Source organism: Carassius carassius, chromosome 42 (assembly GCF_963082965.1).
Source record: "Carassius carassius chromosome 42, fCarCar2.1, whole genome shotgun sequence".
Lineage (NCBI taxonomy): Eukaryota > Metazoa > Chordata > Actinopteri > Cypriniformes > Cyprinidae > Carassius > Carassius carassius.
This window is the reverse complement of record NC_081796.1, coordinates 21,465,203-22,041,918: the sequence shown is the minus strand read 5'-3', so window position 1 is coordinate 22,041,918 and position 576,716 is coordinate 21,465,203. Positions and strand designations below refer to the sequence as shown.

Genomic DNA, 576,716 nt, shown 5'->3' with positions numbered 1-576,716 from the left:
AGCTCTTGGTGCATAAAAAAAGATCTGTGAAGTTGCAAAGACTAAAGTTTCAAATTCCAAGAGATATTCTTTATGAAAGTTAAGACTTGTCCATGCCCTCCTAAAACGCCTCGTTTAAACGTGCCCCCACGTCTACATCACTGTGTGGGAAGATTTGCATAACACCACCCAAATGTTCATGCAAAGAAAGAAGGCGTAACTTTGATTCTTGCTGTAGTATTTTTGTTGCCACCACCGCCATGTCATAGAGATGCTGTGTGTTTCATTGTGAAAGTGAAACTACTTTGTTTGGCCTTCCAAAAGAGGATGATATCTGCTTTGTCATGCCTAGAGCTGACTGAGCTAGTCGCTGAGGAAATACATCAACTTTACTCTGTGGTAGGGCTGGGCGATATATCGAATATTAGCGATAATATCGGAATAATTTTGACGACGATGTACAATTTGAATATATCGGGAATATCGAATATTTCAAATTCAAGCATACTTTCCCAAAAGAACGCGCCGAATGTCCAAAAAAGGAACCTGTAACTGCTGACTGCTCTACGCCCCTCTACTACGAGAACTGTAATGATAGCGGTTGCCAGATAACAAGAGTTTAAATCTCCAAATCAGAGCTCCACTGTTACAAGGATACATTTTCTGCCCGATGTTTGCTTATTTTAAGCAATCTGGCAACCATGCGCACGTGCTCACTCCTCATTGCGGAAGAGGCGCTGACGATAATCTGAAAACACTAACAAGCTGGAATTGAGCGATCTAATGAGAGCGTCGTTCAGTCGGTCTGTGTTCTGTCATGAGATCTCAACTATATTGTTTGCGTTTGTGATCGCAAAATAAATGCACTTACTCGACCGCTGATGTTTGAATAGAGAAACAGGCTATGGCCATTTGGAATTAATATTGGGGAATTTCACTGATATGTTTACCAGTTTCCATAATAAGGACAGAGAAAATGCAAAATTCTTTGGTATTCATTTATATATATTTATATATAAGAAATAGCTATGTGCTTCAGCAACTAGCTCCCCATCTAAGAGGGTTTTTAGTGTCAGTAGGAACATAGTTTCATGCCACAGAGCTTCTCTTAAAACCACAGACAGTTGACAAACTTGTGTTCTTAGCTTAAAAACTTGTTAAAAAAATTAAAATAAAATACTTATCCCAGTTGCATAGTTTAAATTGTGAATTGCATGCACTAAAAAGTTGACAGAATGCACTTTCTGTAACTGTTACTTAATTTGCACTGCTTCAGTTACATATAGGCCTACATGTATTCATTTAATAAAAAGCAGTAAGTAATCTCTTGGTCTAGATTTTTTAACTGCTTAAATTAGCTGTTTAATCTAAATGTTTTTTTTTTTAATGGGCAAAAGAAAATCATGTTTTATTTTTTTGTTATTTAAATGCAAATGCAAACATATCGAGATATATATCGAATATCGTAAAAAATTTGACAATATCGAGATATCTTTTTTTTTTGTATATTGCCCAGCCCTACTCTGTGGATCACCAGATTGGCTTTCACCATGGATGAAGTGGAGTCTAGCCCAGGGTCATCATATGAGGTCGCCCCAAGCTCCTTCATCGAATCCGCAGTTCCAACTTTGTAAGGACAGTCTGGCGCTTCTGACTCACAGCCTGTAAGTAAATATTTTTTTTTTTTTTAAAGAATTTGCCACTGATGATTCAAACGCAAGTTTTGAGTAGTGTAGAGTAACGCTTGTTGTTTGTCGTTTTTTTTTTTCGATCACAAATGCAGACATGGTTTTACATTTACGCGGCGCTATACACAACGCAAGGCAGTAATTTTGTCCCCACTTGATGCAACGTAATGGGTTTTATTGGATTTGTCTCAACGTGCCGGGAGATGGCATCACAATATGGCATGGGGCTTAACATTTCCGTCACATGCTTGAGGAATATAGCCAGTCACAATGCACTGGATAGCTGGCCAATCAGCATACACCTCGCTTTTCAGAACAATGAGCTTTGTAAAAATCAAAGCAACAATAATGTACAGTATGTGGAAAATAATCTGTTTTTAACCTTAAACTGCATAAACACATTGCATTACACAACATAATTCTTTAAACTCTAATCAAGAAAATAGCATACCTTCTGTTGTATTTTTAAAGAATTTCAAAAGTCGCACTTGAACCCTTTTGCACAAAAAATGATGAAAACCTGCTTGAGCTTGTGTGCAGCTCGTATTAAGTTCTGATTGGTCAATTATTGTATTTAGTTTGTAAATGATCACACATGTAAGAGAATGTTAACATTGCGTTTACATGACAAGTTTTACATAATACACAACACTATTAATCTAAAGGGGTTGGTAAGTGGTTTTACAGAAGGGATGCTTTTTGTCTTTTTTTTTTCAACAAGGGGATGCCACCCTATTACAATCACTAAACCTGCATTTATTTGATCAATATATAGTTAAACAGTAATATTATTACAACATAAATGAACTCTTTTCTATATTAATATATTTTAAAATATAATGTTTTCCTGATTTTTCAGCATCACTACTCCAGTTTTCAGTGTCACATCATTCTAATATGCTGATTTGGACAAATCATTCTAATATGCTGATTTAGTGATCAATAATAATTTCTTATTATCATTGTTGAAAACAGTTGTGGTGCTTAATATTTTAATGGAAATGGTAGCACTTATTCATATTATTTTATAAATCATATGACTTGGAATATAGTGTATAAGTCATATGCACTATGTTTATGGAGCTTTTTTAATTTTTGGAGCTGGTAACTATTCACTTTCATTATGTGCACAAAAGCAGCATTGACATTTTAATAACTTCTCATCAGAGGTGGGTAGTAACGAGTTACATTTACTTCGTTACATTTACTTGAGTAATTTTTGGGGGTAACGAATACTTTTCGGAGTATATTTAAAGATGGGTACTTTATACTCTTACTTGAGTAAATTTTTGTGGAAAAATCTGTACTTTTACTTCGTTACTGTGGGCGACGCTCCTCTCGTTACTTTATCTTAATGCAATAAATGTTATAAATGCTTCAGTTTATTCCAAACGCGCCGTCTACTTTTCTCTGGGCAATGAGCGATGCCCATTCGCGAATGATTCATTCTTTTGAGTCAATTCTGTTCAAAGGCTTGATCAAACCAATTGGCAAACGAGTGAATTGGTTCATGAATCAGTTTGAATGAGTCGTTCAGTTCCCTGCCGCACGCGCTGAGCGTCTGAAGTGGTTCACTCGGAGTTGTAACGTTTAAGAACAGAAAGAGCGTTGAAAACGTGGCTGGAACAGCACTGAATTGAAATCTGCAAAGGCTATTATTTGCTAGTGCTGGAGATCCTTAATAGATGAACATCGCGTGTGCTGTCTACTGTTCAACAGGTAATAACTTGGGCTACATTCGATTACAATACACGATACCACTGTGACATTAGTTTGTTGTACGTGTGTGGCTTAGAGGGGAGTCAAGTTGAATGCAGCTTCCAAAAGACAAAAAATAGCCGATTAAGATTTTATTAATTTTAATACAATCACACCTGTGCAAGTACGTTCAGCGAGTCATATTATCAGCTGCTAAATTCAGATCTGTGATTGCTTGCTGGCGCTTAGCCAGAGATAGATGCGTTTATACAGCGCTGCGCATTATAACAAATCACACATGATTCTTTTGAGCTTATTAAAGCATTGGCCAATCAGAGGCGTTCAGATGAGTCATCGCTAAAATGCCGGTGCTTCCTTCACTAGCTTGCTGACTGGATACCTCTTTCTGGCGAATTCTCTCGCAGGAACAACAAAGTGCAGATGTGTGTACGAATCTTTAATTAAGATATTGATTTCACAGTGTTAACAGTTTCAGTGATTTTAATGAGAGTTTCTGAGAGTGATTGAACTCTAGACTGTCAGTGAAAGTGATCTTTGATAATGGAAATGTTATTTGCTCTCTTTCTGAACAATGAAAGATTAGTAGCAATATTTATATCAAATTAACTTTCAATGTTAAATTCACATGTAATATAAAGTCAGTCGTATTAAAAATATGTTATGGCATGACACCTATATCTGTTACTCAAGTAAACAGACAGGGTTTTATAATAAATTACATAAATTGGAGTAAAGGCTGATGAAATATATACATTTATACACGCACACATACATTACATACATTTTATCTATATATCTAAATAAAAATAGGCTCAGTACAGTATATATGACCCAAAGTAACTAGTAACTAACTACTTGAGTAGATTTTTTATCCGATACTCTTTTACTCTTACTCAAGTAACTATTCAAGACTAGTACTTTTACTTTTACTTGAGTAAATATTTCTAGAAGTACTTTTACTTTTACTTGAGTACAGTTTTTGGGTACTCTACCCACCTCTGCTTCTCATTCTCTGTTCAATGGAAGAAAAAGTCTACAGCTTTAAAATTAAAAGAAGGCACATTACAAATTATAGAATTTCCATTTTTGTGTAAACTATTCCTTAAACACACTGATAGAATGGCAACAGACCCATCTAACATTTGACTAGGTGCATGTCCTAAGAGCAGTACCCTGCTATTTTTTTTTTCTCCCAGGGCTGGTTTTAAGGTGGTGACACATGCTTGAAACATTTATATGGCTATTAGCAGAGCAGCTGGTTCTGCCCTTTTGCTGTCTAATCAATAACAGCACCATATTGTGCAATAAATTACATTCACTGTCCTTTTGCTGCACACTAGAGAACCTCCAGTGCCTTAGTATGCATGATGCACTTCTGTTCTTAGCGTACATTGTGCGAACATGCAGCTAAAATTTAACTCTATTACACCTTAATCCCCTTGAACAGGAAATAATTTAAAGCTAAAAAAATAGAGTAACTAAGCATCAGCTGGCAAGCCGCCACCCTGTTCTGTCTTTGGCTTAAATCAATGAGGGTATTTCCACATATTGATCTACCGTTAGCGAAATAAAGATCAGCAGTATCAAACATAGGCTTTGTATATAATTTGTTTTCCCATAAGATTCGGAACAGTATATGAGACATAGATATGCATAGCACATCAAATTCTCATCTGGGCTGAAGTACTTCAAAAATGTATCCACTTGAAAACCTGAAAATAATCAAATATCTCTAACAGTGAGAGAGACTACTGAATGTCATACAGATTCTCAGGAAATAGTGCCATTTATGTGAGGTGTACCACTGCCATAATTAACAGGCTAATGAATTGTCACATACTGGTAATTTGAGTCATCTTTGTTTATGGTGTAATGCAAAAAAAAACAAACAAAGTATAAACCTTGGCTGTATTTCCACATTTGTTTTCATAGGAGAACTGGCCAGTTGGTTTGTTAAATCAAAATAAATACAATAAATTCCAACCAGATTTTTGCACTGATCATTCAACCCCTAAAAATGTGGTAAAAAAATAGTTTTATAAATAATTAAATTAATAAATGTAGAATCCAAAACATGGCACAAACATGTTTTGATAAAAGAAAATATGATTTCTTTAAAATTAATGTTTTCAAATGGAGTGAAAAAAAAATGTTCTTCAAAAAAATGTTTTTCAAAAAAAAAAAAAATAAATAAATAAATAAAAATAATATATATGTATATGATATTCTGATTTTTTTTTTCCAAGAATGACTTTTTAAACATATTTTTCATTTACAAATCCGTTTACTGACGTTTACTAAGCACAATATTGATATAATCACTGAAAATAAAAACAGCTGTCATCTTTCATGCATGATAACTTCAGTCAAAAAAAATGACTAAAGATTGGGTCCATTTAGTTAACATAAGAAGCTTGTGAGTCATTTAGCTCATTTTTTTCACGTTATGCATGTCTACACCAGAGGAACTTTCATAATCTTGGATCTTTCAAAACAAGACATTTCAATTCACAAAAATGGTCCTATGGATTATAAGTCAGCAACTTCAGAGTATAGAGAAATGATTTTGGAGTCAGGCAGTGAAAGGAAAGGCCTGTCAGACTGACTTTCTCCACTGAGAATAAAACAAAAAATACATACAGATCACTCAATTCTTCCCCATTGCCAAGGCATTGAAGGCTGTAAAAGTTTCTTGCTGGGAAATGTGGGTGGACAGCAAGGGAAATATGAGACTGAACAAAATATGGATAGTAAATTTTGACCAAACAGATGATCCAAACATAATCAAATGTTCTCTTTCCTCTCTATATCTCACCTAAAAGGCATGTAAGTGGTTACAGAGGTCGTCATTCTAAAATCGACATATTTAATCATTTAAACACCCTCGTGGCTTTCCAAACCTGGATGACTTTGATTCTTCTGTGCAATACAAAAGCAGAAATTTAGCATGTCTGAGTTACTTTCTTCAATAGTCTTCAAAATAAAATAAAAAAGATTTTTCCAAGTTGTAAATAAAACAAAAATACAATTTCAGTCTTTCTATGTCATGTTTCAATGAGCTACTTGCTGATTCCTTGTAATCATTTATGAAATATAGCAATTCTTAAGTGAAAACTGTCTCGACATAAATTTTCAGTGTACACTGTAAAAAAGTTATTTTTTGAAGTTGAAAATAAAGATTATTGTATGTTTTACAAGACGATATTATTTCAGAATTTCTACTTCAAAATCTCATGTTTACTTCAACGTGTTACTTGCTATTTCTTTGTAACTGCAGGCTGGAGCAGTGTGAAAAGCAGGCGAAATATTAGGACATGTCGAAAGGTGGGGGGCGTGGATAAAAGTCTTTCCAATTGGTTAAGGTTGGTTTGAGGGGTTGGTTTTTTTGTTGCAGCATTCACCTTTCGACGCACCACTTTTCACCACACCCATTACTCCAACCTGCAGCTCCCCCCATCTCTAATTAACTAATTAAAAAATTGTTACTAAACCATTTTTTCTTTTTTCAGTGTACATTGCAAGTGGATGGTGTCCAGGTGCAGTCAATCTTGAAAAAGGGAAAAAAGCACCATATTATATTCATAGTCTTCTGAATTCATTTGATTCCTTTGTGTCAGGAACAAACTGAAATTTAAGTCGCTATTCAATAAAAATCGTACATGACAGCCATGGCCACCATCCACTTCAATTGTATGGAATACTGCAGCTTCAACATTATGCTCTAACTTTCTCCTTTTGCATCCCACGAAAAAAAAAAAAAAGTCATACAGAGTGAGTAAATGACAGAACTTTTATTTTTAGGTGAACTATTCCTTTAAGGCAATCTGTGCTTTTTTTTTATCTCCTGTCTGTCCTGCAGAGGGCGTCTGAAGGTGCCAGTCAGCAGCATTTAATTTGTTTACTCTCCCTCTCTCTGTGCCAGCTAGACTAACCTGCTGCCAGCCTAAAACCCTATGAAAACCCTCCCCCTAGCCTGTCAATCAACACCCCCAGCCACTCACAGCGCAGCATCGGACACATCTGGACACTCCTCCTGCGAGGCGGTTTAATTCGGTAATGGCCAATATGCACCAGAGCCTCATTAATCAGCTTTTGAAATAATCCCTGGCCATGGTGAGGCTCCAAAAACAATTAGCAGAGAAACAGAAGGGAAATGAACTGTAAAGAATCAGGGCTTGATGACCGAGGCTTTATCTGTGGGGGGGGTGGGGGGGTGGGGGGGGGTTGGGGGTTTGGAAAAAGGAAAAAAAAGGTTCAATATGCCACATGCTTCTTGGGAGTGTAAACGAGCCGGCTGGCCTGAGGGGGCCTGGGCGATGAACTCCACTGAGGGGAATTGAGTTTGCAGACAGAGATTGCAGCAGACAGAGGGTTCAAATGTGATCAGGTGAACACGTACGCCCACCCCCACCTCCCCCCGGGGATCGGAGGAAGAGGGGGAGGTGGGGTGAATCGTGCAGCCAGGTATGTGCTGCCTTTGCAGAAGGTTCTCTGCTTGCATTCAAGGGACAGTGGCTCTGTGACAAACTCCTCTGTACCATCTCTGCTGTACTGATTGATTACAAGAGCAGTCTGACCCAACCCTGGCAGAGGTGCAATTACTGAGCCACCACTGCACCAAACAACACGCCTGCCTGCATCAGAAACAGAGACGGCAATCAGAACACAACACACAGCAGTGTGGAGTCAAAGTCGCTTTGAGGCAAGTCAAATACAGATGAAAAAGATTCGCTTTCAGTAACATAAGCGTCACATTATTGACCCATATCTATTAATTTATTCAAAAGTCACACAATATAGTTGATTTTATTCCACTTTTGAAATATAGGTCAGTGGTGTATGAAAAGACCGAACACGCAGGAAACCTTCAGCCAGCACCGGATATCTTCCTTGGACTGAGTGCGTGGACCTTACACTCGTAAATTAATACTTTAAGTTACTCAAAACGACAAGAATCTTACATGAATACATTTAAAACACATTTAAACTATATTGTTTTGACACTCTTATACACCATTGAGATTCAAATTCTGAATTAAATCGGCTAATAATGAGAGCTCGCTTCTTTACCAATATCATCTCCAAAAGACGCTTTCTTACTTTAATGTTCGTAATGCACATAAACATTCTAAAGCAAGCAAATGCCATCACAAGTACTAGGCGATAATCAGGAAACGTGATTTTAGGACTAATGTCTGCCAGTAGGCGACCTTACCTTGCACAACAGTGGAGCAGCTAAAGGAGCTGTCTGGTAAACTGGCACAAACTGCACTCAAAACATGATCCAACATCCATTCCTGAAGCAAAATTTCCATCTACATTGTGAAGGGGGTAAACAGAGCAAGGGAGATGCTAAATGTTTTGCAGCTAGTCTTAAGGGTTAAAAAGCAGAGCGCTTGCAGCCTCAGTGATTTGCAATAACATGCAAGCTTTTCGAGTGGCCTACTATTTCCATAAAATTTCATTTGCATTTTATTTTGGAGCAATCCCATGTCAGCGTTCCAGGCGTCTAATGAGAGCGCAGGCCGGGAGAGGCGCAGAGGTCTGCCAGCGGAGTCATACCTCTTTGTTTAAATGCTGTATTGCTGTGGGTTTTTAATGAACTCTAATAGCAGTCCAGGAGGATTTTAATTAATCTACATGTGTGCACAAAAGGGCCCCACATTTAGCACTTTCAGAAGTGCGGATGGATATTAAAATAAGACATCTGACAGAACTGCAGAAAAATTGAGGATTTAATTGCTCCAGAGATGGCAATTATTATGAGATTTAGAAAGCCATTTTCAATGGCAGACAGGAGTCATTTAGTCCCAGTCTTAAGTGCAGCGAAGAGCTGAAGGTCACGTCAGTGTTGTCATTACGGCCTGAATAAAGATGCTAATGAAGGGCTTGACTTACTCTCCTTTGCTCTCCATAAAGGTTGCATTAGCGTCGCCCGGCATGGAGACGCAGCCATCTTTACACTTATTAACATGTGACGAGTTTCACGACGAGAGCAAGTGCTAAACATTTTCCACCTTGCGTAGCGTAACCAACACTATTACGTTCGCAATCAACCTGAATGTTGACGCAAGGCACCATGGCCAAATACCATTTAAACGGAGACATTAAATAAGGATGTAACCACAATTGGGTGCTTAAAATGAACCTTAAAGAAAATTTTATATTTTGTAATCATTTAGCGATTTACCCTCATGGTGTTACAAACCTATATAACTTTCTTTCTTCTGTCGAACACACACAAAAAAGATATTCTGAAGGATGTTGGTAACTAAACAGTTGCTGGCAGCCATTGACTTCCATAGTATTGTTTGCATATGGAAATCAGTGGCTACCAGCAACTGTTTGGTTACCAACATTCTTCAAATATCTTGTTTTGTGTTCAAAAGAAAAAGGACATGCATACAGGTTTGGAACAACTTGAGGGTAAGTAAATGATGAAAAAAAAAAAAAATTTGGGGTGAACTACGCAAGTTATGAAGAGTATTTATTATGTAACATCAACCATATATTAAACCTACTTCTCTCACTATTAAAATGTAAAACACATTGCATCTTCAGCAATCTACTACACTATATACTGTGAAATACTATACAAAGACAGACTACAGCAGTTATCAAGAAGAGGTGAGTATGTACTAGGGTAGGGTTTGGTGGACAGAAGTTCACAGCATTTCACCACCAGTACTCCCACCACCTAAACAAAAGCTTAAGGATTTGATGTGTTGAAAGTGAAGAATTTAAGACACATATTTGTATTGTATATTGCAGTGTTAGCTGATTCTTGTAAAGAGTGAACCCAAATGTGAAATCCTTTAAATGTAACCATTTCCATTAGCAGTACAGTCGTGCAACCCTATAAACTCACTAAAATAGATATATTATTTATTTACTTGCATGTCATATGACCATTAACCAATATCAGAGAACTGTGAAAGTTTATGTGTCGTTAACTTTACGTTAAATTGAGATACTTACCTAAAATCTCAGGGGGTGCTTCATTAAAATATTTTACCAAAAAAGTTGAGGAACCTCTTGCACTAGGATGCTAAACCAGACACATTCTTAAACACAGCAAGCATATTCTGAAATCCCTGGCTTTGACACCAAAGTGGGGACACCAAACCTGTGGAGCGAGAACAACACGCTGCCAGATATCTGATTGGTTTGCCTAAAAACATGCACATGTTGAACAACCTAGAGTGCCGGATGAGAAAATAAACACATATTTTGTTCACTCCCAGTAAAACAGCTTTAGTGAATGTAGTACAGAGAATTTTTTAATATATTACTGCTCCATTGTTGAATCACCTACAAAGCACCTACAGTACAAAACAAATGTTCATCTTATGTTTAACGGAAATGTCATAAATTATATTAAAATTCGGTTTTAAAATAAAATATATGGATAAAATGACTAAGAAATTCAGTTCTGGTTACAATGATTTATATTAGGGGTGTGCACGGATAGTCGAACTTTCGAATATTCGTTCTGCTCTAATTATTCGATAAATAAAAATGCTATTCGAATTTCGCAAAAAAAAAGAAAAAAGTTCTCAATTAAACCGAATTTGTTCACTTAAGATGTATGCAAGCAAAAAATAATTAATGAATGAATAAGGGGCCGTTCACATATCGCGCCTAAAAACGCATGGAAAACGCTAGGCGCGCCGCTTTCTCCTTCTTTCCAAAGCGCTCAGGCAGAAGCGCTCCTGAGGCGTCTGTCATTGCTAAGCAACAATGACGCGCTCTCTCCATGAAGATGCAGAAATTTCAGCAAAGGATAAATGGATTTGCAGCACAAAAAATGGCTTTCAGTAGCTCTGCTACTAAATTTATTTCAAAATGGCAATCCATATACAGATATAATCAGCTGTTCCTTCATCTTGGCTGAGCTTTCAACATTGTAAAGGGAAAGGATGAAGCTGATTGGTTAGTTCTTGTCACATGACCCGTGGTTTGCTTGCGGCTCTCTGAAAAGTTGAGATGTTTTTAACTCGATGCGGTGTGGACGCGCTTGGAAAAAACGGGCGCGTCGCACCGCGTGCGCATCGCGACCGCGTCGCTTCCATTATGAGCGTGCATACCGCGCGCTTACATTGGAAATAACGAACTTGAGACGCAATATGTGAACGGCCCCTAAGAACTGCGGTCTTCCTACTTCAACTATGCCGTGGAGAATCACAGAAAGTGACCGAATTCAAGAACATTGTTGCGGCATCTCTCAAGCAACGAAACACCGCTAACTTGGAGAATGCAGTGAAAACTCCTCTTCTCGCGTCTGCCCTAGACCCTCGGCACAAACATCTCAGGTTACTCGATGAAAACATGAGAGAAGTGAGTCCCGCCAACGTCTGTGCCCGTCAGAGTGCGTTTTCTCCGCGGCTGGCCTTATTGTTAACAGACTAAGGAGCCGACTTTCCTCCGATCATATTTACACTATGTAAAACAATAGAAAAAAAAGATTTGCTGACAGTTTAAAAGTTTCAAAGTTAAGTGTAGGCTACGTTCTACAAAAGCCTAATTGCTGCAGGCTGCTTTAAGTTTTTTCTTTAACTTTTTCTTTTTTCTTCGTTAACTTTTTTTTTTTTTTTTTGCTTTTAATCTGTACTTTTGTTTGTTTGCACGCATTGTTAAAGGTTTTCAGCTACAAAACACGATGTGTGATGTTAAAGCTTATTGTGTGTATGCTTGTTCAAAATGACAGAAACAATAAATGTTGCTGAAAAATAACGTCTGTCTCATTAAACTTAATTTAAATAAACGAATATTCGAATATCCGTTTTTTGTGAGCTCAAATATTCGAATGTGATATTTGCGGAAAACGCCCATCACTAATTTATATAGCATTTTACACTCGCGTGTGTTTTATAGTAGCTTTATAGAACATGCATGATTCAATTATCAAATGTCATTTAGCCCTAATGATCCTAAACTTCCTTTAATCTTTAAAACAATGGGTTAAAATATTCAGATATGCAGCCCTATTAAAAACACATAAAAACTCATACAAAGCAATAGTGACCACGTAATAAAAACACGTGGCATTAATGTCAGATCCAATAATTCGCCATAGCATCATCTTTTACTTTTAATCTTTCTGAAAATCCTGCTGCGAATTGTGCCTTGTTTGTAAACAAATCGGTGGTAAAATGAAGTGAACAAAGGTCTGAGTTCTTCCTGACATGGTCTGGAACATTAAAAATAAAGTTCATACACACTCCTAATGTTAGGATCAAAAGGAATGTGATGCAAAGACTGTTTTTCCACAATTTGGCACTGACCAGCATCTTGTTGTCTTCAGAGCTTCTTTATCGTTTGATTTCTGTGTAGGCCTGTGTTTGCCTCTCTCGTTATTTACACTACATGCGTGAATCAGTGGGCGGGGCTAAACAGGCAGTGATGTAGTTGTTGATGATCTTCTGCAGAGATGGGGTTTAGCCACACTATTTCATCATAAAGTTGCACATTCCACAACCTGTCATTCAATTTTTACAGAGCAATTATATGTCAAACGTTCACTGGAATTTTGATTTCCCAGTTCATGACCCCTTTAAAATCTAAATTTAAGAACCAATGTTTGGCTGCTAATAAACTTCATCACTTGGGAGTTGGCGCTCAGGATGCATTTGTAAATCTTTTTGTGAAACTTTTGGGACTTTTCTGTAAAATCAAATTCACTATTTTAACTCGCTCACCATTCTTTGTCAGACATGCTATTGCAACTCAGTGAAGAAAAGGCAAAGGATTAAGTTAAAATCGGCCAGCCACACTGTCTAAATGTCAGTAGAAAACCAAGAGAATCTGACTAAACTGCTATCATAGGCCAAAGAGCTGAAACAGGTAAGAGTGAAATAAAGAGATAGCTGCACTTCCTTATTCTCCAGAATTTATTTAATGTTATAAACTGACATATGATTCTCACATGGTTAGCATTACAGCTTATTAACCACATGGTTGTGAGACGCATTACAGCATTGCAGTCTGCAACTCAGACCTAACTAACCGTATAATAACTGGGAAATTGGATTATCTGGACATGCCATTATTTCCAGTGTTCACTGCCTGTTTGGATCGCAATACTTTTTACAACAATGAGAGCTGAATTCCCAATGAATGCAGAAGCTGTCTATAGCACAACCCTTAAGGCATGCATATATGATTAAAACACTTTAAATTTGGCTTTAAATAAGAAATCCTGTGCACCACTGAAATGATTGCCAACAATTCCATTGTGCTTCAACACTTTTTTGCTACACACATAATTTGTATTCATGAACAGAATTTGTTATGGCAGCATTCCAGGAACACTTTCCTGATCTTAACATCCAGTATACTCAACGTAGATGAGTTTGTTTCTTTATCGGAACAGATTTGGAGAAATTTAGAATTACATCAGTTGCTCCTCTGCAGTGAATGGGTGCCATCAGAATGAGATTCCAAACAGCTGATGAAACCATCACAATAAACCACATTACTCTAGTCCATCATTTAACATCTTCTGAAGTGAAAAGCTGCATGTTTGAGAAACACAACTTTAAACTATCAATTCTGGCCAAAATACCAGTCCATAAGCCATAATAACACTTCATTGAGCAAAAAAGATCATCCCCTGATGTCCTTTCACTTCAAAATCCAATTCATTTATTTGTTTAGAACTGTTTTCACTTGTAATTTTATACAATGTTATGGATAGAGGACTCCAACATTGATTCTGACTACTTTAGCTGGATGAAGCAGTTTTAAAGTTAAAAATGTCTTAATGATGGATTTGAGCTTTTCATTTCACAAGGTGTGAACTGATCACTGATGTCACATGGACTATTTTAACCATGTCCTTACTATTTTTCTGGGCCTGGGTAAGTTTTGGTGGCATTGCTGTCAATGCAGGGTCAGAAAGTCGTATGGGTTTAGAACGACATGAGAGTGAATAATTAATGACAGTGTTTTAGTAAATGTGAAGCTAAAGTTAAGTAAACTAATATTTTTTTCTTTTTTTTTTAATGTACGACTTTGATCCATTCAAATAATTTACAACATCTGCAAACAACTGATGAATTGTGATTTTTATTATCTCAATATGTTGTTTGTTATGATGCATTTTAACAAGTAATATACAACCAGTGATGCATGTGCATAGTTCTGATCTCCTGTCTTAACAAAATATTCTGATTCTGATTCTGATATAATTTGTTCTTAATCATAATATGGTTAGTTTTTTTATTAATATTGAAGGCTATGTATATGCTTAATATGTAGCTCTGATTGACACATTTTGTATCGGGGGACCCTGCTCCATGTCTCTACAGCCTAAAGAAATCATTGCCCTTAAAAATATTAAAGACCCCAGTTATAAATATTAATCATAGTGCATCTAATAGCATATAAGTTTTTGCTATGGTATAATGAAATTTTACTGGAATCAACGGGCAACAGGAAAATTTGGGTAGTGGCAAACCACTAAAAAAATGATTAAAAACTAGTACAAAATACTATGCACTGGTCCACATACTAATAAAAAAGTATGCAGAATAGTCTAAACTGCTCTCTATGCACTACTCGGTTACTTCAACAAATACACAGCAGGAATGGTGCATAAAGAGTTAACTGAACACTGTAAAAGTCTGTTTAGGATTGTTAAACTACAAAATGTATTGTCATGAAAGGCTGATATAGGAATGCAAAATAACCTACATTAGTTATAATAAGTGACTTAAGAAGAAACTTTGACCTGAAACACTCAACTACAGCCTGAACTTTCATTCTTCCAGAGAAACAACAATGTAAACACAGAACTGCGGCTACTTTTAAAGGGAACTTGTGGAAATTATGAGAGGATTTTCACATGAAAATGCGACGATCTAACACTAAGAAATAATTCAGGTCTTCTTTCACCAAGTACTGCATTAATGTTTAGTACCACAGATTCGTCTCAGCGCACATCAGACTGGGAACATAACAATGCAGGTTAATATTATGATACACAGTGTTTATACCTCGATATCCGGCAGCTCCTTGCTCAGCATACGAGCCATGTTTCCTCCAAATCAAAAAGAAGGAAGATGAAATGCAAGCAGAGCAATAAATGTGTTTGTATCCCGACGATAGTCCCGCTTTCGAGCCGTACAGGTTTACTTGCAGAATTTACTCGACGTCTTTCTTGGGAAACCACAGGATCCTTTCGCGTATATTGTCAGAATTGCTGAAAATCGTCCACTGCGACATCGACTTGACAGTTAAAGCAACCACTGATGTCTGGAGCTCTTTGAGGGGCAGATGGTGGCACCTTTGGAGGGTCTTTCAGACGGCAAATAAAGTTTGTTTTGACGCTAACTTTCTGCACACCGCGCATGCGCGTGAGGACCCCGTGTTTACTAGCAGCTCTTGGTCAAATGAAGATGCGGATAAATGTAAACAAAATGATAACTTTGATTCCTAAGGTGCCCGGGAGGTGACATGGTCGGTTCACTTAACTCGTGGGAACGTGATAATATGTAGTGGCTACGAGATATTAATTTGTGGGAACTTTATATTACTATAACTCGAGGGAACGTGATATTATGTCGTGGCCCCGAGATCATTTTGTCGATGACATACTTATGTCGTGGCCTCGAGATGTTATGTTAAGGGGACCACATCCATTTCTCATGGCCAAGAGTTTAATTTTTTTTTAATTAAATATTAAATATTTTTTGAATTAAGAAATTATTATTTTTTCTTATAGAAAGTATTACATTATTAAATTATTATGCCTTGGCTACCGGACTGAATTAAGTGCAAAAGTCAGCATTCCATTGAATTTTATCATGAATAAATGTTAAGTGCATAATATAAAATAGGCCTAAAAGAAAACATTTTTATCCATCCTATAGTCTTGTAAGTCCATTAACTGATCGCGTTTATCCCGTTATATTTGTATATTATTATTATTATTTTAAGACTTTTATTATTGGTTATATTTTTATATTCGTTTATATAATTTTTTTTGCCTTCATTTGAATCTCTTTACTTTACATTCTGAATACTTTTGTGAATAATAGCCTTCTGTGAATGTTCCTCATGCCAATAAAGTTTTGATTATGCTGACTTGAATTTTTGCTGGAATGCAGCAAATACAATTTTACATATATTTCATTTTATTGCGGCTAATTAATAGACCATAATTTAAATACTATTTCGCTATACGGAATTCATGTATTTACATTTGTTTATAAAAACACAACACGCTCATTTATCATCACACATGGGTATAAATATAATCATAAAGTCAAAACATTATTGGCAAAATTGTCAGGCATTTATTTTCAAAATATATGGTAAGGTAGCAAATACTAGCATGATTTCACAAAACGTTAACTAGGTAAAGTGATACACAAATTGAAAGGGGAAATTAGCATATAACAATAAAATACAATATATAAATATATAAAATATAGTAGTTAATAGTTAATGTCTTAATAATAATATACAAATATTTTATTGAATGTTTAATGATAATAAAAATGTTTTATCCATCTCTGTTGCTATGGTCATCCATGTTTGTTTACTCATTAAAGTCATGGCCAGGAGAAAAACATTTTGTCCTCTAAACATAGCATCTAGAGGCCACGACCTCCGTTACCTCGAAAAAATTATCTTGTGGCCACAACATTATATCACATTCCCACGAGTTAATATGACATTCCCACAATTTAATATCTCGTGGTCATGACATATTATTATTTCTTTTTTTTTTTTCTTTTTTTCTTTGTTGGCCTGTTGCTATTGGGTTTCTAAGTGTTAGTTATGTACATTACTTTGTATTTAAGTAATGTACATTGTATTTAAGTATAGTTGTAGGTTCAAACCAGTCAAAGATCTGCTAATTACAGCTATATTGCTAACTTTATATTCAACTCAAAATACACATTTCTTACAAAAAAAAAAATGTTTTCCATGATATGGGCTATATTTATAATAGAGTATTAGGAAATGCTGAATACTGTGTATTAAAAAAAAAGTATGTGAAACAGTATTCATTATGTGATGAAAAACATTATTGTCACATAACCATATAACATTTTACAGAATGAAACCCCTGCAAAACTTCTTCCCCATAAAACTATATTTAATGTTAGCATAAGCTGAGAAAATTACAAGCATCTGCGTTCAAGTTCATATGATCACAGTTATTATGCATTTATATAAAATACATGTGTTTAGTGCACTGACACAAATCTATTTTCCCTTCATCCGTCAGACAAACCCATAAAATGCAGATGATCCCTAACAGCAGGGTTTGTTAGATCTAGTACAAAACACATTTTCTTGTATTGATCACCTTGTGACAGAAGCGTCTGCAAGTCCGATAGTGTTTCAGTGGTGATCCAGTTCTTTGTAATGCAAGCAGCAGAGGATGTTAACCTCCATTTGTACAGCGACTCAATATTTGCAGAGAAAGGACTCAATGTATATTGTGTCATTTTTTATAAATACTGTATGCTCTTTAAAGCATTTGATCATCTTGATGTGTGGCTCATTATAGTGATCTTTTGGGCTGTGTATATTTGCCAAAACAGTTACACTAATGACTAACTTATAAGTATCTAGGCTGCTTTAAGGTGAAGTAACATCACTGATTTGAGATGTTTGAAATCGGGTTAAAAATAAATGTATTTACAAAGATTGTTCATATTGATCATTTCAGGGGTTTTTTTTTCCTCTGGGCTTTTATCTTGACAATACGTGTTTTTATTGGCAAATAATTAGAATTTGTGACTGTGGCTCTGAAAAGCTGTGCAGTATGGGGTGTGCAGAGCAGCCAGTATTTGTATCTGTATTTGTATTTGTTAAGGGGGAAAAAGTATTTGTATTTGTATTCGAGTCAAATTAAAAATAGGCGTAAAAATTGCGGGGGTTTTTTGCGTTACACTTCTAATTTACGTTATAGTCTAAGTATTCTTTAATTAAATCTATTATAATAATTATGGATATGGAAATATTGGTTGATATTTTTCCATAAATCCAGTAATGAACATGTAACAAGGAACGTCATTGAAAGAAAATAACATAACAGCCATTTGGTGCTGGTGGGGGGATTTGTGCTTGTGGTGGGGTTGGCAGACAGTACCAGGAGAGGATGCTTTAAGTGCATGTGATTATGCATAGCAGATGTTGACAGATGTTTGATATCTCTGCCTCTGCTGATTTGACTTTTGCCCACATTACATATCACTTTAGTAATATATGCAGCACTGACTGTAAAATGTTTCCACACAGAACTTGAGCAAGTTTTTTTGGCTAGTGGAGGACCAAGAGATGGCTCAGCAGCAGCCACACTCTTTTCTATTTGGTTGCCCAAATGCATGTGGGGAGCTTAATCTAATTTAATGAGTGACTGGAAGCTATGCTATAATGCTAAGGTTAACTAACCTATAGCCTACATATTGCTGTCTGCAAAAAAAAAAAAAAAACCCCGCTGAACTGTCATAAGTTAAATGTAGCATATAACTCCCACAAGTGCATACAATTCGACACTACACAAGCATTTTTTTTACTTTTTTAATCAAACGTGAACGTTACTCTGTCAACAGTCTATAAATAGCCAAGCTAACACAGAGCTAACGTTACGTACACAGAGCACCCGATTGCAGCGTAATGAAATAATATCCCGATCAAACTCCGCTTCCTGAAAGTTAAAAATTGCCTTTGGAACCCAGTTAAGCTACAAAAAACATTAAACAAAATTGTGACGCAGTTAAGTTTTTTCGCTCAGCCGAGCGAGCTCTGTTGCTGTGTGGAGAATGGAGATGTGTGGACTGTGGAGCAGCCTGTGTCAGTTACCGCTTTTATTCTTTTCCCCTCCCCCGACTGAACGTCTCTCTCTCTCTCTCTCTCTCTCTCTCTCTCTCTCTCTCTCTCTCTCTCTCTCTCACATCCGGGCATGTACTGCGGTCTCATGAGAAAACACAACTTTTTGATATAACGGTTTACTTTTTCCCGAATACAAATATTTTTTTAAAGTATTTGTATGAAATAAGTATTTGTAAAAACCATGTTATTTGTGCCTTTCCGAATACCGTATTCGGGGTCGGCTCCACCCCTACTGTGCAGTTATTGCGGTCGATACTGCAGCAGTGAGACAGTTAACTGCAAGTCCAGAGTGACTTGGCATTTTAAACAGGACTGCCATGTTTGTTGTTGTTATTATTTATTTATTTATTTGTATTTCTTGCCTTGGTTAAAGATCTGTCAGGAGATAATTTGTTGCCTCACCAACAAGCAGCGGCCCACCCATACATAAAAATGTATAGTAAATGAGTAATTGTGCTTAAAGGGATAGTTCACCCCAAAATTTAAATCCTATCATCATTTACTCACCCTCCACTTGTTCCAAACCTGTATGAGTTTCTTACTTCTGTTGAACTCAAAAGAAGATATTTTGAAGAAAGTCTGTAACCAAAGAATTGATGGTAGCCATTGACTTCCATAGTATTTTTTCCAATACTATGGAGGTCAATGGCTACCGTCAACATCTTTTTCGCACAACATAAGAAAGACACCCATTCCACTCTAAAACAACATGAGGGTGAGTAAATAATGACAGCAATTGTGGGTGAAATATACATTTAAAGCTAGAAAAAAATATCTGAGCTACAAAACGAAATCCAATGCCCTGAATTTATTGCTCATTTACATTTCCAGGGCAAAAAAACAACAACATATTCTTTACTCCTTTTAACTGCATTTAGCCCTTCAAAGTACGTTTTCCCCTTTTTGAAAAATCTTGCTAGCTAACAAGCCAATCTAATTACACTCATGTCAGTTTTATTTACTTTTACAGCCAATGAAATCCATTTCTGGGTAAAATGTAATTGACCACAGCAATGGTCATTTGTCTTTGTGAAGGAATGTCTCATCACTCACCACAACAGTTTTTGAAAGCTATTAGTGGGCGATATAACTAAAAAATCAAAATATGAATAATCATACTCACAATACAGTTAGTTGGAAATCCATATATGGGTCATTTTTTATTGCATAAACTTGTATAATCCCCGTCATTCTTAAGATAGAGGCCGCTCTTTCCTCACAGGCACTGGCACTAAAGAGCAGATCTCAGTATTAAACTGGTGATTATTCACTGCTCAGGCCATTTCTGGTCATGAGGTGAAAGACTGCTTGGTAATATAATGTTATGCTAATCTAGATGGTCCATAATGGGCCTCAGCAAGATTAACTGTGAGTGTGCATATAGATGTGTCTACGTCCACATACAGACAAAGAGGGAATCGCTGTGGTGCTGGATAAATGGCATCATTTATTCTGTTAATGAAAGAGCATTCACAATCAGCTGAGTAATGCATGATCCTTTATTGTCTCAACAACATTATTCTGAATAGTGTGTGGGAGACTGCATTAACAGGTTTTTATGGAAGTGTGTGTTTAAAACGATTAGCTTCAAATAGGATTTGCTTCATGTATGACCATGTCAAATCCAATTCCCCAATGACCGTTTCACACGTCAAGAATAATCCGTGATTTAATGCGCTTGTTCTTGCTTTCAAATTTCTCAGGCATATTCCCATCCACTGACATTTTTAAATACAGAATTTAACTATATTACTTGAAAAGGAGCACACTTTCTAATCAGGTAGAACAATTAGACCTAAAATAAAATGTAAAAATTGTTAATATTATCACAATTATTATTATCATTATTATAAGGATTATTAAGATTATTATATTTCAATTTTCAGATTATTAAGAGTAAACTTTGCTGTTTGTAGTTGTTTCATCAACTAAAAAAGGTATTTGGCGAGAAACATTTGAGTGCATGTTGAAATACAAGTCTTAAAAACAAAGGTTATTTATCGCCATTGATGGTTGCTTGAAGAACCCTTAACATCCATGGAACCTTTCGATTGCACAAAAGTTTCTTTATAATGGTATAGAAGTTCTTTAGATTATTCAAATATTTTCTAGTATGAATTACAGATTTTTGTGTAATTGCTGATTTGAAGCTCAAGAGGAGACGTGAGATGGGGTGAAAGGATGGATATTTCACAAAACAAATATCAATTTGCTCTCTTTTTAATGGCATTGATTTCTAGGAGATCAACTGAGATATTAACGAGATCTCATTCGTGATTTTTGTTATATTCACAAAAGGATCCATTGTGATGTTTTTGCTGTACATGGCATCAGAAATCACATATTTAATTTGCCTGGCATATTGTCAGCTTTAAAACTAACAAGGCTGAAAATTTCATCCCATCAATAATGCATGATATTTATAGGCTGGTGTTGGAGCAGAGAAGAGCCCAGGGACTCGGTTTTCCCCTCGACTTCATTTGGCTGTGTGACAGGATCCATAACCCTCTCTGAATCCTATCAAATGATGTGGTATGAAGTGTCATCTTCTCTCTGAGCGCTTCTGAGGAGTTTCATCTCTGCAGGGAACTGTCATCAGGTTCCTCTTCCTTTCTCTCTCTCCCATTCCCATCAATTGGATGGGCTATCAGACATGTCCATTTAGAGGCCAGTTCCATTGGTCAGACTAAGGGTGATCAGCAGGTGAAGTTGCTCCCCTCTGCGCCTCTACTTCCTGTCCCACCAGGGCAGCGTCCCCTCCATGTTTTTTAACCATTCTGAATGCAGCGAAACAACACAAGTTGTCCTTGAGATGCAGAAAAGATGTGTTTGTGTGTGTGTGTGTGTGTGTTTGTGTGAGTGTGTGTGTGTGTGTGTGTGTGTGTGTGTGTGCTCTTGTTTTTGTGACATATCAGGACACATTATATAACTCTGTATAATGAAATGGGTATGACACAGGTATTACAAGGAGAGGGTGACTTTTGAGGACATAACCCATGTCCCCATTTTTCAAAACGCTTATAAATCAGACAGAATTAGTTTTTTTTTTTTGAGAAAGTAAAAATGCACAAAGTTTCCTGTGAGGGTTAGAGTTAGGTGTAGGGTTGGTGTAGGGCCATAGAATATACAGTTTGTACAGTATAAAAACCATTACACCTATGGGATGTCCCCACTTTTCACAAAAACAAACGTGTGTGTGTGTGTGTGTGTGCTCTTTCCGCTTTCTCTGTTTTTGTGTTATTTGAAACAACTGGAATGCAAGCTTGGAAAATAAAGTACTTCACAATAGTTGTAAAAGACTTACATAAATTCATAAATTCAACTTCTGTTAGGGTTTATGTGGGCATTAAATATTTTTCATGTACAGTATTCATCACAATCAGTTCTCAAGCATTAGATTCGACTATAACATTCTTGTTTTTCTTACATATATCATGTTTATTCATCTCCAACATTTATATTCAAGTACGTTCAGAAATATGTAACCATTTTTCTGTTTGTTATGAAAGATTAATCCCCAGCTGCTGGTGTATTTTGCATGAATTTGTCGTGCCCTGAGGACAAATCCAACCCATACAAATTTAAATCCGAATCAGAATGAGCTTTATTGCCAGGTACTGTATGTTTACACATACGAGGAATTGGTTTTCATGACAGAAGCTTCAGCAGTGCAACAGAATTGACAGCGACGGAACAAAAACAGATGAAAATCCCTGCAGGGTAATAAATCTCTCCACACATAGTAACAATCTCGCAAAATCATTAATGTTTTCGTCCTCTCTTATCAATTCCATTTTCTGGAGTAATTGAGCAGTAATCTAATTGGTCCAGTGACCCTATGCATAATTAAACGTTATCAAAGTGATCTTTCGACAACTGGCAGAGAACAGATGTTGCTCTTAAGTGGAGTAATCAGTCATTGACCCCTGGTTTGAACCAATCACAATTACCTTGATTTGTGCAGTCCAGAGTGTGAGACCCCTTGTCCTAAGTCACTCAGAAACCCCCGAATGGATCAATAAACTCCTCAGTAGCTCCGCCCACCTTGTTCTTACTGGTCAGTGACTTTGATGGGTTTAACCTGTTACATAATGCAATTTCAGTTTACAACAGTTTCTTTAAAATTCAGGTTTAAAGGTGAAATGTGTCATTTTACGCCACTAGCGGCACTAACAGTAATTGCAATTAGTGACTTCTGAGTGAGCAGTGCTTCATGCATGGATACATTATTTACAATGGACAGTGGAATTTTTTGCCTGTTGAAATTTTGCTAATGTGACCATGTGACAGATTGAAAATGAACATGTACATTTAAATGCATAAGTCTGTGTACACTGTGATATATAATTATATATAATAAAATATAAATATATTCACTATTTACAATACTTAGAAAAGTCTATAAAATATAAATGTTACTTTCTAGTTATACTTAGTTAGTTATACTTAGTTAATCTGTGATCAGTTTATGGGCACGATAAGTTGGACGATCGATTGTTCTGGTCTGCACTAGGGGGAGAGCTCGCAGTTTTTTCCATTCTACATAAAGCTTCCAGTGGAGAAACTGCGCGAGAAACTGTGTGCATTAATCTTCTCCCCCTTTTCAGGGGTACAACATTTTGGAGGCACCGCTGGGATATACTCGTCGGAGGGCAGTCGTCACATACCTGGCCGACACTTCCTGATGCAGTACATCCCCTAAAACAACCCAGCTTAACAGTGAAGAGTGGATTGAGTTCCTGCAGTAAAGGCGAGACAGAGGCAAAGAACCAGAAACCTGAGGCCACAGAGATCATCAGGTGAAACACAAAGGTCAGTCAGTCTCAAGTAAGCCCTAACTCAGTGGAAAGGCCCACTCTATTGTCAAAATGGAAACAACAGTGCTAGATGAAATGCAAGTTGAAGTAATCGCCATGTTAAACCCACTACCCAAAGACAAGCTTCTTAGTGTTTGTGAGTTCCTGAAAATAGCAGATCAAGAGAATATTTCATCTAAATCTCGCATGTCTTTGATCTCTCATATCCTTCAACATCTCGAAGAAGACATGACGGAACTAGAAGATGGCGGCATGTCGGTACTGTTAAGCCTGAGAGATCAAATTAAAGAAGTAAATACAGTTACTGAAAAGGAGATCGCAGAAACAAGTGAAGTCACAGAAAAAGATAGATTACAAAGGGAGTTAGATGAGTTAAAAATCGCAATGAGACTAAAATTGAGTGAAATTCAACAGCTGGAAGAAGTGAACACAAAACCTAGTGTTTCCCAGCCTCAGCTTCAAATCGCTGCATACCCACAACAATTAGTGAATGCCCAACACCCCAGCCCACATTGGCGCAAAGATTTCAAAATTTCTGGACAAATTGGTGACCCAGGTCAAAAAGAAAAATTAACTTTTTCAAGTTTAGCACACCAAATTGAGAACGGGTTGAGCAGAGGCTACCCAGAAGGTGAGATTGTTGATGCAGTCATTCGTGCCATTTCCCCAGGCTTACAGTTAAGAAGCTATCTAGAAGGAAAATCAAACCTGACTCTACCTACCTTAAGACGAATCCTGCGCTCTCACTTCCAAGAAAAAAGTGCAACTGAACTTTATAAGCTACTCACCTCTGAATGCCAAGGGAACAAAGAAACACCACAGAATTTCCTTATGCGTGTTCTTGACCTGCGCCAGAAAATACTGTTTGCATCTCAAGAAGCCGAATCAGGCCTCAAATATGATCCAGCATTAGTTCAAAGCATGTTCTTACATACTGTACTCACCGGTCTCCAAAGTGACAGCATAAAAGTAGACATGCAGCCCCTACTTCTGGACCCCAAAACCACTGATGAGGCTCTGTTGGAGAAATTAAACAGTGCTTGTGCTAATGAGGCAGAAAGACAAAAGAAAAAGAAAACCAATGTGCAGCACACAACTACGGTTGTCCATGCAGTTAAGTCCAGTAATGAAGTGACTGATAAGAAATCCGATGTGACTCAAAATGTGCCGAAATCATCTTTTGACGTGTTGACCGAACTTAAAGAGCTGAGAACTGATGTAGCTTCACTAAAAACACTCAATGCTGAAATATCTCACATCAGGGAATCGTTGCAGCAACCAGCTTTTGCCTCACCACAATTTCCCATTTCTTCACAGAGAAATTCTGACAGAGAAGTTGTTCAGTGTCAAGTACAGCCCCATTGGACATCACCCGGTGCCAATCAAACAAGAGTGAACACTCAGTTTCAACCCCAGTATATGCCTCGACAATATTATGCACCGGCTCCTCGTTCACAAGCAAGAAAATGCTTCAATTGTCAGCAGCATAGAACAGAGGAACGTTGCATGCATTGTTTTCGGTGTGGCAGTGGTGAGCACTTCCAAGCCGGATGCAGAATTCGTGGCATTAGGCCTTCAAGAGAGACTCCTTTAAACGGAGACCGGTTACTTCCGCGGGACAGGGAGTAACCAGACCTACTGATCAGTCCCGGAGATGTGCAGCCTGTGGAAAGCTAGATAGGCAGATGAAGCAGTGTTCACAATGTAAAAAAATACTGTATTGTTCTAAGACCTGCCAAACTCACCATTGGGCTGAACATAAGCAAACTTGCATCAACGCAACAAAATCAATGTCAAACTTCTCTAGGACAATGAGTATTCACAACCCTTGCAGCACTCAGGTTAACCAGCATTCCCTGGTGACGTCATTAGTTGGGAGACAATGTCTCGTTGAATGTTACCTGCACGGCCAACGACTTCAAGCGCTGTGGGACACTGGCTCTCAAGTATGTGTCATTGATGAAGTGTGGAAACAGGAGTACTTACCAGAAGTACCATTGAGGGATGTGTCGGACATTCTTGAGGCTCCAAATACGTTGAACCTTGTAGCTGCCAACGGCATTAATATACCATATATTGGGTATGTTGAAGTGACATTTAGATTATCATCACAGGCATCTCACGAAGCTGAACTTGTCATTCCTATGCTCGTAGCAAGGGGTCAAAACCTCTCTCACCCTCTCATAGGTTTCAATGTGATAGAACAAATTGTGAACTCCATTGAACAAGCACAACCAAACACCGTCAACAGCAAAATACTGGAGAGAACTGTGAAAACGGCATTTCCCAGCCTAAAGAGGAGCAAAGTCCAGGCATTCATTCAACTTCTGAGTGCAGAGAGCTCATGTGAATACACAGTAAAGACCACAAAAGAGCATGTTAACGTCCCCAAACGTAGTACTGTGCAGATCTCATGCCGAGTGTATATACAGCCAGTTAAAGAGGACAGCACACTCATTTTTGAACCTGATGTGAATCACCAGTGGCCGGAGGGGCTTGAATTCACAGAAAGTCTAGTGAAGCTAAAAAAAGGGGCTTCAACAAAGATCACAATTGAGGTGTACAATGACACTGACCATGATGTTACTCTTATGGGCCAGACTTCGATCGGTACAGTACAGCTTGTCAAAAATGTCTTACCTGCTAGTATGCTTGAGGTGTCAGCAAACCCTACCTCTGTTGAAGTATGTCACATCCAGGCTACGGATCACTGTCTTGAAAACACCAGCACTGATGAATGGGACCCGCCCGTCGATGTCAGTCACCTGAGTAAATACCAAAAACAGATAGTCCAGCAAATGCTAAGAGAAGAATGCCATTCATTTTCTAAGTCAGACGATGACATTGGGTGCATCAGAGATTTGCAATTGAGTATCTCACTTAAGGATGAGGAGCCAGTCAGTCGCAGTTACGTGTCTGTGCCAAAACCCTTGTATCGTGAAATGAAAGAATATTTGCATGACCTCATAGCGCAAGGATGGATTGAAAAATCCAACTCATCATATTCATCTCCAATCGTCTGCGTAAGGAAGAAAGATGGCAGCCTTCGTTTATGCATTGATTATAGAGACTTAAATCGAAAGACTCACCCAGATAGACAACCGATTCCGAGAGTGCAGGATATTATGGACAGCCTTGGGGGTAATGCTTGGTTTTCATCATTAGATCAAGGGAAGGCCTACCACCAGGGGTTCATGTCAAGAGAAAGCAAGCACCTAACGGCTTTTGTGACACCCTGGGGTCTATATGAATGGGTACGAATTCCTTTTGGGCTGATGAATGCTCCAGCGGCCTTCCAGCGGTGTATGGAAGAGTGTTTAGAAGGCCTGCGAGACGAGATATGCATCCCATACCTTGATGACACCTTGGTGTTTAGTAAGACCTTTGAGAACCACGTCCAGGATGTAAAGAAAGTGCTGCAACGGCTGAAGGAACATGGCGTCAAACTCAAGCCAAAGAAGTGTGAGCTTTTCAAACCTGAAGTCCGTTACCTGGGAAGAATAGTCTCTGCAGAGGGAAGTAAAGTTGATCCTGCAGACACAGAAGCTGTCAGATCCCTGAAAGACAAACAACCAAAAAATGTCGGTGAGTTGAGGAGAATTCTTGGCCTACTTAGCTACTACAGGCAGTACATTAAAGATTTCTCTCGCATCGCTAGCCCTTTGTACGACCTGTTAAAAAACACTCCAGAAGATCATGCCCACATGAGAGACAATCAGAGAAAGTCAAAAATAAAATTGATGAAAACTGGTGTTCCATCGTGTAAGCCTATTACTTGGACTGATCAGCATCAAAACACTCTTGAGCAACTAATTGACTGTCTGCTCCAGCCCCCTGTATTAGCATTCCCTGACTTTTCACAGTCTTTTGTCCTGCATACAGATGCGTCAGCCAAAGGCTTGGGTGCAGTATTGTACCAGAATCAAAATGGAAAACTTCGTGTGATTGCCTACGGATCTCGTACTTTATCTGCTGCTGAGAAAAATTACCACCTACACTCAGGCAAGCTGGAATTTCTTGCTCTGAAGTGGTCAGTCACTGAAAAATTCCGTGATTACTTGTATTATGCCCCAACCTTTACCGTTTATAGTGACAACAATCCCCTTACATATGTCCTGTCAACTGCTAAATTGAATGCTACAGGCTGCAGGTGGGTGGCTGAATTAGCAGATTTCCACTTCACAATCAGATACCGCCCTGGCCGAGAAAATATTGACGCTGATACACTATCCAGAATGCCCCTTGACATCGGAACTGTGATGAATGAGTGTTCGGAGGAGCTGTCATCAGACTTGATAGGTGCAACAATTCAGGCAGTAGAAGTTCAAGAAGGACCCAGCATTCCATGGTCAGTCTCGACAAACTGTTCCTCCATTGAAGTCTGTTCAGCAGTTCCAACCATCACCCCGTTGCCTGTAAATGAGATAAGAGAAGCTCAAATAAATGACCAAGAAATAAGTCCTGTATACCAATGCAAGTTGTCTGAATTAAAACCACAAGTGAAACAGCTCAAGACGTACAGCCTAAAAACAAAATGCCTTTTTCGTGAATGGAGAAAACTTACCATTGATAAGGATGGTGTCCTCTGCCGAACCACTCCCACCCGCACACAGTTGGTCCTGCCTGAGAAATTTAAAGAAACAGTCTTGCGAGAGCTTCACGATGAAATGGGCCATCAAGGTACAGAGCGCACTCTCTCACTCATTCGTGAACGTTTCTTTTGGCCATACATGCAGGCAGACATTGAGCATTATGTCACAAAAACATGCACATGCCTAAAGCAGAAGAAGCCCTGTTATGAGACAAGAGCCCCATTAACAAACATTGTTACGACCCAGCCCTTTGAATTGATCTCAATTGATTTTCTACACTTAGACAGCTGTAAAGGAGGTTTTGAGTATATTCTTGTGGCAGTGGACCATTTCACCCGATTCGCCCAAGCATATGCCACTACCAACAAATCAGGTAAAACTGCTGCAGATCGCATCTTTAATGATTTCGCCTTAAAATTTGGCTTCCCCTCCCGCATCCACCATGATCAAGGTGGGGAGTTTGAGAATCAATTGTTTGAACAGCTCCAAAAGTACTGCGGCATCACAGGCTCAAGGACAACCCCATATCACCCTCAAGGTAATGGCCAAGCCGAACGTTTTAATAGGACACTATTACAGATGCTCAGAACACTCACAGAAAGTCAAAAGTCTAACTGGAAAGATTCCTTGAATAAGCTGCTGTATGCTTACAATTGTACCCGCTCAGAAGTCACAGGGTTCTCTCCTTTCTATCTGTTATATGGGAGGTCTCCGAGATTGCCTGTTGACATGCTGTTTGGGTTAAATTCAGAAATGCCTTCCTGTAACCAAAGAGAGTATGTCGAAAAATGGAAACGTGGAATGGAAGAGGCATATAAAATTGCCAGAGAGTGTGCTAAAAAATCTGCAGACAGGAGCAAAAAGAACTTTGACAACAAAGTGAGGAGCACCACACTGCAGCCAGGTGATCGTGTCCTGGTAAAGAACTTAACACCGCGAGGAGGCCCGGGAAAACTTCGCAATTTCTGGGAAGATAGCATCCATACAGTTGTGCGACAGATGGGTGGTGAGCTTCCAATTTATGAAGTTAAGCCAGAAAGGGGAAAGGGACGATCCAGAGTTCTCCATCGCAATTTATTAATGCCTTGTGACCACTTACCTCTCGAAACTGCTCCACATCCAAAACCCAGACAGAAACGTGAGTTGTCAAAGCCTCAAAGTAATGATACAGAGTCTGATGAGGGGAGTGAAGATGAAATGGACTTGCATTATGTGTCTCCACAAGTATTCCAATCAGACTTTGCTAATGAACCTGAAAACCTTGAACCGCTACTTACCTCAGAGTCTGATGAGCATCCAAATGAGGTCCTGGCACGGGTCCCTGAGTACATGTCTTCTGTGGAAAATGACCAAGAGGAACAAGTGCCACCTGCAGAGACTTACAGTACAGAACAAGAGTTTAATTTACCGGCTGATGAACAAGTTCCTGCTCCCATTTCACCTGCTGAAAGTGACCAAGAGAGTCAAAGCGTGCAAACTTACCAGCTGCCTAAAAGAGAAAGATACCCACCAAGAGTATTAACCTATGATGAGCTTGGTACACCGTCTTATGATGTCAAGCAACTAAATGGAATCTTGCAAACACCACAACAGAACTTACTTTACATGCCTGCACAGTGCCTGTCGACATGGTTGCCACCTGTTCAGCAATACTGCTACCAGTTGCCTTTGGTGTATACAATTCACTAAATAAGGACCATGAACAGTAGTTCATACGAGACTGTGTACTTGAAATCTTGAAGACTCTTTGCATTGTAGACTGTTACAGTCTGGCACTTTGAAAAAAAAAGATGGACTGTTTTGTCTGAGGATTATTGCCTTGAACAGTTTTGAACTTTGACATTTTGAAAAACTATGGACTGTTTGCCTTATGGACTGTGAGTTTGAGAGGCTGTTGAATTCCTAAAATCAAATAGAAATATGGACTGTTGTTTCATGCCTCTTTAAATTTTTTTTTTTTTTTGCTCTGTGATACACTCATGGACTGTTCTTTCTGAGAAACTCTTGTTTTTCCATAAAGTGAACTATTAAGTCCGGAACGAGGCATGGACTGTGAAAAGATTGAATAGAAAATTCTTGCACAAGAAAATGTATTTTATTTTATGCAACTTACAAAAGGTACTTAAGAGACTCTTTAAAGAGAATGTCGAGACGACATTTATTTTGTAGGGGAGTGTGTGACAGATTGAAAATGAACATGTACATTTAAATGCATAAGTCTGTGTACACTGTGATATATAATTATATATAATAAAATATAAATATATTCACTATTTACAATACTTAGAAAAGTCTATAAAATATAAATGTTACTTTCTAGTTATACTTAGTTAGTTATACTTAGTTAATCTGTGATCAGTTTATGGGCACGATAAGTTGGACGATCGATTGTTCTGGTCTGCACTAGGGGGAGAGCTCGCAGTTTTTTCCATTCTACATAAAGCTTCCAGTGGAGAAACTGCGCGAGAAACTGTGTGCATTAATCTTCTCCCCCTTTTCAGGGGTACAACAACCACACTTTAAGCTGTCCTTTTTTCCATATTACTACTGTACATGTATATAAGAAAAATGCTCAACAGCACCCTCTTTGCCCCACTGCACCCTCGATTTTAGACTTCACAGCGAACTACTAGTGCCCAATAGGGTGACCATACGTCCCCTTTTTCCCAGGCATGTCCTGGCCAGGGTTTCTATATTGCCTAAAATATCCAGGTTTTGGTTTTGTTTGTGCTGCACAGACTGCTCAGTGTTATGAGATTAAAGTAGAGCGATTCGATAGTATAAGGAGTCATCTGCTCTTTCTCACTGAGCTTTGATATCAAAACTGATTGGCCTGCGCATCACTTTGACCATTCTCTGTAGATCCCACCTTCTCACGCACCACGATTGGTCGATTATGTACAATGCCTGCATGTTATTGGTCAAGCTTCTTTTCGATCATTACCTTCAGCAAGTTTGAAAACCAGAAAACAAAGCCAAAACCTGGATATTTTAGGCGATATTGAAATCCTGGCCGGTTTGTGTCTGGGAAAAAGGGCACGTATGGCCACTCAACCCAACTGTATATTTGGCATTATGCTACCAAAATGGGCACTATGTGCCGATAAAGCCGATATTTATTTAACAGATAGTTTTGTAAAATTAAAATACTTTGAATTTGTATCTGCAACGGATGAGAGTATAACAATAAATTGTAATGTAATTTCTCACTCTTTTGTTTTGTCAATTTTTTTGTTCTCAGTTTAGAAATGTGCTGGCTCATCTTGTATGCAAAGAGGAATTAAACATAATTGGGAGTGTTGTGTACCTGTTACAAAGCCACATGAAAGTTGTGATCGTCCTCCGAATGAAAGCTGAATCGTCAAATCATTTATATGTGCCTATAAAGTGTGATCCCATAAATGCAATTGGCTTTCTTTTGTAAACTTTCAACAGCTGCACTCGCCATTCAAAGAATCAATAAAAGACCTCGAAGAAATTATGCCAGCAGATATGATGTAATCTTTTATTGTTGGCTAGATAATGCCTGGGCTGAATGTGACTGAATCACTCAGTACTCTTTTATTCACTCTCTTTCTATCACTCACTCTTTATCTCGCTCTCTTCTTCTGTGCTATGGAGGTCCTGTCTCAAACAACCAGGAGACACACTCTGCCTCCTCTTTCGCTACGGTTTCATCAGCAGTGCCGGGATAAAAGGGCCTTGGAGGCTGGATAATTAGATCAAACAATAAATTTAGGATTCAATACAAAACAAGAACATCCTCTGTGTTTTGGGAAAGGTTTGCCCTCGTTCAGTGGCTACTCAGAGCTTCCCCCGTCCGAAAATACCAGTTAGTGCCGGCTTAGCTCACAATGGTCCATTGCTTGGTTTTAGAGAAAGTAATGACAGCTGGAAGCCTTAAAGTCTTTAGGAAGGAGGCATGAGCTCTTGCTGGGCTGTTTGAGAATCCAAGGATAGCCAAATAACGGTTTGAAATCAACAGCATGAACAATTCTGAAAAACAAGGCAGAGTTAGGTTAGCTTAAGGTTACAAGATAGGCTACTCTACACAAGTGTGCCAATGCAAACACTTATCAAAAGATTCAAATTTTAATGTCAAAGATTAGCCTACTTAAGTGTGTGTATGTGCCCCAAAAAAAAAAAAAAAAACTATATATATATATATATATATATATATATATATATATATATATATATATATATATATATATATATATATATATATATATATATATATATATATAGTACATGTGTAATGAGAGCATAAATATAGGCTAATTTAAAACTGACCCCACTTGGGGAAAATGCGTTTACATATTGTCCTTTAATTTATTTTTATTACAGTTGTGATACAGAATTTAGTGTAATGTATGGGCAATCTAATTTTCATGCATGTTTATAAAGCAAGACTAAAATGTTAACATTTTTTTTTACTAAATTTGAAACATTTTATCTTCTGAAACCCGCGTTCTAAAAACGCGGCGTTCATACGCGCGATCCTAATAAGGGTCAAGGAAGCAACGCAGCGGCAGCAGAACCTCTGTGAGCAGTAGGCTACAAAAACAAAAGACGATGGGCATGTTATGTTTTAATGAAATGTAATTGAGTAAAACCAAGATATTATGTTTTAGAATGTATTAAATGTTTTTCTAAAATGAGAATACTTTGTTGAAGTTAAATACACTGACGTAAAATGTACTTGTCAAGCATTTGCGTGTGCTTTTTGTGGAAGTTACATGCTTACTGCTTACTTCTGTTTGTTAGCAGATTGTTGAGTATAACCACAAAACATTTTATTTTTAATATTTACCATGGAGTTAATCAGGATGTATTGGTGGTTATAAAAGTGTGTTTTTTTAGGAATCAGGTGTCATTGTGGAATTTCCCCAGGAATCCCAGAGCATGCTGTAAATGAATGTGGCATCTCATTAACAATCAACATGGTGAGTACAACCTGGCTTGGGCCTGTTTTACATTCCTGACACTTCACAAATTAACTTCACGCTTGTTTATTCCTCACTAACTGTGAATGATTTTACATTAACACTGTATTTATGGACTTAAGTTCACACATCATACTGAAACAAATACATTGTATGCAAACAAATGAACACAAAATAGAATTTTCTGTTTGTTCACCTTGTCTGGGCAGGCTCAAATGTAACAGATCCATATCGAAATGATATTTGATGTCAAATCCATTAACACAAACATCAAATTACTATCATCTACAGACCAAAACAGCACTATTTTAATACCCTCAAAAAATATTAATTTATGCACACACACAGAGACACACGCTTGCTGAAGTGTTCCCTTGCCAAAGCAAACACACTCCGGAGAGAAGCGCAGATTACCAGAGTTCAGTGTCCCAGCATCATGATGAAACTTCACAGAAATAACCTGCAACATTTGCACCGTGGACACTGCTGCAGAGCAAATGCATCTTTGCCTCGTGCTTATCACCTCACTCCCTTGCCCCAATGCATTCTGTGGGTTTTGGTGACAAAAGACACAAGAAAGCATTTCAGTCAAGCTTAGTCCTTTTATGAAGCTGTCATGTCAGCCTGTGCTCCAAAACCTAGTGAGCTGCCTTTCTAAACAGCATTTTGAGATACTTTAAAGGTACTTTATTTTGTAATTATTCTATTGTCCTTGAAAGATGATGTAAAAAGGCACAAAATCAGAATGCTAATGTTGAATTTTTTTATTGTTTTGCATGTTTAATGAACAGTTCGTGTAAGTTTGATTTTTTTTAATGCATTTTTTGCTTAAAAGTGATTCATGTGTGAATGTCTATTTTTCCAAATGAGTTTCCAAGTTGGAAGTGCCGTTTTGTTGCACCTGGAAATTCAAGCTTTTGAATAGAATGCCATATAAGGAAAAACTGTATGGATAAATAATGCAATCCCAGAATGAACTGCAGCAAGCTTGGTGAAAAAAAAAAAAAAAAAAATAATAATATATATATATATATATATATATATTAAAGAGTATAGAAATGCCGATTATAGCCTAACTATATTATTCAACTAACTATTTGAAAAAATATATAGGAAATTGTGACTTATCATCAATTCAGACTTTGTTTCTCACAAACTTTTACTTCTCAGAACAGCGAGATAAGTTAAACATAATTCCAAGATATAAAAATGTATTTTCTTTCACATGCGTTTACGTGAGTTTATATCTTGCAATTCTGACATTTATTTTTCTCTGAATTCTGAGTTTACATTTCAATCTTTTTTTTCCTTCCATGGAATAATTTATTATTAATATTATTCTTATTTATCTCATAATTCTTTTTTTTTTCCAAAATGTTGAATTTATATCTCACAATTCAGACTTTTCTTTTCAGAATAGTTTTTTTCTTTGACGTATTCCTCAGAAGAATTGGGCTTCCATAATGTAGTTCTAAATATATAAGTATTTTATGTACTTTCCTGTGTGCACTAACATAAAATTCTATTGTAATAAATTGAAGATGAGCCCTGACTGGTTCACACAGAATGTGTTTTTTATGCGCATTTTTAGCACACAGTCTAGACGGAAGTGTACTGTAAACCGTTACATACACGTCTTTTGCAGCATCTCGCACATGTTAGGTGCTGAAATTAAAATAAGTTTGACATTAAAAAAAAAGTTTTTCCCTATTTCACAGGAAAAAGAAAATTTCACAGGTTTTGTGTGATTTGACTCTTATGTGTGCCGCATGGAGTTACTGCCAATGTAGAGTGTTTCAAATCAGTCCGTTTTGAAGTTTGTTCAGGATGTCAAGACAGCAGACAGCAACACAGCTCATTTAGTTTCAAAAGTTATTATGTGGAATAAATGTGAAAATTTGTCAGGGAGCTTCACGGGTTCCCGAGGTTTACACTTTAGTCCCATAATGCTTTAGAGACCAAAGAAACTTTAATTACAAATCAAGCAGCACGGGCTGTTGCCAATGAAACAGACGTTCTATGTACACACTCCAAAAAGAAGTGTTATTCTTAATTGCAGGTCAGTGTAAAACTGATGTGTCAGCTGCTGTGACTGCTAATTAATTTTGCTCACAAACGAAGCCAGAGACAATCTCCATCTGCTGCTGTTTAACCTGGGAGAGAGTGGCATGTCGGATTGCCATGCTTTTATTATGATAGAGTGCTCGGCTGTGATTGTGACTTTTAATGGAACAAGGAACACTGACGCACATGCTAGTTATCACTATCTAAAAGGTTTTGAATCCAATGTGTGTTTTCAGTAGCAGTGATTTTCGGTTTATTTCAAGAATCCAGTCTTTCATACATGATAACTAGTCAAATCTTCCATAAATGATAAATAATGAATAAAATATTTATAAATAAATGAATACAATTATTGTAAATCAGAACCATTTATTAGCATGTGATTCTGATTTTATACTACCTTTTATACTATGTTAGATGTTGGATTATTTTTTTTTTCTGCCCACATGGCCTTGGTTACATCAGCAGGAAATACTAAAACATTAAAGAGATTGAAAAAAAAATTATTTAATAAAAAAACAAAAATTCACTCTTTTTTTCAACTAACTATAGGAGAATCATTATAAATTTTAGAATAATATACTCAAATAATGAATCATGCAGTCAGACATTATCATAGAACATAAAGGAATATTTATTCATTAAGTTAATCGGTTCAGTTATGATTTCTTTTTTGACTATAAATGAGTGCTGATCTTTTAATTAAGACCAAATCAGATGCAAAGTTGGCTATGTGGACACGTGATCTTTCAGAAGAGGGAAAATCAGCCCCCATAATGCTTCTGTCGGAGAAAACAGGCATCATCAATAATGAATTACTAAACAAGGCCATCATTAAGTGCTTCCCACTGTCTCTGTCCAGCTCAGGGATGGGGTGGGCAGACAGCATGACTCATGCATGGACTTGCAGAGATTAGGCTGAGAAACAGTGGGAAATGGAGATAGATTTAGAGAGAGAGAGAGAGAGAGAGAAAGGAAGAGGGGTCAGGGTGGAGGCAAAGAGAGCGAGAGAGAGTGGGCTGTCATTAGAGTTCATTCTGAAGTGAAGAGTCACAATGACAGTCTCTTGACAGTAGAGTAGACCAGGACACACAACACACTCTCGCTGCCTGTCTGTGTATGACTCTTAATGATCTATCTAATCAGTCTGTCCTTCCATCCAGCCATCACATTAGCAGAGTGTTTTAACATTTATGATTTCCTAGTTATTCAAATGTTCTTTAATAATTTGAGAACTGCGGTAACATAAAAGGTGACAGAAGAACGTTTAAAGCGTGGATAAAAGGGAAGAGTGCAGCTGGAGCGAGATCTCACAGGGTCAGATGGAGGACAGACGTTCAGAATAACACCTCGGAGTCCAGTGAAGATCATTCCGACAGACAGCCGGATATCACAGTCAGTTGCTTATCGCAGGACCTTGAAAATACCAGGGGAAAAAATCTCAGCCCCTCTCTCTTTCACCTTCAAAGCGGGTCTTATATGGCCTCAAAGAATACTTGATATTCTCCTATTGGTATTTGCCGATGGTACTGCTGCTCACACATTCATTCAGCGTGGAGGAAAGGTTGTGTCTTGGGACTCAATAGATTAGTAAGTCTGGGGACAAGTGACTGGATGCCCCTGTTTAGCATGTGAAAGACACACCAGTGTGCATTATTGGCTTTGGTCGGAGGAGCCAAAGAGCAGCAAGAGGGATAATGGAGAGACCATTCAAGAGCAATTGTATTTGTATTAAATATGTATCAATGAAAGATCATGTTACATGAGGTAGCTGTAAACTCTATTATGTTCTTCTGCCCCTGGACAACAGAAAACTCCTGTGTGAAAGAAACATTATGATGTAGAATGAATAAGAAATATTTAGGATTCTGCACTATTTATAGTAGTTCTCGTGAAAAGTATAATCATGATCTTGATCTGAATGGTCTCATCTCACTAAAGAATCTTAAAAACCATCAAGCTTTTTATTTGAGTGTTTTTAGTGCTTTTCTGAATCCACAGCTCAATGAAAAAAAAATATTTATATTTTACTGCAGTTTGCTTTCCAAACGAATGTGACCAGATAAAGTTGTTTATCATCGTGAAATTATGGCAAGAAAATGTCTTCGATTTCTTCTCATGGGCTGCATGCAATCATTTATTTGTCTATCTATCTATCTATCTATCTATCTATCTATCTATCTATCTATCTATCTATCTATCTATCTATCTATCTATCCTTTATACAATTTTAACAACAAGTGAGTATGAAAAGATTATCTTTTTACAGAAATGTATGTTTTTTTTTTTCAAATTTCTTGAATAGGAGTGACAGTGCTTTTTGTTGGACAAATCTTAAAATTATATTCAAAGACCTTGATTTAAGAAAGAACAGTATGCAACAAACAAACAAACCTAAAAGCAATAAAATGAAACACAAGACAACACACAAGCACTAGTGCTGCTAACGCTGACAGAGAGCAAGTGCAGGAGCCTGCTAATTGAACAGAGTGCTCTGTGAATTTGTACCGAGGCGAACAGACAGTAGATGCTTTCCCGCGCTCAGCTTGAACTTAAAATGAAAGTTTGATTTTTTTTCCCCCCCCTCACTTTGCTTTTAACAATGAAGCTCTCCGTGAAGACTGAACACCATGCGTTTACGGGAGGTGGGGACCTAAGAGCTTCACTCTGAAGGGGCCTCTCTGGGGGGTAGCCAGCATTTAGAAGATCTGATTAATCATAGTTTCTCTCTCTCTCTCTCTGAGGTGATAGCTCAGAGGTAGCAGAAGGCCTGGCCCTCGTTACGTGTGTGTCCGGGGAGAGACAGCAGTTTACAGAGCTGTGTGTGAGCAGGGAGATGAATGAACGGCACGGTGAAATAATCAATTATCACTCTCTTCAGCACTGGAACAGGCTCACACACACACTGCAAAAATATTCTTCATCAGTATTTTTTGCCTTTGTCTTTTATGTAATATAGCTAACATTTTGCTTATCTCCTCAAAATATCACAATATCCTCAAAACAAGTTAAATGAAAAAAATACTTTTATTCAGCAAGGATGCAGTAAATTGATAAAAACCGACAGTCAAGACACATTTTTTATTTAATGCTGTTCTTTTGAACTCCACAAAAATATTAAAACTGTTTTATAAAAAGCTAAGACGAAAATCAGCATATTTCTGAAGGATCATGTGACACTGAAGACTGGAGTAATGATACTGTAAATTCAGCTTTACCGTCACATTTATTTAATACACTATAAAATATATTCAAATAGAAAACAGGTATTTTAATTTGTAATAATATTTCACAATATTATTATTATTTTTTTTTTTTACTGTGTTTTGTATCAAATGAATGCAACCTTTAAGTGATATAAAAAAATCTACACTGAAATTGTGTGCATGTGTGTGTACATATATATATATATATATATAGTATAAGTTGTTTTTCTTTTGTAATTTTTTTTCTTCTTAAAACAATCTGAAAAGACAAGACAGTTTGCCAAAGTGTAAATATGCAATATCGCTTCAAGCAAATATATGTGGTTTTAAGGATTTTAAGATATTTTACCAGAAAACAAAAATATAGATTAAGAAAAAGATTTTTTTTGCAGTGCACACACTTCAAAAACAAACACAACTTGTGTCCAATATATAAAACAAGATAAAAATACTGGATTTTATACTGTTTCCAACATTTAATTTGCGACTGTCAGTGAAAGCCCTTAACTGTGTTTTCTAGTAAAGTCTGTGATTTTGACACCGTTGGGGATTTTTCAGACTGAAAGGGTTTTTACCAAACACTCTTGGAGGAATATAAGTCACCAGAGTTTGTGAAGAGAGAAGCGATAAGGGGAGGAGATGAAGAGAGAGAGAGAGAGCGATTGCACCAGAATGGGACGAGAGGTGTCCACTGAGAATTTGGAAGTGGAGGATCTCACTCTGGTGTTCAATCTGCACCAGCTCCAATACTGTGGAAATACATTGATTTTTAAATAGATTGCTAAGCCTCTATCAGCGAGCCAATGATTTCATAGGCACATATTTAAACCAACCTAAAGCCCATCCATAGTGTAACCTTATTAAAGTTATCTCCCAGTTAGACTTCACTAGCTCAACGTGCTTCACCTCCCGCCTGAAATTAATCTTTGAAACGATACACACGATAACCAGCCTCACATGTACAGTATGGAGGAATACAGAGCAGGATTGTAATTCATGTAACAAGGCTTAGTGAGCTCTCCGTAAGAAATGGACATGCTGTGAGACTCAGCAGGCCTGAGATGCTGAGATTTAGAGGTAGGACAGCTATCTGTCTGTTTGAGAGGTTGTGAGGCTGAAAGGTCACAATGTTTTGAAATTGTAGCAACCCCGCCAGCCAAAAATTTGGACACACTTACTAATTTGTAAAATTATCTTCCACACTTTAGAACAATAGTGATCAAAGACTAAATTAACACATGTTCTAATAAAAATAAAGGTTCCAAATTAGGGGTGTTGTAGTGATGCAATCAAGAAAAAAGAAAAAAAAATATTGGTTCCCAACAGAACCTTTCATGCACAGTTTTCTGAGTGTGAAGAATATTTTAATAATCTAAAGAACCTTTAGAACGTCTTGTGCAATATAAAGGTTCCAAGGTTTTTAAAGGTTCTCCATGGATCTGTCAATGCTAATACAGAACCTTTATTTTTTTAAGAGTGTACTCTGAAATGTGTACACTATTTTTAATTGCAACTTTGAAAATTATTTTTTACCTAATTTAATTTTATGTTTAAATATGTTTTAAAAAAGTTCATCCTTCATTCGCTCAACCAGTTTCACAATCTGCATTCCAAGCAACATTGGATACTTTTTGGCTGCTTTTTCTTCACCATATGGCCCAGTTTTACCAAAAAAAGTCATGTTAATCATGTTTATATATATTTATATATACATTAAGCAAAAGGCTTTCAAAACCCAAGAGAATCACATATTCACTCAAGTGTGTCCAAACTTTTGACTAGTCATGTAACTTCCATTTCCTGCATTGAAGGACACATATGCATTGATTAATACCACTGATCTTATTTAAGGTGAAAAGCATTATGGTCTTGAGAGAAGTCCAGGGATGATAGAATATCATGACATCATGTATAAGAAAAAATCCTATAAAGGAGCAGACTTAAAAATGCTGAGCCTATAAAAAATACCATTGAGCTGGGTTTGAATACCAACCCATACAACCATGAAGGGTAAACTAATTAGTTGAATAAATATTCATTATACAAAGCGAAAAAATTTAATTATTCATACTCCATAAACTGAATGAATCAAGTATAAACAGTAGATCGTAGTCATGTGAATAAATGAATAATTCATACCTTAAATGTTTATAAAGCTTTCATACTTCAGTTTCTCTTTGATGGGACAAAATGACCAATAAATAAATAAATAATACTGACAAACATGCTCCACTTCTTGTCAATATCTCAAATCCTTTCAAATTAATTAAAGTTACTGCAGAGAAAATGTTCCTGTAAATAAGGGCTTCCTATTGGTGATGACCAGAAAGACATCTATTTTCTCTATTTTGTCTTGCTAAATAAACTGCAAGCTGTCGAACACCACAAGATCAGACAACAACAAAAAAAGAGGACTCAATAATGTCAAAAAGAAAATCTGCAGTAATGAATCTCAACATTATGCTTTTTGAAGCATAACAACACTGTTTAATTGTTCATGATTTGTTTGTATGTGGTGTATACTTTTAATACCGTTTGTAATGCTTGTAATAATCGTTTTTGCCTTGCATATTTATGACCTACATTTAAAACTGATTCTTCGCCTATAAAAGGACAAAATATACAAATGCATCATCATTTTACTTAAATCAAGCTTTATTTATGAAATGGGGGGAGGAACAAAGGTAGATTTGCACATAAAAAAATAATTTAAATAAAGAACAAATGAAGATGAGCTGCAGAGGCCGGAATAATTTCATCTCTTCATAAACCACGGACAGATGGAAGCTAATCTGTGTGAGGAGTTTACAGCCAGATATTTACTCAACAGCATCATTAAAAATGATATCAGAGAGACATTCTAGCAATATGCTTCAGACATCACAAACTATGAGAGGGTAGAATGTTTAAGTTTAAAAAAGAAAAAAATATATATTAATAGGTTAATCTAATAATATAACAGATCATTGTTAAGGTTGCATGTGACCTTTCTCTCAATTTTCACTCCTAAGGCACTGTTGAGCATAATGTAATAAAGGAATAAATACAATGGCAAATATTTTAAATGTACATGCTAAGAATATATATATATTTTTTTAGTTTTTTAAGCAGCCAAAACCTTTTAAATCTAATAGTATTCATCTAAACAGATATTTCTATTAGTTTTGAACCTATGCACCCCAAACACCTTAAAATGATCTCAAAAATGACTTAAAAAGTTAAACAACAGACTAAAAAAGCTGATCTGATTTTCAGTTGTGTGGATCCCCTAGTGGTAAAACGTTACATTATTCCTCCTCCACACCTCTTTTCTCTCTACTCATTTAAACACATAGCCGAAAGAACATTAATTATAGAGCGATCAAGGGCAGAGCGGGCTGATTGTTGCCTTTAGTCTATCTGAAATGCTAATACATCACTTAAATCTGCCGAATGATAATGGAGAACAAATTAAAATGTTTGCAGATTTACAAATCGTCCACGTCAACACATCAACAGCCAGTCCGTAATGCAATCTATTAGTATGCAAAACACATCTACATAAAAAGCTAAATAATACTTTTTTCCACATATAACTATCTCATGGATATTTATAAGATTTGATCATAAGCTTTCATAAGTCAAGTAGATCCTGTTAGGTTTCCCAAATGGATTTCATGGAGGTTAGAATGCAGCATCACGCCGCAGTCAATCTAAAGCCATGGTAACTGTTTATCTGCAGTGTGTTCCTTTACAATCCGCATAAATTTAGCTCTTAGTGGCTTCGTGGACATTTCATTCCATTTTCCCCCTTCCATCTCTCCCAGAGCTCCATATGGAAACCCTGTACGATAAATGTCATTTCGAAATCAATTTGCATTAAAAAGAGAGTGTGTGCTGTCCTGAGAAAAGAATATATATATGGCACAAACCGAACACATTTGCATCTACAACTCTGCCTGAGATGTTACAATATAAAGCCTTTATGGGGTGAGGACGGCGAATCATAAAACCCCCAGTTTTTTCATTTCCGCTGGCTGCAAAGATGTGTTGCAGGAGTAGCCGGATAAATCAACAGCACAAGCATCACACACAAACAGGAAATGCAGATTCTCTGACTCAATAAATGGATGTGGGCGTGAACCTCGGCGTTAGAGAACGCATGTGTGTGTGTGCAGGCAGGTGGGCCTTCTGGATTCAACGCTCTCTCTAGTCCATTGCAGTCGCCGCCGACATGACTCTCCTCGACTACGCGTATTCTTAAGCAATAACAACGAGAGCCGTATTATCCACCCAAGAATACCCGTCACCGAAGAGAGTCCTTTACAGAGAGAAACAACAGAACCGCCGGCATCGTCGGAAAACGGAAAGGCCTTTTCAAAACAATTGATTGAAGACGCTTTGTAGCGCAAGGCAAGGGCTTCTCAACGGCTCGTCTGCAAACAGAAATTAACAGTGCATTTTTGTTCAGTAAACGCCTCAAGAAATGTGGTAAGTGTGTGTGTTTTTATTTTTTGGTGCTATTTCCTCCCAGCAATCTGTGCTCTCAAAGGGCCACTTGGGGGAAAGGTGCATTTAATGAAGGAGCGGGGGATGGGGTGGAGGTGTGTGGAAGGGGGTTATGGGTAATCCACCCGCCCCCCTCCCCCAACAGCATAAACTCACCTGGGACGCATGGACCCCGCGGAGGTCCTCCAGCGAGTGTCCATGTCCTGAATCCCATTGCCACTGTGATGATTCTGATGATGATAGTCCACAGTAGCAGGTTCACCTAAAAACACAGACCGCCGGGGTTAAAACGGAGCCAAACGCGCAAGATCTAAATGCTTTTATGGTCCACTTCATCACATCTCATCGGTCTAAATGATATAGAAATAGAAAACAAATGGCCAAACAGTCCATTAGCACAATGAGGAGAATTCTATATGGAGACGTGGACTCAAATGAAGCATGGCGGGCCCCCTCTATACACCACTTGAGGATGACAGGGGGAGGGAAAAAAGAAGAAGAAGAAGAAGGGGGTGGGGGCTAAATTGTGTGATTTGTCTATATGAGAGAAACCCCTTTAAAAAAAAAAAGCACGTTGTAATGCATATTAAATGCATCATATTACATAAAAAATCATGCATTACTTTATATAGTAGGTCTGATTATGATTGTTTAAATGCATTAATACTGAACGTTTGGTTACTAATATTAAGTAAAATTCAGTCCATTTAGCAATTTCTTCTTTTTCATTGTGGTGTCATACTAATTTTAACATATAAAGATTTTTTTTCAGCTGACAAACATAATTATACAAAAATTCTATTTTATTTAAAAGGTTTGCTTTTTAATATTTTATTAACAGGCCTTTTTTATAGTTGTCTCATTTTAGTGCAAAATTGTATTCGAATTCCCTTATAATTAGCTTGTCTCAATTTCATAGAATACAATTTTAATCAGGGTCACAATTTAAAAATAACAAAAATTTTAAGGATTTCCTCCATTTCATGCAAAAAGTATTTTTTTCAAAAATGACACCTAAAAAATATATATTTATACATATTAATAATAATCTACTGAATTATAGTATACATACATACTCAAATAGATTTCTCTATTTTACACTGATCATTCACAAAATGAGAAAAACACAATCAGCTTTCAATGCTGAAATCAACAAATCTCGAAACCCAACAGAGAGAAAGAAAAGGCAGCACAAGAAACTGGAGGAGAATCTAACTGAGGCAGATGGAGAGGGAGAAGCTGGACTCGAGCACAAACGCAACAAAAGCCACCGTACGGGCACACACCGGCAGTGGAGCAGGCGGCTGCTCGCTCGCTCTCCAGACCCCCAGCCTGCAAGACCATCAGACGCACCTCACACACACACACACACACACACACACACATGCAGGGCACACTCCCCAAGTGCTATAGCTTCAGGGCTCTCACTCTCTCTGTCCATTTCTGGAGCCACACACACACACACAATCCCCTCTTCCAAACCCCCCAGAACTCCAGGAGTAAATCAATGGCCTCCATGCATGGATTTTATGCCTCTTCTTTTTTTTTTTTTTTTTTTTTGTCTTTGCCAAAGTTCGTCCGGGTCCATCCTTTCTTTACCTCTTAAATTACATATAGATTTTTTTTCCTAAATTTTCTTTTTTTATTCTACTCTCTTCATGCAAGAACCCATTCACTCATTCACTTTTTATATGACATTTTTGTTTAAAAGGATGGCATTTTTAAAAACAGTTAAGAGCCAAAAAATAAGAACATATTTGTATTCTCAACCTCTCTCCACTCCTCCCTTTCTCCATAAGCGAACTGCGCTATTCCACTCCACACTAAAAGAAAGAAAAAAAAACACACTTCGAGCCGGACCCTCTACTGATTGCGATTTAATTGAATGGAGCTCATGAATATGGTGATTTCACGAGACACTTGACACGAGCATCAGGAGGTGTGATGGACCACACGGTCAAAAATGGCAAAAAAATAAAAATAAAATGACACACACAAAAAAAACAAACAATCAATATATGAAAAAAAAAATAGATGAAAAAGAACTGGAGCGACGTCCACATGTGGATGCGACTTACCCCGTCAAACCTTCAGCATCTCATTGTACCACCCGTTTCAGCAAGGTGGGATGCCCAGTCGTGATAAACCCAGGACGCTACGGCGACGTTAGAGAGAGCCAGGCGGCCAGTCCCGTGGTGTGCAGGTGGATGCGGTACACATCGCAGAGGGGACGCTTGACAAAAGGATCAAACCCAATGCCCACTCCCGAGCCAGTTGTTGCTTGACACAGCAAATGAACTTACAGCACAAGAGCTAGTGAAGCTGAGGGAGAGACAGACAGAGAGAGAGAGAGGCAGAGGAGAAGAGAGAGAGAGTGTTTGGAGTGTGTGTGTGTGTGTGAGAGAGAAAGAGAGTGAGATGGAGAATGAGTGAGAGAGAGAAGGAGATGGGGGTAGAACGGGGTTCGGAGTGAGCGGGCGAGCGAGGGAGAGAGAGAGAGAGAAATCACAGCATAACAAAACCTATAGCTACGTGGACGGCCACTCTCTCTCTCTCTCTCTCTCTCCCTATCTCTCTATCTCTCTCCACCCTCTCTGGCTCAAAGGAAGGGAGAGAATAATTAGATTTGAGCCACACATGATTTCCAAAAGCACTGACTCGTGGATCCCAGGCACCTAATGTTGGATTAATTGAGGGAGATCTGATGTGCTACATGCACCGTGAGCCCTCAGCTCCAGCTCCCACCGAATCTCCTCACGACGCCAAAACACTACCATCGTGATACGACTCCCTGCTCCTCTCTCCCAGCATATGGTGACTGACACGGCACTGTAGGCACAGAGAAAAGAAATAATAGATTGTTTATTTAATTGCGAACACATACAGACGTTTATTAGGCTGGATTTGTGCTTCTGTCAGAGTGGAAAACAGTATCCATCTTAAAAAGAGTTGAGAATGCCAGCAGGAAAGGAAAAATTGGAGTTTTGGGGCTTAAAAACAACAAATGCATCCAATTTCACTTTTTGAGCATGATATTTCTGAAATGAGATGATTCCCATCAGATAGATGGGGACATAGTGAACCTATATGACATAATTTGATCATGATATAACATATATAGACCAATACGGAAATATTCTTAACAAATATACCTATAAATAATCCTTTCAGTTAGGATTTGGAAGATTTTCTACACATTTTTGACAGCCAATAATCAAAAACATGCAGAAATGGTGAAAAATTGTGGTTAATATTAAGGATTTTTTTTATTATTATTATATCAAATGAGGCAAATGATTCCATTCAGTGTGTGTGTGTGTGTGTGTGTGTGTGTATAATATACAAATACATGCAAACAAATGTGTGTATATATACATATAGATATACATATAGCCTACACACACACATACACACACACACACACTATATATATATATATATATATATATCTACTGTGATTTGTGATATTTATTCAAGGGGAATATATATATATATTTTTCAAAACATCCTCCCCCCTGCACACACACATGCATACATACATACACTTGACTACACCGCAACATTTCGCTACCATTTCCACTTCAACATCATAAAAATCACATCAATAATATCAATATGATATTCAATATTCAAGGTAAATGGCAAAAGAAAGCAGCTCTGGAAACTGGCTTTTAACAGGCCATAAGACAAAGGAACCAGACATGTTGAATTTCACGCCATGGAAAGCGGTGTACTGCCCCCTGTTGACCATTCCTTCAGGTTCCAAACAGGAAGGCCCAGACAACTGGACCATATTGTGATAACACATGGCACAAGTAATGCAGGAAAAACACAATTCTTTATCAAGCTATAGCAGTTTAATTAACATTAGGCACAAAACAAAGCAAATCTGTAAAAATGGAGGGATGAGAGCTGGAGGAAGAGGGATAGGAGAGGTGTTCTTCTCTCTCTCTCTCTCTCTCTCTCTCTCACACACAGAGATATGAGAATTTCTTGCAAAAGCCTGGATGATTCTGTTAGTGTCCCTTCAAGGCCAGATGAGATCAGCACAAAGACATATGGAAGATGAAAAAATCATCCGCTTTTCTCTTGCACTTTTTAGCTTCCCCTCGTTCAGCTCTTTATTGACACAAAGTAGCGATTAAGGTGTGTGTGTTATGGGGGGAGAGAAAAGCCCTTGTCTGCTAACACCCTTTGTTTGCTCACACCGAAGTAATTGAAATCAACTTTCAGAAGAGAACAAGATACATTAATTGACATCTACAATAGAACGCCGTTCCAGACCCCGCTTCTCTCTGTATGTTATTTTGATCAACTCGCCCCCACTTACTAAGAAACGGAAGGTAAAGTGATTTATTTAAATTTGATGCGCTGAGTTTATTTGCCTGGTAGCTCGTGCGAGCTGAAGAGAGAGATATTCACCTATCCTTGCAATAAACAAAACAACACCCCACCACCACCACCTTGCCTGGCTGTGTTTCAATTCAACAAGCTTCTAAACACAAATACGCGAGTGCACGCTCTCGCACACACGAGCACGCGGGCATCCGGCAAATAGAATTCCTTCAAACATACGTGGGTTGAAACACACTCCAGGGATAGAGAGAGGAGAGGTGCAAGGAGCAAAGGCCAGGCGCAGAGCTCCCTGTATCCAAATGGCATTACTCACTCTGAGATGTATTATTAAAGAAAGAAGTACCGCAGGCCATGGCTGACAGACCGTGCAACAGTAAACAAGAAAAAAACAGCAGCGTTTGACAGCTAAAACACCATGCTTTCATTCTCACACTGATACCGACAACACAGAGATGTGTTCGAATGAGATGCCTTATATATGTACTTGCATGTGTTTGGGGGTAAAAAGTAACTATGGCACTTTATTTGAAGTGTTTTAAGGGGTTGCGATGGCTTTTGATATCCAATTCATGCTTTTTTCTTTTGTTTTAGTGCGCTGGTGATCAATAGGAAAGGAAAAAAGATCTCTTCAATATGTCAACTGTTTCTCTTAGGTTTGAGGTTAAATGGAGAAATTTGTGGATCTTTCTTCTGAGAAAAAGATCTTTTCTAGAGGGCCAGAAGAAACTGTGTCTTAAACTTGCTTGGACATACCAAAGTGTGAATTCATCTTAGTTTCAATATGAATTCAAACCCAAATCATCCCTTAGGAGTTTTAAGAAGAAACATCTGAGACAAAGTTGATACTTAAATCTCTCAATTCATGATTCATTTTTATAGCTCTTTAGACAAATAGATCTTATCGTGTGTCTGATTTATTTCTCCTAAAAGGAATTTAGGAAGATCCTCTGGAGTTTAAGAAGAGATCACGAAAGGTCTCCAACTGTGCTCCGATTTACCAAAGACACCAAAATCTGCAAAAAGAAGTCAGAGACCTCAGTATGAACACAAACATTTCTCATCAAACTCTCCCAAATTATCACATCATCTGAGCTTTTAAGGAGAAACATCGGACATAAAACTGATACTAAACTGAGATCTCAATATGAACATATTTCTCTCCATATTTTCTCAAGACCAAATGATCTGAACTAAAGTGTTTTTCATTCATTGTAATTTCATAGCTCTTTACTTTTATTGTAAGTCAACTCAACAGTCAGATTTGTTTCTATTGTATTTCTCCTAAAAGGAATCTAAAGTGAAACATGATACAAAGTTGATACTTTGACAACTCAGTTAGCTTGTCTAAGCTTTTAAAGAGCAATACAATTTGCTTCTTGATTCAGCACTACTGTAATGTCAACCCATAAGAAAGGAAAGTCACAGACCTCCTTAAAATCTCAGTTGTTTCTGACAGAGCTCCTGAGTAACAGGTCCCAAAATAATGTCATTCACTGTTTCAGAAGAGATCTCACGTCTCAATCTGCACTCAGATTCATCAAGACACCAAAGTCTGCAATAAATTAAATGAAACATAACACACAAAAATATGCAAAGTGTTATAGGCTGCACACAGAAGCTCTTTCTTCAGGATACTGAACTGACAGAGTGCTGGAGACCCCTAGATGCTGGCCAACACCCTACAACACCACTATATGAGGATGATCTCAAACACACACACACACACACACACACACACACACACACAAAGTGACTTTAAGTCAAATATTTCCTGCCAGGGACACAGCAAGGAGGAAAGCGAATGTGTGAGCATTATGATGATGAGAGTGTGCACGATACCTAAATCTTTCTATTATTACCGCTGCAAGATAATGTGACTCAATTCACAAGCCAGTAACAATTAGAGAGTATAAAATATATGATATATGATGTGAAAGACGTGTGTGTGTGTCAAACCTTTTGCAGCACTATTATTTGTCATTCCAATAAAACCAAGTGAAACCTGAAATCTCGAGTGGGAGGAAATGAAGTCTACAATCCAAGCTCTTCCGACTAAAAGTTTTTAAACACTTTCTCTCCCACACACACACACACATGCATGTACACACAAAGGCAACTAGGTATGTAAATTGGATGCTCTCTCATGCAAATTATTTTCTGGTTATTAAAAACCAGCAACGGTTGTTCGGAAAATCTGACACTCTAGTGGCTTTCACCGTTTCAGAGCATGTTGGAGAACATTTAAAGGGATAGTTCACCTACAAATAAAAAGTCTCTTATTATTTACTTACTGTTTCAAAGCCTTTTTATTTTCTTTCTTCTAGAGAACACAAAAGGAGTAGTTAGGCAGGATGCTCACGCTGCTCTTTTACCATACAATATAAGTGAATGGTGACCGGGGCAGTCAAGCTCCAAATATGACTGAAGTAACTGTAGTCCATATGGCTTGTTAACTATATTCCAAGTCAGCTATAGGATAACATACATGGTGCATTTTGTAATTTCCCTGAGCTTGATTGCCCCAGTCACCATTCACTTTCATTGTATGCAACAAAGCAGCGTGAACATTCTGCTAAATTTCTCATTTTGTGATTCACAGAAAACAAAACCATACAGGTTTGCTGGTCAATAAAGGTGAGTAACTGATGAAAGAATTTTCGTTTTTAATGAAGTATCCCTTTAAAGCTGAGGATGTCAACAACTCAAAATCTGATTGAAACATGGGTTTTCTTGCACTCAGAATTACACAAAGCATGACATACAGCAGAGCATAAAATGCTTTGAAACCTCCCTCTCTCTCTGTTGCTGTCACATATCAATTGTGAACGGCTCGCTGTCAAGGGACTCCACCAATCTCATCATGGTCTCGGTCCGTCTGTGCTGACAAAGCAAAATTATTGCTTGTCACTGTATATTTATGTCCATAAGGGTCCATAAGGCTTTAACCAGACAGAGCGCTTCCTTTTTATTTGTGTCTTCTGTCCATAGATTGACCATTGACCTCTAATAAGAGGAAACGTCCAGATGCATGATAGCTTTGGAAGGATAATGCGTATAAATCTGACACTTGGGCAAAATTTCAAAAAACAGACAAACAACCTACAGCCATCTCAGATAGTTCTGTGCTGTTTTTGTAATTGACCAATCGGATCCTTACATAGATGCTGTTGATGAATGAAAAATTAATATTTACCTTTATTTATTTATCAACAGTAGTAATAACACACACCAACACATCCACATGCACAGGACAATTGTATTTGTTATTATATATTTAAAGAACAAAATAACATATTTACTATTATATATATATATATATATATATATATATATATATATATATATATATATATATATATATATATATATATATATATATATATATATATATGTGTGTGTGTGTGTGTGTGTTTCTAAATAAAGTATATAATACATGTAGTGTGTATATATAGTATTAAATATGAATAGTAATAAATGTTATTATATATTATATCTTTAAATATATAATAATAACTTAAATACTTCACATAAATAAAATATTTATTTAAACAATTAAATATTGATGAAATATTGAATGAAATATACTCGTGCATAAATATAAAAAAATAATAGTACACCAATAATAATAATGTATCAAAGTCAGATATAAATGTAACAAATATAAATGCTATTAAATGGTTTTATTTCAATGTTGCAATTATTTTGAGTGGCTTATTGCTTCAAAAAGTCTGAAATGTTAAGATTTAAATCTTGAGCTCAACATTTGCATCAAAAATTAAACAGTTTTTTTTTAATAAAATGTAAATATGTTTTTTTTATGTACGAGGGTGTGTGGCAAGGGATCAGTAGTCAGTGACTTTTTGCATTAATACAGTGTTATGCATCTGTTTTTATATGGATATGTGCAGCTGAATGTAGATTTGAATGTAACAAAAATTCTAAAATGTCTTAAGAGCCTGAGATCCTTTGAAACTACATTAACAGGACATCGTGCATTACGGCAGATGTGTGGAATTTTCACATTTTCGCTTTTTTTTTACTCCTGTGGAAAGGCTTGCAGATGAGTTGGACATTTCTATGCAGCCTTCGCTCCATTACAGGATCATATCATTGGACATGTCACCCATCTAAGTGTGTGAAACCACAGCGGCGCTGTGACATTTTCACAAGATGAACAGAATCGAGGCCCTGAGCTTCTCCTCAAAGGCTCTGACTGAAAACATCTTCCACATTTTAGCATGTGTTTACCTCAGAAAGCTGCCCGAGGAAACCAAAGCCAATGTAGTACATTCACTGGCTTTGATTCATCCCAAAAAGAAGTTAATTAACTGTCAACATCCTCGTCGCTCCTTATTTTTCTGTTTTCTTTTAATTTGCCTCATTCTTTCTGCTTGGTTTGCTGGTGTGTCATTATATCTGGCACTTGTTTAATGTTTACCCCTGAGTGATCCGATATTTACATGGTTGTGGAGAGTGAACTGAAGTTGCCACGTTGCCAAATCGATGACACATTTTCAAAATGTTCTGGCGGTTTCTGCAGCACATGACACTGAAGGAGTGGGCTGAGCATGAGTTGAATCACACACACACACACACACACACACACAAAACCTTTTTGAATACTGCCATCTGCTTTCAGCACTATCAAATGTATACACACCAATCAGTGTTGCAATATTTGTATATGGGAAACATGTCAACAATGCACCACATACTCATAAACAGAAGTAGTATTGAGGATGGTTCGCATAAATCACTTCACAGCTAAAATTTGTACATATTTTCAAGGACTCCCACAGTCTACAAAATGTCTAATGGATCAATATATGCAGCTAGCCAATCAGCAACCAGCAGCCAATGGAATCTACTAGGCAGCACAATAATATGACATATTGTTACGATCGGAACCAAGAGAAACAAAGGAGACGAGAGATTCAAATGCAGTGTGGTATTTAATGGGTAATCCAAACCAGAATCCAACAAGCAGGGGTCAAAACCATAAATCCATCCAACAATAAACAAACAGGGAAGGAACAGGAACGGGAACAGGAAACTCGGAAGACGAGGGAACTCGGAAGGCGATAGAAATAGAAAAAGAATAGAGCAAGCTAGTGTTAGAGGTCTTTTTTAATATATAATTGTATAATAAATAAAAAGAAAATAGACAGAGAGAAAAAAAAAAGCTCAGAGAGGCTCTGGTAGTTCCGCAGAGACGTGGAGAGGCTCTGGTAGTTTCGCAGAGTTTAGACTGGATTCAGGAATATCAATGGTGACTTGACTCTGCTCATGAAGATCAATGGTGACTTGCATTTGTTCATGAAGCTCAATGGTGACTTGCCTTTGCCCATGAAGATAGTCGGTGACTTGACCTTGCTCATGAAGAGTACTGGTGACTGGACTTTGCCCATGAAGATCATTGGTGACTTGCCCTTGCCCATGAAGATCAATGGTAACTTGCCTTTGTCCATGAATATTAATGGTAACTTGCCTTTGTCCACGAATATCAATGGTGACTTGCCTTTGCCCATGAAGAACACTGGTGACTTGACTTTGCCCATGAAGATCACCGGTGACTTGACTTGACTTCGGAGTGTCAACGGTGACTTTCCCTGACTCCGGAGTGTCAACGGTGACTTGACCTGACTCCGGAGTGTCAACGGTGACTTGACCTGACTCCGGAGTGTCAACGGTGACTTGACCCGACTCCGGAGTGTCAACGGTGACCTGACCCGACTCCGGCGTGTCAACGGTGACCTGACCCGACTCCGGCGTGTCAACGGTGACCCGACTCCGGAGTGTCAACCCTGACCCGACTCTGGAGGGTCAACGGTGACCTGACCCGACTCTTGAGGGTCAACGGGAACCTGACCCGACTCTGGAGGGTCCACGGAAACCTGACTTGACTCTGGAGGGTCAACTGTGGCTGTCATCTTGTGCCATGATACAGGCCAGCGGCCATCTTGGGCAGTGGCAATGGGCCGGCGGCCATCTTGGGCAGTGGCGCTGTGCCGGTGGCCATCTTGGGCAGTGGCGCTGGGCCGGCGGCCATCTTGGGCAGTGGCGCTGGGCTGGCTGTCACCTTGTGCTGTGGCGCTGGGTTGGCAGCCATTTTGCACCGTGGCGCTGGGCTGGCGGCCATCTTTTTGCAGTGGCGCTGGGTCGGTGGCCAACTTGTGCCGTGGCACTGGGCTGGCGACCACCTTGTGCTGTGGCGCTGGGCTAGCAACCATACTGTGCAGTGGTGCTGGGTTGGCGGTCCTCCTGTTTGCAGACCCCGTTCCAGAATCGGCCATCCCACCGGGAGAGAAAGGAGTTACTGAGGCATCCCACGGAAGCCGATGCTGCAAGTAGAAAACGAATTCCCAGAAACCAAACACGTCCAACTGATCCATTTCCATACGAGGTACTGGGCCATCCAGACCGGTGTTGAAAATGTCTTTAAGGGCCGCATCATTCTATCCCATACCATCCGCCAAGGTCCCGAACACATGTGCCATAGCACCCACCTCATTGCCCTCTTGGCGGAGGGTGGTTAATTTTATGAATCTTGCCCTCCGCTCCACCATACTGGCTGGGGAACTGGAATGAAGACCCACACCGCTGGACCTCGACATGGATGGAGTCCTTCTGTTACGATCGGACCCCAGAGAAACACAGGAGACGAGAGATCCAAATGCAGTGTGGTATTTAATGGGTAATCCAAACCAGAATCCAACAAGCAGGGGTCAAAACCATAAATCCATCCAACAATAAACAAACAGGGAAGGAACAGGAATGGGAACAGAAAACTCAGAAGACGAGGGAACTCGGAAGGCGAGGAAACTGGGTGACGGAATGAAAGGACTCCATGAAGACAAACAGAAAAAGACCGGTTAATATAGGCAGGGTAATGACTATCAAGTGAACACACCTGAGTGCAATTAACAGGAGTGCAATTACTGTGATGAAGAGACAAGGCTTTGTGGGATTTGTAGTGCCTACGGTGAGGTGCCTATGGGGAAGTGAGACCACTAGTGGAGACTCAGGGAAACAGAGACCAGACAGCGCGACACATATTAAATGTCTGCATAATAATAAAGCATATAATATCTGTATAAGTGCAATGGTGCTAGGGAACTGTTTTGATGCCGACTAACAATATAAAAGCTCTGTAATAATCTGTAATAAGTAAAGTTGACTGAAATATTTTTGCAAAGTGTATGAATATGAACACATTCGGCAGTTGATGTGCTATATTCTATCTAAAACTTGTTGACACATTTTACATTACATTTACATTACATTTAGTCATTTAGCAGACGAATGAGGACAATGGAAGCAATCAAAAACAACAAAAGAGCAATGATATATAAGTGCTATAACAGGTTTCAGTTAGCTTAAACACAGTACACGTAGCTTTTAAATAATAGGGCTTATAAATAATATAATATATAAAAAGAAAACAGATAGAATAGAAAAAGAATAGAGCAAGCTAGTGTTAGAGGTCTTTTTAAATATATAATTGTATAATAAATAAAAAGAAAATAGACAGAATATAAAAAGATTAGAAAGGTAGTTAGATTTTTTTATTTTTCATTTTAATAATACTTACATTGTTACAATAATACATGCATTGTTAATTTGATGTATTTTTTAAACTATTTAGGTAGATATTCATATATTTGAAATAGATTTTTTTGGAGCTGTGGTGTGCCAACTTTGATCTTTCTTTGTGCAACTTTTTGTGGCTGACTTTTTTCAACTTTTTGTGGCACCCACATTGAGCTTTTGGCTTGTTGAAAGTGAAAAGTGAAAGTGAAGTGACATTCAGCCAAGTATGGTGACCCATACTCAGAATTTGTGCTCTGCATTTAACCCATCTGAAATGCACACACACAGAGCAGAGAACACACACACACACTGTGAGCACACACCCAGAGCAGTGGGCAGCCATTTATGCTGCGGCGCCCGGGGAGCAGTTGGGGGTTCAGTGCCTTGCTCAAGGGCACCTAAGTCATGGTATTGAAGGTGGAGAGAGCACTGTACATGCACTCCCCCCACCCACAATTCCTGCCGGCCCGGGATTTGAACTCACAACCTTTCGATTGGGAGTCCGACTCTCTAACCATTAGGCCACGACTTCCCAAAGTCGTGGTTGGATGTGTGCGCCTCATTACAAAACTTTGTAAGGAATTAGGGTTGTGTGTTTGCATATATATATATATATATATTCTGACTTTGAAATTTAATTAAATCTGACATTAAAAGTACCTGATGTGGGCAAAAAAGTGATTGCAATAGTAAAAGAAAAATACTCTGATAAGATTTATCTAGGATCCCTGTGAACTGAAAATTCAAGGCCTCCCAGAAGAAATGCTCTTTTATTGAGTTTTTGACACCACTGTAAAATAGTATTGCCTTTTTAAAAAGCACTTACTTTTGTTTTGTTCAGTCAGGGAGATTCTATCATCCTGATATTAGATTTTGAGGTGAATTGGGCTGGTTTTTAAGGGCGAGATGTGAGTGAGTTCTTAATGGAAGCTGTGAGGAAGTGCTGTGTGACGGTCCTTACCAGAACCCAGTCGTGACTCAGACGAGGGGTGACATGGCTCCCGGGAGACTAAAACACACATCACCCTCCCTTACCAGAGAACCGCTGACGTATCGCCATCGCTGCCTGCCCAGACCTGCTCTCTTTGAGCTTCTGTCCATCTTCCTCTGCCGTCTTGGAGTCAGGAGTGTTCTGTCGTCTCCATATGTCGGCTGTATCTCTGATGCTTTACTCTTCTCATGCAGGATCTGGCCTAGAAGTGAGCAGCGATTAAGTTTACTCTGAAGTGATTTCAGAGTATGTATGTGATTGGCAGCAAACCGTACTGAAGACGAACTCAAAGAAAAGTTATTGCTCAGAGCCCTAATGCTCAGGAGAGCTTAGCAATGTTTTATTAGAGTATCAACAACTGGATGCTTCAGATGTTTCTCCTAAATGTGCCAAAATAGATGCAAGTGGGAGTACAGAGCTTAAAACGATGTGGACATAATAGACAATTAGATAATTTAATGCAAAAATATTTCATATCAATAATGAAATCTGACCATCGATTTTAGACTGTCTCCAAGAAGAAAAATCTGAGAAGCAGGAGAATAAAAGTCTCAATATTTGTACTTATCTCAAAGAGATCTCATTTTATGAAATCTGATATTTCATATGTTAAATTATTAGGATCTTTCCCCTCTCAGAATCAAAATCTGAAAAGCAGCAGAATGTAGCAAAAATCTCCATTTGTTCTTAATTGAATCTCGTTTTGAGCACATTTTGAGATGCTGAGATCTCTGCTGAAATCCTAAAGAGAAACTGGAAAATATTAGTTTCTTTTTTTCTCAGGATCAAAATATGAGCAGTAGAATTATGCGAAAAGCACATTTAACGTCACTGTTGTCTAAGAGAATCAATTGAGATGTTCAAAAGATCTCATTTTATGAGATCTGAGACCTCGTATTAAATATACACATCAATGGATTTTTCTTCTCTCTTCAATTAGAAATTTAGCACATTTTGAGACATTCTTGAGACCTGAAAGTCTAAAAGAGAAACATGAAATTTACCCCAAGTTCTTTTTTTAGCAGTAGAATTAAGGAAAAAACTAAGACAAAAAAACAATCTCTATTTGTTCCCAATTTAATCTTGTTGTCTTGGAGAAACATTTTAAATATTAAAAAAAAACAACAACACTAAATTGCTTTAGATAATGGATTATTAGGGATTTTCCCCTAAAATGAGACATTAAGGTGATTTCACTTGTGATTTCTCATTCTTACAAGTGTTGTAGGAGAATATCTGTTCATCTCAGACCTGTATCGTCTTTGATGCCGTATCGTCAGCTTCGTTCCTGTGGACTCAACAAAGGCCCGTGGCTGCTGGTACAAGAGATGGCAGACGCCTCACAGGGCTCTCATTGCTGTCAGTGATTGATCCCCTTGTTTTTATCTACCGTAATTAAACATTTAGAGGCATGCGCTCCCTGTTGCTCAATGCAATTTCCTCTGAATTCAGAAGTCTTTCAGCCCAAGAAATCTTTATTATTGGCAATGAACCCAACGCGATAATGAGCGAATGGGATGAAACACCCAGTTTAGCACACTCTAGTTACCATTTCTAGGGAGAGGAGGGGACCGCTCGATTTGTTCGTTGCACTACAGGCTCGTTCCCGAAAGAAGCAGACGTGTTTACATAAACGCAAACAATGCATGGGGAAATAAGTGTTTTTCTGTGCATGTTTTGCTTTAGATGGACAGCTGGTTTCGTAGTAGCAACCTGAACGGTAATGACCTAAGTCAAATAAAGTAGTGCAGTGTGTAGAGTTTAGAATAGCACATGTATTGTCTCAAAATGCATGTGAAGATAGAATACCCTGCAAACAGGCATGAAACCAAGACCACACAAAGCACACAAATTATTGCCCAGTTTCCCCCGCTGTGTCTTTTGAGAAAGCAGGTCACGCTTTTTATACTTTTTCAAAATGCAGTTCAAACAAAAGCCTAGTTTTAGTCTAGATTCCCATAGCCTGTTGACTTTTTATTTTAAAGGGATAGTCCGCCTAAAAAAGAAAATTCTGTCATCGTTTACTCACCCACGAATGTCTGTTGTAAGAACATGTTTTGAAGAATGCTTCCCACTGACTTTCATTATATATACGGAGGACATAAAAAGGAACTGAAACTGTTCGGTTACCAACATTCTAACTATCTACTTTCAGGTTCAGTAGAAGAAAGAAAGTAATACAGGTTTGGAACAACATGAGGGTGAGTAAATGAAGACAGTTTAAATTTTTAGGTATACTTTTCCATGAAGCAAACCTTCATAGTCACACCTGATCTTGTCAGAGAAGAAAACAAGCCACAAAATCCGACTGATCAGTTACTGATTCATTGGTAAAAAGGCCCAAAACACACCCTATGCTGTGAACACTTCCAGCTACACAAGAACGATTTACCATTGCTACCGTGTTTCTGAAATTTGTTGATTCTAGAGTGAAATAATTAATTACTAACCCTGTATAAAGTTATTTTCAATGTTTCAACTTTGTTGTCATGATGACGCAATGTTGGTAAAGCCTATAAAATTGGCAAAGTTCATATGATGTCCATGCTAGAATATAAAGGGAAGTGACATAACTTTGTTGTTTTCATGGAGCTAAGCGTGTTTTCTTGACGTGACAGCATAGCAGCCCTCTGTTAATGCACACTGTTGCGTTGGTGAGTAATAACGAAGTTCGTCCACCCAGACAAGTAGTCCCACTGCAAAAACAAGTGTACACACAAAAAATATATATATATTTTTTAATGCTATACGCCACCTTCTTTTAATTGCAAAAAAAACACGTAAAGTATTACATTTTAAATGTAATAGGTAAAAACATATTTTTTTAATTAGTAAAAAAAAAAAAAAATTGACATTTTTCAATTTTTCAAAAAAAAAAAAAAAAGAATTATATATATATATAATAAATGAACAAATGAATGAATGAAATGGCCTGTCCAAAAATTGTAGAAATATATATTAAAAAATATTTACATTTATATTTTTGGCCTTTAAACTATCTGGATGCTTACTTATAGAGTAAATAAATTAAAAAATATATAAATAAATAAATAATAAATTTGCTATTAGAATTTAATCACTATCTTATGATCGATATTACATCACAAATACCCTCAACTGAGCTCGACCTTTAGTGAAGCCAAAACATTCCTAATTGGTTCGGTCAAACATTGGTATCTGCATTTGCATAGAGCCAAACAGTTTCTTTTCAAGACACAGTCTAGCCAGACAAAACTTCTCTCATAAATGATTCACTCAATGAACATTTGAGTTGTTCATCTGGAGCTGAGTGGATCATTACATCCACTCCACAGCTGCTAGAGTCATTGACGGCTTATAAAAACACACATCTGCTCTAATTCCACATGTCCACGCTTCTCTGTCCCACCCAACACTGCCCTTCCCCCATTGCTTATGCATTAATAATATTAGGGCAAATTTGATGCTTCAGTTCAGGGGAAGCATTACTCATTTAAGGAGTGCATGGCACTATCTGTCTCTATCTTTCTCAGTGTGGGGCCTAATGGCTCTGACTGAACTCCAAATTCAATTTAGACAGGATATTACTGTTACATGAGCTCTCCTCAACAATGCCATTTCCCTTGCTTACACAGTACATTACCCAGTAAAGCTGGGCCTTTCCTGCTAAAACAAAACCAGAAAAATGAGAGAACAAAAAGAAAATGACTTTTCCATCTCACAATAGCAACGATTGCCGATTTCAAACTGTATGTAACACTAACGTCTTGAAATCTCGTGGCAGAGTGAACTGAATCATTTTCATTACCCCGCTTTCAACACGGAGCCAGTGTCCATCTCTCAGTAAAACCTGTCACTGATGCAAATTGTGATTTTGCTCCTTAGGTTTTTGTTCTGGCGGCAAAATGACTTACACAAACTTCTGATGGCTTACATCAGGGTTGACTTTCATTCTCACAATCTGATTTAAACCTCATAGTGTTGCGGTTCCTAAAAACATTGCCGGTCAAGTTGCATGATATTGCCAATTCATGAGTCCTCATGTCCATCTGATCTTTGAAAGTGGTAAAGGTAAACAGATTAGTAAGGGTCAAAAGATTTGTAAAAAGATTTATGTAAGAAATAATTCACAGAAAAATCTAGTTAATCTAGTTTAAAAATAATGTTCGTACATTGTTTTTACAAAATTATTTTGTTCATAATTTACTGTATGAATTTTTCTTATGATTATATATTTTAAATGTGTAATTATTTTCATGTACTAATATGACAAAGCAGTAATAAACAGGAATCATATCCTGTTTAACACATAACAAAAATAGCAATGACCGCTGAAATTTCTAATTTGTTATTACATTTTAAAGAAAACAGTTATTTTTAAATTGTAATTATATTTAAATTACATAAACATCTCAAATAAATGTTGGGTAAATTTAAAATAAAAGGTGATAATAAAAGATTAACACAACTAGATGACCAAGTGCTTTATAAACTTTTATAAAATAAAATAAAATAAAATAAAATAAAATAGGACAGCTACTGTAAGAACTAATATGCAGAAAAAAGTTATATATTATATAATGAAGGCATGATTTTACTAAATGCGTTATTTTTTTAATTCATTCAATTACATGAATTTATAAATATACTTATATAATAAAAAAATGCATGCACTAATATAACAATACACAGTAATAAGAGCAATAATTATCTACATAATTTTACTTTATAATAAATTAAAAATACCTTGTGGGCCATTTCAGAGGGACAATGCAAATGAATCAAAATTTTGAATTGAAGCAATGAATCATCACAACAGAATATGAAATTAGTTAATTGAAATGTAACATTTGAATGGATTCATTTGGAAATAATCCAACTTTATCTCCATTTTACCAGAGACGTTTAAATCAGAGATGCTATTAAAACATCTTAATGCTCTCAATAAGACATCTTATCTAAATAAGACAAGATAAGATAAAATACATTTGTAAAATACATATCTTGCTTTTGTCATAGAGGTGAAAACATGATTAAGTTAGGACAGAGATCCTCGAACATTCATGATCATCACCTTCACGCTGAGATCAGACACCTCTGTTCTCAGGACATCAGAGATGAGAATCCATATGTAAATGTGTCTTCCATCCCTCCCCACTCACACCAGACTAACGGGTAATGAGGGGAGGTGATATTTTTAAGCACCGCGTGTCCCTGTGGTGCTGTGTGAATGAGGCTCTCTAAGATTGTCATGGTTCATTGAGCTGGCCGGGCCCGGCAAGTCGCATAGGCCAGTCCACCACTGATTATTTTAACTAATAGCATTCCTATTCAAGTCAACAGAAAGGTTTCTAATGACAGCTTGCATGACAAAAGGTCAGGGGAAGGCTGCTTGCCGTTAATTAAGTAAAATTGGTGAATGTCAGAACTACAAAGGTCAACATTAATCCACGCATTGTCTCATCTTCTCAGGTTTCATCCAATGGGTTGGGGGGAGATTGGGGGGGGGCAGATATTAAACAAGCTAAATTCATTCAGGATTATTTAAAGATTTATTCAGCAATGCAGGTCTAACCACACAGTCAGCACATGCTCATTGAAACAATAACGTCTCACAGACGTGCCTGTTGCTGTCCAGACGTTTAGATGAAGCTGCCAACATGATCTTTTAATTATCTGCTTTGTATGCATTGGCTTTGGCAAATGTGCAAGTTGAGTGCAGCCTACTCAGTATAAGAATGCATGATAGCCAATATGCCAATTATGGCCGATAACCAATACAAGAAAATAATTTCAATATATACGCAACTGTAACGTACAATTTTATATGCATTAATTGAAATAAGGCATCAAAACACCGCAAGTCAAGATTCACAGGTAGTTTGAATCCTGGATGCTGATTGGTCAAAAATCATTCTAGTTGTACTAAAATACACAATAGAGAAAAATACATATCTAATAAAAAAATATAATATAATAAAACATTTAGTTTAACAGTCAAAAGTAACTATAGGATGTTAAGTTATTTTAATTTGTCTACTGTGTATATAGAATATAAATGAAAAAAAAATATAAGAACATATATACATCTATACATATATAGAACAAAACAAAACACAACAACACAAAATAAAACAAAACACAGCAACACAAAAGAAAACAAAAACAAAACAACACAAAACAAAATAATATACTAGTGACAATGACATAAATTATAAACCAAGTAAACAAAAATTACATTTGTACCAAGGTGGCGTGAAATGCACGAATACTTCTACATCACTCTTAGTCATAGTCCCTAGTTACACAAATATGTATCTTGACTTTATCTTTTTTGGGGGGGAAAACAGTAGGGGGGGTGTTTTCCCCCCACTCTTCCCTAGTTATATTTAGTATAGTATAGCCTATATAAATTTTACGGAGCCCCGCACATGACATGTAATAAAAAAATAAATAAATTGTGAGCACGATTTAATAATTAATTCCCTCAATGTACTAAAGCGTGCACACGATTACTATTGCGTTCCCTCGATTTACTATTGCATTCTCTCGATTTGCTAAATCGTGCGCACAATTTATAATCGAGGGAACGAAATAGTAAATCGAGGGAACACAGTAGTAATCGTGTGCACGTTTTAGTACATTGAGGGAATTAATTAGTAAATCATGTGCACAGTTTATAAATCGGGGGAATTTAATGTTAAATCGAGGAAATGCAATAATAATCGTGTGCACGTTTTAGTACAGTGAGGGAATGAATTAGTAAATCGTGCACATGATTTAGCCTACTATTTTTTTCCTGCATGCCATGTGCGGGGCTCCATAAAATTTATCTAGGAAACAAAGTTATTAACATTTTTCGGCTGTGTATGTAAAATATAAATGGACAAAAATGTATATATAATGACGTACTGTAAATAAAACATTTTACATTTGAAAATATATTACAATAGTAAACCGATAACTTAAAGTGTAATAATATGTTAGGCTAAAAAAAAAAAAGGTATAGCCTGAATGCACTGTAAGTCGCTTTGGATAAAAGCGTCTGCTAAATGCATAAATGGAAATTAAATGTAACAATAATAATAATTCACAATATTACTGTTTTTTTAGTTGTTGTTTTTTTTGGTCAAATAAATGCAGCCTTGGTGATCATGAAAGACTTTTATGAATGAATGAATGAATGAATGAATAAATGACAACACTCTGTCTACAAACAGAATTCTGTTTGGTTGTTACTCTGGATGGACACAAACCTCGAGCTGTGATATTACAGAACAGTGATGTAATCAACACAATACCTGCGGCTTCAACAGCTGTAGATGTGACACTTTACGGTATGTTGTCAACTAGAAGCGCGAGAGTAAAGTGTGGGTTTATTGCGGGTCAGGTCAAAAGCAGGAGTCACTGATAGCGCCTATAGCTGCGCTTCTCTAAACACACTGTTGTGCTGCTACAGCTGGAAGCCGCCGCTGCCTTTGAGGAGACCGCGCATTAACTTGTCAGGAGATCTGACAATCGTACAATGGCATCGTACCAGCTGCCTGAGAGCACTCTGTGGCTCCTTGCACGCGCAAATCTAATTTCCATTACAATTAAAACCTCGCCAATGGATTGAGGATGATGTTTGCACTGCAGGGGTCTAATATGGCCTCTTGCACAGTTTGATAATGTGGCGATCCAGGTGGCTTCATCCAGCCCCCACCTCTCCACCAAACCAAACACAAGCACACCGCAGGGCTTAGGTGGTTCTAGCCAAATGCTTTAACTTTCCCAGAAGGCGTGTCTGTGTTTGTGTTCTCCCTGAGGTTGTGTGTAGATTGCATTCATTAAAAAGCTTTTTACAGAGCTAGAGCTTGAAGGGCGACATGGTTTAGTTATCTCACTGCTGTGCATCACATAGATCCTGCTCTGGGTATTGTTCTGTCCATCATATTCGGTCAAGATATTCCGCCCCAGACGGCCATTCTGTGAAGGCTGCAGTTTCAGACGTTAAAGATTAAACCAAGTTGGATGCGTTTCAAGTCTACTTTATTGGTCCTAGAACAATATGTTTTTAAAGCAATCCGAGTTTAGCTGTAGGTTTAGGGGCATAAAATCATTGAAATCAAATGTTGAAATCGACACACTTCTATCAACCTATTAGATTTTACAATTAGGTTTGCAGTAGGGATGCGCAGACATTAAAATTTCACTCTATTTTTTCACATATCTTTCATATATATATATATATATTAAGAATATAAATAAAACTCACACACAAACTAAAATTAATCATTTAAATGCTACAAATGTATTTAAGCATCACAATATTATAATGTACATAATAAAGCAATAAGCCCCAATAAGTCGTGGTTTACAGTGAATTTATAACAGGGGCATTAGCTGTTATAAAATCACTGTAAACCACAGCTTCAAGGGGTTTATTGCTTTTATAAATCGGTTATTCCATAAACGTAGTAAGGTTTTACAGAATAAAACAGAGCAACTACAGTAATGATATTAATAAAACCATTATTCTTCCACAAAACAATGTAGTTCCACAGAAACACTTATGGTTCCAACAAAGTGGTTGCCGAGCAACACACAGAAGTAAACAAAGGTGTATGTTTGTAGTGTAATTTACAACAGCTTTTAAACGGAACTATCCATTTTATAATAATAATTAATTAATTGTTTTGACCGATAACTGATAAATGGTTTAATTTTTTTTTTTTTACTATTTTGAATAAGAAATAAATATAGAAATAATTAAAACACTTAAACCTAAAATCAAACAGTTTACTACTAGTGAATTTAGACACCACAACATTATAAATTACAAATAATCGTTTTTTTTTTTTATTCATGTTATGGCCAATTTCTGATTAATGGTTGATACTAAAAATCTATATTGTTTTCTCTAATAAATAATACTGAATAATAGTAATTAGAATAAATTATAATAAACTTTAAATTCAAACTATAGGTTACAGTACAGGACAGAGACATAACCATTATTCATACCAAGCTATCAGATTTTAATATTAGGTTTTATTTTTTTCATGTTAGACTGCATAAAATGTTATACTATTTTGTCTAAATACATTTGAAATGAAACCTGAAAAAAACAAACAAAAAAACAATGATTTTAAATGCTAAAAGTGAAGTCATTACCACTACATTATATATATATATATATATTCAGCCAATTATTTCACTCTGCAACTATGACTGGTTTGAAACCAATGTTAGTGTAGTTGCAGGACCCCCACAGGAAAGTGTTCGAAACCACGTCATGTCCTTCAAGCTCTGACCTCTCTGAACCTTCAAGTGGGCTTGCCAAACAGACGTTGAGGGTGATTTACTCCCCTGATGGCTCACAGAGATGGACTGACACCACAGTGTTATTGACAATTACAGCAGGGACTCTTGGGAGAGCTGCGAAATCACTCCGCACGCCACCCTTTATGACGGAGGTTGTCGCAGTAATACGGAAAAGAATTTCTGCACTCGCGTACACGGCATTAAGCATGAATCATTTATGCAGGTGCCTTGATGTATTTTTAATCATTAGACAAATTGAACACAGAACAGGGTTGCTTTCATTAATATCTGTCTGCTATGTGAGTGTTTCCTGTGCTCCTGTGCGCATTTTTACCCAAACTGTAATTGCTCATTTTCAGAAAATGATTAGAGTAAAAAGGGGCCGCATTACAGCGGGAATGTGAAAAGAAAATAATTAGCAGCACTGCACAAATCTCATTTGGAAGCAAACAGGAGCCTTTTAGAGGGAGGTCACCGCATGCATTACATTGTTGATTAATCATGATGCTCTGCCAGGGTGACTCTGGCCTTCCCCTGCCAATGATCAGAAGGGTGAGGGCTTTTTTCCCTCTTGACGGCAGCTCGCATCCCAACCTAGGCAGGAAGATTAACTGTGAGCCTCTCTTGAACGTGAGGAATCATCACTGTGCCCTGAATGCTCCAGCGCTCGGACCGGCCTCACTGAACACACTGGCCCGGAACAGAGAACCTGGAGGAGAGCTGATAAAACTAACGGAGCAGGAGAGGAAGCGAGCGTATCCAAAATCCAACTTCCTGGGTCAGCTTCAATTTGTATTCATGCATTCATTTTTTTATGATTTATTTCACCCAAGGCTGGGGAATCAGACTTGGTGGTAGTGGACCAAGTCCAGTATTCTATGATAGAGGAGCAGAAAAAGGAGGAGAGAGGGAAAAAAGAGAGAGAGGGAGGTCACTGGGGTGGAATGAAATGAGTTGTAGCACCTGTGATGCGTCTCAAAATATATACTGCTAAATAAGACAGACTGTAAATCTTTTAGTGAGAGAGCCGAAGTCAAGAGTCTAGGGTCTTAGCACTAACTGAAAGACTTACAGCAATGCTGTAATGCTAAATTTCAGTATCTTTAATATACTACTATACAGTAGTTATTGTTCATATTTTGCATTTTATTTTTATATTTAGTTTTCACCTTTACATTTTTTTTATTGTGTTTGTCATTTTTAATAGAATATTTATATTTATTTATTTATTTATTTACTAACTTACATTATCAGAGGTGCTTAAACATTTTAATACAAAGAGGCGAAAATCTAATTTAATTAATCTAATAACATATGCTTTATTGACATTTCATGCTGGGCAAGATCAAAGGTCATCAAAAGTCATCAAGTTTGGCCCACAGGCCCTGATTTGAGCATCTCTGGACTATATAGTATTTATTATTTTTTATTTATTGGTTTTAATTGATTTAGTTTCTGTTACAGTAGATTAGTACTTCAACTTATACAAAAATAATAATAATTCTCTTGCATTTAGTACAAAAAAATAAGTTGTTTATTTTTTACATTTCATTTCATTTTTTTTTTAGTTAACAATAATAGCCTTGAAATGAACATTTACACAGTGTGTACCATGGTTTATCATGTGAGCAAGATGCAGCATGGAACTTTTTTATATATTGGTTGATTTCAGCTAAACTGAAATTATGTTTTATGTTGGAAACCATACAACGATATACTGGTATACCCATAGGAAAGAAAATCCATAGCTGAGATACCTTCAGTGTCACAGTTGTTTTTACCAGACATCAACGAAATTAAATGAAGAGCAAATGATGTCTCCCACTTCTTAGATTTTTACCCTGAGAAAAAAAGATTCCCCGTAATATTACTTCTCCTCAAGACTTTCAGAAATTGTCATAAGAATTTTACAAACTGTGCTCAAAGTAAGCAAATCAAAAGAAATCATAATGAAAAAATCAATCAATTCCATACAATAAATCTGTTCCACAGTCATCAAGAGGCTTGAATGTAAATATCACAGCCCCCGTTAGTGAAAAGTAAATGACATCATGAACAGGATTCATCATGTGGAGATTTCAGATGCCCCACTGACCTGTGGGAAATTCACTTTGTGGAGAGGAACGCTGAGTATTACCTCAGACTAAACTCAGTAGACCTGTGCATGTCTCACGGTGGCAGTAACTTTGAATTTAGACATGGGACAGACATTACCCCATAGCACGCACAGGCATGATTGCATGATCTCATGTTCCATTGCACATGCAGTTAGTGGGCATTGTCTGGGTCGACTGCGAGCCGAGCCCAGGTCTGTCGCCAGGCAGATGCTTTCAGTGCACACTGGAAAATGACAAAATGACAAAATGTAAAGGATAGTCAAACATTAAAAATTCAGTCATTTACTCACCCTGTTTCTGACCTGTATTACTGACTTCATTATGCAAAACACAAAAGAAGAATGTTATTTGTCAAAACAATGTTCAACAAATCACATTAAAGTCTTTAAGGTCTTTTTATTGCAATTCCTGTTTTATGGGACTTGTACTACACCTATCGTAACGTTTTCAAAGTGAATCATCCATTGAGTGGCATTAAAAGGGTGTTCGGTTTTTATCTGAAACAGATTAATATGAATCTTGCATCATTTTATTATGGTGGTTGTTGTACATATCACAGCAGCTCAGAAATTAAATATCCGGTAAGTGGCGCTGAAAGGTCACATTGCATTTGAAATAAAATGAAACCCTACCTTAAACTAAAAATGCATTTGCTGAAGTGACCATGCAATTTTAGCTTGCTTTTATAAGTATTTGAGCTCTTTTATCATGACTCGCATTTCAAAGGACTCTTACCCAAGTGCGTCACATTGTAAGTGGAATACCAGGTGAGCTACCGAGCAAGTTTGCTATGTCAGAAAATTCATATACTGTATATGGCTTCATAATTTGGCCCTGTACTTATCTTTTTTGTGAAAAGGAATAAAAGCTATCGGGGTTCGGTTTTAGATTGAAACTGCATTGAATTATATGTATAGGTAGGTTTTGGTGTTTTGCAAAAATGTAGGTTAATGCATGTTTTTCCCATGAGCCTGAGTTACATATTTTCTGTTGTGTTCTGCAGATGAAATAATGTCATACAGGTTTGGAGGTGAGTAAGCAATGACAGATTTTTAATTTTTGCATCAACTGTCATGTTAACTTTAGAATGCAACTGATATTCTTAAAGGGACAGCACGTGTAACGCACACTCTCATTTCCATCCGAGACAGCTCTGGTGTTATCAAGTGCACCGTTATTGAGTTAATGACTTAACTAATTGCAATAAAAAGCAGTGATGTTTAGTGAGCATGAGGAAAAAGGGTCTAATTAGCGAGCTGTGCCGGCAAAGTTTTCAGATAGTCAGTCCAGAGGAAAGGAAGGTGTCGTGTGAGACCTCTGATCATTGGTACACTCTCAAAGAGAAAGGTTCTTCCATTCATCAACACTCTCTTCTACCAACTGATATATGGACCCTGTTCCTGTTCACTGCAAGCAGCTAGTCACTACAACACACACTCATCAATATGAGAACATAAGCACACACACGCTCTTCTGTGCCTTGATCCGCTCATATACTCGCTCATGTCAGCACGGACACACTTGCTCAGACAGGACACCATCATGCACAAACAAATGCTCAATAATGATGTTGAATCCACTCCCATTGCTTTTTGATGAGAGTGCGTTGAAAGAGCAGGCTGCTATGATGTGGTTTAACAATCCCGTTCCCTTATTTGCATTAAGAGCAAGCAGGTAGCCCCAGTAATGGCTTTGTGGCTCTCCAGAAGATGTCTTTGAAGCCAGAGAATCGATGCGCCTCTTCAAAACTTCATATCCTTCCAGATATGAATCCTCGACACATTCAGGCGCTATGCTGTGGGACCAAAGCAAAACAGTCTTTTTTTAAAAAAACATCCTGAGAAAGGAGGCCAGTGGCACTTTTCTGTAATAGAAAATGAGGAAATTTGTTCTTTCGGGTCCCTCATTGCGACTCTAGCAAACATTACAGTGCAGGGCTATTTGTGTATATCTTGCTAAGTGGAAATAAAGAGAGGAATCATGATGCCAATTTGCATCATTCAAGCATAAAGCTCGCATGGCATAACGAAGATAATAAAAAAGTACCACAACTCAGTTTTAAACATCTGAAATGAGTCTCATTTCCACAAACACCCCAGATTTCCAAGGCGATGACAATAACGTGCCATTTTCAGAGATGTGGACCAGGTTGTCCACAGTCCACTGAGGCTGAAAGGCCATTTTGATGGGACAGGCTGAACCTTCTGCTATTGAATGTGACTGGAATGATAATTTGAAGAATGGGAGGTGATGGTTAGTCATTACGGCCGTCACTGAAGGTTCTTGAAAATGACTCCTGGCAGGCCTGACTCCTTCCCAGATGCAGGCTGTCAAGGCGCACCAAAGCAGAAGCTAAGCTGATTAAATAGGAGCTTTTCCGGGGTATTCGTTTATTTAGCGCTCATACGAAATACAACTCTCGTCGCCATGAAACCAGGCACTTAATTGGGATTCAGGTTGCATCTTTTAACGGACGGTGACCTGCGGGGAACGTCCCGACAGACATGTTGGGGTCACACGATCGGGCCGAATTAACATAACAGAAGCTACATGCCAACTTTGGGCCGTTTCAAAGGATGCTAATTATGGAGCCAAAGTTGAAATCAATACCTCAGAGAGAAAATGGCAAGGCATGTATAAAAACACACAGGAAAAAGCAGCCAAATTACGGTTGGCCTTTTTTTCCCCCCTCCACAAAGGCCTCATTAGGGAGCAGGCAGCATTATCGCCGGCTAGCCTCCGTTTCTGCGGTTAATGCCACCCAATTCCTTCTGTTTACTGAAAAGCCTCTGCTGTGGCCTCAAACCTAATGTGCTGCTTTAAATTTTAATGCTCCGAGTTCACACTGGAGTCTTCTAGGGGCCCATCAAGGCTCGAGCGAAGAGCCAGATGCCCATCTCACCCCCAGAAGGATGTGGAAGTATTACATTAGACAGTAAATCCACACCGGCCTTGTTAATTATTTAGGAAAACAAAGTGCTGCAGTCATAGACACTCCGCTGTACAGCTGAGCAATGTTTAATCTACATAATGTATCTGGAGGTGGATGAAGCTGGAAGAGCGGGGGATAATGCGATAGGGAGAGAGAAAGATGCAGCTGATAGAGAAGTGGAGAGCGTGCTAGGCTACAGTAATGGGAGAAATGAAGATGAGAAGCACTAATGAGACAGCGCGGACTGAGTGTGTAAAACCGCACGCAGAAAGGTACAAGAAAGCCACGAAAGATAAACGCGCTGAGGACAGAAGCAGCAAATGATCTGAAGCTTTGATATGGGAGGCCGGGGCTAGTTGTCACATAGGGAAGCACTACAGTATTTCTCAATCAAAAGTCAAAATTACAATTACACAAATGTTAGTTTTCTCTAGCATTGGTTTTGAACAGCTAGTTTACTTTTCTGTCCTTCAAAATATATATATATATTTTTTTTTTATATATATTAGTTATAAGTTTTAGTTATTTAAATATTAGTTTTAAGAGCTGTGAGGTAAACACAATCATATATAATTGTATATACAATACAAATATATCAAATATAACAAAATATATAAATACACCAACCATGACTTTTTTTTTATTAAGAAATGAATACGTTCAATTAAATTGATTAAAAGGAACAGTAAAGACAGTTATATTATTAAAAAGGTTTATATTTCAAATAAATGCTATTTTGAGCATTAAAAAAAAATCTTGCTGTTAATAAAATCTTGATATTAATAATGTTTCTTGAGCAGTGATTCAGCATTTTAGACTGATTTCTGAAGGATCACTTACCATCAGCTTTACCATCACAGGAATGAATTACCTTTTAAATTGTATTTAAATAGAAAACTGTTATTTTAAATTATAATCATATTCACAATATTACTCACATATCATAATTATTTTACTGGATTTTTGATCAAACACAGCTTTGGTGAGATAATAGATACTTAAAAAAATTATAATTTTTTAAACAATTAAACAATAAATTATATATAAATAGATAATGGAGGTGCACCAAAAGTTAACACAAGGGTATTTTTCATAAATGCCAGTTCAGGGCAAGTTGTAACGTATGTTTTAATTGTTGTAATTTTATATACTAAGAAATATTTCTAACTAGCCCTAGGTCTCCCCTCATTTGATTTCAGGGACAGAGAAACACAGAGAAACTTGTCAAACAAAGTTGACAAAACTCAATTCCGCCCTCAATATGACGTTCTGTCCTCAAATCCTCTAGATTTTTAATCCCATTATTGTTCAAAAGCCTTGACTCCTTGCCACACTGAACAAAGACAAGTCATTTCCCAAGTATTTAACGTTAACTTTTATACAAGTGCAACAAAAGGACATAAAAACAAAGCCAAAGTTACACGCTTTTACAATTTGAAACATTTAAGTTCATGAATGAGTCTTTACAGGTCTTAAGAAACATTCCCAGCATAAATTAGTGTTTATAAGTGTGATCTATAATGCATTCAGAGGAAGCAAAGTGGAACAGCCCGGCTGCATTTGACCATTTATCATTACAACTATATTGGAACCACAATGCTAAAACTGGCAATGCATTTAAGGACAAGTTGAAGCATCTCAAAGAGATCGTGATCGTCATTATGGCAGAGACACTGAAGTAATGTGGTGGTTATTGATGAAACATATTGAGCTGGGCTGCAATAGAGTGAGAGGGATAATATGTGGAGGTGTTTGCAGTGGGATGATGATGTTGCAGCTATAACCCTAATCACTGAAATCACATGAATGCTGTGGCTGGCTATATTTATATGCAGACCATCCCCCATCTGTTTAGAGACATCTCTCTGTATCTCCTGACCCCAGATTTCTGTTAGATGCTAAAACAAGAGTTCTCTCTGCTGCATGTGTCTAGAAGATATTCTTGTATATTTTGAAATACATGTTGCTCAAAGAACCCGTTAAATATTAAGGTTTGGTGACTTTTAGTCCATGTTTAGAAGCACTGAGGTCAACTATGTGCTAGTGTATGATTATGTTTAAATGTACATGCATCCAGGGCCGGCGCTATGGTGTCTGGGCCCCTTGATCAGCATATTGACTCGGGTCCCCGTTGTAAAAATCCCGTTCTGATTCCGTGTCAGTAGAAATGATGTTCAGGCCCCCTCTCCCTCCCCGGAATCATCCTAACCTTCCCCCCTTTACGCCATATTAATTCTCTTTCAAGACAACAGACTAAAACTTCTACTGTTTATTTTTTTGTAAATGGAATTGATTTATTTATGACTAATTTTAAAAACAATAAAATTAATAATACACGATCCATTAAAACCAATAAATACAAAGCTTAACAAATATACAATTAACAGTGCTAAAAATGTATGAATTCTCTTCCATGAAAAATTGATAAAGCTAATGATTAAGGCGTGTACTATATGCATGCATGTATTTAAATATTAGTATTATTATTATTACTATTATTATTAAATGGTCCATAAAAAAATGAAACGTTCCATAAAATGGTCCATAAAAATAAAATACAATAAATAAATAATAACTTAGCAATTGTATTATTAAAATTAGTCAAAGATAATGATAATAAAATAGTCCATAAAAATAAATAAAATTGATAAAGAGCTTAACAACTTACTATTAATTTTTTTTTTTTGCCGCTTAATGATACAACTGTGGATGGAGGACTGAAAGTTATGGGAATATTGAGAACATGATTGGAATATATAAATCAAATTTGAAATTGCATCGCCACATGTGGAGTATGTTGGCCACAGCTTCTACAACATTTAACAAAAAATTTAATTTAATTACGAAACCAAAGTACTTAAAGAAGTCTCAAATGAGATTCTTTTACCATTTAGATGTTTAAAATAAAACTTTTTTTATTGTTTGAATATTCTCTTTTGAGTTTGGAAAGTCCTTGCATTAGGGGTCCCTTTAAATACTACTTTACATTAGTTTCAAAAGGGGCAAGAACAATGAATGCATTGAGAAGCGGCCACACCTTTTGCTCGGCGTGTGTTCGCTGCTGTGATTTCACAGCGCTTGTTTTCACCTCTGCTTATCTCCCCCTCTCAGCCCTGTATCTCATGTGCCCCTCCCCTAATTAATCTACTTTCTGCCTGATTGATTAGTAATGCCTTTTTTTGTTTGTTTGTGACTGAGACTTAATTAGATTTCACAGGTTAGAGGTCTACACACTTAAAGTTCAAGATTATTATTATTATTTTAATTAGATTGTGCCATTAAAGCAGGTTATTGTGGGACATTTCGGAGAAGGGAAGGATAACACTGTGGCTCCACCGGCAGACATTAAGTCTGTGATGGAGTTCCACACATGCTCCAGAGCACTGGATGTGTTTGGTTACTGCCTAACAACGTCAGAAATGAGAAGTGCTTCAGGGAGCCAAAAAAGTGCTGTGTAAATGGACATTTTTAGTGCTATGGATCCACCTGTTGACTCAAAGAGAATTGTGGTCAATAAAATAATATAACAAATCTCAGAAGGCTCATCTGCAGATTACATGCTTTTAAGAGCAGTAAGCCTGGAGAGCTTTTAGTTGAGTGCAATTAGAAAAGGCCTTCCGTCAAACACCACATCCAGGAGGTCTATAATAGAGCTGGAAAGTGAATTTTCAAAGTTGTAAATAAAACAGTACACACAAAAAAAGCTATTTCAGTCAATTCACTGTGTTACTTGCCATTTCTTTGTAATTCTTTGTGAAATTTACTAGCAATTTCTGAGTGAAAATTCTTTCACCACCAATTTTTTTTTCAGAAATGGTATTACCGTTCAACTCAATTGGAGTTTTATGTCTGGCATAGGATGTTTGTGACCATTGTTGCTCATGATTGCTCAGTTGTCAGTATTTTTAAGTTAATTCCAGAGCAATGATGTCAGCGGCAGCATATAGGGAAAAATAAAAATTCATTTAACTCTATCCCACTTATTTGCATTCCTCAAAGACCCATTAAAACCTTTTTGATATCATGCAGATCTTTCTAAAGGAAATCTGCAGAGGAAGATGAACCATCTACAGGAATTTTTAATAGATGAATTAAAAGACAAAGTAGTGTCCAGCTGCTTGGCCACAAAAAAAGAAGAAGTGTCTTATAATGAATAGCCATTATTACATGTACTAGTTGCTAATGAGAGCGATCATGACGGCACAGTTGTTGGATTGGACACCTGGTAGGTATTGAACAGCAGTCACATTTAAAATGCATTTAGAAGCCTGATTACAACCATATGAAATAAGGTATAATGGTCCTCGTCAGAATTCACGTCGTCTCAAACAGTGAGTCCAAAGAGAAAAAAAAGAGTGAATATCGTAAAAGCGATAATAACTTTTGCACCCATCTGGGGGGTAATAAATAAATAAATGTGTACTTTGCAACTGTGCATCAGCCAGCAAGGAGAGAGACTCGGCAGTGTGCGGATTTAATTAGAAAGCAAAGCTTTTTTGACAGTAAATTGATTTTTAATTGTCTTCTCCTGCATCCGCTCCAGGTGGCTCAAGTCTTCTCTATTTGATGTTTTGTGTGCTTTATGTGAAGGTTTTTTCCTCCTGCCAAAACACAGTTTATTATGGCACACTGCAGATTAGCAAACGGTTCTCCCAAATCAAGCTTATTCTACATCTGAGGGACATTCAGTGAGGTTTTAACAGAACTGTCGAAATTCTCTGCGGCACGGTCCAGTAAATGCACTCAGAAACAATGGCAATAGTGTTTTTTTTTTTTTTTTTTTTTTTTACATGGTCTGGTCGACATTGCTAATGGGCCCAACAGGAAGCAAATGTAATTTGAAAGGAGCTGATCTATGTACGCCTCTGTTGTGGGGTAATGCTGATGTAATTATTATCTGCCGTTGATGGAGGTCGGTAGAGGAAGGATTTGGGACCGTGCCACAGATTTGTACAGAATTTCATTCAATCACACACAGTGTTATATATATGGTTAGACAAGCTTTCTGTGAAGTAAACAGCTCTGATTTAGACATACTGAAGCAGCTTTTCTAAAAACAGACGACACCATGACAAGGAAATCAGAATGGGTGTGGTCTGCACTGAATCTGATCTAATGAGGTTTTATATATATATATATATATATATATATATATATATATATATATATAATTACATAAAACATTCCCTATATCAAATGACTATACAAATGACTCTGCAACAGGCTATTTAACATTTACATTAAAAACTGTTTTAATTAACAGCTTGCATTGAATATTCTCACTGCAGCAGCTAAATAAAGATCGCTTCACAGCAGGTCATACATCATATGGCATGAGATTGTGACATGGTTATGAAAGTCTTTGATCGGCACAAATGAAAATGAGAAAAAAGGGTCCTATAGCTTCAGCTTTAAATAGGTTATGAAAGCAAATGATATAAAATGACAGTAAGCTAATGTGATCGGGGTGGGGCTGACCTTTTCTGTGCTTAGAGCTACAGCTGCCTGGTTCATGCATGCGTAAGGCCTGCCCTTTCTACTGATACTCTAATAATTTATATGCTTTATAATGCAAAATATGCAACATTTCAGGGAGTCCTTTTGTGGAAAAGGCATCAGCTCCAAAACTTTATTTTATCCTGATGCATGCTAGGAGAGCTCTTGATTTAGTTTCATACTAAAATGATGTAATGTAAAGGAGGTAAAATATATAAAAAGCAATATCTAGTACCATTTTCACTATTAAACTCAATTCAAGAGCATTATAATTTATGATAATATCATGGATGAAGCCCTAATTCAAAGAAATATGATTAAGTCCTACATTCATTATATCCAAGGGGACAGTCTTTATTTGATTAAATAAATGAAATAACTGACAGCTAATGAGGAATTCTGTGGCAGAATATTTTATATTAATGAATGACTAGAGCGGCCTCATGATAAGCACTTAAATTTAATATAGTCTGACTGGCATGTCCCCAATTAGATATTTCCTAATAAGTCTCTTATTAGATATGCCCGATTTTGTCCCATAATATAGTTTCACACAGCAAAATAGCTAAACGTTTGCACAGCTATATAGAATTGTAATTGCCACTGTCATATGAGGTCTTAATTATGAGCTTTACCACATTGCAAAGGCATTTAAATTGAGCAACAGTAGCATCTGCTGGTTGCAAAAGGACATAGCAGGAATTTAGTGCCAAATCGTTACATACTGATTTGAATGAATGGGATTTTCATTTAATACTTCAAGACACTCACAGATTTCTTAATATATAGTTCTGAGCCACTACATTGATTAAAAATGTATAAAGTATTTATAATAAAATATATTATATTAAAACACGACTGTATTTTCTTTACTAATATAAATATTAATGTAGTTTTTTTTAGAATATATACTGTATATTTTGTAGTATATAAATAGTACATTAAATTAAACTGAATATTAACTGTTAAATATCTACATGGCCACATCTGAAATCACTTACAGTAAATGTTAGTTTACACACACATATTAGTAACCTTAGGTTACAAACTGGACTCCAAAACTCATAATCATAAAGTTTTTATTAAGAATTATGCAACACACACACGTTTAAGCCTACCTTTTAAACTTTAAAAACTATAATTTGATGTAAAACAGTATTATTTCACGGATCAAAATTGAATAGCCTTAAGCTGCTGGTCAAAAACCAACTCATAATATCAAGCCAAATACCGTAAACATACTCCTTCACGTGGGCGTCCCACAGAGCTCAGTTCTCGGCTCTTTCCGATTCTGCGCAGTTGAGCCTGATCCGCCTCGGATGAGCTTTTGAGAGTTGTGCGGAAAAAAAATCGATGAGGTCCAGAAAACTTGTAATAAAGTAGCGATTTGAGCAACGATGAGTCGATCTGTTGTCGACAACACCGTGTCATCGGGGAATTCTTCGGTGGCGATTCCGACAGACATCAGCGGACAAATATTAGATCTAGACGAAGACGATGACTTGGAAGTTTTCAGTAAGGTAATTTATGATCAACTAGTTTCAGCTGAGATCGACCGCAGGTTGCTCGATCGGTTCAGTGAAACAGACACCTACAAGAATTGGTATATTTTGATTATACCTCATAAATGACGTAGAAATCTCAACTTCTCCGTGAAATCTTTGTTTTGTTCGGATCTGAAATTCCGAAGGTCAGCGATCAGGCGTTGTCATACCAAGGTTTTTTTCTTTTTCTTTTCTTTTTTGTTTTAAACTTCTGAGTTTTCCCCCTATGTTCTGTAGACTTCGTCTTAAACGTCATTTGATGCAAGATAATTCGTTTTAAATAGACATAATTCATCGATCAGCTCAGTACCAATGCAGCCTGTGCGAACGCCTCTGTTTTTTTGTGGTTGTCTGTCTGTCTCACTGTTGCGGACTCAACTGCCTGTCTTTCTGGTTGTCTGTCTGTCTGACTGTCAGTTAGTCCGCCTGTCTGTCAGTTGACGGTCTGGAGTGCGCTAGCATCAGCCATCTAGGCAAAATACCCTAACAATTCCCAATAAGCAGTTACAACACCCTAGCGATATCTGGCAACAGTTAGAAAAACCCTGGCAACACTAGTTACAGTTAACATGCTCTAACAACTGGCCAGAACACCCAGAGAACAATTTCCGCCAAGCAATCAGAACACCATAGCAAGGGCTGACAGCAGTTAGAACATCATAATAAAATCCAGCAACAGTTAGAACACCCTAGCAACACCTAGCAACCAGCAAGAATACCCAAGAAACTAAGTAGAAAACACTAGAAACACCCAGTAGACCGTTAGAACACCCCAACAACAAGCAATATTTAGAACACCCGGTCTAGAAACTAGACAGAACACCCTAACAATTCCTAGTAAATGAGGCTAGAACACCATAGCAACACTCAGCAAGCGTTTAGAACACCCTAGCAATGCCTAGCAAGAGATAGAATAGCCTTGCAACTAAACCACCTCTCTAAAAATTCTCAGCAAGCAGTTAGAACACCCTACCAACTTCTAACAACAGTTAGAATACCATAACATTGCCTAGCAACTGAACACCCTAGCAACTAAGCAGAACACCATGGAAGTTCTCAGCAAGCAGTTAGAATACCCTAGCAATGCCTAGCAACAGTTAAAACACCCTAGCATCTAAGCAGAACACCATGGAAGTTCTCAACAAGCAGTTAGAATACCCTAGCAATGCCTAGCAACCGTTAGAACAGCCTAGCAATGCCTAGTAGCAACAGTTAGAACACCCTAGAAACTAAGCAGAACACCATATAAGTTCTCAGCAAGCAGTTAGAACACCATAATAACATCCAGCAACAGTTAGAACACTCTAACAAAACCTAGCAACCAGCCAGAATACCCAAGAAGCTAAGCAGAAAACACTAGAAACAGCCAGTAGACAGTAAGAACACCCCAACAACAAGCAATATTTAGAACACCCTAGAAACTAGACGGAACACCCTAGCAGTTCCTAGTAAATGAGGCTAGAACACCATAGCAACACTCAACAAGCGTTTAGAACACCCGAGCAACGCCTAGCAAGAGAATAGCCTTGCAACTAAACCATCACCCTAACAATTCTCAGCAAGCAGTTAGAATACCCTAGCAATGCCTAGCAACAGTTAGAACACCCTAACAACTATTCTAACAATTCACAGCATGCAGTTAGTACACCCTAGCAACAATCTTTGATGTCAGACTGACAGTTTAAAGTTATTCTTAAACTTTGATTTGTCGTTGTTGGGGTGTTTCTATTTCTCTCTCGCTCTTTGGTTGGTGTTGTAGTCAGTATCAGCAGTGAATGGTTGTGAATGGCAGTGCAGTGTTTGTTGGTTAAAGCAGCAGTGCAGTTTGTGCTGACTACAGGCCAGTTTGTTATGACAGAAAACAGACACTTAGGCTTCTTTCCCAGCAGCTGTGGCTAAACGAGAGGGATTTGCATGTGTCAGTGTTTGGACCAGGAAAAGACAGCAAGACAGTAGGAAAATCAGTTGTTTGTTTCTCACTGTGATCAAAACACAGACAGCTTTCAAATCAAGTTCACGGCAATATTACGTCCAGTTATAATGAAACACTGTTGTGGCATGATACTGTGGTTATGTGGCTTAGTAACAACAGCAGAACAGTGACATTTTTAATTTATTTTTTTAGGTTGAATAACTTAACTATGAAAGTTTAAGATAAGTACATATGAGTCTAAATATAAATATTTTCAAAAGCGCCTTGAAGCAACATAATTTATTTTTCTAAGCTCAAGCAGCAGATATATATACAGTACAGACCAAAAGTTTGGAAACATTACTATTTTTAATGTTTTTGAAAGAAGTTTCTTCTGCTCATCAAGCCTGCATTTATTTGATCAAAAATACAGAAAAAAACTGTAATATTGTGAAATATTATTACAACTTAAAATAATAGTTTTCTATTTGAATATACATTATTAAAAAATAATTTATTCCTGTGATGCAAAGCTGAATTTTCAGCATCATTACTCCAGCCTTCAGTGTCACATGTAACATCCAGTCTATCACATGATCATTTAGAAATCATTCTAATATTCTGATTTATTATGAGTGTTGGAAACAGTTCTGCTGTCTAATATATTTGATGAATAAAAGGTTAAAAAGAACTGCATTTATTCAAAAAAATATATATATATTCTAATATATTTTCTTTACTATCACTTTTTATCAATTTAACACATCCTTGCTGAATAAAAGTATTGATTTAAAAAAAAAGAAAGAAAGATAATTACTGACCCCAAATTACTGACCAGTAGTGTATATTGTTATTACAAAATAATTATATATTATAAAAACATTGCTGCTTTTTTTTTTTTTTTATTCATCAAAGTATCCTAAAAAAGTATCACATGTTCTGAAAAATATTAAGCAGCAGAACTGTTTCCAACTTTGATAATGAATCATCATATTAGAATGATTTTTAAAGGATCATGTGATAATAATTCTAAAAATTCAGGTTTGCATCACAGAAATAAATGATAATTTAAAGTATAATACATTTAAAAACAATTATTTTAAATTGTAATAATATATCACAATATTACATTTTTTCTGTATTTTTGATCAAATAAATGCAGGCTTGATGAGCAGAAGAAACTTCTTTCAAAAACATTAAAAACAGTAATGTTTCCAAACTTTTGGTCTGTACTGTGTGTGTGTGTATATATATATATATATATATATATATATATATATATATATAAACTTAGATATTTATATATTTGTTTTATTGCTTTTTTTTTTTTTTAAATCTTGGTTCAAGGTATTTTAAAGAATACCAGGGTATTATTATTATAATGAGCATTGTACCATAGTAATTCATCGTTGTAAACTGAGAGAATATTTAGTTGTAAGCCAATTCACATCCAGTTGGTTGAAAACACAAAATGCACGTGTTGTTTGCTGTATGTCTAAACTCTCGTGCTGTTTAGTGTTGATGGTCCCTCACATGGCCTGATGCATATTTGCTTTTGTTTTTTTTTGTAGGATACGAGTACGACTCTAACAGACGGCAGCTCTTTTAACGCCTCCATGCAGACCTCCCCTGCTTCAATGATCAACCAGTACAAGCTTGAGGAAGACGCTGACACCAAAGATATTTTTGTCACAGTCGATAACCCAGAGAGTCACGTAACAGCTATTGAGACATATATAACTTACCGGGTTGAAACTAAGGTATGGCCGATCTGAGCTCAGACTCACTAAGGTAGGTTCTGTAAATAATAACCTCATATTTTTCCATCATTCTCCCTCACGTCAGACCACACGGAGCGAGTTTGACTCATGTGAGTTTGAGGTGCGAAGAAGATACCAGGACTTCCTGTGGTTAAAGGGACGTCTGGAAGAAGCTCATCCCACACTCATTGTTCATGTAGGTCAAGTTTGTGAGTCTCCTGCTTGTCAAACATTCTAAAGATTCTATGAACACAGTTAGGATGGAAGTTTATGGGATAAGGTTTTAGGGAAATAGTCCAAATATTCCTTTTTTCCATGCAAATATATATTTTTTTACTTCTACTAATGCCATAAATCATTTGACTCCCCTTTCAAAATAATTCATTTCTAGTCCATTTAAAATGGTTTTGGTTGCGGTGTTTAAAACTCTCATTAAACATTGACTTGATTGTGTCCCGTCAGCCGCTGCCGGAGAAGTTTGTGATGAAAGGAATGGTGGAGAGGTTTAACGAAGATTTCATCGAGACGAGGAGGAGGGCGCTGCACAAGTTTCTGAACAAAATAGCAGAACATCCCATTTTCTCCAGCAGTGAAGATTTTAAGATCTTTCTCACAGCAGGAACTGGGGTAAGATGATTTGATTTTTATTGAGTTCTCTATTAGGGCTGCACAATTAATCGAACACATGAAACACATACAGTATTATCAGCTGTTTGCACTGGTGTTGCCCTTACTGGCCGACCATGAAAATATACACACATTTTCAGCTATTAGAGCATTAGCTTTTGCCGATGTGGGTTATTTTGCTGTTGTCACCCTTCAGTAATATCATACTCCATTCCACTGATTCTCTGTGCAGGAGCTGACCTCTCATAAGAAACAAGGTCCAGGGTTTCTGAGCCGGATGGGGGAGACGGTCAAAGCCGTCGCTGCTGCGGTCAGAGGGGTCAGGAACCGTCCTCAGGAGTTCACCGACATGCAGGAGTACGCAGAAGCCTTCAGTCAGAAGATCAGCTCGCTTGATAAAATTACTCAAAGGATCATCAGAGAGCAGAAAGGTTGCACTTTTTGTCTCATTCACACACTTTTCAATGAATCCTCATAGCTAGTCTCATCTTACATCTTCTCATCTGGTCCCATCTCCTCTTTCTTATTTAATTGACTGACATTTAGGAAACGTATTTGTGTGGGCTATAGCTGCTGTAATTATGGGAATGCTGCTGTTGTTGTCACAGAGTACCTGGAGGAGCTGAAGGAGTGTGGGCCGACATACACACTGTGGTCACAATCAGAGGAGGAGCTGGCCGAGCCCCTGAAGAACGTGGCAGGCTGTGAGGATAGATGCTATAAGGAGACAGAGGAGCAGGTCAAACATCTCAATGATCACCTGATTCCGGTCCTTCATGAGTACGTCCTCTGTGCCGACACACTCAAGGTAGACCAGCAGAAAAGATGCTCCTGTTTTGCCTTTCATAAAGGAATCATCCACCCTAAAATCCTAATTTAGTCAACATTTACTCACTTTTATATCATTCCAAACCCGTTTGACTCTTTTTCGCTTGCATAACAAAAAAGATCATATTAAGGTTTTTTTTGTTCTGTTATTTAGCAAGGATGCATTACATTGATCTAGAGTGACGGTAGAGACATTTATGGTGTTACAAAAGATTTTTATTTCAAATGCAGTTATATTGAACTTTCCATCCATTAAAGAATATTATTTAAAAAAATAATCATCGTTTAAACAAAAATGGTAAGCAGAACAAACGTTTTCAATGTTGATAAGAAATGTTTCTTGTGTGGCAAATAGGGATATTAGAGATATGACATTGAAGACTGGAGTAATGATGCTGAAAATTCAGCTTTGGATCACAGGAATAAATTAAGTCTTAAAATATATTCAGATAGAATACTGTAATTTTAAATTGTAATAATTTCTCGCAAAATTGGTGTAATTGTGATCAAATAAATGCAGACTTTGTGAGTCTAAGAGACTTCATTCAAAAACATAAAAAAAAAACATTTTGAATGCTACTGCATGAATTCATTTGAAAGTTCTTCAAAATATCTTATTTTACTCATATTTTTTGTGTTCTGTTAAAAAAATTTAAGACATGGTTCAGAAAGACATGAGGGTGAGTAAATGACTTCAAAATATTAATGTTTAAGTGAACTATTCCTTTAAGTGCAGAATGTTATTTATTTGTCTTGGTTAAATAAAATGTTCTGTTCTATTTTGTTCGAGGCAAATGACCTGCTAGTATAAAAATCATGTTTGAACTGATATGATGTTTGCGGCATTTCATCCCGTCTGATATAAACTTTGATGCAAAGCTAAGATCAATGCAGCCACGTTATGTTTTCCCAAGACTTATCGCATATTTCATCCAGCCTTAAATTTCATTAAAATATATTGATCACAATTTTCACTTCATGAGTATCGATCATGGGTTTTCAGGCAGTACTAAGGAGGCGAGACAACATCCAGGTGGTTTTCGAAGGGAAGGCCGAAGCTCTTGCCACAAAGGCGGCAGACAGAGACGCGGTAGGTCTATTATTGACTATTTCAATTCTTCACGTAATCCATCCAGTGCTCCTCTGAAAATTCATGGAGATTATTTTTAATAAAACGAGCTTTAGCTGTCATCCTGGCTTTCATTAGACAGTGCTCCGTTTTAAGCTGTAAAAGGAATTTAGAGAGATTATATGACTATCTCCAGATCGCTGTAGATGTCTTAAAGCCGGACCGCTCTTGAACTGGGACGCTTTTAAATATTACTCGTATTGCCCAAAGCTAATATTGCCATATTTAAGTCTGTTTGGCTTTTTGAGTTTATTTTTGTCAATTCAATCAAATATCAGGGGGAAGGACGCTTGAATGCTCTGAAAGGGTATTAGTGGACAAAGTACCGATGGTGTCCAGAGAAGCTTAGCAGCATCTCGGCTCTCTTGTCAATTTAATTACGTGCTTTGATTGAGCGTGGTCCCTGCTGACTTACGCTGCTTACTACAAAAGGCCATTTCCAAAATGAGAAGGCATCCCCAATGGCCTGATTTTTTTTTTTTTTTTAAACCAAAGAACTATATGCTCCAGATTCATTCACTCACAGTCTGGAGAAGAAACGATAAGCCATAAAAAGCATTTAAATATGGTCCTTATGCAAAAACGCACGTGTCCACATTCTGCTTTGGATCATAGTATAAGATTTGCATAAAACTACTACTACTTAACAATCAGTAGTAGTGAGCATGTTGGGGAACTTTCTCTAAAACTGTACTTTGTTCAAGCTACAAGTTAATTTTAAACTAGTTAAATGACCCATTTACCCAACATAAATGGCTCTTGTGTGTGTTCATAGTGTGTGTGTTCACTGCTGTGTGTGTGCACTTTGGATGGGTCACCATACACACTTGGTTGTATGTCACTTTCACTTCGCTTTCACTTAAATGTGTCTGTTCGCACAGATTATTTGTGAATCAGCTTCACCAGTGAGTATAAGGTTTTTTAATAAATCTTTGCAAATCGCCTTTCCTAATAATGTGCTATTAGCAAGTTTCATGATGAATGATTGCTTGCAGGGGTTTAACCAATATCTATTGTAAACCTAATATAGCCTTTCTCAAATTCTATAGTGTGATATGTTATTCCCGCGGTAAACAGGTTTTGTGACTTCAATTCCAGATGTGTTCATATTCATGTGTCCATTGCTCATGTGTCTACTGAAGGACTCTAAGGTGCTGAGTTTAGCATGGGACAGCTTGGTGGGACGATCCCCCGAGGAGGTCAAACAACAGAAACAGCAGAAACTTAAGGGCGAGATTAAGGAGGTAATAAATCCCCTCCCAAGCGTTTGGGCTTGGCGTGACTAACTGCTTCTGGCTTTATCTACTCGAGGGTTCTTTTGACATTGTTTTTCTGAAGCGACCACACCTTAAAATGAGGGCGTTTTCACCTTCACATTTTTGGCTTAGTTTAGGCCAGTGGAGTGTGATGGCAACATCTACGCTCCCTAAAACGCTGTAGCAATTTTGAGTGGATAGCTACCTAATATCTCTCTCTGCTAAGCAAGTTAGTATAGTAGGCTTTTTCTTACGGAATCAAGGTGTGGTGCATGTGACCTTTTTCAGACTTGGCCCTCCACTTTGTCTATAGACATGAAAGAAACCTGAAATCATGTGGCTTGTTTAAGAGAGGTGTTATTACTTTCTTGGAGATCAGGGTCGGTTGCAATAGACCCTGAGCAAACCTTTAGTTATAATTCTTATCTTATGGGTTTGGTGTTGAGGTATTATTATAGTTTTTATTTTTAATAATGAAAAAAATTTGGTTGTTTGGAAAACCCCAATAATTATTTATTGGTGTTTTTCGTAATTAGTAGTAATGCTAAGTTTAATTATATATATAATTATTATTATGCTGTCTTGTTACAGCATTTTTTTTTATTTTACTTTTTTTTTTTTTAGTATTTTAGGGCTGCCAAAGTTAACTTATTTTACATTTTTTTTCAGTTGTGTTGTTTTTAATCTTTGAGTTACCAAAAAATATTTACATTTGAACTTAATTAAAATCAAATTAATTCCATTTTCATTTTAGGTTTTTGTTTTCATTTTAGTTTTTGCTAGTGAGATAGTCTTATAAAAATATTATAGAGACTTAAAGTTGGCCTCTTTTGTTATGTTTAGAAAGTATCCACAGAGCAACACCCTGGGAACCACCCAGAACTGTATAGATGAGTTTTGCATGAACAAGCAATGCAAAAATCTCAATGTTTCTGCTTCTGTCATAATGTTTGCTAGCAGACTAAGTGAGTTTCTCCAGACAAATTGATCTGGGATTTCCATATGTGTGTTATGAGGTCCAAACCTGGTCTGCATCACTTCCTAATCCTGCTGCCCCCTCTTTTCTACATCATTTCCTGTGATCTCTTTACTTTCACTCTAAATAAATGAGAAACATACAGTAGGATGCCTCCATGTGCTTTCTGTCCAGTAGAGGGCAGTAAAGGTCACTATAAACAAATTGAAGAAGATCATTGTCCCATTTATGGGAATCTCCCTCTAAATGAATGAGACACTTCAGTATTGTTGACTAACTTGAATATGAATATGACTCAAACAAGTTTGCTCAAGATGATTCATTAATTTCTTCAAGAGTGGATGTTAGAGTCAGTTTGCTTTGCTTTGTGTATAAATGTGTGTTTTAGTGACAGCAACATCAGATCAGTGGAGCTAATGATCTGGCCTGCCTGTCAGAAGTGAGATGTTGCTGTAGACAACGTCTTGTCCCTAGAGCAATCCGTCGATTCACCAAACACAACTACTGTTCCACGAGACAGCCTAACATCTGATTCAAGCGAACACACGCTACAATGAAAATGAGAAGGAACTCTGACAGACAGCTACCTCTGACCTTCATTAGCTTACCTGTCAAACATCTCGCTCTCTGTTTTTTAAATGTTCTTCTCAGTCTTAGCCCACTGATCTAATATGCCACCGTTCCCATAGGCCTGTCATTCCTGACATCACTGGGCATGTTGCTGTTCATCTCTCACAATGTTTAGACACAGATACTGTTGAGTGTCATTTGGATGTGCTTTCAAGCCTAGAGAGCTCGCGCACTAAATAGAGTATGACAGTTGCTAACAGCCACCTTGTGAGCCAATCAGAAGCTGCGCAGTGACAGGAAAGCAATTGTGAATTGTGCAAAGATGTACAGTATACAGTATATACAGTATACGCAATATATGTAACATTTTGTTTTACTTTACTCTCAGTTTTGATCCATTTAATGCATCCTTGCTGAATGAAAGTAATAATTTACTTGGGGGAAAAAAACTGACTGACCTCAAACTTTTGAAAAGTAGCATAAGTGGTACATATGCAGATCACTACATTTGGGAGCAGAGTAACTGACAATTTTGATAGTCTGGTTTGAAAGCAGATTCAAAGCTGTCAGATATGCTTGGCATCATTATTTGAACAACTTGAGACAGGGAGCCAAGAAACAAATTAACTTAATTACAGTGACTGATCTAGCTGATATCAGCATATCGAATTTATTCCTGCATGCTCAGCAGAATTTTACAGGAGTTATATTCCTCAGTAATGAAAGTTTTTACAACACTTTAAAAATGGCTGCACATCTGCACTCTGATGGCAGAAGAGCTACTCTAATAATATTGGCATTGCTATCTTGGTTTTAACTTGTCCATTCAGCGCTACATGACTTGTCATCTCTAGAGTCACTGGTCAGGATTAGGGATGCACAAAACTACATATTTTCTAAATTGGTTAGTCCGTACGTCATCTGAAGGATTAGTTGACTAGGCTGTCTTGTAGAAATCCTGTACAGTTAGGCAGGTTTAGGGTTGTGACCACCAGACCCCATTAGATCAGATTTAGATTAGGTTTCTTAACAATATATGTTAAATGCAGCCCTTTCAGAAGAATAAATAACATATTTTCAATATATATAAACAAACATACTAAATAATGACAACCTTTTATTGCATTTCTTAATATCAGTGTTGAAAACAGTTCTGCTGCTTAATATTTGTGGAAAAATTTTATTTTTTATCCCGATTCTTTAAATAGAACGTTTAAAAGAACAGCATAAGGCAGCTCACTTGCTCTTATCATCTCATTGTGGTTGTATCTCTCTGTTAAAGTTACTGGACCTTTGTGCTGACTTTGATACTACTGACCACAATAATTTTTTGGATAGGCTTGAAAATAATGTTGGCATTATGTGAATTGCATTGGCATGGTTCAAATCATACTTATCTGGCTGTTATCACTTTCTAGCAGTAAATTAAGAGGTGTCTTTTTGATCACAAGTTCATTATGTAGTTCCGCAAGGCTCAGTATTAGGACCGTTGCATTTCTTAATGATATCATTTTTCAACTTGAAACTCGTTACGCTGACAATAGTCAGCTTTATATTTCTTTGAGGCCTGATGAAACATGCCAATTGACAAAACGGAATGCATAGTTGATATAAAAAATTGGATGACTAACTTCCTACTACTAAATTCAGAAACTGTCTAACTTGACTGCATTATTACATCTTAAAAATATTTCTAAATAACACTGAATATCAGAAAATCTGAATACTTGGCTACTTGTGAATGGCCTTTAATAGAGAAAGAAGCTGTTTGGTTCCCAGATGGTCTAGTTATGACATCTAACAGCAGAGGCTAACTGGACCATGCTAACCAGCCAATCATTATGTGTTCAGATGAGAGATGAGCTGGATAAGGCGGAGAACCGGCTGGAGTGGGCGAATAATGCACTCAAGAGCGACTGGATCCGCTGGCAGAAGGTCATGAGATCTGACCTACGATCAGCCTTCATCGACACAGCAGAGAGGAATGTCAGCTACTATGAAAAGGTGAGATGTTTGCTTAGTCAAAAACAAATTCGGATTAATATTACATTTTCATTATTTTTATAATCTTGTTGTTGCCATTTTATAAAAGCAATAACCCACTTGAGGTTGTCGATTACTACTTTAAATTTGATCAAGCTTTAAAATAGTGAAGATTTCAGACATGAGAGATAAGCACTCACAGCTTTGAGGTGGTAAAAACAATTCCCGTTGAAGATTTGACAAACCGCCAACAGATTTTAGAGGGATGCATGTGGCCATCTGCCTGCATTTATTTGCACAGCCGCCCTGGATATGTGCCAGCAGAGGGTGGTAGTTTCTCATTTTTATCCCTGCTGACAAGTAATTGCACTCCAAGTTTATAATGTTGACATTGCTCACTAGATTGGATGCGTTAAACCGGTACACTCCTTAATTTATCTTTTTTTTTTAAAAGCTCTCTTTTTCTTTTCAGTCTTAAACAGTAAATAATGACCTCTAGGTTTAAGGTGTTTTACAGTGGCACAACATAAAAAAAGTGTTAAGCTTTCAACGTTTTCGAGACGTTGTGATCTCGGTTACCTGCTGTGCCCTCAGAGCCCCTAGAGAACAACCTAGTTTAACAGAAACAGATGAATGGGTTTATAGCAATAGCGAATATGACAAACTCTCTGTTTGGTCTCTAGAGAGTCTGAGGAGACATCTAACGGGATTTTTCAGAAACAAGCGGACTCAAAAGTAAACTGTGCTGCATGAGAAGTGTTGTTCACACCAGTGTTGGGGAAGCTACTCTAAATGAGCAGACCTCACCTCCCTGAACACATCAAGCTTTAAAAATGCAAACTCCAATATAAGGAACAGTGTAACTCTGCATACTGGTGTGGGTGGATGTTCAACATTTGCATGGCGTTTAGTACAAAAAAGATGTCATAGCAACAAGGCTGTTGCTGAAATGATAGCAAAGATGATGAAGCTGTCATTAAATGTTAGCTAGAATTCAGCCAGCACAGAGCCTTCGCACGGTTTATAAACACAGACGGCAGAAACATTCCTCTTGTTACCAGAGTTAAAGCAACAGCTGATGCAACTGATGTTTAAAATTTCACATCTCCAGCCCTTCGACTGTGTCTCTCTCCTGCTGTGTAGCTGAAAGAGAGGTGTTGCTCGCCGTCTGATCTGTGCAGTTACGTCTCAGGTGTGTCTGTGTTGATGATTGTTATTATTCATGCATCACTGGCTGATTAGCGCCACATTTGGCTGAGCGCGGTTGGACAAGCATCTGAGCTTGTGGCAAGCTATTGACCCTCCCAGTAACATAAGAGCCGTTACAGAGACCCGATCTATTAGTAAGCCTGTGTAAGACAGGGACGTGTTGCAAACCAAACCCTTAGACTCTCCAGACTACTGAAATAGGTTCAAGTCTCTTTTCTTCAGTGTTTCTCACCCAGTCAGTGATCTGGAATGGTCACATGGGTTTGTCTTGTGCCTTTGTTTTATGATAGTTTTTATTATGTCCTCATGTGCACTGCATTTCAAATACATCTTTTGTTGTTGATTCTGAAGCTTAAAGAACTTTTTCTTAAAAGGTAGTTGTGTTCAACTTTTCTTTGTTCTCGGTTCTTTTTTCCCCTTCCACATATACCGTTTTCTCAGCTGAAGTAATTTTCTCACGATAAATGGCGAAAGTCATTCTCTGCCGAGATCAGAAAAATGCATTTTCCACCTTTTGAATGAGACATTTTCATTTTTCTTGTCCTCATTTGACCAAGTTGTTCTAGAAGGGTCAAATGTACTTTAAAGGTATACTACCAAAAATTTTAATTCTGCCATTTTATTTATTCATTGTAATTTAATTATAATATATACAAATATTATAATTAAATTACAATTAAAAAACAAAAATGACAGAATAAAAGATTTTGGTTTAAGTAATAACTATACATTTTCTTAATAGTACCAATTATAATATATTTGTATTATTTAAATTATTTATTCATCATATTTGAATATTGATTTTGTAATAATATTTGAATGTTAGTAAATGTAAATGTAATAAAAATGTTAGTGTCTTATTTATTATAATTAAATATATATTAATATTTAATACATGATATATATTTAAAATGTATATTAATATAATTATAGTTTATATTTTCTTAATTATACAAATTTTAATATCTATTAAATTATTTATTGAAAATTAGTGTAACTAATTATAATGCTATGAATTATATTAATATACTATTTTAATTAAAATAATATATTTTTTAATTATACTATTTATATTTAACATTTAACATTTTAATTATATATATATATATATATATATATATATAGGTCCTTCTCAAAAAATTAGCATATTGTGATAAAGTTCATTATTTTCCATAATGTAATGATAAAAATTTAACTTTCATATATTTTAGATTCATTGCACATGAAAACCCAAAATGCCTGTCTCAAAAAATTAGCATATTTCATCTGACCAATAAAATAAGTGTTTTTATTACAAAAAAAGTCAAGCTTCAAATAATTATGTTCTGTTATGCACTCAATACTTGGTCGGGAATCCTTTTGCAGAAATGACTGCTTCAATGCGGCGTGGCATGGAGGCAATCAGCCTGTGGCACTGCTGAGGTGTTATGGAGGCCCAGGATGCTTCGATAGCGGCCTTAAGCTCATCCAGAGTGTTGGGTCTTGCGTCTCTCAACTTTCTCTTCACAATATCCCACAGATTCTCTATGGGGTTCAGGTCAGGAGAGTTGGCAGGCCAATTGAGCACAGTAATACCATGGTCAGTAAACCATTTACCAGTGGTTTTGGCACTGTGAGCAGGTGCCAGGTCGTGCTGAAAAATGAAGTCTTCATCTCCATAAAGCTTTTCAGCATATGGAAGCATGAAGTGCTCCAAAATCTCCTGATAGCTAGCTGCATTGACCCTGCCCTTGATAAAACACAGTGGACCAACACCAGCAGCTGACATGGCACCCCAGACCATCACTGACTGTGGGTACTTGACACTGGACTTCAGGTATTTTGGCATTTCCTTCTCCCCAGTCTTCCTCCAGACTCTGGCACCTTGATTTCCGAAGTACATGCAAAATTTGTCCAAAAGTCCAGTGTTGCTTCTCTGTAGCCCAGGTCAGGCGCTTCTGCCGCTGTTTCTGGTTCAAAAGTGGCTTGACCTGGGGAATGCGGCACCTGTAGCCCATTTCCTGCACACGCCTGTGCACGGTGGCTCTGGATGTTTCTACTCCAGACTCAGTCCACTGCTTCCGCAGGTCCCCCAAGGTCTGGAATTGGTCCTTCTCCACAATCTTCCTCAGGGTCCGGTCAGCTCTTCTCGTTGTGCAGCGTTTTTTGCCACACTTTTTCCTTCCCACAGACTTCCCACTGAGGTGCCTTGATACAGCACTCTGGGAACAGCCTGTTCGTTCAGAAATTTCTTTCTGTGTCTTACCCTCTCGCTTGAGGGTGTCAATGATGGCCTTCTGGACAGCAGTCAGGTCGGCAGTCTTACCCATGATTGCGGTTTTGAGTAATGAACCAGGCTGGGAGTTTTTAAAAGCCTCAGGAATCTTTTGCAGGTGTTTAGAGTTAATTAGTTGATTCAGATGATTAGGTTAATAGCTTGTTTAGAGAACCTTTTCATGATATGCTAATTTTTTGAGACAGGCATTTTGGGTTTTCATGAGCTGTATGCCAAAATCATCAGTATTAAAACAATAAAAGACCTGAAATATTTCAGTTGGTGTGTAATGAATCTAAAATATATGAAAGTTTAATTTGTATCATTACATTATGGAAAATAATGAACTTTATCACAATATGCTCATTTTTTTAGAAGGACCTGTGTGTGTGTATATATATATATATATATAACCTTTTATTTTAATTAATTTATAATACTTGTATTATACATTGGAACATTGGTGTGTTATTATTATAGTTGAATTATAATATTTATATATTAATATAATTTAAATTTATATTTATATTTTCATAATAAAGTTAAATAGTTACAATTATTGAAAATAAATGAATGTGTATATATATATATATATATATATATATATATATATATATATATATATATATATATATATATATATATATATATATATATATATATATATATATATATATATATATATATATATATTTTATGTTGATCAGTTTTAAAGTAATTCAGCTTGTCATCATGCTTAACACCCTATAACCATAATCAATATTACTTCTATTTAACAGTGTTTCATTCTTTGTTGGTCTTTTGCTCTATGAATTCGCAGTTTATATTTCTCCAAACTATAGCAAACAAAATATAACCATTCTTTATGTATGCTTTCGTTCCAATCCCGTATTTATGAATTAAAGTGAATGGCACAATAAAGAGTGACTGCCTTTTTAACCAGATGCAGTTTAATCAATATCTTAAACCTGAGCGACACAGACATCGACTCCTTCCTGAGACAAATATAGTCTTGTCCCAGTGTGATTTGGAGGGCGACTCTGGTCCAGCGGCCTCAGACACCGCCTGTCTAAAGTCGTTTACCGAGGTCGCGTCACGTCTGAGTCCTGTGGTGATTGAGTGCATTGATGAACTGTTTTTGACAGTCGGTGAGCCTCAGCCGATGCGCCTCCAGAGGTTCTGCTATGAAACACGCTCTCATGTGGCATCCGAGTGGTTTGGGCCGAGGGGTGTTGTTGAGGTGTTTAGGGGCCTGGACTGCGACTGACGTGTCCCAGTGAGGACATTTATCAAGGCTTAGAATCTTGACACCTGAATGGCACACAGGATGAGGAGCGACCGCAGTTTGCGGATGAAATTGGAAACCAAATGGCAGCCGCTTGTCAGGCCTCATGGTTAACGTGGTTTAAGCGGCTACCCATTTCACTGCAGTCAAGAGTTTTTACTGATGTGAGAATGTTCATTAAATATCACTTGCATATGGATACTAATGCACTCACATTTGCTTTGACAAATTCATTTAATAAAATACAAATCTAGGGATTATTATTTACAATTTATTTATAATAATGTAATTATTTTAATTATATAAATTATATATTTTAATTATATAAAATCTTAATAAAATCAGTCCAAATCCAATTGTATGCATATCTATCCATCCATCCATCCATCATCCCAGATTATAAATATTATATATTTTATTATTATAATAATAAATAATAATAATAAAATAAAAATAATATTTTATCATTTATATATTAATTATACTATTTATATTAATATCATTTATAATTATTTATATATTTGAATATATTTATATATACTTTTGTTTTAATTGACAATACTTGCAGATTAATATATTTTAATGGTTGAATGTTGTGTTGTTCATTGAATACTGGTGTCTGTTATTAATTATAATTAATTTATAATATTTATAATTATAATGTATATTTTCATAATTATAGTAGTTATTATTAGTGTATGGTAGAATATTAGTATATAAAAATTTAAATGTATGTTGTTAAATGATTATAGAATTTAGATTTATTATGTATTGTATTATAATTAATATATATATATATATATATATATATACATTCACCTAAAGGATTATTAGGAACACCTGTTCAGTTTCTCATTAATGCAATTATCTAATCAACCAATCACATGGCAGTTGCTTCAATGCATTTAGCGGTGTGGTCGTGGTCAAGACAATCTCCTGAACTCCAAACTGAATGTCAGAATGGGAAAGAAAGTTGATTTAAGCAATTTTGAGCGTGGCATGGTTGTTGGTGCCAGACGGGCCGGTCTGAGTATTTCACAATCGGCTCAGATACTGGGATTTTCACTCACAACCATTTCTAGGGTTTACAAAAAATGGTGTCAAAAGGGAAAAACATCCAGTATGCGGCAGTCCTGTGGGTGAAAATGCCTTGTTGATGCTAGAGGTCAGAGGAGAATGAGCCGACTGATTCAAGCTGATAGAAGAGCAACTTTGACTGAAATAACCACTCGTTACAACCGAGCTATGCAGCAAAGCATTTGTGAAGCCACAACTCGCATAACCTTGAGGCGGATCGGCTACAACAGCAGAAGACCCCACCGGGTACCACTCATCTCCACTACAAATAGGAAAAAGAGGCTACAATTTGCACAAGCTCACCAAAATTGGACAGTTGAAGACTGGAAAAAAGTTGCCTGGTCTGACGAGTCTCGATTTCTGTTGAGACATTCAGATGGTAGAGTCAGAATTTGGCATAAACAGAATGAGAACATGGATCCATCATGCCTTGTTACCACTGTGCAGGCTGGTGGTGGTGGTGTAATGGTGTGGGGGATGTTTTTTGGCACAGTTTAGGCCCCTTACTGCCAAGTGGGCATCGTTTAAATGCCACGGCCTACCTGAGCATTGTTTCTGACCATGTCCATCCCTTTATGACCACCATGTACCCATCCTCTGATGGCTACTTCCAGCTAGATAATGCACCATGTCACAAAGCTCGAATCATTTCAAATTGGTTTCTTGAACATGACAATGAGTTCACTGTACTAAAATGGCCCCACAGTCACCAGATCTCAACCCAATAGAGCATCTTTGGGATGTGGTGGAACGGGAGCTTCGTGCCCTGGATGTGCATCCTACAAATCTCCATCAACTGCCAGATGCTATCCTATCAATATGGGCCAACATTTCTAAAGAATGCTTTCAGCACCTTGTTGAATCAATGCCACGTAGAATTAAGGCAGTTCTGAAGGCGAAAGGGGGTCAAACACAGTATTAGTGTGGTGTTCCTAATAAACCTTTAGGTGAGTGTATAGTATAATTATGATATTTAAAATGATATAATTTCAATAATTTTTATTTAAATTATTTATTATATTACATGTATTATATTTATTACTTCGCTTTCCATGGCTATTTCTATTATTATATTTTTATTATTATTATTAATGTGTCCATGTTCTCTTGCAGTGTCTCGCTGTATGGGAGTCATTCATGCAGTCTCAAAGGACCGATGCTGAAGGAAATGGAAAGGTTGACTCTTCCTAATCTCTCAAGGTGCTTTTTATCTGAACGGGACAACCAAAGACGCTTTTATTCCTGCAGAAACCAAAAAGATTCATATTTAGAGTCACTCTGTACAAACATCTCCCAGCATTCACCAGCTTTTGATAATAGGGGAAAAAATATACTTGCCAAATCTTTTATACTGAAAACTATTTTTCATTTTTGTTTATATGAATACAACACGAGATTGGAAAAATAATGCAATTCCTGGAAAATAAAGATGCACACTTTTTGATTTTATTGCATCATCAGTGAGGATTTTATCCATACGATGTTTGCGATTCATATGTCCTGCCCTTTTGCAGATCAATGCAGATGCTGTGTACCTCTTATCAGAGCTGCACAAAAACTTTTTTAGTTCAGAAATAAAGACAAATGCACTCTGAATGGATGCATTTCTTGCATTGGACTTAAGTTATCGTTGTGCTATTCCATTCAGGTTACTGAAGCTGCATCTTTATGCAAATATTGAAGATGACGCTGACATTCCAGAATTGTTTACATGTTATTGAAGTGCAGAGATCAAAAGAATTTACCTGTTGCCTTTGATTATGAAATGAGTGTATTGTTTTAGATACTTTAATATGAATTTGAATGCGGTGCACTAATATCATAGTGTAATAAATTGCAAATGGATTTAAAAATACGCTTTTACAGATCATAGGTGAATTTAATGTCATGGAACCATCTATGAATTCTTGGAATAGTTTGAAATTGTTATTGAAAAGTTGATTGAAAGAAGGCTTGTGGTGTGTTTTTATTCTCTCTCGGGAAAATAAGCAACCAGTTCGATATGCTGGATCCTAAACTGGGTTACCATCACCGCTTGATCACATGCAACATAAAAATTATTAATCTCCGAGCTGGTTCTTTTTAGTACAACAAAAACATAGTTCAACCAATATTGTATGATTCATGAACAAATGACTCTTTTGAACAGGTAATTTTAGTAAAGAAAAAGAGTACAATCACTCACAAATAAATGTGAAATTAGCATAGTCTGATTCACAAACAAATTACTTGTTACTACATACAGTATGAACTAGTTAGTTTTAGTGAAACAAAAACAAAGCATATTCAGTGTGGTATGATTCATAAACAAATGACTCTCATGAACAGGCTCTTTTTAGTGAATCAAAAGTTTACAGTGCAACCAATATAGCCTGACTCATAAAAAAATTACTATTCAGAACCAGTTCTTTTTAGTGAAACAAAAAATAGCACATCCAATGCAGGACAATTCGCATACAAATTACTTCTGAATGTTCTTTTTAGTTAAATAACACTGTAGCCCAATTATTGTAGAACAATATATGATTCACAATTCACTTTTTTTAGTGAAAAGCGTACAGTGCAACAAATATAGCCTGATTTATGAATAAATGACTCTTAAGAACGCGATCTTTTTAGTAAATCAGAAGCATACAGTGTAAACAAAGTAGATTGATTCACAAACAAATGATTCTTATAAATATGCAGATTCTTTTTAGTAAACCAAAAGCATACAGTGATACCAATGTAGCCTGATTCATGAACGAATGACTCTTACGGACAGGTTCTTTTTAGTGAATCAGAAGCATAACATGCAACCAATGTAGCCTGATTCATAAACAAATGACTCTTATAAACATGCAGGTTCTTTTTAATAAACCAAAAGCATACAGTGATACCAATGTAGCCTGATTCATAAAGAAATGACTCTTATGATAAGGTTCTTTTTTAGTGAATCTGAGGCAAACAGTATAAACAAAGTACTTTGTAGAGTGATTCACAAACAAATGATTTTTATAAACATGCAGATTCTTTTTAGTAAACCAAAAGCATACAGTGCAACAATGTAGCCTGATTTATAAACAAATTACTCTTATGAACAGGTTATTTTTAGTGAACCAGAAGCATACAGTGCAACCAATGTAGCCTGATTCATGAACAAATGACTCTTATGAGCCAGTTCTTTTTAGTGAAACAAAAGCATTAGCTGCATCTCAAAGTTGAAATGACAATCTGGTGAATTTGGCTAACACACTTCTTGTCTTTACTTAAGTCACCTTTTAAGCACCTGTGAAAGATTGAGAGATAATCAACTGACATCTCACAGTTTTTAAAGTCCATTCAGTTTCATTATCAGATCCTTCTCCCTGGAGTCTGTCCATGTGGACATGAATACTCCGGAAGCCTGGAATGGAAAGAGGAAAACCAAGCCCAAACATTTCCCAATCCAAGACCCAACACTTTTACCAAATGTGCTCAAGTTACACACCCGCAGCATTAATCACTATTGTCTCCAATACTGTGTTAATGTCTCCACGGCAATATGAATTTGCTATTTGGTTTGAAAGTAAGTGCACTACAAATGTAAAAGCAAACAAAGAGCTTTCATTTTCCCTGCCATCAGCAGTAGCTGTTCCCTGACTCAAGCATCTGAGCCTGGCTGGCAGAAAGCAGCTCTACTCTGGGCTTTACTCGTGGAGACTTGGAGAAGGGAAGTACATGAATGCCTGAGTGACCAGATGGATCAGACAGCCGCAGGGAAGCCCACAGTTTCCTTCCACTCGTCATGCTTCTATCTCTTCCTTTCAGCATCTTCCAGCACAGCGTGACTAAAGAGAAACTGCAAAGCCAGGTTTCAAATACTGCCATTTTAAAGCTAAAAAGATCAATGGATTCTCTTTTGTCTTAGATGTTTCTCCTCACACTCTTCAGAAGAAATAAAAAAAACATTACATATATTAAGGAAAGCTATTTACAGTTATAGTTTTGGTAAGTTTTGTTTAGGTATCAGCTGTTGGCAGTGGGAAGGTCGCTGTCATACAGTACGTCACTTTGACCAGTTACTGAAGCCTGTCCAAGTTCCTGGTTACTGTTGTGCGTGTAATTATGGCATTGTGTGTAAACATGACCATGTCAATGCATGCCAACATGCAGCTCAAAGAAACTAAACAGAAGAATAAAAGGTACAGTTATTAGCTTCATTTGACTATTATGGTTCCTAAATCTTACTCAATACTGATAGTTCATCCAAAAAAAGTAAAAATAAATAAAATTCTGTAATTTAGTCACCCTTTATGTCATTATAAACTTCAGAATTGGATATGGTCATTTAGACTTAAGAGCAGCTCAGAAATGCATAATGTAAATTTTTTTATTCCAAGAAAGTAAAAAAAAAAAGAAGAAAAAAGGATTGTAACAATTTTTAAATATTTATTTTATTTTTGGTTGAACTATTACCAAATTTCTTTGTTTAATTAGATATGAAATAATAATAAATAAAATTCATGTGTAATATATCAGTTTCCAGATTTTACATACATATGGGTGCTGGTCATATAATTAGAATATCATCAAAAAGTTGATTTATTTCACTAATTTCAATTCAAAAAGTGAAACTTGTATATTATATTCATTCATTACACACAGACTGATATATTTCAAATGTTTATTTCTTTTAATTTTGATGATTATAACCGACAACTAAGGAAAATACGAAATTCAGTATCTTAGAAAATTTGAATATTACTTAAGACCAATACAAAGAAAGGATTTTTAGAAATCTGGGCCAACTGAAACGTATGAACATTAAAAGTATGAGCATGTACAGCACTCAATACTTAGTTGGGCTTCTTTTGCCTGAATTACTGCAGCAATGCGGCGTGGCATGGAGTTGATCAGTCTGTGGCACTGCCCAGGTGTTATGAGAGCCCAGGTTGCTCTGATAGTGGCCTTCAGCTCTTCTGCATTCTCGGGGATGGCATATCGCATCTTCCTCTTCACAATACCCCATAGATTTTCTATGGGGTTAAGGTCAGGTGAGTTTGCTGGCCAATTAAGAACAGGGATACCACGGTCCTTAAACCAGGTTTAAGGTGTGTGCAGGTGCCAAGTCCTGTTGGAAAATTAATTCTGCATCTCCATAAAGTTGGTCAGCAGCAAGAAGCATACAGTGCTCTAAAACTTCCTGGTATACGGCTGTGTTGACCTTGGATCTCAGAAAACACAGTGGACCAACACCAGCAGATGACATGGCACCCCAAACCATCACTGACTGTGGAAACTTTACACTGGACCTCAAGCAACGTGGATTGTGTGCCTCTCCTCTCCTCCTCCAGACTCCAGACTCCAGATTTCCAAAAGAAAATGCAAAATTTACTTTCATCAGAGAACATAACTTTGGACCACTCAGCAGCAGTCCAGTCCTTTTTGTCTTTAGATGCTTCTGACGCTGTCTGTTGTTCTAGAGTGGCTTGACACAAGGGATGCGGCAGCTGAAACCCATGTCTTGGATACGTCTGTGCGTAGTGGTTCTTAAAGCACCGACTCCAACTGCAGTCCACTCTTTGTGAATCTCCCCCACATTTTTGAATGGATTTTGTTTCACAATCCTCTCCAGGGAGCGGTTATCCCTATTGCTTGTACTCTTTTTTTTCTACCACATCTTTTCCTTCTCTTCGCCTGTCTATTAATGACTTGGACACAGAGCTCTGTGAACAGCCAGCCTCTTTTGCAGTGACCTTTTGTGTCTTGCCCTCCTTGTGCAAGGTGTCAGTGGTCGTCTTTTGGACAACTGTGAAGTCAGCAGTCTTCCCCATGATTGTGTAGCCTCCAGAACTAGACTGAGAGACCATTTAAAGGCTTTGCAGGTGTTTTGAGTTAATTAGCTGATTAGAGTGTGGCACCAGGTGTCTTCAATATTGAACCTTTTCACAATATTAAAATTTTATGGGATACTCAATTTGGGATTTTCCTTAGTTGTCAGTTATAATCATAAAAAAAAAAGAAATAAACATTTGAAATATATCAGTCTGTGTGTAATGAATGAATATAATATAAAAGTTTCACTTATATATATATAATTCTGGTCATTTATGCATTGAATTCAAAAACTTTCCACAGAAAAGGTGAGAAGAGGGATCTATGCAGCGCTTGGGAATGTTCTGATACAGATGACGGAATCAGCGGTAAGCAGACGAACACATTCATATTCAGACAGTGAATCTTTGTAAGTAATGGCTTACACTGTAATGAATCTAGTTGGAAAGAGTAAAATGCTGCCAAAGAAAAATCAATACACTCTCTGAAATGGCTCTAATGCCCCATCAGAGTCCTAATCAGAGTCCTGAGTGACAGTCCCACTGAGTTCCCTTAAACATGGTTTAGTTCAAGCAGCAGGAAAGGAGATAATGGACGACACTAGCAGTTTCCTGTGTGCCATCTGCATAACTTTCACCTGCTGTTATGGGAAATTCCTTATGGGGATCTAGAGGCATCCATTATGTGTGGTGCAAACATTTGTCTGCTACTGGTTCTAGCTTGCTTCCCAGCATGTCTCAAAATCACATCGCAGTGTGTATCGGGACTGAAAGGTGCGACTTCCTGCCAATCACTCAGCATTTAAAGGTTTCTCTACACATGGAGACATGAGGCCAGATGCTTAATTTGCAAGTGTTAATTTTTTTTTCTGTTTTGACTGGTTATGTTTGTTTGATCTTTTAATTATCGTTTTGACTGGAGGGTGAAAATTTGTTGCTAAAGCAGTTTTTGAAAAACCAATAACTGGAGTAATGGGATACTTGGCACACATTTATATAATCAAGACACAAAATGTACTGTATGCAACTTCATCAACATACATTAAAAAGCTACTTAAAACTGTGATTCAGTTCAGTTAGCAAAATGCTGAAATTGTATTTTATTACTCAAATGGTGCTTTTTAGTAGCTCAGGAGACTCAATTGTTTTTAATAAGTATCAACTTTGAATAGCCTAATGATTTAGTGTTGTAAGAATTTGATATAAGACAAGAATACCAGAATATACAGTGTATTATAAATGCATCACAATATGTAATCACATTACCAGTAAATTAAAAAATTATGAAAGTAATAATCAAAGCAATAACATTGCTAACATGAAGTTCAGCTCTAAAATAGCCCAAGCAGTCTAGATTGGTCTGATTTACTGGTTTTAGAGGGCACTTGCCATCTTAAGAACAACTTTTTATAGCCACAGTGTTTTCACAGCATTAATCCCACTCTCAGTTCCACTTGTATATATATATATTTAATTAAATGTAGTATGTATTTTCTTTTTAGTATGCAAAACTTCCAAGCAGCCTCATGCTGGAGCTCAAGAAGGGCTTCGAGTGTGTCGAAGCCACCACTGACTATTAGATGCACAAATGACACTTCACTCACAACAGCACTCTGGTATGGAGTCATATGTGCTCAAACAATATAAAGCTACTGCAACTGATACAATTACCAACCCAACTCACCACAATGGACCTTTCTTGCTTTGACATGGTTTTCTCTACCATTGATAAAAAAGAAGGAACAGTTCACTCAAAGATGAAAATTAGCTAAAAATGTAAATCACATTTACAGAAATTTAACACTTGCTCTCCTGTGGATCTTCTGCAGTGAATGGGTGCTGTCAGAATGAGAGTCCAAACAGCTGATAAAAACATCACAATAATCCACAAGTAATCCACACCACTCCAGTCCATCAATTAATATCGTGTTAAGTAAAATACTTAGTGTTTGTAAAAAATAAATAAATAAAATTAAAATTTAAACCATCGCTTCTGGGAGACCAGTTCATAATCCATAATGCTTCCTTCAGTGAAAAAGGCCATCACCTGTCATCAAAATCCACCATCATTTGTTTAAAAGGGTTTTGTTTTGTAACAGTGCTTGACCTGTACATATTTCTCTCCTGATTCACACTTTTTTACTGGAGAAAGCAATGATAAATTTGTTTTACAAACACACAACTTTTTACCGCACAAGATGTTAATTCATGTTGATTATTGTGATCAGCTGTTTGGACTCTCATACTGATGGCACCCATTCACTGCAGAAGATCCATTGACTGGGGCAGCTGTGGCCTAATGGTTAGAGACCTGGACTTGTTACCAGAAGGTTGCCGGTTTGATTATCTGTGCTGGCAGGAGTTGTAGAAGGGAGGGAGTGAATGAACAGCGCTCTCTTCCACCCTCAGTACCCATGACTGAAGTGCCCTTGAGCAAGACACTGAACCCCCAGTTGCTCCCCGGGCGCTGGATCTATAGCTGCCCTCTGCTCCGGGTGTGTTTTCACTTCTCACTGCACTTGGATGGGTTAAATGCAGGGCACCAATTCTGAGTATGGCTTACCATACTTGGCAAAATGTCACGACTTTCATTTCATTTCATAAATCAGTGATGTACAGTAATGCAACATTTTTCTAAATCAGTTAATTTTCATTTTTGGGTGAACTATTTCTTCACTTGTAACATCGGGCCTTGCTCACCAATAATTTCACACATATTGCATATAGGTACACAGAAAATGTTTTCACACTGAATCTCTGAGGGAGTCACAATAGGCACGTGTACACACAAATGTGTTCTTGTCATCGTTCATGGCAGGGCAGGTGTCTCTGCAACTAGTAATTTGCATAAAACACTCTCAGGGCACGTCCATATAAGGGCTCTTCATGTAAACTCAATTCTCAAAAAAACAAAGGCCTCAAATGACTACATGAGTTCATCATTAGCAAACTGTGCATAATACTGTACAGGCTAAAAAAATTCATGTCATATTTCAGAAATAATTAATAGTTTTATTTTACTAATCTGTATTTCGGTCATGAAAACCCTCTGAGAGTTTAGCATGGTAATATACATAGCAATGTTAATGAGTTTGGTCTTGGCAGAACAGATCTGCTACACTGTTGCAGCAGAGCAAGTACCAGATTGCTACTGCCAATACATCCATGGACAAGCTGTTGTGAGCATGTAAAAAAAAAAAAATGCTGCCGCGCATATAACATATATGAAATAATATATATGAAATATTTATCCCAATAGAAAATCTATACAGGTGGAGCTGAAGGTGAAGGGTACAGCCAGCACTAGCAGAGTATTTGAATGTTGAGCAGCAAGCTTATTGGCTGCTGATGCAATTAAAACCAATCAGCTGTGCCACATGAATAATTATGTAATTATATCAGATTGAGTTAGAAACTATTGGCTTGCACCACCTACAGTTTCATGACAGAATTTTGTATGTATTTTATAATTTCTTACAAACTAAAAATTGGCTTAAATTCTAAGGTTACTCTGGGTGATTTAAGCATATATGTGCACTTTTTGCACTTGTGTGATAACATTCTAAGTTGTTGAGGAAAATCAAAGCTTAAAATCGTGCATATCTTGGATATTTTCCCCAAACTCCAGTATTTAGAATCTTCTCAAAATGCAAAAAAAAAAAAAAAAAAAAAACACTCATGCTGAATATTATGCAGAGGTCTCACAGGAGCAAATATTAGCCAGATGTTGTTTACACTAGCTTGAGACCACAGTGAAAATTTTATAAAAATCAAACAACAAACAAACAACAAAAACAAGAAATGTAAGATTCTTCATCATTTCTTAGTCATGCCGACCTTTTGCTCTTTAATTACATGTTCTTGCTTTCACTGAAAGCACAAGATTTTTTTCTGGATCACTTTTAAGTCATTCTGGATAACATTATCATCAGATTTAACTTGTGGAGTCCATGGAGCTTGAGTGATGTTGTCATTAATGCAAAAAAATGGACAAAACTTGAAATTCAATAAATATAGAAACATTTCATCATGGTAATTTATAATATGTAATATTAATCAGGTAAATAGGGGAAAATTCGCTAGTTGAGACCCCAGTATCTCTCTCTGCTCTCCTAAGGTTAGATGTCGAAGTCTTTTGCATTGAAACTCTCCACCACTCACCTTCTCTGGAGTTCACGGTGAGTCATAGCACGTCCCACAGTGTCAGTGTAGCTTTCTGAAAGATATCCGTACAGAGGGACATCGATCAGAGCCGGGTCACGCTGGGCTCAGACCTGACATTTAAAAACCGGACCTGTGATTAATCATCAGCCTAACAGGGCTCAAACTTCAGAGCTTTTGTAATAAACCCCCATGGACAAGAAAGAGGGAGGGTTTAACATCTTTGATACAGACATAACTTTGTTAAACAGTCTAAATAAGAACGTTTATATTTACCCAAATATCCTGTGAGGATATATACTTGTTCCCGAAGCAGACATTTGATTTTCTTATGTCTCAAACAGATTCTAATGTAGGTGTAGAATCAATATGATGCAGTTTAGCTCCAGGCCTAAACAAGCTAATCAGAGTTTATAGGATTTCTTCAAAATTCCTGGCAGGTGTGTTGCAGCAGGTAATGGATTATCAGAATAGCCTTTCCAGTTCTTCTTTTCTAGGAGTGTTAGCAACAATAATAAATAGCACGAATAGAGCTAGTGTAGTTAATTGCGTCTATATTGGGGTAGCAGTGGAGAATAGCAATAAAGCTTTCCAGAAAACACTTCCTATGTGGCTGACTCATGAGGACACGGAATTGTGACCAAACTACATTTTCCATCATTCACTGTGCCAGCATAAGAATGATAATGGTGCTTTCAAGTCACCCTGGGATGTTAATATTTACAAGCAATGAAGTCAAATGCTTTCAAATCGCTTTGGTCAGAGCAAGATGCAAGGTTTTTAACACTGCTTCTGCAAAATGATTGATAAATAAACAAGGTGTGTCATTTTTATGTTTTTAATTTATGAATGTGCTGTAAACTGAATCATTACACATTTAATTGTAAATGTAAAATATTATCAAATCATTTAGCTAGTTTTATTTTAAATTAAAAAAGTTAATTCATTTCAACATATTTCTTGCCAACTACAAATGCTGCATCCATTGTGTCAGAAGTTGTTTTTTTGTTTGTTTGTTTTTTTACTTTCAGCTTTAACATCAAAGAAATAAATGACATTTTAAACTGTAATAATATTTCGCAATATTACTGTTTTCACTGCTTTGTTTAACAGATGATAATGCATTTTACCGATACCAGGAGGCCAAACAGAAGTTTAGGCACAAGTGCAGTTACTTGGATGAGAGGAACATCATTTTGTCTCCTCATTTATTTGCTCAGCCCAGGTCGTGTGCATCTAAGACAAATGATGCATCAGATGAAGCAAACTCAAAATGGAATGCATCTCAAATCAGTAGTGTCCCCACTAAATCTGCCAACTCAGGCGTGAACATTACCACTGAAAGACCAAGTGCACCAGACCCGAACTGTGTACCCATAAATCCCAGTGTATCTAATGATTCAATGATCCAGATACAAAGTACTGTCAGTGAAGACTCACTGCAAGTACATATAGTAGAGGCGGGTGGGATTCTGCCAATGATAGAGTGGATTCCGGAATCATCTCATGAGCAAATGACAGAGGAAACCACATATTGGAGGTGTGTGGGATTTGTCTCGGCAAACCATGAAACAAGGAGTCCTGAAGCTCTTTGGAAAAAGACATCTGGACAGAAAATCGAATGGGGCAATGAGCGCCTGGCTAAGATGGCTCACCTCGGTTCATCATCCCCCACCAATGGCCTGCCAACCACTGTCAGACCCAGAGTGGTGATCCGGAGACTGGTGCGATTAAGAGGTTACAGAGGGACAAGCAGCCATAGGGAACAGAAGCTCAAACCACTGGTGAATCACAAAGACCTGCACAATTGCTACTACAGTCGGACAACACTACACAATCACTATGGATGTCTCTGTAGCCCTTTGCAGCCACGCTTGAGACACAGTCCAGGGGGAGACCAGCGAGACGCCACACAGAACCTTGACAGGAAACAGCAAGGACGGCTGAGAGAGTTTTCAGATGCAATTGTGGTAAGACTGATGTTCTCAAACTACAGACTTTTTGGTCTAAAAACCAGACTCTTCCATTTTTTTTCTACTTTTGAGGTTCCCGCATTTGTTTTCTGTCCACTGTTTTCTCGGTGACATCAGTTGATCGATGTTCTGACTTGAACTTCTTAACTTTAAAGCACAAAGGCCAATTTTTACAAGAATGTGAATTGAATGAGAATCAAAACAACACGTAACACAATAAGGCTGCTGCTTCTCGCTGGGAAACCTGCGGTGTGGATTGATTGTTTTATAAGGATATCGACCTGTTTTGTGGTAAAAAGAAATGAATGTTTTGTTACACAATCAGCCTGTGTCTGATTCCAGATGAATGCTGGGACATGGACTGGTAGCTATTGTTCACAGCAAAGTATTACACAAGTAATTTAGACTTCTTTTAAGGGGGAAGTCGTGGACTCACAATCGAAAGGTTGTGAGTTCGAGTCTCGGGTCGGCAGGAATTGTGGGTGGGGGGAGTGCATGTACAGTTCTATCTCCAGCCTCAATACCACGACTTAGGCGCCCTTGAGCAAGGCAACTTCTCCCCGGGCGCCACAGCATAAATGGCTGCCCACTGCTCCGGGTGTTCACAGTGTGTGTGTGTGTGTTCACTGCTCTGTGTGTGTGCACTTCGGATGGGTTAAAAGCAGAGCACGAATTCCGAGTATGGGTCACCATACTTGGCTGTAGGTCACGTCACTTCACTTTGTTTTTTTGAGTGCATGCTACAACACTGTTGAAGTAATGTCTAACTGAATTAGAATGCATAAGGCTGACAATGAAAATTAAATGCATCTACTGTGGAACTGAATTAAATCTAAAATTAGATTATGCCAATAACCAAGGGGAACTTACTTTATATAATGACATAATTGGTATAGAAAAGTGAAGTTAGTTTGGAGAAAATCTACATGCCACAATTTTGAATTTCATGATAAATATCAACGCTATCTTACGACCAATTCATACGTATTTTACGAGGTGGCTTATTCGTACGAATTTGTATGACCTCACTCGCACGATTTTATACGATGTGTCTAAACCCCAGTGACGGTTAGGTTTAGGGGCGGGGTTAGGTGTAGGTCATTCGTACAAATTCATACGAATTGTGCAACTCGTAAAATACGTACGATTTGGCAAAAATCGTATAAATTTGAACGAGTGTGGTTGTACGAATTCGTACGAATAAACCACCTTGTAAAATATGTATGAATTGCTGTGAGATCGGGTTGGTATACCCCTGTGTACATTTCAAAATGTAAAAAAACTATTGAGAATTTTCATTGTGGCCTCATTTACAGCTCATTTTACTACATGTTTACATTTATGCGTTTGATAGTAATGAGAATTTGGAGGGTAAAAGGTGCTAAAAGTGTCACAATACAAAAACATTCTAGGGCTTCTTTTAAGGTTTTGGGGTGAAGTGTGACCTAGGTATCTCTTGACAGATTTTTTTTTTTTTTTTACCACTGTTCCCGCGGTTTTTTTTTTTCTGACCGCGGGTTGAAGCAACCCCAATAACGTGATATTTAGCCCCTAAAAGGCTAATTTTACCAGGGAACCCCACCAAAAAATTTGTATTTTATTTCCCTCAACGCAATTTTTATCCGGGACCCAATTAAAATGCGATTGGGCTAGTTTCGAGTAGCAGTTGGGCAGGTTTTGTTGTGAAAACCTGGCAGTTTACATCCTAGAAACTGTTAAAAAACATTTAACAAACAAAAGGTGCATGTTAAAGGCAAAATTACATGCATCATTTAATATAAAAATAAATAAAAATAAACCATTTTACTTAAAATAATGTGATGTATTTCAAAAATTACATGCAACATTTAAATATATAAAAAAATATAAACCATTTTACTTAAAATAATGTGAGGTATTTAAAAAATTTAACAAAACTTCATTTTACCCATCAGGATTTATACCTACATTACATAAAATTTCCTAAAGGTAACCTGTTGAGTGAGTGTTATAAATGTGAGCTGGTCGAATCACTCCATCTTTTCTGATTGCTTGTCTGTTTTTTTGCTCCTCAGGACATCCAGTGTCAGTCAGGATACCCGAAGAACGCCGAATCCCCTCCAACTCTGCACAACATCACTTTCTCTCATATTTTACAGGTTCTCCAGAGCAAACCAGCCAATTTTCCAGAGGTCAGGGGGCAGAGATGCCACAGGGCTCTCTGCTGAGAGCGTTCAATATAAGACGTCCTTCCTTTTACTGTATAGTACATACACATCAGTGAAGTGCTTGTTAAAGAAAACACCAGAGGCTTTAGAATATTTTTTTTATTCAAACTTTAAACTTCATTGTCTCTACAGTGTAAAAGGTCATGAATTCAAAGCCTTCAAAGGAGTCAAAGAGATGGATTCACATAAATTTGGTAGGAAATCCTTCTACAGTATTCAAATAAACCATTTCCTAGTGATTTTCGAGATGGGATGGCAGAAGAAAATACAGGAATCTTAAGTTTAAAAAGATTTTGAGGTTGAAAGAACATCTCTTAACAACCTAAAAGTCTGTGCAAGCTATAAAACAACAAAATAAATATACTGTAAGCACGAATAAAAAACATCTATTTGGTACACAGTAAACCAATGATACTACAGCTAAGATTCAAAGAATAATAATGATAAATACAGTACAATATGTACTTACAGTATGCCATCGTACACCCACATACCCCCAGCCACACATACATATACAGCACAAACATAAGAAAATAAACATCGATAATCTCTGACAAAAATTATAGTCATGTGCATTTACACTGTACACACCATGTAGGTTTTCACTGTAATAGTGCTGTAGGCGCAGATCGCTTTCATTTATCATTTTTATGCATGTTTTTTTTTTACTTTCTGCATTATAAAGTGCAGCTATCCCAGATTTTGTGATTAGTGCATAAGCAATAATATACCATATCACACCAATATATTATATATGTCTATATATATTAATAAAAATATACATACAATTTGAGGGGAAGCCAAATGGGAATTTTCTCATGAGATACGAAGAATCACATTATTGCTCTTCAGGATTGGTCACATCAGCAGAACATTGTACTATACAAGGGGAACCATGTATTTTATGAAGCACCAAAAGGCTAAAATCTTTAAAATAATATTCTGTGTATATTATTATAGTAATATAATAAGGACCTCCGGGCTAGTGGTCGACCGATATTGTTTTTTTGACACTCGATGCTGATGCCGATATCTTGGTTGCTGATATAAAGCCGATATCTTTTTTTTTTTTTTTTTTTACATGTAAAACAATATTTAAGAAATTTTACATCATTTGACAATGGATTAAAAAATAAATGTGTAAAATGAACATACTTATACTTTAGATGACAAAGTATTTTTCACAAATAAAAAAATATTTAATAAAAATATAATTAAAAAGGAAGTAAACACTGTAACCAACAGGGCATTCAGTATTCTGGAAGTCTGTGTGCACTGGGAATCATATTTTTCAAATAAAGCCAGGGTAACACTCATTTTACCCACAGCACACAGAATAAATGACATAAATATAACAGTGGGCAAATGCATTAAGTGCAGCATAATTTGAAATCATGAGTTTAAAGTTAATAGCATTCAATTCACACGCAAACCGACCATCACTAGACAGAATTAGACACCTATCCGTATTAAACAGAACTGTTAATGACGACAGCGAACAAAAGAGAGAATGTGAGCTGTGCACACTCAGGTGCAGCTGCTCTCAGCGCCATTAAAATAAAAGTCACATCGGCCAAGCAACATTTTCAAATATCGGCCGATAAGTTTTTCTGATATATCGGCCTTTATTATATATCGCTCGACCACTACTCCAGGCCACAAAAAAAATAAAAGAAAATAAATTCCTTGAAGAATATTATCATGCTAACAGATCTGATCTGACCTTGTGGAAAACATACACTACCATTCAAAGGTTTGAGGTCAATAAGATTTTATAATATTTTTCTATCTCTTATGTCTTCCAGTGCTGAATTTATTTGATGAAAAATATTATTACTTGTTACAATAACTGTTTCCTATTTCATTATATTTGAAACCATAATTGGATGATGCAAAGCTAAATTTTCAGATTCATTTCTTGTCTTACTACATTTCTTAATTTTTTGTGATGCAATCCTTTTTTAATAGGATTCTTCGATGAATCGAAAGAAATAGCAATTATGTGAAATAACCCACAATATTTCTTTAAATGGCACCACCACATGACTGAAACACAGGGCCGGAGATCTGAAATATAAATTAGCACAGCACTCCATCTCTATGTAGGAGATAATTTTACACAATATTACACATGAGGTATCACGGTTCATTTTTTAATGATCACAGGAGTAGATGTGTCTTTCGGACTCATTATCTCTTTAACATTAACAATTACAATCCTAAACAAAAGATGCTATCCATTAAAACAGTGCGTAATGTCCATGCGAGTGTCATTATGTTGAACACTGGTTAGATGGACGCCTCTGATGGACTGACTCATTATTCTAGTTAGATGGCTGGTGATTGTCTTAGCAGATGATCTGTATTTCAAAGCTGAGTGATTTCAACTCAAACTCTAACACAGCTTCACTGTGAAAGCCCATTGTCTGGCTCATAAATTATCTAACCGATGGATCTGGAACTGCTTTTTTTCTGCCAATACAGTAGGTGAGTACTTGAGTTTATCTGAGCTTTGGTATTTTTTTTTTATGTGAGCTTTCAATAGATATTTTTAGCTTATTTTCTGCCTTATTTTGGTGGACACAGTGTATTTATGTATGTATGGAAGCCCATTTCTGCCTCAGAGTAAAAAATAAAAGAAATAACTGTCAAGAATAGTCAATATGTGAGAAATAAATCACACTGTGAAAAGTCACAATTTAAAAAAAGGAATGTTGTTAAAATGAAGTCATGTTGTGATATATAAAAATCACAAATATGATAAATAAAGCTGCAGTTATTAAATATAGCCAAATTTTAAGCAATAAAGTTGAAATAGTTTTTATTTTTTATTTTGAGATATTCACTCACTCATATAGTGAGATATAAACTCACAATTATTAGAAACGTTTCAGTTGTGAGTTACATAAGAGTCACAATTCAGAACTTAGTTACATTATGAAAATAGTGTCACAATTACCTTTTTTAACTCAGAAAGCAGAAAGAGGCTTCCATATGTTTGCACTCATTCAATGCAACCACTAAAAGTGAAAAATGTATATAGGAATAAACATTTTCTGCAATATATGAAGACTAAAAAAAACATCCATAACTACAAGTTAAGTCCAATTTGAAATCCATAGGTAGGTATTTGCATCAGCCAAACCTCTCAAATACAAACCCAGACACATACCCTCTCCACCTATGCGAGCAGCTGAGATATTCTGAGCTCTAGATGAAAGCTCGGTCTGCAAGAAAGCCAACAAAACCGGTCAGGGAAATGTAAAGTGCAGCTTCAGTCATAAGTTGCGTGATAGTAACAGTTATAAGTTGACAGGACCAATATTTCCACACACACAAAGCAAGGGCAGAGCGATCCAAAATGACACCATAGAGAATATGACCACTGCGCGAGCATTGAGCAGGGACTATCAGGACTGGACGGTAAACAGCGTGGATGTCCAATGTGTCTGCCACACCGGCGATTCAAGGTCACGTGATCTCAGCGAAGGCGATGTGATTCTGTTGACAGAGTGAGACAGAAAAAAAACTGTCAAACTTGAGCACATCAAACACATTAAATCTGCTTGGAAAACTCTTTGAGACAAACTGTTTCCATACAGGGTTTGAAGAGAAAAACATTTACACTTCAGACAAATGTGAAAACTAGCAGCAGCTGTTTAGCACTGTACCTAAAATCACTGCAAAATGTTTTTGCAGTAAGAACGCCTTTTTTATTTTTAATTAACCTCTTGAAATAGTAACATTAATGCTTACAACATGAACAAAATATTTGCCAATGGGGTAAGAAAAATAAACTAGAATACATTATTTAATTAAAAAAAAAAACATTATAAATATATTTAATGATTTCTTAATAATTTAAATAAAATTATTAAATTAGATATATTCACTAAAACAAGTCTTGATATCTTCTGAGATGCAATTTCTCTTGTTAAGTAAATCTTAAGGATGTTTACTGTATATATTTTAAGAGAAAAAAAGACCTATATAAAGAAAAACAAAGCCTTCATGTTACTTTTATTTTTTTGCAATTACACTCCCATTTCTTATGTTTTTGAAATAAGTCTCTTCTGCTCACAAAGGCTGCATTTTGTTTTAGCAAAAACACATTGTGAAATTTTTTATTATAACGGTTTTCTATTTTAGTATATTTGTGTAATTTATCACTGTAATACAAAGTTTTTTTTAATGCATTGTTGAAAGAAAAATTACATTATTAAACGTTTTACTCAAATTGTTATTTTTGTATATATTTTTTTCATTATTATTAAAAATGTTGTATTAAATTATACAAATACAAGCATTTCACTGAGTCCCAGAATTTAGGACTCCACACGATCACTTTAGAAATGCAATGAAATGCGTGCATGTGTGTGTGTGTGTATAAAGATGGATCATTTCTATCAGATATGATGGACTGTGTGACTCTGGTGGTCAAAACTTTATTATGAAATGCAATGCTTTGTTTCCTACACAGATATACATACAAATGGGCATTGAACGGGATTCTGCTGGAGGTGTAGCTGAATTTAGAGTGATTTAATAGCAGCTAAAGTATATGGCAGTGAAACTACAAGCTGCATTAGACAATTCATAAATAATACAGCCGGAAATGGAGTGAGTTCATCAGAGATTCAGCAAAAAAAAAAAAAAGCGCTCCGCAGGTCATATCGCTGATGATATCAGCAGAGAATATGGGGCAGATTTTGCCAAACAAATTATTTCTTGCTTCCAGTCACATTCCCCATGATCCTGCAGTCTTAATGATTTGAAGAGACAAAACAGAGATGTGGATTTTCCTCGCCTTGTCCTTCCACTTTCAACGGTGTTATGGTTTCTGACAGCAATCTGTCTGGGGGATATTTCAGCAGAAAGCAAAGTGGAATCGTCTGTCTTCTGTCCCAGAAACCTCACGGGACATTATTGCATCCAGACTTCATCTACAAGGATGGAGGGATATCACAAATAAATATCTTGAATCGGCACCCTTGACTAAAGAAGATTAGAATTTTTATTGGTGGAAAGAGCCCTCAATATCCTACACATTTCATTTGCTGCATTTCATTAAACCATCTGTGAACCAACATTCTTCCCAAACAGTTTTTTGCAGCTGAATAAGCAAACAAGAGCAACATTTAATCCCTCATATACTGCAGAGAGAAAATCAACACCAGAATTTGGGATTAAATGATTCTCTCGTTTACTTACTTGCAAGGTTGTGAAATGAATGCATAAATAAATATGTTTAAAGGGTCACAATTGCAGCTTAATTACAGTCTGACGGGGCTCAGCGGTGGCCTGTGGCTTAATTAAAAGCTGAACACAAGGTCTGACTCTCTGCCATGGAGGATAAAGGCTGCCTGGGTGCGCCTCAGGAACGGAGGATTTTTAAACGTTTCAAGTCTCTGAGGGCTTAGTAGTGCATTTTCGACTTCTGTTCGAGGTGCAGAAATGCTGATGGTTTTCAGGTCATCCAACTCAACACCAACATACTGAACACACATTCAGCTTATTTTAGATATTTAACAAGGAAAAAAAATATATCTATATTGACAAAAAAAAAAACCTGATAAAAATGAAAAAAAAAAAAAAAAAAAACTACAAGTTTAAGTTAAAACAAGGTGGAAACAGAAAACATTCAAACAAAAAATAAACTAAATATAAATAAAAACGGTATATACTATAATGTTGCATATAATTTACTCTATATAACTGGGATACATTAAAAAATGAAGGTAAATCATAAATAGTAAGCCAAGTGCAAATTATGAGTGGATGTACAGGATCTTAAAAAAAGTACTAAAAGTATTATTATTAATATTAATATAGTTGTTGAATACTTACAAAATATCACAATCATTATATTACAATAATAAATTATAAATAAGTAAAATTACAATGAAAAAGTACACATACACAATACAAAATAATCAATAATTATAATTTTTTTTACTGGAAGGTCAATCAATTGCACCCTAAAAAAATGGAAAATATATTTAAAGGTGCTTTATGAAGGATTGACACTGAGTGGTTTAACTAGGTATTGCAGAGCAAAATCTAAATATTGGAGAGGTTTTTTTTTTTTTTTTTACCCGGCCTCTCCTCCTCAGACTTGATGCACATGCAGGTTGCCAGATTGATGACACCAACAGGAACAAGCGCACTTGTCGATGAATGAAATTAAATACGTTGTGTTTTCCGCCAATTGGCAACCCGGAGTCCCAAAATACAGCTTGGTAAACTGTCAGTGGGTGGGTTTCACAAACCAAAACAGAGACTGACATTCCGGCCCGGAACGCACATTTTCAAAGGAGAATAACTGACTGTAGCTTTTTTTTTTTCAGATAAACAAGTATGTTAACTTAACATGTTTTACAAATATCTGCAAACCTATTATGGTGTTTTTAGTCAAAAAACACCTTTAAAAATCCAGCTTCCTGAAAGTCATCGGATAATCTGCCCATTCGCTGCCCATAAGTTCAGAAGAAAATGAGATGCAACCATGAAGACTGAACTGCACAGGACATGCAGATGGAGATGCCAAAGCTCTGGGTATGCTTTAATTAGGTACAGGTAATTGGTTTGTTCAGTTGAAATTAACATAATTGGGTTTTAATGGAGTGTCATTGTACTCCAGAGCTTTGGAAGCCTGAGCTCCTAACAAAGGTTTGCATACGTCACTTCCTGTTTGTTGTTGGCGGCTGTACTGCGTTTGAGCTCCGTCACTATATTCTTTTCATTGACTATTTTTAACTCAAAAATCAATTTTATACATCATCGTTTCCGTTTATATAACGTGTGAATATATCCTCTATTGTATTCTACAACAAAAACAATCAGAGCGCCTCGCTATTACTAGTTTTATTTTGATCTCCCGGGTCCGCTATTAGCTTTTAGCCCGTTAGCATCAGCGGCGTGGTTGCAGCTAACTGCGCTAACATTGCTAATACTCTATTCACACACATTACCACTGCTGTACTCACTGTTACTTGCTTTAATGGCGGATGAATGTCTCCACTCTGTGCAGCTCGAGCTCGAGGCCGTGGGAAAGCAGATTCGCGACCTGGAGGTGAGGCAGGCCCAGCTGAGAGAGCGGAGAGCCGCGCTGGAATCATCCCGGGCTGACGCTCACAAGTCCGGGGTAAGTATACAGCGATCTGCTAACAGTCCCAACACGTCTACTCCGTGTGTTTCTCTGCACAGGCCCGGTGCACCCAGGACGCGATCTTCCCAGATGTCCTTCACTGCGACGCCGGGACACCACGGACCCTGGGTGCATCCACAGCGGAGGACGCGAGCCGGGTCCCGGGCGACGACTTCTCCCCCTCCTGCCTTCGACATCTCCATCCGGAACCGCTTCGCTCCCCTCCGCAAGACAGGACGCGACGCTGTGATCATCGGAGACTCCATCGTCCGACACGTAAGTGCTATGTTAGCCGAAGGTAAAGTGCACACTCATTGTTTGCCTGGTGCTCGTGTTCTCGATGTTTCTGCGCAGATACCCGCGATCCTGAAGGTCGACGAGAGCCCCAGAGCGGTCGTGCTTCACGCCAGGGTTAACGACACCACGCTGCGGCAGACGGAGACGCTGAAGAGGGACTTCAGCAGCCTGATCGAGACGGTTTGCAGCACGACGCCCACGGCGACGATCGTCATGTCTGGACCACTGCCCACGTATCGACGAGGACACGAAAGGTTCAGTAGACTTTTTGCTTTAAATGAATGGTTGTTGTCATGGTGTAAAGAACAGAAACTGCTATTTGTTAATAACTGGAATCTTTTCTGGGAGCGTCCTAGGCTGTTTCGCGCTGATGGATTACACCCCAGCAGAATCGGAGCGGAGCTGCTCTCTGACAACATCTCCAGGACACTTCGCTCCATGTGACTACTAAGACAATTCTCTAATAACTATTATGATGACTTTTGTTCCACCCGCTTAAATGATAAAAGTACTTGTGCTGTAAAAACTATTAAGACTGTGTCTGTTCCCCGAATAGTGAGGTCAAAATATAATGTAGGATCTAGAAAAAATCTTATCGTAATTAAACCAGAAAAATGTAAAGTAAATGAACAAAAACAATTTTTAAAGTTTGGGCTCATAAATATTAGATCACTCACACCCAAAGCAGTTATTGTAAATGAAATGATCACAGAAAATAGTTTTGATGTACTCTGCTTGACTGAAACCTGGCTAAAACCAAATGATTATTTTGGTCTAAATGAGTCTACTCCACCAAACTACTGTTATAAGCATGAGCCCCGTCAGACTGGTCGTGGCGGAGGTGTTGCAACAATATATAGTGATATTCTCAATGTTACCCAGAAAACAGGATACAGGTTTAACTCTTTTGAAATACTTCTGCTAAATGTTACACTGTCAGACATGCAAAAGAAATCTAATGTATCTCTTGCTCTGGCTACTGTGTATAGACCACCAGGGCCGTATACAGAATTCCTAAAAGAATTTGCAGATTTCCTCTCAGACCTTCTAGTTACAGTTGATAAGGCGCTAATCATGGGAGATTTTAATATTCACGTTGATAACGCAAATGATACATTAGGACTTGTGTTTACTGACCTAATAAACTCCTTTGGAGTCAAGCAAAATGTCACCGGGCCCACTCATCGTTTTAATCATACACTAGATCTAATTATATCGCATGGAATTGATCTTACTGCTATAGATATTGTACCCCAAAGTGATGATATTACAGACCATTTCCTTGTATCGTGCATGCTGCGTATAACTGATATTAACTATATGTCTCAGCGTTATCGTCTGGGCAGAACTATTGTTCCAGCCACCAAAGACAGATTCGCAAATAACCTGCCTGATCTATCTCAACTGCTATTTGTACCCAAAAATACACATGAATTAGACGAAATTACTGACAACATGGGCACTATTTTCTCTAATACATTAGAAGCTGTTGCCCCCATCAAATTGAAAAAGGTTAGAGAAAAACGTACTGTGCCATGGTATAACAGTAATACTCACTCTCTCAAGAAAGTAACTCGTAGTCTTGAATGCAAATGAAGAAAAACTAACTTGGAAGTTTTTAAAATTGCATGGAAAAACAGTATGTCCAGGTATAGACAGGCTCTAAAAACTGCTAGGGCAGAGCATATCCACAAACTCATTGAAAATAACCAAAACAATCCAAGGTTTTTATTTAGCACAGTGGCTAAATTAACAAATTACCAGACGCCACCTGATTCAGATATTCCACCAACGTTAAATAGTAATGACTTTATGAATTTCTTCACTGATAAAATAGATAACATTAGAAATACAATAGCGAATGTAGATTCTACAGCGTCTAACACTTCAGTTTCATCCATCGCACCCAAAGATAAACTGCAGTGCTTTACAAATATAGGACAGGAAGAGCTAAATAAACTTATCACTGTATCTAAACCAACAACATGTTTATTAGATCCTGTACCCACTAAATTACTAAAAGAGCTGTTACCTGTAGCCGAAGAACCGCTTCTCAATATCATTAACTCGTCGTTATCTTTAGGTCACGTCCCAAAACCATTCAAGCTGGCGGTTATCAAGCCTCTTATTAAGAAACCAAAACTAGATCCTAGTGTACTGGCAAATTATAGGCCTATTTCAAATCTTCCATTTATGTCTAAAATTTTAGAAAAAGTTGTGTCTGCTCAATTGAGCACCTTCCTGCATAAAAATGATCTGTATGAAGAATTTCAGTCAGGTTTTAGGCCCCACCATAGCACAGAAACTGCACTTGTTAAAATTACAAATTACCTGCTTCTTGCGTCAGATCAAGGCTGCATCTCATTTCTAGTCTTACTTGATCTTAGTGCTGCGTTCGACACCATAGATCATGACATACTCATAGATCGATTACAAAACTATACAGGTATTCAAGGGCAGGCTCTAAGATGGTTTAGATCCTACCTGTCCGATCGCTACCATTTTGTTTACTTAAATGGGGTGTCATCTCATTTATCATCAGTAAAATATGGAGTGCCACAAGGATCCGTCCTAGGTCCCCTTCTATTTTCAATATACATGTTGCCCCTTGGTAATATTATTAGAAAATACGGAATTAGCTTCCACTGTTATGCTGATGATACTCAGCTATATATCTCAACGAGACCAGATGAAACTTCCAAATTATCTAAGCTAACAGAGTGTGTTAAAAATGTAAAAGATTGGATGACAAATAATTTTCTCCAATTAAATTCGGATAAGACAGAGATATTAATTATTGGACCAAAAACACCACACATAATTTTGTAGATTACAATCTGCAACTAGACGGATGTACTGTTACTTCCTCTACAGTCAGAAATCTGGGTGTTATATTGGACAGCAAATTGTCTTTTGAAAATCATATTTCCAATGTTACAAAAACCGCATTCTTCCATCTTAGAAACATTGCCAAGCTACGAAACATGTTATCTGTTTCTGATGCAGAAAAGCTAGTTCATGCTTTCATGACCTCTAGACTGGACTATTGTAATGCACTTCTGGGTGGTTGTCCTGCTTCGTCAATAAACAAGCTACAGGTAGTCCAAAATGCAGCAGCTAGAGTCCTTACCAGGTCAAGAAGATATGATCATATTACCCCAATTTTACAGTCCCTGCACTGGCTACCTATTAAGTTCCGTATCAGTTACAAATTATCATTACTTACCTATAAGGCCCTAAATGGTTTAGCTCCTGTGTACCTAACCAGCCTTCTACCACGCTACAATCCATCACGCACCCTAAGGTCACAAAACGCTGGACTTTTGGTAGTTCCTAGGATAGCAAAGTCCACTAAAGGAGGTAGAGCTTTTTCACATTTGGCTCCCAAACTCTGGAATAGCCTTCCTGATAATGTTCGGGGTTCAGACACACTGTCTCTGTTTAAATCTAGATTAAAAACGCATCTCTTTCGCCAAGCATTCGAATAATGTATCTCTTAAATTGTGAGTGTAGTTGCATCTGCATTTTTATTCTTTAGCTTGGGTTAAACTAATTTTACTTTGTTGGATCAGCAGCTATGCTAATGATGTCTCTATTTTGTTTCTATGTTTTGCCACGGGATTTACACAAGCTCCAGTCTGGATCCAGAACACCTGAGAAGAGATGATGCTGACCCTCAGAGGACCCCAGATGATGCTAACCTTGAATCAACAAACAGAACTAACAATTATTGCTACATGTGTGACTGCATCATATAATTACTATTAATTAATAATATTGATAGTTCATCATCTAGCTGACTACGTCTTGTATTATTATTATTATTTTTATTTTTCTAAAATCCTGTCAAACGTGCACAAACTACTAGCTACTACTAAATATTGTAGAAACATAATTTTCTGTAAAGTTGCTTTGTAACGATTTGTATTGTAAAAAGCGCTATACAAATAAACTTGAATTGAATTGAATACGTTTATTGCCTTGTGTTCTGGAGGTGTGATCCAGCTAAATAAACTCAGGAGATGGCCTTTCAGAGAGCGGGACGGAGACAACTCATCATCCATTCTCTGTTCTGTCACCTGAGGGACAGGTGCGCACGGATACACAATCTTGTTGATGCGAGCGCACAAACTGACACAGTTAGGACCCTTGAGAGCTGGTTCAACACTCTGCACACAGGGCATGTACCATGTGACAGTTCATTTGACAGCATGGTTGCACAGATATCAAGTGTGTTTTTGTCCACTGTGCTCTGTACCTGTGAAGCGATGTACTTCTCCAGCGGACTCTCAACCCTAGGTGAGCTGACCATCGGATTGCTGCTCAGGTGGTCCTGTGGGGGATCCTCATTCAGTAGTTGTTTGCCTTTGAAGTTATGAACCACACACACCACCTGAAAACATGAAAAATGTAACATTATTTAAAGGGATAAATCACCTGAAATGTTGGTATCCAAACATTGGCTGGTAGCTTTTGGCCGACCAATATTGGTTTTTTGAAAGCTGTTGCCAATACCGTAGAGAGCAAAATTGTCTGTTATATCGGCCTTGGTGATATATCGGTTGACCACTACTGGTACACACTGACTTCCATAGTATTTGTTTTCTAAACTGTGGAAGTCAGTGGCTACCAGCAACTGTTTGGTTACCAACATTCTTCAAAATATCTTCTTCAGTGTTCAACAGAAGAAACAAAAACAACCTGAGGGTGAGGGAATGCTGACAGAATTTTTTTTTTTTGACAATACAGCTGCACTGTCAATGGAGCGGATAATATTAAATCACACAGACTTAATACAAAGCTACTGTGTAGTCACAGTAGGAAGAGAGGAGAGTGAAATAACAGTAATATTGTTAGCAGCCATATGAGAGTCCTCGACCCGTAAAGAAGAACACAGCTACCATGCATAACTGTTCCCATTTAGATTAGAAAGACAGACAGAATGACAGATAGATAGAAAGAATGATAAAATGATAGAGAGAGACAGACAGATAGAAAAAGTCTGTGTTTTGTTTGCAAAGCTTGCTGTATATAATTCTCCAATCCAAAGGTGTATTTGTATGTTGCTGAATGTCCACCTTTTCTGACTCCTGTGCAAAATCTTTTGATGCTATTAATAAAAAGCTCCAACACAGCAGCCAAGGGCCAAAGTAGGTCACATATTCTGTTGGCAGTTTTTTATTCATGCGTCATATATGCAGCTTCTGGATCTCCAGCTGAACAGAGGATGTTTGAATCACTAACCCATCGTGGTGTAAATGAGCCCGATATCTTAAAGAGCGGACTCCTTACGCAATGAGAAACCTTAGCACATGCAATTTCAATAATTGGAGCATGTCAGATAATCACCTGGCTTTTTGTGTGCTTCCTCCAACAAAACGGCACCTAAATACTTTCATAAATCACAATTCTAGTCGCCAAAATGGATTCGTAATGGCCTGGCAGCAGGTCTAAACACTTGTCTGACCCTCAAGACCAGAGGCTGATAAGCTAGCGATATGAACAATGGAACAGAATACATGACTGCAATTTTACATTTGCTCAAAAAAAATCTGCATGGATGGATGATGGAACTATAGAACAACAACAATCCACAATAGACAGATAGATCAGAAGATAGAATGATATATATATATATATATATATATATATAGAGAGAGAGAGAGAGAGAGATAGAATGATAGATAGATAAATAGAACGATAGATAGAACGATAGATAGAACGATAGATAGAACGATAGATAGAACGATAGATAGATAGATAGAACGATAGATAGATAGATAGATAGATAGATAGATAGATAGATAGATAGATAGATAGATAGATCAAACAGCTGAAGTCAATCAAATCATCATTAAAGAGCTCAGTCTGACAGTTCATTACTAGATACATTTCTGCGAGATCACTCAGGAATACTTTTCTTTAAACTATCTAGTGTTTTTAAACTATTTAGTTCACTCTCTGATCGTTTATGAAATCACAAGGGGAAAAAATCACTCGACAAAGAGTCTTTTGTCACAAAATCTTCAACTGAAATGACACCAAAACTTTGCCATTAGGATATCACAGCTCTCTAACATTATCCTTTTTGACTGTGTGGTCAAGAAATAGTCTTCGTGGCTCCATCGCTTGTGGGCATTTCTGTCCCAATGAGGCCTACATCAGAACAATCTTTTTATCTGTTCTACTGGGACTATTATCTTTCATCCTAAAATCTGGCCTTATCTGCACATTGGGCTGGAGGCTGTCATAAAGAAAACACATCTGAATTCTTAAACATTAATTACATGCAGTGGACTCACTTATTAGCTGTGCTTGCTAAGGCAAACATCACTATAACTATTTCTCATACTCAAAGTAGCCCTAAGTTTAGCAAGACTAGAAAACATCTTGCAAAAGCTGAAAAGGAATTTAATCTAAGCATCAAATTTGTGTGCACTAATGGTTCAAAAGTTTGGGATCAGCAATACTTTTAAATGTTTTTAAGTCTCTTATGCTCACCAAGGATGCATTCATTTGATCAAAAACACAGTAAAAGTGTTATATTATAAAACATTACAATATGTAAAAAAAAAAATCATACATTTTATTATCAAAAAAATGGTAATACATTTTATGCATTAAAATTTTTAATAATTTATAATGAAAAATATGAATACATTAATTTATCACTGAAAACAAGTCTAATATATGTTACGAAGCAATTCCACTTAAGTATATCTTAATAATGCTTACTGAAAAATAAGATTAAAATATTAAAGAAAAAGGTGTTACTTAAAAAAAAAGAAAAAAAGAAAATATGTTACCTTTCAAAGGTCTGCAGAAAATAAAATATTTTTTGAAAGAAGACATAAGGCTGCATTTATTTGATCAAAGTAAAACACACTAACAGTAACATTGTGAAGTTTTCTGTTTTAATATATTTAAAGAAGTGATTTATTTCTCTGATGGCAAAGCTAAATTTTCAGCATCATTACTCCAGTCTTTAATGTCACAATATTCTTCAGAAATCATTCTAACAGCTGATTTACTGATCAAGAAACATTTCATATTATTATCAATATTGAAAACAGTTGTGCTGCTTAATATTTTTGTGGAAACTTATACAAGTTTTCAGGATTCTTTGATAAATAGAAAGTTCAAATAAACTATTTAAAATAGATTTTTTTTTGTAACATAAATGTCTTTACTGTTAATTTTGATCAATTTTTCTGCATCCTGGCAGTATAAAAAGCATTACATTTTTACCGAACCTTTCTAACTGTAGTAACTTTCCACACAGTCATTCCACTGTGGAAAGTCAACTTAATTAGCAGCTAGCATAAAAAATAAAAAAAAATCCTATTCCAGTGTTATTCTGCTGCATGTGCCAAGAACCAGTCTTTCCAGAGGTTTCTGCATGCTCAGGGTGGTGGAGAGAGCTTGGGTTTTGGAGCATTATATGCTGAATTTACCACACGAGAGGGTGAATTTCATGGATTTCCTTTCATTGCTACCATTTAGTCTTAAAATGTGGCATTCTTTCTAAACTTTGGCGTATAGATTCAACCATCAATTTGATTCTACAAGCTGAAGTCCAGAAAGTCCCTACAGAAACTAAATATATACCTGCAGTTCAGCAAAGCAAGAGACATTGTGTCTCCACAAATGCATTAGCTTCTGCTCTCATCTCCTGTGCCCTGAGAGGAAACCTGCATCATGATGTGTCCAGATGTGGGTGGTGGCATGAGGGTGAAATCCATCTTCCTGCATTTGGCAGCTCTTCTACACAACACAATTAGCTTTAAAGGAATAAGAGGCCTGGAGCAGAGGTTCTGGATGTTGGCATGAGCTTAGCTGTCCTCTAGAATGTCATTATATGAGCGGTTCTTCTACTTCGCTTCCACCAGCCAACACAATCCTTTCTCTATCCTGTTATCCTTGCTAGATGAGCTACATGTAATTTGCTCTGGACTTCGACCATTTAACTCCACATTTGTCGCTAGTGCTAGTTTTCAAAAAAAAAAAAAATCTGTCATCGTTTACTCACCCTGATAGTTTGCTTGTCACAAAACTACTGTACAGCATCACAAGACTTACATGAGAAGGATTCTTATACATTTTTACCAATGAGTTTCTATGGATTTTCTATTTGTTTATTAATTTAAAGTATTTATAAAAAGAAATTCACATTTTCATGACATATTAGCTATTAGCTATCAGTGTTGTTAATGTTAACTAAATAAAAAAAAAATACTTTAAATCAAATTAATAATGTAATTAAAATGACATTAACATTCCCTGATATTTCCCTTTTCCATGGAGCCCTAAATACAGTCTAGTGCACAAATGGCCCAAAAGAAATATACAACAAAACTTACTAGAAATGTGGCGATGGCCACACCGATGATAAAGCCGGCAATGACGTCAGACCAGTGATTACGATACTCCGCCACCCTGTTAATACCAGTTAGAAAAGCCAGGCACATCAGGCCCAAAGACATGACTGGTTTAGCCAGACGAGTTCCTTTGGCTTTCACTGTAAATGTGATGTACATCTGAAATCAGAGAGAAAGAAAGTAACAGTTTTTTACTGGTTGGATAGACATCTAGTCATTAAAATAAGTTGTAAATATCCGCCAAAATGCATAGCAATCCGAGCTCACAAACCTCATGACATAAACCTTTCACACCTCAAACCAAACTATATCAACACACAGAGACTCAAGAACTCCACAATCATGGATGCAAACGAACTCCAATTGCCATATAGGGCAAAACGAGCATAAACACAGTGACAGAAAGCACCTTAGCAGCCTACTGTTGTTATGGTTACATCCTCAGGTGAACTTGACTTGTTTGCGAGCATCTATTTGTGACTAACTTACAATCTAACTTCTGTTACTGATAGTTCAAAAAAGAAAAAAAGAGTTGTTGAAACATTCATAATGTCATATGTAGAATTACTGTAAAACTGCTTTGTTAATATAAAAGGCCTCCTCAAGTATTCAGACATATCAGATGGAAAAAGAGGGGAATAACACAACAAGCAGAATGGTTTCAAAACTTAAAAATTAAGGTTATTTAAGGTTTCCATGGTTCCATGACCTCTATCATTCATAGAACATTCTACTCCACAAAAGTTTCTTTATAGTACAAAAAGCTCTTTAGATGTTTTAAAAAGACATTATTTGGACTAAGAAAAACTGAAAACTGAAAGGAAACCAAAAAAGGCTCTTCCATGGCAATTCCTGTGAAGGCTACCTTGAAAACATTTATTTTTAAGTGTACAGGGTCCATTAGCAAATTTGCATGTTTGGAGGTTGAGAATACAGAGATTTTAGGATGTGAAGATGGCTTCACTGAAAAGTTGTTCACTCAAGTCGTTCCAAACCTATGTTTCTTTCTTCTGTTGAATTCAAAAAGGCATTTTAAAGAATGTTGGTATCCAAACAGGTAGCCAAGTCAATGGTTACCAAGATTCTTCAAAATATCTTCATTTGTGCTCAACAGAATAAAGAAACTCTGGCTTGGAACAACTTGAGGTTGAGTAACTGATATCAGAATTTTCATTTTTAGTTGAACTATGCCTTTAATGGATGAAATGGATATACTGTACATGTAGGCATGTCACTGTGTGTGTGAGTGTGTATGCTCTCAGGGAGGCTCATAAGCCAGTGAACAGTTATCCATCACTCATTTAGATCAGTCAGTTAAAGACGGAGTGACCAAAACAGGCCTATCCATCCAGAGAGAGATTTGTGTTGTGACTTTGTAAGTCACGTCATTGCAAGTGAATGAGAAAATGTGGACAAATGTGGGACAGTCCTGCCGACTCATTCTGGTGTATGCATGTGTGTCAGCACTGAAGGTCGTAGATAATCAACCATCCCTCCTGAGCAAATGCCACACAAAGACAGTAATTGTTACCTTGCACGAGTCGGAGACGCTACAGTGCAGTCTCGCGCTTTCAGTGTCTCTCTTGGATTCAAAGGTCATTGTCACATTGTGACCTGATTTTATTCTGTCTGCAGGAGTTGGGGTGAGCAGGCATTTTTGGTGTCCTCAAATCTCAGTATGACTGTGTATTTTGGGAGGATATAAACCAGAAAGATCAGACAAATTAATGCAGACTCAAATCTCATACAAAATACAGTTAATGCACTTTCAATTAATGTGTATGTGGCAAGGCATTCTGGAGGTTTTAAAAACAGGAATATGAAGGTTTTTACAGTATTTACACTATTTATTTTAGCAGTCCTTTGTCGTCATCTAATGCTCACTTTCAACTCTTAACTAATATTTAAAAACACAAAGAATTTAATAACAATGCTAATTAAATATAATCTTTATAAAATCTCAAAATTAATATCACATAGCATACATTATAATATTGTGATGCCTAACTTAACTTGTAGCATGTAACATGATTGATTTTCAGTATTAAGTATTTTATTTTTAATCTATTTGTACAAAACTATATAGAATTTTTATATCAGCCAGCTTTGGGGTCTGTTATATTAAAACAAAAATTAAAATGAAGTTTCTTATGCTCATCCAGACTGCATTTCTTTGATAAAAATACAGTAAATATGTGAAGTAGTGCTCAAGAAATGCTGCTTAATATTACATTAAAATTCAGGATTCTTTTATAAATAAAAAGCTAAAAAAACTGCATTTATTTGAAATATATTTTTTTTGCAACAATGTAAAAGTCTTTAATGTCCATTTTGATATATTTAGTGCACTCTTTTCTGCATAAAATTATACATTTCTTAAAAAAAAAAAAAAAATTGGTACTAACCCCAAACTTTTAAATGCTACCGTAATTTAATAACAGTGTATTCCTATTTTATCTGTTTCACTTAGGAGTATGTCAGACTACAAAAATAAAATGGGTTGTGATTATTGTTGCATGTCGACTTTTCCTGTATCCTACATTTTGCATGTGCGATTCAGGAGTTGGTTGAGTCCTCAGTCACCTGCCTTTAGTGCTTCTGTCAAAAACCATGTAGTCTTTTCGAACGAGACAAAAGGTCATCTCACAGGTCAAGGGCAAAGCGGCAGAGAGTAAGTTGTCAAAATATCAATTTTACACACTGTTGCACAGCAGTGAAGTTCTTTCCTGAGTGATTCTGTGTGTCCTTCCTGTCAGGCAGAGTGGGCATTGGCTGTGATATGCTTTAACTAACATCATCTAAAAGCCTAAAATACATTTTTATTGTATTTGTGACATCTCTCAGGATTCAGGATTGATAACATCACATTATCTGTTCAAATACTTTTTCAAACTCTCTCAGTTTGCCTTAGTTTTTGGAAAGTCATCTCCCACGGGAGTCTGACAAAGTCATTAAACTCTGAAAATGGACTGACTTACGATATCCTGCCAACTATTCTGACTTCATTTGCCACCTCATTCTTCAAACCTGAATTGTTAATGTTTGTTTGCCGTTTTTTTTTTTTCAAAAACTAGTGAGCTGCTCCCCCTTAAGACTGCAGACTCATACGTGAAAGACCAATTGAAAGTCTCTTTATTACTTAAATGAAGTGAGACCAAAATGTCCAAAATCGACAGAAAAAACTATAGTTAAATACCATACATCAATGCAGCAAAAATGGTAACATAAATTTAGCATGTTCAGCTCAAAGATTCTTGACTATTCCCCAAAAATTTAAGGGTGTTAGGTTTAGCACCTAATGCAAGTAGAAACAATATAAACAATACACAAATATTGGGGAAAATAATCAATTTTATATATACAAAACTGTTCAAAAGTTAGATTCTGGTTTTTGTAAAAAAACAAAAAAAAACAAAACAAAGGAATTCTGCAAGGATGCATTAAATTAATCAGAAGTGACAGTAAAGAAATGTACAATGTTACAAAAGTTATTTCAAATAAATATGAATGTATTCATTAATATCTATACATTTTAATTTTTTTTAAGCATTCTTGAGCGCCAAATCATAACATTTGTATGAATATATTAACAGTTGTAATAAAAGTTGTAATAATATTTCACAATAATACTGTTGTAGTGCATATTTGATCAAATAAATGCTGTCTTGGCAAACAAAAAAGACGTCTTTGAAAATATAAAACAAAAATCTTACTTTTGAACGGTTGTGTATATGTTTTTATTTTAGATATTTTTAATCACTACGTATCAGTACTAAATTAAAAATATTCATAATTATGATTTCTCTCAATAGCTCAATTTTTCAATAATGCATTCTGCATGAACTTAAAACTGCTTGAAGCTGTTAAACATTATTACACACAAACTATTTTATCAATGTAACAAACTAAATCAGCCTTCACCAAAAACAACAACAACAACAACTGCAGTCACATATTCAATAGGCTCTAATTAATCATGAATTTAGCTAACTATTGATTCTGCAGAACATACATGCTAAAAGAACATCTCCATAATTCAAGACCTAGTGTCCTTACAAAGCAGGACTGATCGGCTCGTTGGATTGGAAAAACATGTCTGTTCAAAGACACCTTGCAGGAAGTCAAAAATTCTAAGTTCTCTGAGACGTTAGAGCATCGGTTCTCAATTCCAGTCCTCACGACCCCCTGCTCTCAAATAACCAGCTCATTAGAAGTGAGCTCCGTGCATGAACTGTGTTCCCATTGACATGGTCCCTACACAGTGTCCATTGCTCCCTACTTCCTGAGCAGGGTAAATCTGTTTTAGTTTACTTCACTTCAGGACATTCATTCACGAATTTGCACTGCACAATGCCTTCACACACGGTCAAGTGTGAAATTATATACCTAGGTAAATAAATACAATTTAAATTCACATATGAGAAAAGTCCTCACACAAACTTTACAGGTACAATGACATCAAACCTTTTCACACCAATCCAACTATCATTTCCTTTCTCATCGGCAATACTTACATTCTGAAACATGCTGCTGAAAGTTACCACTTTTTCTACTGCAAAAAGTATTTGCCACAAAGGACAAATGTGTTCATTCTATAGTGCTTTGTGTCACATCGGTACTCGATCAGGCTATGGGCAGAATCCAAATGAAGCCCCTGTGAATTTGCATCTGCATTTCAAATGCAGCCTTGCATTGTGCCATCTCTCCTGGATGTACTCAAGATACAGTAAGCATCCTTCATGATGATCACTATAAGACGCAGAGATATACATATCAATGATTTGCACTAGCCATTAAAAATCCAAACCAAGTAGTGCTTGCTATAAGAAGAGCCGAATCACCTTCATATGCCTTCTGTATTTAAACATCAGCTTAAAGTCAAAAGCAGATTGACGGTTGTCAATCTACATCACATTCATTAACGGCAGTAAGTGTGAAAAGCAGAAGAGGATGTGCTTTGAAAATCCTTCTTGAAGAACTTCAGAACTAATGACTTTCCAAGAACGGCCAAATAACATGACAGGGTCCAAGTTACTTAAACATTAGGGTTGTGCCGATAGATAATAGTATCGTGTATCGGCGACAGTCCGAAATATCGATGATAGCAGATGCCTTTGTCGATAGTCAAGACAATATTAGGCTCATTCTCCTATTAATATATTAAATTATAATATTAAAAATAATAATTATTTTTTTATTATTTATAAGGCGGCCTATTATAATTCGGCTATCAAATTGCCCAGCTATTTCACTTCAGCACCGCATTTCACACACACGAGTGCAAATGAGGATTAGAGCCGTGAAGGGGTCTCCAACCACAAACAGACGTACATCGTCTGCAGACATAAGGTAATTCATTGCACTTTAACAAGTAATCTGAACGGTCTATATATATGTGCAATATTTTAAACAAGCCCTCACTAACAGAGTTTAATGCCACATTTATGTTAGAATCCATCTCATTCTTGTTTCTGTGGCGGTGTGTCAGGCTCATCATGGGGTGCACGGTCCGGAGTGCTATATGACTGATGCATCAGTGCAATTCAACTTTACTCCAAATATATCAACTAACCTGTTTAAATAGTTTATATTTAACGTGTTCGTTTATGTCCAATATTAGTGTTAATCCGTTGGACTTTAAATTAAATCTACTATTGATTTTCACCGTTGACTGATTTTGCCGAACATTTGGACTGATAACTTATATATATATATATAATGTAGGATCTAGAAAAAATCTTATCGTAATTAAACCAGAAAAATGTAAAGTAAATGAACAAAAACTATTTTTAAAGTTTGGGCTCATAAATATTAGATCACTCACACCCAAAGCAGTTATTGTAAATGAAATGATCACAGAAAATAGTTTTGATGTACTCTGCTTGACTGAAACCTGGCTAAAACCAAATTATTATTTTGGTCTAAATGAGTCTACTCCACCAAACTACTGTTATAAGCATGAGCCCCGTCAGACTGGTCGTGGAGGAGGTGTTGCAACAATATATAGTGATATTCTCAATGTTACCCAGAAAACAGGATACAGGTTTAACTCTTTTGAAATACTTCTGCTAAATGTTACACTGTCAGACATGCAAAAGAAATCTAATGTATCTCTTGCTCTGGCTACTGTGTATAGACCACCAGGGCCGTATACAGAATTCCTAAAAGAATTTGCAGATTTCCTCTCAGACCTTCTAGTTACATTTGATAAGGCGCTAATCATGGAGGATTTTAATATTCACGTTGATAACGCAAATGATACATTAGGACTTGCGTTTACTGACCTAATAAACTCCTTTGGAGTCAAGCAAAATGTCACCGGGCCCACTCATCGTTTTAATCATACACTAGATCTAATTATATCGCATGGAATCGATCTTACTGCTATAGATATTGTACCCCAAAGTGATGATATTACAGACCATTTCCTTGTATCGTGCATGCTGCGTATAACTGATATTAACTATATGTCTCAGCGTTATCGTCTGGGCAGAACTATTGTTCCAGCCACCAAAGACAGATTCGCAAATAACCTGCCTGACCTATCTCAACTGCTATTTGTACCCAAAAATACACATGAATTAGACGAAATTACTGACAACATGGGCACTATTTTCTCTAATACATTAGAAGCTGTTGCCCCCATCAAATTGAAAAAGGTTAGAGAAAAACGTACTGTGCCATGGTATAACAGTAATACTCACTCTCTCAAGAAAGTAACTCGTAGTCTTGAACGCAAATGGAGAAAAACTAACTTGGAAGTTTTTAAAATTGCATGGAAAAACAGTATGTCCAGCTATAGACAGGCTCTAAAAACTGCTAAGGCAGAGCATATCCACAAACTCATTGAAAATAACCAAAACAATCCAAGGTTTTTATTTAGCACAGTGGCTAAATTAACAAATTACCAGACGCCACCTGATTCAAATATTCCACCAACGTTAAATAGTAATGACTTTATGAATTTCTTCGCTGATAAAATAGATAACATTAGAAATACAATAGTGAATGTAGATTCTACAGCGTCTAACACTTCAGTTTCATCCATCGCACCCAAAGATAAACTGCAGTGCTTTACAAATATAGGACAGGAAGAGCTAAATAAACTTATCACTGTATCTAAACCAACAACATGTTTATTAGATCCTATACCCACTAAATTACTAAAAGAGCTGTTACCTGTAGCCGAAGAACCGCTTCTCAATATCATTAACTCGTCGTTATCTTTAGGTCACGTCCCAAAACCATTCAAGCTGGCGGTTATCAAGCCTCTTATTAAGAAACCAAAACTAGATCCTAGTGTACTGGCAAATTATAGGCCTATTTCAAATCTTCCATTTATGTCTAAAATTTTAGAAAAAGTTGTGTCTGCTCAATTGAGCACCTTCCTGCAAAAAAATGATCTGTATGAAGAATTTCAGTCAGGTTTCAGGCCCCACCATAGCACAGAAACTGCACTTGTTAAAATTACAAATGACCTGCTTCTTGCGTCAGATCAAGGCTGCATCTCATTTCTAGTCTTACTTGATCTTAGTGCTGCGTTCGACACCATAGATCATGACATACTCATAGATCGATTACAAAACTATACAGGTATTCAAGGGCAGGCTCTAAGATGGTTTAGATCCTACCTGTCCGATCGCTACCATTTTGTTTACTTAAATGGGGTGTCATCTCATTTATCATCAGTAAAATATGGAGTGCCACAAGGATCCGTCCTAGGTCCCCTTCTATTTTCAATATACATGTTGCCCCTTGGTAATATTATTAGAAAATACGGAATTAGCTTCCACTGTTATGCTGATGATACTCAGCTATATATCTCAACGAGACCAGATGAAACTTCCCAATTATCTAAGCTAACAGAGTGTGTTAAAAATGTAAAAGATTGGATGACAAATAATTTTCTCCAATTAAATTCGGATAAGACAGAGATATTAATTATTGGACCAAAAAACACCACACAGAATCTTGTAGATTACAATCTGCAACTAGACGGATGTACTGTTACTTCCTCTACAGTCAGAAATCTGGGTGTTATATTAGACAGCAATTTGTCTTTTGAAAATCATATTTACAATGTTACAAAAACTGCATTCTTCCATCTTAGAAACATTGCCAAGCTACGAAACATGTTATCTGTTTCTGATGCAGAAAAGCTTGTTCATGTATTCATGACCTCTAGACTGGACTATTGTAATGCACTTCTGGGTGGTTGTCCTGCTTCGTCAATAAACAAGCTACAGGTAGTCCAAAATGCAGCAGCTAGAGTCCTTACCAGGTCAAGAAAATATGATCATATTACCCCAATTTTACAGTCTCTGCACTGGCTACCTATTAAGTTCCGTATCAGTTACAAATTATCATTACTTACCTATAAGGCCCTAAATGGTTTAGCTCCTGTGTACCTAACCAGCCTTCTACCACGCTACAATCCATCACGCACCCTAAGGTCACAAAACGCTGGACTTTTGGTAGTTCCTAGGATAGCAAAGTCCACTAAAGGAGGTAGAGCTTTTTCACATTTGGCTCCCAAACTCTGGAATAGCCTTCCTGATAATGTTCGGGGTTCAGACACACTCTCTCTGTTTAAATCTAGATTAAAAACGCATCTCTTTCACCAAGCATTCGAATAATGTATCTCTTAAATTGTGAGTGTAGTTGCATCTGCATTTTTATTCTTTAGCTTGGGTTAAACTAATTTTACTTTGTTGGATCAGCAGCTATGCTAATGATGTCTCTATTTTGTTTCTATGTTTTGCCACGGGATTTACATCCCTTGGTAACTAGGAATTACACAAGCTCCAGTCTGGATCCAGAACACCTGAGAAGAGATGATGCTGACCCTCAGAGGACCCCAGATGATCCTAACCTTGAATCAACAAACAGAACTAACAATTATTGCTACATGTGTGACTGCATCATATAATTACTATTAATTAATAATATTGATAGTTCATCATCTAGCTGACTACGTCTTGTATTATTATTATTATTTTTATTTTTCTAAAATCCTGTCAAACGTGCACAAACTACTAGCTACTACTAAATATTGTAGAAACATAATTTTCTGTAAAGTTGCTTTGTAACGATTTGTATTGTAAAAAGCGCTATACAAATAAACTTGAATTGAATTGAATTGAATAACTTACGTTCCCAGCATGTTGCGTCCGACTATATATGAACTAGCTGTTTTAAATACAGTATTTTATATTTAACGTTAGTTTATCAATGTAAATGTTATCAATGTAAAAATTTATATAACATTAAAATATTATATTAAAGGCAGGGTAGGTAAAAAATTTATAAACAACTTTCTTCCAAATTTGTTTAAACTTTCTATATATATCAATGCATAATTAAAATGTAAATACTCTGATAAAAAGAGTATAAAAATCGAGTGGCTCTAGACCGTTTAATCTGTATTAAACACAGCTCATTATTTCCATTCGGGACGAAACATAGGATTGGCTTAGGCGACTGTCACTCTCTCGCAACCATGGCAACCACCCTTTTGCCACACATGACCTGCCCACTTGCGCGAGCACGTTTGATTTGAGGAATTCAAGAGGCACGGATCCTAGGAATACCAAAACAATGGCAGAAAAACAGCAAGCAAAATTAACAGTTCCGGCCTATGCAGTTAGTGAAGGCAAACCAGGCAAAAAAAGGAAGACAGTAACAGTACAAGAAAAGGCAATGAACAAAAAGTCTTTGGATAAACAAAGAAATAAAACGCGAGTTAATATCGGCTTGGCTTTCCAGCGATGGCGAGAACTGAGGGAACTCAAGGGGCTGAAAAGTGACTCCTTCATGGCTTTATTTCTGCTGGACAGGTAAATCTTTCTTTTTGTATTTTGATCATACATATTTTTTTGTTTATTTTTTCATGAAGCATGTGTCATTAGCACACGTAGCTGCGTAATATAGCTAACATAACATTACTTAGCGAGCCGTAGTAGAGGCTTTGGAAGGAGCCCAGAAGGGAGGGGGTGGAGTGAATGGAAATAATAAGCTGTCTTTAAAACAGTCGTGAGAGGTCTACAGACACTCGATTTTTATACTTTCTTTTTCAGAGTACTTACATTTTAATTATGTATTGATATATAAATAAAGTTTAAACAAATTTGGAAAAAAAGTTTTTTATACATTTTTTACCTACCCTGCCTTTAACAAGACAATGCAGAACATCAAGACGTCTACCTGCATGTGTATAGCATTGCTTTAAAAAGGGATAAATTTAAAGACTTTTTCAAGGAAGTTTTATCATGGAAACAGTGTAACAGCTAAAGCCCAGTATGTTAATTAATCCATAATGACTAAAAATATCAAAACTAAACAAAGAAAAAAATCTTGGTGTTTTAAATAGGGATATATTTAAAGAAAACTTTTCCATGGCTTTACCATGGAAACAGGCTAACAGCTTAAGCAAAAAATGTTAATTAAACCATCATACACACAACCCGCGCAGCATCATAGAATGTCTATGAACAGATTCACGCCCACTTTTAGGGGAAAACAAACCGCCATACAAGTATTGGATCAAGGAAGTGGACTAACCTTACAACATGCCAAAGAGTTGTTGTGTGGTTGGGTGCACCAATAATGTTTGTAAAACCCCAAATGTGAAGTTCATGGCTACCTGCCATCATCATCCATATCTTGCTGTTATGGAAATCATGAATTACGTATGATGCTAATCGAAAGCTAAGCAGGGCTAGTTGTATGGCTGGACAGAAAAGTGCACCCCGTACTCTAAATATAAAGACATAATATATACACATTTAAAAGATGTTTACTTTCAAATATGAATTAAAATCATTCACTGGCGTACCTGGTGACTCAATGAGGTACGAGTAAATGTCCGGGTAAGACTCTGGCCATTGGGTGGGGTTGTTACACCAATTTGACACTGGGAGAATGAAGGGATGTGTTTTTAAATTGACCAAATTAAGTTGTGGATGTATCTTTCACACTCTGTGGCAGGATGGTTAGACATATAGTTACCTGACATGTTTAGTCTTAGGGATTTCTTAAGTTATTCACGCAGGCCGGCTGTGTATGGACTTTGTACCGCTATTTTGTATGGAAGTTTATGGGAAATCTAGTTTATTTTCCCCTAAAAAGGGGCGGTTACGAAATTGACAGTTACGTTCCCGTAGGGATGGGATGGTATGAAAATTTAATATCACGATTATAGTGACTAAAATTATCACAATTATCAATATTATCACGGTTTTGTTGAAACGAGATGAAAGTGTTCAAAAATAGTTGATGCTCACACTGAAAACATTTCAGCAAGTTTTATATTTAATAATCAACAAACAACTAATAAAACAAGCAACTCTATGCACTTAATTTAAAGAAAGATTAAATTCTGTGGCATTTCCTTCCTTACAATAAAAAGTGTAGAAGCATAGAAAAGCATAGAAAAGTCACTGACTTTCGCCATTCCTTCTCGAAAAAAAAACAAAAAAACATTGTGCGCTGCGCTTGCGTCAGACTGTTGCTGGCTGGACATGATTTAATAGCGAGTTATTAAAACCGCGATAATCAAACACGGTTTTAATGATAATTCATTTTTAAACGATATTACTAACCTTCAGCACATTTTATCACGGTTATCGATAAAACCGGTTATCGTCCCATCCCTACGTTCCCGGATGTGCCGGTTGTGCGTATTGCTATAATATCAAAACTAAATAATGAAAAATCTAGACTCCTCCTGATATTCCAATAAAAGCTTTCAACAATGCATTTGCATCATTTCTTTAAAAAAAAATACACAAGCACACACAAACACACACACACACACACACGCACGCACGCACACACACACCATGATTGTGTTAATATTCTGTAAAAAAAAAAAAAAAAAGTGCCTTACTTAAAAAAGGGGATGTTTACGCATGCATTTGCATTATTTATTTCAAATAAATAAATATACACACACACACACATCATGATTGTGTTAATATTCTATAAAAACAAGAAAATGTGCCTTTTACACATGTAAAAAAAGATTTATATATATATATTTATATATATATATATATATATATATATATATATATATATATAGTCAAGTTATGTGCTGAGCTGATTCACTGATACACTGAATAATAATAATAATAATAATAATAATAATAATAATAATAATAATAATAATAATACCTTACATTTATATAGCGCTTTTCTAGGCACTTTAATTGTCAGGGGTATCTCCTCATCCACCACCAGTGTGCAGCATCCACCTGGATGATGCGACGGCAGCCATAGTGCGCCAGAACGCCCACCACACACCAGCTTACTGGTGGAGAGGAGACAGAGTGATGAAGCCAATCAGTGGATATTGGGATTGTTTGGAGGCCGTGATGGTCAAAGGCCAATGGTCGCACCTCTACTCTTTTCGAAAGACATCCTGGGATTTTTAATGACCACAGAGAGTCAGGACCTCGGTTTAACGTCTCATCGGAAGGACGTTGCTTGTTGACAGTATAGTGTCCCCATCACTACACTGAGGCGCTAGGACCCACACAGACCACAGGGTGAGCGCCCCCTGCTGGCCTCACTAGCACCTCTTCCAGCAGCACCTAGTGTTCCCAGGAGGTCTCCCATCCAGGTACTGACCAGGCTCGGCCCTGCTTATCTAATCATCCAACACGATGTCACCATAATATTTGTAATTTTTTACAGAAATTATAAACAGTTTTTTCAAAATATTATGCTATGGCCTCAACACACTTTTACCAGTGTGTTGTTTTACCAACTTTCATGCATGATTTGTAAAATAGTATATTTTGATGTTTGCATCATACAGCAAACTCCACATGTATGGCTTTTCTGATGTTGTAAACTTGCTTATTTGCTCACCCGGTACAGGTGTTGATGGTGCGTTATTTTTAAACCTGATTAAGTGCCACTAACTGCACATGTAATTTTTAACTGAACCGCCATGATACGTACAACAACCAGTGTGATGAAATGTTGCCAGATTCATGTTCATCTGTTTAAATCAGGGGTCGGCAAACTTTCGGGCATGTAGTGCCATTTTTTATTTTTCTGGTTAAATACTGTGCCCTAAGTTGGCACACATGCCATTGGTTGCGGACTCCTGGTTTAGATAAAACTGAACTGAAAGTGTTGCAAGACATGCAAGAAGCAATGCAATATTTTGCAACAACGTTACCACAGGTACGTTTTTCCAATGAGGATGTTTTGGATTTATGATATACTCACCGCCATGTAGACAGCAGCGTACACGCTGAGCGCTGCCTCTTTGGAAGGGAAGGTCTTGCGTGCATGTAGAATGTCATCCTCGTTGCCAGTGCAGGCTTCCTGATGGCTGATGTAGCGAAGAGCTTGCTGGCAACCCAGAGCTGTATAGTTGGGCTTGCACACTGTCAGGAAATGAGGGGCCAGGTTCCCCGTTACCACTTGACCAGCGTTCACAAAGATGTCAGTGGTGAAAAGGCCAAACATGTATACACCTATGCAGAAAAAAAAAACAGATCCAGATACCAAATACTACAAAAACATGAAAACTTAAACTTTAATTCTCTTATTTTTTGTGAATTTACTATAACCATATCTCCCATAAACACTTCCTATATTTGATTTAAAAATTCCCTGCCTTCACTTGACATTAAAAGTACGGTATCATGTAATCACTGAGTAGAATCCAAGTATGTAATTCATTGGGAGAATCCATCAAGATGGAAATTAAAATATGTATTTCACAAACGTAACCTGGAAAATTGGTTCAATTATGCAGTGGTCGTGCTCAGCCTGTTTACGTATGTTGGCTCGTTTAGTACAGCGTGTACCAGAACCTACTTAAGCACATCAAGGGGACAGATACAACTAAGCCTAGGTGATCTCCACAGAGGCACACATTTAGCCGCTGAGCTGTGAGGACGCATTAGAGGAGCTAATGTACTGAGTAGATGAGAAAATCACCTCATAACTGAACCTAATAATTGAGTCTTTCTCATTGCCGCTCTGTATACCAAACCATAATACCTCAAATAAAAGAGCTCAAACATTGGATGAGCGTGTGATTGACAAGCAAAATTCAATTATATATGATTCCAATTCATTCACTATTATATATAGTACTTGTACCATTACATGATTTAGTATAAAATAATTATTAAATAATACTTTTCTTATAATTATCAATGTTGAATAGTTTTTGCTGCTTAACATTTTTCATAAATTTTTTTTTCAGGATTCTTTGATTAAGAAGTTCAAAACAACGGCATCTTTTATAACATTACAATTGTCTTTACTGTCACTTTGGTTAATTTAATGCATACAATTTTTATTCCATTTTATTTAGTATCTTTCTTACCCCAAACTTTTGAATGGTAGATTACTGTATATGTGACCCTGGACCACAAAACCAGTCAAAACAAGTCGCTGGAGTACATTTTCAGCAATAGCCAAAAAAATAAAAAATTGTATGGGTCAAAATTATGACCCATATATTAAGTAAAGATCATGTTCCATGAAGACATTTAGTTAATTTCCTTCTGTAAATATATCAAAACTTTTTTTATTAGTAATTTGCATTGCTGACAATTCGGTTATTTCAGTGATTTTCTCAGTATTTCGATTTTTCAGTTGTATCTAGGCCAAATATTATCTGATCCTAATACACCATACATCAAAGGAAAGCTTATTTAATCAGATTATGTATGAATCTCAATTTCGAAAAAAAATTGACACTTGACACACACACACACACAAATATATGTTTAGCCCTACAAACACACCCCCATTGTCAAAAATCTGAACAAAACAATGCAAAGTCAAAGAAAGTGAGCAAGACTTCATTCAGTATGGTTCATGGTTTTGTTGGCTCACCACTTGACGATCCTGAAGCAAAACGAAAACCACAGAGCTTGAGGAACCCCAAATCATGAGGGACACATCACAAATAAATCTTCCTCTTCATAATATACCCATGTGTTTTGAGGAGTTTTACAATGGTAGATATTAGCCGAGGAACAGGAAGTCACCATTGTTTCTGAAAGAGCTCCATTTTTCTCCTTCACTCCTAAATGTCATGTTCTTTTTGTTTGGAACATCTTTTCAGCTCAACAGAATGACAGGCATGACAAGGCTATTATTATAGCCATTCAAAGACTTGTGTCAACAATAAGTCATTTTCACAACTGTTGGCAGACGTATTCAGACAACATTAACAAAGCCCCGTTTAACATGTTTCCCTCCGTAAATACAGTCACTCAGAGGAATGCCTTGCAGAGTTATTACGTGACGCATAGCAAAATAAGTTTGGCAGATGGTTTGGAGGGAAAATATGATCTTGTTTTACTAAGAGCCTTGAGAATGGCAGTGAGGTTGGCATAAAATGGCCATCTTATAATGTCACCGGCAGGCGTCACATCAGTCCTGTTTTCTGTCATGTTGGCTACATAATAAATTTGACGCGGACTGTCCCTAAACTGCATTCTGTCTTCGAGTGAACTTGAGCTAAATATGGCTTATTCACACTTCCTCACGCACAGGGATCTCAACAACTGTGTGGACACCAAAGGAACATATTGTCGTCTTGTGAATCTATTTAAATTTTTTCAATCAACTAGCATTTATCCGTATCCACTCTGATTCAGTGAGTCAATTCAGGAAGATTTAACTGATCCAAACTCCTGTCCAGGAGTCTTTTGACTGTTTTCTGAAAAGACATTTTAACTCCATTACCTTCATAATGATACATTCAGCTTAAGTTCAAATTGTTTCAGAAAACATCAGATTTAACATTTCATTTATATAACTTGGAGGAAGAACAGGAGCTATTTAAATGATGCTTTACTGGCACAAACACACTGCTTTGAAGTGTTTTCAGTTTTCATTCACAATCATTTATGATATGAAGAGTCAATGTGAACCAAGAGTTTTTCTCAGGCAGAGAGATGGGGAAATATTACGGAAAAAGCCTCCCTAAGCTAACTGAGAGTACACCATGACCCACAGCCATTTTCTAAATTGAATCTCTCCCAAAGAACATCACAGCGTGACTCATTATGCAAATAACACAAGCCAGTGACTCCAGGTCATGAAGCAACTGGTCTCATTTGATGCTTTTCAGTGGAGATGCACCATCAGACCTCCAACAAAACATGACGAAACATCATTCTTTAAAATATTTTCATTTCAAGCAGCCGCCAATGGCTGGAAACACACATGACATCTTCTAGGTGCTTTATCTTTTGAGTTTGAGGTTTGCAAAGACTAAAACCATAAATCAGATAATAAAAAGCAGCACACAAAGAATGTTTTTAGTAAAATAATGTTAAAATGAATCATTTACATAGGATATAAATGCATGATTTGTCCTTTATATTTTTATTACATAGTAACATTTTGAAGAAGCAATAAGGCAATGTGCTATATTGTGAATATATTTACATACATATAGTAGTGTATTTCAAGTTTCGTTTATTTGATTGAAAATATAGTAAAACAGTAATATTGTGAAATACTATTACACTTTAAAATAACTACTTTATATTTAAAAATTGTATTTATTCCTGTGATGCAAAGCTGAATTTTCATTACTCCAGTCTTCAGTCATATGATCCTTCAGAAATCATTCTAATATGCTGATTTGCTGCTCAAGAAACATTTATTATCGCAAATTGTGTTGCTTAATATTTTTGTGGAAACTGTTATCAATTTTCTTGGTAAAAAAAAAAAAGAGTTTAAAAAATAGCATTTTTTTGTTGTTGTCACTTTTATTTATTTTTTTCACATCAATTTAATGTGTCTTTACTGAATAAAAGTATTAATTTATTTCAATATATAAATTCTTACTGAATCCAAACTTTTGAATAGTAGTGTACAACCTACTGAATCGTATTGCTTAATTGTTGTCTCATTACTCACACTAATGCTGTTCCAAATATCTAAGACTTTCCTCAGTTACCAGTGAATGTCACTGATGTCAAAAGTAAATGAGATGTGAGAACTGCAATGGATTTTCAATGAATAATGACTGAAGTTTTAGTCATTTCTGACGAGGTTTGGAACAACATGAGGGTACGAAATTATCATAGACACAGACTTTTTGGGTGAACTGTCCCTTTTAGAAAAGACCCTGAGCTTGAAAAACTTGCTAAATCTCTTTAAAGACAAAAATGTCACAGATGAAGTCTGTAAACAATCATGACAATGTTTTTGAGGAGCAAAAAAAAAAAGGATCTCCGATTGATCCGATTTCCCCTGGGCCACACTGACTTCTGCTGAACAGTGACAGGTGTTGTCAGTAAAGTACAGGTGATCTTCTCAGCGCCCTGTAGGAGGCTTAGGAACAATTCTACTTATCTGATTTGTCTTTAAGACTGTTAATGCCGTCAGATGTCCAATAATCCCACAGCTTGGATGACTAGGCGCAGCAAACTGTGAAAGTATGACTAAAGTACTGTATATTCTACCGGAAAATGAGAGCATCTGTGGTGAATGGGAACCATTTAATGCAGAAATTAATAGGAGATAGAACAGGATTTTCTCTGAGGATCAGGCTAATAATCCATGACGTTGCTGTTTCTTTATCTCACAAAACCACTATAGCATTAGAGCGAGAAACTGAGTGAAATGAGGAAAAAAATTAAACTGTAAGAGCAACGAAGAGAGACATGGCTGGAGAGACTTTACCATCATGGTGTTGTAGAGCATGTGAGTTTTCACAGCAAAAAAAAACACGTAGATCACATAGAAGTAGAGGTTGTGCTCCCAATATTGATGCACCAAAATTTTTTTTTTTTTTTTTTTTTTTCCGGTTTCATCTGAATATTTTCTATTGCTTAAATTTTGGTGCATCACTAATTCCAAGAATCTTTTTTTTTTTGTGTGTGTGCAACTAACTGCATTTTGACTAAACCTTAAAGGAACACTTCAACCATAAGTGTGTCATCATTTACTTACCCACATGTATTTTCAAACCTGCGTTACATTTTTTAGACTTCATTTATTTTATTTATTACTTTATTTATTATTTAGAAAATGTATTCTGCTTTTTCCATAAAACAAACACATAGTAAAGTGACCACAGCTGTTAAGCTCCAATAAGGTCAAAAAGTACAACAAAAGCAACAAAACCGTAGTCCATTCGTTTTATTTCAAGCATTCTGAAGCCAACTGAGTACATTAAAGTCATCCTTTTCATTATTATTATGAATACCAAATTATATTTCAGTCCGTTCCTCAAACAACATTACTGTGTGGCTTCAGAATATAGAAATATAGAGCACACAAGTCATACTAGACTACTGTTCAATTAAGGAGCTATTTTATCCTATTAAGAACTTTCTTTCAGAGATATTTTTATTTCTCCATTTGTGTTTTACAGAAGTCAGACATGAGTGTAAATGGGGGCAGCTTTTATTTGGCTGAAATGTCCCTAATATAAAATAAAAGTGTTTCAAACACCTTCCTACACAGGTATTAACCAAAAATACAAGGGTTTTGGGGAAGTTGTGGCCTAATGGTTAGAGAGTCGGACTCGCAATCAAAGGGTTGTGAGTTCGAGTCTCGGGCCGGCAGGAATCGTGGGTGGGGGGAGTGCATGTACAGTGATCTCTCCACCTTCAATACCACGACTGAGGTGCCCTTGAGCAAGGCATCGAACCCCCAACTGCTCCCCGGGCGCCGCAGCATAAATGGCTGCCCACTGCTCCAGGTGTGTGTTCACAGTGTGTGTGTGTGTTCTCTGTGTGTGTGCACTTCGGATGGGTTAAATGCAGAGCACGAATTCTGAGTATGGGTCACCATACTTGGCTGAATGTCACGTCACTTTCTTTTCTTTTTTCTTTTCTTTTTTTTGACATTAGTGGCCTTACTTTTGGTTGGTGCAACCTCTCTTTCTGTTAAGAGGGACAAAACACATCCATGTAATTCCCACAGTTTAACTGTAAATCGATGCCATGGCTGAAAGCATTCCATAAAAAGATCCATAAAATTAGGTGGAATAGCCGTGACATACCAAGGAAACGGAAAGTCCTCCGCACTAATGGGTTGAGGTAACAGCAGTCCCCGGTCACGATGGTCTTCTCTCGACTGTCAAGATCTTTTGATGTGTACTGTATCAAGAACAAAACCGTTTCGGTCACGGTGATCTGAAACAGAGCGGAACATCAGAAAATGTCAAATGTCTGAAATCAAATTAACTGATTCATTTTCAAGAGTGTTGCTTATTAGTGCAAAAAGGTATTACTAGATGGTCTTAATGGCCCATGTAAAATACCCCACAATTAAAATAATTTTCGATTTTATCGGTATGTAACCGAGCACAGAACCCAAGAAGCTATGAGTGTGTTGAAAGCTACAACTGAAACCCAATTTCACAAGCCTGAAAAAAAAAAGCAAGATATTGATTAGTCTCTGGCTGCATTTTTAAAGCCTGCCGGTCATACCTCTGCAAATGACTGACATAATAAATGCATTATGTTTTATTGTGCTGATGCTCATTATGAGAATGGGCACTATTATTATCCCATAAATCCAAATTAAAGTTCGTTCTGCCCTTATTTGCATCCATTATTAGAAGAAGTGTTGCAATATTGTTGTAGACAATGTAAGCCTGGCCTTGACAACAGGCATTTTCACACTGCAAACTTCATCTTTAGGATTGAATAATTTGGTCATTTAGATTTATAATCATTGGTTAACGTTATTCTTCACTGCCTACATAACCCTTGTTAGTGCATTATATGATTTTTTTTCTTCCAGATAACATTTTTTAATTTTAGTGAAAAACTATGAAAACAGCAACATTTATTAAAAAGAAACAAATTAAAATACATATTTTTTTTTTACTTGTCTTGTACCTGGTCTTATTGTGAACGATTCCTCTGTGTTATTTAATAAAAAAAAAATGTAATAACTTGCTCTGCCTGTGAAACGGCTTTCCTTCTCCACTGATGTCACCAAGCCCTCTCATGTTTAGCCCCTCCTCTACAATCCATTCAATTTCCAATTCATAAGGTTGTTTAGTATCACACACATTCAGAAAATTGACTTTCAGAAAGACATCTCATATAGTCTCATATAGGACTGAATCATTGCTTCATTAAATCAAGTAAATTGAGCTAATTTATGTCATCATTAAAAATGGATCTTAGGTTCCATAAAGAGTTTAGGCTTTTAAAGTAAACTCTATCTGCAGTGAAACTAATGAGACGTGTATTTCTCTTCTTCTGTTCATTAGTGCAGAGATCCGGGTTTGACTGAGGTAACGAGACCAGGATTAGAACACACATGAGGAGCTTGAGGCTCTTCCTGATCTGTCAGAGTGATTTAAGAGCTCGTCCAGCTCCTCGAGGGTTTGCTTTTGGGGCTTATAGATGCAAGCAGGATCTTCTGCTTCCAAAAGCTGAGAGACTTAATCTCACATTCTCAAACTGCATAAAAATCTAGGTAGAGAAGCATAAGTGTTTGGTGGCCTCTTTGCCCCCCTCCTTACCCCCCTCCTTACTTCAAATCAGTAGCACAACCGCTCAAGCCTTTACACACATACATACTGCAGAATCCAGGTTATGAGCAACCATCAGAAGAGAAAAGGATCAGGAAAGACAGGAAAAATAAATCATAGCCATTTGAGAAACACATTATTGCTTCTGTTTGATCTACACATCCATCAGGAAACAGATTTAAATCTGGGCTGTCAATCAAATTACTTACATGAGGTGCTGATTAATTAGATAAATCACATATTATATCATATATTTCTTGAAAAAAAGCCAATATAAGAGAAATTAAGACTTTACTGTGGCATGTATGCACAATATAAATATGTATACTTGTGTTTTTCTATATATTTAATGCAACAATATCACTGGGGGGTGGGGTATGGTTGGGAATTGTGCCAGTACAATGTGAATAAAGAGTTTGACTTTAAAAAAAGGATATTCAATGGGAAAAATGACTTGTTTGCATCCTTTAGAAATGTATTGGGTGGTGAAAATGACTGTGTATGACTTGAGTGAGCTTGGTGACTTGAATGAGCTTGGTGATGTCTGCTGAAAAGGAATGCAATTTATTCAATAGATTAATAGATTCATTAATGACTATTATGAAGACATAATTTTCTTGCACTGAATAATGAAATCAATATCATGCTGATATTAAAGGTGATGCATGCCATTTCTGTACCACTAGCGTGTGACCAAAGAGAACTGGAAAAAAAAAGAACAACAAAAAAGATTTCCCTAAACATGTTCTCTATCTCCCATTGGTCACATGAGTACAGGAGGTTTGCCCCGAACTCATATCATTGGTTGAGCATGTTGTAATATCATGATGGACAGGATTCTTTCATAGCAACTACTATTAGCAACTAAAACAGTATGACTGTCTGAATAACAACAGGAGGTATAAAAGTAGGTTAATGAAATGAGCTTTAAACAGAGTGTTTACACTGACAAGTGGTTAAGGGCTAGATTACATTTTAAATGGCCCTGTCACATGTACATTAACACTTTTTACTTGTTACAACTGGTTTAAAACTGTTAATATTCTGAAACGGGTTCTTCCACACCAAACGATTAAAATATTATTTTTGTACAGATGGTTTCAAACGAAAACACAACACAAAGAACTAATCTGCATCAGAATAAGAAGGTTAAATCTTCAAGGTTAAGCTCTAAGCATGAGGTTACAGTCGTCCACCTGAGCAGGAATTCCTCGACATTACACCATTCTCTTATGTAGTATGTTTCCACTTGTCAACCTGAAGTGCTGCCTGTATATCTCAAGAAGAGGAAGAAAAATTCCTGGTTTCTTATTTTTACACAAAGTTTGACTAAAACTGTTAAATGAAAACACAATCTTCATGTGTAGCCGGATAGTGGGCCAGTACATTCATCCATTTCCAACCTAACAGACTAAAACTCACTAAATACACACCAATTCAAGCGTGAAGTCCTGAACACTAGCCAGACATGAACACCTGTTGGTTTCTCGCTGGTTTGTAGGGCCCAGATGATCACTGTTGACAATGGAGTGATTTTTGTTTGGTTTGTGTTAATGAACAGCTATTCCATACTCGTGGCCCATTTTCAGTTTTTTCAATCCGTTTCGCAGAGCTGAGAGAAATCTAAAGGACTTTTAGATGTACTGAATAAGGAGAATATGCTAATGCTCAAAACCTCTTGATGTTCCTCATTACATTTTTAAAATCACTATTTTTATACAGAAACCCTTCAGCCACTGAATTCAGTATCAATAGTGGGATATAAAAAGACAACCGACAGAACATTATAAATATATCAAGACCACCTAGACACAAACATGAGATTCAAACCCAACCGAATCTCAACAACAAAGTATATGTTGATAAATCTCTGAAAACTGGGGATTAAGAAAAAAAAATTACTAGGAGATTACTGTTTGGTCCGCTTCATATGGAAGTTCATCTCCACAAGAAAAAAAAAAGGATATCACACTTTGGTAATTTTTTTAAAATTATCGATTAATTTTAATTAGTACAGGTCAGAATAAAGTACGTTGTTTCATTTTTAAAATATTACATCTGTTACGCTGACTGACAATAGAACGTTATTTAACCCATATATTGACAATTTTGACCAATGTAACCAATATATCGGGTCAGTAAAAGAAGACCTTTCTCTACGATCTATACAATTCTACAACAAAGTGTCATTAGTCAAAACAACAAAACATCTTCATTACCAAGATGGCTGCCAAGTGAACTGACTTGCTTTGTTTGTGGTCAGTAGCCTACTGACAGAGACTCCACCCACATTATTTGAGCGCTGCAGAATACTAAACCATTTTGAAACCACATTTTTGTAATCTTAGGTACTTTACTTAATGATACCCACTCTCAAGGAAAGTCTTTGCCAGAAAAAATACATTCAATATAATGAATACTATTACAAATTTAACTAGGAATGATCAGGATAAGAATGATTTGTTGTGAATTGTGAAGTAATTTACTGGTGTCGATAATTTAATGCTAAATGGATGCAGTTACATACTATATGTGTTTGAAAGCATAATGGTGGATTTGCCATTAAATTGTGTTCCACGTCATGGAAACTGGTTGTTGAATTGTCTCTGATGGCAATCACAACTCAATTGTGAACTCTACTTTGATATAAAAGTGTATACTAAGATATAAAAGTAGTAGTTCTATGGAGGAACATAAATGGAAAGCCTCAAAATCGTTAACAAGTCGCTATGAAAGAAGAAGATGATGTATCACATTTGACTGCATGTCAGAAACAGACTGCTGTCATCTGTATCAGTGGTTTGCCAGTTTTCAATGGCTTTAAAGTCACAGAAAGACAGAGATCAAAAACAACATAGGCTTCACTCAAAGAAATAACGTTTTTTTAACACTTTATTAATTTTCATTTATAACTGTACCTTCTGCAATCTTTACAAAGTCATTAATGTATCATATTTAGAAATAACTTTATATACACACACACACACACAGTATATATAGATATACATACACATACGCACCTATTGTATATATAAAAGATGAAACCCTCTGACAAAACACTGGTTAGCTTTCTTAAAAAAAAATAGATAAATACAAATAGACAGAATAAAAAGTTATTTGTAAATAAATCTCATGAAACTTTCATGAATGTGTCTGGGTCATATTTCACCACATAATCAAAAGAAAAGAAAAGAAAAAAAATTAATGAGGCATATTTAAGACTATTAATATATAATCCTTCAATAAAGCATTAATGTGCACAACATATATTATTTAAATCATTATTTAATTGTCATTATATTTGCAATGCATTTAATTTATTTGACAGAATTTGTGTGTAAAATGTGCTTAATATGAAATTGTCAATGCAAAAAAGTTACTAACAATAGGACTTTATTTAAATATTATTTCTTATGAATAAGACATTTCTATGAGACTCACACAAAATGACATTAAGCTGTAAAACCCTAATTGGAAGCTTTATTTCTAAAAGTGAGCCAGAGAAATATGTGCATGCTTATATTAGCTTATTATTTAGTTATTAGTCATGTGATAATTGCTTTCTTGCAACACAAGGAAAAAACAAAACCAAATACCAAGAAAGGAACACACCCATACCCATAACACTTAGTGACAGGAAGTCTTTATTACAGGGACAGTCCCCCTGGAACAATCTGGGTTAAGTGCCTTGCTCAAGGGCGCATGGTGATAGGGGACTTCTCAAAGAATGTTCATGAGAATCTGTTTGGTGTTCAATATAAGATGTTTACGTGCAAGTGCACTTGGAAATCATGAGATAAAATTATTGGCACATTGCATATTAAAGGAAAAGTTTATCCAGAAATAAAATTGTGCTGAAAATGTAGTCACCCTCTCAGCCTTCCATAAATTAAATTGCCAAAATGTGCTTTTTACTGTTTTGTCTGAGACTGTATTCTGAGACTGACATTTTTTTACTGTACAAATAATTTTAAAACATTAGAATATATTACAGGCCCCAGTCTGAACACTATGTGTGAACGTTATAATAAATGTATTAATAGAGGTTTTGTAGGGTAATTATAATTATCAGTATTATTGTCTTACTTTTTTATTTTATTTTACAGAACAACAGTAAAATTACAATGCTAACATTTATGAATGTTGATGGAGTTGTTGCTTTTTCTCGGCTTTTATTTTGGCAGAAACCCACAGGAAGATCTCAATGCTTCTGTTGTTGGCAAAAGCATGAAAATATATAAATGATTCTCATTACGAATTTAGGAAGATGTTTGTCACACATATCACATTGTCGCATGCCTTAGAAATTTTCTGATGTTGAGCAGAAAAATCTTTAGTTGAGGACAGCCTTAGTTAAAAGACCTTAATGATTTGTTTCTTAGAAACATCTCTTCACACTTTACAAGACATGATTATGATGTTTTAATCAACAGTTTGGACTCTCTTTATGACGGCACCCATTCACTGCAGAGGATCCATTTGTGAACAAGTGATGTAGTGCTTCATTTCTCCAAATCTGTTCCAATAAAGAAATAAACTAATCTAATCACAGATGGCCTAAGGGTGAGTACATTTTCAACAGATGTTCCTTTTTGGGTGAAGTATTCCTTTAATCTTGCCATGACTATTGGCCCGGCCTTGTGCTATCAAGTAAATCTGCAAAAGTCATCATGAAAAGTCATTAAATGTTTGGGTAAAACAATTATACTCGAACTTTGCTCATTATAATCTCTGTTGAAGTATGGGCTTTATTGTGATTTAGCACATTTGGCAGTGATCATCAAATTCCATTCATTATCAGAAGATTTATCAGTATTAAATAGGATTTTACATTGTAATCGGTTTTAAATGAAGATGTGATGGGAATGCAAGCCTGCATCATCCAAAAGTCTGACTGTCTATGTGTGATATTGCACAATCGTATCCAAATCCAGCAGCAAACTTATTATGTTGAGGGATTTCTTTAATCATTCGCATATGTGAGACTTTTTCCCCATAATCCGCACCTTAACGCATCAATGTCATTTTGCCAATATCGGCTCAAACTGAGCAATATCTCTTTCTGAAGCTCATATCTTTACCGCAAGCCTTTCTACACTACAAATCACAGTGTGATGGTTTCAGTGCAAGTCTGCCGTGGAGTTTATGAGCAATACTTTGTGGAGATGGAGTTCATTTCTCTTTACGGCAACTTTGGCTGGGGTCACAGTATTGCAATGTGGAGACCGAGATTGTTATTTATTCTGTCTAGAAAAACATGAGCCAATATCTGTCTGTGCCACTCAGAAAGGTGTTGGGGAAAAATATAACAACCTAGCTGCCATGTAGAAACACTTATAATCTGACAGCACTGTAAATGAAAAATGCTTCTATAGAGTCTGGAAGCAGTCGAGGAGGGAATTACTGAAAATAAGCAGTCTTTATATTAAACTTTTCAGATTATGAAACATACCAACTTTTGACAATACTTTTGACCATTAACAAAATAGTCCACACTGCAGCTTATTGTAAAAACCATCCACTTAAACAACCAATTGTCTGATCAGCATGTAAAGCCACAAACCATAGTTTTTATTTATTTACTTTAATTTATATTTTTAGGGGTGTGGGCAAATCTGCAATCTAGAATAGGTTATCATATGCTCACTAAGTGATACATTTGAGGAAAAAATATGTACCTTAGTTCAACAGTAAAAATGCAACTACTGTATACAAGGAAAAGGAACAAAATAATCAAATTGTTCATTGAGACCAAACTAGTGAGTGAGTGAGTGAGTGAGTGAGTGAGTGAGAGAGAGAGAGAGAGAGAGAGAGAGAGAGAGAGAGAGAGAGAGAGAGAGAGAGAGAGAGAGAGAGAGAGAGAGAGAGAGAGAGAGAGAGAGAGAGAGAGAGAGAGAGAGAGAGAGAGAGAGACTTGGCATGGTAAATTGAATTTGGGTTGGGTAATTTTGTGTAAAAAAGATCTCACCAGTGTCTCTTAATAATAATTGGGGCTGAAACGATTCCTCGAGTAACTCGATTACAAAAAATGATCGAGGCAAATTCCTCTGCCTCAAAGCCTCTTTTAATTTATTTTAAATCTCACGTCAGGTTCTTTCGCAATGATTTTTTTTAATGTGACAACGCGTTTACGTCACCCACAAAGCGGAAGCAGACACAAGCGCTGAGTCTGAAATCGCAAACTGCAAGGAGTCAGCAGTGTTTTGATTTGAGGGCGCGGGCAAACGTAAAGAGAACGTCGTGGTGTGTGTCCATTGCAAGATAGAGCTGGCATACCACAACTAGTGCCCTATGATTTCTGCGATGCAGAAAACGCGGAGGGAACCGCAGAATCCAGTCATAAAAACGGAATTTACAGTTTAACGCGGAATGGCACGGAATTTGGCAAATTTTAAATGAATTAATCAAAAATAGGCCTTTGCACTTACATCAAATCACGATATGGACTAATATCTGTAAATATTAAGCCAGAACAGTCTATTTAAATATGAATCCTGCATGTTTTGTGTGTCTGTGTTAATGAATGGAGCAGAAGCGCGTCTACCTTTATTAACACACACTGAAGCGTGCATGACGCTCGCGGTGATTTCAGCATCTGCTGTCTCACTAAATAAGGAAGTGAACACATGAACAACATCTCCAGAACTGCTCTGACAGTCACTTCATAAGCATTTGACCGTTTGATTTGAGTAAAGCTAGCGTCACATCACATACACAGAACTGTAAAGGTACGTCAACCCGTCAAAATAGAAGTCTTGTTAAAGATTATTGTTTAGCAGAATGTACATAGCCTAGTACTAAAAAAAAAATTCTAACTATTTTTTTTAAGGTTTAATCACACAACATTTCTTCCATGTTTTATTTTTAATAGTAAATCCCCTTTGTTTACCAAAAATTTAAGTTAATATTCAATAATTAAAAGATAAATTAAATTAATGTTTTATGTGTTTAATGTTTAATGTGCATCTCAGAAAATGCTTTATTTAAAACCCCAAATGAATGGCAATTATATGCACTTAATTCATCTGTCAACTTTATTGTCATTGTTCACAGTACAAGTACAGACAGAGAAACAATGGGTAATAATTAAATGTTTGTTTTTGATGTATGCATTTAAAAAATAAAAAATAAAAATTTTCTAAAAAAGGAAACTTAGTTGTTCATTTTAAGAGACCCAGGAGTCTTATTTTCTCTTGCATAATTAATATTGCACTTTAATTAAGCAAAAACACATGTTATCCGATTACTCGATTAATCGATGGAATTTTTTGGTAGAATACTCGATTACTAAAATATTCGATAGCTAATAATAATAATAATATAGTTTTTCATGGCTAGTAAGCATTATTTATGGCAGGTGTAACCAGAATTACATTTGGATCTTGGCTCAAGGATAGCATTTACTTGATATTAAATATCTCCTACCAATCTCCTGAATGCACAAACACACACACACTCAAATGAAGCTTTCTTTCTGTCCACTAAATGTGATCAGCCCTAAGAAAAAAGTAAATGAATGAATGAATGAACGAATGAGCGAGCAAACAATCTATTTGCCTGGCATCTCTTTTACATTTAACAAAAACAAAAAATAAGAAATAGTTCGAAATAGAAATGATAGAGTCCCATCAAATTTAATCCTAAAATCAATATATAATGAACCAAAAGAGAATTCGGAGAGCTTCATATTTTAAGAATAAAATGTCTTTTTATCTGCTGCCATTCATCTGTTAAATGCATTAGATGAATACAGAACCACACTATGAGCTGACAGAGCAGCAAAGGTCCAGCACAGCGGCACTTCAGATTGAGTCAACTGCTACTGATGAAATAATGTGGGTTGCCTGGTGAACATTAAATTACAGACAGTGAGATGTGAGATGTCTATAATCACAGTTTGCAGTTATCTGCAGATTTCAGTGAACAAGTATTATAAGCAACAACGCAGTTGTCAGTGAATAGTCAAGCTAATGAAAGCATTCAGTATTGGGGCAATGTCTGATGAGATCTAACATCAAAGGCTTCGTTTTCAGCTAGGTATGAAGAGAGAGCATATTTTATGATATGCAGACTTAATTTATGCATTCATAGATAATGAAAACTTATTATCCTGATTTACCAAGATGGAACATGTGCAGTAAATATATTTGGATCTGTTTAATTAAACAGTCCTGCATGCATGAAAATGAGTATTCCATTCAATTAAGAAATATCCTTTAAATTACCAATAAACATACAAAATCAACAGAGTTAGAATGTACTTGAATGTGAAAGTGATAATGAACAGCAGTGTCGACTTAAGGCAGGTATGACTCACACACAAGTTTTGTCTTAAAGACTCATGGTGTGCATTATTTCTGTATCTCAGACAGCACTGCCAGCATCACACAGCACTGCTGTACATATTCTGAAAGAGTTTTATTTATTAAACCGGTCTCTTATGTATCTCTAGCTTGAATTACATTAATGCAATCACTTGCACGCTGCTTAATCAATGATAAATAGCACATTTTGAAGTATTTTTATTAAACCTCTCTTGCAAACCTCTAAAAATCAAAACACAAATCAAGCAAAATCACTTATCCAATCAAAATCTAAAACAAATCATACATTAATTACTATAGAACCACTTGCAACCCAAGGCAATTGGCAAAAATAATATCAGACCACTAATAAAACTCTAGCAGGATCTTCTTCCATGCAATCATTTATCTTAATCAAAATCGAGTTTTGCATCTCAAGTTTGATTTGCGTCCATGCTATCATTTCTTTAATAATCCATGAATGCAAAACTAATTAATTTACAAATAACGTAAAATTACATATAATTGAAAACCAACATGAAAATCACTTAAAAATCATAAACTCTTACTTGATCAATATCAATAACCTATAAATCAGTTCCTAGTCTGGTGTGCTTTCAATCAATTATCGATTCATCAACACCTAACAGGCAAGTCAGTATGAAATCACTTATCAATCTGAGCTGCCTTGATGCAATCATTGTTGTTAATCAATGCACTTAAAATAGCCTAAATCAACTGATCAGTCAATAATAGTGCTGTCAAATGATTAATTGCGATTAATCGCATCCAAAATAATAGTTTTGTATACATAATATATGTGTGTACGGTGTATATTTATCATGTATAAATAAATACACACACATACTTATATATTTTGAAAATATTTACATGTGTATACATTTATATACTTAGTTTATATTATATAGAATTATTTTTAATTATTAAAAAAATACATGCATGCCATGCATGTATTTTTGCATGCGTTTGTATTTATATATACATAATAAATTTACACAGCATACACGCAATTATGTAAACAAAAACTTTTATTTTGGATGTGATTAATCGCCATTAATCATTTTACAGCGCTGGGAATAACACTTACACATCCACCAGTTATGAATCTCAAGCTTAATTTGCTTTTACGCAATAAAGAATTCGTTTAGTCTATCAATAAATGTAAATCACTTGAAGGCATTTATCAATGATAATCAATATCATCTGATCACTCCACAGCAATTAGCTATCTATAAACTGACTGGAATAACCACTGTGTTCAGCGACTCACCAGCAGTGTGGGGACTCCAGTGACCACCGCGTACAACAGGGCGGGCGGGATGGCGCTCGTGTCCTCGGGTCCGAGGTAGGGTTTCGTGTACGCAGTCTCGTAGCAAAAGAATCCCTGCACGTGCACGTTGAACGTGTCCGTGTACTCGAAGTAATATGCCAGCATGACCGTCCCCGCCATGATCACCAGCTGGAAATAAAGCATGGTCGTCAGAGAGTGGGGCAGGAACATTTACCAACAATCCAGTGGAGAACCTCCAAACATCTGAGCTCTCGTTATAATTCCCGCATCTCGCCGGGGTCTGACTCTCCGAGCGCACGCGAGGTTGGCACGCGAAGACGCACGAGCTCGCATGGCACAGCCCTCGAGCTGGAATGAGAGAGCGCGAGAAATTGCCACCGCGAGCTCCTTTCTACAGCCAGCTGATGATGAAGAGACACGTCAGGCGCTGTGCTCGCGCCCCATCATCATCATCATCATCGTCGTCGTCCGCTAAGAGGTTATTCCGTCAGTCACCAAATGTCACCTCCGCTCTTTCAACCTCAACGAACAACAATAAACCTGACTGTTTCAGTGCGAATACATAGTCGGTACAATGACAAGCGATGATTTAATAGTTCATAAACACTTTGACCAATCGTAACGTAACACGCACATTAACACAAAAGAAACTCCATACAGGTCGCACTTTTAAAATAAAATGTAAACCAACTTGATGGTTCGCGCAGGGAATTTAAAGAAATGCATATTTTTTAGATTACAGAATGCATATTTTTCACAAAGTATTGACAAAAGCTTAAAATTTGGCTATATTAATAATCCTGTGACATGTTTGGAGGCTTGATCATAAACGCACCTTCTCCTTGGTCTTTAAATATGACTGATACTGACGGACAGAATGATCAAATTTAATACTCAGGAAAATATGATCATATTTTGTAATTCTAAACCTGACTAATTTTCAAGTTGTTTGTCGTAAATAAAGATCTCAGAAAAATGTTATGTGGTTTCAAATCGGAATATGACTTTTTGTTAAACAAGGCATGATGACTTTTGAAGAGGACAACAGGACAAACGGGAAGTTAATCAGGCATTTTTGGGAGACACAACAAGTCAATAGGGGAAAGAAATTATATATCAATATTCATATGAAATAGGAGATATTCTTATGAAAATGTCGCCAAGTTATTACTCCCATTATAACACTTGGTTAAAAATAGTCTGAAGCCTAAAAACTGATTGGTGAATGAAAAAAAAAATCATTGTTTTTGCCTATACATGCCTCTTTATGTCTATTATTATTATTATTATTATTATTTTAAATAACTTCGTCCTGAAGTCTTCTACAAAGGACTTAGAATAAAATATGAATAAATTATATATAAAAATAAATAAATAAATAAATTAAAATCTACATTTGTTTCTTATGCTCCAACCAATGTAATGACATAAAAAAAAAAAAAGTTTGATGGTTTTCAGGAAGATTTTCACGAGGATACATACACACACACACACACACACACACACACACACTTACATTTTTTTAAATTATATTACATCCATCCATCCATCTATGTTATATAAACACACACACAACCAACTTTATATCTACCAGAAAAAATACAAACCATTATGGCTACTAAGAACTGGTTGCATTTTCCCAAAAATTAGGTTACAGTGTTTTATTGTTGAATAACAGCACAAAGAATAACATATTAAAACCAAACCCCAACACTGATCAGCTGCAGCACTATTTAATTAAACTATCTTTGACTTTATCTCAAAAGCTTTAACACGTAAAACCTTTTCTGTTATCAAATTTCTTTAATACACCTCATATATTAAAACAGCTGTGATAAAATCTTACGGGGATTAATTTTTCCTTTCACTAAAAACATTAATAAAACTCGAGTGAGGCATTGTGAGGAATCATTTGCTCTGCTGGAAGCCCCTCAGATGTTCACATTAACCTTGCAGAGAATCAATTACAGCAGTAGCATATGTGTGACAGGGTGATGTGGTAGAGCCATACATCTGTTAAAAACTCTAGGAAAACTAATCATGATAATTGGGCAGCTGTTATTTACATTCCTGAGACAGTCAGAATCTATTTCCACAGAGAAGAAACACATACCAGCTGGGCTGATTAATGTAGGCGTGGTATCCATGATGGGAGAGGAGAGATAGTTCTTAATCTGAGCATCATAATATAATGATATTGTGTTTTATAATTTTGGTAATTTGGTACTTTACATAAACAATTATTAAATGCATGATATTGGATTCTGAAAACTATTTCTTTGAGTTCAGGATTATGATTGATAATCTTAAGGATCTTGTCACTAACTATGAGCATGTTCTGAATATGATGTGTCACTGAACATGAAAAGCTTATTCTTGATTTTACAGTTCAGAAACACTGTAAGGAGTCAGCTGGCCTAGATTTAGTTACTAAACCCACAGACCAATAAATCAAGAGTCCAAATAAAGAAGTGTTACAGTGCATCACTACAGACTACCATAGAAAGAAAACAATATTACAAAGTAATAACAAAATACACATTAAACGGGCTAAATGATATTCATAAACATTTACATTACATTTACCTGACGCTTTTATCCAAAGCTACTTACAATTGCTATATATGTCAAAGGTTGCACGCCTCTGGAGAAACTGGGGGATAAGTGTCTTGCTCATGGACACATTGGTGTCTCACAGTGGATTCGAACCCGGGTCTCTCACACCAAAGGCATGCGTCTTATCCACTGCGCCAACAACACCCCACTATAAACCACTTAAATGCACAATATGTAAGATTTTTTTAGTCTTATATAGTTTTACTGACTCATGTACTTACATTAATGACCATCGATTTACGATGACGTCACGTACAGTATTATATATATATATATATATTTCACTAACAACAGGCCACGCCACAACCATGCAGATTAAACTTTATTAGGTTCAAGTCAGGGTTAGAGGAAACAGTTACAGTACCCACCAAATCCAGTGGAAGGTGCTGCATCGGTATACAGCTGGATGTCTTCAGGCTGAGTGATGTAGTCATTATAGAAGAAGGATATACCATTCCAAGAAGACAAGAATTTCTGCCAGAGGTGCATCTCCATCTTAAAGCCTTCATCCAGATTGACTTTGTCATGGAGGGAAGGTATTGAAGCTGTTTTTGATAGAAGGTAGGAGAGAAAATATTTCCCTTGGGGAATTATGCTGATGGCATAGTTGAGGTGACCGAGTAGGACCAAAAGCTGCTGCTTCTTGCACCTATCTACTAGAAGGTAATTTGATAACAGAAGGGAAATACATTGTACTTTCTTTGGAGGCAGAGATGCTTGGAAGGATATGGAGTCTAGGGTGATGCCTAAAAACTCAATGGAAGTGCATGGCCCAATGGTTTTCTCTTTTGAAATGGGAACGCCCAGCTACAAAAAGACTTTGATGACAGTAGACAGACCTGAGTGTGGAGGTGAGGATGGAGGTGTAATGATGAGAAAGTCATCGAGATAGTGAAGGACATAGGGAAGCTTGTGGTTATTGATAAGGATCCAACATAAGGCCTCAGAGAGAGAGTCGAAAATCTTAGGGCTGCTTTTGCAGCCAAAGGTTAGGCTTACAGCAAAATAATACGCTCCTTTCCAGGATACGCCAAAGAAACGCCATAATTCTGGATTAATAGGCATGACTTTAAAAGCGTTGGTGATATCTGCTTTTGAGAGCCGCGAGCTGTGGCCTGCCTGGTGGATGAGAGCGATTGCTTGTTCGATGGTAGCGTATTTCATGGAGAAGTCTGGGGCAGGGATGATGCTATTAATGCTAGGAATAAATGTGCCGTGAGGGGAAGAAAGGTTGATGATTAATCTCTTTTTCCCGGAGTATTTCCTGGTGGCGATTCCTATAGGACTGATTCTAAAAGGATAGAAAGAGGTTCTTTGAACGGACCAATCATAAATCCTTCTTGAACTTCCTTCGCTATTAGTGCATCTACAGTGTCTGGCTCAAAGAGAGTGGACTGAAGGTTGTTGGAGATATGAGAAGTGTCTGGCTTAATATCTATACCTGGATGGAAACCATTTTGTAAGCCATTGGTAAGAAAATCTACGAACTCTTTATCGGGGTGGTTTAATAAAGCGGAGGTTAGGGCTTTAACCTTAATCAGAGTGCTGAGGTACTTTAGTAGTCAGGAAATCCTGGCGTGAGCGCCGCCGCAGAAGGAGTAGACATGAAGGAGTCTGCAGCTGGAGAGCGAACAGCCGAGGTCGTTGAAATAATTGCAGATCATTCTACCTCCTTGGTATAGAACCGGCCGTCCCCTTTTGTCTATACTTTTGGGAATTGTGACGTTGACTGTGGGATGTACGTCGAGGGGCTTTGGAATTAAAGGAGGAGGTGGAGCTGCTGGAGACAGTCTGTAGCTGTGACTTAAGGGAGGTTATAACCATGCACATGGAGGCGGGATGTGACGGGGCTCCGCAAAGCTCACAGGAAAGTGAAGAACAGGCTGCAAAGATGCAGCAGTAAAGCTCCGCATCGAGAGTGCCCCAGTATGTTCCTTGGTTAAACTGTTGTAACCGACCAGCTGCTTGAGTAGCAAATAAAACATGGTAGTTATAGAAGCCTGTCCTTCCAAAGCGAACGGCCATATCTAGAATGATAGATAGATAATCGTCTAGCTCGGACCTTCGGTCCGGGTAAACGGAACAAATTATGTCTCTGAAGATCGAGAAGGCTAAAGCGAATTCGGTAGGGGTGAGGTCTTTTGAACTAGGATTTAAGGTATGGCTAAGCTGCATGATCCCTTGGCTGGTTTGAAGCTCTCTGGGCTGGCTAAAATTTATGAGCGACGGCTGGAGAAGGTGGGCTAGATCAGTGTAGTCACCGGATAGGATCTGAAGACGTAAGGCTTGGGAGACGGGGGAAGGCCGAATAACTGATGAAGCTGGCCGAGGAGGAGGTACTGCTGTGGCCAGGGTAAATGTGCTGCTGTTAGATGGCAAGATATGAGGGTATATAGAAGGGGAGGGGCTAGGGGAAGTGAGGGATGAGTAAGGGTAGGTGAGGGAGGGGAAAAGGATAGGTTAGTTGGAAAAGGAGAAGGTACCGAGTGAGGTTGAAAAGGTCCACTGGTGGGAATGAATCCGGAACCAGAAGTAACAGAAGCCGTGTTGGTATTGGCGGCTGAAGAACGGGTAGAGGAATTCCGAGAGGATGCAGTTTGCCTTTGGTTTCCACTAGGTAGTGCGGCTGCGGCTTGAGATCGTTCACGAGGCTGTGTGGTGACGTCACAAGTGACGACGGAGGAATTCCGTGAGGATACTGGAACATCCGAGGCCTCCGAGTTTGCATTTGGCGCGGTGTTGGTGGGTGGAGTGTTAAGTTGAAATAGTTGTAATTTGTTATCAGAGCAGTTGAAATGAATGCCTTTATCCTTGAAAGCGCGCTGGAGTTGAGCTACGGTCCAGTGCTTGATATCAAACTCTGATCCGGCTGACTTGCCGAGAGTGTTTTGTCGAGTATTGCCGACAATTGAGGATGGTTGTCGATGCTGTTGGCGAGGAGAGCGGTCGCGCCGACTTCCGTGCCTGAGAGATACATGGAGATCGCGGACAGAATCCCTCGAGGGCGGCGGAGAGCGGACGCGTGACAGAGCCCGGCCCAGTGAAATCCCAGATGGCGAACCTGCGTGAGAATGCTCATGGGACCGAGGGATCCGAATGGCGGAATGCAGGCGACGCAAAGATCAGCTGCGTGAGGACCGGTGGGAAGATTGGCTGCGAGAGGACCGGTGAGAAGACCGGCTGGGTGGAGGAGAATATATATATATATATATACACCGAATATATACATCTTGTGCATACTGTTGCTATGTCTGGATGTTTCCTCTTTTTGTAAATAAGTGAAGATATGAGAAAGTCTGGTCTCTTTTAAGCTTGCAGGAGGAAACTCAGTATCAAAGCCAACTATAGTATATGAATGTTTTAGGTGAGTATAAAGAATAATAACCCTCTCTCTCCCTCTAACAGTGTGGCGCTGCTTGCTTAGCGGCTGTTCCATCACTTATTCATACAGCTCATGATTCTTTTAAACAACTTTAAGACAGATGCTTGACAGAGCACTTTAATCATGCCACTTTTTCCATATAAAGGCGTGGGTGTAATGAAGCATTAAACTCAATATTAAATGCAGATCATTCAGGAAATAAGGCATAGGAGGCAGGGCTTTTCTACTGTAAACATCTCTCTCTCTCTCTCTGTTTTGTTCAGTAAGGTTTTATGAGTCCACCCTTTTGCATTAGATGTAGATAAATGTAATGTATCCTTTGATTTAATAGGACTTTTGATATGTTAAGTTCTTTTATATCTGTTTTTTTTTTGTTAAAGGGATAGTCCACCCAAAAATAAAAACTCTGTCATCACCCTCATGTCATTTCAAACCTGACTTTCTTTCTTCTGTGGAACATAAAATAAGATATTTTGGAGAATGTTGTAACCATTTGATTCCATTTGAAGAAATGCATTTGGAATAACATGAGGGTGAGTAAATGTTGACAGAATTTTCATTTTTGTATGAACTACCCTATGAATCTGGTAAAATGGCAGCATGCACTACACCTCCAAAAACTGATATTTTTTAGCATTTCATGGAATCAGACTTTGCCAAGTCAAGCATTATGTTCAGATATTTTTTGCATGCTATGTTTGTTAATTATGAACAAAATCTAAGCAAACAATTAATTAGGTAGTGTTGTTCAGTTTGGCAGAATGTGATCAGAGCTTGCACCTCCAAACATTAATTTAATCGTTACATTAATTTACATCTTTCATCTAGTTTTTAATTAATTAGATCATTTAAAGGATGTCAAATTTGTGTCACTGCTAGACAGTTACATAAGGCATAACATTGAGCAAGCCACTCATTACTGCAAATTAAACCCAGACACTTGATCAGGACACAGTGGATTCTTATGGGTTTACTTCAAAATTACCAGTTGACTGTACAGTATATTATGCTGCTTTAAACTTTTAATATTACTAGCATTAAAATGAAAAGCATAAATGTTTGCACTAAACCCATAATGTTCAAATACTGTAAGTTTCCCAGCAGTTTTGAACTCCACAGTATAACGTAATGTCATATAAGTGCAATGATTTGAGTGCCAGCGGTGTATCATTAGTGTATTGGGGCTCACTGGATCAATAAGTTACAGTCTGTCCATGCTTAAGGCATCACTGGATGTTGAAAGAATTCTTCAGTTGACATCTCTTGCCATTAAAAGGAAACAGAAATTAAATATGGAGCCATGCGCTTGCCTCAATGGTGTCACACTACTGCAGAAAGGAAGTGCCACCTAGTGGCCCTTAAAATAAGAACCTTGCCATTCACTACAGAGACTAAAATATAAACCACAAATCCATGATAAAGCAAGTTATCAGGTGCATTATAGAAGCCTTATTTAACATGCATGCAGAAAATGGATAAATAATAAATAAAACAATAATATAATATAATAAACACTTTTGCAACCACCTATATTAACCACCCAAAACATATAAATATGAGTAGCTGTAATTTAACTATTTAAGCATGTGTTTCAAATTTCTTCCCCAACAACAGACTGAACAACTCTTTTAATTCATGCAGAGTCTGTTCCTGCATCACAAAAACCTACATTCTGCTTGAAAAGAGGTGCCACCCAGAACAGAAATGCTGTCAAGCACTCTACCTTCTTAGAATTGATATTTCAAACCGGAGCCCTCTGTGATCTCATTACCGGACAGATCTCAACAAGGCATTTCGGAGCACTTGCAAATATGTGCAGACAGCCGTGTTGCTGATTGCCATGGCACAGCAAACACCCGTTTCATTCCTGCTGCTCTGTGCCAGCCTCAGTCCTTCAGATTAATGAGGAGGGGCCCATGGGGAGCGATGACCAAGCATTTCATTACAGGCTAACAACAAAAGCAAATTCAGCAGAGTCTCTCATAACTGTGATCCCTTCAGACAGCAGTAAACACTGCTGCATCGTGGAGGGAATTAAGATTTTTTGCAATGCTCCATGCATGATATTAAGTTCTCAAGAGGCCACTGACAAGCTTGGTGAGTGAAAAATGACTTTGCAAACCTCTACCACCCAAAAAGTAATTAAAAATTGATCAGGGTCTCTTGAGATTAACACACACACACACACACACACACACACACACACACACACACACATATACACACTGACCAAAGGTTTGGGGCACAGAAATGCAGTACAAAAACAGTAATAATCTGAAAATGTTCTATTGCAACATATTTTAAAATGTTATTTATTCCTATGATCCAAAGCTGAATTTTCTGCATCATTACTAAAATTGGTGTTACCATGGCTTTATATATAGTGTTTACTTCCTTTTTAATTATATTTTTATTTAATATTTATTTGTGAAAAATACTGTGTCATTTCAAGTATGGTTTTTTTTTTACTCTTATTTTTTAATCCATCGTCAAATGATTTCAAATTTCTTAAATATTAATAATAATAAAAAATGATATCGGCCCCACTGCTTTCCAAGATATCGGCATTGGCTGTCAACAAACCAATATCAGTCGACCACTATAAATAATTCAATACCTGTATGCATTCAGTACCATGCATCGGTTTTCCTGAATAACAATCTTTACAGATATATGCAGGGGAATGTGTGACTTGCATAAGTGCATTAACACAAAGAGCCACTTGAATGCATTAAATCTTCCTAATTCACCTCTAGAAAAGCCTCTGTCATGGCCAAATATGCAGTATTTTTGCAATACATCAGTGAATTACTGTGCTAAGAAGAGTTTCTGTTTTTATTTCTGAGGGATGAGTAGTACTGCATCTCTGGTTGTTAAAGCATTGATGTAGAAATCCGTGGAGGCACAAGGATCTCAGTGAATGTTAGTCTGGCCCACACACATCAGTACTGCAGTGGAAAGTTAAATACCTCCTATATAACACCCCCCTCTGCAGCTGAGCGCTACTGTGTAGGCGACTCTCTTCCTCAGCTCAATCCAGAAACTTATTGATATACATCTGTAATTTACTGTAAGACAAAATGTGTCAAAAAGTATATAATTAGCTTGTCAATCACTTTTGTGCCTTGTCTACTAAAAAAAATAAGTTATATTAGTAGCTAAAAGGAATTTCATTCACCGAAATTTTTCATTCATTTTTCACCGAAAAATGAAAGTTTGCTGAAATTGTACTCACCCTCAGGCATCATCCAAGATGTAGATGAGTTTATTTCTTCATCTGAACAGATTTGGAGAAACTTAACATTACATTACTTGCTCACCAATGACTCCTCTGCAGTGAATGGGATTTATTTTTTACAAAAATACAGCTTTTCACTTAATTGATGGACTGGAGTCGTGTGGATTACTTGTGGATTATTGGGATGTTTTGATCATCTGTTTGGATTCTCAATCTTACGGCACCCATTCACTGCAGAGGATCCATTGGTGAGCAAGTGATGTAATGCTAAATTTCTCCAAATCTGTTCAGCTGAAAAAAAAAAATCTAATTTACATCTTGAATGGCCTGAGAGTGAGTAAATTTTCAGCAAATCTAAATTTTGGGCTGAACTATTCATGTACAGTACAGTACTTGTATTCATTCTTAAAGTAGTAAAATGCAACTTTTAATGGCAGAAAATGTACAAAGGTGTACCTTTGAGGGTACTGGCACAATGACAAGCTTTTGTACCTCTGAAGGCACTTTTTTCCATGATGTACTGCATTAACACAAGTAAAATGCATAGTACAGCTGTTAAGACAAGCTTAATTATTTATATTGCTCAAATGTTTTAAACTGGGGCACATATAGACCCCTTAAAAGTTTGTAAACATTCCAACGTCTCCGGGTGGGCGGGGCTTAGCTGGAGGCAAAAAGAGGCGCGGATGCAATGTTGACAAGCGTAAGCTAGCACGTTTTAGGAGGGATTTATTAAACATGGATGCAGAAGAAGGTTCGGAACTGTCCGAATATGTACAGTCCCTGACTCTGCGGGACCGTGACAGCTTTTTTCTTTTAAATTAACTCTCGCGGATGGAAGGAGGCTACCTGACCCGTATGCCATACGGCCATATGAATTACTTTTGGGTGGTATGGGGAATTTTGTCAAGGCTTATTTTCTAATGTAACCTATCGCTGGGCTAACTATGATTAGCAATGTGTATTATTTTAAGAGACCATTCAAAGGATGCCACACACATCTATCGCTGTATGTTTGTTTAACATTTAAACTAGCTAGTGCGCTGAAGGTTGGCGACTTTTCACCTATAAAACACAAACTTGCTGATTTACTAGATAAAACCAACACACCCGTTCAATTGCATAGATTGTTTTACCTGATATGAAGTGTGCACTGCAAACACGAGCATTATTTATGATCATCTCCGTCCAGTCTGTACTTCGTATTGCATTTAACCACAATTGTCTTCTTGATTTCTGTGAAGGAATGTCTGCCGGGATCCGGTAAAACTTTAGTTTTGAAACAAAAGTGCTGTTCCTTCTATTCTGGCAGCCAAAAACACAACAAGAAGACATTTTAAAGTCAAAACCTCAAACTTTTAGAGCACCTGCTATGAGTTCTGCCTTATGTTTTGCCTCCAGCTAGAGTGGTGACGTCACAGTGACGTAGGCGATTAAGGGGTCTATAATCTGTTGTGCCCTGGACATAAAGGAACTTGCTAAAGTGACATTACCTTTCTAAATTATCAGTCTTTCTCATCAAGTTTCCCCCGATTTGAGTAATTTAAGTGTTCTTGAGCTGGGGAAAAGTGCTAAATACGGTAAGTAAAGCTTAAAAAATATATATACTTTTTTGTTTTTAAAGAAATTATTACTTTTATTCAGCAACAACACGTTATTGATCAAAAGTGACAGTAAACTCATTTATAATTGTACAAAATATTTATATTTAAAATAAAGGCTTTTCTTTTGAATTTTCTATTCAAATGATCCTGACAAAAAAAGTTTCCACAACAATGATAAGAAATCTGAATAGTAATCGAAAAATGTTTCTCGAGCAGGTAATCCGCATTATTTAGGATGGTTCCTGAAGAATCATGTGACAGTGAAAACTAGAATAATGATACGGAAAATTCAACTTAGCATCACAGGAATAAATTACATTTCAAAATATACGAATATGATACTATACCATTTTTACTTTAATTTTGATCATAAATGAATGAAGCCTTGGTGAGCATAAGAGACTTCTTTAAATAAGACTGATTTAAAAATCTTATTAACCCAAATTTTTGAACTGTGGTAGTTTAATGTGTTTTGACTACAGAAGCACAAAAAAGCATCCCTCAACACCAATTAAAACATAAGCAACCCCCAAATAGCACTTGGCTTCAAGGTCATGAAAAAGTAACTTTGTCATTAATATGCAGGTCTGTGTATATGACATTTATTTGGTTTCTTACCTCCACGGTGAGATCTTTGTAGAACTCCTTGCGACTTTTAAAATCAGTCATTTTTTCCATTAACTTTGATACCTGAAAGAAAGATAAGTGAACTCAGTGGGTTTAATATAAGCAGCAGGAACCACTGGATGGCACTAGTGATCATCTTTTGATGGTCGCACCTGCAGTGTTCAGAATAGATAGGTACATCCTAAAGTTTCAGAGATATTTTCTCAAAGTAGCAAGATTAATTTTCCTGACATCTTTAGATAAAAAGTTTGAGAAAAACCATAAGAATGCACAAACTTAAATTAGACTTCATGGTTTCTAAAAGTTTATAAAAGCACATTTTATTTTGCAAGTTGTATCCACCAAGGCCACTATTTCAAGAGAGTAATAAATAAAAAGTATCCCTGAGCTTGTGGAAAATGCTGTATTAAAAAGAAAAAAAGAATAAATAAGAGAACCGATGAAGTGACATACAGTATGCAGACAGAATTTGCTTTGAGTACTTGCTTTCAGATAACACCACAAAACAAAAGCATGTTTCAAGGGTTAAAAGACTTCTGAAACATATTTATAGTTCACCCATAAATGAAAATTTACTCACCCTCAGGCCATTCAAGATGTAAAAGAGTTTGTTTGCATTTGTCCAAATAAAGTATTTGTTTCTTCATTAGAACAGATTTGGAGAAATGTAGCATTACATCACTTGCTCACCAATGGATCCTCTGCAGTGAATGGGTGCCGTCAGAATGAAAGTCCAAACAGCTGATAAAAACATCACAATAATCCACAAATAAGCAACACAACTACAGTTAACATCTTATGAAGTGAAAAGCTGCATGTTTATAATAAACAAAGCCAATGAGAAGACGTTTTAACTTCAAACCACTGCTTCTATCTAAAATAGGAGTCCTATATGCATAATACTACCTTGTCCAGTGAAAAAGTCTTCTTGTCTGAATCAGAATACAAATATGCACAGATCAAGCACCATTTAAAAGAAAAACTGTCCAAAACAGATCCAAACAATGTTGGTAGACGTAACTGGACTACAGGAGATGGTATTTTTCACTAGCTGAAGGAAGTGTTAATATGGATTATGGATAAGTATTTTCTCTTAAAGTTAAAATGCCTCAATGATGGAGTTGTGTCTTACAAACACGCATCTTTTCACTTCACAAGATGTCAACTGATGGACTGGAGTCGTGTGGCTTATTGTGATTATTGTGACTCTCACTCTGACGGAACCCATTCACTGCAGAGGATCCATTGGTGAACAAGTGATGTAATGCTGAATTTCTCCAAATCGATTCTGATATAGAAACAAATACTATATTTGGACAAATAATTCAAACATGTCTGAATGTCTTTGCATAGATATATGTGTGTATGTATGCATGTATATTATATATATATATATATATATATATATATATATATATATATAAAAAGGTGCATTTCACGAACAAAAGATTTGCTACTGTAAATTATAAAACAACAATGCTGTCAAAAAGAAAATTATTTGGACACTTCTTGGCTGTGAAATGTTAGTGGAGCATGTACACAGTTAATGTGATAATCTATACCTGTGGTTACTCTGCTAGGACTCTGTGTGAACTTGAGAAGAACGTTAATTCACCTTCAGACCATCAAATTAGTAAGTTAGCTCTAATAAAATATTTTGAATAATTTGTTTCCAGATGCCACTTTATCTATATTTTGTGCAATGCAATTCAAGAACCCTTTTAAGTGTGTCTTAAGTGTTTAAGTACTTTTTGGGGCACGTGAAGGGTAGCAGCATCCTCTGATTGTCCACACTGGATATTGATATCCAGCTCTGCATACAGTAAGTACAGTACAATTACTAGATAACTTTGTGACACTGCCACATACGGGACATGTTTTTAACCATGTTTAGATTTTGTTTGTCTTACTGTTTGCACACAGAACTAATGACAAACATAAACTTTTTTACCAATTTTAGTCAAAATAGCCAAAGAAAATCCAATATGTTCCACAACATTCAGATTTTTATGAATTCAGCATCTTGTTACTATAAATGAGACAAAACCTATAATATAGATAATGTGCAAATAAATATAACGTGTATTATTATTGTTTAACATTCATTTAAATAATACATTAAAATAACCAAAATATACATGATTATATGCATACTTGGTCTCTGAGAGGATTGTCTGCGCATAAGGCAGAGATGGCATGATGCAGTGACAGTGAAATACCGAGTCCTACCTTTGCCACTTTGACTTTATAACAGCATCAGAAAGGACCCTGCTGGAGAAGGGAGATACATTTCTTATTCTCAGCTGTTCGCCGCTCGCGCCTGTTTTGTTTGACTAAACTTTAAAAAGTACAATTCGTCTCCAAGATAATTAAACCAACGGTTATGAGAATGGCTTCCTCAGTCATTCAGTCTGCTGCTGTTCCCGCTCCGCGCACGCGCTTCTTCAGTTTCCGGCGCAGTCCACTGCCCGCCTCTGTTCAGTCACTTCACCTCTCTGATGTTAGGACACGCACACCTGTAGGGTTTTGATTCTTTACTTGACATAAGAAACGCTGTTGAAAGATTGATGGCACTGAAATTAATTTTAAATAGAAGTAACCCAGTGTCTTTGATGCAAAATAAACTGCAACATCTTGATCAGAAGTTTTATGACTCTGAATGTGCTTTGCCATAATGACCGGAAAATCAAAGGATACATTTTATTAAAATCGTCGGTGTTTGTTGGACTACTGTGAGTCTTTACAGTAAGAATACTCTATTATTTAGGCTATAGCCTATATGCAATCCAAGTTACTTAATTGGACTAGTTAGCAAACATTTAGCTACAATGTTGCACGTCTTCCTCTACTTCAAGCATTAATAACATTTTATTTTACAGTTTTGTATTGCATTGCTCTGTAATGAATGGCATCCCATTGAACTGTAGGCTATTCTAAGGTATTTCAGTGTGTTGTAGCCTACTACTTTGCTTTGCTATGCATTGTGTTGTATTATGTCCTAGCAATAAGTAAAAAAAAAGCAATGGAAACATGGAATTCCTTTCATATTGCAATTTAGGCTATGTGAAGTGATTTTTCTCTAGCACTGTTAATATAGATGTTATTAGTGTGCATGTGTACACTACACATGCCTTTTTGTGGTATTAAATAATAAATGTATCCGAACAACTGTTACCGTCTACATTCGTGACATTATTAATAAGTGGAGGAATGCGCAGCTTGTGCGCATGTGCGTCAGGACGCAAGACCCTCATCTGAAAAATCTGATGTCATCTTGCCGGCAATATTTTCCTCTCTGTCTGTATATTCAGTTGCAATTGTATATTCATATTCCACTGCAACACAAACCGCGCGTGTTAATGGTGAAGGGTGTAGATTGTGTGTGCCGTTCGTTCTGTGTGCATCATGCATCTCAATGGAGCAAGCAGCAGCTGATCTAGACGGCTTGTTTTGCTGGATGAAGGTGGACGCTTAGGACACAACAGGTTATTGGCATTTGTTTAAAGAAGAGAAATACGATGTCTGCGAGGGAAAGACTGAAAGAGAGGATGATAAAAGAGAGCGTGACACTGCTGCCATGCTTTTATTTCGTGGAGGTAAGGGACCGTCTGTTTACATTTGCACGTTTGATTTGACAAGTGACAACTTAGAAGATCAGAATGAGATGACAATTCCATTTTTAATGCTCAGGTTAAGTATTTACATGTTACAATCATAGCTGAATCAATGAATGGAACATTTACTAAATATTTGACTATTTATCTATGGTGATAAATTAAACCTGAGAAAATTGCTCATGGTCATGGAGTTCTCATTTATTGAGGTTTCAAAGTATCAAGGTCTCAGATGTTCTGCTAAATTCCTTAGGAAAAATGAAACAGAAAAAAATGACTGCAGAGATATTTTTTGAGTTCATATTGTAGGCTAATCATAAGAAAATCAATTTTTTATTGTATTTTTATTTATTTTTTTACTCTATTGAATCTCGTTGTCTAGGAAAAACAATCGAGATTTTTAAAAGCTATATAAGCTTTATTTGCCACCCAAATTATTATTATTATTTTTTTTTTCACAAAAGTATCTGGTGTCGACAAAGTAACAAAGTAAATGAAATGAAACTGTATTTTTTACATTTTTATTTTTTAAATAACATATAAAATTATATATATATATATATATATATATATATATATATATATATATATATATATATATATATATATATATATATATACGCATACACATATATGTGTGTGTGTGTGTGTTATAATTTCATTATTTATTCATTGAAAAAGTAGGAAAAGAAATCATAAAAATTAAATGAAACATATTTTAATTAAACTATAATTATATAGATAGATAAATAGATTAATAGTAATTTTTTATAATGTTTTTTCATTATAGCTGGTTATAATTTAACTGTACTTTTGACAGTTTATGGCTCTTTTAAAGATGCAGATGAAATATGAAGCTTAGTATTTACTTTTTATTGCATTCTACAAGCAAAGTGTGCGAACAAAAAGGACTTTCACCAGCTTTATTATTAACTTTAAAATAATAAATTATTAATTTCTCATATATTTATTGCTTTTACGTTTACATCATGATTAAGCACTGGGAAGCTGTGCTTCTCTCAGCTCTCTTCCTGAGATGCTCTGCTCTCCATGCATCATGATAGGGTTAGTGGAATATATGTAGGTCAGTGTGACATAAAGAATAGAGGCAGAGCAGCTTTTATACACACATGCATACACCGACACACGTGATCTAGTACTTAGAACGAAGATCTAAGCATGCACTCATACATTATGCAATGCTGTGCTGAATTGGACATTTTCATACATTTATTAATTCCTCCATTTGCTGTTTTTCTGTGAGCTTTGCAAAATTGTTGGTCAAATACCAAAAAAGATCAGGATTACCATATTTGAGGGTTTTAAAGAGATACGAGGCATGTTCTCAGCAGAAACGGCTGTGCTTCTGAAGATATCACTGAAGTTTCATCAGGTCACAGAAACCTCCACATCTCCTCATGAGGGGCAATGCTCTTATCCTAACGGGTCCTTTTCCATCCGGACACCATCTGGACCTGCTGGGACGGTGCCTGTCCCACATAGATCTGAAAATAGCCACTAAGAAATTCTATCCTCCCCATTTATAGCCATCAATTATTAAGACCTCAGTGTCACCTCTTCTTCTTAATGGGATAATCTTCAAGTCAACATGAAATTGCATTCACAACCCATTTAACTTACATAACATAATGTATTTCTGACTGAAAATGGATATTCAGTTAGAAGAAATCAGTAGAACTTGATTAGATCCAGGAAAGTTGGTATATTTCTTGTATTAAATTAAACTGGACAATCAAATGTCATTCAATATTCTACATACAGTATACACTGTAAAAAAAAAAAAGATTTTTGAAAAATGGAAAAAGTATCACAAGAAAATACAATTTCAATCTTTCTACTTCAAAACTTCACAATTAACTTACTACAATTTTGTGTGCGTGTGTGTGTATAACCTGATACCATCAATGTACCTTGGTACCACCACTTTACTTCTTTATATAAAGGCACAGGAAAATGTTCAGAAAAAAATATTTCAAACAGATTTATTTACAACAATCATCTGAAATGCATGTAATCTGCATTCAAAGCAAATAGGTTTTGGTTGGGTTTAATCATGTCTTGTGATTCTCTTTGATGGTCCTGCCGATGCTCAACTACTCTTTAAACCTCTAGTGTCTGTCCCAAGTGCCAGTGGTTTGGGAAAAAATATGGGTCAGTAGTTATCAGTGGGCCACAGCGCAACTCTGTAGAATCAGCACAAAACGGCAGCTGCTTGCTGCAACCATCTGCATATCAAATGCCCGCAAACTGACCCGATCACTCTACTGTAAAAAACTTCAGCTGGGAGCTCTTAATTACTGACTTACAGTGATAAACATGACAAAACAATCTGTCATAAAAATACTAGATGATCCTGTACACATATACACATCCACTAAAAAAAAAAAAAATTTTCATAAGAGGAAATCACATTTGAAATGACAGGTATTCACAATCAAGTGTGCAATGTGTAGCTTAACAATTGCTTTCTTTTTTAATGCATATATACAACATTTCAGTGTAATGTTAAACATAAAAATAATCGGCATTGTCCATCTTAAGATAATACTGGAATACTATAGAAAAAAAGGTGTGTTAAAGCACACCAATTTACCCCCAGCTCAAATCGCATCATTTTTTTCCCACCATGAATTTCATAATATAAAGAGAGCTTTCTCTTTAATGTTAGTGTGAGTCCATCTATAGCTTTTCTGCAGTTCTGTGAATCTAACTCCATTGGTTTGTATTAGTAGCTCACAGGCCTTCAGATATCATCTCATAAACATGGTCTGAAATCATTATATGGCTTTCTTATACCAAGGATTTTATTTCTCTTGTAGGTACTGCCCTGTCTCTGTGTATTTTGTGATAATGACTGGCTGACTGTAGGGACCTGTTATGTGGACAGTATAAATCTTTGAAAATGTTTGTTGAAGAGTTATGTGATGTTTCCTTCTCTCTATCAGCTTCCACTCCTGGTCTCATCTATGGTCAGCGTGTATTTTCTGGAGTGGACGGATATATTCAAACCGGTCCGCTGGGGTTTCAGCTGTCACGACCGCAGTCTGAGTCTGCCTTATATCGAACCCACGCATGAGGTCATTCCCTTCCTCATGCTCCTCAGCCTCGCTTTCGCAGCTCCTGCTATTACGGTCAGTCTAACCCTCTACTGCTACACACACATATACAAAGTGCAAGGTGTACTTCTGCTTTTGGATACTGTATATTGGATAGGGCACACACCGCTGGCCTCTTGTTAATGTTAACCTGCATACTGTATATTGAAGGTGAAAATGTGTCATGACTTGTGTGTATTCAGGCACTTATGATTCACCCAAGCAAATATATTATTGTCTCCCCAATAATATTAGGCAGCAGTTCTTTTTTTCAACATTGTTTTTAACTTTAATAATAATAAATAAATATTTATTGAGCAACAAATCAGCTTGTCAGACTAATATCTGAAAGATCACTGAAGACTGGAGTGATCTTGAAAATTCAGCTTTGCCATCACTGAAAAAAAAAATTGTTTTAATTTATTGAAATAGAAACGTTATTTAAAATTTATAATAATACTTCAGAATATTACCGTTTTTACTGTATTTTTGATCAAATAAATGCAGCCTTGATAAGGATTTAAAAAAAAATCTTATTAAGCCCAAATTTTTGAACAATAGTGTTTGTAAACATTTATGTAAATATTTTATAACAAAAAAGTCTCTGAGAATTGGAGTACAGAAAACATGAAAGTTTCTACTTTCTGATCATTTCATAGACATACATCAAAGCTAAAAGTGGAATATTATGTTATGCTCTTAAATATTCATTTTACTTGCTGCTAAATGCATAAAAAAAAACTAAACTCTCAATGACAGGAATGTTGATCCAGGGCCAACTAGGATGCGAATGCAGGAGTGTGTCCTACTTGAGTAAATTCATAGAGTTAGCCTGTGGTCTATTATCACAGCTGACACACACCAGCTGGCCTCATCTGAAACACTACAGAAAAGAAAGTTTGTGCATGAATAGCTCAAATACACAGTTTTTCCTCACACTACTCCATGAGCAGTGAGCTGTCAGATAGCATCTTTCTCTTCTCAACTTTATGACACCTTTGGTGCATCACAATGCTGCCAGAACAGCTGCTCCGAGGATGCCATAATGACATAGTGAATTTGCTTTTCTCTTCTTCTACCAAGCAAGGTTTCCTCCGTTTAACTGCCAGTCGTGGAGCAGATGAGTGCAGTTTCGCTGCAGGCATTACTATGGATTTATGACAGTTTGGTTGTTCACTCGTACGGAAAGTCATATTATTTCAGTTCTTAGGGCAGATTACGCTGTTGTCTCAGAAATGACAGGATGGTTAAATGGTTTTGCAAACGCTAATGGGCACTTCACAGTAATGAGTTGGTTGTGGTTCTCGTCTCTCTGATCCTCTGAACTTAAAGTATTTGTAGATGATAGTTACTCTACTCTAAAGACGAAATAAACAGACTGAGATCATCTTTACACTTGGAAAATTTTCTAAACATACCCCAGGCATTTTTATATTAAGGTCATAAACATTTATCAAGCATGTCATTGCATGTCATTATTTTTTTAGATTTCATAAGATGAGCACTCAAATTTTATCTTAAGGCTAAAAAAACTAAAAACATTTATATTAGATTAAATGTATCATATTAACAAGTATCTAATGCAATCAAAGCAATAAATCAAATCTTTATCTAAATTTACCCAGAGGGAAACTGTATTAGTCTTATTAAATCACGTAGGAGGTTTATGTTTCATAAGTGTCAAAAGTAACTTCATGTCAGACTTACTTTAAAATTATTATTATTTTTTTGGAAGTGTTTCTGCAAGTCCTAAAAACTCTGAATTTGTCCTTCTACAAAAATTTAATTAGGCCTTACATTTGAGTAGAAAATCTTAAATTTATATGGTCATGGCAGTACAAATATCTAAACATGTTTAAATCAAAATGCATTTACTTGAATTTAAGAATGAATATATGCTGTCTTTTTTTTGTAGAGAAATTGAACAAAATTAAGTCAGTTTATGCTTAAAACAACAGATATGTTTATATTTTAACTATAATCTTTATTATAATCTCAATTTTTGACATTTCACTGGTAAACAAGATAAAAAATGCTTGGAACATAGCTTAAGCATTATTTCTATATTAAGCTTTTTTGTGTAAATTTAAAAGGAAATGAGATTAGTTTGAAAGTATTGCTAATACAACTCGTGTTAGACATTTACATTTAGAGAACCTATTGACATATTGTGTTCCCTTTAATTTATTCCTTAAATTTTCTTTAAAGGGGTGATTGATTATGGAACTTTAGTTAGTGTGTAATGTTGCTGCTGGAGCATAAACAACGTCTGCAAAGTTACGACGCTTAGAGTTCAATGCAAAGGAAGGATATCATATGATGCTTTTTTTAAAGATCATCATTTTGTGTATTTAGTGTAACTGAATATGTAGACATGTTCAAAAAACACATTATTTTTCAAAATTCTGTACATTATTGTAGTTCCTCTATGCCCCGCCTCTCTCAAATGCGTCGTTTTCTACAAAGTCCCTCCTTCGGCTCTGATTGGCCAACCAACCCAGTCCATTGTGATTGGCCGAACACGCCAAGGACTTTCCATAATCGCGAGCTTCATCTTTCTAAATAAATGTAAAGACTGTTAATAATGTCCTTAGATTTACCATCAGATCAAGCCCTAAAGAGGAACAGAGTCGTTTGACAGACACAGTGATGAAGCTCGTATGTGTTTGCAGAACACAAGCCACGGACAGTTAAGACAGCTTAAACTAATAACAATACATACTTACAGTATATAGTACAGATTGTCATAGCAAAGCATTTTTTACCTCCTCTCCTAGGTTCACGAAACGGTTGTCCATAAAATGCATTGCTGTTCTGTTGTAAGTAATCTTAAAGATTCCTATTGCCAAATAAAGTGCTTTTGCTTTCATCTAGATCTCCCTGACATAACTGCTTCAACGCTAACTGTGCTTACTCAAACCACGCCTTCTTTCTTTGCATGAACATTTGGGCGACATTATGCAAATATTTCCACATCGTGACATAGACATGGCACATGTTTGAATGAGCTGTTTTAAGGGGGCATGGCAGAGTCTTAACTTTGATAAAGAATATCTCTTTGGATTTGAGACTTCAGCCTTTGCAACTTTACAGATCTTCTTTACTTTCTCTTCTTTCTACTCCAAAGAGAAAGGAAAAATTGAAATCGCATCATGTGAACCCTTTAAAGAAATTGCTGTTTAAGGACTACAAAAAAGGCTGGTAGGGACTACAACAAGTTTCTTCATGGGTTTGTGACATTACTAACCCCGATGTTTTCATAAACCCCTCCCCTGGGAACAATCAACTACCCATAATGGTAAAGGTGCGTGTCGTTTCCAGACAATGTGCACTTGGCGGTTAGCAAATTACAAAAACACTGAGCCCACTAACCAATCAAAACACATTGTGTATTTCTGAGGGAGGGGCTTCATAGAACCAGGAACTCAACAGACCGTTTTGACGAGAATGGAAAGCATGAAGCATGAACACGTTACACTGCACCCCATGAACACAATCAAGCTTTTGAAAAAAGCAGATCAACCCTTTAATTGGTGTTAAAAGATCTTAAATTTCACATTTAAGTCTTAAATTTACTTTCATAAAACTTGCTGGAACATAGATATAGATCTATAAAACTAGTATTTATCAATGATCAATCCTTGGGAGAATTTCATGAAAAAAAAGTTTGAGTTCATAGTGAAATCTCGGACATTCTTTTGCAAATCTGAGCAGTTTGTGATGTTCTCTTCTAAAATTAAAATAGAAGTGTGAAATCTTTTTTTTTTTTTGGACAAAAACTTGCAAACAATGTGATTTTTCATTCCTAGAGGAAAAAGAAACAGAAAGCATTGATTGAACGAGTAAAATGGCTAGCATTTCAAAGACACCCAGTGTACTTTTCTCTGCAGAATTATTTAACAGTGATTAAATAATTGACTTTAAGTTGCAGGCATAGAGAGCTCGGAACACATTTGCATCTTATCACATTTTGGCTCTCAGGTAATGATCCTCTCTGTCCTTTCTTTAGCCCATTTTTGGGCTACAATCTGTTTACCTACATAGGCCAGATTTAGCATCAGGCAGGAAGTGACCACAGGCACCGAGACGTCCTGTGATTCCTCCAGGTGTCATGATATAATATGAGCATCTGAGAGCCCGAACTGGTCAGATGGGATGGGATGGTGGAATCTGCAGGCTTCCTGGGATCTGATTCAGGTCACGGTGTGGCACAAGGTCTTGCCAATGTTTAGATCATGTCCTTAGCACTTCCCCCACTAGGCCGGAGTGTGGAGCACAGCTGATTTCAATCCCATGATCCCACTGGGATTTAAACTCCTCACCTAGCGACCTATGCAATATAGAAGAGAAGATTGCCGGCTGTTGAGTCTGTATGTTCTATATGGAGCAAAAAAAAAAAACTAAACAGAAGAGCAGTCAGTGCAAAGCTAGTCTCATGTAACCAGACATTTCACTTGTGGCACACTGAGCTCAAAAGTCCTAATTGTGTTCAAGTGAAAAATAATAAAATAATAAATACACGCATAAACAGAAGTTATATACAGTATAATGTGCTCTTATATTATTGAATTTGGTAATTATATATATGTGTGTGTGTATATATATGAATTATTCATAATGTAGTAATTTGTTTATTTATATTGTTTGTTTCATTTATAGTAATTCATTTATTATAATAAATATTTTAGATATTTGTTTCTATTATTTATATATTGTATTTAATATATTTATATATAAATAATAAATATATATTTATATTATTTACAAAATTATTCTTTATACTATTATACAATTATTAAAAAATATAATGACTATATTATATATTAATTAAATATCATTTTGGAAGAAATGATTTTACATATAAAGTATTTAAGTACATTTTAAATCAAAACGCTCAGACTTAACTATGCCTACAGTCTGGTTAAGTGATGGAGGTTACATAAGGTATGAAGTGAAAGCCCAAGGACCCAAATAAAGCTTGTGACCATTTTAGCTGAAATGATTCATCTCCATGAAAGCAGCACTTCACAGCCCTGATGTTTGTGCAGAAGTCAGTGGGTGTGTGATTTTCAGAAGACAGGGAGGTGAAACGCCGGGGACAGATCTGGAGCAGATTAAGGATGGATGTGTCTTTGATGCACACTGACAGCCCTGCTTAAGATGGGCATTAATACATAAGTGTGCAATGATCAAAACGACTGCTCTCTCAGCCCAAGTGAGAGCTGATTGCATTATGGCTTATCAAAATTGTGCATTTACCAGTAGATAAGGACATTATGGCAATTCTGTTTAAAGGCATCTAGAGCTTTACTATACAGTAAAAAGAAACTCCTGAAGAGTTAGTGTGAAACTGTCGAGTGCAATTTGAGAGGAGAGACATCCTAAACATTTGATCTACTTCCACCTCTGACCTGGTGTGTTGCATGTTCACAGATCATGATCGGAGAGGGGATTCTGTTCTGCTGTCTGTCCCGAGCGCACTGCAGAGGAGGAGCTGAAGCTGACATCAACGCTGCCGGCTGCAACTTTAACTCTTTCGTCCGACGAGGTGTCAGGTTTGTGGGTAGGTCACATTTCTTGTAGATGTCTTTTGTTCACTCCTTTATTTCGTTACCTTTAGGCCCCCATGGAATGTGCATTATTTTGTCCAGAACTCTGTGGAAGGATTTTAAAAATGTGCTAAACTGATACAAATAAAATTCTGTCACTATGTACAGTACTTAACTCTCTTGTTGCTCCAAAGCAATTTTTCCACTGAACACAAAAGAAGATATTCTGAAGAATATTCACCAAGCTACCTTTGATGACTCATTACATGCACAAAAAATTGCACAAAAGTGTAACTCTCAGAACATGTATGTATATGTTCCTGATGATAAAATGGCTAAATATTTGTGGTCATTTGAGTAGGAGCATGTCTCTTATGCTCACCAAGTCTGCATTTATTTGATTAAAAATACAGTAAAAGCAGTAATATTGTGACATTTTATTACAATCATAAAAAAAATGTTTTCTATTATAATATTTACCTTTACATAAAATTACATATTTTCAAATATAATTTATTCTTGATTACTCAGTCTTCAGTGTTATGTGATACCTAAGAAATCATTATAATATGCTGATTTGGCGTTTAATTAATATCATTCATTATTGGTGGTCAATTATAATAATGGTTCTTTTCACAGTCAAGGTTGAAAATATTTTTAGAAACATTTTTCCAGGATCCTTTGATAAAGTTTAAAGGAGCGTTTATTTAAAGTAGAACTCTTTTGTAACAGTCTTTACTGTCCAATTTGATCAATTTAATGCATCCTTGCTGAATAAAAGTTTTAATTTCTTTTTATTTTTTTTAAATCTTACAAGTTTTTCCCTTTTGAAGTTTTCACAAAAAACATAAATTGGTATATTAAATCAGCCAATATATTGGTTATCAACTTACATTAAAATAAATATCAGTTATCACTGTATACAGTGTAAATTCAATGTCTTTTTCCTTTCAGGCGTTCATGTGTTTGGCTTATGCGCCACGGCTTTGATTACCGACATCATCCAGTTGTCGACAGGTTACCCCGCCCCCTACTTCCTGACTGTCTGCAAGCCCAACTACACTCACCTCAATACCTCCTGTGATGACAGCTTCTTCATCCTGGAGGACATCTGCTCAGGATCTGATGCCGCTATCATCAACGCCGGCAGGTACGGCTCTGATTCATGGCGAACGGAGACCTAGATCTCTGTTGGATTAACAGTGCCACAGTTATGATTATCTTAACACCCCCTGAAACAGACAAGTTGGTAAAAAAATCTTTAAATATTAGTCAAGTGTGAACTCCTGATACTCAGGGATTCGTGCGAAAGATATACAGGCACAAGAGACTGCATGGATCAGAGCCAAGCCTCAGTGCAAACCTAAGAATAGAGGCTGTAGATTAAAGGAATAGCTTCTGATGTACTTTTTAATAAGGTTGGTTTTCAAGAGAACGGATGAGGCTGTGGACCATTTTTCTGCTAGTGTAGATTCACTAAATAATGGAGTACTGAACTGGCTTATGAATTTCTGAGCATACATACAGTACACTGACACAAATACCATTTACCCCGTTTATAACTCCAGCTCTGTCTGGAGAGATTCACTGTTGTGATGATCCAGGAACTCGCAGTCAGACGGAGTTGGACTTGTTCTAGACCAGCAAGTATAATTTGATGCCTCAAGTTCTGAAAGTGTAGATAATCTTTTCTCTGGAACCTTTTATTTACTGTATGTCAGAGATAATATAGTGTATGCTGCTGTAGCAGTGATATCTGTGATGGTTTCCTGCTTATGATGCCACTGTTAATGTTTGTTTATCCTCTGAGAAGATGCAGACACAGCATTAGGTTCAACAGATTCAGCTCACCATGGGAGTCTCCCAATATATAGTGGGTATAGAAAAGACCCCCTCTCCACCCCTTAAAATAATCAGATTTTGATGCTTTGCATCCTGAAACAAAGACGGACACAGCTTTTTGCTTTATCCAGCTGTATTTACTCAGTGCAACTTATACCATTCAAGTGAAATATATAATAATAAACATGTCAGACTGCACAGCAAAGCACTTAAAACCACCCCTAATAGACTAATAAGACAACCGCATAGCAACCCACTAGAAACCACCTGATACCCTATAGTAACTGCACAGCAACAAACTAAAAACAACCCATAACACCATATAGCAACTGCATAGCAATACGCTAAAAACCACCACAACCCCCTATAGAAACCACAAAGCAATGAATGCACTAGAAACCACTCCTAACATACTACAGCAACCACATAGCAACACACTAGAAATCACCCTTAGCACCCTATAGTAACCACATAGCAACGCACTAAGAAACACTCCTAACAACAACCCTATAGCGATCCTAGCAACCACACAGCAAAAATAAAAAAATAAAACCCACCCTATCAAAACTGCATGGCAATGCACTAAACACCGCAAATTAACTTAGTATAGCATATGCATTAAGAAAAGAGGTGTGGACTTTCAAATGCGTATTTCAAATGTGTCTGCTGTATTCTTTCTCTCCTTTGATAACAGAGTTGATCAGAATTGCTTTTCATTTATTTCAGAAAATCCTTCCCGTCACAGCATGCAACGCTGGCATCCTTTGCTGCTGTGTATGTCTCGGTGAGTAAAAGTCAGTCATTCAGAAGTATTTAGGCACTTTTCACTGTGCTGTTAGAAAGATTCAAAAAATGTCACCTTCTGTGCAAAACTGACCCTGATGTGTGGATAAAAAGAGAGCAGCTCTCCACTGTAATTTGTGCAGCAACATCATGCAGTTTATTGGAGCTTGTCAATGTAGTGGAATAGAGTGTTAGCCCCTTTGAGCTGCATTTCTGTTTTTAGTATATTTGAATGTATTTGTCCATTGAAGGGTGGGAATGCAACAATTTGCGGCTTTACATTTTTCTCTGCTCTTGACATCATAAACTATGTGCACATTATATAAGCTGACAGATTGTGAACCAATGTTTGAATATTATTCTAATTATCAAAGTGTGTATGAATTTTTCTCATTGCAAATGTTATGGCTGTGGCTCACTACCTGATTTGGCTTTGGCTTGGAAACATTACAGCATATATTGATTGTCTTTTTCTTGTGCAGATGTATTTCAACAGCACACTAACAGACTCATCCAAACTGCTGAAGCCTCTTCTAGTGTTCTCCTTCATCATCTGTGCCATCATATGTGGTCTAACCCGTATTATTCAGCACAAGAACCATGCTGTTGACGTTTACCTGGGCTTCCTTCTTGGAGGGGGCATCGCTGTTTACCTAGTGAGATGAATATAATTCGTTTATGATATATTTAATAGCATTTTAAAGCAATTTCATGATACAAAGGGTCTTGGAAATGTAGTCTACTTGCATGTTTACAACATGAAACAGGGAGACTACAATTTAGCCAACTAGGACATGTTCCTGGATCAGACCTTTGTTGGTGCTGGAGTAACATTCTCACCAAATAATTGTATGCCAAGCTCTAACATTCCTCTAAAACCAGAAGGAATGGTCCAAACTCAGGCTCTAAGCCTAACCATAAAATCGGACAAGTTGACAGAACTAGTGGTTCCAGGACTAAAAAAAATGTTAAACCAAGAACATGTCAACTGTGTTACCAAAGCCCTTATTATAAAGTATGTTAGGAAATATATAGAAAATATTGTGTTTTGTCCATCCAGGGTTTGTTTGCTGTAGGAAACTTCCAACCGAGCAAACAGAAACATACAAGTCAGATTCACGTTCAGGATTCTCATCGAACTATGGCTGACCTTTGCCAGCAAGGTCACCACCTACCTGCCAAGAGTTGCAGTGGCAGCGATGGCCTCTCATCTTCATGCTCCGAGGGTATACTGCGTCGCAACACCAAATACCACCAGGCTGGATCTCTTAGCAGCCTGAAAAGACCAAGTGGAGATGTGGATGTCATCACCTGCAGTCCTCCACACAAGGAGAACATGGTGACCTTCAATACCTTGCCCAGAGTGCACACACCTGCCATGGATGAGTCTGCCTTCCGCAACGCCACCATCCACACCTCCTCAGTAGATTCGAGTCGATCGAAGCAGCTGCTGATGCAATGGAAGAGTAGGAACGAGAACCATAAACACTCCCTGCATGCCATGGAAGGCGGACCAGGACTGTCTCCTCCAAACAGCATGGAAATCCGCTGCAATTCTGAACCTTCAGCTGTGGGAATCAATGGTGAACATCAGGGACCTGGAACCCCTTACCTAAAAATGGCCACTGGAAGTACAACACTACCAAGCAACCCCAGTGGAATTGCTGGCGCTGCTCGGATAACCATCCAGTCTCGACCTGGTTCCTCGCAGTTGGTGCACATCCCAGAGGAGACACAGGAGAACATGGGTGGCTTGACAAATAGTAGTAACATCCGTGAAAAATGGCTTAAAAGCATGGAGAGGACTGCGGAGAATGGTGGGGAGGTACCAATTGTTAGGACTAACTCTAATGGCCAGCCACGCATAATGCAGGTCATTGCAATGTCCAAACAGCAAGGTCTCCTGCAGGGAAGCTCTCCCAGTTCTGAGAGCAGCAGCCACACCAGCTCCACAGCACCACTGCAGCGCTACAACACTCTAACTGAGGAGTCTGGAGGTCAAGGCAGCACTGGAGCCATCATTCGGGTGGAAGCCCATCCAGAGAATGGCCGACCCATGGTGCATGCGCACTCCATAGATGGAAGTGGCTCCTGGACATGGAAGTCCCAAAGCAGCTTTAGACATTCATTTGAGCTCAACGACTTGAATCAGGACTCCGAGAGCTCAGAATCCGTGAGGGATGGGAACAGTTCAATGGACAGAAAAAAGAATGGCTCTAACGCTCCTAAAGTCGTCGCAGTGCCGACTGTCCCTACTGTATCTACAGCAGGTGGAGACCAACATCCCAACCAGACCATTTCCACCATCCGGGTCACTCCCATGGAAATGACAGAATCTGGTCCTGAGAGTAGCGATTCAAGCTTGCGCAGAAAAACCAGGATCCTCATCCCTGAAAGAGGAAACAGTCCAGACAATACCAGGAATATTTTTTACAAGGGAACATCCACCACCCCATTTTTCAAAGAGTAGTCAGTAATTATCTAAACAAAAACAAAAACAAAAAATGAAGAAACCAGAAGAGGTTGGGTGTTACATAGACACATACGCTATGTTTTACACATCTCCGATGGCATCGCTTGTTATGCATGAGATGATTCACTGACTTAAAATTATATGACAAGTAAGAAAAGCACAAAATCCAGGTTTTGGTCATAGTTCATTTACTTTTGTGAAAATGACATTGTAAACATATGACAGTATATCACATGGAAATGGTCTTACCTTTAGTGAAACACTGTGAAGCTGGAACTATGACTGTGCCAAGACTGAACTGCAACACTGTATTTAAGTATTTAACATCTCAGATATCTTAAAAGATTTTCCATATAGTCATAATTTCACTTATTCATACACTAATAACTATGCTAGCTGAAACCTTTATTTTTGTATTCTGTAAATAACTTTTAAACTTGGTGCTGCCCAATTCCGAGAACATTATGTAAAAAACATCAAGTTAAGAAAAAATTATAATAATTACTCATCATTTTAAATTTCTTATGACCATAAGTGCTTAGGATATTCTCTGTAGCAAATGATAGTCATAAAACAACACGCACTTCACGTTACTACTTGCAATACAAATACTTTACGTACCGTATGTGCTGTATCTGTAGGAATTTGTAAATAAAATGTACATTCATGCACATTTTAATACACATAAAAGGATTGTGTTTTAGAAATACAATGATATAGTATGTTTCAGTATCTAAAAGAGAAAAATAAAATATGACTACACTTTACGTACAAATACCAACAAATACTTATGAGATTTGTTACGTCTATTTAAAACTATTATTATCAAGGAAAAAAAACATTATTATTGCACCTAATGTCTATCTTGCACTATTTGCAAACATAATTAATTTACTGGTTTCCTACAGATAATTCTGATTTGATTTCAGTTATTTTAATAAGGTTAGCTGCATTAGTAGCAAAACGATATTCCATGTTTCCTAATTGTGGTTATACCACTGTGAGCTCCAGCTTTTTAGGCCAAATAGTCATATTAAATGTATTATATACTTTTGTGTAGCCACACACACACACACACATGCACGCACACACAAAATCAATATAAATCAATAAATACAATTACAACGGCTTTACTGTTCACAAAGAGATTAAAAACTACAGCAGTTAGTTCCATGTTAATTTACTGTGTAACTTTTTATAAACTGTAAATTAATGTGCCAAAGGGTATTTTAAAGGGAAGATTCTGTTTTGAAACATTTCTATAGAAGTCTGTATTCTTATAAACCACAAAGTCTTTTAGCACAGCCTTAGCCAGTGCATGTTAGTTTGATATTTCACATTTATTTTTGGTTTCCTTTTTGTAAATTATGCCTTTGTGTAGCAGCTGCATATGTGATTATTTATACAAAATATAAATGACTTGTTGTCAATCTTTATAGATAATGCCACACCAGAATATATTGTATGTTATCTCTAACATGTCAAGAGATTGTTTGGATACCCGTAAATGTGCGCTAATGATTTTAGAAATGCATTAAGCATGCTGGTAGCAGTGTGTGTGTTATCTGAGGAACGTTTTACTCTGTAGCACTCTGTAACTGTCATTGACACATTGAAGTGCAGTTCAGTTTAGATAAGAATAAATCCAGTCGAACCTGTTACAGTGATGTTAAGAGTTAATATTACGGTGACCTGACTCAAAAAAAAAAAGTCAAACTTTGTTATTTATGTACGTAACCTCTGAGAATACAGTTTGTTTCTATCGTTACATGGCTATGTTTTACTCCAGTAACTGGGTAGATGAAAAAATAAAGTGCTGTATCAGTGTTTGAATAAACATTTGCTATTTAAAACTGCTGAGTCTCTTCAATAATTAATTGGCAGCACATTTGTATTGGCACTTTCCAAAAAATAAAAAGAGATTATGCCAAAATGATAATGCTATGTCATATTTGATTGTTGGATACTGTCAAATATTTGACTACTGAAGTGGGACAGGGCAAAATCTTAAATGGCAAAATTGGAATTGGATGCTATTCTTGGAGAGTGCCTCATACTGTGTTTCTTCATCACTACTGTCATAAAAGTAAAAAAAAATATGGTGTGAGAATGATTTCTCTGTCAGCTGAGAACAGTCAACAGCCATACACGAATATGACAGACTGTGGGTTGAATGCAAATTTAAGGCGTAACAAGTTTAATTGTTGCCTGTGGTCTTTTATCCATCCTCCAAAATACTCTGGAAAATTAGTCCGGTCAAATAACTCCCATCCCTTCCCCTACACCATCCTACATCTCTTGCATTAAGCAAACCAAAGCTGGCATGCAATGCTTTATCCATGGCTATACATTTAAAGAGGATGTTTTAAACGAACCATTAATTTCACACCAGATCAAGAACGTGTGACGCCACACAAACAGACACAAAGCTCTCTTCATGATCTGGAAATGCTGGTCTCGTTACGACTGCCACATGTAATTATCATGGTACAGTATAAAGTAGGTCAGTGAATTGACCTAAATTGAATGTGAGCGCTGCCAGATACAACCTCATCTCTAATGAACAGATGAAGTAAACCAAAGGAAAATAAAAACATATAAACCATATCAACAATGGAAGCTCTCAGATCAAACAGAAACACCTTTGTCTAAACGCCATGGCTCAAACAGAATCACTAATACATAATATTCTTACAGACACTTCCTGATAGCTTCCCAAGTGTCAACATGTTTCACTGCAGTCTCTTGTGAAAAAGGACCATAGCTGTTTTTAGCAACCATAATTTAAGTATACTGCTAGAATATAGTTAGTAACCTCAAGTAAAACTATGGATAGCCTTTCATTACTGTATTTTGAATAAATGCCACACTAGTACCATGCTAGTTAGGGATAAGGTAAATCCCTAATACATTTTTAGGCTAACTTACTTCAATACAGACAAATGTCTTTAAAAGCAGCCAAAATTAATTTAAATACTAGTCTGTGTGCTCAATTAACATATGGGAGTGCTAACCAGGAATCTATTAAGCTACAATATCCTGAAATCTATTTAGCTAACATGCTAAAGCTAATGATGTGGGTTCCCAATGAAATTGAATGCAATGAAGGCAAGCAACTACTGCCTTTGAATTATCTGGAATAACCTTGTGTCTTAGTTTTTTTTTTTTTTAGTTTTGAATATGTATTGTTGAATAATATATTGGATCTGAATGAATAATGTAAGGCGCTTGATGGTCAAACTGATACAAAAACAGTGCCAGCTCATCTGAAATCAGAGGGCAAGAAATTCATAAATAGAAATAGTTGATCTTTTCATACGTCCACTTTTTTCTCAAATCAAAACTCACAATTTGAGCAATTTAAAATGTTTATATTTGATATAACAAACAAACAAATAATAATAATATGGTATAATATAATAAAAGCTATTATATATACATAAATAATATATTATTTCATATAGAAGATAAATAAATAATAATGCATGGAAAACAGTGATCAACATTCTTCAGATTTTCTCATGTATGACATGAGTGAGAGGAATTAATGACTGAGTTTTCATATTTGGATGAACTACTCTTTTAAGTAAGGTTATGTTAGGTAAATAGTGAAATTCACATGCCAACTTGATGTCCTTGTTTTAAAGCTGCAACCTTCCAATGCCATTAGAAACTGAAATGCTAATGAATGCCCTTTAAGTGTAGCAGTGACCTTAATAGAACAACCATTTGTCAGCATAACAATTTATTTATATATCGCTGATTTAATATCTACCTCACAGAATTTTAGCATTGAAAGGTCAAAACTTCAAGTCATGTTGTATAGGATATGGACATCAATGGCACAGGGACAGTTTGGAAATGAAATAAAGGCCTGATTGTGACAGCCAGTGGTTTGTCTAATTTGAAATGCATTAGGGGTTCAGGCCAGGCACTTACATATGGTTTCTTAACACTTTGGGTGATAAATGACCTGTGGGTATGCATGGATGAGTACACAATGTAGAATGTAACTGATTCCACCATTAAATATGCTTCCAATATGTGCTGCACTCTGTGTTTAACAGCTTTTACTAGTAAACCATTGCAAATGCCCTGCAACATCAGATTTGTTGCCTTCAGAAAACAAGTTTAAGAGCAGGTCACATTATCATAACTTTCGCAGGCAAAAGTCCATGGCCCATTATCAGTAGTGTAGCGATAGTAAGAGGTCACTCTTCCAAACTAGCTCACAATCGCCCATCGCATGTTCAGAATTTAACTAACTGGAATCCATAGATTTCACATAGATTTCCTATTTCGCTCGCAGAATTTTGCTGTACAAAGGTAAATGTGACCATAAAAACTGTAAAAAAATAAATAAATAAAAATAATGTGGATGCCATCTTTATATATATATATATATATATATATATATATATATATATATAAACTGTATATAAAGCACAGAAGAAATTAGCAGAAAATATGTGTATTATGTGTATACCTGTTCAGAATTTCAAATACTGATTCCTTACAAATACTTTTCTCACTAATAATAGCTTAAATTATTACTATATTATTTATAAAATATAATATAGATTCCAGTTTACTTACTATCAAGTGCAATGTAAGTATATTTAAATAAATATAAATAAAAACAAACAAATATTTGATTTCATCATACTAACGTAATTTGGCCAGTAGTAATAATTAGTTTTTCCTCAAAAGAACTCGAAACCTTGTGAAATAGATTGACTTTTTTTTTTTTTTGTTACACATACATATATATATATATATATATATATATATATATATATATATATATATATATATATATATGATAAAAAAACAAGTTTTGGAACATAATTAATGTAAAACTGTAATATAATTATTTTTTCTTTTTGAAAAACTATGGAAGTTTTTTCCTAACATAATTAAAATGAAAATGAAAAAGATCAAATAATAAATCAAAGTCTCAAAACAACTGTTCAAATGATAAATCAAACGGTCAAAATATTAAATAATAAATCAAACTCTCAAAAAGGCTGCCCAAATTAAAAATCAAATGCTCAAATCATATTTCCATATGCTTAATCCATATTTTCGCATTCGACGACGTATAGTCATCTCTGAAACGCCAAACAATGTTGCGATTTCCACAGCCTTTATTCCTCTCATCAGATATGTCTCGATGGTCTCTGCTGGGATGTTTTGACTTGGGCTGAGTCCCAATTCGCCTACTTATACTACGACCTAAAAGTATGTACTTTTTTTGTGAGGAAAAAGTACATACTTTTGAGTGTGTAGCAAAAGAGTATGCACGTTCTGGGACATACTTCGATGACATCATGCAACGTGAACGACAACGTGGTTGCCTAGTTACGCACACCACAACTGTTTCATTCATTCTTGTGTCCAATAAAATTTTATTTACTATTCCCATCTTTTTTTCTCATCGTTTTTTTTCACAATAGATTTAAAATGTGTTCTTCTACCAAGTTGAGGAGTGAAGAAGCAGGGCGGTGTCGTCGTAGAACCAAACGCAGGTCGTTTGTGAGGCGGCTGGTTCTGACGTTCATGTGCAATGTGTGTAACGAAAGCTACTTATTTTAAAGTTCAAATATATAAAGTTTATAGTATAACTATTGTTTACCGTATTTTATACTTAATTTTATACTTATGTATATAACTCAAAAATACCCAGATGAAAATGAACCATGCTTTTACTATAGTAAAAGTGTAGTAACCATGGGCGCATCTCCGCTGCTGCATCCGGCTGCCATGTTTACACCACCGCACAGCCATCGCAAAGCTCCTCCCTCCCGCACGCAATGGGTTGTGGGCAATATTAGCACTTAGAGTGTGCATTGATCTGCACTTCGAATTCTAACCGGAAATAGTAGACCATCCGGGTATCTTTGGAAAACTCTTTTCAACATACTACGATTTGGGATGTACTAATTCTAGTTTCGCATACTATTTAGGACGGATAGTATGCGAATTGGGACTCAGCGCAGGTCTCCCTGGCAATGGCATTCTTCTTACTTTTTCGACCTGCAGTTGCCTCAGTACCTCACGCAGGTTTGTCATCGCAACGTTGTTGACCTCGGTGTCTGTAAGGGCCGATATTTCCCCCATTCTCTCCAGAAGATATTCCACCGTTGACTCGACAACATTTTCATCATAACTTCCCAATGATACATCTTCAGAGAGCGCACGCAAATGTAAAATTATAGTTTGAAAAACCATTTCCACCATCCGATCTTGATCTCTTCCGTCTCAAAGCTCCGACCACACTAGGTTGATTGACATTCATCCTTTGATTTGCCATTTGCGATGTCCGTATGAGCATGTGATTTATAATTTGAGCATCTGATAAATGATTTGAGCATTGACTTTTATATTCAATTATGACAGGTTTATACTGTGTTGATGATGAAAATTAAAAATCAAATCCGAATGAGGAAATGAAATATGGTTTGAGCATTTGATTTTTAATTTGTGCAGCCATTTTGAGAGTTTGATTTATTATTTAATATTTTGACCATTTGATTTATCATTTGAACAGTTGTTTTGAGACTTTCATTTATTATTTGATCTTTTTAAGCATTTTCATTTTCATTTTAATTATGTTAGGAAAAAACTTCCATAAAAAACAGACCAAAAACAACTATAGTCACAGCTTAAACTGCCACTGTTGCTATGGTAACAAGACAAAAGGGTGTAGTAAATGTAACATACAGCCGATGATGTTGACTCAAATTCTTAGCCTGGTGCACTCTACAGAGACACTGCGCAGTGACGTGTCAGCGTCTCTGGTGCAAAAAAAAAAAAGAAGCTTGAATAGAGGTACAAAGGCTTCAAGTAACTTTCATTTGCAGTTTCTTCATCTCTAAAGACTGTGTGCAATTCTCACTCTAGTTGATGGCCTATAGTTAGTATGCATGATAGTGAAGATGTCTTTTCATTTCTATCCTCAGGGAACTACAATCTTTCAACACATTCAGCTGAGATACATTCTCCACAACAAACAACTTCAGCTTTAAAGAGGTAAAGGAACGTTTTCCATCCATTTTATGGAGTGCCAGCTTCACCTCTACCACCTCCATACAATTCAGCTAGAGTCCAGAGAAGCTGCTCCATCATTAAAGTGGTGTAGGCAGACAGACACTGACATTGAAAACACCTCTGGATCTCTTCTCTTGTTGAAATCACAGTTCCTTACAAAGGACTCAACTGACAACACTTGTGGCATATTTAGAATTCATAACATAAGACATTAAAAAACATCTTGTGATGGAAAAAAGATCTTCTCATATTTGTTTTTTTTTATCTTAAATAAAAATTAAGATTGAAATTATAAAATAAAAACAATAATATTTTATATTTTTTTATATATATATATATATATATATATATATATATTATCAAATATGTTTGTATATTTTGATCATATGTAACTGATCAATGAATATTAATGCTAACATAAAATGCTAATCATAAAACTCTATAATTGTATACAAAACAATAATTTCAAATACAGTAATTTCAAATTATTATTTTACTAATATATAGTTTATGTGCCTGTATTTTTTGTGATTGATCATTGTATATTAATTCTCATATTTTGGCATACTGATGTAAACACTGTGATTAGTTTTTCAAACTTTAACCAAGGGCTGCTGGCAGATTCACGAGATTTGTGCTGTGGATCATGTCATCCTAAACACCTCTGAATTTTTCATAAACAGCCCCTGATGTGCCACAGGCAAACTGAAGTTTTATTAATAAAAGCTCACTGGCTTAATGCAGAGGAGTCGTCGACAATGTTTTTAAACTGAGTTTTTTTTTGTAATTCAAGCTAATGGAATGCAAGAGCCTGGCATTTAAAATTATTGTGTAATTTAAATTAACATAAAATTTTCCGTTTTCCATTTTTCGTTTTCAGTGTCCCATGCACAGTAAAACCAAGAATGTTTATTAACTAAATAAATAGAAATGATTTAGATTTTGTTGAATTTGAAGTATTTTGTGAAATGAAATAATTTCTTAATAAACATTTTACTGCAGAACTGATAAGCATTGTGGAAGAGAATACTGTCCCTTCCGATCTACATTTAAAAAATAATGAAATGTTTCTCAAATAGACAATGCTGTCATTTACAGAGCCAGGAAAGGATCTTGTTCAGATGTACTGTTGTTTTAGACAAAACACACTTACTGCAGCCCATAAACTGGGTCAAATATGATGAGAAATGAAATGTTAATTATTTCTGTGAGAGATATTTTGCCAGCTTTATCTTCAATGCATCAAACAGTCACTTGATTGTTGTCATGACATAGGACTTCCAAAAGAGTGTTCATTATTGGATCCTAAAAGACATACATAAAACAGCATGTTAAGAGCCTGAGGAAGACTGGATGATACATTTCTATTTAACAACAGTGCAAATAGCATTGCAATGCACTGCAATAAAATCCAACACTGAACCATTACAACTTAAGAACAAGTGTTTTTGCAAGTTTATATTTGAAGCAGAGATCTATGTTTAGAATATGTTAAATATCTAAATCGATCAGATCCTTTCTTGTGCTTTCTGTTCTAGCAAAGGTTTAAACGTCAGAAACATTAGTAACTCCTGACCTGGATCTGTATTTGGATGTTTCTGGATTATTCCTGTTTTGTTGTACCTGCATTGTTGCTGATTTTATGCAACCTTGAACTGACTCTGAATTTAAATTAATTATGCAATTAAGTATAATTATGTAAATATATGTGAACATTTTTTTTTTTTTTGCTTTATTTTAATAACCTCCACAAAAGCTGTCTATTTCTATTGCTTTCAGAGCAGACACTGAAGGTTTCAGGTGTGATTCTCATGGGAGGTAAAGCTGTTTGTTAGCAGCCTACAATCGAATCGTTAGAAACAGATGCATTTGCTCAGCCTCATCTATGTGGGTGCTCTGTGACTGAAACACAAACTGATGTCCGAACAGCTGAGATAGATACTTGTACAATGGAGGAGGAATATTTACAGTGACTAGGGGGTGTGAAGAAAATCTGATGATTGTTCATTTAACCGTGACCACCGTTTTTAAGTCTACATCTGTGCTACACAAACCACAGAAAGACTCCAGTAATCTCACATGTCTCCTCTAAAGATCTCAACAATGTCACAAACTGTGCTCAGATTTGCTGAAGTCTCAGTACGAACTTTTGCATCACATTTTTCCGAGACCAAATCATGACTTCTATCTATATGAAATTATTTACTGTTACTTTGGGTATGTATAAGAAAAGGGTGTTTTATCCTAAGATTTTCAGATTCAGTTACATTTATTTTTGTCACACTTGCTGATGTGATCAAGTATACTGTAAAGCCTTAGACTCACCTCTACACCTGTATGCTCACATAAATACACACACACATCATGAAGAGTTGGCCTCATTTCTGAAAAATGACACATGGTGCTTTTTCACACGTGGCGTTGGACGATTACCAGTGTGGTGAGCCGTGAAGCTAACTGCCACAATGTTTTCCCAAGCACCGTGCTGACATTTAGAGAGCGATGGCTAGACATACATATCCATTCAGTTTATGAGGATGAATGTGGATTTTGATTTATCAAAGCAGCACACTAGCTTGAACAATCATTCTGTCCCTGGTTATTAACTACGAACCTTATTATTACATCATTAAATCTAGTTTTTTAAGGGGAGCTTAAGTGTTTAAATGGATATATCTGGATAGATATATACCTTGACGTCTTGGGCTGGCCTCTGCCTCTCACCTTCTTTGTTATGCCATCTTTTTTTTCTTCTTCTCTTGCTGTCTGTCTGGTTAGAGGACAGTCAGGAGACCAGTTTAGATGGAACACGAGGTCGTAGTGTTGCTGCTGCATAAGTGAACAGGTGCATGGCTGCTAGATCTGCCATGGAAAGGAAAAAAATAAAAACTGAAGAAAAAGAGGCAAATTAGAGGCATAAGGAATGATGGATTCAAGCTGACAGCAGAATGGATGTGTTTTATAAATTAAACGTATAGAAATGTTCAGGTATTTCATCAAATACATTCAAAAATTAGTACATTCATATGTCTATTTTCTGCATTGGCATGTTAGTTCTGCTCCTCGCCATCCGATGGGTGCTGAAGATCAGTTGAGTTTTCCTGTCATCTGCTGGTGGCTGGCGCTCACTACAGATACACAGCAAGATATCAGCCCTATCTGTATAGAAATATTTTTTTCTTATTTTACTGAGAACTATAACCTTACATTTCGGTTTATTTACTCTTTTTCTTTTTGCAATTAAATACAAATAGCCCACTTTATAATCATGAATACAAATATGTATAATGCATGATAATGCAATAGTCTGTGTCCATTTTAAACAGCTGAAAAAAAAAACAGCTGATATAACATGTGGATTTAAAGATGCTTTGATATTAATACTGAATAAATAAACGTGTTTAAACTGTTTAAATTGTCATGGGCAGGACTCTTACTCTCTAATCAAGAATAGACAAGATCTGATAGCTGGCCAGATGATTTCACACAGGAGGAATGCTCATATCAGGCTGGAGAATGTTATAGATCCCTTGCCAGAGATTCACTTCCCTCTACAAACCTTTGATCCAGTCATTAGATGGGCAGAAATGCAGGCCCTCAGCTCCCAAATCTCATCACACACCAGCAAAGCCAAGTCAGTAAATCCAGCACAGGTGAGAGAATGGTCATTTCCTGATGAGAAACAGTTTGAAGCATGGAAATCGATGGTTTAAGTAAACTAATTGTTTTTTTTTATGCCGGAGACTTAGTAAAACAAAATATAACTGTATAATTTAGTAGTAAAATCATTTTAAATTGAGCCTGTAAATACATAAAAATATATAAACATATGAATATATACCATATAATTAATATTAACATAAATTATTCATATAATTGGTATTACATATTATTCATTATATGAACATACCTCTTAAAGAACCGATTATGCCTTTGTTGATTAATTTGATCGTTTCTCTCGAACGTGAGGGGTTTTGATCAAGCTGAGGAAAACAGTTCCAAACTCGAGTTCCAAACAATGCACCGCGGTACTAATAAATTATGCAGATGATTACTGTGATAGGCTACACATGGACTCATTTACTGTTAATAGCTTTGTTTCGGTTGTGAACGACTATGTGTTTTTGAATGGCTCTTTTGAGCAAATCCAATAAGTCATAATCCATAAAATGTTCACTGATCTCCACCTGCTGGTTAAATTGTGTAACCTACAGAAATCTGCAACAGAGTTTACAGAGTCAAAGGATTCGAATTTCGAGTCCCTAGGATGAATCAATCAAAATGGTCATAAGATACTGTTAAAGTTCTTCTGGGATATGTAATATTGAAGTAATGGGCAGTTATGCTTGGACATGTCCGTTGAATGGAATGGTCTCCATTTACTCCAGTTATTTCTGTTAGAACATAAAAATTATGGAGGACCAAACCTGCAGAAATTAAAAATAAATATATAAACAAATAAATAAATGTAATAAAAGGAAAATAAATAAATGATGTGATTAAAAAACAAAAATATAAAATGTAATCCTGTATTATATTTTAAATTACTTTTTTCCTTTATGTATTTATTTTACATTTATTTAAGTTTTATGTACTTATACTTTCATTCATTTTATATTTAATTTATTTATTTATTTTAACATTTATTTATTCATGCATTTATTTATTTATTATATGTATTTATTTCCAGATTTATTTATTTATTAATTTCTTTCTTTTTACTTTTCCATGTGCAACATGGAAATGAGGGAGGCGGTCCTCGTGGATCGCCGGTGAATCATTGGTTGAGAGCTCACGGATAAGCCTCTGATTATTTGAGAGTTGGATGTGCCAGATCAACTGGAGAGATCCAATATATTTTCACAGATTCCGATTTATTATGTTGAATTATTTAATAGCGACTGAATTCTACGGTGTACATTTTAGGACATCCTCAGACCTCAGTCATCAAATGAAAAGGCGTCATGCCTCAGACTAAAAGGCTTCAGTCATCGGACAAAACGGCATCGCGCCTCAGACTGAAAAGCTTCAGGTCTCAGGAAAAACGACGTCAGGTGTCAGGTCTCATACAATAAACATTAGGTATCAGACGAAACGGACTCAGAAAAAAAGTCATCAGAAAAAACGGACTCAGACAAAAAGTCATCAGACGAAACGGACTCAGGCAAAAAGTCATCAGACGAAACGGACTCAGGTGGAATATAGCGTTGCCCCGCCCCATGTGACGTCACACGCACGCCGTTCACAGGAAGTGGTATATCATGGTTGATAGATGGCAAAAGGAGGTAAGCAGCGTTTGATATTTCATATTTTAACAGTTTTATTCAAATGTTACACTAATTAAGTTATATAGGGAAGATAACATGCTTTTCGAGAGTCTTGTGTGCCCGTTTAAAAAGTTAGTTAGCCATATTGCAACTAGCGAGCTTTATTTTGGCCAAGTAGTAAAGTTACCCTAACGAAAAATAACCATGGTTTTACTATCAAAAAACAAAACAAAACACAAATGGTCGATATAGTTAAATCATGGTATCCACAGATTAACATGATTTTGCTACTAACCATAGTTTAACCATGGTGTTTGTAGTAAAACTGTGGTTATACAAATGGTACGTTAATCATTACACTAAAAAAAGTTACTACACATTTATTATAATAAAACCACAATGCATTATATATAGAAAAACTTTGTTGTTTCATCTCATAAATAATCATAACAATTGTACGTATAAAACTTACTTATTGGTGGATGTAACTTTTATGAGTATGATTATGTATAACACGCAATATACACCATGCTAAATCCACATGATTTATAATGGTTTATAAGTCTTATATCTTGACATTATTTATTTAAAACATATACAGTATCTTACTATCTTATTGATATTACAATAAATATAGTTAAAATCAAAAGTATTACATATTACACATTCATCTGATCAGATTTTTGATATGATGGCTGTTTAATGAAAAATAATATTTTTATTTTCATTATTATTGTTGTAGTTTTTTATAATGGAATTTGCCTGCTTTGAGTAAAGTAACAAAACAACAATGCCAAGATATGAGACATGTATTATATATAAGGGAAACATTCTGTTGTAAGTTAAGTGGATGCATTATATTCATTGCGTATTATAAATCATAATCTTAAATGCTATAACCACAAATAAGTAAATTATACTTACATTATAACACATTAAAACTGTTATGATTACTCATGAGATGATATGACATATTACAAAGTTTTTTTTCTAATACATTATTCATAAATTATAAGAGTATTCTTATGGCATTATAATGAGTTTTAAATACGGGCTTCATAGGAAGTGTTACCGTTAAGTTTAATCGATAATGTACTTCTTCACTGATGTTATACAATATCCTTGTACAAATGAAAAAAAAATGTTAACAGCATCTAATGCTTTTATCTTGCAGTGAAACGCATCTAAGAAGATGAATAAAATCAAGTTAGCCACACAGATGGCATCGTCCAAGAGCACAGGCATGTATTTTTCCTTTCTGCATTGGTAAGAACACTATTAACTCAAAGAAAGTATATGTAAACATTTAAACATCATAGACTAATAATGAACAAGAGTGCAGATTAAGTAACAAATATATAAATGAAAACCACCCAAGATCAGTAAACGATCTTTAACTATTACTTTGTCGTTTTATATTAAGGGAGTTCATACAGAGGCAGTGAGTGAACTGTGTGTCCTGAAACCAGAATCAGTTGGGAAGAATGGAATCAATTCTACCCCATAAAAGGCTTACACGGGTAATTCACAACTCTGTTTGTTTGTCTGTGTGCACACAGCTATATCTTAATGTCTTCACGACTCATCATTTGTGTTCATTTCTTTAGGTCCCCTTCCAGATGCTGATGTCTTGGCTTCTGGTGCAAAACTAATTCAGATTAATCCCAAGCCTTTGCTGCCACACATACTTGAGGGCATGTCAAAAGTAGAGTTGTACCTCTTGGCAGTCCACTTTCATACCAATGTCCCCCTATAGCTGCAGGTGTTCCTGATGTTAATTTTCCCCCACTACCTGTGCTTGGTTTTCAGTTTGGCTGTCATTTTAAAATAGTCCAGACGGACGAGTGCATGATCCATCTGAAACATTCCAGTTTGGACTAGTGGAGGTAAAAAGCACCTCTGCTGAAAACATTGCTCAGGCTCCATTTATGAAAATTCAAAGAGGACTAGCCAAACTTAAAGCGACCCATAAGTAGTACTGGCAGGTACAAGGTCAGACTGCAGACACTGGTCTACTCTGGTGTGACTTTGTGACTGAGACAAAATCAGATTTCATAATACAGATGATCTGGCGAGATGATGCCTTCATAGCATCAATGAAAGTACTATTATAACGTTTACCTGGATGTGTATCAGTGGTATGAATGGACAGATTCTGTTCATATTATAGTATGAACCTAAGATTTATTTTTACATTCATAGTAAATATATACTTTATGTAGTTGAGTAGTATGTAGCATATTTTGTAGTAGATCTTTTGTAACATATTAGATACATAACAAATTATAACAATAAATATATATTGTACTTGCTATTAATCAGAAATATGTACATACCAAGGTGAATACTTTGTTTTTTTTTTATTAAATCTTCTGTAATGTATATGATATGCATATTCTTTTACTAGTTGTGTATATTAACATTTGATACATTGTATGCTATAACAAATAAGATTTTTTCATGAGTTAATATAAAAATACTTTTAATTTCATTGTCTGTCAAATTATTTTCAGGGACATTTTATTTAAATAATTTCATTATACAAAATATAAAATTTTGCATTACAATAAAAAAAAGTAAAAACATTTAATGATGGTAGGTATTAAAAGGTATGCACTGCAACTAACTGAAAAGGTAAAAAAAAAAAATTAAATAAAAAACTACTATCAAATGTTAACACTGTAACACTACTATTGTAATAATCACAGTCATTCTTAAAAATCTAATATACTAATATACATTCACTGCTCAAGAAACATTGGTCCCTGATAATAAACCATAAAACAGCAATTATGCCAGATCTGATTAATAGTTCCTGACAAGGTGAGTGGCACAACAGAATCCCAGATGTGTATTTCCTTGACCCTTCTAATCACCCTTTCCACCAGAAGTCTGAGGCGTGCAGTGGCCTGTGTTTTTTCACAGTCCTGTTTGCTGAACTGCTTGGCACATTTGAAAGATGGAATGATCTGTCTAGCACCAACACTGGAGAGCATATCTTCAATAGTGAACCCCTTGTCTGCCATAACCACATCTCCACTGCACCACACAGAGCTACGCCTACCAGACCTTTGAATGTGGTAGTGCACTTATAACTTCAGAGTGGAGTTTCAGTGATGTAGGGCTTTCACAGCAGATTTCTGTACAGTCCAGGATGACATGCAGGTTTGGATTGAACAAACAGTAATTCTCTGGCATGGAGGAGCTTATTTGTTGCATGGACATCTAAATGGGTACTGGATCCAGGCAATGGTCCTGCTCAGCATGGTCACGCTTACCCAGTAAATGTCAGCGATAACTTGATTGACTGAAACAACAAATATATATTTAATTATAAGACAGAACCATTGTTTTTACAAAATCATTTAATTCAACAACTAGTGTTAGACTCATACAGGTATGTTATAATTAGACCAAGATTTCAATCTAATAGCTTGAAAGAATTCGCTTTACCCAGACGTAAAGTGGCCATGGTTTTATTATAGTAAAAGTGTAGTAACATGTTTTTTTAGTGTAATGATTAACGTACCATTTGTATAACCACCGTTTAACAACAAACACCATGGTTAAACTATGGTTACTATATCGACCATTTGTTTTTTGTTTTGTTTTGTTTTTTGATAGTAAAACCTTGGTTATTTTTCGTAAGGGTAATTTTACTACTTGTCCAAAATAAAAGCTCGCTAGTTGCAATATGGCTAACTAACTTTCTAAACGTGCACACAAGACTCTCGAAAAGCATGTTATCTTCCCTATATAACTTAATAAGTGTAACATTTGAATAAAACTGTTAAAATATAAAATATCAAACGCTGCTTACCTCCTTTTGCCATCTATCAACCATGATATACCACTTCCTGTGAACGGCGTGCGTGTGACGTCACATGGGGCGGGGCAACGCTATATTCCACCTGAGTCCGTTTCGTCTGATGACTTTTTGTCTGAGTCCGTTTCGTCTGATGACTTTTTGCCTGAGTCCGTTTAGTCTGATGACTTTTTGCCTGAGTCCGTTTCGTCTGATGACTTTTTTTCTGAGTCCGTTTCGTCTGATACCTAACGTTTATTGTATGAGACCTGACGTCGTTTTTCCTGAGACCTGAAGCTTTTTAGTCTGAGGCGCGATGCCATTTTGTCCGATGACTGAAGCCTTTTAGTCTGAGGCATGACGCCTTTTCATTTGATGACTGAGGTCTGAGGATGTCCTAAAATGTACACCGTAGAATTCAGTTACTTATCTTCATATTTACATAATTAAGCCCGGAACCATCAACATCGTCAATGGTCTAAGTTGATGACGCCTCTAGACACACTCGGTGAAGGTTTCAATGGCTTGTGTTCATTTTGTAATCACAGAGAAAATCTTTGCTCCCAAAAGCATTGTGAGCATAAGTTTATAGTAAACCAGTTATACCTAAGGTCTATTCAAGCTCACAATGCTTTTTGGAAACGCGACCCACTGGCATAAAGTTGGCTTGATATTAGACGCTCGGTATTTGCAAATTCAGGGACCATCTCTAAAGTTAATTACGACATTAGTATACACGTTCAACAGCATTTTCAGAGAATACCTTACAGTCACAAAACCAGCTGTAAAGTGTTCTTTTATGAGTCATGTTTATTCAGTAATATGTAGATATGATTTGAGTTTATTTTATAAATATAAAAAATCTAACGCATATACCAATGTCGTTTGTAACCTTAGAGATGGTCCTTAAATTTGCGAATATCGAGCGTCTAGCGCCAAACCAACTTTATGCCTGTGGGTCGCGTTTCCAAAAGCAATGTGAGCCTTAGTAGCCAGTAGAGACATTTAGTGCAACTGTTTTATGATAAACTTATGCTCACAGTATGCTCACAATGTTTTTGAGGATTGAGGTGTTGATGGTTCCAGGCTTAATGATGTAACTATGAGGATAAGTAACTGAATTCAGTCGCTATAAAATAATTATAAGTAATAACGTGAATCTGTGAAAATACATTGGATCTCTCCAGTTGATCTGGCACAACAATGATTCTTCTGCGTGAGCTCTCAACCAATGAATCCACAAGGACCGCCTCCCTCATTTCCATGTTGCACACGGAAAAGTAAAAAGAAATGAATAAATAAATCTGGAAATAAATACACGTGGGAATAAATAAATACATATAATAAATAAATAAATAAATAAATTACATATAAAAATTAATGAAAGTATAAGTAAATAAAAGTTCAAAAGAATAAAAAATAAATGTAAAATAAATACATAAAGGAAAAAAGTAATTTAAAATATAAATTCAGGATTACATTTTATTACAAATGAACTATTTTTGTTTTTATCACATCACATCACTTATTTAGGTATTTTCATTTTATTACATGTATTTTTTTTTATCTATTTTATATATTAATTAATTAATTTTTAATTCCTGCCGGTTTAGTCCTCCATAAGAAATGAAAGGATCTTGTTCTGCTCTCACTGCAGGGTTTTCTGGCTGCCATTGCAACAGTACCTGTATCAAAACAGCTGACAGCTGGAGCCTTGTAGGGTTTTGGTTTTATGGTCATAAAACATCCTAAACACTATAAGGAATATGTGTCAAACTTTATATGTTCACATGCCATTATGAAAATGCGAGTCATATGCTCCGGTGTGTGTGTGTGTGTATTTTTTTTAAAGAATTTACACAATAGCTGCATCGGAATGTCAACTTGGGAGTAACACCTCTGAAATTTACACAAAAAGGTATTTTAATTTGTCCGTTTACAATCTCGAGCAACTTTCAGCCTGAAAGCATTTAAAATAAGGCACAGGTAAATGGATTAATAAAACATGGCATAGTTATATGCATAAGTTCTAATCATTAGCTGTTTTGTCAGTGCAAAGCTACTGTAACAGTAAGGTTAAATCTGTCTTCCGTTCAATCACATTTACACCCACACACACAGATTTAAGTGTTCCTGCACAACATGCAGTTTCACATTATAAAAACACTTAGACCAGCTGGGTGCATAGTGAAATCTACATACAGTAATACTACTTTGAATGAAAAATAAATATTTTTTATCCAGCATGGATGCATTAAATAATCAAAATAATAAAAAGTGACCGTAAAGACTTTTATAATGTTTATAGTGTTTCCAGATAAAGGCACAAAAAATAAGAAAAAGCTTCTTGAGCACCATGTCAGCACATTAGAATGGTTTCTGGAGGATCATCTGACAATGGAGACTGGAGTAATGGCTGATGAAAAAGCTTTGCCATCACAGGAATATGTTACATTTTTAAATACATTCAAAAAGAAAATGGTTATTTAAATCAAAATTATTATTGAAATGTGTTCCCTAGTGAGATTGAGAGGGTGGTGGGTTATTTGTTTGTTGTGGGAGGGAGATCAGAGTCACTCCAGTGCTCTGACAGTCTCACTGATGAGGGAAAGATTCTCTAATGGATCAGAAGAAGCCACTTCACTTTTACCACTCGCTGCATCCACTAAGAACAAGGCCACAATATACAACAAAACATCTATCTATCTATCTATCTATCTATCTATCTATCTATCTATCTATCTATCTATCTATCTATCTATCTATCTATCTATCTATCTATCTATCTATCTATCTATCTATCTATTCATCCATCCATCCATCCATCCATCCATCCATCCATCCATCCATCCATCGCTGTTGTTCTATCCATGCAGTCATGTCATTCACAAAAGAGTTAACTGCTCCTTCTTCCTCTTTTTTCCCCCTCTTCTCTATCGCCCTCCTGCAGGGTTGTGAAAGAGAGGCTATCTATCTGAGACTACAGACAAACATTGACTGGTGCTTCAAAGACGTCAAGCTGTCATTCAGTGGGTCAAGCCGAATTGAATTCTCAACATCACAACTGCATCTGGAACTGACAGATTCATAAAATGTCTCTGTTTCTTGTTCAAATGGAAGTGCAGTTTTATTTTACATGTTTTGATTTCCTCTCCTCCCCTATTTAACAGACTGTGTGTAGGCAGCTTGGCTCCACCACTTCCAGGCTGCGCAGGACAGCGTTCTGGTGACAGATCCGCCCTGGGTTTCCGTTCATTAGACGGCCAGCGGGAATGTGGCAAGCTGCGATGGTGTTGTATGAGGCATAGCCTGCAGTAATGTCCCACTTTTCTGTGTTCACCCTGCAAGCTGTCCCCTTGCTTGGAGTGTGTGTGTGTGTGTGTTTGTGAGTGCATTGCTAAAGATTAGTGTTGTAAATCTATATCCTTTACAACAGTATTATGTTTTTTAGAGATGGTCACACACCATCACACATATCAAGTGGACACACACACCACACACACTAATATTCTTGTAAGCACCATGTAAATTCCATGAATCTCAGTACCAAGGTGTATTTCAAAGTACCATGGTAATACCATCCTGCATCATTACTATATCATGGTCCCTTTATAATACTTTTTGTAAGCATGGCAAAACACCAACTACCTAGAAATACCGTTTTAGATACCATGGTAAATAACTACGGTATTCATCCTGTATAGTACATATCAAAGTACCATGGTAATATTACTATCACTATACCATGGGTCATTAGTTGGACCAAATCTCCTCTATTAAGAGGTTTCTTTCAGCATAGGTGTCTTGTTAGTGTAGTGTTAGTACAGTATGAGGTACAGGTGCTGATGGTTTGGAATCTCACGCAGTGCAGACTTTCCTGTGTACTGTGTGCGTCTATCTTTAGAATGCTAGGACCAAATCACTTGGCATGGGTTCAGCCCGTTGCCATGGACACTTTTGTACAAGCTCCAGGCTGCCGATTCGTGAATGTAGAGTGAAAGCACGTGCCACACAACACAGCAGATCACAAAATCTAGCACATCGTAGACATTGGGAATTACATTCGATCAATCAAAAAAATCCATGGGGCCAGATGAAAAGTGCATCAGTTATCTTTGTGATCATCAAGGCTTATTGGGTTTAATTTCCCAAATGTTGCATAAATGAACACACATGAACTACAATGTGTGATTTGATTAATCAGGGTAATGACGAGAAACAGGATTCCTGCCTGGGGGCAGAACAATAAAAAGAATGAGTTTTGAGCTCATCAAGTTCATTTCAATGAGAGTTGTCTTGGGGATTTATGTAGACTACCTGGAGCAAATAGTGTATCTAGTGACTGAACTATCATATATTGCCTAGTACTAGCACTCTATCAATGTGCTTAACATAGTCAAAACACCTTAGCAACACACCCTAGTAGCTGCAATGTGCTTAAAAACATTCACCACATGGAGGTATCCTTCATACTTGTAGTGCAAAATGTCCAGGATGCGCAAATAGTTAATGCATAAACTGTGCAAAATATGTTTTTACAAAGATTTTTTTTTACAAAATGTGCCTAGTTTGAACATCTGCCATGTATGGAAACGGTTTTTTGCATTTCACTACTGTGACATGAAAGTGTTAAGGAGGAATATAGAGAGAAAAAGATTAAATATTACTATCATAGCAGCAGAGTGTTCACTGTAACACACACACACACACACACACACACATTTAACAAAGCCCTAGATAAAACCCAAGAGTGTTTGCGAACCCTTTGAGCTGTTTTTTTGTTTAAACTAATTTTGGAGAGGAGTAATTTAGCAAACTGTGTGTCAGCATGTTCGTCTAAGGGAAACAACAGCTGATCTATATGTGTGTGTGTGTGTGTGTGTGTGTGGGCACATTGTGTTGCAGCTGTACGTGGGCTAACACATGGCAGAGCAGCCCAGCTCTGACAGCCTGAGAGCGAGAGAGAGAGAGAGAGAGAGAGAGAGAGAGGATGAAAAGAAGGGAGGAGGAAGAAAGAGAGTGATAGCATGATAGAAAGCGAGAGAATCTGAGAGTTAAAGAGAGAGAGAGAGATATCAAGAGGGGCAGCCTGCCAGTGAATGGTAACACAGGATCAACCCTCAGCCTACGGTAACTGCACTTGGACACACAAACACACACACACTCCTTACACACACATGCAAACATGCTGGAATGAACGGACTGAATTCTTCTCATCTAACTAAAAGCATCAGCAGAAGATAACCAGTGAGTATCGTTCCCTTCCTTTTTAGTGTGTGTCTGTCTAAATATTGCCTGTTTAGTGTTATTCAGCTTAATAAAACAAAATAATCTGTCTAAATTGTAATTAGCTGCTTGTCACTTAAAATTCTGACAGTACTTGGAAGAGTTATGTTTGGTTAACCGGTTCGTTCAATGGTGTTGTACTTGAATGAAAGTAACTATGTTTTGTTGTGTGTCAGTGATTCTTAAGCTTTTAATTCCTTTAAGCCTGCTGCTTTTTTACCCGCCGTCCTGACTAGACGACAGGAGATCTGTAAAGCCGTTGTCAACTGATTTAATGGGGTCTGACTTTTAGACCCTCACTGTTGTTGTGCGCCAGGAGGCTTATGGCGTCATTGAGATGGTATCACCCTCACCGGGGACACCCCATCTCTCTCAGCTGACCGCACAGAGTGACAGGAAGTCTTGTAAAGGCTCGTACCTGTGAACGGTGCGCACATGGAAAACCACAAGAGAGGAGAGAAAGAGGCTGTGCTTCTCTCTTCCACCCACATACTGTATATGAATCAGACTGCATGTGATTATTCTAGCACACTGCTTCCATACACGTTTTACCTCTAAATCTCGTCTGTCTCATTTTATACATTCCGATGGTTTGCTGAAAGCGTTTAAGTGAACTGGTGATTACACTAAAATTAATTCTGACAGGACGATCAGGACCCAAACATGTAGCGGAGTGGTTTATTTTGTGACGATGACTGGTTGATTGTACATTTTTTGACTCATTATGAGGTTAATTACCATTTATTATTATTATTATTATTATAAATAAATGTAAAATATATTATTTTAGTTGAAATTATTTTATTATGTAAAAATAAAGAGACCAGTGTAAGATGAGAGAAAGCATGACTATGTAAACTCAAAAAAGTGTGTTTTTTAATTTGGTTAACATAAGTGTTACATAACACTTTTTAACACAAGTGTAAGAAATTTCCACCAATCTGATTTGAGTCATTTTTAAATGGTGTACATATTAAAAAGATTGAAAAATCCATGGTCACATAAAACCTGGTAATATTTTTAACATGTAATGAAAATGTATAATAATCTTTAAAAGTAATACAATTATATCCACCATAGACATTACTATTACTTTTAAAGACATTCACTATACACTAAACTTCTTGAAAAAGTACTGAAAATTAATACTTTTTTTTTTTTACATCAGAAGTATCAAGTGAATATTTTTTATATAAGTTGAAATGTAAAATTCATAAGCCATAAAATTTCCCAAATGAATAGTTTTGTTAATCTAAATTTGAAATATCTTGAAAATATCGGTCTTTTTTTAAACACATTAGTAAAAAGCAACTAGCTGACTTTAACAAGACATTAAACACATCTGTTTGGCATATTCCAAAAAAAGAAAAATCGGTTACCTGGACTAGTCGATTTAAACTCTTATGGTAATTATACAAAATATTTGACAGCAGAATATTGCAATCAGAATCAAATATTCCTGAGAGCAATGTAATGCTTTTTATACTGCAGGGCTTTGATTTAGTTTTAGGTTTGTTGACCGCATTACATTGCATATCATTCTGCCACATTCTTTTTGAATTGTTACAAAGTTTTGAGATAGTAACAGCAGTTTGGGTTGTTTATAAGCAGATTTGATGGTGTAAGGAAGTAGTTTGCTACACGAACAAGTTTTAAGGTTGAAACCTTTTCTGATGGTTTGAGATAAACACATGTACTTGTGGTGTAGGCAAAATAATTGAATTATTGAAAACTAATGCATATCTCGGGTTTTATCTCAATTATTCATTAAATATAACACATTTGGCTGTCATTACTTGGGAATGTTTTGAAACAGGAAGTGGGCACATGAATTCTGTGGGGTGCAGACCCCAGGGATTTGACTGTTAAACCGTTAGAGATTAGATTAGAGACTGCAGATTACTAGCTGTCTGTTAGACATGTCGGTCATGTCTTATGAGGCAGTGAGGGAGGTCGGGTGGTTAGAAGAGCTTGTTTGATCAGTATTATCATGCACCGTCAAACCTTTGATCTCTCATCTGTCTGTCTGTGGCTGAGAGGCTGTTTGCTGTGATTACAGCAGGATTAGGATTTTTTTTGTTATTGCGCTACAGATTTTAAAGTTGTGGTCGTACTATGTTTCATTGACGGTACTGATAAATACCATGGCACTACTTGTTTACTATATTCATTTGACTTGGTATTTAAATTGTACTGTGATGTACTGAATGTCATCATAGTATGTTTCATAGAATATTTTATGGTAATTCCATAATTATAAAATACCATGCATTTACCCTGGTTTTAGACATGGTAGTGGTACAGTGAATATCATGGATTTATTTGTAATGATGAATGCCATGTAAATACATGAGATCTATTAATTATTTTACATAGCATATACAGAGATCCCCTGGTCATAAAAAACTGGTAACATAATGGAAAATTACAAAGCAAGACGTTAAAATAAATCAAATGGTAAGTCAAAGAAATTTCTGGATATTTTTTTCCTCCTAAAATTGAAAAGTAATTAAAAAAGTTAACCATATATCCACTATAGACATTTATAACTTTTAAATATTTTTTTTTAAAGTTTACATGAATAAATAGAAAATCACAAAAAGAGAAAAGATTTTGATTAAAAACATCTATAAATGTAAAAGCCATGAAAAGGAATAATATTAATAATATATTAATAATTTTATTTCATTATATATTAGAAATATACTGTACTGTATATAGTGAACACATGTTTTGTATGTTTAAAGGTAATAAATTCATATCTTTAATTAATTACATTTATAGAACATAATGTTCTATAAATGCTTTTTCTAAATGTAACGTGTAAAAATAAATATCTGAAAATCATAAAAAACATTTTGTTGTTTTAAAATGAAAAAGGCATAAAAATCATTCATATCTGAAAGTCCAATTAAATTTTACTTTTACATTTTAAAATTAATTCCCTTTTTCACTTATGCTCAAGATAGAAATGGCTAGAAATTATAGTACAATCTATATAAAACAACTGTTAAAATTCTTATCATATTATTAGCAAAATCTGGGAAAATCATAGAAAATCTAAAGGCGGGAACACTTTATTTGGAGCAATAGCCAAAAAAAAAAACCTTGTATGGGTCAAAATGATAGATTTTTCTTTTATGCAAAAAATAATATGAATGTTAAGTAAAGATCATGTTCCATGAAGATATTTAGTAAATTTCCCACCGTAAATATATCGATTTTTTTTTTAGTAATATGCATTGCCAAGAATTCATTTGGACAACCTCAAAGGCGATTTTCTTCTTTTTTTTTTTTTTGCACTAATAATTGTATATTGACCAAATATTGTCCAATCTCCAACGATATATATATATATATATATATATCATATATATATATATATATATATATATATCATATATATCATATATCGTATCTTATATTTCATATCATATCATATATATTATCAGTACATTATCAGTATTGCCATCTCATACTATCACTATTTGAGAAAATGCATACAGTACTTTTTTTGGGTACCTGCTTGTGAGGCTTGAGTCAGGCAATCAGAGAGATGGAAAGAGAAAAAGAGAGGAAGAAAGAAAGTGATTGCATAGTCTGGAGGAGGAGGAGGAGGAGAGGGGTAGATATCTTAACAGCTAGAATTACTAGAATTACTAATATAAAATGATGTATTGCTGATGGGCCTCAAACGGTCAAACATGAGGAGGGGTTTAGGGCCAGTGTTCGCCCATATCTCATCGTTCAGCCTGCACTGCCAGTCCAGCTGTGTGACAGACACTATATTCTACTGCAGCGAGAACCAGCGTGGGCAGGACTAACCAGCATGACCTTCTCCTGTTTGTCGCCACACTGGGCGTCTTAATTCCCTCAGTGAACCTTGGCAGGCTGCTGGAATCTGAGCTGACTGAAGCAGAGAGGAATGATAATAATGCATCAGAAACCTGGATGCAGGAATTAAAGTTCCAGTTCTGTGGATCTGGAGTGCTTTGGGACAATAAACCGGGAGACATTTATATGCAGAAGAATATGTGGGTGTTTGTTTGTGTGTTAATAATATCCTCCCACTCACAGGCATAATTTATTCAGATTTATTGCATTTTTAAAACACTGCACTTATAAAATTAATGTAAAAATTAAAATTTTAAAATTGCAGTTTGAAGTCATTATAAAGCACAAAGAATTTACTTTATTGTTGTGCATTGCCGGAGGTGGTATTTTTAGAGTTGGGACAGCAGCAGGATAGAGAATGAGGTCAGATGAAATGCAGGTAAATGTCTTCTGAAGCGAGGAGCCGTTCCCTGACCTGCTCTGTAGAGCCACAATACTACAACTAACTGTGACTGTGAGCGCCTTATTCTACTATGAATGAAACTAAAGCTCTCATCATACATAGATGGAGACAATATTTTTTGTTTGTTTTGTTACTATAATGGATAAATCTCTTGAGTCACACTACTTGCTCTCACTGGAAATTTCTTGTAGCACCATCCCTATAGTGTGGTGGTACTATGGACAGTAGAATGACATATCAGATAGAAATACTAATATACTTAATGGTTCAAAGTACACAACTAGTCAATTTTAGGCATTTCTAAGGATCTTAAACCATGATATAAATGCTTATTAAATTATTTAAAGAATTAATAAAAATAACATTCACTATAGAATTACTTTATTTTACATTACATTAAGTTTATTATTATTATCATTATTATATTTTATTTTAGTGACTTTTAGTGCATATTTGTTAGCTTTGGTGGCATCTTTGCTAGTGTACTCCTAAAAGTTGACAAATTAAATTAATTTGTAGAAAAAATTATGCATTATAGAATGACTTATTTTATTTTATTTCCCATACATTCATTTGTTGTTTTATAGCTTTAATTACTTAATTTTGATTTAAAAAATTAAAATATTAGTAATTAATAATAAATTTCCTGTTAGTAAGTGATACTGTATATTAACATCAAAAGGGGAGAAAAAAAACTTTCCACACATTTGTTGTTTTCAGCTTCATTACTGGAAAATAGTAGCCCAAATAATAGTGTCTAAACTTTAAATTGGTATTGTAATTCCTTTTCTTGTTCTTGTCCAGTAAAACACAGTATTACCATGGTACCATGTCCAAAAATATCATGTAGAGTATTTGTTATTGAAAGCAGAAAATGTGTGTATATATATATATAATGGTTTTGTGCATTAAGTGACTATGTCTCTGGTCATCCTAGTTTTATAAAAAAATATTTGTTTGATTCTAAATATAAGCTACCCTTTAATTGTAACAAGGAGTCTGAGGCGTTCAGATCCATATGAAGCATTTATTATACAGAATGGTCATACAGGCAGAGATCAGGAATGGCGTCAGGTGTGTCAGGGATAACCAGAATCGTAATCAGAAACAAGCAGGGATCGGGACAGGCAGCGGAGAATCAGAGTCGGAATAAACAGTCCAAAGGTCAAAACACAGGAATAATAAACACACGCTTTTATGTGTGTGTGTAAATGAGGTGCAGGTGTGGCAAGGAAATTGGCTGATGAATGAGGTGCAGGTGTGGCAAGGTGATTGTGATGCAGTGACTCATGGGTAATGTAGTTCGGGTGTGGTGCAACAGTTTGAGAGGTGCTAGTGTCCAAGTGACAACTGGTGGTGAATGGGTGGAATGGTCCTGACTGGAGTGCCCTCTACTGAAGCTCATGGGCACTCCATCTAATGATCGTGACATTAATCCTGATGCTTATTTTTTTTAAGTGTTAAATGGTAAGTATGTGAAGACAGGGACATCTCTGAGTGCACATTCTCACAAAACCTGATGCACTAATGTCTGTAAGTGCATCTCTCTCTGCCATACACTACTTAAGCTGCACCTCATATTAGTAAAACATCTTGGTAAGTGTTGAGACATTTAAAGAGTTGATGGGTCACTATCAGTGTGTGAACACCAGCGTCCTCAGGGGAAATGTCATTTTTATTCGCTTGGTTGTAGATCTGTTTGTTAGGTGTACAGTTACTAACCAGAGCAGATGGGTGCAATATGAGCAGGCATTATTACACTCAGGGCAGCCTGTACACATGGACCCTCATCTACGACTTCACATGTCTTCAGGACGGTTTGTGTTTAAGAAAGGAACAGAACACAAGCTTGACATTTAACCAAAGGCCACATGTGACCTACCCTGTCCATGTTGCAATGGCCTCTCTGTTTGAACTCTTTAGCTGCCAGACAGGGCACAAACCAGGAAATATAGATAGCAATATTGACAAGTTGATGTTTTTCAAAAGATCTGAAATGCTTGAAATCTTAATCTGAGGCTTTTTGCTCATATCTGTTAGCTTTCAAGCCCTAATGTTAGTGTACACCTAAAAGTTGACATTGCATTACAAATTAGATTTATTAGAAAACATTAACTTATGGGAAATAATAAAACAAAATAAACAAAAATCGCCACAAGTTTCCTGTTTCAATATAAAAAATATTTTTTATAAATATCTCAACATGAGAGGAAAAACACCTTTGGGGTACAATTGTATATCACATTTTTTTTTTTTGACATCATGTTCTATTCTTGGCCCCAGAGAGCTTTGTCACTGTCATGTTTCGTAACTGCATGTTGTAATTTGAACGCCATGCAACCTTGCAGCCCACCCGTGGCAGCAGAGGGTATATGTATTTATTTCTGTACAAAGGGGGATGAGGTCTGTCTTCAGCGGGCTATTCTTAACCCAGCAACATTTGCTCTGCAAGTCCAAATATTCGAGAAATGGCCTTGAATGAAATTCATGGTATATGACATCAATATTGCACTGGACAGATGTACAAGCCAGTTATTTATAAAGCACTGTAATGTTTTGTCTGACTGTATTGAGCTTAATTTCTTAAATAAATCAACTCAGCACTTGCTCTTCATGCACCAGAGATTATTTAAAGGTAAAGTTCATCCAAAAATGAAAATCCTGTTATTAATTACTCACCTTCATGTAATTTCAAACCCGTAAAACCTTTGTTCACCTTTGGAACACAAATTAAGATTTTTTGATGAAATCCGAGAGCTTTCTGACCCTGCATAGACAGCAACATAAGTACCATGTTCAAGGACCAGAAAGGTAGTAAGGGCATCCATAAAATAGTCCATGTGACATCAGTGGTTCAACCGTAATTATGAAGCTACGAGAATACTTTTTGTGCGTATTTGCAATAGGGAAACCTGTTTGGAAAACATCAATAGTTGTGTTGGCGAATGCATGAATTCTAATTTATTTAATAAATCAAAATTAATTTCTTTGTAATTATTTGTCTACATTACTAGCAATTTCTAAGTGAAAATTGTTTCAAAGTAAATTTTACCAGTTTGTTCATAAACTTATAGCGGCTTTATCTGCTACAGACAAGTACCATTTTCTCCAGGAAATGTAAAAATCATTGCATTTCCAATTGGTGCAACTATTTTTAATAAAATTATATTTTTGATAAAAATGATATTTTTATCATTTGGTGCAGCAATTCCAGACTTCACTTTTAAATATTTATATTTTTATAAATGACATCAGGAAAACATGAAAAACTGTCAGCACTTAACACAACCACTTCTGTTAGTCAGAAACTAAATGACCCCGGCTTGTTCTGTCTCTTTAACAGCGCAGCAATGTCAGGCTCTTTATCCATTATTTATTGACAAGAGACATTATGTTACACTGTCCCAGACAAAGCACTCCACGTGGATATATCTGACCCATGAAGTGTCAAAGAGTGACATGCCAGCTATGGCAGTAATGACTTAGCTATCACATCATGGACACCATCAACCAACATGCACTAACACATGCTTCAATTTTTTATGTTCACATTTATCTTCAGGCAGAGAGATAGTGGGTGAAAGAGCCCCCAGCAGCACTTCCTTTCTTTCTTCCAGCTCTGACGCCTACCGGCAAAGTCACCCCCTACCAAAACTTCTCTCATGCCAGCCCACACTTACCAATCACAGCTTGTTACCAACCTGTTCTTAGTCTACTAGACAGACATTGACGTTGGGTTGTTAGCAAGAATAGGTTGTTTATACCTCTCTCTCTCGTTTTTTTCTACGTTAGGATCATAATGGAGGAAGAAGCCCTGCTGCGAGAGAGACTACAGGCTATAACAGTGAGTATCAGGCTGTTAAAAAATAATGCTGCAAAGCCTCTCTCTCAAATAGACTATTATTTCTCTCTATAGCATCCTTGATTGTCTTAATAGCAAGACAAATTCCACAAAAATAAACAAGAAAAGAATAAAGGTTCAAAGTAAAAGAAAAAAAGGTTTAGGATATTTCTTACTTTACGTAATATGACTCTGATTTCTCAACAGGACAAGAGAAGAATTCGAGAGGAGATAGAAAAGAAACGAAGAAACATTGAAGAAGAGAAATTAAAACTACAATATCTAAAAGTATGTATTCTTTTGAATAATAATAATAATAATCATTATATAATTATTGTTTTATAATATTTATACACACACACACTAAAAAAATAGATGGAATGCTTTATATGAAGGTATTTATTTTTATATCATTATATATTATATATCATAAATATATTTATAAATAATTGATTTAAATATAATGTAGAATAAAATAATAATATAAGGGATATATGAATGTATTTATGTATAATTTTTATCATAATACAATAATATTATCCTATTTAATTAAATTACAAATATATTGTTTATAAATAATTTAGTTAAATATCATGTAGAATAAAATAATAGTATAATCTTATAGAATCTTATAGATATGAATTTATTTATTTGTATATAATATTTTTTCGTAATACTATAATATTATTATCTCATTTAAATTAAATTACAAATATATTGTTTATAAATAATTTATTTAAATATATATATATATAAACACACACACACACACACACACACACACACAAACTTTTAAAGAGAAAATATATAATTATTATAACAATATGTTAAGATAAGTATTATAAAAAAATAGAATAATAAATATTAGTAGATTCATATTTGAATAATTGAATGAATGTTTGAAAATACTAAAATATCTCATATCTTTCAAATATATCTGACAGATATCTAGTGTATGGCCAATAAATGATTGCAACAGATGGTGTTTGCATTTTGTGTTTTTATTATATTAATTTACAACACTGTGATGTAAAACAAGTCAGTTGGCTTGATGCAAGATGCTATCGCTTTGTTTGAACAAATAGAAAAAAACTCTACGAGAACAATGGCTGATGGACGGATTGAGCACACAGGAATCTGTGAAGGCCCAGGCTGAAGATAACCAGCAGCAGACTACACTCCTGCAGAGCAATATCGACAGGTACTCTCACATCTCACAAATTCACTCTCACTTGTTACTCTATCAGTAATGGTGTGCAGGGTTCACAGCTTCCTCTTGACTGAAAGAAGCAATTGGATTATTCTTATTTAACCACTGTGATGGGCTTTCACTGTTAGCCGATGGTTAGACAGACAGACCTCACTCACAGTATTACATAAACTGTCTACTTACACAACCCTCCTTAGCAGTGAGAGCCTGTCGACTTACCACAAGCTTTGTCTGGGGAAAACAACAACAACCATAACGCAGGAGGTCATACCTGAAGCAGGAATGATGACCAACTCAACAAAAGGACAAAATAACCAAGAAAAGCTTAAGCTCTCTTAAGCTCCCATACATGGCCTTAGATACAAACTCTCTATCTGATTTCTCCCTGTGGAGCTTTATTTAGATGATTATTTTGGAAGTTTGCTTTCAAGCAGTTGTTAAAATCGATTTGGGACTCAAATCTCTAAAGAGCTTTCTCTTGACAAATAGACTCCACAATATGATGGCTGCAGTTTAAACCAGGTGGATAAAGAGCAAAAAAAGCAATCTGAAGAGAATCACAATTATAGGACAGAGGAGGCTTGTCATCTCCTCTAAGTTATCTTGACATATAGGTTCATGGCCCCAAACAAAACATGAATGAAGGAGATCATTCTGAAACTCTGAAACTAAACACTCAATTTTCTGTGTCACCAGCTCTCTGCACATGTCATAAGAAACGTTAAAGACTGAACAATACTGAAAATTACACAAGGAGGTGCCATTATTAGAGTGACTTTCATGAAAGCAGTCTACTTTAGACAGTTTCTGACTTTTTTGCCCAAATTTGGGTTTTGTTATTATGGCATACAATCAGTCAATCAGTCAGCACATGGGTTGGAGATGTGAATTAGGTACCATTTATGTTATAATCTTGCTTTTTTTTTTTTTTTTTCTCAAATCATGTTTTAGTACAATTCCTATTCAAGCTAATATTAAATGAAATAATAAACAATAACCAGACTCCAACATGTTGGTGTGGGTCTGAATCAGGATTTCTGGAAACTTTATAAATTCAAATTGTTTGCACACAATAAAATTAAAGGTATAGTTCACCCAAAAACTGTGTCATTATTTACTTAACTGTTCACCTGTAACCTGTATAAACACACTATCTTTTGTAAAACACAAAAAAAGATATTTTGAAAAATATTATTTTTGTCTATGTAATATAAGATATGTTTCAATGTTTTATGCCTTTCAGTTAAAAAAAAATATTTCCAATTAATATTTTAGTATAAATATAACTAAGCTCAACTGTACAAAATGTAAAAATATTAATATGTGTATAAATGATGTACATAAATACTTGTCTTCATCTTTCCAGAATAGAGCAGGAAATTGCAGTTCTGGAGACAAAAGAGCTGGAGCTTTCTGCAAAAGAGGAGATCCTTCTGAAACAACTGAAGGAGGTGGAGAGAACTCCAGAGGAAATCATAAAGGTACTGCTTGGGTAATCACTTTAACAGGCCTGGAGACTACTTACCGCTTATTAAAACACCAAGCCACTTAAATTGAATCAGCTTTTGAGTTGGGAACAAGGGAAATTATTACATTGCAGCATGCTGTGAAGATGCCCCTCGGTTTCAAATTGACGTCAAGATAAAATTGTCTTGATGCCAGTTGGGATCGGTTTGCGTGATATGTGATCTGGTGTGTTTTGTACTGTATGAAACTTGGTTTCGTTCTTCTTATCTCTTCATCAAATCCACTTTTGGCACTACACAAATGACTGTATTTCCCTGCAGGAAGTAAACGCAAATATCCGGCCAGGTAAAGAAAATTCTTTTTTATTTTTTGCTATATTGCTGTTTGTACAACATTCTTTCCCATGACACTTCCTCAACAGATATACACATTGCTTCTTGCAGAGCCAGTCCAATACATCTACACGGCCATACCTGATGTCCCAAAGTGCTTTACTCCCAAAACCAGGAGAAGAAATGTCACACCAGCTAAACATGACAATGTTGAGGATCAAGAAAAAAAAGGTTCATCAAAGGCTTTTGTTTACAGCATCGACTATTAGCTGATCTAATGAGCAGCTGAAATATTGCACAAATATGTCAGGGTGTTTAGACAGTGCAAACGTGTCATCAAACTGTCCACTTGTGTAATTATAGCAATTCAAGGAATCTAAATGGTGTTTTCATTTTTTAATAAAGGAAAAAAGATGTTATCCGTGACTGTAATTATGAGCATGGCATAGAATTATGATAGAGGCCCAATAATCAAAATATCACCAGCTGAACAGGATATTGTGTCCAGCTATAGACTGCAAGATTATAGTTTTTTATTTTTTTTATTTAAGCAATAAGACACAAGAGGCCATGTGTAACAGTGTTTTTACCACGGGTAAGGGGTATTTTTAAGCATGTTTATTATAATAACTATAATTCAAGTAATATAGAGAATACAAAGAAATCCTGTTCTTTTTAATTTCCTATTCATCAAAGAACCATGAAAAGTGCATGGTTTCCACAAAAATATTAAGCATGCAGTACAACTGTTTCCCACATTAATATTAATAAGAAATGTATCTTGAGCTCCAAATCAGAATTATAATGATTTCTGAGGTATCACATGACATTGAAGACTGGAGTAATGGTGCTGAATTTTTTTGTAAATTGTAATAATAATCCACAATATTAGTGTTTTTACTGTTTGTTTCCAATAAATGCAGCCTTGGCAAATATATAGTAAGAAACATATTTTTTGAAAAACATTTAAACATCTATACATTTATTCAAATGATGGATCCAACCTTTTTTAATATTATTATTATTTCTTTATTTGGTTTGTGTTAAACAGTGTTATTTCTTTCAGCTACATACACCATGAAGATCAGTGTGAAAAAAGATCTCCGCACCGGTGAGAGTCACATCCTCTCCACAGCCACTATCACACCTCTGGATCTCAAACAAGAAGGCATCAAAGTCTATGATGATGGGCATAAATCTGTCTATGCTTTACCACCTGATGGACAGGACTCCCAGAGTGACATGAATGAGATGAGCCCTCTTGAAGTAGAGGAACTTCTGATGAAAGCCTCAGAGAAGAAAGTCCCAACAGATGTGGAATATCACAAACCAGTGTTTTCCAGCCCATTCAGTCGACCTACAAGCCCTCAGAGGACAGAAAGAGGCTACATCAGCCTTCATGGCCTTCAGATGCCCAACAAGAACCAGAGTCCCTTTCAGGCTGAGAACTTTACCAAACAAGAAGCTCTTTACCTTCTAACCACTAAAACCAACCAGAATTTGGGTACCAACCAACTGGCTCAAAATGGATCATATGCTAATAGCGAATACAGCGGCATAACCTGGATGAGCCCGGCTTCTTCTCCCGTACAAGAGTATGAGGAACAGCTTCAAATAACTCCAACAGCAGACTCCGGGCTGGGTTTTTTTGTACGGTATTCCCCTCTGAATCCACAGGAAGACTCTAGTCTCAACTTTGTGAGCTTCCTCCCTCCTGAGGTGGAATCTGGTGAACCTGTTACCATGATCTTCATGGGTTATCATCAAAATGCAGAATCTGATGAGGAAGATGAAGGAATCCAGGCTGAACTGGTAGTTATTAGTGATGATGAAGATGAAGACCCCCCTTTGTCGTACCACCCTCTAGGCTACCACAGCAAGATCTTCAAACCCAACAGTACGGTGTACCGCTCTGAGATCAGACCTGGTGCCATCAGAACCTCCAGCTCTGGAAAACAGATGCTTGGAAATGAAACCAAAGACCCAATAGAAAGAGGTACCATTGAAATAGTGAGACACTTTTATTTCTAATTCCATACTAACTTTTCTTAATTCCTTGCATTTCTTGGAGTTATTGGTAACCCTTTACAATAAGGTTCCATATGTTAACATTAAGGGATATTTCATCCAAAATGGAAAACTCTGTTATTATTTAATGCCCATTCACACCAAGAACGATAACTATATTAGTATCCACACCAATGCATAATAACTTTCAGCTGTTATGTCACATCTGCTGCTTTAAATGCTCACTTAATTTATGATGGACTTTGATTGGCTGTCAATGATTTTATCATTCATCAGCTGGAGAAAAAAAAGCAATTGGACTCGATGATTAAACTTAATAGTTATTGTTACCGTTATAGTTATCATCCTTGGTGTGAATGGGCTTTACTCACCATTATTCACTATTATTTACTCAAAGAAAGATATTGTGAGAAATGTCTTAACAACTGAAGTCAGTTGGCTCCAGTGTTCTTTTATAGTGTTCCACAGGAGAAAGTCATACAGGTTTTAAACTAAATGAGATTGAGTAGAATATGACAGAATTTTCATTTTTTGGGTGGACTATCCCTTTAAAGCACCGGGTAACATGAACAACCACTTTCATACCTTTTATAAATCTTGGTGAATCGTTCTACTAATGCCAATTCATTTGGAACATTTTAAGTGTAAATTAACATTAGTTAATATATTAAGGTTAAACATGAGTTACCAATAAACCATTAATACTGTAATTGCTTTATAAATGTTCATTCTTCGTTCATGGTACCTACAGTTATGTTTTAACTGATGTTGAACCATACTGTAACTTTAAGAAAGCAAGAAAAACATTACTGACAGCCAGACCACTAAAAATACTAGACTATAACTAAAATATCTGTCAGAGGAGTACTTAAGTGCACCTGTCTCCTCAAGTAAACTACTGCTACTTTACTTCCACCTAGTGGTCCACTTCTCTTTATATTTTGTCAGGGTTTCATGTTTGAAGTATCCACACTTGGAAAAATCCATGACATGCATGAAGTGGAACGTACTGCTTGTCTTATAACAACTGTCTTGTATGATTACTAAAGTTAATAAATTTACACTTGACTTGACGTTTTAACTTGCTACTGTCTTACTTTTTTGTTAGTACGTTGACTGTTTTTGGAGCAACACAACAAGATTTAGAACTGAAACTGTAAAAACTGTGGTAACACTGTTTCTACGGTATAGGCAGAGGTTATACAGTAGTTACCATAGTAAATGTGTGTAATGGTTGATAAAACATAATGGATTTCTTAGATATCTTTCAGAACCATTATTAATTTTTTTACACACCATTTTTATTTTGTTTCATTATAGGTTCAGCAGTTTCCGACAGAACAGTAATGTGAGATTTAGGGTATTTATGTCTTTTTTTTCCCCATCCATCAGCTTTAATTGAGCACTTTGTCCTTGGTTGCTTTTAAGACGCTGTGTCTGCTCATGAGGTCTTTCATAACATCTGCTAAAGAGAGTGTTATGTAATAATACTTGCCTTGCATTACGTAAGGCACAAAATTAATGCTTAAATCCACAACGTTCTGCATATTCATTTTTCATATTCATATTCATTTTTTGTTTTGTCATCCGCTGATTTTGGCATCCCAGTGCAGGATGAATGTGTTAACTGCAATCACATCACCCTCTCTAATGACAGACCACAGAAAAAAAACATTTATTTAATGATTTTGATTGGCTTGAAATGAACTAACCACCTGCATGCAGATTATTTCGGTGTGGTTAAACTGAATTATTCTAATTGTCCTCTCCACAGCGCTGCCAATGAAAATGTCTCAGCTAGGACAATACATGTAACCTCTTCAAAGAAAGATTACTATTTCGACATCATGTATTGCCTGAGGAGGATGAAATGGACTGAGAGACTGATCTGAGAAAAAAAAAAAACATGGTTATGGCATGAATCATATTTGAGTGCCAAAACAACATTTGTTCATTATTTCATTTTTGTACATAATGTTCTTCAGCTGACTGTTCTGTTCATTTATGTTGTTTGTTGGTAAAAGCAGGGAAAGAAAAAAAAAAACTACTCCCTCCCAAAACTTGTCATATGCAGAGGCAAATATCTGGTGACTTAAATGAATGCACCATTAAAACAGTAATATATATATATGCATTTACTTTATTTATTTTTTAAATGCACAAAACGTAAGTTTAGAAATTTTTAGAGAAAGAGAAAGCTAAACTCAACTGGGTAAAACAATACATTTAATTTAGAGTTTAACTTAAGATATTCTCTACAACAAGTTTTATTTAGGAAACAAGTTGCATTCTATTAAATAAACATTTTAATAATTTACACATTTTGGTTTGCAGGTAAATTTGTCCTGCTTGGATATAAACAAGACAAAAATACCGATTAATAGTATTATTTTTTTACAGTCTAGTATTAAATGCTACACATCAAAATTGGTTTAAAAGAAGTGACAAGTGTTTACAACTGCATTTTTATTTCTGAGTCACTTAAACTTTGCCACTGTGTCAGTGCAGGGGGCAGGTATTTGAGAGGACAGTCATAAACCCTATTACGATAGTTTCTCTAAAGATCAGAAACCCATTACATGAAACCTTGAGAATATGCTTGATTGACAGAAAGCTTTTAAGAAATTCCTTGTGCAACTGTGTGCGTGTGTTGGAACGGCTGAGGCTGCTCAGCTATTGGCTGTTTCTGGTACATTCAGAGTAAGTCGCAGTCTCTGTGGTTACAGAGAAGCAGAGCTTCAGCCAAGACAGAATCGCTGAGAACGTACCCTGTCCTCTCTCTGCTCGTATCACAACAAGGTAGGACACAGAGAACTTTATGAATAGTCAGACTTCTACTTTATGAAAATTAATATGGTGTCAGGTGTCACACTGTTGGTTTTATAAGGAGTTTGTGTTGGATTGCTGTTGTTATTTTTTTTCTGTGTTGCTGTAAAAAATGTAATATTATTGAGATGCTATGACAAATAGATGTTAAACTCATTGGATCTGTGCTAATTTGGTCAAAAGACACTTGATTTTGTGTAAACAAGTGTGTGAGTGTGTGTACACTTGCATGGGGTGATAGGTTTCTATCTGCAGTTTGTATTTTTTTTTAGAGAGATTTAGGTTTTGTTTGCTCTTTTTACTGAAACATATACTGTATTTTATATCAGACTTATATTGTTGCATCATAGATGTGAAAAATAAGATCGAAAAAGTATTTGCATTGATATTTGGTATGTATGTTGTTACATTTTTTATGAGCTGGCATAACAAGTCATATCAATTAAACTCATTATTTTGGGCTTGTATTCATGAACATCCTCTCTTATGTGACCCTGAAGCATGAAAATGTGAAACAACACGAGAAACGGAAGCTGTGACAGTTTAATTAATCCCAGGCTGCTTGTACAATCCTCAAGCACTTCAGAAAACGTGGAACACAAGGTCTGAGATGTTGTCAGACAACATCAGCACTGGGCTTCTCAGGTGAATGTGTGTGGGTGGGTGTGTGAGTGTGTGTTTTAGAGTGTCCGCGTGGGTGAGTGGAGGCGTGTGTGTGTGCGCCTGGGGTAAATGTGAGACAGGGATGGATCCTCTTTGGAAATGATTACAGATGAGAATGTCTCCTGCTCCATTTCACCCTCCCATTAATGCAGAGAAGAGTAGAGAGCTGCCACATGACCTGCTATTAATATGTCGGCAAAAATAGGGGTAACATTTTCTAAGGCTTTATGCATAAATGTATTCATAAAACCCAGTATTCATAATAGCTTATAATACAACTTAAAATCAGGTATGTTCCTTTATAAACTGAATCCACATTTAGTACCTGAAAATTCACTATAAGTTTAATATATTATAATGGATCATTCTCTTGATTAAATTGCATTCATATAGAGAGAAAGACAGAGAGATTTTGCATTGTAACTGTAACACTAAGTCTAAATGCCTCATATATTTTTTCTTTATATAAAATTTTTTTACAATAGACACAATATATAATATATTTAGTATATATTTAATATTCCTTTTCACATCATATATCATATATGTCAAGTTCTAAATTATTATTTATAATTCATTTAAATACATTTATTAATATTTATTCTCTTGCTGTGTTAAAACCACTTTTTACAAGCAACTTCGCAAAATAAATTCTCAAAAAGTACATGTTATTAATTTTTAATAGTCTTTTGTAAACAAAACAAACACCATTCAAGTCATTTTTCCATTTAAGTTGATAAATCTCTCAAAATTCTCCATTTGAGACATTTGTATCTCAGTCTGCAGTGCTCTCATGCCACATAGTGACATTTTATTCTCATCTGAGAACGTTGCCTTTCCATGTCCAAGGGCTCAGTGCCAGTCAATATGTCTTAATGGCCACCTACGCTCTGGCCCCCCAGCACCTGTTACTCTGATGCTCTACGCAGGTTATTATTTCATTCTGAATAGAACAATCTTGAGCCTAAAATGCTCCTTTTTAAATGGCCTGTGCTCACACAATGATGCACACAACTATTTGATATTGAATCAGTTCAAAATGTATATCTGGATTGTATTGATTAGTGATAGCTCCGCTTCCAAATGTTACATTCCCCATGACATTGATTCCTGGAAGGAGTCATTTCAGGAAATCCATCAGAAAGTGACTCGTGACCTCATTGACAAACCACCTATTGATCAGTAAGCCAAAACTGCAGCTGTTAGTGGAAATACGCTGAGTGACCAATCAGAGTTGAGCATTTGTAACAGGAAGATGCCCTGGGGTGCACTCATGCCAACATCAGTGACATCAGACCATCTCGCAATGACATTTTTTGCCAATAATTCCCATATCAAGCCAAGTTCACTTCCTATCCATGCATCCGCAACATATTTACTCAAGCCCAGAGTGCTTGCGGGCTTAACTGAAAATATTTTCTTGGCAAGGTGGAGATGATCTCCTTCTGGCTCCTGTTATAAAGCTCACAGTAGGTACTGGGGCACGCTGGTGCCGCCGCCTGCCTTCAATGCAAATGTTATTGTCACTGAATAATTTATGTAATACAGATTGTCAAGACACAAATGCTTAGACGGAGAGAGTGCGAGTGTGTTTAAGTTTTCTCACAAGCTGAGCTGCTAGAGGAGGAGTCGTGTAGGGGGGTATTGCCATGGTAGTCAACACTTTACCACTTGTCATTTTCATGAGGCTATGACCTTTGTGTAGCTTGACTGGGGTGAAATGGGCAGGCGCTGAAGTGGATGGTAATTTCACATAATTTTGACTGTTTTTAGTGGACGCATTAGCATGCCGCTTGAAAGATTTTGGACACTTTCACACAGTGGTGGTAATTATACCAAACAGGCATTAAGCAACTAGACGGCTAAAGTATTTTAACTCAAAGTGATATAAACTGCTTGTGAAATCTGTGAATGGTGCCGTCAATTTGTGCATTTTGATTTCAGCAAAACTTCCATATTGCACTGATATCATGTTATGCTCAGCATGAAAGTGTGTAAATGTGGTTTTGATGTTCTGAGGGAAAAAAAAAAATCTCTTTCCAATACCCATGGCAGCTGATTTTGTCTGTCAGAAAGAGTTTGAGTTTTAGATCACACATCACTTTGGCACTTGGCAGTTGGTGCGAATGAGATCAGAAAAATCCATGAAAACAAACCACGCTGCCATGATCAAACGCTCTGCAGTGGTGCATCAACAAGACAAGACAAATAACGACATGCAATGTGTGAATGATTGTTAATTCTCACATAACATGCCCTCTCAATATGTATAGAAATTGAAAAAAAAAAAAAAAAAATACCTGAGGTCAATGGGAGTCATTGAGGATGTTCAGATTATTCCACCATCAAGGGATTCTCTTCTTCCTCTTCCTTTCCTGATCCAGAGCCTATGCTGATTAACTGCGGGACAAAAGTTTCATGCTTGATGAGAACAGCCAAATCTGCAGTCTTATATAATAAATCTACTTATTTCTGCCTACTATAACCCACTTTCGTGAAATGATTCAGCGCAATAGTAAACAGTTGCTTCCTCTTTCTTCTTATAAACTGGAATAATCCCATAGAGGGTTGCATATTTTACACAAAGAAGCCATGGTTAATTTCAAATTCCTGCATGTAATGTTACACGTTAAAAATACCTTTCACACTAGACAGATGTAAAAAGGTGCGATTTGGCAGACTCAGCTCAAAAGGTAAGAATTTCTATGCAGAATGAAACTAACACTTAACTAACCTGTTTTTTTAAGTGCTGTGCAATTACAACATGGTGCCTTTCTATATTTGAGTCTCAACATTAGGGAAAAAACAGATGTTGCTTGACGTGTTTAGAAGTTCATTATTTTTAGTGTGAAACAAACAAGTCTACTTCTCGAACGAATGACTAATGAGCCAGTTCATTTTAGAGAATCACAAAAATACAGCTCGACATGAAGCCCAATTCCAAACAATGCCATTGATTCATTAGAGTCTGGTCTTTTGGTGAATCAAAACGTGAAGTCCAGTCCCTCTGGAAGGGGTCTCATTAGTCTGTTATTATAGTGATACTTTATGCAGTCTATGAGTGATACAGAACAACTTGCAGCATCATCGCAATCTCACACGTAGGTTACTACTAACCTTAACTGATACCATGTTTGTTGTAGGCCTACTATGCACCTTTTTCTTGCCGTAAAAATGGGCATGGCCATTTGTAAATTCAGTGGATCTAGCTTCCAGTCTCATCTGTGTCCAGTTATTTTTAGATGTACAAGTTTGTTTTGCTGCTTGATATTGCACATTGGTGGGATTACCATATTATTTTAATGTATTATTTTAATTATGAACACACTAATTTGTAGTGTAAACAGTTTTACCATTTACGGCACATTGTTATTCTTATTTTCTAGCGGTTAATAATCCAGAAGTCTCACCCATAGGCTTACTTCTGCGAAGAAAAAGGTGGATATAGGCTACTGTAAGGCTTGGGAAACAATGTGCCACGTATTTAAAATTAACAACAGAATTGCATTTGTTCCTCAAATTTAAAAGAATTGTAAATGGAGACATTAAAGAACAAGAAATAAATTACTCAGCGTAGAATGCAATCATACTGTATATGCCACCATTTAAAAATCTTTTAGTGGTTTAAAAAGATTTGTGAAAGTTATCAGTCAAGCAGATTTTAAACTCAGAATATTGCTTTGAGCCACATCAGCTGAAGCTCAGGTAACCCCCTCAGAGTTAAAAATTAGCCCTAAAATAAGCCCTGAAAAACTTTCTTGGAAATTATGTATTACATAAGATCTGTACTAAACATGAGTGGGTGCAAATTAGCTTTGATATGCTGTGAATGTTTTGGTGATTAGGTAAATGAGATTTCTCTTGCTGCTTTTGAATTTCTTTGTCATCTTTTCTCTTGCAGGGAGCTACAGCGGAGACTGAAGAGGAGGATAGACTGGAAGAGATTGCAGGTTGCTCTCATCCTGAGAATCCAGAGCATACAGAGCTGCAGTCCCTATCTGAGCCTGTAACCATGGAGACAAGTGAAAACTCCGGCACAGCAAACATAATTGACTGTGAAATGGAAGTCCTGGAGACTGAGTTACCGGATAGCAAGGACACAGGAAACAAAGATGAACATGTCTGTTATGATGCTGACGTTTTAGAGTGCATTAGTACAAAAGTTGTGGCTGAAATTTTAGCAGGCTTACCTCCTACAGAGACCAAGGCTGATGATCTGGAAGAAGTTTGCAGTCCGAAAGAGGCGCTTGTCTTGGAGGACACTCGAGAAGAACTTTATCGTAATGAGTCAATTACTTCTTCAATGTCCGACACTCCGTCAAGTGCTGAGAGCGTGTATGAGAATGAAGCCATGCATAAGAGGCAGGATTCACTAAGACAGGAACCATTGGAGAACATTGCACCCCAACCAGATGTTGACGATGGAGATATGTTAGACTCATTGGGTATAGACTTACAAGAAGCCATTTTAGAAGGTTTTGGATGTGAGGATCCAGAAGAAACCATCCTTGCGCACTACATCCGAGAGGAAGTTCTGTCAGATGTCTCCACAGAGTCTTGCCGTGACCCAGATGAATTAGAAGAGTGTCTTCAGGTCGAAATTGCTGCAGCGTCATCAGACAGTGAAACGGAGACAGAGAAATGGAGGAGCATCTTTTCTTCCTCAATAAATAAGGAAGATGATGATGACTACATTGACAGCCTTGAGCTTAGTGCACAAGAACTCTTTATTCAAAAACCTGCAGTAGAGAATTCTGAGGACGTTTTAAAGGAATCTGAAGAGCTGGAGGTTCCAGTGGGAGAAGTAGTGCTAGAACAACCAGAGAATGAGACAGTTCAGCAACCGCAAGAAATCTCTTACAGTCCTTCCACACTGTTTCACGGCTTGTCCAAGATTTCCGAAGACGATGAGGAGCTTGGACGAGGCTCAGCAACCCACAAGAGCAATTCATTTGATTCTGTCAAGTCTGATTCCAGCAAAAAGGTGCCGAAAGATTACTGTGTGATTCAGCAAATGAAAAGCGAGAACGTCAGCACAGAACATGTGGATTTCAAAGTTGCTCGCCAACAGTGGCTAGAGATCGAAGAGCAAACGAAAAATTTGACGCACCATCCAAGCACACCAAAAACTCGATCTGGCACCTGCCAAGGTAGTCACAGTTTCATGTATACGCCGGTCCGCAACATCGAAAGGCCCAAGAGGGACCTTGAGAGCTTGTCGCTTGTAGAGGATTACGCGAACACCCAGTTCAGCCCTTGCTCTGAGGATTCAGGTCTGGATGACTCTAGTTACAGATCAACATTTGATGACTCAGAGACCCCAATTGAGAAGGAGATTCGCCTAACCATGGAGCGTGAGGAGAAGCTGAGGCGTGAGAGGGGAATGTCAAAATCATACTCCAGTGACTGTGTACAGATGAGGGTGAGAACTGCCAACTTAAACACTGGAAAACTATGCCAAGAAGTCGAAGAGAAAAGGAAGATTTTTGAAGACCAGGATGACGACGAAAGGTTATCCAAATCTCTCAGCAACAAGACGCCTTCTTTCATCATTACCTCCTCACCAACCAAGAAACAAGACTTGAGCGCCAACAATGTTATCATTCTTGAGCCAGAACCTTTCCCTCCAAGTCCACGGCATGGAAAGATGGTGTCCTCCAAATCTGCTGACTGGAGACCTGAAGATACCCCTAATGTCATAATTTTGGAGACATCAAACCTCATCATTCGAAGTGCATCTGAGTTCAACTTGAATTCTGTCTCTGAGGAAACCCAGGAGAAGATGTTCCTCAACAACCCGTTTTTCAAGCTGCGGTCCAGGAGTACGCTATCTCTAGTTGATGAGGAGATTAAGATGGTGAAGCAGCGAGAAGAGGAACTCAAGCGTCAAAGGGCCACTCTTTACTCTAAGGAACACTTCCTGATGTCTCCAAACCGTTTGGACAGCTCATTGTTTACAGGTACTGCATGTTAACAGAGAAATAGACAATTGTTTTCATTCCATTGATCTGAAGTAATGACTACATCACTGAGACTGGAAACACATGCATGGCATAAGATGTCAGAAAATGACCTGTTCATTCTTGGTTGTAATTTTAATTTCAGATGATGTGCCAATTAAATGTAAATCATCCCCTTCATCTCCAATGAAAACATGCAGAATGGATAGTTCAGCTTTGTCATATGATCTTCAAGTAAGTATATAAAAACATACATTCACCTAAAGGATTATTAGGAACACCATACTAATACTGTGTTTGACCCCCTTTCGCCTTCAGAACTGCCTTAATTCTACGTCGCATTGATTCAACAAGGTGCTGAAAGCTTTCTTTAGAAATGTTGGCCCATATTGATAGGATAGCATCTTGCAGTTGATGGAGATTTGTGGGATGCACATCCAGGGCACGAAGTTCCCATTCCACCACATCCCAAAGATGCTCTATTGGTTTGAGATCTGGTGACTGTGGGAGCCATTTTAGTACAGTGAACTCATTGTCATGTTCAAGAAACCAATTTGAAATGATTCAAGCTTTGTGACATGGTGCATTATCCTGCTGGAAGTAGCCATCAGAGGATGGGTACATGGTGGTCATAAAGGGATGGACATGGTCAGAAACAATGCTCAGGTAGGCCGTGGCATTTAAACAATGCCCACTTGGCACTAAGGGGCCTAAACTGTGCCAAGAAAACATCCCCCACACCATTACACCACCAGCCTGCACAGTGGTAACAAGGCATGATGGATCCATGTTGTCATTCTGTTTATGCCAAATTCTGAATCTACCATTGGAATGTCTCAACAGAAATCGAGACTCATCAGACCAGGCAACTTTTTTCCAGTCTTCAACTGTCCAATTTTGGTGAGCTCGTGCAAATTGTAGCCTCTTTTTCCTATTTGTAGTGGAGATGAGTGGTACCCGGTGGGGTCTTCTGCTGTTGTAGCCCATCCGCCTTAAGGTTGTGCATGTTGTGCCTTCACAAATGCTTTGCTGCATAGCTCGGTTGTAACGAGTGGTTATTTCAGTCAAAGTTGCTCTTCTATCAGCTTGAATCAGTCGGCCCATTCTCCTCTGACCTCTAGCATCAACAAGGCATTTTCGCCCACAGGACTGCTGCATACTGGATGTTTTCCCTTTTGACACCATTCTTTGTAAACCCTAGAAATGGTTGTGCGTAAAAATCCCAGTAACTGAGCAGATTGTGGAATACTCAGACCGGCCCGTCTGGCACCAACAACCATGCCATGCTCAAAATTGCTTAAATCACCTTTCTTTCCCATTCTGACATTCAGTTTGGAGTTCAGGAGATTGTCGTGACCAGGACCACACCCCTAAATTCATTGAAGCAACTGCCATGTGATTGGTTGATTAGATAATTGCATTAATGAGAAACTGAACAGGTGTTCCTAATAATCCTTTAGGTGAGTGTATATGCAGTGTTACACTAAAAGCTGAATTTAGTTACAGTACATATATCTACTATATGGAATTAAAATGATCTGTAACTAGAAGATAAAAACTGTTTATATTAGGTAGACGAGAGGTTGTAGAAATGTTTTCAAAGAGCAATTTTAAAATTAAATCACTTTCATTGTCCTCTCACTAGTTTCCTGAACCCTACACTGGAGGCCGACGTAAAAGTGCCATGGCACTGCGCTGGGAGGCAGGGGAGTTTGCGAACAATGAGTAAAAATGGACACTGATCACTTTGCAGCTGTTTTACGTAAGAAAATGTTCAATGCTTACACTTGTCTGTTAATTGTGACAGCATATACACTTGCTTCTGCTGCTTGTGTGACTTTGTTATTGATCCAGAAAAAAATCTGCATATGCCGAGATGCCTAAATGTATTTTGAATGTACCGTTTCATGCATATTTGTGATTCCTCTTTGACGAGGTATCTGGAGACTTATAAACCATATTTTTAGTGTTTTGTCTAAGAAGGAGAATTTGAACCGTATATTCATATTGTATTTTCTTGTAATGAAATGTTTGTATATCCCTAAACTATATGGAAATATGAAGCAGTATTACAGGGTTTTAGGATAAAATTTAAGTGAAGATTTATACAAATCGATGCATTTTGTTAAATATCACTGAAAACAGATCAATTTAGTATCTTTTGACAAAGGAATATTCTTTTTTTTTTAAGAATTGATCTGAATTTGAAATTGCTCTAATAATACAGGACTACATTTCAGTACTTATTTCTTAAACTCATTATGAAACGCTTAAATCTATTTACTAATTATATTCATCTTAGAAAATAATCTATTTAAAAATGACCTGTTTGGTGTCCCTTTGTTGTCCACAGATTATGTGCATATTAATGTCGAACTGCCATGCTTAAAAACAGTATTGCTTGCTGAACTTTGAATCTATGTCAGTCTCAAGAAAATACTTGCTTTGCATACCGTTTGAATAATCATGTTCAAAATATGAATGAAAAAAAATAAAATGTCAAATAAAGGCAGTTGTCTATTTATACTAAAACAGTTGATTATGTTGACGAGCAACCGGCCCATATCATCTCTATATTAAAATAACAAACAAAAAAACCACAGAAATTATATTACTGCACACACATTATTTTGCCGCCTTAGAAATAATGAAATAGTTAATCAAAAGACAGTTTGAAATAGAGAGACAGCAGCACAGGTAACACCCATGATCCTAAAGGGCTAAAATATCAGTATAAAGACAAAGATTCATACAAAATGTATGCATATATTCTAGAAGAAAAATCTAGTATCACAGTTTCTTTAACAAGTTTTATTTAAAAAGGTGATTGATCTGTCACAGATTGTCATCTGTGCAAAAACCACGTCCACTTCATTCAGTCTTTGTACAGAATGGACACACTGCTAATAATATTTACATTTCAGGCAACAGTAACAGTCTTTAAATCCATCCATCAATATTAGGCACAAGCATCTAGAATAAGGTGGTTAAAAAAATTATTTAGAAAAAGACATACACACACAGCATCCGATCTGTAAACATTGTTAATTTAACGCAGTTACCAAATATCCCAATGGAAATATGTTCTTCAGATGGAATAAAGACTTAAAAAGCAGATCAGGAAGAGTAATTTAAATAATAAGCCGACATTGCTCTTAACTACTAATAATTTTACAAATAAGCCATTGTGTACATATATAATACAAAATTAATTACAAAAAGTGCTAAAAAAATATACTAAATTGATTTATACCTAAGCAGTCAAGAAATATAATTTAAAATCAGACAAATTCATTATAATAAATCAAAATAAATTGACAGGCGGCTTGTCATAAATCAGTCTTACGGCATATTTCTTTGGCTTGTTTTAAAATAGGCACGATTAGTGAAAGTATCAGAGATTAATGTGGAAATGAGTGCTGAGAGTGTCTCATACTGCACTGATGGTCCAAAGCAGAGTAGTCAGAAATCCCAGATTTACACAGAGATATATAGCCAGAACTATGTTTTTAAAACAAGATTCCTGGAAAGAAGAAAAAATAGAAAATACAATGGACATATCGCAATATATCATCAATTATATCATCAAACATATCGCAATATATCATCAACTCGACTCACCACGTTCGAAGTCTCATTCTCATCAGGAACAAACACAACCTCCTCTTTGTCGTCAGAATTGATATGTTCAGTGTAGATTTTGACATTTTTAAAATATTTACCTGAAAAACACATACACATTAAATACACTACCACCATTAATAATAATAATAATACTACATTTTAGAATTATTTATTTCTGCATAAATATGGTCCAAAACACCATGAGTTATACACACTTTTCCTTCGAGTAGACAAAGAGAACCCAATCAAACAAATTAGACAAAATATTATACTTGGACATTTATTTATTCAAGAAATTGATCCAATAGTACATAACTGTGAGTGGCAAAAGTATGTAGGATTAATAGTTCATTTGAAGGTGAAATTAGGTTCCGTCTGTTCTGAGAGTGTTTTAAATCAATGGGATGATATTTAGCTGTCAGTGTCTACCCTGGGATCTAGCAAAGTCTGAGCTTCACAACACGTTTTTGTGGAAGTGTATTATGGCACGGACAAAGGAGATTTTTCAAGGACCTCAGAAAAATAGCTGTTGTTGCTAGACTGGAAAAGGTTATAAAACCATCTCGAAAGAGACAAATCCACAGTCTATTCATGAAACCATCATCAGGAGAATACCGAACAACCTTGATGTATACTGTATGGCAGAGTTGCAAGGAGAAAGACACTTTGTTTGCAGTCTGCAGTTTGCTAAAGATTACGTGGACAAGCCAGAGGGCTACTAGAAAAATGTTTTGTTGATTGCATGAGACAAAAAAAAAACATTTTGGTTTAAATGAGAAGTGTTATGTTTGGAGGAAAGAACACACTGAAACCTTAAAGCATAAAACCTTATCCACTCTGTGAAACGTGGTAGTGATAGTATCATGGTTTGGGCCTGTTTGCTGCCTCTGGATCAGGACAAATTGCCATCATTGATGGAACAATGAATTCTGAATTATACCAGCAAATTCTAATGGCAAGCTCACACTACAGTACATGAAAGACTAGCCGAATCACTGTGTTGCTCACACTATGCAATGAGATTTCTTCTCATCTGTCATCGTTTCGTCATAACTGCATCCATACTAGACAACACAATGCTAACAAGGTGCACACACACTACAATTCTCAAGAATTTATAATAATACATTTTATTTAGTATAGCGCCAAGTACTGAGGAGCCAGACAATGCAGTGCCTTGAATGTTAACATGAGAACTTTAAAATCAATATGAAATCTAACCAGGAGCCAGTGCAATAATTCCAAAACAGGAGTTATATGATCAATAAACCTGGCCCCTGAAAGAATTCTGGCTGCTTAATTTTGTAAATGTTGTAGTTTGTTAATACAAGATTTTGAGACTCCAATAAGAAGGGCATTACAATAATCTAGACGAGAAACAACAAACAAATTAACTAACCATTCAGCAATAGAGAAAGACAGCACAGGTCGTAGTCGTGCAATATTTCTAAGATGAAAGTATGAGGTCTTAACAGTGTTCAGCACGAAAGGCTCAAATGACACGCTGGGATAAAAAAAAAAAAAAAAAACGCCTAGATATTTTATTTACTTTGTAACACCTGAGCAACACCATCAACAGACAAAGCTGAAGATCCAGCATTACGCAGTTTATGGGGAGAGCCAAGAAGCATAACTTCTGTTTTGGAACTATTGAAATAAGACATTTTCAGACATCCACAACTTAATATCAGATAGACAGTGTGAGAGATGGGAAATATTCACATTTTGGCCCGGATTAGAGTTGATGTAAATCTGCGTATCGTCAGCATAAAAATGGTAGTTCAGTTCGAGGGATCTTAACAACTGGCCAAGAGGAAACATAAATGCTGAAAAGCAAGGGACCAAGTAATGAGCCCTGAGGGACACCAGTACTAACAGGACCAACCTCAGATCTGTGACCATCCACAAAAACAAAATGACTACAATCAGGTAAATAGGATCTGAACCAATCCAGAGCAATCTCCGTCACCCCAAAGACCAATTCAATTTGGTTAAGTAAAACCGTATAGTCGACAGTATCCAAAGCCTGCACTTAGGTTGAGAAGGATAAGAATCGACAGAGATCCCGAGTCAGATGCTAATAACAAGTCATTAGTTACTTTGACCAAGGCTGTCTCAGTACTGTGTAGTTTCCGAAACTCAGACTGGAAGAAGCTCAAAAATGTTGTTAACAGTCAGATGATTGTGTAATTGAGAAGCAACAACACCCTCAATTTTTTGCCAAAAATGGAAGATTTGATATTGGATAAAAATTGTTTAAATTGGTCACATCAGTATTTTGGTTCAAGCCAGAGTAACACCACTTACGTTCCAGTTTGCAGCAAGCAACCTTCTTTGAGCGAAAATCATCATTATACCAAGGAGCCGAGTGTACAAAAGAGACAGGGCAAGTTTTTAGAGGTGAGAGAATGTCCAAACTGGCTGTAAGGGCATTATTTAACAATATAATTTTATCCTCAAGGGGAGCTGAGGATAAACCCTCTAAGGAACATGTAATAGATTCGGCAAAAACAGTATGATCAATTGATTGCCACTTACGGAAAGAGATGTTGCGTGGTTCCTGCCTAATAGAACATATACCTTCTAATTAAAAAAAAACCAAAACAACAACAAAAAAACTAAACAATAGAGTGGTCAGAAAGACCAACATCAGCAGTGGAAATGTTTGATACAATGTCATTATTTGCAATGACTAAGTCCAAAGTATGACCTTTGCAGTGAGTAGGAGAGTGAACAAACAGAGTCAAATTATAGCAGTCCAGCAGAGATAAAAAGTCCTTTGCCATAACACATGCTTCCTGATCAACATGAATGTTAAAATCCTCCAGGATTAAAACTATGCTGTATTTAATATACAATGTTATCAGCAAATCAGCAAATTATGACAAAAACTCTTGGAGATCTGTACACTGTAACAATGACAGATACATGAGGAGTAGATATACTTAAAGCCAGACATTCAAATGTAGCGCTTATAGGCCATATCTTCAAGCATGGATGATCAATTGGCCCTTCAATAGGTCTGTGAATTTATTTTATCCAAAAAAGAAGAAACCACGACAAAAGAGAATATGGCAGAAACAATGGCTTTGACGTGGATAACAAGGATTGTCAGTACTGCAGAAAGAGTTGGGAGGTAATTAAACAGTACAATGAAACATTGTATTATATACACAATCTATGCATTTGTTAAAGTTATTTCTAGTTAGTTGATTTGATTCATTTGTGGCTTCTCGTTTATTTTCATAAAGATGCAGGATAAGAGTGTTTATACCATCTGCACTGTGATTGGCTGGATTAGTTCCACCTTGTCATTGTGTCACTCATGTTACAAGATCACGTGGCAATACTATCAAACAGGTTTAAAAATGTCATAGCATCTGTGATAGCTAGAGACAGGTTCGGATCACGTTGCTGACCTGCTCATACTTAACAAGCTTCGGCGACCGCAACAAGCACCCATTTGGTCACGATCCAGGGGTTTTGTTGCAAACTGTGGAAATCTGTCTGCGACAGCAAAATCCAGGCAAAAATCCTGAAGTGTGAGCCTGGTTTAAGGAGGAAATGTCAGGACATCTGTCTGTAAACTGAATCGCCAGAGAGAGTGGGTCATGCAGCAAGACAACGAGCCCAAGAACACAAGTTGTTCTACCAAAGAATGGTTAAAGAAGAACAAAGTTGATGTTTTGGAATGCCCAAGTCAAAGTCTAGACCTTATTCCAATTTAAATGTTGACGAAGGATTTGAAGAAAGCAGTTCAGGTGAAGAAGCCCAACAGCATCCCAGATTTGAAGCTGTTCTGTACTGAGGAATGGGCTAAACTTCCTTCAAGTCATTTTGCAGGACTGATCAGCAGTTACCGGAAACGTTTAGTTGCTGTTATTGCTGCACAAAGGGTCACACAAGATACTAAAAGCAAAAGTTCACATGTATTTTGTCACTCACAGATATATAATACTAGATAATTTTTCCGAATAAATAATTTACAAAGTATATATGTTTTTTTTTTTTTTGATTGGGCTCTTTTAGTCTACCTTTATTTAGTTCATCCAAAAATTAAGCCATAAATTACTCACCCTGAAGTCATCCTAGGTGTATATGACTTTCTTCTTTTAGACGAATTCAGTTGGCAGTTATTTAAAAAAAATTGTATTTGATCTTTCAAGCTGTTTGATGCCACTCAGCGGTGTTGCACTGCATCGGTCCTTGAGAAGTTTAATAAAAAGCTCATCCATTAATAGAAAATGTCTCACACAGCTCCAGCGATTGAACAAAGGCCTTCTGTAGCGAATTGATGCGTTTTAGTAAGAAAAATATCCATATTCAAAATGTAATAATCATTTTAATCTAGCTTGCGCTCACTGTTGTAAGTGAAGCAGTTCTGGGACAGAAGTTACACATGCGGAAACACAGCGGAGAGAACAAAACAAAACAATGGTCATTAATTACAAGTACAAAATTAGGATTTGTAAAGAATAATGTCAGAGGTTTCGATATAAGCCAAGAGGAGACTGGTTTTCCTTTGCTAAAATAAGGAAACTTTGCTTCCTTTGCTCCTGTTAACAAATGTTGGTTTTTACGAGACTCACCTGCGCATGTGTAGTTCTGACCTCATACGTCATTCCCCCAGAACTGCTTCCGTTTTACAACAGTGAGTGCAAGCTAGATTAAAGTGATTATTACGTTTTGAATATGGATATTTTTCTTACAAAAACTCATCAATTCGCTACAGAAGGCCTTTGTTCACCCCCCGGAGCCATGTGAGACACTTTTTTTTAATGGATGCACTTTTTATTAAACTTCTCATGAACCGTTGCAGTGCAACACCCGCTGAGTGGCATCAAACAGTTTAAAAATATCAAAGACCATTTTTAAAATAACTCTGACAGGATTCATATGAAAGAAAAAAGTCATATACACCTAGGATGATTTTAAGGCAAGTAATTTATCGGCTAATTTTCATTTTTTGCGTGAATAAGACTTTTGTGAACATCTGACAATGTTTTGGGTCATATTTATGCAGAAATATAGAAAATTCTAAAAAGTTCACAAACTTTCAAGTAGCACTGTATAAGAAATAAGCACCTTTACAGTAAATAATAGTGCATCCACAAATAACACGTCTTTTTCTTTCTAGTTTAAAAACATATTGTTATGCTATGAAAGGTTGTGGCATTTCAAACTGATTAGCTTTCAACCCAAGATGTCAATACTAATGCAGTATAATAAAACCTTTTACAATTTAATGGATTCATACAGCTCAACTGATTTCCTGCATAGACACAAAGAAACACTACTCATACAATAAATAAATGCTCTGAAAGGCAATCCAGGTACAGAACGCATATGTCTGGGGGTGGTTTACTGACCTATAGGTAAAAACCCCCTTCGATGGACTTCCAGAACCAAATTTGCCAGCACAAACCATACCACAATGAAAGCCAAGACCCCTGTGGACCACGGAGCAGGCAGGGTCAGAGCTTGCTGATGGATCCCGAGGAAGATGGTGATGACTAAATCATGAAAAAAACAGCTTGGTTATGAACATGTTTAATAACACATACCACTAATATTTCAAGCACCCTGAACTAATATTATTAAATTAAAAATGTAATTAAATTAAAGTTATGCATTTAGCAGACGCTTAACCAAAGCGACTTACAGTTCATTCAGGCTAACAGTTTTTACCTAACATATGTTCCCTGGGAATCGAACCCACAACCTTGTGCTGCTAACACAATGCTCTACCACTTGAGCCACAGGAACAATTTATTATAAATCATATAAATTGTTATTATAAATCATAACACCAAACATAAAAACAAGACTATACAGGACCTCCATAAAAATAAACTATAAAATATTATATGATACACAATCAGCTACAATAAAAAAAGTTCAATTTTATTGAAATTAGTTGCTTTCTGCTGTTAGCATTGTTGTTAATATGGATTTAAGTCAAATAATAATAAACCATTCAAGACTTTTGACAGCATTGTTTCTTACCAGCCACAACTTGAGCTACTGTTCCTGTCCCAAAATGCATCCAGCTGAAGATATATCTCCTGAGAGCAGGTTATACAAAAAAAAAAACATGTAAAACATGACTATTTGAATCAAAATAATATTATGAATTAATATTAATACAAAAAGTGATCTACACTGTTACTAAAATAGTATAGACCTCAACAGACAGCCCTGTATACTAGAATTACTTAACTTTTGCAATATGTATTTTGTGTTTACCGTTCACAAATATTATAGCTCCTGGCAAACAAAAGGGATTTGTTTATGTTAAAATATCATACACCTCATACTATTTCTGCAGTATGTATACTGTTTGTTCAACATTTTTATAAAGTCTTATAGTCATTGACAGGGTTCAGATGCTTTGTATAATGTTCAGGGCAGTAAGAAATTTGGGATTGGTAAGATTATTATTTTTTTTAATGTTTTTGAAAGAAGTCTCTTATGCTCTCCAAGGCTGAATTTAATTGATCAAAAATACAATAATATTATGAAACAGTATACAGTTATATTATGTAATATCATTACAATTTAAAATAATGGTTTTCTATTTTTAGATATTTTAAAATTCAAGTGATTAGCAAAGCTAAATGTGTAACAGTCATTAGTAAGAAATCACTCTGATATGCTGATTTGGTGCTTAAGAAATATTACTTATTATCAATGTTGAAACCAGTTGTGCTGCATAATACAGTATATATATATATATATATATATATATATATATATATATATATATATATATATATATATATATATATATATATATACACATACATACAGTACAGACCAAAAGTTAGGAAACATTACTATTTTTAATTACCATTACTATTGTTTTTGAAAGAAGTTTCTTCTGCTCATCAAGCCTGCATTTATTTGATCAAAAATACAGAAAAAACAGTAATATTGTGAAATATTATTAAAACTTAAAATAATAGTTTTCTATTTGAATATACTTAAAAAAAAAATAATTTACAACTTAAAATAATAGTTTTCTATTTGAATATACTTTAAAAAAATAATTTATTCCTGTGATGCAAAGCTGAATTTTCAGCATCATTATTCCAGCCTTCAGTGTCACATGTAACATCCAGTCTATCACATGATCATTTAGAAATCATTCTAATATTCTGATTTATTATGAATGCTGGAAACAGTTCTGCTGTCTAATATATTTGATGAATAAAAGGTTAAAAAGAACTGCATTTATTCAAAATAAAAGAAAAAAATTCTAATAATATATATTCTAATAATATATTTTCTTTACTATCACTTTTTATCAATTTAACACATCCTTGTATTGATTTTATTTCAATTTAAATTGATTTTTATTTAGCTTCTTTTTTTTCTTTTTTTACTTTTATATTCATCAAAGTATCCTAAAAAAGTATCACATGTTCTGAAAAAATATTAAGCAGCAGAACTGTTTCCAACTTTGACAATGAATCATCATATTAGAATGATTTTTAAAGGATCATGTGATAATGATCCTAAAAATTCAGCTTTGCATCACAGAAATAAAAGATAATTTAAAGTATAATAAATTTAAAAACAATTATTTTAAATTGTAATAATATAGAACAATATTACATTTTTTTTCTGTATTTTTGATCAAATAAATGCAGGCTTGATGAGCAGAAGAAACTTCTTTCAAAAACATTAAAAATAGTAATGTTTCCAAACTTTTGGTCTGTACTGTATATATATATATATATATATATATATATATATATATATATATATATATATATATATATATATATAAAAAATGTATCTAATAAACTGATGCATTTTTCCAGAACTTCATTTTAAATAGAAATCAATTGTTACCATGTAAATGTCTTTACTTTGACTTATTAATGTGTCCTTGCCTGAAAAAAGTATTAATTTCTTTGAAGCAGTAGTGTATAAAATAAATTTTTATAAAGACCCTTATAAAAACAAATTAAGAGCTCAGAATACCATAAATATCATACTATTTATCACAGAAAATACAGATGGTCCACAACATTTGCCAGACTGTGAGACATTTTATCCCAACAATATGGCAACACAGCAATGTATTGTGACAATTTAGCATGAACACTTAATGGAACATATTTGATGTGTAATATACTGAAAAAATTGATATATAGAAAATAATATGCAGTACATAGTAAATACTGTATTGTATTCTAATAGTTCATTCTGGACACTTTCTTTTCTGGCTGTATTGTGAATGTGCTGTACTGTTACCAGGATTTACCTTGAGGCGTCTGGCGCAGGTCTGAATAGTGCCATGACAGGTTGGATGACAGCGAGTGCCATGACAACACAGCCCAAATAGGGGTGTATGCCCGCCCGCTGTGGACAATACAATACAGATTAGAATCCACTGTACACATGAAGCGAAAGTTCGCAACACACTTTGATTCAACAAACTTCATGAAGAAATGAGTTATGACAGGAAACAGCTTTTCAAAGGATGCAACAGTATCATATTAATGGGTATTATTTTGTGTGGGGGCGGGTCTGGCGACTGTTTCCATGGAACAGGGTGTCCTCTGCTGGTCATACACAGGAAGTTACAGAAGCCCTGACAGATACTTTGGCAAGAGGGATTTGTCACAGATGCCCCTGTTGAATCACAAATGTGTCCGTCATGCTCAGCCTTAACGGATGGATACATGTGTCGGGCTTTGATTCTCAAATAAACCAACACTTGCAGACTAGATAAGACACTTGATCAACACTGAGCTTGATTAATCCATGAAGAAAAGTGGGTGTGTTTTTCAGAAAAGAGCCAAAAACAGACAGCATGTGGGTCTGACACACTGGCAGCGCTGTTGAACAGTCAGAGGTGTGTGATGAAGGGGGTTGAAAATATGACACACTCTTGAAGCATGAGTATTACTCACAGGCAGGAGTTTGTGTGTGTGTTACCTTGCTCCAGCCTCCTCTGTAAATAAAAGGCAAGACAAAGCTGACCGAGGTGAGCAGAATTGTGATGGTCATTAGCATTCGATGTAACTGTGGAAACAGAAGCCTTGAATAAGATGCACATCGAAAACTTTTCTTAAATCCTTATTGTATCAAATAAGCACCTACCTGAAACCAGACCTTCTGCCCAAAAATATTCCTTTCAGGCCAATCGGGTTTGAAGTATCGTGCCATGATGACACCAGCACTGACCGTCGAAGTCCAGGCGATCAGCATGAACGCCCCTGTAGACACAGACAGACAATGAGACTCAGAACAGTCTACAGAAACCAGATGTTCTTTCAATTTTTGTAAATGATGCCACAAGGGCGTTACTATGAGACTACTAGCGTGTTCTGGGTATTATTTAGTATTATAGCGTGTTCTGGGTATTATGATAATATTTTTAATTAGCTTTTATTTTTACATTTTCATTTATTTGACAGCATTTATTTTAAATATTTTGAAATATTTTGTAACATGAGCTCTCAAAGTACTTAAAACATTTTGCTTTTATTTTTATATTTTTCGTTTTAATTTTTGTTTAAGTAATTTGGTTAGGTGCTTTTGCCACTTTTATGTCTTTATTTAGCATAGATTTTTATTTGAGTTTAAGTTTACAAATTTTAGTACTTCAACATAACATAAACCAACTTTATTTCAGTTAGTTGGCATGTCAACGGTTCTAATTTTCATTCAAGGGAATTTTATAAATCTACTATTAATGTATCTATTTATTTTATTTGAGCTTTATTTCAATAAAAAATTCTTATAGATTTTTGTAACAATTCATCTTAACAAATTATTAAGTTACAATTATTATTACAATTATTATGGTAAATTAAATAATTACATAAATAATTACATTATTATAATACAATTATTAAAGAACAAAAACTCAGGCCCCAAAATGTCCAGCCCCAGGATATTTTTCAATAAGGATTAGTTGTTGTTGTTTTATTTTGCATGCCAGGTGAAGATCATTTGATATATTTAAATGCATTCAAATGGACTGTATAGCTCACTTAATAGCATATTATAAATCACATGCAATATTTCACATTGTCCTCACCATGATATTTGACGAGCAGGGGTGATCGAGAACCCGTTAGATCCTCAGGAGGTCCCGTTATGGATGCCTGATAGGTTGAAATTAGAGGCTGGTGGTCATGTCGATGGGTTCTCCCTGTAGAAAGAAAAACAAATCTTTTGACACTACTTATCAATGACAACACACAACAGCAAAGAAACAAAAAAAGCAATATCTCACCATTTTCAGCTCGACCATGAGCCATAAAGAGGTAGTACATCTGCTCCAGATTGAACCTGTTCAGATTCTCAGGAGGAAGCTGTATGTCTCTGCGGAAGCTACACTGAATCACTCCATCTGAGAGCCTCCATGCTTTGTCTTTCAAAATGTTCTACGAATGAATGTGAGCACAAAGACCACAGAGCAATGCATATTAATGATCTCTTGGGTTCTTTTGTATTTAATTGTTTTAGATAGTTCTGATTGAATGCAAAACAACTTATTTTCCGAATGTTCTGAAGCCATACAATAGTTTTGTATGAGAAGCAAAAGTACATTTATTTTCTTTATTATTAACCAAAAACCTTGGAGGTCAATATTCACTTTAATTGAAATAGAACTGCACTGACATTCTGCGAATCATCTTCTTTTGAGCGTGCTTTCTGTAAGAAATGTTCGGCGTTCAATAAATAATATTCTACCTGTGAAGAGATTATTGGGTGAGTCCGTCCAGAAACATATGCAGCCTTGATGTCAACTCTGTCTGTGTCTCTAATACACAAATAGACGTCATCGTCCCCCTGAAATGCACCACACATATGCTATTATTTAAGCTAATACATACTATTAGTCAAAGGCATAGTAATATTTCACACAGTATTATTTTACTATGCAAGATAAACTACGTTTTTATTAATATTTTGAATTAGTTTTTATCTTTGGATTTAGTTTTAAATTTTAGATAAAGTTTTTGTAATTTTTTAAGTCTATGCTTTTTTTTCTTCATATTTTATTTTAATTACATCCTGTAATATTTCATTTATTTTTATTTCAAGCAATGGTAATTTTTTTTATAGTTTAGTTAACTATAAGAACCCTGTTTCCATACTCATTCAATAGATATTATAGTGTGTGTTATGCTACAAAAGTTCAAATTAATATTAGTTATAAAATAAGATGCGAAATATGAAATTATTATAAGAGTTTGTATATATTACCATCCATTTGTCATGTGATAAGGCAAAGGACACATAACCCTCTGCAGATCCACTGAGCTCAAACATCACACTCCTTTCCAATCTACGAAAAGACAGGAAGTGACACGCAGTGTCGTTTTGTGGGTCACAGCCCTCTGGATCTCTCAGACAGGACTTGCTGCTTCCACAGCCCTCAGAAGTGAACTGAAGAGGATATGAAAATATTATTATTTATTAGTATTATTTAGATATTCCAATTATTTTGAGGCTGAAAGGGTCGTGAACTCATGACAGTGTGTAAACTGCCACTCCAGTAACTTTACCATTGAGGTTTGGGCCCCATTTTGGGACACTACGGGACCTGGAATCTTCACCCAAAATTCTTTATAGCCTCGGGCAACAGTTACCCTGAAAGCAAAGACAACCTACGTCAATTTTCATAACTACATGTTGAGTAAAAACAGCATTTGAATACTTACAGAAACTGCACACTGGAAGGAGAGTCAGATGGTGCTACCCAGATCACCTGAATCTCAGTCTTATGGGAATCACTGGTATGACTCACAGCAAAGCCCTGTGAATATTGAAAATTAAGTGAAGTGACATTCACCCATACTCAGAATTTGTGCTCTGCATTTAACCCATCCGAAGTGCACACACACAGAGCAGTGAACACACACACACACTGTGAGCACACACCCGGAGCAGTGGGCAGTCATTTATGCTGCGGCGCCCGGGGAGCAGTTGGGGGTTCGATGCCTTGCTCAAGGGCACCTAAGTCATGGTATTGAAGGTGGAGAGAGAACTGTACATGCACTCCCCCCACCCACAATTCCTGCCGGGCCGGGACTCGAACCCACAACCTTTCGATTGGGAGTCCGACTCTCTAACCACCAGGCCACGACTTCCCCTTCCCCAAATTATGAATAATGGAAAGAAAAAAATGGGCTTTGTACTTTAATTTCATATATTATTTAACCGAGTCAGTATATACACTCACTAATACATACATATAGTCTTATTGAGTGAGTCATTCATTCATCTTATTTCTTCAAACTACCAATTAATTCAAGAATGAAGCTAGTGAATGGGTCACTTAATCATTGGCTAACTCAATTTGTTCAAAAATGTAACGAAATACCGCTGTTCTACTGTGGCTCTATTTGGAACAATTTTCATTAGTGAGCAAAACAGACTAGTTTTACAATACTGGGTCTAAAATTTAACACAATATTCATTTCTTGTTCATTGAACTGCAATACAAAACCAATATCACATTTGCAATCATGCAGATATGTTGGAAAAACGGGACTCTTGATCGTGTGATATTGCTAAACTAAATCATATGATGTAAATATACGGGGGAAAACATAATAGGGCCTTTTTTGTCCTCATTTCTTAAATTTTGGAGACAAACAACTGCATTTTAATAGGTTGCATCCCACATGAGTCGTTGTCCTGCATCATGTTTGTCACTAAACAAGTGCACGCAATTCAAGATGATGTATAGGTCTGGATATGGCATTAAAAGTAAGAGTGCATTAATAATTTAATGTATTATTTTTTTAAGTCTTGTAGTAAATATTTTGTTCTCGGTAAAAAAGATTCTGCAATCACTGACCTCTTTATTGTCACACTTAAGAAGCTGAGATATGTCAGGACTGATTAACTTAAATGATCCAACAATTTCACTGAGATCCCCAGCATTTCTTGCTTCTATGAGGAATCCTTTAAAGTATTGTTTGCCCTCTGAAGACGCCATTGATAATGTCACTGTAAATATGAACAACAGTTGATATATTTTCAACATATATCTGCAATATTTTAAAAGCCTTAACATATGACAAGTGTCAAAATACTGCTACTGCATTCCTACCTTTGATTTCATCTCCTGGGCTGAACTGGGATTTGTCTGCTATGATGTTGAATGGTGGATGTTGGGTGCTGGGGGAAGAGTCATGTTGGGGTGTCATGTCCCCACAAGCCACTTCAACTTTTCCACGACTGAAGCAAAAGACTGTCTCTGAACATACTGAGAGCAGCAGCAATACAATCCACATATTCATGAGAACCTGAAATGAATAGATATTTACTGTAAAACCAATGATAATTTGACAAGGAATCCAAATGTTGCTGAAACAGGTGTTAAAAAGTTACTTCAATGCACATTATTTTCTATTCTATATTTAATTCTACAGTATACATCTTTTATATGTATATATTTTATTCCTAATTTTTTATTGTTTACTTTTATTTCATTCTTTCATAGCTATATTTATGTATATTTCATCTGTGTTGTATTCTTTGATAATCGCACTGTCCAGGGAACGGACCTGACTCACATTTCAGTGCTGGTTATATATGCTACTGTATATAAAATTGTGTATGTGATGAAAAACAATCTTGAATCTTGAACATGGTACACCTTCAAAAAACATAGCTTAACAGAATAGAACTTAACATCATGTCCATAATTCATTGATAAAAATTACATATAGTCTACGGTGTGTTAGTTACAATTCTTTGTTCCAAAAAAGTTTTTGTGAGAAACCTGCAAATAAAGATAAGGAGGGGGGCTGCAACAGTTAGTCTCCAGAACAGTACTAGAAGACTGAACCGTTTTACATGTACACTGATCTGATCAATATAAATGAATGCAGAAATAATAAAGCCACAAATTCAAGTTGAAATTTTGATGGCATAGACTGTTGACTTTAGTAAGTTAATGTAAAGTGAGATATATGGGTCAAGGTCATGTTTCGTCTCGTGCCTCAAGAAGATGACATCTACTATACAGACAGATAAGAATAAAAGTGTTAATGGAAGCAAAGTAGAACTTCGACTCCAATATATATATATATATATAAACATCAACTGTACACAAACAGCACACGCTACACATTCTTTCACATACTGTAGCAGCAGCTACTTCCTAGCAGCAGAGAAGACGTCTGCACATGTGTGCAAAAAAATAAGCAGGCCAAAAAGAATGGCAAGCCAAATAAAATGCTGATGAAAGGATAAAAAGTGCATATGCTTACCTCCATTCATTTAAAATAAATAACCATCGCACTATCACATAAAATGAAAACACACACACACTGTTGCACTCATGGCACGCGGAATGAAATGGGCGGTCTCTTTGAGGAGCGCCGTGCGCAAAGATTCCCCACAGACGTGTGGGTGGAGCTAAAATAAACAACAGACGAACTAGATACAACTGTAGTTCAGCTTTCATTTACTGTCTATGGCTTTCATTGCCAAATATATATACATATTAAGAAGGATAGTGATAAGTATACCCGCGCCTAGTTCAACAACAGGACAGGAAGTAAAAGTTTAAAGTAAATAATTAAAAAAATATTTACACGCATTATTATTAAATAGTCCTGTCATCAAAATTGAACGGTCTAGGGGCGTTTGTTGTCATTATTAGATTTTTTTTAAATTAAATGTTATTTATAACAAATACTATACTTTTTATGAACTGGGAATAAAAAACGGCCCTGGACTTTGACTTTTGTGTACTGTTGATTTAAACACTCAACTTAAACACTCTCTGTACTGTCAGGTATTTTGTCTTCTTCTGAGGGTGGTTTGACAAAAAAAAAAAAAAAAAAAAAAAACTCTAGGATGTGACTATCTGACTTGGGGCGCTTAAAAGTTATTTAAAGTTGAGCTGGAGTGAGTGTCTTTCTCTGCTCTTGGTCTAAGCTCAACCTGAATAAACAAATTATGAAATGGAATAAAAAAAAAACTGGTTTTATTCCAAGATAGCATGGAATAGATTATATAATATGCTGTCATAACAGCATATCATACAATCTATTCCATGCTGTCTTAAAATGAATTTATTACTTAAAAATCTTAATTAATTTATGCAGTAATTAATCTTACTGCACAAATAGTAATACCACATCTAAATGAAAATACACCATTACAAATGTCACTTCTGTATTCAAAATATTCAAAGTTTGTAAACATTAACTGTAACGTTACCAGCATTTTTAAAAGTAAAAGCACAAACTTTTTCCTAATATTAGCTACTGCATGTGGCATTTTACAGCTAAAATGTTGAAGTTTAGCTGTTTTAACTACTGTAATCATTAAAAATGTAGCAACCTGAATATCACTTCCTAACATCATCCCTAGCAAGTAACTCTTTCTCCTCTCATGTTCCATACTTACTGTATTTTTCGGACTATAAGTCACTTTTTTTTCATAGTTTGGCTGGTCCTGCGACTTATAGTCAGGTGCGACTTATTTATCAAAAATAATTTGACATGAACCAAGAGAAAACATTACCATCTAAAGCCGAGAGAGGGCGCTCTATGCTGCTCAGTGTTCCTGTAGTCTACCACTGAAAACATAGAGCACCCTCTAGCGGCTGTAGACGGTAATGTTTTCTCTTGGTTCTTGGTTCTAAATAAATGCGACTTACAATCCAGTGCGATTTATATGTTTTTTTCGCGGCAGAGTAGCGTTTTGTTTGAAGGCCTCTGAAATATTGGTTAATTTAACAGCTGTTGCTGCGGGTTGTTTTTCATGTCCGCGGGTTGAAATGACCCCAATAACAAGCAATTTAGCCCAATGGAATGTGCATTGTACCAGAGCAATTGGGCTGTTTTTGTTGTGAAAACCTGGCAACCCCTGACTGCAGTTGTTTTTTTTCTCCCTCTTGAACTCAAGCAAAGTAGTCGTAATAATAATACTTATAATTTAAGCAGTAACACACGAGCAATAATCAGCATGGCCGTGATTGGTGTTGGTATTTAGGCTGTTGTTAGCTTCTGTTTGTGTTACTTGCTGTAATACACTAGTAATAATAATAAATGATAATGAGTAATTCGATATAAAATATTGATAACAATACAAATATATCACATAACACACATGTGCTGCATGGCCAACGCATGTTCCTCAGGCTTTGCCTGATGTAACCACTGAGCTGTTACTCCAAAGGTGCTTGCTATATTTAGGGTCACTGAAAGGTCATGTCACCTCAGATGCATAACCTTTTTTTATTAGATGCATAAGGTCTGTTCTGTGGCCAACATCGTGTGACACTCCGGTGAGGAGTCTGTCGGATGATGCTGGTAATTAAACTTTCAATAGCTAATTTTAAATTATGGCACCTTGTTTTAACATTACAGACTAATGCATGAAGTGCTTATCATGTACTATCAATTGGAAAAAAATTCCCAATAAGAGGTTTCCAAGTCTTTTGTTGTTGTTGTTGCTGTTTTTAAAGTCTTTAATGATTTAATTAAATGTTGTGACACTACCTACAATTTAGCTTTTAAATGTGTGCAATATAAATTGTTCAACAAATAATTATTTAATTATGCAATGTTTATCCTAAACTATTTATGTGTATGTATCAGTGCAAAATTTAAATAATGTACAGTAAATACAGTAGGCATGGTGTATATTTTGTAAATTGTGTGATTGGTGCAGTATCTATCTATCTATCTATCTATCTATCTATCTATCTATCTATCTATCTATCTATCTATCTATCTATCTATCTATCTATCTATCTATCTATCTATCTATCTATCTATCTATGTCATGTTAGATCAGTAGGTCAGATTTTGATGCAAACGTTGTTTTGAAGCTGTGAAACGTGCAAATCCCCCACTAGCCTGTATCAATTGCAGCAGATTGTTCACATGTTGTACGTTGTTGTCATATGGCAGCCTGTGCTCTTGGGGATCCAGAGGTAACCTCTCCTGTGTTTAAAGGCCATCTAAAAAAACCCCGCCAACATGTTTCGTGGCAAACAGACCCGAGTGCTTCTCCTGAATGACATGGAGAGACTGGAGCGCACTCTATTTCGCCTGGAGCAAGGTATGTCTTATTGTTACAATTCCTTTTTTATAATCATTTGTGCATTGCAAATGCACTGTCATCATTATCCATGCCACCATGATGTTTATTTTATTCTTTTATATATTTATTTTAACATTTTTAATGCTGGTGTTAATGGATAATTTATTCTTCCCCACTTATTTCTCTTACTTTATTACTTTTTGCAACTCAACACTTTGGACCCCTGGAAAAAATCTTTGGATAGATTTACGTGTTAAATGCTCATGGTGCTTGAGCACCAAATATCACATTCAAAAAGCTGTCTGCTATATATAGCAGAGGAATGTGCTGGTGTTCTATGCCATTTTCTGTGGTGCTTAGGTTTTGCAGTGCAGATAACATAAAAATAATTTACAAAGGTCAGTTTGTTGCTCTATATGGAATAGAATACAGTACCAGCATATTGTTTACCTAAAATTCTTTTAAGCATTAACACTTTTAAGCCATGGGTTCCCGCTGGATTTTTTTTTAAATTTTTGAAATAGCTTAAATATCTTAGAATTATGGGTAAAATAAGATCTCATTCTACTTGAAAAGATTTTTGTGTTATGTTGTACAATATAAATGTTCTACAATTTCCACCTTTTAGAACTGACTTTTGTTCATTGTATGTTTTTAAATATGCATTAAAGTGCCATGCATTAGATCATTTTGTTTTTCAAATTGTACCCCAAAACAATATATGCATTAAAAAATACGGTTTTTATAACCAGTGTCTTTAAAGAAGAAAGAAATAAAATATTTAATTAAAATATAACTGCAAATATTTTAGAATAAAATATAATATTTTAGATTTTCATGTTTTATATTATTTATTCTAAAACCTAAATTACACAGTACATGAAAAGTACATTTTTAAACCCTTTTATAAAAAAATAAATAAAAGTTGCTAAGGACTACAACATACATTATTGAACACAATAATTTATGATGCATGTAACTGATAAATGCAGTATTTAATCGAAAGTTTCAGTTTTACAGGGATATTGGTTGTGCAATACTTCCTGCAGTTTTCTCATGTGGCTCGCATAAAATTTACTCAGGCTTTGAGCTTCAGTTCCGCCTGGGCCCTACCCTGCAGGGTAAGAATGTGCACGTCCACACCAACTACCCAGCACCAGGCAAGAGGTTCGTCAGCTCCAGCTTCCGTCAGCTGGAGTGGGTGAACCCCAGCGGCAGAGAGGATGATTCAGACAAATACTGCAAACTGGACCTGGAGATAGCAGGCTCTTATCAGTATTACTTTGGGTGTGGGTGAGTGAGTTGTATTAATGCATTTACTTCTTGGAATTAGTTTCTAGTTGCCTTCAGAGAAGAATAGTGTTTCCCTATTCTGTAAGCAGGAATGATGAAAGAACCGGAGGTGGCTACATTATTGTGGATCCAGTGTTGCGTATTGGCCATGAGAGGAAAATCCTGCCTCTCGATTGCATTACAGTTCAGACTTACCTTGCTAAGTGTTTGGGCCCTCTTGATGAATGGCTGGACAGACTCAGAGTGGCCAAGGAAACTGGTATGAATCACTATCTGTTGAAACTCATGTATGACAAACATATACTAATGTTTATAAAATGGGTATTTACTCTCTATTGTCTGTGACTATGCAGGTAATAGAGTTCAATGCATAGTAAAAAGACATTTCACATAAAATCTGTCTCTGGGTTATTGCTGCTTTTCATAGTCACGTAAATACAAGTATGAGCATGCATGCCATATGTGCCTGTGTTTTTCAGCAGTCCGAACAAGCATCTTTTAATTAAATTAAGTTTAAATGTGAAATTAATATTAATTTCACCTTACAGCTGCAAACAAGTTTTATTTATCATTAGTGGTGTTAGCTAAGACAAACCTTTACTATTGCCCATAGTACTTGAACAAATTACTAACTCGAAGTATTAAAAGTTGGCATGTAACTCGTCCTGCACTATTTGTGCTATATGGATGAATGAATCATGAAGCCTGTTGGTGAAAATTGTTGAAACACCAGATGGCGAAACACCAACTATCCAACAAACTATTTTGCTCCATTCATCTAAAGCTCCATTCATCTAAAGTAAATGACTTTTTTTTAATGTTCAGGTTACAATATGATCCACTTCACGCCTCTGCAGAAACTAGGCGCATCACGATCATGCTACTCCATAGCTGATCAGCTGGAGCTGAACCCTGATTTCTCCTCTCCTGGCAAGAACTACACTTGGATGGATGTGGGCAACCTGATGGAGAAACTTAAGAAAGAGTGGAGCATGCTTTGCATCACAGATGTGGTGTACAACCACACAGGTATGTTTCTGCTGCATCTTTAGCATTTAGTCAAGAACTCTAGCACAGTGCTTACCAACCCTGTCCTGGAGGACCCCCTGCCCTGCACCTTTTGTATGTCTCCCTTATCTAACACACCTGATTGGCACTCATCAGCTCTTTAGTAAAGACTGCAAGAACTAAATTGAGTGTGTCTAATTAGGAAAGACATACATAATGTTCTCAAGGACAGGTTTGGGAAACACTAGCAGAAACTTCTAACACTGCATTGTGTTTCTAGTGTCTGGAAGTTTCTGGGTTCAGCTATTAATCTTATTGGAATGGCAATGTCACCTCTGAAGAATGACACAGCAGACCAAGAAAGAAAGGGTTAGGCTATTTATATATAAATTGCAGCTATCAGAGTGCAGATGAAAGCTGGTCACATCTGTGGCTCAATGGTTGAGATTTTTGACCTTTCAGTTGCTCTGCAGGAAGATTAACCTTAGCTGACTTGTTTTTTGTGCCATTCTAATGTTTCATGTTGCCCACTGCTGCATGTATGCCATGGATACAAATCTGACCTCATGAACACTGTAAAGGTTAATAGGATGTCAAACTGAAAACCTTTGTTTTCTCCGTTTTGGTTAGTATGTAAAAGAGATTCAGCAGGGTTAAGAAGTTGTTCAACAGGGCCCCAAAATGTTTGCATTTTAGGACTTATTTTACTTTTGCTTTCGGTATGTTAGCTGTAAATGGTAAGGTAAGATTTCAGCATGCTGTTACCATGAGACATTGGCATTTACCGATGACCTTATTTAACCCACTGAGATTCACAGTCAGAAATGAAATTGCAACAGTTGTGTAAAGCAATTAAATGATACCAGCCATTAAAAAATATGAGTTAATATTACATAAACCTGCAGCTTACAATCTGAAATGTGTTATAGCAACCATTTTGGCAGGAATAAAAAAATTACAATTTGAGTCTCCCAACATGCTAAAGTCCCACAGCATGATGGCTTCCTACTGACATCATTGCAGGCTTATTCATATCAAATTTAGCAATATTCCTGTCTGACATGTTTTATTTTTTCCTAAATAAATTTTCAGACATATGTTTAGTAACAAAAAAAAAGGGCAATATCCCCCCAAAATATAAATATGTGTAAATATGAGACATTTGTTTCTAGATGTGTGGTGGTCGGTTTTCTTTTTGTTTTTATTGTTATTCTCACAACAGAGCCCATTTAGTAAACGATATCTAAATTATTGCATTTTCCCCTCTAAAATAGCCTAATGAAACTTTAAAGGAACATACTGAAGTTTCCAGCTTTTTTCTAACTGAAAAGGGAAGGCTATTTACGTATGGTTTATGCCAATAAATATAATACCATGCATCAGTTACAGTGTTGGGGAAAGTTACTTTTAAAAGTAATGCCTTACAATATTGCGTTACTCCCTAAAAGAGTAACTAAATACGTTACTTAGTTACTTTTTATGGAAAGTAATGTGTTACATTACTTTTGCGTTACTTTCTAAATATGAGCAGGGCTTGATTGTTTTTAATATAAGAAGTTCTATTTATAGCAAATGTAGAAGCCCTTTCACACCAAAAAGTGTAATGAATAAACCTCAGGCTGAAGGAAAAGTAAATTCACGTCTGTACAGTAGAACACAGGAGAAGAAGGTTCACTCTTCAGCAATAAAAAAAAAAAAAAAAAAAAAAACACAATGAAGCACAATTGTTAGTTTATCTAGTCATTTTTTAATTATTAGTATGGTTGAACTGGATCATTAAAGGTCAGCAGCAAAGACACTGTTAATAAAATGGGAATAGATACATTTGTGTCATTTACAGTTTCTCGATTGCTAAAACACATTTCTTGAAAGCAGCTCACCTTTTCTCTTAAACTGAACACACAACTCAATTTTCAAGCTACATTTACAAAACCTCAGACACTTCTTGCAAAACCAAACTTTCACCTCAAAACAGTTCAATCTGTGCTCAAAACTGAACTATGTTGTCAAATCGTGCCCCGAGTCAATCAAAATAAAAAAAAAAAAACTACTGAACAGTCACTAAACACTAGAAAAATAGAAAACACAATACTCAGGACATGAAGCTGGTGAAATAAATGTTTGTTCACTGTAGGCTAAATGCAAGTTGCAAAAAAAAAAAAAAAAAAAAAAAGTGCATTTAGCACTTGTACAAAAAGACAAAACAGAAATCTTGTGCATTTACATGTACTGTATCACTTTTAAAAACCAAACAGAAATCATACGTGCTTACCACTTGTGTACAGTAAGCCTATGTATACTGTAAATATAAAGTACAAAAAATACAAATAAGTGAATTATTCAGCCACAGCATCATGTCTCCGTACTGGGTCAGGCCACAGGACTTCATCCACATCACAGGCCGCATTTTGTCTGGCCAGGCAACGGGGAAAAAAAACCCTGGCATGCCGTATCCAGGCTTGGCATGCCTCCACACCCATGTCACCACAGGCAAGTCCCATGGCTTGCAGGAGATTTACCCTGGTGTAAGGTTGGCGTTCATATACCTTCCACCGCCATGAGGAGAAGAATTCCTCAATGGGGTTTAGGAAAGGGGAGTATGGTGGAAGGCAAAGATTGATAAAATCTTGGTTCATATTGAACCACTCTCTAACCTGGAGGGCTCTGTGAAAACTCACATTATCCCAAACAACCACATAGATGGGATGCTCATCCTGCTGCCCCAACAGAGCATCTCGCATGTTATTGAGGAAAATGAGAAGCTGGTGAGTGCTGTAGGGCCCCAGGTTGGCATGATGGTGGACAACCCCATGATTGCTGATGGCAGCACATAATGTGACATTGGCACCACGCTGCCCAGGAACACCAACAATGGCCCGATGGCCAATCACATTACGGCCTCTCCTTCTCCTTTTGGTGAGATTAAACCCAGCTTCATCCATATAGATGAATTCATGGGGTCTTTCTATTGCATCCAGTTCAAAAACCCTCTGTAGAAATAGATATAGTTCTGTAAGTGATACGGAAAGTGATTTAGGCCACTACAGTAAAATCACTACAGTGATCAACATTGAATGTGTCTGGATGTATGCCAACCTGTACATACTGGAATCTTTGCTCCTTTACTCTCTCTGAGTTGCGGTCAAAAGGCACTCTGTATAGCGGTTTCATGCGCAGTCTGTTGCGCTTGAGGACACGATCAACAGTAGAGAGGCTGACACGGTTTATACCCTCAAAATTTACATGGTCCTCAATGATCTTCTGCTGAATTTCACGCAGTTTAATGGCATTGTTCTCACGGACTATATCAACAATTAGGGTCTCTTGGTGTGGGGAGAACATACCTGTCCTGCCACCCCCATGTGGCAGTCTTTCAATTCTACAAAAAGAGAACATGGAGTTACAAAAAAAATATACATGGAATACTAGGCCTACAAACAGTTAGACCAACCCTCCATTACAATACTACAGTACATTGGTACAGTGGTGTACTGGAACATATTTACTTACAGTATACTGTGATACAGTATATAGTATGTCTTACAGTAATTGCTGTCAGCATTTACATACTAGGTTATAATAAAAAAAAAAAAAGTTATTACCTGTTCTCTTCTCTAAATCTTCGGATTATGGTGGACACAGTGAATCTACTAAGGTTTGGTTGTACCCTTTGTCCAGCCTCCCTCATGCTCATACCATGGACAAGAACATGGTCAATCACAGTAGCTCTGATTTCATCAGATATTACTGTTCTTTGTCTTTGCTGACCACCTCGACCACCTCGACCACCTCTCACACGGACTCTTCCTCTCAGATTTCTATCCATTGTAAGACCTCACAAACCAGTGCTCTCTGAACTGGCTTATATGTTCCCTCACATCATTAGCCACAAGTGTGATCAATTTTGAGTTGTTGTGTTCAACTGGTGACACCTGTGCTTTCATTGTGTTTGACTTTTGTCACTTGTGCTCACCATTCTGCAGCACAGGTGCATCACAATGAAAATGTGTTGACAAGTTGTGTCTAAACAGGTGAAAAGTGCTTATGGTTTTGCCAAAAGAGTGATTGATTCAATCAGTGGGTTCAGGCAACTGAGCATTTGGTTCAAACAATAGGGTTCAGTGTTTTAGCAATTGAGAAAAACTGTAATATATTTAGTTATAGCAGGTTTGCGTCATATTCTGAGTTTGCATTTCACTGTTTTGATTAATTTTGATGAATACTAAATCTGTTTTGTTTTTTTGTGAGTGGGATGAATTAATGCACATTCACATTTAGTCTAGAACTACAGTAACATGTTCACACAGCGCACACAACGCCTCCATACTTCCGATTTCTCCCAATATGGGAACAGGAGGCTTGTCAGTCAAAAAATGGGAATACAAAGTAACTGGCATTACTTTTTTGAAAAAGTAACTCAGATATTTTCTTGTAAATTAAAAAGTAATGCGTTACTTTACTAGTTACTTGAAAAAAGTAATCTGATTACGTAACTCGCGTTACTTGTAATGCATTACCCCCAACACTGATCAGTTACTTTTTTTTTATGGTATCCCAAAACAAAATGCATATTTTTTTATAATAAGTGGCTGCAAGTAAAAAAATTACATATTTAATTAATATCAATACTTAAACCTTGGACTCAGAGGCACTTTTTAAGCTTCTGATGTCTTCCGGTCTCTCTTGCGAAACCAACACAGAAGTGACTAAAATTGCAATTCATCGAACGGCCGCTAGATGCTGGCTCCAAAAGGGAGTCAGTCCCATACATACAGTCGGCATCTAGTCATAGCTGGGGGTGTGGCGAGGGCGGAGTCGGCGTGGGGGAAAACACTGCGAACATCGTGTGTATTTGAATGACAAAAATGCACATTTTGAGCGCACATTCCCAGAGACGCGTAGAACAATTTTAGTCTCTTTTAACTTTAATATTCATATACACAAGGCCATATCGATATCTGATTCATTTTACAGCCCTAATATAGATGTATTCATTCAAAAATAGCCAAATTCCGTGACATTCTGCTTTATACAGCAAGTTCTATTTTTGACTGGATTCCGCGATTCAATCGTTTCGCAAACACAGACGGGGTGAATTTATGAATGAAAGTGTAAAAGTTCTGACACAAAACTAAGTTGTTACGTGTCCACACGCTTTTTTAAGTGGGTAAACAGGTTTATGTTCGACACTAGGCTAATGTTACATAGTTTTGCTTAAGGTAGAATGATAAGGCTAATTATATATACATGCCACTTTCTGAAACAACCTTACACAGTTTTGATAACGTTAATAATGAACACAATGTTAACGTAGCCTGCCTGTGATGAAAGCCGACTGCACACATTTCCACAACTTCCCTTGATCATCCTCACAACTTATTGCTTGTAGCCATTTTGTCATCCTTTCCGGTTCTGTATGTTTATTAGGAAGGATGTAGAACTTAATTTCATAATTTGTTAGTTTATAGGAGGTACGGAAAACGACACAACAACTCTTCGGCATGATTGTCCCGTGTATTTCAATTGGCGCCAACGCAATGTTTTCCCCCACGGGCTAAATTCACATCACGTGATGGGGCGTTCCCGGGAGCGTTCCCAGACCAACCGTCTGTATCTATAGACTCCCAATGTTAAAATGCCCAACTTTACAGCAGAGAAAAATGTTTACAGCCTGGTACAAAAAGTTGTTTTGATACAAAAACAGCCACGTGAAGGGAAACAAAAATGAAATATATTTGTTTAAACTCATTTGTTTAAATTACATTAATCTTTAAAGTTCTGCATAATTAAGGGCGTGGTCACTTGAGTGACAGGTGGAAAGATTGCTGCTGCTATCACCATTGTCAAGCTAGGTGGGTGGGATTTCAGCAACCAGCTCCCGCTTCTTTGACCATTTTCGATAATCCAGGAGTGACGCGCTGCCAAGATGGCAACAGCTGGCCCCGCCCATTTTATGCTTTAAAAACGCTCTTCAGAAAACTACGAGTGATGTCACGGACACTACGTCCATGTTTTTATACAGTCTATGGCAGGTGTTTTCAAAGTCTAAGACAGAGGGCCTCCCTTTTGACACAATTTACCCAATGCTACCCCCCAACACACACACACACAAAGATAAACACACATAACAATGTCAGAATGTTAACTCACTTTTATTATTATTTGTGTTAACATAAAAAGGGCAGTTATTTTTAGAGTAATAACAAGTACCGTATTTTCCGCACTATAAGGCGCATAGAATAGAAGATACTGCAGTCAAACGTTTGACTGGGTTTGCGTTATGCATCCACTAGATGGAGCTGTGCTAAAGGGAATGTCAACATTTTGACAGAGCGCCTTGATCCATATATAAGGCGCTCCAGATTATAAGGCGCGCTGTCATTTTTTGAGAAAATTAAAGGCTTTTAAGTGCGCCTTATAGTGTGGAAAATACGGTAGGTTAATATAAAGTTTTTAAAACTAAGTTTTTAAACTTTGTTTTAATGAAACAAAAACAATGATGGATATTTTTTTAGCATTTAAAATTGCAAGAACTGTCTACCCCAGTCAAAACAGTCAGATGACCTGTAATAGAGAGTGTGGAAAGAACTTCAAACAATGCCAAAATTTAAACATCTCTACTACTGATTAATATGCTTACATAATTATATTGTATAACCTACCTTAGTGAGCGGTATGCATTTGTTTCCTTGCTGCGCAGAGAAGACTAATTTGTGGTTGCAGTGATGTCAGAAACAGATGAAGGTCATCCTCCACTTGAAGACGTGAACGATATTTGTTCTTGATGAATGTCAGAACAGAAAATCTTGATTCGCACAAATACGTTGAAACGAATGGTAAAATTTTCCTCAGTGCCCTTTGTGTAAGTTCAGGATATTAATTTTGAATAGAGAGCCAGAAATGTCCAAACTCAATTATATTTTTCATTTATTATCATTTTTCCACGCGCCTCCCCTGACATGCTCTAGCGCCCCCCTGTGGAGGCGCGCCCCACACTTTGAAACCCCTGGTCTATGGTTTTATCACAGGGAGTGTTTTCTGCTCTTTAATCTTTTAAACACAGCTGCCATCGTTTGTGGAACAGAACGGCCGTGATTCTATTAATGTGGAATCAGAGCAGTTCTTTAAACAAAATACTGAAGTTTATCACACTTAATGAGCCATTTAGAAATTGATTTTACTGTTTTATTATGTGCAAACGTACCAGGCCTTATCAGACACTTGCATACAATTAATTTCCAGCCAATTAAGTATGTTTACATGTCACCTTTTAATTTCCTTAATATGTGCACACTATTGATCTAGTCTATGTAATATAATCCCATACTAACAGGTATACCAGATTGAACTTCCATATGTTTGGGTTTTGAAAACAAAGTACTCCTTTTGGGTGAAATAAAATATCTTGGATAAATGGTCTTGAACGATGACGATTATGAAATAATACCTATGTTCCCTTGGTTAGCTGCCAACAGTAAGTGGATCCGACTCCATCCAGAGTGTGGCTATAACCTGGTAAACTCTCCTTATCTGAAGCCAGCCTGGCTGCTGGACAGAGCCCTGTGGCATTTCAGCTGTGCTGTAGCAGATGGAAAATACAGCAACAGCAGCCTTCCACCTCTTATTGAAAATGACAAATGCATAACTGTAAGTCTTGAGAGTGTCACAGGTTTTTTACATTCCAAAGATACTTTAAAGTTTGTGGTGACCAATAAATTGGCTTGATGTTTCAGATGCTTCGAGGGCTTCTATGGACAGAAGTTTTCTCCCAACTGAAACTATGGGAGTTTTTACAGGTGAACGTTGAGAAAGCCGTGGAGCAGTTTAGGAAGGTTCTTCAGGCTGGTGAGTGTTTCAAGTCTGCTAGCATGTTTTTGGATGCTCATCACTTTTGTAGGGTCTGAGCTAAGTTGGGTGTATTTGCCATCTGTAGGTAACAGACCTGTGGGGCCTGAGCTGGAGGGAAAGCCACAATTGAAATTCACCCAGGATTCACAGTACAGACGCTTCAGCAACGCTGTAGACATGCAGCTGGCCCTGGAGATGTTTGGCAGACACACGTGAGTTCACTTCCTGTTCAAGTTCTGTTTTATGATTAAGTTTTTTTGTGACCATGTGATCTAGATTTTATTTTTCTTATAATTATGTCTGTGGTGCACTTTGTAAACAAATACATTTTATTTTACGTGTGTTAATTAAAACAACAGTAACGGTCCCAAATCCATCCAAGAGTGCTGTGACTGGTTTAAGATGAGTCTGGAAGAACTAAATGTGGAATGCTATAAGGAAATGCATAGCCATCATGAGAAGGTTGGTTTCTGTGTGCAAGATTCACAGATGATCTGTCTGTTTAGCTGTGATGTCAGTCTGATTACTTTATATAATTTCTTCCTTGAAGGCTATAAACTGCATAGTGGGAACGGTTTGTTATGAAAGACTCGCCGCCAACGGCCCTCAGCTTGGACCTGTCACCAAGACAAACCCTTTGGTGACTAGGTAAAAATTATGTAGTCTTGCAGAGTTACACAAGCATTATAAAGTTTGGGCTGCTTTGCAACTTCTTCTGGCAAGGAACTGCCCAGTTAGACAGGAAGAGATCTTAAAGCAGCTAGCCATAGCTTGTTTTGTATTTACATCATGTAAAAAATTAAATATGAAATCAGATGACAGGCCATCCAAGATTTAGATGAGTGTATTTATTTAAAAGAACAGATTATTATATAATTTGTCTACCATTGAATCCTCATTCTGATGGCACCCATTCACTGCAAACGATCAATTTGTGAGCAAGTGATGTAATGCTAAATTTCTCCAGATCTGTTCTGATGAAGAAACATCTTGGATGATTTTTAAGTGAAATATTCCCTAAAGTACCTCAAACAGAACCTTTTTTTATTCCACAAATAAATCAAAATTAATACATCTAAATGATAAATCAAAATTTTCCTCTCAAGTGGTCATTGTAACCGCCTGGTAGCTGATCGGAATGGCAGAATTACAGTTCAGCCTTGTTTTGATGATTCAGATATTTTAACTTCCCATTTGAGGACATGACCATGGAGCAGGAAAACCAGCTGATGCAGAATCCAAATAATGCTTGTCATCTGCTCGCCCATAATGGATGGGTCATGGGAGATGACCCACTTAGAAACTTTGCAGAGCCGGGTGAGTCAAAACATATGTCTATTTTGGTTTCTGCTGAACAGTAATGAAAATACCAGCATGCTCATGCAGACTTTTTGATGCTGGTTTGGTGCTGGTCTAGAAATTGCAAAAACTTGCATTGTGTTTCTGATGACTTATACTGTCTAGCTGGTTAAGGAGCCTTGTAATCGATTCATCTGTCTGTTAGGATGTGATGTTTACCTCAGAAGAGAGCTTGTTTGCTGGGGTGACAGTGTGAAACTTCGCTATGGCGACAAACCAGAGGACTGTCCGTACTTATGGGCTCATATGAAGAAGTACACAGAGATCACAGCCAAACATTTCTCCGGTGTACGTCTGGATAACTGCCACTCTACACCCCTTCATGTGGCTGAGGTACATGCTCTGATTTCTACTTTATTTTTGATCTGCATGCATATTTCATGATATATTTGTACAAATGACATATATAACAGGCAGACTGAGAATGTTCTGAAACTCAGAATGTTCAGCAATGTCATAGTAAATTTATAAAGTGACTATTTTAATGTGAAAAATGGGTGGTTTCATTCCTTCTGAGGTTGTACTGCAGGTATTTGACATGTACTGTTGGATGTGACAACTTGTATGTTGTGTCTATAGGCCATGTTAGCTGCAGCCAGAGTGGTCAGGCCCAATCTTTATGTGATAGCCGAACTCTTTACAGGAAGTGAACAGCTTGACAATTTGTTTGTTAATCGGCTGGGAATAACCAGTCTCGTCAGAGGTACTGCAGACGCAAGAGACACATTTGCCCTTCACACTAAATTTGCTTTTTGTGTTTTTTTTTCTTTCCCGCCATTTGTTTTCTCAAAAAAAATTCATACCTTTTTTGGCAACATTAACTCTTTCTCTTCATCATCTACTTTGACCTTATGCATTTCATGTGCACATTAATGACACATTTCATTACTAACAAACCTGCTTAATGTCCTAATGCAATAATGGCTGATTATGTAATCTGAGCATGTTCCGATTCTTTGTCATACGCTTCACACCATCATCTGTCTGTCTTGCTTAATTTGCTTTCATTCTATCTATCTATCTATCTATCTATCTATCTATCTATCTATCTATCTATCTATCTATCTATCTATCTATCTATCTATCTATCTATCTCTCTAACCCTGCTGCTTGGTGGGCTGCAGTATATGTTGGCTGTTGCACGTCAACACAGGCCTGATCTGTATGTGGTGGCTGAGCTCTTCACTGGCAGCGAGGAGCTGGACAATATCTTTATGACTAGGCTTGGCATTACCTCCCTTATCCGAGGTAAGATGCAAAGAGATTGGGAAATGCAGTTGCAGTGACACACAGAAATAAGGAACATGTTGTGTGAAGTTCATATACTGTACAATACAGCATGCTGATTATTATGACACTAAATTGTTTTCTATCGTTGCTTAAAATGAGCTAAAAACTCAGCAGATGCTATTGATAGAATTTTAGTTGTCTTTCACACAGAATATTCTTAAATTTGAGATGTTAGATATGGGTGGATTTTTCAGTTACTTAATCTTTTGTCGCTCGGGTTGATTTTTTATTAACTAGCAGATTTATTTTCATATATTAAAACTGTCATCATTTTTTTTCTGATTTGTTTTGTTTTTACCTATTATGTTTAGATTGTGCTGTTCTACCCTTGACCCATACAATGCACATGGATCATTAAAACAGACATTTTGAAAACTATGATAATCTCAGCAAAATATAAATAAAAAAATATTTTGAAATATTTTATATTAGTTTTTATACAAATGTAAGTGTCCTTCAGTTGTGGTGTCATTTACATCACAATCAACACTTGCTATTAATGAAGTAAAAAAAATAGTGTGCATTTTTATTGTGCATCATTTTGAATAAAAATTTAATTTTGTCAAATAATTCTGAAAGTGTGAAAATATTATTTGAACAACTAGCAATGGGGCTGTGGTTGCAATGTGCACGCACTCACAGTTAGACAAATTAAATATAATAGTGAGAGTATGAAAAGTTCCCATAATTAAAAAAAAATACCCCATACTGCAACATCAACTCTGTCATGTAAAGTTTGGCCATTCTGTGAAAAATCCCATTTCCTGAGAAGATCTGTTCTGTCATCATCAGAGGCCATGAGTGCCGAGGACAGCCATGAGGAAGGTCGGCTCGTTTATCGTTTTGGAGGGGAGCCTGTAGGTTCATTCGTACAGCCGAACCTCAGGCCTTTAATGCCGTCAGTTGCTCATGCCGTATTTTTGGATGTTACCCATGACAACGAATGTCCCGTTCAGGTCAGTGAAAGTAACTGATAGCAAAAAGCATATGAATATGAACGGCCAACACATCCTACAGTATTTCAAACTAAACATCCTGTAAACTATTTCTATTTTGTGTTTTATATGTTGAGGCATTTTATTACTTGTTTTAATGTGTATTCTATTCTATGTAATATTATTGTTTTTTTTTTATTAAAGTCTGTTTTTCTTGTAGGTTCGTTCAGTGTATGATGCTTTACCAAGTACTGCTATCGTCTCCATGGCCTGCTGTGCCTCAGGCAGCACTAGAGGATATGATGAGCTCGTACCTCACCAGGTAAAAATCTCTGCAGTTATTTTGCTGTGTCTGAAACCTAAGGCCTTGCTACCAATCAGTCAGTGATTAAATGTATGTCATATAAGTGTAAAGGTGCCTTCTAAGACAACTCTGGTTGCAAGGCTTCCAAGTAGTGCAGCACAATTAATCAAATTTGTAATCGCGATTACAAATTTGGATGCCACAATTACGTAATTGTTCAAAGCTGCAATTAATCGTTTTCCAAATAATGTTATTCTGCGTGCTTAATGTGTTTTATATTTTTTTTCTACAGGTTATCTTAAATGTACAGTATGGGATTTCTGGCCACCAGGGGTCACTCAATCAAAATAATAACATAAGACGTACTTTGATGACGTCGGGAAAGAGCGTGGGCTCATGGGAGTTGTTGTCATTGGAACACGCGCTCTGTCGCTCCCCACATTCTGCACTCATTCTAACTTAGAATTTTGACAATCACGTCTTTTCGAACGGACAGATATATGAATTATCAGACCCCTATCAAATCAATATTCCATCTAGCTAGTAGTAATATATGTTAAAAAACACGGTCGCCTTTCGTAAATAATTATAATTACATTTATACTATGATATCGAACAAGATAGTGAACTGCATTTGAAGCTACTTTATCCAGCTAGATATAGAACAAATGTGGATTTACATTATACTATACATGAGAGCTAGTCCGTCTGCGTTTTACACAAGACATCATCGTTTCACAAAATATACGGATAGATACAGTTAGCTGAATGGATGCATACCTGTTTATTAGAATGCAAGCATCTCTCTGTAGTTTCAGCTTGTCACGAAGCTCTCTCCATCTTGGAAATGCAGCTCCAATATTTACCCGTGTCTTGTTTCTTCTCTTGTCCCAAAACCTTCTCGGGTCATTTATTTCACCCGTACGTTTGCGCTTCACAGAACGTGCAGGCAAAGCATAATCATGATCCATAACTAAGTTATTGATTGAGGTATAAATACTAATATAAACAATATAAATATAAAATATAATAGTCTCGATCAAGGCTAGCTACTACTTTTTCTTTTTCATCTCTTCTTTGCTTCTGTTCACCTTTGTATTTGGCGTTCTGCCGGGTTCTGCAGGAAGTTAGATAAACTAGAGGGGTCAAAGGTTATATGACGCCATAGACGGGCGACAAAACGGAAATAAAGAAAAGTGCCGTGTCTTCTAATTAAACTATAATTTTCTCCGAATTTGAAAGTTTGTGGAAACTGTTGGGATAATGTAAGTACACAACTAAAAAAATATATATAACATAGATATAGTGATTTCTGCTATTTTTAAAGCAGAAAAATTACATATTGTGCCTTTAAGGGTTATTCCATTGTTTTCATTTTAGTATAAGCATGCATATTTTTAATTTTTTATTTAAAGTAGAAACCAATCCAATGTATAATTGATATCTGAGGCTTATTACTATAAAAAAAAAAAATCAAAAAGAAAATCAGCTTGTTTAATTTCATATAAAAATGTGGCATGCAGTTGCTTTAAACAATGGTATAAACATCATTCAATGTAAATTGTGATAATCGTAGTTAATCACAATTACAGTTTCAAGGTTATAATTGACAATTTATGATTTATTTATTTTTTTCTCATAATCATGCAGCCCTGTTTCCAAGTCGCCATGATGTCATATCTAATATTCCAAAACACATTCAAGGAACCTTATGATGACAAAGAATATATTTAATCATTGCAGTGCATATTATAAGTCATAATCAGATGGAAACATCTTAATAGACAGGATGTTGCACAAACTTTTTTGTTGACTTTCTTCGAAGGGATCACTTTTCTGCTTTTTGATCATAGATGACCATAAAAGAGTTTGGGGTCAGTTTTAATAATTAATACTTTTATTCAGCAAAGATGCATTCAGTTAATCAAGACTTTATGTCCCTTTAAACTTTTAAACCTATTCATCAAAGAATTCTGGAAAAATGATTACAGTTTCCACAAAAATATTAAGCAGCATAACTGTTTTCCACAATGAAAATAACAAGTAATGTTTCCTGAGCACTAAATCAGCAGAATGATTTTTGAAGGATGTGACACTAGGGGTGTAACGGTACGCAAAAATCACAGTTCGGTACGTACCTCGGTTTTAAAGTCACGGTTCGGTTCATTTTCGGTACAGTAAGGGAAAGAAATGCAAACATTAAACTGCAGGTTGTTTATTACTATAAACTTTTTTTAACAATTTGTTTACACTTTTTAAAATACTTTTTAATAAAATATATATAAAATAAAAAAAGAATAAGAAATAAAATACTGCTGCAAAGTTCTCCACTAAATAAAATACTCTCAGTCTCAAACCAATATCATATAATAAAATATAATGAAAAATATAAATAAATAACTATGATTACAGTGCAGCATTACCAATCCCAGCTTGTAGGCCTGCTCATATTTAAAAAATATATATATATAACTTTTCCAAAGTGTAAAGTGCAGCATGAACAGTTTCAGTTTTGAGACCTGCTCAGATTTCGTTATTGCGTTGGACCAATCAGAATTAAGAGCAAAGGTCTGTTTAAATGCCGACGGGAGCTGCGTTTGAATTACAATCGTTTTTTTCCTAGCTGTAGTGATGTTCACACTCGCGTGATGCCTTTTGAAAACCTTAGGCCGGTGACACACTGGCATATTGCACCTGTCAAACTGTTGACGGTGTCCTTTATCAGTAGGCTTTATATTTATGCTCAACATGAAGTATAGATATTGTTGTAGTGAAGACAAGATCCTGGTCTGTCAGCGCCTCGGCAGTCTCCCTCTTTGTAACCTACAGTAGCAGCAGCGTGTCAGCGCCGCGTCAGGCACCATTCTGGTGTGTAAAGACACAGAAAACGCGAAGCAGGTGCCACGCAACTGACAAACAGCAGAAACGCCACGCTCACGCCACGCTCACGCCACGCAGCCATTGTGTCACCAGCCTTTAGAATCAGCTGCAGGGCGGGATTTGCGCTGAACGCGGAGAGACTTCCAAATCCGCCACTTAATATGTTCATTTGGAAACACGAAAATGTATATGTTCCGCAAACAAAATATTGCATTCGGTAGCCTACACATGTGCACCGTACCGAAACCCTGAACTGAAACGGTCCGGTACGAATACACGTACCGTTACACCCCTATGTGACACTAAAGACTAGAGTAATGCTGCTGAATATTCGACTTTGCCATCACAGGAATAAATTACATTTTAAAATGTATTAAAAAATAAATAAATAAATGTAGTGATATTTCACAATATTGCAGTTTTTACTCTTTTATTTTTGATAAAATAATTGCAGCCTAAATGAGCATATAATAAGAGACTTTTGAAAATTTGACTGACCCAAAACTTTTGAATGGCAGCTAAAGTTGAGATTTCTCCTCCGTGATTTTTATGACCGATTAAAATGTTTACCGCCACGTGAGGCACTTTTTTCAATGGTTGCGCTTTATATTAAACTTATCATAGACCAATGCTGTGCAACAGCTGTTAAGTTGCATCAAACAGCTTGAAAGATCAAAGACAATTGTTTAAATAACTCCAACCGAATTCTTCTGAAAGAAGAAAGTCACACACAGCTAGGATGACTTCAGGTCGAGTAAATTATTGCTTAATTTTCATTTTTGCCTGAACTAACCCTTTAAAACAATCCAACGAAGCAGCATTCCTAATAAATGCAGGTTATCAGTTCCACTTAAGTGCGTTGTACGAATAGCACCCCCCCCCCCCCCCCCCCCCCCCAATGGTTTTCTATTTTAGAATTCTTTGCCACAATCAGGCAAATATGTTGCAAATGTGGACGCAAAAATGCTTTTTGCCCACATAATAGTGTTGGTACATTGTCTACCAACATAAACTGACTACAAAAGCTAAATATCTTTTACTTCAGATTTCAGTAGTAAAGGAAGAGCGTCTGTACCCTAAGTGGAATCCTGACGCACTGCCCTCTTCTGTTGGGGAGGTGAATCTCCGGACTGGAATAATGGCAGGAAAACTTGCCCTCAACAAACTCCACCAAGATCTGGCAGAGAAGGGCTTCACCCAGGTCAGGATCATGTTTACTCATAAACGATATTAATATATATATATATATATATATATATATATATATATATATATATATATATATATATATATATATATATATATATATATATATATATATATTATGAGACCCAACCTCTAACAGCAGAAGGAAACTTTGATACTCATAATCAAGTTATTTATTAACTTCTGATTAAACTCACTAGTCACTTTGCCTGACAGTTTTATTCCCTTGGATTGAATTTAGATTAAAGAAATGGTTCAAACTTAACATCTGAGACATGCTGTTGGAAATATTTGCAACTTGTCCTCATATCAAAGTTGTTTATAGAGAGATGAACTTAGAATGGAAAGTCTTCTTAAAATAAGAAATGTGAAAGAGGTTTTTTAAAGCACTTACAGTGGCCCAAATGTTGAACTTTTAAGAGACACTCAAAAAAAGTATCTGTTTATTATTTCTCTAATTAATCTCTTAAAATTTAACTTTTTTCCCATCTTTTTTATTTTCAAGATAATACACTTTTTGTGTATAAACCTTCTGTTTAATAATTTTTTTTACCAAAAATGTATGAATAAATGAAAGAAATCTGAATACATGAATTTGCACCTACAAACAAATGACCTTTTCTCGTGACAAACGTCACGTTTATGAGCTATTTTTGCATTTCTACAACAAAACATTCAGATATTTTGAGTTCATTCTGAACAGCATATCTAGTTATTTTGCTTAAAAAGTGTATGTATTTAAAATAAATATCACTGAGTTTTACGATCTACTGTAATCCAAAGACATTCACACATCTATATCCAAATCCTTTTTTCAAACCTCTGTATATAATTTCTTTTAGTATTCAGATATGTGCTTTTTGATCTGTTTACTAGGGTGTTATGACCCATTGTAGGGTCTAAACCTGTTACTTACACCTCTTTCCACTCGACTGCACCACCATCAGTCTTATGTGCACTTGACTGTCTGTTTCTTTATATCTATTAATCATGAATGTCACAGGTTTATGTGGATCAGTTGGATGAAGACACAGTGGCTGTGACCAGGCATTGTCCCAGCACACATCAGTCTGTTGTGACTGTGTCTCATACAGCCTTTAAAAACCCAGAAACACACCAATACCGAGAGCATCTAGCTCCCATGTACATCCCAGGTACAAATGCAAATGCTTTTAGTGCTGAATGCCCTTTGCTTATGCGTTATTTTATTGAAATCAAACTCATCTGTCTTAATTTATTAGTGTAGTTTGACATTTCATTTTCACTTCATATGTCAATGAAGTATGATTTCTCATGAATCAGTGGTACTTATAAACCAGCAAGACATGTTTTTACTTATCTGCTTTCTCATTGCGTAGGTAAAATCGAGGAGGTGATTTTAGAAGCGCATACAGTGGAGAGAAAAGCTGAATCATATGTGAAAGATGAGAGGTTTATTAACGGCATGCCGAACTACACGGTTGAGATCCGTGAACACATCCAGGTAACGTGACACTAGTGACGCAAGCAGCTGCCCTGGGACATGAAGGGGAGGGCTTATTGCGGTCATCAGATAGAGAATAGACTAACAAACAGAGAATCTGTTCTGTGGGTATTGTGGGTATTTGTTGGCATGCTCTTTGTTTTTGTATACTTTTTTTTATTGGGAGCTTCGTGTAAGTGTATAGTTTCTTGACTACTGCACTTGTGTGCAAAGCTGTAATGTGGGTGGAGGAGGATGAACCCAAAAGCAGACAGTAGTCACAGCAACACAGCTTATTATACAAAAACAGGAAAACAAAACCCACAAGGGGGCAAAAGAAGGGCTAGACAGACGAAAGATGACGAAACTAGACTAACACTTTACAAACTAGACTTTGACTAAAACAGGATCAAACAACTACTTAGACAGCTCTCACATTGATTAACAGTTAGCAACATTTGACAATGAACCGTCAAAGGACAGAGAAACACAAGAGGTTTATAAAGGGAGGCTAATAATGAACACAACAGGTGAAACTGATACGCTAATAATTACAAAACGAGGATCACAAGGGGGCGGGGTTACATGACGAGACAACGCAAGCACATGGCCCAAAGACAAGGCCATGTGCTTGTACACAAAACACGGGCCTGTCATGATCCTGCCACAAGACTAGAGAAAAATCAGGACATGAAGGCAGAATCATGACAAAGCGTGTCCCTTCTGATCTAGGCCTGTTTTTTTTTCAGTTAAAGGACAGTGAAATTGTAAAACAGGGAGATGCCACCACAGAGGGCCGCAGTGAGTTTGTTGAGAAGATTTTTTTTGAAAAGCTCAGACCCGGTAGTGTAATTGCATTCAGGTAATCAAACACACACAAAAATTTTATTAATCCTGTTTATTGCAGTCTTATATAATAGGTTTCACTGTAACTGTTTGTCAATTTTTTTTATCAGTCATGGCTTAAAGTTTAAAAATATCTATATTTTAAATGGTTATAGTTTTTTTAAAGTAAATAATTATAAGTCAATCTTTTTGAGAAACACACCCAAAACTATTTTGGAACTTTTCTTGCAAACCAACAAAAATATAATATAAAAGGAAAAATGCTGAAATTTCTCCCATTGAACAAACACAAACATATTTTTAAGAAACTTCCAGATTTTTCAAGCTCCAGAAACAACAAGAGCACTAATCATAGAACATTTTTATGGTGCTTTTCCACTGCCTGATATGGCGTGGATTGCATTTTGTGGATTGCATTCAGTTTGCATTTCCCCTGCAGTATAGTACCGATTTTGAGTGGGCGGGGTTATAGGCATGTGAAAGGAAGAGGAACATCTGTACTTCCTCAACAGACCTCAAAATTGGGGTCATTATTTTGTTGTTTAAAAGAAGGTGCACTTGTTAGAAACCTATGCATTCATTCATGTTCATTCAAGTTGCATTTAGTCTTCCCTGGCTGTGCTGATTTGATCTAGCAGGTATAGTGTGTCATGTGGCAAGTCACTATGCAGGTAGAGATGATTCTTTCAAGCAAATTAGTGATGAGCAGGGTTTAAAGTCACATTTTGGAAATTGTACGGCTCCCTTGGAACCTCAGGTGAGGTGTTACTGAAAAGAGTACCATTTACTGTACACAGTGGAACCCCCCCAAATGTGAGCTGAGCTGTGCCGTGCCATACTGTCCTGTACCACGCAGTGGAAAAGCACAATTATAGTACGCCTTAGTCTTTTTGGAGCTTGAAAGTTGGGGAAGAGTTTTTTGTGTGTTCCATGGAAAAATAACAGCATTTGTTAGTTTAAAACCACATGTTTAAAGCACATGAGTTTTTGGGTGAACTGTTCCTTTAAATGAACACTAATTAATTGATGTCAACATGTAACTGAATTCACAGGGTGAGTCTCGATCCAAACTCTCAGGAAATGGTTGGCTACTTGCGAAATCAACTCTCACAGTTTAACCGGCTGTATAAATCCGGCAGTCTGACTGACAGCAATGTCCCTGGCATCCTGAAAATAGCTCTAGAATTGTGAGTCATTTTTACCTTAATCATTTTCAAATACAATTCAGTTATTCATTTGTTCAGAAAGGGAAATATCAATGAAAGTTATTCATTTGCTTCTCATTTGTTTAGAAGGCAAAATATGTGCTGTTTAACAGTTAATTGTGATACATAATGATATGCATCTATTCACTGGCTTTCCATTCAGTTCTCTCACTAAGGCCTGTTGTTTTAAATTATGTGGCAGTTTAATGTCCAAACTGACTCTGGCTGAGATGAACGTGTTGTTATTCTGCTGTGATGAGGAGGAGAAGGAAGATGGTGGCGGCTGCTACAATATACCATCCTGGATGCCACTGAAGTATGGAGGCCTACAAGGTAACAAAAAAATACACATGTAAAATACACCAACCAGGATTGGTTTCAGGTCACTGTAGTTATGTAACTGTGTAAACTTCATTCTTTCATTACTAACAGGTTTTGTGTCAGTGTTGTTTGAGATTCGGCCCAAGAATGACCTTGGACATCCATTCTGTGATAATCTCAGACAAGGTGATTGGATGATCGATTACGTGAGCTCTCGCCTGATGAATAAAAGTGGAGCTCTGCGGGAGGTAGGACATTTTTTTTTTTTTTTTTTAGAAATGTTTGGGAAAATAAATTAAGTAATAAAGTTGGGCCTTTTTTTAATCACTCAGATTACCTTAGCAATAATATGATATTGTAAAATGTAAAACTGTTTTGATGTGGCATACGAAATAAATTTTCTACATTTTTCATAGGTTGGAAAGTGGTTCAATGCTGTTTTTATATACCTTAAACATATTCCACGCTATTTGGTGCCATGTTATTTTGATGCAATTATTGTCGGGGCATATGCTACAGCTGTAGATGCTGTTTTCAACCAAATGTCCAGGTTAGTGTTTTGTTTAAATGTAATATTTAAGAGTGTAAGATTTGATAAGTATTCATTCTGTATGTGGGGTGTAAATTGTAAATGTGTGTAATGGGTTCCAGCTTTGTTCAGAATGGATCGACCCTGGTTAAGCAGCTGGCCCTGGGGTCAGTTCAGATGTGTGGGGTCAGTCACATCCCTGCCTTGCCGCCCCTCTCCCCTGAACTGGAGGATGTCCCGGTCCGACTCAACAGGTTGACCAAACAAGAGGAGCAGTGTTGCGTTTCTCTTGCTGCAGGTTGGATTCATACACAGTTCCAGCAAGTGTAAATCATTTAAATGAAAAGACTCTTTATATTTATTTAATGTTTTGAATTAATAAAATAGAACCACATGTTTGATACTAAACAGGGCCCCAGGTGTATATTGTTTAAAAGTGTTGCCATGCCTATAAAATTATGCTTATAGTGACATGCTTTCTAATGCTTAAGTTGCAGTGTCATTAAAATAATTATTATTGATGTACCAATCCATACACTTCTACATATCACATACCTTGGACTTGTTTTATAATAAATCATTAGCAACTATGCAGGTCTGCCACATTTCTCCACTGGAATCTTCCGCTGTTGGGGGCGAGACACTTTCATTGCACTGCGTGGCCTCATGCTTTTAACAGGGAGGTACCTGGAGGCCAGGTGAGCATCTAATTTAAGAATGCATACCAATGACTCTGTCACCCTCTAATCTTATGTTGCTTCTGACAGAAATATGATCTTGGCCTTTGCTGGCACAATGCGCCATGGTCTGATCCCTAATTTGCTGGGTCAGGGTGTCGCAGCCCGTTATAACTGCCGTGATGCAGTATGGTGGTGGCTTCAGTGTATCCAGGACTACTGTAATATCGTGCCCAACGGTACAGATGTTCTTATGTGCCCTGTGTCACGTATGTATCCCACTGATGACTCTGAGGCACAGCCCCTGGGGACAGTGGTAAGAAGAATGCAAACAATCTCTGACAGCTTATGATACTTAGTATACTTAGTGTCCTGCTCTTCTTAGTAATGTCCTGCCCTACTTTTTACTTAATCTACCAAACTTCCATATAACATCCAACATTTGTGAAAAATATTGATAATTTTTTTGTTTTGTTTTTAAATGTATATTCTACAAAAACTCACCTTTCATACAGCTTTGTAACGTTAATTTACATATGTCTTGTATAAACAAACAACCATTTTACAAAAGTATTGTTTAAAAAAATTAAGGTAGTCAAGTTTATCCAAAACTCTACATATTTAATAAGATTATATAGGACACACACACACACACACACACACATATATATATATATATATATATATATATATATATATATATATATATATATATATATATATATATATATATATACAACATTTCATTAAGAAGTTAATATTATGTGATTTTAGACACAATGTTGTCTGTTTTGCTAAATTTTGACAACCAGAAGATAAAGACAAAGCAGAACTGTTCATTTCCAAGCAAACCAACGGGCGGCATTTCATTTCTTAATCCACGTTTTGAATAAATTTGGTGAACCATTTGGCGTGTTGAACCATTGGCATATGCGTTGGCTGGCTTTGAAGTGCCGCTGCACAGACTGATCGGTGTATGACATCAAAGTACCGCGAGAGCGATTCAAAAGCACAAGGAGTCGTCTGCTCTCTAAGCTCTTGCGGTACTTTGATGTATCACATCGGTCGTTCTGAATGTGATGATCCGCTTCAAGTCGAAGAAGCCTAATGCTTCAATGAACCATTCATAAAGAACCATTAACTTCACTCCTGAATGAATCAGCCATTTGAACGAATCAAATTAATGAATAAAAGTCTCAATTATTACTTAATCATTAAGACATTTACCACCACCTACTGGCAGTTTTGGTTTATTATTTAGAGTATCATTTCATTAAAGAAATAATTTCATATTTTCATAGTAATAATATTAAAGTTATAGTTCAACCAACCAAAAATTTACTCATATCGTTTACTCACATGGTCCAAAAGAGTAGGGTATAGGTACCGGTAATCAATTTTATCAAACTAAATATTTCTTGCTGAACCTACTTTTTAATGCTGTTTGATGCTTTACACAACAATGACTTTAAATTATCTTTTGGGTGTAATTTCTACAAATTTTATGTGTGATTAATTCGATTAATTAATCACCACATCATGTAATTACTTAGATTAAACATTTTAATCGATTACCAGCCCTAATATAAATATATATATATATATATATATATATATATATTAGGGCTGGTAATCGATTAAAATGTAATGTGTGTGTGTATATATATATATATATATATATATATGCACAAAATATATTTTTTTTCTTTTTTTGATTTGGCATGGTTTAATTTTGACTAAAGGCTGTTAATATTATTGTTATGAATTATATTAGGTTCACGACCAGCCATTATATGTGGTTATTCAAGAGGCTATGCAGCGTCATATGCAGGGAGTAGAGTTCAGAGAGAGAAACGCAGGTCCACAGATCGACCACAACATGCGAGATGAAGGTGAGTAATTTTCTAAAACAGTTTTTTCATGTCTGACTCGAACCATACCTTGCTTTTCCTATTGTCCTGTAACATAGGCTTTAATATGGAGACCAAAGTAAATCCTGAGACGGGATTTATTTACGGTGGAAATCGCTTCAACTGTGGGACATGGATGGATAAAATGGGAGAGAGCGGCAAAGCTCATAATAAAGGTGTTCCAGCCACACCCAGGTGCTTTAACCACCTCCTAACATACCTGTAATGCTAAACCCATATAATAATGCTCCACTATATTTAGCACAAAAGAATCCTTTCAGTGTGAAGCACTGAGACGGAATAGCTTTGAGCAAGGATAAACCAATCCTCAATACGTCAAGTGGATGATGGTGTTGTGTTTATGTGCAGGGATGGCTCTGCGGTGGAGATTGTGGGTCTCTGTAAGTCAGCGGTGCACTGGCTGATGACGATGAATGAGAATGGATATTTCCCTTACTCCTCTGTCACAATACACAGAAATGGTACATTCTCTTCAACACATTCACATTCTCAATGAAACTGTCAATGCTTGTTTGACACAACATAAGGTGCCAGTAAATTAACATTTTATTTTATTACAAAAAAAGGTGCAAACGATTTTTATGCTAATCTTTGATGCTAATAACAGCATGCTAATCATTTTATATTGTTAAGATATCATGACCATTACAGTGTCATTTTTCCAGGAACTGAACAGTCGGTATCCTATAAAGAGTGGAATCAAAGGATCCAGGAGAATTTTGAAAGGTTTTTCTACGTGTCAGATGACCCTGCAGACCCAAATGAGCAACATCCAGAACTGGTTCACAAGAAATGCATTTACAAAGACAGCTACGGGGCCTCTAGCCCCTGGTGTGACTACCAGCTCAGGCCTAACTTCACCATCGCCATGGTGGTGGTGAGTCCAAGTGCTTATAAAAGATTATTTTTGAGGGTTTTTTGGCTGCTCTTTTATGCAGTAATTTCTTTTACCAGGCACCAGAGTTGTTTACAGTGCAGAGAGCATGGAAGGCTTTAGAGATTGTAGAAAAGACATTGCTCGGTACTCTGGGAATGAAAACGCTGGATCCAGAGTGAGTAGAAAACAACACCTGCTGTCTGTCTGTTAGTTAAGCAGCTACTTGAGTTAAAAATGTGCTCTTTTGGCTGGCTTACTGACTGGACATGGCTTGATAAGTGCTTTTAGTCTAGAACAAGAATATTTGTGCAATGGTGAAGTCATTTGTATGTAGAAATCTCTGATGTTGGTGTGTCTGTATTTGTTTAACAGTGATCTAGTGTACTGTGGCATTTATGACAACTCCCTGGATAATGACAACTATAGCTGTGCGAAAGGATTCAACTATCACCAAGGACCTGTATGTTCTCAAACATTAAAGGGATAGTTTGCCCAAAAAATGAAAATTCTCTCATCATTTACTCACCCTCACGTTGTTCCAAACCTTTATGAATTTCTTTCTTCTGCTGAATGCAATATAAGATATTTTGAAGAATTTGGGTAACCTAATGGTTTCTGGTCCCCATTGACTTCCATAGTATATTTTTTCGCATACTCCAGAAGTGTACAGATTTGGAAGTAAATGACAATTTTCATTTTTGGGTAAACCATCCTTTCAAAAAGTATAAATTGTTTTGGATGTAAGAGATTAAATTTTTTTAAATTATGCACATTTCATCATTCATTTACAGGAATGGTTGTGGCTAGTTGGATACTTCTTACGAGCCAAGCTTTATTTTTCTAAGAAAATGGGCCAGGAGAAGTACAACGAGAGTGTGTACCTGATGAAGAATGTTCTGTCTAGACTTTATACTCATTTAGAAAGGTATTACAGAGCTCAGACTAACACAAAAGCAGTTTAATTTCTTTTAAAAGAGTGAAATGATTTGAATCTACAGAAGATTGAGTTTAAAAATTCAGTGTTTGAGTCATTTGCACATATATAACATTTCATATATATATATATGTTCTCTATTAATCTAGATCACCTTGGAAGGGTTTACCTGAGCTAACCAATGAAAATGGACAGTACTGCCCATTCAGTTGTGAAACACAGGCTTGGTCCATCGCCACTGTTCTGGAAGCTCTATATGATTTATGATTCTGTCAAGGACAAGCTCTCATATACTTCTTGCCACCTTCCTGGGAACTTCATAGTACATTGTTTTAAATTGTTTCACAGCTTTGTGCAGACACAAATACTCTCCGAGATGTTTTAGTGTTTGGTAGAAATGGGAACACTTTATCTTTTGATTGTGCCAACTCACTTTTAAAGAGGTTTTTTGTCATGTTATGATGTGGATTGTTTGTTAAGGATCAGGTTTATGCCCATTTGTGATCATTAAAGTACATATCATGCTTCCTCAAGACAAAGAATGGATTTCTTAACTTCAAATAGAACTGGTACTGTACTTTTTTTACATTCTCTAAATTCATATTACAAAATCCTTCAGCTATGACACACAGGTCTAGATCCACAGTAAGGGCGGTCTTTTCATTTTTGCAAAGTCATGGTTGCTTCATTGTCTACCCATGGGCAACAGAAAGTCATCGTTCTGCCTCCATAAACCTACAGTACACAACAAACTACTTCAGGTAACATGACGTACATGTTTGAGTCTCACTCATGCCTTACAGAGATTATTTTTCAATTTTGATCTCAGAGTGACAATCCATACACAAACAAATTAGTGATCATGTTCAGTGTAATTAACCCACTATAGTAAAGTGTTGCATATAATGCTGTGAATTTTATTTTGTCTAATTATTTTGTATGGCTAGAACTGAAAGGGCAGATAAGGTTTCAATTCCCTGGGTTTCCCCTAAAAGGAAAACGAATTCTAAGTTATCTGTAAAAAATCTTTTCCTGAATCAGTTTTTTTTCCCCTCTCTCTCTGCATCTTTTCCAATTAGATGTTGCTTACAGACCAACATTTTTTTAACCTAAAGTAGGCCTAGTTTTACAGACAGTAGAGAAAATGTCAAGTATATGTGCTACTTAAACAACAATGGTAGTTTAGTTATGCTAATTCTCATTGGACGTTTTTATTGATAACAGTAGCTTCAGTTGCTAAATTCATGCTTATGGAAACGCCAAATAGCAAAGCTAAGCACTGCTTTAAAGAACAGTATTAAATACTTATTATCCACTTAATTTGTCTTTTTAAGAGTTGCAAGCATATACAGGTATCAATCTGCACAATAAACAGGAATTAATTTAGAAAAAAATAACTATTTTTCATAAACGATAAATGAGTTTTACCATTTTTCATACTGTTTACCCCATCTTTTAAACCATGAAATATTTTATTAATAATAAGTGTTTTTTTGCGTGTTTCCCACTTTTAAAACTTAAAACAGCCTAGTTATGTGTTTTGGTTACTATAGAAATTCAGATTAATCATGATTAATATTTTATTGACAGGCCTACGTTGTCTGAATTAAAAGCACCCGAAAGCAGGGCTGGACTGGGACAAAAAATCGGCCCGGGCATTTTTGCCCAGACCGGCCCACTATATGATCATAAACACGACCCATCTTTGCACGCCCTTAATTATATGCATACCAACTCCTATTCATTAAAACCACTAATGCCATGTAATGAGTGAGTATAGGAACGAGTGAGAGTTAACAGATGAAATAAGTCAAAATTGTATATTTATTAATACAGTTGAACTATACTCCACAGCGGTGAATCCTAAAACAAGCTATAAGCGGCTCTGGCATAGAAATACCACGGTTTCTTACAGGGTTTTTATTAAAACTATGGTGGTGTGTCCTTGGTCCTTCTAGGGGGGTTGGGGGGCATGCCCCCCCGTGAGAAAATTTTGTGCATTTTAATGTTAAATTCATTAATCTGATGCACTTTGAGAGTTCAAAATTAAAAGCTCCAACCCATATTCAGTGTGCAAATTAAACAAAGAAAAATTCAAACCTCTTTTAGTTACAGTGTCTATTTACATTACACCTATACATAATAATAGTTATAATATTAATCCAATGACAGTAATAGCCATATTTTGTAAAACAAATGCACAAAAAAATAAAGGAAACTTTCTTAATTAGTTGTACCAATTTCTATACTTGAAAGAGATAAGCACATGATCTTTTATTTTAACGCAAACTGCATCAAGCTTTTATTTTGGCGGAAAACATGGTTTACAAACGCCTCTTATTAAATTTCTAGTGAATTGCGGTAATCGTCAACTATGCAGATGTGGAAATAATCTACACTCATGACATGGCCTAAGTGTTTTGAAAGTAGTTATGCTTACCGAAGGCTCTACACTTTCTCATCTCTCTCCTGATCCTCCGTCCTCACTATCATCATCTGCCACAGGAGCTGATGAAGGTCAGAAAACATATATTTTGACACAGTTTACAGTGTCTGCTTTAAGGGCCTGGTTCTATTTTTTCACGCTATTTATCTGCACATTCCTTGCGTTTCTTCTCCATCTTTTTTACAGATACACACTGACACTGCTGCCGCTCGCTCACTCGTTTAAAGTTGTGATTGGGCCAGCCCAGTGTCAATCAAGAAAAGAGCCAATGGGCCGCTGATCTACGTGTTTCATGGGCTGGTCTGTCAGAAAAAAAAACTAACACTGACTTTGACCAATGCATTACACCGGCACAAACCCAGCGCCGCCAATTAAGCAAAACAAAACAAAACAAAACAAATGGGCCGCTGATGTACAAATTTTATGGACCGTTTAAAAAAAAAAAAAAAAAAAGTATGAGTATGAGATATCGGCCCGAAAAGCACGTCGGCCCACCGGGCAAATGCCCGGTATGCCCAATGGCCAGTCCAGCCATGCCCGAAAGCAAGCTTGTGTATTTATTATTTTAGCAGAAGTACAAGAAAAAAGAAAAAAAAAACATCATAATCAAAATCAGTGCTATACAACACTGTAATAATAATACAAAAACTTAGACTGCTTGCATTTGTGTACATGCGAGTCATGGGATCTCGTGATAGCCCACTAATACATTGATTACAGCATCAGTTACCTTTTCAGGTAAACCCCGCCCACAAATGGCAAGACTATTTACAGTAGAGCAGTGACTTTCTTGAGCGCGCGCACACCAATAATTTCAGCCAAAACAAAGCCACAACAGTAGCAGGAGCATCCACCGAGTTTTCTTGGGAAAGGTTGTTTTTATTTCCAATAAGATTGTGTGTTTTCGTTCTTTGCTTCCCCGTCGCTGTTCATTGATTTCGCTACTTATAGTGAGTTTGTAAATCTCCACAGATGTTTCTGTATGTTATCTTTTGCTGTGTCGGTGTCGTGCACTGTTACGGTAACGGACTTGTAAGCGTAGTGTGTGACTCTATGACGCCTATTCACCGGAGTTACAGCGCTCAGAGCACCACTGCTCCGTTCAGCATCACTGCCGACAAGACCACCTTTAAAGAGGGAGATCAAATCACAGGTTAGGCTGCTTCTGCAACTTCTTTGCTTTGAAAACAGCTTTCATGGCTGTTTAGGGAATCACATTTATTTTTACCTCATGAAGTTGCATTTCTATAATGTAGACACAACTTGTACTACAGTATAAAACGATAGAACTGTTATGCTGAATTCCCAGATGAAAGGTCAGTTCTAAAATCAAGGACAATTGTCACTACAAAAATATCCGACCACTGAATGCCGCGCCCTGCTTGACTAATCAGAATGAAGTATTAATAATGAAGAATGAAGAAGTAGAATGAAGTAATAAATGGAAACAGTTTACAACAAGATTTCATTTTTGTTAACTTAAAATACATTGCTCATATTGTTACTTAATGTTAGCTAATGAATTAATGTTAACAAAAGAGACCCTATAATAAATTACCACAAAAAGTTACCATTAAAATAATTAGATTGTTATTATGCAGTATACTATGTTAAATAACTTTTAGAAATTAGTCGGTATTATGTTACTACTTATACTATAGCGTACTGTTACTAAATGTAATGCATTTATTTATACTATACTATACTACTCCACACTATACTATATGAATTTATAATTTCTAATCAGATTACAGTATGTTGAGCAACTATTGACAGTATGTAAGTAAATTCCACTGTTTCTTCTTTCTCAGTATTGTTAAACAGCCAATCAGGAGATCAGTTTGCAGGGTTTATGTTACAAGCACGTCGAGTTGGTTCTACTACTCCCATCGGCACTTTTACTGTGACAAACAGTAATGCGCAGCTCCTCTCCTGCAATGGAGTTGCTGTGAGTTTTTCTACATTATGTACATACCTGTAGTGTTTGGTGCAGAAGTAACACAAACAAATATATTACTGTATATTATATTATGTCATAATATATACAAGTAAAGTGGTACACTTGAGGCTATGTATAAAATTGTATTTTTAGGTTGTTATCTCATATACATTTTTGTAATAAGCTAGTATGGGATGACACTGGTGTAGCTGTTTTTATTTTTGTTATTGAAATAACATTGGCCTATTATCAGAAATGGACCCATTTTTATATTTTCTTATTATTTATATTATTCAGAATAGTGCAGTCTCTCACACATCGAACAGTAAAAAAAGTTCAGTTGATGCTAAATGGACAGCCCCTACATCTGGACAGCTTGGCGATATAGAATTCGGGTATAATTTTTAATATGTCTTAAGTGTGTTGTTTATCATTTGAATGACACTTATACTTATTTTTCACTTTTATGAATATTTCCCGGTGTTATTCGTAATGGAACATTTGGTGTTATTTCAGAGCCACATTTTTGAAAAATTTTTCTACCTTTTGGGTTGGTGTCAAGAGTTCTACTGTGGCAAATAATGGTACAGGAACTTCTTCTGCAACTCCTACTGTGGCAAATAATGGTACAGGAACTTCTGCCACCCCTACTGTGGCAAATAATGGTACAGGAACTTCTGCAACTCCTACTGTATCATATAATGTTACAGGAAATTCTTCTCTAACCCCAAATACTCCGACTGTAAGTCTAGCTTTTATTTTAAACATAAACAAACATGAAAACTAGGAAAATGTGTTATCTATTTCTCTGTATGTTGTTTTATATTAAGCAACAAATTGCTCTGTTGATTTCAGGTTTCATCAAATCCCGATTGTGGGAAAACCAAAGTCTGCTTCAGTCAGCCCGACAACTGTGACCCAGCTGCCAACACAGGCTGTTACTTCATGGCAGTTCAGACAACATCTACCCAATCAGAAATGAGGATTGAAATGTTTGGCCAGGCCAGTGGATATCTCGCCATTGGGTTTTCAGATGACCAGGAAATGGTGAGATGTCAGCAGGTCTTTTCTTCCTTGTTTTGCCTGAAAAATATTTAATATACAAGCCTACATAAAATGGGAAATGTGTTGAACTGTGAGAGTGATGGTGTTCCACAGACTCAGTCTGGGCCTGGATATCAGTTATATGTCAGTACACTAAACATCCAAGTGGGCGTCGGACACATTACATTTTTCCTGAAACATGAGATCTCATGAGAGTCTTATCTGAAGACCTTCCTCTGTCAGCACTGAGTAATTATGCATTCCACAAAAAATTTGCAAGCCCTAAATGTGATTTTGTTTCCCCATGAACAAAGAGACATCATGTTCGTATGGTTTTAAAAAGTTAGCATTTTATACATCTTGTTTGTATTTTCAGGGCAATGATGACATCTACATCTGTGGTGTGGACAGCAGCGGCAACCTCCAAGTTCAACATGCTTTTTCTACAGGAAAAACAGTGCCAACTATTCTCTCACTGGTACATTCCTCTTATGTGCCACCTTTTTCACCTGTTATGTAATTAGATATCATCACACATATTCTATATGTTTACAGGTGAATGTGACTGATATCAAAACAGCGTTGACAAATGGAAATATCAATTGTTCTTTTACTTCTCGTAATGCTATTAGCACGGGAAGTAGAGCAACATCAGCTAGCGAGTACTACCTCATGATTGCTGCCGGACCCTCCACCAGTCAAGGTCTGTGGATCGCGTTGTAGCATTATTTCGTCCCTTTGGAATTATAAGGTTCTATCTGACATTTTTGTCAAAATCGAGTTATTCACATATTCTTATTCAGTGACAACTTATTTATATTATGTGATAGATTTTTTAATGTTCTGTACATTTTGGGACTTTTTATTTAAATAAACAACAAAGTTTTATCTATACAGTCGAATGGAATGCAAAAACATTGAAGCTCAAAATCTCAAAACTACTCGGAATGCAGATAGAACCTTATAATTCCAAGGGGACGATTTTAGTATAATTTCATATTGATCTTTTTTTTATTCATAAAATACAAGTATTATTATAGTAATAATTAAATTATGTAATTATAATAGTAATATACAGGTGTGGTCAACAGTTTATGTACACTTTGCAGTAACTGCAAAAAGTTATTTTACCAAAATAAGAGGGCTCATTCAAAATGCATGTTACTTTTTATTTAGTACTGACCTGAATAAGATATTTCACATTAAATACGTTTACATACAGTATAGTCCACGAGAGAAAATTATAGTTGTATATGCGCTCAATACTGTGTTGTTACCTTGATGAGTCCCTTGTTTGTCCTGAATAGTTAAACTGCTCACTGCTCACAAAAATCCTTCCGGTCCCACAAATTCTTTGATTTTCTTTTGCATATTTGATATTTGCATATTTTGCATATCTTTTCACACTGAGAACAACTGGACTGGAGGGCAAGGCTCATTTTATTTACAGAGCACAAGTTTAACACAACCGTAGTTGCTCCATGGTGCTTTCAGAATTTAAAAAAGAAAAAGAGGGTAGAAAAAGAGACATAAATAGAGATAAAAACAAGTATCAAAATCAATTATCATGTATAGCCAATGCAACGAGGCAAGGATGGGGAGATATGATCCCTTTTCTTTGTTCCTGTTAACAATCTGGCTGCTGCATTTTTAAACCATCTGTAACCGAGATGGTTTAGATTGAGGTAGGCCAATGTACAGAGTATTACAGTTATCCAATCAAGAGGAAATTAGTGCATGAATTACGTTCCCTTTCGATACTTCACTCATACTGCGTATGGGGGAAAAGCTCATTTTTTCCTCGATACTGAAGCCTTTTTCACTCGGCCCGCCTACGCACTTCCTCCTCTGCAGCTCTCACCTCAGTAGACGGCTCTCAGGAGAAGGGCTATGAGCAATTGCTGCCCCTGGACGAGGCAGTGGCTGCTCACCTTTGCTCTCCCGCGGCTGTGGGGTGGAAAAGCAAGAGAGCCCTTCCTTCCAAGCCTTGCAGGACGACCTCTGCCATAGCTGGCAGAGCCTACAGTTCTACGGGCCAAGCCGCTTCAGCACTGCACACCCTGGCCATATTGCAAGTGTACCAGGCATAGCTTCTCCATTCCCTGGAAGAATGAACCCTAATGAACCTGCTTCTCGCGACCTCCGCAGCGCCACGAATTTTGGCCCTGCGCACCATGAAAGCCACAGCCCAGGCCATCGGACGATCTATGGGCAACCTGGTTGTGCTGGAGCACCACCTCAGGCTCAACCTGACAGAAATAAAGGAGAGCGACAAAGTGGCCTTTCTTGATGCCCCAGTCTCTCCATCTGGTTTCTTTGGGCCAGCCGTAGAGGGATTTACAGAGCGTTTCACTTCAGCACAAAAGTCATCCCAGGCCATGCGACAGTTCCTGCCCAAACGCTCCAGCTCTGCCTCTAGTCGTCCCAGGACTGCGCCGACTCAGCACCAGAGCAAGCCTACCCCTTCTACCCCCCAGGCGGCGCCCTCTAAGGAGCAGCACCCAGCTTGCCCCGCTAAGCACGCTAAACCGCCTAGACGTCAGGGCCCCTAACCAGCGGCCTGCCACTCGACGCTATCCAGCCTCTTGTCACATGGGCCGAGGCCTGGCAGGCCATCCCCGGAGTGTCCAAGTGGGTGTTGGGGATAATAAAACACGGCTACTCACTGCAGTTCGCCTGAAGACCCCCACGTTTCCACAGGGTGAATCCCACCTTGGTAGAGTCCGACAACACTCAGGTCCTCCACACCGAAGTGATGACGCTTTTAAGGAAGGGAGCTATAGAAATAGTTCCTTCCCCAGAAAGCGGCTCGGGGTTCTACAGCCGTTATTTCCTTGTCCCCAAGAAAGATGGCGGTCTCAGACCCATCTTAGACCTCAGACTCCTGAACCTCTCCCTCATGAAACGGACGTTCAAGATGTTGACATTGAAGCAGATCCTCACTCAGATTTGCCCCGAGGACTGGTTCTTCTCGCTGGACCTGAAAGACGCTTATTTTCACATCCAGATAGCCTCCCATCACAGATGATTCTTGAGATTTGTGTTCGAGGGTGTGGCTTACCAATATACAGTCCTTCCCTTCGGGCTGTCTCTAGCTCCCCGCACTTTCACGAAGTGCATACACGAGGTGCTTTCCCTTCTGAGACAGATGGGAATCCGCATTCTGAATCTTGATGACTGGCTCATACTAGCCCAGTAGCGAACCAAGCTAGACCACCACAGATCCATGCTCCTGAGCCACTTAGAGTGCCTAGGACTCAGGGTAAATTTTGCCTAGAGCTCACTGCTCCCCAGCCAACGCATTATGTTCCTGGGAGCGGTTTTCGACTCAGTCCATATGAGGGCGATCATATCACCAGAGCATGCTCTGGTACTTCAGCAGCTCACGGCCTCTGTCAGGAACAAAGCCTGTTTCCCTCTGAAGTTTTTTTCTTATGGCTTCTGCCTCAACAGTTTTGCAGCTTGGTCTCCTACGAATGCGGCCCCTACAATACTGGCTGAAACTCAGGGTCCCACCTCATGCTTGGCGGCACAGCCTGCCTAGCAGCCCTGGAGCCTTGGATGAATCCTGTTTGGTTCAGTCGTGGAGCACCCCTACAGGCGGTTTCCAGAAGGACGGATGGCCCTCTCGGTGAGTCCTGCATGCCTTGAGTTTGGGCCCAGTGACTCGAAGGTCATTTTAAAACCCAGGCATGGCTACCACCCTTAAATGCTCTCGACACCGTTCAGAGCACAGGTAATTTCCCTCTCAGCTCTCGCTCCATCGTCAGGTGAGTGAGAGCTGGATTTACTCTGCCCACTGAGGGCTTTGAGGATATACATTGAGCGGTCACAGCCGTTCAGGCAATCTGACCAGCTTTTTGTCTGCTTTGGTGGCCGCATCAAGGGGTCTTCAGTCTCAAAGCAATGCCTCTCGCGTTGGATAGTCAACGCAATCGCTCTATGCTGCTCCTCTATGAGCCTTGAGTGCCCCATAGGAGTAAGAGTCCACTCCACAAGAGGAATGGCCTCTTCATGGGCCTGGTCTAGTGGTGTCTCTATCAAGGACATCTGTGAGGCGGCCGGCTGGTCCTCGCCATCCACTTTTGTCAGATTCTATAACCTGGACATCCCGACCTTGCATGCTCAAGTCCTTTCGGTTTGATACGATGGCCTCTATAAGACTCCGTCATCATGCCACCTCCAGGGAGCTTGCTCCCTCTAGTAGTGTAGCGTCAAGGGTTCGATGGCTCCGGCCCTCTCACTTATCCCCTGGACCCTAAGGTGTTCAAGATAAGTCTTGTCGTTCCTTACCGTGGCACGTCGCGGTTGAATTCGTTCCCCATACACAGTATGAGTGAAGTATCGAAGGGAACGTACTCGGTTACGAACGTAACCTCGGTTTCCTGAGATACGGAACGAGTACTAGCAGATTTGGATTGTTGGTTAAGAAGCAGGTTTATGTTCATTTGTGATTATTAAAGTAGATATCATGCTTCCTCAAGAAAAAGAATAGATTCCTTACCTTTAAATACAACTGGTACTTTATTTCATTCTCTAAATTCATATTTCAAAATCTTTCAGCTATGACACACAAGTCTAGATTCACAGTAGGGGCGGTCTTTCTTTTTTGCAAAGTCATGGTTGCTTCATTGTCTGCCCATGGGCAACAGAAAATTCCGTTCTGCCTCCATAAACCTACAGTACACAACAAACTACTTCAGGTAACATGACGCACCTGTTTTAGTCTCACTCATGCCTTACAGAGATTATTTTTCAAATTTGATCTAAGAGTGACAGACAAATAAAAAAATCTATACACAAACAAATTAGTGATCATATGTTCAGTGTAATTAACCCACTATAGTACAATGTTGCCATATAACACTGTGATTTTTTTTCTTTTTCTTTGTGTATGGCTAGAATTGAAAGGGAAGATAAGATTTCAATTCCCAGGGTTGCCCCTACAAGGAAAACAAATTATAATTTGTCGGTACATTTTTATTCTCAATCAGTTTTTTGTTCTCTGCATCTTTTCTAATTAGATGTTGTTTACAGACCAACATTTTTTAACCTAAAGTAGTTTTACAGTAGAGAAAATGTCAAGTATATATACAATTTAAACGACATTGGAATTTTAGTTATGCCAATTCTCATTGGACGTTTTTTTTTTTTTTGATAACAGTAGCATTAGTTGCTAACTTCATGCTATGTTTTATGGAAACAACAAACAGCAAAGCTGCTTTAAAGAACAGTATTAAATAAATAATGATGATCCACTTAATTTGTCTTTTTAGTTGTTGCAAGTACATTCATGTATCAATCTGGATAATAAACAGGAATTCATTTAGAGGAGAAATTGACTATGTTTCATTGTGATAAATGAGTTTAAACAATTTTTCACACGGTTTAGACAATATTTTAAACCATTACATATTTTATTAATGGTAGTAGGCTAACTGTTGTTTTTATGTGCGTTTCCCACTTTTAAAACTTAAAACAACTAAGTAATGTTTTTTGGTTACTTTAGAAATCTTAAGATTAATCATGATTCATATTTTAATTAAAATTAAAAGCACCTGAAAACAAGCTTGTGTATTCATTGTTTTAGCAGAAGTAAAAAATAATAATAATAATAATAATAAAAAAAAAAAAAAAACATCATAATCGGTGCTAATTGTACCTGCGAGTCATGGGATCTCGTGATAGCCCACTAATGCATTACAGCATCATTTACCTGTTCAGGTATACCCCGCCCACAAATTACAAGACTATTTACAGTGGAGCAGTGACTGGATTCTTGAGCGTGCACACACCAGCAAAAACAAAGCCACAACAGTAGCAGGAGCATCCACCGAATTTCTTTCGAAAGGTTTTTTTTTTTAACAAGTTTTTGTGTCTTCTTTCTTTGCTTCCCCGTCGCTCTTCATTGATTTCGCTACTTATAGTGAGTTTGTAAATCTCCACAGATGTTTCTGTATGTTATCTTTTGCTGTGTCGGCGTCGTGCACTGTTACGGTAACGGACTTGTCAGCGCAGCGTGTGACTCTATGACGCCTGTTCACGAGGGTAACAGCGCTCAGAGCACCACTGCTCCGTTCAGCATCACCGCCGACAAGACCACCTTTAAAGAGGGAGATCAAATCACAGGTTAGACTGCTTCTGCAACTATTTTGCTTTGAAAACAGCTTTCATAGCTGTTTAGGGAACAACATGTATTTTTACCTCATGAAGTTGCAGTTCAAGAATGTAGACAAAACTTGTACTACAGTATAAAACGATAGAACTGTTATGCAAAATTGTTTTATTAAACGAATACTGAATAGTATGCTGAAAGACAGTTTTCCCAGATGAGAGGTCAGTTCTACAATCAAGGACAATTGTCACTACAAAAATATCTATTTATAGTTTTTCAGTTTACAAGATTTTATTTTGTTAAGTTATACCTGTATTGCTTATATTGTTACTTAATGTTAGCTAATGCATTAATGTTAACAAATGAGACATAATAAATTACCACTAAAAAGTTACCATTAAAATAAGTTTATTTTGCAGTATACTATGTTTAAGTTACTTTTAGAAATTAGTTGCTATTATGTTATAACTGCTGATACTATAATGTATTTAAAAAGTACTGTTACTAAATGTAATGTAATGCATTTATGGTATTTATACTACATGGATTTATAATTTATAATCATATTATGTTGAGTCACTATTGACAGTAATCTGAAATGTCCAGTATGTAAGGAAGTTCCACTGTTTCTTCTTTCTCAGTATTGTTAAACAGCCAATCAGGAGATAAGTTTGAAGGGTTTATGTTACAAGCACGTCGAGTTGGTTCTACTACTCCCATCGGCACTTTTACTGTGACAAACAGTAATGCGCAGCTCCTCTCCTGCCAAAATGGAGTTGCTGTGAGTTTTTCTACATTATGTACATACCTGTAGTGTTTGGTGCAGAAGAAACACAAACAAATATATTATAGTATATTATATTATGCCATATTATGCCATTTAAAGTGTGACACTTGAGGCTTCTTATATAATTTTATTTTTATATATTATTTCATATCCATTTTGCTAATAAGCTAGTATGGGATTACATGGATGTTGCCGTTTTTTATTATTGTTATAAAATACCATAGGCAAATTATCAGAAATTCCCCCATTTTTATATTGTATTATTATTTATATTATTCAGAATAGTGCAGTCTCTCACACATCAGACAATAAAAAAAGTTCAGTTGATGCTAAATGGACAGCCCCTACATCTGGACAGCTTGGCGATATAGAATTCAGGTATACTTTTTTATGTGTATACTTTCTTAAGTGTGTTGTTTATCAGTTGAATGAAACTTATACTTTTTTTTCTTTTTTATTTATATTTCTCTGTGTGATTTGGAATGGAACATTTGGTGTTGTTTCAGAGCCACATTTGCAAAAGGTTTTTCTACTTTTTGGGTTGGTGTCAAGAGTTCTACTGTGGTATATAATGGTACAGGAACTTCTTCTCTAACCCCAAATACTCCGACTGTAAGTCTAGCTTTTATTTTAAACCTAAACAAACATGAAAACTAGGAAAATGAATTATGTATTTCTCTGTATGTTGTTTTATATTCAGCAAGAAATTGCTCTGTTGATTTCAGGTTTCATCAAATCCTGATTGTGGGAAAACCAAAGTCTGCTTCAGTCAGCCCAACAACTGTGACCCAGCTGCCAACACAGGCTGTTACTTCATGGCAGTCCAGACAACATCTAACCAATCAGAAATGAGGATTGAAATGTTTGGCCAGGCCAGTGGATATCTCGCCATTGGGTTTTCAGATGACCAGGAAATGGTGAGATATCAGCAGGTCTTTTCTTCCTTGTTTTGCCTGAAAAATATTTAATATACAAGCCTGCATAAAATGGGAACTGTGTAGAACTCTGTGTGGGCCTGGATATCAGTTATACAGTATGTCAGTACCGTACACTATAAACATCCAAGTAGGCGTCGGACACATTACATTTTCCCTGTAACATGAGATCTACATTTGCTGACCTGTGTTGAGTGTTATCTGAAGACCTTCCTCTGTCAGCACTGACTAATTATGCATTCCACAAAAAACATCTGCAAACCCTAAATATGATTTTGTTTTCCCAGGAACAATGAGACATTATGTTCATATGGTTTCAAAAAGTTTACATTTTCTTGTTTGTATTTTAGGGCAATGACGACATCTACATCTGTGGTGTGGACAGCAGCGGCAACCTCCAAGTGCAACATGCTTTTTCTACAGGAAAAACAGCGCCAACTATTCTCTCACTGGTACATTCCTCTTGTGTGCCACCATTTTCACCTGTTATGTCATTAGATGTCATCACACATATTCTATATGTTTACAGGTGAATGTGACTGATATAAAATAAGCGTTGACGAATGGAAATATCAATTGTTCTTTTACTTCTCGTAATGCTATTAGCACGGGAAGTAGAGCAACATCAGCTAGCGAGTACTACCTCATGATTGCTGCCGGACCCTCCACCAGTCAAGGTCTGTGGATCGCGTTGTAGCATTATTTTAGTATAATTTCATATTGATCATTGTGACGAGTGGGGCGGGGCCGAGGGACATGGGAGCGAGGCCGGGGGAGTGATTGGAGATGAACTACACCTGTTCGACCCACCGGTCTCGAGGCCCATGGAGGAGATGGAAGGATATAAAACTGGAGCGACGACAGTGAAGGACGAGAGAGGACCAGGCCTGGGCTTTTAGTTGTGTTTTGGTTTTTATTTTATGCGCACCAGTCGTCCGTGAGGGGCTGGTGCGCTGTTTTGTGTTTATTTTGTTATTAAAATATTTTTGATTGTCCGCCGGTTCCCGCCTCCTTCTTCCGGATGAATAGGAAGGTTTATTCATTACAATCATTTTTTTGTTTTATTCAGAAAATACAATTATTCTTATAGTAATATTAAATTATGTAATTATAGTAGTCAAATACAGCTGTGGTCAAAATTTTACACACACTTTGCAGTAACTGCAAAATGTTATTTTATCAAAATATGCAATTGTCCTGAACAGCTAAACTGCCCACTGTTCCTCAGAAAAATTCTCCAGGTCTCACAAATTCTTTGATTTTCTTTTGATATTTGCATATTTTGCATATCTTTTCACACTGAGGACAAGTGAGGGCAAGGCAAATTTTATTTAAAGAGCACAAGTTTAACACAACCGTAGTTGCTCCATGGTGCTTTCAGAGTTAAAAAAAAAAAAAGCGGATAGAAAAAGAGACATAAATAGAGAAAAAAAACAAGTATCAAAATCAATCATCATATATAGCCAATGCAACGAGGCAAGGGCAGGGGAGATATGATCCGTTTTCTGTGTTTCTGTTAACAATCTGGCTGCTTCATTTTTAAACCATCTGTAACCGAGACAGTTTAGATTGCTCCTCCAAGAAAGCTATTGATTGGTTTCAGAGGACATGTAATATACAGTATATGGTGCACTGAATGTATGGACTCTTACGATAATTATATGGAGTTTTCTTTTTTAAAGCTTGACTGTCTCTAGTCATTGTATGACATGAGCAGCATGAGTGTTCTTTAAAAGATCTGAGTAAATCATGAGTAAATGATGACTGAATCTTCATTCATTTGTAGGTAACATCCAGATCCACACAAGTCGATATGTCAGTAGTACAAAGGCTAATTTACAGGTTCCAAGCCAGGTCATTACAGATGATGAAGAATTCCCAGCGATTGTTAAAGCCCATGGTGAGTACGTCATGAGAGACTGCATCTGGATCCACATTAGGGCATCATATCAGCATTCTTGTGGTCCTAATGATACTGATCTTTTCCAGGCTGCCTTATGTTAATCTCCTGGATGACCACGGGCAGTATAGGAATGCTAATAGCACGCTATTTAAAGGGAGTTGCCAAGGACCATGGTTGCTGCGGTAAAGATTTTTGGTTTATGGTAAGTTGCAAACTGTTTTTACACTCTTCACACTGCACAAACCTTTCAAACTGACTGCAGGATAACATCTGATCCATTCATTTATATGCTGTAGTCAGGTTTAGTAACCCAGTTTCAGATTACATAAAGATTTACGCAAATGTTTTTATTGCATGCAATGTATAAATTTTTTAAATGTATGCAATCAAACCCATGACCTAGGTGTTAGTGTCAACTTTTATGCTTAAAAATCACAGATGAATTTGGCTGGATCAGGAGGTTTTTTTTTTCGTTTTTTTTTCTTCTATAAACTAAATAAAAGAAAAGGCCAGAGTCTTTCCCATTTGGTCCGATTTATCTAGCTCATCAGGTCATTTGTAAGTGTGTCATGTGTCATGTCAGCATTATCTGTTTTCTTCATATCTCTTTTTCTTTGATAAACGCTTTGCAGTAATAATTATATGTGCAGTTACTGTGAACAAGATAAGATAAGAAGCTAGTCACGGTGTGTGAACATCATTTGTCATTAACTACCTTTCCATGTAATATAACATTTAACAGATTACAGCCCAATAATAATAAACTGTTCTATAAATACACAGATCATTTTGAGTAATTTACATCTGACCACAAAATCAGCAATATCAATGATTGGACTGGATGTAGCTAATGTGCATCCAAATTGTGCTTTTCATCTGTTTTAATAAATTTTCATTTGAATGCACATTTTTAAGCATCATGTAATGTTCTTATAGACCTTCAATAAGTTTAACCTGGTAAATGTGTTAAAAATAGTTACATATGATGTATGTCTTGTTCCAAAGGCCCACGTGTTTCTGATGGTGCTGTCAGTCATTGCCACGGCCATTGCATTCATCCTGGTGTTTGCTTATGCCCAGGATTGGAGTGGGGTAAGCTCAAATAAATTAAAGACGATGGTGGCTAGTTGCCTAAAGACAGCAACAACAGCAATATAATGACAATGAATAGAATGTTAAAAATGGAATGACAGAATTTCCTTTTTTTAATTAATAATTTGGCAGTCAAAATGTATAGTGAAAACACTTCCACATGGATATATAATAGAACTATATAAAGGGTTTTAAATTGAAATGCTGTTAATTTCAGATGTTTAAAGTGTAGTGTCTCTTGTAATTCAGTGTTTTATCTGTGTGTGTAGGGGGCTCATCCTGTCCTGGGCTGTTTGGTTATGATCCTCAGTCTTATTCAGCCCATAGTTGCTGCTTTCCGATGTGAGCCACAACATGAACGGTGAGAGAAACTTCTAACCAAATAAGAGATGCAAAAACGAGGGGGAAGCATCACTATAATCTGATGGTTTTCTTTGCAGGAGATTTGTTTTCAGCTGGGCCCATTCCTTCATTGCTTTAGCTATCAAAGGCCTCGCAGGTACGACAGCAACTTTATTATCTTCATCAATGTCTAACATTTCCTCAGAAGAAAAACAGTATTTATTTTTTTAATCTGTGACACAGTTGCTGCAATTTTCACCGGTCTGGCACTGTTTGAAGAATATGTTGAGGATGGATGGATGTTGAAAGTTATGGGAGGTTTTGTTACCTGGGAGGCTGTGATGTATATTCTTCAAGATCTTAACTTACGCGCCAAGAAAAAAGGTAATACTACATTCACAGTAGTATAAAAGTGTTTTATATATATATTTATTTATATATATATATACGTATTTTTATTTTTTTTAAAGATATTTTTAATTATTATTTGGAAATGTATTATATAATAATATAACGTCTAAATGGTGTGTTTGACCCTTTTTTCATTTTATTTTAGATTCTGAGATTTGCAGTTTCGGATCGGTAAGTCTAAGATGAAGACATATGAGCTTCCATTACATTCTATAGATAATTTAGCAAACTACATATATAATGTGATCATGTAATTTCCATGTTTTTAAAATAAAAATGTGTTTGCTTTTTGTTAGACGAAACCTGAAACAGTCCTGCTTATCCTGTTCATTTTGGGAAACCTGCCCTTCTTAATAGCACTTCTTGTGGGAATCGGCAGGACTTAAATAACCCCAACATTCTATGGCCTTCCTCACTGATTTTGGGTTCACTTTGTGGCTCTTTTGTTGTATGAGTATGTATATACAGTAGGTATCTGTCCAATTTACTCAGTGTTAGTGTTCATTTGGGAATTCAGATAAGCTCTTCATAATCTCTACATTATTATATTTTTTTTCTTTTTAGTTAATATGACATTCCTTATTATTAAAGATTCACTGCTGTGCCTTTGAGTAAGGAAAATTAGCAGATTACTGTACTGTAAGATGTTCATTATGTTAGAAGAACAGTAGTGAAATTATTTTGGGATTTAACCAAAAAAGAGGCCATTTATTTTCTTTCATTTTAATACTTGAAAAATGTTGATTAAAACATTTATGGAATATATTTAAAATTTTTATAAATATTTTTATATAATTTTAGATGTATATTAACACATTATATTATGGTTGTAACTTAAGTGTACAAGGCAACCGCACTCAACCACCAGATGGCAGTGTCATTAAAGGTATTTGTATGCAACAAAAGTCATATTTTTATTGGACATTTTCAGACTCTTCAAGGGATGAGATAAGAATTCTTCTACGGAAATTTATTCATACAGTATATAGATTTATAAATCGGCCATTTTGTTTACTTTTTTATTAATAATTGCTGAAATGGACGCACTAAGATGTACAGATGAATGATGTTAGTTAAACTGAATGACTAAACTAGTTAAACTGGATTAATACATTAGTCCTAAGTATGAAAAAAACGATGTTTACAAGCTTTGATGAAAGATTACAAAAACACAAATTTCTTTTGGAAAAACATGCACAGATTAATTGTTTGCATTAAGACCAGCAATGTGTGTTGTAAACAGTAAACCCATTAAATTCTGAACAGTATTTCAAGTTTATGCCACATTAGACAAAGAAGAGAAAGCAAACTCGTAACTACAGTATTAGGGTTAATGTTATGTTCACCATACAGTCTTGGACACTCCTCATCCAGGATCTAATGTGGATAAGGCGCTCCGGATTATAAGGCGCACTGTCATTTTTTGAGAAAATTAAAGGCTTTTAAGTGTGCCTTATTGTGCGGAAAATACAGTATATATATATATATATATATATATATACATATATATTTATAAATTCATGTTTTGCCATATTTAAAGGTGCTGTATGTAGGATTGACACCAAGTGGTTGAATTGCTGTCCAAATTCAAAATATTTTCACCCGGCCCCTCCTCCTCAGACTTGGTGCACAAGCAGGTTTCCAGATTGATGACACCAGCAGGAATGAGCACACTTGACCATTAATCAAATTGTATATGCTGTGTTTTCTGGGATCTGGCAACCCCGGATGCCGATCTGGGTAAACTGCCGATGGGTTTCATAAACCAAAACAAAGACTGACATTCCAACCCTGAACGCACATTTAAATAAAATGAGATAAATAAGAACCGGACGTCACTGCAGTGTTGTGAACGCGCTCACAACAGACCCGGAAGAGAAGACAATGCTGAATAAAGTCGTAGTTTTTGCTATTTTTGAACCAAAATGTATTTTCGATGCTTCAAAAAATTCTAACTGACCCTCTGATGTCACATGGACTACTTTGATGATGTTTTTCTTACCTTTCTGGACATGGACAGTATACCGTACATACATTTTCAATGGAGGGACAGAAAGCTCTCGAACTAAATCTAAAATATCTTAAACTAAACAAGTTCCAAAGATGAACCAGAGTTCAGAGAGGTATTACGGGTTTGGAACGACGAGGGTGAGTCATTAATGACATCATTTTCATTATTGGGTGAACTAACACTTTAACTTAGCATGTTTCATAAATATCTGCAAACATATTATGGTATTTTTTTATGCTTTAGTAGAGTCAAAAACTTACATACAGCACCCAAGCATCCCAAAATATTTTCAAATCAGACATTGTATCTGAATTTTGAACCATACACAGTAGATCATTTTTTAGGCTTAGTGTTTTGAAGGAATCGTTCGAATAACTGAAACTGACTTTCTATTTTCAAACTTGTATGATTGTTTTGCCTGATTTGACAATGAAATTTGATGGTGAACATTTATATCCATTTTTTGTTATTTTTTTATGATGCTTCTTGATCACCATTGACATTATTTTTATGCAAAACAGCTGTGTGAACAACCTGTCTTACATCTCCTTTTGTGTTCACCAGAAGAAAGAAAAAAATACAGATTTGGAATGACACTGATGACAGAAATTTCATTTTGGGGTGAACTATCTTTTGAAGCTTATCATATGGTTCATCAAAATACTTGTGACTTTAGTTCATTTAAAATCTTTAACTGAATATTTTACTGAAAACCAAGCTCACACAGAATAACTATGGTATTAGTTTCTCTGTGTCTGTGGTTTCTGTGAGAGCCGTTCGTTCTGATGTAATGTCTGTAGCATTAGGTGGGTCTTCCATTTACTGCTGATATATAGACACAAGCGGCACAGCTTTCTAACACTCGGGGAATCACTCCCCTCTCAAAGATTTGGTTTCATCCCAACAACAACAACAACAAAACAAACAAACATGGCTTTCAAATATAATGTTAAGAGAGTATTGGTATTGATATAGACGATATAAGAGCCCGCAATACACGGAACATCTAGCAGGAACATCTAGCAGGAAGACAGAGAGAGAGAGAGAGAGAGAGAGAGAGAGAAAGATAGAGAGAGGGGAGGGGTGAGCGAACATAAGAGGTAAAACAGCGAATGAGGAGAGCAGCAGCACACCGATCAGTCACTCTCCGCTGGTGCACCGACCCTCCATCCAGTCATTAGATCGCCCGTGATTCTGCTATGCGCATCGGACGAGAAGACGCCACTTGCGCTTTGGTTTTGGACTGGTGTTAAAGCTTTAACTGTGCATCACAGGACAGGATGGAGCATTGGAGACAGTGTGCGTTATGGCTGATCAATTGTAAGGTTTTGCCACCGAACCATCGGGTGACATGGGAGTCCGCTCAGGTGTTCGACCTGGCGCAGACCCTGAGGGATGGGGTCCTCCTGTGCCAGCTCCTCAACAACCTGAGACCCCAGTCCATCAACCTGAGGGAGATCAACCTGAGACCTCAGATGTCACAGGTAAGAGAAGTTCTGTTTACAATAATACTGGACGTTAAACTCAATAACTAAAGGGTTAAAAGCACATGCATATGAATATGAACGGCCAACACATCCTACAGTATTTCAAACTTATCCTGTAAACTGTTTCTATTTTGCGTTTTATATGTTGAGGCATTTATTACTTGTTTTACTGTGTATTCTATTCTATGTAATTATATTATTTTTTTATTAAAATCTATTTTCCTTGTAGGTTCGTTCAGTGTATGATGCTTTACCAAGTACTGCTATCGTCTCTATGACCTGCTGTGCCTCAGGCGGCACTAGAGGATATGATGAGCTCGTACCTCACCAGGTAAAAATCTCTGCAGTTATTTTGCTGTGTCTAAAACCTAAGGCTTTGCTACCAATCAGTCAGTGATTAAACGTACGACATATTAGTGCAAAGGTGCCAAGACAACTCTGTATGCAAGGCTTCCTAGTAGGGCTGCACATTTAATCAAATTTGTAATCGCGATTACAATTTCGGATGCCACAATTATGTTATCATTGATGGTTAATTAATTAATCTTTCTAAATCCACTTATGTTATTTTGCATGCTTAATGTGTTTTTTTCTACAAGTTATCTTAAGGGTTATTCCATTGTTTTCATTTTTGTATAAAATGGAATGGTGAGTCCTACCGGCCAATGAGGAGGAGCGGCGTGGGTGTATAGCCCGACCGGGAGGGCCGAGTTGCCTCGACTGTAATAGGTCACGGTGTCAGCCATGGCCACGGGGCTCTCGCCGACGTCCGATGGGAGCTTGTACTCACAGCATCCGACGGGAAAGCCTCCACGACTGTAGAAATGAAAGAGGAGATTTTCGCCGGCCTCCCGCGGGATCTGGATAGTGCATGGTGGAAATGACAGCTTGCGGCTGTAAGGAGAAAGGAAAGGTAGTCTGGCCAGGAGGCTCTCGCCGACATCCGATGGGAGCACACGCATCGTGTGGGCTCCTGCGGGAGCAGACGCTGCTGCGGCGGTGGATAAATATAGATAGGCTCCTGCGGGAGCAGACGCTGCTGCGGCAGTGGATAAATATAGAAGAGGTTCCTGCGGGAGCAGACGCTGCTGCGGCGGTGGAGAATTATAGATAGAGGCTCCTGCGGGAGCAGACACTGCTGCGGCAGTGGAGAAATATGGATAGAGGCTCCTGCGGGAGCAGACACTGCTGCGGCAGTGGAGAAATATGGATAGAGGGTCCTACGGGAGCAGACACTGCTGTGGCAGTGGAGAAATGTGGATAGAGGCTCCTGCGGCAGCAGACACTGCTGCGGCAGTGGAGAAATGTGGTTAGAGGCTCCTGCGGGAGCAGACACTGCTGCGGCAGTGGAGAAATATGGATAGAGGCTCCTGCGGGAGCAGACACTGCTGCAGCAGTGGAGAAATATGGATAGAGGGTCCTACGGGAGCAGACACTGCTGTGGCAGTGGAGAAATGTGGATAGAGGCTCCTGCAGGAGCAGAAACTGCTGCGGCAGTGGAGAAACTGCGGCTTGAGCTGCCTGCGGCTTGAGCTTGCTTCGGCTGCTGTGGTTGTTGGCTGCAGGAAAAGTAGAAGGGTTAGTAACAATTGGTGGGGCAAGCTAAAAAAATAAATAAAAATAAAAAATAAAAAGTGCCTGGGTAGCCTACTGTTTTGCCAGCTTAGCAATTGGTTACCTGGTTTGAAAAAAACTCAAGCCCGGTCCACATTAGTACGTTCCTGCTGGAAGCATGTTTTCCGCTGGTTTTGGCCTTCTGGCCTTTTTAAACGGTCTCCAGAGCGGATAAATTTGGAATGCTGTTCTCGCGTTGTAGGATGGACTGTGGAAACAGGTGCTTTGAAAACGATGAAGCATGTTTAGTCTTGTAAAACATTGTATCCAACCGACTTGGTTGTAATGGTAAAGATGATTGCAGTTTAGAGCTGAAACAACGATTCGTTGCTAAATAACTTTTATTTGCCGTAAGCGGCTCATTTCGTGCATATTTCAAATCTGCGGTGACCAAAGTGTGGCAGTAATGAGCCACCGGAGATTTTACTCAGCCAGTACAGCAGGAGAAGTAGCGAATAGCCAATAGCTGGCCTCGTTTTATGTCACGTGCTTCCCGAACAGCGTCTATACAGCATTCAGCAGGATGTGGGATTACTTTACTTTGAGCATTCAAAAAAGAAGAGTAACCTGTAAACTCTGCACTACTGAACTGTTTAAGGGGACGTTCACATATCGCGTCTTTTGCGCGCTCAAGTTCGTTATTTCCAACACCGCACCGCATCGAGTTAAAACATTTCAACTTTTCAGAATGCAGCAAGCGCACCGCGGGTCATGTGACAAGAACTAACCAATCAGCTTCATCCTTTCCCATAACAACGTTAAAAGCTCAGTCAAGATGAAAGGAACAGCTGATCATAGTTGTATATGGATTTCCATTTTGAAATAAATTTAGTAGCAGAGCTACAGCAAGCGATTTCTTGAGCTGCAAATCCATTTATCCTTTGCTGAAATTTCCGCGTCTTCAAGGAGAGAGCACGTCATGGTTGTTTAGCAAAGGCAGACGCCTCAGGGGCGCTTCTGCCCGAGCGCTTGGGAAAGAAGGAGAAAGCGGCGCGCCTAGCGTTTTCCACGCGTTTTTAGGCGCGATATTTGAACGGCCCCTAAGACTTTCATTTGTGCAGATTCTCCAGTACAATGTTGTTTGCAAATGTTTAGTCGTAAAAGCTGATAACATTGCTTTTTAACAGTTAACATTTAAAGCTTTACAAACATGTTCTGTGATCAGTTTGTCGTTTACCAGTTCAAAATTCAGTCGTGCAGCCTAATTATGACTGAATGAGAGAGATAAATGTTTAAAGATATTTGAAATGCACTTTTTTTCTAAGTATTCACTGCTCTTTTTCACACAGCAGGTTTTTTGTGTGTGTCCAATTTTTTTTTCTGGACAACCTTCTGATGGATTTTACTTTAAATTGTGAGTTCCATTCAGGTTTCATGCCATTGGCACTTTTTTTCGAAGGATTGTTTACAATTTCACAGCAAAAGCTATAAAGCTGTTTTCCAGTAAATAATAAAATACAATGCACTGCAATTTTATTCTGTTTTATCCTTATTCTTTGTGAAAATATGTTCTGAAAGATTCCTTAATAAGCTTTGTTCGGGATGTTAAACTATTTTAGGAGCTCTAAGGACTTCCATGGTGAAAACATTTGATATCTCCTTGTGAAATTTGCTAGAGTATGGGTCAGTGTTTTGATTGCAGAAGAGTTCGACAAAGGATTACTAACACAATAAAACAACTCCAGGTATATTTTTAATGAGGATATGACAATGCAAAATGGTTAAAATCTCTTAAAAATCTATGCTGAAGGATAAAGACAATTTATTAATAATTTACTTGGGGAAAAAACTAAAATATAAGCACATAAACCGATTAATCGTAAAAATAATCGACAGATTAATCGATTATCAAAATAATCGTTAGTTGCAGCCCTATAAACAACCAACAACGATCCTAAAGTAATAGCCAGTTACTTCATTAAAACAGTGACTGGCATAGGAGGGTGTCCCGAGAGGATCCGCGCGGACATGGGGACCGAAAGTGGTAGTGTGGCAGCAATGCAAAGGTTTTTACGGTGTCAGCCATGGCCACGGGGCTCTCGCCGACGTCCGATGGGAGCTTGTACTCACAGCATCCGACGGGAAAGCCTCCACGACTGTAGAAATGAAAGAGGAGATTTTCGCCGGCCTCCCGCGGGATCTGGATAGTGCATGGTGGAAATGACAGCTTGCGGCTGTAAGGAGAAAGGAAAGGTAGTCTGGCCAGGAGGCTCTCGCCGACATCCGATGGGAGCACACGCATCGTGTGGGCTCCTGCGGGAGCAGACGCTGCTGCGGCGGTGGATAAATATAGATAGGCTCCTGCGGGAGCAGACGCTGCTGCGGCAGTGGATAAATATAGAAGAGGTTCCTGCGGGAGCAGACGCTGCTGCGGCGGTGGAGAATTATAGATAGAGGCTCCTGCGGGAGCAGACACTGCTGCGGCAGTGGAGAAATATGGATAGAGGCTCCTGCGGGAGCAGACACTGCTGCGGCAGTGGAGAAATATGGATAGAGGGTCCTACGGGAGCAGACACTGCTGTGGCAGTGGAGAAATGTGGATAGAGGCTCCTGCGGCAGCAGACACTGCTGCGGCAGTGGAGAAATGTGGTTAGAGGCTCCTGCGGGAGCAGACACTGCTGCGGCAGTGGAGAAATATGGATAGAGGCTCCTGCGGGAGCAGACACTGCTGCAGCAGTGGAGAAATATGGATAGAGGGTCCTACGGGAGCAGACACTGCTGTGGCAGTGGAGAAATGTGGATAGAGGCTCCTGCGGGAGCAGAAACTGCTGCGGCAGTGGAGAAATATGGATAGAGGGTCCTACGGGAGCAGACACTGCTGTGGCAGTGGAGAAATGTGGATAGAGGCTCCTGCGGCAGCAGACACTGCTGCGGCAGTGGAGAAATGTGGTTAGAGGCTCCTGCGGGAGCAGACACTGCTGTGGCAGTGGGGAGGGATAGCTTCTTGAGCTGCCTGCGGCTTGAGCTGCCTGCGGCTTGAGCTTGCTTCGGCTGCTGTGGTTGTTGGCTGCAGGAAAAGTAGAAGGGTTAGTAACAATTGGTGGGGCAAGCTAAAAAAATAAATAAAAATAAAAAATAAAAAGTGCCTGGGTAGCCTACTGTTTTGCCAGCTTAGCAATTGGTTACCTGGTTTGAAAAAAACTCAAGCCCGGTCCACATTAGTACGTTCCTGCTGGAAGCATGTTTTCCGCTGGTTTTGGCCTTCTGGCCTTTTTAAACGGTCTCCAGAGCGGATAAATTTGGAATGCTGTTCTCGCGTTGTAGGATGGACTGTGGAAACAGGTGCTTTGAAAACGATGAAGCATGTTTAGTCTTGTAAAACATTGTATCCAACCGACGTGGTTGTAATGGTAAAGATGATTGCAGTTTAGAGCTGAAACAACGAATCGATTTAATCGATTAAAATCGATTATTAAAATAGTTGTCAACTAATTTAGTCATCGATTCGTTGCTAAATAACTTTTATTTGCCGTAAGCGGCTCATTTCGTGCATATTTCAAATCTGCGGTGACCAAAGTGTGGCAGTAATGAGCCACCGGAGATTTTACTCAGCCAGTACAGCAGGAGAAGTAGCGAATAGCCAATAGCTGGCCTCGTTTTATGTCACGTGCTTCCCGAACAGCGTCTATACAGCATTCAGCAGGATGTGGGATTACTTTACTTTGAGCATTCAAAAAAGAAGAGTAACCTGTAAACTCTGCACTACTGAACTGTTTAAGGGGACGTTCACATATCGCGTCTTTTGCGCGCTCAAGTTCGTTATTTCCAACACCGCACCGCATCGAGTTAAAACATTTCAACTTTTCAGAATGCAGCAAGTGCACCGCGGGTCATGTGACAAGAACTAACCAATCAGCTTCATCCTTTCCCGTAACAACGTTAAAAGCTCAGTCAAGATGAAAGGAACAGCTGATCATAGTTGTATATAGATTTCCATTTTGAAATAAATTTAGTAGCAGAGCTACAGCAAGCGATTTCTTGAGCTGCAAATCCATTTATCCTTTGCTGAAATTTCCGCGTCTTCAAGGAGAGAGCACGTCATGGTTGTTTAGCAAAGGCAGACGCCTCAGGGGCGCTTCTGCCCGAGCGCTTGGGAAAGAAGGAGAAAGCGGCGCGCCTAGCGTTTTCCACGCGTTTTTAGGCGCGATATTTGAACGGCCCCTAAGACTTTCATTTGTGCAGATTCTCCAGTACAATGTTGTTTGCAAATGTTTAGTCGTAAAAGCTGATAACATTGCTTTTTAACAGTTAACATTTAAAGCTTTACAAACATGTTCTGTGATCAGTTTGTCGTTTACCAGTTCAAAATTCAGTCGTGCAGCCTAATTATGACTGAATGAGAGAGATAAATGTTTAAAGATATTTGAAATGCACTTTTTTTCTAAGTATTCACTGCTCTTTTTCACACAGCAGGTTTTTTGTGTGTGTCCAATTTTTTTTTCTGGAAAACCTTCTGATGGATTTTACTTTAAATTGTGAGTTCCATTCAGGTTTCATGCCATTGGCACTTTTTTTCGAAGGATTGTTTACAATTTCACAGCAAAAGCTATAAAGCTGTTTTCCAGTAAATAATAAAATACAATGCACTGCAATTTTATTCTATTTTATCCTTATTCTTTGTGAAAATATGTTCTGAAAGATTCCTTAATAAGCTTTGTTCGGGATGTTAAACTATTTTAGGAGCTCTAAGGACTGCCATGGTGAAAACATTTGATATCTCCTTGTGAAATTTGCTAGAGTATGGGTCAATGTTTTGATTGCAGAAGAGTTCGACAAAGGATTACTAACACAATAAAACAACTCCAGGTAGGGATAGCTTCTTGAGCTGCCTGCGGCTTGAGCTTGCTTCGGCTGCTGTGGTTGTTGGCTGCAGGAAAAGTAGAAGGGTTAGTAACAATTGGTGGGGCAAGCTAAAAAAATAAATAAAAATAAAAAATAAAAAGTGCCTGGGTAGCCTACTGTTTTGCCAGCTTAGCAATTGGTTACCTGGTTTGAAAAAAACTCAAGCCCGGTCCACATTAGTACGTTCCTGCTGGAAGCATGTTTTCCGCTGGTTTTGGCCTTCTGGCCTTTTTAAACGGTCTCCAGAGCGGATAAATTTGGAATGCTGTTCTCGCGTTGTAGGATGGACTGTGGAAACAGGTGCTTTGAAAACGATGAAGCATGTTTAGTCTTGTAAAACATTGTATCCAACCGACGTGGTTGTAATGGTAAAGATGATTGCAGTTTAGAGCTGAAACAACGAATCGATTTAATCGATTAAAATCGATTATTAAAATAGTTGTCAACTAATTTAGTCATCGATTCGTTGCTAAATAACTTTTATTTGCCGTAAGCGGCTCATTTCGTGCATATTTCAAATCTGCGGTGACCAAAGTGTGGCAGTAATGAGCCACCGGAGATTTTACTCAGCCAGTACAGCAGGAGAAGTAGCGAATAGCCAATAGCTGGCCTCGTTTTATGTCACGTGCTTCCCGAACAGCGTCTATACAGCATTCAGCAGGATGTGGGATTACTTTACTTTGAGCATTCAAAAAAGAAGAGTAACCTGTAAACTCTGCACTACTGAACTGTTTAAGGGGACGTTCACATATCGCGTCTTTTGCGCGCTCAAGTTCGTTATTTCCAACACCGCACCGCATCGAGTTAAAACATTTCAACTTTTCAGAATGCAGCAAGTGCACCGCGGGTCATGTGACAAGAACTAACCAATCAGCTTCATCCTTTCCCGTAACAACGTTAAAAGCTCAGTCAAGATGAAAGGAACAGCTGATCATAGTTGTATATAGATTTCCATTTTGAAATAAATTTAGTAGCAGAGCTACAGCAAGCGATTTCTTGAGCTGCAAATCCATTTATCCTTTGCTGAAATTTCCGCGTCTTCAAGGAGAGAGCACGTCATGGTTGTTTAGCAAAGGCAGACGCCTCAGGGGCGCTTCTGCCCGAGCGCTTGGGAAAGAAGGAGAAAGCGGCGCGCCTAGCGTTTTCCACGCGTTTTTAGGCGCGATATTTGAACGGCCCCTAAGACTTTCATTTGTGCAGATTCTCCAGTACAATGTTGTTTGCAAATGTTTAGTCGTAAAAGCTGATAACATTGCTTTTTAACAGTTAACATTTAAAGCTTTACAAACATGTTCTGTGATCAGTTTGTCGTTTACCAGTTCAAAATTCAGTCGTGCAGCCTAATTATGACTGAATGAGAGAGATAAATGTTTAAAGATATTTGAAATGCACTTTTTTTCTAAGTATTCACTGCTCTTTTTCACACAGCAGGTTTTTTGTGTGTGTCCAATTTTTTTTTCTGGAAAACCTTCTGATGGATTTTACTTTAAATTGTGAGTTCCATTCAGGTTTCATGCCATTGGCACTTTTTTTCGAAGGATTGTTTACAATTTCACAGCAAAAGCTATAAAGCTGTTTTCCAGTAAATAATAAAATACAATGCACTGCAATTTTATTCTATTTTATCCTTATTCTTTGTGAAAATATGTTCTGAAAGATTCCTTAATAAGCTTTGTTCGGGATGTTAAACTATTTTAGGAGCTCTAAGGACTGCCATGGTGAAAACATTTGATATCTCCTTGTGAAATTTGCTAGAGTATGGGTCAATGTTTTGATTGCAGAAGAGTTCGACAAAGGATTACTAACACAATAAAACAACTCCAGGTATATTTTTAATGAGGATATGACAATGCAAAATGGTTAAAATCTCTTAAAAATCTATGCTGAAGGATAAAGACAATTTATTAATAATTTACTTGGGGAAAAAACTAAAATATAAGCACATAAACCGATTAATCGTAAAAATAATCGACAGATTAATCGATTATCAAAATAATCGTTAGTTGCAGCCCTATAAACAACCAACAACGATCCTAAAGTAATAGCCAGTTACTTCATTAAAACAGTGACTGGCATAGGAGGGTGTCCCGAGAAGATCCGCGCGGACATGGGGACCGAAAGTGGTAGTGTGGCAGCAATGCAAAGGTTTTTACGAAGTAACCATGGAGACAGTTTTGCCGGAGAAAGGAGCTTATTTTTCGGAAGAAGCACAGCAAACCAACGAATCGAGGGATGGTGGGGTATCCTCCGTAAGCAGAGCGCACAGTTTTGGATGAACCTTTTCCAGACATTAATCAGTGATGGACACTTTAGCGGAGACTTTTTGGATAAATGTCTGATCCAGTTCTGCTTCCTTAACCTTATTCAGGTATGTCTTGTTTTAAAATGCAATTTTGTAGACCTACTATAGCTAACCTATGACATTTCTAACATAAGTATTTACTATAGTAAATTCAATTGTACTATAGCCTACTGTGCAGCCTATACTATAGTATTAACTATTTGTTAATGAATACTATGCATACTGTAGTGTTAACTATATTAAACTGACAACTGCATATACTTAAGTATACTTTAGTTTTTACTATGGTAAACTGTAGTATATTGTATATAATATACCCTAAAGTAAAAACTTAGTACAGTATTGGGTATAGTAATTTGTTTATATTACTATAGTTGTTATATTACCACAACAGCTATAGAATTGCCACAACAAATTAATTCAAGTATGTTCTATAGTGTGGTTCAAAACCATTATAGTATTTTTACTATAAATTACTATAGTATTTTTTCATGTGGGTTACCATAAAAAAAAACAGTTCCAGGCCTAGCCACTAACAGCCAAGATAAATTTGAACTAGTAGCTATTAGGCTAACAACGGATTTTAGAACGAGTATTGATATAGTAGCACTTGCTAAACTATATCTTCTAAATAGCTATATAATTACCCATACAACATATTATTGTGCAATATACCTAAATATATGCTTTATTTCTCTGTACATTTTTTTATTTTTATTTCTTTATTCTTTACAGGACGAACTTGATGAGGTTGTCAATACATGGAACTCCCACAAAATCAGAGCACGATCTGGAAATGATGCAGCATCAGGACGTCCGATAATGATGTTCTCTCTTCCAGGATTGCACAATGCCGAGGATAGACTCAAATTAATTGACATGGACGAAGCTGCCTTTTGTCAGGAAGAGTGCACCCCCAAGGGTCAGTTCCCTTGTGATGAAACAGTTTTTGATCTGTGCTGTCTGTTAATGGAGGAAAATGGATGTGATGCTCCTACATGACTCCTGCGGGAGCAGACGCTGCTGCGGCGGTGGATAAATATAGATAGGCTCCTGCGGGAGCAGACGCTGCTGCGGCAGTGGATAAATATAGAAGAGGTTCCTGCGGGAGCAGACGCTGCTGCGGCGGTGGAGAATTATAGATAGAGGCTCCTGCGGGAGCAGACACTGCTGCGGCAGTGGAGAAATATGGATAGAGGCTCCTGCGGGAGCAGACACTGCTGCAGCAGTGGAGAAATATGGATAGAGGGTCCTACGGGAGCAGACACTGCTGTGGCAGTGGAGAAATGTGGATAGAGGCTCCTGCGGCAGCAGACACTGCTGCGGCAGTGGAGAAATGTGGTTAGAGGCTCCTGCGGGAGCAGACACTGCTGCGGCAGTGGAGAAATATGGATAGAGGCTCCTGCGGGAGCAGACACTGCTGCGGCAGTGGAGAAATATGGATAGAGGGTCCTACGGGAGCAGACACTGCTGTGGCAGTGGAGAAATGTGGATAGAGGCTCCTGCGGGAGCAGAAACTGCTGCGGCAGTGGAGAAATATGGATAGAGGGTCCTACGGGAGCAGACACTGCTGTGGCAGTGGAGAAATGTGGATAGAGGCTCCTGCGGCAGCAGACACTGCTGCGGCAGTGGAGAAATGTGGTTAGAGGCTCCTGCGGGAGCAGACACTGCTGTGGCAGTGGGGAGGGATAGCTTCTTGAGCTGCCTGCGGCTTGAGCTTGCTTCGGCTGCTGTGGTTGTTGGCTGCAGGAAAAGTAGAAGGGTTAGTAACAATTGGTGGGGCAAGCTAAAAAAAAAAAAAAAAAATAAAAAATAAAAAGTGCCTGGGTAGCCTACTGTTTTGCCAGCTTAGCAATTGGTTACCTGGTTTGAAAAAAACTCAAGCCCTGTCCACATTAGTACGTTCCTGCTGGAAGCATGTTTTCCGCTGGTTTTGGCCTTCTGGCCTTTTTAAACGGTCTCCAGAGCGGATAAATTTGGAATGCTGTTCTCGCGTTGTAGGATGGACTGTGGAAACAGGTGCTTTGAAAACGATGAAGCATGTTTAGTCTTGTAAAACATTGTATCCAACCGACGTGGTTGTAATGGTAAAGATGATTGCAGTTTAGAGCTGAAACAACGAATCGATTTAATCGATTAAAATCGATTATTAAAATAGTTGTCAACTAATTTAGTCATCGATTCGTTGCTAAATAACTTTTATTTGCCGTAAGCGGCTCATTTCGTGCATATTTCAAATCTGCGGTGACCAAAGTGTGGCAGTAATGAGCCACCGGAGATTTTACTCAGCCAGTACAGCAGGAGAAGTAGCGAATAGCCAATAGCTGGCCTCGTTTTATGTCACGTGCTTCCCGAACAGCGTCTATACAGCATTCAGCAGGATGTGGGATTACTTTACTTTGAGCATTCAAAAAAGAAGAGTAACCGGTAAACTCTGCACTACTGAACTGTTTATGGGGACGTTCACATATCGCGTCTTTTGCGCGCTCAAGTTCGTTATTTCCAACACCGCACCGCATCGAGTTAAAACATTTCAACTTTTCAGAATGCAGCAAGCGCACCGCGGGTCATGTGACAAGAACTAACCAATCAGCTTCATCCTTTCCCGTAACAACGTTAAAAGCTCAGTCAAGATGAAAGGAACAGCTGATCATAGTTGCATATGGATTTCCATTTTGAAATAAATTTAGTAGCAGAGCTACTGCAAGCGATATTTTGAGCTGCAAATCCATTTATCCTTTGCTGAAATTTCCGCGTCTTCAAGGAGAGAGCACGTCATAGTTGTTTAGCAAAGGCAGATGCCTCAGGGGCGCTTCTGTCCGAGCGCTTGGGAAAGAAGGAGAAAGCGGCGCGCCTAGCGTTTTCCACGCGTTTTTAGGCGCGATATGTGAACGGCCCCTAAGACTTTCATTTGTGCAGATTCTCCAGTACAATGTTGTTTGCAAATGTTTAGTCGTAAAAGCTGATAACATTGCTTTTTAACAGTTAACAGTTAAAGCTTTACAAACATGTTCTGTGATCAGTTTGTCGTTTACCAGTTCAAAATTCAGTCGTGCAGCCTAATTATGACTGAATGAGAGAGATAAATGTTTAAAGATATTTGAAATGCACTTTTTTTCTAAGTATTCACTGCTCTTTTTCACACAGCAGGTTTTTTGTGTGTGTCCAATTTTTTTTTCTGGACAACCTTCTGATGGATTTTACTTTAAATTGTGAGTTCCATTCAGGTTTCATGCCATTGGCACTTTTTTTCGAAGGATTGTTTACAATTTCACAGCAAAAGCTATAAAGCTGTTTTCCAGTAAATAATAAAATACAATGCACTGCAATTTTATTCTGTTTTATCCTTATTCTTTGTGAAAATATGTTCTGAAAGATTCCTTAATAAGCTTTGTTCGGGATGTTAAACTATTTTAGGAGCTCTAAGGACTGCCATGGTGAAAACATTTGATATCTCCTTGTGAAATTTGCTAGAGTATGGGTCAGTGTTTTGATTGCAGAAGAGTTCGACAAAGGATTACTAACACAATAAAACAACTCCAGGTATATTTTTAATGAGGATATGACAATGCAAAATGGTTAAAATCTCTTAAAAATCTATGCTGAAGGATAAAGACCATTTATTAATAATTTACTTGGGGAAAAAACTAAAATATAAGCACATAAACCGATTAATCGTAAAAATAATCGACAGATTAATCGATTATCAAAATAATCGTTAGTTGCAGCCCTATAAACAACCAACAACGATCCTAAAGTAATAGCCAGTTACTTCATTAAAACAGTGACTGGCATAGGAGGGTGTCCCGAGAGGATCCGCGCGGACATGGGGACCGAAAGTGGTAGTGTGGCAGCAATGCAAAGGTTTTTACGAAGTAACCATGGAGACAGTTTTGCCGGAGAAAGGAGCTTATTTTTCGGAAGAAGCACAGCAAACCAACGAATCGAGGGATGGTGGGGTATCCTCCGTAAGCAGAGCGCACAGTTTTGGATGAACCTTTTCCAGACATTAATCAGTGATGGACACTTTAGCGGAGACTTTTTGGATAAATGTCTGATCCAGTTCTGCTTCCTTAACCTTATTCAGGTATGTCTTGTTTTAAAATGCAATTTTGTAGACCTACTATAGCTAACCTATGACATTTCTAACATAAGTATTTACTATAGTAAATTCAATTGTACTATAGCCTACTGTGCAGCCTATACTATAGTATTAACTATTTGTTAATGAATACTATGCATACTGTAGTGTTAACTATATTAAACTGACAACTGCATATACTTAAGTATACTTTAGTTTTTACTATGGTAAACTGTAGTATATTGTATATAATATACCCTAAAGTAAAAACTTAGTACAGTATTGGGTATAGTAATTTGTTTATATTACTATAGTTGTTATATTACCACAACAGCTATAGAATTGCCACAACAAATTAATTCAAGTATGTTCTATAGTGTGGTTCAAAACCATTATAGTATTTTTACTATAAATTACTATAGTATTTTTTCATGTGGGTTACCATAAAAAAACAGTTCCAGGCCTAGCCACTAACAGCCAAGATAAATTTGAACTAGTAGCTATTAGGCTAACAACGGATTTTAGAACGAGTATTGATATAGTAGCACTTGCTAAACTATATCTTCTAAATAGCTATATAATTACCCATACAACATATTATTGTGCAATATACCTAAATATATGCTTTATTTCTCTGTACATTTTTTTATTTTTATTTCTTTATTCTTTACAGGACGAACTTGATGAGGTTGTCAATACATGGAATTCCCACAAAATCAGAGCACGATCTGGAAATGATGCAGCATCAGGACGTCCGATAATGATGTTCTCTCTTCCAGGATTGCACAATGCCGAGGATAGACTCAAATTAATTGACATGGACGAAGCTGCCTTTTGTCAGGAAGAGTTCACCCCCAAGGGTCAGTTCCCTTGTGATGAAACAGTTTTTGATCTGTGCTGTCTGTTAATGGAGGAAAATGGATGTGATGCTCCTACAGATCCATTCAGTGCAGCTAATCTCTACATATTGTTGAGAGCAGAAATACAGCAAAATATTTGATGGTCCTTAATCCCAGCTTTGTTAGCTGGGCACCTATCTGTCATAACTCATATTTACTCTGTCTTATCTGTACTTGTCTTATGTAGTTATGCTACATATCAATGAAAATTAGAGCAGGTCTGTTAAAATGAGTGTGATTTTGCAATATAAACAGCAAAAGTTTAATACACAGTGCTTACTTAACCCTTTGTAGGTAACTATGTATTCAACGTATCACTATATAGCGCATTATGGATTGCACAACCTTTATTTAGCTAAACTGCATGTTGCTGTGTGCCATGTTAAAAGTAAGAGTATCTGATGTTTTTTTTATGATACTGAATTACCAACATTATGTCTGATTTATGCACAGTTTTTGTATATGCACATTTCATCTTTAAGAAAAATGTTTTTTTTTAGTACAAAATGTGAATAATGAACAGCACTGCTTATTGAAACATGAAAACATTTTGAAATTTCAAAATCTGTTAAATTGGCACAAAACTCCTTGGATTTTAACAGAAACATATTTTCTAAAGGAACTTTGAATCTGCACTGAAAATTAACAATAAAACATTTGAACATACAATTATAAGTATCAGTGTATGTATGACAATAGTGTCTTTTTATCTGTATCTTAAAATGTGATGAAGCAGTTAAATTCTTTACAATTCACAGCATAATTAAAACTGGGATTTAAACTACATTTTATATTATTTTTCAAGCATTTGCTTGTATAATTGCAATCTTCAAGCTAAGATTTCTAAGGCAACATTGCTAAAACCAAACAAGCAAGGGGAAATGTGTTAACTCATCTTATGCAAAACCTTTGATTTCTGTAACTGAAAATCAAATCAAAATCAAATCAAACATAAATCAAAATGATGTTTCAGATATACAACTACGTTAAACTATGTCCATTACCCAAATGTTGCTCTCCAAAACAGCATTGAATTCAGCACGGAAGTCTGGAAAATTCTCATAGTTCTCACACAGCTGAAGGAACATCCCACATGTACGACCAATAGGGCGCCTTGTGAAATCTGACATCACTGCAAACTCAACAGAGATGCGGTCTGACACAATCAAGTGACATCCTGTGCAGAACCTCAGAAACTTTCCTTGTTTCTCATCATCTATTTCTCTGATGTACCTTTTCAGATGATGTGCTACTTCTCTTTGCTTTGCGGTCATATCAGCAGGGAACTTCAAAAGTCCTAAGACCTTTTTAGTTGTTGGTAGAAGTTTAGCATACATCTCTTTTAGCTCCTCAAAAGTAAGGGAGATTTTTGATTGTGTGATGTCCTTCCAACAGTCTAACACAAACATTGGCTTTTGGACAAGCTCTTTGTGGGAAATCTCCTTTAGAATTTCGGAGAAGTTTTCTGCAGAGACTTTTCTGCGGCATTCATAGCTGTCAAGAGCTTCCAACAGTTCATCAAGTTCAACAGAAGAGAAATCCTGTAATGCACATTGAAGAATTTCTCGTTCTTGGGTGCTTACAAACTGAAGGAAACACTCTATCAGGTCACTGTATACTGCACCAAAAAGCATCTTCTCCATAAAAGGGGGGGCCAACTTTATTGGAATGTACTGGCAGTCTTTGTAACCTTTCAGGAAAATTCTGCCAACAGCTTTCCAAGAGTCAGCTTGGAAATCATGTCTAATGAAAGGAACTTTCATTGTAGTAACAAGTGTACAACGATCATAAAATTCTTGCCAGAAGGTACTATATACATCTCGGAGAACCCCTGACCCACAGCCAGCTTCCTCTGAATTGTCTGGCAATAAGCGTCTAAATGCCAGTTGCCTGGTCAAAGTCTCTGGGTCAGAAAATTCATTGATCATGTCATGGAGGCAGTTTCCATGACGTGTAATTATTTGTTTTGCTTGAATGCCAATTTCAGTGGTTTCTGGAGGCCCATAAACTAATGTGTTCTCCAGGTCAGATTCATCTCCTGAGTAAGGGCCAAATGTGATTTCAGGGTCAGAAATATTAAGTGGGTCATTCACTACATCATCTGCCATGATGAAAACTTCCTCAGCTAATGTAATATCCAGGCCTGGTACCACTGGAAGATCTGTGACAACTGAGGAATCTGCATAGTTGTTAGTGGGCATTGTAGAAGAGTCTGCTAAATCTTCACTATAATCACTCTGTAGCGAGATGATGCTGGTCTCATCATTATTTTCACTTTCAGACTCAGTATTTGAAGTTCTGTCAGCTGACTCGTTCGGCCTAGTAGCTATGTAGAAGCGCAAATTTGGCAGTTTCACTGCCTCATGTATTGTGCCAATGGAGACATCACTGGGAAGAACATTTTGTCTGAAGTCCCAAACTTCAAATGTGAAGTCACATTCTTCACCCTTAGAAGAATTTCCATTTGGGAAGAAAAGTTCTTTACCTTCTTTAAGGATCTCATTGTATCCTGCATTAATGTCCATTGCAACCTTTCTAGTACCCCCTCCTTGTTTTGTTCTGACCTGTTTTGTTTCTTTGTTTGCTGTATGAATCCAGCCAATTTCTATCTGTCGCTTACTTGCTTTGGCTCTGGATTTGGGTTTGGGTTTAGAAGTCTCAGGTCTCTCTTCAGATTGGGGTTCAGTTGTAGATTGCTTTCTCAGTTTCATCTTTTCTCTCAGTCTTTCAAACAGACCCAACTTCCTTTTGGAAGCAGGGTTTTGATTGTGGCAAAAATTTAAAAGAAAGTGAAAGTGACGTGACATTCAGCCAAGTATGGTGACCCATACTCAGAATTTGTGCTCTGCATTTAACCCATCCGAAATGACTTTTTTTCTCGAAATTTAAAGAGTTTAATCTCGAAGCACAACGACTTTATTCTCGATATTTAATGAGTTTATTCTCAAGATTGTATTTCGACTTTTTTTCTCAAAATTTAAAGAGTTTAATCTCGAAGCACAACGATTTTATTCTCGATATTTAATGAGTTTATTCTCAAGATTGTATTTCGACTTTTTTTCTCGAAATTTAACAAGTTTAATCTCGCAATATAATGACTTTAATCTTGAGATGGTTTTATTTTTTTATTATTGCTTGGCCCTAATCCTCTTCCGTAGTTTTTAAATTCATTTTGAATAAGTAAATTTTTTAATCATTTTTAAAAGTTTAAAAATGGTTTTATTTATTTATTATATTATTATTTAAATAATATAATATAATACAAGAGAGACTTGCTGCGGTGAGAACTGGGGTGCGGCCCAGGCTGGTTGAATGCCTGCTGAGATCCAGCGCTCGAGGAGAGCCCGGTCTTGAGCTCGGGCTCGGGGCTTTGCACGGTCTATTGGCCACAACGTGTGGCTTTGCGAGAAGAGCAGCTGTCGCGATAACGCTTAATGGTGTTCGGCGGCCGTGTTTGGCGAGGTAGGAGTGATCGTGGATCCGGAAAAAGTGGCAGATCTGAAAAAAGATTGTAGTCCACCTGTGTTGATTAAGTATCTGATGCGCTCCTCCCGATCCTTGTTAACGAGAACATCATTTCAATGTAAATTGTATTAATTGTAGTTAATAATCACAATAACAATTTCAATGGAATAATTGACAATTGATGCTTTTTTGTCATAATTAGGCAGCCCTGCTTTCAAGTCACCATGATGTCAAATACAAACTTTAAGATGACAAAGAATATACTTAATCATTGCAGTGCATATTATAAGTCATAATCAAATGGAAACATCTTAATAGACAGGATGTTGCACAAACTTTTTTTGTTAACTTTCTTTGAAAGGAGCACTTTTTTGCTTCTTGCTTTTCAAGACTTTTTGTCCTTTTAAACTTTCTATTCATCAAAGAATTCTGGAAAAAATATGAGTTTCCACAAAAAAATATTAAGCAGAATAACTGTTCCCCTTCGAGGGAACTCAAACTGCGTCGAATGACTCTTTGGGGGAATTTTGTGGTTGACTCTCCACCCCGTGTCCCCACATATGAGGAGCTGGTGGAGCTTGTCTCTCGTGCAGTGGCCCATCTTAATATTAGTTGGCCACATGAGAGGCAGGAAACGCTTATTAAAAGCAAGTTGTACAAGCCTTTCCTGCAGCACAGCATCAGGGTTTACCGTTCTTTTACACAACAAAACAATGTGTAAATCGTGGAACAAACCACACTCATCTCGCGTGTCCAACCCCCCTGTGCTAAACTATAGTAATATCTTTGGTTGGGGCGGGGGGGTTTGGGGGGGGGGGGTGGTGGGGGGTGATGGGGTGGCGAGAGAACAGTTATGGGATGATGCCTTGGGTGGAACAGCCACTTGCCACCTATTTAGCCCCCGAGTCTGCTCATCCCTAAACCCCGGTGCTTCCCACTAAACCATGCCGTGATACATCTACGTTAGTGGGCAGGGCTTATATGCAGGGCTCATATGCTTATATGCTTATATACAGACTACAGTTCGGTTTCCGCCCACCAAAGTTGAACGGGGTGGTCTAGACTGTAGTCAACCCAGAGCAGAGTTGGGTATTGGAACAAGAAGTAAACTCTCTGCTGGTAAAGGAGACTATAGAACGTATTCCTCCTTCAGACAGGGAGTCCGGGTTCTACAGCCGCTACTTCTTAGTTCCCAAGAAGGATGGGATTGTTTCGTCCAATAATAGATCTCAGGCACTTGAATCGGTCTCTGAGGAGATTCAGGTTCAAGGTGCTCAACATGCTTTCCATCCTTCGATCTCACAGGAAGTTCCTAAGGTTTGCTTTCGGGGGCGAGGCGTACCAATATTGGGTTCTTCCGTTCGGCCTAGCTCTCTCCCCTCGCACATTTACAAAATGTAAAATGTATGGATGTTGTCCTTGCCCACATCCAGAGCCTGGAGTTGAAACTCAACACGAAAAAGAGCGTGTTTTCGGTCACAATGCGGGCAAAGTTATCTCCTGCACGGATCGAATCCATCCTGGCCATGGTGACCAGGATAAAGTTAGGCCAGGCCATCACTGTAAAACATTTTCAGAGAGTGTTAGGTCTCATGGCAGCAGCATCCAATATCATTCCATTCGGTCTCCTTCACATGACGCCCTTGCATTGGTGGCTGAAAACCAAGGGGTTCTCTGCGAGGGGAAAAATGATCAGGGTTACACGCAGTTTCCTTCGTTCTTTGTGGAAGAGAGCTTGATTTCTGTCCCAAGATCCTGTGCTGGTAGCGCCATGTTGCCAGAAAGCCGTCTCGACAGACGCCTCCCTCACAAGCTGGACGGTCATGGACGGACGCTTTCAAGAGGTCTATGGCAGGACCATCATTCCTCCTGGCATATAAACTGTCTGTAAATGTTGGCAGTGTTCCGAGCTCTGAGGAGCTTTCTGCAGGATCTCAGGGGTCATCACGTCCTTGTGAGGATGGACAATATGTCGGTGGTGGCCTATATAAACCATACGAGATGACGCATCAGACTGGCGCATCAGATCCTCCTGTGGTCCCAGGGGAAATTCTTGTCTCTCAGAGCAACATACATCCCAGGGAATCAGAATAAGGGAGCAGACATCCTGTTGAGGCAGGGGCTGAGGCCCGGGGAATGGAGACTCCATCCGAGGTGGTGGAGTCAATATGTCAGAGGTTCAGCCCAGTGGAAGTGGATCTTTTCACATCTCGAGAGACGGTTCACTGTCCACTGTGGCTCTCCGTCACACATCCTGCCCCACTGGGGTCGGATGCCATGGTACAGACGTTGCCTTCACCTCTGGCTGTGAGGGCTCACTCTACCAGAGGCATGGCATCCTCTAGAGCCCTCCTCTCAGGGGCCCCCGATCCAGGAGGTCTGCGATGCAGCAGGATGGGCCACCCCTCAAACTTTTATTAGACTTTACAGCCTGGACATTCCTTCGACACCTGGCACCCTTGTGCTCTCGTCATAAGTGTGCCTCTGCACAGCTTCACACTAGGACAGGCAGGGCTCGTTGTGGCATAGTGGGTACTCGTTCCCACAAAGTGTCATTCGACGCAGTCTGAATTCCCTCGAAGGGGAATGTCTCGTGTTACGACTGTAACCCTTGTTCCCCGAGAAAGGGAATGAGAACTGAGTCCCTTCGCCACACTTACCCCAGCCTGGGAGCGCTTGCTTCATCACAGAAGACATCTCTGTTGTGTGCCGCCGTCCTTTTCCATAGCTTCCGCATATGCCATCACTCATTACGTCATGACGCAACACCAATCAGGATTGGCTTAGTTTCATTCATACTTCAGAGGTGCTACACTGAGGGGCTTCCCCCAAAGTGCCATTCGACGCAGTTCTTGTTCCCTTTCTAGGGGAACAAGGGTTACAGTCATAACCTGAAACGTTTTCCACAATGAAAATAACAATAAATGTATCCTGTGGACAAAATCAGCAGAATGATTTCTGAATGATCATGTGACACTAAAGACTAGAGTAATGCTGCTGAAAATTCAACTTTGCCATCACAGGAATAAATTACATTTAAAAATTTATTAAAAAAATAAAACAAATAAATGTAGTTATATTTCACAATATTGCTGTTTTTATGGTTTTATTTTTAATCAAACAATTGCAGCCTAAATGAGCATACAATAAGAGACTTTTAAAAATTTGACTGAACCAAAACTTTTGAATGGCAGATAAAGTTGAGATTTTGTTTTGTTACATAAATATCATGTTAAGTGAAAGTGAAAGTGAAGTGACATTCAGCCAAGTATGGTGACCCATACTCAGAATTTGTGCTCTGCATTTAACCCATCCGAAATGCACACACACAGAGCAGTGAACACACACACACACTGTGAGCACACACCCGGAGCAGTGGGCAGCCATTTATGCTGCGTGTCGCCCGGGGAGCAGTTGGGGATTCGATGCCTTGCTCAAGGGCACCTAAGTCGTGGTATTGAAGGTGGAGAGAGAACTGTACATGCACTCCCCCCACCCACAATTCCTGCCAGCCCGGGACTCGAACTCACAACCTTTCGATTGGGAGTCCGACTCTCTAACCATTAGGCCACGTCTCCCCCACATTTCCCCTCCACGATTTTTATGACAGATTAAAATATATGTTTAAGTCAGTCTCAATTATGTAACAAGAATCCTTTATTCTGTCAACACCTTGATTATAAAACTCCCTCTACTATTCATTTGTGTTCTTCTCACTCTCACGCGTTGTATCTGAGTCAGTATTCATAAATAATCAAAATTGCTTTCCCTCCTTTTCACATCAAAATGTTTTCCAGGGGGTTCTAATATACCTGTACAAAATGCTTTCGGTTAGCATTCCCATTCACCTCAAAAGCAACACCGCAAATGCACAACCTGGATGCTACTATCTTTGCTTCACAGTTTCTGAAAAATATTTTGAGCCAGTCATCTGAGCCATAAATGCTTTGTGACTGATCAATCCATATTAATGACAATAACAATACATTTGTGTTGCACTACATCGGTTCATGAGTAGTTTAACATAAAGCTCATCCATTGCATTTCCGTGTGTGTCACTTCTGAGCACCGAATGCACAGCACTGACCTCATACATCATTCTCCCAGAACTGCTTCATTTACAACTGTGAGCACAAGCTAGATTAAAGTGATCATTACATTTTGAATATGGATATTTTTCTTACAAAAACACATCAGTTTGGTACAGAAGGCCTTTGTTCACCCCCCGAAGCCATGTGAGACACTATTTTCAATGGATGTGCTTTATATTAAACTTCTCAAGGACCGATGGAGTGCAACACCCGCTAAGTTGCATCGAATGGCTTGAAAGTTCAAAAACAATTTTTTAAATAACTCCAACAGAACTCGTCTGAAAAAAGAAAGTCATATACACCTAGGAGTAATTTATGGCTTAATTTTCAATTTTGGCTGAACTAACCCTTTAAAACAATCCAACGAAACAGCATTCCTAATCGATGCAGGTAATCAGTTACATACTGTAACTTAAGCGCATTGTACGAAAAGCCCCCCCCCCCCCCCCCCCCATGTTTTTTATTTTAGAAGTCCTTGCCACAAACAGGCAAATATGTTGAAAATGTGTATGCAAAAATGCATTTTGCCCACATAATGGTGTTGGTACATAGTCTACCAACATAATCTGACTACAAAATCAACCAAACTTGTTTTTTTTTTACTTCAGATTTCAGTAGTAAAGGAAGAGTGTCTGTACCCTAAGTGGAATCCTGATGCACTGCCCTCTTCTGTTGGGGAGGTGAACCTCCGGACTGGAATAATGGCAGGAAAACTTTCCCTCAACAAACTCCAGAAATATCTGGCAGAGAAGGGTTTCACCCAGGTTAGGATCATGTTTACTTATAACAGATATATAATAAATAATATATAGTACATATATAGTAAATAATTTCTTTCAGTATTCAGATATGTGCTTTTTGAGCTTTTTACTAGGGTGTTATGACCCATTGTAGGGTCAAAACCTGTTACTTACTCCTCTTTCCACTCGACTGCACCACCATCAGTCTTATGTGTACGTGACTTATCTGTTAATCATGAATGTCACAGGTTTATGTGGATCAGCTGGATGAAGTCACAGTGGCTGTGACAAGGCATTGTCCCAGCACACATCAGTCTGTTGTGACTGTGTCTCGTACAGCCTTTAAAAACCCAGAAACACACCAATACCGAGAGCATCTAGCTCCCATGTACATCCCAGGGACAAATGCAAATGCTTTAAGTGCTAAATGCCATCTGCTTTCCAGTTATTTTATTGAAATCAAACTCATCTGTCTTAATTTATCCGTGGGACATCATCATGTAGTTTGACATTTCATTTTCACTTCAGATGTCACTGAAGTATGAATTCTCATGAATCAGTGGTACTTATAAACCAGCAAGACATGTTTTTACTTATCTGCTTTCTCATTGCGTAGGTAAAATCGAGGAGGTGATCTAGTGACGCAAGCAGCTGTGCTGGGACATGAAGGGGGAGGCTTATTGCTGTCATTGGACAGAGAATAGACTAACAAACAGAGAACCTGTTCTGTGGGTAAAGTGGGTTTTTGTTGGCATTTCCTGTTTTTTTTTTTTTTTTTTTTTTTTTTTGGGAGCCTCGTGTAAGTGTATAGTTTCTTGACTACTGCACTTGTGTGCAAAGCGTGTCCCTTCTGATCTAGGCCTGAGTACATGTGTTTTTTTCAGTTAAAGGACAGTGAAATTGTAAAACAGGGAGATGCCACCCCAGAGGGCCGCAGTGAGTTTGTTGAGAAGATTGTTTTTGAAAAGCTCAGACCCGGTAGTGTAATTGCATTCAGGTAATCAAACACACACAAAAATTTTATTAATCCTGTTTATTGCAGTCTTATATAATAGGTTTCACTGTAATTTTCAATCAATCATGGCTTAACGTTTAAAAAATATATATATTTTTTACAGTGATTATAAATAATTATAAGTCAATCCTTTGAGAAACATGCACAAAAATATTTTGGAACCTTTCTTGCTGTAAGGATAACAGCTGCCACAGAAGCTAGCAAATTGTTTAACCATAAGCAAACCAACAAAAATATAATATGCATAAAAGGAAAAATGCACAACATATTTTTAAGAAACTTCCAGATTTTTTTCCATTCCACTTCCTATTTCCAGCTCCAGAAACAACAAGAGCACTAATCGTACACACTAAAAAATGTTGGGTTAAAAATAAACCAACCTGTAACCCAACTATGGGTTGGTATCACCTTCCCATCTGTGGGTTATTTCAACCCAACCCATTGGGTTAAAATCCTGTTGGGTTAAAAGTGACCCAACAGTTGAGTTAATTATTTATATTGATTAACATCAGTATTTTTTATTAAAAAATACTTAATACAACCATATTTTGAAACTACTTTGTTGTGAATTACAGATTTTATTTTAATATGCAAATAACACATTTACAAATATATTTTAAAATATTTTATTTAAATGTACAAGAATGTGTAAAAATACAACTGACATTTTCAAGATGTACAAATGTGTCAATTCATATTCATATCAAAACACACAAATGTGCAAATACAGTTTACAGCTGTGGCCTAGTTTAGAGAGTTGGACCTGTAACCCGAAGGTCGCCGGTTCGAGTCTCTGTGCTGGCAGGAGTTGTAGGTGGAGGGAGTGAATGAACAGCACTCTCTTCCACCCTCAACACCCATGGTGCCCTTGAGCAAGGCACTGAACACCCAGTTGCTCCCCGGGTGCTGGATTTATAGCTGCCCACTGCTCAGTGTGTGTTCACGGTGTGTTCACTTCTCACTGCTGTGTGTGTGCACTTGGATGGGTTAAATGCAGAGCACCAATTCCGAATATGGGTTACCACACTTGGCAAATGTTACGACTTCCAAATAAAATGAACATAACATATAATAATAAAAATAATCATAAAATAAAGTAATAATAATAAAAAATATACTAGCTGCTGGACCTACTGATGATCAATAAAATAAAATATTTTTTTACTGATTACTAAATACAAAGCTTTTAAGGAGGAGACAGTGTGCAGAAGGAACTATTAAAGACTGTGTGTTCCAAAAACTCTCAAATGGGAGCAGAGGGCTTTAGGTAGTAGATGTCATATACAATGAAAAGTTTGAAACACAGATCGACTGCTTGTAGTATCGTCTTCTGTTCCATCGCCTACCCGTTTAAAATAATAAAAACTTGGGAGGAGTTTTCCTTGTCACCAAGCACCAGGACATGTGGATTCTGGCTTGTCTCATGATTCAAGTACAGCACTAATTAGTGCCAATCTTAAAATAATAAAAAAAAAAAACAAAGTTCAGTTAACATGCAGTCTGATGATATTTCATTGATACACTCACTTTACAAATGAGTGAATTTAAATGAGTTAAAAGCTATAGCGAATTTAAATTGGTTAAAGTGATAATTCACCCAAAAATGTAAAATTCTGTCATTTTTCTTTTTCAAAATATCTTCTTGGAATGATCTGTATTGTACAACGTGTGTCTTATACAAAATAAATAAAGGTGACTTGGCTACACAGGGCACTGTAATTTTAAGTGTTGCTTTTACTTACAGGTTGAATGTAAATGAAGGACCACTTCATTTCTGTGTATGATGTGCACACCATTTTTCGATTTGTGTGGTATGGTGCAGATGGCAGGAAGGGTTTTAAAGACAATTTCTGCACGAAGGCCTTTAAATGACAAAAGTAGAGAGAAAGCACAAGTAAAAAAAAAACTAAGCTTACAGTTTAAATTTTTACAGTCTTTGTGGGGATCTACTATCATTTGCACTAAGAGACAGACTAAACCAGTTTTCATTCCCTCCAGAAAATTTGTGGCAATATTTGCGGCTAATGTGAATACATTTTACCACCCTTTACCTTTTGACTGATTTGGACTTGCAGGGAGGAACAAAAGTACACTGTAAATGAAAGGAAGCTTTGTTGGACGGAATGTGGCAATACACTTATTTCACCTCATTTGTTTCTTACCTTGAAATGTTTCAGTTAACAGGCAGAAATTCTATTGTTGTTGAAAATTTTCCTTTACGAAAAAGTGCATTGTCTAAAACATAAGTATAAACACATTTAGTACAACACATTTAAAAAACATGTCAATCTAGCTTCATAAGAGAAATTGCTGTAATTATAGGGTATTCTAATAGATGCATAACAATATTCAATTTGAATAAACTATAAAAACACTTTTACTGTACAATTAATTAGTGCTGGTGCGCTAAGACGAATATGGCTTCTGTTTTACGTTCCCCTCTTAAAGGTTGGTTGTAGGAGTAACGTTAATGTTATGTATATTTGGGGCACTGAAAGAGCGGATTGCCTCACGACTGCGCGCTTTTCTTTCGTCTGGGTTTTGAACTTTTATAACAGAAAATTGCAGGTTCATTCAAACTATTCTCACGGAGTCTGTTGTCTGTCGCATGACTGTGTGTGAGCTCAGCTCGCTTGAGCAGCTTCTTTCACTGGTCCGATCCGATAAATGGTTAGTGCGGCTTTTATAGCTTAATTCTAATGATTTCTTCAAACTTTCACATTTCACCAGACATTTTTATTAACTTTAAGTAATACTTCTCTGAAAAGTTTTGCAGCTAATCTTTTAATCTATTAATGCTGGCGAACAAACAGGAATAGCATTCATTTACAATCAATCTGATTCTCTGGGGGAAACAAACAGACTAAAGGGAATTAAAACTTTTTTTAACGTATAAAAAAAATAATAATTAGCGTATCAGACACATTACTTAATGTTATAACAGTTATATACATCATACAATTATATTAACAGTTACTTACCTTTCATAATCAGGCAGGCTGGGACTGGACCATTAAAATTTGAATGGAGTGAAGTGGGAAACATATTTAACCCAACAGTTGGGATATAACTAAAAATAACCCAACGGCGAAAAAAAATGACCCAACAAATTTTAAGATAACCCAACACATTGACCCAACATGTGTAACCCAACGGTTAGGTTAAAAAAACAACCCAACGTTTTTTACTGTGTATAGAACATTTTTATGGTGCTTTTAAGGTGATTTTTCCACTGCATGGTACGGCGTGGATTGGCTCCAAGCGGAGCTGTTAAAAGGATTGGACGAGGGGGACGGCATTACACCTGAGGCGGTCAAGGAACTTTGGCGAGCAACTGATTTGGCGCTTCGTGCTACCAAACATACCGCTCGAGCAGTGGGCCGTTCCATGGCTGGATTAATTACGGTTGAGCGCCACCTCTGGCTTAATCTCACCGATATAAAGGAAAAGGATAAATCTTTCCTCATGGATGCCCCTGTGTCTAAGGACGGTTTATTTGGGGAGGCGGTCACTTCAGTGGTGGAGAAGTTCAGAGCAGCGAAACAGCAATCAGCCGCTTTCCGCCAGCTGATTCCCCGCAGACCCAGAGAGGTTGAACGCCGTCAGGCGCCCGCGCGTTCTCGCTCAACCTCCTCTCACCGCCAGCGAGTGCCCTCTCGGGAAGAGCCTTCACCTATGGCGCCCCCTCGCAAGGACTGGGGCCCTAGGGTTGTTCCACCGGCTCAACAATGCCAGCGAAAAAGGTTGAACCTGAGTTCGACGGCCAATGCCTCTCGTTCTCGGGCACCTAACAGCAGCTCCTGATTTTTTCGCTGCCTGCCAGGGACTGTGCCCTCCGCTAGAGAGCGCTGTTGGACCGCTTTCGCGCATCCAACACTCTCATTGCAGTCCCCACGCTCAAACCCTGACTGTTTCGCCGCAAACAGCGCCTCGAACAGCATTGGAGCGAACTGTAACACCAATCGCTTCCTCAGACACTATGCACGATCCAGTTTTCAGAGCTCGAGGAGCGCTTCAAAGGGTCGTCATCGAACGGCCCGTCATGACGGCTCGCACAGCCGCCGCTGTTTCGCTAGTGGCAGAGCCCGATGCTCAATCTGTTGGCCTAATTCCTGCCGTGGACACGTTTCAGGATTACGTACAACGAGATACAACGCCTGCTATGCATATACTTCCCCTGTGCACGAACACCGTGAGTCTTTCGTGCCCGGACATTTCTATGTGTGCAACAGCGTTGCAGGAAACGAACATGTTGAAACCGCTAATATTGTTTCGGGCCGCGTGGGCATTTCTCAATGGGTGTTACGCACAATTTGTCACGGATACACCATTCAGTTTCGGAAAGGCCCGCCCCCTTTCCGCGGAATTCTCTCCACGGTGATGAAACCGGTGGACATGGCGGTGCTGAGACAGGAAATGTTAGCTCTACTGAGCAAAGGGGCTATAGAAGAAGTACACCCCTCTCAGATGGAGTCAGGGTTTTACAGCCGTTATTTTGTGGTACCAAAAAAGGACGGCGGATTACGACCCATTCTGGATTTACGCCGTCTAAATCTTGCACTCAGGTCGAGCAAATTCAAGATGTTGACGGTAAAATCTATTTTGTCTCAGATTCAACCAAACGACTGGTTTGTCACGATCGATCTGAAGGATGCTTATTTTCATATTCAGATCATCGAGAGACACCGGAAGTTCCTCAGATTCGCTTTGGAGGGCAAAGCGTATCAGTACCGCGTTCTTCCCTTTGGCTTAGCGCTAGCTCCCCGTACATTCTCAAAATGCATGGACGCAGCTCTGGCCCCGTTGCGGCTCCAGGGCGTCCGTGTGTTAAACTATCTGGACGACTGTTTGGTGTTAGCGCAATCTCAGACTCAAGCACACTCTCATCGAGATATTGTGCTGAATCATTTACACAGCCTGGGTTTACGTACAAACTTCCAGAAAAGTGTATTAATCCCCTCTCAACGGATTACGTGATTCATCTGGGTTTGCTTTACATGCGCCCGTTTCAGTGGTGGACGAAACGACAGAATATTTCACCCTGTTGTTCTCCGCATCGAACGATCTCGGTGACGCGGAGGTGTGTGATGTCGTTAAAACAATGGACATCAGCCGAATTTCTCCTCACCGGGGTTCGGCTGGGAATTTGTGCTTCCCGAGAGACTGTCACGACAGATGCGTCTTTGACCGGGTGGGGAGCTGTTTGTCAGGGGCGCCCAGCCCACGGAGTGTGGACAGCGGCACAACGCAGCTGGCACATAAACAAATTGGAATTACTGGCGGTTTTTCTGGCTCTCCAGTATTTTTCGAGTCTACTGACCGGCCGTCATGTGCTTCTCAGAACGGACAACACTGCGGTCGTGGCTTATCTGAACCATCAGGGAGGATTACGTTCTCGCCCTCTGTGCAGACTGGCGAGGCGGATTCTTCTTTGGTCTCACGACAGATTTCTGTCGATCCGGGCTGTTCACATCCCCGGACGACTGAACTTCGGAGCGGATTTATTATCCAGGCAGGCTCTGGAACAAGGGGAATGGAGATTACACCCCCAAACGGTGAATTACCTATGGCATATTTTCGGGGATGCGAAAGTGGATTTATTCGCGTCGAGCACGACTACGCATTGCCCGCTATGGTTCTCCCTATGCCCTCCATCACCCCTGGGTCTGGATGCGCTAGCTCACAGCTGGCCCAGGACTAGTTTGTATGCGTTTCCTCCGATTCGGCTGGTCCCAGCGGTATTATGCAGAATACGGCGGGACAGAGTGGGACAGCTGTTGCTGGTGGCTCCGCGATGGCACACACAGCCGTGGTTTGCGGATCTCATCAATCTGTTAGCGGGTTCTCCGGTGGAGATTCCCCTCAGACGGGATTTATTATCGCAAGCACAGGGACGGATCTGGCATCCGAGGCCAGATCTGTGGAACCTGTGGGCGTGGCCTCTGAGCGGAGTGAGTTGATATGTCCCGGTCTTTCTGCTGAAACTACCGAGACTATACTGAACTCTAGAGCAGTTTCTACAAGACGCTTATATGCTTTCAAGTGGAAACTGTTTATGACATGGTGTGAAACTCATGATGTGGATCCAGTTTACTGCCCTGTGGCTTCAGTACTGGAGTTTCTTCAAGACCGTTTTTCGGAGGGATTGACACCAGCCACCCTGAAGATTTATGTGGCAGCTATCTCAGCTCACCATGAGCATATAGGTGGTGTTTCAGTGGGTCGTCATCCACTGGTTTCTCGCTTTATACAGGGTGCGCGACATTTGAGACCTTTCCGCCCTGTGCGAGTTCCTTCATGGGATTTATCCATTGTGTTACTGGGTTTGTCAGGGTATCCGTTTGAGCCCCTGGAAACTGTATCGGATAAGCTCTTGACTCTGAAGACACTTCTTCTCATGGCTTTATCCTCCCTCAAGAGAGTTGGGGATTTACAGGCTCTCTCTGTCTCACCCTCGTGCATGGAGTTTGCACCAGGCTCTGTGAAAGTGTTGTTGCGACCTAGGCCTAATTATGTTCCTAAGGTCGTGTCTAATCCTTTTCATTTTCAGCAGGTGCTCCTGGAGGCTTTTTCTCCTGCTGCGACAGAGTCTGGAGATCTAAGTCTTTGCCCTGTGAGGGAGTTGAAGACTTATGTGGATCGCACTGCCCCATGGCGTGAGTCTGACCAGCTGTTTGTCTGTTTTGGACATAAGAATAAGGGCCATGCAGTTACGAAACAGCGCATGTCCCATTGGCTGGTGGAGGCTATTTCCTTGGCCTATGAGGCGCGCGGGCTCGCTTCGCCCTTAGGAGTAAAAGGTCATTCCACAAGAGCAGTGGCTTCTTCTCAAGCCTTTCTCAGTGGATCTTCTTTGAATGATATCTGTGCTGCGGCAGGCTGGTCCTCACCGAACACTTTTATCAGGTCTTACAGTCTGGATGTGAGGATGGCTCCTGGCTCCCGGGTTCTCTCCGCTTGAGCAGATGCTTCCTTGGATCCAAGCTATCAGGTACGTCAGGCGTGATGGTATAGCGTTCCCATACGTGGTGACGTCACCGCAGCATCGAAGTGACCTATGAAAGGGAACATCTCGGTTACGTATGTAACCTTGGTTCCCTGAATAGGGAACGAGATGCTGCGGTTCTGGCCGTGCCATACCTTGATAGCTTTCTTCTCTTCTCCGTCATGAAATCTGAGGTAAATGGCGCGCGGCACCAGGTATATATATATGCCTACGCATGCTGGGCGGTGCCACGCGCTATTTGGCCAATAGGATTGGCGGGATGGTATAGGGCTTCAGACATTCGTCACACCGAAGGTGTTCCCTATACGTGGTGACGTCACCGCAGCATCTCGTTCCCTATTCAGGGAACCAAGGTTACATACGTAACCGAGATGTTTTGTTCGTTCAAAAAAAGTTGCATTTAGTGTTCCCTGGCTGTACTGATTTGATCTAGCGGGTCTAGTGTCTCATGTCGCAAGTCACTATGCAGGTAGAGATGATTCTTTCCAGCAAATCAGTGATGAGCAGGGTTTACAAGTCACATTTTGGTAATGGTACGGCTTGCTTGGAATCTCAGCTAAGTTGTTACTGAAAAAAATTCCAGGTACTGTACACATTGGAAAACCCCCCCAAAGGCAAGCTGTGCCATGCCATTCTGTGCTATTCTGTGCAGTGGAAAAAAAAATGGAATTATATTTGCTTCAATAAAAATGAACGAAACTTTATAAAACTGAACGTAACTTTTTCAGAAACTTGAAGTAGCTTAAAGCTTGAAAGTAAGCTTGAAGTAAGCTTGTGTTACTGAATGACAATAATAACCCGCAACAAACTGTTGCACTGTAACATGAAAAACTTGTATCGATATTATTGGTTACTTCAGTAACACAAGCTTACTTCAAGATGCCTTGAAGGACAAGCGGAGGAGGAAGATGACGCTGCTCCGTGTCTCTCCTGAGAGCTCATCTTTACAGACTGAGGCGATCGAAGGTCAAATATTATTTACATATTTAGTAATACAAGCCACGACGTATTGCATACAAATCACTGCGAGAGCTATTTTTTTATTTTTCTTTTTTTATTAATGCAGAGAACCTAATACATACAATAAAAAAATCACATAATATCAACCACAAAAAAACAAAACAATAAAGAATAAAATAGAACTAAAGAAAGGATGGCTAAAATCTAAACAAAATTACACAAGGAGATCAAAGGCAGAGCGAATTCTTACAGTCCTTATAGCTTTCTTATTAGTAGATACTGAGATTACATTCAAATAGTTTTGCATTTCTTTTAGGAAAACAGTGAAGACAGGTTTACAGTTGGAGAATTTTCATTCGTGAATGTGAAATTTATTTAGGAAGAAATGTAAATTAATAACAAAACTGATATTTTCGTTTGTGGGGTCGGAGTCATAATACCCAAATATAATGTTTTTCATATGTACTGAGAATCCTGGCAAAATCTTACACTTGACAAACATACCAATATCATCCCAAAGTTTCTGAGTGTAGTGACATGACCAAAATAAGTGTACAGTTTCTTCAGAACTCGAACAAAAAGAGCATGTAAGATCAATGTCAGATTTAAATCTTTGTATTAAATTATTTACAGGGTAGAACCTGTGTATGAGCTTAAAACAAATTTCTTTCACTTTGTTTGTGAAAAATAATTTTTTGCGGTAGAGACCAGATCTAATCACTGAGAGAGCTTTCCAATATGCACGCCACTGAGTGGCGTCTGTACTTCCTGGTCAGAGAGCACCTGTCCATCAAAAGCTCACTATCCAATCAGAGTAGATCACTGTTAAGCCCGCCCCCACGAGAGGTTTGTGTCAAAACACCAAACGAAAAACTGCGAAGCATAAGCAAAATCTGTGGCAATGCATTCAGAATCCACGATTAGTGGAAACGAATCTTTGAAAAACATTAACAAAGAATGAAGCATATTTGAAGAGCCTGTTAAATAAAAAAAATAATAAGTTTTTCTTCTGTTGTAATGGCATATTTTTGATGGTTTCTGAAAAAGTTACGTTCAGTTTTATAAAGTTACGTTCATTTATATTGAACCAAATGTAATTCCATAGAAAAGCACAATTATAGTGCTCCTTTGTCTTTTTGGAGCTTGAAAGTTGGGGAAGAGTTTTTTTGTGTGTTCCATGGAAAAATAACAGCATTTCTTGTTTAAAACCACATGAGCGCATTAGTTTTTGGGTGAACTGTTTCTTTAAATGAACACTAATTAATTAATGTCAACATGTAACTGAATTCACAGGGTGAGTCTCGATCCAAACTCTCAGGAAATGGTTGGCTACTTGCGAAATCAACTCTCACAGTTTAACCGGCTGTATAAATCCGGCAGTCTGACTGACAGCAATGTCCCTGGCATCCTGAAAATAGCTCTAGAATTGTGAGTCATTTTTACCTTAATCATGTTCAAATACAATCCAGTTATTCATACCATCCTGGATGCCTCTGAAGTATGGAAGCCTACAAGGTACCAAAAAAATACACATGTAGCAGGATTGGTTTCAGGTCACTGTAGTTATGTGACTGTGTAAACCTCATAATTTCATTACTAACAGGGTTTGTGTCAGTGTTGTCTGAGATTCGGCCCAAGAATGACCTTGGACATCCATTCTGTGACAATCTCAGACAAGGTGATTGGATGATCGATTACGTGAGCTCTCGCCTGATGAATAAAGGTGGAGCTCTGCAGGAGCTCTGCATTAGAAATGTTAAGGAAAATAAATGAATGAAGTAATAAAGTTGGGCCTTTTTAAAAATCACAAAGATTACCTTAGCAATAATATGATATTTTAAAATGTAAAACTGTTTTGATGCAGCATACTTCTGTCTAAATACATTTTTTAAATTTTTCATAGGTTGGAAAGTGGTTCAGTGCTGTTTTTACCTTAAACATAATCCACGCTATTTGGTGCCATGTTATTTTGATGCAATTATTGTCAGGGCGTATGCCACAGCTGTAGATGCTGTTTTCAACCAAATGTCTAGGTTAGTTTTTTGTTAAATGTAATTTTGAGTGTAAGATTGTATTTATTAATATCTGTCCTGTGTGTAAATTGTAAATGTGTGTAATAGGCTCCAGCTTTGTTCAGAATGGATCGACCCTGGTTAAGCAGCTGGCCCTGGGGTCAGTTCAGATGTGTGGGGTGGATCGCATCCCTGCCCTGCCGCCCCTCTCCCCTGAACTGGAGGATGTCCCGGTCCGACTCAACAGGTTGACCAAACAAGAGGAGCAGTGTTGCGTTTCTCTTGCTGCAGGTTGGATTTATACACAGTTCCATCTACTGTAAATCATTTAACTGAAAAGACTGTTTATATTTATTTAATGCTTTAAATGCTTTAAATTACAAAAAAGAAAAAAGAAAAAGAACCACATGTTTGATACTAGACAGGGCCTCAGGTGCATATTGTTTAAAGTGTTGCCGTACCTATAAAATTATGCTTATACAAATCATAGTGACATGCTTTCTAATGCTAAAGTTGCAGTGTAATTAAAATAATAATTATTAAATTAAATAAATTAAATTTATGCATTTAGCAGATGCTTTTATCCAAAGCGACTTACAGTGCATTTAGGCTATCAATTTTTACCTATCATTGAGGTACCAATCCATACACTTCTACATATTACATACCTTTTAATGTTGGACTTGTTTTATAATAAAATATTATCAACTATGCAGATCTGCCACATTTCTTCACTGGAATCTTCTGCTGTTGGGGGCGAGACACTTTCATAGCACTGCGTGGCCTCATGCTTTTAACAGGGAGGTACCTGGAGGCCAGGTGAGCATCTAATTTAAGAATGCATACCAATGACTCTCAGTGTTGGGAAGGTTACTTTGGAAATGTAATAGGTTACAGATTACAAGTTACCCTATTTAAAATGTAATAGTAGTGTAACTTTTTTAATTACTTTAATAAAGTAATGTAACTAATTACTTTTGAGTACATTTTGATTACTTTTATAAAATTCTAATGAATATTAATTTGCAACTGTTAATCATCTTCAACCATTTTACACCATGCAGGTTTAACCTTAAAGTAGTGCTCAATACTGTCAGACTTTCTCCATCCTTCATCACCTGAATTAAGATGATCACATTTGAACACATCCACCACACAATCAGACTTTAGTACTGCCTTTTACTTTGAGATTGATCTGAAGTTCAATGCAGGTTTAAAATCTAAAGAAATAGTTTATAGATACTGTTTTTGAAACCAAATCTTTGCATAACTACAGGCATCTAACTGCATCTAACAATGGTTTGGGGAAAAATAGTTAATAAAAAAATAAAAGCATACACATCAACTCAAATACGGTTATCTAATAAGCATGTGTCCTATTTTGTGTACTAAACTCCTGAAACATTGGTGTCTTTTTGAAACACTGCTGTCTCTTTGTATATGATATGATGATAGTTTCTCAAAACAAGTAAAAAATGCTCATGAAGTGACTGATCTAGAGATTAATTTCCATGAGGGGTGGACTGGGAAAAAAATAGGCTGGGAAATCTCACACTCATACACCTACAACCCATTCTGAAACATGGACAACCTTATTTTTTTTTTTTGGACCTGACATGAAAAAATATTTGAATCCTTAGGTTGGGGACATGCAACATAATCAAGAGTTCTCTCCTGAACTGCACCTTCACTTCCATTATCCACCCATCTCTCTCATGACTTTAATACTGAAGATTTTTATTTGACTTTTACCATGTTTTGTAAGTGCAATTTTGTTTTTTTGGCAAATTAATTACCACTTGTATTTATTTTTACTACAAATTCCATAGTTAAACCACGGTTAGTGCCATACCATAGGCTACATTAATTTTCCTAAGGGTTGTGTTTTTGTATCCACTAGCTCCCCCTAAACCTATGATAAAATATGATGATTTGTCTGCTAACTTACTACTGTAACATTACAATAGATAATAATGACGTCGTTTATACAGTATTTTGAGTGAGTGTGAGCAATGTGCTGCTGCTGCTTGACTAAGTAAACAAAGACAAAACTACATTAGCATATTTACAGATGAAACTGACCTGCACTGCAAACCCTGAACAGAAGTGTCACTTCTCTGCTCCAGCTGTGCGCTTACACAGTTCACTCCGGTCTCTCTCTCTCGCATTGATTACTCGGAGTCTGATCCAAACGGTTCGGCGGAGGCGCGGAGAGCGCGCGAGCCCAACCATTGCCAGTCACGACTAACCGATTCATGATTTATTAGAAATTTAATTATCGAATGGCGGATTCGGAAATAATCGCTTTAGTATATTCGGCCTGCAATTATACAATAACAATATTAAAGTAGAAGTCCAAATCGTCTGCCAGGCCACCGGGAATAGTCCCGGTTCTCCCGATGTCCAGTCAGCGCCTGATTTCCACAGACACGCAGAATGTGCAGGATTCATATTCAGTCTTTTTGCGCTTAATATTCACAGACATCAGTCCATATCGGGTTTTGATTCAAGTGTACTGACCTACTTTTGATTTATTCGTCCAAAATGTGACATATTGCGTCCGCGTTATAGGCTGATTTCCATTTTTATGACTGGATTCTACGAATGTGTTTTCCCCGTCTCGGAGATTATGGGCCATATGTCTTAGTGCAATTTGGGAAAGAAATAAGCTGTATGTGGATGTGTGTAAATATTCAAATGTAATCCTCTTTGTAATCGTTACAATTTTCACAAGTAACTGTAATTTAATTACTCATTTTTTCTTAGTAACTGTAACTGATTACTGTTACATTTATTTTGTAATTAAATTACGTAACGCCGTTACATGTAACTAGTTACTCCCCAACACTGATGACTCTGAAGTCATCATCCAGGACTACTGTAATATCGTGCCCAAAGGTATACAGATGTTCTTATGTGCCCTGTGTCTGTCACAGTGTCTGGGTTGTGTCCCTGGGTTTCCACTAGATGTCCTCCTTTCTCACGGTGTCTGTCACCTTATCACTTCCTGTTCCCTTATTTGGTCACCTTCCTCCTTGTTGAGTAATTGATTGTTCCCCACCTGTCTCCTGTTCCCTCATTATCCTTCTGTGTATTTATACCCGGTCTGTCTGACTCTGTGTGACGGAGTCCTTGTTTAATGTTTGAGAGTTAATTCATGTCCGTCGCTTCTTGCCTTGCTTTGCCTTGTCTTCGTGTCTTGTTTATGTTGGATTTGGATATTCTGGTTTTGACCCTGCCTGGACTGTTTACCCCTTTTGGATTTGCCCTGAAATAAACATCATACCTGCAAATGGTTCCCTCTCCGTGTTTTCTGTAACACCGATCGTGACAGATGGACTCCGTCACACTAGGAACCAGCGGTATGTCGTTTTTCCGTTCCCCAGCCAAGATGGCGGAGCGGCGAACCAAGTATCTTAGGTTGACCGCCCTCCGCCAAGAGGGAAATGAAGTGGGTGCCCTGGCTCAGGTGTTCTGGTCCCTGGCCGAGGGCTTGTGCTACAACGATGCGGCCCTTAAAGACTATTTCAATGGCGGGCTGGATGATCCAGTGTCTCAGGAGGAGATGGCGCAGTTAGAGACACTGGAATTCTGGGAATTTGTGCGCTACCTGCAGCATCGGCTTCGGTGGGATGCCCCAGCCACTCCTGTCTCTTCCGGCGGGGTGGTCGTCAGCCCAGCACCACTCCCCAGGATGGCTACCAGCCAACCGCCACAGCACAAGATGGCCGCTCACCAAGCGCCAATGCCCAAATTGGCCACCGGTTCAGCGCCACAGCCCAAGATGGCCGTCAGCCTAGCGCCACCGCACAAAATGGCTGTCAGTCCAGCGCCACAGCACAAGATGGCCGCTAACCCAGCACCAATGCCCAAATTGGCCACCGGTCCAGCGCCACAGTACAAGATGGCCGCCAGTTCAGCGCCACAACCCAAGATGGTCGCCAGCCTAGCGCCACAGCCCAAGATGGCCGCCAACCTAGCTCCACAGCACAAGATGGCTGTCAGCCCAGGGCCACAGCACAAGATGGCCGCTAACCCAGAGCCAATGCCCAAGTTGGCCACCGATCCAGAGCCACGGTCAAAGATGGCCGCTTATCCAGAGTAATGGCCCAAGATGACCGTCAATCCAGCACCACAGTACTGGATGGCCGCCTGTCCAGAGTCAGGACCCAAGATGGCTGCTTGCCTAGCGCCGCCGCACAAGATTACAGTCACAGCTGACCCTCCAGAGTCGAGTCAGGTTCCAGTTGACCCTCCAGAGTCGAGTCAGGTTCCAGTTGACCCTCCAGAGTCGAGTCAGGTTCCAGTTGACCCTCCAGAGTCGAGTCAGGTTCCAGTTGACCCTCCAGAGTCGAGTCAGGTTCCAGTTGACCCTCCAGAGTCGAGTCAGGTTCCAGTGGACCCCTCAGAGTCGAGTCCGGTTCCTGTGGACCCCTCAGAGTCGAGTCCGGTTCCTGTGGACCCCTCAGAGTCGAGTCCGGTTCCTGTGGACCCCTCAGAGTCGAGTCCGGTTCCTGTGGACCCCTCAGAGTCGAGTCCGGTTCCAGTGAACTCTCCAGAGTCGAGTCCGGTTCCAGTGAACTCTCCAGAGTCGAGTCCGGTTCCAGTGAACTCTCCAGAGTCGAGTCCGGTTCCAGTGGACCCTCCAGAGTCGAGTCCGGTTCCAGTGGACCCTCCAGAGTCGAGTCCGGTTCCGGTTGACCCTCCAGAGTCCAGTCAGGTTCCGGTTGACCTTCCAGAGTCGAGGCAGGTGCCTGTGGACTTTCCAGAGTCAAGTCAGGGTTTCGTGTACTCTCCAGAGTCAGGCGTAGTCACCGATGACCCTCCAGAGTCAGGCGTAGTCACCGATGACCCTCCAGAGTCAGGCGTAGTCACCGATGACCCTCCAGAGTCAGGCGTAGTCACCGATGACCCTCCAGAGTCAGGCGTAGTCACCGATGACCCTCCAGAGTCAGGCGTAGTCACCGATGACCCTCCAGAGTCAGGCGTAGTCACCGATGACCCTCCAGAGTCAGGCGTAGTCACCGATGACCCTCCAGAGTCAGGGCTAGTCACCGATGACCCTCCAGAGTCAGGGCTAGTCACCGATGACCCTCCAGAGTCAGGGCTAGTCACCGATGACCCTCCAGAGTCAGGGCTAGTCACCGATGACCCTCCAGAGTCAGGGCTAGTCACCACAAGGACGTGGTGGTCTTTTGCTCCGCCCTGGGGGGCTTCCGTCCTGACCACACGGTTGTGGTGGTCTTCTGCTCCGCCCTGGGGGGCTTCCGCCCTGACCACACGGCTGTGGTGGTCTTCTGCTCCGCCCTGGTGGGCGCCACATGATGTCCTTCATGGACTTCTGTTTTGTGTTTCTTGGTTTCTGTTATGTTTCTGTCTGTTCCCCTCAGTGAGTCTGGCCCTCCATCCCTCCCCCTGAGCCTCCACCTGTCCGCCACCCTCCTGGTCTGTTTTGTGTCTGTCGAGGAGCGTCTGGGAGCCGCTCCGTAGAGGGGGTTCTGTCACAGTGTCTGGGTTGTGTCCCTGGGTTTCCACTAGATGTCCTCCTTTCTCACAGTGTCTGTCACCTTATCACTTCCTGTTCCCTTATTTGGTCACCTTCCTCCTTGTTAAGTAATTGGTTGTTCCCCACCTGTCTCCTGTTCCCTCATTATCCTTCTGTGTATTTATACCCGGTCTGTCTGAGTCTGTGTGACGGAGTCCTTGTTTAATGTTTGAGAGTTAATTAATGTCCGTCGCTTCTTGCCTTGCTTTGCCTTGTCTTCGTGTCTTGTTTATGTTGGATTTGGATATTCTGGTTTTGACCCTGCCTGGACTGTTTACCCCTTTTGGATTTGCCCTGAAATAAACATCTAACCTGCAATTGGTACCCTCTCCATGTTTTCTGTAACACCGATCGTGACAGTGTCACGTATGTATCCCACTGATGACTCTGAGGCACAGCCCCTGGGGACAGTGGTAAGAAGAATGGAAACAATCTCTTGACAGCTTATGATACTTAGTAGTGTCCTGCCCTACTTAGTAATGTCCTGCCCTACTTTTTACTCAATTTACCAAACTTCCATATAACATCCAACATATTTGAAAAATATTGAAAATGCAATGTTTTTTTTTAAATGTATATTCTACAGAAACTCACCTTTCATACACCTTTGTAAGTTTAATTTACATAAATGTCTTGTATAAACAAACAACCATTTTACAAAAGTATTGTTTTAAAAATTGAGGTAGTCAAATTTATGTTGAGAATATAACACTTACTGTGTAAATTTCTACATATTTAATAATATTATAAAGGATACACACACACACACACACACACACACACACACACATATATATATATACACACATATAATATGAGTCAAAACGACAGTTTGAGATTGTGTCTAATATTTACATCACATAGTTAAATATCACATGAGATGTAGAGGTGCAATATCATGATACTCAAATGGGATACTCATAAAACAGTTCATTAAGAAGTTAATATTGTGTTATTTTAGACATAATGTTGCACATTGAACCATTGGCATATGCGTTGGCTGTCTTTGAAGTGGCACTGCACAGACCGACCGGTTTATGACATCAAAACCCGCAAGATTGATTCAAAAGCACAAGGAATCGTCTGCTATCTAAGCTTGCGGTTCTTTGATGTCACACACCGATCGATCTGATAGTGATGACCCACTTCAAGTCGAACAAGCCTAATGCTTCAATTAACCATTCATTAAGGACCATTTACTTCACTCCTGAATGAATCAGCCATTTGAACGAATCAAATGAATGAATAAATGACTCAATGACTTAATCATTGAGACATTTACCACCACTTACTGGCAGTTTTAGTTTATTATTTAGAGTCTTCTTCTTCTTTCGTCTTTTCCCTTCAGGGGTCACCTCCTGCCTGGCAGCTCCATGTCCAACATTCTCCTACCAATATACTCACTCTCCCTCCTCTGAACATGTCCAAACCATCTTAATCTGGCCTCCCTAACTTTGTCCCCCAAACGTCCAACATGAGCTGTCCCTCTGATGTACTTTTTCCTAATCCTGTCCAATTTTGTCACTCCCAAAGAGAACCTCAACATTTTCAGCTCTGATACCTCTAGCTCTGATTCCTGTCTCTTCCTAAGTGCCACTGTCTCTAAACCATACAGCATAGCTGGTCTCACCACTGTCCTGTACACCTTCCCCTTGATTCTCGCTGATATTTTCCTATCACACAGAACTCCTGACACCTTTCTCAACCCATTCCAACCTGCCTGCACTCGCTTCTTTACCTCTTTTGAAAACTCTCCATTACTCTGGACTGTTGACCCCAAGTACTTAAATTCCTGTACCTTCTTCACCTCTTCACCCTGTAACCTTACTGTACTCAGTCTTACTACGACTGACTTTCATTCCTCTTCTCTCCAGCGCAAACCTCCACCTCTCCAGGTTTTCCTTCGCCTGCTCTCACTACAGATCACAATGTCATCTGCTAACATCATTGTCCAAGGAGACTCCTGTCTGACCTCCTTTGACAAATGGTCCATCACTATAGCAAACAGGAAGGGGCTCAGAGCCAATCCCTGGTGCAGTCCCACCTCCACTTTGAACTCCTCTGTCTTACCTACAGCACACCTCACCACTGTCCTGCTCCTCTCATACATGTCCTGCACCACTCTGACATACTTCTCTGCTACTCCTGACTTCCTCATACAGTACCACAGCTCTTCTCTTGGCACCCCTGTCATACGCTTTCTCCAAGTCTACAAACACACAGTGCAACTCCCTCTGACCATCCCTATACTTCTCCATCAAAATTCTCAGAGCAAAAATTGCATCTGTTGTGCTCTTTCTGGGCATGAAGCCATACTGCTGCTCACAAATATCCACTACCTTTCTTAACCTAGCTTCCACTACTCTTTCCCATAGCTTCATTGTATGGCTCATCAACTTTATCCCCCTATAGTTGCTGCAACTCTGCACATCACCCTTATTCTTAAAGATCGGCACTAACACACTTCTTCTCCATTCCTCAGGCATCCTCTCACTCTCTAAAGCCCTGTTGAACAAACTAGTCAAAAATTCCACACCTACCTCTCCTAGACACTTCCAGACCTCCACCGGGATGTTGTCAGGACCAACTGCCTTTCCACTTTTCATCCTCTTCAAAGCCTTCCTGACTTGATACTTTCTAATCTTATTTACTTTCTGTTCTACAGAGTTCACCCCTTCTACTCTTTTTTCCCTCTCATTTTCCTCATTCATCAGCTCTTCAAAGTACTACTTCCATCTCCTCTGTACACTCTCCGCACTTGTGAGCACCCTTCCATCTCTATCCTTAATAACTCTAACTTGCTGCACATTCTTCCCATCTCGATCCCTCTGTCTAGCTAACCTGTACAATTCCTTATCTCCTTCTCTAGTGTCTAACCTAGTGTACAACTCGTCATATGCCTTTTGCTTAGCCTTAGACACCTCCCTCTTCACTCTGCGCTGTAACTCCTTGTATCCCTGTCTATTCTCTTCAGTCCTGTCCATGTCCCACTTCTTCTTGGCTAACCTCTTCCTCTGGATACTATCCTGAACTTCTTCATTCCACCACCAAGTCTCCTTATCTTCTTTCCTCCTTCCGGATGACACACCCAACGCCTTTCTCCCTGATTACTTTCAGTGTAGTTTCCCAGTCATCTGGCAGCACTACCTGACCACCCAGAGCCTGTCTCAACTTCTGTCTAAATTCCTCACAACATTCCTCCTTTTTAAGCTTGCACCACTTGGTTTTCTTCTCTATCTTTGACCTCTTCTTCTTACAGACAAACAAAGTCATCTTACACACCACCATCCTATGCTGTCTGGCTACACTCTCTCCCACTACCACTTTACAGTCACTAATCTCTTTCAGATTGCCTCTTCTACATAGGATGTAGTCTACCTGTGTTCTCCTACCTCCACTCTTGTAAGTCACTCTTTGCTCCTCCCTCTTCTGAAAATAAGTGTTGACCACAGCCATGTCCATCCTCTTAGCAAAGTCCACTATCATCTGTCCTTCAAGGTTCCTTTCCTTAACTCCAAACTTGCCCATCACCTCTGTTCCCCTCACCAACATGTCCATTAAAATCCGCTCCTATCACCACTCTCTCACCCGTGGGAATACTCTCCATCACCTCATCTAATTCATTCCAGAATCTCTCTTTCTCCTCTAACTCACAACCTACCTGTGGGGCATAACCACTAACAACATTCAACATCACCCCTTCAATCTCTAACTACAGACTCATCACTCTGTCTGACACTCTCTTCACCTCCAGGACATTCCTCACAAACTCCTCCTCCAGGACAACACCTACCCCATTTCTCTTACTATCAACACCATAATAAAACAGCTCCTATACTACGAGCCTTGCTACCCTTCCACCTTGTCTCCTGTACACACAGTATATCCACCTTCCTTCTCTCCATCATATTAGCCAGCTCTCTACCTTTCCCTGTCATGGTACCAACATTTAGAGTTCCTATTCTCAGTCCTACACTCTTACCTTTCCTCTACTCTCTCTGTCTGTGCACTCTCCTCCCTCCTCTACTTTTTCGACCAACAGTAGCCCAATTTCCATGCAATTCGTATGCAATTCGTACTGATGATTCGCATGGTTAAATTTGCCAATGTTTTATGCCGGATGCCCTTCCTGATGCAACCCTCTCTTTTTATCCGGGCCTGGGACTGGCACAGAAGTCACTGGACTGTGACCCCCATGGCTAGATTAGTTTATTATTTCAGAGTAATTTCATTAAATAAATAATTTCATATTTTCATAGTAATAATAATACAATTAAGAAAATAAATGATTAAAGTTATAGTTCACCCAACCAAAAATTTACTCATATCATTTACTCACATGGTCCAAAAGAGTAGGCTATATGTAATCAATTTTATCAAACTAAGTATTTCTTGCTGAAACTACTTTTTGTAATCAGGGGCGCCCCCAAGGGGTGGCCAGGGGTGGCCACGGCCACCACTGAATAAACTCTGGCCACCCCTGTGGCCACCCCTAGGATGATTTTCAGTGTGTAACCTACTATAAATTTAAATGCAGAATGTAAATTCGTAATAGTTTAAGAAAAAATAAAAAATAAAAATAAAAAAATAAAAATGCAGCACATGCTGCAGCCACCAAAAAAGATTGCAGATTGGCAGCACCGGAGTAGTCCTCCCCCCGTCGCCCTCCCCCGTCCAAACAAAACACAGAGTGTGCACATACGTCTAGATGGTCTAGACTGGTTCGCATACGTATTTGTAGTGCGTTCTTTCACTGGAAATTTTGAATTATCACATTTTCAAGAAATGGGGCAGAAAATTTATAGATCTATATAGTTTATATAATTTCATATAGTTATTATCACACGAAGAGGCAAAGAGGCATTTTTCTCTAAAAGTCAGCATAATTACAAGTGTGACATTGCTTTTATACAACAGTTCAAACAAAAATCATTCCAAACACAGCCACTGTTTTGCGTCTCTGAGCAACATGACAGTGATTCGTTCCTGAATAAATCAAACATTTAAATGATTCGGTTCAATCGCAATGACTCACTTATTAACAGTGACTCACTGCCACCTACTGTTGGTTTTAATTTCATATTTACGGTACCTTCTTATTTTTTAAATAATTTCGAACATCAGTTTTCAATGTCTATTTTTAAAATATCAGAACATTATTTATTAATTTATAACTACAGGCTAAAGTTACCATGTCCCACAGAGCTGCATTAAACAGTGTGTAAAAACATCTCAATGGCACTTCAGATGCAGCTTCTGTTTTCTCTGCATTGCAAAGATCATTTTTGTTGATACTGATTGCATTTGCTTGGTAACAGCCCAAATGCAAGTATTTGACCTAAAAGATGGTGCACACTTCTAGAAAAGATGGCGTAAAGGTAAAAATAAAAAATTCAGGAGTCATCTGTCAGCACAATTAGAAATAAGATATCAGCACAATTAAAGTGACATTATTGTCTATTTATCGTTATCGATAAAATCCCAGAAATACCAGGGATACCATTTTTTTTTTGGTGTGCCACCCCAAGATTTACTGTGGCCTCACCTGGCCACCCCTGTTAAAATTTTCTGGGGGCGCCACGGTTTGTAATGCTGTTTGATGCTTTACACAACAATGACTTTAAATTATCTTTTGGGTGTAATTTCTACAAATTTTATGTGTGATTAATTCGATTAATTATTCACCACATCATGTAATTAATTAGATAAAAAAAATTTATCGCTTACCAGCCCTAATATACTCTCACCTAAAGGATTATTAGGAACACCATACTAATATTATGTTTGACCCCCTTTCGCCTTCAGAACTGCCTTAATTCTACGTGGCATTGATTCAAGGTGCTGAAAGCATTCTTTAGAAATGTTGGCCCATAGTATAGGATAGCATCTTGCAGTTGATGGAGATTTGTGGGATGCACATCCAGGGCACGAAGCTTCCGTTCCACCACATCCCAAAGATGCTCTATTGGGTTGAGATCTGGTAACTGTGGGGGCCATTTTAGTACAGTGAACTCATTGTCATGTTCAAGAAACCAATTTGAAATGATTCAAGCTTTATGACAGGGTGCATTATCCAGCTGGAAGTGGCCATCAGAGGATGGGTACATGCTGGTCATAAAGGGATGGACATGGTCAGAAACAATTCTCAGGTAGGCCGTGGCATTTAAACAATGCCCAATTGGCACTAAGGGGCCTAAAGTGTGCCAAGAAAACATCCCCCACACTAGTGTTGTCAAAAGACCCGGTCAAAATAATGGGGTTGTCAAAATAATGTCAAAATCTCCTGTCAAAATAATGGAGTTCATTTAGAATTATTCATATTCATTTTCGAACAAGCAGAAATGGTTTCTCTGGTAGTGGGCGGAGCTAATGCGCAAATGGCAATTTCATTGGCTGGCGCTGATCTCTTACCGTTCCTGTTTTGATTTCAGCAAATCATTTTGACCGAACGCAGACAACGTGATTAATATTCATGAGCCCAGCAGCTCATCAATTCATAGTGCATTGTATATACATTAGTATGATAGTAGAATTAGTAGTAGTATTACCACGTCTTAAGTTCAGTTAAAATTACAAATATGCATTCATTAGGCCTAAAAGTTAATTTTTACATAAAGGCATTGTGCTAGAAATATTACTATTATTTAGTCAAATTTATGTGATACTGCTACTACTGTTGAAAAAATGTATAAATTTATAAATTTAAACTTTATTTTTTAAAGAAATAAATCACAATATTTCTTCCATGTTTTAATTTTAATAGCCAATCCCCTTCATTTACCAAAAATAAAATGTTTAAATTTCATAAATTAAACGCAACTTTTGCGGCTTAACATTTACAGATACTGGTCCATATGGAGAAATTAACGTGATTAATATTCATGAGCCCAGCAGCTCATCAATTCATAGTGCATTGTATATACATTAGTATGATAGTAGAATTAGTAGTAGTATTATCTTTTAATAATAATTAATATGATCTATTACTATTTTTTTACAGAAACCCTCAATGACCAAAAATATCTTAAGCATCACCACGTCTTAAGTTCAGTTAAAATTACAAATATGCATTCATTAGGCCTAAAAGTTAATTTTTACATAAAGGCATTGTGATAGAAATATTACTATTATTTAGTCAAATTTATGTGATACTGCTACTACTGTTGAAAAAATGTATAAATTTATAAATTTAAACTTTATTTTTTAAAGAAATAAATCACAATATTTCTTCCATGTTTTAATTTTAATAGCAAATCCCCTTCATTTACCAAAAATAAAATGTTTAAATTTCATAAATTAAAAGACAAATTAAATTTGGGTGAAACTTGTTTACTGTTTTTCATAATTATATAACTTGTAGAAAAACTTTAAACACAATTGTAAATAAGTATAAAGAATGGCATTGGTTTTATTTTTAGTTCTAAAAAGTATTTTTTTTTTAATTAGCATATTTTTGTGTTTTGCTTTGGTACCGAAATTGGTATCGAGAACCGTGGATTTTCACTGGTATCGGTACCGAATACTGAAATTTTGGTACCGTGTACCGTGACAACACTACCCCACACCATTACACCATCACCACCAGCCTGCACAGTGGTAACAAGGCATGATGGATCCATGTTCTCATTCTGTTTACGCCTAATTCTGACTCTACCATCTGAATGTCTCAACAGAAATCGAGACTCATCAGACCAGGCAAAATTTGTCCAGTCTTCAACTGTCCAATTTTGGTGAGCTCGTGCAAATTGTAGCCTCTTTTTCTTATTTGTAGTGGAGATGAGTGGTACCCGGTGGGGTCTTCTGCTGTTGTAGCCGATCCGCCTCAAGGTTGTGCATGTTGTGGCCTTACAAATGCTTTGCTGCATACCTCGGTTGTAATGAGTGGTTATTTCAGTCAAAGTTGCTCTTCTATCAGCTTGAATCAGTTGGCCCATTCTCCTTTGACCTCTAGCATCAACAAGGCATTTTCACCCACAGGACTGCCATATACTGAATGTTTTCCATTTTCACACCATTCATTGTAAACCCTAGAAATGGTTGTGTGTGAAAATCCCAGTATCTGAGCAGATTGTGAAATACTCAGACCGGCCCGTCTGGCACCAACAACCATGCCACGCTCAAAATTGCTTAAATCAACTTTCTTTCCCATTCTGACATTCAGTTTGGAGTTCAGGAGATTGTCTTGACCATGACCACACCCCTAAATGCATTGAAGCAACTGCCATGTGATTGGTTGATTAGATAATTGCATTAATGAGAAACTGAACAGGTGTTCCTAATAATCCTTTAGGTGAATGTATATATATATATATATATATATATATATATATATATATATATATATATATATATATATATATATATATATATATATATATATATATATATATATATATATATATATATATATGCTCACAAAATGTTATTTTTACTTTGACTAAAGGCTGTTAATATTGTTGTTATGAATTATATTAGGTTTACGACCAGCCATAATATGTGGTTATTCAAGAGGCTATGCAGCGTCATATGCAGGGAGTAGAGTTCAGAGAGAGAAACGCAGGTCCACAGATCGACCACAACATGCGAGATGAAGGTGAGTAATTTTCCTAAACAGTTTTTTCATGTCTGACTCGAACCATACCTTACTTTTCCTATTGTCCTGTGCCATAGGCTTTAACATAGAGGCCAAAGTAAATCCTGAGACGGGATTTGTTTACGGTGGAAATCACTTCAACTGTGGGACATGGATGGATAAAATGGGAGAGAGCGACAAAGCTTATAATAGAGGTGTTCCAGCCACACCCAGGTGCTTTAACCACCTCCTAACATACCTGTAATGCTAAACCCATATAATAATGCTCCACTATATTTAGCACAAAAGAATCCTTTCAGTGTGAAGCACTGAGACGGAATAGCTTTGAGCAAGGATAAACCAATCCTCAATACGTCAAGTGGATGGTGTAGTGTTTATGTGCAGGGATGGCTCTGCGGTGGAGATTGTGGGTCTCTGTAAGTCAGCGGTGCACTGGCTGATGACGATTAATGAGAATGGATATTTCCCTTACTCCTCTGTCACAATACACAGAAATGGTACATCCTCTTCAACACATTCACATTCTCAATGAAACTGTCAATGCTTGTTTGATACAAAATAAGGTGCCAGTAATTTATCATTTTTATTGTATTACAAAAAAAGGTGCAAACATTTTTTATTAATATTTAATATTGTTTACTATTAGTAATTTTTATTTTATTTTGTTCATTTTTACAAAATAAGTAATAAAATCTTTTATTGAATAAAAACAAAATTATATACCAGTAATTAATTTTGTTTTACTTGATTTACTTTTTATTTTACTCCAAAAAAGGTTCAAACTACTACCAGAGCAACATTGTTGTGGTGTGCAGATGAGTGTTGACACAGCGACTCACTTTTGAATCTAGTCATTCCTGTCCTGTTGAAAAGACACACCTTCAGTAGTATCACTATTTACTGTAATGATACAGTATAATCAGCTGACAGCATGCTTATCACTTTATATTTCAAAGATATCATGACCATTACAGTGTCATTTTTCCAGGAACTGAACAGTCGATATCCAATAAACAGTGGAATTAAAGGATCCAGGAGAATTTTGAAAGGTTTTTCTATGTGTCAGATGACCCTGCAGACCCAAATGAGCAACATCCAGAACTGGTTCACAAGAAATGCATTTACAAAGACAGCTACGGGGCCTCTAGCCCCTGGTGTGACTACCAGCTCAGGCCTAACTTCACCATCGCCATGGTGGTGGTGAGTCCAAGTGCTTATAAAAGATTATTTTTGAGGATTTTTTGGCTGTTCTTTTATGCAGTCTTTTCTTTTACCAGGCACCAGAGTTGTTTACAGTGCAGAGAGCATGGAAGGCTTTAGAGATTATAGAAAAGAAATTGCTCGGTCCTCTGGGAATGAAAACGCTTTGTCCAGAGTGAGTAGAAAACAACACCTGCTGTCTGCCTGTTGGTTAAGCAGCTACTTGAGTTAAAAGTGTGCTCTTTTGGCTGGCTTACTGACTGGACATGGCTTGATAAGTGCTTTTAGTCTAGAACAAGAATATTTGTGCAACGGTGAAGTCATTTGTATGTAGAAATCTCTGATGTTGGTGTGTCTCTATTTGTTTAACAGTGATCTAGTGTACTGTGGCATTTATGACAATTCCCTGGATAATGACAACTATTGCTGTGCGAAAGGATTCAACTATCACCAAGGACCTGTATGTTCTCAAACATTAAAGGGATAGTTTGCCCAAAAAATGAAAATTCTCTCATCATTTACTCACCCTCACGTTGTTCCAAACCTGTATGAATTTCTTTCTTCTGCTGAATGCAATATAAGATATTTTGAAGAATGTGGGTAACCTAATGGTTTCTGGTCCCCATTGACTTCCATATCTTTTCACATACTCCAGAAGTGAATGGGGTTTGGAAGTAAATGACAATTTTCATTTTTTGGGTAAACTATCCTTTCAAAAAGTATAAATTGTTTTGGATGTAAGAGATTTATTTTTTTTAAATTATGCTCATTTCATCATTCATTTACAGGAATGGTTGTGGCTAGTTGGATACTTCCTATGAGCCAAGCTTTATTTTTCTAAGAAAATGGGCCAGGAGAAGTACAACAAAAGTGTGTACCTGATGAAGAATGTTCTGTCTAGAATTTATACTCATTTAGAAAGGTATTACAGAGCTCAGACTAACACAAAAGCAGTTTCTTTTAAAAGAGTGAAATGATTTGAATCTACAGAAGATTGAGTTTAAAAATTCAGTGTTTGAGTCATTAGCACATATATATAAAATTTCATATCTATATGTTCTCTATTAATCTAGATCACCTTGGAAGGGTTTACCTGAGCTGACCAATGAAAATGGACAGTACTGCCCATTCAGTTGTGAAACACAGGCTTGGTCCATCGCCACTGTTCTGGAAGCTCTATATGATTTATGATTATGTCAAGGACAAGCTCTCATATACTTATTGCCACCTTCCTGAGAACTCCATAGTACATTGTTTTACATTGTTTCACAGATTTGTGCAGACACAAATACTCTCCGAGATGTTTTAGTGTTTGGAAGAAATGGAAACACTTTATCTTTTGATTGTGCCAACTCACTTTTAAAGAGGTTTTCGGTCATGTTAACTCTTGTTAGTTAGTACTAGCAGATTTGGATTGTTGGTTAAGAAGCAGGTTTATGCTCATTTGTGATTATTAAAGTAGATATCATGCTTCCTCAAGAAAAATAATAGATTCCTTACCTTTAAATACAACTGGTACTTTATTTCATTCTCTAAATTCATATTTCAAAATCTTTCAGCTATGACACACAAGTCTAGATTCACAGTAGGGGCGGTCTTTCTTTTTTGCAAAGTCATGGTTGCTTCATTGTCTGCCCATGGGCAACAGAAAATTCCGTTCTGCCTCCATAAACCTACAGTACACAACAAACTACTTCAGGTAACATGACGCACCTGTTTTAGTCTCACTCATGCCTTACAGAGATTATTTTTCAAATTTGATCTAAGAGTGACAGACAAATAAAAAAATCTATACACAAACAAATTAGTGATCATATGTTCAGTGTGATTAACCCACTATAGTACAATGTTGCCATATAACACTGTGATTTTTTTTTCTTTTTCTTTGTGTATGGCTAGAATTGAAAGGGAAGATAAGATTTCAATTCCCAGGGTTGCCCCTACAAGGAAAACAAATTATAATTTGTCGGTACATTTTTATTCTCAATCAGTTTTTTGTTCTCTGCATCTTTTCTAATTAGATGTTGTTTAAAGACCAACATTTTTTAACCTAAAGTAGTTTTACAGTAGAGAAAATGTCAAGTATATATACAATTTAAACGACATTGGAATTTTAGTTATGCCAATTCTCATTGGACGTTTTTTTTTTTTTTGATAACAGTAGCATTAGTTGCTAACTTCATGCTATGTTTTATGGAAACAACAAACAGCAAAGCTGCTTTAAAGAACAGTATTAAATAAATAATGATGATCCACTTAATTTGTCTTTTTAGTTGTTGCAAGTACATTCATGTATCAATCTGGATAATAAACAGGAATTCATTTAGAGGAGAAATTGACTATGTTTCATTGTGATAAATGAGTTTAAACAATTTTTCACACGGTTTAGACAATATTTTAAACCATTACATATTTTATTAATGGTAGTAGGCTAACTGTTGTTTTTATGTGCGTTTCCCACTTTTAAAACTTAAAACAACTAAGTAATGTTTTTTGGTTACTTTAGAAATCTTAAGATTAATCATGATTCATATTTTAATTAAAATTAAAAGCACCTGAAAACAAGCTTGTGTATTCATTGTTTTAGCAGAAGTAAAAAAAAAAAATAATAATAATAATAATAATAATAATAAAAAAAAAAAACATCATAATCGGTGCTAATTGTACCTGCGAGTCATGGGATCTCGTGATAGCCCACTAATGCATTACAGCATCATTTACCTGTTCAGGTATACCCCGCCCACAAATTACAAGACTATTTACAGTGGAGCAGTGACTGGATTCTTGAGCGCGCACACACCAGCAAAAACAAAGCCACAACAGTAGCAGGAGCATCCACCGAATTTCTTTCGAAAGGTTTTTTTTTTTTTAACAAGTTTTTGTGTCTTCTTTCTTTGCTTCCCCGTCGCTCTTCATTGATTTCGCTACTTATAGTGAGTTTGTAAATCTCCACAGATGTTTCTGTATGTTATCTTTTGCTGTGTCGGCGTCGTGCACTGTTACGGTAACGGACTTGTCAGCGCAGCGTGTGACTCTATGACGCCTGTTCACGAGGGTAACAGCGCTCAGAGCACCACTGCTCCGTTCAGCATCACCGCCGACAAGACCACCTTTAAAGAGGGAGATCAAATCACAGGTTAGACTGCTTCTGCAACTATTTTGCTTTGAAAACAGCTTTCATAGCTGTTTAGGGAACAACATGTATTTTTACCTCATGAAGTTGCAGTTCAAGAATGTAGACAAAACTTGTACTACAGTATAAAACGATAGAACTGTTATGCAAAATTGTTTTATTAAACGAATACTGAATAGTATGCTGAAAGACAGTTTTCCCAGATGAGAGGTCAGTTCTACAATCAAGGACAATTGTCACTACAAAAATATCTATTTATAGTTTTTCAGTTTACAAGATTTTATTTTGTTAAGTTATACCTGTATTGCTTATATTGTTACTTAATGTTAGCTAATGCATTAATGTTAACAAATGAGACATAATAAATTACCACTAAAAAGTTACCATTAAAATAAGTTTATTTTGCAGTATACTATGTTTAAGTAACTTTTAGAAATTAGTTGCTATTATGTTATAACTGCTGATACTATAATGTATTTAAAAAGTACTGTTACTAAATGTAATGTAATGCATTTATGGTATTTATACTACATGGATTTATAATTTATAATCATATTATGTTGAGTCACTATTGACAGTAATCTGAAATGTCCAGTATGTAAGGAAGTTCCACTGTTTCTTCTTTCTCAGTATTGTTAAACAGCCAATCAGGAGATAAGTTTGAAGGGTTTATGTTACAAGCACGTCGAGTTGGTTCTACTACTCCCATCGGCACTTTTACTGTGACAAACAGTAATGCGCAGCTCCTCTCCTGCCAAAATGGAGTTGCTGTGAGTTTTTCTACATTATGTACATACCTGTAGTGTTTGGTGCAGAAGAAACAAAAACAAATATATTATAGTATATTATATTATGCCATATTATGCCATTTAAAGTGTGACACTTGAGGCTTCTTATATAATTTTATTTTTATATATTATTTCATATCCATTTTGCTAATAAGCTAGTATGGGATTACATGGATGTTGCCGTTTTTTATTATTGTTATAAAATACCATAGGCAAATTATCAGAAATTCCCCCATTTTTATATTGTATTATTATTTATATTATTCAGAATAGTGCAGTCTCTCACACATCAGACAATAAAAAAAGTTCAGTTGATGCTAAATGGACAGCCCCTACATCTGGACAGCTTGGCGATATAGAATTCAGGTATACTTTTTTATGTGTATACTTTCTTAAGTGTGTTGTTTATCAGTTGAATGAAACTTATACTTATTTTTCATTTTTATTTATATTTCTCTGTGTGATTTGGAATGGAACATTTGGTGTTGTTTCAGAGCCACATTTGCAAAAGGTTTTTCTACTTTTTGGGTTGGTGTCAAGAGTTCTACTGTGGTATATAATGGTACAGGAACTTCTTCTCTAACCCCAAATACTCCGACTGTAAGTCTAGCTTTTATTTTAAACCTAAACAAACATGAAAACTAGGAAAATGAATTATGTATTTCTCTGTATGTTGTTTTATATTCAGCAAGAAATTGCTCTGTTGATTTCAGGTTTCATCAAATCCTGATTGTGGGAAAACCAAAGTCTGCTTCAGTCAGCCCAACAACTGTGACCCAGCTGCCAACACAGGCTGTTACTTCATGGCAGTCCAGACAACATCTAACCAATCAGAAATGAGGATTGAAATGTTTGGCCAGGCCAGTGGATATCTCGCCATTGGGTTTTCAGATGACCAGGAAATGGTGAGATATCAGCAGGTCTTTTCTTCCTTGTTTTGCCTGAAAAATATTTAATATACAAGCCTGCATAAAATGGGAACTGTGTAGAACTCTGTGTGGGCCTGGATATCAGTTATACAGTATGTCAGTACCGTACACTATAAACATCCAAGTAGGCGTCGGACACATTACATTTTCCCTGTAACATGAGATCTACATTTGCTGACCTGTGTTGAGTGTTATCTGAAGACCTTCCTCTGTCAGCACTGACTAATTATGCATTCCACAAAAAACATCTGCAAACCCTAAATATGATTTTGTTTTCCCTGGAACAATGAGACATTATGTTCATATGGTTTCAAAAAGTTTACATTTTCTTGTTTGTATTTTAGGGCAATGACGACATCTACATCTGTGGTGTGGACAGCAGCGGCAACCTCCAAGTGCAACATGCTTTTTCTACAGGAAAAACAGCGCCAACTATTCTCTCACTGGTACATTCCTCTTGTGTGCCACCATTTTCACCTGTTATGTCATTAGATGTCATCACACATATTCTATATGTTTACAGGTGAATGTGACTGATATAAAAAAAGCGTTGACGAATGGAAATATCAATTGTTCTTTTACTTCTCGTAATGCTATTAGCACGGGAAGTAGAGCAACATCAGCTAGCGAGTACTACCTCATGATTGCTGCCGGACCCTCCACCAGTCAAGGTCTGTGGATCGCGTTGTAGCATTATTTTAGTATAATTTCATATTGATCATTTTTTTGTTTTATTCAGAAAATACAATTATTCTTATAGTAATATTAAATTATGTAATTATAGTAGTCAAATACAGCTGTGGTCAAAATTTTACACACACTTTGCAGTAACTGCAAAATGTTATTTTATCAAAATATGCAATTGTCCTGAACAGCTAAACTGCCCACTGTTCCTCAGAAAAATTCTCCAGGTCTCACAAATTCTTTGATTTTCTTTTGATATTTGCATATTTTGCATATCTTTTCACACTGAGGACAAGTGAGGGCAAGGCAAATTTTATTTAAAGAGCACAAGTTTAACACAACCGTAGTTGCTCCATGGTGCTTTCAGAGTTAAAAAAAAAAAAGCGGATAGAAAAAGAGACATAAATAGAGAAAAAAAACAAGTATCAAAATCAATCATCATATATAGCCAATGCAACGAGGCAAGGGCAGGGGAGATATGATCCGTTTTCTGTGTTTCTGTTAACAATCTGGCTGCTTCATTTTTAAACCATCTGTAACCGAGACAGTTTAGATTGCTCCTCCAAGAAAGCCATTGATTGGTTTCAGAGGACATGTAATATACAGTATATGGTGCACTGAATGTATGGACTCTTACGATAATTATATGGAGTTTTCTTTTTTAAAGCTTGACTGTCTCTAGTCATTGTATGACATGAGCAGCATGAGTGTTCTTTAAAAGATCTGAGTAAATCATGAGTAAATGATGACTGAATCTTCATTCATTTGTAGGTAACATCCAGATCCACACAAGTCGATATGTCAGTAGTACAAAGGCTAATTTACAGGTTCCAAGCCAGGTCATTACAGATGATGAAGAATTCCCAGCGATTGTTAAAGCCCATGGTGAGTACGTCATGAGAGACTGCATCTGGATCCACATTAGGGCATCATATCAGCATTCTTGTGGTCCTAATGATACTGATCTTTTCCAGGCTGCCTTATGTTAATCTCCTGGATGACCACGGGCAGTATAGGAATGCTAATAGCACGCTATTTAAAGGGAGTTGCCAAGGACCATGGTTGCTGCGGTAAAGATTTTTGGTTTATGGTAAGTTGCAAACTGTTTTTACACTCTTCACACTGCACAAACCTTTCAAACTGACTGCAGGATAACATCTGATCCATTCATTTATATGCTGTAGTCAGGTTTAGTAACCCAGTTTCAGATTACATAAAGATTTACGCAAATGTTTTTATTGCATGCAATGTATAAATTTTTTAAATGTATGCAATCAAACCCATGACCTAGGTGTTAGTGTCAACTTTTATGCTTAAAAATCACAGATGAATTTGGCTGGATCAGGAGGTTTTTTTTTTTCGTTTTTTTTTCTTCTATAAACTAAATAAAAGAAAAGGCCAGAGTCTTTCCCATTTGGTCCGATTTATCTAGCTCATCAGGTCATTTGTAAGTGTGTCATGTGTCATGTCAGCATTATCTGTTTTCTTCATATCTCTTTTTCTTTGATAAACGCTTTGCAGTAATAATTATATGTGCAGTTACTGTGAACAAGATAAGATAAGAAGCTAGTCACGGTGTGTGAACATCATTTGTCATTAACTACCTTTCCATGTAATATAACATTTAACAGATTACAGCCCAATAATAATAAACTGTTCTATAAATACACAGATCATTTTGAGTAATTTACATCTGACCACAAAATCAGCAATATCAATGATTGGACTGGATGTAGCTAATGTGCATCCAAATTGTGCTTTTCATCTGTTTTAATAAATTTTCATTTGAATGCACATTTTTAAGCATCATGTAATGTTCTTATAGACCTTCAATAAGTTTAACCTGGTAAATGTGTTAAAAATAGTTACATATGATGTATGTCTTGTTCCAAAGGCCCACGTGTTTCTGATGGTGCTGTCAGTCATTGCCACGGCCATTGCATTCATCCTGGTGTTTGCTTATGCCCAGGATTGGAGTGGGGTAAGCTCAAATAAATTAAAGACGATGGTGGCTAGTTGCCTAAAGACAGCAACAACAGCAATATAATGACAATGAATAGAATGTTAAAAATGGAATGACAGAATTTCCTTTTTTTAATTAATAATTTGGCAGTCAAAATGTATAGTGAAAACACTTCCACATGGATATATAATAGAACTATATAAAGGGTTTTAAATTGAAATGCTGTTAATTTCAGATGTTTAAAGTGTAGTGTCTCTTGTAATTCAGTGTTTTATCTGTGTGTGTAGGGGGCTCATCCTGTCCTGGGCTGTTTGGTTATGATCCTCAGTCTTATTCAGCCCATAGTTGCTGCTTTCCGATGTGAGCCACAACATGAACGGTGAGAGAAACTTCTAACCAAATAAGAGATGCAAAAACGAGGGGGAAGCATCACTATAATCTGATGGTTTTCTTTGCAGGAGATTTGTTTTCAGCTGGGCCCATTCCTTCATTGCTTTAGCTATCAAAGGCCTCGCAGGTACGACAGCAACTTTATTATCTTCATCAATGTCTAACATTTCCTCAGAAGAAAAACAGTATTTATTTTTTTAATCTGTGACACAGTTGCTGCAATTTTCACCGGTCTGGCACTGTTTGAAGAATATGTTGAGGATGGATGGATGTTGAAAGTTATGGGAGGTTTTGTTACCTGGGAGGCTGTGATGTATATTCTTCAAGATCTTAACTTACGCGCCAAGAAAAAAGGTAATACTACATTCACAGTAGTATAAAAGTGTTTTATATATATATTTATTTATATATATATATACGTATTTTTATTTTTTTTAAAGATATTTTTAATTATTATTTGGAAATGTATTATATAATAATATAACGTCTAAATGGTGTGTTTGACCCTTTTTTCATTTTATTTTAGATTCTGAGATTTGCAGTTTCGGATCGGTAAGTCTAAGATGAAGACATATGAGCTTCCATTACATTCTATAGATAATTTAGCAAACTACATATATAATGTGATCATGTAATTTCCATGTTTTTAAAATAAAAATGTGTTTGCTTTTTGTTAGACGAAACCTGAAACAGTCCTGCTTATCCTGTTCATTTTGGGAAACCTGCCCTTCTTAATAGCACTTCTTGTGGGAATCGGCAGGACTTAAATAACCCCAACATTCTATGGCCTTCCTCACTGATTTTGGGTTCACTTTGTGGCTCTTTTGTTGTAGGAGTATGTATATACAGTAGGTATCTGTCCAATTTACTCAGTGTTAGTGTTCATTTGGGAATTCAGATAAGCTCTTCATAATCTCTACATTATTATATTTTTTTTCTTTTTAGTTAATATGACATTCCTTATTATTAAAGATTCACTGCTGTGCCTTTGAGTAAGGAACATTTGCAGATTACTGTACTGTAAGATTGTGTTAGAAGAACAGTAGTGAAATTATCTTGGGATTTAATCAAAGAGGCCATTTATTTTCTTTCATTTTAATACTTGACAAATGTTGATTAAAACATTTATGGAATATATTTAACACTTTTATAAATATTTTTATATAATTTTAGATGTATATTAACACATTATATTATGGTTGTAACTTAAGTGTACAAGGCAACCGCACTCAACCACCAGATGGCAGTGTCATTAAAGGTATTTGTATGCAACAAAAGTCATATTTTTATTGGACATTTTCAGACTCTTCAAGGGATGAGATAAGAATTCTTCTATGGAAATTTATTCATACAGTATATAGATTTATAAATAGGCCATTTTGTTTACTTTTTTTTTTAGCTGAATTGGACGCACTAAGATGTACAGATGAATGATGTTAGTTAAACTGAATGACTAAACTAGTTAAACTGGACTAATACGTTAGTCCTAAGTATGACAAAAAATAAAAAATAAAAAAAGATGTCTACAAGCTTTGATGAAAAATTACAAAAACACATTTCTTTTGGAAAAACATGCACAGATTAATTGTTTGCATTAAGACCAGGGATGTGTGTTGTAAACAGTAAACCCATTAAATTCTGAACAGTATTTCAAGTTTATGCCACATTAGACAAAGAAGAGAAAGCAAACTCGTAACTACAGTATTAGGGTTAATGTTCACCATAAAGACTTGGACACTCCTCATCCAGGACCTTACTGAGACACACCGCTGTGGCATTCTGGTGTTGATTTAGCAGCTTGTGTGAAGTCAGCTGGTTGGCTTTCATCTTTTACAGTTTTGTGCCTCGTGGTTCTTGCTGTTTCAGCACAGGCCTCCTGGTGTTCGGCTGGTAAATGTGGAGGGCAGTTGTAGAAGAACACAGGAAACAGACATAAGAAAAGCATAATAGTAGCACTCTGATGTGTGCCAGATTCACAGGCCAACTGTGTCGGGGTCAGGGGTCGTCCTTTCAACTTGCTTTGAATCAGAAGAGTCACAGCCTTAATATATCAGACTCTTCACCTTCTCTATAGTTTTAGCTCATGATAATAACACTGATTCACAATTTAAAATATAAATAAACGTCAAAGCATGTCATATTCTACGGGTGATTTGTTATCTTTACACAGTGGTTTGTGAGAGTTTTCCAATCCTCATTTGAACCCTTTATTGCTTTGAACTTGACCATGCAGTGAATTGCAGCGTGTATTATGGGAGACTGTCTGACTGACTATTAGCATAAAGGGCCAGTGATCTGGAAATGCCTGCTGCAGAACTGCCCCGGGCCCTGCACTTGAACAGAAGCAGGGCAGGCTATACCTGCAGCATTTCTGAAATGCTCACTACACCGAAGGGCTTTCTTAGAAGTTTTTCCAAACCATGTAATTTTGGAATAGTATTTCCTAGTGGTTTAAATTCATCAAAAATGCTGCTTGCTAAAATTTGATTTATTGTGTACTTAATCTGTGTTTCCCAAAAAGATATGAATATTCACAACGTAAATCTGATATAGATAAATTCATGTTTTGCCATATTTAAAGGTGCTGTATGTAGGATTGACACCAAGTGGTTGAATTGCTGTCCAAATTCAAAATATTTTCACCCGGCCCCTCCTCCTCAGACTTGTTGCACAAGCAGGTTGCCAGATTGACGACACCAAATTGAAATGAGCGCACTTGACAATTAATAAAATGAAATATGCTGTGTTTTCCAGAATCTGGCAACCCGGGATGCCGATCTGGGGATGGCCGGGTTTCACAAAACAAAGACTGACATTCCAGCCCTGAACGCACATTTAAATAAAATATGATAAATAAGTATGTTAACTTAGCATGTTTCATAAATATCTGCAAACATATTATTGTATTTTTAAAAGTCAAAAACTTTAATACAGCACCTTTAAGCATCCCAACATTTTTTTAAATCAGACATTGTATCTGAATTTTGAACCATACACAGTAGATAATTTTTTAGGCTTAGTGTTTTGAATGAATCGTTCGAATAACTGAAACTGACTTTCTAGTTTCAAACTTGTATGATTGTTTTGCCTGATTTGACAATGAAATTTGACGGTGAACATTTATATACATTTTTGGATTTTTTTTTAATGATGCTTCTTGATCACCATTGACATTAATTTTATGCAAAACAGCTGTGTGAACAACCTGTTTTACATCTCCTTTTGTGTTCACCAGAAGAAAGAAAATCATACAGATTTGGAATGACACTGATGACAGAAATTTCATTTTGGGGTGAACTATCTTTTGAAGCTTATCATATGGTTCATCAAAATACCTTAGTTCATTTAAAATCTTTAACTGAATCATTTACTGAAAACCAAGCTCACACAGTTTCTCTGTGTCTGTGGTTTCTGTGAGAGCCGTTCGTTCTGATGTAATGTCTGTAGCATTAGGTGTGTCTTCCATTTACTGCTGATATATAGACACAAGCGGCACAGCTTTCTAACACTCAGGGAATCACTCCCCTCTCAGAGATTTGGTTTCATCCTAACTAAAAGAGACAATCATAGTTCCTGATACCTTTTATGAAGTATCTACAGTACATACAAATTGTTAATCAATTTAGACTATAAAATAAGCCCAATAGTCCTATTTGAGTCCTGTTTGAGGGTTAGCTAGAATGCTTTTCTTTTGTTTTACACTAAACTATAAATTATTATATTGCAGTTTTCCCCCCTTATGGCAACTATGTGCACAAATGAGATGAATGTTGAAACTTCATCTTGCACAAAATAAGTTTCTGTTCCTTTAACTTGATGCTATCTCTTCATATTCTCTCGCAGAGATTAAGTTATTTAAATTCACATCACTAAACTGTACACCTCACAGCTCAAAACTACAAGCCGGCTCTGGCTTCAGAGGAAACATACAGTGGTGATTAAAGTTAGAGAACAAAAAAATACAGATTTTTTTTCTGAAATATATTATTCATCTCCATAGCTCAAAACCCATTACTGTAGATGGAAAGTGAATTGGGCCAGATCTGCATTTGCTGAGGCTTTATGGATACAGTTAAGCTGTCTGCCGATTCACAATTTAACAAGAGCAATAAGGCACAGCCAAAGGTTCTGCTCCTCCCAGACTCTCATCTAAAAAAGAGAGAGAAGATAGAGAGACAGAATATAGATATGCCACTAAAGTTCAGGATAGTTCCCAGGTGTAAATGACTTTCTTCATTCATATGAATGCAATCAAAGTTATATTTAAAAATGTCCTGGCTCTTCCAGGCGTTCTTATGGCAGTGAATGGGTTAGATTCAATAGTCCTATAGAAGTCCAATAAACTGCGCAAATACATAATAAAATAAAAAAAGTTCTCCATATAGCTCCAGGGGGTTAATAAAGGCCTCCTGAAGTGAATCAGTGCATTTTTGTAAGAAAAATATCTATATTTAAAACTTTATAAACCATAGTCTCTAGCTTCCGCAAATTGTCGAATGCGCGTCCACGAGAGAGTAAGGACATTTACCAATCATAGCTCTGTCCAGATCTTGTGGGTTCTTCCTGTTCGGGTCATTAAGTTGCTTCAACACAGAACACTGGCATCAGGAAATTCTATCATTCTGATGGCACCCATTCACCATAGAGGATCCATTAGATCTAAATGTCTTCAAATCTGTTCTGATGAAGAAACTAACTCATTTACATCTTTGAAGGCCTGATGGTGAGTACATTTGCAACAAAATTTTCGTTTTTGGGTGAACTGTTCCTATCAGGAAAACGAGATACAATGCAGTTTGCATCTGATACCAAAAAAAGTAAAGTTTCACTGTTTGTATTTTGCATTTTATTTAAAGATTTCCTGTCAGTTAACGATGCCTGAATGTTTCTGAGGGTACCTGACTTCAGCGAGAGCTACAGCCACACGCATTGCTCCCTTCATCTCTGGCCTTCCTGGGTACATTGCATCATAACCTGTGGAAGTAGAAGGTCTTAAGATCATTACATCTGAAGACAAAATAGGAGTAATATGGTTTTAAGTACACAAAAAGGCCAAGAAGTGATTATTTTTTACTGGTTTCTTCTCTTCTAGATCACATGTTCCTTCCATGGACCTTCAAGAGTGATCTCAGGCCCTCTGATGCAACATTTCAGTAAACAGAAACTCAAAAATAGTGTGACTGTGGGTATTTTTAATGAGTAATAGAAGTTAATTGTTCGAGGAAGACAACATTTGGATATTGTGGTTAAAGAGAGTGATATAGCACAGAATAAAGATAATGATTGATCTGCCTTGTTCTTTTAACAAGAATTAACAACATTAATAAATGTGTCTTTAATGTGTCTATTTTTTAATTATTTAACTGTTGTTATATTTTTTTTATTATTTTTTTTAATATTTATTTAGTTCATGTGGCTCAAGTGGTAGAGCATTGCGTTAGCAGCGCAAGGTTGTGGGTTCGATTCCCAGGGTGTACATGTTAGGTTAAAAAAAATGTTAGCCTGAATGCATTGTAAGTTGCTTTGGATAAAAGCGTCTGCTAAATATATATATATATATATATATATATATATATATATATATATATATATATATATATATATATATATATATATATATATATATATATATATATACTTACATAAATTACCTTGTTTTGCCTTATAAAGCTAATCTTTTTTAATAATTTTAAATCTTGATTTTGTCAATTTTTTCCCAGTCACACCACTTCTGGCACCAGTCGCCCTGTCCGCCTGGGTGCAGGCCATCTGTGATACCAAGACCAAAAATCGACTCTCATAACCTGATTCATGAGATGCCTCAGCTTTCAGAACACACATATGATTCATGGGTGAAAAAAAATGTGTCGATGCATATTAAAATTGTTCCTCACTGCGGGCTCTCACACTATCTCACTCTCTCTATTTCACTCTCTGTTTTCGACTGTTTCACTTGCTGTTCTGAGATATTGTTAGTAATCATGATGTCTTGTCACATAAACCACACACTCTTATGCAAGTTTACACCCAGTGGTCTTACTGTAAATACCATAACATTCTTTGTCATGTATGAATGGATATTTCCTCTTATTTGCCAAGGACTATATCTTCTATTTGAAAGACTATATAATAGACTGTTTTATAAGATACTCAAGGCCATGATTGTGATCTCTGGTCATTCTGATGCATGTTGCATAGCATGACTATGTTCATAATATAGCACAACCTCCAATCATTTTTTCTTACACATATGAGTTTAAACAAGGTTAAAGGGATAGTTTACCCAAAAAGGAAAATTCTGTAATTAATTACTCACCCTCAAGTCTTTCCAAACCCGTAAGACCTTTGTTCATCTTTGAATCCGAGAGCTTTCTGACCCTGCATAGACAGCAATGCAACTGAAACATTCCCAGGCCCAGAAAGGTAGTAAGGACATTGTTAAAATAGTCCATGATATCAGTGGTTCAACCGTAATGTTTGAAAATGATGAAAACTTACTATTCATCAAAGAATGATGAAAAAACATATTTCCACAAAAAGATCAATCAGCAAAGTTTCAACATTGATGATAAAAATACTAAATATTTATTGAGAAGCAAATCACCATATTAGAATAATTTCTGAATTACCGCGTGACACATAATCAGATTTGATTCAGTTTGCATTACAGGTATTTAAATGATTTTTTAAAAACTATTTTTAAACATTTATTTTATATTGTAATAATATTTGAAAACTTGACTGTTTTTTACTTTATTTTTCATCAAATAAATGCAGCCTTAGTGCGCATGAGAGACCTATTCTCAAAACATAAACAATTCTTCTCAACCCTAATTTTTGAATGGAAATGCATTTGTGTTCATTGCAGCTCTTTTATTTAGTTAATTGCCTTGTGGCTCACGATTACAGACTTGTGACCCTAGTGACTTTAGCTGTCTCTATCTTATGTTTCTCTCTGTTGATCATCCAGTGCTTTGCCCCGTCCTTGCACAGTTGACAGCTCTACGCCGTGAAACTCAATCAGATGTCTGGCTTTGTTCCTCCTGGGGTCTCCAGGTTATTGATTTTTGCAGTGGACTCGGTGCACACGGATCAGTACTTCTACAAAGGGTTATAGCTAAAATTATTTTGTCTCTACATTAGTAAAGGCCATGTCCTTTTTCTCTCAGACCACGATTTGCTGTTAAATTGTGTGTTTAATTAAAATATCAACTGTACTGAAATTAATTGACTTCAAATAAAGTTCCAAAAAGCTCTTTAGTGGAATATTCCAGGATATTTCATTGTTAAGCTTCTCTTTACAAGATATTTAATGTAGTTGTGTGGACTATCTGTGTATTTTTGTGATGTTTTTATCAGCTGTTTGGACTCTTATTCTGACGGCACCCATTCACTGCCGAGGATCCATTGGTTAGCAAGTGATGTAATGCTAATTTCTCCAAATCTTTTACAATGAAGAAACAAACTCATCTACATCTTGAATGGCCTTAGAGTGAGGAATTTTTTAACAAATGTACATTTTTGGCTGAACTATTACTTTAACTTCTACTGAACCAAAAATATATTCTTTTAACAATAGATGTTATGTAAAAAATAAAACAATGACTGCGTAATCTTTGTATTCAGTTTCAGACATAACCTTGATCTTTGCTTGTGAAATATTATCTTGACGCTTGTGCAGAGAGCCCAGCAAAGTCATCAGGTATTGTCACTAGAAGCATTGTCATTAGCACGCCGCGTCAGGCTATAAATTACCGACACAATGCAGGTCAGGACAAGGATGGCAGTTATTGGAATGGCAGCAATGTAGCAGGGCCTGAGTCCCTCTGAGCATTTGGCAAGTGTGTGAGGCTTTGATCATCTGTCAGCTCAGAGGGTGCTATCTGCCTTGTGCCAAGTCTCTAAAATTGTGGAGGGAAACAGGGATAGACTTTGGCTCCAAACATCCTGCATTCTCCACTTCCTTCCTGCGCTGGCCCACATTGTCAGGCTTCCTCTTTCTCTTCTGCAGCCAATCACAAAGCACTGCTTTACAGATAGGCCCCTCCTACCATAAAGGAACGGTCACAGTAAGGTCGATTCGTGTTATTACTCCATCTGATAGTCTCTCTGGGGATTGATATGTGATTGATGACAATGTCCAGCTTTTCCATACCGGTGTTAAATGGGGTAGAAACAACCCCTATGATAAGTGAAACAGTGTGGGCTGAGGAAATCTGGTCTGCTGTAGTATCCTGCATCACACCAAATTAGATAACCTCAGTCAACCCTAAAACAGAAGGAAAATAAATAAAGAATGAATCACAGAACTAATTAGACTTCTAACACACCTTGGTAATGTCAGACAGATGGTTTAATTTACTGTCACAGCACGCTCAAGACCCCCTGGTCCACCGCCTTGCTCACTGTGGCCCTCTAAAACATGTAAACATCTCATGTTGCCTTCTGAATGTGGAAGGAGTGTCTCTATAAAGTTTGAGGAACAAAAACATATACCAATTCAAATCATATTGTATTTTTCGAACATAAACAAAGTGTTATTTCTGCAACCTCAAACCCTCAAATGATACATTTACTGGTAGATCTGTAGATCTGACTTGCTGCAGAGCCATGAAAATGCAAGTGTGACCATGCATTTTCAGTTTTTGCGTATTTTGTGAAGCTGAAGCGAAAATGCAGACAGTCCTAGCTGGCAGTGTTGATATAGACCTCCTCGGGTTCATGATGACAGGAGCAGAGAGACAGAAACAGGATATCCATGACAATGCATCATCATATTTCACTGCTGCTTATCTGGAGAATGCTCTCTTCAGCCAACGCTCATTCTCTCGCTCTATACTGCTGTATGTAAAAAAGCCATAACCATAACCGCCATAACCTCCCTGTACTGAGTTGAATCATATCATGTGTCGACGATGGCCAGAGATATTGTCAGAAGCATCAAAAATAGGCAATATTATGAGGATTTAGCATTTCCAATTATTTTAGGCCTGTTGCATTCTTCTTATTAGGCCTATTATTATTATTATTATTATTTTGTTATTATTATTAGGTTATTTTTATTTTTAAATTACATGAAGTTATTGCCCATAATTAAAATTATTAACACTGCAGTCATTAATAAAAATTGATGGCAGCTTTTTTATTTCGTGCACCGATTTTCAAAAACAACCTGTTTAACGCAAAATTATTTCACAAATTTGCACATTTCATATTGTTAACCAAATTTTGAAAAATGCATCACGGTTTCCACAATAATGTACCCTAATAATGCTGAAAATTCTGCATTGATCACAAACGCATTTTGAATTACATTTTTAAACATATTCAAATAGAAAACAGTTATTTTGAATTGTTATATTTCACAGTATTGCTGTTTTACTGTATTTTTGTTCGAATAGCCTAAGTGCAGCCTTGGTGAGCATTAGAGACTTCTTTCAACAACATTTAAAAAGTCATACTGACCCCAAACTTTTAAACAATATAGTGTAATAAGGCTGTGCAAGTAAATTTTTTAAACTAGCTGTTAAAAGTCCAAAGGGATTCTGTTATGTTCTGTAATTGCTGTTAATAAATCTGTCAAAAAACAACAACAACAACAAAAAACAGCCTGACAGCATTTTACAAAAATTAACAATGGTTATTTTATCATGAGGTATCCTACACCTTTATCTACCCATAAGCGTGCTTACTTGTATTTTACTACTATGCTCCCTTTTAGGGCTAGAGAAAGTGCACCTTTGAGGTTACTAGCTAAAGAGCTAAAATAAAATGTTAGTACATTTTACTTCTGACATCGTAAACGAAAAAGGCCTTAGAAATGTAAAAACAACAACAACAACAACAAAACAAACAAACATGGCTTTCAAATACAATATTAAGAGAGTATTGGTATTGATATAGACGTTATAATTAAATAAGAGGTCTTATAAGAGGTCAAGCCTATCGCCTTGTTCCGGGTGTCAAGTTCAGCAGCGCAATGCACGGAACATCTGAAGCAGGAAGACACAGAGAGAGAGAGAGATAGACAGAGGGGAGGGGTGAGCGAACATAAGAGGTAAAACAGCGAATGAGGAGAGCAGCAGCACACCGATCAGTTACTCTCCGCTGGTGCACCGACCCTGAGAAACACCATCCAGTCATTAGATCGCCCGTGATTCTGCTATGCACATCGGACGAGGAGACGCCACTTGCGCTTTGGTTTTGGACTGGTGTTAAAGCTTTAACTGTGCATCACAGGACAGGATGGAGCATTGGAGACAGTGTGCGTTATGGCTGATCAATTGTAAGGTTTTGCCACCGAACCATCGGGTGACATGGGAGTCCGCTCAGGTGTTCGACCTGGCGCAGACCCTGAGGGATGGGGTCCTCCTGTGCCAGCTCCTCAACAACCTGAGACCCCAGTCCATCAACCTGAGGGAGATCAACCTAAGACCTCAGATGTCACAGGTAAGAGAAGTTCTGTGTCTACAATAAGTCTGGACGTTAAACTCAATAACTAGAGGGTTAAAGCAAATTTAGAAACATATGTTATATGTATATAAAAAGGCGGACTTGCTGCCTTTTACGTACTTATACATCCAATATTTTGCAACAGAAAGTTGATGTTATGCCAGAAATGCTGTACCGTTATTTATCTGTGTGCTAAATTCTCCCTCTGTCGGTTCATATGAGCAATGCAGTAGCAATGTGGAGAGAGATATAAATCTTAAAAGGCTCACTCAATCATTTTTCCTAATTTTAAAGTTTTATCTATAAAAAAAGGAACAGAGCTTATCTTAAAAAAAGAGTAAAAAAAAAAAAAAAAAAAAAAAAACAATTCTCGGTTATAACATTACAGGAACGTTGCTTTTAAAAGTTTCTCTGAACATTCTGAAACAATATGTAACATGCACAAAATGTTAGACGAACTTCCAAACAATTTTAAACATATTCCATGAGCAATGTATAGATGACGTTTTTGTGCTGACCTTTTGAGAACGTTATAAAAGACCAGATAACTTTATGCGAATGTTCTATAAACATTACAGGAAGATTGTTTTGTCATAACTTTGGCAGAATGCATCCTGAGAATGTTCCCTGTTAGCTGCTGGGTCATGCAGTTGAATTACTATTTCTGTTACCAATGACAATAATAATAATAATAATAATATGTTTGTTTAATGTAAGCCTTGTCCTTTCAGCCAGTGCTGGAGCTGGCTAAACACAACCCAGAAATGAGCACATGCACCTTTAAGGAGAATTTTTGACTTACTATGTAGTCTTTATAGACGTCTGTGAAAGAAAATGTGTGTGAAATGAGTCCAACTGTTTGAACCTAAGAGGTCAAAGTGCTTTTTGATACATCATTTGGTCAAAACCATTATTCTACAGCGTTCTGGTCAGGATCAGGGTCAGACAAAAGCTTTTTTAGTCTGGTCTCTTGTGCTGTTCCCTGTCAGGTGAGAGCAGGATTAGTTTCAGTATCTGTGGGAAGCTGCTTTATTGAAAACAGCGGCCTCTGATAAATGTCTCTCATTCTGTGTTGTCAAACACCATCTGCTCCAAGTCTGGGCTTGATTACACGTCCCTCTCACATGAGGAGAAAGCTGCCATCAATGACATTTCATAAAACTGACCGATACTGTATTCTAAGTATTCACCTTCATTTTTAAGTAAACGGATGCACACTAACTAGTGTCTAGACAGGCACACATGCACTTTTAGCACACATTGCATTTGTCAATCTGGCACAGTCAGAGTGAGCTGATGCCTAGAAGCATTTACAAAAAGTCAATAGAGTTAGCTTTTAGTTTTTAAAATAAAGACCTTGTTTGGTTCACTGGTTCGCTGACAAATCTATTCTGTGGAAGTTTGACCTATCTGATCAGAATTACAGCGTACTGTACGTCATTTTGGCTTTGAGGCATCGCCTTGCTATATGCTTCTTTGTTTTCATTTGGTGTGTTATATCATAGTTTCTTTTTGACTTGCACTGATGTAGATGCATCAGGGCTTTATCCATTGAGAATAAACATATGCAAAAAACAAAACAAAACAAAGGGAACAGAAAATGAGCAAATCGTCTGTATAGTGTTTTGAGCATAAAGGTGAAATTTCCATTTCTAAGGGCAGCTTCTGAATCCTTGCATGAATTATTCATGACGATTTTGGCAGCTATTTTATCAAAGACTCATTACAGCACATGGGACACAGATGCAGGCGTCCCCGGGGAATAGCTCAGACAAAAGCAGTGAAGAAAGCAAACTAAAAGCCAGAGTCCCCACCTCATCAGGGCACCTCCAGGGGCCCAATAGGCCCTTTGGGTTTCCCTTCACCTCATGATAGCCGTATAATTACAATATAATGCCAAATTCACCCCTGAAATTTCTGAATTAATTTCAGTAATGGTGTGATGTTTGGTACAGTCAAGGGGGTGTTTTTTTGTGTGTAGGAAAGGGTCACACTTTTTCAGAGTTACATATTACATAAGGGCATGCAATTTTGAGGAAAGCAACTTGAAACTAACTTCCTAAACACTTTTATTTATATAAAAGATATATAAATAGATATATTTAGATAAATATATATTTAGATAAAAATATATAAAGAAATATATTTAGATATATATTTTAATATATATCTTTTTTAAATAAATTATGTTCTTCTATTTTTTATTAATTAATATATAAATATTATATATATATATTTTAATATAAAAATTTCAATAGATTGGGGTGATTTAAAATAAATGAATACATTTATTTATCAACAATGCATTGCTTTAAAATTAGACAGTAAAGGCATTTAAATTGCTTAAAAATAATTTTAAATAAATAATTTTCTTCTGAACTTTCAGATTTTCAAATAAAGATGATCTATTTGTTTATAAATATTTTATATATAAATATATTAATTTAAATTATACAAAATAACTGTTTATAATCACATCTATCTATCTATCTATCTATATATATATATATATATATATATATATATATATATATATATATATATATATATATATATATATATATATAGTTACAGTTTGGGGTCTGTAAACTTTTTAATAAAGAGACATTAGTAATATTGTAAAATATTATTGCAATATTACAATTTAAAAAGACTGCTTTCTAATTGAATAGTTTTTTTTATTGTAGTTTTATATTATATAATTATAAATAATATTAAACCATATATCTAAAGAAAATTTGCTCCAAAATCAGCATAGAAAATGCAAACAGCAGTTAGGGGATTCTCTTGGGCCTTCATACAGTACAGGTTTACAACACAGAAGCTTCTGGGCAGGTTTGAAACATGAAACGTGGAAGTGCGAGTTTGAGGAAGCCACAAAGTCAAGCGCCTTTCTCATGCACTGCGTCAGTAAGACAGTTGGTTTATGGGTTTCTTCCGTTTAACGCGTGTGCTTTTGAGAAGAGTGGAAGGAAATGGCAACAGGTGTTTGGCAAGACGTCAGAACTTTATGTAGATATCAACAGATGTCATTCAGAGTTAAGTTTACGAGATTTCATGATCAAACAGTGAAGTTATCTACATTACAAAATGCATATTATGTACAGGAACCTTCTTATTGTGTATCTGGTTTGCAGCAGAATCACCGGTTGACCGGTTATTTCACACTGTCATTGTAATGCTGGATAGTCACTGTCTCATCATTAGGTTGGAGGGGGAAACACAAATGCTGACGCCCACTCGTTGGGCAGATAGTTTCCGAGCAGTGACGCCCCCTGGGGAAATGAGGAAATGGGATGGAGGAAGGAAATGAAACTAAATGTCCTCTAAAGACCCTTGACTGCACCGTGGTGAAACATCAGAACCTCCAGTGGCTCAAATCTGTCTCTTTTTTTTTTTCAATGAAACAGCCAACAACAAGCTCCTGTCTAAACCCTCTCTCAGTTTTTGACTCTTTGCTGTAATATGATATGATTTACAAATTGTACGTGACAGGTCCTGGGCTGTTTTTCAAGTACATACTTTATTTTATTATGCAGGATCCATTGAGAATCTCTTTGAATAATACTCATATACTGTACTCTGCATAGACAGTCTGTTAAAAGTCCTTTTGGGAAGGGGTAAGAGACTGGTCACGGCAGCATATGTGTGTTTGAACATTTGAAACTCCAATCAGTTTTAGTTATGTTAAAGCTTCAATGTTGTTTTTGTGATTGTCAGTGTCAGACTGGGACTGGTTGCCCTGGTTTCCAGCAAACCACTGTGTTTTGATGTAACGTACTAGACATTTGCATTTTCTGAAGTAAATATAAGTGTGGTTGCAAATGCAAAAGTCGTTAATGTTAGCGTAGTTGTCAAGGACTTTCTATGCAGTTTCTGATATGTAGTGCGTCGTTGTCAGTGGGCTGCATGATTAATCAAAATAAAACCAAAACTGTGATATGACTTAGTGTGATTATCAAAATACAAAGGCTGCTGTTTACTTATATAATAGTTATATATAATATTATAGGGAAGCGCAGCACAGTATTCTTTTACATGCAGACATGTTTTGGTGTTTTCAGTCTCACAAAGCGCTTTGGTTCACAGTAATCTCATGTATCTCTGCATGTGCTGTGGTTTTAGCTACTAATGGTCATTTGAGTTTATAAACCAACTGATGTCAACAAATCAGAAGCTTCCATAAAACCGTTCCCTCTCATCAGAATGAAAGCTTGATTGTTTAACATTTGAAAATAGCCATTAATATTTATTATTGAAGTTGTACAGCTGCACTGTACAAATATACTTTGAATATTTTATTTATTTTACAAATACTTGATTTTTTATTTGACAGTGAAATTGTATATCTTACATATGAATATTATATTCATTTAATATAATATAAATTAAATTAAATTAAGTGATTTTGTTTCACATTTTTATTTTATAATAATATTTTTAATATAATTTTATTCCACTCTAAAATATTTTATTTTCCTTAAACACTTGATTTTTAATTTTACAGTGAAATATTACAAATAAATATTATATATTAATATTACATTAATTCAGTTTTTGATATTTTTATTTAGTAAAATAACAATAATTTAATCTTTTAAAAAAAAAATTATGTCAAATGTCAACTGCAAAATTTTAAGAGAAAACTCATCATTCAAAATTACATTATTCTCCCAAAACATGCAACCCTAATTTTCAGCTTATTGCTGGCTGCATAAACACATTATTTGAGGCCTTATTTGTGTCAGTAACACATATAGTGCAGCGTTACATGACAGATTTGAATAAATAGACTTGTGGGTTTGTCCAGATCCTCCAACCCTAAGCATGTTCATTAGTAATAGTGAAAGCAGTCACACTACAGAAATACAACTTTGCAGAAACAGCATGTCATGCATATTAATGCACATTTTCAGGATGCACAAATCTTTGCAAGGTATATTAAGTCCAGCCAGATCTCTCTCTCTCTCTCTCTCTCTCTCTCTCTCTCTCTCTCTCTCTCTCTCTCTCTCTCTCTTCTCTCTTTCTTTCTCTCTCTCGCTCTCTCTCTTTGACTGACCTTTCCTTTTGTCACCAATGTAACAGGCTCAACTGTAAATGGTTGGGGATAAGGAGGAATAAAGATACTCTCTATAGACAGTGTGAATCACACATTTACAGTTCATCTTGTGAACTGCACAGATGGATTTTTGCACAGTAATGTGCTAAATATGCTGGTCACCAAGGGATACACATGTGCATTAGGATTTGTAAATGAAGGCAGACATTTCCATGTTCAGGCAGAGCTCTTTGGTTGCAGAAAATCCATGATTGTTATGTTTGGAAAACCTACCCAGCCTCTCTTATGAGATTTGAATTGTATTCTGAACATTGTAAAAGCATTTACCATCTATGCTGATGACATTACACTGAACAGAGATGGTTATTAATGATGAGATTAAATTGTAGCTTCCGATTGTGTATCCTTTTAAGTGTCCAGTAAAAACAGTGATATCCTACTCTGTGCTCACATGGCAAAATGGCCTTTTCGATGACATGTATGTGATGATCAATCAGTGGTGCTCTCGTAAATGCATGCACACATCCTGCAGCAGTGCAGCAGTCTTTACTTTAGACCTTCAATGGAGTAATGGCATCACAGCACAAAATGAAATGCGCATTATATTGTCTCAGTCGGGTTAAATTAGCCCATAAACGGAAGCTGTAAAAATGCAGTGGCACTTGTAGAATTTCACTTGGATGCTAGTGAAGCACTAATATCAAATTTCATTTCAAAGTGAAATGAAGTGAAGCTCCTGAGATAAAAGAAGAGAATTGATGTTTTGAGTGCTGTTAAAGTGCATTCTCTGACACATTGAGGCGTCATCACTTTCAAAGTGATTAATATTTTTCCTTTATTTTCAATAATATTAATAAATGATTATTATATGATATAATATGATATTACAAATATTTCAGCATTATCTTATTTAGTGTCACCTTAAAAAAATGACACACTTGATTATATTTAATTAAAAGAAATATAAACAAATGTGATGCATTATTATTTTTCAAAGTACCATGTATTATATTAAAATTATAGTGAAATGTAAATTAACTGTAATTTACTAAACTATAATGCAACTTAATATGATTTACAGTGACACTGCATATACTTTTAAACTAAATATTATGGAAATACTTTTTTGTTTGTGAAAAAGCTTTGAAAATTTAGTCGCATCACATTTATTTATTTATTATCTGAGGCTGGTGCGTTAATTGCATGAAACATTTAACACGCTATTTTTCTCCATTCTCCATAACCAATTCATCAGATTAATGCATTAAATCAACAGCCTTAACATATATAGTTTTGCAGTTAATATTGCTTTTGGACTATTTGTTTCTCCAGAATGGAAGGATCATGATCATGATGCATTGTACTAGGATACAGTATTCATTGTATTACACATTTTTGCATGAATTTTATTTTGTGCATACAGAAGATCTGCATAGAGTACACATGCAGCAAAAACATTATGAGTAGTATGCTGGTGCTATTCCAAACATAGTTTGATAATAAGTCTAACCATCAGGGCTCTCTCACATTGTCCTGATGGCTTATTTCTCCCATGGTGTGCACTAACCCGTGTGCAGTGCCCTGTGAAGGGCAATTCACCACAGATCTGCTAGTGATGACAATATAGCCACCAGCCAGTGTTTATCCTCTTCCCCTCATGTCTGTTTTACTCACTGTGATGCCATGAGCATCTACACTTAATAAGAACAATCAGTTGTTGCATCAGAAATATGCTAAAAAAATCAATAGAATGCTGGTATCCAAGGTCAACATTGATTACTTTTGGGCTTTGTTCACCACCAAACTGCTATAAGACAATGCTATCTATCTATCTATCTATCTATCTATCTATCTATCTATCTATCTATCTATCTATCTAGTCTGTCTGTCCGTTTGTCCGTTCGTTCATTCATCATGTCCAGGCTTTTAAAATGAGACTTTATTTGGATTTCAGACCATTTTGCTACTTCTGAACGTTGCATAACCTCGCCAATGTACCACACCAATGTTGTTAGCATTGATAGCACTAAATGGAGATTTCATCCGACTGTTTTTAAGAGGCTTTGGAGAGCATTTACTGACTACATTTACAATTCATAAGACCATTGCAATCCATATAACAGATGTCAGATAAATCTAGCTCATAAATGTATTGAACAAAGCATTTTTTATGGAGAACGGTTCAGTGCTAGCATGCCCTGTTGACTGTCAAGTTGATGCTCTGGGTCACCCTCTACCCACTGTGCTCTCTTGCACTCATTTTTAATAATCACCCAGCACATTGTTTTGACAAGACCGCTTGTTTAGCTGTCTGCTTGGTTAAACCAAGGGGAAAAGGTTGCATACGGCTCACAGCTGGTGCACTCTGCACAGGATGTGACACTGTAAAAGTGTCTGAAGCCATTGATTTACAAAAAACTTTGACTTCCTATTTCTTTTGAATTGGGTTTTGGGTACTTTTGGAACCACTGCTGTTAATAGGATGCCAGGATTCAGACATTCCTAGAATAAATTCTGGTGAATTATTTTAAAGCTTCTGCATCTTAAAGGCCTTACTAGTGTGAACACTCTGCCTTTGGAGTTTAAAGGAGCCATATCATACTCTCTTTCTACATTTTTGTGATAAGTCCAGCTTAATTAGTCAGGATTTAGTTTTGCAGAAAACTATACAGTCATGAATTTGAAAGCGGACACTCGTGCAATTTAATACTTCAAAATAAAATGTTTCTCAATTCCAAAATAGAATCTACATATTATGACACTCTCTCGTATTTCAAAATAGTAAGAAATAAATCCATATGTTTTTTTATGGTATGTCTCCAGAATCATATCTTTCACACATGCTATTTATTATGAATGAATGAATTCAGTATTACAATGTTTCTTCTTAGTCTCAGTATGCCCTTTAGGAGAAATAGGAAAAGACATTTGTGAGTATCCCGCAGTGATCCAGTAGTGGATGGAATAGCTGTTTTCTTCCAGGACAGGACTGAAAGCCGTGTTTGGTTGAGCAGGGGTTCTCTCCAATAAAACCCACAATGCACCCATAATGCACAAATTAGCACTGAACTACAAACACATCATGTGTTAAACATTCGCCTTTCTATTTATCTTCCTCTCTCTTTCTGTCTAGCTTCCTCCAAACCATGCACGACTCTTAAAAACTCCAGGGCAATCGTGAGATGTGCCTTTCTGATTATGTGTTGAAATCAAACAAGTGTAAACCATTGCATGCTGAACATTTGCTTGTCTTATCTATGCATAAGTCTGGTGAAGTCTATGGTGAAGTCATTTCTAGAGAGGGAATAGGAACTGAGAGGCGGTGTGTGTGTCATTGTTGATCTGCAAACTTCTCACAGATAAGACTTATTAGTTCATATGTGAGAAAAAGCTGGCCTAATGAATTTTCCAAACTGATAAATTCTACACATCATATGCAAGAGTCTGATTTCAGACCATGGGTTGAGCTTCCTTCATAACTATAATGCAAGCACTTTCTGTTTCAAGAAATCACAGGTGCAGGTGCAGCTCCCGCAAAAAACAGAGACTCTTTATGTAATTCACTTCCTCTTGTTGCTTAAGATAGAAACCTGGCCTTGCAACAAGATGTGAAACTCTTTTTCAAGATCTTGACAGGCAACATGTGGCCACCAACAGATGGAGGGTGATAATATAACTGCTAGAAACAGACACATTCTTGTGACCGTGCCCGGCGAGAGGGGAAAGGTGCTGAACTGTGGACCATAACAGGACATCCATTAAGATTATAATCATTGTTTTCTGAGTTGTTGTAAGAACACATTGCTGCACTGCTGATGAAAATTTCCAGTGTCTGTTGTCACTTTGGCATTTTGCACATACTGGGAAAGGAAATTACAGATCATAACTTTACAAAACGGACATTTTTAGAATTTTGAAATGTGCAAGATTCATGTCCAGTAATTTAGGTGTAGGCTACTAACTATAAGTGTGTTGATTTATTAACAATACAGAATATAATTAATAAATTACAAATTAAATAATAATTGAATTTATTTAATTTTATTAAAATGATGAATTACTTATTGGTTTTTAAACAGTATTTTTGAATTAATAATAGTTTGTTTTATTTATAAATGTAAAATATCAATTTATTTTTAAATCAATTTTAAAAATAAACAAAAATCTAAATAAAATCAATTGATCATTTAAATCATTGTAAAAATAAATATTATTAATTATGAATAACTTACACACTGTATTGATCACTTGCAGTTACCGTGGAGTTTTGTGGTCGAACAGCATGTTCAGCTGATGAGATTCTGGATCTAGAGTTCTGATAAAGTATCAGTTTGTAACAGAGCTGTGGTCATGAGTCAACACACGTGTCTGTTTAATTTGACAGCTTGCATTGGAGACTCATCTCATTTCACTCTATAAATGAATGTGTTTGGATGTTCGCCAGCCTTTTGCTGCTTGGTAATCTCATAAGTCATGATTCAAAGCAAGTATTGCGTGAAATAAGAATGGAAAATTTAATTAAAAAAAGCTTGATGTTGGCTTGCATTTAGTTTGGATTTCCAATATGTTTTTTAGTTATAGTTCTCATATGCCTTAATTGAATTTGAGAATGTTTAAAATAATAAGTCATACTATTGTGCAGAATTATAATAATTATATTGCATTATATAATCAGTATTATATACTAATGAGGGACTTCATTTTTTAAGTGACTTTTTGTTAAAAAAATTCCTTTCTATTGTATTCTTTCCTTTATATATATATATATATATATATATAAAATTTCTAAATAATTATTTTCTACATATAATTATTTATTTTTTGTGAGCATGCAAATGACAATATATGAACATTATATGAGCATGTAAACATTTTAAATATTCATAATAATGTATCATCGTCAAATAATATATATTTTTTCATGATTCATGATTCTTTTTAAATAAATCATCAAATATTGTGAGTGCAGATGATACTTCAGTATGAATATTAATATTAAAACTAGTTTAAATATTAAATACGCTTCTTTAATATAAAATATGCCTTTTATTTCTGTCTAGTTTCTCTGCTTGAAGAACATCAGGACATTTCTGCATGCCTGCTCAGAGATATTCGGCATGAAGAAGAGCGAGCTGTTCGAGGCTTTCGATTTGTTTGACGTTCGAGATTTCGGAAAGGTAAGAAAAGATTTCACTATCAACTTTCCTATATGAAATGCTTTCTTTTTGAATTCATCCCATAATCCACTGACATACAGTATTTACTTGTTCTGTTTGCAAGCATCATTTAACTGGCGTCATTTGTATTGTTCTTGTGCCACATCATCCGTCACAGTTTATAGTGTGTCAGTTACAGATGTGGTTGTGTTGAGTTTCCTGACATTGGCCTGCGAGCTGGTTGTGTTGTTTGTGGTGTTGTGTCTCAGTTGATTATGTTCAGAAATGCTGAGCTCTTTGTTGGCGGTCTGCTGGAACATAGTCTCAGTGTCTGCGTCCCATCCTGCTGGTAATTTAATCAACTCTTCAGTATGTTTAATTAAAGATCAATGGAGGAGGCTCAGTGGCAGGAGAAGTGGCCGCCCACTTATTACATCTTCAAATTAGTTTATTTTTTTATAGGACTGACTGATTGTATGCCATATGTGTCATATGTGTGTTTAGAAAGTGAAACTGTGTCTGTTTTTAACTTTGAATTGTGTATTAGTGAGCATATTGACCCAGGCAGATGTTTTGCCCCAGGCCATAAAATGCAACTCCTGCTGTGTCCGGACTCTGTGCAGACTGCTAATGCATGACACAATCGACCATTTGAGTGAACTGTCACTCATTTTAGGTGTTACCCCCCCGCCCATTTATCCTAGTATGCTTTAAAAATAGATGTGGCTTCATTATGAAACTAAACGTGCTTCTTAGAAGCTTTTTGCAAAGCTGAAGTTAGCACTAATGTGTATTTTTGCAAAGAAATGTTATATATCTTTGTTGTGCATTGAAGGGGCTCATATACCCTTGACCCTTCTCTTCTATAAAGTGTAGAATTTAGTCGATTTGACACCATAGTTTTAGTTGATTTTAACACAATGTATTAGAGTTCATGTTATATGATTTGTCCACAGATGCCTGCTGTACATGCACATCTGTTGATGATCTTATTTCATACAGTCTCTGTGTATGGATTTATAAGCACAGAAGGAGGAAAGTCTTCACACACACATTTGGACACGGGGATAGACTCAGTCCTCTGTAGAAAGCACTATTTTTTTCCACCTGACTGGCAAAAACATCATTTCATTCATCTGACACTCGCTACGGTCAACTCTGCCAACACTTGTTTTATCACAATGTTCTGGAAGGAATTTTAAAGGGACTTTTGAAATAAAGTAACAGATATAGTATTTATTAGTTAATTGAACCAAATGAAAATGAATTTTTAAAAATGTATTTGTATATGAATAAATGTAATTGCATTCATTAAAATACATACATACATACAAACATACATACATAGATACATACATTATATATATATATATATATATATATATATATATATATATATATATATATATATATATATATATATACAAAAATAACCCACAAGTGTTCCCTTTATTTTTTGAGCAGTATATATATATATATATATATATATACTGCTCAAAAAATAAAGGGAACACTTGTATATATGTATGTGTGTGTGTGTGTATATATATATATATATATATATATATATATATATATATATATATATTCCATTAAATGTCCTGTTGCACACAGAGATTATAATATTATTTTAGAAATGTTAGAATTATTTATATACTGTTATACGTTTTTAGTAAGAATTAGCTTTTTATTTTTTATATTTTCAGGTTTCCTTTTAATTTGATTTTTTAATACATTTTAATTTTATCCTTTTGTAGTTTGTCTTTTTTAACTTGTTATTTTAGTTTTAGCTTCAATTTTAATTTATTTATCAATTTTAGTGCTGCAACTTAAACTCATTTTAATTAGTTGTCAATGTGACATTTATAATGTTTAAGTTCCTCTTCAGGGAACTCGAGCTGCGTCGAAAGCACTTTGGGGAACGCGTTCAGCGTACGCGACTCTGAATATCGTGTGTAATCAGTCCAATGGAAGGGCGTGACGTCACCGACGTGGTGACGTAAGCGACCAGGAAGCTATAAAAGCACGTGCCACGCAGCTGGCGTCAGCTTCGCATCTTTCAGCAAGAGCTCTGTGTGTGAATGTCATTTGTCCGTCTTGTGAGTCCTGTTTACTGTTGTCTGTCCAGTTAAAAGAGCTCCTAGACATGCCAAAAAGCAAGGCGAAAGTTAAGCACTCAGATGGCGATTCCAAATCGCGTTATAGGCTGTGTGTTCCTCCCTGCCCGAGATACATAATGGGTGGGGATACACACAACCTGTGCGTGGTTTGCCTGGGTTCAAAGCACGCTGAGTCGGCTCTCGAGGGGGCCGACTGCCCGCACTGTGCGCGAATGTCGGTGCGGCTGCTTCGTTCCCGGAGGGCCCTCTTTGAGGAGGGGGCCTTCGCCAGCGTTCCCCGCGGTGCTGGTCCTGCTTCTGCCGAGGCAGAACGGCGGCTGCACTCGTGGGGTTCGCAAGTCGATCTGGTGGAGGGAATGGAGACGGGCCAGTCCCTATCTCCTTCCACTTCTGCCAGATCCGGCACCCAATCCCTAGAGTCGGAAGCACGCACAGCGGTTCCTTCCACTCAGGGTGAGGGATCGACGCTCCGCCTCTCTTCCTCCGAGGAGGTCGATGTGGAGTCGCTCGATAGGGATTCGCCACCCCACTCGCTACAGTATGAGGAGCTCTTAGAGGTGGTTACTCGCGCGGTGGCCAAATTAAGTATCGATTGGCCCGCCGAAAAGTCTACTGAACCGCAGAGAAGCAAGCTGGATGAACGCTTCCTGCGCGCGAGTCAGCCACCTCCCAGCCGGGGCCTTCCATTCTTTCCCGACCTGCATGATGAGATCGCCAGGTCGTGGAAACGTCCATTCTCGGCCCGCCTCTACATCCCCTCGTCTGATTACTACGGAAATGTAGTGGGGATGGGAGAGCACGGTTATAGAGCGATCCCCCGGGTGGAACAGACGCTTGCGAGCTATCTGTTATCTTGCGACGCAGTTAATTCTGTCGTCGATAGGTTCCAGGAGGCCCGCAAACAGGCGGCTGCGTTCCATAAGTTCCTCCCTCGTCGCTCTCTCGGGGCATCTGGGAAGGAGATGCCCCAGCCGCACCCTAGCTCCTCACACCGCGAGGCCCAGAAACAGAGCGTCGCCTCTCGTGCTCCTCCGCGTCGGGAACGAGAGTCTCAGCGACGCTCTAGGCCGAGGTCTTCTAAGCCCAAATTAGATCTAAGGGCGGTTATCGAAGCTAAGAAGTCCTCGGCCAAGAAACCCTGACGCCAATGGCCCGGGGTTTCAGAGGGCAGCCTCCGCTGGGGTAGAACGGTAAACACCGCAGTCCACGGTGCCCGTCCCACCTCAGTGCCCTCTAGGGGTCGTTCTGCTAACCCTGCCAGTGCTCCAGGGCGCAGCGGCCCCGGGCGAGCATCGTTCTCAGTATCCTCCGCCCGTGTGCGTAGCGTGGCTGGGACGCTCGCCGCCCCTGCGGGGGTCTCTTACACCAGAGGTCAGTCTCGAGAGACTGATTCCCTTAGTAGATTATTTAGCAGCGTGGAAACTACTGCCAAATGTATCTCGTTGGGTCCTGCATATAGTAGAAAAAGGCTACCGCATTCAGTTCGGCTCCGTGCCGCCTATTTTCAACGGGGTCGTTCACACGATAGTGGGCCCCATGCAGGGTCTGGTTATGGAACAGGAAGTGAAAACCCTATTAGAGAAGGGGGGCATCGAGGTGGTCCCTCCTCAGGACAGGGAGTCCGGATTTTACAGCCGGTATTTCATAGTTCGAAAGAAGGATGGGGGACTGCGTCCGATTATAGACTTGAGGGTCTTAAATCGTTCAGTTATGAGACTGAAGTTCAGAATGCTCACAATCAAGCATGTTGTAGCTCAGATCAGGTCCGAGGACTGGTTTGTCACGATAGATCTCAAAGACGCATATTTTCACATCTCCATCCTTCCACAACACAGGAAGTTTCTGAGGTTCGCTTTCGGGGGCGAAGCCTACCAATGTCGAGTACTTCCCTTTGTCCTTGCACTCTCACCCCGCACGTTCACGAAGTGTGTAGATGCGGCTCTGGCCCCCCTGCACATGCAGGGCATCCGCATTCTCAATTGTATCGACGATTGGTTGATTTTAGCTCAGTCAGAGTAGATTGCGGTTCGACATCGAGATGTCGTTCTCGCACATATGGGGGAGCTGGGTTTGAGACTGAACGCCAAGAAGAGTGTACTTTCTCCGGTTCAGAGAACCACCTATCTAGGCGTAGTATGGGATTCGACCGCGATGCAGGCACGATTGTCCCCTGCTCGTATTGTCGATCCTCATCTCAGTCAAGAGAGTCAGAGAAGGCCAGTCACTCACTGTCAAACAATTTCAGAGATTGTTGGGTCTGATGGCAGCTGCGTCCAACGTGATACCTCTTGGCCTGCTGTACATGAGACCCCTACAGTGGTGGCTCAAGACCAAGGGATTTTCCCAGAGGGGCAATCCGCTTCGCACTATCAAGGTCACGCGGCGCTGCCTCCGTGCCTTAGACATGTGGAAGAAACCTTGGTTCTTTAATCAGGGCCCGGTGCTGGGAGCTCCTTGTCGCCGTGTGACACTAGCGACGGATGCGTCCCTCACCGGCTGGGGTGCGGTCATGAGTGGCCACCCTGCCCGTGGTCTGTGGAGCGATCGCCATCTAACATGGCATATCAATTGTCTAGAAATGCTAGCAGTTTATCGTGCACTGAAGCACTTCCTCCCAGACCTGAGAGGACACCATGTGTTGGTGCGCACCAACAACACATCAGTGGTCTCTTACATCAACCACCAGGGAGGTCTGCGTTCGCGCCCTTTGTACAAGCTGGCGCACCAGATCCTGGTGTGGTCCCAGAGCAAACTCCTCTCATTAAGAGCAGTATATATTCCTGGGAAGTTAAATATGGGAGCAGACATACTGTCGAGGCAGGGGCTGAGGCCCGGGGAATGGAGACTTCACCCACGGGTGGTAGATCAGATATGGAGAGTGTTTGGCAGGGCTCAAGTAGACCTTTTTGCGACTCAGGAGACGTCACAATGTCCCCTCTGGTTCTCTCTAGTTCATCCAGCTCCTCTGGGACTGGACGCTATGGTACAGACCTGGCCGAGGCTTCGTCTGTACGCATTTCCCCCTATCGCTCTGCTCCCGGGAGTTCTGGCGAGAGTACGCCCGGGATGGGGTCCGTCTGTTATTAGTAGCCCCGTTCTGGCCGGGCCGAGTATGGTTCTCAGATCTAGTCTCGCTCCTCGACGGCTCTCCGTGGGAGATACCGATCAGGACAGACCTACTCTCACAGGCGCAGGGCACGATAATAAAGATAAAGTTTGTATTTGTTTTATGAATAAAATTATTTGGACTACATTTTTAGGATCTTTAATTTGATGTCATCATAACTGAGGATTCACTTACATCATTACACTAACATCATGCCATGTCCCATGATGTTATTGATACATCAATCATGTGATCCCATCATCAGCTCTTTTGTTCTATTCTTAGCCACAAGCTGCTGACAAATCAATGGAAAAAGTGCAAATGTGACATATTATTAGGTATTTTCTTCTGCATTTTATTGCATAGGCTGACTTGGCATGTTAGACCCACTGAATACAGATCGGTGAAGTTCTCCTAAATTTCAGTTCGGAAACTTCAGCTGGTGTGGTGAAGTCACAGAATTTCCTAAGGAATTGTGTTGAAACAGTCACCAGGTCATCTCATGGCTTTTTATAAATGTTGTTGCTTATAAACTGACACTATTTACATATTTAGCACCATAAATGATCAGATCTGTGAGTTTTTACAAATGTCAAGTGCCTGTGGGCTCTGAAGGAGAGAGAAGAAGATCAGAAAATCATTCAGAGAGAGTGTAGAAAGAGACAAAGTGCAGAGCATCTGTCCTGCTATTGGATTTCAATAGTTAAATATATATACATCACTGCCACTAAGGAGAAAGACAATAATCAATAGCTGCTCTCACATTGCCAGCTTGTCTCTCTCTCTTCATTTGTCTCTATCTTAACTACTCATTATATGGACACTGAATGCACAATTAAGACTATAGATATACAGGCAAACTGGTGTGTGGGATGAAGTGCCCTTCAAGCCTCTTGTTTATGAGCAGATGTGGCATTTATCGAACAACTAGTGACAAGATTTTTCAATAAATCTTACAACATAACATATATTTATATTTTATTCAGTACTAATAAGTCTCAAAAAAGTGTTCTGCCTAATCGAAATTGACTAATTCAGTTTGTGCTTATCCGTGTAGCATGATAGCTTAGCAACATATGCTAACAGCAGGCTATATTGGAAACAAGGTGTTAGCAGGTGTTAGACAGCCCATATAATCTCAGCACAGAATGAAAGATGCGTTACGCTGAATCATGGAACGCAAGAATCAATGTTTAGGTGGGTGTTAGAAGCAGTTCAGGCCTGAGGGGTGTAATGTGGGGATGTGTCAGAGCTCTTTGAGAGGAACAGCATCTGACATCTACTGTTAGTCAAGATTACGCAGTGATGTAAACTGCTGGGCTCTCCAAAGGAGAAAACACCACACACACAGACACTATATGAGGAGTTGTGTGTCAAGTGCTCTAAGTCTCCCTGATAATCTTTAGAAAGACATGCATTGATGATCTCCACACTCTGGCTAAACTATGCAAAGGAGAGACCAATTCTAGCAGCACAAATTCTATTGTATAGGGAGCCCACTGGGAATATATGAAAGTGGAATCAAATTCAGATATATGTGGAAACGTGTGTGTGTTTGCACTTTTAATATACAAATATATGTATACATAAAAATCTTTTTTTTTTAATTAAATTACATTTTTTAAATTAATTAATTATTACAATTAATTGAAGTTTATTACTTAGGGTATTTAGTGCTTAGAGTTAGTGCTTTTGAACAGGAAACTGCTGTCACAGTGTGATATGTGTTTCTAAGTATATTTGTTGTAAGTAGCAAATACTGTGCACATTCCTATAAATGTACACACATGCATGTATATAATTATATATGCTCCCGTGTGCGTATTTATGTGTGCAGAAGATTTAAATGACATGAGTCCACAAATACATGCTGTGGTTTCATCGGGCCTCTGGCAGAAGCTGAGCTCCTGGTTGTGTGGCTGTCTCTCTGTCTGTCTGTCTGTCTCTGTCTGCTTGGCTGTCTAACCCCAGTCACAGAGTCACATGACCCTGAGCACAGAGCTGCAAACTGCTGGAAAGCATTCACACTTCCTCTTTCCTAACTCGTCGACCTCTTATTACGTGGCGTTCCCTGAAGGTTGAGTTGTGAGCTTACTCATGTTTCCTGTGGTGGACTCATGATGGAGGGGGAGGGGGAGGGGGGGTTTAAACACTAAACCCTTCCTGAGACCAATCTACTATGCTGTCACTAGGTGAAAATGGCTCTTGAAAAATAAAGACTAGGTTACTACCTTTAATGTAATGAAAATATATGTTTCACTTAATATTTCACAATTTTATGGAAGCCTGTTTCCGCCACTAAAAAACTAATTAAAAAATTATAGTTACTTTTTATTTTACAATTCTGACTGTTGCGATTCTGAGAAAACAAAAACAAAAAAACGCAAGATATATACAGAGTTGCAAGTTTAAATTCTGACTTTTTTTCTCACAATTCAGAGTTTACGTCTTATAATTCTGAGTTTATAATTCACAATTATATTTTTTCATAGTGGAATATAAAATAAAAAAAGGTAATTGCAACTTTTTATCTTATAATTATGACTTTTTTTTCTCAGAATTTCAAGTTTACGCCCTACAATGTTTTTTTCTAAGAACTCAGTTTCAGTTTCTCAGTTTACATCTCTTAATTCAGTTTTTTTTTCTTCCATGGAATAAGAAAAAAGTAATTGCGACTTTTAATCTCACAGTTATGACTTTTCTTTTCTTTTTACTCAGTTTCTGAGAAAAAAATATCAGGATTGTGGCAAATGATACTGTACTTCAAGAAGAACATCTTAATTAATGTTCCTGAAAATCCTGAAAATCAGAACCACTGCTAAAGCTGCTTGCTTTCCCTCAAATGTTTCTCACTGAGAAGATGAAAGGCAGGTGTGTGTTGTAGTGTGCAGATTTCCTTGCTGTGGTCAGCGCCATTATAGATGATTATAGCTTTTTGCAGAGCACGTCTAATGCTCTCATCATAACCGCTGAGGGTCCTGTGTAGAGATCTGCAAGCATCAACCACTTTGTACCATCTTAGTGTCCTATTTACACATCATGTTCAAGCTGCATATCTCTTCAAAGTGGGCTGGAAAGACTGATTTTTTTTTTTCAGTCTGTAGTGGGCGCTTGGTACGAAACACAAAAGCCGAATTGTGATTGGAGCCGTCATGAGCTGTTCGATCCTTGCAAGCATAGCATTGCCAGGCTTTATACCGAAGATGGCATTTTTAAAGCCAATTAGAGATATTTTTGTTTGCTGAGATTTTGTCTTTTTCAGCACACCCCCAAGCCATCTGTTTGGATCCCATCAGCTCCAGTGAAGCACAAAGCTGTGTGCTTTAGAAAAGATGATTTTAAAGAGTCCTCCAATAAAACTTTCATGAGGTTCTAAGTACTTGACTGAAATGCAGCCAGGAACAGATTTTTTTAGGAACTGGTTTGAGGCCACAGAACGCACAGAAATTTAGTGCAACTTCATCATAAAAACGTCACAGAAAGAACAGCCACACTATTGTTTATGTCTTGAGGATACTGAATAAGACAGTGTGTTGATTTTATTACAATAAAATATAGTAAAATCATCTTTCTGGTTACATTCACACACCATTACGTGGTGGCAAGTCATTATGAGCAACTCACTGAATCATTAATTCGTTCAAAACACTGGTTCATTCAGGATTAGCTAGTTATGAAGGAGTCACTGAAACATTCATTCAGCACATTCGTTCAAAAATGCTGATTCATTCAAGTCAGAAATTAGTCATTGAATCATTCATTCAAATGGTTTGTTTAAATTTGCTGATACATTCAGGATGCAGGAGTGAAACAAGTCTCTAAATCATTTATTCAACCGAACCAGTTCATTTATTTCAATATCATTCAGTTGAATCATTTACTTAAAACAGACAAATATAGTGTGTAAAATATAAATTTGTCAATTTTAAAAGGAATATCACACTCGCCTTCATGTTGTTTATCACAGATTCTGTTACATGCATGTGATATTGCTTAATAAAGCCTTGAAAACATGTAGTATGCTTTGCAATACTTTCGTTTAAGGGCTCCGAATATTGATATAATCTCAACGGATTACATTTACAGACATTTCCTTCAACCCTAGAAAAAAGCAATGCAATAAATACGGATACACATTTTACTGACTTGTAAACTAGTTCTTAGCTGTCAGTCAACAATGGACCAGTAATTCAGGGTTCATGCTGTCTGAAGAAACGAATGTGCGTCATTTTCATTGAAAGCGCAGTGATGTCATCAATGCAGAAGCGACAGGTTATACGCCAACTCTTTTGATTCCATCTCGTCATCAGGTGACATTCAGTTGAAATTCCACTTGCTTTACATATTTTAAATAACGTTCCTATTTTTGTCGAAGCTGAATGATGCTGGCTCTCAGGGCACAGGAGAACTAATCCTCTCGGATGTGTGGGCGGTGTATGAGTGTGGGAGAATCTGTGTGCTTCCTTCACGGTTGAGGAATTACAGAGGAGTATCAGCTGGTTGTGAAACACTGAGAAATACTGTTGCTAAGTTATCATTTTCATATTGTGATAAAGATCTTGGGCTCGTGAAGTTCCCTATTATAACCAACATGTGATGTCTGAAATAACATACTGTTTAAACCTGATTCACATTACACGGAAATGCTAATTTTTCATAAAAAGAAGTACATCAATGAGCTGAGATCATAAGTCATAATAGCAGCTGTTTCCTCTCGAGTGAGATCCACCTGGCTCAGATCAGTGTTAGTCGTGCGGTTTTCAGCAAAATATTACTCAGGACTTGTTGTAAATATGTTTTCACATGAGAACGGGTTCTGTCCGTACAGTGTTGTTTTCACCTCATAGTACATTGGCACAGATATTAGTATGAACTGGCCAGAAATTGTGTTGTTGCAAACAGTCAAAGGTCAGAAAGTAAATTTCATTCTGTTCATGAAGGTTTTTTTTTTGTCCTGCTTAGGAATTGATCTGCAGATGTTCAGATGAGCTGCTGGGAATTGAAACAGTGTGAAAAAGCCAAACGTTTTTATTTCTTCTGTGGAACAAAACGTTATATAATACGATGAATCTTAAAGGAATAGATCACCCAAAAAGGTGCTGAAAAATCTACACACTCTTAGGACATTCAAGATGTAGATGAGTTTATTTATCGAAACAGATTTGGAGAAATTTAGTATTATCACTTGCTCAATGGATGCAGTCAATGGGTGCCATCAGAATTATTGTATAAACAGCTTATAAAAAACATCACAGTAACATACAAACTGTAACAAATAAGGGGTGTATGCTAAACGAAAGACAAAGAGCTTGAGGAGGATCGGGATCAAACGAGGAGTTTACTGACGATAGAAGGAGAATACAGACAATATACTACACTCACAATACAATATCTCGTTAACATACAAATAACAGCTTTAACATAGACAATAGGTTAAGTTACAGATACAGCAGTATACAATCACGGACGAGGGAGAACTGAACAGACCGGGTATTTAAACACACAGGAGGAATGAGGGAACTGGAGACAGGTGGGGAATAATCAATTAACCAAAACAAGAAAAGGAAGGTGACCAAATAAGGGAACAGAAATCCATGAACGTAACACAAACATCTTCCTTCAGTGAAAAAGTCCATTGCCATGTTGTCCTCTCACATCAAAACCCATCATATTTGTATAGAACTGTTTTCACTTGTAAACAATGCTTGATCTGTGCATATTTCAACTCTGATCCAAACAAGATGATTTTTTTTTCCATTAGAGAAAGCAATGTTATTTTTGGACACTTGCATTTTAGTCAGAAGCCATGGTTTAAAATTAAAGTGTCTTAATGATGAGTTTGGTTTTACAAACATGCCACTTTTTGCTTCACAAGGTTATTGTGATGCTTTTATTGGCTGTTTAGACTCTCGTTCTGATGGCACCCATTCACTAAGTGTTAATGTTATTTCTACTTTATTATTCCACTAAGATGAGCTCTTTTGTTGAAATCGCATACATTTTCTAAGAACTGAAGGGAGCCTGAAACAGTCTTTGAGGGCCGTGGACAACAAGCACTGAAGAAAGATGACTCTCTGTTTATGGCCTGAAGATCTATAAATGGACTCAAACAAATAAATGCTTTTAAATATACAAATTACAGCCGTTACTTTTCAGTCATCACAGATCCCTCATTCTGGCTGGTCATGTCATTCCTCAGGTTAAAACATCTGTAAGTGTATTCTGCTTTCACTTGCTGTGGATTTATTTATAAGGCAGTGATGTACTGTCACTGAGCTCTGCTTTAATTATGGTGCAGCCATGAAAGCACAGATGAGTAAAATGAATAATGAATCTTCATAAAAAAAAGGTAACTGGATTAAAAAATAATTTTAATGTCATGTTATATATCACATTGTCTGTCATAGGACCCATTATACAGCTTTCATAGCAGTGTCAGTCAGCGGTCCTCTGAGATCTCTGGATGTCATTATATTGAGCTCCAGTGATCTACAGTATATTCACTGATCTGGAATCTAAAAGTAAGGAACACCTCAGGAACGTGACCTCAGGAAAACCGCAAAGAGGGAGAGAGTCTATATGAAACTATGCTTGTCTGCTTTTAAACAGAGACACAGAAATAGACCACAAAGGCTGCTGGGGGACTTTAACATCTGATTGAGGCTCATTATTAAACATTCACTCTTACTGAATGTTAAAGTATAGTACAGTGTTATTATGGAGAATATCATCAGGGAATTGAATTTTTTTTACTGCACCATTTTATTATTATATATATATTTTTTTTTACAATCAAATTGATGTAGGTTTTTGAGACTAGTTTTAAATATTCAGAGTATGTATACTTACCTGTGTTTTATGTGAAAGACTAGACAATTGTGAAATGGCTGAAGCATTTAGCATAATATATACAAGCATTAAGATGTTTAAGTCTGAAATAAAAGCTCAATTCTGCATTATTTTAATGCATGACTTTACACTGAATCAGTATGCAGTGAGCATGGTATTGGTTATTGGTTGAGGTATGATTGTTGGACTGGATGAAAACAGATGTGTTGTCTTGTAGTAATGTAAATGTAGAAACTGGTTGTGGTAGATATCGATGAGGAAAACTGAAAAATTCTGGCATGTAAGTCCTGAGGACTGGAGTTGAGAAACATTGCTTTAAAGCTTCTGTAAAATCACAATCATTGCAAAACCTTCATTTCTGGAGTAGAATAAAGCTCTGATTCTGTTGACTTTAGACATGATATGTGTATTTGGGTCATGCATTTGAGTAGAATAAAATATGTATTTTTAAAATTTCTATGTGACATGCTATTACTTGCACTTTAAACTATGCAATATCATTTTGCTAATTTGTTTTTCTTTTTTCTTTTCTTTTCTTTTCTTTTTTTTAACCTGATATTAAATGAGAGACTACATGGAATATTTCTATTTCCTGTTTAATTTGTCACACCACAGGACATGAACTAGTGAATACTTAAATATAATAAACATTTATGTTTATGCATTAGGCAAATGCTTTTATCCAAAACAATGTAGTGAATTTGAACGATACACAGTGTAAGGCCCTATGATTTCCACAATGTGGAAAATGAGGAAGGAATTGTGGATAAAAATCACAATTGAATTGAATTAAATAAAAAAATGTATGTTTCATGCCTTCATGAGATTATCACAGTTTCTGATAACAAATTTTGTAAAAATTTCATAATTTAAATTAATTATACATGCTTTTTGATTACGTCCATTGCATTGATTAAGTCCAGAAATACTAAAATGGAAATAAAGGAATGCAGAAACTTGGAATTTGGAAGAAAATAAAACTGAATTTTGAAAAAAATAACAAATTTCATACAGGTCAGTTCAAAATTCTCATTCCCATCTCTTTTAATTCCAAGAGGCCACGAGTTATAAAAACATTATACACATGCAAATGCATTCTGTAAATGAATAACCATAAAACTACTGTACACAGAGTACCGCAAAATACTGTAAACAGACAGAGGATCCACAGTGAAGGATACTTTTAGTCTTTAATTTATTGCAAATATTTTGTATCTGTTTTGCTGTTTGCTACTTAATTTTTGTATATTAATTGTCTGACTCTTCCGTTGTACTGAACATCTGGACAGAACTAGAGCTAAATTATCAGAATTTTCCTCCCACTGTCTGTTTCTCACTCCGTGGATCCCCATGTGTGGATGCTTCTTATGCTTTACGTAGCTTTAAGTAGGAGTCAGAACTTTTCTAATATTTGCATAATAATTGGCTGTCCAGTAAATCCGAAACGATTTGTATCTGTGAGTCTGTGCGTGTCTGTGTGTGTACATCTGCACCTTTGCAAGTGTATTTGAATGGCTCTTTCCAGTGACCTTGTACGTGGACTGTTGATGCCAAACAGTGATTAGTTTATCTGTGTCATGCTCTGTACTTGAGACATTAAAGTGCAGGGAATAGATTGAGACCGATAAAGACAAGAAAAGAGACAGACAGGAAACATGCTCTTGCAGTTTGATGATAGATGGGAGATGGGACTTTTCACTAATAGTGTATAATTTGCTTTTTAAATGACCTAAAATGAAAAATCCAGTTATAGCTACACACCCTATAGCTTTATTGCTAGAAAATAAGCCACTCAAATCAAACTGTGTTTAGACATGTCCCAAATAATGTCTTAATATAATAATATAACATTTAGTTTAACCGTCTGATGTTGACAGTCCACATTTTCTAAAGATTAAGCACCTCCTTTCACTGACTAGAGGCTGACTTATCTGTTTTAATCAGATGGTGTTTATAGACATCAATAAAATTAAATCTCTCCGGACCTGGAGCCTGTGTGTCAACAGCGGAGACTGCTGTTCCTTGAAGTGTGTTAATTATTTGAACTTCAACTTGCAGCCCACTTAGTTTAGCTGACGTCAGGAAATCTAGCATTGTGAGGCAGATTTTCCACTGACTGTCCGACTGATTTGTTTGTTCACAATGCCTGATAATGCATGTATTTAAATAAAAAAAATTGGGAGGAAAACAATTTAATATTAAGAGACGATTTGAGGACTTCAGTGGTGAATACTGCTACTGACTAAATCTGTTTTTGTCTAATGACTGCTAAACGGTATAACTGATAATCGACCCAGTTTCATGTTGTCTCTTTCTCTCTTTCTTTTCATGTAGTATAAATATTCTAATCTAATCTAATCTAATCAATATTTCATATCCATTTGTTAAGTAAGTAGCCTGTAAACATCCATTCATACATTCTCTTCTTCCTTTAATATTTCATTTAAACATTTTTAAACATTTATAGGACTTAAAAAATTATGTGTGTGTGTGTATATAATTAAAACATTTTTTTTAATTTATATATTATATTATATTATATTATATTATATTATATTATATTATATTATATTATATTATATTATATTATATTATATTATATTATTTTATTTTATTTTAAGACCCATAGGTTTTTATATTAACTTTAGTTGTGTTCTGATTAAAACTGTGAAAAATGTCTAAATCTTTTTTTTTTCTCTCTGTCATTTCTCTGTTCTCTTGAAATCTTTGTGCTGAATTCTAAATAGGAGGAAAGCCACAATGTTGTTTTTAGATTATAAAACTAGACTCCAACAGACTCGGCACACTTAAGAGTCATACCGAAATCTTATTTCAGTCACTGCAGTGAATTTGCATCTACAAACCAACCTGGAAACTTTCAGCTCTGTTTACATTTAAAAGAAACCGAGAGATTCTTTTCAGAGACAACCCCTTAAATATTCGTATAGAGGAAGGTTCCCACAGTTATTGGAATCCTCAGGAAACAGTCTGAGGTTCACTTCTGCTGAGTTTACAGGGGGTCTTTGAAGCACACCACCTGTTAGAGACGCTTCCACCCTTTCCTCTTTTCACCATGTTATGTAAGCCTTTACAGATGCAATCAGATCCTGGAAATAAAGGGGCTTTCTCTCTCTGTTTTATAAATCTTTTCCAGTTGTTCTATTTTGATGGTCCGTCCATCTCAATGCATCTTCCCTTTTCTAAATGTAGAATGACATTCAGCTCAAATTTTCCCTAGCACGCTAAAAATGGTTTAAATTTTGTGTCATATTTTTCTACAATGACGAGAGATGGCCTGATGGTCTATTACCTCTTGAAAGTGAAAGTAACCATTGCATAAATTGCTTCAGCTCCATTTTTGGTCTTCCTGTTCTGTGTTGTGCCAGTTTTAATGAGAAACACAATGAAAGGTTGTTATGCTTGTTATGCAGAATGAACACTTGCACCAACATTTGAGATTTTCTTAGTTTGTTTTAGCCGTAGTGTGCAGCTCCTCACCTGAACAGGAAGCCAGACAAACCATTCATCTCTTTTAACTTTATTATAATTTCCTGTGTTTGCATGCGTGTCTTCTTTCAGTGCTGATGTGTCTGCATCCAGTATTTGTGAAAAGCCTAACACTTAATTTACAGGGTGTTTACTGCCAAACCAAATGGAACGTTCTGTGATAGGCCCGAATACAAATCGTGGAATTTTCTTTTTTTGAAGCGTAAGTGATACAATATAGCAATGTACTGATATGAGGGTGGAAGAGTGGAAATCCCAGTTGAGATTTCCCAAACGCAACAGATAGACCATTTTATATTCCGTGAGGTGGCAGAAAGAGTTTTAGATTTTTGATCTTGATCTTGTTCTGGACCTGGTTGCTTTTCTTTTTTTGTAAAACACAAAAAGAAATGTTCGAAGGAATGTTTGTGCTGCTCTTTTACATATAATGAAACTGAATGTACCAGGGGCAAAAATAACAAGAAAGCACCAATAAAAACCATAAAAGTAGTCCATGCGGCTTAAAAGCTACTGTATAATTTCAGAAGACTTTAAAAGTAGTGTATTAGTCATATAAACTACTTTTAAAGTGGTTTTGTGATACTTTTTGTCAATTTTGAAGCTTGAAAGCTCCTGGTCACCATTAGACTTCATTGAATGCAAAAGAACAGCGTAAACATTGTTGAAGATTTAGATGATGATCCAAGATTTAGATTCAGAGTTTGTTTCTTTGTCGAGACAGATTTGTATAAACGTAGCATTACATAACTTGCCTAAAAATAGATCCTTTGCAGTGAATGGGTGCCGTCAGAATGAGAGTCCAAACAGCTGGTAAAAACATCACAATAATCCACAAGTAATCCACAAGTAATCACATGACTCCAGTGCATTAATTTATGTTTTGTGAAGTAAAAAGTTTTTTTTCTAATAAACAAATCCATCATTAAGGTGTTTTAACTTTTAAACTGTTGCTTCTGGTTTTAAGGACTAGTGTGTATTACTTGTGGATTATTGTGATGTTTCTATCAGGTGTTTGGACTATCAGCTGACGGCACCCATTCACTGCAGAGGATCCATTGGTGAGCAAGTGATGTAATGCAACATTTTTTAGTGAGATCATTTTCAGCAAATTGTCATTTTTGGGTGTCTTCTTCTTTTGAATATCCTAAAGGTTCATTGATAGCACCATTTAGTGCATTTATTTGGACATGCACCTTAAAGTCCTTAAAGTGAAGGTTTTCAGGTTGAAAATGTACACATTTGTTCACAAAAGGCCATTCTGACTGGTTCTTCAACATTGCAGTGGATTATGATAAATTATTTCCCCTTGACATGTCAGGCTGGTTGCATATAAGGTCAGATGTATTGGATCTCTCTGTAAGACTGAATCTATAAAGACAGGATGAGCATCTTTCTCTTTCTTTCTTTTAGAAAAATGGTCAGAGTATCATGCAGAGACTGACGGTTCCGTGCTCGTCTTTACACTCTGTATTCATAATGTAATTCAGTTGCCGTGCACAAAGCAGAGTTCAGCTAAGCTGGTGTGATTGCAATTGATTTCTGCGCATATTTTCCCCAGGCACCATGAGTTCGAATGCTCAAATTACCCATGTGCTCATCATAGATATGCAAATCTGAATACAGCTGAACACTGGGCAATATAAAAAGGCACTTATTTAAGTGTTAATTGGTCATTTTTTGACTGTGTTGTAATTGTGCATATATTCACTTGACCAGGTTTGTGTCTTGTTTGCATTAAGCTGATCGTTTCTGCCTTTGATATGTTGTTATAAAGAGCTGCTCATTAGCGTGAACACTCTTAGTGGTTATATAGAGCACAAATAATACATTTCATTCTTTCGTGTCAGAGGCTGACAATGAAATGTTGGTGCACACTTACCCCTGCTGGTACCAATGTTGCAGTGCAGTTTTTTTTCTAACTTGAAGATGATCGAGTTTAATCTTTCTAGGTCACACTATCATATATTTCACCTTTAACATTTACAAACATATTTCATTATATAATAGTACTTGATGGGTATTTTATAATAAAAAATAAGCCTATTTATATGTAAGTGCATATAAATGACCATGTTTGTGTTATATATAGAGAACATAATTTTTTTACATGGCTTAATTCTGCAAATGTTGAAATTTGGTGGTCAAATAATTTTGTATGATGACCGGTAAACTGTATAATTGATTACTGTCCCATATCTGTGGTAGTTTCATGTTATCTCTTTCTTCTTATGTAATATATTTTCATCCCTAATCAATATTTCATGTCCATTTATATAGTAGTGTATTTAACAATACTAACTGTCTGAATGTATACTGTCCCTTAATTAACAAATAATGATTATTTTTCTTGTCTTTTCCTCTTAGGTTATGGACACATTGTCCAAACTCTCTCATACACACATTGCACAGCAGACTGGAATAAGGTATTTGAAAAAGAATAAATGAATAATTCTAACTATTTGAAGAGTGAAGAAGATTCAAAATTCATATTTTATCCCTCTCTGCCTCTCTCTCTTGCTCTATTCTAGGTCGTTTCCCACAGAAGAGAGTGTTGACGATGAAGACATTTATAACCACCTAGAGGATCTGATAGAGTGAGTCCGTTTTCTGCTGACAGTGTTTCTCTTCTTCCTGATATTTTAACCTTTGGTTAACTTTACACTCTCTGTTAGATATAGGAACCTCAGACTGGGGCACATAGGAGTGCTTAGGATGATGTTTTGCTTAGCGTATTAATATTTATTAATTTATCGTGAGATGATGCACCAAAATGTACTAACTTTTAACAGTGTTTATATGATAGAATGTTGAAAAAGACTGTCATATGAGATCACAGTTGCCACACCTCCCATAAAAGGAAACTGACCTGAATGTAGAAACACACACCCATAGGAAAGACATTTCAGATCTCTTTAGGTCCGGTTTCACAGACAGGGCTTAGACTAAGCCAGGATTAGGCCATAGTTCAATTAGGACATTTAAGTCATTTTTATTAACATGCCTTAGAAAAAACATTACTGGTGTGCATCTTGAGACAAAACAAAGATCGGTCAGTGCAAGTTTCTTTCAGTTAAAAGTGCTCAGACTTACACTTGTTTGTGAAACCAGGGGTTAATGTCTCAGTTGTTTCGCCTAAACAGCAGTGAAGGTAAACGGAGATCAAATGGAGATATAAAAAAGCGAATTCGATTTGAATAAAGCTGTTGAGTAGGCCAACAGTAGCATCAGCACAAATGTCTGTTCTCCTCATATGACATGCTTGAGGATTTGATATTATGCTAAGCAAATATTGATGTTGCTGTCACTGTTTTGGTTCGACCTCATCACATCTACTTCTTAGCCACACACACACACACACACACACACACACACACACGCATATGTGTTGGTTTGTTCATATGAAATGTGTTTGTTGAGTGTTTTCCCTGGAGGGTGATGTGCCAGTATGATTTTGTCCCTGCCAAAGAGAGATTTTTTTTTCCCCGATGGCATTTCGTAATAGATTCAAACTAAGAGACATGGTTAGAAAAGAGCTCAACACAGTTTGTCTCTCCGTCTTACTCTTTTGCTTTCATCTGGTGAACATATCTGAATGATTTTTAGGCCTGACTCAGCTAGAATGTCTCTTGGCTCTTGCTTTTGCTGTAGCAGAAAACCGTGTGTTTAGTTTAGAAGACAGAAACATTATCGTTTTAAAACCCCTAATGAGCAATTTTCTAGAAGAGGTCTTTTCCTCCAGTTTATCAGATATGCTGAAGCATTTGAACACATCTTGCTGTCCTCCTAGGGTTTTTTGTGTGTGTGTTCCATCATCCATCTATTTCTCTCTGTTTACTGTAAACTAACTGTATCTGACTGTATCTTTGGTTTGGAACCAAAAAGTTTACATACTAAACTAAAACCTTTGGAGAAGCACTAAAAAGCTCTGTGTGTCTCAGTGAGAACGGCGTTGAAGATGAGGAAGATCTCTATGACTGTGTGTACGATGATGATGAGGGAGGAGAGGTGTATGAAGACCTGATGAAGGTCGAGCTGGTACAACCGCAGGTGAGTTCACTGAAATGCTTTATGTATAAACATGGTTTGGGGTGCAAGTCATAAAATGTCCTCTGTTTCACACTCTCTTGCTGCTGTGATTACAGAAACAGGCCGAGACGGACATCCGAAGCTGTTGTCTGATGGAAATCAAACAGACCGAGGAGAAATACACAGAGACGCTGGACTCCATCGAGAAAGTGAGGCCTCTTTAGAACTGCACAGTCAGTCCTTTAATGCATTGTGTGAAATCTGTCAAGTGTGTGCTAGATGTAATGGAACACATCATTTGTATAAAGACCATAGTAACCACAGGTAAAACCATGGATGAATCTTTTTACCATGTTTAGAAGTAACTTACTGTACAATATTTTACCAAGATACCATGGCTGCTGGCAAAATAACATATAAATACCATAGAATACCCGTTATTGTTACATATGCCCTCTGATAATAAGATTGTAAGCCAACATTATCATCAAATTAAAGAAATTACAATGACAAAAAAATCAGAAAATAATGTATGGTTTTGAAAATGATATAAAAAGCATCCTAAACACATTTAGAAATTGTAAAAATAATAATAATAATAATAATAATAATAAATATATATGTATATATATATATATATATATATATATATATATATATATATATATATATATATATATATAATTATTATTATTATTATTATTATTATTAATACATTTGTTTTCAATCTTGGTATGAATATACATTTCTATTGCAGTTAAAATTATAAAACCATGGTCAATTGCTGTTGTATTTATTTATGCATTTTTATTTATAATAATAATAATACTTTATTTGTTTATTTTAAATCTTAGTGTGAATCTAGAACATTTATATCATAATAACTATCATAAAACCAAGGTAAAATTCCACAAAGATTTAACATATTGCAATACATTAGCTTATCCATAGCAACTTCTTAAGTTTTTTTTTTCACCCACAGTTCTTTATGAAGCCTCTGGGACAGTCCCTGTCCAGAGTGGAGATCGAAAAAGTGTTTGTCAATATACCAGTGAGTGACAAAACTGCCTCTATCATAGAACCCATTGAATCTGTGTGTCAGTGTCTTTATCGCCTAATATTTTTAATGTTCTGCATTGCACCAGGACCTTGTGAAAGTGCACATGAGTCTTCTGAGGGAAGTCCAGGATTCAGTGCTCATGCATAATGCCAGTAACCTGTATCAGATCTTTATAAAATACAAAGAAAGGTGATTGATTTATCCCTTTAGCTCTTAAAAGAACAAAACCTTTCTCCTTCTCACATGTGTCTGTTTTCCTGTGTGATAGATTAGTCCTTTATGGGAAGTACTGCAGTCAAGTAGAAATAGCCATTGCATGTTTGGATGACATCTGCAAGAACAGAGAGGACGTCAGGCAGATGTTAGAGGTAAGACTCTATTTATTTGCTGTTAGACAGTGCCACCTGGTGGTTGAGAAGAGTGCATGATATTTCAGAATATTTTATTTTAACATTTTGCTCTCTTCATTTATTAGCAGAACAGTCATATCACAGTCACATATGTGTTTTTTAAATTTCAGTTATGTTCCAAGCGAGCCAATAATGGGAAGTTTACTCTGAGAGATCTGCTGGTGGTCCCAATGCAGAGAGTTCTGAAGTATCATCTGCTTCTACAGGTTTGAAACCATTTTGCTGTATTCCTGACAATAAAACACGTTATACCTGAGCATTTAATTAAATACTTTAAAGCAGTCTTATTTCAGAATAAGATATACTATTGTAGTTTTTATCAATATATTCCTATAATGATTTTATTTTATATACAAATTAAATTTTGGTGTGCGTTTTTTCTTCTTCTCAGTTTTAATTAGAGTTACATTAGTACATCAACTAACCTAAAAAAATATAATAATGTGGCACATTTTAATATGAATACAGAACACAAAATAATGTAGTAATGGTTCAGAACAAATTCTACACATACTAATAATATTAATAATAATGCAAAACTAATAAACTCTCTCTCTCTCTCTCTCTCTATATATATATATATAGACACATGCTATAATTCATATTTTTGTATGTTTTGGTATAGTTTAAGAATATTTTCTGAATCATATGCACTGACTATTATGCAATAATCGGTTATAAGGAATAGAGTAAATTCTTCTTTCATGTTGGTTTTAAAATAATGTTTTACTGCTAATGTCCACTAGAGGCAGTGAATTCCGTGTTTTTCTCTTCCACATAGAAGCAGCATAATACAGGTTTGAAATCCAATAGTAGTGGGCTGTGTAATATATACCAGATTCATCCAGTAGGGGCAGTATAATCCACATAATGGACAAGCAGCGTCCTTTTCCAGTCCTGTATGTTTGATCTGGCCCTTTTCCACAAACATCTCACGCAGACTGCCATGAATATTTCAAAGTGTGTCTCTGTCCATCACACGTTAGGTCTACTGCATGACCCAGCTATGAGGGGCTTTAGAAATAAATATGAAGGAAGGTGAGAGAGAAATAGGAAAGCATAGAGAAGGAGATGGACATAGCGTGTGTGGACTGAAGCCACAGTGATCCTCCTGCTGTTGCAGGAACCTTTCAGCTCTCAGCGGACAGAACAGCGAAGGTGTTTTCTGTGTGTGAGTGTGTGTGTGTGTGGGCATCTATTTAGCATGTCTGCAAGACTGTCCACAGCTCAATTCACCTCCTTGCCGATCTGGGCAGCTGTGGGTTTAGAGAATGAGTGTGTGTGTGTGAGTGTGTGTGAGGCAGGCTGTGCAGATAGAACGCCTGTCTGTCTGCTGCCCCTATGGAGAGTAGGCTAGCTTACGACAGACTGTCTTTCTCTGCTCTTTAATCTGCTGGAGGAAGCCTTGGCCAGTGAGAGAAAGAGCAAACCAGCTTTACATAATGAGTTATGATTCATAACTAATCTATTATGACAGATTCTAATATTTATATAATTAAATTAACTAATCTTAAACAATTATTCTTTATTTTAAGCAAAATTATTATTTATTTATTTACTTATTTCTTTTTACATTTGTAATTTTTGGGGGGTTAAGAAATTAATACTTAATTTACAAAGGAATTTATCTAAAATAACTTAATCTAAAATACTATAATAACTAAATTTTCTTTTTTTTTTTTATTATTATTCCTCAACAGTTTCTGAAAAAAAGTATAATAGTTTCCACAAAAATGTTAAGCAGGTGACTGTTTAAAACATTGATAATAATGAAAAATGTTTCCTGATCATCAACATCAGCCAATTAAAATGATTTCTGAAGGATTCAGTGTTATTTTAGTATTATTTTATTATAGCTTTTATTAATATTTTGAAATAGCTTTTTTTTGCCATTTTCTTTGTTTTCAATTCATATTTACATTTTTAGTAATTTTGTTATACACGTTTGTCATTTTTATTAGCTTTTGTTTTTCAATGTTTTTCATATGAATTTATGTTTAATTTATTTTGATTGTAGTTTTGCTTTTCAGTTATTTCCAGTTAGTCATTTTAATGCCTCAACTTAAATTTATGCAAGGCAACATTTCTAATTTCCATTTAGTTTAAGTTTAGTTTAGTTTAATTTGAATGAACAGCAGTGTTTTTAATGGTTTAGTAACAGCTCACGGTAATAACCATGAAAGTTTCATGTGACACTGAAAAGTAATGGCTGCATGCTGAAAATTTAGCTTTGTTATCACATAATAACAGTTATTATAAAATGTACTAATACTTCAAAATATTACTGTTTTAGTTGTATTTTGGATCAAATAAATGCCTTGGTGAACATGAGACTTCTTACAAAATAATTAAAACAGATTTACCAACTCCAAAACTTTTGAATGATAGTGAATGCCCAGATTGTGAAAATCATATTTTTACTGTAAACATACAAAGAAGGGGTTGTCCAAGTAATGGTTATAAATCAGGATGCAAAAGTTACAGACATGTAAAGTTATGCATTTTATGAGCTAAGGCGATAAATATCAGTTTAAATTGGTAATACAGTATGACAGTAACAAAGCAACCAGAAGTTGATGAGGAGCAGCTGTGATGCAACATATTTTGACCAGAGTTTGAACAATTGTATAGTTATTGGATATAAAAAGGTACAAAGTGGACCAGACATTACAACAGTACTGCTATGCTGGCTTGAGAGTTTTACGTTGAATGATATTCTCCTGGAATTCTGAAAACGTTTGGATAAGAGATTGGCTGCATTTGATTTCTTCAGTAATCTCTGTGTTAGTGTCATACCTCCTTTCTCTCTCTCTCTCTCTCTCTCTCTCTCTCTCTCTCTCTCTCGCTGTGTGAGGGCAGAATGAAGTGAGAATGAAAAATAAGGTGATGTCCGTCTTTCTGCTGATAATAATGCGCAGGTTCAGCTTGACTGACGCAGGGGATTTGGCTTGTGCTGGATGGCAATATATCTCTTAGGCCAAAAGGAAGCCATTCATCAGACCCGAGTAAAGGACATTCATAGCACCCTCCCTTATCCTACAGACTGGCCCAGATGTCTTGTTTACTTCATCCCCGAGCAGGAAGGCAATTTCAACCCCACAAAAACCTTTTGCTTCTCATTTTTAATTCTTGAACCTGCGATGCAGTGTGGGATATTATTTCAGATTGGGTGTGTGGGTGTCTGTGAGGCCAAAAGAGAAAGATAGGAGGACATTACACACGGTGTATGTTTGTATTATCATCGTATTCTAATGCTTGCCCCATTAGCATTTTTTTTTGCCTTAGTCTTTGAATTGTATAAGCGCCACCTTCGGGGTGTATTTTTTTTTTTTTTTGTAGTAGGGACTGATGAATATACATGCTAAATCAATTATAATTATTTTTATGTAACCTGTGAAGTAAAAATGAGAACTTTAGTACATTTATTAATTCATTAGATGTCATTTTAAATATTAGTTTATGTTTTTGCTATCAACTATAATTGCAATTTTATGCCAGGGAGTGTATAATAGGAGTGTTTTGAAGATATATATATTATTTTGATTTTATTATCAATTTTTTATTTATTTATTTATTTTTTTGATAGGTTTATGTACTGCTCATGTAGCAAATAAATGATAAAAAATGCAAGGGCAATAATTTAGCTATTTTTGTTTTTCAGATCATATGAAAACAAATTATAAAAATTAAGACAAAATAAATTATTATAATTTTATAATAATAATAATATAATCTATAATAAGTTTAAGTCCCATTCTCTTTCACTGAATTAGAGAAAAAAGCCAAATTATCATTCTCACAGTTACTTGTGTTATCTTAATTCAAAACACAGAGTGTTTCAGTTGACTTCTATGTACATTTTCTCTCTGAATTGTTGGTAAACAATCTACACGGTGATGAGTAGGAGTTATGAGAGCGTGCGAGAGTGACAGATGTCCTCCAGCATGGCTTCGCTCCTGTACATCTGACTGTCTGCTGTGTTCATCATCATCTGGTGATAATGAGACACTTAGACATGGGCTGTGAATACTCAGCCATCTTATATCCCGCTTCCTTCCTAACAGGAACTGGTGAAACACACCCATGATGCCACAGACAAGAGTAATTTACGGCAGGCGCTGGATGCCATGAAGGTGAGTTGAGTGTTTTGAATATCTATTTCATACGCTGTATGTTGCAGGGACTTCTGGGTAGGGGTCCTGAAAGTCTGGACCAGTGTGAGCGCTCATATGAACCATAAAATGACACATTGGGCCTATTACAGTCTTCGCCTGACACCTAGACCTTTTTTTTCTACTCTCTAGCTCCCCATGATTGTGTAATTTATACCAGAATTACCCAGATTTTTTAAATGAAATCAAACAAGATTGAGGGACATTGTCCAAAATGAAATGTTGCAATACTGCATTAAATCCAATTATATTGCAGTAAAATATATTCAGTTGATATATATATATATATATATATATATATATATATATATATATATATATATATATATATATATATATATATGCAATGTTTTTTCCCCTTTTTTTTCCCTTTGTCTCTTGGCAAGCCATGGCAGGCCAAATTAAAGGTCATCACAGGCCTTTTTTATCCCCGATCTTGAATGATATAAGAGGTCTTGTTTAATTTGAAATTACAACAGTGACACATTTCTTTCTCTTTTGGTTTGTTTGGGAAGTGCATGCATTATCTTTTTTGTAAGAAAAGCTTTTGTTGAAAATCAATGTGGCCCTCTTGACTCAGACATGATCAAGACGCTGACGAATGCATCTTGACAGGTAACCGTCTGCTAATTGAGGCAAATCAAGCTGAGAAGATTGTGCAGATTGCACCGAGGGCTGTGATGATTTCATTTGGATAAATTAGCCACTTAGCATTGATTGGGGTATCGTGCTAACGCGGTTAACCTCCTCAAGTGCTCCCCTTTAAAGATCCTCGCAGTGGGCGATCCAGCCCCCCGCTCTCTGATTATTCTAGATACGCGATGATAAATCAGTCGCTAAACTCCACTCACAGGAATGGCGGGCACTGTGTTTTGGAATGAGATTTTTCATGTGAGCCTTCTTTTTTCAGACGCTAAATCTTATTTTACATTTTTAGACGGAAATGACTCCCTTGAAAACATCACATGGGCCAACATTGTCGATAAAGAAGCTAGGGAGGAAGTATTGTTATTTTTAGCGCACAAATAGAAAGACTTCCTTATGTTTCCTCAGGTCAAAGTCTCAGCGTGTTACATGTGATGGTGTTTTGTTTGTGTTTCCATCTCTACAGGATCTGGCTCAGTATGTCAACGAGGTGAAGAGAGACATCGAGACTCTACAAAACATCGACCAATACCAGAAATCTATAGAAAACCTTGTGAGCAAAATCACACCTTTCATATAGACTACTATTTAAAAAGCAGTTTTTGGGGAGGCTACTGTAGTCAAACTACAAATTATATAGCTACATCTTCAGATGAAGATCCCTTATTACAATGGAATTGTTTTAAGCCTTAAATTGTTTAATTTGCCCTAAATAAGTAAGTAAATTCAGATTCCATTTTAGAGGTTTTTATCAAATATTGATTTTAAGAACCTTAAGATTTAATCTTTTTAAAAATTAGAATACTATTTCACACTGTGATATTGTCCAAATTGTTTATTAGTACACATAAATTGTTTTAAATGTATTTACTTACAATTGATAATTTATTTATAATTTATAATGAAATATATATATATATATATATATATAATATGATTTATCATTATATAAAATGATCAAGTATATATATATTTTTAAAATTGTATTATTAATTATAAATTGTAAATTAATAAATACATTTGATTTGAAGTGGATTTTATTATTTCTTCAGCTCGCTCTGTTAAAATTCTGTGCATTCCTTTTTATGCTACACTTGAAAAAAAAATGCTACTGTATTGTTCTGGAAAAGCTGAACTATTTGAAAAACACCCAAGATAGTGTCAGACTACTGAGAAATGCACTGATTTGCATGCCTACTTTTAGTTAGTTTTCCCCCAACACTGTTAAAAGAAGTTAAGCAGTGACAGTATGAAGCTTTGAACAGTTTTATGAAGAAAGAAACATGTACTGTAGCGTACAAGCATGTTTGTATTGAGTTTGCACCTTTTTTGTGTTCTGCAGAATCAGTCTCTCCGTAACTATGGGAGACCAAAAGGTGACAGCGAAGTGCGAGTAGCTTCAGTCGACAAACGAGCCAAACAAGACAGGTGAGATGATTAAACTATGGAATACGGCTCAGCCTGAAACTCCGCAGGTCTTTACTGAAGCCTAAGGGTTATGAAGGTGTAGCCCTCAAGCACTACTCGCGTTTTCTCTTTCTCTTTTGATCCATGGTTTTCTTCTGATGCAGGCACATCTTCCTGTTTGATTCTGCCGTGATCGTATGCAAACGACGAGGAGATAACTACGAGATGAAAGAGGTGATTGACCTCCACTCCTTCAAGATCACCAACAACCCTACCTCAGAAAGAGAAAACCGAAAGGTGCGCAGCCAGTCTCCTTTTTGCCGCCAAAGTGCGTTGCACCGAAGCCTAGGAAAGCAAATGTGCTGTTATGCTGTCATGCCATAATCAGTTACTGCAGTAGAGAAGCTTCCGTTCACACAGATGGTGTTTCTTATTAAAACCTGTCCAGCGACTGCTAACGAACGCAGCCGACACCAGACACAGCTAAATTAGAAAGCATGATGTTGTTTGTCATATTACATCACGTGCTGCTGTGCCAGGATGATTGTTTGTTAGATAATGTTGTAAATAATACATGTACAAGATTGAGAGAGTGTGTGCAAGAAAGAGTTTTATTGAGAAATAATGCTGGTAAACATATGCCACATAAACATCACTATTATTATTAGGGTTACTCTAGGGCAGTGGTTCCCAACCTTTTTCACCTCGCGGCCCACACATATGTTTGCGCGGCACACTACAAAAAAAATTAACTGACCCTGCTATTGTTGGGTTAATAACTTAGTATTTAGAAGCTAGATTGTTAACTGTATTTACTGAATGAACTATGGCTGTGCGATATGGACAAAAAAAAAAAACCTATCGCGATTTCTTTGATACATTTTGAGATTTCGATTTTAATCACAATTTTGACACACACGGATATGCTTTACATAAATTTTACTACATAAATGCATTCAGGATGATTTTTCATTTAAACATATTTCCAAAAGAAAACCAATTAGAGCTTTATCAAAAAGTTGTAACATCTCTAAAACAGACATAAGTCAAAAGAATCACTATAGTAAAGGTGTAACAAAATGTATAGACTTATGGCAAAAAAATATAAATAAATAAATCCAGATCCAGTGTCCAGGGACTTTTTTTTCTTTTTTGCCATGCATTGTTCATAGAGCTCATTAATGTAGCGGTGACTCAGGTGTTGAAATATATTTTTTATTATACATTATACCGGTTCACACGTACTCTGTTTGCAGTCTGTGTAAGCAGTGCAGAAGCAGCAGCGACAGCGCGTTATTATAACGCGAAAGCACATTAAAATAACGTGTTCTCCCCGTTCGCACGCAGATTTCCTTTGCTCTGTCACAAAACCAGATGTACTTGCTCAGATACTCGCTGCTCTAGTGCGGAGAGAGTGCAAACACTTAAAATGTGTCTCCTCTCACTTAAACTGCATCCTGTGCACTCACAACTCTCTCTATTCTCATGTGCTAGATATAATTTTTTTTATTTCTAGCCTTTTATCGCTTGCAGTGTGTACGCTCTGATCCGTTAACATGGACTCGGAAAAAAGGCGCATCACAGACAGTGTATGAACCTGGAGTTAGGCATATGCCCAGTCTGTTCTGTTCTCGCACTAGGCACATTGCATTCTGATTGGATCATTGGACAGCATACTGCGGGAGGTCAGGTCCGTGGAAAATCGTGCTATAAAGCCATTTAGAAATCGCACACGCTCAAATCGTGATTTTATGACGATTTCTATTAATCGCACAGCCCTAGAATGAACAGGCAATGAACAGAAAATAGCTCGGGCTGGCCAAAAAAAAACAAAAAAAACAAACAAAAAAAAACAAAAAAAACAAACCAAAACAAAACAAAACAAAACAAAACAGATACTGCATTCTTGTGGTTCGCTCACATGATCTACTATTCTTTTTTTTAAATTGGAACATTTCTCTCATTTCAAGGATTCATTAACTTAATTAGATGCGACAGTAAAAAGATTTATAATGTTACAAATAATTTCTGGTTCAGATTCTTTTGAAAGTTCTGTTCATCAAAGAATCTTTAAAAAATATTAATCAGCAAAACTGTATTAACATTGATAATAAAGAATGCTTTTCTCAGCAGCAAATCTGCATATTTCATGATTTCTGAAGGATCATGTGACACTGAAGTCTGGAGTAATGATGCTGAAAATTCAGCTTTGCCTTTACATGAATAATTTACATTTTAAAATATATTAAAATAAAAAAAGAGTCATTTTAAGTTTTAAGAATATTTTACAATATTACTGTATTTACTGTATTTTTAAAAATCTAATAAATGCACTCTTGGTGAGCATAGTAGATTTGAAAACTATTTGCATACAAAAAGCATGTTAATGCCAGGCCTTTCAAAATCTAAAATTTCCAGTCAAATCCCTTGCTGTTCATTAATCGAATAATTTCAGACAGATGCATAACAGCTTATTTAGCTGCATCCTCTATACTTTTGTTCACATTGCACACAAAAAAGATGTTTGTTTTTCAAATCTGACTGTCCACACTTGTCATTTCTTTTGAGTGATGAAACCTGATCCATTTGTTCAGTGAAGTCAATATCTACATCAGGTGCAATATGATGTAAATGTTAACACAATGCCAACAGACGATAACAGGATGACCCTTCTAGATTTGATAATAGCATTTCGTCAGTCTTGCATTAACAACAATGACCCCCTCGCACCATCATGTTGTCTACAAAGAGCTTTGTACTCTCATCCTTGTTAGAGGAGTCTTAGATGTTTCAAATCAAATGGCTTTATGACAGTGTTTGTCTTTGCTTTATCTGTGCATGTGTGTGTGTTTTGCATTTATAACATGGATGTTCTTGCCTTCTCTTTCTCTTCCAGTGGTGCCACGGATTCTACCTCACACACAATCAGGGTCAGAGCGGCTTTGAGTTCTTCTTCAAAACCAAGGAACTAAAGAAGAAATGGCTGGAGCAGTTTGGCATGGCATTGTGAGTGTGTCTTTTGTCGGCTCTGAAGCTCTGCACTGTACTGTCTTGTTTTTCAGGTTTGTTATCTGTCTTGACAGCAGACACAAAAGCATGATTTATCCACGACAGTATGTCCTGGCCCTGATTCAAGACAAAACTCCATTAGTGTTTATTTTTACTACAGAACAAACGCAGTAATGAGGACAGACTTGCTGAGCCAAGCATTGTTGCAGTAGCATACCTTATAAAAAATAATGTGACCCAAAGGGTTTTCATTCCTTCAGAATGGTTGGTTCAGTTTTGCAGGTAGACTAGTATATACCAAGTCATTTTCTTTTATTAAGGTTGATTGTTAAAAAAAAAAATAAATATATATATATATATATATATATATATATTCTACACTTTTGCAGCAGGTATTTTTAGTCTTAAAGTCTACTTTTATTGTTTCTTGCACCAAAACCTATTGTAATTTAGTGTTGTATGACCATTTTTTCTAGGATATGGACCACTTTTATGTTAATTTGATGGAACTTTAATTCTTTTTTTATGCTTTATTTATTGTAGTTGCATGGAACAGAGTGACTTGTCTATTATTCAAAATTTGCATGGGTCTGACACAACATTGTCATTTATTTGGGTGAACTGTTCCTTTAAACAAACAATTTTTGTTTACATATCATGCTTTAAATATTTATATATGTAAAAAACTGGGTGGTTTCTGATGTCATGTTGCACATTAGAATATGTCTACATGGTGTATCAAAATGCAGAAGAAATCCTATGATATTTGCCATTTAATTTATACCCATCCAGAGGCCTTTTTATCTTCCTTCACTTCAATTTGATTCCATTTACTATTCTTAGGAGACTAAGATTCAAGTAAATCTTTGTATTATGAAATACCAAGGCAATACGTGATCCCAACAATGAGTAAAATGTAGATGAAAACTGCAATAAACCATCAGTCAAGTAATTTACCAAATTTCATGTATATCCAAAAAGGGCACATCCATGAAAAAACAAAAATGCTTGGAATAAGGTGAGAGAAAAAAAAAACTGTAATGCATCAAAGACAGAAGACAGGGCTCTGATTAATTAGATAACATGTTTTTAACAGATTTATCTGAAGGGCTCATTAATCCTGGAGAACAGTGGTGAGTCAGTGCACATTTTCTCTCTGTCATGTGCCATCAGATCACTCCGCGGCTGTTGTGATCACTTGCCAATTTCATGACATCAGCATGCACAGACAGCTCTCTCATCTGTCCGTCATTTGTTAACGCCTTTATTATAAGGGCACTTGCCACTCAAGAGTTATTCGAGATGGATAGATATGGAAAAACAGAAAGGAGGTGGAGGGTTTTGGATTATAAAACAGTAGTAGTGCCATAGACGGCATCATGACTCCTGCCCTGCTGGTGCTGTAATTACACTAATACAGCATCACTATTGCTTTCTATTTTAAATGATTTTAAAATGTAATTTACTCCTGTGATGCAAAGCTGATATTCAGCAGCCATTACTCCGGTCATCATCCTTGAGAATGTTTGAGATACACTTGTCTTCAGTAACAGTTTATAAATCAATTTATTTTCAAGAACTTTATCTACATTACTATATAATTAAACAAATTATTAGTTTGAATATACTTAGAAATGTCATTTTAAATATGTTTTATAGTATGTGCAGTACATTCAGGGATTCAAGTAGCATCCTAGCTTTGTGGCATTTAATTTTGGTTTTCTTTTTTTTTTTCAGAAAATGCAAATATCTAGTTACCCTTATGTGTCTTAAGAGAAAATCACAGCTGATTGGATGGTGGGAGAAGGCGACAGATGGAAACGAGCAGTTCCGTGTTCATGAGTTATGTTTATGCAAATAGGTCTTCAGACTTGTTTTTAACAGCCACTTTCTCTCTCCCTTTCTGTCTCAACAGATCGAACATCTGTCCAGAGAGCGGGAAAAGTAATTTCCATGAGTTCCGCATGCACACCTTTGAGACGACCACATCCTGCAGCTCGTGTGAAATGCTGCTGAGGTGAGCTCACCATATCTATCTATCTATCTATCTATCTATCTATCTATCTATCTATCTATCTATCTATCTATCTATCTATCTATCTATCTATCTATCTATCTATCTATCTATCTATCTATCTATCTATCTATCTATCGTTCTGTCATACTGTCTATTGTTCTATATATCTATTCATATATTGTTTGATCTATCCATAATTTTGAATTATTGTTCATTTTCTCAGAGGAGTCTTCTATCAAGGGTACCGCTGCTCCAAATGTGGTGCTGGCGCCCATAAGGAGTGTCTTGGTAGGGTGGATTTCTGTGTCAAAAGCAGTGCCGGTGAGCCCCGCATTCAACACAACATACTCTTTCTAGTAATTTCTGTACATACACATTATGAAGCGTCTATTTGCAGAGCTGCGCTGGAGCCTCTGGCTCATGTTTCACCGTTATGTGATGGCTTACCTTGCTGTACGCTTATGATTGACCTACACTGTAGTGTAACTTATAGGGCAATAAAAGCTGTCAACACCCAGAGATTCCTAATAATAACCTAGGCCACGTAGAAAAGTGTGACGTGTGATGACAAACAGACAAACAGGCTTGGTTGGCTCCTTGAACCTATGATGTATGTATGTGTGTACGCGCCTGCCAACAGTGCCAGCTCTTATTGTTCTAGGCATTAATCAGGGCTGCCGCAGAATTTCCTTGTTACCATTTTTATGCACAGCTGAGCTCTCTCTAAACCCTCATCAGTTCTGCATTCCCCATGTCCTATTAGCTATTTTGTTTGTGCTTTCAACTAGCAATAAGAGTGTGGATTTATATAATACATTCATACGATTTATTATGCAGAATTCTACAGTTTTCAACCACCAAAAATATGCAAAAAAAAAAAAAAAACGGGATTCTGGGATATGCAAAGTATATTTCATGATCTCTCAAAATTCTGGTACCTCTGACTCATTATCTCACATCACAGGACGAATGATTTGAGAAGCACAATACAATAATACAACTTAAAGACAAATGAGAATGTTCACTGAAAATGAAGGAAGTGTGAAAAGCTCCATGCAGAGGGTGTGTTTGTCAAGTCTGGCCTCTTTGTTGTTTTGTACACAAGATTCCACTCTGTGTGTATATCTGTACGTCTCTGTCTCTGTCTGTGTGGGTGTGTGTATGTGTGTGTGTGTGTTTGTTACTAGCCCTACTAGAGGTGTACACTAGTGCAAGAGGACAAAGTTCACTGTACACTCCAAGTACAGGCCCGGCCTTTCCCTCAGGAGCCAATGAGACTGGCTCCTGGTGCATAACTCCACGTAGTCCGGCCCCTCATATCAATTTAGCTCGCACAGCTGTCAGGTACCTGCAGCATAGCAAAACAAATCGTAAAGGTTCACAGCACAACATGTTCCACACACTCTATTGACATCGTCTGTACATTGTGTTCATCTGAAAGTGTAGATTGACTCTAACCATGCCTGTCTTCAACATCTTTGCAGATTCCAGCTCTTTCGGACCACAGGTGAGGTTTTTGTTCCTTTTCCAGTGAATCTGTAAATTTAGTTTTGTCATTAACTTCTATTGATTATCATTTAAAATTAGTACTAAAATTATCTTACAATGCATTTTAAAGTTGCTGCAGCATTATTCATGGAATTGTTGTTGAAGAAATATGACTTTATTAAAGTTTGATGCAGTATTTACGGAGAAACATTATGAGATTGTTTCTAGCCCAGAGTTAATGCAGTTTAGGTTGATATACAGTACAGACCAAAAGTTTGGAAACATTACCATTTTTAATGTTTTTGAAAGAAGTTTCTTCTGCTCATCAAGCCTGCATTTATTTGATCAAAAATACAGAAAAAACAGTAATATTGTGAAATATTATTACAACTTAGAATAATAGTTTTCTATTTGAATATACTTAATGTTACGGATCACTCGGAGACAGAGGAGTAACAGATGAAAGATGTAGTTTATTAAATGGACACAAGCAGAGGAGCGGGAAGTAAGGAGTGGATGGGTGCTGGGATCCGTGCCGGGAAGGAGGGTACCACACACACGCACCGTGGGGTCTTTGGGAGGATCTTGGAGGTAATCCTTGGAGAGAAGACGGAAGAAGAGACTTCGGAGGTTATCCTTGGAGAGAAGGTAAAGAGGAGTTAGTCCTAATAGTTAGCGCAGGAATGATCTTGTCGCGAACGTGACCGGACAATGACTGAGTGCGTGTGTGTGGCTTTTGTGGTGCTGAGGTGGATGAAGGTGATGCGGATCAGGTGGTGGTGATTAGTACTCAGGTGAGGGTGTGCGTCGTGATTGTGTGGAGGAGGAACCTGGCGTGTTTGTGACAGTACCCCCCTCCCCAGGGCCCGCTCCTGAGGGCCGGGGACCCCGACGTCGTGGTGGGCGTCCTCTGCCCCTGGGAGCTGGTCGGTTGGGGTGTCTTGAGTGGAAGGTATCCAGCAAGGAGGGGTCCAAGATGTCGTTGCGTGGGACCCAGGAGCGTTCCTCTGGACCGTAGCCTTCCCAGTCCACTAGATACTCAAGCTGCCCACCACGCCGCCGGGAGTCCAGGATGTCCTTGATCGAGTAGGCTGCGCCGTCATCTAGGAGGAGTGGAGGGGGGGCTTCCGTCTCGCCAGGTTCTGTGGAGGGAAGAACAGAAGGATGGTGAGGTTTCAGGTGTGAGACATGGAATGTGGGGTGAATCGGTACTCGGGAGGAAGTTGCAGTTTGTAGGTGACCGGATTGATCTGCTGAGTGATAGTGAACGGGCCAATGAATCTGGGACTAAGCTTGCGGCAGGGTAGACGCAGGCGGATGTCCCGGTAGACAGCCAGACCTTCTGACCGGGTTGGTACTGGGGGGCCTCGGAACGGCGAGGGTCGGCTGCCGTCCTGCGTCTACGGAGCGCCCGTAGAAGTTGGTGATGGGCCGCGTCCCAGACCCTCTCGCTCTCCCGGAACCAATAGTCGACCGCGGGAACGTCAGAGGGCTCTCCAGACCAGGGAAACAGGGGTGGCTGGTAGCAGAGTACGCACTGGAAGGGTGTGAGTCCGGTGGTGGGTTGACGGAGGGAGTTCTGTGCGTACTCGGCCCACCCCAGGAATTGGTTCCAGGAGTTCTGGTGGCCGTGACAGAAGGTATGGAGGAAGCGTCCGATCTACTGCGGTCGATGGTATAGCCAAGGAACTGCACTGAGGGCTGATGGAATGAGCACTTCTCTGCTTTTAGGTAGAGCTGGAAGTCCCTCAGGCGTTGCAGGACCTCCGCAACATGGCGTCGATGTTCGGCCTGGCTCCGGGATTATATCAGGATGTCATCGATATACACTAGGACGAATTGATGGAGGAAATCCCGGAGCACCTCATGCATGAAATCCTGGAATACGGAGGGGGCGTTTACTAGCCCATACGGCATCACGCAGTACTCGTAGTGGCCAGTAGGGGTGATGAAGGCGGTCTTCCACTCGTCCCCCTCGCGTATCCGGATGAGGTTATACGCGCTGCGGAGGTCCAACTTGGAGAATACAGTGGCACCACGAAGATGTTCTAGGGCCCCTGGGACGAGGGGAAGAGGATAGCGAAACTTCTGAGTAATTTTATTCAGGGCTCTGTAGTCGATACATGGCCGCAAACCTCCATCCTTCTTGGCCACGAAGAAGAAACTCGAAGCAGCAGGGGAGGTAGATGGGCGGATGTATCCTTGAGCCAGCGCCTCCCTGATGTAATCCTCCATGGCCTTCTCCTCGGGAACGGATAGGGGATAGATCCGTCCCCTAGGCACTGGTTCACCCGGCAGCAGATCTATGGCACAGTCCCATGGCCGGTGTGGAGGCAGCTTGGAGGCCCGCTTCGGGCAGAAAACATCACTGAAGGGGGCGTAGCTCTGGGGTATGGAGATGGATTGGTTGATGACAGGGCTTTCAATAGAGGTGGTGTAGACTGGTAGTGATTCGGAGGGACGTTCCACGGGAACTGGACAGCCGGAGATACAGGATTGAAAGCAGGCTTCGCCCCACTTCAGGATTTCTCCGGTCTTCCAGGAGATTACCGGGTTATGCTGCTCCAACCACGGGCGCCCTAGGATGACGTCAGCGGTGGAATCCTCCAGAACCAGCAGATGAATGTTCTCATGGTGAAGGAGTCCAGTTTGGAGAGAGATTGGACCCACGCAGTGGCGTACATACTTCTTGCTTAACGGCCTGCCGGTGATGGTGTGGATTTGGTAAGCGGCCGCCGTGGACGAGGTTGGGAGACTGAGTTGACGGCAGAGGGCGCCGGAGATGAAGTTGCCGGCTGACCCAGAATCGAGGAGTGCGGAAACTGGAAGAGACACATCAGCCGCAGTAAGTGTCACAACAGTGGTGAATGGTTTCATAGAATATCGTGAAGGAAGGATGGCACTCACCATGGGACGAGGAGGACGGACGGGGCACCCAGCTATGGTAAGCCCCGGAGCTGCACAGTACAGACAAAGATTCTGGGCCAGCCGTCTTTGACGCTCCGCCATAGTGAGGCGGTAGGAGTCCACGACCATGGGCTCGCTGGCTGGTTCTGGGGAGCTGACGTTCTCTGGCCGGCAGAGCGGAGAGGAGGAATGCGCCTGGCGCTCTTCTAAGCACGACTGCATACGAGTGGCGAAGCGGATGGACAGCTGGATGAATCGCTCGAGGCCGATGGTATCCTCGTATGCAGCGAGATGCAACCGCACTCTGGGCTCCAATCCTTGGCGATAGGTAGTGAGAAGGGCCTGTTCGTTCCATCCACTAGAGGCCGCCAGAGTCCTGAACTGCAAGTCATAATCATTGACAGACATATTCCCTTTTTTCAAGTTGTATAATCTCTCACCTATAGAGGAGTCCCAGGCAGGTTTGCCGAAAACTTCCCGGAAGTGTTCGATGAAGCTAGAATATGACTGGGTTACAGGATTATTCTGGGTCCAGAGAGAGTCTGCCCATTGTAAAGCCTTGCCTTGTACCTGGGAGATAATGAAAGCTACCTTGGCTCGATCCGTAGGGTACGAGAGCGGTTGCATCTCCAGGACCAGTGAACACTGAAGCAAGAATCCGCTGCATTCCTCCGCCGAACCAGAGTAGGGCGCTGGCCGTGCCATGGGACTGGCGTGCACGGCAGGTGAAGGAGGGATGATAGGATCCGCGGAAGTGCTCGCTGGTGGTGGTGATGCAGGTGCTGACATAAGTGTACGGCGGAGTGCATCTACTAATTCCTGGAAGGGATCCGTGAGGCTCATGCTTGTGTCTCTCGGTGCTGGTCCGGTCATCTGTTACGGATCACTCGGAGACAGAGGAGTAACAGATGAAAGATGTAGTTTATTAAATGGACACAAGCAGAGGAGCGGGAAGTAAGGAGTGGATGGGTGCTGGGATCCGTGCCGGGAAGGAGGGTACCACACACAGGCACCGTGGGGTCTTTGGGAGGATCTTGGAGGTAATCCTTGGAGAGAAGACGGAAGAAGAGACTTCGGAGGTTATCCTTGGAGAGAAGGTAAAGAGGAGTTAGTCCTAATAGTTAGCGCAGGAATGATCTTGTCGCGAACGTCACCGGACAATGACTGAGTGCGTGTGTGTGGCTTTTGTGGTGCTGAGGTGGATGAAGGTAATGCTGATCAGGTGGTGGTGATTAGTACTCAGGTGAGGGTGTGCGTCGTGATTGTGTGGAGGAGGAACCTGGCGTGTTTGTGACACTTAATACATATACTTATAAAAATAATTTATTCCTGTGATGCAAAGCTGAATTTTCAGCATCATTACTCCAGCCTTCAGTGTCACATGTAACATCCAGTCTATCACATGATCATTTAGAAATCATTCTAATATTCTGATTTATTATGAGTGTTGGAAACAGTTCTGCTGTCTAATATATTTGATGAATAAAAGGTTAAAAAGAACTGCATTTATAAAAAATAAAATAAAAAAATTCTAATAATATATATTCTAATAATATATTTTCTTTACTATCACTTTTTATCAATTTAACACACCCTTGCTGAATAAAAAGTATTGATTCTATTAAAAAAAAGAAAGAAAAAAAATTACTGGCCCCAAATTATTGACCAGTAGTCTATATTGTTATTACAAAATGTTTATATTTTAAAAACATAGCTTCTTTTTTTTTTTTACTTTTTATTCATCAAAGTATCCTAAAAACGTATCACATGTTCTGAAAAATATTAAGCAGCAGAACTGTTTCCAACTTTGATAATGAATCATCATATTGGAATAATTTCTAAAGGGTCATGTCATAATGATCCTAAAAATTCAGCTTTGCATCACAGAAATAAATGATAATTTAAAGTATAATAAATTTAAAAACAATTATTTTAAATTGTAATAATATATCACAATATTACATTTTTTTCTGTATTTTTGATCAAATAAATGCAGGCTTGATGAGCAGAAGAAACTTCTTTCAAAAACATTAGAAATAGTAATGTTTCCAAACTTTTGGTCTGTACTGTATATACGTTATGGATTGTGCATTTATTTAATTGCACACCAGTTTTATTAATTGCACGGTCATCATTTTGCAATAACAAACTCAACGTAATTTATATAGCATGTAATAAGGATATTGACATGCAATTTGCCCAGAGTGCAGTGATGGAAATTCTCCATCTTTGTACAAATGTTACAGGATGAACGTGTTTTTGTGCAGTGGTGTGACAAACAGTGTTTACTTGTCAAAAATGAATGATGAGATTAATTGTGTGCTTGCACAAAGTTTTACTTAATCATCAAATCATTAATGCATTGCAATGTCTGTGTTTGGCAACAGAATGAATCATGTGATTTATTTACTTTGATTACAGATTGGAAAAACACCCTGTCGTGGAGGAGATGCAGGTAAATAGTGAGCACACAAAATCAGTCACATTTTGCATTCTTAAAAGGAGAGCTCACCCAAACATGACAATTATGCATTTATTCATTCACCCTCATGCATCATGCTTACAAAACATGCATAGTCTTGTACATTATATACTTCGTCAGTCTGAGCTAGATTATGTTGATTTAGTCTGGAGTCACTGAGCCGTACTGTTGTTGTGTGCTGGTAATGCAAGCTCATTCACTAAACCAGGTCTTAGTGTCGGATATGAGCGGGAAAAGATTTAACCCCTGTAGCTCTATTGTTTAGCTTTGCTTGTGTAGATAGGGCCTTACTAGACAACCCAGTCTATATTTCCCATAACCCCTTAGTCCAAAATGCTTAACCCACTTCATCCAGTGTAGATTCACGAAATGTAATCGTATTATGTGTGTTTTAAGCTGTGGAGAGCTTCTTCAGTTTAAAATCATGAGCTTGCCTGACCCTCCGTTTAAACTATTAGCATAGGCAGTACACACACACACACACACACACACACACACACAGACACACACACACACACACATATATATATATATATATATACACACATTTGGTTTGCAGATCATACACACACAGACACACACATATATATATATATATATATATATATATATATATATATATATACACATTTGGTTTGCAGATTATAAATGTCCTCAAATTCCTTTTAAAAAGTCAACTCCGCTCATTGTTTTTGCATGCACTTTTTACAGAAATGCAAGACTTCCACCACCTCATCTCAATTAGGGTTGGGTATTGGTTGAACTTTATCGATTCCGATTCAGATTCCAATTCTTTTCAGTTCCCAGTTTCAATTCAAATATAATTTGAATACATTTATGCTGTGTCTCCTTTTGCAAACCATTTATTGGAGGTGAATACCATGAACAAAAATCATCAGGCTACAGAAAAAACTGGACTCTTTAAGAGCTGTTTGTGTGCAAAATAGTATTTGCATGATTCTGGATAAAATTTGTAGTTTGTTCATTTCAGCTGAATTGTTTTATTTCAAGTGCAATCTTTGTGCATGAATGGTACCTCAAATAGTGTTCCTTTTTGATGATAGGTGTGTTAAAGTGTGCTCTTTTGTTCTTTAAACTCTAAAACATGCTGTTTTGTTAACTTTTAGCACATATAAGAGACCTTTTCATGAGCTATTCTGATGCAGAAATGCATTTGAATGAATGAATACTTTATTGTCATTGCACGAGATTCAATTTGGAACTCCTTGTGGTAAATTGTGTTTTCGTGTTTATTGGTGCTGACTCTTTGCCCTTGTGCAGAATGGTTCTTTGCATAGCATGCCAGCAAGACGCTTCCCTACAGTGAAGCACATGCTCACACTGTTTTAAAAGTGTCTTCAAAGACAGCCAGGTGTGCTTGGAGGCCCAAGGCCTGGGTGATCTGCTGGGCTGGAAGGCTGGAAGGCTTCAGCCGCAGCTGGTTGTGTTAAGAGAGTCTAAACTCGCCTCTCATCATCAGAAAGGCACAATATATAGAGCTGCAAAACAACCAGCTGAGACCATCACTATTGACCCTTCAGCAAAGCAGCCCCGTGCACACAAACACACTCATTCATAGCTCACTTGAGCGGCTGAACGACTGTTCACTCGGCACATTTCTGCCCGCGGCTCGAGACCTGTTGGGTCCAATTACTTGAACAAAAAAAAATGTCTTAACACTAATTAGAGTAATAGCCAGACTGAACAACTGACGTTTGTGGTCAGCTGGTCATCGTAACTCTGGGGGGGGGGGGGGGGGGGGTTTGTATCAGATTCACTAAAATGATCAAGGAAAAGTGTAAACAAGGCCGGCTGTGATTTAAAATTCAAGGTTGAGGAAGATGCAGAAGATTGTCTGCTTCTGTGCACTGCATGCATGACTGCACAAACTCTCGAGACAAAACAAGCTTGCTGACATTTTTATGAAGGATTGACGTGACTCTGCTGTCACCTGTGGTGATTTACGATCACAGCGTCATGTACATAAACCTGTTCTTTACATGGCAGAGTGTCAAAACATGCAGTAATGTCATGTCAAAGTTCAGTATGCTTGTTGCTGATATAGTTCACAAACACACACACACACACACATACAAATATATTATTTTAATTATTTTTTTATTTTTTTTATTAGGTCTACCTAAGATGCAGGTCATCCATAATTATTACGGGGTTCCAAGCCCCCTGTGCGGCCCACCGCTTAACATCCAGGTTGGTGATGTCATTGAGGTGATAGAGGCAAACATCCGTAGCTGTTGGTGGAAGGTGAGACAGTTTTTCATCTTACATATTAAATAAACATTTCAAGTCATACAGCCCTGCAGGAATGACTCTAGTACTCATTTAGCTGCTAATTGATTGCCTCTCGTGTTTGTGGCAAAGGCCGAGTGGCTGAGTTGTTATGCTTTGCTAAGCATGACTCGCTGTGAAATGCTAACTTATCCGACCCTTTGTCAACACAAGAAAGCTATTGTGAGTTAGATTTCATAGCCATACAAAAACAATACAGACCAGCACAATGCCCAGAGAGCAGACACGCGCTTGACGACAGATTTTATTTGTCATGTTGTCATTTGATAGGAGGTGCTGGTGCACGTGCTGTGCTCTGACATGAGCCCCACAAAAGAAAATCACTTAACTAGATTCAGAATAATGATTAACACTTTTTTTTTTGGCTAAATCAGTTGCTCTCTAGAATGAGAAAGTAAAAGTGACTAGCATGCAGCGATAATTATCAAAATCTAAGTATAAACCAGTATTTATTAACATTTTGAATTAGCTTTTATTTTTATATTTCGAGTTTTAATTTTTAGTTTTAGTAATTTTGTTTTATTCTTTTGTCATTTTTATTTGTTGTTTTTATATTTTTATTTAGCTTTAAATTATATTTATAGTTTACTTTAGTTATTTCAGTACTTCATATTAAACATTTCAATTAGTTTAATTAGGCAGCGTTTCTAATTTTCTGTTAATTCTTTTCATTTTCATTTTTTTATCTAAAATGTATGTTTTATTTTATTTCTTTTATTAAATGAATGAACATAATTTTTAGTTTAACAATAATTGTTAAATAGTAGAACAATTTTAACACGAAACTAATTAAAAAAGGGCGAACTTTCTTTTGATATAAATTGTCAAAACATTCTGAATGTGAACTCCTGTGATAAAAAAAGACTAGTAAGTCTCCAGAGTCACACACATTTTCAATAATAATAATAATAATAATAATAATAATAAAAAGAAGTCAAAAGTTGATTTCAAAGTGGAAATTCTACAAACTATTTTCATTTTTTTTACTTATTTATGTAGCATTTAATACTCTTAAGGAGGCACATAGTTGAAACTATTGAGTATTTATGTTTTTATGAAAGTGCCACTTTTGAGCAATAAAATGTTCTTATGGGATGGGACAGAAAAGCCCATGCTGTCCATCTTAATGCCCACTCTTCTTGCTCTGGTTAATTACGTGCCAAGACGATGAGGAAACCAGCCAGTGATTGTCCAGAGAGCCAGAGAATTGGCAGAGCCTGGCACACACACAAATGGCCTTACATCCCTCTCCGTCAGACGGGCCCAGCTGTCCAGGACGTTTCTGCCCTGTTTTAACATGTTAATCTCGTTCTGGCGCATTCTAAGACCACCATCCGATACTGGCTCCGAACACCCAGCTCTCCCATGCACCCGAAAGTTGATTTATTCAGTTTGAACTCATGCAAAATTACGCCTCCCTTGTCACCTGAGACCTCATAATATCCAGCGTCCCGCGGCAGCTCCGGACGGAGCAAAGGACGATCAGAACCCTAGTAGCCGTGGTAACCCGGAGACAATTATTGCCGCTCTGGTGCCTAGACAAACGTAATCACTCACTCTAATTTCATTTGGGCCTTTGGTTTCCATCTGTTTGAACTAACTGGGTTATGAGTTTAATCATTATTTGGCCCTTATCTGAGCAACAACCAATAGTCGGGCAGCATCATGAGTGCTGATAAAATGTCAATGCACTAAATGCATTGAGGATGGGTGTGCTTAAGGATCCACTTACAAATCAAATTTGTTCAAGGAAGAGGTAGATGAGACAGAAATGCACTTTCTACATCTCCCTGGAAGACTGTCTGAGGAGGAGGACGAGAAAGTTCTGAGGATTACTGGCACTTTGGGCCTAAGAAACATCAATTGTTGTTATGAAAGTGACAGGAAGCAGCTGTATATAAATTATTTGCCAATTAAATAAACATGCAGATTGAGTGTACTTTCTCTTCAGATTTGCTTCCCATATTTATATTTTACACTAAAAGTAGTACAGTAGGTAAAGACAGTGTACTGGGATTGAGACATACTATCACTTTATTAAATTGCAACATTTAGTACAAACCTTGTTGCATCTGCATGTGCATGTTAACATCTAAATTTTTTGTACCCTAAATGTCTTAATATTTAAAGGAAAAGTTCACCCAAAAACGAAGGTTTGCTTAAAATATATTCACTCTCAGGCCACCCAACATGTAGATGAGTCTTCATCAGAACAGATTACATTACTTGCTCACCAATGGATCCTCTGCAGTGAAGGGGTGCCGTCAGAATGAGAGTCTAAACAGCTAATAAAATCATTGCAATAATCCACAAGTAATCCTCAACTTTTAATTGGACTCTCATTCTGATGGCACCCATTCGCTACCGGAGAGCCATTGGTGAGCAAGTGATGTAATGCTAAATTTCTCCAAATCTGTTTTCTCCTCATCTACATCTTTTTTCATTTTTTGGATGAACTATTCCTTTAACTTTTAGACTTGTAAAAAATTCTGTGCCAAAAAAACACCCCTTGTAAAACGTTACTAATAATAATACTATTTAGGATGTATAGTAGTTTAGTAGTAGTAGTAGATGGATAGTATGAAAATTAGGATGCATTGTGATTATTTTCTTCTCTTCGTCTCTTTCTTTTCCTTTTTCCTTTTTTTAAAATCCATTTTGACTTGTTTTTTAAAAAATATATATTTACAGAAAAATATTTAATTAAATATTTACAGAAAAAGTCCTGTAAATATTTTACAAACAGCCTGCTGGATGCATTATATTGTTTATTCATTCTCCTGTATTCTCTCAAGACTTTTCCAGCTCTAATGAACTCTCGGCTGTAAATTTGTAGAGTGTCGTGTTAAGTACTAATTGTTACTGAATTATTGAGAAGGAGTTGCCCAGCTGAACGTAATGCAATTATATGTCATGGTTTCAGGGTAAAGTCCTGGCAACTAAGGAGGTTGGCTTCTTTCCAAGCAACGCAGTGAAGCCTTGCCCATGTGTGAGTACAGATACCTGATGATATTATAATGCTCAAATGATTCTTTATTATCTGCCAATCAAAAACAAATATGATCAAGGCAATGTTTTCGAATGGTTTAGGAATGAAAGCACCCCTTTAGGGCTGTCTTTGAATGACAGATGCATTGTGGGTGATTGTGTGCTTGTTTACTGCAACACTGGTTTATTTTGTGAATAGCATGTTATCGCATTCTGTCCACATGCCCTGCTATTATTTGCAAGATGATTTACAATCATACTTACCTGTAAATCATTTTAAGAAAAAAAATATGTTAGGTTATCTTTATGAGTGCATTTAGAAAAACCATTGTGGTTGTAAAAAGACACAGTAACTAGGGCAGATTTTAGCGCTTATATGAGTTGTATTGTCCCAGACTTGAGCTGTGGGTTAAAAATACTGAGTTGAGTGAAATTTCAAGAACAAAAGTGCACATATGTGTGCTCTACTTTCTTTATTTAATTCTGTTTCTCACCTTTTTCAATCCCTTTTTTTTAGGTACCAAAACCTGTTGACTACTCTTCTCAGCCTTGGTATGATCTTTATTCACACTACCACACATTTTATTTATTAATCTACCATATTTTATATATTTTCTATTTATAATTTTGTGTCAAAATGTTGTACTATTTTTGTATTAACAATTATAATTATAATATTTTACTAACTATTGTTATATACACCCTAATAACTTAGAGAATATCACAAGTTAATTAAATAATACAGTTTACTGTAATACAATAAATGCAAATGTAAATGCAGTTGACATTTTGGTTGCAACCACAGATCAGCACTATTGCCCTGTTAGCATATGAACCTTCACGTCTGACCTCTGACCTTTCGTTCAGGTTCGCAGGCCCAATGGAGAGGCTTCAGGCAGAGGCCGCGCTGCTCAACAGGAGAAGCAGCACATACCTGGTCCGTCACAGAAGCCGAGAGTTTAATGAATATGCCATAAGCATCAAGTAAGCATTTATCATTTTTTTATTGATTCTTGTTTTTAGATGGTCATGTGCACTTTCTCTCAAAAAAAAAAAAGTGAGCTCGTTACTTTTAATTCAAGGACTAATGGAGAATCCCCACCCCTTGCTATCGACCCCTTCTCCCTGCATGAAAAGCTCTTTGCCCCATGCATTACTATGGCAGCTTCCCATAGGGGATAGGCAGCATCGATCGCAATGATCACCAGAAAATTACTCTCGTCATTTATTCATGGCCCACAGGTACAACAACGACGTGAAACACATCAAGATCTTAACAAAGGAAGGACTCTTCCACATTGCAGAAAACAGGAAGTTCAGAAGCATTTTAGTAAGTGCTAATGTTTTGTATTTGTTTTCGGCAAAGAATATTATTAAAACATCTTTATCATATAGAGTGAAAAGTAAATGCTGCACTCATATGTTTTTAAGGTCGGTGGAATCAAGATAAATATTTGCATTATACCAGCTTATTGCGTTTGGAATCTCTTTGTATCATTTATACAATCCCTTTTGTAACTTCTTCCTTCTAAAGGGCATTAGGAAACCACGCTGCTTAATGTCTCTATTCTGTAGAAAAATCAAATGTCTTTTGTCAGCTTCTTTTTTAAAAGTGCTTTTAGATTTGATCTTGCAAATGCCAGTTAAATAACTTTATTGGATTGCGAATGCTGGAGTCATATTGAATCCGTTCATATATTAAATTTTTATTTTTCCCCTTTAACGGCTAAAGATATTTACCCTTTTATGTGAACTGACATCATGTTGAGCGTATGTGTGTGTTTAATGCAGGAGCTGATCGAGTATTACAAACATCACTCTCTGCGGGAAGGATTCAGGACACTTGATACCACGCTGCTTTTCGCCTACCGAGAGCCGGAGAATGGAGCCAACAGTACGTACTGTGCACAGACGCCCATGCTCTCAAAACAGTGATTCATAATGTTCTTGATTTTGTGTTCAATAGTTCAAAAGACATGACAATGTTGTGATGAACAGTAGCTATGGACACCAGGGCATTTGCTATGGCAGCAGATTCCTCATTGAAAGTCTTTGAACACTTTGATGCACATTTGAGACAAAATCTTCACACGTGTTCTCAGGTGTCTTAACCCTCTGGAGTCGATTAACGCGGATACGCGTTTTGAGTCATTTTCTCCTGATAACCCTAAAAAGAACTTAAATTACACTTTCAATTTTAATCGTACAGATAAGAGCAATACATCAATCGAATCTGTAAAGGGTCTACTTTTTTTTGGATACAGACATAATAACAACAAAACTTTGTGCACTTATAAAATAAAGATAACAAACAAGGTGTGCTGTCTGCAGCCTTTGTCTGCGCTGATCTTCATTTACAAACACGCCATTAAAATGAACTGTAATCTTGATAACACCATTTTGAGCCATTTTAGACCAATATCTAATCTTCCTTTTATAGGCAAAATTATAGAAAAGGTCGTTTTTAATCAGCTGAACAAATACTTAAACTCAAATGGATACCTGGACAATTTTCAATCTGGTTTTCGAACTCATCACAGCACAGAGACAGCACTCATTAAGATAATAAATGATATTCGCTTAAATTGTGACTCTAGAAACTCTAGATACTACTAGAAAGACTGGAAAACTGGGTCAGGCTTTCTGGGATGGTACTCAAATGGTTCAGGTCATACTTAGAAGGGAGAGGCTATTATGTGAGTATAGGAGAGCATAAGTCTAAGTGGATGTCCATGACATGCGGAGTCCCACAAGGGTCAATTCTTGCACCGCTCTTGTTTAGCCTGTATATGCTCCCACTAAGTCAAATAATGAAAAAGAACCAAATTGCCTATCACAGCTATGCTGATGATACCCAGATTTACCTAGCCTTATCTCCAAATGACTACAGCCCCATTGACTCCCTCTGCCAATGCATTGATGAAATTAATAGTTGGAAGTCATTGCATTTGGAAACAAAGATGACGTGTTCAAGGTGAATGCATACCTTGACTCTAGGGGTCAAACAACTAAAAAATCAAGTAAGGAATCTTGGTGTGATTCTGGAGACAGACCTTAGTTTCAGTAGTCATGTCAAAGCAGTAACTAAATCAGCATACTATCATTTAAAAACATTGCAAGAATTAGATGTTTTGTTTCCAGCCAAGACTTGGAGAAACTTGTTCATACCTTTATCACCAGCAGGGTGGACTATTGTAATGGGCTCCTCACTGGCCTTCCCAAAAAGACCATTAGACAGCTGCAGCTCATCCAGAACGCTGCTGCCAGGATTCTGACTAGAACCAGAAAATCTGAGCATATCACACCAGTCCTCAGGTCCTTACACTGGCTTCCAGTTACATTTAGGATTGATTTTAAAGTACTTTTACTCGTATATAAGTCACTAAATGACCTAGGACCGAAATATATTTCAGATATGCTCACTGAATATAAGCCTAACAGACCACTCAGATCATTAGGATCGAGTCAGTTAGAAATAGCAAGGGTTCACACAAAACAAGGGGAGTCCTCCTTTAGTTACTATGCCGCCCGCAGTTGGAATCAGCTTCCAGAAGAGATCAGATGTGCTAAAACACTAGTCACATTTAAATCTAGACTTAAAACTCATCTGTTTAGCTGTGCATTTATTGAATGAGCACTGTGCAATGTCCGAACTGATTGCACTATATTTTCACTGTTTTTTAATTTTATTTTATGTAAAATCATTTTCTAACTGTTTTAAATTCATTTTAAATAAGTAAATTTTTTAATAATTTTAAAAGTTTTAAAATTGCTTGTTTTATTCTTATTACTTTCTTTTATGTAAAGCACTTTTAATTACCATTGTGTACGAAATGTGCTATATAAATAAACTTGCCTTGCCTTGCCTTGCCTAGAGTTAAAAACTAGATTCACAAGCTTGCAGTGTTCATGTCCCCGTTTGCATACTTGCACTTATATGTTTCTGGCCAAATTCTATTCATGGCTTTGTGATTGTGAAAGCTCCTTAGACTGTGTTGTTTTCCAGTTGTGGGAGAGGAACGAGTTAAAAACCTCAAACGTGTGCTTTTAGTATACCCTGAACTACTGAGCTGTGCTTACAGCTTGATCTGAGAGTTTATGGCGCATTGCAATCAGTGCTTAGATGAGATTTTACTGTAGCTTCATATGTCACAGCGAGGGTCTCTTCGCAATTGGGAAATGTCGGCAGATTGAGAAGCTGGGGAGATGTCACAAAAACACTTCACTGCTTTAACAAAGCAACTCTGACCAAAGAATGGATCTCCCAGTATGCATTGCTGCTGTTTTGCTCCTCTCACCCCCGAGGTCCATTCCCATGCAGCACAGCTTCTTTTTGTTTTTTATATCTCAGCGTCTGCTTATGTGCCAATAAATGCAAATTACATGCAATTGTTTTTGAGACGGCAGCAAGAGGCACACAAGTCTTTCATATAAACCTCTGCATGAGACCTTTAAACCACGCTAGTAGACGGGGAATGCCACATACAGAACAACAGGGGCATCTACTCTAAGTGGTAACTTGAACCTGCGTAGGCAGCATACAGCAAGCAAAAAAAAAAAAATCAGCATTGCAGAACTGAAACAGCCTGTATAGTGTGACCTCCATTGTTCTTGTTGGACCCAGAAATAATCGTGGCATTAATTCACAGGTGAAGGGAGAACAAATTGCTTGATGCATGCCCCTTCCTTCCTCATATTTATTTATATCCAGGAAGCACTGGAGATGCTGTCGGCTTTGATGCGCTTCTACTTCTATTTCTATCGAATGTGAAGCGAGGCACGTGGGTTTGACGGCAAATCCATAACCTTGAATATTTACGTTATGGATAATGATGTGCTGAAGACAGGAAGCTTGAGCGTGGGTGGAATCTCAAGTGGCTGTTAGCGGCTCGGACATCACAGGTTGGGTAGTGGTCGGAGACAAGGCCTTTGGAGACACACAGCATCTGCTCCTGCATTAATTCATGAGCTCGCTTAGCCTCAGCTTGGGTTGTCCCTTCAAAACTTTGAACAGATGTTTAAGAAAGACATGAGATGCTTCTGAATCCAGTCTGAGTTGAACCACTTGCCAGAGAATGAACAGACGAGTGAGAGGGTAAATCAGGAATGAGAAGTTAAGAATGTACTTCTTTTTTTAAATCAATAATGAAATTAAAATTGACCCAATTTATATTCTTATATATTTATATTTACATGTGCTAAAACAATGGTTTAGCCTGATGCTCCATACTCCTAATCATCAGATCATTCAGTGTTCATTGACGTGTTGTTAGTTACATTGAACGTCGTATTGCTTTGGCTGCCTTCAAACATATTGTGTTGGTGACACGCTGGGGGTCTGTGGCGTTCTGGGCCGAGCCTGTCAGATGGAGCATCAGATGGCAAGGGGAACTCACCTCACTGCCACAGTTGAGCACAGATGCTTCTGGAGTTTTAGTAAAAACAAACCTTACTGATAGATCTCTGCGAAACAGGATATGAATAGAAATATTCCAGAACTTATATTCCTGTCCTACTACGTAAAAACAGGTGGGAATCACTTAGGTTTACAATGTTATTCCAGATGTGTATATGTCTGTATCTGAAAAAACTCAAAATCCACACTGTGTATCGCAACTGTTTTGATCCAATTTGTGTGTCCCCTGGTGTTCTTTCGGTTTATGGAATATCTGTAATAATAATCTTTGCTAAATATGATCAGATTTGGACTGAGAGTCTGAACGAGGCTTTAGAATGATGTCAAGTGTTGATGCAAGAAGTTAGCATTTGTTTACAATCTGCTCTGTTTGCTTGCAAATGCTGCGTTTGAATTAAAAATGCTTTTTCTTTTGCTTTTCTTCTCTTTACCCTTGCTGCACCCCTACTTCACTCCGCCTCGCCCCACCACGCCCATGCCTCCGCCCACCTCAGCCCCGCTGCTCTGCGGGCTGTCTTTTCTTACTCCCGCAGGCTACAGCTTTGTCCCCCCCTCTTCCGCCCCATTCTGGTCAGGTACAGGTACAAGTTCTCTTTCTCCATTGGTGTCGTTTTTTTTTCAAGGTCACAGGAGATCTGAGGCTGCAGTGTGTACACGCCACCCCCTGCATTTAACCCCGCCTCCCATATCATTGTGCATGTCTGTTTATAGATCATCCTCCAGCCGCAATCATCTTCTCTAATACATAGCCGCATGCACCATATGTCCTTTGTCAGCCGACACTGACTGACTGACAATATGACTCATCATTATCTCATTTCAGGCTGTTAGATCTGTCATTACCGGCGGTTTTTGTCAGGGGAGTTGTGATGAAAAGGAAGGAGTCGGGCTAACTTTGTGACATCTCTCTCTCCCTCTTTTACAAACTTCTTGCTTTGAGCATGACGGCAGCTAACTGGCAGCCAGTTCTCTGTCTGTACAAGTCTTGCTCACTTTAAAACAGCTGAAGAGAAAGCATCCTGGCACCAAGGCGGATCTCATCAACACACGTCTGGCAGAAGGCCTACTTTCTCTGGCTGCCGTTCACAAAGTCCTCAGAGCTTGTGAAGACCGATTAAACAAAGGCACATTCGAATCCGCCACCACATATTTCCCTCAGCCCACCGCATTTAGAGAGAACTGCAAAACGAGTCCAATAAAACGTCAGCGAGCTGCTAGAAGGAATACAATGTGTTATTGAGGGAAAAGATGTCTGAAATGTAATTAACCCAACGGATTATGCTGTTGACACATCTCAAGACATAATCAAAACAGTCACTTCAGCTGTGATTGGACCCGTCCCAGATTCACTAGAATCATTTATTTAAAGTGGTTGTGCTAAGGCAGGCAAACATATGAAGGAGTGTGATGATTACAAGAGTCCTTAGGGACTCTTTACAGCCTGACTCCGCTGCATCAATCCTCTCTTTGTTTGTCTTGTTATTTTTGTCTGATTCTCATCTTCCTTTTTTTCCTGTGAGGTTTGCTTCTAAATGTTCACTCTTTTTTTCTCGTCTCTACAGTGTTCACTCCTAAGGTGTTGGGTGTGGCGATTGCCCGCTACGATTTCAGCTCTCGGGACACGCGGGAACTGACTCTGCAGGAGGGTGATGTGGTGAAGATCTACAGCAAAACTGGAGCCAATGGCTGGTGGAGGGGTGAAGTTAATGGACGGGTAAATATGGATGTAATAGGATGTATACTGACTTACTGCATACTGCATGTTATATACTGCATAAATAACATGTGACCCTGGACCACAAAACCAGTGTCACAACACAACTCTTTGAAAATCTGGAATCTGAGGGTTCAAAAAAGTCAAAATACTGAGAAAATAAGTTGAAAAGTTTTTATATATTTATATATATATATATATTTATGGTAGAAAATGTACAAAATATATTAATGGAACATGATCTTTACTTAATATCCTAAAGATTTTTGGCATTAAAAAAAATTGATAATTTTGACCCATACAATCTTTTTTTTTGTGTGTGTGTGTGCTATTGCTAAAAATATACCCCAGCGACTTAAGACTGGTTTTGTACTCCAGGGTCACATTTGTGATGCATATTATGCAATGATAGATGTTTCAAACAGTGTCCAATGAATTTGTGACAATTTTATGTTATGGCATGTTTAAATGATTGTGTGGTATCAAGTAATAATCAAGGAAATGAAAATAAAATGTTTATTTGTATTTTAAAGTAAATTTTGTTAAGTACCTTTTTTTTTTTTAAATACAACTTTTACTTCCAATTCATCTGCCGCAGTGAAAACACTGCATTATGGAATACAATATTTGGTACATCTAGTTAATTTCTATACAAATATTATATAATTTGCTGTACAATATAAGTTCAAGAGATATTAAATATTTAGTAAACTTACATATAAAATAATTTATTTAAAAAAAAAATCCCTTTTTTAATAACATATAATGTGCTTTCAGTGCATAGTCACAGAGCACTTACCTAAATAAATATGAAAGTACTGTCTGTTTATACTGTCTTTTCATAACATGCTTCTCTTCTCTGATCTGAGATGACAGACATCCTGCTAAGAATGACAGGAAACTGAAATCGCACAGAAAATGTGGCATGGCTATCGAATTAAGCAGTATTATTTCATACTGAGCCCAAAAGCTTATTTGTACTTAAAGCACATCGAACTGTCAAATGTTTTTTTAGCCTCTTGAGCCGCCAGATAATGGCTTCATCAGGGAGACTGTAAGTGTAATTTAGTGAATAAAACGTTCAGGGCTTTTTTTATGTATGCCAGTAATAGATTTTGGGATCAGTGCTTCAGTTCCCCTGCCTTCTTCTGAAATGGACAGAACTGCATTTGTATATTTTGTAATGTCAACCAATAAATCACATCTCTCCCTAGTTTTTTTTTTCTAACCAGCTGTGATTGTCAACAGAGTGAAATGCATGGTTCTATTTTTGTTGCCTAGTGACGGACAGTCCAGCCTACAGTAAAATCACATTGGTCCAAATTCCAGCTACACATTTTAAATGCAGGACTCAACAATAAGAACGGACCCATTCGGTGGTCATTTTTATGTCTTGCAAATGTAAATGTTTGCTTCTACATTGTTTTTGCAAATTATGCTGACATTATATTATATATTATGCTATTGTTATAAAGCATAAAACTAATAATAAATGATATAATAATAATAATTCAAAAGTTTAATAATAATGAAACACCTACTTTTTAAGCCGAGATCGTCATAGCAGACAGTAGCAGGAACAATGCTTAGCTGTTGCTTGACAGGAATTAACAACACCGTTCATTTCTCTCCAACTCCCTCGCTCTCCCGCCCTGATTTGGCCAATCAAAGATAAACAGCTCTGTCATACTTTTTTATCATTGCTCAGGCCAGTGTGAAGCCACTGGAAGTGCTTAAAACTATCCAGTGCCGACCCTCCTCCCTTCCTCTTGCAGCAAGCACATCCTCAAGGTTATCCAGGCAATGAAGTGACGCAAATCCTCTGTAATACGCCCCGCAACCTTCTCCTCTAATCACTCATTCCCTCTATTCTGTCTCGTCCACAGGTGGGCTGGTTCCCCTCCACATACGTAGAAGAAGGCGAGGAGTGAACGGCTCAGAGAAAGGAAACAGTGAAAAAAGCATACGGACTGAGTCAGAAAAAGGGCAAGCAATTGGCTGGTGCTCTCGCTCTCTCTGTGTCTTGTTTGTCTATCCTGGAGGACGTGCATGGTGTTTGATAGATGAAGGACTGTCCCTCAGGGAGCAGATTATCAAACACAACCCCAGACCACATCTTCAAAGACCCTTCCGGGCGCCTGGATGGAGCGTCGCGGGTAAATCCGAGCCTGAGATGGAATGCACGGAATCCTAGACTGAGGTGATGCCGTGAGCTAGTTGTGTGTGTGCGTGTGGCAGTTTGTCTGCTCATGGGGAAACATGCTTGTCCTGACCTTGCCTGAGTCCTCCTTACCTGCACTATTATTGATGACGCCCCCCTCCCCATGTCTGCACTGCCCCGGAGGTGTTCTCACACACGGCCCACAATCCCACCCAGCTATTCATCTCCGATTAAGATCATAGCTCCCTGCCGTGTAAGCTGCGGTAATTGATTGCTGTCTCTTCCCTGTTTCTATCCTACAAAAATCTCTTATTGTCAGATTTCCACTTAAAAGGAAGGACCGGTTGTTTTGTACGTCGCTTGCTTATCTCCAGAGATATATTGTGGGCTTGTCATGCCCTGTTTATCTGATTTGCACGGTACTGCGTCGTCGGAGACACGCAGCAAGATGTTGACAGGAAACAAAGAGGGTGGCAGTGATAGGCCTGTAAACAGCTTTTTCAGCAGGGGCCCACGGCCCCTAAAGCATTGTGTCACACCATCCAAACAGGATCATGCTAGATAGCATAGACAGTGCCTTCTCAATCAACTAATGAGTGGGATTTGAAACCAACTGAAAAACAATGAGCAAGGCAATTCTGCTTGAGTGGATCAGATCCTTAAATGTGATGATGTGCAAACTAGTGGTTGACCGATATGGGTCTGTGTCCGATATCTAAATTGCAGGGTGACCAATGTAATATTATGATATTACATATAAAAATGTAATGATATTGATCATTAAAATTTAATTATAATTTTTTTAATTCAAAATCCACTTAAATTAAAGGAAACTGACACAAGAGGAACATACAATTTATGTTATTCCAAAGGATGCTGTTATTTGACATATCAGTCGATAAGTTCACCACTAGTGTGCACTGACAAAATTATTGGCCAAGTGTCAGAAAGAGATGTCTTCACTGCATCTAAATATGAAAATATAAAAATACATCTAATATGGCATTGTTCTGTGCTGTTGGATGGGATATTGGCCGTGTTATCCTGCTTCATTCCCTTTCGGCACTCTTTCTTACAAGATGTCCCAGTGCTGTAATGCACAAGGTGGAGGTTTTACCTGTTTGCAACTATATGTAGATCTGTGTGCAATCTGAACTGGCTATAATCTTTGAAGAAATGAAGTTTTCAGCATGTTTAGACTGTGTTGAGGTGACAGACTTTATAATCGGAGAGGTCAAATCAGGAAACTGATTTGTCTCAAACGGTTAGATAAAAGTGCACTCACAAAGGAATATTTATTTATTTGTGATCTATGAAGAGACTTTGACAGGAAAAGACATTCACAGGATTACTAACAAATGACTGAAAAGCTTCAAGAACAGAAATACACTCCGATGTGCCTATAAAGCAGTCCAATGTAAAGCATCTCCATTTATAACTGGCTCTTCTTATGCTGTTATGCTTGACTGAACATAAACATGGGTCTTTTTATCATTTTACTTTTTTGAATTTCCAAAGAGCTATATATATATATAATGTATTGTAAAATCTTCAGTTGTCATTTGAGCAAGTATTGTTTTTTCTTTCATTCTTAATTTCCGTAAAATGAAAAAATATATGTAAAGAGGACAAATATTTATTGATATATTTAGGTCTTTATCTGTTATAATGTATTTCTAATGTGAGGAAGGTATTGACCAGACGTCTCATTGTGTGATATCTCTCTCTCAATGTAGCACAGTGTAACACCACTAAGTGGCAGCAGCATTACCAGGTGCTTTTCTCATCATTCTCATCCTCATCTTATGAGATTATAGTTCCTTTTCCCTCCTCATTAATATTATTTTAAGGAGCAAATAGTTTTATGGTTTATGGTTTTAGTTTTACTTATAATAACCCTGCTCAAAATACAAAATAAATCGTTCAGTCAACATTCAACTTTTTATGCTCAATACTATGTTTTACTCCATGATGCATTAATTAACATTTAGCAATTCTATGCTGAAAGTTTGATTTAAAGGCAGCATTAGGCCCAATGATATTTAAAGATTCAGTATTTTCCTGTGATGCCGTATCAGTTCTGTCCTCTCTGAGAGGAAGCACTGTTATATCACAGAGGATTCAAGTAGATTAACTTCTCATTAGGAAAATCACATTTACCAGCTGATTATGGCACAGCCAAGAAATCGCCTCTACCTCTCCCTCCCTTTATTTATCAAGGTCAAAGGTCTGTTTTAGCATTTGCTGTTTTTTTTTGGGAGAGGGGGGGGGCATTGACTGAAAGAGGATTTTTGGTCTGGCACTGAAATCTGGGGCGAAATCCATGCCCAAGGCAGATTATGGTCTTCTGGGTGCACCGTTCCTTATACTCTCAGTAGAATTGGTTTTCTAAGCTTTCTCACCAGTAATCAGTTCCCACTCCTCTCTCACCAGAGATGAACCCTGACAGGACGGATTTAACAGGCTTCCACACATTATTATATATTTATATACGGCAGAGTCTGTTTCAGCACAGAGTTGTGGGTCACTAATCACCCAGCGATCTCTAACCTCGAAAGGAACGGATTTCTGCCTCTAGTTCCTCTCTCACAATGTTTTCTCCACTCACACCTTCATAATCATATTCTCCGCTCTTTGTCTAGATGTCTTTCAAACTGTTTTGTATTGCTGAGAACATCCAATGGGCATACAACTGTCAACAAATATTTGCAGTGTTGAGAGTCACTAAATGTCTCATGCCTAAACAAAGTTCAGTTTTGAGGCTATTAATTGAGCAAAAAGCCATATTTATGTAAGCAACATTGAGTAACTCTGAGGGGATCATGGGTAATGATAGGTTGTCCACTCAAGCCAAAGAAAAGTCCGGCCGCCATGAAAAAGGCCACAGTGGCCTAACCTGTAGCAGTGCAATCTGAGTGTTCTGCAGCGCCACCTAGCTGCTGTATCACACTTCAACTGTAAATATGTACATAAAGTTACAATAAAATATATATTGCTTCTTTTTCCAAATTGCTTCGCAGTTTTTTGTGTCTGGTTTTGTGTGGAAATATTTGAGTAAAATGCCAGTGGCAAAGGTTGACTTTACTGCTGGTTAATCTGACTAATCAAATAATGAAAACAGAGTAAACGTGCCAAGAAACTCAAAATAGGAAGGGATTTAGGGGAATAAATGAACTGAACAGCTAGCTTTTGATAATATAATAAAATGTGTCCATTGGTTTGTTAAACCCATTCTTATAAATTTACAAAATAAATATTTCTACTAATTTATTTGCCTTAAGAATTAAAATCAATATGTTATGACATATTGTTCACTTTTATTGTAATACTACTAATTTCAGTCTTAGTTTTTGTTGATCTTAAGTTGTATCTATTTTAAACCTAAAAAATGTAGTTGCCACAGCAACATAAAATTTTTATTTTATATATTTTTGTATGTATTATATATGCTTTATTTCATCTTTATTTGTTTAATAGTTTAATAAAACGATGATCCTGCAATGGAGTTTCTAGTTTTAGGTCTTGTAATATTTATATATGTTCATAGTTTTTATAAATATTTTGAATTAGCATTCATTACATTTTTAAATATAACTATTTAGGTTTAACTTATTTTTTATTTTAGTTTTTATTTATTTCAAACTTAATTCAGTATCATACACCCGGCGCAATGTGGCGCAAGGCATGTTTTTGCTAGTTTCAGCCCGACGCAGTTCTCATTTTCCCGTCCTTTTTCCGTTATTTTAAATAGCAAATGCATTTGTGCCCATTTGTGCGCTAATGGGCGTGCTGGTCTAAAAAAAGAGGTGTGTTCAGGTGCATTGTTGGTGCATTGCTATTTTAAAGAACTGAAAATAGGCCACGCTATAGACCTTGTCTAAAGTCTGGCACAATATTTTTTCTTTGTTATTTAAAGACTATGTTAGTAATATGCTACTATAGGCGGGTCCACAATACCCATACACTTTGCATATTACACACAGGGACGCAGCAGCACACAAACATTTTTAAAAATGAAAAATAACATTCCGCCATGTAAATAGCGAATCCGTCATGGCGCGAGCACAACTGGCTTTTAAAATTTTTATTTTTAAAGTTTTTAATTTTTACAAAGTTTTTCATCTAATATATTTATCTTATTTTAGCTTTATTTCAAATAACACAAATTTTGTTTTAATAATGTTATTATTTTTATTTTTTTGTTCGTAGATGATAATAACCCTGCATTGGAGTTTCTAGTTCTAGGTAGTGCAACAACAGAATAAAACTTTAATGCACAATTTAAAGTTTACCAGGAGCTTTGTATTTCAGATTATGTGGAAAATTATGTGGCATTCCTCAAGGTTGGCAGACTGAGGCATTCATGCATGCATCTGGAGAGAGAACTAAGTTGCTGTCAACTTTTATATTCATCTAGGAGAGTGTTTGTGTACAAAAGAGATTAAAACAGAGACAGTCCCATCTGAGCTTATAAAGAAAACACGTTCTGAAGAAGATGATGGGGTCATTCCGCTGGTGATGAGGTGGTTGAGGTGTCTGCTGAGACTCAATCTCTTGCCTCAAAACAATGTCTGCCCATCCCACCAGCAGAAGAAAGCTGGCACAGATGAAGATTGATTTACATAAAAGTCATGACTCCAGCAAAAGTTTCAAGCCCCTTTATCCCCTCTCCTGGCTCCTGAGGTAAACACTCATTTGCTGGTCTCAATGTAGAGAAACCAGACTCATCTGTGAAAACCTTTAACTAAAACAAGACGTGTTAAACCACATAAAAAGTGACATCTATCCACAAAACAAACTGCTTTTATTTACCCATCTCCATCGAGATGAAATCATCTTTGACATTTAACTAAACGCATTCTGTTTTTGTGTTTTTCTCATATTGAGTGAGCCGTACTTTTGGTCTTCAGGGTATTTTGATTATTATACAATGATCTGTGGAGGATGTTGTTTTTAATAATGGAGCGTTAGTAAAATCTCCGTAAAGATCCATGTTGGGCAGTGCTTACTGCAGTGGCCATCTGGGAGCCGTCAGTGGAAAAGGCAGTAGCTGACGTGGAAATATCAAGTCCTGCACTCCATATCCACACACATGCAGACAGTTCTCTGATGCATTAATTGCAACATCACGGATCTTTCTCATTATGCTGTCTTCCATCATGTGAGCAAATACAACAACCTCTTAGCTGCACAACTTCACCCCTGTAGCCGGAAAAATGTGGTGTAGGATAACATTTCACAAATAATTACAAAGATTAGATTACACATCACACATTAAATTTTGGAGTATCTCCTTGTAAAATGTAGTCGAATAATCAGTTTTATTTACAACTTTGAAAAAACAACAACAAAAAAAAAAAATTATTTTCTTCATAGAATGGTTAAAACACTATTATTATGCAGTTTTTTTTATTCACATTCACTAGTGCATTGACGATAGGTGTGACAACCAATGAGGTTTGTTTGCAGTTGTCTATTCTTTGCCTTTTCCCCTAATATGGTGCGCGCTCAATCAACATTCTTTTGCGTGCACTTTTTGTAAAAATGTATATGAATGAAATAAGTCACAGTGGTTTGGAAGGACATTAATTTAACAATTTAATTAGTGATATCACATTGTAGTAATATATTTTGGTATATTGTACCATTTTGTATAATTAAGTAATATAATGTATAATATATAATATAATTTTATGCCCCCCCCCAATAAATATACAGAGAATAACAGAACAATACAGTCCTACTCACTATACAAATACATTTTATTTTCCATTATTAATCATATATATATAATATATATATTTATCTGCGTCTTACAAGCTGTTATTGAAAGTAAATGTAATTTCCGTTTCAGTCTATTTCAATATAAAAGTCTTTACTACTTACTTGTAAAACAGTCTCTTTTCGAATAAAATGTGACGGATAAAATCCGGATCTTTTCCCTATCTAATGGTGGAACAATGTCACAAAAATCCCACGAACATACACACAATTTCCCAATAATAAATACTACTATTATGTATATAAAATTGTATATAAAATAATATTTATTGTTGAATAAAAAACAACAACAACAGCCATAATAAAAGTTGCTAGACAATTCAGTGAAGAGTGCAGAACAAAGGCAGTGCTCTGATTGCATTCAGCATGGAATTTAACTTACATAAAATATTACATGATGAGATTTTGCCCTTGGCCAAAACTATTTGCTCTGGAACAAATAATAGATTAATGAAACTACCCATTAGATTTACCCAAAACAAATTATATCTAAAAAAACTCTTAAAACTACATTCCGTGACACATAAACACATTTAATTATAGTGGATTTGGATGCCTGCCATAACACTCGCTGTGAGAAATATGGCAAGCAGAGTGATATAAATGGTAACACGGTTGGAGAAGTTCTGTTATTACTCTAATATTGCACTCTTATTACACGGCTCTATGGAATACTTGATTCTGATTGGTCAGTCGCGACATTTCAAAGTATGTTATCCCTCGATAACAACAGGTAAAGACTAATAACACAGGCTCATTCGGGTAACTGAAGTCGGTGCTATACTGCCAGGAACAGTTTTTTTTTTGGTGAAAGTTTTCCATTTGTTTAGCTAATATCCATCAACAGCAGATCACTGTCACCATTTGCATCATTGAGTCTTGCGTCTATCCAGCACTTGAACCCCATAATATAAGAACACTCCGCAGTGTTTTTAAAAGGAAACTGCTGTCTGCAGCAAGCAGAATCTTGCCAGTGATCTGCTGAAGCTCTCACTGGACGGATGTACCATCTCTCACCCTGCCTTTTACAATGTCTAGTTTCATGTATCAGCTAGTGAGAAAAGGATCCTGACATGTGTTGCTCTGCAAAGTCCAGAAAATTGGATTCAAAACATTGAAATTGACTCGTAATAACATTTAAAGGCATTTCAAGTCAGGTTTAAAAAAAAAAATTCTTGTTTAATATCGTTTCACGTTTAATGCCTCACACTGTGAAAGTAAAATGATCCATTTCATGATTTAAACCTGTAAATATGCACACACAACTGTTTTACGTTGATCTGACACCTTTATTCATTAGCCATTAAATGTTATGGATCTATAAGAAGTGATATAAATGCTTTTAACCCTGAGGTTGTCAGTCCTAACCCTCCCGATCAAGTTCTGTGTTTAGGAGAATTATGAGATTGGAAAGATGCTTGTTTCGATTTGGTTTCTGAAGGACCAGATGCTGTGGCTGTGTTAAATCCCTCACGCGCTTCCAGAATGCCTCCAGGTATATTCCATTTTCATTTGTCATCCAGAAGAATGATTGCATCAGCTATTCTACAAGTCCACAGAGAGAGTTTTTCATAACACTGTTGGAAGACATTGACAATAAAAAATCCACCAATCACTTCTGGAGATCTGTGAAGTCATTGTGGCCTAGGTACGCAGATTTACATTTGGATGTGTTTTTAATTAAATACTAGATTAAAAATAAAATCTCATGTCGACTGGTTTAAATTCAGACACAATATTTTCCTTGGCTTTTGTATATGAAGAGTGTTGCATATGAGGGCCACTTTTATTTTAGTTTCTTCACTTTAAGGTTTTATTTTTTTATAAAGTTTTAAAACTGAGTTACAGGATAATACATTTCTAAAGCACTGTTTGCAATTCTATTTCGTAGTTTCAGTTTCAGTTGTCTTTCTTTGACTTTTATTTTGATGTTTGAGCTCCTGTGAGTCTTTAATTGTCTATATTTAGTCAAAAGGTCATACTTTTTTGTAGCTTGACAGCTTCAGTTCTCATTAACCGTTATTATATTGAAAAGCAGAGCCAGAATATTCTTCAAAAATTATCTTTTGTGTTGCAGAAAAGACAAAGAACGACATGGAAATGATGTGAGGGTGTAATGAATTCCCATTTGTGGGTGAATTTTTCTGAAAATTTTCTTTTCACTTCACAACACCGCTGCAAGAACACAGTTGGGTTCATGTTGTCCTCTCAAAATTTCTTGGCATGATGGTGGTACACTTTGATTTTTAAATCCAATATTCATAAGATTATACTAAAGTCTGTCGTTCAGAGTCAGTCACCTTTGGATAGTTGGGAGTGTTGGCAGTCAGACAAGAAGCACATGAAATTACAGTGTCTATATTCCCCATGGCTCGTATTCAGTGCCAAGTGTGACTAAAGGTATGAAAGATCTGTATCTTTTTGACTTGTTCTGAAGGATGATGCCAGTTTTCTTTCCAGTTTCTGATAGCATATGCCAGGCTCTTAATAAGAAACTCTATAAAACATTTCTCATCAAATTAGTCCAAGACCAAATCATGAGTTATGCTGTGTACATTATAGTTCTGTACTCTTAGTGTATGTAAATAATTATCTCATTTGATTTCTTTTTTTTTTTTTACCAATACATCCAATATTTATACAGTATATGTTTAAACAAAAAATTAAATGATTCTTTGTTTCAATATAAAGAGGATTTTTGTAAAAAAAAGAAAAAAAATCATGCATTTTGTCCGCAGGGATAACATTTGTACATCAAATCACAGGAGCAGGTTACAGTAACGTTGCATTATTTGAGCCATCTTAAATGAAAATGTGACGTGATTCACCAAATAAAATTTGGGCTGGAGGTTTTCCCTGGTCTACAGCAGCTGCAGCTTATATAGTTTAAGTCTTATCTCTGCGTGTGCTCCACTAGTGAGAGCTGCCATTCCCCCTGAGAGAAGCAGGGAGGACTGCATTAGCCTAATAAGGAACATCTGGTGGTCATTCATTAACTTGACCATCCTTGATATCCTCGACCTAGAATGTCTTTTTTTCTTCACTTTGTAGAGATCCAACTTTGGTCAAATCAACAAAGGAGATGGTGAAGAGGAGAGAAACTTTACAGGGAGGGCAGAGGGATGGTGGTGAGATGTTCATTAGCCGAGTGGATGCCTGTGGTGGGATTTGCTGATCAGAGGGATGGACAGGTAGAAGGATGAGAGGCTCTGATCTCGGATGACCTCGGATTAACTAAGGGGATTTTTGTGCTTGTGCAACACATGGCATTTACATTTTGATTTACTGCTCTTAAGACAATCAGTTCAGCTTTATGAGCAGGACTGCTCTGTCCTACATAAACCTGCTGAAAGGTCATATTTAAATACAACTGTACAACTAAATGTTAAATTAAATAAACATATATATATATATATATATATATATATATATATATATATATATATATATATATATATATATATATATATATATATATATACAGGTTTCTTACATTTCAAATAAAACCCAATTCAATATCCCATTGTCCTAAAATATTAAAGATTTCATAAATTCAAGGATTCAAGCGTTTATTGTCATATACCCAGTGAATAAAACAAGTTTTAAATGAAAATTCAATTACTAACTTCTAATAAATGAAAAATGTTTTGGGGAATTTATAAATATAACATTTCATATTAATCAAATTAAAATATTTGTAAACATTGGGAATATTGCTTTAATTTGCAATCAATTTAAAGGTTTATCGAAAGCCTTTTGTAATGCCTTAAAAAAGAAGTTAATCCTCCAGCAAGTGACATTTTAGAGGGGAAATCAAGTACTAGCAATGGATTTTATTAATTGAATTTGGATTTGTGATTGAGCCTCACTATTGTACATTTCTGTTTAATCCTTTACAACAGAAATAGCACTATCTTTAATAGGAATACTTCCAAAAAATACAAGCACTTTCAGTTTTTAAAAGCTGAATTTCAAAAAGTACTAAAAGAAATTACTAACATAATATACAGTAGAGCCAATGTCTTTGTGCACCTTTTTCTGTAAACATTGCTGCCAGGTTGACTGTGAAACAGGAAGTTACTCAAATGAGACAAGTATTAAACTGTTCAGTCCTAACCCTGAGCCGAATTGTTATTCAAAAGCATGTGTGTGTGTGTGTGTGTGTGTGTGTATGTGTGTGTGCGTCGATCCATTGAAATTACATCCGCAATGTCTAGTGTTCAGATTCTTGCTTATCTACCTCTGGAAAGGGCATGCCGTAGGTCTAAATAATGCATTATATCTTTAGTTTATCTTGGCCATACTGCAAAAGAAGTCCATTTCCCCACTGCCGGAGAAAATATGCTTGCAGTACTGCTAAGGTGTAAGTATGTGTGTGTGTGCACCTCTGAGACACTGAGAGAGAGAGAGCGAGAGAGAGAGAGAGAGCGCAATACATACTTCTTGTATATTTGGATCTCTGAGTTTTGTATTTTGGAGTGGTGTGAAAAACTAACTTGGAAAATGGCAAGAATAATCTTCAGTCATACACCTGCCTCTGCCCTAGGGACTCGTCCGTGCCAGAAAAGGTTTTTATTTTTATTTGTATGTATTAGTCACATGAGGCTATAGATGGCTTAATAAAGTTGTGCTGGAGTAATCTGGGCTATATTAATTAGATGATCAAATGAAGAAACTGTTTGGTCCACAATTCTTCTGTAATGAAAACACTATATAAATATGCATTAAATCATAGAAAGAAGAAAATGACCTAGTGTTATTTTAAATGTAACTGTAAATTTGATTATTACAAGGCTCTCAATTCTGATTGGTCAGTCGCTGCAATTAGTTATTAGATGTTCCTCATATTTTCATCCATTGCAATGCTGCATATAAGTCCACTCATCTGAGTAACTACTTTACTGGCACTACTTTAAAGTCTCTTTTATTACACCTTCTTGTCGTATTTTAACACAAGTGGTGTCGTCTTGCGCTGTTATCGGTATTGACTAAAGTGTTAAGACATAATTAAGACAAAATAAAAATTAGCTCAAAATTTACTTAATCTGAGGCCATTCAAGATATAGATTAGTTTTTTTTCTTTATCAGAAAAGATTTAGAAACTTAGCATTACATCGCTTGCTCACAAATTGATCCTCTGCAGTGAATGGGTGCCGTCAGAATGAAAAATAAAACAAACATAATATTACCTTAATATTGTTTAAGTGTTCAGTTAATTTTGTTGCAGAGTTCAGTTCAGTGTTATTGATCGTCTTATATAGCCTACATACAGTAAATACATATTTTTTTGTTGGATAGCTTCTTGAGATAAACATGTATATTACCACTAGAAAGATATTTTATTATTGTGAGCACTGAATGCTGTAATAGACTCTAAAATTGGATTCCCATTTCTTTTTACTCACCTTTTATCGCCTCCTATGTATAAAAACATTAAAGGTTATGAGGAATGAAGTTTCAATTTTTCATATTCCACACTGCACACTTGTGGTCTGTAGGGATTCTTGAACTTCAAGAAAAGTATTATTATAATGTTGTTTAATATTATTCTTTGTGCTGGTGCTTCTACTCAGATGGGTACATTCTTATGACTTTTTCTTTTTATTGAAATGAATTTCATGCCAAATAATCTTGAAGACCTTTTACATTTCCACAATAGTTTGACCTTCAGGATTCTCCAGCACTCGCATACACTCCAGTGCTATACTTCATTCATGTATTCTACCTTTAGCGTGCAAACATCCACCTTGTTTTTCTCTTCATACAATGGGCTGAGCTTCTCCATTCCATCAAATCTTACAAAAGAATGTCTTCTTGCAGCCAAATACTAAATGCAGTGTGTTCTCCTTTTAGAAAGCCCATGTTTTTGCAGAGATATTCCCATTAGTGGCAGAGTGAACAATATCACCATTACTCCTCCAAGAGAATTAAGGACTTAGATGCTGAGCCAAATTTGGGCTTTTGTTCTGGGAAGAAAAGAAAGATGCAATGCTGAATGGTGGATAATGATCTTACTGAAGCCCGTTGGTCATCTGAGTTTAAGTGGTAGTTCTTTGGGTAACCTTGGTTTACTTTTCATCTGTGTTGTTGTGACATTATTAATCAAATGGGTCATTCCAGAAACATATTCTGCAGTCGTTAGCAACAGAAATGTCTGAGTACTTCCATGCTTGTTATTGTGATATTAGCTGATAAAAGTGTGTGTAACTTTGGGAGTCTTACCCTGAGTAGGAAACCATAAATCAAAACCCTGAAACGGTCAACGTTAAACGAATCCTCGGTTTTTCATTCCTGTTATCAATGAAAAAGTTGGATGTGCCTGAAGTAAAAAATTATCATGTTTATGGAAGCTGAACTTCTTAACAAATGGAAAAGCTGATTTAAAAATCAATAGGCTGCCTGTTCAAGGGCAGATTGTCTCCAGATGCAAGAAGTTTGACACATCGCTTTAAGACAAGTTGAAATAAATGTGATTAAACATGACGAAATAAAAACGCTCACTGGATCTTTTTAGAAAATAATCTGCAATATCTTTCCTCCTATAAATAGGAGTGAACGACTGGAATTATGCAGCTGATTTTGGCTGAGCCTGTTTGTTGGCTTGGTTCAAAGAATTTGTTGAATACACAGTGGATCTGCTGAGTATATAGATGCACTGAAATTGTTTATTCTCTTTGTCAGTGTTGCATATCTCTGCCTTGATAAAGGGAACGTTGCATCTCTGAAAGAATATGACACAAATGTACACAGGGTGAACTCCATTTTTCTCAGCCAGAGAACAACTACAAGAGCATCTCTGGACCAGTTGATCCTTCTTAGGTTGCATGGTTGAAAACAAAAATAACTTTTCTATCACTTATATAAATGCAATTATTCCATATATAATATATAAAAATTTGCAAAATGTATTATAAAAAAACTCACTATACATATACTGTTAAAAACGTATGTATGAGCATATACATATATGGTATTGTAAACCTGTATTTTGAAAATGAAATAGTTTATGATTTGTTTATCAGTGTAACCTGTGATTGCTAATAATTTCTCTGCAATAAAGATGTAAAATATTGGGTTGGCCCAAATCACTTCTGCTGAATCTGAAGTGAATCTTTCAAAACAACCATCATTTTGGTAAATAATACTGTCATCCATTTCTTAAAGTGCCATTCTAATGTGAAGAAACAGCTGACAAAGTGCCATTATCTGGTCACTTATGCTGAATTTCCAAACTGAAATATTATGTGGACTGGTCCATAACTAACATAAAAGTGCAATATTACTTCATCAACATTAATTTTGTTTTCAAAGCAGACACAAAAACACATAAAAATAGACAAACACAAGATTCATACATTAGTATAAAGTTTCTAAGAACCACTGCAGACAAAGACAAATGTTTCTGGAGCATCTCCTACAAAATGAGTCGTTTAGCAGGCCCATGTTGTCACACACTTTATAATTGTGAAAAAGGCTGTAAAACTTTCTATTTAAAACAAACCTGTGCAATAGATGGGCAGTTTACTCACAGGCGAGACCAACTCCATGAAACAGGCTCTCAAACAGACATCAATAGCTGTTAATATTTAATTCTGCCCATCCGATAATGCGTTACACTGAAACAAATCATTACTGTATTGAATTTGAGATAAATGGAGAGCAGAAAATTCTGAGGCTTAAAGCATTTTCCACTATTCTGCAAAGTATGCAATTTATATGCATGTGTTATATAAAGACATGCGATTATTTATCACGCTTTCATTGCAGGGACAATTTAGGTTCTTAATTTTGCAATGAAAGACACATAAAACAGTACAACACAGCAACCTAAAGTCCTTTTAAAGTTTTATTCACTTAAATTTCTCAGTGTTAAAGCAACAAGAAAACATTTAGAATGTCCTTTGGTGTGATTTTCTTTTTTACAAGTCAGTATATATACTGTATGTAAACTGATATTCTTTGATGCCAGCACGTTGCCAATATACTTTAGGAAAACTTCACAATCCAACTGAAGGGAAAAAAAAACTGTAAATGAAATAAAGTTTCAGATGAACATAATCAGATATTTGATTCATTATGCACCTTGATTGAATGCACTAAAATGCTGCCCTTAAACACATTTCAGCAATAATACAAAAAAGTATATGTTCTACATCTTTACTCTGTCAAGAAAATAAGTTCTGTATTAATACAAAAATTAAATACACTGATGACTGTCTGAGCACTTCATCTGTTTGGGTGAAAACATACATCTTTGACCGTGGCCTCAGCAAACAGTCTGTCACATTTCAAAGTCATGGGTTTTTTAGACATATTTGTTAGGAGGATAAGGGGGTGTGCCACATGAGTATGACTAAAATCACACAGACTGAAAGGAAAACCCCAAAATCATATATATATAAAAAAATATATCAAGGGTTACAGAATAACATTCACAAAAGCACAGGGCGAAGGAAGCACGGGGCTTTTGACACAAAGGACACTCTAAAGTCTATTTTCTAGGGATGGATGGGACGTGTTGGCAGGACGAGCTCAATTTGAAAGCAGATCAAATGTGACAGTCTGAATAGATTTCCTTATATCCACAATGCACTGACAGCAAAGAATGCTTGTTTCTTTACTTGAGTATCTCTTCATATTATTACTTCTTTTTTTTGTAATTGCCAGTTCACACAATCTGGACAGTTTTCCATCGCTCCGTGTCACAATAGCCAAAAGCAGTCTACAGCCAACATGATACCCAGAATGGCTCAGGTGAGAGGCGGCACAGCTCCCGTTGCCGTGATGATAAAGGGAGGAAAGGGATGAGTCTTGTCCGCTTCAATCCCTGTCACTCTCTCGCTCTGTTAGAGGAGTGAGAATCTATTATGGCTTAGTTCACGTCTCTACTTCCTCTTATTTGCTTCATGAAGCATATGCTCAGGTAAATTCTATAAATAACACTTTGATCTTTTCTTTGTTTAAATTTTCGATTTTATATTGAATCAGTTTTATAAACACTATTTTTATTGATGTATTATTTATTGTATTTTGTCGGTCATCCTCAGAAATTTCGCTTTGATATTTGGGCACATTCCACATGGCCGGCTGAGTGTCGGTGGGTCTGGTGCGCTGCTCATACAGAAGAAGCTGGACAGTTGGAGATCTGCCCCTCAAAGGACTGTGGTCTAGCAGATCTCCACGAGGAAAACAGGACCCAGGATAGACAGCAGCATAAGCAGGATCAGCCCAGGGGGGTGGAGGTAAGTCTGGCCTGAGTCCGACCCTCCGCAGCCGCCTGGCTCATTTTCACACCACGGTTTCTCACACAGTAGGCCGGTGTATGTCGGAGGACACTGACAACGGATATTGTTGACACACACACCGCCGTTTTGGCAACGCAGAAGTTCATTGTTGCACACCTGGGCTGTGGCATTGAGAGGAAAAGGGTAAGCAGAAGACAACCTATCCACCCCCCCCCCCCCCCACACACACACACATAGGCTAAACCCAAACAAGTATGAACAATTCTATTATTACATAGAGCTCTGTCCTGAGATATCATATATTAATTTTATGCTGAAAATAGACAGAAGGAGTCAATACAAAGTGCAGGCAAAGTATTGATTGAAATGAATCACAAACAGAAAACTTAATATCATTATTAATAGAAATTCCTAAGTGGAAAATATTGATAGAGTTTTTTCTCACAGAAAAATTAACTCTTGATTTGTTTAAAAAAAATTCAAAAAGACATCCATGCTCAACGGTCACCTCCAAATATTTATAAAAAAGAAAAGAAAAAAAAGTCTTTCAGAGACCTCAGCACTGCCATTAACCCAGAGCATTAACACAGAAGAGGTTTCTCCAAACCCCTGACAATGACTTGCATTCTGCATCCCAAGGCGACATTAAACCCCACAGGTGTATCACGTGCATTAGTATATTTATCAACAGGGACACTAGGGCCAAACCTCAGACGTAAGCTGTTGAGCAAGCTTCAGGCAAACACATTCCAGCGCAAACTAGCAAAACCAACAGAGACAAATAAAAACGGATGAACAAGCCATGCCTCTCACGTCTTCATCAAAGCACTGTAATCCTGCTGATTGGAAAATAATCATCTAACACACAAACATCGGCCTCTATCAGTTTTCGAGGAATGCTTCTGAGAGGTCTTGTGCTTTGCAGCATTTGTTTAATGGCTGTTATTGAGCTATTTTGGGATGGAGTGAGCTGACAGGAAGAGCTGGATGATAGAGAAAGGAGGTGTAACTCTCCCAGTCATAACAGGCTGATGAGGGAGCTGGCAGAACTACATGGTCTCCAGCTCCTCTCTCTCCATCTCCTGTGTGGGTACAGGCTTTATGGTTGAGTCAGGGAAAAATGAGCCCCTGTATGTGTCCATAATTCCCTCTGTTCATCACTGCCGAGTTTTTTTTTATGATGCAGATCAATTGTTCCCTAGTGAAAACCCAGACTCATACTACAAAAAAAGATGCATAAACTGTACCTGCAAGATTAACAAGCTATTTGAATTATCGGTAATTAATATGCATAAAGACTGAATGTGTTCAATTAGTATTAGTCTCATTAGTATTTTCTGGCAAATCATTCATTTCTTAATGTTTAATATTCACTGACAATTTTTTTTAAATAATGATAATGATGCTAATAATAATAGTAAAACTAATTTACAGCAAAATTAAAATGAGGTAAATTATTTATTGAATTAAGCTAAATGAATGTATGCCCAATATACAGAAATATATGGGCATTATTATAACAAGGTACTAGTTGCCCTCCCTAATTGCACTTTTCCACTGTGTGGTACAACTCGTCACTGCTCAGTAGTACAGCACGGCTCAGCTCGGCACAGTTTGTGTTTCAACTGCAGTTTAGTACCGCTTTAGAGTAGGTGGGATTATTCACGTTGTTATATTTGTGTGGCCTCTACTGCCAAGACTGCTAAAAAAAAAGTTTTTCATTCTGCGTCACCCCATCAAGCTCTCGCTTGATCCGCTCCTCAGCTATCAATGAGAGGAACGTCTGTGCCTCAGCAACAGACAACAAAACTTTTTCAAAACAGTTGCGTTTGATCCATCGCTGACTGTGCTTATTTAAATCTAGTGGTTCTTTTGTGTTTGTCTCAAGTTCAGTGACGCAAGTAATGGTGATTCTCTCCGGCCAATCCGTGGTCAGTATAGTTAACGCATCACGTTTTGGTAATGGTACAGTTCACTTGGAACCTCAACCAAGGTATTACTTAAAAAAGTACCAGATACCAGGTACTGTACCCAGTGGAAACCCCCCCCAAAAGTGAACCGTACTGAGCTGTACCATGCCGTACCATGCAGTGGAAATCTCCATAAAATACTTGAGGTTGAATTTAGATTTAGATTATATTATCTAGATTAGATTAGTTAATCTAGACGTTTTCTTAATAAGAGAATCTAACAAGAACAGTACACTGAAAAAAATGGTGTAGAATTTACTTTTAAACAATTTTCACTCAAAATTTATCTTTTGTAAAATGTACGCTAAAAATCTTTATTCAAGACAAAATGTATTTACTTAAAGAAAATGTTTTTTTTTTTTTTTTATAGTGCATGTTTTACATTGGTGTAGTCATGACATGACCATCAGCTGTCCCTGAGCATGTCTAGTCTGACCTTTAGGAAAGAAATGATGAATCAAAAGATGAAAAACAACTGTATTGCTTATTAAAGGGGCTTTATCGATTGAGTGTTCTGGATAGGAGATTTTAAATCTCCTATATTGTCCAAAACATATTTTGACTACAGTAGATGTAGATTATATTATAAATGAAGTGATTCTTTAGGAGTATACGACATATTGACTGTTTGCAATTGAGACATCGATGTTGCCTTTTACCAAACTGTTCAAGAAAAGGAGATTGTACAGAAGGAAGAGGTAATGAGTAGTCTGTGTCTGTGGAAAGAGATTTAGAACACCTCTTCTTTGAGGGAAAGAGAGCAAATTGATCGATTGCCTTTTCCACAACTGTGGCCTTTGGCAAGAGTGTTCTTTCTTGATCTGAAGAAAGACTTAAAAGAGGCATAGTTTTGCAGGTAATGTATCTCTCAAGAGTCTGGGTCTTTTTGGTTCACCCCATGGTACAATTCTTTCTGTCTCCTCAGTTTGATATCCCCTGATGACCAGGAAAAGGTGCTGAGGCAAGAAGAGCCACGTCAGTGATTTATAGCTGTTATGGGTGCTAACAAACACCTTTACTTTCCAATCGAGGGGGGCATGGAAACTATTTACTTTGCTATTGGTCCTACAAACAGTTTAACCTCTATAGCATACGCCATACTCTCTAGTGCTCATGCACGAGAAGGCATTTTCATCTAATAAATATAAGCACCTATTTAAAGAGAGCAACAGAAGGTCTGTATGTTTAAAGCATGTGCATTCACAAGAAGGAAAAATGTGCGCAACCTCTAATTCTGCATTCACAATTAACTTCCATGCATGTAAATAAACTGTAATAGGAGAATATATTGAGCAATTTATAGGGTTTGCTTTTGATAAGAGGGATAATATTTATTGAGAACAGCAGTAGACTGCATGGTTCATTGTGAAGAAAAGGTTTATTTGAAGAAGGATTTGAGCTTTAATTGCATACCGAAATCTGCATAGACAGACAGACGGGATCAGGAAAATGAGCCTTAGATTACATTTATCACACATTATGGCCTTTGGGACTTTGAATCAAATGAATGCAACAAACTTTAATCTCTTGTCTAGGAAATCTAACAAAAAGTGTCTGTGTTGATGACAACATCAACTGAAAGTGGTTATGGTGCTTTACCGTAGTGCATACCATCGACTGAAATGGATCTTCATGCTGGTGAATGATGGATGTGTTTAAAGAGTCACACCTCTTTATTTCTTTCCAATATATCTCTCAGAAACAGACAGTAATGGGAGTCCATTTGCCACCTGTCACTATTTGCACCAAACACTCTGGGGTTTACTTTAATCTTGTGACATGTGTGATGTTGAGAATTTCTGCTTCTCACACTAAACCTGCCTTGTAGTGTTGGGTTCAAAGCCGCATTGAACTTAATATACACACATTTACTGGACTGTCCATCTCACGTTATTACAGCCAACGTCCTTTTGAGATATTTGAGGCTTTTGTAAATGTTGACCTTTGCTGCTGGAAGCCCATTGAAGAATACAAATCAATACTTGACCTACGGATTGTTTCAACCACAGCGCTTGGAGCTAAGAGAGAAGAACCAGCCATCACAGTGTGGCCATAACAGCAAACAGCCAGAGAAAACAGTGCAGGCGTCAAATGTGCTGCTCACTCCAAGTATTAGCTCAACTGTTTGTGTTCATCTGCGCAAATTCATGTGCATGGGATTGTGCCCAAGGATTGTTTGTATGGTTTATCTCTGTGCTTGAAAAAAATTATACAATAATACTATTAATAAAAACTATGCTAATAAATGATTATAATAATTCTTTCAAAATTAATTCTGCAGTTAAACTACTAACAAAGCAGTATAACAGGTGTGACTGAGCCTTTAATGGAAGTCAGTCCAAGTTTTTTTTTTCTTTTTTTCAAAGTGCTGTAAGCGAACCAAGCTGCTCATTCCCGGGTAAGCCAAAAAAGCAGCAGCAAACAGAGAAAGTAAAGAGAGAGAGAGAGAGAGAGAGAGAGAGAATAAGGTAGGGGGGGTAAGAGAATGAGAGAGGCAAAAGAGAGCAGGGGACTGAAGCTGCAGGTTTGGTGGAGGTTCTACTTACATTTACAGCCATTGTCCCACAAATATCCTGGCAGACACTCATGGCACTTAGCCCCTGTCGCTCCCTCCTTACATTTACAATATCCTGTGCCATTACAGCGATCAGTGTCTGAGCCAAAGGGATTACAATTACAGTCTGTAGAAACAAGACACACACATACACACAGTGGAGAGATGGGGTCTGTGGTCTTCAGCCTCTCGGATCAGCTCATGAGTAGTCCCTCTGTCCCTCTACACAAAAAGCATTTTTGCTCAAAATGGGCCTCTGCTGCCTCCTTCATGCACATTGCTAGTCTACTAAGGACAGATTTGTAACATGTATAACTGAATATTTACTTCACGTCTACCATTTCAAAGGAATAAAATGAGAAGCATCAGCTGGGGATGGTGAGTGAGGGTGGAAAATGGAAACAATGGCATTTAGTTTAGTAAGGAAAATGAATATTTGGGAATGTTCAACATCTTGCAAGTCCAATAATGCAAAAGCGTAGATTATTACCGAATGACTGCACTGTGTACTCTGAATAATTTTCCAAAAATATATTTCTATATTTAGTTTAGTGTAGTAAAAAGAAAAAAAATTATAAATGGGTTGCATGAGGGACAGGGAACATACGAAAGAGAAACAGACAGACAGACACATGGTGAAGGATTCCTGATTAACCAATTCTATTGTTGTCCACTGATTCTGTTCAGAAATATCTCATTATTAAATCCTTTGATACAACAGAAAATGTCTTTTAAGGTGACTATTTTGTTAAAGTCTAAATGAAGTGGCATTTTCAATGCATTTTAATGGTGCATTTCTGAGTAAAACAAGATACTGATCAGAAAAAAAAGACAATGTGGCTTGATTTTGTCCCAATAAATAGTAAATTTTGATTTCACGTTGACAATAAGTTTTGGGCAATGTCAGTAACTTTCCAGGTCATGGATCACCCAAAGGCATCTGGCCAATTAACCTGCTTATGGTGCTGAAGGTTATATGTGTAATGGCTTTTCTGATTGCTCATTCTGGTTGCACGTTTGTTCTTAAACTTGTTTTTAAAGAAACTAATCATTCCTTTTTTAAAAATCTCCTTCTTTTCAGTATAAATTTATCAATGTTTTTAGATGCCTAGCACAACAGAACTCTTTACAAGTGTGAACATAGCCTTAAGGTTTTGCTACAGAGTAGAAGACATTAATGCTTATTAATTATTAATGCTTTGCTAAAATACTAACATAAACCTCTTCCAAGGTACTTTTCAGATATTTTGACAGTTCTATAGCCCTCCTGTGACTACAGATATTGCTAGGTTGAGGTGGAGGTCAGAGTCTGTGACCTGTAACACCTACAGATTTGTGTGTAAGTCACAGAAGTCGTGATCTGCTCCCAGACACCTCTCTTGCTCTCTTCTTTCTCTTGCTTCTACTTTCTGAGAGTGACATATGCAACACAAAGCGCCTTTTCCTGTGGGTGCCAGCCCTCCCAGGCACCTTACTGGGGAAGTGTGATGACAGACATCACCTCTGTCTCACAATAACTCCTGTCTGGCTTTCTTTTTCTCTTAATGTCTGTTCTTGTTCTCTGCTCTACCTTCTTCATTTCCCTTTCTTAGCTTTGTAACAAACATTACAAATTACACTGTTTTTCCCTACACTGTCGCCTGTCCTACCTGTTGTGGATCATCATGTCATACTTGCTGATTTTGTAGTCAAAGACTGGAGGGATGTGGATCAACTTTGCTGACGCACAGACTCGGGTGACGACAGAGGGATGGACAGACACAGAGAAGGGAGTGAAGAGATGGAGGATGATAGAGCAATAAAAAACCGAAGGCCAGATGGCAGATTTGGGGGAGGTGTTATGTGCGATAAGCTGTGTTGGTGGATGGGAGTGCTGGAGGACTGACCTATGCAAACATTCTCATCGTCCAGCTCTGCTGAGGCATTGCGGTAGTATCCAAGCTTGCACAGCTGGCAGTGCTGCCCTCTAGTGTTGTGCTTACAGCTCACGCAAATGACGGTGTTTAGCACCTCGATGTAACTGCAGCGATTGGAGTGACTGAAACATTCGCAGTCTTGCAAAAAGGGGAGAGAGATGTGGCTGTGTTTAGGGTAAGTGTGTGCGAGTTGCTGCGGCGCTGCAGAAGAGGGGCACCATGGCATGCAAGGTTTAGATGGTCTGAAACAGCAGAAGCGGTATTAGATGTAAGATCACCATAAGATGAATGGAGAAGCGGTGTTGTTATTAGAGAGTTCACCTCGAGCAAACCATAGGGATGAAGAGGAAAATAAAAACAGGAATGTTACACGGAAATTAAACACAAACAGATGCAATTTTCAATCTCGGCAGAATGCTAGTGCACATGCAATTTGAAATTTACATCCGCTGTATTTATATTCTATTGCTCATGTAGAGTTGTCTCACAGAAATGATGGAAGGGTGTAGTGAAGGAGCTGGAACTTTTAAACATGAGAATAAAACAAAGGCTTCTATTTTCTATGCCCCCGATATAACATCACAGGTCGAAGACGGATACACAAACTTTATCCTCTTCACAAAACTACTGCCGTAAAAATGAAAGACAAAGCATTTTTTTCAGTATTGATTCTGTCAGCTCCAAAATGAGAAATAGCACAAGCAAATAAGAAATAACTTCCTATCTATTTCCCCATAGCCTCTAAAGAAACCAAACAATGTTTATCCAGGACTCACAAGGAGTCTGTCCTACTTTCAAAGTGAAGTGAATCTTTATGCTTGGATGCTGCTCTTGGCATAACATAACAAACTGATGGCATTAACCTGACCTGCCAGGGACACTTGGTGGACCAACTGGCCAGTGCCCTCAACCCAACGGGTCTGACAAATTTTCTTACATTGAGTTAAGCTCATAAAGCCTCCATGTCCTTCACTCATGAGATGATTCCAGGGCATTTGGGAGAAATGGAGGGCTTCACATTATCGAGATCTGGATTGAGGTCAGGCCTCCTCTGCAGCATTTTTCCCCATCCACTTACTAAAGGACGTGAAACAGAGATATCTCCAGTAAAACGATCTCTGAAGCTGCCTGGATATGTCAATCATTCTGCCTGGAAATTGTTTTAGAGGGCCCACTTTAACAAAAAAATTTACAGGCTTCTCATATGTGAGCCACTGCCCAATTTTATCAGATTCAGTGTTCTCCTCCACACTCAGATGAGAAACACTATAACCCGTTAATCTGACAAAGTCAACACGATTTGAACACTTCCCTCCTGATTCATCAAGTCCTCGATTTTCAAAGAAAGTGTCTCTAAACATTTGGTACAGAGCTTCCATGATGATTCTGGATGGAGCTAATCATACAACAAAGTACACCATTAAGTAAATACACTAAAACCAGTATATTTTTACTGGTATATCTTGATACTATGAAAAGTGGGAATAGTAGGATCAAGGGTAGGTGTTCTGCAAGTACAGAAAGTACAGGACTCTGGATTCATTCAGGGCATGGTGAAGGGGGTAATTCGGACAACATACACTGAAACATAATATTAAGAGTATATCAATCCTCCTACCTTTCTTACTGTTTGCAACTTGTAAAGAAGGAACGGTTGACAAAGCAACTTGAGGAGCTATTACACAAAATAAAGACAAAAAAAATCAAATAAAAACATATTAAATCAACAGAAACCCTAATGATAATATGAACACTACATACTGTCTATACCAAAAGCATGAAGTTGAAAATAAAACAAGAATCTAGACTACTTAAATCCTGTTACTTTGCCATGAATAATAAAAAAGATACAAAAACAACACAAATTTGCACAGTGCACATTCCATTCCTTGCAGCTGTCGTGGTTTGAAAGTTTTCGATGGCTTTAGAAAAGAAAAAGCCTGCATTGCTGGCAGAAAATGCTCAGCTGGCATTAGTGTAGTTGAGCTTCCCAGACTTCTTGTGAAAGAGTGCGTAAGGCTTAGATCCCCACGTCCCGCTGCCAGTCCGACACAGCAGCAGAACAACAGGGCTCAGAACAATCCCAAAGTTATCAGCTCATCTTGCAGTAACAAAACAAACCAGGGGCAGTAAGCATTATGTATTTTACTAAGCTCCAACCCCCCAATTCAATCAAAAACACTGTTTATTGAGGACCATTGTTTGTGTGATGCTTCTTTTTTGGGCATCTCTACAAGGGATAACCTTGAACCAGTCTTCCTAAAACAACTATGAAAACTCCCCATAAGGTCTGAGAAAATATTGAGAGGGCCCAAGAGAGAGCACCATGTCTAATTAAAATGGAGGGCATAACACTTTAAATCATCTGTGTGTGTGTCTTTATGGCTGTTCAGCTTGTTTCATAGAAACGCTGATTGCTCAAAAATCTCACAGCTTTCAGACATTTCAGAAACTGGTACTTGAAAGAGAAAAATCAAAAAGAAGACTTTTGTCCATCTGGAATGATTCAGTACAACAAATATACAAAAAAAAAGACTAGCTGTCAGCAAACTTCTGCTGAATCTTTTTTACTCTTACTACAGCCTAAAAATCGTTCTGTGAGACAGATAAAGGGAAACTGTATCCAAGTTAAAAATTGACCCTACCTTGATTTCGGTTAGCGACACCTAGGGATGAAATGTTCTGCCGAACTGCATGTATACAGGAGAAATCAGGTGTTAATTAAATGCAGTGGCTGTCAGACGTTAGATGCAGTAGGACTGGTCCAGTCTGGACTCATGTACACATAAACAGCTACACACATCTCCAGATGGGTCATTCATAAAGTTGAGCTGTTATGCTCGATGAGAACAAGCAACCAATAGACCAATCACAGATCATCTTTAGAGATTGTATGTAATTGAGCTGTGTTTTGTGGCTTACTCTATATTAATATATGGAAATGAAGACTGACAGTGATGCAGAGAAATGGCATCAGTCTTTCGGGTAAGCCATGTGAGACTGGGTTTTGTGTATATGTGTAATTATGGTTGCTTGAGCTGCTTGTTCAATTTATCAAATTGATTCATTTGAAGTGTTGTTCTGTATGACAAAAAATAGCTAACAATTGAAATGAAAATTTGATGGGAATATCCTCATAATTACATACAATGTTAAGGCTGGGAATGGAGCAGTCTCATGTCAATGTCAGAGGCAGCACTAAAGTGAGAGGACCAAACCAAATGCTCCATCCATACAACACAAACATGGTTAAGTCCCTTATGTGCTGCTTCATGGTTGACCTCAGTGTGTGGGTACGTGAAAGGAGGACAGGGTGCAGGAATTCCATTGAGGACATGTCTATGAATTTGAAATTTATGTTGTTGTTTTTTTTCACCAGGGTCATAGCATGGTGGATGGGGACTTGGAATGCATGCAAACGCAGGTTACTGACAGAATAAATCATCTTTAAGACCCATTATGAAATGGCCTCTATGTCCAATCACATTGGGAGAAATTATTATTTGTCCATGTGATTTGGGGAATTCCGTGAACTTAACTATCAGTTTTCAGTTCAAGCTCCAGTAATATTTTATGAGAAAATTAAAGATGAAGAGCAAATAATTTGTTTGAGATTAATAAGATAATGTGATTTCATGGTTTGTCAACATCATAAAGTGCTTCTCTTTCTTTAGATTAGTACTTGGTTTGTCAGCATCATCTCATCAATACATTTATCTTTTTTTTATGAACAATTATTTCCAATAATTCTTAGCCTTTAGTTTTTATTTGTATAATAATAATAATAAATAAATAAATAAAAAACATAAATGCACCATTTGGATGCAGCAAACTAATCCATTTGGAGAAACACTTTTTTTCACAATCCTTTTCGTGGATGTTTTCTCTCATTTTCTTACCCAGCGAGACACAAAGAGTTAGCATGCAGCAATGGACAACCAAGTCGCTATCAGTTTAGAAGGAATCTGACCTCAGAGTGATGGACAAATAAAGCTCTCATCTCTCTTTGAGAGCTTTATTATTGATATAAAATGTGTTCCTCATTAGCAAGAGATTAGCAGTGATGCTCATCACATCTGCTCTTCATTAATGTTTTTGTTAGTGAAATTAGTTAGGAATTATTCATTAATAATTTTCTTAGGAAGATTTATATTTGGAAAAAAAAAATGGGATAAATGAGAAGTGACATATTTTAATCAATGCCATCCTAGTAATGAAATGCAATCCTGTACAGCCAAAATCTCATCTTAAAATATTAATTTTGCTCTAATGCCTACATTAGGCAATACTGGCAGGCTTAATAAACTTGAAATAGAATTGGGAAAAGTCAATAAAGAATTCAATTACCCTCAAGCAACTCTGAGGAAACTGCAGTGTTTTCTTTTTCAGTCTCGGGCATAACATCTGTCCTCAAGGACACTCTTTACAAGCACTCTCTATGGTTTTGTGATGGAAGAGAGAATTGTGTTTATAATTGTTATAGTGATGGTCAGAGGATGGTTTTAGTAGTAAAGTAACATCAAGCTGTTTGAGACCCTTGTTGCATTGTGATTGTCTCCTCTTTGTGTCTTTCTGGATGGAGGTGTGTAAATTCACCATGAGGACAGTGAATGAATGTTCATGGTACAGTAGCATGAAGTATGAAATAAATAATGGAGTGAGCTCATGCTGAAATGGCACAGCACAGGCCATGCTATACAGCCAATTACAAAACACATGTGAGGAGAGAAGAAGGGAGTGTCCACTTGGATTGACATACATTTCTGATGAAAAGAGCAACTTTTAGAGCATTTTTTTTTTACTGGTAACATCAAAATGTATTTTATGTATAAATCAGACTCCATTCAATCCTGTAAAAATTCCAATGTTCATTATTGGATATTTGATTTGTGTAATGTTATTCCATGCACCTATGATATATTATACCAATCTATCTAAAAAGGAAATGTGTATATTTGTCCTGAACTCAGGAGAAGTGAAGCATGTGGAAATATTAAGGGCTCTACATGCATTCTGACTTGTTCAATATCCTTGTGGCTCCAGTTTTCAAATTCAACCTCCCTGTGCCTGTAACTCTATCTGTCTGGTGGCTTATGAGGACCGGATAATACAACATAGACCTGCATTTCTTATATTAAAACAATCTTCCCCTCTTTCTACTTCTGATGAGATCCTGAACAGCTTTACACCCCCAGTACCATATATAATAATAATTTAAAAAAACATGGTATTCTAAATGCATGCAAATCGTAAGTGAGCATTTGAATGAGTCCATCCATAAACTTCACTATGGAAAACTGCTGTTTTCTAGAAATATTATAACTTAACCCTGTTCCAACAATCAGATTAGGTTGCACAGTTTATATTTGATAGATCTAATAAAAATCAGAAATAGATGTTTAACCAGAATTGGACCTGAAGTGAAGTGAGAAAAAAAGCTGCTCATCTCCCACTTCCGGTTGATATAGATCTATGATTTTGTTTACTTACTAACTGGACCAACACTATTTGGCAGACCTGGAAGAGAGATGAGAGAAAAAGATCATATTAGCAAATAGTCAGTAAATAGCACTAGCAATACAACAAAAAGCACTTTTAAATGTAATAAAATGCAATAATAACAAACAAAATTTTAATAATTATGTATATTAAAATATTATTTCTTGACAAATAAATATAAAAAATAATTATAAAAACATCTGCAATGCACATAACATGTCATCTTGGTTTTTGTGTCCATCTCTCACTACACTTGCTACAAAACCCATACAAATAATAAACCTTGACACAACCATTTCAAATAATTGATAACAGCAGAGAACATCTTTGCAATTAAAAAAGAGCAAATAAAAAAAGGAACATGTAGTGTTCCATCAACTTTCTTAATAAATGAAAGATAAATCAATAAAAGCCTTGTTTCTCAATCAAGCGGACCATTTGGAATTTTTCTATATGATGGAGAACTCTTGGAGACAATGCTCTTGTGGCAGAAAGAGAACTGAACTCATGCCCCTGCCATGTGCCACTGATCTAGTGTGCACCATTTAATCTCTCTCCCTGATCTCTGCTTCACAGGGACAGTTGAGAACCAAATTTATGACCTTTGGGAGGAGGGCTGAGAAATGACTAGGACAATAAAGGCTGCAGGCACCTCCAATGAACACGTGTGAAGACTTAAGAGGTAAGAGATGGAAGAGGTCAATTTGCCCAGGGAAATATAAACTCTAACATCATGCATTGGTATTCACATCTGCTAATACAAAAGAGAGTTTTTCCTTGAAGAAATCCTGTTTGAAGAAATTAAGCGAAATTAAGTAATACTGCTTTGTTATATTTTCACACTTTCCGCCCCCTAAAATTTTTGCTGACCCCCTATAACACCCCCTTGTGGACTTCAGGGTGTGCCAATTTTGCCAGTTTGAAGCCCCCTGCTTTAAAGTAAAGTTTAACTATGTCTATATATGCCAAATTATATCAATAGTACAACAGCAATACATTCACAGAGCTCTCTCTCTCTCTCTCTCTCTCTCTCTCGCCTTTTTCTGATGGAAAAAAGTGGTTGCAATGGTATTCTGGCTGTTTTTTTTTTCTGGGTGATTTATTTATTTCTATATTTACTTTAACAACACTTGGCTCCCTCTTTCAATGAGAGTCTATGAGAAAAAATTATGTCTCATATTGATGCTGCATCTGACACCACAGAAACACATACAGACATCTCAATATACTCAAAACAGCATCAACAGTGTAACACAGCACCACTCAGAGCATGCTGCCCGCTTTCTTTGCTTTAAATACAGTCAGGCTTTTAGTCACGGTGCACATTCATCCTCATGAATTCATGTAAGTGCAATACAACCTCTTTTTAAAATTTATTTATTTATTCATCTCTCCTCTTTTGAGTTGGACAGTCGTCCGTCTGAGATGGACGCAAGATATCATGTGTCATTTCATTAGATTACCTTTCAATCACAGCAGTTTTCAGCCCCCTTCACCTGCTGGAACTGTCCATTATGTAGGGGAGCAGGTATCGAATTGTGAAGCCTGATGCAGAAACGCATTAGGCTGCTTATGTTTATTGCATACTCCATTGATTTTTACCATCTAAACTTCTGCACTCTGGGGTTACTTGAGTCTCCAGAATCAACCAGTGATGGGCAGGAGTGTGTGTGCTGAATGAATACAAATTCTGGAAGATTTTTCCATTTTACCCATTCTGTATTTTACATGTTAGGTTGACATTTTTATGCTACTGGCTGTTTAACACACCTGAAATTTTATCTGACAAAATGTGAAAAAAAAAAAATAATAATAATAATAATAATAAATTGTACCTTCTGAGGCCTTCACTGTGGACGTATCCTTAAAGTAACAATTATGTACCTTATCTACCCCTAAAATGTGCATATTAGTACCTTACAATAATAATATGAACTCTTAACTACTATGGACCTTTTAGGGGTAAATAAGGTAGAAAGATATCCCACCAGTGAGGTATATACCTCAAAGCAGTGTAATTATATTATAAATATGCCATATATATTGTATATACTTATTCTATGTTCCTTCTTTTTCTATTTTAAACAAATAATTCCTTGATTTTGTGCAGATCCACCTTTCAATAAATGAATAAGACCCTTTTCTCACAATCAAGCAATTATGCTGTCAAAATACACCAACAATTTTGTATGAATGATAACGAATAGACAATCTCTTGGGGGAAAAGTCCACCCACACACACCTAAACACATGTTATACTGACAGTTAATTTTTCAGGCTCCTTCCCAGAGGTTGACGGGACGTAATTAACCCAACCTGGGCAAGATACCAGATCTGTCCTGCCCTACATAACACACTCACTCACCTGCCAAGTCATCCAGCTTGAGGTATTCCCACTGGATGGCATGAAACTCCCTTTTTTCCTATTTGAAAGCCAATCTTTTCCTTAACTGCCGACACCCATATCCAGTGAAAGGACTAAACCCTCTGTGATGCTTTATTTCATGTTTCATGTTGGAACCAGAACTAGTTGAATTGCTGGTGGCCTCATTATTGTTGTTCTGGTAGAACAACATCCTGACCTTCACAAAGTCTCATCTGTTTGCTTTTTTTTCCTTCCACCTGGACATTCCGGTAATGCTTATCTTCAAAAGGAAATGTGACAATCCACACCTGTGGAACGTGTCATCCAACCTCTGCTACAGTAATGGCGCCTCCATCTGAATGTCTTACAGGGCCGATTGAATAGACCTGTATAGGAGATGGCAAGTATGAAAAAGTGACTGTGATGAGTCGCAGTCACAGTTAAGATTCTGGGAATGCTTCGTACAATGGAAAATCCTGTGATGGAAGAAACAAATATTTGAAAGAGAGATTACCGTTGCGGCAGCACAGAGAAAGATCCGGAAAAGGCAGTGTAAACAAACCAGGTCTCATAGGGGAATAAGAAGAACATAGCACAAAACAAAGAAAGAGAAAAAATATAGAAAGAGGGAGTGAGCTTAATATGCTTTCAGAGCTGTCACTACGAGAGTCAAGATAGAAATGGAAACTGTGGGGGTTGTGCAGGATATGCAGCCAGGGTGGAGATGTTAAAATGAATAATTAGATAACACAAACAGAACAAAATAACTCTCCTCTTCTGGGACAGGACAAGATGGCCACCTGGCCCTTCAGATAGCACTAATTTGGGCATTCATACAGCAGTGGAACTAGGATTGCGGACACGCTTAATTACACTTCAAGATCATTTATGTTACAAAACAAGAAAGGAAAACATCTTCTACAGGATGTTACATGTGCTGAGGCTGGAATCGTCTTCCTCTCTGAGTGTATGTTCTTTCTTTAAGAAAGTTTGCATGTCTGAGGATGGCAGGTTGGGGAGGAATGGTACAGCTGTTATAGTTTCAGCCCAGGAACGAACCGTTTGATTCAAGGACGGCAGGCGAACACACTGACATCTGGCAGCCCTATACTTATGTACACTAATTAAAAAACAAAACCAGCCATCAGTCTTACACTACGGCACCGTTGATTATAATTTACTCTCATTGCGACTGTCATCTCCAGATGTGTTGGGCTGTCTTCGCTAGCTAGGCTGAACAGAAGTAAATGAGGTATTATGAATCTCCTCCCCTGGTGGATCTCGCTCAAGCGTGATTTTCATGGCCCCTTTTGTACTTTTGTATCCAAATAATTAAATGTTAAAAAGCAGAAAAATCAATAAGTCACATAAAAGCTTATATCATGTTCAGCTTTTATCCTCGCGGACTGAAGCTGAGGCCAATGAGGAACGGTAAAAACCTTTACTGAAACTGTGTCGGGACACATCTCTCTCTTTAAGTGCTTTGATTGCGAGTAATTTACAAGTCCAGACCGGGTTGATTTAAATTTTCATTTGCACAGTTTAATCCTGCCAGGACAAGAGGAATTAGTCAGTTCTCTGTAAAGAAGTGCTTTCTTAAACCACAGAGTATTACTCAGCAGAGATTTGGAAAACAATTAGCATTGCTTGCTAATCCTCATGGCACGTTTTTAAATGTAAGCGGGGGGTTGCTGATCACCTACGGTTGCTGTGTTTGGGAAACAGCAGGCATGGTGCAGATCAGATAGTATTTTGACTCACATCATAAAACCCTGCATCAATCTTACAAGCTATACAACACACAAACATTATTCAAGTTTAAGAAGGCATTTTAGATTCAGATCAGCATGGGCCAGAACATTTTGTGTGAGTCTCATTGCCACCTTTTCTAGGAGGGAGAGAAAATGGGGGTGCTCAAATCCTTTCCCCTTTCCTCGAGAGCAGAAATGGCCTGTCATTGCTAATTCTTGAACTGATCGCTCTCTGACTTGCCATTCCAACGTGAAGCAAGAACCTTGCCAATTCCCAGAAGTGTGAACACGCTTTGACAAAGAGAGATATCCAAAGTTCTTTCCTCAATCTCAAGCTCTTTTCCTGGTTTGTCTGACCCACTCAGGGGCCGTTTACACCTGGCCACTTCATGCGTATTTTTCAGATCGGATAGCTATCCGATCGTGAAAAGACCAGGTGTAAATGCCCTCCGAAACGCATTTGAGACGAATTTGAATCCGATCGCTCAAACCACTTCAGGAGGTGGTCTGGACCGCATTCAAGACAAAACTAGACAAGTGTAAATGGATCTGGTTGTTAAAACCACATATGTAAATTGTACTCCTCCCCAAAATGCTAAAAAAATAAATGTGTGAGGGCGTGTTATAGGCTATATGTAATGTTATAGCCAGATATGATGACGCTGCTGGTCTTTGATTTTGAAATTTTAGCTGATGATCAATAAAATGCAGCTCATCCCTTATGAAACAAAAATATATTGCAGTATATTGGAAAATATCATGTAATATATTAGACATATATTCTTATATATATTTATTTTTTCCAATATATTGCAATATATTGAAAGCGGCAATCATTTGTATATTTTGCAATATATTTTGTAGTATATGTATCATCAATATATTATTAAATGTATTCAAATATATAATATTTTAGAAAATAAAAAGGGAAATTAATATATTACAATATATCACAATATATTTTAAGAAATATATTGGTAAATATATCGGTGACGTGCACTCCATTAAATCTGCATATAGCGCGGGAATTGAAGATCGGATTTAAATCCGTTTCGCAAAAACACATTCATGTGACCAGGTGTAAATGGAACCGTTTTGATAAATCAGATAGCTATCCGATCTGAGAAAAGTGGCCAGGTGTAAACAGCCCCTCAGACAATGGTAAAAAAATACAAAAAGGAAGAGGAAGAGGTACACTACATACTGTAATATATATATATATATATATATATATATATATATATATATATATATATATATATATATATATATATATATATATATATATGGGATATCGCCTTTGTTTTGTGTATGAATATGTCTACAAAATGCTACAGTACTACATATTGGATACAAATAGCACCCTACTGGACATACTACTCTATTTTTACTGCTAGTTTTTTTTTTTTTTTTCATTGACTCCATTTGTTTCTATTGCCCTACCACATGGTGTCAAGCACATAGAACTGTTGTAAAATAAGCTGCAATTGGTTTTAAAATGACAAACTGCCTTTCTTCTGTCTGAAATATTATTATTGTTTAATCAAATTATTTTTAAATCCAAAGTGAATGATCTAAGAGCCTGTCATTTGCAGCATTATTACGTTATGGATTTCTCACTCTCCTCACACAGGACCATAATAAGGGGTTTAAGGTGAGGTTGTGTTTTATAGTGGGTTCAGAGTCTGTGTGTGTGTGTGTTTTTTTTTTTTAATAATGTCCTGTCAATCTCAATCCTTCAAAACACTCCACCGCCTCCTAGAGAGTCATGAGGTACAACAGCTGCCAGAAGGCATGCATCGCTGCACTCATACACATGCATGCAAACCTGCTCAAGACTGAAAAGAAAGTTTTGGCATGCACACAGTTTCTGTGCATGCTAGGGCCATATCTGTGGTATGTGCTGCTGCTTTAGTCTCAGAAGCTTATGATGTTTAATAGCACTAGTTAACTTCTGGGCAAACATTCTGTGTGTTTGATTGAAGGCTCAGTCTCCTGCTATTTAAATTGACCTGCAGTGTTGTAGTCCTCAGGCTGGAATTACAGACAGCACTGGTTTTCTAAAGGCTAACTGTCCTTCTGTTATAGTTCTAACATTTGACATGCATTGTGTTCTTTGAAAGAAAGGTCCTACAAGTATTCTGCATCTTTTGGAGGGGTAAACACTCCCTAAAGCGACAGTTCCCCCAAAAGCAAAGCTCTGTCATCATTTACTTACCCACATGCTATTTAAAACCTGTGTTTTTTTTTTTTGTATTATATTTTTCAAGAGTACTTCTAGACTGACTCAAAAATTGCTCTAATATTTTCCAACAATACAAATGTTACAGTTGCTGACACACACTGATATTCCTTGGATCAAGAGCTGTCACAACTAAAAATATACTTTAAAACACTGCCAAAAAAAACCATAAGGCCAAAAAAGGACCAAAAAGAAACTCTTTAATGTGATTGTACATTCAGGCATTATACATTAATGGAGTTCCCTGACAAGGAAAAAAAGCAATACTGTTTAAATTACTGTTAAAGTACTATACTGGGAATAACTGCTGTTGCACGAGTTTTTACCTTGTCTGTCCATTACCAAATTTAGATGAGATAAACTCATGACCATTTCTCACACACTTCCCCTGTTTTGCTCCACATCAGCTGAATTTATTAAATTCAGTGGCATTCATTCAAAGATTTTATAAAATAAATAGTGTATAATAAATTACAATAAAACTACTGTAATATTATTATACCTTAAAACTAAGTTACAGTAAGGATATAAGGAGATAGTACTGTAAAATTAGTACTGTAAGGGTATTTTACTGTAAAATGATAATGTTTTTTTCTGTAAAGGATCCCAGTGTGTATCAAATTACCACCGCTTTTTGGACTTAATCACTATCTCAGAGCAGTACACAATAACAAGGATTTAGTTTGTAATGTGTAATGTTTGATAGCCTTTCTTAGAAGTTTAAAAGTGACTGTATTGTTCAGTGTCAGAGTTCCTGTGGGGACCTAGTTTTAAACTGGAAGTAGGGTAATGGCTTCTGGGGAGACACCATGAGTGCATTGTGAAACGTAGGACAGCAGTAAGAGAGATTGTTTATGGTCAGAATAAAAGGACATGTGAGCCTTGTTATTCACAAACACAGAGCCCATATTGTTCTTTCCAGTAAGTGTAATGGGAAAGTTTGTGTACGTGTGTGTGTGTCTGTCTGTACTCACAGATATTTGCTGTGCCCTTGGGGATGGGGAGATAGGATCCGGCACTCCAAGCTCTTGCCTGATAATTCCTCTTACAGCGGCCACAGTCAGGCCCCGTAGTGTTGTGCTCACACTCGCAAGTCAGTCTCTCTTTGTCATAGATGCAGCTGTTGGCGTGAAGGTTGCACTTGCACCTGTCATGGTGAAAAAAAAACAAAAAAAACCAAAACGGAATAAGAAATAAAACATATGCCTTTGTGTATTTTCATTCGTGGAGTTCAATTACACCCATGGGGCGGAGAAAAAATGGAACCAGCACTTAGAGACCAGAGTGACCTTGTAAATCATTTGCATTTCAAGTAAACATGCATCTGCATGTGGAGGTATTCTGAAGCTTCCAGAGAGTGACTTCAAAGCCTTGCACATGGTGTCAAGGATTCTGCAAAATCCACATCATTTATTTTTGTTGTTTCTTTCCTCTCGAAAGATAGGTTATTTATAATTATCCTACTGGAAAATAAATAATTACATACTGGTCACACCTTCAATGAGAGAAAGAAAACAGTAAAAAAAATAATATAAAAAAATGAAGTGCTGTATATTTGCCATATATGCTGCAGACTTTGATCATTTACAGAATCTTTGCTATATATATTCAATTTAATATTAATAAATCCTGAAGCACTTGTGAATGTCTTTAATCCTCAGAGGCAGTGTAAATGTTTTTGTAAGGTATGGGCATTCCAAGCTAAAATAATATTTGAAAATCACTGGGTATTATTCGATTATTATTTGAAAATTGCACCCCTCCCCCTGTATGCATGCACAAACACCCATAAAAAGAGAGAGAGAGGGAGAGAGATGGTATTCACGCTTTCAATCTGTGTGATGAACTGTTTAATTTAGAAGATGATATGGCTACCTTAACTCAAGCCATATAATAATTGTAATGTGCTGAAACATATTAATATAATAAACATAACCGAATGAAGGCACTTATTAACATAACAGTCCATCGATTAGAATGAGATCATGAAAGATCATCAACTGATCATAAGGCTAAGATATTTCCATTTTAAAAAATGGAACCCCTAAGGGGAATAGATATGAAATGGGAGGGAAATATACATTACTTCAATATCTTCTGTTGCAATTATATCATTGGGCAATTGTACTGCATATAAATTGCGGGCATCAGGGAGTCGTTATTAATATGCGGGGCACTGAAATCGCTTTTGAAAGTGCACTTGTTTTTTACTTTCACTTTCAAGATTCATGATCACATGTACGTACAGAGCAGTCTGCATTATTTACCAAACATTTTATTGACATTGTCCCAAGATACTGTAACCATTATATGCTATGCCAGTCTATTTTATGCCACGGAAAGTCTACGCATGAGACAATGTGTTCTTCTGTTGCCTTTGACAGTTTTTAGGTGCGTTATTGGCAGTGCCACCCTCTGCTTACATTTCACCACTGCATCAGCACGGAAAACATGGTGAGATTTTTTAAGACAATAATCGCACAGCCTATTCAATATTCTATAATTAAATCAACTAATCGAATATTCAAAAATCGTGATCCTTAGTATTTGGTAATACATTAAGTATGGCCACTAGGGATGCACCCCATGCAAGCATTTGCCTCACACACTATGCAGGGAGGTTTGCTCCTCTGTTTCCTCTCTAAGCACAGAAATTGATTTTGTATGCAGGAAGGCAAAAGATGGATATTTCTGTGGCAGACATGCTGTACTGACGTAAAGAAATGTGATGCAGTTATGTGAAACTGTTCTGCAGCTAGAATAGAGTAGCTTAACGTGTTTATATGAGTGTATGTTTTTCAGTTCACCTGTGATTCTTGCTCCTAATTTAAAAAGAAATTGACTTTCACTTGCACAAATATTTTTTAACTAATTTACTGAATAACACAATTGTCTTTAACTTCATCGATATCTGTATCTTTGACTACTATAAATCCACCTTGCTTCCCCAACGTAATTATTTATGTGATTAGGTGTGACTTCAATGAATCAATTTTTTCGGAGTAATAGAATACAAAAACAATAAAAATGTAAATAGAAAACAGAATTTATACATGAATGATGAAAATGAATACTTGGCCCAATTTCCTCTAATGTAAATGTATTACTATAAATAATTTACATTATTACTATAGCTGAAATAATACCTTGTGGTCACAATGCCGTCCATAGATATTAAGTTAGGAAAAAAGAACAGAATTCCTTTAAAGTTGCACTGCATCATTCTAACAGATTAAAGTAACACTTAAAAAAAATCAAAAGCTGATCAGTCGCTAGTCTTTGATCTAACTTTTTCCAGACTGAGGCTCCTCACGGATTACAGGCATAACCAGACTCTTGATGTCTGCCGTCTCTCTTTCTCACGCAGGTGTACGCTCTGCCCTGTGTGGGCACAGAGGAGCATTATTAAAACCATTAAAACTGGTGTGTCCGAAGAGTTGTGCGTGCAGGGGCTGATAAATGTGATGCACTGAATCATGTTTGGAAGTGACAAATGACTGCTCAGTCCCCACAAGTATACATGGGCAGAATAAATGAGAGGGCATTATTCTCCAGACACCCTGATTTGCATCTCATTATCTATAGTTTTTTTTTTTTTTTACAGAAGGGCATGTCAAATCTAGAAAAGATTCTAAGACATTCTCTTTTAAACTGGCACCTGTCAGCCAAGCAAAGATCTATGAAATGTCAGCAAGCTTGCACACATAAAATCTCCCACCATATAATGACATATGATGCAAATTAGTCACTGATATTATAGTGGGCCATTAAACTGCATATAGTGAGTAATAGACTTCTGAGACATATTAAAACTACACAAGAGTAAAAAACCATAAAACAGGGTTTTTTTACAGTGACATACAACAATTCAAGCAATGGCTCTCCAGCCTGATCTAACAAGGCTGGTCCAGAGACTGAACAAAACAAAGCCATCGAGCTGCAAGGAGTAAAAGGCATGCATGGCATTCTGATGAGGCCTCTTTGTTATGTTCAGGTGGAGGTCTCAGATTCCATGCTGCACTCCTAGTAGCTTGACCTTGATATCCTCTTATCACCAGTAATATTTTAATCACAGTGTTGATACGAGGCAGAGCTGTGCTGCTGATGTAATGAAGGGGACACAGCAAGGACCACCCGGGTCTCTTTGCCGTCGGCATGGTAGCATCGCTAACAGAAATGAAACATTCTCGTCTCAGTCTGGTCACCAGGGGAGATGAGGAGCAATAGCTGCCTTAATTAAAAAAAAAAAAGAATATATATATATATATATATATATATATGATTTATTTATATATAAATAAATCAGACTTTAATGCCAAAGCTGCTCTCCAGGGCTCCACCATAGAAACAGTTTGTCTTAATTTAACCAGGGCTATGCCATTCAAAACAGTACCTTGTTCTGATAAAGGATTACAGTGAATGTGCATGTGCAGTTTGCTTGTGAGTTCCCACAACAGTCTAATATGTTGTTAAATGAACTGTCTCCTCAAAAAGGAAATTATATCATCAGTTACAAACCTTCATGCCATTCCAAACCTGTATGCATTTCTTTTTTTTCTGTGGAACATAGAAGATATTTTGAAGAATTTTGGTCCCATAAAATTCCATAGTATGGACAAAGAAAAAAAATAAATACTATGGAAGTTGGTGGAACTTGAAACATGGTTATCAACATATCAGTAACATACCAAAATGTATTCTATGTGTTCCACAGAAAAATAAATAAATAAATAAACATGCATACACACTGTAAAACATTTTTTTTTCACAGATTAGTTGTTTAAATTATTTTGACAACTACAGGTTTTTGAATAACAGTAATAATAGCTTTTATCTTCTATAAACAGCCCTGCAATAAGGATAGACACAAATATATTAAATTTGCTTTTTATGTTCTAAATTCATGTGTTATGTAATTTAAAAGCCTCATCTGGATTGTAAAATATGGCTTTGGTAATTGAAACGTACTTGTCATGACATTCGACTGTCTCTGTAAATATTCATTTATATATTTATTTTTCATTATTTTACAGTGTTGTTTTAACATGTTTCATGTTTATGATATTCTTGAATGACTGAAGATCAGCACAAAATTCAATGATCTTGTGGATGGACTGCAGCAAGTACTTCTGCAGTTGTATCCATCAAAGTGCTATGCAGACATAATGAGAATGAATGTAGAGCTTGGACAAAGTTGTAAGTAAATTTATTTACCTTATAAGTGGATATATTTATTGGAGTCTGTAAGTTTTAAGATTGTAAGACACATTTTAATGCTTCCCTCTGTTTTTATTAAAGCATATAGGTTCTGAGCAGAAATGACTGTTGTAATTATATTTCTGGGATACCAAAGTGTGCACCATCAATCTGCAGTGATGTGTTGCTGGTAAAAGAAGAAGAAATCTTGGTGATCTGGGGCTGTAACACATTATCCGGGACTTGTCACAGCACTATTTTTACTTTGTGTTTTAACGTTTTCATTTAAGTATTTTTTTTTCCCCACATTCATTTACACTTATATACTATACATACTTTTCAGGCAGTGCAGTGTTAATATGTGAATGTTTTAATAAACATAATTTTTTTAATTATGGTTTATCTGTGCTTTCTGTTATGCCAGGATAATTAGTTAACAAAAGCGTTTGTCATGTTAACTTGTGCTGAAGTTTATTTACTTATATCTTTGAAGCAACAACTCTGCCTTGGGGGATTCTGCCAGCGACCCCACCTCGTAAAAACCTCTGCTGCTACAGAAATGACAAGAAGTGACCTCTTATTTGCTTTAGATGTGGCTATGACTGCCAACCATGAATGATGGTGTCAGAACAAAGTCATTCGAAGGTCCAATCCCAGAGTTCCTCAAGATCCTCAATGCCAAATCTTAATTTCAATTCGATACCGTGAATGTCCAGACATTATATCAAACCGGCAAACTGGAACAACTCCTGGGAGAATTTGATCGCTATCATCTTGACATCGGTGAGGCCCATAGGATGGGCAGTGGGAAGTTGATAAGTGATGATAATACCTTCATATATTCCGGCCATGACTGTGACCATGTCCACGATGTGGGGATTGTCCTATCCCATCGAGCAGCATTGCTCTATTGGCGACCTCTTACGGACAGAGTAATTTCCGTACAGGTGCAAGTCATGTATGTGAAGTTGACCTTTGTTCAGGTCTATGTGCCAACAGAAGATGCCTCGGATGCTGATAAAGACTCTTTCTATGACGACTTGCTACTTGAGCTCAACTGTATCCCGCGCCATGACCTTGTCAATATTGCAGGTGATCTTAACACCCAGATCAGCAAGGAAAGGCAAGCATTCGAGCATGTGATTGGCCCCCATGGTTTAGCAACCAAAACCAATGACAACTGTATGCGACTCCTGACTTTTTGTGTTGCACAATGATTTATGGTTGTGAACACATACTTTCCACACAAGTGGATCCACAAAGTTACGTGGAAAGGCCCAGGCGCCCGCAGGGTGTACAATGAGATTGTCTATGTCTGCGTCTCCAAGCATTGTCACTCAACCATCCTCGACGTGCGAAGCTATCAGGGTGCCGACATGGGTACTGACCATTTCCTGCCCATCACAACCTGCCAACTTGGACTATGCCATTTGCCAGCCAGTGGTTAGAGATCAAAGCCTTTTTTTCATGTAGTACAACTCTGAGACCTGGCCGTATTACAGCAATACAATGTTACAGTCTGGAATCGCATCTAACTATTGGCCATCACACATAAACTGGATTCTGCTGGAACCGGTTTTGAGACACTCTGGTAACCGAGGCAGAGGTGGCCATTGGTCACTGATGGGGTACCTTCAGAGAATGCTGGATCCAACCTCAATCATGGGCATTGATAGATGAACGGCGGCATGCAAAGCAATTCTGGGATCAAGCATGTGTAGATATGGAACACAAAGCCATGGAGATTAAGTATAAGAACTTGGATCGACAAGTAAAGCAAAGTTGCAGACGTGACAAGCAGAAGTGGGTCGATCAGAAAGGGAACGAGGCACAAGAAGCTGCAAATCGAAATGATACCGGAACATTCGAGAGCTTACCAACTCCCCATCCAGAACTGGTGTACTGATTAAAGATTGGGATGGTAGGACCCTTCCTACTCAAGAAGAACCCATGCATCTGCGGGTTGAACATTTCAAGGAAGTCCTAAACCAGCCAACTACAGCATTAGATCCCAGCCTCCTAAACCCTATACCCAATCTGTTAATAAACCTTGACACGAGCAGCAGTGGAAACAAAGAATGTGATCCGGGCACTCAAGAATTGCAAGGCTGCAGGCGTGGATGAGATCCCGCTTGAACTACTTAAATCTGGTGACCAGTGCCTTGTTGATGCCCTGAAAGATTTGCTTAATGCTTGCTGGGCAACCTCAGTGGTCCCTGAGGAATGGAAACGAAGTATGATCATCGTGCTCCCAAAAAAAGGTGATCTCTCCAAGTGTGATAACTGGCAGGGTATTACCGTTTTATTGGTACCTGGAAAGGTATTTTCTATTGTCCTTCTAAATCGCCTCCGGCGAGCTGTCGACGCCTGCCTTACAGATCAACAAGCGGGCTTCCAAAGTGGCTGATCCTGCATTGAGCAGATTATTGTTCTGCTTCAAGTCACTGAACAATCACTGCAATACCAACAACGAATCTCACTGAACTTTATCGACTTTGTTAAGGCCTTTGACTCGAGAAACCCTATGAAAGACAGTCCAGGCTTATGGAATTCCATCTTGATTTGACATCTTTCGCAACCTTTACCAAGGGTCTCGATGCTGTGTATGAATGGAAGAAGGAATAACTGATTTCTTCATGATTGAAGTTTCCGTATGAAAAGGTTGTGTGCTTTCACCAATGTTATTCCTCCTTGTCATATGAAATATCTCTTAACCGGCCACTTATATTTTTGAATGTTGTACAAAGCATGTATTTAACTATATATAATGATAAATAATGATGATATATATCTCTAACAAAATGTAACCATGTTTTCTTGTATTTATTTTTGTATTTTTATTTTATTTTTGTGGATTGTTTATAGAATTTATTTCTTCCAAATGGTGAAATTGTTTGTGTGCTTTGCAAAACAAAGTAAAACATGGTAAGAGGCAGGACACTACTTGGAAATGCCAGGCATGTGATGTTCACTTGTGTGTTCAGGTGAAAAGGAACTGTTTCCTAGAGTGGCACAAAGATGTACAGCTGTTCAATTCTGGGTACTATGTGAGAGAGTAGGTTAGTGGGCTTCTACAAACCTTAAACCCTTTTTTTAATATTGTACTCTTCCTGTTTACATTTTTTTTTGCACAGTTTTGCCCTGATTGTCTTCTGTGTTATTAATAACTTCTAAAGTTATTTTGTGTGATAGTTAAATATTCTAAATACACTACAAACAAAAAATATACACATTTATTTTGTCCTCACAGTCTTTCTTGTAAATCTTCCCTCTCTTCACCTGGCTGAAAGGCTCATTATGCAGCTCATTATGCGGAGCTTTGTCTTCTCAGGTGTGACTCGCAGCATATTGCATGATAGTTAATGCCCTCTCGCATAGACCCTTTCTACACAAAAAGTGTCTTAGAAAATTTTAATCAATATATTGTTTTCAGTGAGCGAGTAAACAAGGTGATTTTCACATATTTTTTAAGCAAAAACTCTAGGCTACAAGATAAAGTTCTCAAAAGTCCTGTGAACCAATAATGTTCTGTATGTGTTTTAATGCCTTATTTTAATGCCTATATAAGTGATTTAAAAATTTTAGTTTTTCACTAACCATGCATAATCATGTACATACATGCTGCTCACATATTATTGTAGCCCAGTTTGTGCTTATTACAGTGTTATTAGACTTTAGCCATTTCTATGTTTATAAGCAACTGAAAAAAAACACAAATGTCAGGGCATGACAAAATTCTCCAGGCCCCAGAAATATCCTTAGACCCAAGAGGGTTAAACTGTGACTGCTGGCTATGATCGTTGTGCTGATGGGGACCTACACATGTGAGACCTGGAAGATGACTGAAACCATCGCCTTAAGATGGATGTTTTCCACCGTTGTTTATGATGCATCCTTAAGATCACCTACCGGGACCATGTTACAAACATGGAAGTATAACGTCTGGCCAATACACAGCCCCTTTCCGTGACAGTTACTGAACGCCATTTTCATTTTGCCAGACACATCTTACACCTTCCTGATTATGGGATACTCAAGATGGCAATATCCTGGCAGCCTGCACAAGGCAAACGAAAACAAGGACTCCCAAAAAGTACCTGGCGAAGGATTTTATGGAAAATCTGTGAACAGTCAACATTCCATGGGACGAGGCTGAAGTCACCACCATGGATCTAAGCCATTGGAGGATGTCGCCCTTTGCGACGAACGGCGCTGGTGGAATTAAGGTAAAGGTAAAGTTTAGGGCAACCATGTTAACTTTTTAGGTAATTTTTATAACAAACTATATGTAGTTGAGTGAACTTAAATCAGAATCGGAATTAGAATCAGAATCAGAAAGAGCTTAATTGCCAAGTATGCTTGTGCATACAAGGAATTTGATTTAGTGACATAAGCTTCCAGTACACAGAGACAACAACAACACACAGACAAAAAAATTTAACAAAAAAAATAAATACACATATGTAATTATAAATAGACAAATATTGAAAAATAAGTCGAAAAATAAATAAATTGTATGAACAGTTGTGCTATAGATGATAATGGAATAGAATAAAGTGAGATACAGGGATGTACTAGGATGCAGGTGGTAACAAATAAAAATAAGATTTTGCACTTTTTTTTGCATAAGTGGGGAACATTTAACTGTTCATGAGGTAGACTGCATGGGGGAGTTTCTACTGAAATCCACTATCATCTCCACTGTTTTGAGCGTGTTGTTAAGACTGCACCAGACAACCAGCTGCTCAATATCTTGTTTGTAAGCAGACCCATCACCGTCCTGAGTTAGGTTGACACAGGGGTCTTTAGAGGTGCAGTTGTTGGTGTATAGGGAGAAGAGGAATGGGGAGACAACACATCCCTGAGGGTCACCAGTGTTGGTGGAGCAGCTGTTTGACATGAATTTCCCCAGCCTCACTAGCTGTTGCCTATCTGTCAGAAAGCTTGTGATCCACTGGCATATAGAGTTTGGAATAGAGAGCTGGGTTAGTTTGTTCTGGAGGGATGTTGGGATGATGGTGTTGAAAGCCGAACTAAAGTCCACAGACAGGATCCTCACATAAGTCCCTGTTTTGTCCAGATGTTGCAGGATGAAGTGCAGTCCCATGTTGACTGCATCATCCATGGACCTGTTTGCTTGGTAAGCAAATTGCAGGAGGATTGCAGGAGGATTGCAGGAGGTGTTAACGGTTGTGTAGAGAGTTGGTCAGAATGGGTGTGGGGGGTTTCAAATCTACAATGAAACTCATTCAGGTTGTCAGCAGGTTGTTGATTCGCCTGAGTGGAGGGGGATGTTGTCTTGTAGTTTGTGATGGCTCTCAGACCTTTCCACACTGAAGTTGAGTCACTGGAAGTGAACTGATCTTCCAACTTAGCATAGGTCCTTTTAGCCACACTAATCTCTTTATTCAGTGTGTTCCTGTCCTGATTGTAAAAGACTCTGTCCCAACTTCTGTAGGCATCCTCTTTGGCCTGAAGAAGATGTCTGAGTTTTGCTGTAAACCATGGTTTATCATTGTTGAATGTTAAATAAGTCATGGTAGGATTGCATATATCCTCACAAAAACAAAAAAAAGATATATATATATATATATATGTTGCTGATTGTCCATGATATTATTTTCTATACAATAATAACTGTCAAGCTCAAAAATTTACACTTTACTATATTACAAGTCTTCTGAAGTTAGTGCAGCCAAAGACTAAGTTGTGTTATTTACTGAAAATCTTGCCCTCCATCAAGACCCTTAAATTTCATTTTCACCTGTGTATGTTCATTGAAACCTCAAGTTGTGTGAAGGAATTGTTCACTCAATATATATATATATATATTTTGCAGTGTTACAGAATAAAATACATACATGTTTGGAACAACATGATGCTAGTATCTTTCTCTGCTTGTTTTGTGAACTATTCCTTGGACAAATGTGGAAATCATTGTGAATAATTAAATGTGTAATTTCTAGTAATTAGGTTGTGTGGTCAAACAGATGGCTAACATGCTACAGAGAAGAATAATGAAATTTTTGACCTTTGAGTCTACCAAAAAGTTTAAAGGCTAAATGTCCTCCTTGAAAGACAGTAGGCACAACATGCTGTAAATAGTGATAATTTATTTATATTTTATTGAAATACTAGCCTAAAGCGCAGAGTCTGTGACCTGATGAAACCTGATTGACAATAAGAGCACAAACAACATTGTAGTTTCTCTCTTTAAATACGCCCCCTTTCAACTGCTCTCTTGAAAAAAGAGCTCATCTTCATCAATTCATTTCTTATCTGCTCTTGCGCCAGTTTGAAATCGACAACAAAACAGCCCCAGTTCTCAAGCCACCTTGTGCCGTACTGACTTATCAGGGGATAATTATTAGCAATTATCTCCAAATGAAGCTTACACATGCACGGCTAAGCATGCTAATCCAACCACAACAGGCTGAGCGAAGACAGAATGGCCTGTGAGCAAGCTAAGTGAAGTAGTTATGTTTAATTAAATGTGCAGGTGTTATTGTAACAGAGAGAACAAGGTCAAAGCTCTCACTAAAATAATTGTTGGTTCATGTCAGTGTATAAAACCATTGTGCAAGTTGTTAAAGAGCCACACAGATGGGAAATCAAAAATTACCTGTATTACAGTGTATGATGTAGCTGTCCATCAGTGTAAACAATGTGCAAAGTAATTAAACCAAAAAGTACACGATTTATAAAGTTATTGGCTTCTAAAGTAAGGTGTCAACTCTGAATCGCTGAAACGAGTCGTTATAGATTTCAAATCTTTTGCCCATCTCTTTGTACGTAACGAGAACACTTTGCATAATAATCTCCGCCTACCGTCTTGGGAGAAACAAAACTCTGACCTGCCACACCCCTCACACAGACGCTCTGGTTAGTAGTTGGTGTGATAGCATCATGTCGAGGAGACAGTGTGTTTTTAATTGTAAAGGCAAGTTTGTTTTATTTTCACTGCCAAAGAATGAAGATCAGAAGAACCAATGGCTAAAATTAATTTTTACCACAATACTAGAGCAGTGCAACAAATCCCTTTTGTTGTGTTCACAACATTTCACTGATGACTGCTTTTCTAATCTCGGTGTTCAAGGCGGGATTTTCAAAGCATTTGTGTCACAGGGTCTGGGTTGTGTCCCTGGGTTTCCACTAGATGTCCCCCTTTCTCACGGTGTCTGTCACCTTATCACTTCCTGTTCCCTTATTTGGTCACCTTCCTCCTTGTTAGTAATTGATTGTTCCCCACCTGTCTCCTGTTCCCTCATTATCCTTCTGTGTATTTATACCCGGTCTGTCTGAGTCTGTGTTACGGAGTCCTTGTTTAATGTTCATGTTAAACCCGTTGTCTTGACCTTGCTGTGTGTTCTTATCTGTTTTGGTTTATGTTTGGATTCTCTGGTTTTGACCCTGCCTGGACTGTTTATTCTTTGGATTGCCCCTTTAATAAAGTCACATACCTGCACTTGGATCTCTCCGTGTTTCTTGAACCACCAGACGTGACAGAAGGACTCCGTCCCACTGAGATCCAGCGGTATGTCTTTTTCCCGTTCCCCAGCCAAGATGGCGGAGCGGAGAGCTCAGTATCTCCGGCTGATCGCCCTCCGTCAAGAGGGCAATGAGGTGGGTGCCCTGGCACAGGTGTTCTGGTCCCTGGCCGAGGGTATGGGATACAACGATGCCGCCCTAAAGGACTATTTTAATGGCGGGCTGGATGATCCAGTGTCTCAGGAGGAGATGGCGCAGTTGGAGACACTGGAATTCTGGGAATTTGTGCGCTACCTGCAACATCGGCTTCGGTGGGATGCCCCAGCCACTTCTGTCTCTTCCGGCGGGGTGGTCGTCAGCCCAGCACCACTGCCCAGGATGGCAACCAGCCAAGCGCTACAACCCAAGATGGCCGCCAGTCCAGCACCACTGCCCAAACTGGCCGCTAGCCCAGAGCCACAGCACAAGATGGCCGACTCAACGCCTGAGTCTCCAGACAAGGTGTCACCGACTCGCCAACATAGAGGGCGGAGGAGGAGGAGACAGGCGTCTACCGTTCCTCAAGGCCCAGAGGACGTTCCCGAGGCGGTGCCCGATCCTGTTCCGGAGACCGAGGCGGTGCCCGATGCTGTTCCGGAGACCGAGGCGGTGCCCGATGCTGTTCCGGAGGCCGAGGCGGTGCCCGAAGCCGAGGCGGTGCCCGATGCTGATCCGGAGGCCGAGGCGGTGCCCGAAGCCGAGGCGGTGCCCGATGCTGATCCGGAGGCCGAGGCGGTGCCCGATGCCGAGGCGGTGCCCGATGCTGTTCCGGAGGCCGAAGCGGTGCCCGATGCCGAGGCGGTGCCCGATGCTGTTCCGGAGGCCGAGGCGGTGCCCGATGCCGAGGCGGTGCCCGATGCTGTTCCGGAGGCCGAGGCGGTGCCCGATGCTGAGGCGGTGCCCGATGCCGATGCTGTTCCGGAGACCGAGGCGGTGCCCGATGCCGTTCCCGAGGCCGAGGCGGTGCCCGATGCCGTTCCCGATTCGGTGCCCAAGACCGGTCTAGAGTCAGGGCTAGTTCCTGTTGACCTTCCAGGGTCGAGTCAGGTCCCAGTGGACTCTCCAGGGTCGAGTCAGGTCCCAGTGGACTCTCCAGGGTCGAGTCAGGTCCCAGTGGACTCTCCAGGGTCGAGTCAGGTCCCAGTGGACTCTCCAGAGTCAGGGCCAGTCACTGATGACCTTCCAGAGTCAGGGCGGGTCACCGTTGAACGTTCAGAGTCAAATCAAGTCACTGGGTGGGCTGCTGCTCGGCCCTGTTGGACTCCGGCATCGACCACAGGGGGGTGGTGGTCATCCGCTCCGCCCTGGGGGACCCTGGCGTCGACTACACGGTTGTGGTGGTCCTCCGCTCCGCCCTGGGGGACTCTGGCGTCAACTACACGGTTGTGGTGGTCCTCCGCTCCGCCCTGGGGGACTCTGGCGTCAACCACGAGGACGTGGTGGTCTTCTGCTCCGCCCTGGGGGGCTTCCGCTCTGACCTCACGGACGTGGTGGTCTTCTGCTCCGCCCTGGGGGGCTTCCGCTCTGACCACATGGACGTGGTGGTCTTCCGCTCCGCCCTGGGGGGCGCCTGCCCTGACTACACGGTTGTGGTGGTCTTCCGCTCCGCCCTGGAGGGCTCTGGCCTTGACCACAAGGGTGTGGTGGTCTTCTGCTCCGCCCTGGGGGGCTTCATGTTGTTTTTTTTTTTTTCCTTTGGTTTTTGTGTTAATGTCTGTCCCTGTTCCTCTCTGTGAGCCTGGCCCTCCGTCCCCCCCCCTGAACCTCCTCCGGTCCTCCTCCCTCCTGGTCTCTCTGTTTTGTGTCTACACTTCTGTTATCTGTTCGCCATGATTTTTTTTTCTGGCCCTCCGTCCCTCCCCCTGAGCCTCCACCTGTCCGCCTCCCTCCTGGTCTCTGTTTTGTGTCTGTCGTGGAGCGTCTGGGAGCCGCTCCGTAGAGGGGGGGTACTGTCACAGGGTCTGGGTTGTGTCCCTGGGTTTCCACTAGATGTCCCCCTTTCTCACGGTGTCTGTCACCTTATCACTTCCTGTTCCCTTATTTGGTCACCTTCCTCCTTGTTAGTAATTGATTGTTCCCCACCTGTCTCCTGTTCCCTCATTATCCTTCTGTGTATTTATACCCGGTCTGTCTGAGTCTGTGTTACGGAGTCCTTGTTTAATGTTCATGTTAAACCCGTTGTCTTGACCTTGCTGTGTGTTCTTATCTGTTTTGGTTTATGTTTGGATTCTCTGGTTTTGACCCTGCCTGGACTGTTTATTCTTTGGATTGCCCCTTTAATAAAGTCACATACCTGCACTTGGATCTCTCCGTGTTTCTTGAACCACCAGACGTGACAATTTGGCCATAAAAGAGGGTTCATTACCAACTTTATTTGGACCAACAAGCATCTCTGAATCACAACCTGTAAGTATGATTATGAAGTTATGTGTTTGTTTTCTCCTGAGTGTCTTATCAGTATGTTGCGCTAGCACTATATGTTAATGCTAACGCATTGTTTACCGTGAAGTTGTGTGCTCAGTTTGGTTATGTACGTGCTTATATGAGTATGGGTCCTTAGTCAAACGTCCTGGTCAATTCGTTGATTTAATTGTGTGGCCAGTTGAACGACTTCGTCTGTTTCCTCTTCAGATTCTGGCTCATATTGGTAAGGCAAAATAGATGCCATAGTATTTATGTACTGTAATAATACCCTATCTAAAAACATCCGAAGGTGAGCTATGGACGTTTCGTTTTACAACACGTACATGCGGAACAACCAATCAAAACTATGTCAGTTGACCAATCAGAACACAGTATGCTACCGAAAGGTGGGGTCTAAGGAAACTGAATCTTTTGAACAGCTTCGCGCTAACCGTTTGGGGATCTCTGAGAATTTAGGTAATTTTAAAATGATATTTTGACAAAATGACAATGTTTTTTAACCTTGCATGGATTTAAACCTGTTGTACAGGACTTATAAAAAGTGATAGGAAGCTTAGAATTTTCATCTTACTGGCTCTTTAAGATGAGGAGGCAAACAGACAAAAACAGACAAAACTAAAAAATTCTTATTTTCCTTTGGAAAACAGATGAACATTTGCTGTGTCTATTGTAAAGCACTTGGAGCGCAGGCAAAGTGCTACTGTTTTAAAACGGTCTAAAGTCCCCAAATGCTGAACTCACATCTGCAGCCATTCAGTTATGGTATCTTGGGCTTATCAAGGAACAATGGCTAAGCTTTTGAAGCAGATGGGGAAATTGCAATGCTGGGTAGTGCTGCTTTCAAACATCTAGTTATCCTACATCCTGGCCATCACAATGTTACATTTCTGTCCTTCATCTTTACTTCTTACCATCCATCAGTAATTTTGTTCAGAAGCATATGATCTTGTTTTTCAGTTGTTAAAGAATTTTGATGATAGGTTTGAGGTTTCTTTTCTTGTAGTTGATCCAATACTAGGCTTTCCCATATTTTACATAGAAATTTGGTTCAAAAAAAGTTTCCCCAAATAAACACTATATATAATAAGTGATGAGACATACAGCAAAGTATGGTGAACCATACTCAGAATTTTGCTCTGCATTAAACCCATCCAAAGTACACACACACAGCAGTGGGCACCCATTTATGCTGCGGAACCCAGTGAGCAGTTGGGGGTTCAGTGCTTAGTGCCCTTGCTCAAGGTCACCTCAGTCATGGAATTGTTGGACCAAGACTCAAACCCACAACCTTAGGGTTAGGAGTCAAACTCTCTAACCACTAGGCCACGACTTTCCCAATAACTTTTTTTCTTTCAGTCCTGATCTATTTTGGAAAAACAAGCTTCAAACTCTATGTTGACACCAACCAAAATGGAAGAAATGATTTCTTCAGGTGAGAAGTCATCATTTACTCAGGTCACTCTAAACCTGCAGGTTTTCTTCTGTGAAACACAAATGGAGAAAATGTCTTTTTTTATCCAAACAATGAAAGTAAACAGTGCAATGTTGTGTTGGACCAGATTGACTTTCACTGTATGGTTCAAACAACAGTTCAAAATCATTTTTAAAAAGTTCAAACAGATTAAAAATGTCCTTAAAATACCCTTACTTGTGTTCCACAGAAGAAAGAAGATGTTTGCAATGACATGAGTAAATGATGACTGTTCGTTAAAGGTATCCTCCAGATTTGGTTTACTTCCTGTTTAACAAAGACATTGAGGCCCATTTTATTATGGAACCACATCACCTTATTCCATATACTTTATTTCCCTTCACTTACTTTGTGTGTGTGTTTAATGTCTCTCCACAGCATGTATCACTGATCCCACTGCATCTATCCCCCCACCCCCATCAAGGTAGAGACAAATTTTCCCTTCTCTGTGAAGTGTTTACTTCTCCAGTCACTGTAAAGTGATTACTTCAGCCAGTTCTGACTCTTTGGGATTGGCTGTGAACAGTAGCATGTCATAGGCTGACAAGGTAAGGCCTGAGTACTGTCCCTCACTCTGAATCTGAGGTAAATGAAACAGGGCATCTTCTGTGCTGATTCTAATTGCCTCATGACAAAAACAGTTGACTGCTTCACAGAACAGCACAGGAAGTGAGAAGTGAGTGCAATCTTTCTAAGACAGATCTGTGTAACTGTGGCTGACAGCCAGAGAAGTTACATTCAGGGACAGCTTAATATTTTGAGGAGCCGAAAATGACCATCTGAGAAACCAATAGAATACTCTGGGCTTAACTAGATGTAACAATACTTACAAAAAATAGTCTGTAACAACCTGCACCACATCAATCCTCTCACTCAACTGCTAATGAGCCACAAGCATGACAATTCAAGAGGCCTTGGTGGATATTTAATGGACATTATTTACTTTAAAAAGAGGACTGTGGATGTTGTCTAAGGCTCTTGGCTCACAATTATTAGACAGCTTCACATTTGCAAAATAAAGATTTAAGCAGGATACAGTGAGGAGCTAAATTGGAATAAATCTGAATGATCCTAAAGCCAAACATTGACACTGAAATTGAAACATTGTACCAACAATTAATCTAACAATTTAAAGAACATTTAGTTGTCCTACTATTGTTTAATGCACAAGCTATTACAGATGGCTAATGTAAGCCTCAAGACATTCATAGTATTCAGGGTCAGTGAACTAATCACAAGATAAAGAAAAGCAGGAAAAACTGGAAAGGCCAAATCTATTCTGGGCTAATTCTGCATTCAATTCAAGGATTTCAAAATTTCTACTTGGCAGGAAGGTTTAATTTAAGTAGGCTAATACAAAACATACATGACATATGACAAATAAAAAAGATATGTAAAAAAAAGAAACTACTTTAATATGATAAATTAACAGGCAGTTGTATAAATCCGCATGAAACTTGTATATTCTATTGGTGATAATAAAGGCAGACACTGGGGAGGATTGTGAGATAAATGTCAGTGGAGGTGGAATTTATTGAATTGCAATTCAAAGAAATGTAACAGGTTACATTTCAGGAAAGTAAATATTTCTCCACCCTGGTCCACAAAAGTGAATTGATTAAATATGACAATATAAATATAAATATATAAATATAGATTTTTGTATAAGATAAATATATCTTAACACAATACAATCTATGTATTTTCCTTACATTCAAATTTGAATTTAAATTATACTTTATGGAATTGAATTGATGTCATTTTCCATTAAATTCTTTCTGTATTGTATGACAGTTAAAACTGCTCTACAAGTTTGACAATAATGGGTGTTTCTTAAACATTTACTCAATTTGTTGAGAAAAATGGCATTGCAACCATTGTAAAATGCAAAGACACAGAAAAAGAAATTCCTATTCATCTGCAGATCCCCAGTACAGTTTACAAAGCATCTCACTGCCCAAGCACCAAAAGCTCTTATATGCCTGACAGCTTAGCTCAACACACGCCAGCCATGACCATACAGATGACTTTGCTCTCGCTGATGGAGTATCTCTGTGGGAATTCATTTTAAAGCAAAACTCATGAATCTGACTTTACACATCCAATCTGATGTCTCGTTTCCCTTCCCTTTCACACCACTGCAGCAAACAGCTTTTGTTTCAGTATTCTAGTAAAACAAGGGGTTCAGAACCTTCTTCGATTGCTGAATGTGTAGCGTGGTGGATGAGGGATGTATTTAAAACAAGGCATCACAGTATGGTAAGGGGTGTAACATGACGCTTGAGGTATTCAGCCAATCACAATGCACTGGATAACTGACCAATCAGCATAAACCTCGCTTTTCAGAATGATGAGCTTTGTAAAAATCGATGCATTTCAGAAATGTGGGACATAGAGGAGCAACAATAATGTATATTATGTGGAAAATAATGTTTTTTTTTTTTAACCTTAAACTACATTAACACATTGCATTACAACAAATATACAGTTCTTTGAAGCAACGTCATATGACTCCTTTAATGTGTCGGGTCTGACGGAGGAGGGTATGGAGAGTTCGGAGGGTATCTGTGTTCTAATGATGCATGGCTGTATGGGGCTGGTGAATTGGCCTGGCTCAGATTGCCAAGTTCTCCCCAGACACTCTGATTAAAGACTCTTAATCCATCATCACAGGCAGCCCGAACCACACAGATGTACCCAGAGTCAGAGGGCAGTCCACGATCGGAATCCTACAGTGCTTTGCGGCTTCAACTGTCCCATACAACAGGCATCAGCCCAGAGTGAGGAGAGAAATATTAGATGTAAGCACCTCATAAATTCTTAGCTAAAGCTCCTTTAGAGAGAATAGATGTTCAGAATGGATGTAAAAGCTTCCCACACATAGCCGATTAAAAGAAACATCACTGTTATCTAAAGCAGGGTGACATACTCGAATGTTGTGTGTGTGTGTGTGTGTGTATGTGTGTTTGTGTGTGGTGGTGGTGGGGGAGGGGGTTATCAGAGGCAGATATATTGAGTAAAGGTGAGGTCATCAAGGGGATTATTTGTAGATATCCGTCAACAGTTGTATTATGAGTGGCAAGACACCCCTCCCCCTCTTACTAATTAAATAGGTCATGCCTATGAATGCAGATGGCATCAACTAAAAGAAAAATGAAAAAGGTGGAAATTATTTCAAAACACTGCTCTTACAGTCTTTGTGAACACAAAAAGGATTATTTATGAGAATTTCCTAAATATATGAGCAAATACAGAGGAATTTGCACCCCCCCCCCCAAAAAAAAACATAAATACATAAAAAATTAAATTCTAATTACTTTGTTAAAATGAGCTGAAGCAACACAACTCTTTAACATTTTATCACAACTTAATTTTATTATGGTGTAATGTATGTCATTTTGAAAGCTAACAGGGCAGTGTATCTGTAGGTCCCAGGATGTTTTGCATGGGACTGCATTAGGAAATAAATGTTGAAATCAAGTTGATTTATGCCTGGTTTCATAGACAGGGCTTAGCCTGAGCCAGGATTAAGCTATTGTTCAATTAGAACATTTAAGTAATTTTAATAAACATGCTTTAAAAATAAGCCTTACTGGTGTGTATCTTAAGTTAAAACAAAAGCACTGACATGTTTAAGATCAGTCAGTGCAAGTGTTTTTTTTTTCAGTTGAAACAGCTCAGATTTACATTTTAGTCTAGGACTAGACTTAAGCTGTGTCTGTGAAACCGGGAGTTAATGTATTTTCAGTAAAGATAAAGACTAGTTAGTGTTTAATGTTCAGTTATGATCCAACACCAAGAAATGCAGCTATGTGAACCCATCAAGGTTATTATAGTAAACTAAAACTAAAATTATAACCATAAAAAAGGTTACTAGAAATAAAATAAATGTTAACTGAAATAAAATAAAATATATAACAAATATTTATTTTCAGCTAGTTTCCAAGGAGACATTTCTTATTTGCATTTAGTTTAACAAGATGTATTAAAATATCTCAAACTAAAACTAATATAAAATTGAATAAAAATATAGATACACATACAAATGACAAAAACACAACAAAATTACTAAATATTTAACAAATTAAATTGAAACCATATCAATATAAAAATAAAATCTAATTCAAAATATTACCAAAAACTATAATGGTATCTCATTGATATTAAGATAACACTGTTATATGAATGAATGAATGGAATTAATTAAGCATTTATATAGTGTTTTATTGTTTATTGCTGTACACCCAAAGCTCTTTACAATCATGCCTTTACAACCCCCACCAGTGTGCAGCAGCCACCTGGATGATGCTGCGGCAACCATAGTACAACGGTGCAAGTGCACTCACCACACACCAGCTATAGGTGAATAGGAGAGAGAGATAGAGCCTATTACATGTACTGGAAACTGAGAACTTCTCAATTCCCTTCTCAGATTTGGCTCCATTATACTATGTTGCATTAATGCAAAAAAAATTTTAGGCTTGCAGACAGACATTTTAAAAAAGTCATGAATGACGCCCCATGGATATAATCAAGCGCCATTTAAGATGGACTTTGTACAAAGCAAGATAGTGACTAATGATGGTCCAAACTTAAATCTTCAGAAAGAATAACATAAACAACCATGATTTTGACACATTAACATAATAATTATTGCGTTACAGTGTTTATCTGAAGGGAGGCTAATAGCTTTATTCCAGTCAATGGCTTTGAATGTGACATGGATTTTGCTGGAACCTCTAAATGGGATCAGCCTTTCCAGGGTAACACCGTGGCTTTGCACTGTATAAATCCTCACATCACCTCAGTATCAGTCCTGCTTATGGTGCTAAACTGTGTATACATGTGTGTGCATGTATGCATTTGTTTACATGAATTTGCAAATTTCTGTGGCAAGGGACGTCTGTCTGCATGTGTTGATTTTTCCCACCAAGTTTGTATACAATATGAATTTACTGAGGTTTTCTACCCTAAAACACATAATTGATCAATTTGTGTTGTGATTGCACACATTCATTGCTGAGTACTCTGTAAAGGAGGAGGAACAGAAGGACTATGCCATCTGTGAGTGATCAGGTCAGAGAGAGATAAAGAGAGAGACACAGACAGAGACGGTATGAGTGAGTGGAATGCAAATCAGCTCTGCTTAGGAGGAAGGAGTCTTTATGACAGTGTGAGAGAACTGTGCATCTAAACAGTGATTCAGAGTCACGCACACACTGATGTTCAAGAAATATTCACACTAATTCCCAAAGCACTTTCACAAAATACAGATGAATCACTGGCCACATCATCTGCATTTAATGTGCAAATGAAATGACTGATTTCAAAAGTTATATGTGCTACATTTGTGCTTGCAAACACACTGGCTCTCTGCAAAACAAATTGCTGCGGAAACGTCAAAATATACAGAATCTTACACGTGTGTTTATTTTTTTTATCTTAATATTTAATGTTGTCAATGTTTATCTTTTAAAAATGCTCTTTTTTAAATAAAACATTAGCCGCAGGTTTTATTTACAAAGCAACTGAAAATGTTTTTACCCTTTTGATTTTGAGATATATTTTTAATCGCATGTGAAATGAGTAATAGGGTTTACAATGGAGACATTGCCACAGTTCTTCTGGATTTAGTCTGTCTCAGTTTGTTCTGTTTCTTCACAGACTGGATGACGATGAGATCAGATCTCTGTATGCAAATAAAAATTACATTTAATGACAAAAATAATTTTTGGAAATGTAAACTATGTCCTATTGGCACACTACAGCAAAAAAATTTAAATAACTGACTTAAAAACATCTTTTGTTGGTGAAAATACTAGTAGCCTAAGATTTTTGCACACTACTGTAATTATATATATATATATAGTACAGACCAAAAGTTTGGACACACCTTCTCATTCAAAGAGTTTTATTTATTTTCATGACTATGAAAATTGTAGATTCACACTGAAAGCTATGAATTAACACATGTGGAATTATATATGGAATTATATACATAACAAAAAAGTGTGAAACAACTGAAAATATGTCATATTCTAGGTTCTTCAAAGTAGCCACCTTTTGCTTTGATTACTGCTTTGCACACTCTTGGCATTCTCTTGATGAGCTTCAAGAGGTAGTCACCTGAAATGGTCTTCCAACAGTCTTGAAGGAGTTCCCCGAGAGATGCTTATCACTTGTTGGCCCTTTTGCCTTCTGTCTGCGGTCCAGCTCAACCCTAAACCATCTCGATTGGGTTCAGGTCCGGTGACTGTGGAGGCCAGGTCATCTGGCGCAGCACCCCATCCCTCTCCTTCTTGGTCAAATAGCCCTTGATGCCTTCAGTGTGACTCTACAATTTTCATAGTCATGAAATTAAAGAAAACTCTTTGAATGAGAAGGTGTGTCCAAACTTTTGGTCTGTACTGTATATATATATAACAATACCTGCAGTGTCAGTAGTACTGACAGTGTGGACTGTGTGACTGATAGACAGCTCCTTTCTAACACTTTCTAATAGTATTCTCCTGTGCTTGTCTCACAGTGTTGCGGCCACAGTACAAGTGGCACTCAAATGTTGAAAAAAAATAAAAAATACTTAGGAACAAATATACCTTTTAATTAATTGGTTAGTATTAAAAAGTAAAAGTTGAATATTAGCTTGCTATTAATTAAAAATCAATTTCATTGGTATTTTTCATTAGATATTTCCTCCAGGGTGTTGACTGAATTTAGTTTGCCATCATAAATTGGTCCTTTATAATTCATAAAATCAATTGGCCTGACAAACTAAGAGCACACCAGCACTTTTTACTTGAGCTAATTAAACATGTGAACTGCAGAATGATCCACATGGAACAGAGATAGATTAGACCTCCCTCTTTCAATTCTGACCAAGCATGGCAGTCACGCATCAAGCCCAGCACGACACTCACATGCACACATACACACATCTGGGACCTGGCAGCTGGGATACCCAGATATGGGGCTTTCTGCTTCTGTTTTGCAGCACAACCATTCTCACTCCTTCTCACTCCTTCTACTCTTTTCTGCCTCTATGGACTGCAGGTGCTTTGCTTGGGGAACTCACAAAGCAGTGGGTATCTTAATATGGGGAGGCGATGGTGGATAGAGACAGAACAGTGAGCCCCATGTGCTCAGACAGGATATTCTGGGCATTATGTGAAGCTCTTTGTATAAAACCTGATGAAAACCACAGGCTGTGAAACACCAACAAGCACATCTGTTTCCATAAATAAGTTAAAGAGTATGCACAGGTGGTACACAGACAGGGAAGAGATGCGATGGAAAGACAAAGAAATTAACTGAGAGATTTCTGGACTGCAGAAGTGGCAGTGTTTCTGTTTTGTGACTAGTTAAGATGCTTAAAACGAGCTTCTGCAGGTCTAATGGTAACAGGCTGACAAGCCGGGTGTCACCTTCCATTACCTTGAGTGATGCGACCTATCTGCTGTTCTTCATTCTGAGAACTACAACTGCCTGCTTACGAACAACAGAGAAGTTGAGTCACAATGGTGTTAAGAGGTCAAATAGAATATATCTAAATTGGTTTCCATATCAACCGATATTGTTGCACAGGAATTCTTCCATTTCTATCACAATAGCGCAAAATCAAATGTTTTCAATAAAATCAGAGAAATGCAAATCAGATTGCTATCATCTGTGGCCGGGAGGTTATAACATGATTAGATTAAGTTTTGAGGTGAAAGAGCATGTGGAACAGGAGACTGCTGAAGCATCAGATGACCGGACCAATGAAATGTGCTGATGTGGAAGAGCTGAAGTGCCGAGCAAAGCACATGAGATGGCAAGAGGAAGATACAGTGCAGAATGACTTATTCAGGAAAGGGCGGGGGTTGGGGGGCACTCTCGAAATTAGCACAAATAGATTATCTGTCCTCCGGTTCCTGGCCTCAGCACAGCCCAAGCAGGCAAGGAAAAAAAAAAAGAGAAAAGCACATTGACTTGGCGAAAGGATGCCTGTATGAGCAGCCAAGGAGGACCGCAATTAAACAATCAATCACTGCATCATCGATCCCAAAGGGAGACAACTATATCCGGGCCTAACTAAAAACGCAACGGTTTTGCACAGATAACAGAAATGTATTTGAAATGGAGTAACAGCTCTGTTTTCTTGTGTAAACATACAAAGGAAATAAATTAAAAAATGGTGATGTTTTTTAATTTTTTAAAAATATATATTTTTTTAAATGTTTAACTTTTAATAATATACAGTGTATAAATAAATAAATAAATATATACACACACACACAGAGAGAGAGAGGTTGGGGTTAAAAATATATTTTAAAAATGTTAATAAAATCACTTCCTCTCTTATTAGGAATTTTGCCATCAAATTATATAGTAAATTGATCATGTTTTAAATCAGCAAAGTTCAAAAACACCTGCATTTAATTATACTAGCAGTTTTATTGCTGCATCATCATACTTTTTTAATGAACATGGATTGGATCCATTTAACATTTAGCAGGCCTACATAAGACAGAACAAAGCTACACATTAAATAAACAGTGCTTTTTAGGTAGGTTTAGCAGTTTTCAGGCACAGAAATGTAAAATAACACTTCACTGTATAGATTAAATACATATTAATCCTTCTTTATTGTAACAGACATTAATCTTCTAATTTGTTTTTGTATACATTTTTATATTTTTTGTAAGTTTAAATATGTATGAGATCTCCTTTACTAAGGCGGGACTCTTATTTTGATGGGTTTTCTAGTATCCATATAGTCTATGGAGCTATATGGATAAAGCACGCAGTTCTTCGGATTTAAAGTTTGTCAATTTATTAAGCACTTTCCCACCCCCAAATATATATACATATATTTGTTAACTGTTAGTTGTAATAAGTGTTTTTTGTTATACGCTGTATGTTGATGATAATGAAACAGAGAAAGGGAGAGAGTTTAATGTGCACTTCTGGTGCTGTTTTTTGTTTAGCTCTTTGGTGAATTTTTGGGGGGGGGGCATGAAAAAGAATGCAATAAACCTAATAAAACATCAGGTCATCATTCAGATGAGGTCAGCTTCACTTACAAAAGTTATTTAATCAAGAATAATGTGCGATATTCTGTCTTTTGTTATTTGATTAGCATTAAAGTGCAGACAGCAGCAGATAAGTATCGGCGGCCGATACATTGGTGCATCCCTATAAAAAATAATTTTTATCATAATTAATTTATACATACTTCCTCTTTTAGTCAATAAAGACATGTCAAAAAGTTTATAAGCCACTGAAAGACCTGCTCAGTGCGCTGAACCACAAACTACTAAACACAATTAACCCTTTCGAGTTGATTAACGCGCATACACATTATGAGTCATTTTCTCTTGATAACCCTGAAAATAACTCAAATTACACTTTAATAAGAGATAAGAGCAATACATCAATCGAATCTGTAAAGGGTCTACTTTTTTTTATACAGCCATAATAACAACAAAACTGTGCACTTATAAAATAAAGATAACAAACAAGGTGTGCAGTCTGCAGCCTTTGTCTGAGCTGATCTTCATTTAGATATGCATCATTAACCCTCTGGAGTCTAAGGGTATTTTTGGGGCCTGGAGAAGTTTTTTCATGCCTTGACATTTGTGCTTTTTTCAGTTTCTTATCAATATCTGAATGGGTAAAGTCTAATCTCACTGTAAACAGCACAAACTGGGCTATAATAATATGTAAAATGCATGTATGTACATGATTGTGTTTTTGAGAAAAAAATATATTATGCGTGGTTAGTGAAAAACTAAAAATGTTAAAACACTTGAAAAAGGCAAAAAAACACATAGAGAACATTGGTTCCCGGGATTTTTGAGAACTGGAGCTTGTAGCCTAGAATTTTTCTTTCTAAATTATGTGAAAATCATATTGTTTACTCACTCACAGAAAACAATATATTGATTTAAATTTTCTAAGACACTTTTTGTTGGTAAAAGTCATATGCGAGTAGGCGTCAACTATCATGAATATCATTGTGATTTACAATTTTTGCATAATGAGCTGCATAATGAGCCATTCAGTCATCTGTGCCACTGTGAGGGAAGAGTTACAAGAAAGAATGTGAGAACAAAATAAATCTATATAATTTTATGTTTGTAGTTTATTTAGAATATATTTAATTATCCCACAACATACTTTAATATCCACTTGGGGAAGCAGTTAAACAGTTTATCAGGAACAATCAAAGCTGACTTTCAAACAATTTTTTTGGCATCAATACTCCAGTCACACAATCCTTCAGAAATCCTTTTAACAATCTGATTTTCTACCTAAAAACCTTTATTGTTGTTATTATTATTATAATAATTATTATCATTATTATTATTATTAATGTTGAAAAGAGCTGAGAATATTTTTTTGTTTTTTTAGGGGGAATAAATTAAAAGAACAGCATTGTTTTTACATTTGTTAGCCTACAGTTATTTATTTGTTACATTTATATTATTTACATCAAGCTTTTGAATGGTATAGTATTGTATATTGTTATTGAAACTTCATAATGTTTCACTTGATTATATATTTAGTCAGGAATTATAGTTTGAAAAAAGTCTTTTGGAAAAAGTCTAACTAGTAAAATGTTTACACGTTATGTGAAAACTAGTACAAGTATATAAATAAATAAAAAGAGACTTACTCATGTTTATGATCTCTGCTGAATAAAGTGCTTCATTCTTTTTTTCTGAGGAAATCCATTTCTCAAATCCTCAACCACATGACATCTTTTTGGGGTGAATTATGTCTTATTCCTCTAATCGTGAAGCAAACAGTAACATAACAACTTGAAGAACAGTCCCGCTGTTTTTTCTTCTGTTATGGGCGTATTCAAGCCGCGCGCTTCAGTTTGAATCTGAATAGCGCGTTCAGAGCGGGGGCGTGGTCACATTAGATATAATGAAGGGAGACTTGAAAAACAGACATCGCGTTGTTTTCATATGGATTACTTTATCACAGAAAATCTGTTTTCGGCGGCACTTGTTTAGTTTAAAAGTAGACATGTCAAGCTTTCTATAGATATCTCTCTCATGTATTTTCGTTGAGTATTCACTGAGTTACAGTTCATTTTAATGACGTGTTTGTAAATAAAGATCAGCGCAGACAAAGGCTGCAGACAGCACACCTTGTTTGTTATCTTTATTTTATAAGTGCACAAAGTTTTGTTGTTATTATGTCTGTATCCAAAAAAAGTAGACCCTTTACAGATTCGATTGATGTATTGCTCCTATCTGTACGATTAAAACTGAAAGTGTAATTTAAGTTCTTTTCGGGGTTATCAGGAGACAATGACTCAAAACGCGTATCCGCGTTAATCGACTTCAAAGGGTTTTAAAATGAACTGTAACTCAGTGAATACTCAACAAAGAGACATGGGAGAGATGTCTATACAAAGCTTGACATGTCTACTTTTAAACTAAACAAGTGCTGCCGAAAACAAATATTCTGTGATAAAGTAATCCATATGAAAACAACACGATATCCATTTTTTATCTTCTAATGCGACCATGCCCCCGCGATGAACGCGCTTTTGAGATTCTAATGTTTCACTGAAGCGTGCGGCTTGAATACGCCAAAACAACAGAAGACAACACAGTGAGACAGTTCAAGTTTTTAATTTTACTCTTTGCTTCGCGATGTGAGGAATAAGACATAATTAACCCCAAGAAGATGTGATGTGGATTACCTCAGAATTTTTTATTTGGATTTCCTCAGAAAAAAAGAAGTGCTTTATTCAGCAGAGATCATAAACATGAGTAAATCTCTTTTACTATATTTATACACTTGTACTAGTTTTCACATAACGTGTAAACATTTTACTAGTTAGACTTTTTCCAAACTATAATTCCTGACTAAATGTATAATCAAGTGAAACATTATGAACTTTCAATAACAATGTACACTATACCATTCAAAAGCTTGACATAAATAATATAAATGTAACAACTTAATGGAAATGTAACAAATGTAACAAACAATGCTGTTATTTCAATTTATCCCCAAAAAACTTCCCCAAAAATATTCTCAGCTCTTTTCAATATTAATAATAATAATAATAATAATAATAATAATAATAATAATAATAATATATTTTTGTAGAAAATCAGATTGTTAAAAGGATTTCTGAAGGATTGTGTGACTGGAGTAATGATGCAAAAAAAAAAAAAAAATCAGCTTTGAAGTGAATATTACATTATGTTGTGGGATAATTAAATATATTCTAAATAAACTACAAACATATAATTATATACATTTATTTTGTCCTCACATTCTTTCTTGTAACTCTTCCCTCTCAGTCACAAACCTGACTGAAAGGCTCATTATGCAGCTCATTATGCTGGCCTTTGTCTTCTCAGGTGTAAATCACAATGATATTCATGATAGTTGACGCCTACTCGCATATGACTTTTCCAAACAAAAAGTGTCTTAGAATATTTAAATCAATATATTGTTTTCTGTGAGTGAGTAAACAATATGATTTTCACATAATTTAGAAAGAAAAATTCTAGGCTACAAGCTCCAGTTCTCAAAAGTCCCAGGAACCAATGTTCTGTATGTGTTTTATGGCCTTATTCAAGTGATTTAACATTTTTTGTTTTTCACTAACCATCCATAACATTTTTTTTCTCAAAAACACAATCATGTACATATGCTGCTCACATATTGTTATAGCCCAGTTTGTGCTGATTACAGTGAGATAAGACTTTAGCCATTAGATGTTTATAAGTAACTGAAAAAAGCACAAATGTCAGGGCATGACAAAACTTCTCCAGGCCCCAAAAATACCCTTAGACCTCAGAGGGTTAGTGCTGTTCTTTAAGATTTGCTAATTCAATTTCTGTCCTGACTGTTTATATTGTATAGCAAAATGATGTATCAATCTAAAAAGACAGCATGACAGTTGTGATTCACAAATTAAAAGATTGTCTTTTAGTTATGGCTGTTGAATGAGACATTTACACCCCTCTTTTTCTTCACTGCAAGCTAACAAGGAACAGTAGGAGTCTTCGGTTCTCCTGCAGTGACTATGGTTGAGAGAGAGGGTTGATGTATAATGCATACATTATACATCAGAATGAGTGAGGGCCAGCAGTGTGTCAGAGGAGACAGAGTCTGACTAAAGCTGTTCCTGCAGGGGCCTGCTTCATCCCTCCTTTAATTACACTCTATTGATCAAACACAGATGGAGGGGGGAATGAGGAATGAAGTTAAAGAAAGAAAAAGAAAGACATGGAAGGACAGGGATAAATAAGTGTTGTATGCAGTTTTCCAGAGGGAGAGAGATAAACTATTACTATTGCTGATGTATCTAGTATGTATACAGTGCAAAGTATGCTAATTATGTGACCTACTACATTTGCTAAAATGCTTACTACATGGAATAGCTTATTTAAACTTCCATGTCCAGTGTGACTTATAAACCAGATGGCAATTTAATTGAGCCACAAAAATGTAACTGAAAATGCAAAATAAATATAATTAATAGTCTATCTATTAATTAATTAAATCAATTATTAATATAATTTAACTGCTTTATATTTTGAAATGCATAGATAGCAATCATATATATTTTAAATATATTTAAAAAAAATATTGGGTAGTGTGTATGCATTTATATTTACAGTGCACAATTCAAGCAAGCTAGTAGTCCATTTAGAATATAGTCTACAATCTAATAGCTTTCACAAGTGATTGTTCAAAGTCACTTCTGATGTTAAAGGGGCAACATAATTGTTCTTTTTTAACTGTTTTCCATACAAACAAAAACCACTCCAATTTATTTCCACTATTAGATATCAATCTGCTCTTCCAAAAATGATATACTTGACCCTCCTAATAAAAAGATTATTTTAAAAAATATAATAAAAATTATTATTAATAATAACAGCATCTCCACACAACAAACATTAGTGTGTGACACATGACTAAAGTGTACCTTCTTCTCTCTTTTCTTTCATTTTGTTGACCTACTTAGCTCTCTGTTCTAGGGCTGCATCTTGGCTCCTTTGTTTCATACCAATATAGACTGAATCTCTACTGAGATCAGGAATTCCTGTGCTTGGGGTCATCCGCCTCCTGCCAGACTCTAGTGGCTCATGCACTGTGAGGCAGAAACACATTTCAGCGGATGAAGGAGCATATGCTTCCTGTGAGCATGTGGAGGGAGATGAATCATGATTCTCCATGACAGGGAGTCACGAAAAACTCACAACAACACGCATACTGCTGAACTCTGGATTACCTTTTTAGAAACAAGACGACAAGTCACTGCTCTCATAAATATCCGTCAGAGATGACACTCACCGATCATCACTGTGCACCATTAATGGGAACACAGCCTTGACGGAAGTTTAAAATGTACAGCCTTCTGTGATCAACTGTCATCTTCACCTAGTAACAGGTTTAGAAACATTCACACACATTTGAAACACGGCAATCTGATGTGAAGTTTGCTATTATAGGATAGACTGTCTTTGCTTACTTCCTGCTATTTAATTCCCCTATAATAAAACGATCCCTTTTTCTAATTATTTACGAAATACTGTAGAATTTCCTGTGTTATGTTTACTATTAAAAGATAAAAATAAAATAAAATAAAGCATGTGTAGATAAAATAAAGCAAATGTCAGAAAGTTTCACCTACATTAGATATTTTAAAATATACTTACTTTGAATTAATTAGCATCTTTATTATTGACCTCAGACACTAATGAGATGGACAGGCAGGGACAGATGCTGAAGTTTAAGGAATAGTTCACCTTGACTTGCTGTTCCCTCTTGACTTGCGTAGTGTTCTTTTTTCCATCCTATTGAAGTCAATGGGGGCCAGCAACTGAAGGTGAACTATCCCTTTAATATCATCTCCTTGTTAAGACTGAAATATATGAAAATGTAAAGGTGAGATGAGATGGAGGTGGATATGGCCCCTGATACGTGTATAATTAGAGAATGAACCCCTGTTTATAGCCTGGGTGTCAGAACAGTGAATTTCACAGTCTAGAGATTGATCACAGGGTTTCAAGTGAGAAAATATATTTCAGAACACTGCAAAAATCCTTACTATGCAAGAATTTAGTAAAACATGAACAATCAAAAAAAAAAAAACTTTCTAATGTCACTAAGGTTCTCATTCTGGAGAAAAAAACCCCACAAAAACATGCACACTGAAATGAATGATTCCCAGTGTACACTAAATGTTTCCCCCAGGATCTTTTTTATATATTGTTAAAAATAATTGTAAGACCGATACACTGCTTCTGTCTAGCTGTTGAAATAACTCAAGCCTACTTACAAAACATACCCCTAAAATATAAAGCAAAGTACACCTGCCTGGCTCCTAATACACAGAACTACTGAATGAAAAAAGAAAAGAGCTGAGGGCAACAATTCCCAACTGAGTTAAATGTCTTACCTGCCATGTACTTTAATGCCAGAGATGGCGTAGAAGTATCTGGAAAGGTTGTACTCATCCACCATGGTGGCGCCCGTGGCAGGCCTGAGAAGACGTATGCGCAGGTCAGTAATGGTGAAAAAGTCTCTCAGGTTCTTGGTTGTGTCCAGTTGTCCATATAGCGAAGCCATATTGTGCAGCTTGGGGCCGGCGAACAGTGCGAAACGGTCTTTGATTTCAAACCGTACAGTCTTGTCGTTCTTCCACACGTAACCTCTGGAATATTCCTCAGTACAGATGATGTCCAGCAACGTGTGCTGGGTAATGTCTCTCACTGATTTGGGCTCCATAGTGAAAGCATCAAGGCAGTCGGTAGCATAGAACTGGTAGGGCTGCCAGCTACGTCCATAGTCCAGAGATTTCTCCAAAACCATTTGCTCTGGCCGACCCGACTCAAAAGTGATGACAATATCATCGGTAAGCTCAATGGTCTTGTTCCATGACAGGGTTATGTTGACTGCCAGAGGTTTAGGGTATTTCTTCCAGGAGGTGGACTGCCAGAAGGTGGTGGGGTTGCGGCCCTCATGGTCAAACATCAGCTCAGGTGGGTGGGCCAGCTCTTCTGTGGCTGAGTCACACTCATTGTTGCACATATAGGGGTTTTCCTACAAGATAAAGCAAATAAAGAAGACAACAATTAAATGAGTATCCAGACAAAAGTGCTTTTAAATTAGCTTTTTCATGTGTGTGCACATATGGAGTAAAGGCTGGTGCAGGCTATTGAAATGAAGACTATTCATATTTCAAAGACACTGGCCTTGGTGGTACATGAGCAATATTATGGATATGGAGCAGTGGTTGAATCTGTTCTCCAGCTGTTGGCTAATTCTGGATAAGGACTGTCCATTAAACGCTCAAAGACTCATAGATCTTTTATAGCGCCATTTAAAGTTAAGTTCCTTCATGCAGACAACCAGTAAAACCAGTCGAAGATTATTCTCTGTTTTAAGTTCCATCAATCCATGATAATAAAGAACAAGAAAATGACCCACCAGTGGAGTCCACATGCCTCTCACTAGACCATCCAGTAAAGAGGGCAGAGCTGTTCATTCATGCTGTTTTATCTTAGCGTGTGCTTTAGGCACTACACCTACTATGAAGAAAAAAACTAATGGGTGTCTATAGCACTCTACATTTAGCTAGCAAGTATCTATATCACTATTGCTTATTCTTGGAGTGTGTGATTAAGTGATTTAAACAAATCCCTTACACAAATAAATAAGCTAAATTAAGCTGAAAATTTGTTTGTGTTTTGAAAATTAATGATAACTCAAATTGCACAACTTTTTAAGGAGATGTGAGCATTTACTTTTCCTCCTGGCAGACTATTAAAACAGGCAAACAAACTGCACACAATTACATTGATGCCATATCTAGAAAGAGTTGACGATGGACCATTTTGACTTAATCCAGTAATCAACCATCACCCAGAATTTCCTTGAATCTGCTTAGCAAGGCATTAAAAAGCCTATTAACACCTTAGTGTGTATATACAATCAGAAAATGTTTGCTGAAGGACTCTGGACCAATTTGTTTTTTGGCTACCTAATGACATTTTCTGTAATGAAAACAGATTTATATATATAAAATATAATGGACTGTTTTCACAAGACTGTGATGATGCATTTCAATGGTCATCAGCATCTTAAATCCTCCAAAGTTTTTTGTATTATATTTTTTATTTTTTAATATACTGTATGTACATTTATAGTCCTATACTTTGTATTATTACCTGTGCATCAAATTACAAATAAATAAATAAATAAATGTTAACATTAATGTGATTGTGTTTATAATACAGCATCTATGGGAGTGATGGTAAATTTGACATTGTTCTCTCTACTGACTGCCGTTATCAGCCTTTCGCTATATATATTTATTTTTTTCATGTCATGAAAACACTATCATTGAGACCCAGACATGTGAAAAAGCCTAATGGTTAGCGAGTCTGATTCGTAACCCAAAAGTCAAGGGTTTGAGTCTTGGTACTGGCAGGGATTGTAGGTAGGGGGAGTGAATGTACAGTACCAAAACCCTGAGTGCCATGGGAAAATGGCTTCCCACTGATCATTGTGTGTGTGTTCACTACTCACTGCTGTGTGTGTGCAATTGGATGGTTTAAATGCAGAGCACTTTTTTTTTTCACAGGATAACAATCTGTAGTGTTGCAGCTGCATAGAAAAGAAAAGGCTGTTTTGAAGAAATAGGCCACACAGCAGTGCCTTATAAAGATTAATTAGGTGTTTCTTCCCAGTCACTTCAAACATCCCATTTATCAGAGAGAGACATGACAATTAAACACAGCCACTGAAAAGCAAGTTTCCAGTTCTTTCATGCCACTGAGAGCTTTATGTAAGGATTAATGTTTGACTCGCATTAGAAAAACTGACATAGATGCCACACTGACAAAGATCAGTAATTGTTTCTATTAATGCTCTACTGATCAGGATACCCAGGGCTGAGTGCAGTTTTGAAATGCAGACGTCTTTCTGTGAATTGGTGCTAATGATAGTGTAAGGCTCCAAACCGTATAAGGTCGATCCCATACACAAAAAAAAAAAAAAAAAAAAAAAGAGCTTGATGAAGTCAGATGAACAAGAAAGAGGGCCAGAGACAGAAAGCGAAACAAGAGAAAGAAAAATAGAAAGACAGATGTCCTGCACATGCGCTTGTTCTAATCCAAGCCTTTTGTCCCCATTAAATGTGTTCTGGGTAATTTCACACCAACAAACACGCAGTTGTCATGAATCACACTAACACTCGCTTCCTAAACACAGCCTTAAAAAACCCACCCATCCTACAAACACTGTTTGTCTGTTCAGCGCTTGGCTGAGCATTTTTCTCACGGCTGATCACATATCGCTGTGGAACGAAGATGTATTATCAAAGCAATAATTTGTCTTAAACAGAACAGTACAAGTGAAAGCCATTTGAAAATCCTGCCTCTTTACAGCCACAATCAACAGCGTACGCTTATTCTCAGTAATGACTCCCATTATTTTCCTGCTGATAATCTCACACATTGCAAGATCAAGACTGAAGGCACTTTCACATGACTCATGTCAACATTCCCCAGTGCACTGAACTCTATGGAGCGTCAGCAACTTTGCCACTGAAGGGTATTGTAGCATGACTCTCGGAGATCAGACAGTATTAACTAAGACCCAGTTTGCCACTGACCATTTGAACTGCAGCCAGTGATTACAGGGGAATTTGCATGACTTATCAATACTTGGGTAGTGAAACAGGGTTGTGAATAATAATTGAGATTTAAAAGTAAGGTAAAGTAAATTAAAACTCAAAGAAATTTAACTAACTTTTAATTATATAATTTATAATGTGTTCCTGTAGCTCAATTGGTAGAGCACTGCGTTATCAAGTGCAAGGTAGGGGGTTCGATTCCCCGGGAACACATAATAGGTAAAAATGGATAGCCTGAATGCAATGTAAGTCGCTTTGGATAAAATGTTCTGCTAAATGCATAAATTTAATTTAATTTAATTTAATAATTAAAGTCTGTCAATATGAACATTCAGTATTCAGTATTGCCTTGACAAAGCCTTGATTGAAAGTAACAAAAAAAAAAGTTTAAAAAGACCTGAAGTTTGAAGGTTTATGGGCCTTAGAGATAGATGAATGGATGGATGGAGTCAGGGAAATGTATCTTAATGTAATTTATAAAAGAGAAATAATGCCACATGTCTTTAAAACAAAAAAGCATGTTGAATAGCACTAACTGAACAAATAATGCATTGCATTAACAGTGCTTGCATTTTAATGCCTTGTATTTCGAGGGCTTGCATTTTTATGTCCTGAAATTGAACATAGTTGTTCTGCGTTCTTCTGACCTCGTTTGCTTGCCTGTATTATTGTTTTATTTATTTATTTTGTTTTATTGTATTATTGTTGGCCTAATTATCAGTAAAGCTTTTTCTGATATCTGAGGTCTTAAATCACTGCATTAGTGCACTGACGCTCTACGCATTGTTGGGGAATCCTGGAGTGTGACATATGAGGAGAACCCCAGTATTACAGCACAGCTCACACAAGCCATGAGACAAGTTACCGAAACTAAGCAACCGAAAGCAATATATGTCTTTCTCAGATTTAATGTTAGTTCTGTACATCAGCGTTGGGTAAAATAGCATTATAATCTCCTTGGTGGTAGAGAAAGCTGCTTTCATGTAGGCTACAGGAAATAGGGAAGATGTTGAATTAAACATACACACAATCAGCTTTTCCACACATTTATACTGGTCCCGATTATCAAAACTTCTACTTAGCACTTGCTCTATTTCTGCAAATCAGTTTTTGTGAATGAATGACTTAATCCACCTGTTGCTTCGGTTTTCATCAACAGTCGCTTGCGCCACCTGCTCTAGGTGCTCTACTGCTATTTCTGCAGCTCCCGGATGTGCAATGGTGAATTTTCTGTTGAATTTGAAATAATGAATTTGTGGAAGCGATTTATTTTTAAACAGACTCAATATTTTGGAAGTGAATTCTGGATGGTGAATATAAATTATAGAATTTTTAATTATGAAAAGCTGTGTGAAATATTTTGGATTGAAATATTCACAGCTTAAATAAACAACAAAAAATGCAAGCCCTGGGAATACAAGGCATTAAATTGCAAGCACTGTTAAATTATATTTTATATTGAGTTGTATGGCACAACATAAAGAAAACTATAGCTGTTCTATAGTCCCCCCCCCCCCCATTTTTACTTTGTTCTGGTTTCCCTACTACTTAAAAACCACATGAAACATCCACAAACATGACGCTATCTGCTGCACTTTTTATGTGGAGGTCAAAGTGGTCTGTGAAGATTGTGTAAAGAGATGCACTGAAGCCCTGTCACGAGTAAAAGGACATCAAAAGCATTACTGTCAAGACAATAGTAGTAGTTTAGTACCAATTTTGACCAAACCACATGAAAAATGATTATTTAGGTGGGAATTACTGGTCAAGGGCAGAAGTGAATGAGATACGACTGTCCCACTGGCAGGCAAGGCTTCAGATTACCAGATCACCGATATGACCGAGAATAAATTTACTGTGGCTGACAGCAGACTGAAATATATAGGAACAACCAATCAAACAAATCCTTTTGTGTGACAGATGTTTGTGATATGCAACCCAGATCACAAACTGCTCTGTCTGTCTATATTTTCCTTTCTTTTCCTACTTGATGGTCCTTTGACGAACACATATGAGCAAATTTGTGTACACACACGCACACATATGCCCACACATCAATATGCATTCCAACACAGCAAGCATATTGTCTGTACCATCACTCTCTTGCCATGCTTTTCACGTACTTGATTGTGGCTGTTTTGAGCTCTTCAGAAATGACAAATAGATCAATATCGTTTTATTGAAAATTAAATTACTATGCAGCAGCCACACTGAGATCAGTGCTCACGCTGTGAAATCTACTGTGTAATTGTCTCCGCTAAAGGAGAGGAGTGTGAAGAGCGATTTCTCCTCGATCGTTTCAAATGTTAATGTCTAATCTGTCAGAGGCCATTCTGCCAGACCGCATGACAGGCTCAGGTCAGGCCATTTGCATATCTCTTTTCCTGCCGCTAACATGAAATGATTTAAATAAAATATGTTCACATGACTTGACATTAGTCACTTAATTACGAAGGAGAAGATTAGATTTTAAGAGCACGGCTTGCAGGTGTTACAAATAAACACGAGGGTCTGGGCATGTGATTTCCCTAGATCTCTTTTTCTCTTTCTGTTTCACTCTTCCTCCCTAGACTGCGGTTAAATCCATCATTTGTCCATAAATGAGACCTTGGTGGAGGGATAGATTTCTCCAAGGCCCTCGGTTTGATTAAAGCTCTGACTCCTTTTCAATCTGCCTCTGTGCTCTCGCAAGCACCTTTGAGCTTGTGTTGAAGAACAGCCACAAACACACTTGGGCTTCACTGCAATGCTGCTTGAATACAGGAAACACAGATTACTGTGTGTAATAGACCCCAGGATAAATCCCATCAAGAATTACATTCACATTTTTAAACTAGAGGTCAGCAGGACGGGATAGCAGACAAAAACTGAAGCTCAGTTCAATCCCCACCTGCCAAATACATTGACACATAAACCCTCTGCCTTTATTTAACTTAAACACATATTCACACATATCACTTTAAAACAGACCTGTTCCCACAGGTTCTGGTGTTATTAATCATTATATTTCAAGTAAATGAGGTGAGAGATGTGAGCTAATAAAACCTAGTAAGACCTGCATTCATCACTATTATTATTCATACTCATTACAACAAACACCTAACCTTCAATGGTAAGTTATAAGCTATTGCCCATAGTTTGTCCTCCATGTGTGCTACAGTAATACATAATGAATCAATACAGTAATGCAACTTTGACTTATGGTTTTGATTTGATAGACATTAAAATTGTTGCATTCACTTCTTCTGTGTATTAGGGGTGGGCGATATAGTCTCAAAATTCTATCACGATATTTCAGAAATACTTGCGATAATGATATTTAAGACAATATAGGAATAAATATAGAAAAATATTTTAATGGTGATTGCAGCTGGCAGGCAGCAGCATTTATTAGTGCAAACAAAATGAAGGGGATGTTTCATAATTTTCAGATGAGCTACAGTCATAGATGACATAGTACATAATTCAAAGTGTAAATCTATTGTTGTATGGTGGCAGCAGCAGCTGTGTGTTCGACTTGAAGCAGACCGATCGGTGTATGATGTCAAAATACCCTGAGAGTGACCTACCCCTTATTTATACTGCACGCATCTGTGGCGCATTATGGCTCAGACGCAACCGCTCTATAGTCAATGCTTGTGTTTACACCAGCCATGCCACGGAACATTTCAGAAGCATCCCAGAAGTGATTCTCCATGCCACTTTGCTAAAGAAAGTAACCTCGCCTATTTTTTACGGTAAGAGTGTGCACTCGAATATGCTCTAGGAGCGCTCTCACAATACTTTGGTGTCATACACTGATCAGTCTTGCACAGCGCTTCTTCAAGTCATTGATAGTCATTAATATCGCTTTATGAAACTTTTTTATCATGTAGAAATTCATACCGATATTATTGTGGACAGTATAATATGGCATAGTGCTACTGTGTATTATAAAAAAGCCATAACATATAATTTTATATAGTCTGGGTGACTTCCCTATGGACACACGGTGAGAAAGGGGAAAAAAGAGGCTGAATTCACAGATGCAGATCACACTTACTGGATTCTAATATATCAAGGTGATTCCTTGAGGAATGAAAAGTGAACATCTGCCTGCATTTTTACAAAATGGACATAGTAAGGCACGTAATGTGCCACATGAGAGCCGAGCTTTGAAGATAAAGCCTACTTCTTACATCAGTTGTTTATCAAAAGCTCACCACTGCTGGAATTATTAATGGCTGTCTGCTGCCATTTAGCATTTAGGGTGATTACATGTCAGATCTCAAGCTGATGTGCTGTGACAGCTAAAATCTCTCCAGCTTGCATTTGTGTCTGTTTGTTATGCTGGGTCAGCAATGTAAGGGCCAAAGTTTCAAACTCTTTGATTGCTTGAAAATGAGTGTACGAGTGTATGTATGAAGTCAGAACGAAGTTAGACGCTCCACCCCTAATGTTCTGAGTAGTACTAAACACAACTTCAAGTGGTAATAATTATTTCATCTTTTCAATGCCATAAAGAGTGTCCATTTATTTTCTTCATAAAAAGCCCTTACATGCAGGGAAGCACCCATAGCTGATCTCATTAGATCTCATCACAAAAGATAAAAAATACCACACAAAGTTGTCTGATGACCTGCCTCACTCAGTCATTCTTTCTTTTCAACATCTGCCAGAACTAATCAGCAATATTACCAGTGCTTTAAGTGGGCCGGTACGCACCGGTACTCAGTACCGCCACTTCCAAATATAGCTCTTGAGCGCACCGCCAACTCTCTCTCTCTATATATATATATACAGGCTATAATAGAGTACCGGCACCTCTTTCGGCCAATTAAAGTACTAAATATTATTACAGAGCACAGAATCACCACACACACATTAGGCTTACTATGTGTAAAATACCCTAATGAAAATACCAAATGAAACATACCCTAAATTTAAACAAAAGTCTGACATACCAAATGTACACTCCTTAAAGGGATGCAGTATCATGAGAAACAGCATTTCCTTGCTCTTTTTAAATAAATGAGTTTAATATACTATAGAAATACTCTAATATTTATAACACAAAGCTCCCTGGCTAATCCATTTATGGAAACTACTCATATAAAAACCTATTCAGGTCTCTATTTCTCTTTGTCCAATAATAGAATAAGGAAGAAGTAGGAAGTAGGTATTAGTATTTCATACACTAGAAAAAGATACTTTTTCCAATTAGTAGCTACAGTTAAGTGTGAGGAATGTTTGCCAAACATTTTTCTACTACTAGTTTTGTTAAGTGCATATCGCTCTGCATCGCTTTTCCAATTTTATTTTTAAGCAACATCCCTAATAATTTCACTCTGACCTTAACAGTTTTTGTGGGTCATTTCAGTATGGATGGGAAGCTTTCACAATTAGGGATGCATTGATCCGAGCCGATACTGGCATTTTCTGCGGATCGGGTATCTGTCAGACAAGACCGATCCAAATCCAACTTTTCTTTGTGGACTCGGAGGGCTGCGCAGCCTGCTTACTGTGACTACGTGTTGTTTCAAGCTCGTCATTCTGCGCACGGGATGCACATATTTGCTCTGTGCTGCTCTATATTGGCATCTTTAGTATTATAATACTTTTCTGAGCAATCAAAGATTATTAATAGTCTTTCTTGTTCTGCCCTATCTATCACATGTTGCTGCCTCTATTACTGTGCTATACATTTATATATATTTCTATATAGTAAATGTATATAATTGTTTTCCATTCATGTATTTTACAACTATACAAAGAGCAATGTGTAACATTTTACCATATTTTAGACATCACTTTTATTTGTAAATGAAATATTTGACTACATTTAAAAAAAAAAAATATTGTGCACCTTTGATTTTTCTAGAGTATATTTTGCTGCTGAACTATCCACTAACCTAGTTTATAATAATGTTTTTGTCATAGATTGTGATTATATGTTCGTTTCATTTGTTATTTTTCATTCAAATTAAGTTGTCTATATGTAGTAGATCGTGTTTAACACATAAAAGAGTGATGATCAGGTCAACACAGAGAAGTATAGAAATTCTACATTGAATAAAAAAAACTGCGCTGGTCTCGGATTGTGTCGGTATCAGCAGATAATCAGAATTTTCGTTATCGGATTGGTTCTAAAAAAAAAATGGTATCATTGCATCCCTATTCACAATGTAGGCTTTGTGAAGAGGCTGGTACAGAAGGATGGGGAAGCACCAAATTTATTGGACATGACAGCAAATATGAAACATATTAGTGTGTAACTCATTTCACATTTAAAACATTTTACCTTTTAAACAGAGGTTATTTAAATGTAGAAGCCTGTTAGCAAAAATTCTAAGGGTGCTTTAGATAAAACATTTAGAATGGGTTCAAATTCAGAAATTAAGAATTGGCTCGTTTTGAATTCATGAGCTTGAATTAGAATTGCATTGGCCACATATCTCAAGATGCTGAACCAGAATTTCTATTGGAATGACAAAAGGATAAATGTACTATATTATAAACATTAAATGTGATAAAAGTATATAATTTACACAATACACAATATATCCCCTTTTATAAAACACTTGGACTGGAACAGTTGATCAAATGATTAAATCATATGAATTGGCTCTAACAGAACTATTTACAAACTCTTTCAATGAGCCACCCACTGGAATCATCCACATCATAAGTCTTTTGGTGCTTAACAAAGCATCATTCACAGTGCATGCCTGGGACCACGGTGTAGGTTACTATGGCAGCAGATGTTGTAGAGGCTAAGGCTGTCCATGGTGTCTTAGACCTGATAATCCTGGCCTTGTCTCAAACTGACTGACAGATCATATTTCCTCTTTCTTCAGCCCTTCTCCCTCTGTGTTTTCTTCCTTCAGTCAGACGTTCATATTTTGCAAGCCTGCTACACTGCTCTGGCTGAATGAAAAAGTGTCTCTGTTTTGACCGAATCCTCCTTGGAGGGCGCCCAGGATAGAAAACTCATTTCACCTAGTAAGGTGTTCAATTTTATAGTGTTTCCAAAAGACTAATATTTTTATGATAATAGTAATGGGCTAGATGGAAGGAGACAAGGGTTGTTTATAGAGATCTGTAAATCAAATGGCCTCAATTCATAATGTCTTATAAAGATCTGCGCTATGGACCCAAATTGTTCCTGCCAGCTGAAGCTTGCATTTTAAAAGTCATTTTTCAGCCATTGGTGAATCCCTGTAAATAGCAGCCTAAGGGTTTCTGCAGAATAATTTCATAACAACTCTCTGGGATTTGTATCTTTTTGACAGAGAAATTTTCCCTTGACATGAGAAAACTTCCATTGCAATCTCAGACCCCTAGAACACCCCCACTGCGCAATGTGACGTCGTAGTGACATCATTTTCATGTAATTTTTGCATGTCCAAATTTGGTCCATTGAAGGGGTTGTTTTGTAACGCCAGGCGACGTCTTTTTTCGACGTCATCCGCACGTCATTTTTCGACGTCCATCCACAAAAGTTTGTTTACAATAAATCGCGCTCAGTGCTCTCAAACAAAACAGCAGCTTCTTGCACGCACACACACACACACACACACACACACACACACACACACACACACACACCTTGCTTTACCTGGGACTCGAACTCGTGATCATCTGCTCCACGTGCCAATGCTCTACTGTTTGAGCTACAGCATCAGACTTGTATGTGTTTCCAGTTATCAGTCTAAATGTTGAATAATGATTATTAAATCAAACAATCGATCGAGTGATTTGAGGGTGAGAGAGTGAGATAATTTCTGATTATCGGGTTTAGGCTAAAAAATAGGTTCGGCGCTTGGAACATAAGATCACGAGCATCTTGCAGTACATTTAAAATATTTTAAATATAATATTTTAAATATTTCAAAAATATATTACATTTTAAATATAGCGATTTAGAAACGTGGATGGAGCAGTGAATAGGTTCATTACACAGCAAAATGACATGACAAACTCGAAAAGAGCTCTTCATTTGTAAATTAAAAAAATTATAATAATCATGTAAATTTCCTGCACCTGTCATAGACGTCCAAATGACGTCCAAAAAATTACCCAGTTCAGGTCCAATGTTGAACGTAAATATGACGTCCAAGTTGGGTCATGGTTGGACGTCCAAATAGTGGACCTAGTTTGGACGTCGAAAAAAATTACCCAGTTCAAAGGTCCAATGTTGAACGTCAATATGACGTCCAAGTTGGGTCATGGTTGGACGTCCAAATAGTGGACCTAGTTTGGACGTAGAAAAAATTACCCAGTTCAAAAGTCCAATGTTGAACGTCTATATGACATCCAAGTTGAGTCATGGTTGGACGTCCAAATAGTGGACCTAGTTTGGACGTCGAATAGATGTCCAGAATTGGTCATGGACCGATGGACCCAATATAGACATGATCTGCACGTCTATCCGACGTCCAATGTTTAGTGGGCCCATTCAACTTTCTGCTTAATTAAGGGTTGCTATGCAGGCAGGGAGTTTTACGTTAATTACTGTTGGTTGTGAGATTTCCCTTTGTGTTTAATCTGGTTTATGTTGCATGTCTGACAGTTAGGGCTGAAACGATTATCCGGCATTATCAACAACGTTGACAATAAAACGTTGCTGACATATTTTTGTTGTCAAGTAGTAATTTGATCTCATATGACAAAATGCATCATTTCCCAACTGGAGTGTCGTGTAAAAGAAAACATTTATTAATATTTTTAAATAGCTAAAATGTTCAAAAAAGCATCTAATATCTATTTCTGATGTCGCCAATAATTAGAGATGCGCCGAAATACCCGCTGCCAAAAATTAGTTCACCGCTCAGTGCTCCACTCGTTTTCTGTTCATTAAAGCCCTGCCGGGCCTCACATTTAGTCTTCTCAAATCATCATGACTTGCCTAAAATAAAATCTATACATATGAAACAGTTCAAGCATCCCACATGGAAAGAACCTATATGTGGATATATGCACATATATGAAACCTATATGCAGTGTATATGCACATATATGCTGCATATATGCACATATATGATAATATATATGCTGCATATATGCGCATATATGCTGCATATATGCATATATATACTGCATATATGCTGCATTTATGCCATATATATACTGCATATATGTGTATATATACTGCATATATGCTGCATATATGCGTATATATGCCACATATAGGCAAAACTGAGGTGCATATATGTGCATATACAGGAAATATAGGTCTCCTGTATTGCTTCTTCATATCCACATGTAAGCCCTATACATACAAGATATGTCTTCTATATAGCTAATGGCAGGATCTGGTCATTTTGTAGCTCATATCCCATTTTTGACTGTCATACATGATGCCTAGCTCATATTATCAAGGCAAAAACTAGGAATTAACAAAAAAAATTATGCAAGAACTTATGTATGTGTGAACATGTGAAATTGGTATCACATGTAGTTGGCATGTTATGGAATTTAACTATGGCAATATATTAACATGATATACAGAGCTGGACAGTAACGGAGTACATTTACTTGAGTACAGTACTTAAGTATAATTTTGAGGGATCTGTACTTTACTCGAGTATCATTTTTGGGGAGTACTCATGACTTTACTCAACTACATTTGAGAGGCAAATATTGTACTCTTTACTCCGCAAACATTTCTATCCATAACCGTAAGTACCCGTTACTTCTTTTTTTCCCTCGTCTCAAGAAATATCTGCGTCCACACGAAACCGATGTAGTATACATGACAGACCAGCATGTGGCGCTGTAATTCAGCCACAGAGATACACTTAAAACGGAGAAGAAGACATGGATTTGCTGCGCGTGGTACACAAACGAACATGGAACAATACATTTATTAATCCTTGTTAATGTTAGCGTTCAGTGTTTGTTCATGTTTTTGTTGCTGTTACGTGATGTAGTGGTGTTTGACTAGGGGCGAGACGTGGGCTGATGACGCCATATTTTCAGAAAATGTACAGATTCGCCGTCGAGAAGAAACGCAAAGGCGGCGTTTTCAAATATATCCACTCTGGGACCCGGTTTCAAAACATCGGTTTCACTCTTCCAAAACGCCAGATCCGTGTGGACGAAAACACCTATCCGCTAAAAAATTTGTGCGCCGAAAAAAAAAAGAGGAAAAAATAAAAATCTCGGACACCCTATCAAATGTCACTGGATAGTGCAGGAAGGAAGAGGAAGAGGAGGAGGAGGAGGCGGCGGAGGAGTATGATGAGGCGCGTCATGACAGACCTTCAAAGAATAATAAATATAATTTTTTTTTTCTGTTCAGTTTTTTGTCTTATTTTTGTTCTTGTACTATATTTTTTGTTTTGTACTATTTGATTGATCTTGAGTAAATAAATAATGTACATTTCTACATTTTGGACTTTTATTTATGTTGCCTAGCAGCTATGGATTTTAATTTTACTATTATAGGTGAACATATAGGTACATATATACGTACGTGCATATATGTACCTATATAGGTATATGTATGCACATATATATATATGTACATATATGTGTAAATATATGTGTGCATATATGTACATATATGTACATATAATATAGGAAAACGGCCAATTTTATATATGTCACATATATTAAAAACCTATATCAAAACCTATATTGAAACATATATGTTTATATAGGTTTTTTCCATGTGGGATATAACAATGTTTAAATGTTAAACCTAGATAAATGTGCGCTATATCCAATAATTTGCACAGAGAGTGGAATCTGAAGTCTGCTTTGCAGAACATGGAGGCGCCAGCGCAATCACTTGCATTTATTTTCAGTGGATACACTGAAAAAATTGTACACATCACTGGAGCACTGTGTGACTGGAGCACTGTGGGATGATTAAACTCAATATGACTTTGAATGTCTTCTGTGTGTTGCAAACAGCTTCAGTGGTCTTTAAATTCTGTTCTTACCACCCATGTAGATCAGTGAAGCCTCTTTGACCCATCTGCAAGGGATTATTTTACTCTTTTTTTTTTTTTTTTTTACCACAGAATGTGAAATATGTTGACAGATGACTCTAGGGACCAGAGCACAATCCTCTTTACCCTGCTAGACTTATTTATGTGTGCACACAGAAGACACACAAACATCCTTTGTATTTACAGAGACAGAAAGACAGGGGTGAGAAACATAGACACTGAGAAAGAGCATTGCTTTGTAAATCACGCAAAAAAGAATATATATTTTTTTTAAATGTGACTATGCATTCTAAGCATGAAAATGTTTCTCATGTGTAGTGAAACTATGATGACAAGCTACTATTAAAAACTTTAAAAGGACCAACTTTTAGCTGAAGCTGATTAACTCCATTCTTCAGAAATAAAAGATGAATTAAGCTCTCTTAAAGTGACTAATTAAGCCTTGAGACTAATCTAATAAGAGAACCCAGAAAATAGCATGAAAAGCCCCACATTCTCATTCTACACTTGTCGGGGCTCAGCGTGGAGGTCCACGAGAATATGTGGGCAATCAAGTATGGAGAGTTCAAAGTGTCATCTAGTCAACATCACACAATATTACAGAGATAAAACTTTTCCATAACTCTTTAAAAACTAAATGTTGTTTTTCTCTACATAAAGTGGCTTCATGCAGGTTTTCAATAGCACAAATAAATGAAACAGTTCCATGAATCTGAATTTCTTGAAAGTCATGAAAGTTGTGTGTAGTAAACAAGATGGTCTAGAATTCCTCAGTTTGAATGGATACAAATGTTTTTGGATACAAGTTTCTGTCTTTCTGAATGTTTTTGTGTGTTTCTTTGTTTTCATGGTGAGTACATTTTAGGTTTTGGATGAACTCTTCAAGGGTAATATTTTCATATGTAGAGAAAAAAATATGTATATTATTATTTAACTAATCTATATGCCTGAAAGATTTTTTAATCTGTGGACAAACTATATATATATAATAAACCTGCAAAGCAATTCTAACCCACATTTATTAAATTATTTAATTTTGTTTTTTAAATCTCTGTTACAGACTGAACATTCCTCCATATCCTTCTCCTTCTGTCCCAACCCTTCTTTCCTTTATTTATTGTTTATTGTCAAACGTTTTTCATTATTGATGTTTATTGTCAAACTATTCCTATCTCCTTTTCTGCTATTCCATCTGTTTCTCCAGCAGGCCCCTTAGCTCTGACTCTCAGCCACTTCTCTCGGCTCTGTCTGATACATCTTTCTTGAGATCGATGCAGCTGACAGCTCCAACTGAAGTTCTGCGCCGGGGCTTGTGATTTTTAGATGCGAAATGGCACAAAAAAATAACTCCCTATCCTCAGCTAAAATATCTTTCTTGTATTTTTCTCTCTCGCTGTCTCTTTATGTCACTCTCTCTAAGAGAGAAAATGTCTTTCTTTGGTTTGTATCTGAATTATTTTATTAGATATGACTCAGAGAGTAAGGCCAGAGGTGGAAGTGATGTACATGTTACTTCTATAATGCTGGCCTGGAACAAACACATGCTTACAAATACACAGAGTCACTAAATCACAGTAGCACCTGTCTGTGCTATCTGCCACTGTATATTTCATGTCTCAAAGCTGCCCCAGATTCTGCTGCAGGCTTTTGGCAAACGAAAGGGGGGGGGGGGGGTGTTGGTTGTATTGTGGGTTACTAAAAATATTCCTAATAATATCTAAAGACAAAAACTTGCTATGCTATGTTCAGCACCTCTGCTGTCAGCAAACCAGGTAGTCAAGTCAAAGAACAGAAAAAACTATAAAATCAATTGCGGTAAAAGGTCAGGCACAGCATCTTGCATGACTCAAGGAGAGGTCCGAATGAGTTTTATACACCCCATGCAAAGCCCTTTTAGAGAAACATAATCAGCCATAATTTTGAAGTGTTTTCTAAACAATAGCTCACTCTGAAATTACAAATAAAGACAGGTACAAGCACAAACTATTTAGCACAAATCAATCCAGTGAAAAGCTTCAATGAATCAATGAATCAAAATGAAAATGTTACAAATAACTATACATTAAACCAGTATCATTTTAGATAAAGATAGATAAATGTGCATATGTGATCATCTATCAAGGCTTCTTCACTGAGAAATTAACACTTCTCTCCAAAGGAGGGTGTGTGGGGCTCTAACCAGCGGCAGAGAGAGGTTGGCTGTTGGGAGAGAGGTGTAATATCCCTGCCAATCCCCCTCCATCCCTCCGCCCTCTGATGGGAATATGGAACTCACTACAAGTAATTAAATCAGACGCCATTCAGCTGCATAACTGCCTAAATTACAAGAATGACAGTGAAAAGGAAACATCAAAAGAAAATCACATTGTGAATCTGTAATTGGTTTAAATCTGATTTGGCATGCTACTGAAATATTTGCAACAAATATCTTTAGCCATAATCTACAGCATAATTAGTAATTTTGTCATTAAAAATTATTTTAAGATATCTGAGGCAATAGAATGGCATAACAATTCAAAACTTCATACCAATTGGCTTGATAATGCAGTCTGGACATGCATGAGGGTTCTCTTCACTCAAACTGTGTTTAGCTGAGACATGCTGTGAAAGCAATCCTTCATTTGATGCTGGCAGACAGAGTGGAAGTGAGAACGCTTGGGCCAAATGTAGACTGGAGGGTGGTTTTAACTTTCCCCTGTCAGACAACACTACAGATCACATTTATCAAGAAGCAAAAACAGGTCTAGGGGAAGAATGTATGCAGATAGCATGTACACATGTACAATGTAGATCGGTGCTTGATCTGCAGTCATCTGACAGTGGCCTACTTCCTGAACTGTGTGTAAATGTTTCCAACAGTCATTTAGATATTTATATTTGCTTTAGTCTTCACCATAGCACCTAATAATTAATACTTAAAGACTTAAGCAATTTATTTTTTAAACTTTATAATTTTATTTTATTTTATTTTATTTTAATCTAAAACATGGCCTACGCTACCTATATTTACTGATTTGTTATTATTGTTCAGTAACACTTAATAGGTTCCATGTAAGATTAGTTAACTATATTAGTTAACATGAAATAACAATGACAAGATCTTAGTTCATCTTAATTTCAACTTTTAATAATACATTACAAAATCAAAAATAGTGTTTGCTAATATTATTTAATGGAGCTAACATGAACTAACAATAGATTGTTGTATTTTTATTAATCATCGTTAACTAATAATTAGCTATTGCACATTGTTAGTTAATGTTAATCTGCTTTAACTAAAGTTAACTAATGTGACCTTATTGTAAAATGTTACCTTGTTCTTCCGTTCACTTGAACTTTAATCTTTTCTAGTCTTGAAACACCCATTTACTTTATATTTTTGTGTATTTTATTATTATTATTAATTATTATTTTTTTATAAAGTCTTTCTTTAGTAAAATATCTTTAATAAAGTTATTTAACCTGTTAGGAGGGCAACACTTTTTTTATTTACTAATTATATATTGCGATAAAACAATATACCACGATAAAAGCTTTAATGACTATTGTGAAAATTTGATACCGTCACATACCTAATGTACAATTTAATAGGTATATGTTAAATGCATCAATACAGTAATTCTGACATCCTGTCAAAATATAATCTAACCATTTACACTTTCTATTGTTGTGTGACAATCATCTCCTTAATTACAGGAAGAAATTCAACATATTCATCTACATAATCTTGGTAAGTGAAAAACCCTCCTGGGAAAACACTGGCTTTCATCAAGCTATCAAACAAAACCACACTAAATTAAAAGGCAATGTGGCCACTGTGATAGTCAAAGGAAAGAACGCTTGTTTGCTTATTAATTTTTAATTGTTGCACTTAACTGAATTGTTTCACAAGATGATGCAGCACTGTGCTACTTCAGTTCATCTCCTGAGTGTTTCTTAGAAAATCTGAGATAAATTATCCCGACAAACGTGTACATAAGGCTTCTTCACTCTCAAGGTCTGGAAGCAAGATACTTTGTTCTTGGTAATTTTGTGAATGGAGATAATATGTGTTTCTAAATTTCTGCTGGCAGAAACTATCTGAAACATATATCATAAGCCCTAATAAGAAGAGTAAAAATATCTATAATAAAACTCATTTGCAACATAAGAAAACAAAGCATACAGCCAGAGAAGGAGCTCAAACAGTGTCACTTATTGGTTACGATGTTACTGCTTGTTTTACTGTTGTTTTGTAACAGCTCTGTAGTGAATCCCGAGTGACTGAGCACACACAATTATTCTATACATCTACAATACAAAGCAGCTGCAGCTTTGTGATCATCTAAATTTGTCTACAGAAATCAATAGTCCTAATGTGCAAAATTGAAGAACATCATACGGAATAGAATGAGATGATGTGTATCAGAGTTCGCTGTATTGGCTGATTTTTTAATCACTTTTACGTAAAACACAAAAGGGGTTTAGAAGAGATAGATAAACTGACACAAAAGAAGGGGAAGCAGTGTCTACAAATTCTCATTAGAAACAGAATTACTAGTTGCAAGAAAATGAGAGACAGATATAGAGCTGTAATTTATTAGTATTATTATTATTAGTTATATATAAAACTCTTATCATTCGGACTGGATTTCATTTAGACACAACTTCCTGTTACTGCCACTACCATATATAAATGAACCCCGACACTTTGCCTTCTCACTTTCTTTCTCTTCTTGTCTCCCAGGTTGGATGTCATTTATCCACTTAGCTGTCGAGGTGGGGGCCAGACTCTTCTCAGCTCTCTGTCAGCTCTGAGGGACCAATGTTATAAGGTTGTGACTGTGGTTAACTGGCTGTCCTTTTCACCAACCCTGGGACGGCATGCATTGACACCAGGAGTCAGCCTCCTGTCTGCTTCTGCACACCCCATGGGATCCACTGGCCTGGGTGAGGATATTGAGACTCATTTTTTCAGATTCCATGAGATTATATTATATTGCTGTCAAGAACATGGGCATATTTGACTACAAACCATGTGTAATGTCATGATGGTAATGCAATGGCTCTGCTGAGATAATGTGTAATTGTTTATAATTCAACGCAGAACTGAATAATATTTAATGTCAACAGATTATGGGTAATTTAAAATGTTCTTACAGTAATGGCCAAGGGATTTTCTTAAGTATGCAGCTCATACCAATTCATCCACAGGAGCAAATTTTAGATCGTTTTGAATCCAGTGGACCCAAGCCCATTTGCTCTTGAAACCTAAAGTAAGACTTTTTAATGACTCCCAAGAGGCACACAGAGACAAATAAAGGCATACATTTCAGATGGCCAAATTTTGAAAACTCAAAATAAATAAACTAAAGGTGCTGGTGTTTGTGTCAGCTGTCAGCAGTATTATTGAGTGAGTTTGTAATTGTCATGCAGCAGGCAATTCATGGCCAAAAGGGAATGACTGAAGTTGTTTTGGTTCTGCCAGTCAGAGATATATCAGCCTTCCAAAATGATCCACTGAATATTCATTAAGTTTAGCTCACTGAAAAAAAAGAGGTAAGCCAAAGTTTGCTTTAAACTAAAAGCTGCAGAAACATTAGATGTATGTTAATGAGCGCTGATGTTCTTTTCTGACATTATAGCTCAATTATTTGAATGACATGTAACAGCAGATACAGAAGGCTTTCTGAATTTGGAATGGTGACTCTGACAAATTCAGATATTCTTAGCTATACCTCACCGAAGTGCTTGGAGTTCTCCAAATGAACACATTAAATTTAGTAATGTGTTAGCTATATACAGTATATTTAACATATAAAATAAATTATACATACATATTTAAACTATGTAATAGTTATAGTTTAGCTCTAGAAATAGTGGCATACACTGAGCAAATTACTGGTATTGAATAAAAGGCCTGCATGAATTTATCTCCTGTGATATTCAGTAGCATAGAATTATACATCAACTGCACGCATTCCTTATACAATCTGTGGTTTGTATGAAATGACAATCACAACACATTACAGCGGAACAGTGGTAAAACAAACTGCCACCATGGGAAAGATTTCAAGAAGTAAGGCAGACAGAACATTGTTCAGAAGAAGACTGCAATGGGATTGTAAAGGCTTTGCTTGTGCTGTCTTTGGTGTATGTCTAACCTAACTTGGACTTCCAAAATGCAGCACTAAGCCAGTCATCCAGACAGATGCCAGACTGCATATCACCACTGCATGCTAAGAAGGCTACTTCAACCTGAATGCAGTCACACACCTTGATCCATGAACCCTTAGCCTTTATGTTTCCTCTGCCTGGATTTGAACCAGTCACACTTGAAGGAATGGTGAATGGAGAGGTGATTGATGTAGAGAAAATTTGGCAAAAAGTCATCAAACTGGCAGCTATGCTGAGCATGACCTAAAAGCAATAACTTAATTGAAAAGAGTTTACATGAAACGATAATGGCAGAAGACATGCCTAGCATTCCAAACTGCCAGTTTAAAAATAGACAGACGTCCAGAACAACTTTGGATGGAGATAATTCTTTGGAAAGGCCTGTCAACTGGAGAGAAGAATGGCTTATGCTGTGTTCTTATCTGTGAGCAGAATAAACCTCGATGCCATGACACATGGCACACTGGCACAAACCTCTTTCATGCATTCTCTGAAAGCAGGAGTTCAAAAGCATTAATCGAATGCAGTGCCAGTGTAAAGCAGTGCTAGAGATCTTTAGCGCTCACATACTATGACATTCTAAATATGTTTGCTTTCAGCAGCAGAGAAAAACATGCTCTGATAACACGGACATTGAAGCAAAAGTGCTATTAATTGGCAGAAGGCTATTACAAAGTTCATACAGGGAATCATTTAAACTTGGTTTTGTAGCATAACCTTGTTTGCCAATTGAAAGAATATGTGCCGCAAAGCTTTTTAAATTACGCTGATCATATTTATGTGTAAACTACACTAACATCTTTAAAGGGATAGTTCACCCAAAAATGAAAATGATGTCATTAATGACTCACCCTCATGTCGTTCCAAACCCCTAAGACCTTCATTCATCTTCGGAACACAGTTTAAGATATTTTAGATTTAGTCCGAGAGCTTTCTGTCCCTCCATTGAAAGTGTATGTGCGGTATACTGTCCATGTCCAGAAAGGTAAGAAAAACAGGGTAGTACCCAAACTGCAGTGAATGCGCTCACAACAGACCTGGAAGAGAAGACAATGCTGAATAATGTCGTAGTTTTTGCTATTTTTGGACCAAAATGTATTTTCGATGCTTCAACAAATTCTAACTGACCCTATGATGTCACATGGACTACTTTGATGATGTTTTTATTACCTTTACATGGACAGTATACCGTAGACACACTTTCAATAGAGGGACAGAAAGCTCTCAGACTCAATCTAAAATATCTTAAACTGTGTTCCGAAGATGAACGGAGGTCTTACGAGTTTGGAACGACGTGAGAGTGAGTCATTAATTACATAATTTTCATTTTTGGGTAAACTATCCCTTTAAGCAACCATAATAGGCCCTACACTCATGGCTCACTCTGGAGGAAATGTTTGAGGGGAAATACATTAGGAGGAGTAATTAGGATTATTAGCAGGGTGTAATTTGCTCAAGAGGGAATTAAAACAAATTGCTGAGGCGTTTCTAAGCTAAATCGAAAATGAATACAAAATTATTGGCATGATGAATAGAGGGATTTTAAAACTGTTGACACGAAGGACCCTGGTGCCACCGCCCAATGAGTGGAGAACGCTGCAGGGTCCAGATATACTGTTTTGTGTCAGATACTGTAAATGCAGAACTGTGGTCCGTATATAACCGTCTTACAGGTCATATTCACTGGCCATATGAGTTATTAAATAAAAACAAAAGAACCAGAATCATCACTTGATTTGGGATTAAAAATCTGAAACTGAATAAAAAAAAAAAATGAGCAATTTTTCTGGATAAGGGAAGATGATATAGATTTCATCTAGAGTTTTGTTCTAAGTCGGTCCTCAGTACGGATTTACATTCTCACAAGTTTTTCCTCATGCATGTTTTGTTCTTCTCTCTCTAAGGATGCTTCAATGTGAAAGAGCAGCTTGAAACAATAGGAGCTATGAGAAAAGACCCTAATGAGATTTCTACAAATTCCAGCATACATCAGAGAAAATAGCCTGTAGTGTGGCGGCTGCCGTTTTGAGCTATGAAGTTTGGTGAGGAGGGAGAGAATGAACACATTAAACACCATTAAAGAGCCCCTTAACGCGCCCCAAGATGAGCCGTTTCTCCCAGAGTTACATCTTAGGCTCAATGTGTGCCACTAAATCACTTCATTTCTATTCTCTAATGTGCAGCATGAAGATACATAATACATTTTAAGACAAGGTTTTGAAAACGACAACCTGCTGAAGTTACACTTTACGTCGTCTTCCCCAACTATGGACAAAGATACATCTCCCTAAAGAATATATGTGGATAGCCACTAAAAATAATGAATAATGCCCTCAGTTTCTTCTGTGAGAGAATTAAAATGAAAAAAAAGAGAATATAATAAAAGGCAATGCTGCGTTAGACTAGCTATGTAGTTTGTGATTCACATATGAGTACAGCAGTTTGTTTTACTGCGAGAAAAGATGGAAAACTTTTATATACAATAAGCCATATAAAAAAATTAAAAAAGATTTTCAGAGCGAAAAAAAAAAAAAAAAAAAAGATTAGTAGGTAGGGCAGAGAAGAGGAGTTTGAGAGGAAAAATGTCAATCTAAACAGAAGGGAGTGGAAAGAGAGAGGTTTAAATGCCAGATATGTGCTGGCTGCTGGCTGCTGGCTGCTGCCTGCGGGACACAGACTTGCAGACACTGCAGTCCATCCACCAACAGACTTAATTTAGAGATTGAGCAGCCATAAAGAGCTAACAATCTCACTACAGACAGCACTTCTGTAACTGCTCAGTGTCACATCCATTTCTCTTCCTCTCTTCGCCCTCTCAAGAAACTGTTACTTGCTCCTGTTTTTTAATCAGGGTCTCTCTAATTAAATGAAAGCTCATGGGCCTCTAGTAATTTTTGTCTCATTTGCACAGTAAATACTGATTTATATCAAAAAGTGTGTGTGAGTTAATTAAAGAAAGACTGAAACTGACTATTCTGAAAACTGCTATAGTATAGCTATACGGAGCATAGAGGTACTCCTGTGCCACCAGAGACACAAGCTGCCAGCCCTGCTGTCCGGAATGGAACCCCACCTGTGACGTGGTCGACGGGCAGTTACTCCACTCAAGCACCGCAGGCCAGTGATGATAAGCCATCGGACTACACCTCCTACCTGGACCCCGCCTCCCTTGACACTGCCCTTCCTTCACAATTCACATTGGACACTTTTATTCCCGTTTAGGACATTTTTTGTTTTATTTTCTGTTAAATAATAGCCTCTCTGAGGCCTGTCACCACACCAAGCGGCAACCTCCCATTCTTTCTTGTGAAGCCTATACGGAAGTGACTTAAACTGTAATTCGTCAACTGGCCGCTAGAGGCTGGCTGCAAAAGAGACAATCCCATAGATTCCCCATGTTAAAATGGCAGACTTTACAGCAGAAAAAAAAACATGTTTTTTACAGCCTGATTCAAAAAATTATTTTGGTCTATATAGCTAATTTTGTCCTTCATGACAACTGTGAAGGGGGTGAAATCATTTAAAATTCTATCAAGCCTTAAAGTTCTGCATAATTAAGTGCAAGACTACTTGAGTGACAGGTGGATTGCCGCTGCTGTCACCGCTGTTTAGCTAGGTGGGCATGGTTTCAGCAACCAGCTCCCACCTTTTTGCCCATTTTCAATTATCTGAGAGTGATGCACGGTGACGCGGTGCCAAGATGGTGACAGACGCCTCCGCCCACTTTTGGCTTCAAAAACGCTCTTCGGAAACCTATGGGTGACGTCACAGACACTACCTCCATGTATTTATACAGTCTATGCACCACACCCACTGTCTGTCATTTGCTCCTCCCACCTCTATGTATATATATATATATATATATATATATATATATATATATATATATATATATATATATTCCTTTTGTAGTCCGAACGAGAGAACATGTAAACACTTTAACGGATTGAAAAACGATAATGCAAAGTACTGCGTATGCGCTGTGACGTAGAAATAGCGTTATGATGTATGATGCGCGGAACGAACTGTTCTTTCTGGCAAATAAAGCCTTCTCCTATAACAGAAGACGGAATGTATCATTTGTACATGTGTTTAAACATTCAAGTGGCTTTAACCTGATAACCCACACCTGAACACCTGTGCACTGAATGTTCTTTGTTTGCATGTGTCAATGTTTATGAATATATTAAATGAAAAGGGACACTTAATCTAGACAAACTATGTATCATTCTAAAGGTCTAAGCCTCAAGCATCGATGATAGATCACTGTATTTTCAATGGAAAGCTTATAAGGAATGTTTTTGCTAAATATTTGTAAGCAGTACACATCAAAACATTCATTATAAAAATGCAGTACATAACAGATTCATCTAAATAGCAAGTCATAAACACATCCACTGCTGTAAATACTGGTTTAGTTAGAAAGGTAAGGGTCCAATGAACAACATCCCATTGAGCACTTTTAGTCCAATGAAACAATAACATTGTAATATGGATGGATGTTCCTTTGTTTACATATCATTTCTTTGGGGAGAGTTACTGTTTGTATCCATTATGGAATATCCTACATTCAAAAAACTGCATCTTGGTTGTAAAAAAAACTTGTTTTTGTAGCATACTGTTACAGTTGGGTGTGTGCTAACGTAGAAAACAAGCGCTCGAGGAGGGTCTTAAGCAAATGAGGAGTTTACTAAACATCGATGGAGATAACAGACAAAAGGAAGATTACCAAATAAGGAAACAGAAAGTTCATGAACATAACAGTTCGCCCCCCTCCAGAACTGTGCATCCTCGCACCGCAAGAGGAATACCAGCGGAGGGAGGATGGGGGTTCTGGAGGCAGGCGTGGGGCAGGCAAGAGGCAGGAAAAGAGGGAGCTAGGAGCCAGGGCGGAGTGGATGGAGGGAGGAACCAGGGAGGAGCCCAGAGCAGAAGGAGCCAGATGGTGCTCCAGAGACCAGCCAGGATGGAGATCCACGGTGGAGTCGACGGCGGGAGGAGCCATGGTGAAGAAGGAGCCGACGACAACAGGGGGCCGACAGAAGGAGACTGCACCGGTGGGTGAGGAGCTCCAGATTAAGCAGAGCAGCCGCAGAGCCAGGGTGAAGCCGAGGATCCGGAAGGCCAAGGCGGAGCAGAAGGCTCAGGCGACCAAGGCGGAGGCAGGGCCCTGGAAGACCACTGCAGAGTCGGAGTGACTGAGGATGGAGGTGGAACCAGAGGGAAGGAGGAGTCTGACAGAGCAGGAGGGATGGAGTGACGAGGTGAAGCCAGAGGAAAGGAGTCCCGAGGCGGCGGATGGTCGACGACTGACCAAGGTGGAGCCGGAGGGACGAGGGAGCCCGGTGGAGCAGGTGGGATGCCAGGCCACAGTGGAGATGAGGGAGCTAAGAGCCAAGGCGGAGCCGCTGGGTTGAAGGACCGAGGAGGAGTCCAGGGCTCGGAGGCTGGAGGCGGAGACAGGGAATCTACATGCCAAGGCGGAGCTGGAGACTGGCAGTCCTGCGGCGAACCATCGCGCCCAGATGGCGCGGACTGAGGGTGAGCTGCGGGACTGACTGGCACCAGCAGAGAAGAGGTCGAGGAAATGGCTGGTCTAGGAGGAGATGAGAGAGGGAGGATGGGAGGAAACACAGGAGGATCAGGGCTGGACAGAGCCAGCAGAGAGACAGGAGGTATGGAGCTGGATTGAACCAGCAGAAGTGGAGCAGGGGAACTGGCAGGTCTAGGAGGAGGTGGGAGAGGGAGGCTGGGAGGGAATACAGGAGATTCAGGGCTGGGCGGAACCAGCGGAGAAACAGAAAATTCAGGGCTGGATGGAACCAGCGGAGAAACAGAAAATTCAGGGCTGGGCGGAACCAGCAGAGAAACAGAAAATTCAGGGCTGGGCAGAACCAGCGGAGAAACAGAAAATTCAGGGCTGGGCAGAACCAGCGGAGAAACAGAAAATTCAGGGCTGGGCGGAACCAGCGGAGAAACAGAAAATTCAGGGCTGGATGGAACCAGTGGAGAAACAGAAAATTCAGGGCTGGGCAGAACCAGCGGAGAAACAGAAAATTCAGGGCTGGGTGGAACCAGCGGAGAAACCGAAAATTCAGGGCTGGATGGAACCAGCGGAGAAACAGAAAATTCAGGGCTGTAGAACATAGAAACAAGCGCTCGAGGAGGGTCTTAATCAAATGAGGAGTTTACTGAACATCGATGGAGATAATAGACAATATACAACCGCCTGGCTGAGGCCGGCCTAAAAAGACGATCAGGACAGTTGACAGACCACTGCTGCATGTCGTCACGAAAGCTTATCATTTTCACATGTTTTTAGCCTTGCTACTTGGCAATTTAAACATTCAAAAGAATTTAAAGCATTCAAACACAAGACGCGGAAAAGCTCAACTGAGTAGCTGGTTATTCGCGCATGTCTCACAGACAGCAACACTGAACCGAGCTCTCCTTTGCGAAGTTTCAAAGTTTCTCCTACACCTGAACGAACAAATACATATCGCAGTTGTTTACACAAATAGAAAAGGATGTGAAAGAGCCCAATTCAGCAACAGCGTTGTGTTCTGGTGTTCAGGGCTCACGCAGAAAGAGGCGTCTCAAAATGCTTGAACACTGAATCTGTCTCTTTTTGCTCTTGTACTGACAAATACATAATAAATATGTAAAAATACTCGTCTTGGAAAGTATGTCCGAAAAAACTGTCGGTTATGTCTTAAGTGAAAGTAAACAGTTGAGAAAAAAATCGGATATGTATTATATTGGATGCATTCATTGGCTCTTAAAGTGATCCCCCGCCTAATTTAGCTACTAGTTGCTGTAATGTTAATCCAAGAAAATGAAAGAAAGCAAATTACTCACTGCTCTTGACTGAATTACTTTTTAGTTTTAACAAGAATTAATGCACAGTCAAACCAACAATTATTCAGACACCAGATATAATTTTATATATATATATATATATATATATATATATATATATTTTACTAGTAGGTGCAGGACACTATAATAAATTTATGTAAGTGAGTATAGTAAAATAAAGCGAGCTGTGCCAATTTATACCCAAAAATTCTTCATACAGTGGACTACTAGTAAAACTGATAAAATAATAATAATAATAATAAAAATTGGAACCAAAAAATTATTCAGACACTTTTCCCACACCATGTTTTGCTTACGTGTTTTTTCCTGAATTACTAATGCAACCTTTTCACCCCACAGACTGAACAAAATTAAGCATTGCTTGGTAATTGATCAACAAAGTATTGATAGTAAGCATTGTCATACTAAAAGTTGTCTGAATTTTTGGTTTATTGTAATCCATTACCTACGTTTCTATCAAAGTTATCTGACATTATCAAGATTAATTTTTTCTGAAAGTTTAACAATGAGTTTTTGTTTAGCATTTCTAAACTATAACAAATAAACTGTGATAATGTGAGAAATGTTGAAGGTGTCTGAATAAATTTTGGCTTGATTGTATATTTTAATTTTTAGTGAAGTCTATGCTGTGCTATTTTACATTTAATTTCTGTTTCTGTACCAAGACACCTACAAATTTGAAAAAACTTAAACATAGTATAAATCGCACAAATAAATAAATAGAACAAATATACTTCTGTTCATCAAGCCTGCCTTTTTTTTAAAATCAAAAATACAGAAAAAACAGTAATATTGTGAAATATTATTACAACTTAAAATAATAGTTTTCTATTTGAATATACTTAAAAATAATAATAAAAATATTTTTTTTCCTGTGATGCAAAGCTGAATTTTCAGCATCATTATTCCAGCCTTCATTGTCACATGTAACATCCAGTCTATCACATGATCATTTAGAAATCATTCTAATATTCTGATTTATTATGAGTGTTGGAAACAGTTCTGCTGTCTAATATATTTGATGAATAAAAGGTTAAAAAGAACTGCATTTATTAAAAAAAAAAATTCTAATAATATATATTCTAATAATATATTTTCTTTACTATGACTTTTTATCAATTTAACACATCCTTTCTGAATAAAAGTATTGATTTTATTAAAAAAAAAAAAAAAAAAATTACTGAGCCCAAATTACTGACCAGTAGTGTATATTGTTATTAAAAAAATATTTATATTTTAAAAACATAGCTTCTTTTTTTTTTTTTTTTTACTTTTTATTCATCAAAGTATCCTAAAAAAGTATCACATGTTCTGAAAAAATATTAATCAGCAGAACTGTTCCCAACTTTGATAATGAATCATCATATTAGAATAATTTCTGAAGGATCATGTGATAATGATCCTAAAAATTCAGCTTTGCATCACAGAAATAAATGATAATTTAAAGTATAATAAATTTAAAAACAATTATTTTAAATTGTAATAATATATCACAATATTACATTTTTTTCTGTATTTTTGATCAAATAAATGCAGGCTTGATGAGCAGAAGAAACTTCTTTCAAAAACATTAAAAATAGTAATGTTTCCAAACTTTTGGTCTGTACTGTATATATATATATATATATATAGAGAGAGAGAGAGAGAGAGAGAGAGAGAGAGAGTCAGAAATAACTTCTAGAACACATCCATTAAGTGAATAAAATAAAGCAAATGTCATAAATATTTGTATGAAATTTTGGGCTCTTCTGCAGAGGCAGTGTTACACCTGATTGTCGACCGTAGACTACTAGCAATAAGCTCAGAAGCACATTAGCAATTCATCAAAAAAGCAAATGTCATTCTGCAGCAAATGTCTAGGGAAATATTTAGCATTTGATTCTCAGTACTGATTGCATTGTTATTGATTTTTGAATCTTCTCGGCACTGCCTGGGACAGACGTAACAGATCATTGGATTTTTGAACTGGCAGTCAGTTGAAGCACTCTGTCTGGGGGCCAGTGAAGACAGCCAGTCTCTCTCTTTCTTTCTGTCTTCACATGGCTCTCAGACAGAGAGATCCAGCCCTCAAGGCCTGCAAAGAGCCTCCTCAGCCCTTTTCTCATCACCTACTATCCCTTGAAAAGACAGCTTTTTCGTTTTCTTTCCTCTCCTTGAAAACGAATAACCCTATTAATCCATCCTCCACTGACCATTCTGAAAAAGAGAGAAAACGAGAGAGATGGCTTGAATTGTGTGTTTGTGAAGTTTCTTTTTTGTTTCTTCTTTTCAATCAATCCCTTTCACCTCAGTTAAGAAATGTAGCTGTTTGTGGTCCAATGCCCATTTAAGGAGATCAATTTATTTATCAATAAGGTCCTTCCTTTATTCTTTTTATCTGTCTCCAATTAGTAAATGGCTTGGCTTTGACATCTAGAAACCTCACATATTTGCTAATCTTGCATGCACAACAGGCCTTTAATATGGCTGTAACAGTGGATCTAGTCCTGTAAATTATACCAGCCTTCATGGATCTAATTCACCAGTGAAAAAGCGATCTATGTCCTCGTACTGCACGCGGAATGTTTCATTCAAGTGGGTAAATTATTATAGAGGTCTTAGCAGTTAGTGAGTGTTTGATCCATGAGTCTATGTTTACTATGTGAGTAGATAGTAGTTTATTATCTAGCGCTTATTGAATCATTTCCATTTTGCAGCCTTTTACGCTTTCGAATGCCAAACAGATTGTGAAAGTCACCATGTCTGCACAGTCAACACAAGCATAATGGTGCTAGTAACACTGAGAGTGAGACAAATACAACAACAAACACAGGAAAATAGAATGGATGTGAGAAAGAAAGAAAGAAAGAAAAGAAAGAAAGAAAGAAAGAAAGAAAGAAAGAAAGAAAGAAAGAAAGAAAGAAAGAAAGATGGAGGGAGGGATCTGTCGCCTAAAGGCAGAGACAGCAATTAAAAGTAAATGGAATCCTAGGGCCCATTTCAAATAGGCTACTACAGAATTCTGACTATTCTTAGAAACCGTCCTCAGAGAAGGTTTGAGCTGAGAATTTTCCATGCGTGATGAACTGTGGAAACCAACAAAAGCCCCATTACCAGCAGAGAGGATTTAGCCTCATCTTAGAAAGGGAGAGAGAAAAGAAGCCCTTAGTCAAATGGAATACATTAAAGAAAATTCCCTGTGTCATAGAAATAAAAACTAGAAGCTAAATGACGGTGCTCTCATTATCTGCAGAGCTCCAGCTGGACATGGTGAGCGTGATTTCACCAAGTACAACATGTTCCAGGATCAACATCCTTGTTGATCCTGGAACAACATTCCAATCAACCAATCAGAATTCAGATATTACTTTTCAGGAAATATCTGTTTTAGGCTTACAATCAGGGTTAGGTGCTTCTACAACCTTGTTAATCAGCTATCATTTCCCAATTATTTTAGGAATAAATTATGGGTAGGGTTAGGTTTAGGGGTAGGGATTGGGTTAAATCTATATTTTTAATAATAATGTTGATCCAGGGTCAACGAAAGATGTTGATCCAGGAACATGTTGTGCTGGACATAATCACAGAGCAAATTACAGAGCAGACAAAATTATTTTCCAATATTCTAATGTACACTTTGATGGTTGGTAAAAAAATTTCATTAATTTAAGTTTATGATTTTTGAGTTGAGTCACATTCACTTGTTATCTTTTTTTATGCAATTCTGTGAGTGTAAATGTCAGGATAAATGTTTATATTAATGTCATTTTAACTTAAGCCACCTCTACTTCCTTCAACCTTTGCAAGAGAAAGATAAGATTGTACACTATCTGCGTGTATTTATGTGTGATGTATGGGACTTTATTGTATAATATAATGGGGAATTTCCAATGGATGGTTCTGTTGTCCTCTCCATTCTACATTCGGCAGGTACAAAAAACTGATGAAACATTGTCAGCATACATTATGGGATAGCAGCATTGGGGAAATACATTCTTATCTTGTTGTAGCAGCCATTATACTTAATCTATGTCCTGATAGAGTTAGAACAAGCACATGAAGCTTCTACAGCAGGGAATACTACTTACTGTTATTGCAGGAATGATATCACCAGGGTGAATAAAATAAAAAAGGGTAAATGGCTAACAGATCTGTGTGTGTTTTGTTAAGGTCCAATCTTCTACCCATCCTGTCATAGCATTTTCGTCTGAATGACAAAACTCATATAGCAAATATTCATTCGGTGGCTATCCGTTGGGGTCTACAAAGCCATAGAGGGGGCATTATAACATGACAAGTTGTCAGTGGGTGTCACTGTAGATAAAATGGATAAGACAATGCTTACTTGAGTTAGGTCTCAGCATTAAAATTAATAAGCATTCTATTTCTAGATCAGTGTCCATTTGAATGCAAAGACAATTGTCAAACCTTATTCAACAGCATAGCCGGTGACACACAAAGCAGAGCAGCTAATAAAGCATGATACAATTGACTATGCCCTTCTGAAAGTATTTTTTTGTTGCAACAGCTTTTAGAAAACCAAACGTGGAATTTCCACACGTCAGCCTTGATCGTGAGTTTCCCTGTGATCAATTTTTTTAACTTTTTTGTGAGAGGCAAAGGGATGGGTCAGAACACACATGCATACAGTAGTTCTGCAGACCCCATGGAGTAAGCAGAGGTTAAGTGCCATGCTCGATGACCCACATCGAGGGAGACCCTTCAGTACTATTTGAACCCATCTGTTTTCATTCATAATGCCAAGCCACCAAACAGCTGACAGTGTCAACTCTCACAGTGCTATACATGAGTAGTGTTACAAAAGTCTAAAATCAAGAACATGATGAAGAATGTAAATGTAAATGTAAATGAAATATGTTTCTGCTTGACTTTCAAAGAGCTGAACCGTCCAAGCATTCTTTCAATGTCATACATGCTCTGTCTAATGCCCGGTTCAGACTACACAATTTTAGCCCGATTTTGGCAAAATCTGCTTTACGTAGAGTGTCTTGGGGATTCATAAATGACAATTTGCGTCAGGACGCAAGATTCAATCCTATCTTCTTGTGTATTGTGTCATAGTGGGTGACAACTGATACCACGTCTGCGATGCTTCACAACATAAAGATGAGCATGTTTAATATATTTTCTGTCATCCATGACTAGTTCCCATATCTGTGACATGGCCAATAGGAGCAGAGGAGCACATTTGTACATGCTTTCAAACATGCCAAAACAAAAGAGAGACAATGGTATCGGTCCTGCTAGGTGGAATTTTACAATGGAGGAAATGTTTGTGGAGCTATGGCAATGATATTCCAGCATTTATGATGTTTCCTTAAGGGGCTACCATGACAGAGAGAAAAGCTCAAATAAAAACTATTTTTACCTCAGTACTCTTTGACAGTTTTTTGGGCTTTTCTGATGACAAAACAAGGCAAAAAAAAAAAAAAAAAACACTGTTTGTTTGATGTAACCAACAAACAAAATCATGTAGTCTGAACTGGGGTTTAAATTTTTATTCTAGAGGGTTGTTCTAAAGCCTGATTAAGATAATTCCATCTGATTTGTTCACTTTTTGAATGTTAGGTTCTGATACCAAGCAGCCACTTTAGTCAGCCATTACAGCAGCTAAACTCAGATAAAAACAAAAAATAATATTAATCATGTGGCACAGCTACTCAGATGTTTAACAGCTCTATTGAAAAGTAATTAGTTTTTCAATAGTGTTAAAATGCAAATATTTGCAAAGTCAGCACTTTTGAAAAGCTGCTTTGTGGCTGGTTTTGTGCAATCTCTCAGCATGAATTCGGCATGAATAAACTATTTGATTAAAGTCAAATGTCACCATTTGTCTGAGACTACACTGCATTGGCGGGATCCTTTTCCCCTCTGCTTTCATTGAGATGCACATTTAAATATGAGAGGAGGCATATTGTAGCTGACAGGACACTCAAATCTCACTGAAATGTCAATGCTAAGCCACTTGAGGAATTGCACTGCTCTAAAAGAAGGCTGATGAACTAAAACAGGGCTCCAGACTAATACTTCCCACTGGTCGCTCTTTTGCGACAAACTTTCTCAGTTGGTCCCACGAGCACATGATTTGGGAACAGGAGTTTCTCTTTGCTATGCTATAAGTCAGGTTTCGGGTGCTTTTACTTTCGAATTTGTGATCTTGTTGTCACATTTTACAAGAAGAGATAATTGTCTGTTTTGATTACATCTACACACCTTTCACTTTTTAAGACTAAAACAAAAGATGGATTCATTGTTATTCTTAATTAAAAATCACAACAACAAAACAGTAAGATACAATGACAAACTAGCTTACTAAATGTTTATAAACATAAACGAATAAGATTAGGTTTGACAATAAATTACAGAACGTTTAGCAAACACTGAGGAATCAAATAAAACAATTAATGATGAGCAAAGGTAAAAAAAAAAACTGCGATTAAACATGATTTTACAAAATTCAATAATGAATTCAAAAGTAGTGTAATGTGCACTTTTTTCATTTAAAAGTACTGCTATATGAACAAAAGTGCAATAATATTTAGTTTGCAAACACTAAACAAATAAGGTGGTTTTTGTATTCCTTTTACATAGTAGCAGTTAAAATATTTATTGTAAATCTCAACTAACAAAGCTATTTGCCACTGCCAGGGAATTAATGATTTTCTAGAAAATAGTTTATAGTTTGTTAAAGAAAAAGCTATGCTCAGAGTCCAGAGCCTCTATCATAACATAAAACAGGCACCTTCCAAGTAAAGACCTGCACAATTGCGGGACCCTACGGAACAGTGTGTGGCGTGGGACACCACTTGATGAGTAGAGCGTATTGTGTGGGATGCGGGAGAATAAGGGTGTACTCACACTAGGCGTTTAGAACCATGACCGAGCGCGTTTGACCCTTGAAGCTTTTGTTTGAGTAGTGTGATTGCTCTGTGCCATGCTCGGTTGGAAGAGGTGTGCCAGACGACTCAAAATAGTAAACCACAAAGTTAACAAAACGATGCACTCCACTGGGCTGAGCGAGAGCGCTTCTCTACTGTCTTCACGTGCTATCAGAAACTTCCTATTTCCCACTTATGAAGTAGTGATTATGAGCTTGCTGCATTGTTATCTGTTAAAAATAACAGTGAACAGTGCTTTGTGAATGTTGATGCGTGATGACTCCCATCCCAAACCAGTACTGATCAACATCCCACCCCTCCTGTGACCCATGTTTGTCTGTATGTGTATTCAGAGTCAGTGAGCAACTTCCTTTAAAATTGCAAGAAAGAAAAACTGTTAATGCACGATAAAATAATTGTCAGCATTAATCTGTCAATGCGTTAACGCGATGATAACACGTTACCTTGCCCAGCCCTAAAAAATTAAATAAAAGAGAACCTCCATCACATAATGTGATGTAAATAGCAAACATAACAAGCTTTTCAAAATGAAAACAAAAATAAAAGTAAAACTAAACTTGCTGTCGGTGATGGTGATTGCATCTTTTTCCCCCCACAAAAAAATACTAATATATTCAAATGTTCTGGTTTAAGAAGCAGTCTTTTACTTTAGCTCAAAAACCATCCATTGTTTCCTCAACAATCACGTAATTTTTGCTGTGCGCACCTTTCTGACGTTGAGCAGGTAAACCTGAGAAGATAATACAATAGTGGGGGAGGGGAATAAAAAAAAAGAGACTGACTGGTTATGCTTTTAACACAATTGTCAATGCATTAAGTGCGACCTCTAAAAAAAATGGTCGCAAAATGCTACTGTTTGGTCCCAGCCTGGAGCCCTGCAAAATGTCTTCCATCACTTCCTGAGCTCTGCAGTATCCCTCAGAAATATGCAGGAAAAGGTCAGAATTATATATCAAAACATAAATAAAGTGGTCACTTTATAGAATAAATGAAAGCTTGAATAATGCTGGAATGGGACAATCTTCAACTGAAAGCCATTATGATTTTTAAACCACAATCTTGCTTTCTTTATTTAACTTTGTAATTATTTCATTATCCTTATCAGCTCTCTGTCATTCAGGTCTTCTGTGAAGGATGTATGTGTTGTTGTTGTTGTTTTTTTTTACTGAAACTGGCTGTACTGATATTTAGAGAGTTCAAATTCAATATCGAGAAGCAAGTGTGAAAAAAAAAAATATCAGAGCATGATAAGTGTGAACATGGATAAATTGGGAAACAAGGTGACAGAAATGGCTGATCAGAGTGACCAGGTTGGAACTGTTTGATTAAAGTCTAAAGTTAGTGGTGGCAAAGACCAAAGCAGCATTTTAGGCAGGTCTTAAATTTATTCTAGCAATTACTGGCAGACAGTGTAAAGATGTGAGCAGAAGTGTAACGAGAGAATTTCCAGAGGTTAAATACAAGGGCAAATTTGTGGAATCGCTCAAAGGGCCAAAAGCTTGAGGTGGGGAGTATTTAAATGTGAGAGACATTTCCTTAAAAAGTTCAGATGTTGAGACAGACAATAAGACAAAGATTGTGAGCAAATCTGTGGTGTTCTGGTGTAAATAGAGAAGTGTATCTGACTACCACCCCACTAGTTAGTGTGTACAAAGTCTGATAAAGTATTCATCCTCAACTGACTGTTATCAAATCTAGAAGTCTTTGGCATTAAATCCACAGTTTTGGACAACAAAAGTACAAAACATTCAGAGACAAACAGCACTGCCTACATCACAGGTTCCATTTAAAGAGCGTCTGAGCAGGTGTTATTATGTGGTATAGGGCAAGAGGGTCAGGTTTTTGCCATAGAGAAGGTCATCACCCATGGCAATATAAAGGCTTTTCACAAATAGATCTGTCCAGCTTCACTTCAGATTGTAGGCTAAAGCATTGGTCTCTCCAGTGCTTGGTTTTCTCCAGCCTGGAGCGGGTTCACTGTCTGCCTCCGATGGCTGTTACGGGTCTAATCAGAGGAAACAGCCCAGCAGCCTCAGAGAGGGAGGGAGAGAGAAGCCCATGGCCTGCCTGAGTAGAAATCAATTACGGAGGATTGAGCTCTTGTATAAAGAACACTAATGACAATAGCCGGAAATAAAAGAATGATTACAGACATCGTTAAAAGTGTTAGTGGCTTAATCAGTATATCTATGTAATGCCTGCTGCCAATTTATGGCTAACAGCACAGAAATTGATCAGAAAGATGCACTGGCAGAAAGCTGAGTGGATTTCAAGGTTGGACAATTGTATTTTATGTTGCTTAACAACAAGGGGGCCTTATCACCTAGCAATACCAGAAATGTTTTACAGTGAATATTTTATACTTGGTCTATAAGCCTACTCAATTGTTAAATCAGGTTTGTTGCAACTAGGAACTATATTTCTTTTAGAACTTTTAGAATGCCACAGACATTTTATAAGTAATATTGGGGCCAGGGATGAAGGCAGGCATGACCACAGTGCATGCTGTTTGTCAGTCATCTGTTATTGCAATAATAACTGACTGGTGATTAATCTAATTCTGATTAATCTAATTCTGGAGCTGAACAATCACAACACTCACCCTTCCAATCATACACTCGGCAGGTGTCGCTGTTGGACAGTGTTTTCTCTACTTCCTGTTGGCCTTCTGTAGCAAATTGTAGCTCCGTGTAGCTGTTTTTATTTTATTTTTTTCTCTAGAATCTTTATCTTAATATCTCTCTCTGTTTTTTTTAAAGTGGTAAAATATAACTTAATTCACACCATATTTCTGATATTATCGATCAATCTTATCAGATTAACTTTGATCGTTCACTTTTATTTTATTTCCGTGAGTGCAGTACACCTGCAAAGCGTTAGCACTCGTTAGCTTGTCATTAGCGTTTTCATTCGAACCTATCGCTGTTTTTTTTTTTTTTTTTTTTTCTTCTCTCCCTCGCTCCAGTTTTTCACAAGTTCATCAAACAACCGCAGTAAGAATTTTCATCAAGCACGGTGAGTAATGGCTTCTCCTATCATTGTTTCTTGCACCTCTTGCCACATGTACAGTTTATCTATCTCTGTCGCTGATGAGGGATTCACATGTGATAAATGCAGGGAAATAGTTAGGCTGACAGAGAAGATTTCAGAATTAGAGACACGCATCCAAACTTTAATTGAGGACAGTAAGAATGTTAGGGCTCTAGATACGGCTTTGGATGCGTCTAGCTCAGGGATTCCTGTACATTGTTCGGTTCCGGAAACAGAGCCCCAGCAGCAGGGCAACTGGGTGACGGTGAGGCAGCGTAGTCGTGGGTCAAAACACCGCTCTTCTGTTCCGATCAAAACATTAAACAGGTTCTCCCCACTCAGTGATGCACCCACTGAGAAACCTGATGAAAGTGCTCTAGTTATTGGTGATTCTATTGTACGGAACGTGAATATAGAGACACCAGCCACCATAGTCAAATGTTTACCGGGAGCCAGAGCGCCTGACATCTTGGCAAATTTAAAAGTGCTGGCTAATGTTAAACGTAAATACAGTAAGATTGTTATTCATGCCGGCGCTAATGATGTTCGACTTCGCCAGTCGGAGATCACTAAAAATAACATTAAAGAGGTGTGTGAACTTGCAAGCACGATGTCAGACACTGTAATATGCTCTGGTCCCCTCCCTGCTTACCGTGGTGATGAGATGCATAGCAGATTGTCATCACTCAATGGCTGGATGTCTAAGTGGTGCCCACAGAATAACATAGGTTTCATAGACAATTGGACGAGCTTCTGGGGCAGACCTGACCTGTTTAAAAGAGATGGTCTTCATCCCTCCTGGGGTGGCGCCACTCTTCTCTCTAGAAATATGGCAAATAGTCTTAGTGTTTATACTTGACTAACTGGGGCCCAGGTCAGGAAGCAGACAGACTGGCTAAACCGACCGTCTGCTAGCTGCCTCCCGTCACAGAGGTCAGTTAATTCTCAGCACATAGAGACTTCTTCACCTAGATATCACACTATAGAGACTGTGTCTGTTCCCCGAACTAGAAAATACAAAAAACGTCCAAACCAAGCTAAGATTAACAATTTAATTGAGGTTCAACAAATAAAAAACAGAAGCAATATGGATAAACAAATGATAAAGCTTGGCTTATTGAATATCAGATCCCTTTCTACGAAAACACTTTTTGTAAATAATATGATCACTGATCATAATATAGATGTACTCTGTTTGACAGAAACCTGGCTAAAACCTGATGATTACATTATTTTAAATGAGTCCACCCCCCAAGATTACTGTTATAAACATGAGCCCCGTCTAAAAGGCAAAGGTGGAGGTGTTGCTTCAATTTATAACAACGTTTTCAGGATTTCTCAGAGGGCAGGCTACAAGTATAACTCGTTTGAAGTAATGGTATTTCATATAACATTATCCAAAGAAACAAATGTTAATGATAAATCCCCTGTTATGTTTGTACTGGCTACTGTATACAGGCCACCAGGGCACCATACAGACTTTATTAAAGAGTTTGGTGATTTTACATCCGAGTTAGTTCTGGCTGCAGATAAAGTTTTAATAGTTGGTGATTTTAATATCCATGTTGATAATGAAAACGATGCATTGGGATCAGCATTTATAGACATTCTGAACTCTATTGGTGTTAGACAACACGTTTCAGGACCTACTCATTGTCGAAATCATACTCTAGATTTAATACTGTCACATGGAATTGATGTTGATGGTGTTGAAATTATTCAGCCAAGTGATGATATCTCAGATCATTATTTAGTTCTTTGCAAAATTCATATAGCCAAAATTGTAAATTCTACTTATTGTTACAAGTATGGAAGAACCATAACTTCTAACACAAAAGACTGCTTTTTAAGTTATCTTCCTGATGTAACCAAATTCTTTAGCATATCCAAAACCTCAGAACAACTTGATGATGTAACAGAAACTATGGACTCTCTCTTTTCTAGCACTTTAAATAAAGTTGCTCCTTTACGCTTAAGGAAGGTTAAGGAAAACAGTTTTACACCATGGTATAATGAGCATACTCGCACCCTAAAGAGAGCAGCCCGAAAAATGGAGCGCAGCTGGAGGAAAACAAAACTAGAGGTATTTCGTATTGCTTGGCGGGAAAGTAACATATCCTACAGAAAAGCATTAAAAACTGCTAGATCCGATTACTTTTCTTCTCTTTTAGAAGAAAACAAACATAACCCCAGGTATTTATTCAATACAGTGGCTAAATTAACGAAAAATAAAGCCTCAACAAGTGTTGACATTTCCCAACACCACAGCAGTAATGACTTTATGAACTACTTTACTTCTAAAATCGATACTATTAGAGATAAAATTGCAACCATTCAGCCGTCAGCTACAGTATCACATCAGACAGTGCACTATAGACCCCCTGAGGAACAGTTCCACTCATTCTCTACTATAGGAGAGGAAGAATTGTATAAACTTGTTAAATCATCTAAACCAACAACATGTATGTTAGACCCTATACCATCTAAGCTCCTGAAAGAGGTGCTTCCAGAAGTCATAGATCCTCTTCTGACTATTATTAATTCCTCATTGTCATTAGGACATGTCCCCAAAACCTTCAAACTGGCTGTTATTAAGCCTCTCATCAAAAAACCACAACTTGACCCCAAAGAACTAGTTAATTATAGACCAATCTCGAATCTCCCTTTTCTGTCCAAGATACTAGAAAAGGTGGTATCCACACAATTATATTCCTTCTTAGAGAAAAATGGTATATGTGAGGATTTCCAGTCAGGATTTAGACCGTATCATAGTACTGAGACTGCTCTTCTTAGAGTTACAAATGATCTGCTCTTATCATCTGATCGTGGGTGTATCTCTCTATTAGTTTTATTGGATCTTAGTGCTGCGTTTGACACAATTGACCACAACATTCTTTTGCATAGACTTGAATACTTTGTTGGCATCAGTGGAAGTGCATTAGCATGGTTTAAATCGTACTTATATGACCGCCATCAGTTCGTAGCAGTGAATGAAGATGTATCCTATCGATCACAAGTGCAGTATGGAGTACCTCAAGGCTCAGTACTAGGGCCGCTACTCTTCACGCTTTATATGTTACCCTTGGGAGATATCATCAGGAAACATGGTGTTAGCTTTCACTGTTATGCTGATGATACTCAGCTCTATATTTCTTCGCAGCCCGGTGAAACACACCAATTTGAAAAACTAATGGATTGCATAGTCGATATAAAAAACTGGATGACGAGTAATTTCTTACTGCTAAATTCTGAAAAAACAGAGGTGTTAATTATAGGGCCTAAAAACTCTGCTTGTAATAACCTAGAACACTGTCTAAGACTTGATGGTTGCTCTGTCAATTCTTCATCATCAGTTAGGAACCTAGGTGTGCTACTTGATCGCAATCTTTCCTTAGAAAGCCACGTTTCTAGCATTTGTAAAACTGCATTTTTCCATCTCAAAAATATATCTAAATTACGGCCTATGCTCTCAATGTCAAATGCAGAAATGTTAATCCACGCATTTATGACCTCAAGGTTAGATTATTGTAATGCTTTATTGGGTGGTTGTTCTGCACGCTTAGTAAACAAACTACAGCTAGTCCAAAATGCAGCAGCAAGAGTTCTTACTAGAACCAGGAAGTATGACCATATTAGCCCGGTCCTGTCAACACTGCACTGGCTCCCTATCAAGCATCGCATAGATTTTAAAATATTGCTTATTACTTATAAAGCCCTGAATGGTTTAGCTCCTCAGTATTTGAATGAGCTCCTTTTAAATTATAACCCTCTACGTCCGCTACGTTCTCAAAACTCAGGCAATTTGATAATACCTAGAATATCAAAATCAACTGCAGGCGGCAGATCCTTTTCCTATTTGGCGCCCAAACTCTGGAATAACCTACCTAACATTGTTCGGGAGGCAGACACACTCTTGCAGTTTAAATCTAGATTAAAGACCCATCTCTTTAACCTGGCATACACATAACAAACGAATATGCTTTTATTATCCAAATCCGTTAAAGGATTTTTAGGCTGCATTAATTAGGTAAACCGGAACCGGATACACTTCCCATAACACCCTATGTACTTGCTACATCATTAGAAGAATGGCATCTACGCTAATATTTGTCTGTTTCTCTCTTGTTCCGAGGTCACCGTGGCCACCAGATCCAGTCTGTGTCCAGATCAGAGGGTCACTGCAGTCACCCGGATCCAGTACGTATCCAGACCAGATGGTGGATCAGCACCTAGAAAGGACCTCTACATCCCTGAAAGACAGCGGAGACCAGGACAACTAGAGCCCCAGATACAGATCCCCTGTAAAGACCTTGTCTCAGAGGAGCACCAGGACAAGACCACAGGAAACAGATGATTCTTCTGCACAATTTGACTTTGCTGCAGTCTGGAATTGAACTACTGGTTTCGTCTGGTCAGAGGAGAACTGGCCCCCCAACTGAGCCTGGTTTCTCCCAAGGTTTTTTTCTCCATTCTGTCACCGATGGAGTTTCGGTTCCTTGCCGCTGTCGCCTCTGGCTTGCTTAGTTGGGGACACTTCATCTACAGCGACATCGTTGACTTGATTGCAAATAAATGCACAGACACTATTTAACTGAACAGAGATGACATAACTGAATCCAATGATGAACTGCCTTTAACTATCATTTTTGCATTATTGACACTGTTTTCCTAATAAATGTTGTTCAGTTGCTTTGACGCAATGTATTTTGTTTAAAGCGCTATATAAATAAAGGTGACATTGACATTGACATTGACTGGTGTGCTGGGGTGAAATTATGTGTCTTTTTTTTACTATGGGCCCTTGGGAAACCAGAGAGCAGAGCTATATTGTGACAGTAACCTCCAAAATAGATAACAGACCTTGCTCTAACCTTGAGAATCTATCAGAGAGAGTCAGCATTTTTAAAGGTGCCTCCCAGATATTGCTCTGAATAATGTATCATATGAATAAAACACATTAGTGACAAAACATATTGAATAATTCACTTTTTACTCCCTGCACGCCAGATATTAGGTCCTCTGTCACTCAGTCGACTCTCACTGAACTGTCCCACTCCACTCATTATTTTCACCTCTTAAATACTGTAAACAGCCTCTGACTCACTCTCTGAACCTGTATAAGAACCTTCAGATGTTAGCCATTGTGTCTTCGAAAAACATACACACAAGCACAAATAACACTGATAACCATTAACTAATTTCTAATAGTGCAGGCCAGGTGTGAGTTTCAAAGAACTGTGTTTAAATGTACAAATTACATTTTTCTAATTAAACACTTCAGATTTGCCCATAAAAGACATACAGCTCACCTCCTTAAAGAGAGATTTTTCGAGTGCCTCTTTCATCAGTCTATCTCCCTCTCTTCTTCTCTCTAACTCTCATTTTCAATGCTAATAACAGAGAGCATTTTCTCCACAAAGACCTAATGAAGGCTTCCACCAAAGATGAAACAAGAAAATAAACCATATAAATTGAAAAAGTCAATGACCCAGCACAGGAAGTGGACATCATTTACACTGACACAAATGTGACATTAATTGAGGTTTCACCTGCACTACTTTTTAGTCTTAGCAGTTTTCATGGCCTAAATCAATGAAATCTACTTTTTCAGGTATTTTTGAGCATATCTGTTCCTACTGGTTGTAGAATATGCAGATCCATCCCACGTCATCAAAACAGTTTAACATCAGTTATAGTCTGTATGTAGCACCATGAATATATTTGCTTATCAAATGTGAAGCAAATTAATAAATTATATAAATTGAGATGAAGCCACCACAGGTAGTTAATACACTGTAAATGAAATCATATGATTCATTCACTCACCAGGGTGCAGTAGGTCTCTGGTGGGTCTCCACAGGTGATGTTGGGTGGGTCAAGAAACACTTTTAGGTACTTGGTCATATCCGCAGCTTCTGGCTGACAGGCCATGTAATACCAGGTTGGACCTTCGTCCGTGTAGCCTTCTGATTTGCACAAGTCGTAGTGTCCCCATGTTGTGGGATAATGCTGCGTGGCCAGACAAACAGTCAGCCATGTTGCCTGCAGTATCAAGAGCAGTGGGAAACGCATGACTGCTTCCTTTTTTCGGGCCACCCCTCCAATAGACTATTCACTGTGATGTAAAGTATCTGTCTGCACCCTTCTTCTCAAAGATACACAAGAGAAGGAGAGATAGAGAAAGTGGGAATGGTGAGGAAGATCTGGGTCTGGTTCACAAAATAACCCTTCTGATGAATGTGGGATAGAAGAGGTGCAGCAGCATACCAGCTTCCCTTTGGTCACTGTAAGGTCGTCAGGCCTGATGCTTCTGTCTCCACTTCTGCTCTTTATTGTATCCACTGGGAAGGGGCAGGGTCAGGGTGCCAGCAGAGATAAGAGAAGTGGAAGCAGAGAAGATGAAGTGATCGGTCGGGCTGGAGAGAGAGCAAGGTTTCTGACACTCTGATGAATCGACTCTCTGGCTGGATGTTGACTGACAGCCGTGTCAGCTTTGCCTTCTGTCAATCATCCTCTTTTGCAGCTTGGCATCTGCACTCTGCACAGAAAATATGAGAGGTGATGGTGAATATCAGCAAGGGGATAGAGTTTGACAGCAAGGGGAAATTAGTGCGACGATTCCTATGAGTTGGTGCCAGTCAGGTGTCTTCTGTGCATCATGAGAAATATCAGATATCTAAAAGGCCATCAAAGAAAACGTGATCTTGAGAGCTTTCATGCATTCACTCGTGTCATTACCCATAATCCACTGCAGACCCGTTCTCTTCCACTGTAGCTAAACCCAAAATACTCTTTTGATACTGAATATAGACTGACAGCTATATCAGTCAATGAAATTACAGGATGTAGAGGTTTCAGGTCAGAATTCAGAGAATAAGTGAAAATGAAAGTGACATGCCATACTGCCAAGTATGGTGACCCATACTCAGAATTCATGCTCTGCATTTAACCCATTCAAAGTGCACACACACAGCAGTGAACACACACCCGGAGCAGTGGGCAGCCATTTATGCTGCAGCGCCCGGGGAGAAGTTGCGGGTTCAGTGCCTCGCTCAAGAGCACCTCAGTCATGGTATTGCCGGCCCGAGACTCAAACCCACAACCTTAGGGTTAGAAGTTAAACTCTCTAACCATTAGGCCATGACTTCATCAGTGCAAAGCTGATGATTGCTTGGATGCCTTTTGTATAGGAATTTGTTAAATTGTGAGTATGGGGCAAAATCACAAGGTTACTCTCACAAAAGTTACTACCACAACCACTTGACTGATTATTTACACAGTTAAAGCAAATGTTTTTGCCTTCCTGATCCTACTGTAATGAACAGATATTTCATCCAGAATCATACAGTGACTTATTCTCTGAGGCATGTGTGGGGTCTTTGAATGTTAGGTCTGAAAATACAAAGCTGCAACAAGTAATGGAATTAAAAAAAAAAAACTAAACTCAAACAAAGTTCTGCTTTTATCAGTTGTGCTTAAGAACAGTAAAATGATGCAATGAAAAGACAAAATACATAAGAAATACTACATAGAAGGATAAGCTGCAAAAGGATCCATATCTAAGGTCTTGTGAGATCTGAACAACTGAATGTTTTCAAAAGAAAAATCAAAGGCTCATTCACTTTTTTTTTTTTTTTTTTTTTTTTTTACTGTATTTGAATCTAATACTATAGTACATTGCATGGTGTAGACTGATTACACTGACAATGTTTAAAGAAATCTAAATGTCTTTAGTGGTGCTCTTTTAACATGGAAAACCAGATCGAGAATTTATTAGATTTAATAAAAGCCTTGATTTATGCTATAGATATTTCTGCTTGCTCTTAACATGTTGCTTTGCATATAAAAACTGTAAGGTTATTCAATGTATATGTCTATTTACATCAGATTTCTATCTATCAGATTTCTATCAGATTTCTATTTTATCAGAATATAAGGTTACTTTTGAATGGTCTTCCATTAAAAATGTAATTTATTGGTTGCATGAGATCTCTTAAAAAAAGGTTTTTATAATGAGCCAATTTCTGATAGTTATTGTTTTGTTTTGTTGTCTGTAAATGTACTCATTGTCAACATCAGAAGATTTTTTTTTTTTCAGACAATCATTATACCCATCACCCAATATGTCACCATTTCTACCATATGAAATGTTTTTTAGATTCAATTAGTTTGTAACCTTTTGGCTGTCTGCTAAGAGCAATCGTTACAGAGCAATTAGAGTCATCCACGTGTGCTTTGCAAAAACAAAATTTTCTGCACAGCACAGCTACAAAATGAAGAGAGAGCAAAGGTTGCCAGTTCCCCCTGATGAAGGTTGGCAGGGGAATAATTGACTACTACCCACCACACGTTCTCAATGCGGGGACCAGGAGCGTTTTATTGCTTGTTAATCAGTCTGTCCAGTCAGTACAGATGCTGACCCCACTCTCATCCCATCACCAGCCCCATAGTGATCAATTAACTTTATGAGCCCTAAACGAGGTGGAGCAGTGAGTCAGATCACAGCGCAGTCTCACAGTGGACCACCCTCAGAAAGGAGCTCTCATCTCACCAGAGCAAAGCTCATGCACATTCTATTGCAGAAAGAATAATTTGAACAATCATTGTCACAGAAAAATCACAGAACAGCGAATTGAGTGGGGTCATCTGTAATGGAGCATAATCTCCAATTAGAAAAACATGGAGCATGAAATCACATTCTGAATGTAGACCAAAACTGCCTAAATAAAAGGGTGTTTGTTGCTAGTGGATGAAAGAGTTCATATTTTTATCAAATATTTTAGGATCAGAGATGTACTTAAATTTTGAAAAGCACTGATTAGTCACATTAGCTGTAATGAAAACCAGACCAAAACAATACATTAAATCATGCATTAGGGAGGAAAAAAGAAAGAAAATATTTCAGTCTATTTATTTCATTGCTTTACTTTACATTTAACCTATGGATTAATCCAAACAAATGCATGTAGAATTGGAAAAGGTCAATTTATTATGAATCTTAAAGCATGGACATTTCCTATTAAAACTCATCACATCAATCACAATGACCATTATCCAAGACTATGGATGGAGAATGTGATTAGATTCTCCAGATTTACCAAGGACAGAGTGAGGAAACAGGGCAAAAAAAGGAGACAGCAGGAGAAAGGGAAAGAGTAGGTGGGACAAACCTCTTAACAGCTTTAATGTTGAGGGTGGGGGACAAAAACTTGGCAAACTTTTGCCATGCAGATCTCGATGGGCACAAAATTAATCTGAGACACTGAGGAAAGGAAGGGAGACAAAAAGACAAGGGATGAGAGAAGAAAAGAGGACAATGTAATGAGCCATTAGAGATACAGGGAGGATAAGTGTCTAGGGCACATTAAAGATCACACGAGCCGGCTTGTTATCACTTTCAATAATCCATATACAAGTCCTCTTAATTATTCTGTGCTGCCTACAGTGATGTGGCGGGCGCAGAGTATGGAATGCATTATGACACAGAGCCGGGTGATTTGAGGCAGGTCACCTCATCTAACATCTATTTTGTTTAACACAGGACCCTGATGAGGGAATTCACAAACAATCTCATCATTTAATCCCACTATTACAGGGAAGTCAAATGCGTCATGTGCTGGGGGCAATGATACAAATTATACAATAATATAATGTGAATGCTTATATGAATTTTATAGTACATAAACATTCTATAACAAATTATAATTTATTTTACATTTGTTTTCCTTTATACAGTTGGCAAGCATTTGCTTTAGCTGTAAAAAATAACAACAACAACAACAACAAAACTTTTAAATAAAATGTAATTGAAGGTTTAATTTAATTAAACTTTTCAACAATACTTATTTTTCCTTTCAAAAAATAGCAAAATCAAATTTTTCTACACATCACCTACAGAAATCAATTTGCTTGACAACCGCAGGTGGACAATGCATCCTCGCAGTAAACAAACCAAAAACCACATGACAAGTATGCATCCGTGCAGGTGAATATGCATTTAAGAATGACAGCTTTACCAGTAAGCCACATGTTAATATTTTATTTAAAGCAATAAATCGTTCACAGATTTCATATGACCTACATGACTAGGACTAGTGACTCAAATTTTCTCATCCATTTGATGCTGTGAAGCACATCCTTCCCTTTTCTTGATGACCACTTTGATCTTGTTCTATGAGCTACTGAAGCATACCTTCATGTTTAAACTTCATAGGTGCTCATAAACATCAGTTCTGCTAAACTAGACCTTCCAGAGATCAACAGATCCATGTCTACTTTTAATTTGATTACATATAAAATGTTATAAACCACCCTCCATTTTCTATCACAAAATCGCTTTTCCTGTCACCACATTTCTTTCTCTGTCATTCATGTCTCAGCTTGTGATAAAGAGGGAGGTGCAGTGCTAGATGAGATCTGCACTCTTGGGATTTCAGTGCACGCCTGCACGGGATCAGTGATTCTACCATAAACAGCCTGCCAATATGACAGGGCTCATAAATAAACATTGAGTGCAGCAGGGAGTGAGTATGTTTTCCCTAAACATGACAGCCCAACACATTCACCCAGTCTGATGATGAAGAGTCTGGTGATCTCTGCTCTAATCCAGACTTATCCACAGCACAACCATCTACTCCTCTGTGTCACCTCTTCCAATATTCAGATGCAAGATCTTTCTTTCAACATAATGTGTGGCAATTGCAAGCAGAAGGCTTGATGACAGCTTCATTTAACTTAACCTATCAGTAGAAGGCAAAATCAAAGCACAGGTTTGTCTACACTCCATGAGTGCTACTGAACCTGGCAGACCTCCTATCCCATAATGCAGTCTGATTGTCTGCAGCAGACAGGTCCCTGGTCTCAGAAGAAAGGGATGCCCCTTAGAGCAGCTGCTAAGCCGGGCATGACTTCTCCCTCACTTGCTCTTCATTTCCCCTTTCTTTCTCTCTCCTTGGCATGTTCTGTCACATTCTGTTCATGTGGCTCTTTCAGGCCACTTGACAGGGCGACTCTCGAATCTAGCAATGCCATTTGTGGTGTGCAGCTTAGCTTCAGGGGTTTGTTTCCCAATTTCCACTCACAAAAGCCCCTAGAAGGCGTGTTGTTACAGCCCTTCTACTCTACAATCCCCACTCCGCTCAAGACATCACCCTCCACTGCCAAGCACACACTTTGCTGCGACATCGAAACATGTTATGCATTATTTAGTATACTTTTCCTAAAAGGCTGCTGTGGCATTCAGTTTTTGTCGCGATATTTCAGACTGCTCAAAATATCCCACTGGAGAACAAAGCCTGAAATCATTATCTTGGGATGTTGAGAATAATTTTGCACTGAACAGAAAGCTCGCAGCTCAAATGCATGCTATTATTTTTTTCTTTCTGCCTACTTTCATGATTGCTACAGCTAAATCTCAGATATTATGTCATAAACTTCTGATGATGATTGATACTTACAATTCCCCCACTCACCACATGAATATTTTGTGAGAAAACATGACTCAAACAAAATCTCTACCCTATGCCTTTTCGCTTGAAGGTTGACTAAAATAGTAGACTGTAATGACAATTGCACTGATTATTCTAAAAATCAACTGTTTTAAGTCAGAATCTATTGTAGCCTCTTTCTATCATCTGTGGACATTTTTATGAACAACAACATTTTAGGTTATGAATGTATAAAAGTTGTTTGCATGCAGAACACACACACACACACACACACACACACTTTACTTAAGTATTTCACGTCAGCTTGTACAGATCAAATCTGTTTATCAATCCCAAACAAGCAACCTGAACTGCACAAACACACACAGACACACACGCTGAGAAACGTCATGAGGAAACAAGGAAATACATTAAAAAAAGAACACTCTATAATCATTGATTCAGTTTGATTTTTAAAGTAAACATGCATACAAAATAAACCATAAATGAACATTATTTCGAACTTCTGCAGCATTTGCTAAACACTATTTAAACAATACTTTATAAATTCATTCTTAAAGAGTTTGTTCAAGATTTATATGAAAGAAAACGCCTACTTTGACGGATTAAACTAAAATAGAGCATAGCAAACAAGAGTTAACAGTGCGTGAAAGCAACCTGGTCATAGAAAGACAATAAAACGCATTATCGCCACAAGTGGGCGCTTCCATTAGCATTCTTTCATAGGAAAGTCCACTCTCCAAGGTGCTGAATACCTTGGAGAGTGAATAAAAATGAATTCGCATACATTTTCTTCTTGCATATCACAAACACGTTTTCCCAATTACAGTCGAGCTTGTAAATATCAGCATCCTATTAAAGAGGCTCAGTATTAGGCAATATACCACAAACTATTCTGAATGAATTTTAATGAAGCCTGAGGAAAGTTAAAGCTGCAACGAAATCATATTACTAGATCCCACAAGTAAATGATTAACTAACGTAGGGCGCCCATATTCACACAAACCAACCTAAACTTTAAAAGGAAACGGAATACTCACGTTAATGAGATTCAGTCTCGATGTGAAGTGTCCCGCGGAGGGCTGTGTGTTCAACAAGTTCATGAGTGACCGTAAAGGACCCTCTTAAAGACGCCTTGTTAATCTTAATGTGATGAGTTCGGGGTGAATACGGAATCCCCCCCCCCCCACACTTCCACCCGAACTAAACAGGCTGACTAAACACAACGACTGAAAGGCGTCTCGCAACACGTCAATATTTTCTTAAGTCGCGTGCCACATCTCTAGCGCGAGACATTATCGAAGTGGAAATTACTAAACTTCAAATGAAATGTTTTCGGTTCCACTAAAATGAGCATAAATTCACCTCTGCGTGCGTCCCAAACAGTGTAAACTCATAAATTCCACGATTTCTCCCTTTTCGTCGTTTGTTCTTTTGTGAGTTTCATAACAATCACCTCAGAGCCAGTCACCGTCCTCACTAAACTTTACATAGCCACGGGTCCATTCTTCCTGACGGCTTTTTCAAGCCGCACTCTGTCCAAGAAACACGGGATTCCCTTCTTGTTTGCGGGGATAACGATAAACAGATTCCAGGACGTGAGCGAGACACGAATCGCACCAATTAGACCCGCGCGCGCCGATAATATCTTCACGTGCATTCCCTTACGCGTCTATACCGCGAGTGTTCGGCGGGAAAGGATGGCTGGGGAAGATCACGCACTTGGACACTCTGCTTTTACACATCCACTAAGCCCTTACTGTTTCAGCACATCCTCTGTCCCTCTCTCTCTTCCAGCAGTTCAAAACTCTGATGGGACTTTGGCAAAGACACAAACGGGACAGAAAACAGTCCCCCTTTTTGTATTCTAACAAACGGTGAGGGAGATGGGTTACAGAGTTATATATTTCTCTAGGATGTAAGGATCTATTCATTGTAAATACTAAGTAGGATATGCCATCCACAGGGTCCTAAAGGTAGCGTTTATGTTGGAGGTTCTATTTATGGTTATAAACATAAATTGAAGTTACTTTTTTTTATAAAAATTAAAAAAAACTGATGTAGCTTAAAATCTATTTAATTAAGTATATCGACCAACTAAAATGATTGGTATTAGTATAACTAATACTATTGTAAAATACTATTAAATACATTTTATTTATAATACAAACTATTATATCTAATTTATTTAGAGAAAGTTTCATGTTTTAAAGTAAAAATCAGAATCAGAAAACATCATAAATAAATGTAATAAAAAATACCTTTATAGCTATACTGAGTGGAGCATGACTTGGAAATGTTGTGGATTTTAGCTATAAGCCACCAGCATAATGTCTACAAAGTAGAAATAAAGTCCAAAAAAGATGTCAAATCAGTTAATTAACTGTTAGAAACAAAAATGCAAAGTCATCACTGTTAGGAGAAGCTAAAGTAAATTATGCACTGCAAAAACACAGAGTGATGTTCCAACATATAAACTGGTGTAAAAAGCAAATATGCCTTTTTTGTTAAATTATTATTATTTTATTTGTATTTATTATTGTATATATATATATATATATATATATATATATATATATATATATATATATATAATTATTTATTTTTATTTTTTGCGAGCAACAGCTTGATTTCCGCCAGTAGCTAAGTTCATTGTCCCTATCAGTGTGCAATTAATTAATAGCATTTAAAATATGCAATGCAAAATATTTATAAAATAAATAATAATAATAAAAAAACTCTTACAGTGTGAATACTTCATAAACTACTGTTGCAACTCAATTGGCTTGTTAGTGAGCTGTGAGGACTATATACATATACATAAACAGCTAGAGATAATCATTTATCTCATAAAAGAGGCAATGAGTTCAAGCTCTTTTATGTAGTTGCTGTCAGAAAGCCTTTTAAGTAGAACCAATAAACTAGAATACTGCCAGTGCGTGACATACACACAAAGTGTTATGAGTGCAATATATATAACAATATGAATGTCTTAAGTAAAGGAACAGTAATTTAGCATCTTACAAGAGTTTTACACCAGCGAGGTCTTCAGCCAAAGCCACAAACAAAAGGAGACAAGTGCGCAAAAGCGCACGGTAGACTTTACGTAGGATATTGCAGGCGAAAGAGAATTATACCATCAATTAAAAAAAAAAAAAAGCAGTTCCGTATGCCATATCAGTCTTATTAGATTCACGTATCAATAAGTTACATTCAAATGATGCTTCAAGAAAACCGGCAAGCCCATTAAAAGCACTTAACGTATATCAAAAGTTTGGGCGAGACGCACCCATTTACCACGCATGCATTGAGACAAAAGTCCTCATTGATCTCACCTTCACTCGAAAGCTTCACTCCAAAGCGTCAATCGGAAAAGTGCGATGTGATCTCATGTTGCACACCGATATTTGACGGGTTTCAGTCGGGACATCTTGGAGGCGCGCAGGTGCGGAGCTAAACTCATAGGCGACCACTCTTGTCCTCGGCTCCGGGAGAATGGTGGTCTAATCGAAGGCACAAATGGCACTTCAGCGAGTCGAACAACTCAGCAAATAAATGCCACGTCGGGGAAACACTTTTCCGGCTTGGTGTTGGGCTTTGATGAAGCCTTACATTTTGGGGGTGAATGTGACAGCTGAAATGCCCTGAGAAGGTGGGATTTTATTCAACATGTGGCGGTTGGTCGTGGGTGCGCCTTGATTAAAAAAAAAAAAAAAAAAAAAAAAAAAAATATATATATATATACATTATTACAATATACTATCAAATATATCATAGCTCCACGAAAAAAATACATTAAGCACAAGTTGCTTATATATATATATATATATATATATATATATATATATATATATATATGGGTGCGCCTTGATTTAAAAAAAAAAAAAAATATATATATATATATATATATATATATATATATAGCTCAGAATGTCAGGGGAGTGAATAACCAAATGCTGCTTGTCTACATAAAATAAAATTGAAGACGACTGCATAGGCTACTAATTAATTAATATAAAAATAAAAACAAAACTAGGCCTCTTATGGAGTGAGTAATATCATGTAAGTCAATCAGATAGGCTTATCCATACAATCAGATGATTTATATCACCAATTGTTGTGCGCCTCTTAAACACACACTTTAAAAATCAATTGATATCGATATCCTTCATTCACAAATGGAGCACATCATTTCATATTCTACAGCCATGCATCTTAAAATCTACTGTAAAGTTCAACAGCTCACTGGAGCTGCAATTGACATGGATAGACAATCACATGACTGCATCAGCCAGTAGGAGAAAAATCCTGTGTTTCTTTAAGTGCTGTCATACCTTTCAGTTATCTGAGAATTGATGACTGCCTCTCATGTGGCTCATCGCTGTCTTTCACATCTGAGAAGAGTATTGAGTTTCATCTGTTCTGTCCAGCGCATATCTGTCACATGGTAAGAAATATAAAGAGAGATCACTGTGAAGATGAGATGTGAGATGCTTTCACAGATGCTTTAACCCTTGTATAGACAATAACATGTCAAAATAGTCTAATAATCCTTCTGATTTTCGAATATGATACTAACACTTTGATTTATTATGGGCTTTACAGTGGAAGTTGGATAACTCATAAAATGTAAAAAAAAAAAAAACATTAAAACAGATTTTAAAACTCCTGAATTTATTTAACTGGACATATGTGATCTCTTAAGACCACATTTGCATCTTTAAGCCAAATTAAGTTAATTCATGAAGTAATATTTCACCCAAAAATTAAAATTTCCTGAAAATGTTCTCACCCTCAGGTCATCCAAAATGAGCTTGTTTGTTCATTGGAGCAGATTTAGAGAAGCCCAAACAGCTGTTAAAAACATCACAATAAATCCCAAGTAGTCAACTCAACTTCGGTCCATCTTGTGATGTAAAAAGCTGTGTTTTTATGCAACAAATCCATCATCAAGACTTCAAACTGAAAGAAAAAAAAAATCCAAATAAATTAATTGACACAAGATTCACTCAGAAATTTCTAGTAAATTTCACAAACATTTACAAAGACAGCAATTGATATAGAAGAAGATACATATATAAAAGATATAGAAGATCATAGATATAGAAGATAAAGAAGAAAAAACTTCATACAGGTTTGGAACAACACAAGGGCGAGTAAATTATGACGGTGAACTATCCATTTAAATGACTAAATTCTAAATGTCTTCAACTGTGACATTTAAACATAAACCTCTGCTAAAAATGACAAGCACTGTAAAGAATACGTGCCAGGTAACAGTGAATTTCTAAAACTGAAGTAGTACATCAAACCTTCTTGTGACAAAGCCTTATTCACATGTATTTAAAGCCTGGTAATTTTCAACATTTCAAACCGAGCACCATCATTATGAATTTTTATATTCAAGCTTTAGCCTCTGCTTATTTTTTTATTTATTTTTTTGCCATGGAAATATTCACAGCAGCAGATGATGTTCCTCCAAAACTGATCTCATCAAACAAAAAATGCACAAAACCTCCAAATCTACAGTAAACTTATTAACCCCACAAAATTAAAATGTGTTTTAACTGCTGTTCATTAAATCTAGTGCCTTTTAAGGACCATATGAAGGCAGAGATCACACCATGAGAGACCTTCTACTGTGGCTTATTTTAGTATGTTAATGAAATCAAATCGGCCTGCTAACGATAATAATGACAAATTGTCACTTGGCCATGGAGATCCGCCCAGTGCCTTGGGATCTAGTCTTCTAAATTAGGATTTGTCAATAACATACTTCCAATTTGTCTTCTCACAAATAAAAAATATTGGTTACTGTAACTGGCAGGCGGCAAATGATTTATCCTGGTTTATTTACAGTATCATTATTAGCATACCAGGGGATGTATTGGATAAACTGATATGCCTTTGTGGATAAAACTCATCGAGGCTGTCTAAGAGACAGAGACACAGCTCTGATTTAATTTGCTCCTTACTGTCTACACAACTATTAATAGTAAGATTCAATTAGATGCATTCAATTCTTAAATATGGGAAGATATTTTGATCTGTAGGTATTAAATGGAATACATCAAATCAAGTGTGGCTCTGAAAGAATGTTAATGACGCATCTTTCCAATTAACGGCGACATAACAACATGAGCTTGCATTAATACAAAGAAAATGAATGTACTCCAATCAATCACTAATAAACAAATCAATCCAGGATATTTTTGAGGATTAGTAACTTCCAGCATCTGAACTGCATTCAATGATAATCCAAATCACAGCTAATAAAATGACTAATGATAATTGGGTCAACAGGTATGTGAAGAAACCAGCTTTGATTGGATTCCAAGGCCACAAATATCCATCTGCTCAGGCCATATTCAACTTCAATAAGTCATGACTTTTGATAGTCTGCACACAATACACTACATATTTTGTTATGTCAATAGCATTCTTGGTGCCAAAGCCACTGTAGAGACAAGGTTGAGATAAAGTTATGCACCATTTAGGTCCCAACGTTCCTGAAATGTGTTAATTACATAACTTTAACAAACACTGAGTAAGTACAAACAGTGGGGTACAACACATAAATGGGCCACATGTCTGGAAAGGTTGTAAAGGGGAAAAAAATTGTGATGACTGCAAATTATATATGCAAGTAATTACATAATTCAGGTGTGTCTTAAGTGTCATTTCTTCAAAATTGAGAATCTAGAATCTGAGGGTGCAAAAAATCTAAATACTGAGAAAATAGCCTTTGAAGTTGTCCAAAGGAATTCTTAGAAATACATATTTACAGTAGGAAATTTACTAAATATCTTCATGGAACATGATCTTTACTTAATATCCTTATGATTTTTGGCATAAAAGAAAAATCTATAATTTTGACACATACAATGTGTTTTTTTTTTTTTTTTTGGCTATTGCTAAAAATATACCCCAGCGACTTAAGACTGGTTTTGTGCTCCAGGGTCACATGTAGTAAAAAAAAAAGCAAAATAATTTATGTGGGCTTATCAACTTTCAAAAGGAAAGGAGAAAATGGCTCTCATGTAATATGTTGTTAAAATATCTAAAAATATCTTAAACTGTATTCCGAAGATAAATGGAGGTCTATTGAGGGTGAGTTATTGATTACATCATTTTGATTATTGGGTGAATTAACCCTTTGATGTCAAAGGATGTGCATCCAATTAAACTTTAGAGAGTAGTCACCTGATAATATAACGAAATACTAATATCTGACTCACAGGCTAATAAATCACTGCTGTTTATACATTTAAAATAGTGTCAGTTCTCCTATTTGTGGTAATGCAACTAATTTTAATGCTAATAAGTGTGATTTTTTTTAATCATTTTTGCACAATATAACTCATTTTGACACTGCTTTGGGTCACCAGCCAATCCAAGCCCAAGGATCTAACCTAAACTCAGAGACTTGCAAATATTTTCCAAAACTTTATCTTGAAACTGTGAGTGATTATAATCCCATGCTACTCAGGCCGACCAAAACTGGACCGATTTTCTCTTCAATCCCTGGTAAACAAAAAATGCAGTGTTTTTACACAATTTTTTTCACACAATAAAGATAATTACGTTTAGGCAAGCACCATTTATTTTGTATAACTTTGTGCATTTGCTGTTTGCAGACAGGAGTTTAAACCTGATTTAAATCTGTTTCCCCCCCAGACACTTAACATAGATTTCAAAGCAACAATTCATAGTGAATTCTGTGCAAAACCAAGTGAGGACAAACCAAAAAAAATAAATAAAAAAGATCCTACTAGATTATATAAAAATTCACGAGAAAAAAAAAAAGAAAAAAGAATTTCGGTGTATCCAGTAACTCTTTTATTTCATCACAATGAGATGTCAAATTCCAAATTTCATTAGCATTCCTTCTATTTGACTAGGGAAATAACTACAAATAAATAATGGCCAAATCTCTATTTAACTTCTAAATACTGATCAGGAATAGAAAAAGTTTTGGAGTGCTTTTTCTGTTCACCTATGGAATAGTCCACACGGATGCATATATGTCTAGAATTCTCTTCGGAGGGATACAAACTGATCTCCCCCTCAACTTTAGTGTCCTGCATCACATCCACAGCATCATCCAGATACAGCACAGCCTGTTTCCAGTGTGTCTCTGGTTTGAAGGGAGATGTGGAGAGCACCAGGGCCTTCTCCTCAGAGGGGAAAGTCACCGTGAACCACACACAAAAGGCGTGGATGGAGGACGAGCCGAAGCACTGGCAGCTGAACACGCCCCTCACATCTCTGAGCTGCTCCACCGTGACCGTGTTCAAATCCAGCTCGGCAAACTTGCACGGGTGGGAAAGCACATCCTCCACCGTCACCGGATTCACAGTGATGTCTTTGTTCATGATGCACTTCCTGGCAAAGTCGGTCATGCAGGACATGTCCACGCCGTACTGTGCTTTGACGGTGCTCCAGAAATTCAATCTACCCTCCACCACCAGATCGTTTATGGGAGCGATGTAAAGATCCGCGCGGGACGGTAATATGAGGCCACCGGGTTTGAGCCACTTATCCCGGGCGAAGATCACTGAGTTCAGCATGGATTCGTGGAGGAGCGCGTAGCCCATCCATTCACTGACGATAACATCCACTTGTTCGGCCAGTTCGATTGTCTCTAGTGTGGCTTTAATGACTTCGATTGTGTCCTCCATCTGATTCAGTTTTACGATCCTCACAGCCTGATCGGCGATCGAGCTCGCTTCGACTGCATAAACCTTCCCGGCCCCTGCTTGCGCACAGAATAAGCTCAAGACCCCGGTACCGGCTCCCACATCAAGCACCACTTTCCCCTCTATTGACTTACTGTTTTTAAAAATGCCCATTCTGTACGTATTAGTGCGCACAGTGTCTGCAATCATCTCTTCGTGAATAGTGACATCGGAGTAGCTGTCAAAGTACATGTAATCCTCTGTACTCCTATCTAATTTTCTTTTCTTGGTACCGTGCTGTGACATTTTCCACAAGTTTGCCATGCGTCTTTAATTTTCCCAAAGTAGCTTCCGTATCCGAGACGCAATGCAGAAAGGCATCATGGGAGATGTGGTTTTTAAACACGACTGCGTGATTCGGAAAGAACGATGGCCTGTTATAAAATGAACTACACTTCCCATGAGCGGCAAGGAATTCTTAGAAGAACTAGATAGGATTTTATTTATATATTAAAAAAAAAACACTTTATGGATACATTTTTGTTAGTTTACTTTGCTATAGTCGTTTTTGCTTTCAATGATTTAGCTAAATGTGACAACCTCCCCTTAAGAACATGTGGAGACAACTCCCATGGAAAGATAATTCATAAACTAAACAATGAATTCTATTCTAAAAAAGCTATTTCTTTTAGGTGCTGGGTTAGTCTGTGTTAAATAGGATATAATTCTTGTTATCTATAAACAATATTTAGAAATGGGGTGGGGGTAGGGGGATAGTCTGTCTGTTAATTACTTAAGGTGGCAAAGTAGCCTACATATTATAATCAATCCTGTTCTAGACCTATATGCAAAACAAATGTACCACTTATATTTGTTTGTCACAACATATCCATGTGGTTATTTAAGTTAATGCTGCGTGCTGGCCCACACAAATAAGTGGATTTAAGCCTGATAAATTCTCTCTCTCTCTCTCTCTGCAGTGAGTGTCTAGCATTGCTGTCTGCCTGTTTGGCAGTAGTTCCAGGACAGCTGTTAAAACTGACTGTGCCCAGCTGTAGCTGTACTAACATAACACCATGGCTCTGTCTGAGCCAAACTGCATTTTCCACCATGACGGATAGCATGATCTGCTTTTAACCTTAATAAAATAGCACTGCCTCATCCTCAGCCGTCACTCTCCCCACATGCAAAACACGCTAAAGGCTACACACTGACAGCAAGCTCTTGAATGCAGTGTGCTTTATGATTTCTTCTGCTATATCTATGGTGTTAAATGTTCACGGTTGGATTATAAGATCTGGCCTTTTTTCAGCATTGTCCTTAAGTTGAACTCACAGAGTAAGAAGTCAGAGGAAATGGGAGCACATTGGTTATCATTATATGACATCTATTCACATTTATGTTCATGGAAAATTAAAATATTATATAGGGTTAATTCAGTATACATGTAAATGGGAATTACAGCACTGCATTCATGAAGCTAAAGAAAGAAAGAAAAAAAGTTTCACAAAATTCTAATTTCCTATTTTCTAAATGCTTATTATAGATTTTATTTATGAACAATTCATCCATGTGTTACATAAAAATAATAGTAATAATAAAAAAACATAGATTTTCTGGATGTTGTAATACAGAAGAAAAGAGACAGAATCTACTTCTGTTTCATCAAGACTTTGCAGTAAACATGACATCAAAACACCTATTTACTTTCTGAATACACATTAATGGACTTATCTAGAACAATTCATCTGTTCATTGCCACACAGACTATTTATCAATCTTAACTGTTAGTCAAATAGCTTAGGTATTGTTTTAGCAAACTAACATTTAGTCTGGCTCCATTCTGGTACTTAAAGCTCAATTTCACCATCATAACAATTCCTGCCCTCACTGAATATCTGTTTCACTTGGAAATAAGTCACATTACTGAAGAAAAATGCCAAAAAAGGACATCTGCAAAGGATACGTGAAACATTTATGCTTTTTTTGCATTTGCATTGTATTTTTTCCTCTCTCTCTGACCTGCAACCTACTTTTGGGTGGTAACCTACCAGATGTGGACAATGTATTATATTATATAAATGTATATAAAATAATTATATATTATATTATATTATATAAATGTATTAGAATGTGGTGTTTTGCTAAATTTCTTTCCACTGTTTGTCTCTCCCACATCTCCCTTGGGTACTTTTGAGTCCTTGATAACACACAATTTAAACAAAATCCTATGAAAGTTTTTACACATTCTGAAATGATCGTAAAAAAAAAAAAACCTGTGTGTTTGCACAGACATTGGCATCTGATCTCGCTTTAATTAAAATTGCACATCAGTGTTTGCCCATCTAAAGCACAGACTCTGAGCTGATTGGAAGGGGATGGACTGGCAACGAAGGAAGAGGCTTTGCTCAGTGGTCCTGAAACATGTCTGGAAAGCCTGAGATAATTTCAGAGTGGAGAGATGGTGGTTTCTGCAAAAGGAAGAGTTGTTCAAATATGAGTTTTACAGCAGGAAACCAAATCACTTTGGACAATGAAGGATGTCCTGAAAACATTTGATAACAGAGCTCAAGCAGATTTTTCCTGGGTGGCTCATGTTGTTTCCAATCCACCTGCTGAATCTTGTTTGGTTGGATCAGTTAAGGGTGAGGACATGTGATAAGTCTGCTGAAAGGATGAAACTAGAAGGGGTAGTCACAATCACGGCGGCATATTGGTGGTTTGATTCAGTTATAGCAGTGCCACCCTGGCGGTGTGAATCTGATTCCTATCTGAAGCAGCAAGCACATCTGAGGAAGCAATCTGTCCAGCAGTCAGTCAAAATCTGTCTTTCAGTTCAATAAAACAATAACATTACCCTCAGTCTGCTTTTTTTGGCTTCTTTTTGAAAAGATAAAGTGCTATTGTATATATGGTACAAATACAGTAGTTTTAACAACACTCTTTGCTCATTGATAAAACATGCCTTATACAGTACATTTTTGCAAAACTCCAAACATGTACCTATACATCTAATTAACTTCAGTTTCCCGCTGAAATAATTAGGAGTGGCAGTAAAACACCAACAATTTGATCCCTTTTCACACAAATCATTATTACAGGGCCATATTATTAATAAATAAAGACTTTTGTTTGGTTCCTTGTACAATACAATGCTACGACTTCAAGACATTATTACCTTATTTCATGATTTGCATCACATAACCAGCTCCATATATCTTTTTTGACATTGTAAAGTCGCTCGGTAGTTCACCTGGTAGGCCTACAGCATTGTACTTGCCTTGCAGACTTGGTGCTTGGATACGAGTCCTGTAAATCACAGGTCATGATAAAGAAGCTCAGACTTTTATGAGCAAGCAAAAATGTTGGTGGCTACAGCAAATACATTTTTATCTCACCTTTGCTTTTGTTAACAATGTCAGTTAGGGTTAGGGTAAGGTTTAGAGGTGATAGGCATTACCTTTTAGTGCCACTCACTGGACATTTATTTTCCACAATACCACAGTAATACAAACAACATAATGTTGACAGATTCGATTTGGTATAAAACTGCATCCGCTTTTAACGTTACTCACTGGACATCTCTCTTTGAAAATTTTTGGCTAAACATCCAACAAGCAATGTAATATCATTTTCAAGAAATATTTCCACAAGCATGTTTTTTCCAATGTGCCTGTGGTAATTTTTAATGTTTATATATATATATATATATATATATATAGAGAGAGAGAGAGAGAGAGAGAGAGAGAGAGAGAGAGCATGTGCCAGTTGCTTGCCTCAAAGACTTGGAAACATTATGAAACAATACATGAGGTAACATCTCAATAAATGGTTGAAACTGATGAGCAATGCAATAGATGTACATAAACACACCAAGTCACCTCCGGAGGTGAACCTAGAAATCGGTTAAAAGAAAGAAGTCAAGAGTATATCAAAATGTGTGCACGTTTGTGTGTGTGTCTCTCGGCAGCTGCTGTTGGAATTCGTGTGCCTTTGGGGAAATCCTAAGTGCTGATAGTTGGACTGAACTTGTCACCTGCCTTACCATCGTCCGTGGCTCTCAATCAGCATCAGGCCTGCGGGCAGTATCGCTTGTCACTCTGCCCACTGGCATGCTGGCCTATTCAAAAATAAAACCCTTCGGAAAAAATTAATATGTGATGCCCAGGCTGAGGATTGATTATAGCAGGATTAATGTGGAAATGTCTTGATATTTTGCTCTCGTAGTGAGGCGCACATTAGACAACAGCAGTTGGTTGAAATTTGAGTTTTACTAAACATTGATTATGGCTAGAATATGTTTCAAACTGAAATGTTGAACTAATAAATAAGGCAGAGAAAAAAACATTATTTAGCTTTGTAATAACAAACATATATATACTATATATATATATATATATATATATATGTATATAGTACAGACCAAAAGTTTGGACACACCTTCTCATTCAAAGAGTTTTCTTTATTTTCATGACTATGAAAATTGTAGAGTCACACTGAAGGCATCAAGGGCTATTTGACCAAGAAGGAGAGGGATGGGGTGCTGCGCCAGATGACCTGGCCTCCACAGTCACCGGACCTGAACCCAATCGAGATGGTTTAGGGGTGAGCTGGACCGCAGACAGAAGGCAAAAGGGCCAATAAGTGCTAAGCATCTCTCAGGGAACTCCTTTAAGACTGTTGGAAGACCATTTCAGGTGACTACCTCTTGAAGCTCATCAAGAGAATGCCAAGAGTGTGCAAAGCAGTAATCAAAGCAAAAGGTGGCTACTTTGAAGAACCTAGAATATGACATATTTTCAGTTGTTTCACACTTTTTTGTTATGTATATAATTCCATATATAATTCCACATGTGTTAATTCATAGTTTTGATGCCTTCAGTGTGAATCTACAATTTTCATAGTCATGAAAATAAAGAAAACTCTTTGAATGAGAAGGTGTGTCCAAACTTTTGGTCTGTACTATATATATATATATATATATATATATATATATATATATATATATATATATATATATATATATTTAAGGCACTTTGCATTAGGCCTGTTAGCAGTAAATGTGTCATGATGTCACTTTTATGCCACACTTTTAACTTTATTTTTTGGTAGGTAGTTTTCAAGGTTCTCGCCCCTTCATTAACATTTGAACCCATTAATCAGTTTTACCAAAGATCTGCAAGTACTCACTCGGCATCCAGTAATAAATTTCACTACATTGTTACTTGATTAAATGACAAATTAAGTTCGCATGTTAGACCCGTGAGGAGAAGACTGACTGACATCTTAACCCGTCATGTTTCACATTGTGACTGTAGCTGTGAAAAATCTTGGAATGGTTTTATTAAATAATCAACTTAAATAATGTGTTGTAAAATTAGCAGGTTAATTTAGTACAATCAGTTATATACATGAACGTACATATATAAATATTTCCAGAATGAACACTCACACATGAATATCTTTTTTTTTTTTTTTTTTGAACATACATAACACAAAACCTCATCTCAACAAATTAAATTAATGGCTAAGCTCTTTTAATTTTGTCATTTAATCTGAATATCAATTTTTGTGAGATTTAGTCATTTAAAAGAATTAACTTATTTAATTTTTATGCAGTATTCCTATTCCTTTACATATAATAAAATTAGTTTTCAGATGAATCCCTTTTACTGGAACTCTCTAATGCTCTACTAAGCATGGAAGGACAACGCACTGACACTGCTGAGCACAAAAAAATCATCATATGTGACTCTCAGAACAACTGATTTGTATTCTGAGCCTGATTCTATTCTATTCTATTCAATATACAAATATCATGTTTGAGAAATATTATGAGTACTTTAAACAATAAAGCGATTTCCAGTGGGTTAAAATACACTTAATTTAAGATATTCTCAAAAAATAAAATAAAATAAAATAAAAATTCTCCCAATTTAACTTCTCAAGTAATTGAATCTTGTTTTAAGAATTCTGATTAAGAATTATTTTTTTTAAGTGTAAAAAAATTATTATGCTGAGAGGAGAAAAAAGCACAGTAAGAGCAGCTTTGTGGAGTGCCAATTAAGCATCAGATAATTTTGTGGTGGTTGGTTTATGGTTTGCCAGCATGAGGTGAAATCTGTGCATCTATTTTTTACCTCCAAAGGCTCATGTCCCACTGTGTTCGAACTGGACACTGTCAGAACATCACCAATTAACAGGCAGGTGCTAATAAGGTAGACACAAACCAGATGGAGCAGAAGATGAAAAAAGAGAGTCTACAGGACATTGCTTGTGCTTTTATGATCAGAAATGAAAATCTACTCCTACATGCACATCTAAGTGTAACAAGAGAATTGGTCCTCAAAAGGAATCTCCTACTAAGAGGATTTTTTAAAACTTATTTTTAACCTTTATTTTTTTCTCCTTGTCTGAATTTGGATGTGGATTATACATATTCTACTCACATACACTGGACAAACATCAAGGCATTCACTGGGAACCTATTAACTTGGGATTGCTGTCATGAAACATGATTACGTCTATTTAAAGGGATAGAAAAAAAAAAATCTGTCATCAGTCACTAACCCTCATGTCATTCCAAACATGACTTTGGAACACAAATTAAGATATTTTAAATTTCCGTTTCCATACTAGCAGTCTATGCAATTACCACTTTGATGCTTCAAAATGTTCATAAAGAGATTATTATTTTCCCATGAACTGAGGTCCATTCAAGAGCCTTATATGAATGTATTTTTATGTCTGGCACAGTACGATGCTGCAGTAACAAACTTTAGAGAAAGCCAAACCTCTCTCCAGGAAAGACTGAAAGTAAACTCCTTGAAGTTGCTTTCCACAAACCTGACCTTGAAGATCTGATAAATAAAATCAGCGACCCTCAGATGGTTTTGCAAAGAAAATGGTTCTCTTGAGTGAACCGGAGCTGAGAGGGTACTTATATGAGACGGCTCCTTTATAGCAGCCTGAATACAGGACTGGGCTCATTCTAAAAACAGAGTGCCATCTTTCACAAGCAGTGAGATTGAGCCTGTGAAGAAAACAAGAAGAAATAAAAGGAATCCATTTAGGACGTTAGCAGGAGGTGTAATTGGTAATATCTGTTTATGCAATTGCACATACTGATTTTGGCTGTGAGAATTAAAGTTAAAATTAAATTAAAGCATCAATGAACTTTTGGATATGTATTTTCGAAACCTATTTCCTGGGCAGTGATAAATGAAATGAATGGATAGATAGATGTACAGACAGATAAATGGATGGACAGACTCAAAAGGATATTTTTTATCATTGTGTTTTATTTACAAGCTCTCTGCTAGCACGTTGCAGTTCGTACTTCTCAGAGCTTTGGTCCATTTACACACTCCCAATCACTGTTGCAGATCTGGACAAGAACACGTTTGCTTTCTTATTCTCTGCGGCCTGTGGACTTATCTCACATTCGTCTCTGACTCAAGTGTTGGGATATCAGCAAACACTCCTGGGTATCTCCATTCTTGGCCACTAAGTTGTTTGTGTAAGCTGTGTCTTTGTGAGGTGCTGTGGACGACTCCCACGGTGTTTAATCTTCCCAATACCACAGGCTCTCAAATAAATCACAAGTATGAGCGATTGGGCATTGGACATAGTGGACGTTCAACAGGACAGTTCCTGACCGAAATCACTATTAACCTCAGGTATGCAAGGCATGTTAAAGGTTCCTACAAACCACTGAAATATTATAATATAGATAAGCTTAGTTGGGGGGCCAGTTCTCCTCTGGCCAGACAAAACCAGAGAGAGAACAATAAATAGAACGATAGCACTCTGCTCATCTGGAATTCTGAATCCTAGAACATTCTCTGGCTAAAGAATCATATTAAACTTGGCAGCAAAGTTGCTGGCTGGTAATGTTTTGCTGTGTACGCCACTACTGCTGAAATTTAGCCTGGGGGAGCGAGTGATGGCCTTAGACAACTCTCAACTGATGGCTGTGGGCATCTGTCTGCAGGGCACCAGAGTGAGTGTCCACAGTAAGGCCAAATAGACTGCTGGATGTACAGTAACACACACTGGCCTTTATCTAGAACAAAAAGTGGCAGTATCCCTATTTGAATCCAGATATAACTCATTTAAACACCCCCATGAATGTGCTTTAGTTTTACCGATATTAGCTTTGTTCTCTAAGCATGCTCTTTCATTTACCATATTATTCCATTAAATCAAACAAGCACACAGTATTTTGAAAGTTACTGCTGAATAGCCTCCAGAAATCAGATATAATTTCAGTCCTAATTGCAGTGTTGTGTCACCACTGAAATTTGAAAACAAGCCAGTGGCAACATCGCACTTTTTTTCTCCCCACATCTTTGAAAAATCCGATCCTCCATTTTTTTTTCTCCTTAGGAAAAGTACAAACACATTGAAAAAGCATTTGTGATGATATAATTATCCAGTGCAGTATAGGGACATTGGCAGGATGGTGGAGAGCACAGCGCGTCGTTCCGTAACACCCTGCTGCATTCAGCTAATAAGCCTTAAATAATATCCTGTGACCAGCTTGGCTCTTTATCACTGGGATTTGCCCTGTGTAATAATGTCAAATTAAGCTGGATCAACCATTTTAAACTGCCTTCACAGTGCACATACAATGAGTCTCTGGACATAATGGACTGTTGTTACCTGGCTGTCCATAAACCACTGGGAATTATGCACACAGAAGCATTTTAACTGACATCATACATCAGCTCTCAAATGAATGCAGATGGTTTCTATTTCAGAATCCCCCCTTCCCCAATTAATGCATGACATTTCTATGGATATTTGCAGTTGTATATAAGGGAATGCATAATGCACAACTGAGATGTATGAAAAAAAAAGTCTTGTTCTCTTGATGAGATGTATGAAAAAAAAAGTCTTGTTCTCTTGATGTTATGCTGTTATATAGTAAAATTATATAGTAAAATAGTAAAAAGAGATAGTTCACCCAAATCTGACATCATTCACTCATGTCATTCCACAGCTGTATGAACAGAAAAAAAAGATATTTTGAAGAATTTAAGTGAATGAGGTATTGTATGGACAAAATAAGTAAATAAATAAATAAATAAAGGTTTTGGAACAACATGAGAGTGAGAAAATGACATAACATTTTGTGTAAACTATGCCTGTACACATAGTGTATTAATGTTTCTTCTTAACTTTTATTATATCCCCACTCTTGTACAGTTACTTTAACATGAGGATCATTCACTTTTCTTCAGTGTTCATTCACTTTTGCTTAACATTCATTGATTCGGACTGGTGGGTTGAGAATCTCAAGTGAGCAGACTTACGGAGAATGTAGATAAAATATGCTGACATATATAAAAACATAAAAACATTCTCCATAAAAAATGTCCTTGTTACATTTTCGATGACTGTGCACTTGTAGCTTAAGCATGCATGTTTTGAATCCATAAAATGACATGAATTGAATAAAAAGAGAAAGATGGGAGGAAAAGGAAGAAAATTGCATAACTCTACCCTCCAGATTTCATGCAAACCAAATTAGACATAATAATGTAACATGATAGATTAAGCTCATCGGTCACCATTCTTTGCATAATTTAAATCTCATAATGATCTATATATAACCATTCAGAATCTCCTCTCGGTGTCTATAAATACAGTAGGAAGCTACAGTGATGCTGACATTTGTATGAGCACACTAATGACCAGATGAAGAAAACCTAATACTTTTGCTGAAAACGGCTGAACTAAATTTTCCCACTACTCTGGTCTTTCTTATTACGTAATAAGGTGACGAACTAAATTCTTTCAGTGGATAAAGCACAGTTTTAGAAAGAAAGAAAGAAAGAAAGAAAGAAAGAAAGACACAAAATAATAGTTAACTTTTTTCAATTTAAGCCAATTTATTCATCATTGCAAACACAAGGGCGCCAGACTTTCAACTTCCAGGTAATGGACACTCTGAGTCACTTTTGTTAGTGTTGTTTAATTCAGAAACATGCTAGAATTATATTGACTTGTTTAGGTGCCAGACAGGCTGAAATATCAGATCTTGACCCAGTCCGTCCATGAATCGTGCCAGATTTCTGTGGCATTTCAACTGGCAGCAGTTACAGCCACATCCAGCTCTGCCATCGGCCATGAATGAGACATCACACTTCAGTTCTGCCCAGCACTGTCTTTACAAAGTGTGCAGAATCCAGTTAGCAACAGAAAGAGTTTGTAAAAAGGCTTTTTCAGCGCATCTAACCTTGCTTCTCTATGCTGCACAAGGTCCCAATGCTCTTCAAGGTGACTAATTTAATTTCCCTGATTTAAGTGACCTTTGACAGAGATGTTTTGACTGTAATGATTTCCTGTCCCTTCTGCTCAGCCAGTAGAGCATTCTGGTTGGACAGGGGTTCTGCTTTATGTTCCAGTGGCTCAGATCAAATGTGTAATGAGCTGTGCAGAGATGTTCATGTGACTGGTGTAGTAACTGCCAGGTTTGACACTTCAGCCTATAGTCTCAATCGCCATTCACCCCATCAATCTCAATTTACACTTTGATGCTGCGGCAGAGGGCCTGGCAAAAGATGTTAGGGTTGCTTTACTCTTATACTGGTGGAGTTTAGTGATGGTCAAGATTTATTTTTAGAAGCATTTTCAGGCTCTGATTTTTGACCTAGGGGTCTTAAAAAGCTAAATATGATTAATATAAATTAATCAGATTTGCACCTGGTACTTTAAACTGTACTTTTTTTTATCATCTACCCTTCCTCACTTATTCCTGTAAAACACAAGAGGATTTTCTATATAACAAAAATGCACAGTGGTTATTAAATAAATCGTATTATTAGATTGGAATTTGAAACCTGGTCCCTTTGGTTGCAAAAAAAAAAAAAAAAAAAACCTAACCACCCGAGTAATACATCCTTTATTAATTCATTGCAAATTGCATTTAGCTTCTCAAGGTGAAAATACATAAATAAATAATAAGTCAAATAAATCCATAATTTTTTAACTTCAAACTGCTGCTTATGGCTAAAATATGAGTCCTCTATCCGTATTATTGCTTTCTCCAGTGAAAAAAGGTATCTCGTCTCATTTAGGAGAGACACATGCACAGATTTAGAACTGTTTACAAGCAAAAACAATCCAATACAGTTCTAAACAAATATAATTAGAGGAAATGGGACAGATTATTATTTATTTATTTATTTTAACTGAAGGAAGTGTTTTTATGGATTATGAACTGGTATTTTGGCCAGAAGGGAAAGTTTAAAGTTAAAATGCCTTTGTTTCTTACAAACACACAGCTTTTAATTAACATGACATTATTAGATGGACTGGAGTCATATGGATTACTTTTGGATTATTGTAATGTTTTTATCAGCTGTTTGGACTCTTATTCCATCCATCACTGCAGATGATCTATTGGTGAGCAAGTAATGTAATGCTAAATTTCTCCAAATCTTTTCCAATGAAAAAACAAACTCATCTACATGAATAGCCTCAAAATAGAAATCAAAACCAGAAGTAGAATATTAAAAATATCTCCATGATTCCCATTCCTATTACTTAATGTTTTCCATATTTCACACTGTAAGCCATTGGTGTACATTGTATTGCCGCCGCTCTCAGCTAAAAGCATATATTAGTTCAAAGCTATTTTCAAGTCAACTCTGCAAACATCTGCAGGGCACAAAACTTTACAGTGATTTCCACAAGGCACAGATCTCCTACAGAATTCTGCATAATGGCACAAAAAGAGACATTCATGATTTATAAAATGTGAGTTAAAAGAGAAGAGGGAAAAGATGGATACATTTTTGAGTCGTTTGAAAATGTATTCATATTCCGTTCTCTCATAGCACACAAATTAGTAATTTCTGTGGAAATGACTCTGTAGACTTTAGATTTTTTTGACAACATTGAACATTAAAGGTATGGCAAAGTCGTCCCCTGTAGCCAAGCTTTTCTCATAACACATGTGCTAGTCAGTGCAAAATGAGCATTTTGCAGCACCTGATAGAATAGGTTGGCCAAGCTCTCTGGGGGCACTGCTCTCCAGAGAGGAAAGAAATATCTGATGTCAGGTATAGCTAGGGCTCTTTACGTGTATATTAATACAAGCAGCATGAAATATGAACACACATTTTAATATGGTTAACATTGAGTTCTCCATACTGCCTAGTGCCATCTTGGAAGCATAACCTGAGGAAAGAGTGGCTCTTTAACATATGAAAATGCACTCTTTAAGTGCTTTGTTCCACTCTGCAAAAGGGAGGGGAATCTGGAGGCAGTGAGCAGCCTAGAAGCCCTGGGAATATCATCTTTAACAAAGAGTCTGTCCTAGACAGGCACCCAGCAACCAAAGATCTCATGTCAACATTTCAAAAGTGTTCCACCATGTTTCATATCCAGTGGCTGCTCTTGGAGCATGGAGCTGAATTCAGAAGTCATTTTTTCCCTTTTTATTTTTATTTTTTTTACCTGTTAAGAAAAGACAGAGCTGTAACTCCAGTATGTGCTAGTACTTTTAAAAGCTCATATAATATTGTTCTCCTTCCTTTCGAATTGAAATCAGCCCACAAGTGTCATGGCCATCCACATGTGCCACCTTATTTATTTATTTATTTATTTATTTTATTTTTTTATCACTGTAGATTTTGAATGTAACCTCATAAAATAAATAAACAAATACTTTTGGATTACATCACTTTCTTACCAAAAGGAACTTCTATAGTGAATGGGTGCCTTCAGAATGAGAGTCCATACAGCTTATACCTGCAGGCCCATATAGCCAGCTATGAGGTCAACGAGGTCCGGACATCGGTACATTTTTCAGGTTCGAAAATAACATTTGTTCTCTGATTGACTAATTTGCTTGCAATAAAATATGTTCTCTGATTGACTAATTTGCTTGCAATCTGCATGCATAATTCAGAATGTTTAGCATCAATGGTATGAAAATAATCGCTCAAAGACGCTCAACCTCCGTGTTGCCAGATCCAGCTATTATAAGTGCTTTTGACTTATTTTTCATTTAAAGGTACAGTTTGTAGGACCTGCCACGAGAGGGCGCACTACCAAAACAATAACATTCGCGTGATTTAATGACGCTAAGAAGGAGCGTGGGATGATGGGATTTGTTGTCTTCTGCCCAACCGCTAACGGCCATCAATCAGACGGAAATATAAATCAAGGATTTAACGGATGAGGTAAAGTTTTTATAAATGTTGTGCTTGATGTCATAATTTTCAAACGCGAGTTCAACGCGAGTAGTTGAAAACATTAAAGACATTGTTAATAATCAGCTGGACAAAATATATAACACTAGCTTAGTGGTTTTTGGATATTTTACTGCAAATATCTTAAAAATTGTTCCTTTAATTTGACACTTTAGAAAGTTAATAAAGTATGAAGTTGCCGTTTAGGTTCAGCGATAACTTTATCTTATCTAATTTCCAAAATATTTGAAATAATTTCGGTTAATTTTATTTATTTATAGGGTTTTGTTTATTTTAATAGCAATATCTGGCAACATTGAATTGGCATTAGCCTGGCAGTAATCAAAAAAGGCAGCGGCTATTTACACTAAGTGCAAATAGCTATAGATGTTAAAATAGCAGGATTTTCTGCTGTTTATACTACTTATTGCAAATAGTGGCAATTTTCTGCACCTCAGTATTGCAAAATAGTATATACAATAATAACTTACCGAGTGTAAATTTTAATTTTAATTCAAATTAGTAAATGGATGCCACCTTTTTGGGACAATAAAGCCCTCCCTACACCTACCCTTACCCTACCCAATACTTTATTTTCAACTTTTTGATTATTTACTTTATTTTCATTGAAAACTCACTATAATCAACAAGTAATCCACACGACCCTAGTCTATCAGTTAATGTATTGTGCAGTGAAAAGCTGTGTAATAAACAAATCCATCAAGACAATATTAAAATCAAGACATTGCTGACTTAAAACCAAATCCTGAATCAGTAAAGATACTGTATGCACAGACCAGTATATACCAGCACAGACCAGACCAGACATATATACTGTATATATGTATATATATATATATATATATATATATACTGTATATATGTATGTATATACATATATATATATATGTGTGTGTGTGTGTGTGTGTGTGTGTGTGTGTGTGTGTGTGTGTGTGTGTGTGTGTATTCATTTACTGTTTAATAATAAAATAAAATAAATTGGAAAATAATAATTTTTGGTTGACAGAAAAATAGCAAATCTTGTTAAGGATTTTAAATGGAATACGTTTTGAAAAGTAATTTACGTTCTCTGGTTCAGTCACGCTGTTTAAGACCAGAGTGCTGACTCAGTAGCCCTGGAGGTTAGAAAGAGACTGGACCATATAAAGCTCTGCTGCTTTCATGGGACATAGTCACACTTGCTTCCTACGGTACTGTCTTCCAATCATAAAGCTGCATTTAGGAAAGAGCAGATGAGCTGCTGGAATGGAGAACTTCCTCTGTCAGCACATCGAGCTGTGCAGATGAGTAGCTATCACAAATAATAAACAGATCCTTTTGGTTAAAATTATAATGTGGGAAAATAAGCTAATCGTCCGTTCTTTTCAAAATAGTATTTGTTTTGTTTAGACTGTAGTTAGAGTTTTGCACATGTGACTCCAGTTGTGCCCTCTGTCGTTTAGCAATCGAAAAAAACTGTAATTATTCATGAAGGATGCACTGATCAAAAGTGACTAAAGACTTTTACACTGTTACAAAAATGTTTGTTTCTTTCCTCAAAATCCTGCAGAAATGTATCATATTTTTCACAACAATATTACAGTTTTTTTCAATTGCTTACACACTAAAATTAGAACTTTCCCACAATTAGCAAAACCTTACACTCAAGGAGCAAAACACCGGCCTAGATTTGCACAACTGTAAGCACATTGTCAGCTTCAAACTTTTTGTGAAACATTATACACAGTGATTTGCAAAAAACTAAACACACTTGTATGCATTTGACACAGAAATGTATCATGATGTAATTTCCTTGCAATTTCAAAGCAAAGGCTTTCAAATGAGCACACCCATGAACCAATTGGTTAAACACAGGCACCAGGTGTGCACACACACTGGTGCTTAATTGTAGACACACCAATCAGGTTAAAGCACTATAAAAAGGCAACAGGTAAGTTCACCTGTTTTCAACAAAAATGGATGGTGTCAGAGGAAGAGGGAGAGTGCGGATGAGAGGGGGAATCCAGAGAGTACCAGGTGGAGGAAGAGGCCAAGGAAGAGGAAGAGGGAGAGGGAGAGGAAGACCTGGAGGAGGGGTAGGACATGCACAAAGAAGAAGACAACCAAATCTGTGTAACGAAATTCGTGCTACAATTGTGGACCATGTAATAAACCATGGACTAACACTGAGGGAGGCTGGATTGAGAGTACAGCCTAACCTAAGTATTGACGGTGGCATCAATAGTTCAGACATTTCGTCAAGAGCACAGGTGAGAAACTTCTCTTCAGTCAACAGAAAATCTATTGCTTACTGCATGTATTTTATCAACAGTACTGTATATGTACTCTATATTTTGGTACTGTATATATTCCTGTATGTATCATTTTACAGTAAGCTGTGTATTTTGTTTGGCCACCATAGGATTGAACGTCGTGAGGCCTCATATTCACACAGGAGCAAGAGAGAGAGATCATAAACCTCGTTTTGGCCAATAATGCAATCAGACTTCGAGAAATTCAAGCCCATATTGTCAATGATCACCTAATTTTCAATAATGTCCAACAGGTCTCTCTGTAAACAATAGCCCGTATCCTTAAAAAAACATCAAGTTCTGATGAAACAACTGTATAAAGTGCCATTTGAAAGAAATTCAGACAGGGTGAAAGTCCTGCGGCGTGAATATGTGGTGGTACGTTTTGTTCACTGACTGTAGTATTGTGTACTGCACACATAACCTTTTTACTGTACATGTAATTTTACTGTATAGCAGACCTACAGTATACTGATCTACACAATGTGATCTTTTGCTGTATTTTAGAGAGTTTTGCAAATGGATGCGTAGGAAGTCCCGCATGAGTTTATTTACATTGATGAGGATGGATTTAACCTGACAACAATACGAAGAAGGGGAAGAAACATCATCGGCCACAGGGCTATTGTCAATGTACCAGGGCAACGTGGGGGCAACATTACCCTTTGTGCTGCCATTACATAGAATGGGTTCCTCCACCGCCATGGCAACTTGGGTCCTTACAACACTGAACTCATTCTTACATTTTTAGACAGATTACACAATATAAGGGACCAGATGCAATACATTGTCGTCTGGGACAATGTAGCTTTCCATCGTTCTGCTCTGGTCCAAAACTGGTTTCAACAATACCCACAATATACAGTTCAATACCTACCGCCATACTCCCCCTTCCTGAACCCCATCGAGGAGTTCTTCTCAACATGGCGGTGGAAGGTTTATGATCTCCGGCCCTATGCCCAGATGCCCCTCATTCAAGCTATCGAGGAAGCATGTGATCAAATTGAACCAGCATCCATACAAGGGTGGATTCGTCACTCGAAAAGATTCTTCCCACGTTGCCTTGCAAATGAAAATATAGCCTGTGATGTTGATGAGGCCCTGTGGCCAGATCCAGCTAGGCGGAGAGATGGTTTGGTTTTTTTTTTTTTTTTTTTTCGGTACTGAACTGGATATGTAATTTATGTTACAGTATTACTGTAAGCTTAGAGTATAATGGTACGTTCAGTAATACTGTAATATATGAAAACTGGAAAATGTTTTATGAATGTTTTGTTGAAATGTTCAGTATTGACTGACTTGAGTACATGAAAATAAATTACAGTTTTTCTCGATTGTTTACACACATTTTCTGGTACTTGAGACACAATGACCACAACATGTAACTCATTCACCAACCCCCTGAGCCAATTCTGCTAAACTACAAACACAATTCCTGCTTTACACTCAAACTGCAGTTCTAAAACACACTTTCTTCAAAACACTACACACAATTCTCTGCTTTAGGCACAATTTTCATGCGGAAAATTTCTTGTTTTCACAAGGAACACACTGCCATTCAGATATGCACACTGACTCATCACATGGGCAAACACCCGTCACACAGTTTTACAATTAGCAATCAGAGCTTTAGCATAAAAGGGCAACAGGTGAGCTCTTCAATGGAACAATGGATGCCAACATTGGAAACAGAGGCAGAGCCAGAGGAGTGAGAGTAGGAGGAGTAGGAGGAGGAGGGGGACGGGGACGAGGACGAGGACGTGGAAGGCCAAGGAACGTAATCTCTGATGAGATCTGAGCCACTTTAGTTGATCATGTGGTCAACCATGGTCTAACAATGAGGGAGGCTGGGCAAAGAGTACAGCCAAATTTGAGCAGGTACACTGTGGCATCCATCATCCGGACTTTCCGAAATGAGAATAGGTAAGAAATCTACTCTCACTAGAAAATTGCAGTACTACATATAAATACAGTATTCAATGAGTACAGTAGTACAGTATTGCCTGTGGACTGTTCTGTAGGACTGTAAAAATGCTGTAAAGTATGCTTCATGTATATAGGAAATGTATACCTACTTTGTATTTACACTATTTTACTATGTATTTGTTTGGCAGAACTGAAAGATTACCAACACAAGGAGGTCGGGAACATGTTCTGTCTCCTGAACAGGAAACTCAAATCATTAACATGGTCCTAGAAAACAATGCCATAACATTACGGCAAATACAAAGAAAGATAATAGAAAACAATGACATATTTCAAAATATTGATAGGGTAAGCTTATCAACACTGGACCGTGTCTTGCGCAGAAATCATCTCAGGATGAAGCAGGTCTACAGGGTGCCATTTGAACGCAATTCAGAAAGAGTCAAAGAATTGCGACATAACTATGTGCAAGTGAGTCCCACAATTGATGCATACTCTCAACACTGTATACATTACTGTAAATTATACATATTTCAATATTGTAATCATAATGATTGAGCTTCACAATAGTGACCACTCCATGTCTATTTCTGATATTGTCATGTGTGTTTCAGAGAGTCCTTGAGCTAGAGGTGGCTGCAGTGGAGCACCAGTTCATCTTCATTGATGAGGTTGGGTTCAACCTCACAAAAAGACGAAAGAGGGGAAGGAATATAATCGGCCAGCGTGCCATTGTTGAAGTCCCTGGCCAGTTCGGAGGGAACATCACAATGTGTGCAGCGATTACCCATCACGGCGTCATCCATCACCATGCTACCCTTGGCCCCTACAACACCGCCCATCTGATCACATTCCTGGACACCCTACACAACACACTCATTCCACCAGATCAGGTAGATGGCCCAGAGCAGCTCAGGTACGTTGTCATTTGGGACAACGTAGGTTTCCACAGGGCTGCTCTGGTTCGTAACTGGTTCACTGCCCACCCACGCTTTTTAGTTGTTTATCTCCCTCCATATTCTCCATTCCTCAATCCTATTGAGGAATTTTTTTCTGCCTGGAGATGGAAAGTGTATGACCGAAATCCTCAAACGCGTATACCTCTTCTCCAAGCTATGGAGGACGCATGTGGAGATATAGCAGCTGATGCTTTTCATGGCTGGAATCGCCATGCTAGGTGATATTTCCCCCGCTGCTTGGCCAGGGAAAACATTGCTTGTGATGTGGATGAGGTGCTGTGGCCAGACCGCAACAGAAGAGAGGATGCAGCATAGTGTTTTTTTTTTTTTACAGTATTACTGTAACTGTATACAGTAAATTCTTCTGTTTTTTTGCATGTAGACCACTGTATGTCCTACTTTGTGTTGGTTGGGATGTACAGTGTGTACATTGTTTTTGTGGGAAAAATTAAATATATTCGTTACCGTGTATTTGTGTGTTCTGTAAAAACAATATTCTCAAATATTTTGCAACACACTTATGTATGTACTATCTGTAGTAAGTGTAACACTGATTATGATGAATGGAGAATAAGTGTTTTCCATTCATCATAGTGTTTTACACTGAGCACATCAGTGTTCAAATGGTTCTTATAAATGTCTATTCATATGATGGTTTGTGTGTGTCATTTGAAAACAAAATACCATTTTGAGAAGAAATAACATTGTTTTGAATGTAAAGTTTCATTTTGCAGGAGCATTGAGGGGTTTTGCCCATTGTGTGTGTGTTTTTGGATTTGTGTGTAGAGTTTTGAGAATATGAGGCATGCTTTCAGAAAATGTGTGTAAACAATCGAGAAAAACTGTAATATTTTCATCAGTCTGCACAATTGGTGTTATGTGGTGTTGGTGAATTTATTTTTACACTTTCTGTGTAAATGCTAAAAGTGTTTTAGGTTGAGCACAGGAGTGTTTAACTGATTCAAACAGAGTCAGACCATATGATGGTTGTGTTTATGTTTTTAGGTTTAGACATTAGGTTTTATAAGACATTGTATAGTTTTGACAAAAGTGTTTCATTTTGCAAATGATCTGAGGTGTTGTGCTACTTTGGTGTAGTGTTGTGCTAATTGTGTGAAGGTGTTTGAAAAACCTGGCCCTGTTTTCAGAATTGTGCTTAAGCAATTGAAAAAAACTGTAAGCAGCAAATCTATTAAGCAGTTTTCAACATTGATAGTAATTGTTTTTTGAGCACCAAACCAAAAGAGGCTTCTTTTAAAAACATTTCAAAAACAAATTTTATAGACCCCAAACCTTTGAATGGTAGAGTGCATTTTCATTTTCATCTTAACATTCTTTAGGTGAAAAAAGGAAACAAGTTAGACAATGTTGACAATAAAAGAAAAGACCTATAATGTTGTGTAAATGTACGTCAGTCTATGCTTCAAATATGCTATATACATTTTTTATATTATTTAAATGGAATGCAATGCTTTCCACAAATGGTGACATTTCCTCAGCTCTTGGGGAATAAAAGTATCTGGTTATGGCATCCTCATAATTAAGCTCAAGTGTCTCTTACATCGGGTCAGATAACCGTTCTGAAAGATGACTTAAAAAACACAGCTGTTCTTGTGTAGCTTGCTGTGGTCCCCTTGCGTCAGGGACAGCGTCTGTGATTAGGACGGCCTTCTGAGGGCTCAGGATGGGCTGGCAGTGTTCTCCACACCTCTTCCCAAAAGTCTTTGAAGCCCAAGAGCAGAGCAGTGTGCCAGAGCTATGGAATGATAAGGGCGGGAATTAAGGTTCAGTGTGAGTTTCTGGCAGGGGAAAGGAGAGAGAGAGAGCAAATTAACAGAGAAAGGGCTTGTTCAACCTGTCGCCTGCCGGTGTTACCACAGCTTTGTGATCAGAGTGACCACAGCTTGTCTGACTGTTCTACACTTCTCAATAAGCTCATATAAATCACCAATAATTTCATTTGTTTCTCTCATTTTTTCAGCATGAGAGCTTGTCACTTATTGTCCTCAATGAATAAAGTGCTTATCATGTTTTATAAGTTAATCAGACTTCTAAAGACCTTCCAATGTTTTATATAAATTATAGAACACACTTACAAACACCCAGCAAACATTTCTTTATGTCATACCAATATTCTAACCTTGTGAGCACTCAAGCCACTTTGAAAATGAGGTTGTCTGTACTAAATAGTGAACTTCAGGTTTTCAATATGTAACCAGATTTCACATATATACAGTAAGAATGGCATCATGGTGTTTGTTCAGCAGTATGTTCACACTGAGATGGATTAGACAACAAATAAAATGATGTCTCATTACCAACACCATTGCTTCTCTTTAGTTAATGACCTCTCATGTTACCCTGCAGGCCAGAGATAAGCGTAAGGCTGCAATAAATGCTAAAGCATCCTACAAATGAGAGATTACATTAGTAAATGTAATCAAATGTTTGAAAAACAGTGGTGAGCAAATAAAATACAGCAACATAAAACATTTGCATGTATAGTATTCATTTAGTGGATGGTTTTGTTCAAACAGACTTACAAATAAGGAATTCAACAAAGTAATTCATCCTTCAACATTGTCTGGAAGAATACAGTATAGAAAGATTTTTTTCTTTTTAGTAAATTGAGACTACAATAAAATATTTATAAATATCTTTTAAGACTAGTAGTCACACAGATTTGAAACATTCCTTAAGTCACCAAATTTAACCAATGAGGAACAGCAAAGTATATATATATATATATATATATATATATATATATATATATATATATATATATAGGGGTAATAGATAGATAGATAGATAGATAGATAGATAGATAGATAGATAGATAGATAGATAGATAGATAGATAGATAGAATGGCAGACAGATGACTTTTTTATTAACACAGGCAATGAATATGTAAAATGATGACATAATGTACATACATGTCTCTATGGCTTTGCCTTTTGGATCTTCAATAATAAAGCTCAGAACAATATGTACAAGTATTTATGATAAAGGCTTTAGTTTAACAGCGTGCAGATAATAAACTTTTCACCATTCAGTGGTATTACCAAAGAGTCTCACCAGGGAGATATTAAGATGTCCCTCTAATAATGTGTGCGGGGGGTTCAGGTAATTTCCCTGCAGGGTTTGTATTCTTTCTCTTTGATGGATAGACAGGCTATTCGGGAGGATTCACGATTTCTTTTTCATTTCTTTTTAATGCCAGTGGTCTGTAATCTGTCATCTACCATCCGATTGCTGTGACACACAGAATATAAGGCTATTTCTGTTTTGCTGCTATGTCACAGTGACTTTTTGACTGTTATAAATTTGACTGTTTTGCGGTGCATGCAAACTGATCCAGAAGATTGCAACGATCTTGATTGCTTGTGAAATGCAAACCGTGAATGTGAATAAAATGACTGGAAGAGACAGAACTAAATATGTTTTATAGCTTACAGCTTAAGAGATAAGCAAATTAAAATGTAAAATGTACAGCATTTACCCATTATATCCTATTGCATAATCAAACCAAGTTTACAGAACCTGTAAAGACTGCAAAAGAAGAAATAACTCACATAATGGATTAAGGGATGACAAATTTGCAAGAGCTTTGTTTGAAAAGCTGAATATGAAGCTTATTATGACTTTATTTTGAGGAACAGGGATTTAAAGGTGCAGACGCTGTCTGGACCCTTAGACTTCTGCTATTGAGCTACATGTTGATTTTGTCACCAGAGTGATTTAATACAGCAGAAGCTAATCTGGCTCAAGTCAGAACTCTTGACTCTGTGCTGAAAGATTTCAGATGTACTAGACAGATTCAACTGCCTGCAGAACACTTTTCACTTTTCAGAGCACTATAAAAACTGACACATCATCCACAGGGAATCTGCATGGTGAAAATCTACAGCAGCAACCATCTTATGATATTACTGTTTAAAGGTGAAAGTTTTTCTGTGTTACTTAGATGTGCAACTAAGAAAAACATTCCTAGTTCTCAAATGGCTAGCAAAAATACGTTATTTATACTTTGTTCATGGAACCTTTTGTAAATATTACGACTTGTATCAGAGTGTTTCATTCAAAAGTAATAGTCCCATTATGTTTTAAAAAACTGGACATTTGAAACTCTCTGAGAACATTCAGAGGGGGGATAAAAGAATCAAACAATAATTATTTTTCCCAGAACACTGAAACGCTGAAATATGGATGAATCATTTATTTATTTATATGAAAAAAATGAATAGTGCTGAATGCAGATGTTTATATGTCATCCTTGATTTATCTACCTATAAAAAACATCTGTAAGTCTCATAAGAAAAAGCAAAAAAAAAAAGTGTAAGAAAAACAATCTGGCACTAGTTTATACGGCCAAACAAATAATGAATCAGTGTTTAAATTATCAGCAAAGGTTATGTATATATACTGAAGATTTGCATAAGTGAAAATGATGAAGAACTTTAAAGATCAGAATCTCAAAAATGTCATGCAGATTCACTTAATATCAAGCTTTTCCCACATTAAAAAAGCTCAGGAAAATTATGACAAAATGATGACAAAAGCACAGAAATGTCCTTCCCAAGTAACAGGACGAAACCCTGAAGTGCACATTAAATGTGTAACACTTTGGAGTAGAGGTTTCTTGCATTGTCTTGGTTGAGCGGGACTACATAGTTTCTAAGATGAACTAGAAAACAAGACACAGCAACATAAATGAAACATACAGACCACCTATTTCAAGATCCAGAGAGATGGGAGTCTGACTGAGAATGCTTCCCCGTTTTGTTCATCTGAAAAGTACCTCACACAACGTTTGCAATTTGCATTGCAATTACAAACAATGTATGCATTCTCTGGGAGTCGGATTATATATTTGCGTGTGTGTGTATGTGTATATATATATATACAGGGGCGTAGCACCAAATTTTGGGCCCTGGGTACAAACCATCTTGCTGGGCCCCCAATACCATAGTGATACCAATGGGTAAGGTATTGCATTTTTATCATAAAAACACTTAAAATGTAAACAAAATAGGCCACACTCTGATTAATATATTTTTGTTTTATTGTCGAAAGTACTACTTACTGAGATGACAAAAGGTCTAGCAGGTCCAAACCTGGACTAAATCAAATATACTGTAAAGCAGTTCTGAAAATGACCATACCAAATGAGAAAAACTTTGGTCTGAAACACAAACTAAATAATGTCAGTTTTTACTAAATGCCCATTGACGGGTCTTTGCATGCGCAAATTTGCTGATCAGGTCTTTAAAGTCCAGTTTTTTTGCTAGCATTTGAACAATAGTTTTCCTGTGCTTATCAGTAAGAGTTGTTGGCCATAATCCTGGGTCCTCTGACAATCCCTCTCTAGTATCCCTAAGTCTTTCATTCTCTTCTCTTTCCTCTTCAGCTCTGTCCTCCTGCTCCTGCCTACCTTCATCACATTCTTCACTTTCCCTCTGATCACTTATATGAATATCAACCTCATCTTCTATTTCTGCCTCTGCTACAAGAGGAAATAAGCAAAATGGGTACATTGTTATTGTACACATTTAAACTTTAAACTGTAAACTTTAAACTGTAATTAGTAATTACACTTTAAAGTTTAAATGTGTACAATAACAATGTACTAATTTTGCTTATTTCCTCTTAACACTTAATTACTAATTACTAAGTGTTAAAAAGCTCACCTTGTCTCACTGTCACACTCACATCCACCTCACTGTCACTGCTTTCACCTAGCCATGATGAGGGGCCTGCTGCTGCAGGGTCTGACTCTGAAACTGAAATATATGGCTTCAAATGGTTGCTAAAATTTCCTTTATTGTCACAATACCTTTTTTTTAAAGTGTAGGCTAAGTACAAGATAATTGATGATTATTTGTCTGTTTAAAATAAATGCAGACTAGACTATAGAATCACAGGGTAAACTAACCGCCAAACTAGACATTCAGTCTTTGAATTATGTTTTAAAATAAGTCATTTTTCAATCATTAAGATGTGCATTATTATACTGAGAACAATCCTGTACTTAATGTAAGAGCGTGTGCGAGCTAATTTGCATAACAATGCGGTAAAATCTGTGTTTTCGCGGGTGTTAGATTTTGACAATGGAGGGAAATATACAGTGTTTTCATGTAAACTTCTGACTCTGAGAGTGGGGAGAACTGCAGCAGAAGAGGAGACAAGCGTTTAGGCAGCTGCCTGGAGTGGCAGTGTGTTGAGCTCCGTCTGCTTCTCACTCCCTGTTATTTACGTAAGGGATAATGTATAACGTTAGATTACATTATCCTCCGCTTCGTGACGGGGTCCTGTTCAGCCTGTCGGGGTTGTTATTCGCTATAACAACCGCCTCTCTATACATTATCCCGCTTATTACATGGCTACCCACAAAATAAATAAATAATTTGCCACGAATTATTGATTTAAAAAGGAGTTAATCGATTTAAAAACGATTGTATTGCTTCCGCCAAAGAACATAGTCCGTTCCGCGTCCATAGCAACGCGCTGTTTTTCATGGCAACGGTCTGTTATACTTCGCAGCGGTCTGTTATTTCTTGATAACAGACCGCTGCGAAGTATAACAGACCGTTGCCATGAAAAACAGCGCGTTGCTATGGACGCATTCTACATTGGAATTCAGCCAAGCCATGTAATAATCAGAAACATTGTTTGCTCGCTATGAAGGGTGTGATACTATAAAGTATTGGTATATTATTCATAAATGCAAACATAAATGTATGCTATTCTACCGGGAGTAGATATTTATGTTAAAACAATGTCAATGCTTGATGATGCATTTGGAGCTCACCTCTCTTTTCAAAAAAATTTGTGAGCAACTGCTTGCCCTCATTTGCCCTTCTCTCTTTATTCTGCTTCTCTTTTCGTTTTTGAGCCCCTGATTTTCCTTTCTTAAGGAGAGACATGACTCTTCACGGCTCACTCCAGCTCCTGTCTCATCAACTGATTCAATCAACGCGGGTCCGCAGCAGAAGCACCTGACCTGCGGGTCGTACCATTTGCATTGATTCGAGAGGGGTGTGGGGCCCTGCACAGCATGAAAATGACTTTTTTATACCAAACCAGCGCCTAACTACAAGTTTAGTTTTGCACAGGAACTTTTTTAGTTGTACATAAATGCTATACAAATGTTAGTGCATGTATATGTATGTATAGAAAACTGACTTCTAAGGCCCCCCCCCCCTGCCTCGGGCCCTGGGTACTCGGTACCCTTTACCCCCCCAGTCCGACGCCCCTGTATATATATATAAAATTCTGACTATTTTTCTTGCCGTTTTGGTGGTGGTGGGGGGGGGGGGGGGGGACTCTGACTTATGATGTATAAACTGGCAGTTCTGAAAAAAAAAGAGTTCTGATTTATAGAAATTAAGTCCAAATTATGAAATTAAAAGTCATAGTTACATTTTTTTTTACTTTCTGATTCAGTGGTGGAAACCGGTATCCATACTCAGTGTTCAGAAACACAATAAACATAGCATGATATCACTTGGCAACCGAGAGATTTGAGTCTATTTGACGAGGCACTGGAGACTGATGTCAGATTGGATTGGCTGTGTCATGGGAGAGTTTTAGGGCACAGATCAATGCTGTATGCCCAGTCCTCATTTATGACATTTTGAACCTGTGTACAAGGTTTCAACCACAACTATTCAATGCAACTTAATATATCACAGCTCCTACTGTTTTGACAGATTACAAACCCCCCATGTTCAAGTATACGATTGATTTTGCATTGGATTTACAAATAAACCAAAGGGCAAAGTGGGGCAAATAAACAGACAACAAATATTCCTTTAGTTATTTAGTATGTAAAAACAACACAGTGCAGAGTTGGCATTTTGTGGCTTATCAGAACAGACATATAAATCCTCATTGACGTAATAAACAACAACAAATCAAGGACTTTTAGTACAAACTGGCAAGAACAAGATCTATCTATCGCAAGAAATCTATTATGGTTTACACAAAAATATTAAGCAGTACAACCTTTTTCAACTTTGATAATAAGAGATGTTTCTTATGCAGCAACTCAGCATATGATTCAGGTTTGTGATAACAGGAATAAATAAATGAAAATTGAAATTATACTCAAATAGTTCAACTTCTTTCATAAATATTTAAAAAGGTGTTTGAACGCTATTCCATTCTGAGAAGTCATAAACTAACTTTCTTTCTACTCATTTTCTCCATGCTTTCTCTTTTTCTCTATACCTCTCTCTCTATCTCTCCTTCATGTCCCAATAGACAGGAGGAGTAGTTTACAGAACACAGTGTGGTGACGCCCACAGACTTGATTCCAGTCCATACAGAGCCACTTCATTGATCAAACATGCATCTGAATGAACTGCAAGCTGAGGTGTTCACTTTCACAGCCCAGAGGCCGGTGCTGCCTTACCTGAACCAGACCTGCAGTTCCACAGCCACAGAACAGCCCCTAACAAAAGTTCAACTCCAACATAAGATGCCCAGAGCAATAGCAGTGAGGTCCTAGAAGACAAAAACTTAGACTTCTTTTTCCCATGTTCCCGGTTCGCTACAAACCACATAAATCATATATACAAACCACTGTAGCTTCCCTGCACCAAATGAATTTATCCAAGCACTCTCTTTCTTCTCTTACTCTATCTGTATAATTGTGTGCTTTTTTCCATTGCTTGTTCCATTTTCATATTTACAAGGTACATTGAGAGTCAGTTTAGAGCCTATTCTGTAAATAACTGTAAAATGACTTTAAAAAAGGGGGCAGTGACATGTTATTTGACCTTATACTTTTAAGTCTGGACATGCTCATGTGAATTAAACATTCCTTCCCCTGTCGTTATGACAGATTTCCCGAATCATTAATTTCTGCCCCTTTTGCCTGAATTAAGAGGCCCCGTGTGTGAACCAAGCCCGAGCCGTATGCTAAAATTAGCACATTCATAGAGGAGACTTTAGTTACCTTGTGCTGCCTGCACACTCTCTCTATTTTTTTTCTCTCCAAAATTAGGTTTGCCACATTTGTACAAGCAGTATGTTCTTGGAAAGAAAAGGCACTGGATGTCATGCTCTAGTTTGCTCTTGACTGACCTTAACTATATGCAGTCAGAAAACAACTTATCGCAATCATGTTACTTTATGCCTATTATTATTTGGTGGGAGTGTTTAAAATAAGATTATATGAAGATTAATAATTACCCATGGTGAGGTGTTCAGTAGACATAATGGAGTTCTCAGTTATTACATTTATGTATTAAATTTGTTTAAAACAGGGGTGTCTAAACTCGGTCCTGGAGGGCCACGGTCCTGCAGAGTATGAAGACCCCTGGTTTAATATTTTCTGCTAAAGTTTAATGTTTAATATGTTTCTTGCTATCACTTCAGAGTAAAGAAAAAAGAAGAAGAAGAAAATGA

At 37.3% G+C, this 576,716-nt stretch overlaps 11 protein-coding genes, 2 long non-coding RNA genes and 3 pseudogenes across 33 annotated transcripts in view; 9 read left to right on the top strand and 7 right to left on the bottom strand.

Annotated features, from left to right (window-relative positions):
• Positions 1-15,833, bottom strand: part of LOC132124202 (dihydropyrimidine dehydrogenase [NADP(+)]-like) — a 159,376-nt gene extending 143,543 nt beyond the window's left edge. For 2 of the 4 annotated variants that reach the window (XR_009426728.1, XM_059535112.1), the window contains exon 1: positions 15,383-15,833. Coding sequence is in view for 3 of the 4 variants with exons in the window: in XM_059535112.1 (XP_059391095.1) it covers positions 15,383-15,421 (39 nt within the window). In the remaining variant the exon portion in view is untranslated. The remainder of the gene's footprint in view (positions 1-15,382) is intronic. The other 2 variants (XM_059535111.1, XM_059535109.1) reach the window with 2 other exon arrangements.
• A 26,714-nt stretch (positions 15,834-42,547) lies between these two features.
• On the bottom strand, positions 42,548-45,725 carry LOC132123852 (uncharacterized). Its single transcript, XR_009426694.1, has 3 exons — positions 45,430-45,725; positions 43,508-43,613; positions 42,548-43,278 (listed from the first exon to the last, which is right to left on the bottom strand). It is a non-coding gene; the product is annotated as an uncharacterized LOC132123852 (long non-coding RNA).
• Positions 45,726-77,362: 31,637 nt separating this feature from the next.
• LOC132124193 (sorting nexin-7-like) lies at positions 77,363-95,795 on the top strand. 2 transcript variants are annotated; one of them, XM_059535094.1, is made up of 10 exons: positions 77,363-77,638; positions 81,146-81,334; positions 81,420-81,530; positions 81,797-81,961; positions 82,194-82,392; positions 82,570-82,769; positions 83,793-83,879; positions 85,061-85,162; positions 88,572-88,724; positions 95,642-95,795. In XM_059535094.1, exons 1-10 carry the CDS (start codon positions 77,516-77,518, stop codon positions 95,717-95,719), a joined length of 1,407 nt encoding a protein of 468 aa, XP_059391077.1. In that variant the 5' UTR covers positions 77,363-77,515; the 3' UTR covers positions 95,720-95,795. The 2 variants fall into 2 exon arrangements, with proteins under 2 accessions (XP_059391077.1, XP_059391078.1); XM_059535095.1 differs by lacking the exon at positions 85,061-85,162 and having other exon boundaries at positions 77,364-77,638.
• A 15,824-nt stretch (positions 95,796-111,619) lies between these two features.
• On the bottom strand, positions 111,620-166,121 carry LOC132124205 (phospholipid phosphatase-related protein type 5-like). 3 transcript variants are annotated; one of them, XM_059535115.1, is made up of 7 exons: positions 166,054-166,120; positions 154,575-154,763; positions 143,493-143,625; positions 137,726-137,976; positions 124,469-124,645; positions 120,367-120,501; positions 111,620-112,165 (listed from the first exon to the last, which is right to left on the bottom strand). In XM_059535115.1, exons 1-7 carry the CDS (start codon positions 166,111-166,113, stop codon positions 112,136-112,138), a joined length of 975 nt encoding a protein of 324 aa, XP_059391098.1. In that variant the 5' UTR covers positions 166,114-166,120; the 3' UTR covers positions 111,620-112,135. The 3 variants fall into 3 exon arrangements, with proteins under 3 accessions (XP_059391098.1, XP_059391100.1, XP_059391099.1); XM_059535117.1 differs by lacking the exon at positions 154,575-154,763 and having other exon boundaries at positions 166,054-166,121; XM_059535116.1 differs by lacking the exon at positions 166,054-166,120 and having other exon boundaries at positions 154,575-154,979.
• Positions 166,122-169,303: 3,182 nt separating this feature from the next.
• LOC132124191 (phospholipid phosphatase-related protein type 4-like) lies at positions 169,304-185,292 on the top strand. Its single transcript, XM_059535091.1, has 7 exons — positions 169,304-169,658; positions 172,643-172,828; positions 178,226-178,355; positions 179,296-179,491; positions 180,910-180,967; positions 181,449-181,622; positions 182,027-185,292. The coding sequence occupies exons 1-7, from the start codon at positions 169,581-169,583 to the stop codon at positions 183,434-183,436; spliced, it is 2,232 nt and encodes a 743-aa protein (XP_059391074.1). The 5' UTR covers positions 169,304-169,580; the 3' UTR covers positions 183,437-185,292.
• Positions 185,293-204,436: 19,144 nt separating this feature from the next.
• Positions 204,437-229,979, top strand: LOC132124189 (palmdelphin-like). 5 transcript variants are annotated; one of them, XM_059535090.1, is made up of 10 exons: positions 204,437-204,691; positions 204,790-204,808; positions 212,937-212,988; positions 213,193-213,273; positions 214,071-214,186; positions 215,562-215,676; positions 215,983-216,007; positions 216,106-216,225; positions 217,061-218,004; positions 219,797-220,135. In XM_059535090.1, exons 1-10 carry the CDS (start codon positions 204,661-204,663, stop codon positions 219,806-219,808), a joined length of 1,515 nt encoding a protein of 504 aa, XP_059391073.1. In that variant the 5' UTR covers positions 204,437-204,660; the 3' UTR covers positions 219,809-220,135. The 5 variants fall into 5 exon arrangements, with proteins under 5 accessions (XP_059391073.1, XP_059391071.1, XP_059391069.1 ...); XM_059535088.1 differs by having other exon boundaries at positions 204,438-204,691; positions 217,061-217,990; XM_059535085.1 differs by lacking the exons at positions 215,983-216,007; positions 216,106-216,225; positions 217,061-218,004; positions 219,797-220,135 and adding exons at positions 225,413-227,471; positions 227,617-227,705; positions 229,117-229,979 and having other exon boundaries at positions 204,634-204,691.
• Positions 229,980-230,280: 301 nt separating this feature from the next.
• Positions 230,281-245,475, bottom strand: LOC132124188 (putative ferric-chelate reductase 1). The gene is made up of 16 exons (XM_059535084.1): positions 245,348-245,475; positions 244,183-244,378; positions 243,928-244,079; positions 242,786-242,880; positions 242,630-242,714; positions 242,328-242,510; positions 241,812-241,910; positions 241,351-241,501; positions 241,153-241,266; positions 240,210-240,325; positions 240,045-240,131; positions 239,368-239,465; positions 237,102-237,160; positions 236,465-236,608; positions 231,093-231,193; positions 230,281-230,994 (listed from the first exon to the last, which is right to left on the bottom strand). Exons 1-16 carry the CDS (start codon positions 245,351-245,353, stop codon positions 230,902-230,904), a joined length of 1,779 nt encoding a protein of 592 aa, XP_059391067.1. The 5' UTR covers positions 245,354-245,475; the 3' UTR covers positions 230,281-230,901.
• Positions 245,476-247,990: 2,515 nt separating this feature from the next.
• LOC132124184 (glycogen debranching enzyme-like) lies at positions 247,991-275,571 on the top strand. 4 transcript variants are annotated; one of them, XM_059535076.1, is made up of 33 exons: positions 247,991-248,156; positions 249,221-249,431; positions 249,518-249,690; positions 250,257-250,460; positions 257,905-258,086; positions 258,173-258,284; positions 258,373-258,499; positions 258,647-258,749; positions 258,838-258,935; positions 259,465-259,604; positions 259,792-259,979; positions 260,771-260,894; positions 261,729-261,892; positions 262,092-262,193; positions 266,101-266,256; positions 267,265-267,415; positions 267,620-267,744; positions 268,473-268,585; positions 269,622-269,756; positions 269,977-270,107; positions 270,207-270,343; positions 270,512-270,645; positions 270,747-270,922; positions 271,220-271,322; positions 271,392-271,617; positions 273,076-273,193; positions 273,271-273,406; positions 273,581-273,693; positions 273,898-274,109; positions 274,187-274,284; positions 274,482-274,569; positions 274,901-275,034; positions 275,193-275,571. In XM_059535076.1, exons 1-33 carry the CDS (start codon positions 248,075-248,077, stop codon positions 275,308-275,310), a joined length of 4,614 nt encoding a protein of 1,537 aa, XP_059391059.1. In that variant the 5' UTR covers positions 247,991-248,074; the 3' UTR covers positions 275,311-275,571. The 4 variants fall into 4 exon arrangements, with proteins under 4 accessions (XP_059391059.1, XP_059391061.1, XP_059391060.1 ...); XM_059535078.1 differs by having other exon boundaries at positions 247,992-248,156; positions 249,521-249,690; XM_059535077.1 differs by lacking the exon at positions 260,771-260,894 and adding an exon at positions 260,226-260,349 and having other exon boundaries at positions 247,993-248,156; positions 249,521-249,690.
• A 170-nt stretch (positions 275,572-275,741) lies between these two features.
• On the top strand, positions 275,742-281,200 carry LOC132123932 (putative ferric-chelate reductase 1; annotated as a pseudogene).
• Positions 281,201-283,021: 1,821 nt separating this feature from the next.
• On the bottom strand, positions 283,022-284,077 carry LOC132124490 (uncharacterized). Its single transcript, XR_009426767.1, has 3 exons — positions 284,006-284,077; positions 283,435-283,649; positions 283,022-283,148 (listed from the first exon to the last, which is right to left on the bottom strand). It is a non-coding gene; the product is annotated as an uncharacterized LOC132124490 (long non-coding RNA).
• Positions 284,078-286,250: 2,173 nt separating this feature from the next.
• Positions 286,251-293,027, top strand: LOC132124182 (putative ferric-chelate reductase 1; annotated as a pseudogene).
• A 2,194-nt stretch (positions 293,028-295,221) lies between these two features.
• On the top strand, positions 295,222-426,960 carry LOC132124186 (guanine nucleotide exchange factor VAV3-like). 3 transcript variants are annotated; one of them, XM_059535081.1, is made up of 28 exons: positions 295,222-295,552; positions 372,379-372,495; positions 390,421-390,479; positions 390,585-390,650; positions 391,995-392,103; positions 392,199-392,291; positions 393,065-393,133; positions 393,228-393,331; positions 393,411-393,510; positions 393,663-393,758; positions 397,617-397,685; positions 398,836-398,922; positions 399,712-399,797; positions 399,941-400,073; positions 402,673-402,782; positions 404,701-404,802; positions 405,026-405,123; positions 406,287-406,309; positions 411,619-411,652; positions 413,814-413,944; positions 416,913-416,978; positions 417,495-417,529; positions 417,845-417,961; positions 418,220-418,307; positions 418,769-418,871; positions 422,888-422,968; positions 423,956-424,107; positions 425,994-426,960. In XM_059535081.1, the coding sequence occupies exons 1-28, from the start codon at positions 295,349-295,351 to the stop codon at positions 426,036-426,038; spliced, it is 2,577 nt and encodes an 858-aa protein (XP_059391064.1). In that variant the 5' UTR covers positions 295,222-295,348; the 3' UTR covers positions 426,039-426,960. The 3 variants fall into 3 exon arrangements, with proteins under 3 accessions (XP_059391064.1, XP_059391062.1, XP_059391065.1); XM_059535079.1 differs by lacking the exon at positions 295,222-295,552 and adding an exon at positions 361,828-362,256; XM_059535082.1 differs by lacking the exons at positions 295,222-295,552; positions 406,287-406,309; positions 411,619-411,652; positions 422,888-422,968 and adding exons at positions 361,829-362,256; positions 412,084-412,105 and having other exon boundaries at positions 405,026-405,119; positions 413,784-413,944.
• On the top strand, positions 328,058-345,689 carry LOC132123880 (glycogen debranching enzyme-like; annotated as a pseudogene).
• LOC132123879 (putative ferric-chelate reductase 1) lies at positions 342,642-353,128 on the top strand. The gene is made up of 18 exons (XM_059534574.1): positions 342,642-342,720; positions 343,787-343,920; positions 343,982-344,095; positions 346,876-346,883; positions 346,975-347,056; positions 348,110-348,207; positions 348,336-348,441; positions 348,555-348,746; positions 349,115-349,216; positions 349,294-349,441; positions 350,226-350,339; positions 350,429-350,544; positions 351,349-351,435; positions 351,705-351,796; positions 351,876-351,934; positions 352,021-352,161; positions 352,334-352,359; positions 352,485-353,128. Exons 1-18 carry the CDS (start codon positions 342,642-342,644, stop codon positions 352,572-352,574), a joined length of 1,788 nt encoding a protein of 595 aa, XP_059390557.1. The 3' UTR covers positions 352,575-353,128.
• Positions 426,961-439,882: 12,922 nt separating the features above from the next.
• LOC132124180 (netrin-G1-like) lies at positions 439,883-543,825 on the bottom strand. 6 transcript variants are annotated; one of them, XM_059535072.1, is made up of 9 exons: positions 543,560-543,825; positions 534,604-535,315; positions 491,637-492,280; positions 460,566-460,738; positions 453,225-453,251; positions 450,380-450,424; positions 447,705-447,872; positions 445,811-445,945; positions 439,883-441,455 (listed from the first exon to the last, which is right to left on the bottom strand). In XM_059535072.1, the coding sequence occupies exons 2-9, from the start codon at positions 534,847-534,849 to the stop codon at positions 441,217-441,219; spliced, it is 1,677 nt and encodes a 558-aa protein (XP_059391055.1). In that variant the 5' UTR covers positions 534,850-535,315; positions 543,560-543,825; the 3' UTR covers positions 439,883-441,216. The 6 variants fall into 6 exon arrangements, with proteins under 6 accessions (XP_059391055.1, XP_059391049.1, XP_059391052.1 ...); XM_059535066.1 differs by lacking the exon at positions 450,380-450,424 and having other exon boundaries at positions 543,560-543,824; XM_059535069.1 differs by lacking the exons at positions 445,811-445,945; positions 447,705-447,872 and adding an exon at positions 449,353-449,409 and having other exon boundaries at positions 543,560-543,821.
• A 4,227-nt stretch (positions 543,826-548,052) lies between these two features.
• Positions 548,053-549,270, bottom strand: LOC132124177 (protein arginine N-methyltransferase 6). Its single transcript, XM_059535063.1, has one exon. The coding sequence runs from the start codon at positions 549,224-549,226 to the stop codon at positions 548,159-548,161; it is 1,068 nt and encodes a 355-aa protein (XP_059391046.1). The 5' UTR covers positions 549,227-549,270; the 3' UTR covers positions 548,053-548,158.
• Between the last annotated feature and the right edge of the window lie 27,446 nt (positions 549,271-576,716).

What these genes read in the sequence shown, in the direction of transcription:
- LOC132124193 (XM_059535094.1), top strand. Translation starts at nt 77,516, where the DNA reads ATGAGTCGATCTGTTGTCGACAACACCGTGTCATCGGGGAATTCTTCG. An exon ending in CTTACCGGGTTGAAACTAAG is followed by an intron (nt 81,335 to 81,419) that starts GTATGGCCGATC and finishes CCCTCACGTCAG; the next exon opens with ACCACACGGAGCGAGTTTGA. An exon ending in TCTGTGCCGACACACTCAAG is followed by an intron (nt 82,770 to 83,792) that starts GTAGACCAGCAG and finishes ATGGGTTTTCAG; the next exon opens with GCAGTACTAAGGAGGCGAGA.
- LOC132124205 (XM_059535115.1), bottom strand. Translation starts at nt 166,113, where the DNA reads ATGGAAAAAATGACTGATTTTAAAAGTCGCAAGGAGTTCTACAAAGAT. An exon ending in ACGCTGCTGTCTACATGGCG is followed by an intron (nt 124,646 to 137,725) that starts GTGAGTATATCA and finishes CTCTGATTTCAG; the next exon opens with ATGTACATCACATTTACAGT. An exon ending in AGAAGTACATCGCTTCACAG is followed by an intron (nt 112,166 to 120,366) that starts GTACAGAGCACA and finishes CTCTGTCAACAG; the next exon opens with AATCACATCGCCTTCGCTGA.
- LOC132124191 (XM_059535091.1), top strand. Translation starts at nt 169,581, where the DNA reads ATGTCTGCGAGGGAAAGACTGAAAGAGAGGATGATAAAAGAGAGCGTG. An exon ending in CATGCTTTTATTTCGTGGAG is followed by an intron (nt 169,659 to 172,642) that starts GTAAGGGACCGT and finishes TCTCTCTATCAG; the next exon opens with CTTCCACTCCTGGTCTCATC. An exon ending in GCTATCATCAACGCCGGCAG is followed by an intron (nt 179,492 to 180,909) that starts GTACGGCTCTGA and finishes CATTTATTTCAG; the next exon opens with AAAATCCTTCCCGTCACAGC.
- LOC132124189 (XM_059535085.1), top strand. Translation starts at nt 204,661, where the DNA reads ATGGTAACACAGGATCAACCCTCAGCCTACG. An exon ending in TAAAACTACAATATCTAAAA is followed by an intron (nt 213,274 to 214,070) that starts GTATGTATTCTT and finishes TTGAACAAATAG; the next exon opens with AAAAAAACTCTACGAGAACA. An exon ending in GGACAGCTCATTGTTTACAG is followed by an intron (nt 227,472 to 227,616) that starts GTACTGCATGTT and finishes TTTTAATTTCAG; the next exon opens with ATGATGTGCCAATTAAATGT.
- LOC132124188 (XM_059535084.1), bottom strand. An exon ending in CCTGCTCGTCAAATATCATG is followed by an intron (nt 240,326 to 241,152) that starts GTGAGGACAATG and finishes CTGTGTCTACAG; the next exon opens with GGGCGTTCATGCTGATCGCC. An exon ending in GGCAGAAGGTCTGGTTTCAG is followed by an intron (nt 240,132 to 240,209) that starts GTAGGTGCTTAT and finishes CTGTTTCCACAG; the next exon opens with TTACATCGAATGCTAATGAC.
- LOC132124184 (XM_059535076.1), top strand. Translation starts at nt 248,075, where the DNA reads ATGTTTCGTGGCAAACAGACCCGAGTGCTTCTCCTGAATGACATGGAG. An exon ending in CTGAAAATAGCTCTAGAATT is followed by an intron (nt 269,757 to 269,976) that starts GTGAGTCATTTT and finishes ATTATGTGGCAG; the next exon opens with TTTAATGTCCAAACTGACTC. An exon ending in TTGCGTTTCTCTTGCTGCAG is followed by an intron (nt 270,923 to 271,219) that starts GTTGGATTCATA and finishes GCAACTATGCAG; the next exon opens with GTCTGCCACATTTCTCCACT.
- LOC132124186 (XM_059535081.1), top strand. Translation starts at nt 295,349, where the DNA reads ATGGAGCATTGGAGACAGTGTGCGTTATGGCTGATCAATTGTAAGGTT. An exon ending in GCACAGCAGACTGGAATAAG is followed by an intron (nt 390,480 to 390,584) that starts GTATTTGAAAAA and finishes GCTCTATTCTAG; the next exon opens with GTCGTTTCCCACAGAAGAGA. An exon ending in CTGTGTCAAAAGCAGTGCCG is followed by an intron (nt 405,124 to 406,286) that starts GTGAGCCCCGCA and finishes ACATCTTTGCAG; the next exon opens with ATTCCAGCTCTTTCGGACCA.
- LOC132123879 (XM_059534574.1), top strand. Translation starts at nt 342,642, where the DNA reads ATGCAGCGTCATATGCAGGGAGTAGAGTTCAGAGAGAGAAACGCAGGT. An exon ending in CCACAACATGCGAGATGAAG is followed by an intron (nt 342,721 to 343,786) that starts GTGAGTAATTTT and finishes TCTATGTGTCAG; the next exon opens with ATGACCCTGCAGACCCAAAT. An exon ending in AGCGATTGTTAAAGCCCATG is followed by an intron (nt 350,340 to 350,428) that starts GTGAGTACGTCA and finishes GATCTTTTCCAG; the next exon opens with GCTGCCTTATGTTAATCTCC.
- LOC132124180 (XM_059535072.1), bottom strand. Translation starts at nt 534,849, where the DNA reads ATGCGTTTCCCACTGCTCTTGATACTGCAGGCAACATGGCTGACTGTT. An exon ending in TGTCGCTAACCGAAATCAAG is followed by an intron (nt 447,873 to 450,379) that starts GTAGGGTCAATT and finishes CCTTTTTGCAAG; the next exon opens with ACTGCGAATGTTTCAGTCAC. An exon ending in GTGGGACAATGGCTGTAAAT is followed by an intron (nt 441,456 to 445,810) that starts GTAAGTAGAACC and finishes TCAATGCCACAG; the next exon opens with CCCAGGTGTGCAACAATGAA.
- LOC132124177 (XM_059535063.1), bottom strand. Translation starts at nt 549,226, where the DNA reads ATGGCAAACTTGTGGAAAATGTCACAGCACGGTACCAAGAAAAGAAAA.